Raw genomic sequence first — 569174 nt, forward strand, 5'->3', positions numbered from 1 at the left:
GGGGGGAGTGAAGCAGGGTGGGGGGAGTGAAGCAGGGTGGGGGGGAATGAAGCAGGGTGGGGGGAGTGAAGCAGGGTGCAGGGGGAGTGAAGCAGGGTGGGGGGAGTGAAGCAGGGTGCAGGGGGAGTGAAGCAGGGTGGGGGGAGTGAAGCAGGGTGGGGGGAGTGAAGCAGGGTGGGGGGGGAATGAAGCAGGGTGTGGGGGGGAGTGAAGCAGGGTGGGGGGGAGTGAAGCAGGGTGGGGGGAGTGAAGCAGGGTGGGGGGAGTGAAGCAGGGTGGGGGGAGTGAAGCAGGGTGGGGGGGGAATGAAGCAGGGTGTGGGGGGGAGTGAAGCAGGGTGGGGGGGAGTGAAGCAGGGTGGGGGGGAGTGAAGCAGGGTGGGGGGAGTGAAGCAGGGTGCAGGGGGAGTGAAGCAGGGTGGGGGGAGTGAAGCAGGGTGGGGGGAGTGAAGCAGGGTGGGGGGGAGCAGGGTGGCGGGGTGTGAAGCAGGGTGGGGGGAGTGAAGCAGGGTGGGGGGAGTGAAGCAGGGTGGGGGGGAGCAGGGTGGCGGGGTGTGAAGCAGGGTGGGGGGAGTGAAGCAGGGTGGGGGGAGTGAAGCAGGGTGGGGGGGGAGCAGGGTGGCGGGGTGTGAAGCAGGGTGGGGGGAGTGAAGCAGGGTGGGGGGGAGCAGGGTGGGGGGGAGCAGGGTGGGGGGAATGGAGCAGGGTGGGGGGGAGCAGGGTGGGGGGGAGCAGGGTGGGGGGAATGGAGCAGGGTGGGGGGGAGTATGTAAGGGTGTCTGTGGGTGGGAGTGTGAGGGTGTACCACACACAGCCTCACACTCCCAGCCACACACACCCTCGCACACACACCCTCACACACTCCCACCCACACAGACACCCTCACACTCCCACCCACACACACCCTCACACTCCCACACGAACACACCCTCACACACATCCTCACTCTCCCACACACACCCTCACACTCCCACCCACACACACCCTCACACTCCCACCCACCCCCCCTCAGACACACCCTCACACACTCCCACCCACGCATACCCTCACACACTCCCACACACACACACACCCTCACATACCTTCAGACACACCCTCACACTCCCACCCACACACACCCCACACACCCTCACACTCCCACCCACACACACCTCACACACCCATCCTCACACACCCCACACACCCTCACACTCCCCCCCACACACACACACTCCCACTCCCACACACACACACACACACCCTCACCCCCCCCCCACACACACCCTCACCCTCCCACCCATACACACCCTCACACACTCCCACCCACGGACACCCTCACACTCCTACATACACACACCCTCACACTCCCACCCTTACAGACCCTCACACACTCCCACCCACACACACCCTCGCACACCCATACACACACACCCTCACACACTCACCCTGACACTCCCACTCACACACACCCTCACTCCCACACACACACCCTCACACACCCACCCATGCACACCCTCACACACCCATCCACACACACCCTCACGCTCACACACACCCTAAGATTCCCACACACACACCCTCACACACACACCTTCCCCCTCCCCCACACACACACCCTCACACACACACACACACACACCCTCACACACTGACCCACACACACCCTCACACACACACACCTTCACACACATACCCTCACACACCCTCACACTCCCACACACACACCCTGACACACACAACCTCACACTCCCACAAACACACACCCTGACACATACACCCTCACACTCCCACACGCACACCCACACACTCACCCTCACACCCACACACACCCTCACACACACCCTCACACTCCCACACACACCATCCCACACTCCACTCCACACACACACTCACACCACACTCCCACACACACACACACCCTCACACTCACACCTACACACACCCTCACACACACCCTCACACTCCCACATACACACACCCTCACACTCCCACACACACTCCCACCCACACACACCCTCACACTCCCACACACACACCCTCTCTCTCCCACACACACACCCTCACACTCCCACCCACACACCCTTCCACTCCCACCCACACTAGACCCTCACACTCGCACACACCCTCACACTCCAACACAACACCCTCACACCCACACATGCCCTCACACTCCCACACACCGTCAGACTCCCACCCTCACACACACTCTCACACTCCCAACCCACACACATCCTCGCACTCCCACAAACACACACCCTCACACTCCCACACACTCACACCCTCACACACCCTCACACTCCCACACACACACCCTTACACATCCCCCACACTCCCACACCCTCACACTCCCCTACACGCACATCCTCACACCCACGCCCTCACATTCCCACAAACATACCCTCACATTCCTACCCACACACACCCTCAGTCCCACAAACACACACCCTCACACCCTCACACCCACATGCCCTCACACTCCCACACACACACCCTCACACTCCCACACACACACCCTCACACTACCACACACTCACCCTCACTCCCACCCACCCTCACCCTCACACTCCCAACCACACACACCCTCACACTCCCACACACACAGACCATCTCACACCCTCACACACACACCCTCCCACTCCCACACACACTCACACCCTCAGACACACCCTCACACTCCTACAAACACCGTCACACTCCCACCCACACACACCCTCACACTTCCACACACACACACACCCTCACACTCCCACCCACACACACCCTCACACTCCCATCCACACACACCCTCACACTCCCACACACTCTCACGCCCACATGCCCTCACACTCCCACACACACACCCTCACACTCCCACACACACACCCTCACACTACCACACACTCATCTTCACACTCCCACCCACCCTCACCCTCACACTTCCACACACACACACACCCTCACACTCCCACCCACACACACCCTCACAGTTCCACACACACACACCCTCACACTTCCACACACACACACCCTCACTCTCCCACACACACACACCCTCACTCTCCCACCCACGCACACCTTCACACTCCCACCCACACACACCCTCACAGTTCCACACACACACACACCCTCACACTTCCACACACACACACCCTCACTCTCCCACCCACGCACACCTTCAGTCTCCCATCCACACACACCCTCAAAATTCCACCACATGCACTGTCCCTCCAACATGCTGGTCATTTTGATCGCTCGCTCTTTAATGCAATAATTTATTGATCATTTACTGCTATGACAATATTTCATTTGTTCTGCAATTGCCTCTTTCCTTAAAATGGCACCTTTTCCTGAAATTCCGTTCATCATTTTGCCAAGCCTTGACTTTCCAGAATTTGCTTATTGGCTCCTCGAGTGAGAAAAATCATCCAATGTGCCCCTGGGCGAATAGCCTGGTTCGAGAGGGAGTGCAGAAAACATTCACGAGAATGGCTCCAGAGATGGGAAAGTTTAGTTACAGAGATAGATTGGAGGGGTCGGCACTGTTGCCCTAGGTGACGAGAAGGTTGGGAGAAGATTTGATGGAGGTGCTTAAAATCCTTGTGGGGTCTGGACAGAGTAAACAGAATCATTCCCAATAGATGGAAAAATCTTAATCAGATTTAAGATGATTGACAAAAGAAGCGATAGCGACATCAGGAAAAACAATGCTTTGTTGCCCGCAGTAAGGACCTGGAACGCTATGTGGACGAGTGTGATGGGAACACATTCAAAGGAAGATTTCAAAAAAGATTGATTGATTTATTGTCACATGTATCGAAGTACAGTGAAAAGTATTTTTCTGTGGCTAAGGGAACGCACACAGTAGACAAAAAGAATAATTGACGAAGTACATCGACAAATAAGTAATTAGTTAACATGCGGAACAAGGGCTAAACAAAGCAAATACATGAGGAAGAACAGCATAGGGTGTCGTGAATAGTGTTCTTACCCGAAGCAAAACCTGTGAGTACACCAGCTGTAGAGGGCTGGCATAAAGAAGGGCTGAATGGATTGTTCTAATGATATGACTTTGCAATCCACCTGCAGCTCCTCACTTCTTGTCAATCTTTTCATTGCATCCAGCGCCTAACCCGGAGGCAATGCGAATTCATCTTACCGCCCCGGCAGCTTGTGTTCAGCCCTCAGCTCCCAGCCCCTCTGTTCTTGTCTTTGTTTTTTTCTGTCAATATTTTCATTGATTCTGTTCATCCAGCCGCTGGCGTGTCCAAAGCTCAAACTTGTTGCATTAAAAAAGGTAGAGGCTTAAAATATTTATTCAGCAAAAAATGTTCCGGGCAAATTTGCTGTTTAAGTTGTGATTTTGTTGTCTCAAGTGTTGATTTGGTAGAATGTAATTGAACACGGATAGGAGGGAAACCGAGTGAAAAGTTGGGTTCACATGTATATAGAATGAAACAATGAGATAGAAACACACATCCGGTTAGATACACATTGGATACTCTTACACCAAAGCCCGGTGCAGCTATATACAAACATACACAGTCAGAATGATTGAAACATGTTCCTGTACAACCACATTTACACACACTGACGGAAAAGCACACACTTTCATCTCAACCATACACAAGGCGCCGATTGAAACAATTGTAACGAGGGTACAATCGGATACAAACTCCCAGCTTCTCTCTCTCTCTCACACACACACACACACAGTTATATCGACAAACAGACACCAGAATATTCCGATAAAGGAACCAGATAGAATTCCTCCTCCTCTTTGCATGGCAATCCACCTGTTGTGCATTCTCAACATTACCTCTGCAATATATATTATTTTTAAAAATGTACACTTCCGCCTCCTATGTTCATGAGAGGCAGGCTGACAGATGGACATGGAGCTCCCGTTGCATTCAAAAAACATTCTGTGTATACAAACACATGCCAGATGCAATAAACTACAACAAAACCTTCACTGCTGACAAAAAGCTGTGTTTACAGATCGACTTCCCAACCAGGAATAGCTGGATATCCAGCCACAGATACGTCAAAGCCTTTTGAAACAGAAAACAGTTCCGAGTTGTTGAAACGGGGTTAGTATTACCCTTGGTATACTATCCCTCTGAACGGGAGGGTCTTCAGAATGGAGAGGGGGGGGGGGGGGGGGCGAGGGTGAGAGCTGGGGAACTGCTACTAATGGGGGGGGGGTGCATTGTAAGTAGACGGAGTGGCAGAGTAACGGAGGAGAGCGGATAAATAACTGTGGATCAATAAATAAAAACAAATTGAACCATCTTCCCCAAAGTATGGCCAGGGTGGGGATTGTTAAAAAGCGAAGTGTCAGGCTAGTGTGATCTGCCTGCGAGACGCTGGGAATTGAAGAACTGATTTGGTGAAAGGGGATTTGCTTTGTTTAAATCAGTCAGCAAAATAAATAAATAAATAAAACATTAAAAACAAAAATAAAAGTGAGACCCTTCGTACTTCCAGAGAGCTTGGACACGCCACCGTTTATCTTACAAAGCATTGGACACCCCAGCCTCGAACGCCAGGAGAAACTATTTCTCTTGTTTTTTTATTTTGTTTTTAACTTGCTGATTATGAAACAATTTAAAGCCCTGCTCTAAATTGTCTTGGTGTGTGAGCCGGGATGAAAGGCTCGGTGATTTGATCGAAAAGCTATTTGCGAATGTCTTGTTATATGTTGCAAAAAAAGGTGAACATTTCTTACAGGGTTGAATATTCATGATGAGACAGAGAAACCCAGAGAGCACGTCACCCAGGAGGTGGGAACTAACGGGAGAAGTTTTGTATATATACATGTGGGCAAATTCAGCTCTATATTTTGAACCTTTAGCATCGAACAAGAACAAAAAGAAAAAGCTCAAAATCGAATAATTAAAATATCACAAGACACGCCACCGTTGTGTGGGACAGGAGCAAAGCTGGAGAGGTAAGTTTCCAATTATTCCACCCGGATTTCCTCCCCTCCCAGTTTTGAGCTAAAATATTCACCCAGTTTTTAATATAATTGATGAACGATTTGTAGTTATTTTTCGTTTCCCTGGATTGTTTTCTGAAAGTATAATTGAGGTCCTTTTTATTCGAAGCAACGAATGTTATTCGGTTTTGTGAATGGTTGGAGGGTGTATTTCCCCCCCCAGTAAGAATCGAATTAAAAGTGAGAATTCTGCCCTTTTTATATCTAAAAGGTCGCTCTGATATTCTCCCCCTCCTCCCGGAGTTAGAAAGAAATCGCTCTCTCGGCTGTTAGGACTGCGGCAGGTGGAGTCACATTTTAACCTCGCTTTTCCACAACGGGACAAGGGAGAGCAGAGGATTTTTTGGAATGGTCCCGACTGGGTACAGCTAACGATTAGGCCAATTAGGTTGTGGGGAGAGAGGAGTTGGAGCTCATTGCAATCCTGGTGCGACTGAGTTACAATCGGATCAGGACTGAGGGATTGAAGGAGAGCGGGGTGTCAGGATTCAATTCAGCCAAGGAATAAGATCGAAGCTTTTATATAGAGATCTCAGGATGTACCAAACTGTGTTCTAATTCTATTAAGTATCTTATTTTGAAGTGTTGCCATGTCTTTAGAAAGTGAGTCTGTTTCTATTCCCGTTAGAAGCCATCAGTGTGGATCCATTGGGTTGGGTTGGGACTGTGCTGGGATGTGGTTGATGTGACTGAACGGTTTTATATGCGAGACAGACACATGGGGAATACACAGTGAGTGGAGTGGGCACAGGGGGTCACACAGTCCTTGCGCCCCCTCACCACCCACCCTGTACGCTCCGATCACCGGCAGCTCGGGCACAGCGACTGCAGGTCCATTTGGGAAATGCCCCCCTTTGTAAACTGCCGCACCTCAAGAAGAACAGGTGGAGACCTTGAACTGAATCAGGAATAAAATCGAATATTCTATGTATCAAATGCTCTGAAAATTTCAGAAGTATTAGTATCTTATACACAATCCTCTCGAACAGACACATAGGGAATATTCAGGCAAATAGGGAATATTCAGGCACATAGGGAATATTCAGACACACAGGGAATATTCAGACACATTGGGAGTATTCAGACACATCGGGAATATTCAGGCACATAGTGAATATTCAGATACATCAGGAATATACAGGCACACAGGGAATATTCAGACACACAGGGAATATTCAGACACACAGGGAATATTCAGGCACAGAGGGAATATTCAAGCACATAGTGAATATTCAGATACATCGGGAATATACAGGCACATAGGGAATGTACAGGCACAGAGGGAATATACAGACACATCGGGAATATTCAGATACATCTGGAATATACAGGCACATCGGGAATATTCAGACACATCGGGAATATTCAGGCACACCGGGAATATTCAGACACACAGGGAATATTCAGACACATAGGGAATATTCAGACACATCGGGAATATTCAGGCACACCGGGAATATTCAGACACACAGGGAATATTCAGACACATAGGGAATATTCAGACACATCGGGAATATTCAGGCACATAGGGAATATTCAGACACAGGGAATAAATAAATAATCTTTATTTTCACAAGGAGGTTTACATTAACACTGCAATGAAGTTACTGTGAAAAGCCCCTAGTCGCCACATTGCGGCACCTGTTCGGGTACACAGAGAGAGAGAATTCAGAATTCTCAGCTGGTACGGGAAATGAATCCGTGCTGCTGACCTTGTTCTGCATCACAAACAGCTGCCTAGCCCACTGAGCTAAACCAGCCCCCAATATTCAGACACATAGGGAATATACTGGTACATAGGGAATATTCATACACATAGGGAATATTCAGACATGTAGGGAATATTCAGACACATAGGGAATATTCAGACACGTAGGGAATATTCAGACACATTGGGAATATTCAGACACGTAGGGAATATTCAGACACATAGGGAATATTCAGACACACAGGGAATATAATAATAATCTTTATTGTCACAAGTAGGCTTAAATTAACATTGCAATGAAGTTACCATGAAAAGCCCCTAGTCGCCACACTCCGGTGCCTGTTCGGGTACACAGAGGGAGAATTCAGAATGTCCAATTCACCTAACAGCACGTCTTTCAGGACTTGTGGGAGGAAACCGGAGCACGTTCGATTCTGGGCTTGGGTCACTGTCTGTGGGGAGTCTGCACGTTCTCCCTGTGTCTGCTTGGGTTTCCTCCGGGTGCTCCGGTTTCTTCCTACAAGTCCTGAAAGACGTGCTGTTAGGTAATTTGGACATTCTGACTTCTCCCCTCAATGTACCCGAACAAGCGCCGGAATGTGGCGGCTAGGGGCTTTTCACAGTAACTTCATTGCAGTGTTAATGTAAGCCTACTTGTTTGGGAATATACAGGCAGATAGTGAATATTCAGACACATTGGGAATATACAGGCAGATAGTGAATATTCAGACACATTGGGAATATACAGGCAGATAGTGAATATTCAGACACATTGGGAATATACAGGCAGATAATGAATATTCAGATACATCGGGAATATACAGGCACATAGGGAATATTCAGATACATCGGGAATATACAGGCAGATAGTGAATATTCAGATACATTGGGAATATACAGGCACAGAGGGAATATTCAGACACATCGGAAATATACCGGGACATAGGGAATATACAGGCACATAGGGAATATACAGGCACATAGTGAATATTCAGATACATAGGGAATGTATTGGTACATAATGAATATACAGGCACATAGGGAATATAGAGGCACATAGGGAATATTCAGGCACATAGGGAATATACAGGCACATAGGGAATATTCAGGCACAGAGTGAATATTCAGGAACATAGGGAATATTCCAACACATTGGGAATATACTGGCACATAGTGAATATTCAGATACATCGGGAATATACAGGCACAGAGTGAATATTCAGATACATCGGGAATATACAGGCACAGAGGGAATATTCAGACACATCGGAAATATACAGGCACATAGGGAATATACAGGCACATAGGGAATATACTGGCACATAGGGAATGTGCAAACTCCACACGGACAGTGACCCGGGGCCGGGATCGAACCCGGGTCCTCAGAGCTGTAGACAGCAGCGCTAACCACTGCACCATCACATCTCCTGAAACCATTCTTGTAAACCTCTTCTGCGCTCTCTCCAGTGTGTTCACATCCTTCTTATAGCGTGGCACCCAGAACTGTCCACAATATTCCAGCTGAGGTCTCTGAGTATCTTGTCTAAGTTCAGCATAACCTCTTTGCTCTTGTTTCTTTGCCCCTATTAACAAAGACCAGAGTACTATATACTTTATTAACTGCTCTCTCCACCTGTCCTGCCCCATTACCCTCTGCTCCTGCACCCCGTGAACAATTTTACCTTTATTTTATATTGTCTCTCCATGTTCTACCTACTAAAACGCAGCACCTCGCACTTCTCTGCATTGAACATCATCAACCAACACCACTAACATGTCGAGATGTCCTTTTAAAGTTCCACATTGTCCTCCTCACAGTTTAAAATACTTCCAGGTTCCACATTATCCACAAACTTTGAAATTGTCCCCTGTAGACCAAGATCTAGATCAGGAAAAGCAGTACTGACCCTTGGGGAACTTTACTTTGAACCTTCCTCCAATCCAAAAAATATCCATTGACCAGTACTCTCTGTTTCCTATTAGTCAATCAATTTTGTATCCACATTGTTACTGTCACTTTTATTCCATGAACTATGACATTTCTCAATTTTGTTGTGTGGCACTGCGTCGATTTCTTTTGAAGGTTTATGGGCACCAGCTTAACATTACCCTCATCAACTCTCTCTGTTACCATTTCAAAAAACTCCAGCAAGTCTCCCCTCTAGAAATTCATGCTGGCTCTTCTTAATCAACCCACATTTTGCCATGTGACTACTATCTCTTTTCCGAATAATTGTTACTGGAAGCTTGCCAATTACTGATGTTAAACTGACTGGCCTGTAATTGCTGGGGTTATCGTTACAACCTTTTTTGAACAAGGGCATAACATTTGCAATTCTCCAGTCCTCTGAGTCTATAGAAGACTAGAAGATTATGGCCAGCAGCACGGCAATTTCCATTCTCACTTCCTTCAATATCCTTGCATGCATCTCATCCGGTCCCGGTGCCTTGTCAACTTTCAGAACTGACAGTCAATTCGACACTTCCTCCTTATTGATTTTGAACCCTTCCAGGGACAGAGTTTCCTCGTCAATCACCACGACCTGGATAGCATCTATGTCCGTGGTAAAGACAGATGCAAAGTGCTCATTTAGTACCTCAGCCATGGCCCCTTTTTCCATGTGTAAGTTTACTTTTAGGTCCCTAATCAGCCCTACTCCTCTTTTTACCATCTCTTTGCTATTAAATGCGGCATGGTAGCCCAGTGGTTAGCACTGTTGCTTCACAGCGCCAGGGTCCCAGCTTCGATTCCCGGCTTGGGTCACTGTCTGTGCGGAGTCTGCACACTCTCCCCGTGTCTGCGTGGGTTTCCTCCGGGCGCTCCGGTTTCCTCCCACAAGTCCAGAAAGACGTGCTGTCAGATGAATTGGGCATTCTGAATTCTCCCTCTGTGTACCCGAACAGGCGCCGGAATGTGGCGACTCGGGGATTTTCACAGTAACTTAATTGCAGTGTTAGTGTAAGCCTACTTGTGACAATAAACATTATTATTATTATTAGAAGAAGACTTTGCGATTCCCCTTTATGCTGGCTGCCAGTTTTTTCTCATTATCCCTCTTTGCTTCTCTAACGTACGTTTTCACCTGCCACCGAACCTTCTGTATTCCTCTTGGTTCTCAACTGTAGTTGCTACCTGCCACCTGCCAGAGGCACATTTTTTTCTTAATTCCTAACACTTTTCCCGGATTTGTTTGCCCTTTCCCTTTTAAGAGATTTACATTGACTGTGCCTGAGCCATTTCACAGAGAATCACCGAATCGTTACGGTACAGGAGGAGACCATTTGCCCCACACTGTCTGCACCGGCTCTCTGAACAGGCATTGTGACTGAGGGCCATTCCTCTGTCTTTTCCCCATCCCCCTGCACATTGCTTAAATTCAAGTAATCATCCAATGCCCTCTTGAATGCCCCGATTGAACCTGCCTCCACCACATTTCCAGGGCAGTGCATTTCCATTTTGAAGGTAGCCCATTGTTCTGCTACAGTTTTCCCACCAACCTTTCGTTCCAGTCTAACTGGCCCAGCCCCGTTCTTGCCCCATTGAAGTTAGCTCTGGCCCTGTTAATAACAATAACAGCTTATTGTCACAAGTAGGCTTCAGTGAAGGCACTGTGAAAAGCCCCTAGTCGCCACATTTCGGCGCCTGTTCGGGGAGGCCGGTACGGGAATTGAACCCGCGCTGCTGTCTTGTTCCGCATTACAAGTCAGCTGTTTAGCCCACTGTGCTAAACCAGCCCCAATAACAATTATTGTTGCTGGGTTGTCCATTTTCCTTTTCTAATCTCATTTTAACCCTTGCAATGCATCTACCGTCTCCTAAATGTTCTCCCACTGACACTTGATCTACTTGGCCCACCTCATTTCCAAGAACCAGCTCCAACAGCCTCCTTACTTGCTGAACTGGACACGTACTGCTGTAGAAAATTCTCCAAAACACAATCCAGGAATGTTTACGCCTCGCTGTCCTTTACACCACCACTGTCCCAGTCTACATTTGGCTAATTAAAGTCCCCCATTAGATGGGGCAGCACGGTAGCACAGTGGTTAGCACTGTTGCTTCACAGCTCCAGGGTCCCAGGTATGATTCCTGGCTTGGGTCACTGTCTGTGCGGAGTCTCCCTGTGCCTGCGGGGGTTTCCTCCGGGTGCTCCGGTTTCCTCCCACAAATCCCGAAAGACGTTTTGTTAGGGGAATTGGACATTCTGAATTCTCCCTCTGTGTACCCAAACAAGCGCTGGAATGTGGCGACCAGGGGATTTTCACAGTAACTTCATTGCAGTGTTAATGTAAGCCTACTTGTGACAATAAACATTATTATTATAATGTTGGCATCTCTATAATCCTTTTCTTCTTTAACTATCTTTTCTGAACACCTTGTGCCCAGGAATATTGAACACTCAGTGCTAAGGTCTCTGTTTTCATAACATCATAGTTCTGCAATGTAATCTGCACCTGTAACTCCCCAGTTTTATTTACTATAATCCACGCAGTCACATACATGCACAGTAACCCTGATTTAGACGTCATTAATGTCTCCCTCAATCTGACTCCACCTATTAACTCACTATTCTCTTAACAAGTGCTATCTGTCTCTCCCTGTATTTTGTGCACTCTGGTATGCCTCTAATATTCTGCCTTGGTTCCAACATCTCTGCTGAGTTAGTGTAAAACCCTCCCACTAGCACACAAAGGAACTCAGTCCCAGCTCTGTTCAGGTGAAATTTAGGGAATATACAGACATGCAGGGAATAAGCAGACATGTACAGAATATAGAGACATTTTTAAAATATAAATTTACAGTACCCAATTCTTTTTTTCCCCAATTAAGGGGCAATTTAGCGTGGCCAATACACCTAACCTGCACATCTTTGAGTTGTGGGGGGTGAAACCCACGCAGACACGGGGAGAATGTGCAAACTCCGCACGGACAGTGACCCAGGGCCGGGATCGAAGCCGGGTCCTCAGCACCGTGAGGCAGCAGTGCTAACCACTGCACTACCTTGCCGCCATTGGGAATATATAGACATAGAATCCCTACAGTACATGAGGTCATTCGGCCCATCGAGTCTGCACCGGCCCTTGGAAAGAGCACTATACTGAAGCCCACACCTCCACCCCATCCCCGTAACCCAGTAACCCCACCTAATCTTTTGGACACTAAGGGGCAATTTATCATGGCCAATCCACCTAACCTGCACATCTTTGGACTATGGGCGGAAACCAGAGCACCCGGAGGAAACCCACGCTGACACGGGGAGAAAGTGCAAGCTTCACCCAGACAGTCACCTGAGGCTGGAATTGAACCCGGGACCCTGGAGCTGGGAGGCAGCAGTGCTAACCACTGTACCTGGGCCGAAGGGCCTGTACTGCGCTGTATCGTTCTATGTTCTATGGGGAACATATAGACATGTAGAGAATATAATAATAATAATAATCGTTTATTGTCACGAGTCGGCTTCAATGAAGTTTCTGTGAAAAGCCCCTGGTCGCCACATTCCGGCACCTGTTCAGGGAGGCCGGTACGGGAATTGAATATATGCTGCTGGCATTGTTCTGCATTACAAGTCAGCTGTCTAGCCCACTGTGCTAAACCAGCCCCTGACATATCGGGAATATACAGACGTGTAGGGAATGTACAGACATGTAAGGAATATACAGACACATTGGGAATATACAGACATGTAGGGAATATATAGACAGGTAGGGAATACACAGACACATGGGGAATATACAGACGTGTAGGAAATATACAGGCAGTTAGGGAATATACAGCCAGGTAAGGAATATGCAGGCACATGGGCAAATATGCAGCCATGTATGGAATATACAGACAGGTAGGGAATATCCAGACACATGGGGAATATACAGACATGTAGGAAATATAAAGGCAGTTAGGGAATATACAGACACACGGGAAATATGCAAACATGGCGTAATATAGACACATGGGGAATAGACAGACATGTAGGGAATGTACAGACACATGGGGAATAGACAAACATATAAGGAATATTCAAACATGTACGGAATATACAGACACATGGGGAATAGACAGACATGTAGGGAATGTACAGACACGTGGGGAATATTCAGACACATGGGAATATACAGACATGTAGGGAATGTACAGACACGTGGGGAATATTCAGACACATGGGAATATACAGACATGTAGGGAATGTACAGACACGTGGGGAATATTCAGACACATGGGAATATACAGACATGTAGACATTTTCAGCACTACACCATTGGCATCGAGCTCTGGAAAGCTCTTGGTAAAAAGATAGCAGAATATGATAATGAGAGCAACTGGCCTGCCAGGGACAGGTGGCCACGTGGGAGAGGGGTGGGGTGGGGTGGGTAGGCATATAAATACTGTGGCTAAAAGAGCAAGCCAGAGCCTGGGAATCCTGCGGCAAGTAACTCACCTCCTTTCCCCCCAAAGCCTATCCACCATCTCCAAGGCACAAGTCAGGAGTGTTATGGAATACTCTCCACTTGCCTGGATGAGTGCAGCTCCAATAACAATCAAGAAGCTCAACACCATCCAGAACAAAGCAGCCCCGCTTGATTAACACCCCATCAACCATCTTTAATATACAAACATACAAATAGAACTAGGCCACTCGGCCCCTTGATTCTGCTTTGCCATTCAATACGATCATGGCTGATTTGATTGTAACCTCAGCATCATTGCTACCTAAACATTCACTCCTTCCCCCAACACACAGTGATAGCCATGTGTACCATTTACAAAATGCACAGTAGCAACTCACCAAGACGACGCCTTGCAAACCCACAAACACTGCCGCCTAGAAGGATAAGGGCAGCAGTTACATGGGAATCCCAGCAGCTGGAAGTTCCCCTCCAAGTCACTCACCACCCTGACTTGGAAATGCAGGAACTCCCTCCCTAACAGCACTGTGGGTGTACATATACCACATGGACTGCAGCGGTTCAAGAAGACAGCTCACCCCCACCTTCTCGCAGGGATGGCCAATGAATGAAATGAAAATGAAATGAATGAAAATCGCTTATTGTCACAAGTAGGCTTCAAATGAAGTTACTGCGAAAAGTCCCTAGTCGCCACATTCCGGCGCCTGTTCGGGGAGGCTGGTACGGGAATTGAACCGTGCTGCTGGCCTGCCTTGGTCTGCTTTCAAAGCCAATGATTTAGCCCTGTGCTAAACAGCCCCAGTCAATGCTGGCCTAGCCAATGAATCACACATCCCATAAATGTTTCCAAGTTGTTGGTGGAGGCGAAGACCCTAAACTCTTTTAAAAGGTATCTGGTTCTGCACTTTAAGTGCTCTAAGCTACAGGGGTATGGACTGGGTTCAGGAAGGTGGGATTAGAAAGGGCACCTGGGGAGGGGGGTGCAGCACGGTGGCGCAGTAGTTAGCACTGCTACCTCACGGCACCGTGGACCCGGGTACGATCCCGGCTCCGGGTCACTGTCCGTCTGGAGTTTGCACATTCTCCCCGTGTCTGCATGGGTCTCACCCCCACAACCCAAAAAATATGTGCAGAGTAGGTCAATTGGCCACACTAAATTGCCCCTTAATTGGGAAAAATAAAGATTTGGGTACTCTAAATTCATATCCAAAAATGAAAGGGCACCCAGGTGGCTTCAGGCTTGCAAGATGGGCCGAATAGTCTCCTTCTGTGCTGTAACTGCCCAATGGTTCTATGATTCTATGAAAACAGAGCAGAGACACACAATAATGCCCATCTCCCACACACCTACACACAGGCACGTTCTAAAGTTCTTGCGTGATATTGGGAGACAATCTTCCTTCGTTTTAATCTCTAACTGAGGATTTCTACTTGGGGGAAGGGGAAAAATGGACAAACATTTTGAGAGCTGATCAATTGGATGAATGAAGGGGTGGCACGGTGGCGCAGTGGTTAGCACTGCTGCCTCACGGAGCCAAGGTCCTGGGTTCAATCCCGGCTCCGGGTCACTGCCCGTATCGAGTTTGCACATTCTCCCCGTGTTTGCGTGTGTCTCACCGCGCAACTCAAAAAGGTGTGCAGGGTAGGTGGATTGGCCATGTTAAATTGCTCCTTAATTGGAAAAATGAATTGGGTACTCCAAATTTAGATTGTTAAAAAATTGGATGAATGTATTGGGAGAGATCGGGTTCCTATCATTATTGGCTAAATTTGAGGCAGAGAGTTCAGGTAGAGTTGGAATCCCTTTATTAGACCGATCAGCACCCCAAACAACACACACACACACAGACTGCTAAACACAGACACACACAAACCTCTAAACACACACAGACTGCTAAACACACACACAGACCACCAAATACAGACACACACAGACCTCTAAACACACACACAGACTGCTGAACACACACACAGACCGCTAAATACAGACAGACACACACAGACCGCTAAATACAGACACGCACAGATCTCTAAACACACACACAGACTGCTAAACACAAACACACAGACCGCGAAATACACACAGACACACACAAACCTCTAAACACACACAGACTGCTAAACACACACACAGACCACCAAATACAGACACACACAGACCTCTAAACACACACACAGACTACTAAACACAAACACACAGACTGCTAAACACAGACAGACACACACAGACCGCGAAATACAGACAGACACACACAGACCGCTAAATACAGACACACACAGATCTCTAAACACACAGACTGCTAAACACAAACACGCAGACTGCTAAACACAGACAGACACACACAGACCGCGAAATACAGACACACACAGACCTCTAAACACACACACACAGTCCTCGAACACACGCACACACGCAACCTCGAAACATGCACACACACAGACCTCAAAACACACACAGGGCTCGAAACACACACACAGACCTCTAAACACACACACACGGACCTTGAATCACACACACACACACACTTCGAAAAACAGACCTCGAAACACAAACACACAGACTTCAAAACACACACACTCATACACAGACCTCTAAAAACACACATGGATCTCGAAACACAGACGTTGAAACACATAGAGACCTTGAAACACACAGACACAGGCCTCAAAACACACAGACCTCAAAACACACACACAGACCTCAAAACACACACACAGACCTCAAAACACACACAGACCTTGAAACACACAGACCTTGAAACACACACACACAAACCTCGAAACACACACAGACCTCAAAATACACACACACCTCAAAACACACACAGACCTCAAAACACACACACAGACTGCGAAACACACACACAGAGACCTCGAAACACACACACACACAGACTGTGAAACACACACAGACCTTGAAACACACACACACCTCGAAACACACACACAGACCTCAAAACACACACACTCATACACAGACCTCTAAACACACACACAGAGACCTCGAAACACACACACACACAGACTGCGAAACACACACAGGCCTTGAAACACACACACACCTCGAAACACACACACAGACCTCAAAACACTCACACTCATACACAGACCTCTAAACACACATACGCACCTTGAATCACACACATACTTTGAAAAACGCAGACCTCAAAACACAAACACACAGACCTCTAAACACACACACACACATACAGAGACCTAGAACCACACACATACTTCGAAAAACACAGACCTCAAAACACACATACAGAGACCTTGAAACACACACACACAGACTTCGAAAAAGACAGATCTTGAAACACACACACACACACACACAGACCTCTACCTGATTCTATGTTTGCCTTGACCTGTTCAAAAAAAAGAGTAAACTTTTCAAGCACTCTCAGCTCCCTGAGAAATCCAGGTAATTCTCCCCACCCTGGGCTGCCAGTGAGGGAATCCTAAGCGCAATTCCCACTGTCTGCCTGCAGTCCCTGTGTGTGCACAGAGTCTCCCGCAGTCCCTGTGTGTGCACAGTCTCCCGCAGACCCTGTGTGCACAGAGTCTCCCGCAGTCCCTGTGTGTGCAGAGTCTCCCACAGTCCCAGTGTGTGCAGAGTCTCCCGCAGTCCCTGTGCGTGCACAGTCTCCCGCAGTCCCACTGTGTGCAGAGTCTCCCGCAGTCCCTGTGTGTGCACAGTCTCCCGCAGTCCCTGTGTGTGCACAGAGTATCCCGCAGTCCCTGTGTGTGCACAGAGTCTCCCGCAGTCCCTGTGTGTGCACAGAGTCTCCCGCAGTCCCTGTGTGTGCACAGAGTCTCCCGCAGTCCCTGTGTGTGCACAGTCTCCCGCAGTCCCACTGTGTGCACAGAGTCTCCCGCAGTCCCTGTGTGTGCACAGAGTCTCCCGCAGTCCCTGTGTGTGCACAGAGTCTCCCGCAGTCCCTGTGTGTGCACAGTCTCCCGCAGTCCCACTGTGTGCACAGAGTCTCCCGCGGTCCCTGTGTGCACAGAGTCTCCCGCAGTCCCTGTGTGTGCACAGTCTCCCGCAGTCCCACTGTGTGCACAGAGTCTCCCGCGGTCCCTGTGTGCACAGAGTCTCCCGCAGTCCCTGTGTGCGCACAGAGTCTCCCGCAGTCCCTGTGTGTGCACAGCGTCTCCCGCAGTCCCTGTGTGTGCACAGAGTCTCCCGCAGAACCTGTGTGTGCACAGAGTCTCCGCAGTCCCTGTGTGTGCACAAAGTCGCCCGCAGTCCCTGTGTGTGCAGTCGCCAGCATGTCTCTGTGTGCACAGTCTCCCGCAGTCCCTGTGTGTGCACAGTCTCCCGCAGTCCCTGTGTGTGCACAGTCTCCCGCAGTCTCTGTGTGCACAGTCTCCCGCAGTCCCTGTGTGTGCACAGCCTCCCGCAGTCCCTGTGTGTGCACAGTCTCCCGCAGACCCTGTGTGCACAGAGTCTCCCGCAGTCCCTGTGTGTGCACAGAGTCTCCCGCGGAACCTGTGTGTGCACAGAGTCTCCCGCAGTCCCTGTGCGTGCACAGAGTCTCCCGCAGTCCCTGTGTGTGCACAGAGTCTCCCGCAGTCCCTGTGTGTGCACAGAGTCTCCCGCAGTCCCTGTGTGTGCACAGAGTCTCCCGCAGACCCTGTGTGTGCAGAGTCTCCCGCAGTCCCTGTGTGTGCACAGAGTCTCCCGCAGTCCCTGTGTGTGCACAGAGTCTCCCGCAGTCCCTGTGTGTGCACAGAGTCTCCCGCAGTCCCTGTGTGCACAGAGTCTCCCGCAGTCCCTGTGTGTGCACAGAGTCTCCCGCAGTCCCTGTGTGCACAGAGTCTCCCGCAGTCCCTGTGTGCACAGTCTCCCGCAGTCCCTGTGTGTGCACAGAGTCTCCCGCAGTCCCTGTGTGTGCACAGAGTCTCCCGCAGTCCCTGTGTGTGCACAGAGTCTCCCACAGTCCCTGTGTGTGCACAGAGTCTCCCGCAGTCCCTGTGTGCACAGAGTCTCCCGCAGTTCCTGTGTGTGCACAGAGACTCCCGCAGTCCCTGTGTGTGCACAGAGTCTCCCGCAGTCCCTGTGTGCACAGAGTCTCCCGCAGTCCCTGTGTGTGCACAGAGTCTCCCTCAGTCCCTGTGTGCACAGAGTCTCCCGCAGTCCCTGTGTGTGCACAGTCTCCCGCAGACCCTGTGTGTGCACAGTCTCCCGCAGTCTCTGTGTGCACAGTCTCCCGCAGTCCCTGTGTGTGCACAGTCTCCCGCAGTCCCTGTGTGTGCACAGTCTCCCGCAGACCCTGTGCACAGAGTCTCCCGCAGTCTCTGTGCGTGCACAGAGTCTCCTCAGTCCCTGTGTGTGCACAGAGTCTCCCGTAGTCCCTGTGTGTGCACAGTGTCTCCCGCAGTCCCTGTGTGTGCACAGAGTCACCCGCAGAACCTGTGTGTGCACAGAGTGTCCCGCAGTCCCTGTGTGTGCACAGAGTCTCCCGCAGTGCCTGTGTGTGCACAGAGTCTCCCGCAGTCGCTGTGTGTGCACAGAGTCTCCCGCAGTCCCTGTTTGTGCACAGAGTCTCCCGCAGTCCCTGTGTGTGCACAGAGTCTCCCGCAGTCCCTGTGTGTGCACAGAGCCTCCCGCAGTCCCTGTGTGTGCACAGAGTCTCCCGCAGTCCCTGTGTGTGCACAGAGTCTCCCGCAGTCCCTGTGTGTGCACAGAGTCTCCCGCAGCCCCTGTGTGTGCACAGAGTCTCCCGCAGACCCTGTGTGTGCACAGAGTCTCCCGCAGTCCCTGTGTGTGCACAGAGTCTCCCGCAGTCCCTGTGTGTGCACAGAGTCTCCCGCAGTCCCTGTGTGTGCACAGAGTCTACCACAGTCCCTGTGTGCACAGAGTCTCCCGCAGTCCCTGTGTGTACCCAGAGTCTCCCGCAATCCCTGTGTGTGCACAGTCTCCCGCAGTCCTGTGTGTGCAGTCTCCCGCAGTCCCTGTGTGTGCACAGTCTCCCGCAGACCCTGTTGCATTCCCTCTGTGTGCACAGTCTCCCGCAGTCCCTGTGTGTGCACAGAGTCTCCCGCAGTCCCTGTGTGTGCACAGAGTCTTCCGCAGTCCCTGTGTGTGCACAGAGTATCCCGCAGACCCTGTGTGTGCACAGAGTCGCCCCCGCAGACCCTGTGTGTGCACAGTTTCCCGCAGTCCCTGTGTGTGCACAGTCTCCCGCAGTCCCTGTGTGTGCACAGAGTCTCCTGCAGTCCCTGTGTGTGCACAGAGTCTCCCGCAGACCCTGTGTGTGCACAGTCTCCCGCAGACCCTGTGTGTGCACAGTCTCCCGCAGTCTCTGTTTGCACAGTCTCCCGCAGTCCCTGTGTGTGCACAGTCTCCCGCAGTCCCTGTGTGTGAACAGTCTCCCGCAGACCCTGTGTGCACAGCGTCTCCCGCAGTCTCTGTGTGTGCACAAAGTCTCCCGCAGTCCCTGTGTGTGCACAGAGTCTCCCGCAGTCCCTGTGTGTGCACAGTGTCTCCCGCAGTCCCTGTGTGTGCACAGAGTCTCCCGCAGTCCCTGTGTGTGCACAGAGTCTCCCGCAGACCCTGTGTGTGCACAGAGTCTCCCGCAGTCCCTGTGTGTGCACAGAGTCTCCCGCAGTCTCTGTGTGTGCACAGAGTCTCCCGCAGTCCCTGTGTGTGCACAGAGTCTACCACAGTCCCTGTGTGCACAGAGTCTCCCGCAGTCCCTGTGTGTACCCAGAGTCTCCCGCAGTCCCTGTGTGTGCACAGTCTCCCGCAGTCCCTGTGTGTGCACAGTCTCCCGCAGACCCTGTTGCATTCCCTCTGTGTGCACAGTCTCCCGCAGTCCCTGTGTGTGCACAGAGTCTCCCGCAGTCCCTGTGTGTGCACAGAGTCTTCCGCAGTCCCTGTGTGTGCACAGAGTATCCCGCAGACCCTGTGTGTGCACAGAGTCGCCCCCGCAGACCCTGTGTGTGCACAGTTTCCCGCAGTCCCTGTGTGTGCACAGTCTCCCGCAGTCCCTGTGTGTGCACAGAGTCTCCTGCAGTCCCTGTGTGTGCACAGAGTCTCCCGCAGACCCTGTGTGTGCACAGTCTCCCGCAGACCCTGTGTGTGCACAGTCTCCCGCAGTCTCTGTTTGCACAGTCTCCCGCAGTCCCTGTGTGTGCACAGTCTCCCGCAGTCCCTGTGTGTGAACAGTCTCCCGCAGACCCTGTGTGCACAGCGTCTCCCGCAGTCTCTGTGTGTGCACAAAGTCTCCCGCAGTCCCTGTGTGTGCACAGAGTCTCCCGCAGTCCCTGTGTGTGCACAGTGTCTCCCGCAGTCCCTGTGTGTGCACAGAGTCTCCCGCAGAACCTGTGTGTGAACAGAGTCTCCCGCAGTCCCTGGGTGCCCAGTCTCCCGCAGTCCCTGTGTGCACAGAGTCTCCCGCAGTCCCTGTGTGTGCACAGAGTCTCCCGCGGTCCCTGTGTGTGCACAGAGTCTCCCGCAGTCCCTGTGTGTGCACAGAGTCTCCCACTGTCCCTGTGTGTGCACAGAGTCTCCCGCAGTCTCTGTGTGCACAGAGTCTCCCGCAGTTCCTGTGTGTGCACAGAGACTCCCGCAGTCCCTGTGTGTGCACAGAGTCTCCCGCAGTCCCTGTGTGCACAGAGTCTCCCGCAGTCCCTGTGTGTGCACAGAGTCTCCCGCAGTCCCTGTGTGTGCACAGTCTCTCGCAGTCCCTGTATGCGCACAGAGTCTCCCGCAGTCCCTTTGTGTGCACAGAGTCTCCCGCAGTCCCTGTGTGTGCACAGTCTCCCGCAGTCCCTGTGTATGCACAGTGTCTCCCGCAGTCCCTGTGTGTGCACAGAGTATCCCGCAGTCCCTGTGTGTGCACAGAGTCTCCCGCAGTCCCTGTGTGTGCACAGTCTCCCGCAGTCCCTGTGTATGCACAGTGTCTCCCGCAGTCCCTGTGTGTGCACAGAGTATCCCGCAGTCCCTGTGTGTGCACAGAGTCTCCCGCAGTGCCTGTGTGTGCACAGAGTCTCCCGCAGTCCCTGTGTGTGCACAGAGTCTCCCGCAGTCCCTGTGTGTGCACAGAGTCTCCCGCAGTCCCTGTGTGTGCACAGAGTCTCCCGCAGTCCCTGTGTGTGCACAGAGTATCCCGCAGTCACTGTGCGTGCACAGAGTCTCCCGCAGTCCCTGTGTGCACAGAGTCTCCCGCAGTCCCTGTGTGCACAGAGTCTCCCGCAGTCCCTGTGTGCACAGAGTCTCCCGCAGTTCCTGTGTGTGCACAGAGTCTCCCGCAGTCCCTGTGTGTGCACAGAGTCTCCCGCAGACCCTGTGTGTGCACAGAGTCTCCCCCGCAGACCCTGTGTGTGCACAGTCTCCCGCAGTCCCTGTGTGTGCACAGTCTCCCGCAGTCCCTGTATGCGCACAGAGTCTCCCGCAGTCCCTGTGTGTGCACAGAGACTCCCGCAGTCCCTGTGTGTGCACAGAGTCTCCCGCAGTCCCTGTGTGTGCACAGAGTCTCCCGCAGTCCCTGTGTGTGCACAGAGTCTCCTGCAGACCCTGTGTGTGCAGAGTCTCCCGCAGTCCCTGTGTGTGCACAGAGTCTCCCGCAGTCCCTGTGTGTGCACAGAGTCTCCCGCAGTCCCTGTGTGTGCACAGAGTCTGCCGCAGTCCCTGTGTGCACAGAGTCCCCCGCAGTCCCTGTGTGCACAGAGTCTCCCGCAGTCCCTGTGTGCACAGAGTCTCCCGCAGTCCCTGTGTGTGCACAGAGTCTCCCGCAGTCCCTGTGTGTGCACAGAGTCTCCCGCAGTCCCTGTGTGTGCACAGAGTCTCCCACTGTCCCTGTGTGTGCACAGAGTCTCCCGCAGTCCCTGTGTGCACAGAGTCTCCCGCAGTTCCTGTGTGTGCACAGAGTCTCCCGCAGTCCCTGTGTGCACAGAGTCTCCCGCAGTCCCTGTGTGCACAGAGTCTCCCGCAGTCCCTGTGTGCACAGAGTCTCCCGCAGTCCCTGTGTGTGCACAGAGTCTCCCGCAGACCCTGTGTGTGCACAGTCTCCCGCAGTCCCTGTGTGCACAGAGTCTCCCGCAGTCCCTGTGTGCACAGAGTCTCCCGCAGTCCCTGTGTGTGCACAGAGTCTCCCTCAGTCCCTGTGTGCACAGAGTCTCACGCAGACCCTGTGTGTGCACAGAGTCTCCCGCAGACCCTGTTTGTGCACAGTCTCCCGCAGTCCCTGTGTGTGCACAGTCTCCCGCAGTCCCTGTGTGTCCACAGAGTCTCCCGCAGTCCCTGTGTGTGCACAGAGTCTCCCGCAGTCCCTGTGTGTGCACAGAGTCTCCCGCAGTCCCTGTGTGTGCACAGTCTCCCGCAGACCCTGTGTGTGCAGTCTCCCGCAGTCTCTGTGTGCACAGTCTCCCGCAGTCCCTGTGTGTGCACAGTCTCCCTGAGTCCCTGTGTGTGCACAGTCTCCCGCAGACCCTGTGTGCACAGAGTCTCCCGCAGTCTCTGTGTGTGCACAGAGTCTCCCGCAGTCCCTGTGTGTGCACAGAGTCTCCCGCAGTCCCTGTGTGTGCACAGTGTCTCCCGCAGTCCCTGTGTGTGCACAGAGTCTCCCGCAGAACCTGTGTGTGAACAGAGTCTCCCGCAGTCCCTGTGTCTGCACAGAGTCTCCCGCAGTCCCTGTGTGTGCACAGAGTCTCCCGCAATCCCTGTGTGTGCACAGAGTCTCCCGCAGTCCCTGTGTGTGCACAGAGTCTCCCGCAGACCCTGTGTGTGCAGAGAGTCTCCCCCGCAGACCCTGTGTGTGCACAGTCTCCCGCAGTCCCTGTGTGTGCACAGAGTCTCCCTCAGTCCCTGTGTGCACAGAGTCTCACGCAGACCCTGTGTGTGCACAGAGTCTCCCGCAGACCCTGTTTGTGCACAGTCTCCCGCAGTCCCTGTGTGTGCACAGTCTCCCGCAGTCCCTGTGTGTCCACAGAGTCTCCCGCAGTCCCTGTGTGTGCACAGAGTCTCCCGCAGTCCCTGTGTGTGCACAGAGTCTCCCGCAGTCCCTGTGTGTGCACAGTCTCCCGCAGACCCTGTGTGTGCACAGTCTCCCGCAGTCTCTGTGTGCACAGTCTCCCGCAGTCCCTGTGTGTGCAGTCTCCCTCAGTCCCTGTGTGTGCACAGTCTCCCGCAGACCCTGTGTGCATTGAGTCTCCCGCAGTCCCTGTGTGTGCACAGAGTCTCCCGCAGTCCCTGTGTGTGCACAGTGTCTCCCGCAGTCCCTGTGTGTGCACAGAGTCTCCCGCAGTCCCTGTGTGTGCACAGTGTCTCCCGCAGTCCCTGTGTGTGCACAGAGTCTCCCGCAGCACCTGTGTGTGAACAGAGTCTCCCGCAGTCCCTGTGTCTGCACAGAGTCTCCCGCAGTCCCTGTGTGTGCACAGAGTCTCCCGCAGACCCTGTGTGTGCACAGAGTCTCCCCCGCAGACCCTGTGTGTGCAGAGTCTCCCGCAGTCCCTGTGTGTGCACAGTCTCCCGCAGTCCCTGTATGCGCACAGAGTCTCCCGCAGTCCCTTTGTGTGCAAAGAGTCTCCCGCAGTCCCTGTGTGTGCACAGAGTCTCCCGCAGTGCCTGTGTGTGCACAGAGTCTCCCGCAGTCCCTGTGTGTGCACAGAGTCTCCCGCAGTCCCTGTGTGTGCACAGAGTCTCCCGCAGTCCCTTTGTGTGCACAGAGTCTCCCGCAGTCCCTGTGTGTGCACAGAGTCTCCCGCAGTGCCTGTGTGTGCACAGAGTCTCCCGCAGTCCCTGTGTGTGCACAGAGTCTCCCGCAGTCCCTGTGTGTGCACAGAGTATCCCGCAGTCCCTGTGTGTGCACAGAGTCTCCCGCAGTCCCTGTGTGCACAGAGTCTCCCGCAGTCCCTGTGTGCACAGAGTCTCCAGCAGTCCCTGTGTGTGCACAGAGTCTCCCGCGGTCCCTGTGTGTGCACAGAGTCTCCCGCAGTCCCTGTGTGTGCACAGAGTCTCCCACTGTCCCTGTGTGTGCACAGAGTCTCCCGCAGTCTCTGCGTGCACAGAGTCTCCCGCAGTTCCTGTGTGTGCACAGAGACTCCCGCAGTCCCTGTGTGTGCACAGAGTCTCCCTCAGTCCCTGTGTGCACAGAGTCTCACGCAGACCCTGTGTGTGCACAGAGTCTCCCGCAGACCCTGTGTGTGCACAGTCTCCCGCAGACCCTGTGTGTGCACAGTCTCCCGCAGTCTCTGTTTGCACAGTCTCCCGCAGTCCCTGTGTGTGCACAGTCTCCCGCAGTCCCTGTGTGTGAACAGTCTCCCGCAGACCCTGTGTGCACAGCGTCTCCCGCAGTCTCTGTGTGTGCACAAAGTCTCCCGCAGTCCCTGTGTGTGCACAGAGTCTCCCGCAGTCCCTGTGTGTGCACAGTGTCTCCCGCAGTCCCTGTGTGTGCACAGAGTCTCCCGCAGTCCCTTTGTGTGCACAGAGTCTCCCGCAGTCCCTGTGTGTGCACAGAGTCTCCCGCAGTCCCTGTGTGCACAGAGTCTCCCGCAGTCCCTGGGTGCCCAGAGTCTCCCGCAGTCCCTGTGTGCACAGAGTCTCCCGCAGTCCCTGTGTGTGCACAGAGTCTCCCGCGGTCCCTGTGTGTGCACAGAGTCTCCCGCAGTCCCTGTGTGTGCACAGAGTCTCCCACTGTCCCTGTGTGTGCACAGAGTCTCCCGCAGTCTCTGTGTGCACAGAGTCTCCCGCAGTTCCTGTGTGTGCACAGAGACTCCCGCAGTCCCTGTGTGTGCACAGAGTCTCCCGCAGTCCCTGTGTGCACAGAGTCTCCCGCAGTCCCTGTGTGCACAGAGTCTCCCGCAGTTCCTGTGTGTGCACAGAGTCTCCCGCAGTCCCTGTGTGCACAGAGTCTCCCGCAGTGCCTGTGTGTGCACAGAGACTCCCGCAGTCCCTGTGTGTGCACAGAGTCTCCCGCAGTCCCTGTGTGCACAGAGTCTCCCGCAGTGCCTGTGTGTGCACAGAGACTCCCGCAGTCCCTGTGTGCACAGAGTCTCCCGCAGTCCCTGTGTGCACAGAGTCTCCCGCAGTTCCTGTGTGTGCACAGAGACTCCCGCAGTCCCTGTGTGTGCACAGAGTCTCCCGCAGTCCCTGTGTGCACAGAGTCTCCCGCAGTGCCTGTGTGTGCACAGAGTCTCCCGCAGTCCCTGTGTGTGCACAGAGTCTCCCGCAGTCCCTGTGTGTGCACAGAGTCTCCCGCAGTCCCTGTGTGTGCACAGAGTCTCCCGCAGTCCCTGTGTGTGCACAGAGTATCCCGCAGTCACTGTGTGTGCACAGAGTCTCCCGCAGTCCCTGTGTGCACAGAGTCTCCCGCAGTCCCTGTGTGCACAGAGTCTCCCGCAGTCCCTGTGTGTGCACAGAGTCTCCCGCGGTCCCTGTGTGTGCACAGAGTCTCCCGCAGTCCCTGTGTGTGCACAGAGTCTCCCGCGGTCCCTGTGTGTGCACAGAGTCTCCCGCAGTCCCTGTGTGTGCACAGAGTCTCCCACAGTCCCTGTGTGTGCACAGAGTCTCCCGCAGTCTCTGTGTGCACAGAGTCTCCCGCAGTTCCTGTGTGTGCACAGAGACTCCCGCAGTCCCTGTGTGTGCACAGAGTCTCCCGCAGTCCCTGTGTGCACAGAGTCTCCCGCAGTCCCTGTGTGTGCACAGAGTCTCCCTCAGTCCCTGTGTGTGCACAGTCTCCCGCAGTCCCTGTGTGTGCACAGAGTCTCCCGCAGTCCCTGTGTGTGCACAGAGTCTCCCGCAGACCCTGTGTGTGCACAGTCTCCCGCAGTCCCTGTGTGTCCACAGAGTCTCCCGCAGTCCCTGTGTGCACAGAGTCTCCCGCAGTCCCTGTGTGTGCACAGAGTCTCCCGCCGACCCTCTGTGTGCACAGAGTCTCCCGCAGTCCCTGTGTGTCCACAGAGTCTCCCGCAGTCCCTGTGTGTGCACAGAGTCTCCCGCAGTCCCTGTGTGTGCACAGAGTCTCCCGCAGTCCCTGTGTGTGCACAGTCTCCCGCAGACCCTGTGTGTGCACAGTCTCCCGCAGTCTCTGTGTGCACAGTCTCCCGCAGTCCCTGTGTGTGCACAGTCTCCCGCAGTCCCTGTGTGTGCACAGTCTCCCGCAGACCCTGTGTGCACAGAGTCTCCCGCAGTCTCAGTGTGTGCACAATGTCTCCCGCAGTCCCTGTGTGTGCACAGAGTCTCCCGCAGTCCCTGTGTGTGCACAGTGTCTCCCGCAGTCCCTGTGTGTGCACAGAGTCTCCCGCAGACCCTGTGTGTGAACAGAGTGTCCCGCAGTCCCTGTGTGTGCACAGAGTCTCCAGCAGTGCCTGTGTGTGCACAGAGTCTCCCGCAGTCCCTGTGTGTGCACAGAGTCTCCCGCAGTCCCTGTGTGTGCACAGAGTCTCCCGCAGTCCCTGTGTGTGCACAGAGTCTCCCACAGTCCCTGTGTGTGCACAGAGTCTCCCGCAGTCCCTGTGTGTGCACAGAGTCTCCCACAGTCCCTGTGTGTGCACAGAGTTTCCCGCAGTCCCTGTGTGCACAGAGTCTCCCGCAGTTCCTGTGTGTGCACAGAGACTCCCGCAGTCCCTGTGTGTGCACAGAGTCTCCCGCAGTCCCTGTGTGCACAGAGTCTCCCGCAGTCCCTGTGTGTGCACAGAGTCTCCCGCAGTCCCTGTGTGTGCACAGTGTCTCCCGCAGTCCCTGTGTGTGCACAGAGTCTCCCGCAGTTCCTGTGTGTGCACAGAGACTCCCGCAGTCCCTGTGTGTGCACAGAGTCTCCCGCAGTCCCTGTGTGTGCACAGAGTCTCCCTCAGTCCCTGTGTGCACAGAGTCTCACGCAGACCCTGTGTGTGCACAGAGTCTCCCGCAGACCCTGTTTGTGCACAGTCTCCCGCAGTCCCTGTGTGTGCACAGTCTCCCGCAGTCCCTGTGTGTCCACAGAGTCTCCCGCAGTCCCTGTGTGTGCACAGAGTCTCCCGCAGTCCCTGTGTGTGCACAGAGTCTCCCGCAGTCCCTGTGTGTGCACAGTCTCCCGCAGACCCTGTGTGTGCAGTCTCCCGCAGTCTCTGTGTGCACAGTCTCCCGCAGTCCCTGTGTGTGCACAGTCTCCCTGAGTCCCTGTGTGTGCACAGTCTCCCGCAGACCCTGTGTGCACAGAGTCTCCCGCAGTCCCTGTGTGTGCACAGTGTCTCCCGCAGTCCCTGTGTGTGCACAGAGTCTCCCGCAGAACCTGTGTGTGAACAGAGTCTCCCGCAGTCCCTGTGTCTGCACAGAGTCTCCCGCAGTCCCTGTGTGTGCACAGAGTCTCCCGCAATCCCTGTGTGTGCACAGAGTCTCCCGCAGTCCCTGTGTGTGCACAGAGTCTCCCGCAGACCCTGTGTGTGCAGAGAGTCTCCCCCGCAGGCCCTGTGTGTGCACAGTCTCCCGCAGTCCCTGTGTGTGCACAGTCTCCCGCAGTCCCTGTATGCGCACAGAGTCTCCCGCAGTCCCTTTGTGTGCACAGAGTCTCCCGCAGTCCCTGTGTGTGCACAGAGTCTCCTGCAGTGCCTGTGTGTGCACAGAGTCTCCCTCAGTCCCTGTGTGCACAGAGTCTCACGCAGACCCTGTGTGTGCACAGAGTCTCCCGCAGACCCTGTTTGTGCACAGTCTCCCGCAGTCCCTGTGTGTGCACAGTCTCCCGCAGTCCCTGTGTGTCCACAGAGTCTCCCGCAGTCCCTGTGTGTGCACAGAGTCTCCCGCAGTCCCTGTGTGTGCACAGAGTCTCCCGCAGTCCCTGTGTGTGCACAGTCTCCCGCAGACCCTGTGTGTGCACAGTCTCCCGCAGTCTCTGTGTGCACAGTCTCCCGCAGTCCCTGTGTGTGCAGTCTCCCTCAGTCCCTGTGTGTGCACAGTCTCCCGCAGACCCTGTGTGCACAGAGTCTCCCGCAGTCTCTATGTGTGCACAGAGTCTCCCGCAGTCCCTGTGTGTGCACAGAGTCTCCCGCAGTCCCTGTGTGTGCACAGTGTCTCCCGCAGTCCCTGTGTGTGCACAGAGTCTCCCGCAGTCCCTGTGTGTGCACAGTGTCTCCCGCAGTCCCTGTGTGTGCACAGAGTCTCCCGCAGTCCCTGTGTGCACAGAGTCTCCCGCAGCACCTGTGTGTGAACAGAGTCTCCCGCAGTCCCTGTGTCTGCACAGAGTCTCCCGCAGTCCCTGTGTGTGCACAGAGTCTCCCGCAGACCCTGTGTGTGCACAGAGTCTCCCCCGCAGACCCTGTGTGTGCAGGGTCTCCCGCAGTCCCTGTGTGTGCACAGTCTCCCGCAGTCCCTGTATGCGCACAGAGTCTCCCGCAGTCCCTTTGTGTGCAAAGAGTCTCCCGCAGTCCCTGTGTGTGCACAGAGTCTCCCGCAGTGCCTGTGTGTGCACAGAGTCTCCCGCAGTCCCTGTGTGTGCACAGAGTCTCCCGCAGTCCCTGTGTGTGCACAGAGTCTCCCGCAGTCCCTTTGTGTGCACAGAGTCTCCCGCAGTCCCTGTGTGTGCACAGAGTCTCCCGCAGTGCCTGTGTGTGCACAGAGTCTCCCGCAGTCCCTGTGTGTGCACAGAGTCTCCCGCAGTCCCTGTGTGTGCACAGAGTCTCCCGCAGTCCCTGTGTGTGCACAGAGTATCCCGCAGTCCCTGTGTGTGCACAGAGTCTCCCGCAGTCCCTGTGTGCACAGAGTCTCCCGCAGTCCCTGTGTGCACAGAGTCTCCAGCAGTCCCTGTGTGTGCACAGAGTCTCCCGCGGTCCCTGTGTGTGCACAGAGTCTCCCGCAGTCCCTGTGTGTGCACAGAGTCTCCCACTGTCCCTGTGTGTGCACAGAGTCTCCCGCAGTCTCTGCGTGCACAGAGTCTCCCGCAGTTCCTGTGTGTGCACAGAGACTCCCGCAGTCCCTGTGTGTGCACAGAGTCTCCCGCAGTCCCTGTGTGCACAGAGTCTCCCGCAGTCCCTGTGTGTGCACAGAGTCTCCCTCAGTCCCTGTGTGCACAGAGTCTCACGCAGACCCTGTGTGTGCACAGAGTCTCCCGCAGACCCTGTGTGTGCACAGAGTCTCCCGCAGTCCCTGTGTGCACAGAGTCTCCCGCAGACCCTGTGTGTGCACAGTGTCTCCCGCAGTCCCTGTGTGTGCACAGAGTCTCCCGCAGTCCCTTTGTGTGCAAAGAGTCTCCCGCAGTCCCTGTGTGTGCACAGAGTCTCCCGCAGTGCCTGTGTGTGCACAGAGTCTCCCGCAGTCCCTGTGTGTGCACAGAGTCTCCCGCAGTCCCTGTGTGTGCACAGAGTCTCCCGCAGTCCCTGTGTGTGCACAGAGTATCCCGCAGTCCCTGTGTGTGCACAGAGTCTCCCGCAGTCCCTGTGTGCACAGAGTCTCCCGCAGTCCCTGTGTGCACAGAGTCTCCAGCAGTCCCTGTGTGTGCACAGAGTCTCCCGCGGTCCCTGTGTGTGCACAGAGTCTCCCGCAGTCCCTGTGTGTGCACAGAGTCTCCCACTGTCCCTGTGTGTGCACAGAGTCTCCCGCAGTCTCTGCGTGCACAGAGTCTCCCGCAGTTCCTGTGTGTGCACAGAGACTCCCGCAGTCCCTGTGTGTGCACAGAGTCTCCCGCAGTCCCTGTGTGCACAGAGTCTCCCGCAGTCCCTGTGTGTGCACAGAGTCTCCCTCAGTCCCTGTGTGCACAGAGTCTCACGCAGACCCTGTGTGTGCACAGAGTCTCCCGCAGACCCTGTGTGTGCACAGTCTCCCGCAGACCCTGTGTGTGCACAGTCTCCCGCAGTCTCTGTTTGCACAGTCTCCCGCAGTCCCTGTGTGTGCACAGTCTCCCGCAGTCCCTGTGTGTGAACAGTCTCCCGCAGACCCTGTGTGCACAGCGTCTCCCGCAGTCTCTGTGTGTGCACAAAGTCTCCCGCAGTCCCTGTGTGTGCACAGAGTCTCCCGCAGTCCCTGTGTGTGCACAGTGTCTCCCGCAGTCCCTGTGTGTGCACAGAGTCTCCCGCAGAACCTGTGTGTAAACAGAGTCTCCCGCAGTCCCTGGGTGCCCAGAGTCTCCCGCAGTCCCTGTGTGCACAGAGTCTCCCGCAGTCCCTGTGTGTGCACAGAGTCTCCCGCGGTCCCTGTGTGTGCACAGAGTCTCCCGCAGTCCCTGTGTGTGCACAGAGTCTCCCACTGTCCCTGTGTGTGCACAGAGTCTCCCGCAGTCTCTGTGTGCACAGAGTCTCCCGCAGTTCCTGTGTGTGCACAGAGACTCCCGCAGTCCCTGTGTGTGCACAGAGTCTCCCGCAGTCTCTGTGTGCACAGAGTCTCCCGCAGTTCCTGTGTGTGCACAGAGACTCCCGCAGTCCCTGTGTGCACAGAGTCTCCCGCAGTCCCTGTGTGCACAGAGTCTCCCGCAGTTCCTGTGTGTGCACAGAGACTCCCGCAGTCCCTGTGTGTGCACAGAGTCTCCCGCAGTCCCTGTGTGCACAGAGTCTCCCGCAGTCCCTGTGTGTGCACAGAGTCTCCCGCAGTCCCTGTGTGTGCACAGTCTCTCGCAGTCCCTGTATGCGCACAGAGTCTCCCGCAGTCCCTTTGTGTGCACAGAGTCTCCCGCAGTCCCTGTGTGTGCACAGAGTCTCCCGCAGTGCCTGTGTGTGCACAGAGTCTCCCGCAGTCCCTGTGTGTGCACAGAGTCTCCCGCAGTCCCTTTGTGTGCACAGAGTATCCCGCAGTCCCTGTGTGTGCACAGAGTCTCCCGCAGTGCCTGTGTGTGCACAGAGTCTCCCGCAGTCCCTGTGTGTGCACAGAGTCTCCCGCAGTCCCTGTGTGTGCACAGAGTCTCCCGCAGTCCCTGTGTGTGCACAGAGTCTCCCGCAGTCCCTGTGTGTGCACAGAGTCTCCCGCAGTCACTGTGTGTGCACAGAGTCTCCCGCAGTCCCTGTGTGCACAGAGTCTCCCGCAGTCCCTGTGTGTGCACAGAGTCTCCCGCAGTCCCTGTGTGTGCACAGAGTCTCCCGCAGTCCCTGTGTGCACAGAGTCTCCCGCAGTCCCTGTGTGCACAGAGTCTCCCGCAGTCCCTGTGTGTGCACAGAGTCTCCCGCGGTCCCTGTGTGTGCACAGAGTCTCCCGCAGTCCCTGTGTGTGCACAGAGTCTCCCACAGTCCCTGTGTGTGCACAGAGTCTCCCGCAGTCTCTGTGTGCACAGAGTCTCCCGCAGTTCCTGTGTGTGCACAGAGACTCCCGCAGTCCCTGTGTGTGCACAGAGTCTCCCGCAGTCCCTGTGTGCACAGAGTCTCCCGCAGTCCCTGTGTGTGCACAGAGTCTCCCTCAGTCCCTGTGTGCACAGAGTCTCACGCAGACCCTGTGTGTGCACAGAGTCTCCCGCAGACCCTGTGTGTGCACAGTCTCCCGCAGTCCCTGTGCGTGCACAGTCTCCCGCAGTCCCTGTGTGTCCACAGAGTCTCCCGCAGTCCCTGTGTGTGCACAGAGTCTCCCGCAGACCCTGTGTGTGCACAGTCTCCCGCAGTCCCTGCGTGTGCACAGTCTCCCGCAGACCCTGTGTGTGCACAGTCTCCCGCAGTCTCTGTTTGCACAGTCTCCCGCAGTCCCTGTGTGTGCACAGTCTCCCGCAGTCCCTGTGTGTGCACAGTCTCCCGCAGACCCTGTGTGCACAGCGTCTCCCGCAGTCTCTGTGTGTGCACAAAGTCTCCCGCAGTCCCTGTGTGTGCACAGAGTCTCCCGCAGTCCCTGTGTGTGCAGTCTCCCGCAGTCCCTGTGTGTGCACAGGGTCTCCCGCAGTCTCTGTGTGCACAGTCTCCCGCAGTCCCTGTGTGCACAGAGTCTCCCGCAGTCCCTGTGTGTGCACAGAGTCTCCCGCAGTCCCTGTGTGTGCACAGAGTCTCCCGCAGTCCCTGTGTGTGCACAGAGTCTCCCGCAGTCCCTGTGTGTGCACAGAGTCTCCTGCAGACCCTGTGTGTGCAGAGTCTCCCGCAGTCCCTGTGTGTGCACAGAGTCTCCCGCAGTCCCTGTGTGTGCACAGAGTCTCCCGCAGTCCCTGTGTGCACAGAGTCTCCCGCAGTCCCTGTGTGTGCACAGAGTCTCCCTCAGTCCCTGTGTGTGCACAGAGTCTCCCGCCGACCCTCTGTGTGCACAGTCTCCCGCAGTCCCTGTGTGTGCACAGTCTCCCGCAGTCCCTGTGTGTCCACAGAGTCTCCCGCAGTCCCTGTGTGTGCACAGAGTCTCCCGCAGTCCCTGTGTGTGCACAGAGTCTCCCGCAGTCCCTGTGTGTGCACAGTCTCCCGCAGACCCTGTGTGTGCACAGTCTCCCGCAGTCTCTGTGTGCACAGTCTCCCGCAGTCCCTGTGTGTGCACAGTCTCCCGCAGTCCCTGTGTGTGCACAGTCTCCCGCAGACCCTGTGTGCACAGAGTCTCCCGCAGTCTCAGTGTGTGCACAATGTCTCCCGCAGTCCCTGTGTGTGCACAGAGTCTCCCGCAGTCCCTGTGTGTGCACAGTGTCTCCCGCAGTCCCTGTGTGTGCACAGAGTCTCCCGCAGACCCTGTGTGTGAACAGAGTGTCCCGCAGTCCCTGTGTGTGCACAGAGTCTCCAGCAGTGCCTGTGTGTGCACAGAGTCTCCCGCAGTCCCTGTGTGTGCACAGAGTCTCCCGCAGTCCCTGTGTGTGCACAGAGTCTCCCGCAGTCCCTGTGTGTGCACAGAGTCTCCCGCAGTCCCTGTGTGTGCACAGAGTCTCCCGCAGTCCCTGTGTGTGCACAGAGTCTCCCACAGTCCCTGTGTGTGCACAGAGTTTCCCGCAGTCCCTGTGTGCACAGAGTCTCCCGCAGTCCCTGTGTGTGCAGAGTCTCCCGCAGTCCCTGTGTGTGCACAGAGACTCCCGCAGTCCCTGTGTGTGCACAGAGTCTCCCGCAGTCCCTGTGTGCACAGAGTCTCCCGCAGTCCCTGTGTGTGCACAGAGTCTCCCGCAGTCCCTGTGTGTGCACAGTGTCTCCCGCAGTCCCTGTGTGTGCACAGAGTCTCCCGCAGCACCTGTGTGTGCACAGAGTCTCCCGCAGTCCCTGTGTGTGCACAGAGTCTCCCGCAGCACCTGTGTGTGAACAGAGTCTCCCGCAGTCCCTGTGTCTGCACAGAGTCTCCCGCAGTCCCTGTGTGTGCACAGAGTCTCCCGCAGTCCCTGTGTGTGCACAGAGTCTCCCGCAGTCCCTGTGTGTGCACAGAGTCTCCCGCAGACCCTGTGTGTGCACAGAGTCTCCCCCGCAGACCCTGTGTGTGCAGAGTCTCCCGCAGTCCCTGTGTGTGCACAGTCTCCCGCAGTCCCTGTATGCGCACAGAGTCTCCCGCAGTCCCTTTGTGTGCACAGAGTCTCCCGCAGTCCCTGTGTGTGCACAGAGTCTCCCGCAGTGCCTGTGTGTGCACAGAGTCTCCCGCAGTCCCTGTGTGTGCACAGAGTCTCCCGCAGTCCCTGTGTGTGCACAGAGTCTCCCGCAGTCCCTTTGTGTGCACAGAGTCTCCCGCAGTCCCTGTGTGTGCACAGAGTCTCCCGCAGTGCCTGTGTGTGCACAGAGTCTCCCGCAGTCCCTGTGTGTGCACAGAGTCTCCCGCAGTCCCTGTGTGTGCACAGAGTCTCCCGCAGTCCCTGTGTGTGCACAGAGTATCCCGCAGTCCCTGTGTGTGCACAGAGTCTCCCGCAGTCCCTGTGTGCACAGAGTCTCCCGCAGTCCCTGTGTGCACAGAGTCTCCAGCAGTCCCTGTGTGTGCACAGAGTCTCCCGCGGTCCCTGTGTGTGCACAGAGTCTCCCGCAGTCCCTGTGTGTGCACAGAGTCTCCCACTGTCCCTGTGTGTGCACAGAGTCTCCCGCAGTCTCTGCGTGCACAGAGTCTCCTGCAGTTCCTGTGTGTGCACAGAGACTCCCGCAGTCCCTGTGTGTGCACAGAGTCTCCCGCAGTCCCTGTGTGCACAGAGTCTCCCGCAGTCCCTGTGTGTGCACAGAGTCTCCCTCAGTCCCTGTGTGCACAGAGTCTCACGCAGACCCTGTGTGTGCACAGAGTCTCCCGCAGACCCTGTGTGTGCACAGTCTCCCGCAGACCCTGTGTGTGCACAGTCTCCCGCAGTCTCTGTTTGCACAGTCTCCCGCAGTCCCTGTGTGTGCACAGTCTCCCGCAGACCCTGTGTGCACAGCGTCTCCCGCAGTCTCTGTGTGTGCACAAAGTCTCCCGCAGTCCCTGTGTGTGAACAGAGTCTCCCGCAGTCCCTGTGTGTGCACAGTGTCTCCCGCAGTCCCTGTGTGTGCACAGAGTCTCCCGCAGTCCCTGTGTGTGCACAGAGTCTCCCGCAGAACCTGTGTGTGCAGAGTCTCCCGCAGTCCCTGGGTGCCCAGAGTCTCCCGCAGTCCCTGTGTGCACAGAGTCTCCCGCAGTCCCTGTGTGTGCACAGAGTCTCCCGCGGTCCCTGGGTGTGCACAGAGTCTCCCGCAGTCCCTGTGTGTGCACAGAGTCTCCCACTGTCACTGTGTGTGCACAGAGTCTCCCGCAGTCTCTGTGTGCACAGAGTCTCCCGCAGTTCCTGTGTGTGCACAGAGACTCCCGCAGTCCCTGTGTGTGCACAGAGTCTCCCGCAGTCCCTGTGTGCACAGAGTCTCCCGCAGTCCCTGTGTGCACAGAGTCTCCCGCAGTTCCTGTGTGTGCACAGAGACTCCCGCAGTCCCTGTGTGTGCACAGAGTCTCCCGCAGTCCCTGTGTGCACAGAGTCTCCCGCAGTCCCTGTGTGTGCACAGAGTCTCCCGCAGTCCTTTTGTGTGCACAGAGTCTCCCGCAGTCCCTGTGTGTGCACAGAGTCTCCCGCAGTGCCTGTGTGTGCACAGAGTCTCCCGCAGTCCCTGTGTGTGCACAGAGTCTCCCGCAGTCCCTTTGTGTGCACAGAGTATCCCGCAGTCCCTGTGTGTGCACAGAGTCTCCCGCAGTGCCTGTGTGTGCACAGAGTCTCCCGCAGTCCCTGTGTGTGCACAGAGTCTCCCGCAGTCCCTGTGTGTGCACAGAGTCTCCCGCAGTCCCTGTGTGTGCACAGAGTCTCCCGCAGTCCCTGTGTGTGCACAGAGTATCCCGCAGTCCCTGTGTGCACAGAGTCTCCCGCAGTCCCTGTGTGCACAGAGTCTCCCGCAGTCCCTGTGTGTGCACAGAGTCTCCCGCAGACCCTGTGTGCACAGAGTCTCCCGCAGTCCCTGTGTGTGCACAGAGTCTCCCACAGCCCCTGTGTGTGCACAGAGTCTCCCGCAGTCCCTGTGTGTGCACAGTGTCTCCCGCAGTCCCTGTGTGTGCACAGAGTCTCCCGCAGAACCTGTGTGTGAACAGAGTCTCCCGCAGTCCCTGTGTCTGCACAGAGTCTCCCGCAGTCCCTGTGTGTGCACAGAGTCTCCCGCAATCCCTGTGTGTGCACAGAGTCTCCCGCAGTCCCTGTGTGTGCACAGAGTCTCCCGCAGACCCTGTGTGTGCAGAGAGTCTCCCCCGCAGACCCTGTGTGTGCACAGTCTCCCGCAGTCCCTGTGTGTGCACAGTCTCCCGCAGTCCCTGTATGCGCACAGAGTCTCCCGCAGTCCCTTTGTGTGCACAGAGTCTCCCGCAGTCCCTGTGTGTGCACAGAGTCTCCTGCAGTGCCTGTGTGTGCACAGAGTCTCCCTCAGTCCCTGTGTGCACAGAGTCTCACGCAGACCCTGTGTGTGCACAGAGTCTCCCGCAGACCCTGTTTGTGCACAGTCTCCCGCAGTCCCTGTGTGTGCACAGTCTCCCGCAGTCCCTGTGTGTCCACAGAGTCTCCCGCAGTCCCTGTGTGTGCACAGAGTCTCCCGCAGTCCCTGTGTGTGCACAGAGTCTCCCGCAGTCCCTGTGTGTGCACAGTCTCCCGCAGACCCTGTGTGTGCACAGTCTCCCGCAGTCTCTGTGTGCACAGTCTCCCGCAGTCCCTGTGTGTGCAGTCTCCCTCAGTCCCTGTGTGTGCACAGTCTCCCGCAGACCCTGTGTGCACAGAGTCTCCCGCAGTCTCTATGTGTGCACAGAGTCTCCCGCAGTCCCTGTGTGTGCACAGAGTCTCCCGCAGTCCCTGTGTGTGCACAGTGTCTCCCGCAGTCCCTGTGTGTGCACAGAGTCTCCCGCAGTCCCTGTGTGCACAGAGTCTCCCGCAGTCCCTGTGTGTGCACAGAGTCTCCCGCAGCACCTGTGTGTGAACAGAGTCTCCCGCAGTCCCTGTGTCTGCACAGAGTCTCCCGCAGTCCCTGTGTGTGCACAGAGTCTCCCGCAGACCCTGTGTGTGCACAGAGTCTCCCCCGCAGACCCTGTGTGTGCAGAGTCTCCCGCAGTCCCTGTGTGTGCACAGTCTCCCGCAGTCCCTGTATGCGCACAGAGTCTCCCGCAGTCCCTTTGTGTGCAAAGAGTCTCCCGCAGTCCCTGTGTGTGCACAGAGTCTCCCGCAGTCCCTGTGTGTGCACAGAGTCTCCCGCAGTCCCTTTGTGTGCACAGAGTCTCCCGCAGTCCCTGTGTGTGCACAGAGTCTCCCGCAGTGCCTGTGTGTGCACAGAGTCTCCCGCAGTCCCTGTGTGTGCACAGAGTCTCCCGCAGTCCCTGTGTGTGCACAGAGTCTCCCGCAGTCCCTGTGTGTGCACAGAGTATCCCGCAGTCCCTGTGTGTGCACAGTGTCTCCCGCAGTCCCTGTGTGCACAGAGTCTCCCGCAGTCCCTGTGTGCACAGAGTCTCCAGCAGTCCCTGTGTGTGCACAGAGTCTCCCGCGGTCCCTGTGTGTGCACAGAGTCTCCCGCAGTCCCTGTGTGTGCACAGAGTCTCCCACTGTCCCTGTGTGTGCACAGAGTCTCCCGCAGTCTCTGCGTGCACAGAGTCTCCCGCAGTTCCTGTGTGTGCACAGAGTCTCCCACAGTCCCTGTGTGTGCACAGAGTCTCCCGCAGTGCCTGTGTGTGCACAGAGTCTCCCGCAGTGCCTGTGTGTGCACAGAGTCTCCCGCAGTCCCTGTGTGTGCACAGAGTCTCCCGCAGTCCCTGTGTGTGCACAGAGTCTCCCGCAGTCCCTGTGTGCACAGAGTCTCCCGCAGTCCCTGTGTGTGCACAGAGTCTCCCTCAGTCCCTGTGTGCACAGAGTCTCACGCAGACCCTGTGTGTGCACAGAGTCTCCCGCAGACCCTGTGTGTGCACAGTCTCCCGCAGACCCTGTGTGTGCACAGTCTCCCGCAGTCTCTGTTTGCACAGTCTCCCGCAGTCCCTGTGTGTGCACAGTCTCCCGCAGTCCCTGTGTGTGAACAGTCTCCCGCAGACCCTGTGTGCACAGCGTCTCCCGCAGTCTCTGTGTGTGCACAAAGTCTCCCGCAGTCCCTGTGTGTGCACAGAGTCTCCCGCAGTCCCTGTGTGTGCACAGTGTCTCCCGCAGTCCCTGTGTGTGCACAGAGTCTCCCGCAGAACCTGTGTGTAAACAGAGTCTCCCGCAGTCCCTGGGTGCCCAGAGTCTCCCGCAGTCCCTGTGTGCACAGAGTCTCCCGCAGTCCCTGTGTGTGCACAGAGTCTCCCGCGGTCCCTGTGTGTGCACAGAGTCTCCCGCAGTCCCTGTGTGTGCACAGAGTCTCCCACTGTCCCTGTGTGTGCACAGAGTCTCCCGCAGTCTCTGTGTGCACAGAGTCTCCCGCAGTTCCTGTGTGTGCACAGAGACTCCCGCAGTCCCTGTGTGTGCACAGAGTCTCCCGCAGTCCCTGTGTGCACAGAGTCTCCCGCAGTCCCTGTGTGCACAGAGTCTCCCGCAGTTCCTGTGTGTGCACAGAGACTCCCGCAGTCCCTGTGTGTGCACAGAGTCTCCCGCAGTCCCTGTGTGCACAGAGTCTCCCGCAGTCCCTGTGTGTGCACAGAGTCTCCCGCAGTCCCTGTGTGTGCACAGTCTCTCGCAGTCCCTGTATGCGCACAGAGTCTCCCGCAGTCCCTTTGTGTGCACAGAGTCTCCCGCAGTCCCTGTGTGTGCACAGAGTCTCCCGCAGTGCCTGTGTGTGCACAGTCTCCCGCAGTCCCTGTGTGTGCACAGAGTCTCCCGCAGTCCCTTTGTGTGCACAGAGTCTCCCGCAGTCCCTGTGTGTGCACAGAGTCTCCCGCAGTCCCTGTGTGTGCACAGAGTCTCCCGCAGTCCCTGTGTGTGCACAGAGTCTCCCGCAGTCCCTTTGTGTGCACAGAGTATCCCGCAGTCCCTGTGTGTGCACAGAGTCTCCCGCAGTGCCTGTGTGTGCACAGAGTCTCCCGCAGTCCCTGTGTGTGCACAGAGTCTCCCGCAGTCCCTGTGTGTGCACAGAGTCTCCCGCAGTCCCTGTGTGTGCACAGAGTCTCCCGCAGTCCCTGTGTGTGCACAGAGTATCCCGCAGTCACTGTGTGTGCACAGAGTCTCCCGCAGTCCCTGTGTGCACAGAGTCTCCCGCAGTCCCTGTGTGCACAGAGTCTCCCGCAGTCCCTGTGTGTGCACAGAGTCTCCCGCGGTCCCTGTGTGTGCACAGAGTCTCCCGCAGTCCCTGTGTGTGCACAGAGTCTCCCACAGTCCCTGTGTGTGCACAGAGTCTCCCGCAGTCTCTGTGTGCACAGAGTCTCCCGCAGTTCCTGTGTGTGCACAGAGACTCCCGCAGTCCCTGTGTGTGCACAGAGTCTCCCGCAGTCCCTGTGTGCACAGAGTCTCCCGCAGTCCCTGTGTGTGCACAGAGTCTCCCTCAGTCCCTGTGTGCACAGAGTCTCACGCAGACCCTGTGTGTGCACAGAGTCTCCCGCAGACCCTGTGTGTGCACAGTCTCCCGCAGTCCCTGTGTGTGCAGTCTCCCGCAGTCCCTGTGTGTGCACAGAGTCTCCCGCAGTCTCTGTGTGCACAGTCTCCCGCAGTCCCTGTGTGCACAGAGTCTCCCGCAGTCCCTGTGTGCACAGAGTCTCCCGCAGTCCCTGTGTGTGCACAGAGTCTCCCGCAGTCTCTGTGTGTGCACAGAGTCTCCCGCAGTCCCTGTGTGTGCAGAGTCTCCCGCAGTCCCTGTGTGTGCAGAGTCTCCCACAGTACCTGTGTGCACAGAGTCTCCTGCAGACCCTGTGTGTGCAGAGTCTCCCGCAGTCCCTGTGTGTGCACAGAGTCTCCCGCAGTCCCTGTGTGTGCACAGAGTCTCCCGCAGTCCCTGTGTGCACAGAGTCTCCCGCAGTCCCTGTGTGTGCACAGAGTCTCCCGCAGTCCCTGTGTGTGCACAGAGTCTCCCGCAGTCCCTGTGTGCACAGAGTCTCCCGCAGTCCCTGTGTGTGCACAGAGTCTCACGCAGACCCTGTGTGTGCACAGAGTCTCCCGCCGACCCTCTGTGTGCACAGAGTCTCCCGCAGTCCCTGTGTGTGCACAGTCTCCCGCAGTCCCTGTGTGTGCACAGTCTCCCGCAGTCCCTGTGTGTCCACAGAGTCTCCCGCAGTCCCTGTGTGTGCACAGAGTCTCCCGCAGTCCCTGTGTGTGCACAGAGTCTCCCGCAGTCCCTGTGTGTGCACAGTCTCCCGCAGACCCTGTGTGTCCACAGAGTCTCCCGCAGTCCCTGTGTGTGCACAGAGTCTCCCGCAGTCCCTGTGTGTGCACAGTCTCCCGCAGTCCCTGTGTGTGCACAGTCTCCCGCAGTCCCTGTGTGTGCACAGTCTCCCGCAGTCCCTGTGTGTCCACAGAGTCTCCCGCAGTCCCTGTGTGTGCACAGAGTCTCCCGCAGTCCCTGTGTGTGCACAGAGTCTCCCGCAGTCCCTGTGTGTGCACAGTCTCCCGCAGACCCTGTGTGTCCACAGAGTCTCCCGCAGTCCCTGTGTGTGCACAGAGTCTCCCGCAGTCCCTGTGTGTGCACAGAGTCTCCCGCAGTCCCTGTGTGTGCACAGTCTCCCGCAGACCCTGTGTGTGCGCAGTCTCCCGCAGTCTCTGTGTGCACAGTCTCCCGCAGTCCCTGTGTGTGCACAGTCTCCCGCAGTCCCTGTGTGTGCACAGTCTCCCGCAGACCCTGTGTGCACAGAGTCTCCCGCAGTCTCAGTGTGTGCACAATGTCTCCCGCAGTCCCTGTGTGTGCACAGAGTCTCCCGCAGTCCCTGTGTGTGCACAGTGTCTCCCGCAGTCCCTGTGTGTGCACAGAGTCTCCCGCAGACCCTGTGTGTGAACAGAGTGTCCCGCAGTCCCTGTGTGTGCACAGAGTCTCCAGCAGTGCCTGTGTGTGCACAGAGTCTCCCGCAGTCCCTGTGTGTGCACAGAGTCTCCCGCAGTCCCTGTGTGTGCACAGAGTCTCCCGCAGTCCCTGTGTGTGCACAGAGTCTCCCGCAGTCCCTGTGTGTGCACAGAGTCTCCCGCAGTCCCTGTGTGTGCACAGAGTCTCCCACAGTCCCTGTGTGTGCACAGAGTTTCCCGCAGTCCCTGTGTGCACAGAGTCTCCCGCAGTTCCTGTGTGTGCACAGAGACTCCCGCAGTCCCTGTGTGTGCACAGAGTCTCCCGCAGTCCCTGTGTGCACAGAGTCTCCCGCAGTCCCTGTGTGTGCACAGAGTCTCCCGCAGTCCCTGTGTGTGCACAGTGTCTCCCGCAGTCCCTGTGTGTGCACAGAGTCTCCCGCAGCACCTGTGTGTGCACAGAGTCTCCCGCAGTCCCTGTGTGTGCACAGAGTCTCCCGCAGCACCTGTGTGTGAACAGAGTCTCCCGCAGTCCCTGTGTCTGCACAGAGTCTCCCGCAGTCCCTGTGTGTGCACAGAGTCTCCCGCAGTCCCTGTGTGTGCACAGAGTCTCCCGCAGTCCCTGTGTGTGCACAGAGTCTCCCGCAGACCCTGTGTGTGCACAGAGTCTCCCCCGCAGACCCTGTGTGTGCAGAGTCTCCCGCAGTCCCTGTGTGTGCACAGTCTCCCGCAGTCCCTGTATGCGCACAGAGTCTCCCGCAGTCCCTTTGTGTGCACAGAGTCTCCCGCAGTCCCTGTGTGTGCACAGAGTCTCCCGCAGTGCCTGTGTGTGCACAGAGTCTCCCGCAGTCCCTGTGTGTGCACAGAGTCTCCCGCAGTCCCTGTGTGTGCACAGAGTCTCCCGCAGTCCCTTTGTGTGCACAGAGTCTCCCGCAGTCCCTGTGTGTGCACAGAGTCTCCCGCAGTGCCTGTGTGTGCACAGAGTCTCCCGCAGTCCCTGTGTGTGCACAGAGTCTCCCGCAGTCCCTGTGTGTGCACAGAGTCTCCCGCAGTCCCTGTGTGTGCACAGAGTATCCCGCAGTCCCTGTGTGTGCACAGAGTCTCCCGCAGTCCCTGTGTGCACAGAGTCTCCCGCAGTCCCTGTGTGCACAGAGTCTCCAGCAGTCCCTGTGTGTGCACAGAGTCTCCCGCGGTCCCTGTGTGTGCACAGAGTCTCCCGCAGTCCCTGTGTGTGCACAGAGTCTCCCACTGTCCCTGTGTGTGCACAGAGTCTCCCGCAGTCTCTGCGTGCACAGAGTCTCCCGCAGTCTCTGCGTGCACAGAGTCTCCTGCAGTTCCTGTGTGTGCACAGAGACTCCCGCAGTCCCTGTGTGTGCACAGAGTCTCCCGCAGTCCCTGTGTGCACAGAGTCTCCCGCAGTCCCTGTGTGTGCACAGAGTCTCCCTCAGTCCCTGTGTGCACAGAGTCTCACGCAGACCCTGTGTGTGCACAGAGTCTCCCGCAGACCCTGTGTGTGCACAGTCTCCCGCAGACCCTGTGTGTGCACAGTCTCCCGCAGTCTCTGTTTGCACAGTCTCCCGCAGTCCCTGTGTGTGCACAGTCTCCCGCAGTCCCTGTGTGTGAACAGTCTCCCGCAGACCCTGTGTGCACAGCGTCTCCCGCAGTCTCTGTGTGTGCACAAAGTCTCCCGCAGTCCCTGTGTGTGAACAGAGTCTCCCGCAGTCCCTGTGTGTGCACAGTGTCTCCCGCAGTCCCTGTGTGTGCACAGAGTCTCCCGCAGAACCTGTGTGTGAACAGAGTCTCCCGCAGTCCCTGGGTGCCCAGAGTCTCCCGCAGTCCCTGTGTGCACAGAGTCTCCCGCAGTCCCTGTGTGTGCACAGAGTCTCCCGCGGTCCCTGTGTGTGCACAGAGTCTCCCGCAGTCCCTGTGTGTGCACAGAGTCTCCCACTGTCACTGTGTGTGCACAGAGTCTCCCGCAGTCTCTGTGTGCACAGAGTCTCCCGCAGTTCCTGTGTGTGCACAGAGACTCCCGCAGTCCCTGTGTGTGCACAGAGTCTCCCCCGCAGACCCTGTGTGCACAGAGTCTCCCGCAGTCCCTGTGTGCACAGAGTCTCCCGCAGTCCCTGTGTGCACAGAGTCTCCCGCAGTTCCTGTGTGTGCACAGAGACTCCCGCAGTCCCTGTGTGTGCACAGAGTCTCCCGCAGTCCCTGTGTGCACAGAGTCTCCCGCAGTCCCTGTGTGTGCACAGAGTCTCCCGCAGTCCCTGTGTGTGCACAGTCTCTCGCAGTCCCTGTGTGTGCACAGAGTCTCCCGCAGTCCCTGTGTGTGCACAGAGTCTCCCGCAGTGCCTGTGTGTGCACAGAGTCTCCCGCAGTCCCTGTGTGTGCACAGAGTCTCCCGCAGTCCCTTTGTGTGCACAGAGTATCCCGCAGTCCCTGTGTGTGCACAGAGTCTCCCGCAGTCCCTGTGTGTGCATAGAGTCTCCCGCAGTCCCTGTGTGTGCACAGAGTCTCCCGCAGTCCCTGTGTGTGCACAGAGTCTCCCGCAGTCCCTGTGTGTGCACAGAGTATCCCGCAGTCACTGTGTGTGCACAGAGTCTCCCGCAGTCCCTGTGTGCACAGAGTCTCCCGCAGTCCCTGTGTGCACAGAGTCTCCCGCAGTCCCTGTGTGTGCACAGAGTCTCCCGCGGTCCCTGTGTGTGCACAGAGTCTCCCGCAGTCCCTGTGTGTGCACAGAGTCTCCCACAGCCCCTGTGTGTGCACAGAGTCTCCCGCAGTCTCTGTGTGCACAGAGTCTCCCGCAGTTCCTGTGTGTGCACAGAGACTCCCGCAGTCCCTGTGTGTGCACAGAGTCTCCCGCAGTCCCTGTGTGCACAGAGTCTCCCGCAGTCCCTGTGTGTGCACAGAGTCTCCCTCAGTCCCTGTGTGCACAGAGTCTCACGCAGACCCTGTGTGTGCACAGTCTCCCGCAGTCCCTGTGTGTGCACAGTCTCCCGCAGTCCCTGTGTGTCCACAGAGTCTCCCGCAGTCCCTGTGTGTGCACAGAGTCTCCCGCAGTCCCTGTGTGTGCACAGAGTCTCCCGCAGACCCTGTGTGTGCACAGTCTCCCGCAGACCCTGTGTGTGCACAGTCTCCCGCAGTCCCTGTATGCGCACAGAGTCTCCCGCAGTGCCTGTGTGTGCACAGAGTCTCCCGCAGTCCCTGTGTGTGCACAGAGTCTCCCGCAGTCCCTGTGTGTGCACAGAGTCTCCCGCAGTCCCTTTGTGTGCACAGAGTCTCCCGCAGTCCCTGTGTGTGCACAGAGTCTCCCGCGGTCCCTGTGTGCAGAGTCTCCCGCAGTCCCTGTGCGTGCACAGTCTCCCGCAGTGCCTGTGTGTGCACAGAGTCTCCCGCAGTCCCTGTGTGTGCACAGAGTCTCCCGCAGTCCCTGTGTGTGCACAGAGTCTCCCGCAGTCCCTTTGTGTGCACAGAGTCTCCCGCAGTCCCTGTGTGTGCACAGAGTCTCCCGCAGTGCCTGTGTGTGCACAGAGTCTCCCGCAGTCCCTGTGTGTGCACAGAGTCTCCCGCAGTCCCTGTGTGTGCACAGAGTCTCCCGCAGTCCCTTTGTGTGCACAGAGTCTCCCGCAGTCCCTGTGTGTGCACAGAGTCTCCCGCAGTGCCTGTGTGTGCACAGAGTCTCCCGCAGTCCCTGTGTGTGCACAGAGTCTCCCGCAGTCCCTGTGTGTGCACAGAGTCTCCAGCAGTCCCTGTGTGTGCACAGAGTATCCCGCAGTCCCTGTGTGTGCACAGAGTCTCCCGCAGTCCCTGTGTGCACAGAGTCTCCCGCAGTCCCTGTGTGCACAGAGTCTCCAGCAGTCCCTGTGTGTGCACAGAGTCTCCCGCGGTCCCTGTGTGTGCACAGAGTCTCCCGCAGTCCCTGTGTGTGCACAGAGTCTCCCACTGTCCCTGTGTGTGCACAGAGTCTCCCGCAGTCTCTGCGTGCACAGAGTCTCCTGCAGTTCCTGTGTGTGCACAGAGACTCCCGCAGTCCCTGTGTGTGCACAGAGTCTCCCGCAGTCCCTGTGTGCACAGAGTCTCCCGCAGTCCCTGTGTGTGCACAGAGTTTCCCTCAGTCCCTGTGTGCACAGAGTCTCACGCAGACCCTGTGTGTGCACAGAGTCTCCCGCAGACCCTGTGTGTGCACAGTCTCCCGCAGACCCTGTGTGTGCACAGTCTCCCGCAGTCTCTGTTTGCACAGTCTCCCGCAGTCCCTGTGTGTGCACAGTCTCCCGCAGTCCCTGTGTGTGAACAGTCTCCCGCAGACCCTGTGTGCACAGCGTCTCCCGCAGTCTCTGTGTGTGCACAAAGTCTCCCGCAGTCCCTGTGTGTGAACAGAGTCTCCCGCAGTCCCTGTGTGTGCACAGTGTCTCCCGCAGTCCCTGTGTGTGCACAGAGTCTCCCGCAGAACCTGTGTGTGAACAGAGTCTCCCGCAGTCCCTGGGTGCCCAGAGTCTCCCGCAGTCCCTGTGTGCACAGAGTCTCCCGCAGTCCCTGTGTGTGCACAGAGTCTCCCGCGGTCCCTGTGTGTGCACAGAGTCTCCCGCAGTCCCTGTGTGTGCACAGAGTCTCCCACTGTCACTGTGTGTGCACAGAGTCTCCCGCAGTCTCTGTGTGCACAGAGTCTCCCGCAGTTCCTGTGTGTGCACAGAGACTCCCGCAGTCCCTGTGTGTGCACAGAGTCTCCCGCAGTCCCTGTGTGCACAGAGTCTCCCGCAGTCCCTGTGTGCACAGAGTCTCCCGCAGTTCCTGTGTGTGCACAGAGACTCCCGCAGTCCCTGTGTGTGCACAGAGTCTCCCGCAGTCCCTGTGTGCACAGAGTCTCCCGCAGTCCCTGTGTGTGCACAGAGTCTCCCGCAGTCCCTGTGTGTGCACAGTCTCTCGCAGTCCCTGTATGCGCACAGAGTCTCCCGCAGTCCTTTTGTGTGCACAGAGTCTCCCGCAGTCCCTGTGTGTGCACAGAGTCTCCCGCAGTCCCTGTGTGCACAGAGTCTCCCGCAGTCCCTGTGTGTGCACAGAGTCTCCCGCAGTCCCTGTGTGCACAGAGTCTCCCGCAGTCCCTGTGTGTGCACAGAGTCTCCCGCAGTCCCTGTGTGTGCACAGAGTCTCCCGCAGTGCCTGTGTGTGCACAGAGTCTCCCGCAGTCCCTGTGTGTGCACAGAGTCTCCCGCAGTCCCTTTGTGTGCACAGAGTATCCCGCAGTCCCTGTGTGTGCACAGAGTCTCCCGCAGTGCCTGTGTGTGCACAGAGTCTCCCGCAGTCCCTGTGTGTGCACAGAGTCTCCCGCAGTCCCTGTGTGTGCACAGAGTCTCCCGCAGTCCCTGTGTGTGCACAGAGTCTCCCGCAGTCCCTGTGTGTGCACAGAGTATCCCGCAGTCACTGTGTGTGCACAGAGTCTCCCGCAGTCCCTGTGTGCACAGAGTCTCCCGCAGTCCCTGTGTGCACAGAGTCTCCCGCAGTCCCTGTGTGTGCACAGAGTCTCCCGCAGACCCTGTGTGCACAGAGTCTCCCGCAGTCCCTGTGTGTGCACAGAGTCTCCCACAGCCCCTGTGTGTGCACAGAGTCTCCCGCAGTCCCTGTGTGTGCACAGTGTCTCCCGCAGTCCCTGTGTGTGCACAGAGTCTCCCGCAGAACCTGTGTGTGCACAGAGTCTCCCGGAGTCCCTGTGTGTGCACAGAGTCTCCCGCAGTCCCTGTGTGTGAACAGAGTGTCCCGCAGTCCCTGTGTGCACAGAGTCTCCCGCAGTCCCTGTGTGTGCACAGAGTCTCCCGCAATCCCTGTGTGTGCACAGAGTCTCCCGCAGTCCCTGTGTGTGCACAGAGTCTCCCGCAGACCCTGTGTGTGCAGAGAGTCTCCCCCGCAGACCCTGTGTGTGCACAGTCTCCCGCAGTCCCTGTGTGTGCACAGTCTCCCGCAGTCCCTGTATGCGCACAGAGTCTCCCGCAGTCCCTTTGTGTGCACAGAGTCTCCCGCAGTCCCTGTGTGTGCACAGAGTCTCCTGCAGTGCCTGTGTGTGCACAGAGTCTCCCTCAGTCCCTGTGTGCACAGAGTCTCACGCAGACCCTGTGTGTGCACAGAGTCTCCCGCAGACCCTGTTTGTGCACAGTCTCCCGCAGTCCCTGTGTGTGCACAGTCTCCCGCAGTCCCTGTGTGTCCACAGAGTCTCCCGCAGTCCCTGTGTGTGCACAGAGTCTCCCGCAGTCCCTGTGTGTGCACAGAGTCTCCCGCAGTCCCTGTGTGTGCACAGTCTCCCGCAGACCCTGTGTGTGCACAGTCTCCCGCAGTCTCTGTGTGCACAGTCTCCCGCAGTCCCTGTGTGTGCAGTCTCCCTCAGTCCCTGTGTGTGCACAGTCTCCCGCAGACCCTGTGTGCACAGAGTCTCCCGCAGTCTCTATGTGTGCACAGAGTCTCCCGCAGTCCCTGTGTGTGCACAGAGTCTCCCGCAGTCCCTGTGTGTGCACAGAGTCTCCCGCAGTCCCTGTGTGTGCACAGAGTCTCCCGCAGTCCCTGTGTGTGCACAGTGTCTCCCGCAGTCCCTGTGTGTGCACAGAGTCTCCCGCAGTCCCTGTGTGTGCACAGTGTCTCCCGCAGTCCCTGTGTGTGCACAGAGTCTCCCGCAGCACCTGTGTGTGAACAGAGTCTCCCGCAGTCCCTGTGTCTGCACAGAGTCTCCCGCAGTCCCTGTGTGTGCACAGAGTCTCCCGCAGACCCTGTGTGTGCACAGAGTCTCCCCCGCAGACCCTGTGTGTGCAGAGTCTCCCGCAGTCCCTGTGTGTGCACAGTCTCCCGCAGTCCCTGTATGCGCACAGAGTCTCCCGCAGTCCCTTTGTGTGCAAAGAGTCTCCCGCAGTCCCTGTGTGTGCACAGAGTCTCCCGCAGTGCCTGTGTGTGCACAGAGTCTCCCGCAGTCCCTGTGTGTGCACAGAGTCTCCCGCAGTCCCTGTGTGTGCACAGAGTCTCCCGCAGTCCCTTTGTGTGCACAGAGTCTCCCGCAGTCCCTGTGTGTGCACAGAGTCTCCCGCAGTGCCTGTGTGTGCACAGAGTCTCCCGCAGTCCCTGTGTGTGCACAGAGTCTCCCGCAGTCCCTGTGTGTGCACAGAGTCTCCCGCAGTCCCTGTGTGTGCACAGAGTATCCCGCAGTCCCTGTGTGTGCACAGAGTCTCCCGCAGTCCCTGTGTGCACAGAGTCTCCCGCAGTCCCTGTGTGCACAGAGTCTCCAGCAGTCCCTGTGTGTGCACAGAGTCTCCCGCGGTCCCTGTGTGTGCACAGAGTCTCCCGCAGTCCCTGTGTGTGCACAGAGTCTCCCACTGTCCCTGTGTGTGCACAGAGTCTCCCGCAGTCTCTGCGTGCACAGAGTCTCCCGCAGTTCCTGTGTGTGCACAGAGACTCCCGCAGTCCCTGTGTGTGCACAGAGTCTCCCGCAGTCCCTGTGTGCACAGAGTCTCCCGCAGTCCCTGTGTGTGCACAGAGTCTCCCTCAGTCCCTGTGTGCACAGAGTCTCACGCAGACCCTGTGTGTGCACAGAGTCTCCCGCAGACCCTGTGTGTGCACAGTCTCCCGCAGACCCTGTGTGTGCACAGTCTCCCGCAGTCTCTGTTTGCACAGTCTCCCGCAGTCCCTGTGTGTGCACAGTCTCCCGCAGTCCCTGTGTGTGAACAGTCTCCCGCAGACCCTGTGTGCACAGCGTCTCCCGCAGTCTCTGTGTGTGCACAAAGTCTCCCGCAGTCCCTGTGTGTGCACAGAGTCTCCCGCAGTCCCTGTGTGTGCACAGTGTCTCCCGCAGTCCCTGTGTGTGCACAGAGTCTCCCGCAGAACCTGTGTGTAAACAGAGTCTCCCGCAGTCCCTGGGTGCCCAGAGTCTCCCGCAGTCCCTGTGTGCACAGAGTCTCCCGCAGTCCCTGTGTGTGCACAGAGTCTCCCGCGGTCCCTGTGTGTGCACAGAGTCTCCCGCAGTCCCTGTGTGTGCACAGAGTCTCCCACTGTCCCTGTGTGTGCACAGAGTCTCCCGCAGTCTCTGTGTGCACAGAGTCTCCCGCAGTTCCTGTGTGTGCACAGAGACTCCCGCAGTCCCTGTGTGTGCACAGAGTCTCCCGCAGTCCCTGTGTGCACAGAGTCTCCCGCAGTCCCTGTGTGCACAGAGTCTCCCGCAGTTCCTGTGTGTGCACAGAGACTCCCGCAGTCCCTGTGTGTGCACAGAGTCTCCCGCAGTCCCTGTGTGCACAGAGTCTCCCGCAGTCCCTGTGTGTGCACAGAGTCTCCCGCAGTCCCTGTGTGTGCACAGTCTCTCGCAGTCCCTGTATGCGCACAGAGTCTCCCGCAGTCCCTTTGTGTGCACAGAGTCTCCCGCAGTCCCTGTGTGTGCACAGAGTCTCCCGCAGTCCCTGTGTGTGCACAGAGTCTCCCGCAGTCCCTGTGTGTGCACAGAGTCTCCCGCAGTGCCTGTGTGTGCACAGAGTCTCCCGCAGTCCCTGTGTGTGCACAGAGTCTCCCGCAGTCCCTGTGTGTGCACAGAGTCTCCCGCAGTCCCTGTGTGTGCACAGAGTCTCCCGCAGTCCCTGTGTGTGCACAGAGTATCCCGCAGTCACTGTGTGTGCACAGAGTCTCCCGCAGTCCCTGTGTGCACAGAGTCTCCCGCAGTCCCTGTGTGCACAGAGTCTCCCGCAGTCCCTGTGTGTGCACAGAGTCTCCCGCAGTCGCTGTGTGTGCACAGAGTCTCCCGCAGTCCCTGTGTGTGCACAGAGTCTCCCACAGTCCCTGTGTGTGCACAGAGTCTCCCGCAGTCTCTGTGTGCACAGAGTCTCCCGCAGTTCCTGTGTGTGCACAGAGACTCCCGCAGTCCCTGTGTGTGCACAGAGTCTCCCGCAGTCCCTGTGTGCACAGAGTCTCCCGCAGTCCCTGTGTGTGCACAGAGTCTCCCTCAGTCCCTGTGTGCACAGAGTCTCACGCAGACCCTGTGTGTGCACAGAGTCTCCCGCAGACCCTGTGTGTGCACAGTCTCCCGCAGTCCCTGTGCGTGCACAGTCTCCCGCAGTCCCTGTGTGTCCACAGAGTCTCCCGCAGTCCCTGTGTGTGCACAGAGTCTCCCGCAGTCCCTGTGTGTGCACAGAGTCTCCCGCAGACCCTGTGTGTGCACAGTCTCCCGCAGTCCCTGCGTGTGCACAGTCTCCCGCAGACCCTGTGTGTGCACAGTCTCCCGCAGTCTCTGTTTGCACAGTCTCCCGCAGTCCCTGTGTGTGCACAGTCTCCCGCAGTCCCTGTGTGTGCACAGTCTCCCGCAGACCCTGTGTGCACAGCGTCTCCCGCAGTCTCTGTGTGTGCACAAAGTCTCCCGCAGTCCCTGTGTGTGCACAGTCTCCCGCAGTCCCTGTGTGTGCACAGAGTCTCCCGCAGTCCCTGTGTGCACAGAGTCTCCCGCAGTCCCTGTGTGTGCACAGAGTCTCCCGCAGTCCCTGTGTGTGCACAGAGTCTCCCGCAGTCCCTGTGTGTGCACAGAGTCTCCCGCAGTCCCTGTGTGTGCACAGAGTCTCCCGCAGTCCCTGTGTGTGCACAGAGTCTCCTGCAGACCCTGTGTGTGCAGAGTCTCCCGCAGTCCCTGTGTGTGCACAGAGTCTCCCGCAGTCCCTGTGTGTGCACAGAGTCTCCCGCAGTCCCTGTGTGCACAGAGTCTCCCGCAGTCCCTGTGTGTGCACAGAGTCTCCCGCAGTCCCTGTGTGTGCACAGAGTCTCCCGCAGTCCCTGTGTGTGCACAGAGTCACCCGCCGACCCTCTGTGTGCACAGTCTCCCGCAGTCCCTGTGTGTGCACAGTCTCCCGCAGTCCCTGTGTGTGCACAGAGTCTCCCGCCGACCCTCTGTGTGCACAGTCTCCCGCAGTCCCTGTGTGTGCACAGTCTCCCGCAGTCCCTGTGTGTCCACAGAGTCTCCCGCAGTCCCTGTGTGTGCACAGAGTCTCCCGCAGTCCCTGTGTGTGCACAGAGTCTCCCGCAGTCCCTGTGTGTGCACAGTCTCCCGCAGACCCTGTGTGTGCGCAGTCTCCCGCAGTCTCTGTGTGCACAGTCTCCCGCAGTCCCTGTGTGTGCACAGTCTCCCGCAGTCCCTGTGTGTGCACAGTCTCCCGCAGACCCTGTGTGCACAGAGTCTCCCGCAGTCTCAGTGTGTGCACAATGTCTCCCGCAGTCCCTGTGTGTGCACAGAGTCTCCCGCAGTCCCTGTGTGTGCACAGAGTCTCCCGCAGTCCCTGTGTGTGCACAGAGTCTCCCGCAGACCCTGTGTGTGAACAGAGTGTCCCGCAGTCCCTGTGTGTGCACAGAGTCTCCAGCAGTGCCTGTGTGTGCACAGAGTCTCCCGCAGTCCCTGTGTGTGCACAGAGTCTCCCGCAGTCCCTGTGTGTGCACAGAGTCTCCCGCAGTCCCTGTGTGTGCACAGAGTCTCCCGCAGTCCCTGTGTGTGCACAGAGTCTCCCGCAGTCCCTGTGTGTGCACAGAGTCTCCCACAGTCCCTGTGTGTGCACAGAGTTTCCCGCAGTCCCTGTGTGCACAGAGTCTCCCGCAGTTCCTGTGTGTGCACAGAGACTCCCGCAGTCCCTGTGTGTGCACAGAGTCTCCCGCAGTCCCTGTGTGCACAGAGTCTCCCGCAGTCCCTGTGTGTGCACAGAGTCTCCCGCAGTCCCTGTGTGTGCACAGTGTCTCCCGCAGTCCCTGTGTGTGCACAGAGTCTCCCGCAGCACCTGTGTGTGCACAGAGTCTCCCGCAGTCCCTGTGTGTGCACAGAGTCTCCCGCAGCACCTGTGTGTGAACAGAGTCTCCCGCAGTCCCTGTGTCTGCACAGAGTCTCCCGCAGTCCCTGTGTGTGCACAGAGTCTCCCGCAGTCCCTGTGTGTGCACAGAGTCTCCCGCAGTCCCTGTGTGTGCACAGAGTCTCCCGCAGACCCTGTGTGTGCACAGAGTCTCCCCCGCAGACCCTGTGTGTGCAGAGTCTCCCGCAGTCCCTGTGTGTGCACAGTCTCCCGCAGTCCCTGTATGCGCACAGAGTCTCCCGCAGTCCCTTTGTGTGCACAGAGTCTCCCGCAGTCCCTGTGTGTGCACAGAGTCTCCCGCAGTGCCTGTGTGTGCACAGAGTCTCCCGCAGTCCCTGTGTGTGCACAGAGTCTCCCGCAGTCCCTGTGTGTGCACAGAGTCTCCCGCAGTCCCTGTGTGTGCACAGAGTCTCCCGCAGTCCCTTTGTGTGCACAGAGTCTCCCGCAGTCCCTGTGTGTGCACAGAGTCTCCCGCAGTGCCTGTGTGTGCACAGAGTCTCCCGCAGTCCCTGTGTGTGCACAGAGTCTCCCGCAGTCCCTGTGTGTGCACAGAGTCTCCCGCAGTCCCTGTGTGTGCACAGAGTATCCCGCAGTCCCTGTGTGTGCACAGAGTCTCCCGCAGTCCCTGTGTGCACAGAGTCTCCCGCAGTCCCTGTGTGCACAGAGTCTCCAGCAGTCCCTGTGTGTGCACAGAGTCTCCCGCGGTCCCTGTGTGTGCACAGAGTCTCCCGCAGTCCCTGTGTGTGCACAGAGTCTCCCACTGTCCCTGTGTGTGCACAGAGTCTCCCGCAGTCTCTGCGTGCACAGAGTCTCCTGCAGTTCCTGTGTGTGCACAGAGACTCCCGCAGTCCCTGTGTGTGCACAGAGTCTCCCGCAGTCCCTGTGTGCACAGAGTCTCCCGCAGTCCCTGTGTGTGCACAGAGTCTCCCTCAGTCCCTGTGTGCACAGAGTCTCACGCAGACCCTGTGTGTGCACAGAGTCTCCCGCAGACCCTGTGTGTGCACAGTCTCCCGCAGACCCTGTGTGTGCACAGTCTCCCGCAGTCTCTGTTTGCACAGTCTCCCGCAGTCCCTGTGTGTGCACAGTCTCCCGCAGTCCCTGTGTGTGAACAGTCTCCCGCAGACCCTGTGTGCACAGCGTCTCCCGCAGTCTCTGTGTGTGCACAAAGTCTCCCGCAGTCCCTGTGTGTGAACAGAGTCTCCCGCAGTCCCTGTGTGTGCACAGTGTCTCCCGCAGTCCCTGTGTGTGCACAGAGTCTCCCGCAGAACCTGTGTGTGAACAGAGTCTCCCGCAGTCCCTGGGTGCCCAGAGTCTCCCGCAGTCCCTGTGTGCACAGAGTCTCCCGCAGTCCCTGTGTGTGCACAGAGTCTCCCGCGGTCCCTGTGTGTGCACAGAGTCTCCCGCAGTCCCTGTGTGTGCACAGAGTCTCCCACTGTCACTGTGTGCACAGAGTCTCCCGCAGTCCCTGTGTGTGCACAGAGACTCCCGCAGTCTCTGTGTGCACAGAGTCTCCCGCGGTCCCTGTGTGTGCACAGAGTCTCCCGCAGTCCCTGTGTGTGCACAGAGTCTCCCACTGTCACTGTGTGCACAGAGTCTCCCGCAGTCCCTGTGTGTGCACAGAGTCTCCCGCAGTCTCTGTGTGCACAGAGTCTCCCGCAGTTCCTGTGTGTGCACAGAGACTCCCGCAGTCCCTGTGTGTGCACAGAGTCTCCCGCAGTCCCTGTGTGCACAGAGTCTCCCGCAGTCCCTGTGTGCACAGAGTCTCCCGCAGTTCCTGTGTGTGCACAGAGACTCCCGCAGTCCCTGTGTGTGCACAGAGTCTCCCGCAGTCCCTGTGTGCACAGAGTCTCCCGCAGTCCCTGTGTGTGCACAGAGTCTCCCGCAGTCCCTGTGTGTGCACAGTCTCTCGCAGTCCCTGTATGCGCACAGAGTCTCCCGCAGTCCTTTTGTGTGCACAGAGTCTCCCGCAGTCCCTGTGTGTGCACAGAGTCTCCCGCAGTGCCTGTGTGTGCACAGAGTCTCCCGCAGTCCCTGTGTGTGCACAGAGTCTCCCGCAGTCCCTTTGTGTGCACAGAGTCTCCCGCAGTCCCTGTGTGTGCACAGAGTCTCCCTCAGTCCCTGTGTGCACAGAGTCTCACGCAGACCCTGTGTGTGCACAGTCTCCCGCAGTCCCTGTGTGTGCACAGAGTCTCCCGCAGTCCCTGTGTGTGCACAGAGTCTCCCGCAGTCCCTGTGTGTGCACAGTCTCCCGCAGACCCTGTGTGTGCACAGTCTCCCGCAGTCCCTGTGTGTCCACAGAGTCTCCCGCAGTCCCTGTGTGTGCACAGAGTCTCCCGCAGTCCCTGTGTGTGCACAGAGTCTCCCGCAGACCCTGTGTGTGCACAGTCTCCCGCAGACCCTGTGTGTGCACAGTCTCCCGCAGTCTCTGTTTGCACAGTCTCCCGCAGTCCCTGTGTGTGCACAGTCTCCCGCAGTCCCTGTGTGTGCACAGTCTCCCGCAGACCCTGTGTGCACAGCGTCTCCCGCAGTCTCTCTGTGTGCACAAAGTCTCCCGCAGTCCCTGTGTGTGCACAGAGTCTCCCGCAGTCCCTGTGTGTGCACAGTCTCCCGCAGTCCCTGTGTGTGCACAGAGTCTCCCGCAGTCTCTGTGTGCACAGTCTCCCGCAGTCCCTGTGTGCACAGAGTCTCCCGCAGTCCCTGTGTGCACAGAGTCTCCCGCAGTCCCTGTGTGTGCACAGAGTCTCCCGCAGTCCCTGTGTGTGCACAGAGTCTCCCGCAGTCCCTGTGTGTGCACAGAGTCTCCCGCAGTCCCTGTGTGTGCACAGAGTCTCCTGCAGACCCTGTGTGTGCAGAGTCTCCCGCAGTCCCTGTGTGTGCACAGAGTCTCCCGCAGTCCCTGTGTGTGCACAGAGTCTCCCGCAGTCCCTGTGTGCACAGAGTCTCCCGCAGTCCCTGTGTGTGCACAGTCTCCCTCAGTCCCTGTGTGCACAGAGTCTCCCGCCGACCCTCTGTGTGCAGAGTCTCCCGCAGTCCCTGTGTGTGCACAGAGTCTCCCGCAGTCCCTGTGTGTGCACAGAGTCTCCCGCCGACCCTCTGTGTGCAGAGTCTCCCGCAGTCCCTGTGTGTGCACAGAGTCTCCCGCAGTCCCTGTGTGTGCACAGTCTCCCTCAGTCCCTGTGTGCACAGAGTGTCCCGCAGTCCCTGTGTGTGCACAGAGTCTCCCGCAGTCCCTGTGTGCACAGAGTCTCCCGCAGTCCCTGTGTGTGCACAGTCTCCCGCAGTCCCTGTGTGTCCACAGAGTCTCCCGCAGTCCCTGTGTGTGCACAGAGTCTCCAGCAGTCCCTGTGTGTGCACAGAGTCTCCCGCAGTCCCTGTGTGTGCACATTCTCCTGCAGACCCTGTGTGTGCACAGTCTCCCGCAGTCTCTGTGTGCACAGTCTCCCGCAGTCCCTGTGTGTGCACAGTCTCCCGCAGTCCCTGTGTGTGCACAGTCTCCCGCAGACCCTGTGTGCACAGAGTCTCCCGCAGTCTCTGTGTGTGCACAAAGTCTCCCGCAGTCCCTGTGTGTGCACAGAGTCTCCCGCAGTCCCTGTGTGTGCACAGTGTCTCCCGCAGTCCCTGTGTGTGCACAGAGTCTCCCGCAGACCCTGTGTGTGAACAGAGTGTCCCGCAGTCCCTGTGTGTGCACAGAGTCTCCAGCAGTCCCTGTGTGTGCAGAGTCTCCCGCAGTCCCTGTGTGTGCACAGTCTCCCGCAGTGCCTGTGTGTGCACAGAGTCTCCCGCAGTCCCTTTGTGTGCACAGAGTCTCCCGCAGTCCCTGTGTGTGCACAGAGTCTCCCGCAGTCCCTGTGTGTGCACAGAGTCTCCCGCAGTCCCTGTGTGTGCACAGAGTCTCCCGCAGTCCCTGTGTGTGCACAGAGTCTCCCACAGTCCCTGTGTGTGCACAGAGTTTCCCGCAGTCCCTGTGTGCACAGAGTCTCCCGCAGTTCCTGTGTGTGCACAGAGACTCCCGCAGTCCCTGTGTGTGCACAGAGTCTCCCGCAGTCCCTGTGTGCACAGAGTCTCCCGCAGTCCCTGTGTGTGCACAGAGTCTCCCTCAGTCCCTGTGTGCACAGAGTCTCCCCAGACCCTGTGTGTGCACAGAGTCACCCGCAGACCCTGTGTGTGCACAGTCTCCCGCAGTCCCTGTGTGTGCACAGAGTCTCCCGCAGTCCCTGTGTGTGCACAGTCTCCCGCAGACCCTGTGTGTGCACAGTCTCCCGCAGTCTCTGTGTGCACAGTCTCCCGCAGTCACTGTGTGTGCACAGTCTCCCGCAGTCCCTGTGTGCACAGAGTCTCCCGCAGTCTCTGTGTGCACAGTCTCCCGCAGTCACTGTGTGTGCACAGTCTCCCGCAGACCCTGTGTGCACAGAGTCTCCCGCAGTCTCTGTGCGTGCACAGAGTCTCCTGCAGTCCCTGTGTGTGCACAGAGTCTCCCGTAGTCCCTGTGTGTGCACAGTGTCTCCCGCAGTCACTGTGTGTGCACAGAGTCACCCGCAGAACCTGTGTGTGCACAGAGTGTCCCGCAGTCCCTGTGTGCACAGAGTCTCCCGCAGTGCCTGTGTGCACAGAGTCACCCGCAGAACCTGTGTGTGCACAGAGTGTCCCGCAGTCCCTGTGTGTGCACAGTCTCCCGCAGTCCCTGTGTGTGCACAGAGTCACCCGCAGAACCTGTGTGTGCACAGAGTGTCCCGCAGTCCCTGTGTGTGCACAGTCTCCCGCAGTCCCTGTGTGTGCACAGAGTCACCCGCAGAACCTGTGTGTGCACAGAGTGTCCCGCAGTCCCTGTGTGTGCACAGTCTCCCGCAGTCCCTGTGTGTGCACAGAGTCTCCAGCAGTGCCTGTGTGCACAGAGTCACCCGCAGAACCTGTGTGTGCACAGAGTGTCCCGCAGTCCCTGTGTGTGCACAGTCTCCCGCAGTCCCTGTGTGTGCACAGAGTCTCCCGCAGTCCCTGTGTGCACAGAGTCTCCCGCAGTCCCTGTGTGTGCACAGAGTCTCCCGCAGTCCTGTGTGTGCACAGAGTCTCCCGCAGACCCTGTGTGTGCGCAGAGTCTCCCGCAGTCCCTGTGTGTGCGCAGAGTCTCCCGCAGTCCCTGTGTGTGCGCAGAGTCTCCCGCAGTCCCTGTGTGTGCACAGTCTTCTGCAGTCGCTGTGTGTGCACAGAGTCTCCCGTAGTCCCTGTGTGTGCACAGAGTCTCCCGCAGTCCCTGTGTGTGCACAGAGTCTCCCGCAGTCCCTGTGTGTGCACAGAGTATCCCGCAGTCCCTGTGTGTGCACAGAGTCTCCCGCAGTCCCTGTGTGCACAGAGTCTCCCGCAGTCCCTGTGTGCACAGAGTCTCCCGCAGTCCCTGTGTGTGCACAGAGTCTCCCGCGGTCCCTGTGTGTGCACAGAGTCTCCCGCAGTCTCTGTGTGTGCACAGAGTCTCCCGCAGTCCCTGTGTGTGCACAGAGTCTCCCGCAGTCCCTGTGTGTGCACAGAGTCTCCCGCAGTCCCTGTGTGTGCACAGAGTTTCCCGCAGTCCCTGTGTGCACAGAGTCTCCCGCAGTCCCTGTGTGTGCACAGAGACTCCCGCAGTCCCTGTGTGTGCACAGAGTCTCCCGCAGTCCCTGTGTGCACAGAGTCTCCCGCAGTCCCTGTGTGTGCACAGAGTCTCCCTCAGTCCCTGTGTGCACAGAGTCTCACGCAGACCCTGTGTGTGCACAGAGTCTCCCGCAGACCCTGTGTGTGCACAGTCTCCCGCAGTCCCTGTGTGTGCACAGTCTCCCGCAGTCCCTGTGTGTCCACAGAGTCTCCCGCAGTCCCTGTGTGTGCACAGAGTCTCCCGCAGTCTCTGTGTGTGCACAAAGTCTCCCGCAGTCCCTGTGTGTGCACAGAGTCTCCCGCAGTCCCTGTGTGTGCACAGTGTCTCCCGCAGTCCCTGTGTGTGCACAGAGTCTCCCGCAGAACCTGTGTGTGAACAGAGTCTCCCGCAGTCCCTGTGTGCACAGAGTCTCCCGCAGTACCTGTGTGCACAGAGTCTCCCGCAGTCCCTGTGTGTGCACAGAGTCTCCCGCGGTCCCTGTGTGTGCACAGAGTCTCCCGCAGTCCCTGTGTGTGCACAGAGTCTCCCACTGTCCCTGTGTGTGCACAGAGTCTCCCGCAGTCCCTGTGTGTGCACAGAGTCTCCCGCAGTTCCTGTGTGTGCACAGAGACTCCCGCAGTCCCTGTGTGTGCACAGAGTCTCCCGCAGTCCCTGTGTGCACAGAGTCTCCCGCAGTCCCTGTGTGTGCACAGAGTCTCCCTCAGTCCCTGTGTGCACAGAGTCTCACGCAGACCCTGTGTGTGCACAGTCTCCCGCAGTCCCTGTGTGTCCACAGAGTCTCCCGCAGTCCCTGTGTGTGCACAGAGTCTCCCGCAGTCCCTGTGTGTGCACAGTCTCACGCAGACCCTGTGCGTGCACAGAGTCTCCCGCCGACCCTCTGTGTGCACAGTCTCCCGCAGTCCCTGTGTGTGCACAGTCTCCCGCAGTCCCTGTGTGTCCACAGAGTCTCCCGCAGTCCCTGTGTGTGCACAGAGTCTCCCGCAGTCCCTGTGTGTGCACAGAGTCTCCCGCAGTCCCTGTGTGTGCACAGTCTCCCGCAGACCCTGTGTGTGCACAGTCTCCCGCAGTCTCTGTGTGCACAGTCTCCCGCAGTCCCTGTGTGTGCACAGTCTCCCGCAGTCCCTGTGTGTGTACAGTCTCCCGCAGACCCTGTGTGCACAGAGTCTCCCGCAGTCTCTGTGTGTGCACAAAGTCTCCCGCAGTCCCTGTGTGTGCACAGAGTCTCCCGCAGTCCCTGTGTGTGCACAGTGTCTCCCGCAGTCCCTGTGTGTGCACAGAGTCTCCCGCAGACCCTGTGTGTGAACAGAGTGTCCCGCAGTCCCTGTGTGTGCACAGAGTCTCCAGCAGTGCCTGTGTGTGCACAGAGTCTCCCGCAGTCCCTGTGTGTGCACAGAGTCTCCCGCAGTCCCTGTGTGTGCACAGAGTCTCCCGCAGTCCCTGTGTGTGCACAGAGTCTCCCGCAGTCCCTGTGTGTGCACAGAGTCTCCCGCAGTCCCTGTGTGTGCACAGAGTCTCCCACAGTCCCTGTGTGTGCACAGAGTTTCCCGCAGTCCCTGTGTGCACAGAGTCTCCCGCAGTTCCTGTGTGTGCACAGAGACTCCCGCAGTCCCTGTGTGTGCACAGAGTCTCCCGCAGTCCCTGTGTGCACAGAGTCTCCCGCAGTCCCTGTGTGTGCACAGAGTCTCCCTCAGTCCCTGTGTGCACAGAGTCTCCCCCAGACCCTGTGTGTGCACAGAGTCTCCCCCAGACCCTGTGTGTGCACAGAGTCTCCCGCAGACCCTGTGCGTGCACAGTCTCCGTTTGCACAGTCTCCCGCAGTCCCTGTGTGTGCACAGAGTCTCCCGCAGACCCTGTGTGTGCACAGAGTCTGCCGCAGACCCTGTGTGTGCACAGTCTCCGTGTGCACAGTCTCCCGCAGTCTCTGTGTGTGCACAGTCTCCCGCAGTCCCTGTGTGTGCACAGAGTCTCCCGCAGTCCCTGTGTGTGCACAGAGTCTCCCGCAGTCCCTGTGTGCACAGAGTCTCCCCCAGACCCTGTGTGTGCACAGTGTCTCCCGCAGCCCCTGTGTGTGAACAGTCTCCCGCAGTCGCTGTGTGTGCACAGTCTCCCGCAGTCCCTGTGTGTCCACAGAGTCCCCCGCAGTCCCTGTGTGTGCACAGAGTCTCCCGCAGTCCCTGTGGGTGCACAGATTCTCCCGCAGTCCCTGTGTGTGCACAGTCTCCCGCAGACCCTGTGTGTGCACAGTCTCCCGCAGTCTCTGTGTGCACAGTCTCCCGCAGTCCCTGTGTGTGCACAGCCTCCCGCAGTCCCTGTGTGTGCACAGTCTCCCGCAGACCCTGTGTGCACAGAGTCTCCCGCAGTCCCTGTGTGTGCACAGAGTCTCCCGCAGTCCCTGTGTGTGCACAGAGTCTCCCGCAGAACCTGTGTGTGCACAGAGTCTCCCGCAGTCCCTGTGTGTGCACAGAGTCTCCCGCAGTCCCTGTGTGTGCACAGAGTCTCCCACAGACCCTGTGTGTGCGCAGAGCCTCCCGCAGTCCCTGTGTGTGCACAGAGTCTCCTGCAGACCCTGTGCGTGCACAGTCTCCGTTTGCACAGTCTCCCGCAGTCCCTGTGTGTGCACAGAGTCTCCCGCAGTCCCTGTGTGCACAGAGTCTCCCGCAGTCCCTGTGTGTGCAGTCTCCCGCAGTCCCTGTGTGTCCACAGAGTCTCCCGCAGTCCCTGTGTGTGCACAGAGTCTCCCGCAGTCCCTGTGTGTGCACAGAGTCTCCCGCAGTCCCTGTGTGTGCACAGTCTCCCGCAGTCCCTGTGTGTGCACAGTCTCCCGCAGTCTCTGTGTGCACAGTCTCCCGCAGTCCCTGTGTGTGCACAGTCTCCCGCAGTCCCTGTGTGTGCACAGTCTCCCGCAGACCCTGTGTGCACATAGTCTCCCGCAGTCTCTGTGTGTGCACAGTCTCCTGCAGTCCCTGTGTGTGCACAGAGTCTCCCGCAGTCCCTGTGTGTGCACAGTGTCTCCCGCAGTCCCTGTGTGTGCACAGAGTCTCCCGCAGAACCTGTGTGTGCACAGAGTGTCCCGCAGTCCCTGTGTGTGCACAGAGTCTCCCGCAGTGCCTGTGTGTGCACAGAATCTCCCGCAGTCGCTGTGTGTGCACAGAGTCTCCCGCAGTCCCTGTGTGTGCACAGAGTCTCCCGCAGTCCCTGTGTGTGCACAGTCTCCCGCAGACCCTGTCGCAGTCCCTCTGTGTGCACATTCCCGCAGTCCCTGTGTGTGCACAGTGTCTCACGCAGTCCCTGTGTGTGCACAGAGTCTCCCGCAGTCCCTGTGTGTGCACAGAGTCTCCCGCAGTCCTGTGTGTGCACAGAGTCTCCCGCAGACCCTGTGTGTGCGCAGAGTCTCCCGCAGTCTCTGTGTGTGCACAGTCTCCCGCAGTCCCTGTGTGTGCACAGTCTCCCGCAGTCCCTGTGTGTGCACAGAGTCTCCCGCAGTCCCTGTGTGTGCACAGTCTCCCGCAGTCCCTGTGTGTGCACAGTCTCCCGCAGTCTCTATGTGTGCACAGAGTCTCCCACAGACCCTGTGTGCGCGCAGAGCCTCCCGCAGTCCCTGTGTGTGCACAGTCTCCCGCAGTCCCTGTGTGTGCACAGAGTCTCCCGCAGTCCCTGTGTGTGCACAGTCTCCCGCAGTCCCTGTGTGTGCACAGTCTCCCGCAGTCTCTATGTGTGCACAGAGTCTCCCACAGACCCTGTGTGCGCGCAGAGCCTCCCGCAGTCACTGTGTGTGCACAGAGTCTCCCGCAGTCCCTGTGTGTGCACAGTCTCCCGCAGTCCCTGTGTATGCACAGTCTCCCGCAGTCCCTGTGTGTGCACAGTCTCCCGCAGTCTCTGTGTGTGCACAGAGCTTCCCGCAATCCCTGTGTGTGCGCAGAGTCTCCCACAGACCCTGTGTGCACAGAGTCTGCCGCAGACCCTGTGTGTGCACAGTCTCCGTGTGCACAGTCTCCCGCAGTCCCTGTGTGTGCTCAGTCTCCCGAAGTCCCTGTGTGTGCACAGAGTCTCCCGCAGTCCCTGTGTGTGCAGAGTCTCCCGCAGTCCCTGTGTGTGCACAGAGTCTCCCGCAGTCCCTGTGTGTGCACAGAGTCCCCCGCAGTCCCTGTGTGTGCACAGTCTCCCGCAGTCCCTGTGTGTGCACAGAGTCTCCCGCAGTCCCTGTGTGTGCAGAGTCTCCCGCAGTCCCTGTGTGTGCACAGAGTCTCCCGCAGTCCCTGTGTGTGCACAGAGTCTCCCGCAGTCCCTGTGTGTGCACAGAGTCTCCCGCAGTCCCTGTGTGTGCAGAGTCTCCCGCAGTCCCTGTGTGTGCAGAGTCTGCCGCAGTCCCTGTGTGTGCACAGTCGCCCGCTGTCCCTGTGTGTGCACAGAGTCTCCCGCAGTCTCTGTGTGTGCACGGAGTCTCCCGCAGTCCCTGGGTGTGCACAATCTACCGCAGTCCCTGTGTGTGCACAGTCTCCCGCAGTCCCTGTGTGTACACAGAGTCTCCCGGAGTCCCTGTGTCCGCACAGAGTCTCCCGCAGTCCCTGTGTGTGCACAGAGTCTCCCGCAGTCCCTGTGTGTGCACAGTCTCCCGCAGTCCCTGTGTGTGCACAGAGTGTCCCACAGTCCCTGTGTATGCACAGAGTCTCCCGCAGTCCCTGTGTGTGCACAGAGTCTCCCGCAGTCCCTGTGTGTGCACAGTGTCTCCCGCAGTCTCTGTGTGTGCACAGAGTGTCCGCAGTCCCTGTGTGTGCAGTCTCCCGCAGTCCCTTTGTGTGTACATTCTCCCGCAGTCCCTGTGTGTGCACAGAGTCTCCCGCAGTCCCTGTGTTTGCACACCGTCTCCCGCAGTCCCTGTGTGTGCACACCGTCTCCCGCAGTCCCTGTGTGTGCACAGAGTCTCCCGCAGTCCCTGTGTGTGCACAGAGTCTCCCGCAGACCCTGTGTGTGCGCAGAGTCTCCCGCAGTCTCTGTGTGTGCACAGTCTCCCGCAGTCCCTGTGTGTGCACAGTCTCCCGCAGTCCCTGTGTGTGCACAGAGTCTCCCGCAGTCCCTGTGTGTGCACAGTCTCCCGCAGTCTCTGTGTGTGCACAGAGTCCCCCGCAGTCCCTGTGTGTGCACAGTCTCCGTGTGCACAGTCTCCCGCAGTCCCTGTGTGTGCACAGAGTCCCCCGCAGTCCCTGTGTGTGCACAGTCTCCCGCAGTCTCTGTGTGTGCACAGAGTCTCCCACATACCCTGTGTGCGCGCAGAGCCTCCCGCAGTCCCTGTGAGTGCACAGAGTCTGCCGCAGACCCTGTGTGTGCACAGTCTCCGTGTGCACAGTCTCCCGCAGTCCCTGTGTGTGCACAGAGTCCCCCGCAGTCCCTGTGTGTGCACAGTCTCCCGCAGTCCCTGTGTGTGCACAGTCTCCCGCAGATCCTGTGTGCACAGTCTTCCGCAGAACCTGTGTGTGCACAGAGTGTCCCGCAGTCCCTGTGTGTGTACAGAGTCTCCCGTAGTGCCTGTGTGTGCACAGAGTCTCCCGCAGTCCCAGTGCGTGCACAGAGTCTCCCGCAGTCTCTGTGTGTGCACAGAGTCTCCCGCAGTCCCTGTGTGTGCGCAGAGTCTCCCGCAGTCCCTGTGTGTGCGCAGAGTCTCCCGCAGTCCCTGTGTGTGCACAGAGTCTCCCGCAGTCCCAGTGCGTGCACAGAGTCTCCCGCAGTCCCTGTGTGTGCGCAGAGTCTCCCGCAGTCCCTGTGTGTGCACAGTCTCCCGCAGTCCCTGTGTGTGCACAGAGTCTCCCGCAGACCCTGTGTGTGCACAGAGTCTCCCGCAGTCCCTGTGTGTGCACAGAGTCTCCCACAGACCCTGTGTGTGCAGAGTCTCCCGCAGTCCCTGTGTGTGCACAGAGTCTCCCGCAGTCCCTGTGTGTGCACAGAGTCTCCCGCAGTCCCTGTGTGTGCACAGTCTCCCGCAGTCCCTGTGTGTGCACAGAGTCTCCCGCAGACCCTGTGTGTGCACAGAGTCTCCCGCAGTCCCTGTGTGTGCACAGAGTCTCCCACAGACCCTGTGTGTGCGCAGAGCCTCCCGCAGTCCCTGTGTGTGCACAGAGTCTCCCGCAGACCCTGTGCATGCACAGTCTCCGTTTGCACAGTCTCCCGCAGTCCCTGTGTGTTCACAGAGTCTCCCGCAGTCCCTGTGTGCACAGAGTCTCCCGCAGTCCCTGTGTGTGCACAGTCTCCCGCAGTCCCTGTGTGTGCACAGTCTCCCGCAGTCTGTATGTGTGCACTGAGTCTACCACAGACCCTCTGTGCGCGCAGAGCCTCCCGCAGTCCCTGTGTGTGCACAGTCTCCCGCAGTCCCTGTGTGTGCACAGAGTCTCCCGCAGTCCCTGTGTGTGCACAGTCTCCCGCAGTCCCTGTGTGTGCACAGTCTCCCGCAGTCTCTATGTGTGCACAGAGTCTCCCACAGACCCTGTGTGCGCGCAGAGCCTCCCGCAGTCCCTGTGTGTGCACAGAGTCTCCCGCAGTCCCTGTGTGTGCACAGAGTCTCCCGCAGTCCCTGTGTGTGCACAGTCTCCCGCAGTCCCTGTGTGTGCACAGTCTCCCGCAGTCTCTGTGTGTGCACAGAGCTTCCCGCAATCCCTGTGTGTGCGCAGAGTCTCCCACAGACCCTGTGTGCACAGAGTCTGCCGCAGACCCTGTGTGTGCACAGTCTCCGTGTGCACAGTCTCCCGCAGTCCCTGTGTGTGCACAGTCTCCCGAAGTCCCTGTGTGTGCACAGAGTCTCCCGCAGTCCCTGTGTGTGCAGAGTCTCCCGCAGTCCCTGTGTGTGCACAGAGTCTCCCGCAGTCCCTGTGTGTGCACAGAGTCCCCCGCAGTCCCTGTGTGTGCACAGTCTCCCGCAGTCCCTGTGTGTGCACAGAGTCTCCCGCAGTCCCTGTGTGTGCAGAGTCTCCCGCAGTCCCTGTGTGTGCACAGAGTCTCCCGCAGTCCCTGTGTGGGCAGAGAGTCTCCCGCAGTCCCTGTGTGTGCAGAGTCTCCCGCAGTCCCTGTGTGTGCAGAGTCTGCCGCAGTCCCTGTGTGTGCACAGTCGCCCGCAGTCCCTGTGTGTGCACAGAGTCTCCCGCAGTCTCTTTGTGTGCACAGAGTCTCCCGCAGTCCCTGGGTGTGCACAATCTACCGCAGTCCCTGTGTGTGCACAGTCTCCCGCAGTCCCTGTGTGTACACAGAGTCTCCCGCAGTCTCTGTGTCCGCACAGAGTCTCCCGCAGTCCCTGTGTGTGCACAGAGTCTCCCGCAGTCCCTGTGTGTGCACAGTCTCCCGCAGTCCCTGTGTGTGCACAGAGTGTCCCACAGTCCCTGTGTATGCACAGAGTCTCCCGCAGTCCCTGTGTGTGCACAGAGTCTCCCGCAGTCCCTGTGTGTGCACAGAGTCTCCCGCAGTCTCTGTGTGTGCACAGAGTGTCCCGCAGTCCCTGTGTGTGCAGTCTCCCGCAGTCCCTTTGTGTGTACATTCTCCCGCAGTCCCTGTGTGTGCACAGAGTCTCCCGCAGTCCCTGTGTTTGCACACCGTCTCCCGCAGTCCCTGTGTGTGCACACCGTCTCCCGCAGTCCCTGTGTGTGCACAGAGTCTCCCGCAGTCCCTGTGTGTGCACAGAGTCTCCCGCAGACCCTGTGTGTGCGCAGAGTCTCCCGCAGTCTCTGTGTGTGCACAGTCTCCCGCAGTCCCTGTGTGTGCACAGTCTCCCGCAGTCCCTGTGTGTGCACAGAGTCTCCCGCAGTCCCTGTGTGTGCACAGTCTCCCGCAGTCCCTGTGTGTGCACAGTCTCCCGCAGTCTCTGTGTGTGCACAGGGTCTCCCACAGACCCTGTGTGCGCGCAGAGCCTCCCGCAGTCCCTGTGTGTGCACAGAGTCTGCCGCAGACCCTGTGTGTGCACAGTCTCCGTGTGCACAGTCTCCCGCAGTCCCTGTGTGTGCACATAGTCCCCTGCAGTCCCTGTGTGTGCACAGTCTCCCGCAGTCCCTGTGTGTGCACAGTCTCCTGCAGTCCCTGTGTGTGCACAGAGTCTCCCGCAGTCCCTGTGTATGCACAGTGTCTCCCGCAGTCCCTGTGTGTGCACAGTCTTCCGCAGAACCTGTGTGTGCACAGAGTGTCCCGCAGTCCCTGTGTGTGCACAGAGTCTCCCGCAGTCCCTGTGTCCGCACAGAGTCTCCCGCAGTCCCTGTGTGTGCACAGAGTCTCCCGCAGTCCCTGTGTGTGCACAGTCTCCCGCAGTCTCTGTGTGTGCACAGAGTCTCCCGCAGTCCCTGGGTGTGCACAATCTACCGCAGTCCCTGTGTGTGCACAGTCTCCCGCAGTCCCTGTGTGTACACAGAGTCTCCCGCAGTCCCTGTGTCCGCACAGAGTCTCCCGCTGTCCCTGTGTGTGCACAGAGTCTCCCGCAGTCCCTGTGTGTGCACAGTCTCCCGCAGTCCCTGTGTGTGCACAGAGTGTCCCACAGTCCCTGTGTATGCACAGAGTCTCCCGCAGTCCCTGTGTGTGCACAGAGTCTCCCGCAGTCCCTGTGTGTGCACAGTGTCTCCCGCAGTCTCTGTGTGTGCACAGAGTGTCCGCAGTCCCTGTGTGTGCAGTCTCCCGCAGTCCCTTTGTGTGTACATTCTCCCGCAGTCCCTGTGTGTGCACAGAGTCTCCCGCAGTCCCTGTGTTTGCACACCGTCTCCCGCAGTCCCTGTGTGTGCACACCGTCTCCCGCAGTCCCTGTGTGTGCACAGAGTCTCCCGCAGTCCCTGTGTGTGCACAGAGTCTCCCGCAGACCCTGTGTGTGCGCAGAGTCCCCCGCAGTCTCTGTGTGTGCACAGTCTCCCGCAGTCCCTGTGTGTGCACAGTCTCCCGCAGTCCCTGTGTGTGCACAGAGTCTCCCGCAGTCCCTGTGTGTGCACAGTCTCCCGCAGTCCCTGTGTGTGCACAGTCTCCCACATACCCTGTGTGCGCGCAGAGCCTCCCGCAGTCCCTGTGTGTGCACAGAGTCTGCCGCAGACCCTGTGTGTGCACAGTCTCCGTGTGCACAGTCTCCCGCAGTCCCTGTGTGTGCACAGAGTCCCCCGCAGTCCCTGTGTGTGCACAGTCTCCCGCAGTCCCTGTGTGTGCACAGTCTCCCGCAGATCCTGTGTGCACAGTCTTCCGCAGAACCTGTGTGTGCACAGAGTGTCCCGCAGTCCCTGTGTGTGTACAGAGTCTCCCGCAGTGCCTGTGTGTGCACAGAGTCTCCCGCAGTCCCAGTGCGTGCACAGAGTCTCCCGCAGTCTCTGTGTGTGCACAGAGTCTCCCGCAGTCCCTGTGTGTGCACAGAGTCTCCCGCAGTCCCTGTGTGTGCACAGTCTCCCGCAGTCCCTGTGTGTGCACAGAGTCTCCCGCAGACCCTGTGTGTGCACAGAGTCTCCCGCAGTCCCTGTGTGTGCACAGAGTCTCCCACAGACCCTGTGTGTGCGCAGAGCGTCCCGCAGTCCCTGTGTGTGCACAGAGTCTCCCGCAGACCCTGTGCGTGCACAGTCTCCGTTTGCACAGTCTCCCGCAGTCCCTGTGTGTTCACAGAGTCTCCCGCAGTCCCTGTGTGCACAGAGTCTCCCGCAGTCCCTGTGTGCACAGTCTCCCGCAGTCCCTGTGTGTGCACAGTCTCCCGCAGTCTCTATGTGTGCACTGAGTCTCCCACAGACCCTCTGTGCGCGCAGAGCCTCCCGCAGTCCCTGTGTGTGCACAGTCTCCCGCAGTCCCTGTGTGTGCACAGAGTCTCCCGCAGTCCCTGTGTGTGCACAGTCTCCCGCAGTCCCTGTGTGTGTACAGTCTCCCGCAGTCTCTATGTGTGCACAGAGTCTCCCACAGACCCTGTGTGCGCGCAGAGCCTCCCGCAGTCCCTGTGTGTGCACAGAGTCTCCCGCAGTCCCTGTGTGTGCACAGTGTCTCCCGCAGTCCCTGTGTGTGAACAGTCTCCCGCAGTCCCTGTGTGTGCACAGTCTCCCGCAGTCTCTGTGTGTGCACAGAGCTTCCCGCAATCCCTGTGTGTGCGCAGAGTCTCCCACAGACCCTGTGTGCACAGAGTCTGCCGCAGACCCTGTGTGTGCACAGTCTCCGTGTGCACAGTCTCCCGCAGTCCCTGTGTGTGCACAGTCTCCCGAAGTCCCTGTGTGTGCACAGAGCCTCCCGCAGTCCCTGTGTGTGCAGAGTCTCCCCCAGTCCCTGTGTGTGCACAGAGTCTCCCGCAGTCCCTGTGTGTGCACAGAGTCCCCCGCAGTCCCTGTGTGTGCACAGTCTCCCGCAGTCCCTGTGTGTGCACAGAGTCTCCCGCAGTCCCTGTGTGTGCAGAGTCTCCCGCAGTCCCTGTGTGTGCACAGAGTCTCCCGCAGTCCCTGTGTGTGCACAGAGTCTCCCGCAGTCCCTGTGTGGGCAGAGAGTCTCCCGCAGTCCCTGTGTGTGCAGAGTCTCCCGCAGTCCCTGTGTGTGCAGAGTCTGCCGCAGTCCCTGTGTGTGCACAGTCGCCCGCAGTCCCTGTGTGTGCACAGAGTCTCCCGCAGTCTCTTTGTGTGCACAGAGTCTCCCGCAGTCCCTGGGTGTGCACAATCTACCGCAGTCCCTGTGTGTGCACAGTCTCCCGCAGTCCCTGTGTGTACACAGAGTCTCCCGCAGTCTCTGTGTCCGCACAGAGTCTCCCGCAGTCCCTGTGTGTGCACAGAGTCTCCCGCAGTCCCTGTGTGTGCACAGTCTCCCGCAGTCCCTGTGTGTGCACAGAGTGTCCCACAGTCCCTGTGTATGCACAGAGTCTCCCGCAGTCCCTGTGTGTGCACAGAGTCTCCCGCAGTCCCTGTGTGTGCACAGAGTCTCCCGCAGTCTCTGTGTGTGCACAGAGTGTCCCGCAGTCCCTGTGTGTGCAGTCTCCCGCAGTCCCTTTGTGTGTACATTCTCCCGCAGTCCCTGTGTGTGCACAGAGTCTCCCGCAGTCCCTGTGTTTGCACACCGTCTCCCGCAGTCCCTGTGTGTGCACACCGTCTCCCGCAGTCCCTGTGTGTGCACAGAGTCTCCCGCAGTCCCTGTGTGTGCACAGAGTCTCCCGCAGACCCTGTGTGTGCGCAGAGTCTCCCGCAGTCTCTGTGTGTGCACAGTCTCCCGCAGTCCCTGTGTGTGCACAGTCTCCCGCAGTCCCTGTGTGTGCACAGAGTCTCCCGCAGTCCCTGTGTGTGCACAGTCTCCCGCAGTCCCTGTGTGTGCACAGTCTCCCGCAGTCTCTGTGTGTGCACAGAGTCTCCCACAGACCCTGTGTGCGCGCAGAGCCTCCCGCAGTCCCTGTGTGTGCACAGAGTCTGCCGCAGACCCTGTGTGTGCACAGTCTCCGTGTGCACAGTCTCCCGCAGTCCCTGTGTGTGCACATAGTCCCCTGCAGTCCCTGTGTGTGCACAGTCTCCCGCAGTCCCTGTGTGTGCACAGTCTCCTGCAGTCCCTGTGTGTGCACAGAGTCTCCCGCAGTCCCTGTGTATGCACAGTGTCTCCCGCAGTCCCTGTGTGTGCACAGTCTTCCGCAGAACCTGTGTGTGCACAGAGTGTCCCGCAGTCCCTGTGTGTGCACAGAGTCTCCCGCAGTGCCTGTGTGTGCACAGAGTCTCCCGCAGTCCCAGTGCGTGCACAGAGTCTCCCGCAGTCTCTGTGTCTGCACAGAGTCTCCCGCAGTCCCTGTGTGTGCACAGAGTCTCCCGCAGTCCCTGTGTGTGCACAGTCTCCCGCAGTCCCTGTGTGTGCACAGAGTCTCCCGCAGACCCTGTGTGTGCACAGAGTCTCCCGCAGTCCCTGTGTGTGCACAGAGTCTCCCACAGACCCTGTGTGTGCGCAGAGCCTCCCGCCGTCCCTGTGTGTGCACAGAGTCTCCCGCAGACCCTGTGCGTACACAGTCTCCGTTTGCACAGTCTCCCGCAGTCCCTGTGTGTGCACAGAGTCTCCCGCAGTCCCTGTGTGCACAGAGTCTCCCGCAGTCCCTGTGTGTGCACAGTCTCGCGCAGTCCCTGTGTGTCCACAGAGTCTCCCGCAGTCCCTGTGTGTGCACAGAGTCTCCCGCAGTCCCTGTGTGTGCACAGTCTCCCGCAGACCCTGTGTGTGCACAGTCTCCCGCAGTCTCTGTGTGCACAGTCTCCCGCAGTCCCTGTGTGTGCACAGTCTCCCGCAGTCCCTGTGTGTGCACAGTCTCACGCAGACCCTGTGTGCACAGAGTCTCCCGCAGTCTCTGTGTGCGCACAGAGTCTCCTCCAGTCCCTGTATGTGCACAGAGTCTCCCACAGTCCCTGTGTGTGCACAGTGTCTCCCGCAGTCCCTGTGTGTGCACAGAGTCTCCCGCAGAACCTGTGTGTGCAGAGTCTCCCGCAGTCCCTGTGTGTGCACAGAGTCTCCCGCAGACCCTGTGTGTGCACAGTCTCCCGCAGACCCTGTGTGTGCACAGTCTCCCGCAGTCTCTGTGTGCACAGTCTCCCGCAGTCCCTGTGTGTGCACAGTCTCCCGCAGTCCCTGTGTGTGCACAGAGTCTGCCGCAGACCCTGTGTGTGCACAGTCTCCGTGTGCACAGTCTGCCGCAGTCCCTGTGTGTGCACAGTCTCCCGCAGTCTCTGTGTGTGCACAGAGTCTCCCGCAGTCCCTGTGTGTGCACGATCTACCGCAGTCCCTGTGTGTGCACAGTCTCCCGCAGTCCCTGTGTGTGCACAGAGTCTCCCGCAGTCTCTGTGTCCGCACAGAGTCTCCCGCAGTCCCTGTGTGTGCACAGAGTCTCCCGCAGTCCCTGTGTGCACAGAGTCTCCCGCAGTCCCTGTGTGTGCACAGAGTCTCCCGCAGTCCCTGTGTGCACAGAGTCTCCCGCAGTCCCTGTGTGCACAGTCTCCCGCAGTCCCTGTGTGTGCACAGAGTCTCCCGCAGTCCCTGTGTGTGCACAGTCTCCCGCAGTCTCTGTGTGCGCACAGAGTCTCCCGCAGTCCCTGTGTGTGCACAGAGTCTGCCGCAGTCCCTGTGTGTGCACAGAGTCTCCCACAGTCCCTGTGTGTGCACAGAGTCTCCCGCAGTCCCTGTGTGCACAGAGTCTCCCGCAGTACCTGTGTGTGCACAGAGACTCCCGCAGTCCCTGTGTGTGCACAGAGTCTCCCGCAGTCCCTTTGTGCACAGAGTCTCCCGCAGTCCCTGTGTGTGCACAGAGTTTCCCTCAGTCCCTGTGTGCACAGAGTCACCCCCAGACCCTGTGTGTGCACAGAGTCTCCCGAAGTCCCTGTGTGTGCACAGTCTCCCGCAGTCCCTGTGTGTGCACAGTCTCCCGCAGTCCCTGTGTGTGCACAGTCTCCCGCAGTCCCTGTGTGTGCACAGTCTCCCGCAGTCTCTGTGTGTGCACAGAGCTTCCCGCAATCCCTGTGTGTGCGCAGAGTCTCCCACAGACCCTGTGTGCACAGAGTCTGCCGCAGACCCTGTGTGTGCACAGTCTCCGTGTGCACAGTCTCCCGCAGTCCCTGTGTGTGCACAGTCTCCCGAAGTCCCTGTGTGTGCACAGAGTCTCCCGCAGTCCCTGTGTGTGCAGAGTCTCCCGCAGTCCCTGTGTGTGCACAGAGTCTCCCGCAGTCCCTGTGTGTGCACAGAGTCCCCCGCAGTCCCTGTGTGTGCACAGTCTCCCGCAGTCCCTGTGTGTGCACAGAGTCTCCCGCAGTCCCTGTGTGTGCAGAGTCTCCCGCAGTCCCTGTGTGTGCACAGAGTCTCCCGCAGTCCCTGTGTGTGCACAGAGTCTCCCGCAGTCCCTGTGTGTGCACAGAGTCTCCCGCAGTCCCTGTGTGTGCAGAGTCTCCCGCAGTCCCTGTGTGTGCAGAGTCTGCCGCAGTCCCTGTGTGTGCACAGTCGCCCGCAGTCCCTGTGTGTGCACAGAGTCTCCCGCAGTCTCTGTGTGTGCACGGAGTCTCCCGCAGTCCCTGGGTGTGCACAATCTACCGCAGTCCCTGTGTGTGCACAGTCTCCCGCAGTCCCTGTGTGTACACAGAGTCTCCCGCAGTCCCTGTGTCCGCACAGAGTCTCCCGCAGTCCCTGTGTGTGCACAGAGTCTCCCGCAGTCCCTGTGTGTGCACAGTCTCCCGCAGTCCCTGTGTGTGCACAGAGTGTCCCACAGTCCCTGTGTATGCACAGAGTCTCCCGCAGTCCCTGTGTGTGCACAGAGTCTCCCGCAGTCCCTGTGTGTGCACAGTGTCTCCCGCAGTCTCTGTGTGTGCACAGAGTGTCCGCAGTCCCTGTGTGTGCAGTCTCCCGCAGTCCCTTTGTGTGTACATTCTCCCGCAGTCCCTGTGTGTGCACAGAGTCTCCCGCAGTCCCTGTGTTTGCACACCGTCTCCCGCAGTCCCTGTGTGTGCACACCGTCTCCCGCAGTCCCTGTGTGTGCACAGAGTCTCCCGCAGTGCCTGTGTGTGCACAGAGTCTCCCGCAGACCCTGTGTGTGCGCAGAGTCTCCCGCAGTCTCTGTGTGTGCACAGTCTCCCGCAGTCCCTGTGTGTGCACAGTCTCCCGCAGTCCCTGTGTGTGCACAGAGTCTCCCGCAGTCCCTGTGTGTGCACAGTCTCCCGCAGTCTCTGTGTGTGCACAGAGTCCCCCGCAGTCCCTGTGTGTGCACAGTCTCCGTGTGCACAGTCTCCCGCAGTCCCTGTGTGTGCACAGAGTCCCCCGCAGTCCCTGTGTGTGCACAGTCTCCCGCAGTCTCTGTGTGTGCACAGAGTCTCCCACATACCCTGTGTGCGCGCAGAGCCTCCCGCAGTCCCTGTGAGTGCACAGAGTCTGCCGCAGACCCTGTGTGTGCACAGTCTCCGTGTGCACAGTCTCCCGCAGTCCCTGTGTGTGCACAGAGTCCCCCGCAGTCCCTGTGTGTGCACAGTCTCCCGCAGTCCCTGTGTGTGCACAGTCTCCCGCAGATCCTGTGTGCACAGTCTTCCGCAGAACCTGTGTGTGCACAGAGTGTCCCGCAGTCCCTGTGTGTGTACAGAGTCTCCCGCAGTGCCTGTGTGTGCACAGAGTCTCCCGCAGTCCCAGTGCGTGCACAGAGTCTCCCGCAGTCTCTGTGTGTGCACAGAGTCTCCCGCAGTCCCTGTGTGTGCACAGAGTCTCCCGCAGTCCCTGTGTGTGCACAGTCTCCCGCAGTCCCTGTGTGTGCACAGAGTCTCCCGCAGACCCTGTGTGTGCACAGAGTCTCCCGCAGTCCCTGTGTGTGCACAGAGTCTCCCACAGACCCTGTGTGTGCGCAGAGCCTCCCGCAGTCCCTGTGTGTGCACAGAGTCTCCCGCAGACCCTGTGCATGCACAGTCTCCGTTTGCACAGTCTCCCGCAGTCCCTGTGTGTTCACAGAGTCTCCCGCAGTCCCTGTGTGCACAGAGTCTCCCGCAGTCCCTGTGTGTGCACAGTCTCCCGCAGTCCCTGTGTGTGCACAGTCTCCCGCAGTCTGTATGTGTGCACTGAGTCTCCCACAGACCCTCTGTGCGCGCAGAGCCTCCCGCAGTCCCTGTGTGTGCACAGTCTCCCGCAGTCCCTGTGTGTGCACAGAGTCTCCCGCAGTCCCTGTGTGTGCACAGTCTCCCGCAGTCCCTGTGTGTGCACAGTCTCCCGCAGTCTCTATGTGTGCACAGAGTCTCCCACAGACCCTGTGTGCGCGCAGAGCCTCCCGCAGTCCCTGTGTGTGCACAGAGTCTCCCGCAGTCCCTGTGTGTGCACAGAGTCTCCCGCAGTCCCTGTGTGTGCACAGTCTCCCGCAGTCCCTGTGTGTGCACAGTCTCCCGCAGTCTCTGTGTGTGCACAGAGCTTCCCGCAATCCCTGTGTGTGCGCAGAGTCTCCCACAGACCCTGTGTGCACAGAGTCTGCCGCAGACCCTGTGTGTGCACAGTCTCCGTGTGCACAGTCTCCCGCAGTCCCTGTGTGTGCACAGTCTCCCGAAGTCCCTGTGTGTGCACAGAGTCTCCCGCAGTCCCTGTGTGTGCAGAGTCTCCCGCAGTCCCTGTGTGTGCACAGAGTCTCCCGCAGTCCCTGTGTGTGCACAGAGTCCCCCGCAGTCCCTGTGTGTGCACAGTCTCCCGGAGTCCCTGTGTGTGCACAGAGTCTCCCGCAGTCCCTGTGTGTGCAGAGTCTCCCGCAGTCCCTGTGTGTGCACAGAGTCTCCCGCAGTCCCTGTGTGGGCAGAGAGTCTCCCGCAGTCCCTGTGTGTGCAGAGTCTCCCGCAGTCCCTGTGTGTGCAGAGTCTGCCGCAGTCCCTGTGTGTGCACAGTCGCCCGCAGTCCCTGTGTGTGCACAGAGTCTCCCGCAGTCTCTTTGTGTGCACAGAGTCTCCCGCAGTCCCTGGGTGTGCACAATCTACCGCAGTCCCTGTGTGTGCACAGTCTCCCGCAGTCCCTGTGTGTACACAGAGTCTCCCGCAGTCTCTGTGTCCGCACAGAGTCTCCCGCAGTCCCTGTGTGTGCACAGAGTCTCCCGCAGTCCCTGTGTGTGCACAGTCTCCCGCAGTCCCTGTGTGTGCACAGAGTGTCCCACAGTCCCTGTGTATGCACAGAGTCTCCCGCAGTCCCTGTGTGTGCACAGAGTCTCCCGCAGTCCCTGTGTGTGCACAGAGTCTCCCGCAGTCTCTGTGTGTGCACAGAGTGTCCCGCAGTCCCTGTGTGTGCAGTCTCCCGCAGTCCCTTTGTGTGTACATTCTCCCGCAGTCCCTGTGTGTGCACAGAGTCTCCCGCAGTCCCTGTGTTTGCACACCGTCTCCCGCAGTCCCTGTGTGTGCACACCGTCTCCCGCAGTCCCTGTGTGTGCACAGAGTCTCCCGCAGTCCCTGTGTGTGCACAGAGTCTCCCGCAGACCCTGTGTGTGCGCAGAGTCTCCCGCAGTCTCTGTGTGTGCACAGTCTCCCGCAGTCCCTGTGTGTGCACAGTCTCCCGCAGTCCCTGTGTGTGCACAGAGTCTCCCGCAGTCCCTGTGTGTGCACAGTCTCCCGCAGTCCCTGTGTGTGCACAGTCTCCCGCAGTCTCTGTGTGTGCACAGGGTCTCCCACAGACCCTGTGTGCGCGCAGAGCCTCCCGCAGTCCCTGTGTGTGCACAGAGTCTGCCGCAGACCCTGTGTGTGCACAGTCTCCGTGTGCACAGTCTCCCGCAGTCCCTGTGTGTGCACATAGTCCCCTGCAGTCCCTGTGTGTGCACAGTCTCCCGCAGTCCCTGTGTGTGCACAGTCTCCTGCAGTCCCTGTGTGTGCACAGAGTCTCCCGCAGTCCCTGTGTATGCACAGTGTCTCCCGCAGTCCCTGTGTGTGCACAGTCTTCCGCAGAACCTGTGTGTGCACAGAGTGTCCCGCAGTCCCTGTGTGTGCACAGAGTCTCCCGCAGTCCCTGTGTCCGCACAGAGTCTCCCGCAGTCCCTGTGTGTGCACAGAGTCTCCCGCAGTCCCTGTGTGTGCACAGAGTCTCCCGCAGTCCCTGTGTGTGCACAGTCTCCGTGTGCACAGTCTCCCGCAGTCCCTGTGTGTGCACAGAGTCCCCCGCAGTCCCTGTGTGTGCACAGTCTCCCGCAGTCCCTGTGTGTGCACAGTCTCCCGCAGATCCTGTGTGCACAGTCTTCCGCAGAACCTGTGTGTGCACAGAGTGTCCCGCAGTCCCTGTGTGTGTACAGAGTCTCCCGCAGTGCCTGTGTGTGCACAGAGTCTCCCGCAGTCCCAGTGCGTGCACAGAGTCTCCCGCAGTCTCTGTGTGTGCACAGAGTCTCCCGCAGTCCCTGTGTGTGCACAGAGTCTCCCGCAGTCCCTGTGTGTGCACAGTCTCCCGCAGTCCCTGTGTGTGCACAGAGTCTCCCGCAGACCCTGTGTGTGCACAGAGTCTCCCGCAGTCCCTGTGTGTGCACAGAGTCTCCCACAGACCCTGTGTGTGCGCAGAGCCTCCCGCCGTCCCTGTGTGTGCACAGAGTCTCCCGCAGACCCTGTGCGTACACAGTCTCCGTTTGCACAGTCTCCCGCAGTCCCTGTGTGTGCACAGAGTCTCCCGCAGTCCCTGTGTGCACAGAGTCTCCCGCAGTCCCTGTGTGTGCACAGTCTCGCGCAGTCCCTGTGTGTCCACAGAGTCTCCCGCAGTCCCTGTGTGTGCACAGAGTCTCCCGCAGTCCCTGTGTGTGCACAGTCTCCCGCAGACCCTGTGTGTGCACAGTCTCCCGCAGTCTCTGTGTGCACAGTCTCCCGCAGTCCCTGTGTGTGCACAGTCTCCCGCAGTCCCTGTGTGTGCACAGTCTCACGCAGACCCTGTGTGCACAGAGTCTCCCGCAGTCCCTGTGTGCGCACAGAGTCTCCTCCAGTCCCTGTATGTGCACAGAGTCTCCCACAGTCCCTGTGTGTGCACAGTGTCTCCCGCAGTCCCTGTGTGTGCACAGAGTCTCCCGCAGAACCTGTGTGTGCACAGAGTCTCCCGCAGTCCCTGTGTGTGCACAGAGTCTCCCGCAGTCCCTGTGTGTGCACAGAGTCTCCCGCAGTCCCTGTGTGTGCACACAGTCTCCCTCAGTCCCTGTGTGTGCACAGTCTCCCGCAGACCCTGTGTGTGCACAGTCTCCCGCAGTCTCTGTGTGCACAGTCTCCCGCAGTCCCTGTGTGTGCACAGTCTCCCGCAGTCCCTGTGTGTGCACAGAGTCTGCCGCAGACCCTGTGTGTGCACAGTCTCCGTGTGCACAGTCTGCCGCAGTCCCTGTGTGTGCACAGTCTCCCGCAGTCTCTGTGTGTGCACAGAGTCTCCCGCAGTCCCTGTGTGTGCACGATCTACCGCAGTCCCTGTGTGTGCACAGTCTCCCGCAGTCCCTGTGTGTGCACAGAGTCTCCCGCAGTCTCTGTGTCCGCACAGAGTCTCCCGCAGTCCCTGTGTGTGCACAGAGTCTCCCGCAGTCCCTGTGTGCACAGAGTCTCCCGCAGTCCCTGTGTGTGCACAGAGTCTCCCGCAGTCCCTGTGTGCACAGAGTCTCCCGCAGTCCCTGTGTGCACAGTCTCCCGCAGTCCCTGTGTGTGCACAGAGTCTGCCGCAGTCCCTGTGTGTGCACAGAGTCTCCCACAGTCCCTGTGTGTGCACAGAGTCTCCCGCAGTCCCTGTGTGCACAGAGTCTCCCGCAGTACCTGTGTGTGCACAGAGACTCCCGCAGTCCCTGTGTGTGCACAGAGTCTCCCGCAGTCCCTTTGTGCACAGAGTCTCCCGCAGTCCCTGTGTGTGCACAGAGTTTCCCTCAGTCCCTGTGTGCACAGAGTCACCCCCAGACCCTGTGTGTGCACAGAGTCTCCCGAAGTCCCTGTGTGTGCACAGTCTCCCGCAGTCCCTGTGTGTGCACAGTCTCCCACAGTCCCTGTGTGTGCACAGTCTCCCGCAGTCCCTGTGTGTGCACAGTCTCCCGCAGTCTCTGTGTGTGCACAGAGCTTCCCGCAATCCCTGTGTGTGCGCAGAGTCTCCCACAGACCCTGTGTGCACAGAGTCTGCCGCAGACCCTGTGTGTGCACAGTCTCCGTGTGCACAGTCTCCCGCAGTCCCTGTGTGTGCACAGTCTCCCGAAGTCCCTGTGTGTGCACAGAGTCTCCCGCAGTCCCTGTGTGTGCAGAGTCTCCCGCAGTCCCTGTGTGTGCACAGAGTCTCCCGCAGTCCCTGTGTGTGCACAGAGTCCCCCGCAGTCCCTGTGTGTGCACAGTCTCCCGCAGTCCCTGTGTGTGCACAGAGTCTCCCGCAGTCCCTGTGTGTGCAGAGTCTCCCGCAGTCCCTGTGTGTGCACAGAGTCTCCCGCAGTCCCTGTGTGTGCACAGAGTCTCCCGCAGTCCCTGTGTGTGCACAGAGTCTCCCGCAGTCCCTGTGTGTGCAGAGTCTCCCGCAGTCCCTGTGTGTGCAGAGTCTGCCGCAGTCCCTGTGTGTGCACAGTCGCCCGCAGTCCCTGTGTGTGCACAGAGTCTCCCGCAGTCTCTGTGTGTGCACGGAGTCTCCCGCAGTCCCTGGGTGTGCACAATCTACCGCAGTCCCTGTGTGTGCACAGTCTCCCGCAGTCCCTGTGTGTACACAGAGTCTCCCGCAGTCCCTGTGTCCGCACAGAGTCTCCCGCAGTCCCTGTGTGTGCACAGAGTCTCCCGCAGTCCCTGTGTGTGCACAGTCTCCCGCAGTCCCTGTGTGTGCACAGAGTGTCCCACAGTCCCTGTGTATGCACAGAGTCTCCCGCAGTCCCTGTGTGTGCACAGAGTCTCCCGCAGTCCCTGTGTGTGCACAGTGTCTCCCGCAGTCTCTGTGTGTGCACAGAGTGTCCGCAGTCCCTGTGTGTGCAGTCTCCCGCAGTCCCTTTGTGTGTACATTCTCCCGCAGTCCCTGTGTGTGCACAGAGTCTCCCGCAGTCCCTGTGTTTGCACACCGTCTCCCGCAGTCCCTGTGTGTGCACACCGTCTCCCGCAGTCCCTGTGTGTGCACAGAGTCTCCCGCAGTCCCTGTGTGTGCACAGAGTCTCCCGCAGACCCTGTGTGTGCGCAGAGTCTCCCGCAGTCTCTGTGTGTGCACAGTCTCCCGCAGTCCCTGTGTGTGCACAGTCTCCCGCAGTCCCTGTGTGTGCACAGAGTCTCCCGCAGTCCCTGTGTGTGCACAGTCTCCCGCAGTCTCTGTGTGTGCACAGAGTCCCCCGCAGTCCCTGTGTGTGCACAGTCTCCGTGTGCACAGTCTCCCGCAGTCCCTGTGTGTGCACAGAGTCCCCCGCAGTCCCTGTGTGTGCACAGTCTCCCGCAGTCTCTGTGTGTGCACAGAGTCTCCCACATACCCTGTGTGCGCGCAGAGCCTCCCGCAGTCCCTGTGAGTGCACAGAGTCTGCCGCAGACCCTGTGTGTGCACAGTCTCCGTGTGCACAGTCTCCCGCAGTCCCTGTGTGTGCACAGAGTCCCCCGCAGTCCCTGTGTGTGCACAGTCTCCCGCAGTCCCTGTGTGTGCACAGTCTCCCGCAGATCCTGTGTGCACAGTCTTCCGCAGAACCTGTGTGTGCACAGAGTGTCCCGCAGTCCCTGTGTGTGTACAGAGTCTCCCGCAGTGCCTGTGTGTGCACAGAGTCTCCCGCAGTCCCAGTGCGTGCACAGAGTCTCCCGCAGTCTCTGTGTGTGCACAGAGTCTCCCGCAGTCCCTGTGTGTGCACAGAGTCTCCCGCAGTCCCTGTGTGTGCACAGTCTCCCGCAGTCCCTGTGTGTGCACAGAGTCTCCCGCAGACCCTGTGTGTGCACAGAGTCTCCCGCAGTCCCTGTGTGTGCACAGAGTCTCCCACAGACCCTGTGTGTGCGCAGAGCCTCCCGCAGTCCCTGTGTGTGCACAGAGTCTCCCGCAGACCCTGTGCATGCACAGTCTCCGTTTGCACAGTCTCCCGCAGTCCCTGTGTGTTCACAGAGTCTCCCGCAGTCCCTGTGTGCACAGAGTCTCCCGCAGTCCCTGTGTGTGCACAGTCTCCCGCAGTCCCTGTGTGTGCACAGTCTCCCGCAGTCTGTATGTGTGCACTGAGTCTCCCACAGACCCTCTGTGCGCGCAGAGCCTCCCGCAGTCCCTGTGTGTGCACAGTCTCCCGCAGTCCCTGTGTGTGCACAGAGTCTCCCGCAGTCCCTGTGTGTGCACAGTCTCCCGCAGTCCCTGTGTGTGCACAGTCTCCCGCAGTCTCTATGTGTGCACAGAGTCTCCCACAGACCCTGTGTGCGCGCAGAGCCTCCCGCAGTCCCTGTGTGTGCACAGAGTCTCCCGCAGTCCCTGTGTGTGCACAGAGTCTCCCGCAGTCCCTGTGTGTGCACAGTCTCCCGCAGTCCCTGTGTGTGCACAGTCTCCCGCAGTCTCTGTGTGTGCACAGAGCTTCCCGCAATCCCTGTGTGTGCGCAGAGTCTCCCACAGACCCTGTGTGCACAGAGTCTGCCGCAGACCCTGTGTGTGCACAGTCTCCGTGTGCACAGTCTCCCGCAGTCCCTGTGTGTGCACAGTCTCCCGAAGTCCCTGTGTGTGCACAGAGTCTCCCGCAGTCCCTGTGTGTGCAGAGTCTCCCGCAGTCCCTGTGTGTGCACAGAGTCTCCCGCAGTCCCTGTGTGTGCACAGAGTCCCCCGCAGTCCCTGTGTGTGCACAGTCTCCCGGAGTCCCTGTGTGTGCACAGAGTCTCCCGCAGTCCCTGTGTGTGCAGAGTCTCCCGCAGTCCCTGTGTGTGCACAGAGTCTCCCGCAGTCCCTGTGTGGGCAGAGAGTCTCCCGCAGTCCCTGTGTGTGCAGAGTCTCCCGCAGTCCCTGTGTGTGCAGAGTCTGCCGCAGTCCCTGTGTGTGCACAGTCGCCCGCAGTCCCTGTGTGTGCACAGAGTCTCCCGCAGTCTCTTTGTGTGCACAGAGTCTCCCGCAATCCCTGGGTGTGCACAATCTACCGCAGTCCCTGTGTGTGCACAGTCTCCCGCAGTCCCTGTGTGTACACAGAGTCTCCCGCAGTCTCTGTGTCCGCACAGAGTCTCCCGCAGTCCCTGTGTGTGCACAGAGTCTCCCGCAGTCCCTGTGTGTGCACAGTCTCCCGCAGTCCCTGTGTGTGCACAGAGTGTCCCACAGTCCCTGTGTATGCACAGAGTCTCCCGCAGTCCCTGTGTGTGCACAGAGTCTCCCGCAGTCCCTGTGTGTGCACAGAGTCTCCCGCAGTCTCTGTGTGTGCACAGAGTGTCCCGCAGTCCCTGTGTGTGCAGTCTCCCGCAGTCCCTTTGTGTGTACATTCTCCCGCAGTCCCTGTGTGTGCACAGAGTCTCCCGCAGTCCCTGTGTTTGCACACCGTCTCCCGCAGTCCCTGTGTGTGCACACCGTCTCCCGCAGTCCCTGTGTGTGCACAGAGTCTCCCGCAGTCCCTGTGTGTGCACAGAGTCTCCCGCAGACCCTGTGTGTGCGCAGAGTCTCCCGCAGTCTCTGTGTGTGCACAGTCTCCCGCAGTCCCTGTGTGTGCACAGTCTCCCGCAGTCCCTGTGTGTGCACAGAGTCTCCCGCAGTCCCTGTGTGTGCACAGTCTCCCGCAGTCCCTGTGTGTGCACAGTCTCCCGCAGTCTCTGTGTGTGCACAGGGTCTCCCACAGACCCTGTGTGCGCGCAGAGCCTCCCGCAGTCCCTGTGTGTGCACAGAGTCTGCCGCAGACCCTGTGTGTGCACAGTCTCCGTGTGCACAGTCTCCCGCAGTCCCTGTGTGTGCACATAGTCCCCTGCAGTCCCTGTGTGTGCACAGTCTCCCGCAGTCCCTGTGTGTGCACAGTCTCCTGCAGTCCCTGTGTGTGCACAGAGTCTCCCGCAGTCCCTGTGTATGCACAGTGTCTCCCGCAGTCCCTGTGTGTGCACAGTCTTCCGCAGAACCTGTGTGTGCACAGAGTGTCCCGCAGTCCCTGTGTGTGCACAGAGTCTCCCGCAGTCCCTGTGTCCGCACAGAGTCTCCCGCAGTCCCTGTGTGTGCACAGAGTCTCCCGCAGTCCCTGTGTGTGCACAGTCTCCGTGTGCACAGTCTCCCGCAGTCCCTGTGTGTGCACAGAGTCCCCCGCAGTCCCTGTGTGTGCACAGTCTCCCGCAGTCCCTGTGTGTGCACAGTCTCCCGCAGATCCTGTGTGCACAGTCTTCCGCAGAACCTGTGTGTGCACAGAGTGTCCCGCAGTCCCTGTGTGTGTACAGAGTCTCCCGCAGTGCCTGTGTGTGCACAGAGTCTCCCGCAGTCCCAGTGCGTGCACAGAGTCTCCCGCAGTCTCTGTGTGTGCACAGAGTCTCCCGCAGTCCCTGTGTGTGCACAGAGTCTCCCGCAGTCCCTGTGTGTGCACAGTCTCCCGCAGTCCCTGTGTGTGCACAGAGTCTCCCGCAGACCCTGTGTGTGCACAGAGTCTCCCGCAGTCCCTGTGTGTGCACAGAGTCTCCCACAGACCCTGTGTGTGCGCAGAGCCTCCCGCAGTCCCTGTGTGTGCACAGAGTCTCCCGCAGACCCTGTGCATGCACAGTCTCCGTTTGCACAGTCTCCCGCAGTCCCTGTGTGTTCACAGAGTCTCCCGCAGTCCCTGTGTGCACAGAGTCTCCCGCAGTCCCTGTGTGTGCACAGTCTCCCGCAGTCCCTGTGTGTGCACAGTCTCCCGCAGTCTGTATGTGTGCACTGAGTCTCCCACAGACCCTCTGTGCGCGCAGAGCCTCCCGCAGTCCCTGTGTGTGCACAGTCTCCCGCAGTCCCTGTGTGTGCACAGAGTCTCCCGCAGTCCCTGTGTGTGCACAGTCTCCCGCAGTCCCTGTGTGTGCACAGTCTCCCGCAGTCTCTATGTGTGCACAGAGTCTCCCACAGACCTGTGTGCGCGCAGAGCCTCCCGCAGTCCCTGTGTGTGCACAGAGTCTCCCGCAGTCCCTGTGTGTGCACAGAGTCTCCCGCAGTCCCTGTGTGTGCACAGTCTCCCGCAGTCCCTGTGTGTGCACAGTCTCCCGCAGTCTCTGTGTGTGCACAGAGCTTCCCGCAATCCCTGTGTGTGCGCAGAGTCTCCCACAGACCCTGTGTGCACAGAGTCTGCCGCAGACCCTGTGTGTGCACAGTCTCCGTGTGCACAGTCTCCCGCAGTCCCTGTGTGTGCACAGTCTCCCGAAGTCCCTGTGTGTGCACAGAGTCTCCCGCAGTCCCTGTGTGTGCAGAGTCTCCCGCAGTCCCTGTGTGTGCACAGAGTCTCCCGCAGTCCCTGTGTGTGCACAGAGTCCCCCGCAGTCCCTGTGTGTGCACAGTCTCCCGCAGTCCCTGTGTGTGCACAGAGTCTCCCGCAGTCCCTGTGTGTGCAGAGTCTCCCGCAGTCCCTGTGTGTGCACAGAGTCTCCCGCAGTCCCTGTGTGGGCAGAGAGTCTCCCGCAGTCCCTGTGTGTGCAGAGTCTCCCGCAGTCCCTGTGTGTGCAGAGTCTGCCGCAGTCCCTGTGTGTGCACAGTCGCCCGCAGTCCCTGTGTGTGCACAGAGTCTCCCGCAGTCTCTTTGTGTGCACAGAGTCTCCCGCAGTCCCTGGGTGTGCACAATCTACCGCAGTCCCTGTGTGTGCACAGTCTCCCGCAGTCCCTGTGTGTACACAGAGTCTCCCGCAGTCTCTGTGTCCGCACAGAGTCTCCCGCAGTCCCTGTGTGTGCACAGAGTCTCCCGCAGTCCCTGTGTGTGCACAGTCTCCCGCAGTCCCTGTGTGTGCACAGAGTGTCCCACAGTCCCTGTGTATGCACAGAGTCTCCCGCAGTCCCTGTGTGTGCACAGAGTCTCCCGCAGTCCCTGTGTGTGCACAGAGTCTCCCGCAGTCTCTGTGTGTGCACAGAGTGTCCCGCAGTCCCTGTGTGTGCAGTCTCCCGCAGTCCCTTTGTGTGTACATTCTCCCGCAGTCCCTGTGTGTGCACAGAGTCTCCCGCAGTCCCTGTGTTTGCACACCGTCTCCCGCAGTCCCTGTGTGTGCACACCGTCGCCCGCAGTCCCTGTGTGTGCACAGAGTCTCCCGCAGTCCCTGTGTGTGCACAGAGTCTCCCGCAGACCCTGTGTGTGCGCAGAGTCTCCCGCAGTCTCTGTGTGTGCACAGTCTCCCGCAGTCCCTGTGTGTGCACAGTCTCCCGCAGTCCCTGTGTGTGCACAGAGTCTCCCGCAGTCCCTGTGTGTGCACAGTCTCCCGCAGTCCCTGTGTGTGCACAGTCTCCCGCAGTCTCTGTGTGTGCACAGGGTCTCCCACAGACCCTGTGTGCGCGCAGAGCCTCCCGCAGTCCCTGTGTGTGCAGAGTCTGCCGCAGACCCTGTGTGTGCACAGTCTCCGTGTGCACAGTCTCCCGCAGTCCCTGTGTGTGCACATAGTCCCCTGCAGTCCCTGTGTGTGCACAGTCTCCCGCAGTCCCTGTGTGTGCACAGTCTCCTGCAGTCCCTGTGTGTGCACAGAGTCTCCCGCAGTCCCTGTGTATGCACAGTGTCTCCCGCAGTCCCTGTGTGTGCACAGTCTTCCGCAGAACCTGTGTGTGCACAGAGTGTCCCGCAGTCCCTGTGTGTGCACAGAGTCTCCCGCAGTCCCTGTGTCCGCACAGAGTCTCCCGCAGTCCCTGTGTGTGCACAGAGTCTCCCGCAGTCCCTGTGTGTGCACAGTCTCCCGCAGTCTCTGTGTGTGCACAGAGTCTCCCGCAGTCCCTGGGTGTGCACAATCTACCGCAGTCCCTGTGTGTGCACAGTCTCCCGCAGTCCCTGTGTGTACACAGAGTCTCCCGCAGTCCCTGTGTCCGCACAGAGTCTCCCGCTGTCCCTGTGTGTGCACAGAGTCTCCCGCAGTCCCTGTGTGTGCACAGTCTCCCACAGTCCCTGTGTGTGCACAGAGTGTCCCACAGTCCCTGTGTATGCACAGAGTCTCCCGCAGTCCCTGTGTGTGCACAGAGTCTCCCGCAGTCCCTGTGTGTGCACAGTGTCTCCCGCAGTCTCTGTGTGTGCACAGAGTGTCCGCAGTCCCTGTGTGTGCAGTCTCCCGCAGTCCCTTTGTGTGTACATTCTCCCGCAGTCCCTGTGTGTGCACAGAGTCTCCCGCAGTCCCTGTGTTTGCACACCGTCTCCCGCAGTCCCTGTGTGTGCACACCGTCTCCCGCAGTCCCTGTGTGTGCACAGAGTCTCCCGCAGTCCCTGTGTGTGCACAGAGTCTCCCGCAGACCCTGTGTGTGCGCAGAGTCCCCCGCAGTCTCTGTGTGTGCACAGTCTCCCGCAGTCCCTGTGTGTGCACAGTCTCCCGCAGTCCCTGTGTGTGCACAGAGTCTCCCGCAGTCCCTGTGTGTGCACAGTCTCCCGCAGTCCCTGTGTGTGCACAGTCTCCCGCAGTCTCTGTGTGTGCACAGAGTCTCCCACATACCCTGTGTGCGCGCAGAGCCTCCCGCAGTCCCTGTGTGTGCACAGAGTCTGCCGCAGACCCTGTGTGTGCACAGTCTCCATGTGCACAGTCTCCCGCAGTCCCTGTGTGTGCACAGAGTCCCCCGCAGTCCCTGTGTGTGCACAGTCTCCCGCAGTCCCTGTGTGTGCACAGTCTCCCGCAGATCCTGTGTGCACAGTCTTCCGCAGAACCTGTGTGTGCACAGAGTGTCCCGCAGTCCCTGTGTGTGTACAGAGTCTCCCGCAGTGCCTGTGTGTGCACAGAGTCTCCCGCAGTCCCAGTGCGTGCACAGAGTCTCCCGCAGTCTCTGTGTGTGCACAGAGTCTCCCGCAGTCCCTGTGTGTGCACAGAGTCTCCCGCAGTCCCTGTGTGTGCACAGTCTCCCGCAGTCCCTGTGTGTGCACAGAGTCTCCCGCAGACCCTGTGTGTGCACAGAGTCTCCCGCAGTCCCTGTGTGTGCACAGAGTCTCCCACAGACCCTGTGTGTGCGCAGAGCGTCCCGCAGTCCCTGTGTGTGCACAGAGTCTCCCGCAGACCCTGTGCGTGCACAGTCTCCGTTTGCACAGTCTCCCGCAGTCCCTGTGTGCACAGAGTCTCCCGCAGTCCCTGTGTGCACAGAGTCTCCCGCAGTCCCTGTGTGCACAGAGTCTCCCGCAGTCCCTGTGTGCACAGTCTCCCGCAGTCCCTGTGTGTGCACAGTCTCCCGCAGTCTCTATGTGTGCACTGAGTCTCCCACAGACCCTCTGTGCGCGCAGAGCCTCCCGCAGTCCCTGTGTGTGCACAGTCTCCCGCAGTCCCTGTGTGTGCACAGAGTCTCCCGCAGTCCCTGTGTGTGCACAGTCTCCCGCAGTCCCTGTGTGTGCACAGTCTCCCGCAGTCCCTGTGTGTGCACAGAGTCTCCCGCAGTCCCTGTGTGTGCACAGTCTCCCGCAGTCCCTGTGTGTGCACAGTCTCCCGCAGTCTCTATGTGTGCACAGAGTCTCCCACAGACCCTGTGTGCGCGCAGAGCCTCCCGCAGTCCCTGTGTGTGCACAGAGTCTCCCGCAGTCCCTGTGTGTGCACAGAGTCTCCCGCAGTCCCTGTGTGTGCACAGTCTCCCGCAGTCCCTGTGTGTGCACAGTCTCCCGCAGTCTCTGTGTGTGCACAGAGCTTCCCGCAATCCCTGTGTGTGCGCAGAGTCTCCCACAGACCCTGTGTGCACAGAGTCTGCCGCAGACCCTGTGTGTGCACAGTCTCCGTGTGCACAGTCTCCCGCAGTCCCTGTGTGTGCACAGTCTCCCGAAGTCCCTGTGTGTGCACAGAGTCTCCCGCAGTCCCTGTGTGTGCAGAGTCTCCCGCAGTCCCTGTGTGTGCACAGAGTCTCCCGCAGTCCCTGTGTGTGCACAGAGTCCCCCGCAGTCCCTGTGTGTGCACAGTCTCCCGCAGTCCCTGTGTGTGCACAGAGTCTCCCGCAGTCCCTGTGTGTGCAGAGTCTCCCGCAGTCCCTGTGTGTGCACAGAGTCTCCCGCAGTCCCTGTGTGGGCAGAGAGTCTCCCGCAGTCCCTGTGTGTGCAGAGTCTCCCGCAGTCCCTGTGTGTGCAGAGTCTGCCGCAGTCCCTGTGTGTGCACAGTCGCCCGCAGTCCCTGTGTGTGCACAGAGTCTCCCGCAGTCTCTTTGTGTGCACAGAGTCTCCCGCAGTCCCTGGGTGTGCACAATCTACCGCAGTCCCTGTGTGTGCACAGTCTCCCGCAGTCCCTGTGTGTACACAGAGTCTCCCGCAGTCTCTGTGTCCGCACAGAGTCTCCCGCAGTCCCTGTGTGTGCACAGAGTCTCCCGCAGTCCCTGTGTGTGCACAGTCTCCCGCAGTCCCTGTGTGTGCACAGAGTGTCCCACAGTCCCTGTGTGTGCACAGTCTCCCGCAGTCTCTGTGTGTGCACAGAGTCTCCCGCAGTCCCTGTGTGTGCACAGAGTGTCCCACAGTCCCTGTGTGTGCACAGAGTCTCCCGCAGTCCCTGTGTGTGCACAGAGTCTCCCGCAGTCCCTGTGTGTGCACAGAGTCTCCCGCAGTCTCTGTGTGTGCACAGAGTGTCCCGCAGTCCCTGTGTGTGCAGTCTCCCGCAGTCCCTTTGTGTGTACATTCTCCCGCAGTCCCTGTGTGTGCACAGAGTCTCCCGCAGTCCCTGTGTTTGCACACCGTCTCCCGCAGTCCCTGTGTGTGCACACCATCTCCCGCAGTCCCTGTGTGTGCACAGAGTCTCCCGCAGTCCCTGTGTGTGCACAGAGTCTCCCGCAGACCCTGTGTGTGCGCAGAGTCTCCCGCAGTCTCTGTGTGTGCACAGTCTCCCGCAGTCCCTGTGTGTGCACAGTCTCCCGCAGTCCCTGTGTGTGCACAGAGTCTCCCGCAGTCCCTGTGTGTGCACAGTCTCCCGCAGTCCCTGTGTGTGCACAGTCTCCCGCAGTCTCTGTGTGTGCACAGGGTCTCCCACAGACCCTGTGTGCGCGCAGAGCCTCCCGCAGTCCCTGTGTGTGCAGAGTCTGCCGCAGACCCTGTGTGTGCACAGTCTCCGTGTGCACAGTCTCCCGCAGTCCCTGTGTGTGCACATAGTCCCCTGCAGTCCCTGTGTGTGCACAGTCTCCCGCAGTCCCTGTGTGTGCACAGTCTCCTGCAGTCCCTGTGTGTGCACAGAGTCTCCCGCAGTCCCTGTGTATGCACAGTGTCTCCCGCAGTCCCTGTGTGTGCACAGTCTTCCGCAGAACCTGTGTGTGCACAGAGTGTCCCGCAGTCCCTGTGTGTGCACAGAGTCTCCCGCAGTCCCTGTGTCCGCACAGAGTCTCCCGCAGTCCCTGTGTGTGCACAGAGTCTCCCGCAGTCCCTGTGTGTGCACAGTCTCCCGCAGTCTCTGTGTGTGCACAGAGTCTCCCGCAGTCCCTGGGTGTGCACAATCTACCGCAGTCCCTGTGTGTGCACAGTCTCCCGCAGTCCCTGTGTGTACACAGAGTCTCCCGCAGTCCCTGTGTCCGCACAGAGTCTCCCGCTGTCCCTGTGTGTGCACAGAGTCTCCCGCAGTCCCTGTGTGTGCACAGTCTCCCACAGTCCCTGTGTGTGCACAGAGTGTCCCACAGTCCCTGTGTATGCACAGAGTCTCCCGCAGTCCCTGTGTGTGCACAGAGTCTCCCGCAGTCCCTGTGTGTGCACAGTGTCTCCCGCAGTCTCTGTGTGTGCACAGAGTGTCCGCAGTCCCTGTGTGTGCAGTCTCCCGCAGTCCCTTTGTGTGTACATTCTCCCGCAGTCCCTGTGTGTGCACAGAGTCTCCCGCAGTCCCTGTGTTTGCACACCGTCTCCCGCAGTCCCTGTGTGTGCACACCGTCTCCCGCAGTCCCTGTGTGTGCACAGAGTCTCCCGCAGTCCCTGCGTGTGCACAGAGTCTCCCGCAGACCCTGTGTGTGCGCAGAGTCCCCCGCAGTCTCTGTGTGTGCACAGTCTCCCGCAGTCCCTGTGTGTGCACAGTCTCCCGCAGTCCCTGTGTGTGCACAGAGTCTCCCGCAGTCCCTGTGTGTGCACAGAGTCTCCCGCAGTCCCTGTGTGTGCACAGTCTCCCGCAGTCCCTGTGTGTGCACAGTCTCCCGCAGTCCCTGTGTGTGCACAGTCTCCCGCAGTCTCTGTGTGTGCACAGAGTCTCCCACATACCCTGTGTGCGCGCAGAGCCTCCCGCAGTCCCTGTGTGTGCACAGAGTCTGCCGCAGACCCTGTGTGTGCACAGTCTCCGTGTGCACAGTCTCCCGCAGTCCCTGTGTGTGCACAGAGTCCCCCGCAGTCCCTGTGTGTGCACAGTCTCCCGCAGTCCCTGTGTGTGCACAGTCTCCCGCAGATCCTGTGTGCACAGTCTTCCGCAGAACCTGTGTGTGCACAGAGTGTCCCGCAGTCCCTGTGTGTGTACAGAGTCTCCCGCAGTGCCTGTGTGTGCACAGAGTCTCCCGCAGTCCCAGTGCGTGCACAGAGTCTCCCGCAGTCTCTGTGTGTGCACAGAGTCTCCCGCAGTCCCTGTGTGTGCACAGAGTCTCCCGCAGTCCCTGTGTGTGCACAGTCTCCCGCAGTCCCTGTGTGTGCACAGAGTCTCCCGCAGTCCCTGTGTGTGCACAGAGTCTCCCACAGACCCTGTGTGTGCGCAGAGCGTCCCGCAGTCCCTGTGTGTGCACAGAGTCTCCCGCAGACCCTGTGCGTGCACAGTCTCCGTTTGCACAGTCTCCCGCAGTCCCTGTGTGTTCACAGAGTCTCCCGCAGTCCCTGTGTGCACAGAGTCTCCCGCAGTCCCTGTGTGCACAGTCTCCCGCAGTCCCTGTGTGTGCACAGTCTCCCGCAGTCTCTATGTGTGCACTGAGTCTCCCACAGACCCTCTGTGCGCGCAGAGCCTCCCGCAGTCCCTGTGTGTGCACAGTCTCCCGCAGTCCCTGTGTGTGCACAGAGTCTCCCGCAGTCCCTGTGTGTGCACAGTCTCCCGCAGTCCCTGTGTGTGTACAGTCTCCCGCAGTCTCTATGTGTGCACAGAGTCTCCCACAGACCCTGTGTGCGCGCAGAGCCTCCCGCAGTCCCTGTGTGTGCACAGAGTCTCCCGCAGTCCCTGTGTGTGCACAGTGTCTCCCGCAGTCCCTGTGTGTGAACAGTCTCCCGCAGTCCCTGTGTGTGCACAGTCTCCCGCAGTCTCTGTGTGTGCACAGAGCTTCCCGCAATCCCTGTGTGTGCGCAGAGTCTCCCACAGACCCTGTGTGCACAGAGTCTGCCGCAGACCCCGTGTGTGCACAGTCTCCGTGTGCACAGTCTCCCGCAGTCCCTGTGTGTGCACAGTCTCCCGAAGTCCCTGTGTGTGCACAGAGCCTCCCGCAGTCCCTGTGTGTGCAGAGTCTCCCGCAGTCCCTGTGTGTGCACAGAGTCTCCCGCAGTCCCTGTGTGTGCACAGAGTCCCCCGCAGTCCCTGTGTGTGCACAGTCTCCCGCAGTCCCTGTGTGTGCACAGAGTCTCCCGCAGTCCCTGTGTGTGCAGAGTCTCCCGCAGTCCCTGTGTGTGCACAGAGTCTCCCGCAGTCCCTGTGTGTGCACAGAGTCTCCCGCAGTCCCTGTGTGGGCAGAGAGTCTCCCGCAGTCCCTGTGTGTGCAGAGTCTCCCGCAGTCCCTGTGTGTGCAGAGTCTGCCGCAGTCCCTGTGTGTGCACAGAGTCTCCCGCAGTCCCTGTGTGGGCAGAGAGTCTCCCGCAGTCCCTGTGTGCACAGAGTCTGCCGCAGTCCCTGTGTGTGCACAGAGTCTCCCGCAGTCCCTGTGTGGGCAGAGAGTCTCCCGCAGTCCCTGTGTGTGCACAGTCGCCCGCAGTCCCTGTGTGTGCACAGAGTCTCCCGCAGTCTCTTTGTGTGCACAGAGTCTCCCGCAGTCCCTGGGTGTGCACAATCTACCGCAGTCCCTGTGTGTGCACAGTCTCCCGCAGTCCCTGTGTGTACACAGAGTCTCCCGCAGTCTCTGTGTCCGCACAGAGTCTCCCGCAGTCCCTGTGTGTGCACAGAGTCTCCCGCAGTCCCTGTGTGTGCACAGTCTCCCGCAGTCCCTGTGTGTGCACAGAGTGTCCCACAGTCCCTGTGTATGCACAGAGTCTCCCGCAGTCCCTGTGTGTGCACAGAGTCTCCCGCAGTCCCTGTGTGTGCACAGAGTCTCCCGCAGTCTCTGTGTGTGCACAGAGTGTCCCGCAGTCCCTGTGTGTGCAGTCTCCCGCAGTCCCTTTGTGTGTACATTCTCCCGCAGTCCCTGTGTGTGCACAGAGTCTCCCGCAGTCCCTGTGTTTGCACAGTCTCCCGCAGTCCCTGTGTGTGCACAGAGTCTCCCGCAGTCCCTGTGTGTGCACAGAGTCTCCCGCAGTCCCTGTGTTTGCACAGTCTCCCGCAGTCCCTGTGTGTGCACAGAGTCTCCCGCAGTCCCTGTGTGTGCACAGAGTCTCCCGCAGTCCCTGTGTTTGCACAGTCTCCCGCAGTCCCTGTGTGTGCACAGAGTCTCCCGCAGTCCCTGTGTTTGCACCGTCTCCCGCAGTCCCTGTGTGTGCACACCGTCTCCCGCAGTCCCTGTGTGTGCACAGAGTCTCCCGCAGTCCCTGTGTGTGCACAGAGTCTCCCGCAGACCCTGTGTGTGCGCAGAGTCTCCCGCAGTCTCTGTGTGTGCACAGTCTCCCGCAGTCCCTGTGTGTGCACAGTCTCCCGCAGTCCCTGTGTGTGCACAGAGTCTCCCGCAGTCCCTGTGTGTGCACAGTCTCCCGCAGTCCCTGTGTGTGCACAGTCTCCCGCAGTCTCTGTGTGTGCACAGAGTCTCCCACAGACCCTGTGTGCGCGCAGAGCCTCCCGCAGTCCCTGTGTGTGCACAGAGTCTGCCGCAGACCCTGTGTGTGCACAGTCTCCGTGTGCACAGTCTCCCGCAGTCCCTGTGTGTGCACATAGTCCCCTGCAGTCCCTGTGTGTGCACAGTCTCCCGCAGTCCCTGTGTGTGCACAGTCTCCTGCAGTCCCTGTGTGTGCACAGAGTCTCCCGCAGTCCCTGTGTATGCACAGTGTCTCCCGCAGTCCCTGTGTGTGCACAGTCTTCCGCAGAACCTGTGTGTGCACAGAGTGTCCCGCAGTCCCTGTGTGTGCACAGAGTCTCCCGCAGTGCCTGTGTGTGCACAGAGTCTCCCGCAGCCCCTGTGTGTGCACAGAGTCTCCCGCAGTCCCAGTGCGTGCACAGAGTCTCCCGCAGTCTCTGTGTCTGCACAGAGTCTCCCGCAGTCCCTGTGTGTGCACAGAGTCTCCCGCAGTCCCTGTGTGTGCACAGTCTCCCGCAGTCCCTGTGTGTGCACAGAGTCTCCCGCAGACCCTGTGTGTGCACAGAGTCTCCCGCAGTCCCTGTGTGTGCACAGAGTCTCCCACAGACCCTGTGTGTGCGCAGAGCCTCCCGCCGTCCCTGTGTGTGCACAGAGTCTCCCGCAGACCCTGTGCATACACAGTCTCCGTTTGCACAGTCTCCCGCAGTCCCTGTGTGTGCACAGAGTCTCCCGCAGTCCCTGTGTGCACAGAGTCTCCCGCAGTCCCTGTGTGTGCACAGTCTCGCGCAGTCCCTGTGTGTCCACAGAGTCTCCCGCAGTCCCTGTGTGTGCACAGAGTCTCCCGCAGTCCCTGTGTGTGCACAGTCTCCCGCAGACCCTGTGTGTGCACAGTCTCCCGCAGTCTCTGTGTGCACAGTCTCCCGCAGTCCCTGTGTGTGCACAGTCTCCCGCAGTCCCTGTGTGTGCACAGTCTCACGCAGACCCTGTGTGCACAGAGTCTCCCGCAGTCTCTGTGTGCGCACAGAGTCTCCTCCAGTCCCTGTATGTGCACAGAGTCTCCCACAGTCCCTGTGTGTGCACAGTGTCTCCCGCAGTCCCTGTGTGTGCACAGAGTCTCCCGCAGAACCTGTGTGTGCACAGAGTCTCCCGCAGTCCCTGTGTGTGCACAGAGTCTCCCGCAGTCCCTGTGTGTGCACAGAGTCTCCCGCAGTCCCTGTGTGTGCACAGTCTCCCGCAGACCCTGTGTGTGCACAGTCTCCCGCAGTCTCTGTGTGCACAGTCTCCCGCAGTCCCTGTGTGTGCACAGTCTCCCGCAGTCCCTGTGTGTGCACAGAGTCTGCCGCAGACCCTGTGTGTGCACAGTCTCCGTGTGCACAGTCTGCCGCAGTCCCTGTGTGTGCACAGTCTCCCGCAGTCTCTGTGTGTGCACAGAGTCTCCCGCAGTCCCTGTGTGTGCACGATCTACCGCAGTCCCTGTGTGTGCACAGTCTCCCGCAGTCCCTGTGTGTGCAGAGTCTGCCGCAGTCCCTGTGTGTGCACAGTCGCCCGCAGTCCCTGTGTGTGCACAGAGTCTCCCGCAGTCTCTGTGTGTGCACGGAGTCTCCCGCAGTCCCTGGGTGTGCACAATCTACCGCAGTCCCTGTGTGTGCACAGTCTCCCGCAGTCCCTGTGTGTACACAGAGTCTCCCGCAGTCCCTGTGTCCGCACAGAGTCTCCCGCAGTCCCTGTGTGTGCACAGAGTCTCCCGCAGTCCCTGTGTGTGCACAGTCTCCCGCAGTCCCTGTGTGTGCACAGAGTGTCCCACAGTCCCTGTGTATGCACAGAGTCTCCCGCAGTCCCTGTGTGTGCACAGAGTCTCCCGCAGTCCCTGTGTGTGCACAGTGTCTCCCGCAGTCTCTGTGTGTGCACAGAGTGTCCGCAGTCCCTGTGTGTGCAGTCTCCCGCAGTCCCTTTGTGTGTACATTCTCCCGCAGTCCCTGTGTGTGCACAGAGTCTCCCGCAGTCCCTGTGTTTGCACACCGTCTCCCGCAGTCCCTGTGTGTGCACACCGTCTCCCGCAGTCCCTGTGTGTGCACAGAGTCTCCCGCAGTCCCTGTGTGTGCACAGAGTCTCCCGCAGACCCTGTGTGTGCGCAGAGTCTCCCGCAGTCTCTGTGTGTGCACAGTCTCCCGCAGTCCCTGTGTGTGCACAGTCTCCCGCAGTCCCTGTGTGTGCACAGAGTCTCCCGCAGTCCCTGTGTGTGCACAGTCTCCCGCAGTCTCTGTATGTGCACAGAGTCCCCCGCAGTCCCTGTGTGTGCACAGTCTCCGTGTGCACAGTCTCCCGCAGTCCCTGTGTGTGCACAGAGTCCCCCGCAGTCCCTGTGTGTGCACAGTCTCCCGCAGTCTCTGTGTGTGCACAGAGTCTCCCACATACCCTGTGTGCGCGCAGAGCCTCCCGCAGTCCCTGTGAGTGCACAGAGTCTGCCGCAGACCCTGTGTGTGCACAGTCTCCGTGTGCACAGTCTCCCGCAGTCCCTGTGTGTGCACAGAGTCCCCCGCAGTCCCTGTGTGTGCACAGTCTCCCGCAGTCCCTGTGTGTGCACAGTCTCCCGCAGATCCTGTGTGCACAGTCTTCCGCAGAACCTGTGTGTGCACAGAGTGTCCCGCAGTCCCTGTGTGTGTACAGAGTCTCCCGCAGTGCCTGTGTGTGCACAGAGTCTCCCGCAGTCCCAGTGCGTGCACAGAGTCTCCCGCAGTCTCTGTGTGTGCACAGAGTCTCCCGCAGTCCCTGTGTGTGCACAGAGTCTCCCGCAGTCCCTGTGTGTGCACAGTCTCCCGCAGTCCCTGTGTGTGCACAGAGTCTCCCGCAGACCCTGTGTGTGCACAGAGTCTCCCGCAGTCCCTGTGTGTGCACAGAGTCTCCCACAGACCCTGTGTGTGCGCAGAGCCTCCCGCAGTCCCTGTGTGTGCACAGAGTCTCCCGCAGACCCTGTGCATGCACAGTCTCCGTTTGCACAGTCTCCCGCAGTCCCTGTGTGTTCACAGAGTCTCCCGCAGTCCCTGTGTGCACAGAGTCTCCCGCAGTCCCTGTGTGTGCACAGTCTCCCGCAGTCCCTGTGTGTGCACAGTCTCCCGCAGTCTGTATGTGTGCACTGAGTCTCCCACAGACCCTCTGTGCGCGCAGAGCCTCCCGCAGTCCCTGTGTGTGCACAGTCTCCCGCAGTCCCTGTGTGTGCACAGAGTCTCCCGCAGTCCCTGTGTGTGCACAGTCTCCCGCAGTCCCTGTGTGTGCACAGTCTCCCGCAGTCTCTATGTGTGCACAGAGTCTCCCACAGACCCTGTGTGCGCGCAGAGCCTCCCGCAGTCCCTGTGTGTGCACAGAGTCTCCCGCAGTCCCTGTGTGTGCACAGAGTCTCCCGCAGTCCCTGTGTGTGCACAGAGTCTCCCGCAGTCCCTGTGTGTGCACAGTCTCCCGCAGTCCCTGTGTGTGCACAGTCTCCCGCAGTCTCTGTGTGTGCACAGAGCTTCCCGCAATCCCTGTGTGTGCGCAGAGTCTCCCACAGACCCTGTGTGCACAGAGTCTGCCGCAGACCCTGTGTGTGCACAGTCTCCGTGTGCACAGTCTCCCGCAGTCCCTGTGTGTGCACAGTCTCCCGAAGTCCCTGTGTGTGCACAGAGTCTCCCGCAGTCCCTGTGTGTGCAGAGTCTCCCGCAGTCCCTGTGTGTGCACAGAGTCTCCCGCAGTCCCTGTGTGTGCACAGAGTCCCCCGCAGTCCCTGTGTGTGCACAGTCTCCCGCAGTCCCTGTGTGTGCACAGAGTCTCCCGCAGTCCCTGTGTGTGCAGAGTCTCCCGCAGTCCCTGTGTGTGCACAGAGTCTCCCGCAGTCCCTGTGTGGGCAGAGAGTCTCCCGCAGTCCCTGTGTGTGCAGAGTCTCCCGCAGTCCCTGTGTGTGCAGAGTCTGCCGCAGTCCCTGTGTGTGCACAGTCGCCCGCAGTCCCTGTGTGTGCACAGAGTCTCCCGCAGTCTCTTTGTGTGCACAGAGTCTCCCGCAGTCCCTGGGTGTGCACAATCTACCGCAGTCCCTGTGTGTGCACAGTCTCCCGCAGTCCCTGTGTGTACACAGAGTCTCCCGCAGTCTCTGTGTCCGCACAGAGTCTCCCGCAGTCCCTGTGTGTGCACAGAGTCTCCCGCAGTCCCTGTGTGTGCACAGTCTCCCGCAGTCCCTGTGTGTGCACAGAGTGTCCCACAGTCCCTGTGTATGCACAGAGTCTCCCGCAGTCCCTGTGTGTGCACAGAGTCTCCCGCAGTCCCTGTGTGTGCACAGAGTCTCCCGCAGTCTCTGTGTGTGCACAGAGTGTCCCGCAGTCCCTGTGTGTGCAGTCTCCCGCAGTCCCTTTGTGTGTACATTCTCCCGCAGTCCCTGTGTGTGCACAGAGTCTCCCGCAGTCCCTGTGTTTGCACACCGTCTCCCGCAGTCCCTGTGTGTGCACACCGTCTCCCGCAGTCCCTGTGTGTGCACAGAGTCTCCCGCAGTCCCTGTGTGTGCACAGAGTCTCCCGCAGACCCTGTGTGTGCGCAGAGTCTCCCGCAGTCTCTGTGTGTGCACAGTCTCCCGCAGTCCCTGTGTGTGCACAGTCTCCCGCAGTCCCTGTGTGTGCACAGAGTCTCCCGCAGTCCCTGTGTGTGCACAGTCTCCCGCAGTCCCTGTGTGTGCACAGTCTCCCGCAGTCTCTGTGTGTGCACAGGGTCTCCCACAGACCCTGTGTGCGCGCAGAGCCTCCCGCAGTCCCTGTGTGTGCACAGAGTCTGCCGCAGACCCTGTGTGTGCACAGTCTCCGTGTGCACAGTCTCCCGCAGTCCCTGTGTGTGCACATAGTCCCCTGCAGTCCCTGTGTGTGCACAGTCTCCCGCAGTCCCTGTGTGTGCACAGTCTCCTGCAGTCCCTGTGTGTGCACAGAGTCTCCCGCAGTCCCTGTGTATGCACAGTGTCTCCCGCAGTCCCTGTGTGTGCACAGTCTTCCGCAGAACCTGTGTGTGCACAGAGTGTCCCGCAGTCCCTGTGTGTGCACAGAGTCTCCCGCAGTCCCTGTGTCCGCACAGAGTCTCCCGCAGTCCCTGTGTGTGCACAGAGTCTCCCGCAGTCCCTGTGTGTGCACAGTCTCCCGCAGTCTCTGTGTGTGCACAGAGTCTCCCGCAGTCCCTGGGTGTGCACAATCTACCGCAGTCCCTGTGTGTGCACAGTCTCCCGCAGTCCCTGTGTGTACACAGAGTCTCCCGCAGTCCCTGTGTCCGCACAGAGTCTCCCGCTGTCCCTGTGTGTGCACAGAGTCTCCCGCAGTCCCTGTGTGTGCACAGTCTCCCGCAGTCCCTGTGTGTGCACAGAGTGTCCCACAGTCCCTGTGTATGCACAGAGTCTCCCGCAGTCCCTGTGTGTGCACAGAGTCTCCCGCAGTCCCTGTGTGTGCACAGTGTCTCCCGCAGTCTCTGTGTGTGCACAGAGTGTCCGCAGTCCCTGTGTGTGCAGTCTCCCGCAGTCCCTTTGTGTGTACATTCTCCCGCAGTCCCTGTGTGTGCACAGAGTCTCCCGCAGTCCCTGTGTTTGCACACCGTCTCCCGCAGTCCCTGTGTGTGCACACCGTCTCCCGCAGTCCCTGTGTGTGCACAGAGTCTCCCGCAGTCCCTGTGTGTGCACAGAGTCTCCCGCAGACCCTGTGTGTGCGCAGAGTCCCCCGCAGTCTCTGTGTGTGCACAGTCTCCCGCAGTCCCTGTGTGTGCACAGTCTCCCGCAGTCCCTGTGTGTGCACAGAGTCTCCCGCAGTCCCTGTGTGTGCACAGTCTCCCGCAGTCCCTGTGTGTGCACAGTCTCCCGCAGTCTCTGTGTGTGCACAGAGTCTCCCACATACCCTGTGTGCGCGCAGAGCCTCCCGCAGTCCCTGTGTGTGCACAGAGTCTGCCGCAGACCCTGTGTGTGCACAGTCTCCGTGTGCACAGTCTCCCGCAGTCCCTGTGTGTGCACAGAGTCCCCCGCAGTCCCTGTGTGTGCACAGTCTCCCGCAGTCCCTGTGTGTGCACAGTCTCCCGCAGATCCTGTGTGCACAGTCTTCCGCAGAACCTGTGTGTGCACAGAGTGTCCCGCAGTCCCTGTGTGTGTACAGAGTCTCCCGCAGTGCCTGTGTGTGCACAGAGTCTCCCGCAGTCCCAGTGCGTGCACAGAGTCTCCCGCAGTCTCTGTGTGTGCACAGAGTCTCCCGCAGTCCCTGTGTGTGCACAGAGTCTCCCGCAGTCCCTGTGTGTGCACAGTCTCCCGCAGTCCCTGTGTGTGCACAGAGTCTCCCGCAGACCCTGTGTGTGCACAGAGTCTCCCGCAGTCCCTGTGTGTGCACAGAGTCTCCCACAGACCCTGTGTGTGCGCAGAGCGTCCCGCAGTCCCTGTGTGTGCACAGAGTCTCCCGCAGACCCTGTGCGTGCACAGTCTCCGTTTGCACAGTCTCCCGCAGTCCCTGTGTGTTCACAGAGTCTCCCGCAGTCCCTGTGTGCACAGAGTCTCCCGCAGTCCCTGTGTGCACAGTCTCCCGCAGTCCCTGTGTGTGCACAGTCTCCCGCAGTCTCTATGTGTGCACTGAGTCTCCCACAGACCCTCTGTGCGCGCAGAGCCTCCCGCAGTCCCTGTGTGTGCACAGTCTCCCGCAGTCCCTGTGTGTGCACAGAGTCTCCCACAGTCCCTGTGTGTGCACAGTCTCCCGCAGTCCCTGTGTGTGTACAGTCTCCCGCAGTCTCTATGTGTGCACAGAGTCTCCCACAGACCCTGTGTGCGCGCAGAGCCTCCCGCAGTCCCTGTGTGTGCACAGAGTCTCCCGCAGTCCCTGTGTGTGCACAGTGTCTCCCGCAGTCCCTGTGTGTGAACAGTCTCCCGCAGTCCCTGTGTGTGCACAGTCTCCCGCAGTCTCTGTGTGTGCACAGAGCTTCCCGCAATCCCTGTGTGTGCGCAGAGTCTCCCACAGACCCTGTGTGCACAGAGTCTGCCGCAGACCCTGTGTGTGCACAGTCTCCGTGTGCACAGTCTCCCGCAGTCCCTGTGTGTGCACAGTCTCCCGAAGTCCCTGTGTGTGCACAGAGCCTCCCGCAGTCCCTGTGTGTGCAGAGTCTCCCGCAGTCCCTGTGTGTGCACAGAGTCTCCCGCAGTCCCTGTGTGTGCACAGAGTCCCCCGCAGTCCCTGTGTGTGCACAGTCTCCCGCAGTCCCTGTGTGTGCACAGAGTCTCCCGCAGTCCCTGTGTGTGCAGAGTCTCCCGCAGTCCCTGTGTGTGCACAGAGTCTCCCGCAGTCCCTGTGTGTGCACAGAGTCTCCCGCAGTCCCTGTGTGGGCAGAGAGTCTCCCGCAGTCCCTGTGTGTGCAGAGTCTCCCGCAGTCCCTGTGTGTGCAGAGTCTGCCGCAGTCCCTGTGTGTGCACAGTCGCCCGCAGTCCCTGTGTGTGCACAGAGTCTCCCGCAGTCTCTTTGTGTGCACAGAGTCTCCCGCAGTCCCTGGGTGTGCACAATCTACCGCAGTCCCTGTGTGTGCACAGTCTCCCGCAGTCCCTGTGTGTACACAGAGTCTCCCGCAGTCTCTGTGTCCGCACAGAGTCTCCCGCAGTCCCTGTGTGTGCACAGAGTCTCCCGCAGTCCCTGTGTGTGCACAGTCTCCCGCAGTCCCTGTGTGTGCACAGAGTGTCCCACAGTCCCTGTGTATGCACAGAGTCTCCCGCAGTCCCTGTGTGTGCACATAGTCTCCCGCAGTCCCTGTGTGTGCACAGAGTCTCCCGCAGTCTCTGTGTGTGCACAGAGTGTCCCGCAGTCCCTGTGTGTGCAGTCTCCCGCAGTCCCTTTGTGTGTACATTCTCCCGCAGTCCCTGTGTGTGCACAGAGTCTCCCGCAGTCCCTGTGTTTGCACACCGTCTCCCGCAGTCCCTGTGTGTGCACACCGTCTCCCGCAGTCCCTGTGTGTGCACAGAGTCTCCCGCAGTGCCTGTGTGTGCACAGAGTCTCCCGCAGTCCCTGTGTGTGCACAGAGTCTCCCGCAGACCCTGTGTGTGCGCAGAGTCTCCCGCAGTCTCTGTGTGTGCACAGTCTCCCGCAGTCCCTGTGTGTGCACAGTCTCCCGCAGTCCCTGTGTGTGCACAGAGTCTCCCGCAGTCCCTGTGTGTGCACAGTCTCCCGCAGTCCCTGTGTGTGCACAGTCTCTCGCAGTCTCTGTGTGTGCACAGAGTCTCCCACAGACCCTGTGTGCGCGCAGAGCCTCCCGCAGTCCCTGTGTGTGCACAGAGTCTGCCGCAGACCCTGTGTGTGCACAGTCTCCGTGTGCACAGTCTCCCGCAGTCCCTGTGTGTGCACATAGTCCCCTGCAGTCCCTGTGTGTGCACAGTCCCCCGCAGTCCCTGTGTGTGCACAGTCTCCTGCAGTCCCTGTGTGTGCACAGAGTCTCCCGCAGTCCCTGTGTATGCACAGTGTCTCCCGCAGTCCCTGTGTGTGCACAGTCTTCCGCAGAACCTGTGTGTGCACAGAGTGTCCCGCAGTCCCTGTGTGTGCACAGAGTCTCCCGCAGTGCCTGTGTGTGCACAGAGTCTCCCGCAGTCCCAGTGCGTGCACAGAGTCTCCCGCAGTGTCTGTGTCTGCACAGAGTCTCCCGCAGTCCCTGTGTGTGCACAGAGTCTCCCGCAGTCCCTGTGTGTGCACAGTCTCCCGCAGTCCCTGTGTGTGCACAGAGTCTCCCGCAGACCCTGTGTGTGCACAGAGTCTCCCGCAGTCCCTGTGTGTGCACAGAGTCTCCCACAGACCCTGTGTGTGCGCAGAGCCTCCCGCCGTCCCTGTGTGTGCACAGAGTCTCCCGCAGACCCTGTGCGTACACAGTCTCCGTTTGCACAGTCTCCCGCAGTCCCTGTGTGTGCACAGAGTCTCCCGCAGTCCCTGTGTGCACAGAGTCTCCCGCAGTCCCTGTGTGTGCACAGTCTCGCGCAGTCCCTGTGTGTCCACAGAGTCTCCCGCAGTCCCTGTGTGTGCACAGAGTCTCCCGCAGTCCCTGTGTGTGCACAGTCTCCCGCAGACCCTGTGTGTGCACAGTCTCCCGCAGTCTCTGTGTGCACAGTCTCCCGCAGTCCCTGTGTGTGCACAGTCTCCCGCAGTCCCTGTGTGTGCACAGTCTCACGCAGACCCTGTGTGCACAGAGTCTCCCGCAGTCTCTGTGTGCGCACAGAGTCTCCTCCAGTCCCTGTATGTGCACAGAGTCTCCCACAGTCCCTGTGTGTGCACAGTGTCTCCCGCAGTCCCTGTGTGTGCACAGAGTCTCCCGCAGAACCTGTGTGTGCACAGAGTCTCCCGCAGTCCCTGTGTGTGCACAGAGTCTCCCGCAGTCCCTGTGTGTGCACAGAGTCTCCCGCAGTCCCTGTGTGTGCACAGTCTCCCGCAGACCCTGTGTGTGCACAGTCTCCCGCAGTCTCTGTGTGCACAGTCTCCCGCAGTCCCTGTGTGTGCACAGTCTCCCGCAGTCCCTGTGTGTGCACAGAGTCTGCCGCAGACCCTGTGTGTGCACAGTCTCCGTGTGCACAGTCTGCCGCAGTCCCTGTGTGTGCACAGTCTCCCGCAGTCCCTGTGTGTGCACAGAGTCTCCCGCAGTCTCTGTGTCCGCACAGAGTCTCCCGCAGTCCCTGTGTGTGCACAGAGTCTCCCGCAGTCCCTGTGTGCACAGTCTCCCGCAGTCCCTGTGTGTGCACAGAGTCTCCCGCAGTCCCTGTGTGTGCACAGTCTCCCGCAGTCCCTGTGTGTGCACAGTCTCCCGCAGTCCCTGTGTGTGCACAGAGTCTCCCGCAGTCCCTGTGTGTGCACAGAGTCTCCCGCAGTCCCTGTGTGCACAGAGTCTCCCGCAGTCCCTGTGTGCACAGTCTCCCGCAGTCCCTGTGTGTGCACAGAGTCTCCCGCAGTCCCTGTGTGTGCACAGAGACTCCCGCAGTCCCTGTGTGTGCACAGAGTCTCCCGCAGTCCCTTTGTGCACAGAGTCTCCCGCAGTCCCTGTGTGTGCACAGAGTTTCCCTCAGTCCCTGTGTGCACAGAGTCACCCCCAGACCCTGTGTGTGCACAGAGTCTCCCGCAGTCCCTGTGTGTGCACAGTCTCCCGCAGTCCCTGTGTGTGCACAGAGTCTCCCGCAGTCCCTGTGTGTGCACAGAGTCTCCCGCAGTCCCTGTGTGTGCACAGTCTCCCGCAGACCCTGTGTGTGCACAGTCTCCCGCAGTCTCTGTGTGCACAGTCTCCCGCAGTCCCTGTGTGTGCACAGTCTCCCGCAGACCCTGTGTGCACAGAGTCTCCCGCAGTCTCTGTGTGTGCACAGAGTCTCCTGCAGTCCCTGTGTGTGCACAGAGTCTCCCGCAGTCCCTGTGTGTGCAAAGTCTCCCGCAGTCCCTGTGTGTGCACAGAGTCTCCTGCAGTCCCTGTGTGTGCACAGAGTCTCCTGCAGTCCCTGTGTGTGCACAGAGTCTCCCGCAGTCCCTGTGTGTGCACAGAGTCTCCCGCAGTCCCTGTGTGTGCACAGAGTCTCCCGCAGTCCCTGTGTGTGCACAGAGTCTCCCACAGACCCTGTGTGTGCGCAGATCCTCCCGCAGTCCCTGTGTGTGCACAGAGTCTCCCGCAGACCCTGTGCGTGCACAGTCTCCGTTTGCTCAGTCTCCCGCAGTCCCTGTGTGTGCACAGTCTCCCGCAGTCCCTGTGTGCACAGAGTCTCCCACAGTCCCTGTGTGTGCACAGTCTCCCGCAGTCCCTGTGTGTCCACAGAGTCTCCCGCAGTCCCTGTGTGTGCACAGAGTCTCCCGCAGTCCCTGTGTGTGCACAGAGTCTCCCGCAGTCCCTGTGTGTGCACAGAAACTCCCGCAGTCCCTGTGTGTGCAGAGTCTCCTGCAGTCCCTGTGTGTGCACAGAGTCTCCCGCAGTCCCTGTGTGTGCACAGAGTCTACCGCAGTCCCTGTGTGTGCACAGAGTCTGCCGCAGACCCTGTGTGTGCACAGTCTCCGTGTGCACAGTCTCCCGCAGTCCCTGTGTGTGCACAGAGTCTCCCACAGTCCCTGTGTGTGCACAGAGTCTCCCGCAGTCCCTGTGTGCACAGAGTCTGCCGCAGAACCTGTGTGTGCACAGTCTCCGTGTGCACAGTCTCCCGCAGTCCCTGTGTGTGCACAGAGTCTCCCACAGTCCCTGTGTGTGCACAGAGTCTCCCGCAGTCCCTGTGTGCACAGAGTCTCCCGCAGTTCCTGTGTGTGCACAGAGACTCCCGCAGTCCCTGTGTGTGCACAGAGTCTCCCGCAGTCCCTGTGTGCACAGAGTCTCCCCCAGACCCTGTGTGTGCACAGTGTCTCCCACAGCCCCTGTGTGTGCACAGTCTCCCGCAGTCCCTGTGTGTGCACAGTCTCCCGCAGTCCCTGTGTGTCCACAGAGTCTCCCGCAGACCCTGTGTGTGCACAGAGTCTCCCGCAGTCCCTGTGTGTGCACAGATTCTCCCGCAGTCCCTGTGTGTGCACAGTCTCCCGCAGACCCTGTGAGTGCACAGTCTCCCGCAGTCTCTGTGTGCACAGTCTCCCGCAGTCCCTGTGTGTGCACAGTCTCCCGCAGTCCCTGTGTGTGCACAGTCTCCCGCAGACCCTGTGTGCACAGAGTCTCCCGCAGTCTCTGTGTGTGCACAGAGTCTCCTGCAGTCCCTGTGTGTGCACAGAGTCTCCCGCAGTCCCTGTGTGTGCACAGAGTCTCCCGCAGTCCCTGTGTGTGCACAGTCTCCCGCAGTCCCTGTGTGTGCACAGAGTGTCCCGCAGTCCCTGTGTGTGCACAGAGTCTCCCGCAGTGCCTGTGTGTGCACAGAGTCTCCCGCAGTCCCTGTGTGTGCACAGTGTCTCCCGCAGTCCCTGTGTGTGCACAGAGTCTCCCGCAGTCCCTGTGTGTGCACAGAGTCTCCCGCAGTCCCTGTGTGTGCACAGAGTCTCCCGCAGTCCCTGTGTGTGCACAGAGTCTCCCGCAGACCCTGTGTGTGCACAGAGTCTGCCGCAGACCCTGTGTGTGCACAGTCTCCCGCAGTCCCTGTGTGTGCACAGAGTCTCCCGCAGTCCCTGTGTGTGCACAGAGTCTCCCGCAGTCCCTGTGTGTGCACAGAGTCTGCCGCAGACCCTGTGTGTGCACAGTCTCCGTGTGCACAGTCTGCCGCAGTCCCTGTGTGTGCACAGTCTCCCGCAGTCTCTGTGTGTGCACAGAGTCTCCCGCAGTCCCTGTGTGTGCACGATCTACCGCAGTCCCTGTGTGTGCACAGTCTCCCGCAGTCCCTGTGTGTGCACAGAGTCTCCCGCAGTCTCTGTGTGTGCACAGAGTCTCCCGCAGTCCCTGTGTGTGCACAGAGTCTCCCGCAGTCCCTGTGTGTGCACAGAGTCTCCCGCAGTCCCTGTGTGTGCACAGAGTCTCCCGCAGTCCCTTTCTGCACAGAGTCTCCCGCAGTCCCTGTGTGTGCACAGAGTCTCCCGCAGTCCCTGTGTGTGCACAGAGTCTCCCGCAGTCCCTGTGTGTGCACAGAGTCTCCCACAGTCCCTGTGTGTGCACAGAGTCTCCCGCAGTCCCTTTGTGCACAGAGTCTCCCGCAGTACCTGTGTGTGCACAGAGACTCCCGCAGTCCCTGTGTGTGCACAGAGTCTCCCGCAGTCCCTGTGTGTGCACAGAGTCTCCCGCAGTCCCTTTGTGCACAGAGTCTCCCGCAGTCCCTGTGTGCACAGAGTCTCCCACAGTCCCTGTGTGTGCACAGAGTTTCCCGCAGTCCCTGTGTGCACAGAGTCTCCCGCAGTCCCTGTGTGTGCACAGAGACTCCCGCAGTCCCTGTGTGTGCACAGAGACTCCCGCAGTCCCTGTGTGTGCACAGAGTCTCCCGCAGTCCCTTTGTGCACAGAGTCTCCCGCAGTCCCTGTGTGTGCACAGATTTTCCCTCAGTCCCTGTGTGCACAGAGTCTCCCCCAGACCCTGTGTGTGCACAGAGTCTCCCGCAGACCCTGTGTGTGCACAGTCTCCCGCAGTCCCTGTGTGTGCACAGTCTCCCGCAGTCCCTGTGTGTCCACAGAGTCTCCCGCAGTCCCTGTGTGTGCACAGCGTCTCCCGCAGTCCCTGTGTGTGCACAGAGTCTCCCGCAGTCCCTGTGTGTGCATAGAGTCTCCCGCAGTCCCTGTGTGTGCACAGAGTCTCCCGCAGTCCCTGTGTGTGCACAGAGTCTCCCGCAGTCCCTGTGTGTGCATAGAGTCTCCCGCAGTCCCTGTGTGTGCACAGAGTCTCCCGCCGTCCCTGTGTGTGCACAGAGTCTCCCGCAGACCCTGTGTGTGCGCAGAGCCTCCCGCAGTCCCTGTGTGTGCACAGAGTCTCCCGCAGACCCTGTGCGTGCACAGTCTCCGTTTGCACAGTCTCCCGCAGTCCCTGTGTGTGCACAGAGTCTCCCGCAGTCCCTGTGTGCACAGAGTCTCCCACAGTCCCTGTGTGTGCACAGTCTCCCGCAGTCCCTGTGTGTCCACAGAGTCTCCCGCAGTCCCTGTGTGTGCACAGAGTCTCCCGCAGTCCCTGTGTGGGCACAGAGTCTCCCGCAGTCCCTGTGTGTGCACAGTCTCCCGCAGACAGTGTGTGCACAGTCTCCCGCAGTCTCTGTGTGCACAGTCTCCCGCACCCTGTGTGTGCACAGAGTCTCCCGCAGTCCCTGTGTGTGCACAGAGTCTCCCGCAGTCCCTGTGTGTGCACAGAGTCTCCCGCAGACCCTGTGTGTGCACAGAGTCTGCCGCAGACCCTGAGTGTGCACAGTCTCCGTGTGCACAGTCTCCCGCAGTCTCTGTGTGTGCACAGTCTCCCGCAGTCCCTGTGTGTGCACAGAGTCTCCCGCAGTCCCTGTGTGTGCACAGAGTCTCCCGCAGTCCCTGTGTGCACAGAGTCTCCCCCTGACCCTGTGTGTGCACAGTGTCTCCCGCAGCCCCTGTGTGTGCACAGTCTCCCGCAGTCCCTGTGTGTGCACAGTCTCCCGCAGTCCCTGTGTGTCCACAGAGTCTCCCGCAGTCCCTGTGTGTGCACAGAGTCTCCCGCAGTCCCTGTGGGTGCACAGATTCTCCCGCAGTCCCTGTGTGTGCACAGTCTCCCACAGACCCTGTGTGTGCACAGTCTCCCGCAGTCTCTGTGTGCACAGTCTCCCGCAGTCCCTGTGTGTGCACAGTCTCCCGCAGTCCCTGTGTGTGCACAGTCTCCCGCAGACCCTGCGTGCACAGAGTCTCCCGCAGTCCCTGTGTGTGCACAGAGTCTCCCGCAGTCCCTGTGTGTGCACAGAGTCTCCCGCAGAACCTGTGTGTGCACAGAGTGTCCCGCAGTCCCTGTGTGTGCACAGAGTCTCCCGCAGTGCCTGTGTGTGCACAGAGTCTCCCGCAGTCCCTGTGTGTGCACAGAGTCTCCCGCAGTCCCTGTGTGTGCACAGAGTCTCCCGCAGTCCCTGTGTGTGCACAGAGTCTCCCACAGACCCTGTGTGTGCGCAGAGCATCCCGCAGTCCCTGTGTGTGCACAGAGTCTCCCGCAGACCCTGTGCGTGCACAGTCTCCGTTTGCACTGTCTCCCGCAGTCCCTGTGTGTGCACAGAGTCTCCCGCAATCCCTGTGTGCACAGAGTCTCCCGCAGTCCCTGTGTGTGCACAGAGTCTCCCGCAGTCCCTGTGTGTGCACAGTCTCCCGCAGAACCTGTGTGTGCACAGTCTCCTGCAGTCTCTGTGTGCACAGTCTCCTGCAGTCCCTGTGTGTGCACAGTCTCCCGCAGTCCCTGTGTGTGCACAGAAACTCCCGCAGTCCCTGTGTGTGCAGAGTCTCCTGCAGTCCCTGTGTGTGCACAGAGTCTCCCGCAGTCCCTGTGTGTGCACAGAGTCTACCGCAGTCCCTGTGTGTGCACAGAGTCTGCCGCAGACCCTGTGTTTGCACAGTCTCCGTGTGCACAGTCTCCCGCAGTCCCTGTGTGTGCACAGAGTCTCCCACAGTCCCTGTGTGTACACAGAGTCTCCCGCAGTCCCTGTGTGCACAGAGTCTGCCGCAGACCCTGTGTGTGCACAGTCTCCGTGTGCACAGTCTCCCGCAGTCCCTGTGTGTGCACAGAGTCTCCCACAGTCCCTGTGTGTGCACAGAGTCTCCCGCAGTCCCTGTGTGCACAGAGTCTCCCGCAGTTCCTGTGTGTGCACAGAGACTCCCGCAGTCCCTGTGTGTGCACAGAGTCTCCCGCAGTCCCTGTGTGCACAGAGTCTCCCCCAGACCCTGTGTGTGCACAGTGTCTCCCGCAGCCCCTGTGTGTGCACAGTCTCCCGCAGTCCCTGTGTGTGCACAGTCTCCCGCAGTCCCTGTGTGTCCACAGAGTCTCCCGCAGACCCTGTGTGTGCACAGAGTCTCCCGCAGTCCCTGTGTGTGCACAGATTCTCCCGCAGTCCCTGTGTGTGCACAGTCTCCCGCAGACCCTGTGTGTGCACAGTCTCCCGCAGTCTCTGTGTGCGCAGAGTCTCCCGCAGTCTCTGTGTGTGCACAGTCTCCCGCAGTCCCTGTGTGTGCACAGTCTCCCGCAGTCCCTGTGTGTGCACAGAGTCTCCCGCAGTCCCTGTGTGTGCACAGTCTCCCGCAGTCCCTGTGTGTGCACAGTCTCCCGCAGTCTCTGTGTGTGCACAGAGTCTCCCACATACCCTGTGTGCGCGCAGAGCCTCCCGCAGTCCCTTTGGGTGCACAGAGTCTGCCGCAGACCCTGTGTGTGCACAGTCTCCGTGTGCACAGTCTCCCGCAGTCCCTGTGTGTGCACAGAGTCCCCCGCAGTCCCTGTGTGTGCACAGTCTCCCGCAGTCCCTGTGTGTGCACAGTCTCCCGCAGATCCTGTGTGCACAGAGTCTCTCGCAGTCTCTGTGTGTGCACAGAGTCTCCTGCAGTCCCTGTGTGTGCACAGAGTCTCCCGCAGTCCCTGTGTATGCACAGTGTCTCCCGCAGTCCCTGTGTGTGCACAGTCTTCCGCAGAACCTGTGTGTGCACAGAGTGTCCCGCAGTCCCTGTGTGTGTACAGAGTCTCCCGCAGTGCCTGTGTGTGCACAGAGTCTCCCGCAGTCCCAGTGCATGCACAGAGTCTCCCGCAGTCTCTGTGTGTGCACAGAGTCTCCCGCAGTCCCTGTGTGTGCACAGAGTCTCCCGCAGTCCCTGTGTGTGCACAGTCTCCCGCAGTCCCTGTGTGTGCACAGAGTCTCCCGCAGACCCTGTGTGTGCACAGAGTCTCCCGCAGTCCCTGTGTGTGCACAGAGTCTCCCACAGACCCTGTGTGTGCGCAGAGCCTCCCGCAGTCCCTGTGTGTGCACAGAGTCTCCCGCAGACCCTGTGCGTGCACAGTCTCCGTTTGCACAGTCTCCCGCAGTCCCTGTGTGTTCACAGAGTCTCCCGCAGTCCCTGTGTGCACAGAGTCTCCCGCAGTCCCTGTGTGTGCACAGTCTCCCGCAGTCCCTGTGTGTGCACAGTCTCCCGCAGTCTCTATGTGTGCACTGAGTCTCCCACAGACCCTCTGTGCGCGCAGAGCCTCCCGCAGTCCCTGTGTGTGCACAGTCTCCCGCAGTCCCTGTGTGTGCACAGAGTCTCCCGCAGTCCCTGTGTGTGCACAGTCTCCCGCAGTCCCTGTGTGTGCACAGTCTCCCGCAGTCTCTATGTGTGCACAGAGTCTCCCACAGACCCTCTGTGCGCGCAGAGCCTCCCGCAGTCCCTGTGTGTGCACAGAGTCTCCCGCAGTCCCTGTGTGTGCACAGAGTCTCCCGCAGTCCCTGTGTGTGCACAGTCTCCCGCAGTCCCTGTGTGTGCACAGTCTCCCGCAGTCTCTGTGTGTGCACAGAGCTTCCCGCAATCCCTGTGTGTGCGCAGAGTCTCCCACAGACCCTGTGTGCACAGAGTCTGCCGCAGACCCTGTGTGTGCACAGTCTCCGTGTGCACAGTCTCCCGCAGTCCCTGTGTGTGCACAGTCTCCCGAAGTCCCTGTGTGTGCACAGAGTCTCCCGCAGTCCCTGTGTGTGCAGAGTCTCCCGCAGTCCCTGTGTGTGCACAGAGTCTCCCGCAGTCCCTGTGTGTGCACAGAGTCCACCGCAGTCCCTGTGTGTGCACAGTCTCCCGCAGTCCCTGTGTGTGCACAGAGTCTCCCGCAGTCCCTGTGTGTGCAGAGTCTCCCGCAGTCCCTGTGTGCACAGAGTCTCCCGCAGACCCTGTGTGTGCACAGTGTCTCCCGCAGCCCCTGTGTGTGCACAGTCTCCCGCAGTCCCTGTGTGTGCACAGTCTCCCGCAGTCCCTGTGTGTCCACAGAGTCTCCCGCAGACCCTGTGTGTGCACAGAGTCTCCCGCAGTCCCTGTGTGTGCACAGATTCTCCCGCAGTCCCTGTGTGTGCACAGTCTCCCGCAGACCCTGTGTGTGCACAGTCTCCCGCAGTCTCTGTGTGCGCAGAGTCTCCCGCAGTCTCTGTGTGTGCACAGTCTCCCGCAGTCCCTGTGTGTGCACAGTCTCCCGCAGTCCCTGTGTGTGCACAGAGTCTCCCGCAGTCCCTGTGTGTGCACAGTCTCCCGCAGTCCCTGTGTGTGCACAGTCTCCCGCAGTCTCTGTGTGTGCACAGAGTCTCCCACATACCCTGTGTGCGCGCAGAGCCTCCCGCAGTCCCTTTGGGTGCACAGAGTCTGCCGCAGACCCTGTGTGTGCACAGTCTCCGTGTGCACAGTCTCCCGCAGTCCCTGTGTGTGCACAGAGTCCCCCGCAGTCCCTGTGTGTGCACAGTCTCCCGCAGTCCCTGTGTGTGCACAGTCTCCCGCAGATCCTGTGTGCACAGAGTCTCTCGCAGTCTCTGTGTGTGCACAGAGTCTCCTGCAGTCCCTGTGTGTGCACAGAGTCTCCCGCAGTCCCTGTGTATGCACAGTGTCTCCCGCAGTCCCTGTGTGTGCACAGTCTTCCGCAGAACCTGTGTGTGCACAGAGTGTCCCGCAGTCCCTGTGTGTGTACAGAGTCTCCCGCAGTGCCTGTGTGTGCACAGAGTCTCCCGCAGTCCCAGTGCATGCACAGAGTCTCCCGCAGTCTCTGTGTGTGCACAGAGTCTCCCGCAGTCCCTGTGTGTGCACAGAGTCTCCCGCAGTCCCTGTGTGTGCACAGTCTCCCGCAGTCCCTGTGTGTGCACAGAGTCTCCCGCAGTCCCTGTGTGTGCACAGAGTCTCCCACAGACCCTGTGTGTGCGCAGAGCCTCCCGCAGTCCCTGTGTGTGCACAGAGTCTCCCGCAGACCCTGTGCGTGCACAGTCTCCGTTTGCACAGTCTCCCGCAGTCCCTGTGTGTGCACAGAGTCTCCCGCAGTCCCTGTGTGTGCACAGTCTCCCGCAGTCCCTGTGTGTGCACAGTCTCCCGCAGTCTCTGTGTGTGCACAGAGTCTCCCACATACCCTGTGTGCGCGCAGAGCCTCCCGCAGTCCCTTTGGGTGCACAGAGTCTGCCGCAGACCCTGTGTGTGCACAGTCTCCGTGTGCACAGTCTCCCGCAGTCCCTGTGTGTGCACAGAGTCCCCCGCAGTCCCTGTGTGTGCACAGTCTCCCGCAGTCCCTGTGTGTGCACAGTCTCCCGCAGATCCTGTGTGCACAGAGTCTCTCGCAGTCTCTGTGTGTGCACAGAGTCTCCTGCAGTCCCTGTGTGTGCACAGAGTCTCCCGCAGTCCCTGTGTATGCACAGTGTCTCCCGCAGTCCCTGTGTGTGCACAGTCTTCCGCAGAACCTGTGTGTGCACAGAGTGTCCCGCAGTCCCTGTGTGTGTACAGAGTCTCCCGCAGTGCCTGTGTGTGCACAGAGTCTCCCGCAGTCCCAGTGCATGCACAGAGTCTCCCGCAGTCTCTGTGTGTGCACAGAGTCTCCCGCAGTCCCTGTGTGTGCACAGAGTCTCCCGCAGTCCCTGTGTGTGCACAGTCTCCCGCAGTCCCTGTGTGTGCACAGAGTCTCCCGCAGTCCCTGTGTGTGCACAGAGTCTCCCACAGACCCTGTGTGTGCGCAGAGCCTCCCGCAGTCCCTGTGTGTGCACAGAGTCTCCCGCAGACCCTGTGCGTGCACAGTCTCCGTTTGCACAGTCTCCCGCAGTCCCTGTGTGTTCACAGAGTCTCCCGCAGTCCCTGTGTGCACAGAGTCTCCCGCAGTCCCTGTGTGTGCACAGTCTCCCGCAGTCCCTGTGTGTGCACAGTCTCCCGCAGTCTCTATGTGTGCACTGAGTCTCCCACAGACCCTCTGTGCGCGCAGAGCCTCCCGCAGTCCCTGTGTGTGCACAGTCTCCCGCAGTCCCTGTGTGTGCACAGAGTCTCCCGCAGTCCCTGTGTGTGCACAGTCTCCCGCAGTCCCTGTGTGTGCACAGTCTCCCGCAGTCTCTATGTGTGCACAGAGTCTCCCACAGACCCTCTGTGCGCGCAGAGCCTCCCGCAGTCCCTGTGTGTGCACAGAGTCTCCCGCAGTCCCTGTGTGTGCACAGAGTCTCCCGCAGTCCCTGTGTGTGCACAGTCTCCCGCAGTCCCTGTGTGTGCACAGTCTCCCGCAGTCTCTGTGTGTGCACAGAGCTTCCCGCAATCCCTGTGTGTACGCAGAGTCTCCCACAGACCCTGTGTGCACAGAGTCTGCCGCAGACCCTGTGTGTGCACAGTCTCCGTGTGCACAGTCTCCCGCAGTCCCTGTGTGTGCACAGTCTCCCGAAGTCCCTGTGTGTGCACAGAGTCTCCCGCAGTCCCTGTGTGTGCAGAGTCTCCCGCAGTCCCTGTGTGTGCACAGAGTCTCCCGCAGTCCCTGTGTGTGCACAGAGTCCACCGCAGTCCCTGTGTGTGCACAGTCTCCCGCAGTCCCTGTGTGTGCACAGAGTCTCCCGCAGTCCCTGTGTGTGCAGAGTCTCCTGCAGTCCCTGTGTGTGCACAGAGTCTCCCGCAGTCCCTGTGTGTGCACAGAGTCTCCCGCAGTCCCTGTGTGGGCAGAGAGTCTCCCGCAGTCCCTGTGTGTGCAGAGTCTCCCGCAGTCCCTGTGTGTGCAGAGTCTGCCGCAGTCCCTGTGTGTGCACAGTCGCCCGCAGTCCCTGTGTGTGCACAGAGTCTCCCGCAGTCTCTTTGTGTGCACAGAGTCTCCCGCAGTCCCTGGGTGTGCACAATCTACCGCAGTCCCTGTGTGTGCACAGTCTCCCGCAGTCCCTGTGTGTACACAGAGTCTCCCGCAGTCTCTGTGTCCGCACAGAGTCTCCCGCAGTCCCTGTGTGTGCACAGAGTCTCCCGCAGTCCCTGTGTGTGCACAGTCTCCCGCAGTCCCTGTGTGTGCACAGAGTGTCCCACAGTCCCTGTGTATGCACAGAGTCTCCCGCAGTCCCTGTGTGTGCACAGAGTCTCCCGCAGTCCCTGTGTGTGCACAGAGTCTCCCGCAGTCTCTGTGTGTGCACAGAGTGTCCCGCAGTCCCTGTGTGTGCAGTCTCCCGCAGTCCCTTTGTGTGTACATTCTCCCGCAGTCCCTGTGTGTGCACAGAGTCTCCCGCAGTCCCTGTGTTTGCACACCGTCTCCCGCAGTCCCTGTGTGTGCACACCGTCTCCCGCAGTCCCTGTGTGTGCACAGAGTCTCCCGCAGTCCCTGTGTGTGCACAGAGTCTCCCGCAGACCCTGTGTGTGCGCAGAGTCTCCCGCAGTCTCTGTGTGAGCACAGTCTCCCGCAGTCCCTGTGTGTGCACAGTCTCCCGCAGTCCCTGTGTGTGCACAGAGTCTCCCGCAGTCCCTGTGTGTGCACAGTCTCCCGCAGTCCCTGTGTGTGCACAGTCTCCCGCAGTCTCTGTGTGTGCACAAAGTCTCCCGCAGTCCCTGTGTGTGCACAGTCTCCCGCAGTCCCTGTGTGTGCACAGTCTCCCGCAGTCTCTATGTGTGCACAGAGTCTCCCACAGACCCTGTGTGCGCGCAGCGCCTCCCGCAGTCACTGTGTGTGCACAGAGTCTCCCGCAGTCCCTGTGTGTGCACAGTCTCCCGCAGTCCCTGTGTATGCACAGTCTCCCGCAGTCCCTGTGTGTGCACAGTCTCCCGCAGTCTCTGTGTGTGCACAGAGCTTCCCGCAATCCCTGTGTGTGCGCAGAGTCTCCCACAGACCCTGTGTGCACAGAGTCTGCCGCAGACCCTGTGTGTGCACAGTCTCCGTGTGCACAGTCTCCCGCAGTCCCTGTGTGTGCACAGTCTCCCGAAGTCCCTGTGTGTGCACAGAGTCTCCCGCAGTCCCTGTGTGTGCAGAGTCTCCCGCAGTCCCTGTGTGTGCACAGAGTCTCCCGCAGTCCCTGTGTGTGCACAGAGTCCCCCGCAGTCCCTGTGTGTGCACAGTCTCCCGCAGTCCCTGTGTGTGCACAGAGTCTCCCGCAGTCCCTGTGTGTGCAGAGTCTCCCGCAGTCCCTGTGTGTGCACAGAGTCTCCCGCAGTCCCTGTGTGTGCACACAGTCTCCCGCAGTCCCTGTGTGTGCACAGAGTCTCCCGCAGTCCCTGTGTGTGCAGAGTCTCCCGCAGTCCCTGTGTGTGCAGAGTCTGCCGCAGTCCCTGTGTGTGCACAGTCGCCCGCAGTCCCTGTGTGTGCACAGAGTCTCCCGCAGTCTCTGTGTGTGCACAGAGTCTCCCGCAGTCCCTGGGTGTGCACAATCTACCGCAGTCCCTGTGTGTGCACAGTCTCCCGCAGTCCCTGTGTGTACACAGAGTCTCCCGCAGTCCCTGTGTCCGCACAGAGTCTCCCGCAGTCCCTGTGTGTGCACAGAGTCTCCCGCAGTCCCTGTGTGTGCACAGTCTCCCGCAGTCCCTGTGTGTGCACAGAGTGTCCCACAGTCCCTGTGTATGCATAGAGTCTCCCGCAGTCCCTGTGTGTGCACAGAGTCTCCCGCAGTCCCTGTGTGTGCACAGTGTCTCCCGCAGTCTCTGTGTGTGCACAGAGTGTCCGCAGTCCCTGTGTGTGCAGTCTCCCGCAGTCCCTTTGTGTGTACATTCTCCCGCAGTCCCTGTGTGTGCACAGAGTCTCCCGCAGTCCCTGTGTTTGCACACCGTCTCCCGCAGTCCCTGTGTGTGCACACCGTCTCCCGCAGTCCCTGTGTGTGCACAGAGTCTCCCGCAGTCCCTGTGTGTGCACAGAGTCTCCCGCAGACCCTGTGTGTGCGCAGAGTCTCCCGCAGTCTCTGTGTGTGCACAGTCTCCCGCAGTCCCTGTGTGTGCACAGTCTCCCGCAGTCCCTGTGTGTGCACAGAGTCTCCCGCAGTCCCTGTGTGTGCACAGTCTCCCGCAGTCCCTGTGTGTGCACAGTCTCCCGCAGTCTCTGTGTGTGCACAGAGTCTCCCACATACCCTGTGTGCGCGCAGAGCCTCCCGCAGTCCCTGTGTGTGCACAGAGTCTGCCGCAGACCCTGTGTGTGCACAGTCTCCGTGTGCAGTCTCCCGCAGTCCCTGTGTGTGCACAGAGTCTCCCGCAGTCCCTGTGTGTGCAGAGTCTCCCGCAGTCCCTGTGTGTGCAGAGTCTGCCGCAGTCCCTGCGTGTGCACAGTCGCCCGCAGTCCCTGTGTGTGCACAGAGTCTCCCGCAGTCTCTGTGTGTGCACAGAGTCTCCCGCAGTCCCTGGGTGTGCACAATCTACCGCAGTCCCTGTGTGTGCACAGTCTCCCGCAGTCCCTGTGTGTACACAGAGTCTCCCGCAGTCCCTGTGTCCGCACAGAGTCTCCCGCAGTCCCTGTGTGTGCACAGAGTCTCCCGCAGTCCCTGTGTGTGCACAGTCTCCCGCAGTCCCTGTGTGTGCACAGAGTGTCCCACAGTCCCTGTGTATGCACAGAGTCTCCCGCAGTCCCTGTGTGTGCACAGAGTCTCCCGCAGTCCCTGTGTGTGCACAGTGTCTCCCGCAGTCTCTGTGTGTGCACAGAGTGTCCGCAGTCCCTGTGTGTGCAGTCTCCCGCAGTCCCTTTGTGTGTACATTCTCCCGCAGTCCCTGTGTGTGCACAGAGTCTCCCGCAGTCCCTGTGTTTGCACACCGTCTCCCGCAGTCCCTGTGTGTGCACACCGTCTCCCGCAGTCCCTGTGTGTGCACAGAGTCTCCCGCAGTCCCTGTGTGTGCACAGAGTCTCCCGCAGACCCTGTGTGTGCGCAGAGTCTCCCGCAGTCTCTGTGTGTGCACAGTCTCCCGCAGTCCCTGTGTGTGCACAGTCTCCCGCAGTCCCTGTGTGTGCACAGAGTCTCCCGCAGTCCCTGTGTGTGCACAGTCTCCCGCAGTCCCTGTGTGTGCACAGTCTCCCGCAGTCTCTGTGTGTGCACAGAGTCTCCCACATACCCTGTGTGCGCGCAGAGCCTCCCGCAGTCCCTGTGTGTGCACAGAGTCTGCCGCAGACCCTGTGTGTGCACAGTCTCCGTGTGCACAGTCTCCCGCAGTCCCTGTGTGTGCACAGAGTCCCCCGCAGTCCCTGTGTGTGCACAGTCTCCCGCAGTCCCTGTGTGTGCACAGTCTCCCGCAGATCCTGTGTGCACAGAGTCTCTCGCAGTCTCTGTGTGTGCACAGAGTCTCCTGCAGTCCCTGTGTGTGCACAGAGTCTCCCGCAGTCCCTGTGTATGCACAGTGTCTCCCGCAGTCCCTGTGTGTGCACAGTCTTCCGCAGAACCTGTGTGTGCACAGAGTGTCCCGCAGTCCCTGTGTGTGTACAGAGTCTCCCGCAGTGCCTGTGTGTGCACAGAGTCTCCCGCAGTCCCAGTGCGTGCACAGAGTCTCCCGCAGTCTCTGTGTGTGCACAGAGTCTCCCGCAGTCCCTGTGTGTGCACAGAGTCTCCCGCAGACCCTGTGTGTGCACAGAGTCTCCCGCAGTCCCTGTGTGTGCACAGAGTCTCCCACAGACCCTGTGTGTGCGCAGAGCCTCCCGCAGTCCCTGTGTGTGCACAGAGTCTCCCGCAGACCCTGTGCGTGCACAGTCTCCGTTTGCACAGTCTCCCGCAGTCCCTGTGTGTTCACAGAGTCTCCCGCAGTCCCTGTGTGCACAGAGTCTCCCGCAGTCCCTGTGTGTGCACAGTCTCCCGCAGTCCCTGTGTGCACAGAGACTCCCGCAGTCCCTGTGTGTGCACAGAGTCTCCCGCAGTCCCTGTGTGTGCACAGAGTCTCCCGCAGTCCCTGTGTGCACAGTCTCCCGCAGTCCCTGTGTGTGCACAGTCTCCCGCAGTCTCTATGTGTGCACTGAGTCTCCCACAGACCCTCTGTGCGCGCAGAGCCTCCCGCAGTCCCTGTGTGTGCACAGTCTCCCGCAGTCCCTGTGTGTGCACAGAGTCTCCCGCAGTCCCTGTGTGTGCACAGTCTCCCGCAGTCCCTGTGTGTGCACAGTCTCCCGCAGTCTCTATGTGTGCACAGAGTCTCCCACAGACCCTGTGTGCGCGCAGAGCCTCCCGCAGTCCCTGTGTGTGCACAGAGTCTCCCGCAGTCCCTGTGTGTGCACAGAGTCTCCCGCAGTCCCTGTGTGTGCACAGTCTCCCGCAGTCCCTGTGTGTGCACAGTCTCCCGCAGTCTCTGTGTGTGCACAGAGCTTCCCGCAATCCCTGTGTGTGCGCAGAGTCTCCCACAGACCCTGTGTGCACAGAGTCTGCCGCAGACCCTGTGTGTGCACAGTCTCCGTGTGCACAGTCTCCCGCAGTCCCTGTGTGTGCACAGTCTCCCGAAGTCCCTGTGTGTGCACAGAGTCTCCCGCAGTCCCTGTGTGTGCAGAGTCTCCCGCAGTCCCTGTGTGTGCACAGAGTCTCCCGCAGTCCCTGTGTGTGCACAGAGTCCCCCGCAGTCCCTGTGTGTGCACAGTCTCCCGCAGTCCCTGTGTGTGCACAGAGTCTCCCGCAGTCCCTGTGTGTGCAGAGTCTCCCGCAGTCCCTGTGTGTGCACAGAGTCTCCCGCAGTCCCTGTGTGTGCACAGAGTCTCCCGCAGTCCCTGTGTGGGCAGAGAGTCTCCCGCAGTCCCTGTGTGTGCAGAGTCTCCCGCAGTCCCTGTGTGTGCAGAGTCTGCCGCAGTCCCTGTGTGTGCACAGTCGCCCGCAGTCCCTGTGTGTGCACAGAGTCTCCCGCAGTCTCTTTGTGTGCACAGAGTCTCCCGCAGTCCCTGGGTGTGCACAATCTACCGCAGTCCCTGTGTGTGCACAGTCTCCCGCAGTCCCTGTGTGTACACAGAGTCTCCCGCAGTCTCTGTGTCCGCACAGAGTCTCCCGCAGTCCCTGTGTGTGCACAGAGTCTCCCGCAGTCCCTGTGTGTGCACAGTCTCCCGCAGTCCCTGTGTGTGCACAGAGTGTCGCACAGTCCCTGTGTATGCACAGAGTCTCCCGCAGTCCCTGTGTGTGCACAGAGTCTCCCGCAGTCCCTGTGTGTGCAGAGTCTCCCGCAGTCCCTGTGTGTGCACAGAGTCTCCCGCAGTCCCTGTGTGTGCACAGAGTCTCCCGCAGTCCCTGTGTGTGCACAGAGTCTCCCGCAGTCCCTGTGTGTGCAGAGTCTGCCGCAGTCCCTGTGTGTGCACAGTCGCCCGCAGTCCCTGTGTGTGCACAGAGTCTCCCGCAGTCTCTGTGTGTGCACAGAGTCTCCCGCAGTCCCTGGGTGTGCACAATCTACCGCAGTCCCTGTGTGTGCACAGTCTCCCGCAGTCCCTGTGTGTACACAGAGTCTCCCGCAGTCCCTGTGTCCGCACAGAGTGTCCCGCAGTCCCTGTGTGTGCACAGAGTCTCCCGCAGTCCCTGTGTGTGCACAGTCTCCCGCAGTCCCTGTGTGTGCACAGAGTGTCCCACAGTCCCTGTGTATGCACAGAGTCTCCCGCAGTCCCTGTGTGTGCACAGAGTCTCCCGCAGTCCCTGTGTGTGCACAGTGTCTCCCGCAGTCTCTGTGTGTGCACAGAGTGTCCGCAGTCCCTGTGTGTGCAGTCTCCCGCAGTCCCTTTGTGTGTACATTCTCCCGCAGTCCCTGTGTGTGCACAGAGTCTCCCGCAGTCCCTGTGTTTGCACACCGTCTCCCGCAGTCCCTGTGTGTGCACACCGTCTCCCGCAGTCCCTGTGTGTGCACAGAGTCTCCCGCAGTCCCTGTGTGTGCACAGAGTCTCCCGCAGACCCTGTGTGTGCGCAGAGTCTCCCGCAGTCTCTGTGTGTGCACAGTCTCCCGCAGTCCCTGTGTGTGCACAGTCTCCCGCAGTCCCTGTGTGTGCACAGAGTCTCCCGCAGTCCCTGTGTGTGCACAGTCTCCCGCAGTCCCTGTGTGTGCACAGTCTCCCGCAGTCTCTGTGTGTGCACAGAGTCTCCCACATACCCTGTGTGCGCGCAGAGCCTCCCGCAGTCCCTGTGTGTGCACAGAGTCTGCCGCAGACCCTGTGTGTGCACAGTCTCCGTGTGCACAGTCTCCCGCAGTCCCTGTGTGTGCACAGAGTCCCCCGCAGTCCCTGTGTGTGCACAGTCTCCCGCAGTCCCTGTGTGTGCACAGTCTCCCGCAGATCCTGTGTGCACAGAGTCTCTCGCAGTCTCTGTGTGTGCACAGAGTCTCCTGCAGTCCCTGTGTGTGCACAGAGTCTCCCGCAGTCCCTGTGTATGCACAGTGTCTCCCGCAGTCCCTGTGTGTGCACAGTCTTCCGCAGAACCTGTGTGTGCACAGAGTGTCCCGCAGTCCCTGTGTGTGTACAGAGTCTCCCGCAGTGCCTGTGTGTGCACAGAGTCTCCCGCAGTCCCAGTGCGTGCACAGAGTCTCCCGCAGTCTCTGTGTGTGCACAGAGTCTCCCGCAGTCCCTGTGTGTGCACAGAGTCTCCCGCAGTCCCTGTGTGTGCACAGTCTCCCGCAGTCCCTGTGTGTGCACAGAGTCTCCCGCAGACCCTGTGTGTGCACAGAGTCTCCCGCAGTCCCTGTGTGTGCACAGAGTCTCCCACAGACCCTGTGTGTGCGCAGAGCCTCCCGCAGTCCCTGTGTGTGCACAGAGTCTCCCGCAGACCCTGTGCGTGCACAGTCTCCGTTTGCACAGTCTCCCGCAGTCCCTGTGTGTTCACAGAGTCTCCCGCAGTCCCTGTGTGCACAGAGTCTCCCGCAGTCCCTGTGTGTGCACAGTCTCCCGCAGTCCCTGTGTGTGCACAGTCTCCCGCAGTCTCTATGTGTGCACTGAGTCTCCCACAGACCCTCTGTGCGCGCAGAGCCTCCCGCAGTCCCTGTGTGTGCACAGTCTCCCGCAGTCCCTGTGTGTGCACAGAGTCTCCCGCAGTCCCTGTGTGTGCACAGTCTCCCGCAGTCCCTGTGTGTGCACAGTCTCCCGCAGTCTCTATGTGTGCACAGAGTCTCCCACAGACCCTGTGTGCGCGCAGAGCCTCCCGCAGTCCCTGTGTGTGCACAGAGTCTCCCGCAGTCCCTGTGTGTGCACAGAGTCTCCCGCAGTCCCTGTGTGTGCACAGTCTCCCGCAGTCCCTGTGTGTGCACAGTCTCCCGCAGTCTCTGTGTGTGCACAGAGCTTCCCGCAATCCCTGTGTGTGCGCAGAGTCTCCCACAGACCCTGTGTGCACAGAGTCTGCCGCAGACCCTGTGTGTGCACAGTCTCCGTGTGCACAGTCTCCCGCAGTCCCTGTGTGTGCACAGTCTCCCGAAGTCCCTGTGTGTGCACAGAGTCTCCCGCAGTCCCTGTGTGTGCAGAGTCTCCCGCAGTCCCTGTGTGTGCACAGAGTCTCCCGCAGTCCCTGTGTGTGCACAGAGTCCCCCGCAGTCCCTGTGTGTGCACAGTCTCCCGCAGTCCCTGTGTGTGCACAGAGTCTCCCGCAGTCCCTGTGTGTGCAGAGTCTCCCGCAGTCCCTGTGTGTGCACAGAGTCTCCCGCAGTCCCTGTGTGTGCACAGAGTCTCCCGCAGTCCCTGTGTGGGCAGAGAGTCTCCCGCAGTCCCTGTGTGTGCAGAGTCTCCCGCAGTCCCTGTGTGTGCAGAGTCTGCCGCAGTCCCTGTGTGTGCACAGTCGCCCGCAGTCCCTGTGTGTGCACAGAGTCTCCCGCAGTCTCTTTGTGTGCACAGAGTCTCCCGCAGTCCCTGGGTGTGCACAATCTACCGCAGTCCCTGTGTGTGCACAGTCTCCCGCAGTCCCTGTGTGTGCACAGTCTCCCGCAGTCCCTGTGTGTGCACAGAGTCTCCCGCAGTCTCTGTGTCCGCACAGAGTCTCCCGCAGTCCCTGTGTGTGCACAGAGTCTCCCGCAGTCCCTGTGTGTGCACAGTCTCCCGCAGTCCCTGTGTGTGCACAGAGTGTCCCACAGTCCCTGTGTATGCACAGAGTCTCCCGCAGTCCCTGTGTGTGCACAGAGTCTCCCGCAGTCCCTGTGTGTGCACAGAGTCTCCCGCAGTCTCTGTGTGTGCACAGAGTGTCCCGCAGTCCCTGTGTGTGCAGTCTCCCGCAGTCCCTTTGTGTGTACATTCTCCCGCAGTCCCTGTGTGTGCACAGAGTCTCCCGCAGTCCCTGTGTTTGCACACCGTCTCCCGCAGTCCCTGTGTGTGCACACCGTCTCCCGCAGTCCCTGTGTGTGCACAGAGTCTCCCGCAGTCCCTGTGTGTGCACAGAGTCTCCCGCAGACCCTGTGTGTGCGCAGAGTCTCCCGCAGTCTCTGTGTGTGCACAGTCTCCCGCAGTCCCTGTGTGTGCACAGTCTCCCGCAGTCCCTGTGTGTGCACAGAGTCTCCCGCAGTCCCTGTGTGTGCACAGAGTCTCCCGCAGTCCCTGTGTGTGCACAGTCTCCCGCAGTCCCTGTGTGCGCGCAGAGCCTCCCGCAGTCCCTGTGTGTGCACAGAGTCTCCCGCAGTCCCTGTGTGTGCACAGAGTCTCCCGCAGACCCTGTGTGTGCGCAGAGTCTCCCGCAGTCTCTGTGTGTGCACAGTCTCCCGCAGTCCCTGTGTGTGCACAGTCTCCCGCAGTCCCTGTGTGTGCACAGTCTCCCGCAGTCCCTGTGTGTGCACAGAGTCTCCCGCAGTCCCTGTGTGTGCACAGTCTCCCGCAGACCCTGTGTGCGCGCAGAGTCTCCCGCAGTCTCTGTGTGTGCACAGTCTCCCGCAGTCCCTGTGTGTGCACAGTCTCCCGCAGTCCCTGTGTGTGCACAGTCTCCCGCAGTCCCTGTGTGTGCACAGAGTCTCCCGCAGTCCCTGTGTGTGCACAGTCTCCCGCAGACCCTGTGTGTGCACAGAGTCTCCCGCAGTCCCTGTGTGTGCACAGAGTCTCCCGCAGTCCCTGTGTGTGCACAGTCTCCCGCAGACCCTGTGTGCGCGCAGAGCCTCCCGTAGTCCCTGTGTGTGCACAGAGTCTGCCGCAGACCCTGTGTGTGCACAGTCTCCGTGTGCACAGTCTCCCGCAGTCCCTGTGTGTGCACATAGTCCCCTGCAGTCCCTGTGTGTGCACAGTCTCCCGCAGTCCCTGTGTGTGCACAGTCTCCCGCAGACCCTGTGTGCACAGAGTCTCTCGCAGTCTCTGTGTGTGCACAGAGTCTCCTGCAGTCCCTGTGTGTGCACAGAGTCTCCCGCAGTCCCTGTGTATGCACAGTGTCTCCCGCAGTCCCTGTGTGTGCACAGTCTTCCGCAGAACCTGTGTGTGCACAGAGTGTCCCGCAGTCACTGTGTGTGCACAGAGTCTCCCGCAGTGCCTGTGTGTGCACAGAGTCTCCCGCAGTCCCAGTGCGTGCACAGAGTCTCCCGCAGTCTCTGTGTGTGCACAGAGTCTCCCGCAGTCCCTGTGTGTGCACAGAGTCTCCCGCAGTCCCTGTGTGTGCACAGTCTCCCGCAGTCCCTGTGTGTGCACAGAGTCTCCCGCAGACCCTGTGTGTGCACAGAGTCTCCCGGAGTCCCTGTGTGTGCACAGAGTCTCCCACAGACCCTGTGTGTGCGCAGAGCCTCCCGCAGTCCCTGTGTGTGCACAGAGTCTCCCGCAGACCCTGTGCGTACACAGTCTCCGTTTGCACAGTCTCCCGCAGTCCCTGTGTGTGCACAGAGTCTCCCGCAGTCCCTGTGTGCACAGAGTCTCCCGCAGTCCCTGTGTGTGCACAGTCTCCGCAGTCCCTGTGTGTCCACAGAGTCTCCCGCAGTCCCTGTGTGTGCACAGAGTCTCCCGCAGTCCCTGTGTGTGCACAGTCTCCCGCAGACCCTGTGTGTGCACAGTCTCCCGCAGTCTCTGTGTGCACAGTCTCCCGCAGTCCCTGTGTGTGCACAGTCTCCCGCAGTCCCTGTGTGTGCACAGTCTCACGCAGACCCTGTGTGCACAGAGTCTCCCGCAGTCTCTGTGTGCGCACAGAGTCTCCTCCAGTCCCTGTGTGTGCACAGAGTCTCCCACAGTCCCTGTGTGTGCACAGTGTCTCCCGCAGTCCCTGTGTGTGCACAGAGTCTCCCGCAGAACCTGTGTGTGCACAGAGTCTCCCGCAGTCCCTGTGTGTGCACAGAGTCTCCCGCAGTCCCTGTGTGTGCACAGAGTCTCCCGCAGTCCCTGTGTGTGCACAGTCTCCCGCAGACCCTGTGTGTGCACAGTCTCCCGCAGTCTCTGTGTGCACAGTCTCCCGCAGTCCCTGTGTGTGCACAGTCTCCCGCAGACCCTGTGTGTGCACAGTCTCCCGCAGTCTCTGTGTGCACAGTCTCCCGCAGTCCCTGTGTGTGCACAGTCTCCCGCAGTCCCTGTGTGTGCACAGTCTCACGCAGACCCTGTGTGCACAGAGTCTCCCACAGTCTCTGTGTGTGCACAGAGTCTCCTCCAGTCCCTGTGTGTGCACAGAGTCTCCCGCAGTCCCTGTGTGTGCACAGAGTCTCCCGCAGTCCCTGTGTGTGCACAGTCTCCCGCAGACCCTGTCGCAGTCCCTGTGTGTGCACAGTCTCCCGCAGTCCCTGTGTGTGCAGAGTCTCCCGCAGCCCTGTGTGTGCACAGAGTCTCCCGCAGACCCTGTGTGTGCGCAGAGTCTCCCGCAGTCTCTGTGTGTGCACAGTCTCCCGCAGTCCCTGTGTGTGCACAGTCTCCCGCAGTCCCTGTGTGTGCACAGAGTCTCCCGCAGTCCCTGTGTGTGCACAGAGTCTCCCGCAGTCCCTGTGTGTGCACAGAGTCTCCCGCAGTCCCTGTGTGTGCACAGAGTCTCCCGCAGACCCTGTGTGTGTGCAGAGTCTCCCGCAGTCTCTGTGTGTGCACAGTCTCCCGCAGTCCCTGTGTGTGCACAGTCTCCCGCAGTCCCTGTGTGTGCACAGAGTCTCCCGCAGTCCCTGTGTGTGCACAGTCTCCCGCAGTCCCTGTGTGTGCACAGTCTCCCGCAGTGTCTGTGTGTGCACAGAGTCTCCCACATACCCTGTGTGCGCGCAGAGCCTCACGCAGTCCCTGTGTGTGCACAGAGTCTGCCGCAGACCCTGTGTGTGCACAGTCTCCGTGTGCACAGTCTCCCGCAGTCCCTGTGTGTGCACAGTCTCCCGCAGTCCCTGTGTGTGCACAGTCTCCCGCAGATCCTGTGTGCACAGAGTCTCTCGCATTCTCTGTGTGTGCACAGAGTCTCCTGCAGTCCCTGTGTGTGCACAGAGTCTCCCGCAGTCCCTGTGTATGCACAGTGTCTCCCGCAGTCCCTGTGTGTGCACAGTCTTCCGCAGAACCTGTGTGTGCACAGAGTGTCCCGCAGTCCCTGTGTGTGTACAGAGTCTCCCGCAGTGCCTGTGTGTGCACAGAGTCTCCCGCAGTCCCAGTGCGTGCACAGAGTCTCCCGCAGTCTCTGTGTGTGCACAGAGTCTCCCGCAGTCCCTGTGTGTGCACAGAGTCTCCCGCAGTCCCTGTGTGTGCACAGTCTCCCGCAGTCCCTGTGTGTGCACAGAGTCTCCCGCAGACCCTGTGTGTGCACAGAGTCTCCCGCAGTCCCTGTGTGTGCACAGAGTCTCCCACAGACCCTGTGTGTGCGCAGAACCTCCCGCAGTCCCTGTGTGTGCACAGAGTCTCCCGCAGACCCTGTGCGTGCACAGTCTCCGTTTGCACAGTCTCCCGCAGTCCCTGTGTGTTCACAGAGTCTCCCGCAGTCCCTGTGTGCACAGAGTCTCCCGCAGTCCCTGTGTGTGCACAGTCTCCCGCAGTCCCTGTGTGTGCACAGTCTCCCGCAGTCTCTATGTGTGCACTGAGTCTCCCACCGACCCTCTGTGCGCGCAGAGCCTCCCGCAGTCCCTGTGCGTGCACAGTCTCCCGCAGTCCCTGTGTGTGCACAGAGTCTCCCGCAGTCCCTGTGTGTGCACAGTCTCCCGCAGTCCCTGTGTGTGCACAGTCTCCCGCAGTCTCTATGTGTGCACAGAGTCTCCCACAGACCCTGTGTGCGCGCAGAGCCTCCCGCAGTCCCTGTGTGTGCACAGAGTCTCCCGCAGTCCCTGTGTGTGCACAGAGTCTCCCGCAGTCCCTGTGTGTGCACAGTCTCCCGCAGTCCCTGTGTGTGCACAGTCTCCCGCAGTCTCTGTGTGTGCACAGAGCTTCCCGCAATCCCTGTGTGTGCGCAGAGTCTCCCACAGACCCTGTGTGCACAGAGTCTGCCGCAGACCCTGTGTGTGCACAGTCTCCGTGTGCACAGTCTCCCGCAGTCCCTGTGTGTGCACAGTCTCCCGAAGTCCCTGTGTGTGCACAGAGTCTCCCGCAGTCCCTGTGTGTGCAGAGTCTCCCGCAGTCCCTGTGTGTGCACAGAGTCTCCCGCAGTCCCTGTGTGTGCACAGAGTCTCCCGCAGTCCATGTGTGTGCACAGAGTCTCCCGCAGTCCCTGTGTGTGCAGAGTCTCCCGCAGTCCCTGTGTGTGCACAGAGTCTCCCGCAGTCCCTGTGTGTGCACAGAGTCTCCCGCAGTCCCTGTGTGGGCAGAGAGTCTCCCGCAGTCCCTGTGTGTGCAGAGTCTCCCGCAGTCCCTGTGTGTGCAGAGTCTGCCGGAGTCCCTGTGTGTGCACAGTCGCCCGCAGTCCCTGTGTGTGCACAGAGCCTCCCGCAGTCTCTTTGTGTGCACAGAGTCTCCCGCAGTCCCTGGGTGTGCACAATCTACCGCAGTCCCTGTGTGTGCACAGTTTCCCGCAGTCCCTGTGTGTACACAGAGTCTCCCGCAGTCTCTGTGTCCGCACAGAGTCTCCCGCAGTCCCTGTGTGTGCACAGAGTCTCCCGCAGTCCCTGTGTGTGCACAGTCTCCCGCAGTCCCTGTGTGTGCACAGAGTGTCCCACAGTCCCTGTGTATGCACAGAGTCTCCCGCAGTCCCTGTGTGTGCACAGAGTCTCCCGCAGTCCCTGTGTGTGCAGAGAGTCTCCCGCAGTCTCTGTGTGTGCACAGAGTGTCCCGCAGTCCCTGTGTGTGCAGTCTCCCGCAGTCCCTTTGTGTGTACACTCTCCCGCAGTCCCTGTGTGTGCACAGAGTCTCCCGCAGTCCCTGTGTTTGCACACCGTCTCCCGCAGTCCCTGTGTGTGCACACCGTCTCCCGCAGTCCCTGTGTGTGCACAGAGTCTCCCGCAGTCCCTGTGTGTGCACAGAGTCTCCCGCAGACCCTGTGTGTGCGCAGAGTCTCCCGCAGTCTCTGTGTGTGCACAGTCTCCCGCAGTCCCTGTGTGTGCACAGTCTCCCGCAGTCCCTGTGTGTGCACAGAGTCTCCCGCAGTCCCTGTGTGTGCACAGTCTCCCGCAGTCCCTGTGTGTGCACAGTCTCCCGCAGTCTCTGTGTGTGCACAGAGTCTCCCACAGACCCTGTGTGCGCGCAGAGCCTCCCGCAGTCCCTGTGTGTGCACAGAGTCTGCCGCAGACCCTGTGTGTGCACAGTCTCCGTGTGCACAGTCTCCCGCAGTCCCTGTGTGTGCACATAGTCCCCTGCAGTCCCTGTGTGTGCACAGTCTCCCGCAGTCCCTGTGTGTGCACAGTCTCCCGCAGACCCTGTGTGCACAGAGTCTCTCGCAGTCTCTGTGTGTGCACAGAGACTCCTGCAGTCCCTGTGTGTGCACAGAGTCTCCCGCAGTCCCTGTGTATGCACAGTGTCTCCCGCAGTCCCTGTGTGTGCACAGTCTTCCGCAGAACCTGTGTGTGCACAGAGTGTCCCGCAGTCCCTGTGTGTGCACAGAGTCTCCCGCAGTTCCTGTGTGTGCACAGAGTCTCCCGCAGTCCCAGTGCGTGCACAGAGTCTCCCGCAGTCCCTGTGTGTGCACAGTCGCCCGCAGTCCCTGTGTGTGCACAGAGTCTCCCGCAGTCTCTTTGTGTGCACAGAGTCTCCCGCAGTCCCTGGGTGTGCACAATCTACCGCAGTCCCTGTGTGTGCACAGAGTCTCCCGCAGTCCCTGTGTGTACACAGAGTCTCCCGCAGTCTCTGTGTCCGCACAGAGTCTCCCGCAGTCCCTGAGTGTGCACAGAGTCTCCCGCAGTCCCTGTGTGTACACAGAGTCTCCCGCAGTCTCTGTGTCCGCACAGAGTCTCCCGCAGTCCCTGTGTGTGCACAGAGTCTCCCGCAATCCCTGTGTGTGCACAGTCTCCCGCAGTCCCTGTGTGTGCACAGAGTGTCCCACAGTCCCTGTGTATGCACAGAGTCTCCCGCAGTCCCTGTGTGTGCACAGAGTCTCCCGCAGTCCCTGTGTATGCACAGAGTCTCCCGCAGTCCCTGTGTGTGCACAGAGTCTCCCGCAGTCCCTGTGTGTGCACAGAGTCTCCCGCAGTCCCTGTGTGTGCACAGAGTCTCCCGCAGTCCCTGTGTGTGCAGTCTCCCGCAGTCCCTTTGTGTGTACATTCTCCCGCAGTCCCTGTGTGTGCACAGAGTCTCCCGCAGTCCCTGTGTTTGCACACCGTCTCCCGCAGTCCCTGTGTGTGCACAGAGTCTCCCGCAGTCCCTGTGTGTGCACAGAGTCTCCCGCAGACCCTGTGTGTGCGCAGAGTCTCCCGCAGTCTCTGTGTGTGCACAGTCTCCCGCAGTCCCTGTGTGTGCACAGTCTCCCGCAGTCCCTGTGTGTGCACAGAGTCTCCCGCAGTCCCTGTGTGTGCACAGTCTCCCGCAGTCCCTGTGTGTGCACAGTCTCCCGCAGTCTCTGTGTGTGCACAGAGTCTCCCACAGACCCTGTGTGCGAGCAGAGCCTCCCGCAGTCCCTGTGTGTGCACAGAGTCTGCCGCAGACCCTGTGTGTGCACAGTCTCCGTGTGCACAGTCTCCCGCAGTCCCTGTGTGTGCACATAGTCCCCTGCAGTCCCTGTGTGTGCACAGTCTCCCGCAGTCCCTGTGTGTGCACAGTCTCCCGCAGACCCTGTGTGCACAGAGCCTCTCGCAGTCTCTGTGTGTGCACAGAGTCTCCTGCAGTCCCTGTGTGTGCACAGAGTCTCCCGCAGTCCCTGTGTATGCACAGTGTCTCCCGCAGTCCCTGTGTGTGCACAGTCTTCCGCAGAACCTGTGTGTGCACAGAGTGTCCCGCAGTCCCTGTGTGTGCACAGAGTCTCCCGCAGTGCCTGTGTGTGCACAGAGTCTCCCGCAGTGCCTGTGTGTGCACAGAGTCTCCCGCAGTCTCTGTGTGTGCACAGAGTCTCCCGCAGTCCCTGTGTGTGCACAGAGTCTCCCGCAGTCCCTGTGTGTGCACAGTCTCCCGCAGTCCCTGTGTGTGCACAGAGTCTCCCGCAGACCCTGTGTGTGCACAGAGTCTCCCGGAGTCCCTGTGTGTGCACAGAGTCTCCCACAGACCCTGTGTGTGCGCAGAGCCTCCCGCAGTCCCTGTGTGTGCACAGAGTCTCCCGCAGTCCCTGTGTGTGCACAGAGTCTCCCGCAGTCCCTGTGTGTGCACAGTCTCCCGCAGTCCCTGTGTGTCCACAGAGTCTCCCGCAGTCCCTGTGTGTGCACAGAGTCTCCCGCAGTCCCTGTGTGTGCACAGTCTCCCGCAGACCCTGTGTGTGCAGAGTCTCCCGCAGTCTCTGTGTGCACAGTCTCCCGCAGTCCCTGTGTGTGCACAGTCTCCCGCAGTCCCTGTGTGTGCACAGTCTCACGCAGACCCTGTGTGCACAGAGTCTCCCGCAGTCTCTGTGTGCGCACAGAGTCTCCTCCAGTCCCTGTGTGTGCACAGAGTCTCCCACAGTCCCTGTGTGTGCACAGTGTCTCCCGCAGTCCCTGTGTGTGCACAGAGTCTCCCGCAGAACCTGTGTGTGCACAGAGTCTCCCGCAGTCCCTGTGTGTGCACAGAGTCTCCCGCAGTCCCTGTGTGTGCACAGAGTCTCCCGCAGTCCCTGTGTGTGCACAGTCTCCCGCAGACCCTGTGTGTGCACAGTCTCCCGCAGTCTCTGTGTGCACAGTCTCCCGCAGTCCCTGTGTGTGCACAGTCTCCCGCAGACCCTGTGTGTGCACAGTCTCCCGCAGTCTCTGTGTGCACAGTCTCCCGCAGTCCCTGTGTGTGCACAGTCTCCCGCAGTCCCTGTGTGTGCACAGTCTCACGCAGACCCTGTGTGCACAGAGTCTCCCACAGTCTCTGTGTGTGCACAGAGTCTCCTCCAGTCCCTGTGTGTGCACAGAGTCTCCCGCAGTCCCTGTGTGTGCACAGAGTCTCCCGCAGTCCCTGTGTGTGCACAGTCTCCCGCAGACCCTGTCGCAGTCCCTGTGTGTGCACAGTCTCCCGCAGTCCCTGTGTGTGCAGAGTCTCCCGCAGCCCTGTGTGTGCACAGAGTCTCCCGCAGACCCTGTGTGTGCGCAGAGTCTCCCGCAGTCTCTGTGTGTGCACAGTCTCCCGCAGTCCCTGTGTGTGCACAGTCTCCCGCAGTCCCTGTGTGTGCACAGAGTCTCCTGCAGTCCCTGTGTGTGCACAGAGTCTCCCGCAGTCCCTGTGTGTGCACAGAGTCTCCCGCAGTCCCTGTGTGTGCACAGAGTCTCGCGCAGACCCTGTGTGTGCGCAGAGTCTCCCGCAGTCTCTGTGTGTGCACAGTCTCCCGCAGTCCCTGTGTGTGCACAGTCTCCCGCAGTCCCTGTGTGTGCACAGAGTCTCCCGCAGTCCCTGTGTGTGCACAGTCTCCCGCAGTCCCTGTGTGTGCACAGTGTCCCGCAGTGTCTGTGTGTGCACAGAGTCTCCCACATACCCTGTGTGCGCGCAGAGCCTCCCGCAGTCCCTGTGTGTGCACAGAGTCTGCCGCAGACCCTGTGTGTGCACAGTCTCCGTGTGCACAGTCTCCCGCAGTCCCTGTGTGTGCACAGAGTCCCCCGCAGTCCCTGTGTGTGCACAGTCTCCCGCAGTCCCTGTGTGTGCACAGTCTCCCGCAGATCCTGTGTGCACAGAGTCTCTCGCATTCTCTGTGTGTGCACAGAGTCTCCTGCAGTCCCTGTGTGTGCACAGAGTCTCCCGCAGTCCCTGTGTATGCACAGTGTCTCCCGCAGTCCCTGTGTGTGCACAGTCTTCCGCAGAACCTGTGTGTGCACAGAGTGTCCCGCAGTCCCTGTGTGTGTACAGAGTCTCCCGCAGTGCCTGTGTGTGCACAGAGTCTCCCGCAGTCCCAGTGCGTGCACAGAGTCTCCCGCAGTCTCTGTGTGTGCACAGAGTCTCCCGCAGTCCCTGTGTGTGCACAGAGTCTCCCGCAGTGCCTGTGTGTGCACAGAGTCTCCCGCAGTCCCAGTGCGTGCACAGAGTCTCCCGCAGTCTCTGTGTGTGCACAGAGTCTCCCGCAGTCCCTGTGTGTGCACAGAGTCTCCCGCAGTCCCTGTGTGTGCACAGTCTCCCGCAGTCCCTGTGTGTGCACAGAGTCTCCCGCAGACCCTGTGTGTGCACAGAGTCTCCCGCAGTCCCTGTGTGTGCACAGAGTCTCCCACAGACCCTGTGTGTGCGCAGAGCCTCCCGCAGTCCCTGTGTGTGCACAGAGTCTCCCGCAGACCCTGTGCGTGCACAGTCTCCGTTTGCACAGTCTCCCGCAGTCCCTGTGTGTTCACAGAGTCTCCCGCAGTCCCTGTGTGCACAGAGTCTCCCGCAGTCCCTGTGTGTGCACAGTCTCCCGCAGTCCCTGTGTGTGCACAGTCTCCCGCAGTCTCTATGTGTGCACTGAGTCTCCCACAGACCCTCTGTGCGCGCAGAGCCTCCCGCAGTCCCTGTGTGTGCACAGTCTCCCGCAGTCCCTGTGTGTGCACAGAGTCTCCCGCAGTCCCTGTGTGTGCACAGTCTCCCGCAGTCCCTGTGTGTGCACAGTCTCCCGCAGTCTCTATGTGTGCACAGAGTCTCCCACAGACCCTGTGTGCGCGCAGAGCCTCCCGCAGTCCCTGTGTGTGCACAGAGTCTCCCGCAGTCCCTGTGTGTGCACAGAGTCTCCCGCAGTCCCTGTGTGTGCACAGTCTCCCGCAGTCCCTGTGTGTGCACAGTCTCCCGCAGTCTCTGTGTGTGCACAGAGCTTCCCGCAATCCCTGTGTGTGCGCAGAGTCTCCCACAGACCCTGTGTGCACAGAGTCTGCCGCAGACCCTGTGTGTGCACAGTCTCCGTGTGCACAGTCTCCCGCAGTCCCTGTGTGTGCACAGTCTCCCGAAGTCCCTGTGTGTGCACAGAGTCTCCCGCAGTCCCTGTGTGTGCAGAGTCTCCCGCAGTCCCTGTGTGTGCACAGAGTCTCCCGCAGTCCCTGTGTGTGCACAGAGTCCCCCGCAGTCCCTGTGTGTGCACAGTCTCCCGCAGTCCCTGTGTGTGCACAGAGTCTCCCGCAGTCCCTGTGTGTGCAGTCTCCCGCAGTCCCTGTGTGTGCACAGAGTCTCCCGCAGTCCCTGTGTGTGCACAGAGTCTCCCGCAGTCCCTGTGTGGGCAGAGAGTCTCCCGCAGTCCCTGTGTGTGCAGAGTCTCCCGCAGTCCCTGTGTGTGCAGAGTCTGCCGCAGTCCCTGTGTGTGCACAGTCGCCCGCAGTCCCTGTGTGTGCACAGAGTCTCCCGCAGTCTCTTTGTGTGCACAGAGTCTCCCGCAGTCCCTGGGTGTGCACAATCTACCGCAGTCCCTGTGTGTGCACAGTCTCCCGCAGTCCCTGTGTGTACACAGAGTCTCCCGCAGTCTCTGTGTCCGCACAGAGTCTCCCGCAGTCCCTGTGTGTGCACAGAGTCTCCCGCAGTCCCTGTGTGTGCACAGTCTCCCGCAGTCCCTGTGTGTGCACAGAGTGTCCCACAGTCCCTGTGTATGCACAGAGTCTCCCGCAGTCCCTGTGTGTGCACAGAGTCTCCCGCAGTCCCTGTGTGTGCACAGAGTCTCCCGCAGTCTCTGTGTGTGCACAGAGTGTCCCGCAGTCCCTGTGTGTGCAGTCTCCCGCAGTCCCTTTGTGTGTACATTCTCCCGCAGTCCCTGTGTGTGCACAGAGTCTCCCGCAGTCCCTGTGTTTGCACACCGTCTCCCGCAGTCCCTGTGTGTGCACACCGTCTCCCGCAGTCCCTGTGTGTGCACAGAGTCTCCCGCAGTCCCTGTGTGTGCACAGAGTCTCCCGCAGACCCTGTGTGTGCGCAGAGTCTCCCGCAGTCTCTGTGTGTGCACAGTCTCCCGCAGTCCCTGTGTGTGCACAGTCTCCCGCAGTCCCTGTGTGTGCACAGAGTCTCCCGCAGTCCCTGGGTGTGCACAATCTACCGCAGTCCCTGTGTGTGCACAGAGTCTCCCGCAGTCCCTGTGTGTACACAGAGTCTCCCGCAGTCTCTGTGTCCGCACAGAGTCTCCCGCAGTCCCTGAGTGTGCACAGAGTCTCCCGCAGTCCCTGTGTGTACACAGAGTCTCCCGCAGTCTCTGTGTCCGCACAGAGTCTCCCGCAGTCCCTGTGTGTGCACAGAGTCTCCCGCAATCCCTGTGTGTGCACAGTCTCCCGCAGTCCCTGTGTGTGCACAGAGTGTCCCACAGTCCCTGTGTATGCACAGAGTCTCCCGCAGTCCCTGTGTGTGCACAGAGTCTCCCGCAGTCCCTGTGTATGCACAGAGTCTCCCGCAGTCCCTGTGTGTGCACAGAGTCTCCCGCAGTCCCTGTGTGTGCACAGAGTCTCCCGCAGTCCCTGTGTGTGCACAGAGTCTCCCGCAGTCCCTGTGTGTGCAGTCTCCCGCAGTCCCTTTGTGTGTACATTCTCCCGCAGTCCCTGTGTGTGCACAGAGTCTCCCGCAGTCCCTGTGTTTGCACACCGTCTCCCGCAGTCCCTGTGTGTGCACAGAGTCTCCCGCAGTCCCTGTGTGTGCACAGAGTCTCCCGCAGACCCTGTGTGTGCGCAGAGTCTCCCGCAGTCTCTGTGTGTGCACAGTCTCCCGCAGTCCCTGTGTGTGCACAGTCTCCCGCAGTCCCTGTGTGTGCACAGAGTCTCCCGCAGTCCCTGTGTGTGCACAGTCTCCCGCAGTCCCTGTGTGTGCACAGTCTCCCGCAGTCTCTGTGTGTGCACAGAGTCTCCCACAGACCCTGTGTGCGAGCAGAGCCTCCCGCAGTCCCTGTGTGTGCACAGAGTCTGCCGCAGACCCTGTGTGTGCACAGTCTCCGTGTGCACAGTCTCCCGCAGTCCCTGTGTGTGCACATAGTCCCCTGCAGTCCCTGTGTGTGCACAGTCTCCCGCAGTCCCTGTGTGTGCACAGTCTCCCGCAGACCCTGTGTGCACAGAGCCTCTCGCAGTCTCTGTGTGTGCACAGAGTCTCCTGCAGTCCCTGTGTGTGCACAGAGTCTCCCGCAGTCCCTGTGTATGCACAGTGTCTCCCGCAGTCCCTGTGTGTGCACAGTCTTCCGCAGAACCTGTGTGTGCACAGAGTGTCCCGCAGTCCCTGTGTGTGCACAGAGTCTCCCGCAGTGCCTGTGTGTGCACAGAGTCTCCCGCAGTGCCTGTGTGTGCACAGAGTCTCCCGCAGTCTCTGTGTGTGCACAGAGTCTCCCGCAGTCCCTGTGTGTGCACAGAGTCTCCCGCAGTCCCTGTGTGTGCACAGTCTCCCGCAGTCCCTGTGTGTGCACAGAGTCTCCCGCAGACCCTGTGTGTGCACAGAGTCTCCCGGAGTCCCTGTGTGTGCACAGAGTCTCCCACAGACCCTGTGTGTGCGCAGAGCCTCCCGCAGTCCCTGTGTGTGCACAGAGTCTCCCGCAGTCCCTGTGTGTGCACAGAGTCTCCCGCAGTCCCTGTGTGTGCACAGTCTCCCGCAGTCCCTGTGTGTCCACAGAGTCTCCCGCAGTCCCTGTGTGTGCACAGAGTCTCCCGCAGTCCCTGTGTGTGCACAGTCTCCCGCAGACCCTGTGTGTGCAGAGTCTCCCGCAGTCTCTGTGTGCACAGTCTCCCGCAGTCCCTGTGTGTGCACAGTCTCCCGCAGTCCCTGTGTGTGCACAGTCTCACGCAGACCCTGTGTGCACAGAGTCTCCCGCAGTCTCTGTGTGCGCACAGAGTCTCCTCCAGTCCCTGTGTGTGCACAGAGTCTCCCACAGTCCCTGTGTGTGCACAGTGTCTCCCGCAGTCCCTGTGTGTGCACAGAGTCTCCCGCAGAACCTGTGTGTGCACAGAGTCTCCCGCAGTCCCTGTGTGTGCACAGAGTCTCCCGCAGTCCCTGTGTGTGCACAGAGTCTCCCGCAGTCCCTGTGTGTGCACAGTCTCCCGCAGACCCTGTGTGTGCACAGTCTCCCGCAGTCTCTGTGTGCACAGTCTCCCGCAGTCCCTGTGTGTGCACAGTCTCCCGCAGACCCTGTGTGTGCACAGTCTCCCGCAGTCTCTGTGTGCACAGTCTCCCGCAGTCCCTGTGTGTGCACAGTCTCCCGCAGTCCCTGTGTGTGCACAGTCTCACGCAGACCCTGTGTGCACAGAGTCTCCCACAGTCTCTGTGTGTGCACAGAGTCTCCTCCAGTCCCTGTGTGTGCACAGAGTCTCCCGCAGTCCCTGTGTGTGCACAGAGTCTCCCGCAGTCCCTGTGTGTGCACAGTCTCCCGCAGACCCTGTCGCAGTCCCTGTGTGTGCACAGTCTCCCGCAGTCCCTGTGTGTGCAGAGTCTCCCGCAGCCCTGTGTGTGCACAGAGTCTCCCGCAGACCCTGTGTGTGCGCAGAGTCTCCCGCAGTCTCTGTGTGTGCACAGTCTCCCGCAGTCCCTGTGTGTGCACAGTCTCCCGCAGTCCCTGTGTGTGCACAGAGTCTCCTGCAGTCCCTGTGTGTGCACAGAGTCTCCCGCAGTCCCTGTGTGTGCACAGAGTCTCCCGCAGTCCCTGTGTGTGCACAGAGTCTCGCGCAGACCCTGTGTGTGCGCAGAGTCTCCCGCAGTCTCTGTGTGTGCACAGTCTCCCGCAGTCCCTGTGTGTGCACAGTCTCCCGCAGTCCCTGTGTGTGCACAGAGTCTCCCGCAGTCCCTGTGTGTGCACAGTCTCCCGCAGTCCCTGTGTGTGCACAGTGTCCCGCAGTGTCTGTGTGTGCACAGAGTCTCCCACATACCCTGTGTGCGCGCAGAGCCTCCCGCAGTCCCTGTGTGTGCACAGAGTCTGCCGCAGACCCTGTGTGTGCACAGTCTCCGTGTGCACAGTCTCCCGCAGTCCCTGTGTGTGCACAGAGTCCCCCGCAGTCCCTGTGTGTGCACAGTCTCCCGCAGTCCCTGTGTGTGCACAGTCTCCCGCAGATCCTGTGTGCACAGAGTCTCTCGCATTCTCTGTGTGTGCACAGAGTCTCCTGCAGTCCCTGTGTGTGCACAGAGTCTCCCGCAGTCCCTGTGTATGCACAGTGTCTCCCGCAGTCCCTGTGTGTGCACAGTCTTCCGCAGAACCTGTGTGTGCACAGAGTGTCCCGCAGTCCCTGTGTGTGTACAGAGTCTCCCGCAGTGCCTGTGTGTGCACAGAGTCTCCCGCAGTCCCAGTGCGTGCACAGAGTCTCCCGCAGTCTCTGTGTGTGCACAGAGTCTCCCGCAGTCCCTGTGTGTGCACAGAGTCTCCCGCAGTGCCTGTGTGTGCACAGAGTCTCCCGCAGTCCCAGTGCGTGCACAGAGTCTCCCGCAGTCTCTGTGTGTGCACAGAGTCTCCCGCAGTCCCTGTGTGTGCACAGAGTCTCCCGCAGTCCCTGTGTGTGCACAGTCTCCCGCAGTCCCTGTGTGTGCACAGAGTCTCCCGCAGACCCTGTGTGTGCACAGAGTCTCCCGCAGTCCCTGTGTGTGCACAGAGTCTCCCACAGACCCTGTGTGTGCGCAGAGCCTCCCGCAGTCCCTGTGTGTGCACAGAGTCTCCCGCAGACCCTGTGCGTGCACAGTCTCCGTTTGCACAGTCTCCCGCAGTCCCTGTGTGTTCACAGAGTCTCCCGCAGTCCCTGTGTGCACAGAGTCTCCCGCAGTCCCTGTGTGTGCACAGTCTCCCGCAGTCCCTGTGTGTGCACAGTCTCCCGCAGTCTCTATGTGTGCACTGAGTCTCCCACAGACCCTCTGTGCGCGCAGAGCCTCCCGCAGTCCCTGTGTGTGCACAGTCTCCCGCAGTCCCTGTGTGTGCACAGAGTCTCCCGCAGTCCCTGTGTGTGCACAGTCTCCCGCAGTCCCTGTGTGTGCACAGTCTCCCGCAGTCTCTATGTGTGCACAGAGTCTCCCACAGACCCTGTGTGCGCGCAGAGCCTCCCGCAGTCCCTGTGTGTGCACAGAGTCTCCCGCAGTCCCTGTGTGTGCACAGAGTCTCCCGCAGTCCCTGTGTGTGCACAGTCTCCCGCAGTCCCTGTGTGTGCACAGTCTCCCGCAGTCTCTGTGTGTGCACAGAGCTTCCCGCAATCCCTGTGTGTGCGCAGAGTCTCCCACAGACCCTGTGTGCACAGAGTCTGCCGCAGACCCTGTGTGTGCACAGTCTCCGTGTGCACAGTCTCCCGCAGTCCCTGTGTGTGCACAGTCTCCCGAAGTCCCTGTGTGTGCACAGAGTCTCCCGCAGTCCCTGTGTGTGCAGAGTCTCCCGCAGTCCCTGTGTGTGCACAGAGTCTCCCGCAGTCCCTGTGTGTGCACAGAGTCCCCCGCAGTCCCTGTGTGTGCACAGTCTCCCGCAGTCCCTGTGTGTGCACAGAGTCTCCCGCAGTCCCTGTGTGTGCAGTCTCCCGCAGTCCCTGTGTGTGCACAGAGTCTCCCGCAGTCCCTGTGTGTGCACAGAGTCTCCCGCAGTCCCTGTGTGGGCAGAGAGTCTCCCGCAGTCCCTGTGTGTGCAGAGTCTCCCGCAGTCCCTGTGTGTGCAGAGTCTGCCGCAGTCCCTGTGTGTGCACAGTCGCCCGCAGTCCCTGTGTGTGCACAGAGTCTCCCGCAGTCTCTTTGTGTGCACAGAGTCTCCCGCAGTCCCTGGGTGTGCACAATCTACCGCAGTCCCTGTGTGTGCACAGTCTCCCGCAGTCCCTGTGTGTACACAGAGTCTCCCGCAGTCTCTGTGTCCGCACAGAGTCTCCCGCAGTCCCTGTGTGTGCACAGAGTCTCCCGCAGTCCCTGTGTGTGCACAGTCTCCCGCAGTCCCTGTGTGTGCACAGAGTGTCCCACAGTCCCTGTGTATGCACAGAGTCTCCCGCAGTCCCTGTGTGTGCACAGAGTCTCCCGCAGTCCCTGTGTGTGCACAGAGTCTCCCGCAGTCTCTGTGTGTGCACAGAGTGTCCCGCAGTCCCTGTGTGTGCAGTCTCCCGCAGTCCCTTTGTGTGTACATTCTCCCGCAGTCCCTGTGTGTGCACAGAGTCTCCCGCAGTCCCTGTGTTTGCACACCGTCTCCCGCAGTCCCTGTGTGTGCACACCGTCTCCCGCAGTCCCTGTGTGTGCACAGAGTCTCCCGCAGTCCCTGTGTGTGCACAGAGTCTCCCGCAGACCCTGTGTGTGCGCAGAGTCTCCCGCAGTCTCTGTGTGTGCACAGTCTCCCGCAGTCCCTGTGTGTGCACAGTCTCCCGCAGTCCCTGTGTGTGCACAGAGTCTCCCGCAGTCCCTGTGTGTGCACAGTCTCCCGCAGTCCCTGTGTGTGCACAGTCTCCCGCAGTCTCTGTGTGTGCACAGAGTCTCCCACAGACCCTGTGTGCGCGCAGAGCCTCCCGCAGTCCCTGTGTGTGCACAGAGTCTGCCGCAGACCCTGTGTGTGCACAGTCTCCGTGTGCACAGTCTCCCGCAGTCCCTGTGTGTGCACATAGTCCCCTGCAGTCCCTGTGTGTGCACAGTCTCCCGCAGTCCCTGTGTGTGCACAGTCTCCCGCAGACCCTGTGTGCACAGAGTCTCTCGCAGTCTCTGTGTGTGCACAGAGTCTCCTGCAGTCCCTGTGTGTGCACAGAGTCTCCCGCAGTCCCTGTGTATGCACAGTGTCTCCCGCAGTCCCTGTGTGTGCACAGTCTTCCGCAGAACCTGTGTGTGCACAGAGTGTCCCGCAGTCCCTGTGTGTGCACAGAGTCTCCCGCAGTCCCTGTGTGTGCACAGTCTTCCGCAGAACCTGTGTGTGCACAGAGTGTCCCGCAGTCCCTGTGTGTGCACAGAGTCTCCCGCAGTGCCTGTGTGTGCACAGAGTCTCCCGCAGTCTCTGTGTGTGCACAGAGTCTCCCGCAGTCCCTGTGTGTGCACAGAGTCTCCCGCAGTCCCTGTGTGTGCACAGTCTCCCGCAGTCCCTGTGTGTGCACAGAGTCTCCCGCAGACCCTGTGTGTGCACAGAGTCTCCCGGAGTCCCTGTGTGTGCACAGAGTCTCCCACAGACCCTGTGTGTGCGCAGAGCCTCCCGCAGTCCCTGTGTGTGCACAGAGTCTCCCGCAGACCCTGTGCGTACACAGTCTCCGTTTGCACAGTCTCCCGCAGTCCCTGTGTGTGCACAGAGTCTCCCGCAGTCCCTGTGTGCACAGAGTCTCCCGCAGTCCCTGTGTGTGCACAGTCTCCGCAGTCCCTGTGTGTCCACAGAGTCTCCCGCAGTCCCTGTGTGTGCACAGAGTCTCCCGCAGTCCCTGTGTGTGCACAGTCTCCCGCAGACCCTGTGTGTGCACAGTCTCCCGCAGTCTCTGTGTGCACAGTCTCCCGCAGTCCCTGTGTGTGCACAGTCTCCCGCAGTCCCTGTGTGTGCACAGTCTCACGCAGACCCTGTGTGCACAGAGTCTCCCGCAGTCTCTGTGTGCGCACAGAGTCTCCTCCAGTCCCTGTGTGTGCACAGAGTCTCCCACAGTCCCTGTGTGTGCACAGTGTCTCCCGCAGTCCCTGTGTGTGCACAGAGTCTCCCGCAGAACCTGTGTGTGCACAGAGTCTCCCGCAGTCCCTGTGTGTGCACAGAGTCTCCCGCAGTCCCTGTGTGTGCACAGAGTCTCCCGCAGTCTCTGTGTGTGCACAGTCTCCCGCAGTCCCTGTGTGTGCACAGTCTCCCGCAGTCCCTGTGTGTGCACAGAGTCTCCTGCAGTCCCTGTGTGTGCACAGAGTCTCCCGCAGTCCCTGTGTGTGCACAGAGTCTCCCGCAGTCCCTGTGTGTGCACAGAGTCTCGCGCAGACCCTGTGTGTGCGCAGAGTCTCCCGCAGTCTCTGTGTGTGCACAGTCTCCCGCAGTCCCTGTGTGTGCACAGTCTCCCGCAGTCCCTGTGTGTGCACAGAGTCTCCCGCAGTCCCTGTGTGTGCACAGTCTCCCGCAGTCCCTGTGTGTGCACAGTGTCCCGCAGTGTCTGTGTGTGCACAGAGTCTCCCACATACCCTGTGTGCGCGCAGAGCCTCCCGCAGTCCCTGTGTGTGCACAGAGTCTGCCGCAGACCCTGTGTGTGCACAGTCTCCGTGTGCACAGTCTCCCGCAGTCCCTGTGTGTGCACAGAGTCCCCCGCAGTCCCTGTGTGTGCACAGTCTCCCGCAGTCCCTGTGTGTGCACAGTCTCCCGCAGATCCTGTGTGCACAGAGTCTCTCGCATTCTCTGTGTGTGCACAGAGTCTCCTGCAGTCCCTGTGTGTGCACAGAGTCTCCCGCAGTCCCTGTGTATGCACAGTGTCTCCCGCAGTCCCTGTGTGTGCACAGTCTTCCGCAGAACCTGTGTGTGCACAGAGTGTCCCGCAGTCCCTGTGTGTGTACAGAGTCTCCCGCAGTGCCTGTGTGTGCACAGAGTCTCCCGCAGTCCCAGTGCGTGCACAGAGTCTCCCGCAGTCTCTGTGTGTGCACAGAGTCTCCCGCAGTCCCTGTGTGTGCACAGAGTCTCCCGCAGTCCCTGTGTGTGCACAGTCTCCCGCAGTCCCTGTGTGTGCACAGAGTCTCCCGCAGACCCTGTGTGTGCACAGTCTCCCGCAGTCCCTGTGTGTGCACAGTCTCCCGCAGATCCTGTGTGCACAGAGTCTCTCGCAGTCTCTGTGTGTGCACAGAGTCTCCTGCAGTCCCTGTGTGTGCACAGAGTCTCCCGCAGTCCCTGTGTATGCACAGTGTCTCCCGCAGTCCCTGTGTGTGCACAGTCTTCCGCAGAACCTGTGTGTGCACAGAGTGTCCCGCAGTCCCTGTGTGTGTACAGAGTCTCCCGCAGTGCCTGTGTGTGCACAGAGTCTCCCGCAGTCCCAGTGCGTGCACAGAGTCTCCCGCAGTCTCTGTGTGTGCACAGAGTCTCCCGCAGTCCCTGTGTGTGCACAGAGTCTCCCGCAGTCCCTGTGTGTGCACAGTCTCCCGCAGTCCCTGTGTGTGCACAGAGTCTCCCGCAGACCCTGTGTGTGCACAGAGTCTCCCGCAGTCCCTGTGTGTGCACAGAGTCTCCCACAGACCCTGTGTGTGCGCAGAGCCTCCCGCAGTCCCTGTGTGTGCACAGAGTCTCCCGCAGACCCTGTGCGTGCACAGTCTCCGTTTGCACAGTCTCCCGCAGTCCCTGTGTGTTCACAGAGTCTCCCGCAGTCCCTGTGTGCACAGAGTCTCCCGCAGTCCCTGTGTGTGCACAGTCTCCCGCAGTCCCTGTGTGTGCACAGTCTCCCGCAGTCTCTATGTGTGCACTGAGTCTCCCACAGACCCTCTGTGCGCGCAGAGCCTCCCGCAGTCCCTGTGTGTGCACAGTCTCCCGCAGTCCCTGTGTGTGCACAGAGTCTCCCGCAGTCCCTGTGTGTGCACAGTCTCCCGCAGTCCCTGTGTGTGCACAGTCTCCCGCAGTCTCTATGTGTGCACAGAGTCTCCCACAGACCCTGTGTGCGCGCAGAGCCTCCCGCAGTCCCTGTGTGTGCACAGAGTCTCCCGCAGTCCCTGTGTGTGCACAGAGTCTCCCGCAGTCCCTGTGTGTGCACAGTCTCCCGCAGTCCCTGTGTGTGCACAGTCTCCCGCAGTCTCTGTGTGTGCACAGAGCTTCCCGCAATCCCTGTGTGTGCGCAGAGTCTCCCACAGACCCTGTGTGCACAGAGTCTGCCGCAGACCCTGTGTGTGCACAGTCTCCGTGTGCACAGTCTCCCGCAGTCCCTGTGTGTGCACAGTCTCCCGAAGTCCCTGTGTGTGCACAGAGTCTCCCGCAGTCCCTGTGTGTGCAGAGTCTCCCGCAGTCCCTGTGTGTGCACAGAGTCTCCCGCAGTCCCTGTGTGTGCACAGAGTCCCCCGCAGTCCCTGTGTGTGCACAGTCTCCCGCAGTCCCTGTGTGTGCACAGAGTCTCCCGCAGTCCCTGTGTGTGCAGTCTCCCGCAGTCCCTGTGTGTGCACAGAGTCTCCCGCAGTCCCTGTGTGTGCACAGAGTCTCCCGCAGTCCCTGTGTGGGCAGAGAGTCTCCCGCAGTCCCTGTGTGTGCAGAGTCTCCCGCAGTCCCTGTGTGTGCAGAGTCTGCCGCAGTCCCTGTGTGTGCACAGTCGCCCGCAGTCCCTGTGTGTGCACAGAGTCTCCCGCAGTCTCTTTGTGTGCACAGAGTCTCCCGCAGTCCCTGGGTGTGCACAATCTACCGCAGTCCCTGTGTGTGCACAGTTTCCCGCAGTCCCTGTGTGTACACAGAGTCTCCCGCAGTCTCTGTGTCCGCACAGAGTCTCCCGCAGTCCCTGTGTGTGCACAGAGTCTCCCGCAGTCCCTGTGTGTGCACAGTCTCCCGCAGTCCCTGTGTGTGCACAGAGTGTCCCACAGTCCCTGTGTATGCACAGAGTCTCCCGCAGTCCCTGTGTGTGCACAGAGTCTCCCGCAGTCCCTGTGTGTGCACAGAGTCTCCCGCAGTCTCTGTGTGTGCACAGAGTGTCCCGCAGTCCCTGTGTGTGCAGTCTCCCGCAGTCCCTTTGTGTGTACATTCTCCCGCAGTCCCTGTGTGTGCACAGAGTCTCCCGCAGTCCCTGTGTTTGCACACCGTCTCCCGCAGTCCCTGTGTGTGCACACCGTCTCCCGCAGTCCCTGTGTGTGCACAGAGTCTCCCGCAGTCCCTGTGTGTGCACAGAGTCTCCCGCAGACCCTGTGTGTGCGCAGAGTCTCCCGCAGTCTCTGTGTGTGCACAGTCTCCCGCAGTCCCTGTGTGTGCACAGTCTCCCGCAGTCCCTGTGTGTGCACAGAGTCTCCCGCAGTCCCTGTGTGTGCACAGTCTCCCGCAGTCCCTGTGTGTGCACAGTCTCCCGCAGTCTCTGTGTGTGCACAGAGTCTCCCACAGACCCTGTGTGCGCGCAGAGCCTCCCGCAGTCCCTGTGTGTGCACAGAGTCTGCCGCAGACCCTGTGTGTGCACAGTCTCCGTGTGCACAGTCTCCCGCAGTCCCTGTGTGTGCACATAGTCCCCTGCAGTCCCTGTGTGTGCACAGTCTCCCGCAGTCCCTGTGTGTGCACAGTCTCCCGCAGACCCTGTGTGCACAGAGTCTCTCGCAGTCTCTGTGTGTGCACAGAGTCTCCTGCAGTCCCTGTGTGTGCACAGAGTCTCCCGCAGTCCCTGTGTATGCACAGTGTCTCCCGCAGTCCCTGTGTGTGCACAGTCTTCCGCAGAACCTGTGTGTGCACAGAGTGTCCCGCAGTCCCTGTGTGTGCACAGAGTCTCCCGCAGTGCCTGTGTGTGCACAGAGTCTCCCGCAGTCCCTGTGTGTGCACAGAGTCTCCCGCAGTCCCTGTGTGTGCACAGTCTCCCGCAGTCCCTGTGTGTGCACAGAGTCTCCCGCAGACCCTGTGTGTGCACAGAGTCTCCCGGAGTCCCTGTGTGTGCACAGAGTCTCCCACAGACCCTGTGTGTGCGCAGAGTCTCCCGCAGTCCCAGTGCGTGCACAGAGTCTCCCGCAGTCTCTGTGTGTGCACAGAGTCTCCCGCAGTCCCTGTGTGTGCACAGAGTCTCCCGCAGTCCCTGTGTGTGCACAGTCTCCCGCAGTCCCTGTGTGTGCACAGAGTCTCCCGCAGACCCTGTGTGTGCACAGAGTCTCCCGGAGTCCCTGTGTGTGCACAGAGTCTCCCACAGACCCTGTGTGTGCGCAGAGCCTCCCGCAGTCCCTGTGTGTGCACAGAGTCTCCCGCAGACCCTGTGCGTACACAGTCTCCGTTTGCACAGTCTCCCGCAGTCCCTGTGTGTGCACAGAGTCTCCCGCAGTCCCTGTGTGCACAGAGTCTCCCGCAGTCCCTGTGTGTGCACAGTCTCCGCAGTCCCTGTGTGTCCACAGAGTCTCCCGCAGTCCCTGTGTGTGCACAGAGTCTCCCGCAGTCCCTGTGTGTGCACAGTCTCCCGCAGACCCTGTGTGTGCACAGTCTCCCGCAGTCTCTGTGTGCACAGTCTCCCGCAGTCCCTGTGTGTGCACAGTCTCCCGCAGTCCCTGTGTGTGCACAGTCTCACGCAGACCCTGTGTGCACAGAGTCTCCCGCAGTCTCTGTGTGCGCACAGAGTCTCCTCCAGTCCCTGTGTGTGCACAGAGTCTCCCACAGTCCCTGTGTGTGCACAGTGTCTCCCGCAGTCCCTGTGTGTGCACAGAGTCTCCCGCAGAACCTGTGTGTGCACAGAGTCTCCCGCAGTCCCTGTGTGTGCACAGAGTCTCCCGCAGTCCCTGTGTGTGCACAGAGTCTCCCGCAGTCCCTGTGTGTGCACAGTCTCCCGCAGACCCTGTGTGTGCACAGTCTCCCGCAGTCTCTGTGTGCACAGTCTCCCGCAGTCCCTGTGTGTGCACAGTCTCCCGCAGACCCTGTGTGTGCACAGTCTCCCGCAGTCTCTGTGTGCACAGTCTCCCGCAGTCCCTGTGTGTGCACAGTCTCCCGCAGTCCCTGTGTGTGCACAGTCTCACGCAGACCCTGTGTGCACAGAGTCTCCCACAGTCTCTGTGTGTGCACAGAGTCTCCTCCAGTCCCTGTGTGTGCACAGAGTCTCCCGCAGTCCCTGTGTGTGCACAGAGTCTCCCGCAGTCCCTGTGTGTGCACAGTCTCCCGCAGACCCTGTCGCAGTCCCTGTGTGTGCACAGTCTCCCGCAGTCCCTGTGTGTGCAGAGTCTCCCGCAGCCCTGTGTGTGCACAGAGTCTCCCGCAGACCCTGTGTGTGCGCAGAGTCTCCCGCAGTCTCTGTGTGTGCACAGTCTCCCGCAGTCCCTGTGTGTGCACAGTCTCCCGCAGTCCCTGTGTGTGCACAGAGTCTCCCGCAGTCCCTGTGTGTGCACAGAGTCTCCCGCAGTCCCTGTGTGTGCACAGAGTCTCCCGCAGTCCCTGTGTGTGCACAGAGTCTCCCGCAGACCCTGTGTGTGCGCAGAGTCTCCCGCAGTCTCTGTGTGTGCACAGTCTCCCGCAGTCCCTGTGTGTGCACAGTCTCCCGCAGTCCCTGTGTGTGCACAGAGTCTCCCGCAGTCCCTGTGTGTGCACAGTCTCCCGCAGTCCCTGTGTGTGCACAGTCTCCCGCAGTGTCTGTGTGTGCACAGAGTCTCCCACATACCCTGTGTGCGCGCAGAGCCTCACGCAGTCCCTGTGTGTGCACAGAGTCTGCCGCAGACCCTGTGTGTGCACAGTCTCCGTGTGCACAGTCTCCCGCAGTCCCTGTGTGTGCACAGAGTCCCCCGCAGTCCCTGTGTGTGCACAGTCTCCCGCAGTCCCTGTGTATGCACAGTGTCTCCCGCAGTCCCTGTGTGTGCACAGTCTTCCGCAGAACCTGTGTGTGCACAGAGTGTCCCGCAGTGCCTGTGTGTGCACAGAGTCTCCCGCAGTCCCAGTGCGTGCACAGAGTCTCCCGCAGTCTCTGTGTGTGCACAGAGTCTCCCGCAGTCCCTGTGTGTGCACAGTCTCCCGCAGTCCCTGTGTGTGCACAGAGTCTCCCGCAGACCCTGTGTGTGCACAGAGTCTCCCGCAGTCCCTGTGTGTGCACAGAGTCTCCCACAGACCCTGTGTGTGCGCAGAACCTCCCGCAGTCCCTGTGTGTGCACAGAGTCTCCCGCAGACCCTGTGCGTGCACAGTCTCCGTTTGCACAGTCTCCCGCAGTCCCTGTGTGTTCACAGAGTCTCCCGCAGTCCCTGTGTGCACAGAGTCTCCCGCAGTCCCTGTGTGTGCACAGTCTCCCGCAGTCTCTATGTGTGCACTGAGTCTCCCACAGACCCTCTGTGCGCGCAGAGCCTCCCGCAGTCCCTGTGCGTGCACAGTCTCCCGCAGTCCCTGTGTGTGCACAGAGTCTCCCGCAGTCCCTGTGTGTGCACAGTCTCCCGCAGTCCCTGTGTGTGCACAGTCTCCCGCAGTCTCTATGTGTGCACAGAGTCTCCCACAGACCCTGTGTGCGCGCAGAGCCTCCCGCAGTCCCTGTGTGTGCACAGAGTCTCCCGCAGTCCCTGTGTGTGCACAGAGTCTCCCGCAGTCCCTGTGTGTGCACAGTCTCCCGCAGTCCCTGTGTGTGCACAGTCTCCCGCAGTCTCTGTGTGTGCACAGAGCTTCCCGCAATCCCTGTGTGTGCGCAGAGTCTCCCACAGACCCTGTGTGCACAGAGTCTGCCGCAGACCCTGTGTGTGCACAGTCTCCGTGTGCACAGTCTCCCGCAGTCCCTGTGTGTGCACAGTCTCCCGAAGTCCCTGTGTGTGCACAGAGTCTCCCGCAGTCCCTGTGTGTGCAGAGTCTCCCGCAGTCCCTGTGTGTGCACAGAGTCTCCCGCAGTCCCTGTGTGTGCACAGAGTCCCCCGCAGTCCCTGTGTGTGCACAGTCTCCCGCAGTCCCTGTGTGTGCACAGAGTCTCCCGCAGTCCCTGTGTGTGCAGAGTCTCCCGCAGTCCCTGTGTGTGCACAGAGTCTCCCGCAGTCCCTGTGTGTGCACAGAGTCTCCCGCAGTCCCTGTGTGGGCAGAGAGTCTCCCGCAGTCCCTGTGTGTGCAGAGTCTCCCGCAGTCCCTGTGTGTGCAGAGTCTGCCGCAGTCCCTGTGTGTGCACAGTCGCCCGCAGTCCCTGTGTGTGCACAGAGCCTCCCGCAGTCTCTTTGTGTGCACAGAGTCTCCCGCAGTCCCTGGGTGTGCACAATCTACCGCAGTCCCTGTGTGTGCACAGTTTCCCGCAGTCCCTGTGTGTACACAGAGTCTCCCGCAGTCTCTGTGTCCGCACAGAGTCTCCCGCAGTCCCTGTGTGTGCACAGAGTCTCCCGCAGTCCCTGTGTGTGCACAGTCTCCCGCAGTCCCTGTGTGTGCACAGAGTGTCCCACAGTCCCTGTGTATGCACAGAGTCTCCCGCAGTCCCTGTGTGTGCACAGAGTCTCCCGCAGTCCCTGTGTGTGCACAGAGTCTCCCGCAGTCTCTGTGTGTGCACAGAGTGTCCCGCAGTCCCTGTGTGTGCAGTCTCCCGCAGTCCCTTTGTGTGTACACTCTCCCGCAGTCCCTGTGTGTGCACAGAGTCTCCCGCAGTCCCTGTGTTTGCACACCGTCTCCCGCAGTCCCTGTGTGTGCACACCGTCTCCCGCAGTCCCTGTGTGTGCACAGAGTCTCCCGCAGTCCCTGTGTGTGCACAGAGTCTCCCGCAGACCCTGTGTGTGCGCAGAGTCTCCCGCAGTCTCTGTGTGTGCACAGTCTCCCGCAGTCCCTGTGTGTGCACAGTCTCCCGCAGTCCCTGTGTGTGCACAGAGTCTCCCGCAGTCCCTGTGTGTGCACAGTCTCCCGCAGTCCCTGTGTGTGCACAGTCTCCCGCAGTCTCTGTGTGTGCACAGAGTCTCCCACAGACCCTGTGTGCGCGCAGAGCCTCCCGCAGTCCCTGTGTGTGCACAGAGTCTGCCGCAGACCCTGTGTGTGCACAGTCTCCGTGTGCACAGTCTCCCGCAGTCCCTGTGTGTGCACATAGTCCCCTGCAGTCCCTGTGTGTGCACAGTCTCCCGCAGTCCCTGTGTGTGCACAGTCTCCCGCAGACCCTGTGTGCACAGAGTCTCTCGCAGTCTCTGTGTGTGCACAGAGTCTCCTGCAGTCCCTGTGTGTGCACAGAGTCTCCCGCAGTCCCTGTGTATGCACAGTGTCTCCCGCAGTCCCTGTGTGTGCACAGTCTTCCGCAGAACCTGTGTGTGCACAGAGTGTCCCGCAGTCCCTGTGTGTGCACAGAGTCTCCCGCAGTCCCAGTGCGTGCACAGAGTCTCCCGCAGTCTCTGTGTGTGCACAGAGTCTCCCGCAGTCCCTGTGTGTGCAGAGTCTGCCGCAGTCCCTGTGTGTGCACAGTCGCCCGCAGTCCCTGTGTGTGCACAGAGTCTCCCGCAGTCCCTGGGTGTGAACAATCTACCGCAGTCCCTGTGTGTGCACAGTCTCCCGCAGTCCCTGTGTGTACACAGAGTCTCCCGCAGTCTCTGTGTCCGCACAGAGTCTCCCGCAGTCCCTGTGTGTGCACAGAGTCTCCCGCAGTCCCTGTGTGTGCACAGTCTCCCGCAGTCCCTGTGTGTGCACAGAGTGTCCCACAGTCCCTGTGTATGCACAGAGTCTCCCGCAGTCCCTGTGTGTGCACAGAGTCTCCCGCAGTCCCTGTGTGTGCAGTCTCCCGCAGTCCCTTTGTGTGTACATTCTCCCGCAGTCCCTGTGTGTGCACAGAGTCTCCCGCAGTCCCTGTGTTTGCACACCGTCTCCCGCAGTCCCTGTGTGTGCACACCGTCTCCCGCAGTCCCTGTGTGTGCACAGAGTCTCCCGCAGTCCCTGTGTGTGCACAGAGTCTCCCGCAGACCCTGTGTGTGCGCAGAGTCTCCCGCAGTCTCTGTGTGTGCACAGTCTCCCGCAGTCCCTGTGTGTGCACAGTCTCCCGCAGTCCCTGTGTGTGCACAGAGTCTCCCGCAGTCCCTGTGTGTGCACAGTCTCCCGCAGTCCCTGTGTGTGCACAGTCTCCCGCAGTCTCTGTGTGTGCACAGAGTCTCCCACAGACCCTGTGTGCGCGCAGAGCCTCCCGCAGTCCCTGTGTGTGCACAGAGTCTGCCGCAGACCCTGTGTGTGCACAGTCTCCGTGTGCACAGTCTCCCGCAGTCCCTGTGTGTGCACAGTCTCCCGCAGTCCCTGTGTGTGCACAGTCTCCCGCAGACCCTGTGTGCACAGAGCCTCTCGCAGTCTCTGTGTGTGCACAGAGTCTCCTGCAGTCCCTGTGTGTGCACAGAGTCTCCCGCAGTCCCTGTGTGTGCACAGTCTCCCGCAGACCCTGTGTGCACAGAGCCTCTCGCAGTCTCTGTGTGTGCACAGAGTCTCCTGCAGTCCCTGTGTGTGCACAGAGTCTCCCGCAGTCCCTGTGTATGCACAGTGTCTCCCGCAGTCCCTGTGTGTGCACAGTCTTCCGCAGAACCTGTGTGTGCACAGAGTGTCCCGCAGTCCCTGTGTGTGCACAGAGTCTCCCGCAGTGCCTGTGTGTGCACAGAGTCTCCCGCAGTCCCAGTGCGTGCACAGAGTCTCCCGCAGTCTCTGTGTGTGCACAGAGTCTCCCGCAGTCCCTGTGTGTGCACAGAGTCTCCCGCAGTCCCTGTGTGTGCACAGTCTCCCGCAGTCCCTGTGTGTGCACAGAGTCTCCCGCAGACCCTGTGTGTGCACAGAGTCTCCCGGAGTCCCTGTGTGTGCACAGAGTCTCCCACAGACCCTGTGTGTGCGCAGAGCCTCCCGCAGTCCCTGTGTGTGCACAGAGTCTCCCGCAGTCCCTGTGTGTGCACAGAGTCTCCCGCAGTCCCTGTGTGTGCACAGTCTCCCGCAGTCCCTGTGTGTCCACAGAGTCTCCCGCAGTCCCTGTGTGTGCACAGAGTCTCCCGCAGTCCCTGTGTGTGCACAGTCTCCCGCAGACCCTGTGTGTGCACAGTCTCCCGCAGTCTCTGTGTGCACAGTCTCCCGCAGTCCCTGTGTGTGCACAGTCTCCCGCAGTCCCTGTGTGTGCACAGTCTCACGCAGACCCTGTGTGCACAGAGTCTCCCGCAGTCTCTGTGTGCGCACAGAGTCTCCTCCAGTCCCTGTGTGTGCACAGAGTCTCCCACAGTCCCTGTGTGTGCACAGTGTCTCCCGCAGTCCCTGTGTGTGCACAGAGTCTCCCGCAGAACCTGTGTGTGCACAGAGTCTACCGCAGTCCCTGTGTGTGCACAGAGTCTCCCGCAGTCCCTGTGTGTGCACAGAGTCTCCCGCAGTCCCTGTGTGTGCACAGTCTCCCGCAGACCCTGTGTGTGCACAGTCTCCCGCAGTCTCTGTGTGCACAGTCTCCCGCAGTCCCTGTGTGTGCACAGTCTCCCGCAGACCCTGTGTGTGCACAGTCTCCCGCAGTCTCTGTGTGCACAGTCTCCCGCAGTCCCTGTGTGTGCACAGTCTCCCGCAGTCCCTGTGTGTGCACAGTCTCACGCAGACCCTGTGTGCACAGAGTCTCCCACAGTCTCTGTGTGTGCACAGAGTCTCCTCCAGTCCCTGTGTGTGCACAGAGTCTCCCGCAGTCCCTGTGTGTGCACAGAGTCTCCCGCAGTCCCTGTGTGTGCACAGTCTCCCGCAGACCCTGTCGCAGTCCCTGTGTGTGCACAGTCTCCCGCAGTCCCTGTGTGTGCAGAGTCTCCCGCAGCCCTGTGTGTGCACAGAGTCTCCCGCAGACCCTGTGTGTGCGCAGAGTCTCCCGCAGTCTCTGTGTGTGCACAGTCTCCCGCAGTCCCTGTGTGTGCACAGTCTCCCGCAGTCCCTGTGTGTGCACAGAGTCTCCTGCAGTCCCTGTGTGTGCACAGAGTCTCCCGCAGTCCCTGTGTGTGCACAGAGTCTCCCGCAGTCCCTGTGTGTGCACAGAGTCTCCCGCAGACCCTGTGTGTGCGCAGAGTCTCCCGCAGTCTCTGTGTGTGCACAGTCTCCCGCAGTCCCTGTGTGTGCACAGTCTCCCGCAGTCCCTGTGTGTGCACAGAGTCTCCCGCAGTCCCTGTGTGTGCACAGTCTCCCGCAGTCCCTGTGTGTGCACAGTCTCCCGCAGTGTCTGTGTGTGCACAGAGTCTCCCACATACCCTGTGTGCGCGCAGAGCCTCCCGCAGTCCCTGTGTGTGCACAGAGTCTGCCGCAGACCCTGTGTGTGCACAGTCTCCGTGTGCACAGTCTCCCGCAGTCCCTGTGTGTGCACAGAGTCCCCCGCAGTCCCTGTGTGTGCACAGTCTCCCGCAGTCCCTGTGTGTGCACAGTCTCCCGCAGTCCCTGTGTGTGCACAGTCTCACGCAGACCCTGTGTGCACAGAGTCTCCCACAGTCTCTGTGTGTGCACAGAGTCTCCTCCAGTCCCTGTGTGTGCACAGAGTCTCCCGCAGTCCCTGTGTGTGCACAGAGTCTCCCGCAGTCCCTGTGTGTGCACAGTCTCCCGCAGACCCTGTCGCAGCCCCTGTGTGTGCACAGTCTCCCGCAGTCCCTGTGTGTGCAGAGTCTCCCGCAGCCCTGTGTGTGCGCAGAGTCTCCCGCAGTCTCTGTGTGTGCACAGTCTCCCGCAGTCCCTGTGTGTGCACAGTCTCCCGCAGTCCCTGTGTGTGCACAGAGTCTCCTGCAGTCCCTGTGTGTGCACAGAGTCTCCCGCAGTCCCTGTGTGTGCACAGAGTCTCCCGCAGTCCCTGTGTGTGCACAGAGTCTCCCGCAGACCCTGTGTGTGCGCAGAGTCTCCCGCAGTCTCTGTGTGTGCACAGTCTCCCGCAGTCCCTGTGTGTGCACAGTCTCCCGCAGTCCCTGTGTGTGCACAGAGTCTCCCGCAGTCCCTGTGTGTGCACAGTCTCCCGCAGTCCCTGTGTGTGCACAGTCTCCCGCAGTGTCTGTGTGTGCACAGAGTCTCCCACATACCCTGTGTGCGCGCAGAGCCTCCCGCAGTCCCTGTGTGTGCACAGAGTCTGCCGCAGACCCTGTGTGTGCACAGTCTCCGTGTGCACAGTCTCCCGCAGTCCCTGTGTGTGCACAGAGTCCCCCGCAGTCCCTGTGTGTGCACAGTCTCCCGCAGTCCCTGTGTGTGCACAGTCTCCCGCAGATCCTGTGTGCACAGAGTCTCTCGCATTCTCTGTGTGTGCACAGAGTCTCCTGCAGTCCCTGTGTGTGCACAGAGTCTCCCGCAGTCCCTGTGTATGCACAGTGTCTCCCGCAGTCCCTGTGTGTGCACAGTCTTCCGCAGAACCTGTGTGTGCACAGAGTGTCCCGCAGTCCCTGTGTGTGTACAGAGTCTCCCGCAGTGCCTGTGTGTGCACAGAGTCTCCCGCAGTCCCAGTGCGTGCACAGAGTCTCCCGCAGTCTCTGTGTGTGCAGAGTCTCCCGCAGTCCCTGTGTGTGCACAGAGTCTCCCGCAGTCCCTGTGTGTGCACAGTCTCCCGCAGTCCCTGTGTGTGCACAGAGTCTCCCGCAGACCCTGTGTGTGCACAGAGTCTCCCGCAGTCCCTGTGTGTGCACAGAGTCTCCCACAGACCCTGTGTGTGCGCAGAACCTCCCGCAGTCCCTGTGTGTGCACAGAGTCTCCCGCAGACCCTGTGCGTGCACAGTCTCCGTTTGCACAGTCTCCCGCAGTCCCTGTGTGTTCACAGAGTCTCCCGCAGTCCCTGTGTGCACAGAGTCTCCCGCAGTCCCTGTGTGTGCACAGTCTCCCGCAGTCCCTGTGTGTGCACAGTCTCCCGCAGTCTCTATGTGTGCACTGAGTCTCCCACAGACCCTCTGTGCGCGCAGAGCCTCCCGCAGTCCCTGTGTGTGCACAGTCTCCCGCAGTCCCTGTGTGTGCACAGAGTCTCCCGCAGTCCCTGTGTGTGCACAGTCTCCCGCAGTCCCTGTGTGTGCACAGTCTCCCGCAGTCTCTATGTGTGCACAGAGTCTCCCACAGACCCTGTGTGCGCGCAGAGCCTCCCGCAGTCCCTGTGTGTGCACAGAGTCTCCCGCAGTCCCTGTGTGTGCACAGTCTCCCGCAGTCCCTGTGTGTGCACAGTCTCCCGCAGTCTCTGTGTGTGCACAGAGCTTCCCGCAATCCCTGTGTGTGCGCAGAGTCTCCCACAGACCCTGTGTGCACAGAGTCTGCCGCAGACCCTGTGTGTGCACAGTCTCCGTGTGCACAGTCTCCCGCAGTCCCTGTGTGTGCACAGTCTCCCGAAGTCCCTGTGTGTGCACAGAGTCTCCCGCAGTCCCTGTGTGTGCAGAGTCTCCCGCAGTCCCTGTGTGTGCACAGAGTTTCCCGCAGTCCCTGTGTGTGCACAGAGTCCCCCGCAGTCCCTGTGTGTGCACAGTCTCCCGCAGTCCCTGTGTGTGCACAGAGTCTCCCGCAGTCCCTGTGTGTGCAGAGTCTCCCGCAGTCCCTGTGTGTGCACAGAGTCTCCCGCAGTCCCTGTGTGTGCACAGAGTCTCCCGCAGTCCCTGTGTGGGCAGAGAGTCTCCCGCAGTCCCTGTGTGTGCAGAGTCTCCCGCAGTCCCTGTGTGTGCAGAGTCTGCCGCAGTCCCTGTGTGTGCACAGTCGCCCGCAGTCCCTGTGTGTGCACAGAGCCTCCCGCAGTCTCTTTGTGTGCACAGAGTCTCCCGCAGTCCCTGGGTGTGCACAATCTACCGCAGTCCCTGTGTGTGCACAGTTTCCCGCAGTCCCTGTGTGTACACAGAGTCTCCCGCAGTCTCTGTGTCCGCACAGAGTCTCCCGCAGTCCCTGTGTGTGCACAGAGTCTCCCGCAGTCCCTGTGTGTGCACAGTCTCCCGCAGTCCCTGTGTGTGCACAGAGTGTCCCACAGTCCCTGTGTATGCACAGAGTCTCCCGCAGTCCCTGTGTGTGCACAGAGTCTCCCGCAGTCCCTGTGTGTGCACAGAGTCTCCCGCAGTCTCTGTGTGTGCACAGAGTGTCCCGCAGTCCCTGTGTGTGCAGTCTCCCGCAGTCCCTTTGTGTGTACACTCTCCCGCAGTCCCTGTGTGTGCACAGAGTCTCCCGCAGTCCCTGTGTTTGCACACCGTCTCCCGCAGTCCCTGTGTGTGCACACCGTCTCCCGCAGTCCCTGTGTGTGCACAGAGTCTCCCGCAGTCCCTGTGTGTGCACAGAGTCTCCCACAGACCCTGTGTGTGCGCAGAACCTCCCGCAGTCCCTGTGTGTGCACAGAGTCTCCCGCAGACCCTGTGCGTGCACAGTCTCCGTTTGCACAGTCTCCCGCAGTCCCTGTGTGTTCACAGAGTCTCCCGCAGTCCCTGTGTGCACAGAGTCTCCCGCAGTCCCTGTGTGTGCACAGTCTCCCGCAGTCCCTGTGTGTGCACAGTCTCCCGCAGTCTCTATGTGTGCACTGAGTCTCCCACAGACCCTCTGTGCGCGCAGAGCCTCCCGCAGTCCCTGTGTGTGCACAGTCTCCCGCAGTCCCTGTGTGTGCACAGAGTCTCCCGCAGTCCCTGTGTGTGCACAGTCTCCCGCAGTCCCTGTGTGTGCACAGTCTCCCGCAGTCTCTATGTGTGCACAGAGTCTCCCACAGACCCTGTGTGCGCGCAGAGCCTCCCGCAGTCCCTGTGTGTGCACAGAGTCTCCCGCAGTCCCTGTGTGTGCACAGTCTCCCGCAGTCCCTGTGTGTGCACAGTCTCCCGCAGTCTCTGTGTGTGCACAGAGCTTCCCGCAATCCCTGTGTGTGCGCAGAGTCTCCCACAGACCCTGTGTGCACAGAGTCTGCCGCAGACCCTGTGTGTGCACAGTCTCCGTGTGCACAGTCTCCCGCAGTCCCTGTGTGTGCACAGTCTCCCGAAGTCCCTGTGTGTGCACAGAGTCTCCCGCAGTCCCTGTGTGTGCAGAGTCTCCCGCAGTCCCTGTGTGTGCACAGAGTTTCCCGCAGTCCCTGTGTGTGCACAGAGTCCCCCGCAGTCCCTGTGTGTGCACAGTCTCCCGCAGTCCCTGTGTGTGCACAGAGTCTCCCGCAGTCCCTGTGTGTGCAGAGTCTCCCGCAGTCCCTGTGTGTGCACAGAGTCTCCCGCAGTCCCTGTGTGTGCACAGAGTCTCCCGCAGTCCCTGTGTGGGCAGAGAGTCTCCCGCAGTCCCTGTGTGTGCAGAGTCTCCCGCAGTCCCTGTGTGTGCAGAGTCTGCCGCAGTCCCTGTGTGTGCACAGTCGCCCGCAGTCCCTGTGTGTGCACAGAGCCTCCCGCAGTCTCTTTGTGTGCACAGAGTCTCCCGCAGTCCCTGGGTGTGCACAATCTACCGCAGTCCCTGTGTGTGCACAGTTTCCCGCAGTCCCTGTGTGTACACAGAGTCTCCCGCAGTCTCTGTGTCCGCACAGAGTCTCCCGCAGTCCCTGTGTGTGCACAGAGTCTCCCGCAGTCCCTGTGTGTGCACAGTCTCCCGCAGTCCCTGTGTGTGCACAGAGTGTCCCACAGTCCCTGTGTATGCACAGAGTCTCCCGCAGTCCCTGTGTGTGCACAGAGTCTCCCGCAGTCCCTGTGTGTGCACAGAGTCTCCCGCAGTCTCTGTGTGTGCACAGAGTGTCCCGCAGTCCCTGTGTGTGCAGTCTCCCGCAGTCCCTTTGTGTGTACACTCTCCCGCAGTCCCTGTGTGTGCACAGAGTCTCCCGCAGTCCCTGTGTTTGCACACCGTCTCCCGCAGTCCCTGTGTGTGCACACCGTCTCCCGCAGTCCCTGTGTGTGCACAGAGTCTCCCGCAGTCCCTGTGTGTGCACAGAGTCTCCCGCAGACCCTGTGTGTGCGCAGAGTCTCCGGCAGTCTCTGTGTGTGCACAGTCTCCCGCAGTCCCTGTGTGTGCACAGTCTCCCGCAGTCCCTGTGTGTGCACAGAGTCTCCCGCAGTCCCTGTGTGTGCACAGTCTCCCGCAGTCCCTGTGTGTGCACAGTCTCCCGCAGTCTCTGTGTGTGCACAGAGTCTCCCACAGACCCTGTGTGCGCGCAGAGCCTCCCGCAGTCCCTGTGTGTGCACAGAGTCTGCCGCAGACCCTGTGTGTGCACAGTCTCCGTGTGCACAGTCTCCCGCAGTCCCTGTGTGTGCACATAGTCCCCTGCAGTCCCTGTGTGTGCACAGTCTCCCGCAGTCCCTGTGTGTGCACAGTCTCCCGCAGACCCTGTGTGCACAGAGTCTCTCGCAGTCTCTGTGTGTGCACAGAGTCTCCTGCAGTCCCTGTGTGTGCACAGAGTCTCCCGCAGTCCCTGTGTATGCACAGTGTCTCCCGCAGTCCCTGTGCGTGCACAGTCTTCCGCAGAACCTGTGTGTGCACAGAGTGTCCCGCAGTCCCTGTGTGTGCACAGAGTCTCCCGCAGTCCCTGTGTGTGCACAGAGTCTCCCGCAGTCCCTGTGTGTGCACAGTCTCCCGCAGTCCCTGTGTCTGCACAGAGTCTCCCGCAGACCCTGTGTGTGCACAGAGTCTCCCGCAGTCCCTGTGTGTGCACAGAGTCTCCCACAGACCCTGTGTGTGCGCAGAGCCTCCCGCAGTCCCTGTGTGTGCACAGAGTCTCCCGCAGACCCTGTGCGTACACAGTCTCCGTTTGCACAGTCTCCCGCAGTCCCTGTGTGTGCACAGAGTCTCCCGCAGTCCCTGTGTGCACAGAGTCTCCCGCAGTCCCTGTGTGTGCACAGTCTCCCGCAGTCCCTGTGTGTCCACAGAGTCTCCCGCAGTCCCTGTGTGTGCACAGAGTCTCCCGCAGTCCCTGTGTGTGCACAGTCTCCCGCAGACCCTGTGTGTGCACAGTCTCCCGCAGTCTCTGTGTGCACAGTCTCCCGCAGTCCCTGTGTGTGCACAGTCTCCCGCAGTCCCTGTGTGTGCACAGTCTCACGCAGACCCTGTGTGCACAGAGTCTCCCGCAGTCTCTGTGTGCGCACAGAGTCTCCTCCAGTCCCTGTGTGTGCACAGAGTCTCCCACAGTCCCTGTGTGTGCACAGTGTCTCCCGCAGTCCCTGCGTGTGCACAGAGTCTCCCGCAGAACCTGTGTGTGCACAGAGTCTCCCGCAGTCCCTGTGTGTGCACAGAGTCTCCCGCAGTCCCTGTGTGTGCACAGAGTCTCCCGCAGTCCCTGTGTGTGCACAGTCTCCCGCAGACCCTGTGTGTGCACAGTCTCCCGCAGTCTCTGTGTGCACAGTCTCCCGCAGTCCCTGTGTGTGCACAGTCTCCCGCAGTCCCTGTGTGTGCACAGTCTCCCGCAGACCCTGTGTGTGCACAGTCTCCCGCAGTCTCTGTGTGCACAGTCTCCCGCAGTCCCTGTGTGTGCACAGTCTCCCGCAGTCCCTGTGTGTGCACAGTCTCACGCAGACCCTGTGTGCACAGAGTCTCCCACAGTCTCTGTGTGTGCACAGAGTCTCCTCCAGTCCCTGTGTGTGCACAGAGTCTCCCGCAGTCGCTGTGTGTGCAGAGTCTCCCGCAGTCCCTGTGTGTGCACAGAGTCTCCCGCAGTCCCTGTGTGTGCACAGTCTCCCGCAGACCCTGTCGCAGTCCCTGTGTGTGCACAGTCTCCCGCAGTCCCTGTGTGTGCAGAGTCTCCCGCAGCCCTGTGTGTGCACAGAGTCTCCCGCAGACCCTGTGTGTGCGCAGAGTCCCCCGCAGTCTCTGTGTGTGCACAGTCTCCCGCAGTCCCTGTGTGTGCACAGTCTCCCGCAGTCCCTGTGTGTGCACAGAGTCTCCCGCAGTCCCTGTGTGTGCACAGTCTCCCGCAGTCCCTGTGTGTGCACAGTCTCCCGCAGTCTCTGTGTGTGCACAGAGTCTCCCACAGACCCTGTGTGCGCGCAGAGACTCCCGCAGTCCCTGTGTGTGCACAGAGTCTGCCTCAGACCCTGTGTGTGCACAGTCTCCGTGTGCACAGTCTGCCGCAGTCCCTGTGTGTGCACAGTCTCCCGCAGTCCCTGTGTGTGCACAGAGTGTCCCGCAGTCCCTGTGTGTGCAGAGCCTCCCGCAGTCCCTGTGTGTGCACAGAGTCCCCCGCAGTCCCTGTTTGTGCACAGTCTCCCGCAGTCCCTGTGTGTGCACAGTCTCCCGCAGACCCTGTGTGCACAGAGTCTCTCGCAGTCCCTGTTTGTGCACAGAGTCTCCCGCAGTCCCTGTGTGTGCACAGAGTCTCCCGCAGTCCCTGTGTGTGCACAGTCTCCCGCAGACCCTGTGTGTGCACAGTCTCCCGCAGTCTCTGTGTGCACAGTCTCCCGCAGTCCCTGTGTGTGCACAGTCTCCCGCAGTCCCTGTGTGTGCACAGTCTCCCGCAGACCCTGTGTGTGCACAGTCTCCCGCAGTCTCTGTGTGCACAGTCTCCCGCAGTCCCTGTGTGTGCACAGTCTCCCGCAGTCCCTGTGTGTGCACAGTCTCACACAGACCCTGTGTGCACAGAGTCTCCCACAGTCTCTGTGTGTGCACAGAGTCTCCTCCAGTCCCTGTGTGTGCACAGAGTCGCCCGCAGTCGCTGTGTGTGCAGAGTCTCCCGCAGTCCCTGTGTGTGCGCAGTCCCTGTGTGTGCACAGTCTCCCGCAGTCCCTGTGTGTGCACAGTCTCCCGCAGACCCTGTCGCAGTCCCTGTGTGTGCACAGTCTCCCGCAGTCCCTGTGTGTGCGCAGAGTCTCCCGCAGTCTCTGTGTGTGCACAGTCTCCCGCAGTCCCTGTGTGTGCACAGTCTCCCGCAGTCCCTGTGTGTGCACAGAGTCTCCCGCAGTCCCTGTGTGTGCACAGTCTCCCGCAGTCCCTGTGTGTGCACAGTCTCCCGCAGTCTCTGTGTGTGCACAGAGTCTCCCACAGACCCTGTGTGCGCGCAGAGACTCTCGCAGTCCCTGTGTGTGCACAGAGTCTGCCGCAGACCCTGTGTGTGCACAGTCTCCGTGTGCACAGTCTGCCGCAGTCCCTGTGTGTGCACAGTCTCCCGCAGTCCCTGTGTGTGCACAGTGTCTCCCGCAGTCCCTGTGTGTGCACAGAGTCTCCCGCAGAACCTGTGTGTGCACAGAGTGTCCCGCAGTCCCTGTGTGTGCACAGAGTCTCCCACAGTGCCTGTGTGTGCACAGAGTCTCCCGCAGTCCCTGTGCGTGCACAGAGTCTCCCGCAGTCCCTGTGTGTGCACAGAGTCTCCCGCAGTCCCTGTGTGTGCACAGAGTCTCCCGCAGTCCCTGTGTGTGCGCAGTCCCTGTGTGTGCACAGTCTCCCGCAGTCCCTGTGTGTGCACAGAGTCTCCCGCAGACCCTGTGTGTGCACAGAGACTCCCGCAGTCCCTGTGTGTGCACAGAGTCTCCCGCAGTCCCTGTGTGTGCACAGTCTCCCGCAGACCCTGTCGCAGTCCCTCTGTGTGCACATTCCAGCAGTCCCTGTGTGTGCACAGAGTCTCACGCAGTCCCTGTGTGTGCACAGTCTCCCGCAGTCTCTGTGTGTGCACAGAGTCTCCTCCAGTCCCTGTGTGTGCACAGAGTCTCCCGCAGTCGCTGTGTGTGCACAGAGTCTCCCGCAGTCCCTGTGTGTGCACAGAGTCTCCCGCAGTCCCTGTGTGTGCACAGTCTCCCGCAGACCCTGTCGCAGTCCCTGTGTGTGCACAGTCTCCCGCAGTCCCTGTGTGTGCACAGAGTCTCCCGCAGTCCTGTGTGTGCACAGAGTCTCCCGCAGACCCTGTGTGTGCGCAGAGTCTCCCGCAGTCTCTGTGTGTGCACAGTCTCTCGCAGTCCCTGTGTGTGCACAGTCTCCCGCAGTCCCTGTGTGTGCACAGAGTCTCCCGCAGTCCCTGTGTGTGCACAGTCTCCCGCAGTCCCTGTGTGTGCACAGTCTCCCGCAGTCTCTGTGTGTGCACAGAGTCTGCCGCAGACCCTGTGTGTGCACAGTCTCCGTGTGCACAGTCTGCCGCAGTCCCTGTGTGTGCACAGTCCCCCGCAGTCCCTGTGTGTGCACAGTCTCCCGCAGTCCCTGTGTGTGCACAGTCTCCCGCAGACACTGTGTGCACAGAGTCTCTCGCAGTCTCTGTGTGTGCACAGAGTCTCCTGCAGTCCCTGTGTGTGCACAGAGTCTCCCGCAGTCCCTGTGTGTGCACAGTGTCTCCCGCAGTCCCTGTGTGTGCACAGAATCTCCCGCAGAACCAGTGTGTGCACCGAGTGTCCCGCAGTCCCTGTGTGTGCACAGAGTCTCCCGCAGTGCCTGTGTGTGCACAGAGTCTCCCGCAGTCCCTGTGCGTGCACAGAGTCTCCCGCAGTCCCTGTGTGTGCACAGAGTCTCCCGCAGTCCCTGTGTGTGCACAGAGTCTCCCGCAGTCCCTGTGTGTGCACAGTCTCCCGCAGTCCCTGTGTGTGCACAGAGTCTCCCGCAGACCCTGTGTGTGCACAGAGTCTCCCGCAGTCCCTGTGTGTGCAGAGAGTCTCCCGCAGTCCCTGTGTGTGCACAGTCTCCCGCAGACCCTGTCGCAGTCCCTCTGTGTGCACATTCCCGCAGTCCCTGTGTGTGCACAGAGTCTCACGCAGTCCCTGTGTGTGCACAGTCTCCCGCAGTCCCTGTGTGTGCACAGTCTCCCGCAGTCCTGTGTGTGCACAGAGTCTCCCGCAGACCCTGTGTGTGCGCAGAGTCTCCCGCAGTCTCTGTGTGTGCACAGTCTCCCGCAGTCCCTGTGTGTGCACAGTCTCCCGCAGTCCCTGTGTGTGCACAGAGTCTCCAGCAGTCCCTGTGTGTGCACAGTCTCCCGCAGTCCCTGTGTGTGCACAGTCTCCCGCAGTCTCTGTGTGTGCACAGAGTCTCCCACAGACCCTGTGTGCGCGCAGAGCCTCCCGCAGTCCCTGTGTGTGCACAGAGTCTGCCGCAGACCCTGTGTGTGCACAGTCTCCGTGTGCACAGTCTCCCGCATTCCCTGTGTGTGCACAGTCTCCCGCAGTCCCTGTGTGTGCACAGAGTGTCCCGCAGTCCCTGTGTGTGCACAGTCTCCCGCAGTCCCTGTGTGTGCACAGAGTCCCCCGCAGTCCCTGTGTGTGCACAGTCTCCCGCAGTCCCTGTGTGTGCACAGTCTCCCGCAGACCCTGTGTGCTCAGAGTCTCTCGCAGTCTCTGTGTGTGCACAGAGTCTCCTGCAGTCCCGGTGTGTGCACAGAGTCTCTCGCAGTCCCTGTGTGTGCACAGTGTCTCCCACAGTGCCTGTGTGTGCACAGAGTCTCCCGCAGTCCCTGTGCGTGCACAGAGTCTCCCGCAGTCCCTGTGTGTGCACAGAGTCACCCGCAGTCCCTGTGTGTGCACAGTCTCCCGCAGTCCCTGTGTGTGCACAGAGTCTCCCGCAGACCCTGTGTGTGCACAGAGTCTCCCGCAGTCCCTGTGTGTGCACAGAGTCTCCCGCAGTCCCTGTGTGCACAGAGTCTCCCGCAGTCCCTGTGTGTACCCAGAGTCTCCCGCAGTCCCTGTGTGTGCACAGAGTCTCCCGCAGTCCCTGTGTGTGCAGTGTCCCGCAGTCCCTGTGTGTGCACAGAGTCTCCCGCAGTCCCTGTGTGTGCACAGTTTCCGGCAGACCATGTCGCAGTCCCTCTGTGTGCACAGTCTCCCGCAGTCCCTGTGTGTGCACAGAGTCTCCCGCAGTCCCTGTGTGTGCACAGAGTCTCCTGCAGTCCCTGTGTGTGCTCAGAGTCACCCGCAGACCCTGTGTGTGCACAGTCTCCCGCAGTCCCTGTGTGTGCACAGTCTCCCGCAGACCCTGTGTGTGCATAGAGTCTCCTGCAGTCCCTGTGTGTGCACAGAGTCACCCGCAGACCCTGTGTGTGCACAGTGTCTCCCGCAGTCCCTGTGTGTGCACAGAGTCTCCTGCAGTCCCTGTGTGTGCACAGAGTCTCCTGCAGTCCCTGTGTGTGCAGTCTCCCGCAGTCTCTGTGTGTGCACAGTCTCCCGCAGTCCCTGTGTGTGCACAGTCTCCCGCAGTCCCTGTGTGTGCACAGTCTCCCGCAGTCCCTGTGTGTGCACAGAGTCTCCCGCAGTCCCTGTGTGTGCACAGTCTCCCGCAGTCCCTGTGTGTGCACAGTCTCCCGCAGTCTCTGTGTGTGCACAGAGCTTCCCGCAATCCCTGTGTGTGCGCAGAGTCTCCCACAGACCCTGTGTGCACAGAGTCTGCCGCAGACCCTGTGTGTGCACATTCTCAGTGTGCACAGTCTCCCGCAGTCCCTGTGTGTGCACAGTCTCCCGCAGTCCCTGTGTGTGCAGAGTCTCCCGCAGTCCCTGTGTGTGCACAGAGTCTCCCGCAGTCCCTGTGTGTGCACAGAGTCCCCCGCAGTCCCTGTGTGTGCACAGTCTCCCGCAGTCCCTGTGTGTGCACAGAGTCTCCCGCAGTCCCTGTGTGTGCAGAGTCTCCCGCAGTCCCTGTGTGTGCACAGAGTCTCCCGCAGTTCCTGTGTGTGCACAGAGTCTCCCGCAGTCCCTGTGTGTGCAGAGTCTCCCGCAGTCCCTGTGTGTGCAGAGTCTGCCGCAGTCCCTGTGTGTGCACAGTCGCCCGCAGTCCCTGTGTGTGCACAGAGTCTCCCGCAGTCTCTGTGTGTGCACAGAGTCTCCCGCAGTCCCTGGGTGTGCACAATCTACCGCAGTCCCTGTGTGTGCACAGTCTCCCGCAGTCTCTGTGTCCGCACAGAGTCTCCCGCAGTCCCTGTGTGTGCACAGAGTCTCCCGCAGTCCCTGTGTGTGCACAGTCTCCCGCAGTCCCTGTGTGTGCACAGAGTGTCCCGCAGTCCCTGTGTGTGCACAGAGTCTCCCGCAGTCCCTGTGTGTGCACAGAGTCTCCCGCAGTCCCTGTGTGTGCAGTCTCCCGCAGTCCCTTTGTGTGCACATTCTCCCGCAGTCCCTGTGTGTGCACAGAGTCTCCCGCAGTCCCTGTGTTTGCACACCGTCTCCCGCAGTCCCTGTGTGTGCACACCGTCTCCCGCAGTCCCTGTGTGTGCACAGAGTCTCCCGCAGTCCCTGTGTGTGCACAGAGTCTCCCGCAGAACCTGTGTGTGCACAGTCTCCCGCAGTCCCTGTGGGTGCACAGTCTCCCGCAGTCCCTGTGTGTGCACAGAGTCTCCCGCAGTCCCTGTGCGTGCACAGTCTCCCGCAGTCCCTGTGTGTGCACAGTCTCCCGCAGTCTCTGTGTGTGCACAGAGTCTCCCACAGACCCTGTGTGCGCGCAGAGCCTCCCGCAGTCCCTGTGTGCACAGAGTCTGCCGCAGACCCTGTGTGTGCACAGTCTCCGTGTGCACAGTCTCCCGCAGTCCCTGTGTGTGCACAGTCTCCCGCAGTCCCTGTGTGTGCACAGAGTGTCCCGCAGTCCCTGTGTGTGCAGAGTCTCCCGCAGTCCCTGTGTGTGCACAGAGTCTCCCGCAGTCCCTGTGTGTGCACAGAGTCTCCCGCAGTCCCTGTGTGTGCACAGAGTCCCCCGCAGTCCCTGTGTGTGCACAGTCTCCCGCAGTCCCTGTGTGTGCACAGTCTCCCGCAGACCCTGTGTGCACAGAGTCTCTCGCAGTCTCTGTGTGTGCACAGAGTCTCCCGCAGTCCCTGTGTGTGCACAGAGTCTCCCGCAGTCCCTGTGTGTGCACAGTGTCTCCCGCAGTCCCTGTGTGTGCACAGAGTCTCCCGCAGAACCTGTGTGTGCACAGAGTGTCCCGCAGTCCCTGTGTGTGCAGAGTCTCCCGCAGTCCCTGTGTGTGCACAGAGTCTCCCGCAGTCCCTGTGCGTGCACAGAGTCTCCCGCAGTCCCTGTGTGTGCACAGAGTCTCCCGCAGTGCCTGTGTGTGCACAGAGTCTCCCGCAGTCCCTGTGCGTGCACAGAGTCTCCCGCAGTCCCTGTGTGTGCACAGAGTCTCCCGCAGAACCTGTGTGTGCACAGTCTCCCGCAGTCCCTGTGTGTGCACAGTCTCCCGCAGTCCCTGTGTGTGCACAGAGTCTCCCGCAGTCCCTGTGCGTGCACAGTCTCCCACAGACCCTGTGTGCGCGCAGAGCCTCCCGCAGTCCCTGTGTGTGCACAGAGTCTGCCGCAGACCCTGTGTGTGCACAGTCTCCGTGTGCACAGTCTCCCGCAGTCCCTGTGTGTGCACAGTCTCCCGCAGTCCCTAAGTGTGCACAGAGTGTCCCGCAGTCCCTGTGTGTGCAGAGTCTCCCGCAGTCCCTGTGTGTGCACAGAGTCTCCCGCAGTCCCTGTGTGTGCACAGAGTCTCCCGCAGTCCCTGTGTGCACAGAGTCTCCCGCAGTCCCTGTGTGTGCACAGTCTCCCACAGTCCCTGTGTGTCCACAGAGTCTCCCGCAGTCCCTGTGTGTGCACAGAGTCTCCCGCAGTCCCTGTGTGTGCACAGTCTCCCGCAGACCCTGTGTGTGCACAGTCTCCCGCAGTCTCTGTGTGCACAGTCTCCCGCAGTCCCTGTGTGTGCACAGTCTCCCGCAGTCCCTGTGTGTGCACAGTCTCACGCAGACCCTGTGTGCACAGAGTCTCCCGCAGTCTCTGTGTGCGCACAGAGTCTCCTCCAGTCCCTGTGTGTGCACAGAGGCTCCCACAGTCCCTGTGTGTGCACAGTGTCTCCCGCAGTCCCTGTGTGTGCACAGAGTCTCCCGCAGAACCTGTGTGTGCACAGAGTCTCCCGCAGTCCCTGTGTGTGCACAGAGTCTCCCGCAGTCCCTGTGTGTGCACAGAGTCTCCCGCAGTCCCTGTGTGTGCACAGTCTCCCGCAGACCCTGTGTGTGCACAGTCTCCCGCAGTCTCTGTGTGCACAGTCTCCCGCAGTCCCTGTGTGTGCACAGTCTCCCGCAGTCCCTGTGTGTGCACAGTCTCCCGCAGACCCTGTGTGTGCACAGTCTCCCGCAGTCTCTGTGTGCACAGTCTCCCGCAGTCCCTGTGTGTGCACAGTCTCCCGCAGTCCCTGTGTGTGCACAGTCTCACGCAGACCCTGTGTGCACAGAGTCTCCCACAGTCTCTGTGTGTGCACAGAGTCTCCTCCAGTCCCTGTGTGTGCACAGAGTCTCCCGCAGTCGCTGTGTGTGCAGAGTCTCCCGCAGTCCCTGTGTGTGCACAGAGTCTCCCGCAGTCCCTGTGTGTGCACAGTCTCCCGCAGACCCTGTCGCAGTCCCTGTGTGTGCACAGTCTCCCGCAGTCCCTGTGTGTGCAGAGTCTCCCGCAGCCCTGTGTGTGCACAGAGTCTCCCGCAGACCCTGTGTGTGCGCAGAGTCCCCCGCAGTCTCTGTGTGTGCACAGTCTCCCGCAGTCCCTGTGTGTGCACAGTCTCCCGCAGTCCCTGTGTGTGCACAGAGTCTCCCGCAGTCCCTGTGTGTGCACAGTCTCCCGCAGTCCCTGTGTGTGCACAGTCTCCCGCAGTCTCTGTGTGTGCACAGAGTCTCCCACAGACCCTGTGTGCGCGCAGAGACTCCCGCAGTCCCTGTGTGTGCACAGAGTCTGCCTCAGACCCTGTGTGTGCACAGTCTCCGTGTGCACAGTCTGCCGCAGTCCCTGTGTGTGCACAGTCTCCCGCAGTCCCTGTGTGTGCACAGAGTGTCCCGCAGTCCCTGTGTGTGCAGTGCCTCCCGCAGTCCCTGTGTGTGCACAGAGTCCCCCGCAGTCCCTGTTTGTGCACAGTCTCCCGCAGTCCCTGTGTGTGCACAGTCTCCCGCAGACCCTGTGTGCACAGAGTCTCTCGCAGTCCCTGTTTGTGCACAGAGTCTCCCGCAGTCCCTGTGTGTGCACAGAGCCTCCCGCAGTCCCTGTGTGTGCACAGTCTCCCGCAGACCCTGTGTGTGCACAGTCTCCCGCAGTCTCTGTGTGCACAGTCTCCCGCAGTCCCTGTGTGTGCACAGTCTCCCGCAGTCCCTGTGTGTGCACAGTCTCCCGCAGACCCTGTGTGTGCACAGTCTCCCGCAGTCTCTGTGTGCAGTCTCCCGCAGTCCCTGTGTGTGCACAGTCTCCCGCAGTCCCTGTGTGTGCACAGTCTCACGCAGACCCTGTGTGCACAGAGTCTCCCACAGTCTCTGTGTGTGCACAGAGTCTCCTCCAGTCCCTGTGTGTGCACAGAGTCGCCCGCAGTCGCTGTGTGTGCAGAGTCTCCCGCAGTCCCTGTGTGTGCGCAGTCCCTGTGTGTGCACAGTCTCCCGCAGTCCCTGTGTGTGCACAGTCTCCCGCAGACCCTGTCGCAGTCCCTGTGTGTGCACAGTCTCCCGCAGTCCCTGTGTGTGCAGAGTCTCCCGCAGCCCTGTGTGTGCACAGAGTCTCCCGCAGACCCTGTGTGTGCGCAGAGTCTCCCGCAGTCTCTGTGTGTGCACAGTCTCCCGCAGTCCCTGTGTGTGCACAGTCTCCCGCAGTCCCTGTGTGTGCACAGAGTCTCCCGCAGTCCCTGTGTGTGCACAGTCTCCCGCAGTCCCTGTGTGTGCACAGTCTCCCGCAGTCTCTGTGTGTGCACAGAGTCTCCCACAGACCCTGTGTGCGCGCAGAGACTCTCGCAGTCCCTGTGTGTGCACAGAGTCTGCCGCAGACCCTGTGTGTGCACAGTCTCCGTGTGCACAGTCTGCCGCAGTCCCTGTGTGTGCACAGTCTCCCGCAGTCCCTGTGTGTGCACAGTGTCTCCCGCAGTCCCTGTGTGTGCACAGAGTCTCCCGCAGAACCTGTGTGTGCACAGAGTGTCCCGCAGTCCCTGTGTGTGCACAGAGTCTCCCACAGTGCCTGTGTGTGCACAGAGTCTCCCGCAGTCCCTGTGCGTGCACAGAGTCTCCCGCAGTCCCTGTGTGTGCACAGAGTCTCCCGCAGTCCCTGTGTGTGCACAGAGTCTCCCGCAGTCCCTGTGTGTGCGCAGTCCCTGTGTGTGCACAGTCTCCCGCAGTCCCTGTGTGTGCACAGAGTCTCCCGCAGACCCTGTGTGTGCACAGAGACTCCCGCAGTCCCTGTGTGTGCACAGAGTCTCCCGCAGTCCCTGTGTGTGCACAGTCTCCCGCAGACCCTGTCGCAGTCCCTCTGTGTGCACATTCCAGCAGTCCCTGTGTGTGCACAGAGTCTCACGCAGTCCCTGTGTGTGCACAGTCTCCCGCAGTCTCTATGTGTGCACAGAGTCTCCTCCAGTCCCTGTGTGTGCACAGAGTCTCCCGCAGTCGCTGTGTGTGCACAGAGTCTCCCGCAGTCCCTGTGTGTGCACAGAGTCTCCCGCAGTCCCTGTGTGTGCACAGTCTCCCGCAGACCCTGTCGCAGTCCCTGTGTGTGCACAGTCTCCCGCAGTCCCTGTGTGTGCACAGAGTCTCCCGCAGTCCTGTGTGTGCACAGAGTCTCCCGCAGACCCTGTGTGTGCGCAGAGTCTCCCGCAGTCTCTGTGTGTGCACAGTCTCTCGCAGTCCCTGTGTGTGCACAGTCTCCCGCAGTCCCTGTGTGTGCACAGAGTCTCCCGCAGTCCCTGTGTGTGCACAGTCTCCCGCAGTCCCTGTGTGTGCACAGTCTCCCGCAGTCTCTGTGTGTGCACAGAGTCTGCCGCAGACCCTGTGTGTGCACAGTCTCCGTGTGCACAGTCTGCCGCAGTCCCTGTGTGTGCACAGTCCCCCGCAGTCCCTGTGTGTGCACAGTCTCCCGCAGTCCCTGTGTGTGCACAGTCTCCCGCAGACACTGTGTGCACAGAGTCTCTCGCAGTCTCTGTGTGTGCACAGAGTCTCCTGCAGTCCCTGTGTGTGCACAGAGTCTCCCGCAGTCCCTGTGTGTGCACAGTGTCTCCCGCAGTCCCTGTGTGTGCACAGAATCTCCCGCAGAACCAGTGTGTGCACCGAGTGTCCCGCAGTCCCTGTGTGTGCACAGAGTCTCCCGCAGTGCCTGTGTGTGCACAGAGTCTCCCGCAGTCCCTGTGCGTGCACAGAGTCTCCCGCAGTCCCTGTGTGTGCACAGAGTCTCCCGCAGTCCCTGTGTGTGCACAGAGTCTCCCGCAGTCCCTGTGTGTGCACAGAGTCTCCCGCTGTCCCTGTGTGTGCACAGAGTCTCCCGCAGTCCCTGTGTGTGCACAGAGTCTCCCGCAGTCCCTGTGTGTGCACAGAGTCTCCCGCAGTCCCTGTGTGTGCACAGAGTCTCCCGCAGACCCTGTGTGTGCACAGAGTCTCCCGCAGTCCCTGTGTGTGCACAGTCTCCCGCAGACCCTGTCGCAGTCCCTCTGTGTGCACATTCCCGCAGTCCCTGTGTGTGCACAGAGTCTCACGCAGTCCCTGTGTGTGCACAGTCTCCCGCAGTCCCTGTGTGTGCACAGTCTCCCGCAGTCCTGTGTGTGCACAGAGTCTCCCGCAGACCCTGTGTGTGCGCAGAGTCTCCCGCAGTCTCTGTGTGTGCACAGTCTCCCGCAGTCCCTGTGTGTGCACAGTCTCCCGCAGTCCCTGTGTGTGCACAGAGTCTCCAGCAGTCCCTGTGTGTGCACAGTCTCCCGCAGTCCCTGTGTGTGCACAGTCTCCCGCAGTCTCTGTGTGTGCACAGAGTCTCCCACAGACCCTGTGTGCGCGCAGAGCCTCCCGCAGTCCCTGTGTGTGCACAGAGTCTGCCGCAGACCCTGTGTGTGCACAGTCTCCGTGTGCACAGTCTCCCGCATTCCCTGTGTGTGCACAGTCTCCCGCAGTCCCTGTGTGTGCACAGAGTGTCCCGCAGTCCCTGTGTGTGCACAGTCTCCCGCAGTCCCTGTGTGTGCACAGAGTCCCCCGCAGTCCCTGTGTGTGCACAGTCTCCCGCAGTCCCTGTGTGTGCACAGTCTCCCGCAGACCCTGTGTGCTCAGAGTCTCTCGCAGTCTCTGTGTGTGCACAGAGTCTCCTGCAGTCCCGGTGTGTGCACAGAGTCTCTCGCAGTCCCTGTGTGTGCACAGTGTCTCCCACAGTGCCTGTGTGTGCACAGAGTCTCCCGCAGTCCCTGTGCGTGCACAGAGTCTCCCGCAGTCCCTGTGTGTGCACAGAGTCACCCGCAGTCCCTGTGTGTGCACAGTCTCCCGCAGTCCCTGTGTGTGCACAGAGTCTCCCGCAGACCCTGTGTGTGCACAGAGTCTCCCGCAGTCCCTGTGTGTGCACAGAGTCTCCCGCAGTCCCTGTGTGTGCACAGAGTCACCCGCAGTCCCTGTGTGTGCACAGTCTCCCGCAGTCCCTGTGTGTGCACAGAGTCTCCCGCAGACCCTGTGTGTGCACAGAGTCTCCCGCAGTCCCTGTGTGTACCCAGAGTCTCCCGCAGTCCCTGTGTGTGCACAGAGTCTCCCGCAGTCCCTGTGTGTGCAGTGTCCCGCAGTCCCTGTGTGTGCACAGTTTCCGGCAGACCATGTCGCAGTCCCTCTGTGTGCACAGTCTCCCGCAGTCCCTGTGTGTGCACAGAGTCTCCCGCAGTCCCTGTGTGTGCACAGAGTCTCCCGCAGACCCTGTGTGTGCATAGAGTCTCCTGCAGTCCCTGTGTGTGCACAGAGTCACCCGCAGACCCTGTGTGTGCACAGTGTCTCCCGCAGTCCCTGTGTGTGCACAGAGTCTCCTGCAGTCCCTGTGTGTGCACAGAGTCTCCTGCAGTCCCTGTGTGTGCAGTCTCCCGCAGTCTCTGTGTGTGCACAGTCTCCCGCAGTCCCTGTGTGTGCACAGTCTCCCGCAGTCCCTGTGTGTGCACAGTCTCCCGCAGTCCCTGTGTGTGCACAGAGTCTCCCGCAGTCCCTGTGTGTGCACAGTCTCCCGCAGTCCCTGTGTGTGCACAGTCTCCCGCAGTCTCTGTGTGTGCACAGAGCTTCCCGCAATCCCTGTGTGTGCGCAGAGTCTCCCACAGACCCTGTGTGCACAGAGTCTGCCGCAGACCCTGTGTGTGCACATTCTCAGTGTGCACAGTCTCCCGCAGTCCCTGTGTGTGCACAGTCTCCCGCAGTCCCTGTGTGTGCAGAGTCTCCCGCAGTCCCTGTGTGTGCACAGAGTCTCCCGCAGTCCCTGTGTGTGCACAGAGTCCCCCGCAGTCCCTGTGTGTGCACAGAGTCTCCCGCAGTCCCTGTGTGTGCACAGAGTCTCCCGCAGTTCCTGTGTGTGCACAGAGTCTCCCGCAGTCCCTGTGTGTGCACAGTCGCCCGCAGTCCCTGTGTGTGCACAGAGTCTCCCGCAGTCTCTGTGTGTGCACAGAGTCTCCCGCAGTCCCTGGGTGTGCACAATCTACCGCAGTCCCTGTGTGTGCACAGTCTCCCGCAGTCTCTGTGTCCGCACAGAGTCTCCCGCAGTCCCTGTGTGTGCACAGAGTCTCCCGCAGTCCCTGTGTGTGCACAGTCTCCCGCAGTCCCTGTGTGTGCACAGAGTGTCCCGCAGTCCCTGTGTGTGCACAGAGTCTCCCGCAGTCCCTGTGTGTGCACAGAGTCTCCCGCAGTCCCTGTGTGTGCAGTCTCCCGCAGTCCCTTTGTGTGCACATTCTCCCGCAGTCCCTGTGTGTGCACAGAGTCTCCCGCAGTCCCTGTGTTTGCACACCGTCTCCCGCAGTCCCTGTGTGTGCACACCGTCTCCCGCAGTCCCTGTGTGTGCACAGAGTCTCCCGCAGTCCCTGTGTGTGCACAGAGTCTCCCGCAGTCCCTGTGCGTGCACAGTCTCCCGCAGTCCCTGTGTGTGCACAGTCTCCCGCAGTCTCTGTGTGTGCACAGAGTCTCCCACAGACCCTGTGTGCGCGCAGAGCCTCCCGCAGTCCCTGTGTGCACAGAGTCTGCCGCAGACCCTGTGTGTGCACAGTCTCCGTGTGCACAGTCTCCCGCAGTCCCTGTGTGTGCACAGTCTCCCGCAGTCCCTGTGTGTGCACAGAGTGTCCCGCAGTCCCTGTGTGTGCAGAGTCTCCCGCAGTCCCTGTGTGTGCACAGAGTCTCCCGCAGTCCCTGTGTGTGCACAGAGTCTCCCGCAGTCCCTGTGTGTGCACAGAGTCCCCCGCAGTCCCTGTGTGTGCACAGTCTCCCGCAGTCCCTGTGTGTGCACAGTCTCCCGCAGACCCTGTGTGCACAGAGTCTCTCGCAGTCTCTGTGTGTGCACAGAGTCTCCCGCAGTCCCTGTGTGTGCACAGAGTCTCCCGCAGTCCCTGTGTGTGCACAGTGTCTCCCGCAGTCCCTGTGTGTGCACAGAGTCTCCCGCAGAACCTGTGTGTGCACAGAGTGTCCCGCAGTCCCTGTGTGTGCAGAGTCTCCCGCAGTCCCTGTGTGTGCACAGAGTCTCCCGCAGTCCCTGTGCGTGCACAGAGTCTCCCGCAGTCCCTGTGTGTGCACAGAGTCTCCCGCAGTGCCTGTGTGTGCACAGAGTCTCCCGCAGTCCCTGTGCGTGCACAGAGTCTCCCGCAGTCCCTGTGTGTGCACAGAGTCTCCCGCAGAACCTGTGTGTGCACAGTCTCCCGCAGTCCCTGTGTGTGCACAGTCTCCCGCAGTCCCTGTGTGTGCACAGAGTCTCCCGCAGTCCCTGTGCGTGCACAGTCTCCCACAGACCCTGTGTGCGCGCAGAGCCTCCCGCAGTCCCTGTGTGTGCACATAGTCTGCCGCAGACCCTGTGTGTGCACAGTCTCCGTGTGCACAGTCTCCCGCAGTCCCTGTGTGTGCACAGTCTCCCGCAGTCCCTAAGTGTGCACAGAGTCTCCCGCAGTCCCTGTGTGTGCACAGAGTGTCCCGCAGTCCCTGTGTGTGCAGAGTCTCCCGCAGTCCCTGTGTGTGCACAGAGTCTCCCGCAGTCCCTGTGTGTGCACAGAGTCTCCCGCAGTCCCTGTGTGTGCACAGAGTCTCCCGCAGTCCCTGTGTGTGCGCAGAGTCTCCCGCCTGTCTGATGCTGTGTGATTCTGCTCATCGCTGGAACTGACACCCTCCTGCTGCCCCATCCCGCCAGCCAGCCCCAGCAACCCCTCAGTGAATATTTATTCACCAAACATGGTTTATGGCGCATGTTCTTGATGCATTGGCAGTGTGGCCAGCCCCGTCCATGGGCGTGTGTTGGTGTTCTGCTGTCCAGCAAACAGGAAGAGGGGGACACAGGGTAGAGGAGGCAGCTGGCGGAGAGCCAGCTGACTGTGTGACAGAGTCTGTGCAAAGAGCAGAGACCCCACTCTCTCCAGCCCCTGTCCCAGTGCGAAATCTCCTCTTCAATCTAATGACGCTTCAATTCTGCAACGGAGATGTGTAGTCTGTCCACGTGAGTGTGTGAGAGAGAGCTGGTATGTTCCTGGGTTCCTAGGTGTGAGTGTGTGTGAGAGAGAGAGAGCTGGTATGTTCATGGGCTCCTGTGTGTGTGTGTGTGAGAGAGAGAGAGAGAGCTGGTATGTTCATGGGCTCCTGTGTGTGTGTGAGAGAGAGAGAGAGAGAGAGATGGTATGTTCATGGGCTCCTGTGTGTGTGTGAGAGAGAGAGAGAGAGAGAGCTGGTATGTTCCTGGGTTCCTAGGTGTGAGTGTGTGTGAGAGAGAGAGAGCTGGTATGTTCATGGGCTCCTGTGTGTGTGTGAGAGAGAGAGAGAGAGAGAGAGCTGGTATGTTCCTGGGTTCCTAGGTGTGAGTGTGTGTGAGAGAGAGAGAGCTGGTATGTTCATGGGCTCCTGTGTGTGTGTGTGTGAGAGAGAGAGAGAGAGCTGGTATGTTCATGGGCTCCTGTGTGTGTGTGAGAGAGAGAGAGAGCTGGTATGTTCATGGGCTCCTGTGTGTGTGAGAGAGAGAGAGAGCTGGTATGTTCATGGGCTCCTGTGTGTGTGTGAGAGAGAGAGAGAGCTGGTATGTTCATGGGCTCCTGTGTGTGTGTGTGAGAGAGAGAGAGAGAGCTGGTATGTTCATGGGCTCCTGTGTGTGTGTGAGAGAGAGAGAGAGCTGGTATGTTCATGGGCTCCTGTGTGTGTGTGTGAGAGAGAGAGAGAGAGAGCTGGTATGTTCATGGGCTCCTGTGTGTGTGTGTGTGAGAGAGAGAGAGACCTGGTGTGGTCATGGGCTCCTGAGTGTGTGAGAGAGAGAGAGAGAGAGAGCTGGTATGTTCATGGGCTCCTGTGTGTGTGTGTGAGAGAGAGAGAGAGCTGGTATGTTCATGGGCTCCTGTGTGTGTGAGAGAGAGAGAGCTGGTATGTTCATGGGCTCCTGTGTGTGTGTGAGAGAGAGAGAGAGAGAGAGCTGGTATGTTCATGGGCTCCTGTGTGTGTGTGAGAGAGAGAGAGAGCTGGTATGTTCATGGGCTCCTGTGTGTGTGTGAGAGAGAGAGAGAGAGAGCTGGTATGTTCATGGGCTCCTGTGTGTGTGTGAGAGAGAGAGAGAGAGAGCTGGTATGTTCATGGGCTCCTGTGTGTGTGTGTGAGAGAGAGAGAGAGAGCTGGTATGGTCATGGGCTCCTGTGTGTGTGAGAGAGAGAGAGAGAGAGAGAGAGAGCTGGTATGTTCATGGGTTCCTGTGTGTGTGAGAGAGAGAGAGAGAGAGCTGGTATGGTCATGGGCTCCTGTGTGTGTGTGTGAGAGAGAGAGAGAGAGCTGGTATGTTCATGGGCTCCTGTGTGTGTGTGTGAGAGAGAGAGAGAGAGCTGGTATGTTCATGGGCTCCTGTGTGTGTGAGAGAGAGAGAGAGAGCTGGTATGTTCATGGGCTCCTGTGTGTGTGTGTGAGAGAGAGAGAGAGCTGGTATGTTCATGGGCTCCTGTGTGTGTGAGAGAGAGAGAGAGAGAGCTGGTATGTTCATGGGCTCCTGTGTGTGTGTGAGAGAGAGAGAGAGAGAGAGCTGGTATGGTCATGGGTTCCTGTGTGTGTGAGAGAGAGAGAGAGAGAGAGCTGGTATGTTCATGGGCTCCTGTGTGAGAGAGAGAGAGAGAGAGAGAGAGCTGGTATGGTCATGGGCTCATGTGTGTGAGAGAGAGAGAGAGAGAGAGAGAGCTGGTATGGTCATGGGCTCCTGTGTGTGTGAGAGAGAGAGAGAGAGAGAGCTGGTATGTTCATGGGCTCCTGTGTGTGTGTGTGAGAGAGAGAGAGAGAGCTGGTATGTTCATGGGCTCCTGTGTGTGTGAGAGAGAGAGAGCTGGTATGGTCATGGGCTCCTGTGTGTGTGTGTGAGAGAGAGAGAGAGAGCTGGTATGTTCATGGGCTCCTGTGTGTGTGTGAGAGAGAGAGAGAGAGAGCTGGTATGTTCATGGGCTCCTGTGTGTGTGTGTGTGAGAGAGAGAGAGAGAGAGCTGGTATGGTCATGGGCTCCTGAGTGTGTGAGAGAGAGAGAGAGAGAGAGCTGGTATGTTCATGGGCTCCTGAGTGTGTGAGAGAGAGAGAGAGAGAGAGCTGGTATGTTCATGGGCTCCTGAGTGTGTGAGAGAGAGAGAGAGAGCTGGTATGGTCATGGGCTCCTGTGTGTGTGTGAGAGAGAGAGAGCTGGTATGGTCATGGGTTCCTGTGTGTGAGAGAGAGCTGGTATGTTCCTGGGTTCCTAGGTGTGAGTGTGTGTGAGAGAGAGAGAGACCTGGTGTGGTCATGGGCTCCTGTGTGTGTGAGAGAGAGAGAGAGAGCTGGTATGGTCATGGGCTCATGTGTGTGTGTGTGAGAGAGAGAGAGCTGGTATGGTCATGGGTTCCTGTGTGTGTGAGAGAGAGAGAGCTGGTATGGTCATGGGCTCCTGTGTGTGTGTGTGAGAGAGAGAGAGCTGGTATGTTCATGGGTTCCTGTGTGTGTGAGAGAGAGAGAGAGAGAGAGCTGGTATGTTCATGGGCTCCTGTGTGTGTGTGAGAGAGAGAGAGCTGGTATGTTCATGGGCTCCTGTGTGTGTGAGAGAGAGAGAGAGAGAGCTGGTATGTTCATGGGCTCCTGTGTGTGAGAGAGAGAGAGAGAGAGAGAGAGCTGGTATGTTCATGGGCTCCTGTGTGTGAGAGAGAGAGAGAGAGAGAGAGAGAGCTGGTATGTTCATGGGCTCCTGTGTGTGAGAGAGAGAGAGAGAGAGAGAGAGAGCTGGTATGTTCATGGGCTCCTGTGTGTGTGCGAGAGAGAGAGAGAGCTGGTATGGTCATGGGTTCCTGTGTGTGTGAGAGAGAGAGAGAGAGAGAGCTGGTATGTTCATGGGCTCCTGTGTGTGTGTGAGAGAGAGAGAGAGCTGGTATGTTCATGGGCTCCTGTGTGTGTGAGAGAGAGAGAGAGAGAGAGAGCTGGTATGGTCATGGGCTCCTGTGTGTGTGTGTGAGAGAGAGAGAGAGAGAGAGCTGGTATGGTCATGGGTTCCTGTGTGTGTGAGAGAGAGAGAGAGAGAGAGCTGGTATGTTCATGGGCTCCTGTGTGTGTGAGAGAGAGAGAGAGAGAGAGCTGGTATGTTCATGGGCTCCTGTGTGTGTGTGAGAGAGAGAGAGAGAGCTGGTATGGTCATGGGCTCCTGTGTGTGTGTGTGAGAGAGAGAGAGCTGGTATGTTCATGGGCTCCTGTGTGTGTGAGAGAGAGAGAGAGAGAGAGAGAGCTGGTATGTTCATGGGCTCCTGTGTGTGTGAGAGAGAGAGAGCTGGTATGTTCATGGGCTCCTGTGTGTGTGTGAGAGAGAGAGAGAGAGCTGGTATGTTCATGGGCTCCTGTGTGTGTGAGAGAGAGAGAGAGAGAGAGCTGGTATGTTCATGGGCTCCTGAGTGTGTGAGAGAGAGAGAGAGAGAGCTGGTATGTTCATGGGCTCCTGTGTGTGGGTGTGAGAGAGAGAGAGCTGGTATGTTCATGGGCTCCTGTGTGTGTGAGAGAGAGAGAGAGAGCTGGTATGTTCATGGGCTCCTGTGTGTGGGTGTGAGAGAGAGAGAGCTGGTATGTTCATGGGCTCCTGTGTGTGTGTGTGAGAGAGAGAGAGAGAGCTGGTATGTTCATGGGCTCCTGTGTGTGTGTGTGTGTGAGAGAGAGAGAGCTGGTATGTTCATGGGCTCCTGTGTGTGTGTGAGAGAGAGAGAGAGAGAGAGAGCTGGTATGTTCATGGGCTCCTGTGTGTGTGAGAGAGAGAGAGAGAGCTGGTATGTTCATGGGCTCCTGTGTGTGTGTGTGTGAGAGAGAGAGAGCTGGTATGTTCATGGGCTCCTGTGTGTGTGTGTGTGAGAGAGAGAGAGCTGGTATGTTCATGGGCTCCTGTGTGTGTGTGTGAGAGAGAGAGAGAGAGCTGGTATGGTCATGGGCTCCTGTGTGTGTGAGAGAGAGAGAGAGAGAGAGCTGGTATGTTCATGGGCTCCTGTGTGTGTGTGAGAGAGAGAGAGAGAGAGAGCTGGTATGTTCATGGGCTCCTGTGTGTGTGAGAGAGAGAGAGAGAGCTGGTATGTTCATGGGCTCCTGTGTGTGTGTGTGAGAGAGAGAGAGAGAGCTGGTATGTTCATGGGCTCCTGTGTGTGAGAGAGAGAGAGAGAGAGAGAGAGCTGGTATGTTCATGGGCTCCTGTGTGTGTGTGAGAGAGAGAGAGAGCTGGTATGTTCATGGGCTCCTGTGTGTGTGAGAGAGAGAGAGAGAGAGCTGGTATGTTCATGGGCTCCTGTGTGTGTGTGTGAGAGAGAGAGAGCTGGTATGTTCATGGGCTCCTGTGTGTGTGTGTGAGAGAGAGAGAACTGGTATGTTCATGGGTTCCTGTGTGTGTGTGAGAGAGAGAGAGAGAGCTGGTATGGTCATGGGCTGTGTGTGTGTGAGAGAGAGAGAGAGCTGGTATGTTCATGGGCTCCTGTGTGTGTGAGAGAGAGAGAGAGAGAGAGCTGGTATGTTCATGGGCTCCTGTGTGTGTGTGTGAGAGAGAGAGAGAGAGAGAGAGAGCTGGTATGTTCATGGGCTCCTGTGTGTGTGTGAGAGAGAGAGAGAGAGAGAGCTGGTATGTTCATGGGCTCCTGTGTGTGTGTGTGAGAGAGAGAGAGCTGGTATGTTCATGGGCTCCTGTGTGTGTGTGAGAGAGAGAGAGAGAGAGAGAGCTGGTATGTTCATGGGCTCCTGTGTGTGTGTGAGAGAGAGAGAGAGCTGGTATGTTCATGGGCTCCTGTGTGTGTGTGAGAGAGAGAGAGAGAGAGCTGGTATGTTCATGGGCTCCTGTGTGTGTGAGAGAGAGAGAGAGAGCTGGTATGTTCATGGGCTCCTGTGTGTGTGAGAGAGAGAGAGCTGGTATGGTCATGGGTTCCTGTGTGTGTGTGTGAGAGAGAGAGAGAGAGAGAGCTGGTATGTTCATGGGCTCCTGTGTGTGTGAGAGAGAGAGAGAGAGAGAGAGCTGGTATGTTCATGGGCTCCTGTGTGTGAGAGAGAGAGAGAGAGAGAGAGAGAGCTGGTATGTTCATGGGCTCCTGTGTGTGAGAGAGAGAGAGAGAGAGAGAGAGCTGGTATGTTCATGGGCTCCTGTGTGTGTGTGAGAGAGAGAGAGAGAGAGCTGGTATGTTCATGGGCTCCTGTGTGTGTGAGAGAGAGAGAGAGAGAGAGAGCTGGTATGTTCATGGGCTCCTGTGTGTGTGTGAGAGAGAGAGAGAGAGAGAGCTGGTATGTTCATGTGCTCCTGTGTGTGTGTGAGAGAGAGAGAGAGCTGGTATGTTCATGGGCTCCTGTGTGTGTGAGAGAGAGAGAGAGAGAGAGAGCTGGTATGTTCATGGGCTCCTGTGTGTGAGAGAGAGAGAGAGAGAGAGAGAGCTGGTATGTTCATGGGCTCCTGTGTGTGAGAGAGAGAGAGAGAGAGAGAGCTGGTATGGTCATGGGCTCCTGTGTGTGTGTGTGAGAGAGAGAGAGAGAGCTGGTATGTTCATGGGCTCCTGTGTGTGTGTGTGAGAGAGAGAGAGAGAGCTGGTATGTTCATGGGCTCCTGTGTGTGTGTGAGAGAGAGAGAGAGAGAGAGCTGGTATGTTCATGGGCTCCTGTGTGTGAGAGAGAGAGAGAGAGAGAGAGAGCTGGTATGGTCATGGGTTCCTGTGTGTGTGAGAGAGAGAGAGCTGGTATGTTCATGGGTTCCTGTGTGTGTGTGTGCGAGAGAGGGAGAGAGCTGGTATGGTCATGGGCTCCTGTGTGTGTGTGTGAGAGAGAGAGAGAGAGAGCTGGTATGGTCATGGGCTCCTGTGTGTGTGTGAGAGAGAGAGAGAGAGAGCTGGTATGGTCATGGGCTCCTGTGTGTGTGTGTGAGAGAGAGAGAGAGAGCTGGTATGTTCATGGGCTCCTGTGTGTGTGAGAGAGAGAGAGAGCTGGTATGTTCATGGGCTCCTGTGTGTGTGTGTGAGAGAGAGAGAGAGAGAGCTGGTATGTTCATGGGCTCCTGTGTGTGTGAGAGAGAGAGAGAGAGAGAGAGCTGGTATGGTCATGGGGCTCCTGTGTGTGTGTGTGAGAGAGAGAGAGAGCTGGTATGTTCATGGGCTCCTGTGTGTGTGTGAGAGAGAGAGAGCTGGTATGGTCATGGGTTCCTGTGTGTGTGTGTGAGAGAGAGAGAGAGAGAGAGCTGGTATGGTCATGGGGCTCCTGTGTGTGTGTGAGAGAGAGAGAGAGAGAGCTGGTATGTTCATGGGCTCCTGTGTGTGTGAGAGAGAGAGAGAGAGAGAGAGCTGGTATGGTCATGGGTTCCTGTGTGTGTGTGTGTGAGAGAGAGAGAGAGCTGGTAAGTTCATGGGCTCCTGTGTGTGTGTGAGAGAGAGAGAGAGAGAGAGCTGGTATGGTCATGGGTTCCTGTGTGTGTGAGAGAGAGAGAGAGAGAGCTGGTATGTTCATGGGCTCCTGTGTGTGTGAGAGAGAGAGAGAGAGAGCTGGTATGTTCATGGGCTCCTGTGTGTGTGAGAGAGAGAGAGAGAGAGCTGGTATGTTCATGGGCTCCTGTGTGTGAGAGAGAGAGAGAGAGAGAGAGCTGGTATGTTCATGGGCTCCTGTGTGTGTGAGAGAGAGAGAGAGAGAGCTGGTATGTTCATGGGCTCCTGTGTGTGAGAGAGAGAGAGAGAGAGAGAGCTGGTATGGTCATGGGCTCCTGTGTGTGTGTGTGTGAGAGAGAGAGAGAGCTGGTATGTTCATGGGCTCCTGTGTGTGTGTGTGAGAGAGAGAGAGAGAGCTGGTATGTTCATGGGCTCCTGTGTGTGAGAGAGAGAGAGAGAGAGAGAGCTGGTATGGTCATGGGCTCCTGTGTGTGTGAGAGAGAGAGAGAGAGAGCTGGTATGTTCATGGGCTCCTGTGTGTGTGAGAGAGAGAGAGAGAGAGAGAGAGCTGGTATGGTCATGGGTTCCTGTGTGTGTGAGAGAGAGAGAGAGAGAGAGAGAGCTGGTATGTTCATGGGCTCCTGTGTGTGTGAGAGAGAGAGAGAGAGAGAGCTGGTATGTTCATGGGCTCCTGTGTGTGTGAGAGAGAGAGAGAGAGAGCTGGTATGTTCATGGGCTCCTGTGTGTGTGTGAGAGAGAGAGAGAGCTGGTATGTTCATGGGCTCCTGTGTGTGTGAGAGAGAGAGAGAGAGAGCTGGTATGTCCATGGGCTCCTGTGTGTGTGTGTGTGAGAGAGAGAGAGAGAGAGCTGGTATGTTCATGGGCTCCTGTGTGTGTGTGTGAGAGAGAGAGAGAGAGCTGGTATGTTCATGGGCTCCTGTGTGTGTGAGAGAGAGAGAGAGAGAGAGAGCTGGTATGTTCATGGGCTCCTGTGTGTGTGAGAGAGAGAGAGAGAGAGAGCTGGTATGTTCATGGGCTCCTGCGTGTGTGAGAGAGAGAGAGAGAGAGAGAGCTGGTATGTTCATGGGCTCCTGTGTGTGTGAGAGAGAGAGACAGCTGGTATGGTCATGGGCTCCTGTGTGTGTGTGTGTGAGAGAGAGAGAGAGCTGGTATGTTCATGGGCTCCTGTGTGTGTGAGAGAGAGAGAGAGAGAGAGAGCTGGTATGGTCATGGGCTCCTGTGTGTGTGTGAGAGAGAGAGAGAGAGAGCTGGTATGGTCATGGGCTCCTGTGTGTGTGTGAGAGAGAGAGAGAGAGAGCTGGTATGGTCATGGGCTCCTGTGTGTGTGTGTGCGAGAGAGAGAGAGAGAGCTGGTATGTTCATGGGCTCCTGTGTGTGTGTGAGAGAGAGAGAGAGAGAGAGCTGGTATGTTCATGGGCTCCTGTGTGTGTGTGAGAGAGAGAGAGAGAGAGAGAGCTGGTATGTTCATGGGCTCCTGTGTGTGTGTGAGAGAGAGAGAGAGAGAGCTGGTATGGTCATGGGCTCCTGTGTGTGTGTGTGCGAGAGAGAGAGAGAGCTGGTATGGTCATGGGCTCCTGTGTGTGTGAGAGAGAGAGAGAGAGAGCTGGTATGGTCATGGGCTCCTGTGTGTGTGTGAGAGAGAGAGAGAGAGAGCTGGTATGGTCATGGGCTCCTGTGTGTGTGTGTGTGAGAGAGAGAGAGAGAGCTGGTATGGTCATGGGCTCATGTGTGTGTGTGAGAGAGAGAGCTGGTATGTTCATGGGCTCCTGTGTGTGTGTGAGAGAGAGAGCTGGTATGGTCATGGGCTCCTGTGTGTGTGTGTGTGTGTGAGAGAGAGCTGATATGTTCATGGGGCTCCTGTGTGTGTGTGTGTGCGAGAGAGAGAGAGCTGATATGTTCATGGGGCTCCTGTGTGTGTGTGTGTGTGAGAGAGAGAGAGAGCTGGTATGTTCATGGGGCTCCTGTGTGTGTGTGTGTGTGTGTGTGAGAGAGAGCTGATATGTTCATGGGGCTCCTGTGTGTGTGTGTGTGCGAGAGAGAGAGAGAGCTGGTATGTTCATGGAGCTCCTGTGTGTGAGAGAGCTTATATGTTCATGGGACTCCTGTGTGAGTGTGTGTGCGTGTGAGAGAGCTGGTGTTATCTGTAAGCTTCAGAATCTGTATATTTGTGTCTATACGTCTGTTTATGTGTGCATCTCAGTGTATGTTTCTGAGAATCTGTATATTTGCGTCTATATGTCTATATGTGTGCATCTCAGTGTATGTATGTGTCTGAGAATCTGTATATTTGTGTCTATATGTCTATATGTGTGCATCTCAGTGTATGTATGTGTCTGAGAATCTGTATATTTGTGTCTGTATGTCTGTATATATGTGCATCTCAGTGTATGTGTCTGTGAATCTGTATATTTGTGTGTGTATGTCTATATATGTGCATCTCAGTGTATGTGTCTGAGAATCTGTATATTTGTGTGTGTATGTCTGTATATGTGTGCATCTCAGTGTATGTGTCTGAGAATCTGTATATTTGTGCCTATATGTCTGGATATGTGTGCTTCTCAGTGTATGTGTCTGAGAATCTGTATATTTGTGTCTGTATATGTGTGCATCTCAGTGTATGTGTCTCAGAATCTGTATATTTGTGTCTGTATATGTGTGCATCTCAGTGTATGTGTCTGAGAATCTGTATATTTGTGTCTGTATGTCTGTATATATGTGCATTTCAGTGTCTGTATGTGTCTGAGAATCTGTATATTTGTGTCTGTATATGTGTGCATCTCAGTGTATGTGTCTGAGAATCTGTATATTTGTGTCTGTATATGTGTGCATCACAGTGTATGTGTCTGAGAATCTGTATATTTGTGTCTACAAGTCTGTATATGTGTGCATCTCAGTGTATGTGTCTGAGAATCTGTATATTTGTGTCTGTATGTCTGTATATGTGTGCATCTCAGTGTATGTGTCTGAGAATCTGTATATTTGTGTGTGTATGTCTGTATATGTGTGCATCTCAGTGTATGTGTCTGAGAATCTGTATATTTGTGTCTGTATGTCTGTATATGTGTGCATCATAGTGTATGTGTCTGAGAATCTGTATATTTGTGTCTATAAGTCTGTATATGTGTGCATCTCAGTGTATGTGTCTGAGAATCTGTATATTTGTGTCTGTATGTCTGTATATGTGTGCATCTCAGTGTATGTGTCTGAGAATCTGTATATTTGTGTCTCTATATGTGCATCTCAGTGTATGTGTCTGAGAATCTGTATATTTGTGTCTGTATGTCTGTATATATGTGCATCTCAGTGTCTGTATGTGTCTGAGAATCTGTATATTTGTGTCTGTATGTCTGTATATGTGTGCATCATAGTGTATGTGTCTGAGAATCTGTATATTTGTGTCTATAAGTCTGTATATGTGTGCATCTCAGTGTATGTGTCTGAGAATCTGTATATTTGTGTGTGTATGTCTGTATATGTGTGCATCTCAGTGTATGTGTCTGAGAATCTGTATATTTGTGTCTGTATGTCTGTATATGTGTGCATCTCAGTGTATGTGTCTGAGAATCTGTATATTTGTGTCTCTATATGTGTGCATCTCAGTGTATGTGTCTGAGAATCTGTATATTTGTGTCTGTATGTCTGTATATATGTGCATCTCAGTGTCTGTATGTGTCTGAGAATCTGTATATTTGTGTCTGTATGTCTGTATATGTGTGCATCATAGTGTATGTGTCTGAGAATCTGTATATTTGTGTCTATAAGTCTGTATATGTGTGCATCTCAGTGTATGTGTCTGAGAATCTGTATATTTGTGTCTGTATATGTGTGCATCTCAGTGTATGTGTCTGAGAATCTGTATATTTGTGTGTGTATGTCTGTATATGTGTGCATCTCAGTGTATGTGTCTGAGAATCTGTATATTTGTGTCTGTATGTCTGTATATGTGTGCATCTCAGTGTATGTGTCTGAGAATCTGTATATTTGTGTCTATAAGTCTGTATATGTGTGCATCTCAGTGTATGTGTCTGAGAATCTGTATATTTGTGTCTGTATGTCTGTATATGTGTGCATCTCAGTGTATGTGTCTGAGAATCTGTATATTTGTGTGTGTATGTCTGTATATGTGTGCATCTCAGTGTATGTGTCTGAGAATCTGTATATTTGTGTCTGTATGTCTGTATATGTGTGCATCTCAGTGTATGTGTCTGAGAATCTGTATATTTGTGTCTATATGTCTGTATATGTGTGCATCTCAGTGTCTGTTAATGTGGGTCCATCTGTGTCCCTCCATTTCTGTATGTGACTGTTTTTGGCCATATGAACATACGGGTTCGGAGCAGGAGTTGGCCACTCGGCCCTTCAAGCCTCCTCTTCTATTTAACATGATCATGGCTGATCTGATCGTAACCTCCCGGCAACCCCTTGTTTTTTGTTTAACGCGTGTTTTTTATTGGTGTTTTTATACGTGTTGTATTTACAGATGTACACTTAGAGAAAACAACAGGAGTTAACAAAAACACGACATAACTAAAAAACCAAGGGGTGGGAAAATAAAAACTGGGGGAGTGTGTGTACAGAGAAACACCGAAGAGACAATTACGTTATACATGTCATTGTGGGGGTGGGGGGGGGGGGGGGCTTTCTCTCCCCCCCCCTTTTATGTTTCTTTTTAAAAAAGAAAATACATACAGAAGGAGCAAAACAAAACAAAACTGGGTGGGAGGGGCGTCTGGGCGGTGCCCCTCATGTTACTTGCTTCTCCTAGTCGGTTTTTGCTGTTGTGTGTATGTCTCCGCCTCGGTTGTTCCTTCCTGCATTTCCTTACTCTCTGTTGCCCCGCTGTGTTCATTGTGGCCGTTGTCGTTTCCCGTACTCTCCTTCCAGTTTGTGTTTCCTCGTCTTTCCTCCCCTCTATTATTCTCCGACCCCTGTCCTCCCTTCTTCTCTGCCCTCCTTCTCCTCCCTCCCCTCCTCTCCCTCTTTGCAGCTCCCCTTTTCAGTTGTGTTTGCTTACCTCCTCTTGCACTGTACGCACCCCCCCCCCACCCCCGGGTCTTCCCTCCCTTCCCTCTCATCTCTCATGTCTCGGCTACTTACCCCTGGCTCGTGGCTACTTGTTTATCTATTTGTTTGCTCGTTGGCCGCAATCAGGTCCCGGAACAGTCGGGTGAATGGCTCCCATGTCCTGAGGAAGCCCCCGGATGGCGAATTTGATTTTCTCCATTTGGAGAGATTCCGAGAGATCGGACAGCCAGTCTGCAGCTTTGGGTGGTGCTGCTGACCGCCAGCCGAACAGGATTCTATGGCGGGCGATCAGGGAGGCAAAGGCAAGGGCGTCCGCCCTCCTCCCCAGGAAGAGATCTGGCTGGTCTGAAACCTCGAAGACCGCCACTTTCGGGCATGGCTCCACCCTCATCCCCACCACCATTGCCTCGAAGACGGCTGTCCAGTACCCAGCAAGTCTGGGGCAAGACCAGAACACGTGGGCGTGGTTGGCCGGGCCTCCTTGGCACCGTTCACATCTGTCCTCCACCTCCGGGAAGAACCTACTCATTCGAGTTCTCATTAAGGGGGCTCTATGTAACACCTTTAGTTGCGTTAGGTTGAGCCTTGCGCACATGGAGGTGGAGTTCACCCTATGTAGTGCTTCACTCCAGAGTCCCCACCCTATTTCGAGCCCCAGGTCTTTCTCCCATTTCCTCCTTGTCACGTCCAGTACAGTGTCAGCCCTCTCTACCAGTTGTTCGTACATGTCGCTACAGTTTCCTCTACCTGGAATGTTCTGTCTACCCCTTGTTAATCAAGAATCCATCTGGCTCTGCCTTAAAATCATTCAAAGAACAAAGAACAACACAGCGCAGGAACAGGCCCTTCAGGCCTGTATCGGCCATGATACCAACCTTGGCCAAAACCCTCAGCACTTCCTTGTGCCGTATCCAACTGTGCCCATTCTATCCACGTATTTGTCGAGATGCCTTTTGAACGCCATTAATGTATCTGCCCCCACAACCTCCCCTGGCAACGCGTTCCAGGCATTCACCACCCTCTGTGTCAAAAAGACATGGACCTTAAACCGTACGTGCGGTGACCCGTCCATGGGTCCACCCCTAGTGACTGACCCCTCCACCCTGGGAAAGAGTGCCTGCCCATCCACTCTATCCATGCCCCTCATAATCTTGTAGACCTCTATCAGGTCACCCCTCAACCTCCGTCTTTCTAATGAAAACAGTCCGAGTCTATCCAGCCTCTCTGCATAGCTAACGCCCTCCAGACCAGGTAACATCCTTGTAAACCTCCTCTGCACCCTCTCCAAAACCTCCACATCCTTCTGATACTGTTGCGACCAGAATTGTGCGCAATATTCCAAGTGCGGCCTTACCAAGGTTCTATACAACTACAGCATGGCTTGCCAGTTTTTATACTCGATGCCCTGTCCAATGAAGGCAAGCATTCCGTATGCTTTCTTGACTACCTTGTCCACTTGTGTTGCCACTTTCAAAGATCTGTGGATCTGCAATACCTCACATTTGTCCGGATTAAACTCCATTTGCCATTTCTCTGCCCAAGTCTCCAACCTATCTATGTCCTGCTGTATCCTCTGACAATCCTCATACCTTTGCGCAACTCGGTCAAATCTTCCTCAGCCTCCCCTGTTCTGACAAAAATATTCCCAGCCTATTCAATCTTCCATCATAGATAAAATTCTCCATACCTGGGAATATCCTGTGTACCCTCCCTAGTGTGACCACATCCTCCTTGTAATGAGGTGACCATAAATGTGCCGTATTCTAACAAGCGTTTTGGATAGTTCTCACAAAGCCCCAACTTATAGTTAAAATTCATAATGCTGAAGTGCAAAGGGACTTGGGAGTCCTAGTCCAGGATTCTCTAAAGGTAAACTTGCAGGTTGAGTCCGTAATTAAGAAAGCAAATGCAATGTTGTCATTCATCTCAAGAGGCTTGGAATATAAAAGCAGGGATGTACTTCTGAAGCTTTATAAAGCATTAGTTAGGCCCCATTTAGAATACTGTGAGCAATTTTGGGCCCCACACCTCAGGAAGGACATACTGGCACTGGAGCGGGTCCAGCGGAGATTCACACGGATGGTCCCAGGAATGGTAGGCCTAACATACGCTGAATGTCTGAGGATCCTGGGATTATATTCATTGGAGTTTAGGAGGTTGAGGGGAGATCTAATAGAAACTTACAAGATAATGAATGGCTTAGATAGGGTGGATGTAGGGAAGTTGTTTCCATTAGCAGGGGAGACTAGGACCCGGGGGCACAGCCTTAGAATAAAAGGGAGTCACTTTAGAACAGAGATGAGGAGAAATTTCTTCAGCCAGAGAGTGGTGGGTCTGTGGAATTCATTGCCACAGAGGGCGGTGGAGGCCGGGACGTTGAGTGTCTTTAAGACAGAAGTTGATAAATTCTTGATTTCTCGAGGAATTAAGGGCTGTGGAGAGAGAGCGGGTAAATGGAGTTGAAATCAGCCATGATTGAATGGCGGAGTGGACTCGATGGGCCGAATGGCCTTACTTCCGCTCCTATGTCTTATGGTCTTATAGAATCCCTACAGTGCAGAAGGAGGCCATTCAGCCCATCGAGTCCATACCTACCCTCCAAAAGAGCACCCTATCTAGGCTCATTCACCCGCCCCATCCCCATAACCCCACCTAACTTGCACATCTTTGGATTCTAAGGGACAATTTAACATGGCTAATCTGCCTAACCTGCACCTCTTTGCACTGTGGGAGGAAACAAGAGCACCCGGAGGAAACCCACGCAGACACGGGGAGAACATGTAAAACTCTGCACACACACACACAGTCACCCGAGGCATAATTTGGGGAGCGACAATGGCCAATGTGTAAAGGAGCCCTGAAGGGAGCCCCCCCCCCGCACTCCACTCTTTATGTTCAACATCTGAGCACGGTGGCCTGCTCCCCTCCCCTCTGCCCTGAACCCCCCCCCCTCCCCCGCAGCCTCAAAATTGAGGAGGGGGGTGGGGTGGGGGGGGGGGGGGAAGCTGCCCTTAATTGCCCAATAATTGGCTGCTTATGGGCCTCAGTTGTGTTGAGGGTGAGCGGGCTGCCATATGTCTCACCCATCCTCTGTCACAATCCGGAAGGGTGGTGGGAAGGCTACCCGGAGGTCCCATGGAGACGTTCCCCCACCCACTCTGCCTACCAGCCCTCCAGTGGGGCTTCCTAATATTCTCTCCCATTGCACTATAGCCCTAGTGTCCTGGTCAAAATCTATCCCTCAATCAACATGCCCCAATAAAATCCGGTCATTATCACGGTGCAGTTTATGGGATCTTTCTGTGCACAGAGGGGCTGCGATTTTCCTGTATTACAATAGTGACTACACTTTGAACGTACCTCACTGGCTGTAAACGCTTTGTGGCATAGATTGGCTGTGAAAAGCACAATATAAAAGTAAACCTTTCTCCTTGGGCAGCACGGTAGCACAGTGGATTGCACTGTGGCTTCACAGCGCCAGGGCCCCAGGTTCGATTCCCCGCTGGGCCACTGTCTGTGCGGAGTCTGCACGTTCTCCCCGTGTCTGCGTGGGTTTCCTCCCACAGTCCAAAGACGTGCAGGTTAGGTGGATTGGCCATGATAAATTGCCCTTAGTCACCAAAAAGGTTAGGAGGGGTTATTGGGTTACGGGGATGGGGTGGAAGTGAGGGCTTAAGTGGGTCGGTGCAGACTCGATAGGCCGAGTGGCCTCCTTCTGCACTGTATGTTCTATGCCCTTGTTCCTTGCCTCAACAAAATTCTCCAAATTCCTCAAGTACCTTCCCGACTTTCTTCGGGAATCTGGAACAGGCACTCCAAGGTCCCGAAGTTCCTCCAGTCTTCAATTTTTAAAAATTCATACATGGGATGTGGGCGTCGCTATCTGGGCCAGTATTTGTGGCCCATCCCTAATTGCCTTTGGACTGAGTGGCTGGCTAGGCCATTTCAGAGTCACATGTAGGCCAGAGCGGGTAAGGATGGCAGATTTCCTTCCCTAAAGGGCATTAGTGGACCTGATGGGCAAAAACCCTCCCATCTACTTTGCAATGTCCACCCTCCCCATTGCATTACCTCACACCTTTCTGGATTCATTGCCATTTGTCACTTTTTGCCCCTCCTATAGTCTACAGCTTTCTTCATCATTATTAATGACGTGGCCAATTTTCATATAATCTGCAAACTTTTAATCACGTTCCCAGCATTTAATCATTTAAATCCAGACTGTTGGTAAGTACAATGAACTGCAAAGGAGCCAGTACTGAGCCCTCCGGAACCCCATTGAAAGCTACCTCCCAGCCATAAAGACACCAATCAAAAATGAAGCGCACGATTTAATGGCCTAGTTGGGCCTGACTTGTTGATGTGACAAGGCCTTTGACTCTCGCGAGAGGCGTCTTGTGAGATTTGCATGCGCTCGAAAAGCCACGGGAGATTTAACGATATCCCGCGGGACATCGCAATCTGGATCTTGCCCTCGCTGGATGAGTTCCAGGTGAACATATTTAGGTGAGCTATGGCGCAGTTTAACACTAGTTTCCACAAACGTGGACCAGGCGTAACGGCATCGAGGGAGTATCCCAGGCTATTAGAGGCCCCTGGGCCGTTGGGCTCTGGACAGGGTACCCTTTCACTCCCGCTGACACCTGGGCACCATGGCACTGCCAGCCTGGCACCTTGGCAGTGTCACCCTGGTACCCTGACGGCGTCACCCTGGCACTATCAGGGTATCTGTGTGGCACTGCCAGGCTGGTGCCCTGATGCCAGGTCATCCGTGCCAGGGATCAGCTCTGGGGGTGCCTTGCCCTTAAGAGGTGAGGTCAGAGGGGGCTCAAGGACCCCGAAAGAGGTATGTTGGGGGCACTGGGATGTCTGGAGGCCACGTTGGGGATGCTGGGGGGGGGGGCATCGAAAGATCGGGGCAGCATTTAAAAATGGCACCCCGATCCACGAATATTATGTAAGTACGTCCTCAGTGGGGCGTTTCCTGCCAAGCCCCCCAAAATGGCGGTGAGGGCAGCACGGTGGCGCATGTGGTTAGCACCTCACGGCAGCCAGGTCCCAGGTTCGATCCTGGCTCTGGGTCACTGTCTGTGTGGAATTTGCATATTCTCCCCGTGTTTGCGTGGGAGATGTGCAGGGTAGCTGGATTGGCCACAGCAAATTTCCCCATAATTGGAAAAAATAAATTGGATACTCTAAATTTATAAAAAATAATGGCGGTGTCATTCTTGGTGCGGCAGGCGCTGAGAAACTCTCACCCCGCTAAAAGCGACCAAAACGGGACTATGTTTATGTCCCATTAAATCATGCACAAAGCCTGTGGTTTTTGCCACTCAGCCAGTTTTGGATCCAACTGGCAACTTTATCTTGGATACCTTTAGCGTGTAGTTTTCCAATTTGATTCTCCCAGTCTATATGAAGATTAAAGTCCCCCACAGTTATTACATTGCCTTTGTCACATGTACCAATGGCATCTTTCCGGCGATGTGGAAAATTGCCCAGGTGTGTCCTGTACACAAAAAAATAAGACTAATCCAATCCGGCCAATTACCGTCCTATCAGTCTACTCTTGATCACCATTAAAGTGATAGAAGGAGTCACCAACAGTGCTATCAAGCGGCACTTACTCAGCAGTAACCTACTCAGTTTGGGTTCCGCGAGGGTCACTCAGCTCCTGATCTCATTACAGCCTTGGTTCAAACATTGAAAAAGAGCTGAATGCCAGAGGTGGGGTGAGAGCGTCTGCCCTTGACATCAAGGCAGCATTTGACCAAGTGTGGCATCAAGGAGCCCTCGCTAAACTGGAGTCAATGTGAATCTCTCCCCTGGAGTCATACCTAGCACAAAGGAAGATGGTTGTGATTGTTGGACAGCTCACACTCACACTGATCCACACTGTGAAATTCGCACTCAGACTGATCCATGCTGGGATATTTCACAACAGCACTGATCCACATTGGGAAAGTTCACACTCACATTGACCCACATTAGGAAAGTTCACACTCACACTGATCCACACTGGGACAGTTCACACTCACAATGATCCCCTCTGGGACAGTTCACACATACACTGCTCCAATTCACACTCATTCTGATCCAGATTGTGAAGGTTCACACTCACACTGATCCACACTGTGAAAGTTCACACTCACACTGATCCACACTGGGATATTTCACAGTAGCACTGATATATATTGGGAAAGTTCACACCAGCATTGATCCACACTGGGATATTTCACACAAGCACTGATCCACACTGGGATATTTTACAATAGCACTGGGATATTTCACAATAACACTGATCCACACTGGGATATTTCACACCAGCACTGATCCACACTAGGATATTTCACACTAGCACTGATCCACACTGGGATATTTCACAATAGCACTGGGATATTTCACAATAACACTGATCCACACTGCGATATTTCACACTAACACTGATCCACACTGGGATATTTCACAATAGCACTGGGATATTTCACAATAACACTGATCCACACTGGGATATTTCACACTAGCAATTTTCCACACTGGGACATTTCACAATAGCACTGGAATAGTTCACAATAACACTGATCCACACTGGGATATTTTACATTAGCAATGTTCCACACTGGGATATTTCATAATAGCACTGATCCGCACTGCGATAACTCACACTAGCACTGATCCGCACTGCGATATTTCACAATAGCACTTATACACATTCTGAAAGTTCACACTCACACTGATCCACACTGTGAAGGTTCACACTCACACTGATCCACACTGGGATATTTCACAGTAGCACTGATGGGAAAGTTCACACTAGCATTGATCCACACTGGGATATTTCACACCAGCACTGATCCAGACTAGGATATTTCACACTAGCACTGATCCACACTGGGATATTTCACAATAGCACTGGGATATTTCACAATACCACTGATCCACACTGGGATATTTCACAATAACACTGATCCACACTGGGATATTTTACTCGAGCAATGTTCCACACTGGGATATTTCACAATAGCACTGATCCACACTGGGATATTTCACACTAGCACTGATCCACACTGGGATATTTCACAATAACACTGATCCACACTGGGATATTTCACAATAACACTGATCCACACTGGGATATTTCACACTAGCACTGGGATATTTCACAATAACACTGATCTACACTGGGATATTTCACAATAGCACTGGGATATTTCACAATAACACTGATCCACACTGGGATATTTTACTCTAGCAATGTTCCAAACTGGGATATTTCACAATAGCACTGATCCACACTGGGATATTTCACACCAGCACTGATCCACACTGGGATATTTCACACCAGCACTGATCCACACTGGGATATTTCACACTAGCACTGATCCACACTGGGATATTTCACAATAGCACTGGGATATTTCACAATAACACTAATCCACACTGGGATATTTCACAATAGCACTGGGATATTTCACAATAACACTGATCCACACTGGAATATTTCACAATAGCACTGGGATATTTCACACCAGCACTGATCCACACTGGGATATTTCACACTAGCACTGGTCCACACTGGGATATTTCACTCTAGCACTGATTTACACTGGGCTATTTCACACTAGCACTGATCTGCACTGCGATATTTCACACTCGCACTGATCCACACTGGGATATTTCACACTAGCACTGGTCCACACTGGGATATTTCACACTAGCACTGATCCACATTGGGAAAATTCACAATCACACTGATCCACACTGTGAAGTTCACACTCACATTTGGACAGTACACACTCACATTGGGGAAGTTCACACTCACATTAGGAAATTCATACTCACACTGATCCACACAGGGAATGTTCACACTCACATTGGGAAAGTTCACACTTACATTGGGAAAGTTCACACCCACACTGATCCACACTGGGAAAGTTCACACTCACATTGGGAAAGTTCAGACTCACACTGATCCACACTGGGAAAGTTCACAATCACACTGGGAATGTTCATAATCACATTGGGGAAGTTCACACTCACATTGGGAAAGTCCTGACTCACACTGATCCACACTGGGAATGTTCATACTCGCATTGGGAAAGTTCACACTCACATTGGGAATGTCCATACTCACAGTGATCCACGCTGGGAGAGTTGACACTCACATTGGGAAAGTTCACACTCACATTGGGTATGTTCACACTCACACTGGGAATATCCATACTCACACTGGTCCATATTGGGAAAGTCCACACTCTCATTGGGAAAATTCACACTCACATTGGCAAAATTCACACTCACATGTATACTCACACTGATCCACACTGTGATAGTTCACACTCACATTGGGAAAATTCATATTTACATTGGGAACATTCACACTCACATTGGGATGGTCTATACTCACACTGATCCACACTATTAAGGTTCACGCTCACATTGGGAAAGTTCACACTCACATTGGGAAAGTTCACACTCACTTTGGGAAAGATCACACACACTGATCCGCACTGGGAAAGTTCACACTCACATTTGGAAAGTTCACACTCACACTGATCCACGCTGGGAAAGTTCACAATCACACTGGGAATGTTCATAATCACCTTGGGGAAGTTCACACACATTGGGAAAGTCCTGACTCACACTGATCCACAGTGGGAGATTTAACACTCACATTGGGAAAATTCACCCTCATATTGGGTACATTCACACTCACATTGGGACGGTCCATATTAATACTGATCCACACTGTGATAGTTCACATTCACATTGGGAAAGTTCACACTCACATTGGGAAACTTCACACTGACATTGGGAATGTTCACACTCACATTGGGAAAGTTCACACTCACATTGTGCAGGTCCATACACACACTGATCCACACTGGTAAAGTTCACACTCACATTGGTAAAATTCATACTCACACTGATCCACTCTGGAAAAGTTCACACTCACATTCGGAAACTTCACACTCACATTGGGTAACTTCACACTCACATTGGGAACGTTCACACTCACATTGGGAAAGTCTACACTCACACTGATCCACACTGGGAAAGTTCACACTCCCATTGGGAAAGTTCACATCACATTGGGTACGTCCACACTCACATTGGGAAGGTCTATACTCACACTGATTCACACTGTGATAGTTCACACTCACATTGGGAAAGTTCACACTCACATTGGGAATGTTCACACTCACATTGGGAAACTTCACACCCACATTGGGAAACTTCACACTCAAACTGGGAATGTTCACACTCACATTGGGAAGGTCCATACTCAAACCTACCCACACTGGGAGAGTTCACACTCACATTGGGAAAGTACACACTCACATTGGGAAAGTTCACACTCACAATTGGAAAGTTCACACTCACATTGGGAACGTTCACAGTCACATTTGGAAAGTTCACACTCACACTGGGAACAATCATAATCACATTGGGAAAGGTCACACTCACATTGGGTACATTCACACTCACATTGGGAAGGTCCATACACTCACTGATCCACACTGTGATAGTTCACATTCACATTGGGAAAATTCACACTCACATTGGGAAAGTTCACATTGACATTTTCATTTCATTTCATTTCACATTGGGAAATTTCACATTCACATTGGGAAGGTCTATACTCACACTGCTCCACACTGCGAATGTTCACACTCACATTGGGAAAATTCACACTCACATTCGGAAAATTCAGACTCACATTGGGAATGTCCATACTCACACTGATCCACACTGGGATAGTTCAGTCACATTGGGAAAGTTCACACTCACATTGGGCAGGTCCATACTCACACTGATCAACACTGGTAAAGTTCACACTCACATTGGGAAAATTCACACTCACATTGGGAAACTTCACACTCACATTGGGAAACTTCACACTCACATTGGGAATGTTCATACTCACATTGGGAAAATTCACACTCATATTGGGAAGGTCTATACTCACACTGATCCACACTGGGAATGTTCACACTCACATTGGGGAAGATCACACTCACACTGATCCACTCTGGAAAGTTTACACTCACATTCAGACAGTACACCCTGACATTGGGGAAGTTCACACTCACATTTGGAAAGTTCATATTCACACTGATCCATGCTGGGAAAGTTCACACTCACTTTGGGAATGTTCACACTCACATTGGAAAAGTTCATACTCACACTGATCCATGCTGGGAAAGTTCACACTCACATTTGGAAAGTTCACACTCACACTGATCCACACTGGGAATGTTCATACTCACATTGGGAAAGTTCACGCTCACGTTGGGAAGGTCCATACTCACGCTGATCCACACTGGGAGAGTTCACACTCACACTGATCCACACTGGGAATGTTCATACTCACATTGGGAAAGTTCACACTCACGTTGGGAAGGTCCATACTCACAGTGATCCACGCTGGGAGAGTTCACACTCACATTGGGAAAGTTCACACTCACATTGGGTACATTCACACTCACACTGGGAAGGTCCATACTCACACTGGCCCACACTGTGATAGTGCATACTCACATTGGGAATGTTCACACTCACATTGGGAAAATTCACACTCACATTGGGAAGGTCCATACTCACACTGATCCACACTGTGATAGTTCACACTCACATTGGGAAAATTCACATTCACATTGGGAAAGTTCACACTCACATTGTGAAGGTCTATGCTCACACTGATCCACACTGGGAAAGTTCACTCTCAGTTTGGGAAAATTTACACTGCCACTGGGAACGTTCACACTCACATTTGGGAGATCCATACTCACACTGATCCACACTGGGATAGTTCACACTCACATTGGGAAAGTTCACACTCACATTGGGCTGGTCCATACTCACACTGATCCACACTGTGAAAGTTCACACTCACATAGGGAAAATTCAGTCACACTGACCCATTCTGGAAACGTTCACGCTCACATTGGGCATGTTCACACTCACGTTGGGAAACTTCACACTCACATTGGGAAAGTTCACACTCACATTGGGAATGTTCACACTCACATTGGGAAGGTCCGTACTCACACTGATCCACACTGGGAGAGTTCACACTCACATGGGGAAAGTTCACACTCACATTGGGAAAGTTCACACTCACAATTGGAAAGTTCACACTCACATTGGGAAAGTTCACAGTCACATTTGGAAAGTTGACACTCACATGAGAACATTCATAATCACATTAGGAAAGTTCACACTCACGTTGGGAAATTTCACACTCACATTAGGAACGTTCACACTCACACTGGGAACATTCATACGTTGGGAAGGTTAACACTCATATTGGGAAAGTTCACAGTCACACGGACTCACATTGAGAAAGTTCACACTCACATTGGAAACATTCACACTCACATTGGGAATGTTCACACTCACACTGGGAACATTCACACTCACATTGGGAACATTCATACTCACATTGGGAAGGTTAACACTCACATTGGGAAAGTACACACTCACATATGGTACATTCACACTCACACTGATCCACAATGGGATAGTTCACAGTCACATTGGGAAAGTTCACACTCACATTGGGGAACTTCACACTCACATTGGGAATGTTCACACACACATTGGGAAAGTTCACACTCACATTAGGCAGTTCTGTACTCACACTGATCCACACTGGTAAAGTTCACACTCACTCTGGGAAAATTCACAGTCACACTGACCCATTCTGGAAAATTCACACTCACATTGGGTAAGTTCACACTCACATTGGGAATGTTCACACTCAAATTGGGAAAATTCACACTCACATTGGGAAGGTCCATACTCACACTGATCCACACTGTGATAGTTCACACTCACATTGGGAAAATTCACATTCACATTGGGAAAGTTCACACTCACATTGTGAAGGTCTATGCTCACACTGATCCACACTGGGAAAGTTCACTCTCAGTTTGGGAAAATTTACACTGCCACTGGGAACGTTCACACTCACATTTGGGAGATCCATACTCACACTGATCCACACTGGGATAGTTCACACTCACATTGGGAAAGTTCACACTCACATTGGGCTGGTCCATACTCACACTGATCCACACTGTGAAAGTTCACACTCACATAGGGAAAATCCAGTCACACTGACCCATTCTGGAAATGTTCACGCTCACATTGGGCAAGTTCACACTCACATTGGGAAACTTCACACTCACATTGGGAAAGTTCACACTCACATTGGGAATGTTCACACTCACATTGGGAAGGTCCGTACTCACACTGATCCACACTGGGAGAGTTCACACTCACATGGGGAAAGTTCACACTCACATTGGGAAAGTTCACACTCACAATTGGAAAGTTCACACTCACATTGGGAAAGTTCACAGTCACATTTGGAAAGTTGACACTCACATGAGAACATTCATAATCACATTAGGAAAGTTCACACTCACGTTGGGAAATTTCACACTCACATTAGGAACGTTCACACTCACACTGGGAACATTCATACGTTGGGAAGGTTAACACTCATATTGGGAAAGTTCACAGTCACACGGACTCACATTGAGAAAGTTCACACTCACATTGGAAACATTCACACTCACATTGGGAATGTTCACACTCACACTGGGAACATTCACACTCACATTGGGAACATTCATACTCACATTGGGAAGGTTAACACTCACATTGGGAAAGTACACACTCACATATGGTACATTCACACTCACACTGATCCACAATGGGATAGTTCACAGTCACATTGGGAAAGTTCACACTCACATTGGGGAACTTCACACTCACATTGGGAATGTTCACACTCACATTGGGAAAGTTCACACTCACATTAGGCAGTTCCGTACTCACACTGATCCACACTGGTAAAGTTCACACTCACTCTGGGAAAATTCACAGTCACACTGACCCATTCTGGAAAATTCACACTCACATTGGGTAAGTTCACACTCACATTGGGAAACTTCACAGTCACACTGGGAAACTTCACACTCATATTTGGAAGGTCCATACTCACACTGACGCACACTGGGGGAGTTCACACTCACATTGGGAACATTCATACTCACACTGGGAACATTCATACTCACGTTGGGAAAGTTCACACTCACACTGGGAACATTCATACTCTCATTGGGAACGTTAACACTCACATTGGGAAAATTCACAGTCACACTGACTCACATAGAGAAAGTTCACACTCACATTGGGAACATTCACACTCACATTGGGAATGTTCACACTTACACTGGGAACATTCGTGCTCACATTGGGAAAGTTCACACCCACATTGGGAAAGTTCACACTCACATTGGGGAAGTTCACACTCACACTGGGAAAGTTCACACCCACATTGGGAAAGTTCACACTCACATTGGGGAAGTTCACACTCACACTGGGAAAGTTCACACTCACATTGGGAAAGTTCACACTCACATTGGGAAGTTCACACTTGCATTTGGAAAGCTCACACACATTGGGAAAGTTCACAGTCACGTTGGGAAGGACCATGCTCGCACTGATCCACTTATGTTGACACAAGCTGCATGCCAGAAGGTTTCAGCAATGGGGTGGGGGGCAGGAGGGGGGGGGGGGGTCAGTGGCAGAGTGGCATTTCCACGTGACTCGCAATCCTGGCCGATGACCTGGATCCGAGTGTTCGAATCCCACCATGGCAGATGGTGAAATTTAAATTCAATAAACATTTGGAATTAAATTGTTGATTGTTGTAAAAACCCCCATCTGGTTCACTAATGTCCTTTAGGGATGGAAATCTGCTGACTGTACCTTTAAAAACATTTTAAAAGTAGACAATTAATATTCTTTCCAATTAAGGGGTAATTTAGCGTGGCCAATCCACCTACCCTGCACACCTTTGGGTTGTGGGGGCGAAACCCACGCAGACAAGGGGAGAATGTGCAAACTCCACACGGACAGTGACCCAGAGCCGGGATCGAACCTGGGACCTCGGCGCCGTGAGGCAGCAGTGCTAACCACTGCGCCACCGTGCTGCCCTTCTGCCATCTTTACCTGGTCTGGTCTGGCTGACATGCAACGCCAGACGCACAACAATGTGGTTGATTCTTAACTGCCCTCAGGCCAGCAACTCCGTATAGAATGCCTAGAGTGCAGAAGGAGGCCATTCGGCCCATCGAGGCTGCACTGATCCTCCGAGAGAGCACCCTACCTAGGTCCACTACCCCACCCTGTCCCCGTAACCCAGTAACCCCACCGAACCGTTGGACATTAAGGGGCAATTTAGCATGGCCAATTCACCTAACCTGCACATCTTTGGACAGTGGGACGAAACCAGAGCACCCGGAGGAAACCCACGCACACACGGGGAGAAAGTGCAAACTCCACACAGTCACCTCAGGCCGGAATCGATCCCAGGTCCCTGGCACCGTGAGGCAGCAGTGCTAACCGCTGTGCCACCGAGCTGCCCCATGAGCGAATTAAAAAAACCATAGAAGGTAACCTCAGGGCTAAACAGTGTGGAAATTAAGGTAATTAATATCAGCAGAGATAAAGTATTGTAGAAACATCAGGAACTAAAACTCGACAAATCCCTGGGGTCTGGTGGAGTGCACCCGAGGGTTTTAAAAGAGATAGCTGTTGGGATAGTGGATGTGCTCGCTCTGATTTTCCAAAATTCCTCCGATTTGGGAACGGTCCCATCAGATTGGAAGTTGGAAAATGTTACACCGCTCTTTAAGAATGGAGACAGAGAGAAGGCATGAAGCTACTGGCCATTTTGCCTAACATCAGTCACTGGGAAATTTCTGGAATTATTATAAAGGAAGCCTTTACAAACAAAGAACAAAGAACAAAGAAATGTACAGCACAGGGACAGGCCCTTCGGCCCTCCAAGCCCGTGCCGACCATGCTGCCCGCCAAAGCTACAATCTTCTACACTTCCTGGATCCGTATCCCTCTATTCCCATCCTATTCATGTATTTGTCAAGATGCCCCTTAAATGTCACTACCGTCCCTGCTTCCACCACCTCCTCCGGTAGCGAGTTCCAGGCACCCGCTACCCTCTGCGTAAAAAACTTGCCTCGTACATCTACTCTAAACCTTGCCCCTCTCACCTTAAACCTATGCCCTCTAGTAATTGACCCCTCTACCCCAGGGAAAAGCCTCTGACTATCCACTCTATGCCCCTCATAATTTTGTAGACCTCTATCAGGTCGCCCCTCAACCTCCTTCGTTCCAGTGAGAACAAACCGAGTTTATTCAACCGCTCCTCATAGCTAATGCCCTCCATACCAGGCAACATTCTGGTAAATCTCTTCTGCACCCTCTGTAAAGCCTCCACATCCTTCTGGTAGTGTGGCGACCAGAATTGAACACTATACTCCAAGTGTGGCCTAACTAAGGTTCTATACAGGCATGTAGAAAACCATATTGTTGGAACAAATCAAAATCACTCCTTTCACAGTGGGAAATTGCGTTTGACATATGTACTCAAAGATTTTGAGGATGTAACGAGTCGGGTGGATAAAGGGGAAGTAGTGGCTGAATATACCTGGATTATAAAAGGCATTTGATAAAGGCTCAGAGTTGGGATGATGAAACTTGGTTAGAGAATTGGTTAATGGACAGGAGGCAGAAAATGGGCACAAATAGGGCATTTTCAAGTTGCCAGGCTTGACGGGCAGAGTACCCGTAAGGTCAGCGCTGGGACCTCAGCCATTTACAATCCGTATTCACGATGCAGGTGAAGGGACAGAGTAATGTAACTGGGTTTGCTGAGGTTGCAAAGATGGGTGGGAAGGTAAGCTGTGGGGAGGACACGGAGAGGCTGCAAAGAGATCCAGACAGGTTTACTGAGTGGTGAATGAGCTGGCAGATGGAGCATAATGAAGTGTAAAGTGGGTGCCGAGGAGGTTTGCCAGGATGATACTGGGATGAGGTTATTCAGCTATCAGGAGATGTTGGAAATGATAGGTCTGTTCACCTTTGGACAGAGAACATTAAAAGACGACTTTGCGGAAGTCTTCAAGGTGATGAGAAGTTTTGATGAAGTAGATAGAGAAAGGCTGTTTGCACTGGAGAGTGGGTTAATAGTCAGAGGTCGGGGGTGAGGGTGGGGTGTGTCGGGAGGGCACAGGTGGTGGATGGGATTCAGGGAGATGAACAGGAATGTTTTCACCCACAGGTTTGTTGGGATGGGGAACACTGGATATAAATCAGGTGGTGGAAGCTGATTCTGTGAATAATTTTAAAGAACAGACGCTCGAGGATGACGAGCTTACAGGGTTATACTTGCCACATTTCGGATGATGCCTTGTGCGGAGACCCCTGTTCCCCGTTGAGTTGGGTGCAAGAGACCTTTGGGATTTGGAAGTCCAGCAACTGAGCCCTCCCTCTGCTGTCCCAGCCTCTCATATTTACAGAATCGTAGCCTCCCTGCAATGCAGAAGGAGGCCATTCGGCCCATCGAGTCTACACCGACCCTCCAGAAGAGCACCCTAGCCAGGTCCACTCCTACACCAACCCCGCTCTATCTCAATAACTCCAAAACCTAAAACGCACATCCCCGGACACAAAGGGGCAATTTAGCATGGCCAATCCACCTAACCCTTACATCATTGGACTTGTGGGAGGAAACCGAGGCACCCGGAGGAAACCCACGCAGACACGGGGAGAACGTGCACACTCTGCACAGTCAGCCCAGGCTGGAATGGAACCCGGGACCCTGGCGCCTGGTCATCATCACAGTGCTGTTTGTGGGATCCTGCTGTGTACAAATTGGCTGCAGGTGCCTCTTGACATTACAATTGCCCCACATCAAAGTAGCTCATTGGCTGTAGAGCGCTTTGGAAGGTCCTGGGGTCGTGAGAGGCGCTATGCAAATGCACGATTTATTTATTTTTATGAAGAAAGGGTGGGGTATGGGCCGAATAGGCAGCGCAGCCACGATGGACCGAGTGGCCTCGCTCTGCGGCGTGGCGCACAGGTGGGAAAGGGGCGGCTGCGCTGCAGTACCGCCTGTGTCCGCTTGATGGGAGTGTTGATAGCAAGTGATCAGAGTGGGAACAAGCTGCACTCACACAGCAGCCTGGGGCAAAGCAAGGTCAGCAAAAAGACAGCTACTCACTCCAACACTACCAAAGGTTCACATCCCTCGAAAGCTTTCGCAATAACCACGGATGTGTTATAAATAAAACACATAAAAAATAAGTTGCACCAGGCTGTACCCGTGCATTGTGCATTCCAGTCTGTACATGTGGCTGAACCACTTTATTCATGTTTGTCCAAACAGTGCATTGTAATTCATTCGATCAGGTTGAATGTGTCTGATGAGTTACACTATGAATTGAAGCATGAATGATGGCAGGAATGAATGGAACAGCTGAACTAGGCAGTCAGAGGTGTGAGAGGCTAGCCCCAGCTCAATCTCAACCACATTACACCCCCTGAACTTTCACCAGCTCCTGGTGTCACTCCGAGAGTAAAGCACCTCTCCTCTCACCTTCTCTCCATCTCTGCCTCTCCTCGCTCTCCCCCTCTTCCCTTTCTGCCACCCTCTCCCTCTGCTCTCCTTCTCCCTCCCTCTCCCCCACACCTTCTCGCCATCTCTCCCCCTCTCCTCGTTCCCTCCCTCTTTTTCTCACCTCTCCCCGTCGTCCTCTCCTCCCTCACACCTTCTCTCCATTTCTCTCCCCCCTCCTTTCTCTCTCTCCAATTGGCTTTCTCTCTTACTCTCGTTTCCTCCCTCCTTCTCAATCTCTCCTGCTCTCTATCCCTCTCTTTCTACCTCTCTCTCTCTCACACTCTCCTCTCTCTCTCTCCCTCTCCATCTCTTTCTCTGATAAACTCTCTCCTCCCTCTCTCTCCTATCTCCCTCTCTCACACACTCTCCTCCTCTCGCTGTCTCATTCTCTCTAACTCCCTATCTCACATTCACTACACTGTCTGTACTCTGCAGGGTAAAATCCCGCGGAATATATGGACAGGAGCGTCAATAAACAGACAAATAAACAGCGTGGGCATAAACCTGTAGATGAGGTTACCCTGAGACAGGGAGGGGTGATACACACATTCACATAGGGAATGCACAGCTGTATCTGTCTGAATGTATATACGCCTGGTTGTATAGGTTAGTGCATATAGGCGTCTATACACTCTACATGTGTGCCCCTGATTTGGAATTGAGGGCTGTGTCAGTCTATATGACCTTGTCTGATATATGGAACGAGAAATCTCTGAATTAAAAGATCTGGGAACTTCTCAGGATATTTAATCATTGCGTTTGGTGTGACAGCGCTGGGGATTTGAACGGCAGCGCTCTGATATGGAATCTGTACAACAAGGCTGCTTTGCGAATGTGCACCAGTGCCTTGCTCTATTTACTTCAGATTTGTCCTGCAACACGGGGATTGGAGGTGAGAGAGAGAGAGACAGGCAGAGAGAGAGAGGGAGAGAAGTGCTCCCTCCAACTCTTTGGAGGAGCTGTGTCTGAAAGGCGCGAGATGGAGATTTGCTGGTGCACTTCCACCCTGACTCCTGAACGCGCCTCCGGAGGCTGCCCGGGGAGCGGCCACCGTTGTGGCATGTGGCCACGATTTAAACCTTCCCCGCCTCTATATAGACACACTGCAGGCGAGCTGTGTGCAGGAAATCATTCAACTCACACACACACACACATATATACACACACACACACACCAAGGCTCGACAGCACCACATTCAGAGACCCTTGTGTGTGTCTGTGTGTGTGTGCGTGTCTACCCTCAGAACCTGTACCAATAAATTCTCAAGGAAAGTTTTCCCCATTTCTTTTTCTTGATTGCAAAGGCAAGGTGGCGAGTGGGGGGGGGGAGGGTGTTGGAGGTTTTTAAATTTTTTGTAAATCTTCCTGCTATCACCAACCTGCTTCCGTTTTTTGTTGCTGTTGTCGTGTCACTCTTCTCAAAGGATGTTTTTGGAAGGGTTTGAGCTGGTCTCTGCCGTGGCGACAGTAACTGCTTGCCTGGTCTCTATGATGCTGTTGGCTGCAGTCTCCAGGCAACTTTGGCAATTTCGCTGGACGGTGACCCGGGACAGGAGCTGCAGTTTACCCATCCCCAAAGGTTCCATGGGCTTACCTGTCATCGGAGAGACATTCCACTGGCTGGTCGAGGTGAGCATACAACATCCAATTCTCTCTGTCTGTGTGTGTGTGCAGCGGGCAGCGTGCTGTTCGGTGTCAACTCAGAGTCATTGCAATTTCCTTTGACCGCGTAATGTCAATTTCTGTTTTTGTTTTTGCTATTGAATTGGCAGCTTTGACATGTCAGAGGTTGCACTCTCTCGCCCCGCGTCTGGTTGCCCCTGCCCGCGTCTCTGTGCCTGATGGTGGGGTTTGAATGACCCTCTTTTTAAATGCCAGCTTTGCGAGTGTGGAGTGCTTGTTTGCGAGCTGACCCGAGATTCTGCCGGTCAGCCCAGGCCCCCCCCGCCCCCCCCAGCTCCCCAATCCATACCCTCTTTATCAACTATTTATCAAATCACCCGGTGTAAATACCCGCTAGGATTGTTTTTTTGTTTAGAAATTGGGGGTGTCTCTCTGTGGAGGAGAGTTTCAGAGTTTATCATGACAACACTGAATCGGTCAATGTGTGTCCTCGCACCCTGAGCGCTGCAAGGTCCCATTCACGGATAGAAGCTGCTGTCTGCCCCTCCAATACACGTGCTACTGTGTATTGAGTGCGTCCCTCTCCACCGCCCCCCCCCCCCCCACCCACACACACTCTCTCTCTCTCTTTAATGAAAAAAACATTGCTTCTGCCCCAAAGAGCCAGTCTGAGAAATGAACAAACGCTGAATAATCTCTTGCAAGCGATTGTCAATCTCCAATCTTTGTGCTTGAGGGCCCATGTATGTATGAGCTGGTATATATTTACATATATATGTGTGTGTAAATAAACCATGAATCAGCTCCATAGACCAACGCGCACACACACATACAGTATATATGTTATGTACAGTTATCATAGTGTATATATATTAACAATATCTCTAATTATTTCAATGCTAATCTATATCACCCATCACTCAATGTGCTTGTATCTAATTTTCGGCGGCCGTTTCGTTTCGGAAGCATTTGATTCATGGACACAGCACCCCTCCCTCCCTCTCTCACACCCTCGTTATTAGCTCGGAGCCGGGGTGGGGGGGGGGGGGGGCACAGCTGTCTCTGGGTTGGAGGGAGGAGAGGAGGATGAGTTTTTTTCTCCCCTGGTTTCCCCTAATCCCTCTCCGGTTTCTCCCTCCCTCGCTTGCTGGAAGGTGACGGGCGAAAAGCCCCCCCCCCCCCTCCCACCCCACTTCCCCCGCACCCCTCGCCCCCACCGCCAAGGAAGCGACCGGGCTTCTGGAGTGAAGGCCCCCGCAGTCAAATAGCACAGCGGGCTGGGGAGAGGCGTCTGAGGTTGGTTGTTGGGGAAAGAGTATTGGGGGCTAGCTCCCTGCCAGGTGAGGGGCTGTGTGTGTGTGTGTATATATCCCTGTCTATCCAGTCTGAACCCAACAAGGAGGCTCTTTAACTGTCAGCCTGACTGCTGCACTGATGTCTCACACACTCCGGGTACTGTCTGCGCACCAAGCGATTCGCGAGGTAATGTAACCTGGGCCGACCTGCAACACACTCACAATCTCATTCATTCATCCCAAAATGAGGGAGAATTTTGTTTAACACACAGAGGGAGCGGGACGGCTCCCATTCCCTGCTCAGTGGCTCTGTTAAAATACTAATTCTTAGTGCAAACTGGTCTGAACTTCCCCCCGCATAAAGCACGCTTTGTCCCCGGGTGGAAATGTATCAATAACCCTTTATTTAAACACAAAGGAACCTGTAATCATATTTATTGAGATCAGGCCAGTAATTGCGCTAAAAGCCACGATTACTCAGATTATCCCTCAAATTTGGTTTAATAAGATTTATCGGATGGTCCTCATTATGCACCAAGCAAATACTGCAAGGGGGGGGGGGGGGGGCGGGAGAGACTGTGTCAGAGACAGAGAGACTGTACCCGCCTGTTCGGTGTCTGTGTCAGACACAGTGGAGAGAAGGAGTGAGCGAGAGGGAGAGAGGAGAGAAAAACGGTGACTGGGCGAGAGGGAGAGTGTAACAGGGAGACAGAGAGAGAGAGCGAATGTGTGACAGGGCGAGAGAGTGTGTGTAAACGGGGAGACAGAGAGAGAGGGAGAGAGTGTAACAGGGAGACAGAGAGAGCGACTGCGTAACAAGGAGACAGGCAGAGAGCGAACGAGTGTGCAACAGGGGAAGAGAGAGTGTGTGTAAGCGGGGTAGAGAGAGAGAGAGTGTAACAGGGAGACAGACAGAGTACGCAACAGGGAGACAGACAGAGAGTATGTAAAGAGAGAGAGAGTGTAACAGGGAGACAGAGAGAGAGAGAGTGTGTGTAACAGGGAGACAGAGAGAGTATGTAACAGAGAGACAGACAGAGTATGTAAAGAGAGAGAGAGAGAGAGAGTGTAACAGGGAGACAGAGAGAGAGAAAGAGGGTGTAATAGGGAGACAGAGAGAGGGTGGGTGTAACAGGGAGACAGAGAGAGAGAGGGTGTAACAGTGAGACAGACAGAGAGAGGGTGTAACAGAGAGACAGAGCGAGAGAGAGAGGGTGTAACAGGGAGAGAGAGGGTGTAACGGAGAGACAGAGAGAGTATGCACCAGGGAGACAGACAGAGAGTATGTAATGGGAGACAGAGCGAGAGAGAGAGAGAGTGTAACAGTGAGACAGAGAGAGAGAGAGTGTGTAACAGAGAGACAGGCAGAGTATGCAGCAGGGAGACAGATAGAGTACGTAAAGGGAGACAGGGAGAGAGAGAAAGTGTAACAGTGAAACAGAGAGAGAGAGTGTAAGTAACAGAGAGACAGGCAGAGTATGCAACAGGGAGACAGACAGCGAGTATGTAAAGGGAGACAGAGCAAGAGAGAGATAGAGTGTAACAGTGAGACAGAGAGAGTGTAAGTAACAGAGAGACAGACAGAGTACGCAACAGGGAGACTGACAGAGAGCATGTAAAGGGAGACAGAGCGGCGAAGGATCTTGCTAATGTGGAAGGAGGCGAAGCCCCCCAGCCTGGAGGCCTGGATAAACGACATGGCTGGGTTCATAAAGCTGGAGAGGATTAAGTTCGCCTTGAGAGGGTCTGTGCAGGGGTTCTACAGGCGGTGGCAACCGTTCCTAGACTATCTCGCGGAGCGTTAGAGGAAGGTCGGTCAGCAGCAGCAGCAACCTAGGGGGGGTGGAGGGGACGTCCTGTGGCGAGGGGAGGGGGGGGACTGCCTGGGAGGGTGGATGAGCAAGAGATAACATGAAGGGTCGGGGAAACTGGCACGTAGGGGTGAGGGCCAGTGTACAAAGCTGTGTAAATATATCATTTTGCCATGTATATATCTTGCTCTGCTCGAATTCTCGTTTTTTTTTGTTACGACGGGGGGGGGGGGGGGGGGGTTATTGTTTGTAAGGGAGAAAAATTGTGTTAAAAAACTTTAATAAATATATATTTTTTTAAAAGGGAGACAGAGAGAGAGAGAGAGTGTAACAGTGAGACAGAGAGAGTGTGTAACTGGGAGACAGAGAGAGAGAGTGTAACAGGGAGAGAGAGAGAGAGTGTGTAAATGGGGAGACAGAGAATGTGTAACGAGGCGACAGAGAGAGAGAGGCTGTAACAGGGAGACAGAGAGAGAGAGCGAGAGAGAGTGTAACAGGGAGACAGAGAGAGTGAGTGTGTAACAGGGAGCAATTGAGAACGTGTGACAGGGAGAGAGAGAGTGTGTAAATGGGGAGACAGGGAGTGTGTAACAGGGAGTCAGAGAGAGAGGAAGAGTGTATCAGGGAGACAGAGAGAGAGAATGTAACAGGGAGACAGAGAGAGAGAGAGAATGTAACAGGGAGAGAGAGAGAGAGAGATGGAGAGTGTAACAGGGAGACACAGAGAGAGGGAGTGTAATAGGGAGACAGAGAGAGCGACTGTGTAACAGGGAGACAGAGAGAGCGAACAAGTGTGTAACAGGGAAAGAGAGAGAGTGTGTGTAAACGGGACAGAGAGAGAGAGTGTAACAGGGAGACAGAGAGAGTGTGTAACAGAAAGACAGACAGAATACGCAACAGGGAGACAGACAGAGAGTATGTAAATGGGGAGAGAGAGGGTGTAACAGGGAGACAGAGCGAGAGAGAGAGTGTAACAGTGAGACAGAGAGAGAGAGAATGTGTATCAGAGAGACAGACAGAGTATGCAGCAGGGAGACAGATAGAGTATGTAAAGGGAGACAGGGAGAGAGAGAAAGTGTAACAGTGAGACAGAGAGAGAGTGTGTAACAGGGAGACAGAGAGAGTGTGTAACTGGGAGACAGAGAGAAAGAGTGTAACAGGGAGAGAGAGAGTGTAAATGGGGAGACAGAGAGTGTGTAACGAGGCGACAGAGAGAGAGGCTATAACAGGGAGACAGAGAGAGAGGGGGAGTGTAACAGGTGGACAGAGAGAGCGACTGTGTAACAGGGAGACAGACAGAGGGTGAACGAGTGTATAACAGGGAAAGAGAGAGAAAGTGTGTGTAAATGGGACAGAGAGAGAGAGTGTAACAGGGAGACAGAGAGAGTGACTGTGTAACAGGGAGTATGACAGGGAAAGAGAGAGGGAGTGTGTGTAAATTGGACAGAGAGAGAGAGTGTAACAGGGAGACAGAGAGAGTGTGTAACAGAGAGACAGACAGAGTATGCAACAGGGAGACAGACAGAGAGTATGTAAAGGGAGAGAGAGAGAGTGTAACAGGGAGACAGAGAGAGAGAGAGGAGAGAGAGAGAGTGTAACAGGGAGACAGGGACAGAGAGAAAGGGTGTAACAGTGAGACAGAGAGAGGGAGAGTGTAACAGGGAGACAGAGAGAGAGAGGGTGTAGCAGAGAAAGAGAGAGAGAGGGTGTAACAGAGACAGAGAGAGAGAGGGTGTAACAAGGAGACAGAGAGAGAGAGTATGCAACAGGGAGACAGACAGAGAGTATATAACGGAAGACAGAGCGAGAGAGAGAGTGTAACAGTGAGACAGAGAGAGAGAGAGAGAGAGAGAGTGTGTAACAGAGAGACAGACAGAGTATGCAACAGGGAGACAGATAGAGTATGTAAAGGGAGAGAGAGAGTGTAACAGTGAGACAGAGAGAGAGAGTGTAAGTAACAGAGAGACAGACAGAGTATGCAACAGGGAGACAGACAGAGAGCATGTAAAGGGAGACAGAGAGAGAGAGAGAGAGTGTAACTGGGAGACAGAGAGAGAGTGTGTAACAGGGAGAGAGAGTGTGTAAATGGGGAGACAGAGAATGTGTAACGAGGTGACAGAGAGAGAGGCTGTAACAGGGAGACAGAGAGAGAGAGGGAGTGTAACAGGGAGACAGAGAGAGAGAGGGAGTGTAACAGGGAGACAGAGAGAGTGTGTACCAGGGAGACAGAGAGAGAGAGTTTGTAACAGGGAGACAGAGAGAGATTGTAACAGGGAGACAGAGAGAGTGTGTAACTGGGAAACAGAGAGAGTGTAACAAGGAGAGAGTGTGTAACAGGGAGACAGAGAGAGAGAGAGTGTAACAGGGAGAGAGAGAGAGGCTGTAACAGGGAGTCAGAGAGAGCGACTGTGTAACAGGGAGACAGAGAGAGAGAGTGTGTAAACGGGGAGACAGAGTGTGTAATGAGGCGACAGAGAGAGAGTGTAACAGGGAGACAGAGAGAGGGAGTGTGTAAACAGGGAGACAGAGTGTGTAATGAGGCAACACAGAGAGAGCGTGTAATAGGAACACAGACAGAGAGAGGGAGTGTAATGGGGAGACAGAGAGAGAGGGTGCGACAGTGAGACAGAGAGATGGAAAGTGTGTAACAGGGAGACAGGTAGAGAGAGAGTGTGTAACAGGAAGACAGCGAGAGAGACAGTGTAACAGGGAGACAGAGTGAGAGAGTGTAACAGGGAGACAGAGAGAGTGTGTAACTGGGAGACAGAGAGAGAGGGAGTGTAACAGGGAGACAGAGAGAAGGAGTAATGGAGACAGAGAGAGAGAGTGTGTAACAGGGAGACAGGCAGAGAGAGAGAGTGCAACAGGAAGACAGAGAGAGAGTGTAACAGGGAGACAGACAGAGAGAGAGTTTGTAACGGGGAGACAGAGAGCGAAAGAGAGAGATGGTGGAACAGGGAGACAGAGAGAGAGAGGATGTAACAGGGAGACAGAGAGAGAGTGTAACAGGGAGATAGAGAGAGGGTGTAACAGGGAGACAGAGAGAGAGTGTAACAGGGAGATAGAGAGAGGGTGTAACAGGGAGACAGAGAGAGGGTGCAACAGGGAGACAGAGAGAGTGTAACAGGGAGATAGAGAGAGATGGTGGAACAGGGAGACAGAGAGAGAGGATGCAACAGGGAGACAGAGAGAGAGTGTAACAGGGAGACAGAGAGAGAGTGTAACAGGGAGATAGAGAGAGGGTGTAGCAGGGAGACAGAGAGAGGGTGCAACAGGGAGACAGAGAGAGTGTAACAGGGAGATAGAGAGAGAGGGTGTAACAAGGAGACAGAGAAAGGGTGTAACAGGGAGACAGAAAGAGTGTGTAATGGGAAGACAGAGGGTGTAACGGGGAGACAGAGAGAGAGGGAGTAACTGCGAGACAGAGAGGGTGTAGCTGGGAGACAGAGAGAGGGTGTAGCTGCGAGACAGAGAGCGGGTGTAGCTGCGAGACACAGAGAGAGAGAGTGTAACAGGGAGACAGAGAGAGAGAATGTAACAGGGAGACAGAGACAGAGAGTTTGTGTAGCAGGAACACAGAGGGAGAGAGTGTAACAGGGAGACAGAGACAGAGAGAATGTGTAGCAGGGAGGCGCAGAGAGAGAGAGTGTGTAGCAGGGAGACAGAGAGAGAGTGTGTAACAGGGAGACAGAGAGAGAGTGTAACAGGGAGACAGAGAGAGAGAGCGTAACATTGAGACAGAGACAGAGAGTGTGTGTAGCAGGGAGACAGAGAGAGAGAGAGTGTAACAGGGAGACAGAGAGAGAGAGAGAGAGAGAGTGTGTAGCAGGGAGACAGAGAGAGAGTAACAGGGAGACAGAGAGAGAGAGTGTGTGTAGCAGGGAGGCAGAGAGAGAGAGAGAGAGAGAGAGAGAGTAACAGGGAGACAGACAGAGAGAGAATGAGTGGGAGAGAGCGAGACACAGCTGTGGCTGTGAGATACAGAGAGAGAGAACCCGAGACAGTGAGAGAACCAGAAATAGAGAGATGGAGAGACACAGCAAGTGAGAGATAAGTGACAGTGAGAGACAGAGAGAGACAGTGAGATTGAGAGAAACTGAAAAACAGAAATCGGGAGCGGGTGGGAGGTAGAAGAGAGAGAGAGAGAGACAGTGAGAGATAGATAGGAAATGGGAGATAGAGAGGCTGAGAGACAGAGAGATAGAGAGAGAGAGAGAGGGAGGTATATGTAGGTATATAGTGAGAGTCAGAAAGAGACAGGGAGAGAGGGCGAGAATGTGAGTGAGAGTAAATCAGTCAAATAACGTGAGAGAGAATGGAACAATGGTGAGAGTTACTGAGGGAGAGAGAATTTTGAAGACTGAGAGAGCGACAAACCGATAGGAATTCCGAGAGAGAAACAAGGAGAGAGGATCTGAAAGAGACATATTTGAAAGAGAAACTTAAGAGAAGTTTCAAGATTGAAAGAAACTGCGAGAGAGAAGGAGGGAGCACCCTGGGGAATCCTCACCACAGTGGACAGGTGTGCTGACAGCCCAGACAGTTGTCTGTGTGTCTCCATTATTCTCTTTTCCATAGCTGGAGCCCGTGGTTCTGAATTCATTTTCTGTTGAGTATAGCTGAGAGAGGGCTGCAACCTCTGTTGGTGCTGCCCCCAATGTCGGCCCCCGCTGACTTCACCCAATGCTGGCATCGTGTGTTTGACTAACGCACCCATTTGATGACCCAGTTTCTGTTCCTCAGGATGAGCAAGCTTCTTCGAGGTGTCTTCTTCCTCTGTGGGAGGATCTGGCTCTTCACATGAGAACGCTGGAGGATTGAAGACAGAATGGAGAATGAGTGACTAATATGGAAAAAGCAAGTGCGTGCATTCCGCCTTCCAAGTCGCTCACCATCCTGACTATATCATAGAATCCTAGAATTTAGTGCAGAAGGAGGCCATTCGGCCCATCGAGCCTGCACCAGCCCTTGGAAAGAGCACCCTACTTAAGCCACGCCTCTATCCTATTCCCATAACCCAGTAACCCCACCTAACCTTTTTTTGTTTTGCACACTAAGGGAAATGTATCAGGTTCAATCCACCTAACCTGCACATCTTTGGACTGTGGGAGGAAACCGGAGCACCCGGAGGAAACCCACGCACACACGGGGAGAATGTGCAGACTCCGCACAGACAGTGACCCAAGCCGGGAATCGAACCTGGGACCCTGGAGCTGTGATGCAACAGTGCTAAGCATTGTGCTCCTGTGCCGCCCACACTGTGCTACCGTATCGCCCTATCGACATTCCTTCATTGTCGCTGAGGCAAACCCCTGGAACACCCTCCCGAACAGCACTGTGGGTGTACCTACATCACGTGGACGACAATAGATTCAGGAAGTGGCTCACCACCACCGTCTCAAGGGCAATTAACAATGGGCAGTAAATACTGGCCTTGCCAGCGATGCCAACATCATGTGAATGAATAAAGAAAACACGCCTCATCTTCCCATACTGGTAGACTTGAAGCAGCAGCTGTAGTTTCGCATTTGGGGCTGAATTCTCGGGGCTGTGAATCAGAGGGCAGAGTGGCAGGGCCAAAGGGGAAAGAGAAGGAATGAATGCCCAGGGTTTAATAACAAACACGATTCATTGATTCAGCTTAAAGGGGGACCGTTTCCACTGTCCACCTTGAGCCATTATAAATGGAGTGCAGCCACTTATTTGTGTTTGATTCATTATCTTTCCCTCACCCCCTCCTTTCTCTTCATTATTATGAAGGACTTTTGCTGAAGCAGATTAGAGAGAAACTGTCTCCAGCGACAGAAGCAATGAGAGGTTTGAAGATCAATGGCATTAACTCCACAATGTGAGAAAGGGATTTATGTTTGCGCAGTGAGTTGCAATGCGGTAGCTGAAAGAGGACAAATCAATGGGAACTTTCAAACGAGAATTGGGCAAGTACTTGAGTGAGGAAAATATACAACCCTGTGTGGGAAGAGCAGGCGATTGGGCTGAATGAGGTCGCTTTGTCAAAGTGCTGGCATGTACACAATGGGCTGGTTGGCCTCATTCCGTGCTTGCCTGTATTGGTGGGTAGGGGAGCTGGTGTCAAATCATCGTTCTTCAGGCCTTGAGTCTACGACGTGTAATATTCATTCTCTCCTCAATAGGGGTCCAGTTTCCATTCATCAAGGCGGGAAAAGTATGGCAACGTGTTCAAGACTCACCTTCTGGGCCGCCCCCTGATCCGTGTGACTGGCTCCGAGAACGTCAGGAAGATTCTGATGGGCGAACACACCCTGGTGAGCAGCCAGTGGCCCCGCAGTACCAGGATGCTTCTGGGGTCCACCAGCCTCATCAACTCCATCGGTGATATTCATCGCCACAAGAGGAAGGTGGGTTACTCAAAAAAGACAACTGCAGCTTGCGCCCTCCTTAAGGGTCACGGCCTCCTGTTGTAGGAATTTAGTTAAGAGTGAAGGCATTTTTTTGGTCCACTTCTCAAACTCCATCCCTGACTACTGACTCCATCCCACTCCCCAGCCACAGTTTGAGACTAAACAAGACTTGGTGTCAGATTGGACCATGCAATGAGCTTCCAACCACTTATCTGCATCTTCACTAAGATCTTCTATTTTTACCTCCAGAACATGACCCGACTGAACCCCGGCCCCAACTCATGTGCTGAAACCTTCATTCATGCCTTTGTTAGCTCCAGACATGACCATTCCAATGGAGTCTTCCTCAGCTGGTCTCTCACACTTTTATCCTTTACAACCTGAGGTGACTCAAAACTCAGCTCCCTATGTCTTAACTCACACCAAGTCCCTTTAAATTATTGCCCTTGTGCTCGCTGCTCTCTCTTGTCTCCTGGTTGAGAAATGCCTTGATTTCAAAATTTTTACTTGTGTTTTCAAATTCGTCAACAGCCTCACCGATCCCAGTCATCTCCTCCATCGCCACAGCCCTCACCGATCTCTGTCATCTCCTCCATCGCCACAGCCTCACCGATCTCCGTCATCTCCTCCATCGCCACATCCCTCACCGATCCCAGTCATCTCCTCCATCGCCACAGCCCTCACCGATCTCTGTCATCTCCTCCATCGCCACAGCCTCACCGATCTCCGTCATCTCCTCCATCGCCACAGCCCACACCGATCCCTGTCATCTCCTCCATCGCCACAGCCCTCACCGATCTCCGTCATCTCCTCCATCGCCACAGCCCTCACCGATCTCTGTCATCTCCTCCATCGACACAGCCCACACCGATCTCCGTCATCTCCTCCATCCCCACAGCCCTCACCGATCTCCGTCATCTCCTCCATCCCCACAGCCCTCACCGATCTCCGTCATCTCCTCCATCCCCACAGCCCTCACCGATCTCCGTCATCTCTCCATCGCCACAGCCTCACCGATCCCCGTCATCTCCTCCATCCCCACAGCCCTCACCGATCTCCGTCATCTCCTCCATCGCCACAGCCTCGCCGATCCCCGTCATCTCCTCCATCACCACAGCCTCACCGATCTCCGTCATCTCCTCCATCGCCACAGCCTCACCGATCCCCGTCATCTCCTCCATCCCCACAGCCTCACCGATCCCCGTCATCTCCTCCATCGCCACAGCCTCACCGATCCCCGTCATCTCCTCCATCCCCACAGCCTCACCGATCTCTGTCATCTCCTCCATCGACACAGCCCACACCGATCTCCGTCATCTCCTCCATCCCCACATCCCTCACCGATCTCCGTCATCTCCTCCATCCCCACAGCCCTCACCGATCTCCGTCATCTCCTCCATCGCCACAGCCTCACCGATCCCCGTCATCTCCTCCATCGCCACAGCCTCACCGATCTCCGTCATCTCCTCCATCACCACAGCCTCACCGATCCCCGTCATCTCCTCCATCCCCACAGCCTCACCGATCCCCGTCATCTCCTCCATCGCCACAGCCTCACCGATCCCCGTCATCTCCTCCATCCCCACAGCCTCACCGATCCCCGTCATCTCCTCCATTGCCACAGCCCTCACCGATCCCCGTCATCTCCTCCATCGCCACAGCCTCACCAATCTCCGTCATCTCCTCCATCCCCACAGCCCTCACCGATCCCCGTCATCTCCTCCATCCCCACAGCCTCACCGATCTCCGTCATCTCCTCCATCCCCACAGCCCTCACCGATCCCCGTCATCTCCTCCATCGCCACAGCCTCACCGATCCCCGTCATCTCCTCCATCGCCACAGCCCTCACCGATCTCCGTCATCTCCTCCATCGCCACAGCCCTCACCGATCCCCGTCATCTCCTCCATCCCCACAGACCACACCGATCCCCGTCATCTCCTCCATCCCCACAGCCTCACCGATCTCCGTCATCTCCTCCATCGCCACAGCCTCACCGATCTCCGTCATCTCCTCCATCGCCACAGCCTCACCGATCTCCGTCATCTCCTCCATCCCCACAGCCCTCACCGATCTCCGTCATCTCCTCCATCGCCACAGCCTCACCGATCTCCGTCATATCCTCCATCCCCACAGCCCACACCGATCTCCGTCATATCCTCCATCCCCACAGCCCTCACCGATCTCCATCATGTCCTCCATCGCCACAGCCTCACCGATCTCCATCATCTCCTCCATCGCCACAGCCCTCACCGATCCCCGTCATCTCCTCCATCCCCACAGCCTCACCGATCTCCGTCATCTCCTCCATCGCCACAGCCTCACCGATCCTCGTCATCTCCTCCATCGCCACATCCTCACCGATCCCCGTCATCTCCTCCATCCCCACAGCCCTCACCGATCTCCGTCATCTCCTCCATCGCCACAGCCCACACCGATCCCCGTCATCTCCTCCATCGCCACAGCCCTCACCGATCTCCGTCATCTCCTCCATCGCCACAGCCCACACCGATCCCCGTCATCTCCTCCATCGCCACAGCCTCACCGATCCCCGTCATCTCCTCCATCCCCACAGCACTCACCGATCCCCGTCATCTCCTCCATCGCCACAGCCTCACCGATCCCCGTCATCTCCTCCATCCCCACAGCCCACACCGATCCCCGTCATCTCCTCCATCGCCACAGCATCACCGATCTCCGTCATCTCCTCCATCGCCACAGCCCTCACCGATCCCCGTCATCTCCTCCATCCCCACAGCCTCACCGATCTCCGTCATCTCCTCCATCCCCACAGCCCACACCGATCTCCGTCATCTCCTCCATCGCCACAGCCTCACCGACCTCCGTCATCTCCTCCATCGCCACAGCCTCACCGATCTCCGTCATCTCCTCCATCGCCACAGCCTCACCGATCTCCATCATCTCCTCCATCGCCACAGCCTCACCGATCCCCGTCATCTCCTCCATCGCCACAGCCCTCACCGATCTCCGTCATCTCCTCCATCGCCACAGCCCACACCGATCCCCGTCATCTCCTCCATCGCCACAGCCCACACCGATCTCCGTCATCTCCTCCATCACCACAGCCCACACCGATCTCCGTCATCTCCTCCATCCCCACAGCCCACACCGATCTCCGTCATCTACTCCATCGCCACAGCCCACACCGATCTCCGTCATCTCCTCCATCGCCACAGCCCTCACCGATCTCCGTCATCTCCTCCATCGCCACAGCCTCACCGATCCCCGTCATCTCCTCCATCCCCACAGCCCACACCGATCCCCGTCATCTCCTCCATCGCCACAGCCTCACCGATCTCCGTCATCTCCTCCATCGCCACAGCCCACACCGATCTCCATCATCTCCTCCATCGCCACAGCCCTCACCGATCTCCGTCATCTCCTCCATCGCCACAGCCTCACCGATCCCCGTCATCTCCTCCATCGCCACAGCCCACACCGATCCCCGTCATCTCCTCCATCCCCACAGCCTCACCGATCCCCGTCATCTCCTCCATCGCCACAGCCCACACCGATCCCCGTCATCTCCTCCATCGCTACAGCCTCACCGATCTCCGTCACCTCCTCCATCGCCACAGCCCTCATCGATCTCCGTCATCTCCTCCATCGCCACAGCCTCACCGATCTCCGTCATCTCCTCCATCGCCACAGCCCACACCGATCCCCGTCATCTCCTCCATCCCCACAGCCCACACCGATCCCCGTCATCTCCGTCATCCCCACAGCGTCACCGATCCCCGTCATCTCCTCCATCGCCACAGCCTCACCAATCTCCGTCATCTCCTCCATCCCCACAGCCCACACCGATCCCCGTCATCTCCTCCATCCCCACAGCCCTCACCGGTCCCCGTCATCTCCTCCATCGCCACAGCCACACCGATCCCCGTCATCTCCTCCATCCCCACAGCCTCACCGATCTCTGTCATCTCCTCCATCGCCACAGCCTCACCGATCCCCGTCATCTCCTCCATCCCCACAGCCCACACCAATCACGGTCATCTCCTCCATCGCCACAGCCCACACCGATCTCCGTCATCTCCTCCATCGCCACAGCCTCACCGATCTCCGTCATCTCCTACATCCCAACAGCCCACACCGACCTCCGTCATCTCCTCCATCCCCACAGCCCTCACCGATCTCCGTCATCTCCTCCATCGCCACAGCCTCACTGATCCCCGTCATCTCCTCCATCCCCACAGCCCACACCAATCACGGTCATCTCCTCCATCGCCACAGCCCACACCGGTCTCCGTCATCTCCTCCATCGCCACAGCCACACCGATCCCCGTCATCTCCTCCATCCCCACAGCCCACACCAATCACGGTCATCTCCTCCATCGCCACAGCCCACACCGGTCTCCGTCATCTCCTCCATCCCCACAGCCACACCGATCCCCGTCATCTCCTCCATCGCCACAGCCCTCACCGAACCCTGTCATCTCCTCCATCCCCACAGCCTCACCAATCTCCGTCATCTCCTCCATCCCCACAGCCACACCGATCCCCGTCATCTCCTCCATCGCCACAGCCCACACCAATCCCCGTCATCTCCTCCATCGCCACAGCCCACACCGATCCCCGTCATCTCCTTCATCCCCAGGATGGGCACATTCAGGGACATTAGAAACACTCGTCAAATGTTACTGATGTTACTGACCTGCTAGAGCAGAGAAAGTAGGTGGAGTATCATCTAGTTCACCTTCTAGCAGCTGGTAGAGGCGGGGTACAACCATCCTGACTAATCGTGACAAAGAACATGTATCAGTTAGTTCCAGGGCCTAGTATTTACACCACAGTCAACGTCACAGAGAAAAAACACACAAATATTGGTTGTCAGCGGCGATGGGCCAAGGGGTCTTTTCTGTGCTGTAGACCTGTATGACCCGATGACATTGCTATTTGTGCAAGCTTGTTGCTGGTTATGTTATTGATGGCCACATTCCATGCACAATACTTCAAAGGTACTCTATTGGCTGGGAAGTGCGCCCGCCCCCCCCCCCCCCCACCCCATCTCCCACTCCCTCGTTCGCTGACCGACACTTGCTCCCAGTCCATCAACACCCCAATTTTAAGTTCCCCATTCTTGTGTTCAAATCCCTCCCTGGTCTCCCCTATCCCGCCCGGCCCCACCATGCTCTCCCTGTAACCTCCTCCTCCTCCTCGATCTCTGCCTATCTTCCCTTTCGTCACTCCACCATTGGTGACAGCGGCTTCAACGGCCTGGCCATAAACTCTGCATTTCCCTCCCTCGACCTCTCCACTTCTCTTTCTTACTTTAAGCCACTCCTTCAAAAACCACCCCTTCGTCCAAGGTTTGGGTCATCTGAGTTAATATCAGCGTGTGTGGCTCGGTGTCAGATTGTGTTCAGTAATGCCCCTGGGAAGCATCTTGAGATGTTTCATTCTGGAAAATGCACGCTATAAATACAAGCTGTCGGTGTTACCTTTTGCTGGGAAGATCCTCCTGTTCCCAAATTGGCTGCTCCATTCCCAAAAAGGTTCTTAAACAGTTGTAAGGCGATTTGGGATAACCTGGGGTAGTGAAATGCCCGAAAGAAATGCAAGATCTTTCTTTGGAGAGAGCAGACTTCACTTCTGAATTCAAAAGATTAGCAAGGAACAGGATGTGGTTCTGCGTTCCTGGGAGAACGTGCTGGAGTAGGACTCATGGCGATGGTGAAGCTGGATGTCGGATGAAAGAAGGATTTGTGCAGTTTTTCCTGGGAGTTGAATGGGTGGGGCTGATTAGTAGCAACCCGAGGTATCCCTGTGGGCTTACTGTGGGTCGCTCGCCCTCCTTCAACTTCATTTGAGAGTACCTCCTGCACTGCTAACTGATTCTCTGATGTATAACCTACTGTCTATGATCCCCGCCCCCATCATTCAATTATCATCCATATAACTGTCTCTGGAATTAATTTGCGCTATCTACTTCCATGGCCTTCTCTAATGGCGGTAATATATCTCATATTACCGAAAGGGGAAATAGAGAAACAATATTTGGTCCACAGATATTATTCTGGTGTTTATTTTCCACAGGAGCCTCCTCCTACCTTACTTCATCTCCTCCAAGCAATTTATCCTTCTATTCCTTTATTCCGCATGTTATTCAGCTTTCCCATTCATTGAACTGTACTTTATGAAGCAATATTTATTTGGAGGGGTTATGCTACACTTGTAGTTAATTAAACTGATACCATCAGCGGAAGTCTCCGCTGGCGGGATTCTCCGGTCTGTATGCAGCGCACACACGTCCGTGGGTTTCCCAATGATGCGAGCTGGACACAATGGGAAACCTCATTGACCGACTGTGAAAATGGGGAAATCCGCTGCCGGTGGAGGCACGCAGCTACGGAAAATGTGGCTGGCGGGATGGAGAATTCTGCCCCTTATTTCTCACGCTGTTTTAATGTAATCTTTTTTGAACAGCTTCCTCTTGCTATTTAGTTAAACTTGTCTTGTTTCATACCCGTCATGATGCATCAACTTCTCAAACTTTTTTAAATTGTTGATTTCAATCTACGTTTATTGCTCAACTTGCCTTCACTACCCAAAGCTAAGGTGGTGTGGGACACTGAGGCAGACATATTCATGATTCAGGCCATGCTCAATGCAGCTTGATGAACAACAGTGAGATACTCTGTGTCGAAGCCAGGTCAAACCACCACAATCCTAATCTATGTTAATCCAGGTTAAATTGTGTTCAATCCAATTCCACACAGTTTGGACATGACAAAACCTAACTCAACACCACGCGGGTTACCATAACTGATCTTGGAGAAAACTATAACCCAACACAATTCGACTTAACCCAACCCAACCTGACACAACCCAACTCAACCAAACCCAAGTCAACCCAACCCAACTCAACCCAACCCAACTCAATTCAACCGAACCCAGCCCAACCCAACCCAACCAAACACAACTCACTTACCACAATTCAACTCAGTTCAACCAAACCCAACTAAACCCAACCCAACTCAACCCAACCCAACCCAACCCGACCCAACTCAACCCAGCTCAACCCAGATCATCCCACCCCAATCCAACCCAACCCAACTCAACCCAACCCAACCCAACTCAACCCAACCCGACCCAACTCAACCCAGCTCAACCCAGATCATCCCACCCCAATCCAACCCAACCCAACTCAACCCAACCCAACCCAACTCAACCCAACCCGACCCAACCCAACCCAGCTCAACCCAGATCATCCCACCCCAATCCAACCCAACCCAACTCAACCCAACTCAACTGAACCCAACACAGCTCAATCCAAACCAACCCAACCAAACCCAACTCAACCAAACCCAGCCCAACCCAACTTACCTCAACTCAACTCAGCTCAACCGAACTCAACCTAACTCAATCCAGCTCAACCAAACTCAACTCAGCACAACCCTACCCGACCACACTCAACCCAACTCAGCTCAACTCACCCCAGCTCAACCCAACCCAACACAAATCAAGTCAACCAAACCCAACTCAACTCAACCTAACTCACCCTAACCCAACACAACTCAACCCAACACAACACAACCCTACACATCTCAACCCAACCCAACTTAACCCAACCCAACCCAACTCAACTCATTCCAACTTCAGCCCAACCCAACACAACTAAACCCAACACAACACAACATAACTCAACCCAATCCAACCCAACTCAACTCAAATTAACCCAACCCAACTCAATCAAACTCAACCCAACCCAACCTAACTCAATCCAACCCAACCCAATCCAACTCAACCAAACCGAACTCAACCCAACCGAACCCAACTCAACCGAGCACACCCCAACCCGACCCAACTCAACCCAGCTCAACTCACCCCAGTGCAACCCGATCCACCCCAACAAATCAACTCAACCGAACACAACTCAACCCAACCCAACTCAACCCAACACAACACAACACAACCCAATACAGCTCAACCCAACCCAATTCAACCGAACACAGCCCAACCCAACCCAACCCATTCAACTCATCCCAACTCAGCCCTACCCATCATAACTCAACCCAACCCTACCCAACCCAACCCAACACAACATAACCCAACACAGCCCATCCCAACTCAACCCAACCCAATCCATCCCAACCCAACACAACTCAATCCAACACAACCCAATCCAACCTATCCCAACTGAAGTCAACCCAACCCAACCCAATCCAACTCAACCTAACCCAAATCAATCCAACCCAACCCAATGCAACCCAACCCAACTGAATCCAACCAAACTTAACCTAACTCAACTCAAACCAACCAATCTCAATCCAATCCAACCCAACTCAACCCACCCAAACTCAACCCAACTCAACCCAACTCAACCCACCCAAACTCAACCCAACTCAACCCAACTCAACCCACCCAAACTCAACCCAACTCAACCCAACTCAACCCACCCAAACTCAACCCAACTCAACCCAACTCAACCCACCCAAACTCAACCCAACTCAACCCAACTCAACCCACCCAAACTCAACCCAACTCAACCCAACTCAACCCACCCAAACTCAACCCAACTCAACCCAACTCAACTCAACTCAACCCAACTCAAACCAACCAATCTCAAACCAACTCAACACAGCTCAACTCAACCCAACCCAACTCAACCCAAACCAATTCCATCAACCAAACCCAACCTAACCTAATCAAACCCAGCCCCATCCAAACCAACTCAACCAAACCCAACCCAACTTAACCCAACTCAACTCAACCCAACACAACACAACCCAACACAACCCAACCCAACTCAACCTAACCCAACCCAACTCAACCCAACTCAACCCAACCCAACCCAACCCAACTCAAACCAACCAATCCAACCCAACTCAACCCAGCTCAGCTCCTCCCAACCCAAATCAACCCAACCCAAATCAATATAATACAACTTGACTGGACCTGACACAACTTAGTGCAATTCGACTGAATTGAACAGTATTCATCCAACACAATGCAATTGAACCTAACCCAGTTAAATTTATATTAGTTGCAAATTTAGTTGCAGAGTTATTGCTCCAGTAATAGTTTCTAGGGAATGGATATATTAACAAACATACACAAAAGTAAATGAAATACAGAGTGCGTCAGCTCTGGCACTCAAGGAATTCAATTTAAAGCATGGTTCCAAGGCACATTTCCCTTTAGTGATTCCTTTAGATGATCTTTGGCTGAAGAAATAGGAGAGTTTGTGAGTAGTCTTCCTTATAATGAGTCGATTTTCATCATCTTCTGTTCACTATTCACCCCTGTTGGATTAATAGATTGATGAAAAACCATCTCATAAAGAATCAATTACTGTCTCTATGGGTGCTCCTGAATCTTTCCTTATAACCGACTCAATCGCCCTCTACCCTTTCTGGATCTCACTCTCTTTCCAAACTCAATCTTGTGTCCCAAATTAAATGTTCTCCCCTCTTCGCTTGGAGGCTGGTGCAGCTGGTCATCACTGTTTACGCACAAATTTCGAAAGTGGGTGTCATCGGGCTATTCAACCAGTGAGGCATCACAACAGAACCCATTCCAGTTCTTGCTCCTGTGCACTTTCCAATATTAGCAAAAAGACAGGGATCAGGCACAGGAAGCCTGCCCACTCTTCCTCCATGTATACCGAGACCACTCAGTTATTGGGTCTCAACTGACATGACTTTCCTCGGTCAAAGCTCGGATCATCCCGTTCCCTAGGGCTCAGCTTGTCCAATGCCAAGGCAAAAATACGGCAAATCCTGGAAACGTGAGATAAAACCTGGTAAATGCTGGAAATACTCTGCAGGTCAGACAGCGTCCGTGGAGGGAGGAAGAGAGTTAACGTTTCAGTTTGATGACCTTGCCTCAGGGCTGGTTTGTCGTGTCGGAATATCATAAGGCAGTGAGCTTCACCAGGAGCTGAGTATTCACCTGCTGGGCATGTCCAGGATTTTGTGTTTCTATCAAAGACTTCCTCATTCTCTCTCTCTCTCGCTTATATTTCTCCTCTCTGCTCGTTCTGTCTCCCCTGATACAAACACTAGATAGCTTCAATGCCTGAACTTTGATTGGTAACAATGCCCAGTTGAACCAGATTTTTCGAATGGATCGTACAATGGTTTACGTGCTGGGGGGCGGAGTGTTCATTGAGGGATCGACAACTGCAAACCCTCAGAAAACCAGGCATTTGGACTGTGTGTCTCTGTTGAGAACACAATCTTATCCCGATTTCAGTGAAGCAGGAGGCTCAAAGCTATTGTTTTAATGAGCTGCTCAGATCCATCAACTGGAGCTCCAAGTATGAACTTTAAATACATATTCCTGTTGAATCTAGCTTAGGCTCTGGAGACTGTGATCTTGGGCCTCTTAGGATTTGGTCCACATTGATTCTTTAGAGCGGCTCTTGTGGAACTTCCTGACAGGAGAAACCATTCTGAAATGGCCAACACAGAAAGGAAGCTCGAACAGGCGCCTTCCGACCTATGTTTCCCAAAGCTCTACACCATTGGCATTTCCCTCGTCTCGTGTCTGGCTCTGTTATAAAGAGGAAAGGCTTGGGGCGGAATTCTCCATCCCGCCCGCCCCACATTCCGGCGCCGCATGCGCGCCGCCATCAGCAGCGGGATTCTTTGTTCCTGCAGCTGTCCAATGGGGTTTCGGCTGCTACCTTTCTTTGCAAAATTGCAATGGTGTCAAGATTTGAGCAGAGGGTGCAGTGGCAGTACATGACAACATGGAGGAGCCGCTGCATCAAGTAGCAGGTTTAGGGTTAGCTGACAGGCGAGTAGATCAGCTGTTCAAAGAGAGCCCGGTCAAACAGGATTCGAGAAAACAATAGTTTATAAAACCCCAATAGTCAGCGAGAAACATGTCAAAACATTAAATGCCTTGAATGGATGGACTCAAACCCCGTCACCTCGTAGACGCTCACAGCCCAGTGGGCCCAGCTTGCCTGGGATGGCTCACTGATGGAGTTATCTAAGTCCCACTGTCCTCTGCCGTTTCCCCCACAGCCCAGAGAATGTTTCAAATACTTATCCAATTCTTTTTACCAAGGCAATTGAATTCAATTGCTGGGAACTGGATAAAGCAATTCTGAATTGCGGACCCGCAAAGTAACTAAATAAATAAACACCCTTTACCGGGATATTGCCAGCTTGCAGATATAGTTCAATTCCCGTACCGGCTGAGGTTATTCATCAAGGTCCCACCTTCTCAACCTCGCCCCCGCGCCTGAGGTGTGGTGACCCTCGGGTTAAATCGCCACCAGTCAGCTCTCCCCCTCAAAGGGGGAAGCAGCCTATGGTCATCTGGGATTATGGCGACTTTACCTTTTACCTTTTAGCACGCTAAGAGACCAGCCACACTTATGTGTGTGGCCAGGGAGCCCTGGCAACATATTCGACCACTGGGACATCACAGCTGAGCCTCGCTCTTAACTCAAATAACCTCCCTCCCCTCAGCTTCGTGGACAGTGTTGAGTGGAGGAACTGAGGCCAGTTGTAGTCTTGCACACAAAAGCCACAAATTAACCATGCAGCAGTGAGTCAAGATGTGAACCTGCCTGTTCATAGCACAATCGGGAGAATATAACAGAGGCTGCATTACCCCACTTACATCTTCCAGCATGCTGAGCACAAACTCTCACGCTGACTCTCGCTCCCAGTGCGGTACAGACAGAGTACTGCATTGTCAGCGGGTACTGACAGAGCGCTGCACTGTCAGCGGGTACTGACAGAGTGCTGCATTGACAGCGGGTACTGACAGAGTGCTGCACTGACAGCGGGTACTGACAGAGTGCTGCACTGACAGCGGGTACTGACAGAGTGCTGCACTGTCAGCGGGTACTGACAGAGTGCTGCACTGTCAGTGGGTACTGACAGAGTGCTGCACTGTCAGCGGGTACTGACAGAGTGCTGCACTGTCAGCGGGTACTGACAGAGTGCTGCACTGTCAGCGGGTACTGACAGAGTGCTGCATTGTCAGCGGGTACTGACAGAGTGCTGCACTGACAGCGGGTACTGACAGAGTGCTGCACTGTCAGCGGGTACTGACAGAGTGCTGCACTGTCAGCGGGTACTGACAGAGTGCTGCACTGACAGCGGGTTACTGACAGAGTGCTGCACTGTCAGCGGGTACTGACAGAGTGCTGCACTGTCAGCGGGTACTGACAGCGTGCTGCACTGACAGCGGGTACTGACAGAGTGCTGCACTGTCAGCGGGTACTGACAGAGAGCTGCACTGTCAGCGGGTACTGACAGAGAGCTGCACTGTCAGCGGGTACTGACAGAGTGCTGCACTGTCAGCGGGTACTGACAGAGTGCTGCACTGACAGCGGGTTACTGACAGAGTCCTGCATTGTTAGCGGGTACTGACAGAGTGCTGCACTGTCAGCGGGTACTGACAGAGTGCTGCACTGACAGCGGGTTACTGACAGAGTGCTGCACTGTCAGCGGGTACTGACAGAGTGCTGCACTGTCAGCGGGTACTGACAGAGTGCTGCACTGTCAGCGGGTACTGACAGAGAGCTGCACTGTCAGCGGGTACTGACAGAGAGCTGCACTGTCAGCGGGTACTGACAGAGCGCTGCACTGTCAGCGGGTACTGACAGAGTGCTGCACTGTCAGCGGGTACTGACAGAGTGCTGCACTGACAGCGGGTACTGACAGAGTGCTGCTCTGTCAGTGGGTACTGACAGAGTGCACCACTGACAGCGGGTTACTGACAGAGTGCTGCACTGTCAGTGGGTACTGACAGAGTGCTGCACTGTCAGTGGGTACTGACAGAGTGCTGCACTGTCAATGGGTACTGACAGAGTGCTGCACTGACAGCGGGTACTGACAGAGTGCTGCACTGTCAGTGGGTACTGACAGAGTGCAGCACTGACAGCGGGTACTGACAGAGTGCTGCACTGTCTGCAGGTACTGACAGAGCGCTGCACTGTCAGCGGGTACTGACAGAGTGCTGCACTGTCAGTGGGTACTGACAGAGTGCTGCACTGACAGTGGGTACTGACAGAGTGCTCCACTGACAGCGGGTTACTGACAGAGTGCTGCGCTGTCAGCGGGTACTGACAGAGAGCTGCACTGTCAGCGGGTTACTGACAGAGTGCTGCACTGTCAGCGGGTACTAACAGAGTCCTGCACTGTCAGCGGGTACTGACAGAGTGCTGCACTGACAGTGGGTACTGACAGAGTGCTGCACTGACAGCGGGTACAAACAGAGTGCTGCACTGACAGCGGGAACTGACAGAGCGCTGCACTGTCAGCGGGTACTGACAGAGCGCTGCACTGTCAGCGGGTGCTGACAGAGTGCTGCACTGTCAGCAGGTACCCGACAGAGTGCTGCACTGACAGCGGGCACTGACAGAGTGCTGCACTGTCAGCGGGTACTGACAGAGTGCTGCACTGTCAGCGGGTACTAACAGAGTGCTGCACTGTCAGCGGGTACTGACAGAGTGCTGCACTGTCAGCGGGTACTGACAGAGTGCTGCACTGACAGCGGGTACTGACAGAGTGCTGCACTGTCAGCGGGTACTGACAGAGTGCTGCACTGACAGCGGGTACTGACAGAGTGCTGCACTGTCAGCGGGTACTGACAGAGCGCTGCACTGTCAGCGGGTACTGTCAGAGTGCTGCACTGACAGTGGGTTACTGACAGAGTGCTGCACTGTCAGCGGGTACTGACAGAGTGCTGCACTGTCAGCGGGTACTGACAGAGTGCTGCACTGTCAGCGGGTACTGACAGAGTGCTGCACTGTCAGCGGGTACTGACAGAGCGCTGCACTGTCAGCGGGTACTGACAGAGTGCTGCACTGTCAGCGGGTACTGACAGAGTGCTGCACTGTCAGCGGATACTGACAGAGTGCTGCACTGCCAGCGGGTACTGACAGAGTGCGGCACTGTCAGCGGGTACTGACAGAGTGCTGCACTGACAGCGGGTACTGACAGAGTGCTGCACTGTCAGCGGGTACTGACAGAGTGCTGCACTGACAGCGGGTACTGACAGAGTGCTGCACTGTCAGCGGGTACTGACAGAGTGCTGCACTGTCAGTGGGTACTGACAGAGTGCTGCACTGTCAGCGGGTACTGACAGAGTGCTGCACTGTCAGCGGGTACTGACAGAGTGCTGCACTGTCAGCGGGTACTGACAGAGCGCTGCACTGTCAGCGGGTACTGACAGAGTGCTGCACTGTCAGTGGGTACTGACAGAGTGCTGCACTGTCAGCGGGTACTGACAGAGCGCTGCACTGTCAGCGGGTACTGACAGAGTGCTGCACTGTCAGCGGGTACTGACAGAGTGCTGCACTGACAGTGGGCACTGACTGAGTGCTGCACTGTCAGCGGGTACTGACAGAGCGCTGCACTGTCAGCGGGTACTGACAGAGCGCTGTACTGTCAGTGGGTACTGACAGAGTGCTGCACTGTCAGCGGGTACTGACAGAGTGCTGCACTGTCAGCGGGTACTGACAGAGCGCTGCACTGTCAGCGGGTACTGACAGAGTGCTGCACTGTCAGTGGGTACTGACAGAGTGCTGCACTGTCAGCGGGTACTGACAGAGCGCTGCACTGTCAGCGGATACTGACAGAGTGCTGCACCGTCAGCGGGTACTGATAGAGTGCTGCACTGACAGCGGGTACTGACAGAGTGCTGCACTGACAGCGGGTACTGACAGAGTGCTGCACTCTCAGCGGGTACTGACAGAGTGCTGCATTGTCAGTGGGTACTGACAGAGTGCTGCACTGACAGCGGGTACTGACAGAGTGCTGCTCTGTCAGTGGGTACTGACAGAGTGCTGCACTGTCAGCGGGTACTGACAGAGTGCTGCACTGTCAGCGGGTACTGACAGAGCGCTGCACTGTCAGCGGGTACTGACAGAGTGCTGCACTGTCAGCGGGTACTGACAGAGTGCTGCACTGACAGTGGATACTGACAGAGCGCTGCACTGTCAGCGGGTACTGACAGAGTGCTGCACTGTCAGCGGGTACTGACAGAGTACTGCACTGTCAGTGGGTTACTGACAGAGTGCTGCACTGACAGCGGGTACTGACAGAGTGCTGCACTGTCAGCGGGTACTGACAGAGTGCTCCACTGACAGCGGGTACTGACAGAGTGCTGCACTGTCAGTGGGTACTGACAGAGTGCTGCACTGTCAGTGGGTACTGACAGAGTGCTGCACTGACAGCGGGTACTGACAGAGTACTGCACTGTCAGCGGGTACTGACAGAGTGCTGCACTGTCAGCGGGTATTGACAGAGTGCTGCACTGACAGCGGGTACTGACAGAGTGCTGCTCTGTCAGTGGGTACTGACAGAGTGCTGCACTGTCAGCGGGTACTGACAGAGCGCTGCACTGTCAGCGGGTACTGACAGAGTGCTGCACTGTCAGCGGGTACTGACAGAGTGCTGCACTGTCAGCGGGTACTGACAGAGCGCTGCACTGTCAGCGGGTACTGACAGAGTGCTGCACTGACAGTGGGTACTGACAGAGTGCTGCACTGTCAGCGGGTACTGACAGAGTGCTGCACTGTCAGCGGGTACTGACAGAGTGCTGCACTGTCAGTGGGTACTGACAGAGTGCTGCACTGTCAGCGGGTACTGACAGAGTGCTGCACTGTCAGCGGGTACTGACAGAGTGCTGCACTGACAGTGGCTACTGACAGAGTGCTGCACTGACAGCGGGTACTGACAGAGTGCTGCACTGTCAGTGGGTACTGACAGAGTGCTGCACTGTCAGCGGGTACTGACAGAGTGCTGCACTGTGAGCGGGTACTGACAGAGTGCTGCACTGACAGCGGGTACTGACAGAGTGCTGCACTGACAGCGGGTACTGACAGAGTGCTGCACTGTCAGCGGGTACTGACAGAGCGCTGCACTGACAGCGGGTACTGACAGAGTGCTGCACTGTCAGCGGGTACTGACAGAGTGCTGCACTGTCAGCGGGTACTGACAGAGTGCTGCACTGTCAGCGGGTACTGACAGAGTGCTGCACTGACAGCGGGTACTGACAGAGTGCTGCACTGTCAGCGGGTACTGACAGAGCGCTGCACTGTCAGCGGGTTACTGACAGAGCGCTGCACTGTCAGCGGGTACTGACAGAGCGCTGCACTGTCAGCGGGTACTGACAGAGCGCTGCACTGTCAGCGGGTTACTGACAGAGTGCTGCACTGACAGCGGGTACTGACAGAGTGCTGCACTGTCAGCGGGTACTGACAGAGCGCTGCACTGACAGCGGGTACTGACAGAGTGCTGCACTGTCAGCGGGTACTGACAGAGTGCTGCACTGTCAGCGGGTACTGACAGAGTGCTGCACTGACAGCGGGTACTGACAGAGTGCTGCACTGTCAGCGGGTACTGACAGAGTGCTGCACTGACAGCGGGTACTGACAGAGTGCTGCACTGTCAGCGGGTACTGACAGAGTGCTGCACTGTCAGTGGGGACTAACAGAGTGCTGCACTGTCAGCGGGTTACTGACAGAGTGCTGCACTGTCAGCGGGTACTGACAGAGCGCTGTACTGTCAGTGGGTACTGACAGAGTGCTGCACTGTCAGCGGGTTACTGACAGAGTGCTGCACTGTCAGCGGGTACTGACAGAGTGCTGCACTGTCAGTGGGGACTAACAGAGTGCTGCAATGTCAGCGGGTTACTGACAGAGTGCTGCACTGTCAGCGGGTACTGACAGAGTGCTGCACTGTCAGCGGGTACTGACAGAGTGCTGCACTGACAGCGGGTACTGACAGACTGCTGCACTGTCAGCGGGTACTGACAGAGCGCTGCACTGTCAGCGGGTTACTGACAGAGTACTGCACTGTCAGCGGGTACTGACAGAGCGCTGCACTGTCAGCGGGTTACTGACAGAGTGCTGCACTGTCAGCGGGTACTGACAGAGTGCTGCACTGACTGCGGGTACTGACAGAGTGCTGCACTGACAGCGGGTACTGACAGAGTGCTGCACTGTCAGCGGGTTACTGACAGAGTACTGCACTGTCAGCGGGTACTGACAGAGTGCTGCACTGACAGCGGGTACTGACCGAGTGCTGCACTGACAGCAGGTACTGTAATTTGTCCTATATCTGCTGGCAGATCTAAAGGTTCCTGCAGTGCTGTTTTCAGGAAGAGTAGGGGCGTCTCGGACAATAATTATCTCTCATCCAATATCAATAAAGGCCGATGTTTCAGTCGTTATCACTTTGCAGCTGGTGAGAGTGGTGCTGCGAGCGACCTCTCTGTTGTTTTTATTATAATAATCTTTATGTCACAAGTGTGCTTACATTAATGCATTTTGGAAGGTCTAATGCAGGTAGGGAATAGACAGTGAATGGTAGAACCCTCAAGAGTATTGAAAGTCAGTGAGATCTAGGAGTACAGGTCCACAGGTCACTGAAAGGGGCAACACAGGTGGAGAAGGTAGTCAAGAAGGCATACGGCATGCTTGCCTTCATTGGCCGGGGCATTGAGTATAAGAATTGGCAAGTCATGTTGCAGCTGTATAGAACCTTAGTTAGACCACACTTGGAGTGTAGTGTTCAATTCTGGTCGCCACACTACCAGAAGGATGTGGAGGCTTTAGTGAGGGTGCTGAAGAGATTTACCAGAATGTTGCCTGGTATGGAGGGCATTAGCTATGAGGAGCGGTTGAATAAACCCGGTTTGTTCTCACTGGAACGAAGGAGGTTGAGGGGAGACCTGATAGAGGTATACAAAATTATGAGGGGCATAGACAGAGTGGATAGTCAGAGGCTTTTCCCCAGGGTAGAGGGGTCAATTACTAGGGGGCATAGGTTTAAGGTGAGAGGGGCAAGGTTTAGAGTAGATGTACGAGGCAAGTTTTTTACGCAGAGGGTAGTGGGTGCCTGGAACTCGCTACCGGAGGAGGTGGTGGAAGCAGGGACGATAGTGACATTTAAGGGGCATCTTGACAAATACATGAATAGGATGGGAATAGAGGGATACGGACCCAGGAAGTGTAGAAGATTGTAGTTTAGTCGGGCAGCATGGTCGGCACGGGCTTGGAGGGCCAAAGGACCTGTTCCTGTGCTGTACATTTCTTTGTTCTTTATTAACATTGCAATGAAATTACTGTGAAAATCCCCTCGTCGCCACATTCCGGCGCCTGTTCGGGTACACGGAGGGAGAATTCAGAATGTCCAAATTACCTAAGAGCACGTCTTTCAGGACTTGTGGGAGGAAACCGGAGCACCCGGAGGAATCCCACGCAGACACAGGGAGAACGTGCAGACTCCGCACAGACAGTGACCCGAGGCTGGAATCGAACCTGCGACCCCCGCGCTGTGAAGCAACAGTTTTTCCGATGTTATAACAGCGACTGCGTTTCAAAAGTGCTTTGGCAAGTTGCTGAGGTTGTGGAAGGCGCTATATAAATACAAGTACTTCTCTTTTACCTTTTCGACGTGAGTATCAGGTACCACCCGGCATGCGTCCTGCTACTTTGCAAGTGGATGCAATTGTGCACCGCATTTGTCACACTGCAAGATCGCAGCATGTTATATTACAAGTCTGTAGTGTGTTTACACTCCAAGCACATAGCACCTTACACTGTGAGAATTCACAGCAGCCATGGTACAGCACAGTTCCACACAGTGGTGCTCCCAGTAGCGGACAAGATTGTTTGCATTTTACCAGCTCTATCATCTGTAACCTTTGCCAGTTGTATCTCAGTCTGCAATTGCCTGTCTGCGTCTGATCATCACTATCACACCAGACTTCCTCAAAGCTCCTCCCGTCTCGTGCCATTATTGTATAGCACTCTGAGCCGAATACCTCAGCACACAATACAGAGCCCAGTAGAGAAATAGCATTGAGTTACTTTGTGAAAGAGATGGGTGGAGCCAGTCTGAAAAGGGAACCTGGACATTATTTGAACAGTTGACAGCTGAAAGTGAATTATATAAACCTAAAGAAACGGGGCCAGGAAAATCTTACCTTTTCCGAGACCAGGAAAACCACCTCCACTGAGGCTGTTTTTAAAGGTCAGGAGCTGAACTGTTCCATTAGCCTCGGATTCTGACTGCTCCCAGTGTATGGTCTCTCTGCTGTTTCCATTCTCCCTGATAAACAATGACTGATTGACATCAGAATTACCTCTTGCTTTAGTGTCAGGGGAAAAAGAAACTGACATTCGGCCAAACATTCCATTCATTTTTGACAGATCTACCGAACGATCCAAATTCACACGCTTTCCTCAATCCCTGCTATCCTTATCCCTCAATCCGTCCTCTTCGTTTCCCTCAATCCCTCCTCTTCGTATCCCTCAATTCCTCCTATCCATATCCCTCAATCCCTCCTCTCCGGATCCCTCAATCCCTTCTATCCATATCTCTCAATCCCTCCTCTCCGGATCCCTCAATCCCTTCTATCCATATCTCTCAATCCCTCCTATCCATATCCCTCAATCCCTTCTATCCATATCTCGCAATCCCTCCTATCCATATCCCTCAATCCCTCCTATCCATATCCCTCAATCCCTCCTCTCCGGATCCCTCAATCCCTCCTATCCATATCCTTCAATCCCTCCTATCCATATCCCTCAATCCCTCCTCTCCGGATCCCTCAATCCCTCCTCTTCGTGTCCCTCAATCCCTCCTCTCCGTATTCCTCAATCCCTCCTCTTCGTTTCCCTCAATCCCTCCTCTTCGTATCCTTCAATCCCTCCTATCCATATCCCTCAATCCCTCCTCTCCGGATCCCTGAATCCCTCCTCTTCGTGTCCCTCAATCCCTCCTCTCCGTATTCCTCAATCCCTCCTCTTCGTTTCCCTCAATCCCTCCTCTTCGTATCCCTCAATCACTCCTATCCATATCCCTCAATCCCTCCTATCCATATCCCTCAATCCCTCCTCTCCGGATCCCTCAATCCCTCCTATCCATATCCCGCAATCCCTCCTATCCATATCCCTCAATCCCTCCTCTCCGGATCCCTCAATCCCTCCTCCTCGTATCCCTCTATCCCTCCTATCCATATCCCTCAATCCCTCCTATCTATATCCCTCAATCCCTCCTCTCCGGATCCCTCAATCCCTCCTATCCATATCCCTCAATCCCTCCTATCCATATCCCTCAATCCCTCCTCTCCGGATCCCTCAATCCCTCCTCTTCGTGTCCCTCAATCCCTCCTCTCCATACCCCTCAATCCCTCCTCTCCGGATCCCTCAATCCCTCCTATCCATATCCTTCAATCCCTCCTATCCATATCCCTCAATCCCTCCTCTCCGGATCCCTCAATCCCTCCTCTTCGTGTCCCTCAATCCCTCCTCTCCGTATTCCTCAATCCCTCCTCTTCGTTTCCCTCAATCCCTCCTCTTCGTATCCCTCCTATCCATATCTTTCAATCCCTCCTATCCATAATCCCTCAATCCCTCCTATCCATATCCCTCAATCCCTCCTCTTCGTGTCCCTCAATCCCTCCTCTCCGTATTCCTCAATCCCTCCTCTTCGTTTCCCTCAATCCCTCCTCTTCGTATCCCTCCTATCCATATCATTCAATCCCTCCTATCCATAATCCCTCAATCCCTCCTCTCCGGATCCCTCAATCCCTCCTATCCATATCCCTCAATCCCTCTTCTCCGGATCCCTCAATCCCTCCTCCTCGTATCCCTCTATCCCTCCTATCCATATCCCTCAATCCCTCCTATCTATATCCCTCAATCCCTCCTCTCCGGATACCTCAATCACTCCTATCCATATCCCTCAATCCCTCCTATCCATATCCCTCAATCCCTCCTCTCCGGATCACTCAATCCCTCCTATCCATATCCCTCAATCCCTCCTCTCCAAATCCCTCAATCCCTCCTCTCCGGATCCCTCAATCCCTCCTATTCATATCCTTCAATCCCTCCTATCCATATCCCTCAATCCCTCCTCTCCGGATCCCTCAATCCCTCCTCTTCGTGTCCCTCAATCCCTCCTCTCCGTATTCCTCAATCCCTCCTCTTCGTTTCCCTCAATCCCTCCTCTTCGTATCCCTCAATCCCTCCTATCCATAACCCTCAATCCCGCCTATCCATATCCCTCCTCTCCGGATCCCTGAATGTCTCCTCTTCGTGTCCCTCAATCCCTCCTGCCCGTATCCCTCAATCCCTCCTCTTCGTATCCTACAATCCCTCCTCTTTGTATCCTCAATCCCTCCTATCGCTATCCCTCAATCCCTCCTCTCCGGATCCCTCAATCCCTCCTCTTCATATCCCTCAATCCCTCTTCTTCGTATCCCTCAATCCCTCCTCTCCGGATCCCTCAATCCCTCCTCTTCATATCCCTCAATCCCTCTTCTTCGTATCCCTCAATTCCTCCTATCCATATCCCTCAATCCCTCCTCTCCAGATCCCTCAATCCCTCCTCTTTGTATCCTCAATCGCTCCTATCCATATCCCTCAATCCCTCCTCTTCGTATCCCTCAATCCCTCCTCTTCGTATCCCTCAATTCCTCCTATCCATATCCCTCAATCCATCCTCTCCAGATCCCTCAATCCCTCATCTTCGTATCCCTCAATCCCTCCTATCCATATCCCTCAATCCCTCCTCTCCGGTTCCCTCAATCCCTCATCTTCGTGTCCCTCAATCCCTCCTCGCCGTATCCCTCAATCCCACTCTTCGTGTCCCTCAATCCCTCCTCACTGTTATCCTCAATCCCTCCTCTCTGTATCCCTCAATCCCTCCTCACTGTTATCTTCAATCCTTCCTCACTGTTACCCTCAATCCCTCCTCACTGTTACCCTCAATCCTTCCTCACTGTTACCCTCAATCACTCCTCACTGTTATCCTCAGTCCCTCCTCTCTGTTATCCTCAATCCCTCCTCACTGTTATCCTCAGTCGGTCCTCACTGTTATCCTCAATCCCTCCTCACTGTTACCCTCAATCCCTCCTCACTGTTATCCTCAGTCCCTCCTCACTGTTATCCTCAATCCCTCCTCACTGTTATCCTCAATCCCTCCTCACTGTTATCCTCAATCCCTCCTCACTGTTATACTCAATCCCTCCTCACTATTACCCTCAATCTCTCTGCACCGTTATCCTCAATCCCTCCTCACTATTACCCTCAATTCCTCTTCAATGTTACCCTCAATCTCTCCTCTTCGTGTTCCTCAATCCCTCCTCTTCGTATTCCTCAATCCCTCCTCACAGTTATCCTCAAACCCTCTTCACTGTTACCCTCAATCCCTCCTCACTGTTACCCTCAATCCCTCTTCACTGTTACCCTCAATCCCTCCGCACTGTTACCCTCAATCCCTCTTCACTGTTACCCTAAATCCCTCCTCACTGTTACCCTCAGTCACTCCTCACTGGTATCCTCAGTCCCTCCTCACTGTTACCCGCAGTCACTCCTCACTGTTATCCTCAGTCCCTCCTCACTGTTACCCTCAATCCCTCCTCACTGTTATCCTCAGTCCCTCCTCACTGTTATCCTCAAACCCTCCTCACTGTTATCCTCAGTCGCTCCTCACTGTTATCCTCAATCCCTCCTCACTGTTACCCTCAATCCCTCCTCACTGTTATCCTCAGTCCCTCCTCACTGTTATCCTCAATCCCTCCTCACTGTTATCCTCAATCCCTCCTCACTGTTATCCTCAATCCCTCCTCACTGTTATACTCAATCCCTCCTCACTATTACCCTCAATCTCTCTGCACCGTTATCCTCAATCCCTCCTCACTATTACCCTCAATTCCTCTTCAATGTTACCCTCAATCTCTTCTCTTCGTGTTCCTCAATCCCTCCTCTTCGTATTCCTCAATCCCTCCTCACAGTTATCCTCAAACCCTCTTCACTGTTACCCTCAATCCCTCCTCACTGTTACCCTCAATCCCTCTTCACTGTTACCCTCAATCCCTCCGCACTGTTACCCTCAATCCCTCTTCACTGTTACCCTAAATCTCTCCTCACTGTTACCCTCAGTCACTCCTCACTGGTATCCTCAGTCCCTCCTCACTGTTACCCTCAGTCACTCCTCACTGTTATCCTCAGTCCCTCCTCACGGTTATCCTCAGTCCCTCCTCAGTTATCCTCAGTCCCTCCTCAATGTTATCCTCAATCCCACCTCACTGTGTCCCTCAATCCCTCCTCACTGTTATCCTCAATCCCTCCTCACTGTTACCCTTAATCCCTCCTCTTCGTGTTCCTCAATCCCTCCTCTTCGTATTACTCCATCCCTCCTCTCCGTATCCCTCAATCCCTCCTCTCCATATTCCTCAATCCCTCCTCACTGTTATCCTCAGTCCCTCCTCACTGTTACCCTCAATCCTTGCTCACTGTTACCCTCAGTCCCTTCTCACTGTTATCCTCAGTCCCTCCTCACTGTTATCCTCAGTCCCTCCTCATTGTTATCCTCAGTCCCTCTTCATTGTTATCCTCAATCCCTCCTCACTGTTTCCCTCAATCCCTCCTCACTGTTACCCTCAGTACCTCCTCACTGTTATCCTCAATCCCTCCTCACTGTTATCCTCAGTGCCTCCTCACTGTTATCCTCATTCCCTCCTCACTGTTATCCTCAATCCCTCCTCACTGCTATCCTCAATCCCTCCTCACTGTTATCCTCAATCCCTCCTCACTGTTATCCTCAACCCCTCCTCACTGTTATCCTCAATCCCTCCTCACTGTTATCCTCAATCCCTCCTCACTGTTATCCTCAATCCCTCCTCACTGTTAGCCTCAATCCCTCCTCACTGTTACCTCAGTCCCTCCTCACTGCTATCCTCAATCCCTCCTCACTGTTATCCTCAAACCCTGCTCACTGTTATCCTCAATCCCTCCTCACTGTTATCCTCAGTCCCTCCTCACTGTTATCCTCAATCCCTCCTCACTGTTACCCTCAATCCCTCCTCACTGTTATCCTCAGTCCCTCCTCACTGTTACCCTCAATCCCTCCTCACTGTTATCCTCAATCCCTCCTCACTGTTACCCTCAATCCCTCCTCACTGTTATCCTCAACCCCTCCTCACTGTTATCCTCAATCCCTCCTCACTGTTATCCTCAATCCCTCCTCACTGTTATCCTCAATCCCTCCTCACTGTTATCCTAAATACCTCCTCACTGTTATCCTCACTCCCTCCTCACTGTTATCCTCAATCCCTCCTCACTGTTATCCTCAACCCCTCCTCACTGTTATCCTCAATTCCTCCTCATTGTTATCCTCAATCCCTCCTCACTGTTATCCTCAATCCCTCCTCACTGTTATCCTCAATCCCTCCTCACAGTTATCCTCAACCCTTCCTCACTGTTATTCTCAATCCCTCCTCACTGTTACCATCAATCCCTCCTCACTGTTACCCTCAATCCCTCCTCACTGTTACCCTCAATCCCTCCTCACTGTTACCCTCAGTCCTTCCTCACTGTTATCCTCAATCCCTCCTCACTGTTACCCTCAGTCCCTCCTCAATGTTATCCTCAATCCCTCCTCACTGTTACCCTCAGTCCCTCCTCACTGTTATCCTCAATCCCTCCTCACTGTTATCCTCAATCCCTCCTCACTGTTATCCTCAATCCCTCCTCACTGTTATCCTCAATCCCTCCTCACTGTTACCCTCAATCCCTCCTCATTGTTACCATCAATCCCTCCTCACTGTTTTCCTCAATCCCTCCTCACTGTTACCCTCAGTCCCTCCTCATTGTTATCCTCAGTCCCTCTTCATTGTTATCCTCAATCCCTCCTCACTGTTTCCCTCAATCCCTCCTCACTGTTACCCTCAGTACCTCCTCACTGTTATCCTCAATCCCTCCTCACTGTTATCCTCAGTGCCTCCTCACTGTTATCCTCATTCCCTCCTCACTGTTATCCTCAATCCCTCCTCACTGCTATCCTCAATCCCTCCTCACTGTTATCCTCAATCCCTCCTCACTGTTATCCTCAACCCCTCCTCACTGTTATCCTCAATCCCTCCTCACTGTTATCCTCAATCCCTCCTCACTGTTATCCTCAATCCCTCCTCACTGTTAGCCTCAATCCCTCCTCACTGTTACCTCAGTCCCTCCTCACTGCTATCCTCAATCCCTCCTCACTGTTATCCTCAAACCCTGCTCACTGCTATCCTCAATCCCTCCTCACTGTTATCCTCAGTCCCTCCTCACTGTTATCCTCAATCCCTCCTCACTGTTACCCTCAATCCCTCCTCACTGTTATCCTCAGTCCCTCCTCACTGTTACCCTCAATCCCTCCTCACTGTTATCCTCAATCCCGCCTCACCATATCCCTCAATCCCTCCTCACTGTTATCCTCAGTCCCTCCTCACTGTTACCCTCAATCCTTGCTCACTGTTACCCTCAGTCCCTTCTCACTGTTATCCTCAGTCCCTCCTCACTGTTATCCTCAGTCCCTCCTCATTGTTATCCTCAGTCCCTCTTCATTGTTATCCTCAATCCCTCCTCGCTGTTTCCCTCAATCCCTCCTCACTGTTACCCTCAGTACCTCCTCACTGTTATCCTCAATCCCTCCTCACTGTTATCCTCAGTGCCTCCTCACTGTTATCCTCATTCCCTCCTCACTGTTATCCTCAATCCCTCCTCACTGCTATCCTCAATCCCTCCTCACTGTTATCCTCAATCCCTCCTCACTGTTATCCTCAACCCCTCCTCACTGTTATCCTCAATCCCTCCTCACTGTTATCCTCAATCCCTCCTCACTGTTATCCTCAATCCCTCCTCACTGTTAGCCTCAATCCCTCCTCACTGTTACCTCAGTCCCTCCTCACTGCTATCCTCAATCCCTCCTCACTGTTATCCTCAAACCCTGCTCACTGTTATCCTCAATCCCTCCTCACTGTTATCCTCAGTCCCTCCTCACTGTTATCCTCAATCCCTCCTCACTGTTACCCTCAATCCCTCCTCACTGTTATCCTCAGTCCCTCCTCACTGTTACCCTCAATCCCTCCTCACTGTTATCCTCAATCCCTCCTCACTGTTACCCTCAATCCCTCCTCACTGTTATCCTCAACCCCTCCTCACTGTTATCCTCAATCCCTCCTCACTGTTATCCTCAATCCCTCCTCACTGTTATCCTCAATCCCTCCTCACTGTTATCCTAAATACCTCCTCACTGTTATCCTCACTCCCTCCTCACTGTTATCCTCAATCCCTCCTCACTGTTATCCTCAACCCCTCCTCACTGTTATCCTCAATTCCTCCTCACTGTTATCCTCAATCCCTCCTCACTGTTATCCTCAATCCCTCCTCACTGTTATCCTCAATCCCTCCTCACAGTTATCCTCAACCCTTCCTCACTGTTATTCTCAATCCCTCCTCACTGTTACCATCAATCCCTCCTCACTGTTACCCTCAATCCCTCCTCACTGTTACCCTCAATCCCTCCTCACTGTTACCCTCAGTCCTTCCTCACTGTTATCCTCAATCCCTCCTCACTGTTACCCTCAGTCCCTCCTCAATGTTATCCTCAATCCCTCCTCACTGTTACCCTCAGTCCCTCCTCACTGTTATCCTCAATCCCTCCTCACTGTTATCCTCAATCCCTCCTCACTGTTATCCTCAATCCCTCCTCACTGTTATCCTCAATCCCTCCTCACTGTTACCCTCAATCCCTCCTCATTGTTACCATCAATCCCTCCTCACTGTTTTCCTCAATCCCTCCTCACTGTTACCCTCAGTCCCTCCTCACTGTTACCCTCAGTCCCTGCTCACTGCTATCCTCAATCCCTCCGCACTGTTACCCTCAATCCCTACTCACTGTTATCCTCAATCCCTCCTCACTGTTACCCTTAGTCGCTCCACTGTTACCCTCAGTCCCTCCTCACTGTTATCCTCAATCCCTCCTCACTGTTACCCTCAATCCCTCCTCACTGTTATCCTCAATCCCTCCTCACTGTTACCCTTAGTACCTCCACTGTTACCCTCAGTCCCTCCTCACTGTTATCCTCAATCCCTCCCCTTCGTATTCCTCAATCCCTCCTCACTGTTACCCTCAATCCCTCCTCACTGTTACCCTCAGTCCCTCCTCACTGTTACCCTCAATCCCTCCTCACTGTTACCCTTAGTCCCTCCACTGTTACCCTCAGTCCCTCCTCATGGTTATCCTCAATCCCTCGTGAAGGTTGCCCTCAATCCTTTCTCACAGTTATCCTCAAACCCTCCTCACTGTTACCCTCAATCCCTCTTCACTGTTACCCTCAATCCCTCCTCTTCGTATTCCTCAATCCCTCCTCTCCGTATCCCTCAATCCCTCCTCACTGTTATCCTCAGTGCCTCCTCACTGTTACCCTCAATCCCTCCTCACTGTTACCCTCAGTCACTCCTCACTGTTATCCTCAGTCCCTCCTCACTGTTATCCTCAGTCCCTCCTCAGTTATCCTCAGTCCCTCCTCACTGTTATCCTCAATCCCTCCTCACTGTTTCACTCAATCCCTCCTCACTGTTATCCTCAATCCCTCCTCACTGTTACCCTCAATCCCTCCTCTTCGTATTCCTCAATCCCTCCTCTTCGTATTCCTCAATCCCTCCTCTCCGTATCCCTCAATCCCTCCTCTTGATATCCCTCAATCCCTCCTCGCTGTTATCCTCAGTCCCTCCTCACTGTTATCCTAAATCACTCCTCAGTGTTACCCTCAATCCCTCCTCACTGTTACCTCAGTCCCTCCTCACTGTTACCCTCAATCCCTCTTCACTGTTACCCTCAATCCCTCCTCTTCGTATTCCTCAATCCCTCCTCTCCGTATCCCTCAATCCCTCCTCACTGTTATCCTCAGTGCCTCCTCACTGTTACCCTCAATCCCTCCACACTGTTACCCTCAGTCACTCCTCACTGTTATCCTCAATCCCTCCTCACTGTTATCCTCAGTCCCTCCTCAGTTATCCTCAGTCCCTCCTCACTGTTATCCTCAATCCCTCCTCACTGTTTCACTCAATCCCTCCTCACTGTTATCCTCAATCCCTCCTCACTGTTACCCTCAATCCCTCCTCTTCGTATTCCTCAATCCCTCCTCTTCGTATTCCTCAATCCCTCCTCTCCGTATCCCTCAATCCCTCCTCTCGATATCTCTCAATCCCTCCTCGCTGTTATCCTCAGTCCCTCCTCACTGTTATCCTAAATCGCTCCTCAGTGTTACCCTCAATCCCTCCTCACTGTTACCTCAGTCCCTCCTCACTGTTATCCTCAGTCCCGCCTCACTGTTATCCTCAGTCCCTCCTCACTGTTATCCTCAGTCCCTCTTCACTGTTATCCTCAATCCCTCCTCACTGTTATCCTCAGTCCCTCCTCACTGTTATCCTCAGTCCCTCCTCAGTTATCCTCAGTCCCTCCTCACTGTTATCCTCAATCCCTCCTCACTGTTTCCCTCAATCCCTCCTCACTGTTATCCTTAATCCCTCCTCACTGTTACCCTCAATCCCTCCTCTTCGTGTTCCTCAATCCCTCCTCTTCGTATTCCTCAATCCCTCCTCTCCGTATCCCTCAATCCCTCCTCTCGATATCCCTCAATCCCTCCTCGCTGTTATCCTCAGTCCCTCCTCACTGTTATCCTAAATCGCTCCTCACTGTTACCTCAGTCCCTCCTCACTGTTATCCTCAGTCCCTCCTCACTGTTATCCTCAGTCCCTCTTCACTGTTATCCTCAGTCCCTCCTCACTGTTATCCTAAATCGCACCTCAGTGTTACCCTCAATCCCTCCTCACTGTTATCCTCAGTCCCTTCTCACTGTTATCCTCAATCCCTCCTCACTGTTACCCTCAGTCCCTCCTCACTGTTACCCTCAATCCCTCCTCACTGTTATCCTCAGTCCCTCCTCACTGTTATCCTAAATCCCTCCTCAGTGTTACCCTCAATCCCTCCTCACTGTTACCCTCAGTCCCTCGTCACTGTTATCCTCAGTCCCTCCTCACTGTTATCCTCAGTCCCTCCTCACTGTAATCCTCAGTCCCTCTTCACTGTTATCCTCAATCCCTCCTCACTGTTTCACTCAATCCCTCCTCACTGTTACCCTCAATCCCTCCTCACTGTTATCCTCAATCCCTCCTGACTGTTGCCCTCAATCCCTCCTCACTGTTACCCTCAATCCCTCCTCACTGTTATCCTCAATCCTTCCTCACTGTTACCCTCAATCCCTCCTCACTGTTATCCTCAATCCCTCTTCACTGTTATCCTCAATCCCTCCTCACTGTTTCACTCAATCCCTCCTCACTGTTACCCTCAATCCCTCCTCACTGTTATCCTCAATCCCTCCTCACTGTTATCCTCAGTTCCTCCTCACTGTTACCCTCAATCCCTCCTCGCTGTTATCCTCAGTCCCTCCTCACTGTTATCCTAAATCGCTCCTCAGTGTTACCCTCAATCCCTCCTCACTGTTACCCTCAGTCCCTCCTCACTGTTATCCTCAGTCCATCCTCAGTTATCCTCAGTCCCTCCTCACTGTTATCCTAAATCGCTCCTCAGTGTTACCCTCAATCCCTACTCACTGTTACCCTCAGTCCCTCCTCACTGTTATCCTCAATCCCTCCTCACTGTTACCCTCAATCCCTCCTCACTGTTTCACTCAATCCCTCCTCACTGTTACCCTCAATCCCTCCTCACTGTTATCCTCAATCCCTCCTCACTGTTATCCTCAGTTCCTTCTCACTGTTACCCTCAATCCCTCCTCGCTGTTATCCTCAGTCCCTCCTCACTGTTATCCTAAATCGCTCCTCAGTGTTACCCTCAATCCCTCCTCACTGTTACCCTCAGTCCCTCCTCACTGTTATCCTCAGTCCCTCCTCACTGTTATCCTCAGTCCCTCCTCACTGTTATCCTCAGTCCCTCTTCACTGTTATCCTCAATCCCTCCTCACTGTTATCCTCAACCCCTCCTGACTGTTGCCCTCAATCCCTCCTCACTGTTACCCTCAATCCCTCCTCACTGTTATCCTCAATCCCTCCTGACTGTTGCCCTCAATCCCTCCTCACTGTTACCCTCAATCCCTCCTCACTGTTACCCTCAGTTCCTCCTCACTGTTGCCCTCAATCCCTCCTCACTGTTACCCTCAATCCCTCCTCACTGTTACCCTCAGTTCCTCCTGACTGTTATCCTCAATCCCTCCTGACTGTTGCCCTCAATCCCTCCTCACTGTTACCCTCAGTTCCTCCTGACTGTTATCCTCAATCCCTCCTCACTGTTATCCTCAATCCCTCCTGACTGTTTGTTGCCCTCAATCCCTCCTCACTGATACCCTCAATCCCTCCTGACTGTTATCCTCAGTTCCTCCTGACTGTTGCCCTCAATCCCTCCTCACTGTTACCCTCAATCCCTCCTGACTGTTGCCCTCAATCCCTCCTCACTGTTACACTCAATCCCTCCTGACTGTTGCCCTCAATCCCTCCTCACTGTTATCCTCAATCCCCCTTCACCATTGTCCTGAGCCCTCAATCGCCATTCGCTTCAGCAGGAAGGGAGCCAATGTGAAGGCTGAGACATGTCTCTGGGATACATTTGTTTCGCGGTCTTATTGGACTAATAATTCAGCGTAGCACTTTCACCATGGCAACTGGAGAATTTGTGCTTGGTTTAATTTTTAAAAATCTGGTAGTAAAACGCTTGATAAAAGTAAGACTCTATATCCATTCAATAGCCTTTATAACCACAATCTTTAAAGTCAATGTCTGAGAAGATATCACGAAGAAACCTTATCCCGTTTCCCTGTAACTTTGAGAACCCAATTGAAACTATGAGATCGTCATAAACACCCAACTGGTTCATTGCTGTCCGAGGGGACAGGAAGCGGCAGTCTTTAATAATCCGTGCCTAAATGTGATGCTAGTCAACTCTTAACTGATCTATGAATTGGTCTGTCAATCTATTCATTTGTATCAAAACTGAGGAATAAATCCTGGCTGTGCCTGTGACGCTCACATATGGAGAATGAATTAAAATCTCCATTCATCTGTTTCAATTTCCAGATCTTTGCCAAGGTTTTCAGCCATGATGCGCTGGAATGTTACCTTCCCAAGATCCAGCAAGCTATCCAGGATGGTATCCGAGAGTGGAGCAGCAGCGTGGAACCCATCACAGTTTACCAGGAGGCCAAGAAACTGACATTCCGCATTGCAGTCCGCGTCTTACTGGGATTCCGCATTTCCGAGGCTGAGTTAGACATCCTGTCTGAGAGTTTTGAACAACTTGTCGCCAATCTCTTCTCCTTGCCTCTCGACTTTCCATTTAGTGGTTACAGGAAGGTGGGTAATTTGACGTGGAAAGTAACTTAATGGTTGGGTTTCGCCGTCAAGATTGATTGAATCTGGATTAATGTTAATCCAGCTCTCTCACACTGTCACTCAGTAACCCCACTCCCCCAGCACCCTGTGTTACTGACTGTGTCTCTACTGATGTTAATCCAGCTCCCTCACACTGTCACTCAGTAACCCCCCCGCCAGCACCCTGTGTTACTGACTGTGTCTCTACTGATGTTAATCCAGCTCCCTCACACTGTCACTCAGTAACCCCTCTCCCCAAGCACCCTGTGTTACTGACTGTATCTCTACTGATGTTAATCCAGCTCCCTCACACTGTTACTCAGTAACCGCTCTCCCCCAGCACCCTGTGTTACTGACTGTATCTCTACTGATGTTAATCCAGCTCCCTCACACTGTCACTCAGTAACCCCTCTCCCCCAGCACCGTGTTACTGACTGTATCTCTACTGATGTTAATCCCGCTCCCTCACACTGTCACTCAGTAACCGCTCTCCCCCAGCACCCTGTGTTACTGACTGTATCTCTACTGATGTTAATCCAGCTCCCTCACACTGTCACTCTGTGACCCCTCTCCCCCAGCACCCTGTGTTATTGACTGTATCTCTACTCATGTTAATCCAGCTCCCTCACACTGTCACTCAGCAACCCCTCTCCCCCAACACCCTGTGTTACTGACTGTATCTGTACTGATGTTAATCCAGCTCCCTCACACTGTCACTCAGTAACCACTCTCCCCCAGCACCCTGTGTTACTGACTGTATCTCTACTGATGTTAATCCAGCTCCCTCACACTGTCACTCTGTGACCCCTCTCCCCCAGCACCCTGTGTTATTGACTGTATCGCTACTCATGTTAATCCAGCTCCCTCACACTGTCACTCAGCAACCCCTCTCCCCCAACACCCTGTGTTACTGACTGTATCTGTACTGATGTTAATCCAGCTCCCTCACACTGTCACTCAGTAATCCCTCCCCCAACCCTGTGTTACTGACTGTATCTCGACTGATGTTAATCCAGCTCCCTCACACTGTCACTCAGTAACCCCTCTCCCCCAGCACCCTGTGTTACTGACTGTATCTCTACTGTTGTTAATCCAGCTCCCTCACACTGTCACTCAGTAACCCCTCTCCCCCAACACCCTGTGTTACTGACTGTATCTCTACTGATGTTAATCCAGCTCCCTCACACTGTCACTCAGTAACCCCTCTCCCCCAGCACCCTGTGTTACTGACTGTATCTCTACTGATGTTAATCCAGCTCCCTCACACTGTCACTCAGTAACCCCTATCCCCCAGCACCCTGTGTTACTGACTGTATCTCTACTGATGTTAATCCAGCTCCCTCACACTGTCACTCAGTAACCCCTCCCCCCAGCACCCTGTGTTACTGACTGTATCTCTACTGTTGTTAATCCAGCTCCCTCACACTGTCACTCAGTAACCCCTCTCCCCCAACACCCTGTGTTACTGACTGTATCTCTACTGATGTTAATCCAGCTCCCTCACACTGTCACTCAGTGACCCCTCTCCCCCAGCACCCTGTGTTACTGACTGTATCTCTACTGATGTTAATCCAGCTCCCTCACACTGTCTCTCTCTGTCATTATTTGGATTGAATGTAAAAGTCCAAGAGAGAGATTTTATTACTGGGTGAGGGTAATGTAATTGGTTATTGTTTGTTCTGTTGTCCAAAAGGGGCTGACTTCAAATGCATTCTGGAACGATTGCATCGCACTGTCTGCTCTCTCTCTCTCTCCGCTTTCTCTCTCCCTCTCTCATGGTAGTCACAGCAGGACTGAGTTTAGATTGATATCAATCCTACCACCAGGTTCCGAAGAAGGTGTTAGCCCCTAGTTGCCTCTCTTGTTGTTTGTGAGATGTGAAAAGTCACTCAGGTGCAGGTGGAGCTGTCCGGTGACCACTGGCGATGGGCTGACGTTTCTGGAGCTCATCCAGAATGTTGCTGCCCATCTCTTTACTTGCACCAAGCCCGGCTCATCGCTGACTTCCCTCAGTTCCTAGTCAAGCAAACATCTTGGATATAAAATACGCCTAGTTCTTTACAAATCCCTCTCCGGTCTCACCCTTTCCTGTTGCTGGGACATCCTCCAGCCCCGCAGCCCTTTGCGATCAAAAACATGCAGCGGAATTCTCCGTCGGCGGGATTTTCCGCTCCGCCGGCAACGCACCCACGCCCCGCGGGTTGACCACAATGGCAAATCCCATTGTCCCGGCTGCCGGAACAGAGGACCCCGCTGCCGGCGAGGGCGTGCGCTGCGCGGGAGAACGTGGCTGGCGGGCTGGAGAATCCCACCCAGAAAATCTCAGCAGGTCTGACAGCATCTGTGGAGAGAGAGAAGGGAGCTAACGTTTCGAGTCTGGGTGATTCTTCGTCAAAGCTGGAGGGGATGCAAATGGGGCCAGATTTATACTGTTGTGAGAGGGGGCGGAGGGGGGTGGTGTAGATAGGAGGCCAGCGGAGATTGAGATCACTTTGAGATCTCTGCCCTCCTCCAATTCCCTCGCTCTCTCATAAGAACTAGGAGCAGGAGTAGGCCATCTGGCCCCTCGAGCCTGCTCCGCCATTCAATGAGATCATGGCTGATATTTTGTGGACTCAGCTCCACTTTCCGGCCCGAACACCATAACCCTTAATCCCTTTATTCTTCAAAAAACTATCTATCTTTATCTTAAAAACATTTAATGAAGGAGCCTCTACTGCTTCACTGGGCAAGGAATTCCATAGATTCACAACCCTTTGGGTGAAGAAGTTCCTCCTAAGCTCAGTCCTAAATCTACTTCCCCCTTATTTTGAGGGTACGCTCCATAGTTCTGCTTTCACCCCATCTCATCCCACCATCTCTGGCACATCGCTCATTTCCTTGCTCCACCTACGGTGGCCGTGCATTCAGCTGCTGAGGCCCGAAGCTCTCGAATTCCCTCCATGAACCCTCGGCCCCACCCTTTCATTTTTTAAATATGAATTTAGAGTACCCAATTAATTTTTTCCAATTAAGGGGCAATTTAGCGTGGCCAATCCACCTACCCTGCACATCTTTGGGTTGTGGGGGCAAAACCCATGCAGACACGGGGAGAATGTGCAAACTCCACACGGACAGCGACCCAGAGCAGGGATCGAACCTGGGACCTCGGCGCCATGAGGCTGCAGTGCGAACCCACTGCGCCACCGTGCTGCCCGCAACCCTGCCCTTTAAAAGGCTCCTTAAAACCTTTGTCAAGCTTATAGTTTATCACCTCATAGGTTTCAATATTTGGTTTGATAGCAGCTTCTGTGGATCAATGTGGGATGTTTATTATGTCAAAGACCCTGTGTATATACAAGTTGTTTTTGAATGATGTACAATGGGGTTTTGGCCTGACCAATAAAGATTGAATTGTATCTTCATCTCTTGGTTGCTGCAGGGTATGCAAGCCCGGGACAACCTTCATAAATACCTGGAAAAAGCCATCAGTGAGAAACTACAGTGCAAACAGGATAAAGATTACTCAGATGCGTTGGACATTCTGATAGACAGCGCACGGGAGCACGGGAAAGAACTCACCATGCAGGAACTGAAGGTAATTAACTCTTTCAATCCTCACACCCACCCAAAAAGCCTTTATCAATAAACTGTTGGTTGGCAACAGAACCAGTGTCCATAGGAAGAGGAACAGGCTGGGGTGGTCTATTTCTCCACTGGAGACAGTGCGTCCGGTCCAGGGTAGACAGAGAGGGAGGCTGGTGGAGGTTAGTGAGGAGAAACATTTTCTAGAGATGACAGCAGGGTTGAATAGCGAACCCGTGAACAAGGCGGAACGTTCTGGAGTTTTACTCGTTTGCCTTTAAGGGTTTGGCGAGTTATTCTGCACAAGTCTCCCCGAGGCAGATAAAATGGAGTAGAGTTGGCTTGGTGAGAATGTGATTCCCACTGTCTTTCTTGTGCCATTATTACATTATCAGTTGGTGACCTATTACACTGTGGGTGGGGGGGGGGGTGCAAGAGAGGGTTCACATTGGGCGCGTCTCTTTTTTTCAGCACTGCCTCCTAACTGGGGCTGGTGTGAATAATCACAGATCAAATAGTCAAAACATTTCCATTTGGTTCGGCCGAACGGGGCGGCTCGGTAGCACAGTGGTTAGCACTGTTGCTTCACAGCTCCAGGGTCCCGCTTTCGATATAAATCCCATAACCATGTGGGAGAGAACGTCTTTGCAGCAAAATACATCAAATTCTTTGATAAGGGATGTCGTTGAAACAGTGGAGTGAGGGCAGCGCGGTGGCGCAGTGGTTAGCACTGCTGCCTCATGGCGCCGAGGTCACAGGTTCGATCCCGGCTCTGGGTCACTGTCCGTGTGGAGTTTGCACATTCTCCCCGTGTTTGCGTGGGTTCCGCCCCCACAACCCAAAGATGTGCCGAGTAGGTGGATTGGCCACGCTAAATTGCCCCTTAATTGGAAAAAATCAATTGGGTACTCTAAATTTATTTAAAAAAAAGAAAAAGTGGAGTATTGAAGGGATAGGGGGAGTGAGCAGGGAGTGGGAATAGACTGGGTGGAGTATTGAAGGGATAGGGGAGAGGGAGCAGGGAGTGGGATTAGACTGGGAGGAGTATTGAAGGGTAAAGGGAGAGTGAGCAGGGAGTGGGGTTAGACTGGGTGGCGTATTGAAGGGATAGGGGAGAGAGAGCAGGTAGTGGGGTTAGACTGCGTGGAGTATTGAAGGGATAGGAGAGAGTGAGCAGGGAGTGGGATTAGACTGGGTGGAGTATTGAAGGGATAGGGGAGAGTGAGCAGGGAGTGGGATTAGACTGGGTGGAGTATTGAAGGGATGGGGAGAGAGAGCAGGGAGTGGGATTAGACTGGATGGAGTATTGAAGGGATGAGGGAGTGACCAGGAAGTGGGATTAGACTCGGTGGAGTATTGAAGGGATAGGGGAGAGAGAGCAGGGAGTGGGATTAGACTAGGTGGAGTATTGAAGGGATAGGGGGAGTGAGCAGGGAGTGGGATTAGACTGGGTGGAGTATTGAAGGGATAGGAGAGAGAGAGCAGGAAGTGGGATTAGACTAGGTGGAGTATTGAAGGGATAGGGGAGAGAGAGCAGGGAGTGGGATTAGACTGGGTGGAGGATTGAACGGATGGGGGAGTGAGCAGGGAGTGGGATTAGACTTGGTGGAGTATTGAAGGGATAGGGGAGAGAGCAGGGAGTGGGATTAGACTAGGTGGAGTATTGAAGGGATAGGGGGAGAGAGCAGGGAGTGGGATTAAACTGGGCGGAGTATTGAAGGGATCGGGGAGATGGAGCAGGGAGTGGGATTAGACTCGATGGAGTATTGAAGGGATAGAGGAGAGGGAGCAGGGAGTGGGATTAGACTGGGCGGAGTATTGAAGGGATAGGGGAGAGAGAGCAGGGAGTGGGATTAGACTGGGCGGAGTATTGAAGTGATAGAGGAGAGAGAGCAGGGAGTGGGACTAGACTGGGTGGAGTATTGAAGGGATAGAGGAGAGAGAGCAGGGAGTGGGATTAGACTGGGTGGAGTATTGAAGGGATAGGGGAGAGAGAGCAGGGAGTGGGACTAGACTGGGTGGAGTATTGAAGGGATAGAGGAGAGAGAGCAGGGAGTGGGATTAGACTGGGTGGAGTATTGAATGGATGGGGAGAGGGAGCAGGGAGTGGGATTAGACTGGGCGGAGTATTGAAGGGTTAGGGGAGAGAGAGCAGGGAGTAGGATTAGACTGGGTGGAGTATTGAAGGGATAGGGGAGAGAGAGCAGGGAGTGGGATTAGACTGGGTGGAGTATTGAAGGGATATGGGAGAGTGAGCAGGGAGTGGGATTAGGCTGGGCGGAGTATTGAAGGGATAGGGGGGATTGAGCAGGGAGTGGGATTAGACTGGGTGGAGTATTGAAGGGATAGGGGAGAGAGGGCAGGGAGTAGGATTAGACTGGGTGGAGTATTGAAGGGATAGGGGAGAGAGAGCAGGGAGTGGGATGAGACTGGGCGGAATATTGAAGGGATAAGGGAGAGTGAGCAGGGAGTGGGATTAGGCTGGGCGGAATATTGATGGGATAGGGGAAAGGGAGCAGGGAGTGGGATTTTACTGGGCGGAGTATTGAAGGGATAGGGGGGAGTGAGCTGGGAGTGGGGTTAGACTGGGCGGAGTATTGAAGGGATAGGGGAGAGGGAGCTGGGAGTGGGATTAGACTGGGTGGAGTATAGAAGGGATAGGGGGGAGTGAGCAGGGAGTGGGGTTAGACTGGGCGGGGTATTGAAGGGATAGGGGGAGTGAGCAGGGAGTGGGACTAGACTGGGCAGAGTATTGAAGGGATAGGCGACAGTGAGCAGGGAGTGGGATTAGACTGGGCGGAGTATTGAAGGGATAGGGGAGAGAGAGTAGGGAGTGGGATTAGACTGGGTGGAGTATTGAAGGGATAGAGGAGAGAGAGCAGGGAGTGGGATTAGACTGGGTGGAGTATTGAAGGGATGGGGAGAGTGAGCAGGGAGTGGGATTAGACTGGGCGGATTATTGAAGGGATAGGGGAGAGAGAGCAGGGAGTAGGATTAGACTGGGTGGAGTATTGAAGGGATAGGGGAGAGAGAGCAGGGAGTGGGATTAGACTGGGCGGAGTATTGAAGGGATAAGGGAGAGTGAGCAGGGAGTGGGATTAGACTGGGCGGAGTATTGAAGGGATAGGGGGGAGTGAGCAGGGAGTGGGATTAGACTGGGTGGAGTATTGAAGGGATAGGCGACAGTGAGTGGGATTAGACTGGGCGGATTATTGAAGGGATAGGGGAGAGTGAGCAGGGTGTGGGGTTAGACTGGGTGGAGTATTGAAGGGATAGGGGGGAGTGAGCAGGGAGTGGGGTTGGACTGTGTGGAGTATTGAAGGGACAGGGGAGAGTGAGCAGGGAGTGGGATTAGACTGGGTGGAGTATTGCAGGGATAGGGGGAGTGAGCAGGGAGTGGGATTAGACTGGGTGGAGTATTGAAGGGATAGGGGAAAGGGAGCAGGGAGTGGGGTTAGACTGGGCGGAGTATTGAAGGGATAGGGGAGAGGGAGCTGGGAGTGGGATTAGTCTGGGTGGAGTATTGAAGGGATAGGGGGGAGTGAGCAGGGAGTGGGGTTAGACTGGACGGAGTATTGAAGGGATAGGGGGAGTGAGCTGGGAGTGGTATTAGTCTGGGTGGAGTATTGAAGGGATAAGGGGGAGTGAGCAGGGAGTGGGACTAGGCTGGGCAGAGTATTGAAGCGATAGGCGACAGTGAGCAGGGAGTGGGATTAGACTGGGCGGAGTATTGAAGGGATAGAGGCGAGAGAGTAGGGAGTGGGATTAGACTGGGTGGAGTATTGAAGGGATAGGGGAGAGGGAGCAGGGAGTGGGATTAGACTGGGTGGAGTATTCAAGGGATAGGGGAGAGGGAGCAGGGAGTGGGGTTAGACTGGGTGGAGTATTGAAGGGATAGGGGGGAGTGAGCAGGAAGTGGGATTAGACTAGGTGGAGTATTGAAGGGATAGGGGGAGAGAGTAGGGAGTGGGATTAGACTGGGTGGAGTATTGAAGGGATAGGGGAGAGAGAGCAGGGAGTGGGATTTTACTGGGCGGAGTATTGGAGGGATAGGGGGAGTGAGCAGGATGTGGGATTAGACTGGGTGGAGTATTGAAGGGATAGGGGAGAGGGAGCTGGGAGTGGGATTAGACTGGGTGGAGTATTGAAGGCATAGGGGGAGTGAGCAAGATGTGGGATTAGACTGGGTGGAGTATTGAAGGGAAGTTCTCTGATAAAGAATTACCGGGCTGTGATAAAACGTTGATAGTCAATAAGGGCATCAGGGGTCTCACGATACATGGAGTTAAAGTGTAGCTCGGCCACAATGTAAGTGAATGGGAGGATTGGCTAGAGGCATTGAACGCCCGGCTCCTCTTCCTGTCGTTGTGAATGGGGCCTCCATCAGTTTGAGATGTGGATCTTGGATTTGATTTATTTGGATTTGATTTGTTGTCACGTGTACCGAGGTACAGTATAAAGTATTGTTCTGCGTACAGTCCAGACAGATTGTTCCCTACATGAAAAAAAAAGCGCAGGACAAACACAAATACACAATGTGAATACACAGACGTAGACATCGGCTGAAGCATACGGAGTGTAGTACTACTCAGTAGGGAAGATGTGTGAAGAGGTCAGTTCAATCTATAAGAGGGTCATTCAGCAGGGAAGAAGCTGGTTTTTGAATCTGTTAGTGCGTATTCTCAGACTTTATTTATCTTCTGCCCGATGGAAGAGGTTGGAAGAGTGAATAACCTGGGTGGAGGGGTCTTTGATTATGCTGCCCACTTTCCCAAGGCAGCGGGAGGTGTCGACAGAGTCAATGGGAGGCACTTTCGTTTGATGGACTGGGCTGTGTTCACGACTCTGTAATTTCTTGCGGTCTTGGGCCGAGCAGTTGCCATATCAGGCTGTGATTCAGCGATGCTTTCTGTGGTATCTTCAATAATAGAACATAGAACATACAGTGCAGATAGAGGACATTTGGCCCATCAAGTCTCCTAACCTTGACCCCATCTAACCTTTTTGGACACTGAGGGCAATTTAGCATGGCCAATCCACCTAACCTGCACGTCTTTGGACTGTGGTAGGAAACTGGAGCACCCGACGGAAACCCACGCAGACATGGGGAGAATGTGCAGATACCGCACAGACAGTGACCAAGCAGGGAATCAAACCTGGTACTCTGGTGCTGTGAAGCCACAGTGTTAACCACTATGCTACTGTGCTGCCATATCTCTCTTAAGCCCACTCACAGTGTCATAATATCCACTCATGTATATAATGAGATGCAGACAGGCAGTGATTGACACACAGGATGACCAGTAAGCACACAACACAGTGCAGCCAATCACCAGACAGGGCACTACCACTATAAAGCCAGAGGGCACTAGGTTTCCCGCTCTCTCGGGACCCAGCCACTGAGACAGTCAGAGTCCACGAGCTAGCAAGTGCAGACACCATGCGGTAGCTAGTAAGTCTGGTCAGGCTACTACGAGGTCTCCAGTCAGTTCAGTATCGTGTCGACCCACAGCTGAATATGTATATCAGTTCTATCGTTGAATAAAACAGTGTTGGATCTTCTCCAGTGTTAGACGCCTGTTTCTAGCTTCCCTGCATTGAGTGCAGTCCACATCGAACCAACCTGCCTAACACATCAGTCAGCACCTTGCATCTTGCCAATGATGACTGTGCTGGAAGAAGATCCTCACACCATGTTTCTGAATATTTGGGTGGCACAGCTGCCTCATGGTGGCGAGCACATGGGCTCGATCCTGGCCCCGGGTCACTGTCTGTGTGGAATTTGCACATTCTCCCCATGTCTACGTGGGTTTCACCCCCATAACACTACTGGGTAGGCGGATGGCCATGCTAAATGGCCCCTTCATTGTAAACAAAATTTAAAAACGATTCTAAATATTTAATTCTTCTGCTGCTGGAAAGGCTGAGAGATGAGCAGCAAAATGATGAAGGATTCAACAGGGTCAACGTAGAGAAAATGTTCCTGCTCCCAAAACTGGGAATTATAAATGTAACATGAAAACAGAAAGTGCGGGAAAAACTCAGCGGGTCTGGCAACCTTTGGCGAGAGAAACAGAACTAATGCCTCAAGTCCAATGTGATCTTCTCTGGATTCTTCTTCAACTCTGAATTGGACTCATATTGGACTCTGAACGTTATCTCTGTCCCTCTCTCCACAGCTGCCCTGTCAAACGTCTTCAGAATCTTGTAAATTTTAACAAGCGCACCTGTCATTCTTCTGAACTCAAGGGGGCGCCGCTTAGATCCAATCCATTCAACTTCTCATCATAGACCAAACCTTGGTTGTAAATTCAATGTTGTTCTCTGTGCCCCCCCCTCCAGGAATCCACAGTGGAGCTGATCTTTGCTGCCTTCGCGACAACCTCTAGCGCGACGACATCGCTGATCCTCCAGCTCCTGCAGCACCCAGCGGTACTGGAGAAATTGAGGGAGGAGCTGAGGCATCACGGGATCCTTCACAATGGCTGCAAGTGCGAGGAAACCCCCAGGATGGACACGGTGGTGCGCCTCAAGTACCTGGACTGCGTCATCAAGGAGGTCCTGCGTTTGCTTCCGCCTGTCTCAGGCGGCTACCGGACAGCACTGCAGACGTTCGAGTTGGACGTAAGTGCAAGTCAAACTCTCGCCTTGAAAAGGCCTCGCAAAGAATAAAATAATTTGTTTTTATGTAGCCCCGTCCAATGCCGGTGAAGTATTTATGAAGTGCAGTCAATAACACAAAGGTTGGTAGGTCCAGCTGTCTTGCCTCCTACCATCCTGCCTTTGGTATCTAGAAACCTGTCTATTTCACTCTTAAGTATATTCAGCGATTTGTCCTCCACAGCTTTCTGATCCTTGATCTTCACTCCCTGGGTGAAGAAATGTCTCCTCACCTCAGCCCCAAGTGGCCTATCCCATATCCTGAGACTGTGACGCCTTAGTCCAGCCCCCTGCTCCCCCCCCGCCACCCCGCTCCCTCCCAGCCAGAGGACATGATATCCCTGCATCCAGCCTGTCCCACCCTGGCTGAATTTCAATAAGATACCCCCTCATTCTTCTTTTTTTTTTAAAATAATTTTTATTAAAGTTTTCACAAAATATCAACAACAAAATGTAAAAGGAACCCAATAGAATTAAACACAAAACAAAACAAAACAACCCCGTGCCCCCCTCCCCCCCATACATAAATAATAAATTAACACCCCAAATTAACACATAGCAAACATAGCAAATATATACACCCCCTCAGATCCCCCGGTATAGACAAACAAAAATAAAATAGACCCCCCCTACCCCTGCTGCTGCTGACCATTGTCTACCGTTCTGCCAGCAAGTCCAAGAACGGTTGCCACCGCCTGAAGAACCCGTGTACCGATCCCCTTAAGGCAAACTTCATCCTCTCCAATTTAATAAACCCCGCCATATCGTTGATCCAGGATTCCACGCTTGGGGGCCTCGCATCCTTCCACTGAAGAAGAATCCTTTGTCGGGCTACCAGGGACGCAAAGGCCAGAATACCGGCCTCTTTCGCCACCTGCACTCCCAGCACCCCTGCAACCCCAAATATTGCGAGCCCCCAGCCCGGTTTGACCCTGGATCCCACCACCCTCGACACCATCCTTGCTACGTCCTTCCAAAATTCCTCCAGCGCTGGGCATGCCCAGATCATATGGGTGTGGTTTGCTGGGCTCCCTGAGCACCTAACACACCTGTCCTCACCCCAAAAAAACCGGCTCATCCTTGTCCTGGTCATGTGTGCCCTGTGCAGCACCTTAAACTGTATGAGGCTGAGCCTCGCGCACGAAGAGGAAGAGTTCACCCTCCCCAGGGCATCTGCCCACGTCCCTTCCTCGATCTCCTCCCCCAACTGCTCCTCCCACTTACCTTTCAACTCCTCCACCGAGGCCGCCTCCTCCTCCTGCATCACCTGGTATGTTGCCGAGATCTTCCCCTCTCCAACCCACGCCCCCGAGAGCACCCTGTCCTGTACCATGCATGGCAGCAGCAGCGGGAATTCCACCACTTGCTGCCTGGCAAACGCCCTTACCTGTAGATACCTAAAGGTGTTCCCCGGGGGGAGCCCATACTTCTCCTCCAGCTCAGCCAGGCTCGCAAACTTCCCATCCACAAACAGGTCCCCCAACCTTCTTATCCCTGCCCTGTGCCACCCCGAAAACCCTCCATCTATTCTCCCTGGGACAAACCGGTGGTTCCCCCATATCGGGGTCCACACCGAGGCCCTAACTTACCCCTTCATTCTTCTAAACTCCAGTGAATACAAGCCCAGTCGACCCAATCTCTCCTCGTACGACAATCCTGCCATCCCAGGATTCAGTCTGGTGAACCTTCGCTGCACTCCCTCTGTGGCATGTTTACCCTTTCTCAGGTAAGGAGATTAAAACTGCTCACAATTATCCAGGTGTGGTCTCACCAAGGTCCGGTACACCTGCAGTAAGACAGCCTTGCTCCTGTACTCAAGTCCTCTTGCAATGAAGGCCAACATAGCACTTCCCTATCTTTCTTTAAAATAAATTTAAAGTACCCAATTCTTTTTTTTTCCAATTAAGGGGCAATTTAGCGTAGCCAATCCACCTACCCTGCACAACGTTTGGGTTGTGGGGGGGTGAGGCCCACGCACACACGGGGAGAATGTGCAAACACCACACGGACAGTGACACGGGGCTGGGATCGAACCCGGGGCCTCAGACCATTTACCTTCCTAACCGCTTGCCTGATCCATAAAACCATTCAGAGTAAAGCATCCTTGATACTGAACTGACTTTCGTTTTGCAATCGATTTCCAATTTATTGTCATTTTACACGGAAGGATTTGATAGGGTGGGTGTAAGGAAGATATTTCCACTTCCGGACAAACCAGAGCTAAAGGTCATGAATATAAGTTTGTCAATGGAGTTTTGAAGAATGAGTGGTGATCGAATTGAATCCTATAAGATTCTGAGGGGGGTTGATGGAGTATATACTGAGATCATGGGCGGGATTCTTTAATTAATGGGGCTATGTCCCCACGCCAGCGTCAAAACAATTCTCCTACCTGCAGGGGGCTGGCAGGGCCCCGGGGTGCTTCTCGCAGCTCTGGCTACGGATACGGGGCCCTGCACTTCCGGTCGGGGGTCCGCGCATGCGCACGGTGGCGGCTGCGGCGTGCGACATGGCGGACTAGGACGGCAGTGGGGCACCAAAAATGTTGCCCCCCCCCCCCAAGATCGCCCGTGCCCACGGATCGGTGCCGCCCGAGCCCCCCGCTGGCCGTCGATGAGCCCCCCCCCCTGCCCGGTGAAGGATCCCGTCGCCTCCACCAGGGCGGCCACGGCCTGAGTCCGCAGCAGCCACTGGTCGTTCCCGACAGGCAAAACGTGGTTGGAACCACGGCGTCGGGAACTCGGCCCGTTACCCTCGGTGAATCGCGGCGGGGCCTCTGTCAATGGCCCCCTACCCGGGGACTGGTGAATCGCGGCGGGGCCTCTGAAAATGAAATGGAATGAAATGAAATGAAAATCGCTTATTGTCACGAGTAGGCTTCAATGAAGTTACTGTGAAAAGCCCCTAGTCGCCACATTCCGGCGCCTGTTCGGGGAGGCTGGTACGGGCTGTCAATGGTCCCCTACCCGGGGACTGGAGAATCGCGGGAGCGGCGTCAGATTTCGTCGTTGACGCCCATTCTCAGCCCCTGGGTTTAGTGGGTTTAGACTGGGCGGCGTACTGAAGGGACAGGGGGAGTGAGCAGGGAGTGGGATTCGACTGGGCGGAGTATTGAAGGGATAGGGGGAGTGAGCAGGGAGTGGTATTAGACTGGGTGGAGTATTGAAGGGATAGAGGGAGTAAGGAGGGAGTGAGATTAGACAGGGTGGAGTATTGAAGGGATAGGGGAGAGGGATTGTGGCGAGAAAGCTCGGAGAATCACGCCCCGTGTTTCCACTTGTGCGTGGGGGGGGAATCTGGAACTCGGGATCACAGCTTAAAAAGGGGTCTTCCATTTAGAGCAGAGATGAAGGGGAATTTCTTTCTCTCAGAGAATTGTTTGTCTGGGGTCTTCCCCAGAGAGTAGTGAGGCTGAATTATTGAATATATTCCCGGCTGAGTTGGACAGATTTTGACTAACTAGGGAGCCCAGGGTAGTGGGGGCAGGTAGGAAAGTGGTGGCAAGGCCGGCCATAATCTCTTTGAATGGCAGAGCAGGCTTGAGAGGCTGAAAGGCCTACATCTGCTCCTGTTTCGTATCTTCTTATGTTATGTTCCCACGTACTAATACATCCCACATGGAATTCAGGGGAAACTTGTTTAATCAGAGACTGGTTAGAATGTGGAACTAACACTGACTGCCTTAAACACTCACACCCTCCACCACCATGTGCACCACCTACAAAATGCATGATAGCAAATCACCAGGACTTCCTCAACAACGTCTTCCAAAACTAAGAACTGGGGATCTTGCTGGGAACAAATTCCCTACACTACAACATTAACTACACTTCAAAGGTAAAGGTAAAGTCACCATAGTCCCAGATGGCCATGGGCTGTTTTCCCCTTTGGGGGGAAATTGGCTGGTGGTGATTTAACCTGAGGATCCCCACACAGGGGCAAGGTTGAGAAGGCGGGTTCTTCCTGAGGTTACTTCATGAGTACAGGAATTGAACCCACACTGCTGGCTTTGCACAACAAACCAGCTGTCTAGCCAACTGAGCTAAATTGGCTCCTGATTTACTTCAAAACTACCTCATTGACTTGTGAAGTATTTTGGGATCGCCTGAGATTTTTGAAGGTGCTGTGGAAATACACATGCTTCTTTATTTCAATATTGGACTGTCACCTCAGAACCTCGTGAGGCAATTCCAATTCTCAGAGCCCAGTGAGGCAATTCCAATTCTCTTCTAAGGCAGACTTTCATTTGTTTCCATAACTAGTAATTCCTGGAAGAGGTTGCTAGTCGGTCGCCAGGAGCTTATAGGGCACCACTCCACATCAAGTGTGGCTGACCGTAGTCTCTCCCGATCTTACCGCCAGCCATTGGTCTTTAGAAGGACTTGCAGCTGACACACTCAACCTGCTTCACCGTCATCAATGCACCTTGCTTGGTTTGAGTCCTGGGGTGGGATTCGAACCCAGAGCTTCTGGCTCAGAGGCAGGGATGCTAACCACTGCGCCACAAGACCAGTGAGGCCTACCCTCTGTTATTTCATTCTCAATGTAGGGAAGTCATGTTTAAATTATTGAATCAGTTTAACTATTTCCTGGTGTTTTTTTTCAGGGCTGCCAGATTCCCAAAGGCTGGAGTGTCCTCTACAGCATCCGGGACACGCATGACACGTCTCCCGTGTTCCAGAACGTTGAGGTCTTTGACCCTGACCGCTTCGGAGAAGATCGGGACGAGAACAAAGGCGACCGGTTCAGTTACATCCCTTTCGGAGGTGGGATCAGGAGTTGCCTGGGCAGAGAGCTGGCCAAGCTCATCCTGAAGGTGCTGGCAATGGAGCTGGCCAGCACTAGCCGGTTTGAGCTGGCCACCAGGACTTTCCCCCGCATGTTGACGGTGCCAGTTGTCCACCCTGTGGACGGGTTGAAAGTCAAATTCTCTGGACTCGATGCCAACCAGAACGAGATAGACCCCGAGACAGAGTCAATGCTGGGCTCCACGGTGTAACGGGGCTGGAGGGCAACTCCAACATCCCGCCACCCCTCACCAAACCCCACTGAAGCAACAATGATAAAGCAAACACATCTGAACTTAAAAAAAGAAAACTCTTTGATAAACTAATGTACAAGGCAAAAAGACGAAACAGCCCTCTGGGAAAACCCGCTTGCTGAATTTCCGTTGTGGTCTGTCGTAAGGGAGGTGATTTTAGACGGGGAAAATTCACGGGAAGAGTCACAAAGAGAGAAGTCCGACTGAGAAGGTAAAGAGTGGACAAATGGAAGAGATGGGGAGCGGCGGAGGAAGAGAAGAGGGTTTGACCAACTCGAGTTGGGAGGGGGGGGGGGGGGAGAGGGAGAGAGAGAAAGCGGAGGAAAAGGTATCCGAAGAAAGTTGGTGGAAGAGAAAACCTGTGAGATCAACGGAAGACAGAAGACTATCTTTAAAAGCAAACACATATATATCCTGCGTTCCTACTTAAAGTATATATATGTATAAACCTACTCCGAGTACCATTCTAGGTATATAACTTGATTAGAGGTTGCAACAGAGTTACAACCTTCGCACTTTGAATGTTGATCCAATTACTGATGCTGGTTATATTCAGCGCAAACTTAGACTCCCTAGCAAACTGTTTTAAATTTGTACTATTCCTATCTTTAAGCTATATATGGATTATTTGTCGTGTGTTTTTTATTTCAAATTGCAATTAGACGTCTAGTGTAAAAAGAAACTATTTTTTTTCTGTTGGTAAATATTGTTTTAGTAAAAAATGAACAAAGGATTCCTTTACTTTGAGCTGTGTGCTTAGATGTGGCAGTCTGTGTGTGAGTGGGCGTGTGAGTGTGAGAGGGAATATGAATCTCAGTATGGGTAGGTGAGTGTGACTGGGGATACATTAGAAACTGGAGTCGGAGTGGACCATTCAGCCCTTTCAACCTGCTTCACAATTCACTTAGATCACGGCTGATGTTCAACACAAGCTCCTAGAGCACACTAGGACCTCATATTCCTTGCCCCCCTTGTTCCCTAAACATTTATCAATCTCAATCTAGAATTCTTTCAGGTGATGTGCGCATTGCCGGCAAAGTCAACATTTACGGGGCAGCACGGTGGCGCAGTGAGCTAGCCCTAGATCCTCACGGCACCGAGGTCCCAGGTTCGATCCCGGCTCTGGGTCACTGTCCGTGTGGAGTTTGCACATTCTCCCCGTGTTTGCGTGGGTTTCGCCCCCACAACCCAAAGATGTGCAGGGTAGGTGGATTGCTAAATTGCCCCTTAATTGGAAAAAATGAATTGGGTACACTAAATTTTTTTTTTAAAGTCAACATTTACACCTTATCGCTAACTGCACTTGAGAAAGTGGTGGCGAGCTGCCTTCTTGAACCGCTGCAGACCGTGTGATGTAGGTACACCCCCAGTGCTGTTAGGGAGGGAGTTCCAGGATTTTGACCCAGCGACAGTGAAGGAATGGCGATATATGTCCAAGTCCAGTGAAGTGGAGAGTATTCCATCTCACCCCTGACTTGTGCCTTGCACAAGGGTAGGCAAGCTTTGAGGAGTCCACATGTGAGTTACTTGTTACAGAATTCCCACTCTTTGACCTGCTCTTGTAGCCACAGTGTTTATATGGCTAGTCCAGTTCAGTTTCTGGTCAATGGTAACCCCCAGGATGTTGAGAGTGGGGGATTCAGTGATGAACATGTTATTGAATGTCAAAGGAGGGTGTTAGATTCTCCCATTGGAGATGGTCATTGCCAAGCATTTTTGCAGCATGAATGTTCCCTAGAACCCATAAAGTCCACACAGTGCAGAAGGAGACCATTTGACCAATCAGGGCTGCATTGACCCTCCGAAAGAGCTCCCTACCCAGGCACAGTTCCCCGCCCAATCCCTGTAACCCCACATCTTTGGACATTAAGGGGAATTTAGCATGGCCAATTCACCTAACCTGTGCTTGTTTGAACTGTGGGAGGAAACTGGAGCACCCGGAGGAAACCCACACACATGGGAAGAACGTACAAACTCCACACAGTCACCCAAGGCTGGAATTGATCCCTCGTCGCTGGTGCTACTGTACAGCAACAGTGCTAACCACTGTGCTACCCTGTAACTTGCCACTTGTCAGCCCAAGCCTGGATAGTCCAGGTCTTGCTACATTTGGACATGGACTGCTTCATCGTCTGAGGAGCTGCGAATGATGCTGAACATTGTGCAGTCATCCACAAACATCCCCATTTCTGACCTTATGATGGAAGGGAGGTCAGGGATGGAGCAGCTGAAGATGGTTGGGCCTAGGACTCTACCCTGAGGAACTCCTGCAGTGATGTCCTGTGCAAACCCTGACACTCCATCCTCTCTGAGCCCTGGGAATTTCTCCTTTTCAAATATTGATCAAATCCTAGTTCGAAAGTTACCATTGTACCTGTTCCCATCGCCCTTCACTCAAGCCTAAAAGCTTTGAAAGAGGCTATTGTTATTTTTACCGTTTGGGTGTTTATGCAGACCACAACAACTCACTGGCCTGGATGTTCCGCCAGCTCCTGTGGTGTGTCTCCCGATGGCGGACATGGTTCACTGGTGGAGGCTGCCAGCGGGATCCTCCGGCTCGCCCGCCCCGCCACCGGGAAACCTGTCATGGGTGGGGGTGGAGAGATCCTGTCGGCAGGGAGGACCAGAAAACCCCGCCCATTGTGTGAAGAGAATCGCTCCTGATTATCATGGAGAACTGAATGAGGCCACAACCACGGCTGTAACGTTTTGTGTTGTGTGTGGCCAGTTGGTAGCTTCAATCACTGCCCTTTGGTTAACCTTCCACCAGTGGAAACAGGTTTCCCCTGTGTATTCAATCACAAACCCCCCCCCCACAATTTTGAGCACTTCCACTTAATTTTTTTTGTTATAATTTAGAGTACCCAATTCACCTACCCTGCACATAGAATCATAGCATTTACAGTGCAGAAGGAGGCCATTCAGCCCATCGAGTCTGCACCGGCCCTTGGAAAGAGCACCTGACCTAAGCCCACACCTCCACCCAACCCCACCTCTCCTTTGTTTTTGGACACTAGGGGCAATTTATCGTGGCCAATCCACCTAACCTGCGCATCTTTGGACTGTGGGAGGAAACCGGAGCACCCGGAGGAAACCCACGCACACATGGGGAGAACGTGCAGTCTCCGCACAGACAGTGACCTAAGCCGGGAATCGAACCTGGGTTGTGGGGGCGAAACCCACGCAAACACGGGGAGAATGTGCAAACTCTACATGGACAGTGACCCAGAGCTGGGATTGAATCTGGGACCTTGGTGCCGTGAGGCAGCAGTGCTAACCACTGCGCCACCGTGCTGCCCTTGGGCACTTCCACTTATGGCATCTCATTGTTCAATGTGAGCATGTAAACCTTCAAGTGTTTTAACTTTAGGTTTTGCGTACATTATTAATGCCCAGACAAGGCTGCGGCCTTTGTATCATTACTATTTAAAAAGAATCCCATTCCTAATGTCATAAACGACCATAGATTTATTGGGTTTAATTTCACACCTGACACAAGGCACATTATTCATCACCTCAAGGTTGTTTAATTCAGCACCTCAACCACTAGCCTGAGCTTGACGAGTACACTTCCAGGATGAATAAAAGAAAGACTTGCATTTATAGGGTGCTTTTCACAACCGTCGGACATTTCAAACAACCGTGGGACGTTTCAAACTGTTTTACAGCCAATTTTGAGGTGTTGCCATTTCTATAAGGTAGAAAACGTTGCACACCATAATTTCTCCCAAACAGCAATATGGCAATGACCCGATAGCCTGTTTAGATGTTGGTTAAGTAATAAACATTTGTCAGGACAATGGGGTGGTATGCCCTGCTCTTCTATGGAATAGTGGCGAAGGGATCCTTTAGTTCCACTGGGAAAACAAGTGGGGCATTGATTTAATGTCGCACCCAAAGGATTCAGCACTCCAACAGTGCGGCACTCCCTGGGTACTGCACTGGGAATGGCAGCCGAGACGACACGCTCAAGTCACTGAGTCAGAGGCGAAAGCACTACTGTCTTGAGTCAGGACAGACACCCTACAGGGAGCTGTTGGTGTGCTGTCATATCTCCTCTGACCGTTGATCATTGGGAACAAATTGAGTGAATGAGGAAACATGGACCATACATGTGGCTCTCATTTACAGAGTTGAGGTCTGATTGGCATCATTTCAACCTCCATGCCTCATTACACCTGTTTTGTATGATCCTGAGGGGAAAAAAATCATTGACTTTGAACACAGCACTAAATGAAGCTGGAAACTAAAACCCGCGACACTCTTTGCAACTTCACAAATGCAAGCAATGTATCTCCTTTATTCCTTTGAAGCAGCCAATTAGCCTATTGTATATTTGTTAACCCCTCTCTAATGATGAAATGAACACTATTATCTTTTTAAAAAAATATATTTTTATTAAGGTATTTGCAAAATTTTTATAACAATATCAAAAACAATAACATTAACATGGTAAAATAAGCATTTCCCACCCGACCCAATCTTCACACACTTCAACCGTCTAACACCTATCTGCCCGCGGCCCCCCCCCTTCAAAATGCTGCTTCTGCTGACATTTTAATTTTCCCCGAGAAACTCGACGAACGGCTGCCACCTCCGAGAGAACCTCAACATTGACCCTCTTAAGGCAAACTTTATTTTCTCAAGACTGAGAAACCCAGCCATGTCACTAACCCAGGTATCGACACTCGGGGGCTTGGAGTCCCTCCACATTAAAAGGATCCGTCTCTGGGCTACCAGGGAGGCAAAGGCCAGGACGTCGGCCTCTTTCACTCCCTGAACTCCCGGATCTTCTGACACTCCAAAGATCGCTACCTCTGGACTCGGCACCACCCGTGTTTCTAGCGCCGTGGACATTGCCTTCGCAAACCCCTGCCAAAACCCTCTGAGCTTCGGGCATGCCCAGAACATGTGGACATGGTTTGCTGGGGTTCCCGCGCACCTCGCACATCTATCGTCTACCCCGAAAAACTTGCCGCCGTCGTGTGCGCCCGGTGGACCGTTTTAAATTGGAATAGGCTAAGCCTGGCGCACGATGAGGAGGAATTGACCCTGCTTAGGGCGTCCGCCCATAGGCCCGCCTCTAACTCAATGACGACTATTATCAAACAGCAATTTGCACGATGTAATGACCAGGAAGGAGTGGACAGGCCGGGTTTCTATTCTCAGAAAAATAGGAAGCTGAGTGGTAAAACTGGCATCTTTAGAATTGCAAAAGGGCGTTGACAGGGTAAATATCAAGAAGATGTTTTCAGTTGTGGGGAGACCAGAATTATAGGCCATGAATAAAAGATGCTCACTAATAAACTAAGGAATTCAGGAGAAATTTCTTTACCAGAGAGTGGTTGGAATACAAAGCTTTCCCCCACATGGGGTACTTGAGATGAGTTTAAAGGAAAGCAAGAGAAACACACAAAGAGATCGAAGGGTGCACTGTCAGGATACGGTGATGAGACGAGGTTTGTGTGAAGCACAAATGTTGGCCTAAACCAGCTAGGCCGAAAGCTTTTTTCTGCGCTGTGGGTTTTATATAATTCAACGTGAGTGTCCCATGCCCCTGCCCTCATCAGCCTCTGCCAGATCCCTGTATTCTATAAGCTCCTTCAGCCCTACATCCCTCCGAGAACTAGGCGTTCCTCCAATTCTAGTATTTTATCCCTGATTTCCTTCACCCAACTCTAGGTGGCTGGGCCTTCAGTTGTCTAGGCTTTCAGCTCTAAAAATCCCTACCTAAACCTCACCCACCCCTCTCTCACTCACCTTAGAATCCCTACAGTTCAGAAGGAGGCCATTCAGCCCATCGAGTCTGCACTGACCCTCCAAAAGAGCACCCTAACTAGGCCCACTTGCCCACCTTATCCCCGTAACCTTCTAAGCCCCATCTAACCTTTGGACACCGAGGGGCAATTTATCATGGCCAATCCACCTAACTGCGTATCTTTGGACGGTGGGAGGAAACCGGAGCACCCGTTGGAAACCCATGGAGACACGGGGAGAAAGTGCAAGCTCCAAACAAATAGTCACCCGAGGTCTGAATCGAACCAGGGTCCCCGGCGCTGTGAGACAGCAGTGCTAACCACTGTGCCATCTTACCACCTTCCTTTAAAATGCAACACAATCTCTGGCTGAACACCTGCCTTAACATCTCACGTGACTTGGAGTGCAAGTTTTATTTGATTAAGCTCCTGTCAAGGGATATTTAACAATGTAAGGGGTAAAAGAAAGCTTATGTCATGGGTCGCCAGCCATCAGACTTGCTGGATCAGGTATGATAGATAATCTTATAGCGGAAGATTTCAGACCCACACAGTGACGTGGTTGCCTCTTAACTGCCCTGTGAAATGGCCAAGCAGACACTTAGCTCAAGGACAATTAGCGATGAGCAACAAATGCTGACCCAGCCAGCGACGGCCAGATCCCACGAATGAATAAACCAATGAATCTAAGCTCTGTAGTCCTGCCACATCCAGCCGTGAATGGCGGTGGACAATGAGACACTGGAGGAGGAGGCTCTACAAATATCCCCATCCTCAATGATGGGGGAGCCCAGCACATCTGTGCAAAAGACGAGGCTGAGGCATTCGCAACAATCTTCAGCCAGAAGTGCCGAGTGGATGATCCATCTCGGTCTCCTCAAGAGGTCCCCAGCATCACAGATGTCAGCCTTCAGCCAATACGATTCACTCCACGTGATATCAGGAAATGGCTGAAGGCATTGGATACTGCAAAGGCTATGGGCCCTGACAATATCCCAGCAATAATACTGAACACTTGTGCTCCAGAACTTCCTGCGCCCCTAGCCAAACTCTTCCAGCACAGCTACATCACTGGCATCTACCCGGCAATGTGGAAAATTGCCCAGGTATGTCCTGCACATAAGAAACAGGACAAATCCAAGACGGCCAATTAGTGCCCCATCAGCCTACTCTCCATCATCAGGAAGGTGTCATCAGCTGTGCTATCAGGCAGCACTTACTCAGCAATAACCTGCTAACTGCCGTGGAGTTTTTAGTCAGGGTATGGACTCAGGGAAGTGTGACTCCCATTCGCCATGTGAGCACTATTTCTGTCTTCTTGGGTGGCCTATAATCTTGCAGTCAGGTACCATTTCCGCTCCCTCCCACCGCCCCACCCTGCCCCCAATGTCCGACTCATTCCTCCCCGACTGGGATGATTTCCAGTCCCACCCTGTATCCACTTTTGTTTTCCTTAGTGAACAATGTGAACTTGTGGAAGGATTCCCAGACTAATTCACAGTCTGTCAGACTGGAATGTGAACATTCCTTCCATTCCTGTCATCGCCTTTACACCGGGCGGGGTGATCACAGTTATTCCGACACAGACGGAAAGTTCTTTGGGATCCCACATGATGAGGACGGGCCTGTCACACCCGACCGCCACAAGCATCCTGCGGGATATCATCCCAGGATTCAGAACTTTGCCTCCACTTGCTGGGACTGTACGCATTCAGAGGTGGGAATGCTCCCACCTTGTGAAAGGCTTTCTTCTGCATTTTCTGCCGCTATCAGGCGAAAATCACGACTACCTTTTCCCTCTGCATGTGCCAGCTGCCTCAACACCAGTCTTCATATCCGGGCCCTTCGAGCAAGAGGGGCCTCTGAGTCAGGCTGTGGCTCAGTGGGTGTCACCTGTGCTTCTGAGTTTGAAGGTAGTGGGTTCAAATCCCACAGGTGATTTTTTTTCTTTCTCTTTTTGTTTTCTTTTTTTTTCTAAATTTAGAGCACCCAATTCATTTTTTCCAATTAAGGGGCAATTTAGCGTGGCCAATCTACCTAGATTAGAGTAATCTACCTAGCCTGCACATCTTTGGGTTGCGAGGCCCACGCAAACACGGGGAGAATGTGCAAACTCCACAAGGACACTGACCCAGAGCCGGGATCGAACCTGGGACCTCGGCGCCGTGAGACTGCAGTGCTACCACTGCGCCACCGTGCTGCCTAATTATGAGCACCGTTAGATGAATTCATGCTCACGCAATATGGACTTATGAAGTATAAATCTGAATTGGGCACTATCATTTTGAACCAAATGGAGTTGAGAGGCTAGGTGACTTTTTCTTTCCTGTCTGGACAAGTCACGGCGAATGCAGGCAGACTTTCTGGACATATCTTTGAGGATTCATTAAAATGCAAATGGCCGTTCCTTTAATTAATGGTTACACTCTTCCCACTCATTTTCAAAACTGGTTGCACAATCCTATTGCAGACTCTTTGTCTCCAAGGTTGAAACCCAGAGAGCGAATGTGAAAAGCGTCACTTCATCCCGATGGTAGGTGAATGGGTGATAGCCCTTCTCCATTGTTTGTCAATGGCCCAGCCGTCGGAAACTATCCCTGAGGGCAATGGACAGAGATGCTCTGGTCACATGATGGAAACAAAGGGCGGAGTTTTCCGGTACCACCTGAAGCCGGCAGGTTGACAGGCGATGGGAAAATTAATTTGGCGTGAGGCCAGAAATCCCGACGCGGGGTGAACTGCAGGCATTCTGTTCTCAGGATTTTAAAGGGATGGGGTCGGGGTTAAATTTGGGAAAGACTTGCTACTGAACAGTGTTGAGATGTCTTCTTGCGCACAGTGGCATGTGATGCATGCTCATTAAACAGCCAGGTCTCCGGAATTGAGCTCTTTGTCAGCGATGAATCAAAATGTTCCCTTTTACAACTGTATCGAAATGCCACGTACCTGTCGGGCTTCACCTCTGAGATGAGTGAATCATAGAATTGCAAAAGTGCAGAAGGAGGCCATTTGGCCCATCGAGTCGGCACTGGCCCTCTGAAAGAGCACCCTAACTAGGCCCACTCCCCCGCCCTATAACCCCACCTGACCTCCACATCTTTGGACACTAAGGGGCAATTTGGCACGGCCAATCCGCCTAACCTTCACATCTTCGGACTGTGTGGGGAAACCGGAGCACCCGGAGGAAACCCACGCAGACACGGGGAGGACGTGCAGACTCCGCACAGACAGTCACCCAAGTGCAAACTGCACACAGACATTCACCCAAGGTCGGAATTGAACCCGGGTCCCTGGCGCTCTGAGGCAGCTGTGCTTACCACTGTGACACCGTGACGCCCATGGACATTGCTTTTTCTTTCCTGCGGGCTGCACACAACTTCGTTCATATCAGGAGCTGGTAGGACAAGCTGCGTGAAGGCTGGGCGTACGAGGCAGGTGAATTCTGGAAGGCAGGGGGAAGAGTTTGAGGGCAGGAAGTGACTGCTTGGGGAAGGGGAGGCGGCAGCGCGGGAATGCAAGAGTCCAAGGTGGCCGCCACCCTTTCCATGGAGACAGCCAAGCATTCGCATGCTGGCACCACGACAGCAGACAGAATGCGGACGGACTCCTCCACCCTGCTGGCCATCTGTACCTGATATTCCCCTGACTGTCCCTGCATCTCCATCAGGCCTTGAGTGGCTGGTGCCAGAGGCTCCCCATTGGACTGAGCAGCAACTCAGTCTGGTCTCCATCAGTTCTCAGGGTGTCAGCTGTTACTTCGTCTATCATCGGTGTCCATGATGTGCTCACCTAAGCCTACATGGATGCACTGAAGAGAGTCTATCTTTTATTTATTTATTTTTGTTTATTCATGGCACAGAGGTGATGCTGGCTGTCCATCATTTATTGCCCATCCCCTAATTGAATGCAATTCAAGAGTCAACCACATTGAACCTGGAGTCACATGTAAGCCAGGCCAGGTGAGGGTGACATATTTCCTTCCCTCAAGAGCAACAGTGAACCAGATGTATTTTTCCGACAATTGTATGATCATCATTAGGCTTGTAATTCGATTATTTAATAATTCAATTTTACCAATCGGTCATGGTGGGATTTGAATCCAGGCCCCAGAGCGTTTTGCACTGAGTGCTGAATTTGGGTGCATTTAAGTGCTATAGTGAGAGTTTGGTGACTGAGGGATATTAAGGGTTCATTTTTATCTAAAGTGTATTCTTCCTTTTGTTTAACTAATTAACTTAAAAATTGCTGTTTGGGTTTAGAAGAAGGTGAGTTTTCAATCAGCTTTAAACAGAGGTTCTACTTGCAGCTACTTGCAGCTGGAGCTTGTTAATTAGTTAACTGGATTAGGCCAGATTTCAGAGGCTAGATTCACAGTATAAAGGTAAGCCAGCTACAGTGCAGACTTTGTTTGCACTGAGTGCTGAATTTGGGTGTAATGAGTGCTATAGTGAGAGTTTGGTGACTGAGGGAGTGAAATGAAAATTGGTTATTGTCACAAGTAGGCTTCAATGAAGTTACTGTGAAAAGCCCCTAGTCGCCACATTCCGGCGTCTGTTCGGGGAGGCTGTTACGGGAATTGAACCGTGTTGCTGGCCTGCCTTGGTCTGCTTTCAAAGCCAGTGATTTAGCCCTGTGCTAAACAGCCCCTAGTGCTGAATTTGGGTGCATTGAGTGCTATAGTGAGAGTTTGGTGACTGAGGGAGTTAGGTGAAGAGGGAGCAAGGTCCTCCTTTTATTTCATTTCCTCAAAGAGCGAGAAGGGAGCCGGGGAGTTGACAGAGAGTGCAGCTGACTGGGAGTAGAGTCGGAGGACGGAGTTCCATTTGGTCCACAGGGCAGCTACATTCTGTACGATCAGAGGGGATGGAGGCTAAGCAGTTGCCTGCCCCTCCTGTAGGATGTGGGTGGTGAGGGGTGTCCCCGCTGACTACACCTGCGGGAAGTGCACTCAACTCCAGCTCCTCCGAGATCGTGTTAGGGAACTGGAGCTGGAGCTGGATGAAGTTCGGATCATCTGGGAGGCAGAGTGGGTGAGAGAGAAGAGTTACAGCGAGGTAACCACTCCCAAGGTACAGGACAAGAGTAGCTGGGTGACAGTCAGGGGATGGTTTAAACTAGTTTGGGAGGGGGATGGGAACCAGAGCTATGTTGAACAGGCAGACAGTACAGGGATCCCTCGTGGCCGTTCCCCTTCAAAACAAGTATACCATTTTGGATGTTGTTGGGGGGGATGACCTACCGGGGGAAGGCCCTAGCGGCCAGGTCTCTGGCACTGAGTCTGGCTCTGTGGCTCAGAAGGGAAGGCGGGAACAGAAAAGCAACAGTGATAGGAGACTCAATGGTTAGGGGAATGGATAGGAGATTCTGTGGTCGCGAGCGAGACTCGCGGAAGGTATGTGCCAAGACCAGGGATGTCTCGGATTGAGTCTACAGGATTCTTAAGGAGGAGGGAGAGCAACCAGAAGTCGTGGTGCACATAGGCATCAATGTCATAGCTAAGAAAAGGGATGAGGATCTAACAAAGTGACTTTAAGGAGTTAGGTTGGAAGCTAAAGAGCAGGACAAGCAGAGTAGTGATGTCAGGATTGCTACCAGTGCCACGTGCAAGTGAGGCAAGGAACAGAGAGCGAGTGCAGCTGAACACGTGGCTACAGGGCTGGTGCAGGAGGGAAGGCTTCAGATATGTGGATCATTGGGATATTTTCTGGGGAAGGTGGGACCTGTACATGAAGGATGGATTGCACCTAAACTGGAGGGGCATCAATATCCTGGGTGGGAGGTTTGCTAGAGCTCTTCGGGATGGTTTAAACTAGTTTGGCAGGGGGATGGGAACCAGAGCTATGTTGTACAGGCAGAAATAGTATGCAACAAGTCTGTAAGGAAGGATAGACAGTTGATAGGGCAAAGTTGCACTCAGTGGAATGGGTTAAAGTGTGTCTGTTTCAATGCAAGGAGTGTCAGGAATAAGGGAGATGAACTTAGAGCATGGATCAGTACTTGGAACAATTATATTGTGGCCATTATCATAGAATTTCATAGAATTTACAGTGTAGAAGGAGGTCATTCGGCCCATTGAGTCTGCACCGGCTCTTGGAAAGAGCACCCTACCCAAGGTCAACACCGCCACCCTATCCCCATAACCCAGTAACCCCACCCAACACTAAGGGCAATTTTGGACACTGAGGGCAATTTATCATGACCAATCCACCTAACCTGCACATCTTTGGACTGTGGGAGGAAACCGGAGCACCCAGAGGAAACCCACGCACACACGGGGAGGATGTGCAGACTCCGCACAGACAGTGACCCAAGCTGGAATCGAACCTGGGACCCTGGAGCTGTGAAGCAATTGTGCTATCAACAAGGCTACCGTGCTGCCCTAACGGAGACATGGATTTCACAGGGGCAGGAATGGTTGCTAGATGTTCCGGGGTTTAAATGTTTTCAGAAGAATAGGGAGGAAGGTAAAGGAGGAGGGGGAGTGGCACTGTTAATTAGGGAGTGCACCACAGCTGCAGAAAAGGAGGTAGTTGAGGAGGGTTTGTCTACTAAGTCAGTATGGGTGGAAGTCAGAAAGGAGCAGTCACTTTATTGGGAGTTTTCTATAGAGCCCCCCAATAGCAGCAGAGAGATGGAGGAACAGATTGGGCGGCACATCTTGGAAAAGTGCAGAAGTAACAGAGTTGTTGTCATGGGTGACTTCAACTTCCCTAATATTGACTGGAACCTCCTTAGTGCAAATGTTTTGGATGGAGCAGATTCTGTCAGGTGTGTACAGGAAGGATTCCTGACTCAATATGTAGATAGGCCGACTAGGGGAGAGGCCATATTGGACTTGGTGCTCGGCAACGAACCAGGCCAGGTGTCAGATGTCTCGGTGGGAGAGCATTTCGGTGACAGTGACCACAACTCCTTGACCTTTACCATAGTCATGGAGAGGGATCGGAACACACAGTATGGGAAGTTATTTAATTGGGGGAGGGGAATTACTGCTATTAGACAGGAGCTGAGGAGCATAAAATGGGAACAATTGTTCTTGGGGATATGCACAAAGTAATATGGGTTTTCTTTTAAGGAGCACTTGCTGCGAGTGCTGGATAGTTTTGTCCCACTGAGACAAGGAAGGAATGGTAAGGTGAAGGAGCCTTGGATGACAAGAGAAGTGGAGCTTCTCGTCAAGAGGAAGAAGGAAGCTTACATAAGGTTGAGGAAGCAAGGATATGACTCGGCTCTAGAGGGTTACAAGGTAGCCAGGAAGGAACTCAAAAATGGACTGAGGAGAGCTAGAAGGGGGCATGAAAAAGCCCTGGAGGGAAGGATTAGGGAAAACCCCAAGGCGTTCTACACTTACGTGAGAAATAAGAGGATGATCAGAGTGAGAGTAGGGCCGATCAGGGATAGTGGAGGGAACTTGTGCCTAGCGTCTGAGGAGATGGTGGAGGCCCTAAATGAATACTTTGCTTCAGTATTCACAAGAGAGAGAAACCTTGTTGCCCATGAAAACAGTATGAACCTGGTTAATAGACTCAAACAGGTTGATATTAAGAAGGAGGATGTGCTGGAAATTTTGAAAAGCATCAGGATAGATAAGTCCCCTGGGCCAGACGGGATATACCCAAGTTTAATACAGGATGCAAGGGAGGAGATTGATGCGCCGTTGGCGATGACCTTTGGGTCCTCACTCTCCACTGGAGTAGTACCGGATGATTGGAGGGAGCTGAATGTTGTTCCCCTATTCAAGAAAGGGAATAGGGAAATCTCTGGGAATTACAGACCCATCAGTCTTACGTCTATGGTGCGCAAAATATCGGAAAGGATTCTGAGAGATAGGATTTATGATTATTTGGAAAAACATAGTTTGATTAAAGATAGTTAGCATGGCTTTGTGAAGGGCAGGTCATGCCTCACAAGCCTCATAGAATTCTTTGAGGATGTGATGAAACACATTGATGAAGGTCGGCAGTGGATGTGATGTATATGGATTTCAGTAAGGGGGCAGCATGGTAGCGCAAGTGGATAGCACTGTGGCTTCACAGCTCCAGGGTCCCAGGTTCGATTCCCCGCTGGGTCACTGTCTGTGCGGAGTTTGCACGTTCTTCCTGTGACTGCGTAGGTTTCCTCTGGGTGCTCTGGTTTCCTCCCACAGTCCAAAGATGTGCCGGTTAGGTGGATTGGCCATGCTAAATTGCCCTTAGTGTCCAAAAAGGTTAGGAGGGGTTATTGGGTTACGGGGATAGGGTGGACGTGAGGGCTTAAGTGGGTCGGTGCAGACTCGATGGGCCGAATGGCCTCCAACTGCGCTGTATATTCTATTTGATAAGGTCCCCCATGGTAGGCTCATTCAGAAAACTAGGGGGCATGGCACACAGGGAAATTTGGCTGTCTGGATACAGAATTGGCTGGCCGAAAGAAGACAGTGAGTGGTAGTGGATGGAAAGTATTCCGCCTGGAGGTCGGTGACCAGTGGATCAAGGATCTGTTCTGGGATCTGTGCTCTTTGTGGTTTTTATGAACAACTTGGATGAGGAAGTGAAAGGGTGGGTTAGTAAGTTTGGCTATGACACGAAGGTTGGGGGAATTGTAGATAGTGTTGTTGCAGGTTACAACAGGACATTGACAGGATGCAGAGCTGGGCTGAGAAGTGGCAGATGGAGTTCAACCTTGATAAATGTGAAGTGATTCATTTTGGAAGGTCGAATGTGAATGCTGAATACAGGGTTAAAGGCAGGATTCTTGGAAGTGTTGAGGAACAGAGGGATCTTGGGGTTCACGTACATAGATCCCTCAAAATTGCCACCCAGGTTTATAGGGTTGGTAAGAAGGCGTATGGTGTGTTGGCTTTCATTAACAGGGGGATTGAGTTTAAGAGCAGCAAGGTTTTGCTGCAGCTTTATAAAACCCTGATTAGACCACACTTGGAATATTGTGTCCAGTTCGGGTCGCCTCATTATAGGAAGGATGTGGATGCTTTGGAGAGGGTGCAGAGGAGATTTACCAGGATGCTGTCTGGACTGGAGGGCATGTCTTATGAAGAAAGGTTGAGGGAGCTAGGGCTTTTCTCACTGGAGCGAAGAAGGAAGTGACTTGATAGAGGTGTACAAGGTGATGAGAGGCATGGATAGAGTAGATGGCCAGAGATTTTTCCCCTGGTTGGAAATGGCTGTTACGAGGGGACATAATTTTAAGGTGATTGGAGGAAGGTATAGGGGAGATGTCAGAGGTAGGTTCTTTACATAAACAGTGGTGGGTGTGTGGAATGCATTGCCAGCAGAGGTGGTGGAGTCAGAGTCATTAGGGACATTTAAGCGACTCTTGGACAGGCACATGGGCAGCAGTAAATTGAAGGGGTGTAGGTTCGGTTGATCTCAGATTAGGATAAATGGTCGGCACAATATCGTGGGCTGAAGGGCCTGTACTGTGTTGGACTGTTCTATGTTCTATTTCCCTGGGCCCCTGCATTACTAGTCCAGTAACAATACAACTTTGCTGCCACCTACCCTGCACTGCTGTGGGGTGCAGGTGACCGCATCCTCTGAGGTTTATGAGGCCACATTCTCAGAGGTGGGGCTGGGGCTGATTTTGTGTCTGGTCTGTCTTGTTGCATTACCCACCCCCTCTTTTCTTGCTCGTATCTGGGATAGAGATTGACTAAGTGTGGGCAACACGGTAGCACAGTGGCTAGCACTGAGGCTTCACAGCGCCAGGGTCCCAGGTTCGATTCCCAGCTTGGGTCACTGTCTGTGCGGAGTCTGCACGTTCTCCCCGTGTCTGCGTGGGTTTCCTCCGGGCGCTCCGGTTTCCTCCCACAGTACAGAGGCGTGCAGGGTAGGTGGATTGGCCATGATATATTGCCCTTAGTGTCCAAAAAGGTTAGGAGGGGTTATTGGGTTACGGGGATAGGGTGGAAGTGAGGGCTTAAGTGGGTCGGTGCAGACTCGATGGGCTGAATGGCCTCCTTCTGCACTGCATGTTCCATGTTCTAGGTTCCTTAACATATGAATATATGACATAGGAGCAGAATTGTGCCATTCGGCCCCTCGAACCTCGAAAGTGCCCTGCCATTCAATAAGATTATTTGTTCATGAGATGTGGTCTTCGCTGGCTGGGCCAGCATTTATTGCTCACTCTAATTGCTCTTGAGAAGGCGGTGGTGAGCTGCATTCTTGAACCGTTGCAGTCCTTGAAGTGTAGGTACATCCACCGCGCCGTTAGCGAGGAAGTTCCAAGATTTTGACCCAGCGACAGTGAAGGAACAGCGATGTATTCCCAAGTCAGGGTGGTGAGTGGTTTGGAAGAAAACTTGCAGGTGGTGCTCTTCCCATGTATTTGCTGCCTTCGTCCTTCTAGATGGTATCGGTCGTGGGTTTGGAAGGTGCTGCCCAAGGAGACTGGGTGAGTCCTTGCAGATCATGGCTGATCTGTTTGTATTTCGAGTTCCACATTCCTATGTACCCTAAAGAATCTATCTAACTCTGCCTTCAAAATATGCAATGACCCTGCCTCCACCACCTTTTCAGGCCAAGTTCCAAAGTCACACCATCCTCTGAGAGAAAAGAAATTCTCCTCATCTCTGTTGTCAAAGGGCGACGCCTAATTTTAAAACAGTACCCGCAGTTCTAGACTCACCCACAAGAGGAAACATCCTTTCCACATTTATCTTGTCGAGACCATTTTTTTTCAATCGCATCTTATTCGAACTTGTATCAGAGTTGTGACAGCAAATAAACCCCCCGGGAAATATTCTTCCCAACAATCAACTATACAGTCTGTACAGATTTTCCTCCTCTTTCATCCCCCCCCTCCCCCCCCGCCCACCACCCTCCTGCGACGAACAGCGCCTCAAACACGGTCACAAACACCCCCCACCTTTTCTCAAACTCCCCTGCTGAGCCCCTTAACTCATACTTTATCTTCTCTAACCGCAGGAAGTCGTACAGGTCACCCAACCAAGCTGCTGCCCCCGGTGGCGATGCCGACCGCCACTCCAGCAAAATTCGTCGCCGTGCAATCAGAGAGGCGAAGACCACGACATCGGCCTTCCTCCTCTCCATGAGCCCCGGCTTCTCTGAAACCCCAAATATCGCCATCAAAGGGTCCGGGTCCACTCCCTCCTCCACTATCCTGGCTAAGACCGCAAACACACCCGCCCAGAATCACCCCAATTTTTCACAACCCCAAAACATGTGCGCGTGATTCGCTGGCCCCCGCCCACACCTCTCACACTCATCTGCTACCTCCTGAAAGAACCCACTCATTCTCGCCCGAGTCATATGCACCCTGTGCACCACCTTAAACTGTATCAGGCTCATCCTTGCACAACAGGAGGTCCCGTTTACCCTACGTAGTGCCTCACTCCATACTCCCCAATTGATCTCCATTCCCAACTCCGCTTCACATTTCTACTTGATCTTCACCATCCGCTTGCCTCTCTGCCCCCCCCCCCCCCCGCCCCCCCGCCCCCAGCCACTTGTATATATCCCCAATTCTTCCCTTCCCTTCCACACCCGGAAGCAGCAGTCGCTCCAGCAGGGTGTATCCCGGCAACCTAGGGATCCCCCTTCAGACCTTTCGTGCAAAGTCCCTAACCTGCAGCTACCTGAACTCACTCCCCCTCAGCAGCTCTACCCTCTCCCTTAGCTCCTCCAGACTGGCGAACCCTTCCTCCAAATACAACTCCACCATCTTGACTAACCCCAGTAACCTCCACCTCCTGTATACGCTATCCATCCCCCCCCCCCACCCGGCCCAAACCCATGATTCGCGCAGAGCGGCGTTAGCACCGACATCCCTTCCATCCCAAAATGCCTCCTCAGCTGATTCCATATCTTCACCATGGACTGCACCACTGGGCTCCCTGAATACCTACTCGGAGCCATTGGCAACGCTGCCGTCACCAAAGCCCTCAAACTAGACCCTTTACAAGATTCCTCCTCCATCCTAACCCACTCTACCCCTTCTCCTTCCCACCACCGCCACACCTTGTCCACATTCGCCACCCAATAATAATGAAGCAAGTTTGGCAACGCCAACCCCCCCTGCAGCCTCTGCCTCTGTAGCAGGGTCCGCCCCACCCTCGCCACCTTCCCCGCCCATACAAAGTCAGAGATGATTGTGTCCACTTTCCGAAAAAAGGCCTTTGGTATAAAGATCGGAAGAGCCTGAAAGATAAACAAGAACCTCGGCAGAATATTCATTTTCACCACTTGGATCCTCCCCACCAGCGTTAAGTTCAGTGTATACCACCTCTTAAGATCCTCCCTGGCCTCCTCCACCAGCTTCGTTAAGTTCCACTTATGGAGCCCCGTCCATTCCCTCGCTACCTGAATCTCCAAATACCTAAACCTATCCCTCGCTACCGTAAATGGCATCCCCCCTAAATTAGCCCGCTGTGCCAGCTCATTCACCAGGAATACCTCGCTTTTCCCTACATTCAGCTTGTATCCCGAGAACCTTCCAAACCTCCGTAACAGGCCCATAATCCTTCCCATACTCTCCAACGGATCCGAAACATACAGCAAGAGGTCATCGGCATAGAGCGACACCCAATGCTTCCTCTGTCCCCTCATAATCCCCCGCCACTCTGCCGACCCCCTGAGAGCCATCGCCAATGGCTCTATGGCCAGCGCAAACAGCAGCGGTGACAGCGGGCACCTCTGCCTCGTACTCCTGTGTAAGTCAAAGCTTCGTGAGCTCATATCATTCGTCCTCACCCTCGCTCTTGGCGCCACATACAGCACCCTGCCACAAATCTCGGCCCAAACCCAAACGTTCCCAAAACTTCGAACAAGTACCGCCACTCCACCCGGTCAAATGCTTTCTCCGCGTCCATGGACACCACCACCTCTGGTACCAGAGCGCTCGACGGATTCATCACCACATTCAACAGCCATCTTATATTACTCGCGAGCTGCCTGCCCTTCACGAAGCCTGTTTGATCTTCTGCAACCACCCCCGGGACACAATCCTCCATCCTCCCTGCCAACAACTTAGCCAATACTTTCACATCCGTGTTCAGTAGTGATATGGGTCTATACGACCCACATTCCACTGAATCCTTCCCTTTTTTGGGGATTAGTGTGATTACTGCCTGCTTCATCGTCCACGGCAACTCCCCCTTCTCCAGTGCTCCATTAAACGCCCCCAACAGATGTGGTGCCAGGTCCGCTGCAAATTCCTTATAAAATTCTGCCGGGTACCCATCCGGCCCAGGGGCTTCATACCCCTGATACTTTCCAGCACCTCCCTCAGTCCCAGGGGCTCCTTCAATGCCTGCCTCTTTGCTTCCTCCACCTGGGGAAATTCCAGCTCATCCAGAAACCGCCCCATGTCCCCCATCTCTCCTCCTGGGTCTGCCTCATAAGGTCCCTGGTAATACTCTCTAAATGCCTCATTTATCTTCCCTGGCTCTGACACCACATCCCCAGCCCCAGTCCATATCTTCAGTATTTCCCTGGACGCAGCCTGCCTCCACAGCTGGTGCGCCAGCATGCGGCTCGCCTTCTCCCCATTCTCGTATTGCACCCCTCTTGCCCTACGCAGTTGCCCTACCGCCCTCCCAGTTGTCAGCCTGTCAAACTGCCCCTACAACTTTTTTCTCCTCGCCAATCCCTCCCCGGTGGGCACCCTCGAATATTCCCTGTCCACCTCCACTATCTTGCTCACTAGACAGTCATGTTCCGCCCACCTTTCCTCATTCGCACGAACCGTAAATGAAATAATTTCTCCTCGGACCACTTCCTTCAGTGCTTTCCAAACAATGCCCGCTGACCCCTCCCCATTCTGATTGAACTCCACATACTCCTTAATCGCTGCCCACACCTTATCAAAAAACCCCATCCGCCAACAACCCTGAGTCAAACCTCCACCCCGGCCTCTGCTCTCGTCCCGTACTGAACCGAATATCCACCCAGTGGGGTGCATGGTCCGAGATAACTATCCCCACATACTCTGCCCCCTCCACCCCAAGCAAAATCTCCTGACTCACTACAAAGTAATCAATCCTCGAACACACCTTATAGATGTGTGAAAAGAAGGAATACTCCCCTCCCCCTGGGTTCTGAAAGCACCATGGATCCACCTTACCCATCCTCTCTATAAACCCTCCCAGCTCCCTTGCCATTCGTACCTTACCCATCGACCTGGGGCTCGATCTATCCACCCTCGGCTCCAGGACACAGTTAAAATCTCCTCCCATGATCAACTGGTACGTGGCCAAATCCGGGATTGCTGCCAGCAACCCCCTCATAAAACCCACATCATCCCAATTTGGTACGAAGTCTCACAACACCAGGTTAAAGTCCAACAGGTTTGTTTCGATGTCACTAGCTTTCGGAGTGCTGCTCCTTCCTCAGGTGAATGAAGAGGTCTGTTCCAGAAACACATATATAGACAAATTCAAAGATGCCAAACAATGCTAGGAATGCGACCATTAGCAGGTGATTAAATCTTTACAGATCCAGAGATGGGGTAACCCCAGGTTAAAGAGGTGTGAATTGTGTCAAGCCAGGACAGTTGGTAGGATTTCGCAGGCCAGATGGTGGGGGATGAATGTAATGTGACATGAATCCCAGGTCCCGGTTGAGGCCGCACTCATGTGTGCGGAACTTGGCTATACGTTTCTGCTCGGCGATTCTGCGTTGTCGCGGGTCCTGAAGGCCGCCTTGGAGAACGCTTACCCGGAGATCAGATGCTGAATGCCCTTGACTGCTGAAGTGTTCCCCGACTGGAAGGGAACATTCCTGCCTGGTGATTGTTGCGCGATGTCCGTTCATTCGTTGTCGTAGCGTCTGCATGGTCTCGCCAAGGTACCTTGGTGATACCACCCACCAGGTACGCGGTACATACTCGTGCGACTCGGCCAACGTTGTCTACCTCATACGCTGCAGGAAAGGATGTCCCGAAGCGTGGTACATTGGCGAGACCATGCAGACGCTGCGACAACGAATGAACGGACATCGCGCAACAATCACCAGGCAGGAATGTTCCCTTCCAGTCGGGGAACACTTCAGCAGTCAAGGGCATTTGGCCTCTGATCTCCGGGTAAGCTTTCTCCAAGGCGGCCTTCAGGACCCGCGACAACGCAGAATCGCCGAGCAGAAACGTATAGCCAAGTTCCGCACACATGAGTGCGGCCTCAACCGGGACCTGGGATTCATGTCACATTACATTCATCCCCCACCATCTGGCCTGCGAAATCCTACCAACTGTCCTGGCTTGACACAATTCACACGTCCTTTAACCTGGGGTTACCCCATCTCTGGATCTGTAAAGATTTAATCACCTGCTAATGCTCGCATCCCTAGCATTGTTTGGCATCTTTGAATTTGTCTATATATGTGTTTCTGGAACAGACCGCTTCATTCACCTGAGGAAGGAGCAGCGCTCCGAAAGCTAGTGACATCGAAACAAACCTGTTGGACTTTAACCTGGTGTTGTAAGACTTCGTACTGTGCTCACCCCAGTCCAACGCCGGCATCTCCACATCATCCCAATTTGGAGCACACACATTTACCAACACTACCGGTGCCCCCTCCAATACCTCACTCACAATCACATACCTCCCACCTGGACCCCTCGCCTCCTTCGCACTCACGAATCCCATTTTTTTGCTCATTAAAATCGCCACACCCCTTGATTTCGAATCAAACCCCGAGTGAAAAACCTTCCCAACCCACCCCTTCCTTAACCTAACCTGGTCCTTCACACGGAGGTGTGTCTCCTGGAAAAAGACCACCCCCCGCTTTCAAGCTCCTGAGGTGCGCGAACACCCGCGACCTTTTAACCGGCCCATTCAGTCCCCGGACGTTCCACGTAACCAACCTTACCGGAGGCTTGCGCTTCCAATCCCCTCTACCGTCCGTCATCTTCCCCACTTAACTCCTGCCCCTTTAATTCCACTCTGTACCTATCCCATCGCAGATGGCCCCTTTCTTTGCCCTTGACCATGTCATCTCTCACCTCCTGCCGCGTCGCAGAAACCCCCCTCCCCCGATTTTCCCCTTCTTCCCCCCTTCACCCCCGGCCACCCCTCTTGGCCTTCTCACCCACCACCTCACTTCCGTTCACCAGCATAACCCGCTAGCGTGGCTGCCCCTGCCCAAAGGCACATCCATCCCCACAAAAGCTTTTCACCCCATCAACTCCTTACAATCTCACCATTGAACAGAACCCCCCCCCCCATAAAAAATGGCGAAAATCCCCAATCCCTACACCGACTTCAAACATGCTCCCGACCATTACATAGCATCCCGGTTCCCAAGCATTGTCCACTCAGTTCTCCCCCAGTTTATGCTCCTTAATGAAGTCTTCGGCCGCTTCTGGGGTCTTGAAATAATACTCCGGGCCTCCGAACGTCACCCATAATTTCGCGGGTAGAGCAGCCCAAACCTGATCTGCCGCCGGTACAGCACCGCTTTGGCCTTGTTGAACCCTGCCCGCCGTTTTGCCAACTCGGTTCCGATGTCCTGATAAATCCGGACTTTATTTCCCTCCCAGTCGCAGCTACGCTTCTCCCTGGCCCACTGTGGAATTTTCTCTTTCTCCACAAATTTATGGAGTCTCACGATCTCTGCCCGCGGCGGCTCCCCAGCTCTAGGCCTCTGCCTCAGAGACCTATACGCTCGGTCCACTTCAGGTGCCTCACCTAGCACCCCTTCTGCCACCAGTCCCGCCAGCATCCTCGAGACGTACCTCGTGGCGCTCACACCTTCCAGTCCTTCAGACAGTCCCACTATTCGCAGGTTCGGTCTTCTCAAGGTATTCTCCTGCTCCTCAACCTTTGCCCTCAGCGTGTTCGAAAGGTCACCTTGGAGCCCCACCTCCGCCTCCAGAGCCACCACACGATCGCTGTGGTCCGCGATCACTCCTTCGGTCTCCCGAATCTGTGACCCCTGCACCTCCAAACACCTCTCCACCCGCTCCAATGTACCTGAGGAAGGAGCAGCGCTCCGAAAGCTAGTGACATCGAAACAAACCTGTTGGACTTTAACCTGCTGTTGTAAGACTTCTTACTGTGCTCACCCCAGTCCAACGCCGGCATCTCCACATCATGGCTCTTCAGGGGTGCCACAGCTTCTGAAATGGCCATTGCATGATCCTCACGCATTTCTTTCCTCTGCTTATGGAATTCCTCCTTGATAAAAGTCATCAGTTCCTGTATCTGGGGCCTTACAGCTTGGCCTTCCCCTGCCTGCGTGCTGGAAGAGGCTGTTGCTGCAGCACCTGACTGTTTCAACTTTCCCGCCAAATCTCTCCCTGCTTTCTGCCGGGCCCTGCGATCAGAAGACATACCATTCCAGGGGGAAACTACTCCTCTATCATTCACCTACACCTTTTCATCAAACTTCCACCTGGATCTGAGTGAAAAGAGCCCTTTTCTGTGACTTTAAGCAGAAACAGCCCTGTATATGACCACTCACTCCATGGTCACAACCGGAAATCCACCGTTCAGGATCTTATATATACCGATCAAGTCACCTTCAGTCTTCTAAACTCCAGTGGAAACAAGCCCAGCCTTTCCAACCTATCCTTATAAGACAACCTGTTCATTCCAGGTACCAATCCAGTAATTCTCCTCTGAATCACCTCCAATGTATTTACACCTTCCTTAAATAAAGAGACCAAAACTACACTTAGTATTCAAGGTGTGGTATCACCAATACAGTGCATTAATGTAGCATAACATCCTTACTTTTCTGTTCAATTCCTCTCGTAAGAAAGGATAGCATTACATTAGCTATATCTGCACACTAACCTTTTGTGACTCATGCACTAGCACACCCAGATTCCTCTGCACCTTGGAATTCTGCAGCAATTCTCTGTTTAAGTAATACTCTGCTTTTTTATCGAAAGAGAAAATGCTGGAAAATCTCAGCGGGTCTGGCAGCATCTGTAGGGAGAGAAAAGAGCGAAGGTTTCGAGTCCATAAGACCATAAGACATAGGAACGGAAGTAAGGCCATTCGGCCCATCGAGTCCACTCCACCATTCAATCATGGCTGATTTCAACTCCATTTACCCGCTCTCTCTCCAAAGCCCTTAATTTCTCGAGAAATCAAGAATTTATCAACTTCTGTCTTAAAGACACTCAACGTCCCGGCCTCCAACGCCCTCTGTGGCAATGATTGTTTGTCAAAGCTAACAGACAAAGTGGGAAATATTTATACTGTGGAGTGAGAATGAAAGATGAGTCATAGCCACAGAAACCCAGGGAAACCGGGTGCTAATGGACACAGAAACCAAGGGGAAAGAGTGCTAATGGCAGTCCCCAGAGAGGACAAAAGATGTGAAAGGCCAAACAGCAGAGAAACTAACATCAGAGGGTGAACTGTAGATGTGGTGGGAGGGGAAGGGGGTAGCAAAGGGGAGAAGGGGTAAGGAAATGTGAATAAATTTTTTTTGGGGGGTAAATATATATTAAGCAAGACAAGAAAGAAATGGTAAGAGACAGTTAAAATGAAATGGGATGAAAACAAATGGGTCGAGATGGGGTGGAGCTGATCATCTGAAGTTGTTGAATTCGATGTCGAGACCGGAAGGCCTAACCGGAAGATGAGATGTTGTTCCTCCAGTTTGTGTTGAGCTTCACTGGAACAGGGCAGCACGGTTGCATGGTGGTTAGCACAATTGCTTCACTCTTCCAACTTCTTCCATCGGGCAGGAGATACAGAAGTCTGAGAACACGCACGAACAGACTCAAAAACAGCTTCTTCCCCGCTGTTACGAGACTCCTAAATGACCCTCTTATGGACTGATTTCATTAACACTACACCCTGTATGCTTCACCCGATGCCAGTGCTTATGTAGTTACATTGTATATGTTGTGTTGCCCTATTATGTATTTTCTTTTATTCCCTTTTCTTCCCATGTACTTAATGATCTGTTGAGCTGCTCGCAGAAAAATACTTTTCACTGTACCTCGGTACACGTGACAATAAATAAATCCAATCCAATCCAATCCACAGCTCCAGGGTCCCAGGTTCGATTCCAGCTTGGGTCACTGTCTGTGCGGAGTCTGCACATCCTCCCCGTGTGTGCGTGGGTTTCCTCCGGGTGCTCCGGTTTCCTCCCACAGTCCAAAGATGTGCAGGTTAGGTGGATTGGCCATCCTAAATTGCCCTTAGTGTCCAAAATTGCCCTTAGAATTGGGTGGGGTTACTGGGTTATGGGGACAGGGTGGAGGTGTGGGCTTGGGTAGGGTGCTCTTTCAAAGAGCCGGTGCAGACTCGATGGGCCGAGTGGCCTCCTTCTGCACTGTAAATTCTATGATTCTATGATTGCAGCAGGCCAAGGACATGTGGGCATGTGAGCAGGGTCTTGTGTTAAAATGGCAGGCAACGGGAAGGTCAGGGTCCTGAATGTGTGAGCACCTTCGGTCTGTGTGGGGTGTGTGGGGGTGGTGTGGGGTGATATGGGGGGGACTCGTGTGGGGTGATATGGGGGTAGTGGGGGTGTGTGGGGGGGCTGTGGGGCTGGTGGGGGTGTGGGGGTGGTGTGGGGGTGGTGTGGGGTGGTGGTGGGGGGGTGGTGTGGGGTGGTGGTGGTGGGGGGGGGTAGTGGGGGGGTGGGGGGGTGGGGGTGGTGGGGTGGTCTGTGGGTTGTGCCATGCGTGCCATAGGGACACCCAAACTCTCCGGGGCTCACTGGGTTCCCCGATGCTGACCTCCACCTCGGCGGTGACTGCCCTCTCTCCGGGCCCTCTGACCAGGTCCGGTGCCGGAAGCTCCACGATGGTGAGGTGCTTCAGACCGGTGGGCCCTCTCCAGTCTTCTCCCTGTGGTTGTGCGGCGTCTTCTCCTTCGGGGGGAGTGTTGGGCTGACAGAAAATGCACTGTATTAGGCAGTCAGATGCGTGCAGCATGGAGGGTGGGCAGCTGGTGGCCTTTATGAATAGGGCACCAGGCCATGGTGGGCATTATGAGAGCTGGCATGTGGTGCAGAGTAGGGTGCAAGCAGATTGCCAGCATGTGGGGCTTGGTCGCCCTCAGAGTGGGCGTGTGACACGTGTCTGCGCCAGGGCCATGCTGCTGGCCACTCACCCTGGCCGTTTTGAGGAGCTTGTGCAGTTTTTTCCGACACTTCTGGCCGGTCTGGGCTGTGGGGCCCACGCCGCCCATGTCCTTTGCCACGGCGCCCATGTCCTTTGCCACGGCGCCCATGTCCTTTGCCACGGCGCCCATGTCCTTTGCCACGGCACCCATGTCCTTTGCCACTGCGCCCAGGCCCGGTGTATGGCGTCAGATAGGAGTTACGTTCCCACCCTGGGATACAGGGTATCCCGCCTCTCCTCCACGGCATCGAGCAGGGACTAGAGCTCCGCATCTGTGAAACGGAGTGCCGCTCCCCGTACTGCCATCTTGTTGGCCGGAATGAGTGTGTGTGGGAGTGGAGTGCTGATATGCGCCTGCAGCTTGTCAGCCTCTCGAGTACCAACCCCGACCCTGGCGAATCAAACACCGTTGTTGGGCTGGCACCAGTGCTAACCCGTTAACGGATCCTGAATTGCCCCGGGATCTGCACCACCAATTCAGTCCCAGCCTCTGGAATGGAAAATCCCGGCACGTGTCTTTCCAGACGTTCCAATGTGTCTTCACAATTCTTGCCGTCACACTCTCGATGACTCCAACTTCGATCAATTGCCAAGTTCCACTTCGGCTTTTGGTTTGATAGCATGTGGCACCGGTTTTGCCTGAAGCATTTTGGGGTATTATCAGGTTTTATCTTAAGCCATGTCTCAACTCTGGTCATCTCCTCGAAAGTGTTTGCAAATATCTTCTTGTACGTTTCTCAGAGTCTCTATAATGTGTTCTTTCTATCAACCAATTGGTCCACAGCTTGCCAATTGCGTTTGATTTTGTTCAAACTCGCCCTTTTGAAAAGTGCAGGAAATGTTCCTTTTTCCACATGTCTTGGCAATTTTTCAGATTGACCATTTATTTACTTTTACTTGCACCAAGATATAACCCTTCATTGGAACCACCAGTTCCACCTAAGTTCTGAAGATGATGTCAGGCGGTTTTAATGGTATGTTCTTGAGATTTTGAGCGATAAGAGATACAGTGACTCCCACGTCTACTTCCATTTTAATTTTGTTCCCATTTAGTTTCGGAGAGACACAGAATCTCCAAGTGTCACCTTGCATCGATATTACACCGAGTTTAGTTCTTCGATCTCTGTAGACGTTACTTCCTGGGAATTTTCATCAGCTTCGGTCAATCTGTCGACCTTTTTGTGGATTTGGGTGCATTCTTGCCTTCACCCATCTGCAAGGTTTGAGGGTTTTGTCCAGCTCAGCACACCGTTGTTAGGTGGCCTTTCTTGCTACAATTATGATCTTTGTTTTCTCAACACCAACATTCCTGTGGAAAGTGACTCACCTGGGTACACCAATGGCATGCTTGCGTGTTAAGTTATCGTCTTTTCTCCGAATTCATCTTGTTTATTTTGGCACCAGCTCCAATTTGGGATTTCTTCCTTTGCTGCCAATTCCATAGACACTGTTATTTCAACAGCAAGTTTGAGTGTTGGAGAGCTTTCTGCCAGCAATCGTCTCCGGATTACCTCATCACTCAACCCACACAGGTCTGCCTTGCAGCGTGTCCTCAAGAGTCTAACCAAACTTAAAATTCTTGGCTAGTCTCCATAGTACAACTGCAAATTGTGCAATATTTCCACTCTCTTCTTGACCGTGTAGATGAAATCTGAATCTCCCTGCTCGTGATTTGGGCAAGAAGCGTTCTTCAAGGGCAGCACGGTAGCTCAGTGGTTAGCACAGTTTCATCACAGCTGCAGGGTCCCAGGTTCGATTCCCGGCTTGGGTCACTGTCTGTATGGAGTCTGCATGTTCTCCCCGTGTCTGCGTGGGTTTCCTCCGGGTGCTCCGGTTTCCTCCCACAGTCCAAAGACGTGCAGGTTAGGTGGATTGACCATGATAAATTTCCCTTAGTGTCCAAATAAGTTAGGTGGGGTTACAGGGATGGGGTGGTGGCGTGGGTTTAAGTAGTGTGCTCTTTCCAATGGCTGGTGCAGACTCGATGGGCCGAATGGCCTCCTTCTGCACTGTAAATTCTATGATTCTTTGCTCATTCCTCGTAAGTTATTGTACCTGGCTTTGCAGGATGGGGTGAAGGTTTTCAATCCTATTACACTCTCTACAGAAATTTGCTACTTTAATTTCATCCAATATCCTGTTCACAGCATCATAATATTGGAGTCTCTCTTCATAGGAACACCAGGATTCCTAATTCTCATCGAATGGTCCCAAGCCACCTTTCCCTGGCATCGCGGTTACCAGTTCTTAAGTTGTAGTACTTCCTTTAACTTTTCCTCCCATCAATATCATTCTTTTCCGATTTAATCTGTATTATGTTTTTTGTTGTTTCTTTAAACATTTTCTTTTCTTAGTTAGACTGTTATCATGTGGGAGTACCTTTAAGAAATGGGTGTTTATAAATGGGTGTGTATATAAATATCTGCAGTGAGAGTACCTTTAAGAAATGGGTGTTTACTACTGTAGTGATGTCAGAGAGTGGGTGGAGCTGGGCTGTCTGTCAGCTTTTTACTTTCGTTTTAGGCTGTTTGCTGCAGGGTGTGTTTTAGTTTCGTTTTCCGTGTTGGAGCTGAAGCCAGACAGAGCAGGTGTACTGTTGATCTCTCTGCCATGAAAAGACTATCTCTTGATCATTTGGTGAATTCAGAATTATAAATGTTCTCAGTAGTGAATTTAAACCTAATGTGCTTCTGTTGAAAGGTATTTATTTTGTCTTCTGGGTGTTGTTTGGGAAGTTATTAAGGATTACTTCGTGTTGTATTCTTTGGGGGTTGTATTTGAATTAATGGTTGCTAAGATGTTCACTGTATGTTTAAAAAGGTTAACTTGAGTTCATAGAATAAACATTGTTTTGCTTTAAAAAATATTTTTCCATTTCTACAGTACCACACCTGTAGAGTGGGCCGTGTGCTCCCCATACCACAATCTAGTAAAAGTTGTGGGTCAGGTGAACTCCATGATACACTTTGGGGTTCTCTAAAACATGGCCCATAACACTGTGGATTTAAGACAATTTCTTGTTGCTGCAAACACCAATCTGTCTTAAAATCAGAAGGTTTCAGCTGTAATTCTGCTTAATCCTGCTGGTTATTGCATTATTTTCATAGCCTTCCTCTTTATTTCTTTACTTTGCTCGTTTTGCAGGAGATGTTTGAGGGCACCGATTGGTTTTAATCAGCTAGTATTACCGTCGACGTGCTGGATGAAAAAACATTGTTTTTTTTCGTTTCCTGCCTCCGCCTCTCCGAGCAAACTTGGGTCACGGTTGAGTTCAAGTAAAAATATGGAACGGTCCAGCGTTTGAAAATTTTATCTTTTAAAATTAATTGACGGGATGTGGGTGTCGCTGGTTAGGCCCAGCATTTATTGCCCAGCCCTAGTTGCCCTTCAGAAGTGGTGGTGAGGTGCCTTCTTGAACTGTTGCAGTCCTTCAGGTGTAGGTACACCCACTGTGCTGTTAGGGAGGGAGCTCCGGGATATTGCCCCAGCGACAGTGAAGGAACGGCGATATATTTCCAAGTTGGGATGGTGATTTACTAGGAAGTGAACCTCCAGGTGGTGGGGTTCCCAGGTATCTGCTGCCCTTGTCCTTCTAGATGGTAGTGGGTGTGGGTTTGGAAGGTGCTCCCGAAGGAACCTTGGTTGGTTACTGCAGTGCATCTTGTAGATGGTCCACACGGCTGCCACTGTTCGTCGGTGGTGGAAGGTTTGAATGTTTGTGGAAGGAGGAACAATCAAGCGGGCTGCTTTGTCCTGGATGGTGTTGAACTTCTTGAGTGTTGTTGGAGCTGCACTCATCCAGGCAAGTGGAGAGTATTCCATTACACTCCTGACTTGTGCCTTGTAGATGGAGGACAGGCTTTGGGGGGTCAGGTGGTGAGTTACTCGCCGTAGGATTCCTAGCCTTTGATTTGCTCTGGTTGCCGCAGTATTAGTATGGCTAGCCCAGTTCAGTTTCTGATCAATGGTAACCCCCATGATGTTGATTGTGGGGGATTCAGCGATGGTAATGCCATTGAATGTCAAGGGGCGATGGTTAGATCCTCTCTTGTAGGAGATGGCCATTGCCTGGCACTTAAGTGGCGCGAATATAAGAGTGCTTTTTCATCAATTTTTAAATTCATGTTCACTCTTAGCAAAGGCTAAAATCCCATTTCCATTGGCCAGATTTAACCCACATCTCCCAAAAACCCATCCTTAATTCCAGGTCCTTTCTGAGTTTCTTCTGAATATGTTATTGGAAAAATATCCTCTTTTCCAGCTTTGATTTGGTGATATGTTTTAAGGAGTTTTCTTTTCCCACAGTGTACAGTTTACTACATCCCTACAGTGCGGAAGGAGGCCATTCGGCCCATCAGGTCAGCACTAACCCTCTGAAAGAGCATTCCACCCAGTTGAGTCTCCAGGGAAGCTTCACTGAACCATGGGACCACATGTTGTTTTCTTATCTGGGATATTAAGGACGGACAAACTGAGATCCCTTCCCTGTTGAGAGTGAATGTCTGACCGGGTGTCCTTTAAATATGCCGCCGGACCTTCAACCCTTTGAGGGTAACTGTGGTCACAGTGACTTTCCGCCTGCCCCAGCTAGAAGATTCACTGTGCTCTGCACGGATGTATAGGTAATGAGCTGATCCGCCTAGGATCTCGTGTGGGTCAACTGTCCTGGTGCCGATCCCCCGTCTCCCGCCACCGACCCCCTCCCCACCGACCCCCTCCCCACCACTATCACCAACCAGGTATCTGCTGTTTTTCCCAAACAACATTCAGAAGACAAATTGTGATAGTGACCACAATTCTGTGACTTTCACTTTAGTAATGGAGAGGGATAGGTGTGCGCAACAGGGCAAGGTTTACAATTGGGGAAGGGTAAATACGATGCTGTCAGACAAGAATTGAAGTGCATAAGTTGGGAACATAGGCTGTCAGGGAAGGACACAATTGAAATGTGGAACTTGTTCAAGGAACAGATACTACGTGTCCTTGATATGTATGTCCCTGTCAGGCAGGGAAGAGATGGTCGAGTGAGGGAACTATGGTTGACAAGAGAGGTTGAATGTCTTGTTAAGAGGAAGAAGGATACTTATGTAAGGCTGAGGAAACAAGCTTCAGACAGGGCGCTGGAGGGATACAAGATAGCCAGGAGGGAACTGAAGACAGGGATTAGGAGAGCTAAGAGAGGGCATGAAAAATCTAAGGCGGGTAGAATCAAGGAAAACCCCCAAGGCCTTTTACACATATGTGAGAAATATGAGAATGACTAGAGTGAGGGTGGGTCCGATCAAGGACAGCAGCGGGAGATTGTGTATTGAGTCTGAAGAGATAGGAGAGGTCTTGAACAAGTACTTTTCTTCTGTATTTACAAATGAGAGGGGCCATATTGTTGGAGAGGACAGTGTGAAACAGACTGGTAAGCTCGAGTAGATACTTGTTAGGATGGAAGATGTGTTGGGAATTTTAAAATACTTGAGGATAGACAAGTCCCCAGGACCTGACGGGATATATCCAAGGATTCTATGGGAAGCAAGAGATGAAATTGCATATCCGTTGGCAAGATCTTTTCGTCCTCACTGTCAACAGGGGTGGTACCAGGGGATTGGAGAGTGGTGAATGTCGTGCCCCTATTCAAAAAAGGGAATAGGGATAACCCTGGGAATTACAGGCCAGTTAGTCTTACTTCAGTGGTCAGCAAAGTAATGGAAAGGGTACTGAGGGATAGGATTTCTGAGCATCTGGAAAGACACTGCTTGATTAGGATAGTCAGCACGGATTTGTGAGGGGTAGGTCTTGCCTCACAAGTCTTATTGAATTCTTTGAGGAGGTGACCAAGCACGTGGACGAAGGTAAAGCAGTGGATGTAGTGTACATGGATTTTAGTAAGGCATTTGATAAGGTTCCCCATGGTAGGCTGATGCAGAAAGTAAGGAGGCATGGGATAGTGGGAAATTTGGCCAGTCGGATAACAAACTAGAAGCCAGAGAATGGTGGTGGATGGCAAATATTCAGCCTGGATCCCAGTTACCAGTGGCGTACCGCAGGGATCAGTTCTGGGTCCTCTGCTGTTTGTGATTTTCATTAATGATTTGGATGAGGGAGTTGAAGGGTAAAGTAAATTTGCAGACGATACGAAGATTGGTGGAGTTGTGGATAGTGAGGAGGGCTGTTGTCGGCTGCAAAGGGACATAGATAGGATGCAGAGCTGGGCTGAGAAGTGGCAGATGGAATTTAACCCTGAAAAGTGTGAGATTGTCCATTTTGGAAGGACAGATATGAATGCGAAATACAGGATTAACGGTAGAGTTCTTGGCAATGTGGAGGAGCAGAGAGATCTTGGGGTCTATGTTCATAGATCTTTGAAAGTGGCCACTCAAGTGGTTAGAGCTGTGAAGAAGGCCTATAGTGTGCTAACGTTTATTAGCAGAGGGATTGAATTTAAGAGCCGTGAGGTGATGATGCAGCTGTACAAAACATTAGTCAGGCCACATTTGGAGTATGTGTGCAGTTCTGGTCGCCTCATTTTAGGAAGGATGTGGAAGCTTTGGAAAAGGTGCAAAGGAGATTTACCAGGATGTTGCCTGGAATGGAGAGTAGGTCTTACGAGGAAAGGTTGAGGGTGCTAGGCCTTTTCTCATTAGAACGGGGAAGGATGAGGGGCGACCTGATAGAGGTTTATAAGACAATCAGGGGAATAGATAGAGTAGACAGTCAGAGACTTTTTCCCCGGGTGGAACAAACCATTACAAGGGGACATAAATTTAAGGTGAATGGTGGAAGATACAGGGGGGATGTCAGAGGTAGGTTCTTTACCCAGAGAGCACTGGGGGCATGGAATGCACTGCCTGTGGACGTAGTTGAGTTGGAAACATTAGGGACCTTCAAGCGGCTATTGGATAGGGACATGGATTACAGTAGAATGATGGGGTGTAGATTAATTTGTTCTTAATCTAGGACAAAGGTTCAGCACAACATCGTGGGCCGAAGGGCCTGTTCTGTGCTGTATTTTACTATGTTTCTATGTTCTATCTATGTTTTAACCACCACTAGCAGAAATCACTGTGACTTCTGTGGCCGCAGACTTGGGCTGACCTTGGCCTCTATCTCAGGGGTAGGCCCAGGGCCCAGGGCATCGATAGCACACCTTTGACTATAGTGAGGCAAGAGAAATCTGCTACTGCCAACGATAAACAACTTCCTAAAACCCCCAAGCTCCTTCCTTCAGAGACCAAAATGAATTACAGGCCTGCACTGTTTCAAGAACTCGGAGATTGCTGATAAAGGGACAAGCCGTCAAAGCTTTTTGTCTTGCACTTATCAGGACAGAACTCCAAGAATAATTAGCTAGACCATTACTTGGACAGTTAATAGTCATCTGGAGTCACATGGAGGCCAGACCAGGTAAGGACACCAGATTTTCTTCCGTAAAGGACATCAATGAACCAGATGGGTTTTTATAACAATCGGTGCTGGTTTCATGGTCACCGTCAGTGAGACTAACTTTCAATTCCAGATCTATTCATTGAATTTAAACTCCACAAGCTGCCAATAGCAAGATTGGAACCTTTCTCCCCAGGGGAACAGCCCGGGTCAAGGGATTACCAGTTTTGTGACATTATCATTATGTCACCGATCCACCAGTCAGAGCAACATACGGCCTACATGTGTGGCATTGTGGCCAGTACTAAACTTCATGTACCGCATTGCTCATTTGTGTGATAGACATAACAATGTTTTGACTTGACGGCAGCATCCTGTTAGTGGATAATACACTCATGTATTATACAGAGTACCAATGTGAAACAGCGATAGCTTCACCTGCCTATTTGTTAATAATGTCTCTTTTGTTAACATGACTCAAGTATTTCCAAGCAACTATTGAACTCAAGTTCTTAAGACTTAAATGTGTGCTAGTTCTGTAATCGCAATCATTTCATCAGTGTGTGTGTGTTAGTGTGTCAGTGTGTGTGCGTTAGTGTGTCAGTGTGTGTGTGTTAGTGTGTGTGTGTGTGTCAGTGTGTGTGTTAGTGTGTCAGTGTGTGTGTTAGTGTGTCAGTTTGTGTGTCAGTGTGTCAGTGTGTGTGTTAGTGTGTCAGTTTGTGTGACAGTGTGTCAGTGTGTGACAGTGTGTCTGTGTGTGTGTGTTAGTGTGTCAGTTTGTGTGTTAGTGTGTCAGTGTGTGTGTTAGTGTGTCAGTTTGTGTGTCAGTGTGTCAGTGTGTGTGTTAGTGTGTCAGTTTGTGTGACAGTGTGTCAGTGTGTGTGTTAGTGTGTCAGTTTGTGTGTCAGTGTGTGTGTTAGTGTGTCAGTTTGTGTGACAGTGTGTCAGTGTGTGTGTGTTAGTGTGTCAGTGTGTGTGACAGTGTGTCAGTGTGTGTGACAGTGTGTCAGTGTGTGTGTGTTAGTGTGTCAGTGTGTGTGTTAGTGTGTCAGTGTGTGTGACAGTGTGTCAGTGTGTGTGACAGTGTGTCAGTGTGTGTGTTAGTGTGTCAGTTTGTGTGTCAGTGTGTCAGTGTGTGTGACAGTGTGTCAGTGTGTGTGTTAGTGTGTCAGTGTGTGTGTTAGTGTGTCAGTTTGTGTGACAGTGTGTCAGTTTGTGTGACAGTGTGTCAGTGTGTGTGACAGTGTGTCAGTGTGTGTGTTAGTGTGTCAGTGTGTGTGTTAGTGTGTCAGTTTGTGTGACAGTGTGTCAGTGTGTGTGTGTTAGTGTGTCAGTGTGTGTGTTAGTGTGTCAGTTTGTGTGACAGTGTGTCAGTGTGTGTGACAGTGTGTCAGTGTGTGTGTGTGTGTCAGTGTGTGTGACAGTGTGTCAGTGTGTGTGTTAGTGTGTCAGTTTGTGTGACAGTGTGTCAGTTTGTGTGACAGTGTGTCAGTGTGTGTGACAGTGTGTCAGTGTGTGTGTTAGTGTGTCAGTTTGTGTGACAGTGTGTCAGTGTGTGTGACAGTGTGTCAGTGTGTGTGTGTGTGTCAGTGTGTGTGACAGTGTGTCAGTGTGTGTGTTAGTGTGTCAGTTTGTGTGACAGTGTGTCAGTTTGTGTGACAGTGTGTCAGTGTGTGTGACAGTGTGTCAGTGTGTGTGTTAGTGTGTCAGTTTGTGTGACAGTGTGTCAGTTTGTGTGACAGTGTGTCAGTGTGTGTGTGTGTGTCAGTGCGTGAGTCGATGTGATTGCCTAGGTATTTGGGTTGTGTTTTACGACCATAAAATCGACGTGAAACCTTCACCGATTCCGGGACTGGTGAGGGGTTGGTACCAGCGCCGGGTGAAACTCCCGCCTCCCGTGCCGAAAATGGCCGGAGAATGGCCAGGTGCCGGACCGCGCATGCGCACGGCTGACGGCCTGCAGCGGTCGCACCGTACAACATGGCGCCGGCTGTGCGCGGACCCGACCCACCATCCGCCACTCCGCAGCCCACCCCCTGTCCACACCCCACCAGTCCCCCAGCCCCCACGGAAGCACCCACCCCCCCCCCCCCCCCCGGCCAGCATCACAGATCCCGGCCGTGTGGCTAGACACAGCCTGCGGCTTCCACGCGCAGCTGAGACCACACGTGTCCCAGGCCGTCGGGAACTCGGCCCATCGGGGGCGGAGCATCGTGGGAGGGCCGGCCGGTGATGTGCCGAAGCCGTTGTGACGGCACGCGGCGCGCGATGCGGTGATGCCATTTTGAAAGGGGCGGAGCATGGCTGACTGGTGTCAAACTGCGCCGACCCTGATTTTGCCGTCGGAGCCCATTCTCCGCTAGATCTCCGAACCCGATTTTGACGTCAGGAAAGGGAGAATCCCACCCGCTGTCTTTGGTCCGTCGCGAGGTGGCTGTGCAGCTGGTTTGTGATGCGAATTCCCGTACCGGCTGAGGTTGTTTACGAAGGCCCCGCCTTCTGAACCTTGCCCCTCGCCTGAGGTGTGGTGACCCTCGGGTTAAATCACCGCCAGTCACCGGCCGAGCCACCATCGATTGCCCATCCCCAATTGCCCTTGAGAAGGTGGTGCTGAGCTGCCTTCTTGAATTGTTGTAGCCCCTTCGAAGTCCTAAACACCTCTCTCAAATCATCAAGTCCTGACGTCCTGCCCACCATGTTTCCTCCAATCTGATTTATTTTATTCATTTTCAGGATGTGGACATCACTCGCAAGGCTGACATATGTTTAGTTTCACAAGGTTTCTCCTTGAACCATTGGTATCTGTTTTATACAACTGAGTCAACCAGGCTGGTGTGAGACTGGGATTACAGAGAAGCCCAAGAGGGGTGGGTGGTTATACCTTATGCTCTTACATGTCTTGGGCCTACTACTGTTGTAGATACACCCACTGTCAGGGGGGGTTGTTTCAGGTTTTGCCCCAGCGACAGTGAAGGGACGGCGATATATTTCCAAGTCATGGTGTTGAGTGACCTGGGGAGGAACCTCCAGGGGGTGGTGTTCCCAGGTATCCGTTGCTCTTGTCCTTGTAGATTGTAGAGGTAACTATACACAGAGTCTTTCCTGAGCAAAGATTCTTGGAACTTGTTTCTTGCTTCATCTGGGTTTGTTAAATTGATGAGTCGGTGGGTGAAGAAGTCAACGTTTGACAACTGCACCTGATCTGCTGCTGACAGTTAATACACAACCTGGCTGCATTGATGTAAATGTGAGGCCTCCTGTACTCCTCAGACTCAAGCTGAGCCCACACAAAGTCGCTCCTTGGTTTGCTGGAAGAATACAAGAGTGTGACGTTGGATGTCTGCAAGTCGAGTCAGGTTTCAGTGATTTGAATCCGTGCCCAACAATACCCGCCTTACTGCAATCAGTCAGATAGTGATTGGAAACTGGCCTGAGGCATCGGGGCTATTGATGAAAGGAAAGGTGGATTTTACTGGCATTTACGTATCATTAAAAAGGTTAGGTTTCATCATTCACTCAGTCATCCCATAGCACTTGACACACATTGATATACTTTAGAAAGCGTGAACATTATTGTTATGTAGGGATGTGCGGCAGCCATTTTGAGCAAAGTGAAATTCCAGAAACCGCAGCAAGAGAGCGAACTGCTGGTTGATCATCTGTTTTGATGACATTGGTTGAGGAATAAATGAGGAGGAATGAATGGAGATCTGCTCCGTCTGAGAGGGCAGATGAGGATTTAGTTCAATATGTCATCTGAAAGACGGGAGGATGAACTTTAAATTTAAGGGGAGACGGGGCATAGTGCTAATGAAGCTGGACTAGGAATCCAGGGACCTAGGTGAAAGCTCTGGGGACATGGGTTCAAATCCCACCACGGCAACAGATGGAATTGGAATTCAAGTAATAAATCGGGAATGTAGGGCGGGATTCTCCCATCGGGCGGCTAAGTGCCGACACCGGAGTAAAACGGGAGTGTTTTACTCCGGCTTCGGCGCCCGTTCCGGGACCCCATTCTGCGGCCCACAGGGGGCTAGGACGGTGCTGGAGCGGCCTCCGCCACTCCAGCTGCCGATCCCGGCCTGAACCCGGCACCGCGGGTTCCGCGCATGCGCAGTTGGGCCGGCACCAACAAGCGCATGCGCAGTGGCCTTCTTCCCCGCGCCGGCTCCGATGCCGAATGGGGAAGGGCTACAGGAGCCGGTGCGGATGAAAGGACGCCGGGGGGGGGGGCAGCGAAGCTGGCCCGCCGATTGGTGGGCCCCAATCGCGGGCCAGGCCACTATGGAGGCCCCGCTGGAGTCGGACCCCCTCCTTCCCGCCCACAGGCTGCCCGTGGACCCTTTTACGCCGAGGTCCCGCCGGCTCAGAGGATATTAGAACGGCGCCGGCGGGACTCGGCTTTTTGATGACGGCCGCTCGGCCCATCCGGCCCGGAGAATCGGTGCGCCGGCCCGGGCCGGACAATCGTCGCATACCCCGACCGGCGCCGCGCCGACCACGCCGGTGCCGATTCTCCGCACTGCGGAGACTTGCATCCCGGCGTCGGGGCGGCGTGGCGCCATTCGTGTGGCGCTGTGCCGATTCTCCGACCCGGCAGGGTGTCGGAGAATTCCGCCCCGCAACTATCATCGATTGTTGCAATAAACCCATCTGTCTCACAAATATCCTGTAGCAGAGGAAATCTGCCATCCTCGTCTGGTCTGGCCCACAGTAATGCGGTTGACTCTCAAATGCCTTTTGATTTGATTTGATTTGATTTATTATTGTCACTTGTCTTGGTAGACGGTGAAAAGTATTGTTTCTTGCATGCTGGACAAACAATGCAGGAAGGAGAGACAGCAGAATATAATGTTACAGTCAGTGCTAGGGTGTAGATCAACTTAATACGAGGTAGGTCCATTCAAAAGTCTGATGGCAGCAGGGAAGAAGCTGTTCTTGAGTAAGTGACCTCAAACTTTTGTATCTTTTTCCTGATGGAAGAAGGTGGAAGAGAGCATGTCCGGGGTGCGTGGGGGTCTTGTGGTGAACGTATTGTACTAACCATTCACCATGTATTACACTGTATCACGCTGTTGCCCATGCGGGCTCCACCTATGGACCATTGTACGATATTACACAGAATGTATCATGTTGGTGCCCAGGGGTTGGTTTAGCACAGTGGGCTAGACAGCTGACTTGTAATGCAGAACAAGACCAGCAGCGCGGGTTCAATTCCCGTTCCAGCCTCCCCGAACAGGCGCCGGAATGTGGCGACTAGGGGCTTTTTACAGCAACTTCATTGAAGCCTACTTGTGCCAATAAGCAATTATTATTATTGTGGGCTCTCCCCCTGGCTCCACCCCCTTGAGGGAGCTCTCACTAGCAGAGCAGTCGCAGGCAGCCACTGTTCACTTCAACTCTCCATCTCGCGTCAATTGATGGTCTCATAAGGTTCTTAATTATGCTGGCTGCTTTTCCGAGGCAGCGGGAATTGTAGACAGTCAATGGATGGGAGGCTGGTTTGCGTGATGGATTAGGCTACGTTCACGACCTTTTGTAGTTTCCTGCGGCCTTGGGCAGAGCAGGCTCCATACCAAGCTGTGATCCTACCAGAAAGAATGCTTTCTCTGGTGCATCTGTAGAAGTTGGTCTCTTCAGTGGTTGGAGCCGGAAGGTTGCAGCTCCGTCAAAGTTGGTTGGTTCTGGTTGTTGGTGTCTGTCTTCGGTCCTCGGGTTCGTGGTTTTGTTTGTTGGGGAGGCCTGAGAAGAGTTCCCAGCTGCGTTCGTGAAGAGACGAACTCAAGAAGTGAAGCCCCCCACTCCCCCCACCCCCTCCCGGAGTGAACTCCCACGAGGACTGCCTTTTCAATTTCAAAAGATGCAGCCTTTACAATCCTGGCCGGCTCCCCCCACCGGTCGGGTGAATTGATGTGAGTGCTTCGAGCTGATGGGGTGCAAAATGATTTCCCATCGAGATAGTTTACAAGACATCAGCTGGCCCCAAACCTGTTGGAATTTGCAGACAATCTGCAGACGTCGTTATGCAGCATTGTTCTCAGGCCTAGCCGGGCCCCTTTTGTATAACTAGCAGGCTAGCTTTGTCCTTGACTCACTGTCTTTGTCAGCTTAAGTAGCTCTCAGAAGGATTTGATAAGGCTGTATCCCTTTGTCTGTCGCTGGCTCGTTTGCAGCCATTTTAAGTCCATGTGTTTTGAAACACAGAATTTTAAGTATGTCCGTTTTGCAGCCAGTTTTGTCTGTACTCCACATATCGTATTGATGTCGATCAAAAGGTGATGTGGAGATGCCGGCGTTGGACTGGGGTGGGCACAGTAAGAACATAGAACATTTTTGGATTTGGATTTGGATTTGTTTATTGTCACGTCTACCGAGGTACAGTGAAAAGTATTTTTCTGCGAGCAGCTCAACAGATCATTAAGAACATGAGAAGAAAAGGGAATAAAAGAAAATACATAATAGGGCAACACAACATATACAATGTAACTACAAAAGCACTGGCATCGGATGAAACATACAGGGTGTAGTGTTAATGAAATCAGTCCAGAAGAGGGTCGTAGTACGAAGTCTTACAACACCAGGTTAAAGTCCAACAGGTTTGTTTCGATGTCACTAGCTTTCGGAGCGCTGCTCCTTCCTCAGGTGAATGAAGAGGTCTGATCCAGAAACACATATATAGACAAATTCAAAGATGCCAAACAATTCTAGGAATGCGAGCATTAGCAGGTGATTAAATCTTTACAGATCCAGAGATGGGGTAACCCCAGGTTAAAGGGGTGTGAATTGTATCAAGCCAGGACAGTTGGTAGGATTTCGCAGGCCAGGTGGTGGGGGATGAATGTAATGTGACATGAATCCCAGGTCCCGGTTGAGGCCGCACTCATGTGTGCGGAACTTGGCTATAAGTTTCTGCTCGGCGATTCTGCGTTGTCGCGCGTCCTGAAGGCCGCCTTGGAGAACGCTTACCCGGAGATCAAAGGCTGAATGCCCTTGACTGCTGAAGTGTTCCCCGACTGGAAGGGAACACTCCTGCCTGGTGATTGTTGCGCGATGTCCGTTCATTCGTTGTCGCAGCGTCTGCATGGTCTCGCCAATGTACCACGCTTCGGGACATCCTTTCCTGCAGCGTATGAGGTAGACAATGTTGGCCGAGTCGCACGAGTATGTACCGCGTACCTGGTGGGTGGTGTTCTCACGTGTAATGGTGGTATCCTTGTCGATGATCTGGCACGTCTTGCAGAGATTGTCATGACAGGGTTGTGTGGTGTCGTGGTCACTGTTCTGAAGACTGGGTAGTTTGCTGCAAACAATGGTTCATTTGAGGTTGTGCGGTTGTTTGAAGGCAAGTAGTGGGGGTGTGGGGATGACCTTGGCAAGATGTTCATCGTCATCAATGACGTGTTGAAGGCTGTGAAGAAGATGACGTAGTTTCTCCGCTCCGGGGAAATACTGGACGACGAAGGGTATTCTGGTGGTTGTGTCCCATGTTTGTCTTCTGAGGAGGTCGGTCCGGTTTTTCGCTGTGGCGCGTTGGAACTGTCGATCGATGAGTCGAGTGCCATATCCTGTTCGTACGAGGGCATCTTTCAACGTCTGTAGATGTCTGTTACGCTCCTCCTCGTCTGAGCAGATCCTGTGTATATGGAGCGCTTGTCCATAGGGGATGGCTTCTTTAATGTGTTTAGGGTGAAAGCTGGAGAAGTGGAGCATCATGAGGTTATCCGTGGGTTTGCGGTAAAGCGAAGTGCTGAGGTGACCGTCCTTGATGGAGACGAGTGTGTCCAAGAATGCAACTGATTTTGGAGAGTAGTCCATGGTGAGTCTGATGGTTGGATGGAACTTATTAATGTCATCGAGTAGTCGTTTCAGTGATTCTTCGTCGTGGGTCCAAAGGAAAAAAATGTCATCGATGTATCTGGTGTATAACGTCGGTTGAAGGTCCTGTGCGGTGAGTAGGTCCTGTTCAAACTTGTGCATGAAGATGTTGGCGTATTGGGGTGCGAATTTGGTCCCCATGGGACCAAATTTGGTCCCCAGTCCGTACTGAACAGAACGGACTACTGCAAAGAAGTATACCGACAACTGAACAACCAAGAACAAGACATCGAAACAAACCTGTTGGACTTTAACCTGGTGTTGTAAGACTTCGTACTGTGCTCACCCCAGTCCAACGCCGGCATCTCCACATCATAAGAGGGTCATTCAAGAGTCTGGTGACTGTGGGGAAGAAGCTGTTTTTGAATCTGTTTGTGCGTGTTCTCAGACTTCTGTATCTCCTGCCCGATGGAAGAAGTTGGAAGAGTGAGTACGCCGGGTGGGAGGGATCTTTGATTATACTGCCCGCTTTCCCCAGGCAGCGGGAGGTGTAGATGGAGTCAATGGATGGGAGGCAGGTTCGTGTGATGGACTGGGCGGTGTTCACGACTCTCTGAAGTTTCTTGCGGTCCTGGGCCGAGCAGTTGCCATACCAGGCTGTGATGCAGCCTGACAGGATGCTTTCTATGGTGCATCTGTAAAAGTTGGTAAGAGTCAATGTGGACATGCCGAATTTCCTTAGTTTCCTGAGGAAGTATAGGCGCTGTTGTGCTTTCTTGGTGGTAGCGTCAACGTGGGTGGACCAGGACAGATTTTTGGTGAAGTGCACCCCGAGGAATTTGAAACTGCTAACCATCTCCACCTCGGTACCATTGATGCTGACAGGGGTGTGTACAGTACTTTGCTTCCTGAAGTCAATTACCAGCTCTTTAGTTTTGCTGACATTGAGGGAGAGATTGTTATCGCTACACCACTCCACTAGGTTCTCTATCTCCCTCCTGTATTCGGACTCATCGTTATTCGAGATCCGGCCCACTATGGTCGTATCGTCAGCAAACTTGTAGATTGAGTTGGAACCATGTTTTGCAACGCAGTCGTGCGTGTACAGGGAGTAGAGTAGGGGGCTAAGTACGCAGCCTTGCGGGGCGCCGGTGTTGAGGACTATTGTGGAAGAGGTGTTGTTGTTCATTCTTACTGATTGTGGTCTGTTGGTCAGAAAATCGAGGATCCAGTTGCAGAGTGGGGAGCCAAGTCCTAGGTTTTGGAGCTTTGATATGAGCTTGGCTGGGATTATGGTGTTGAAGGCGGAGCTGTAGTCAATAAATAGGAGTCTAATGTAGGAGTCCTTGTTTTCGAGATGCTCTAGGGATGAGTGTAGGGCCAGGGAAATGGTGTCTGATGTGGACTGGTTGCAGCGGTATGCGAATTGCAGTGGATCAAGGCGTTCTGGGAGTATGGAGGTGATGCGCTTCATGATCAACATCTCGAAGCACTTCATTACGACTGAAGTCAGGGCCACTGGCCGGTAGTCATTGAGGCACGTTGCCTGGTCCTTCTTTGGTACCGGTATGATGGTGGTCTTCTTGAAGCAGGTGGGGACCTCGGAGTGGAGTAGGGACAGGTTAAAGATGTCCGTGAATACCTCTGCCAGCTGGTCCGTGCAGGCTCTGAGTGCACGACCAGCGATCCCGTCTGGGCCCGTTGCCTTCGGAGGGTTCACTTTCAGGAAGGCCAATCTGACTTCGGAAGCTGTGATGGTGGGTATGGGTGAATTATGGGCTGCTGGGGCACTCGCCAGCGTATTGTTGGTTACCTGCTCGAACCGAGCATAGAATGCATTGAGTTCATCGGGGAGGGGTGCGCTGCTGCCAGAGATACTGTTCGGCTTCGCTTTGTAGCCCGTTATGTTGTTTAGTCCTTGCCACAACCGCCGAGAGTCTGTCTGTGACTCTAGCTTGGTTTGATATTCTCTCTTGGCATTCCGGATGGCTTTGCGGAGGTCGTACCTGGATTTCTTGTATAGGTCAAGGTCGTCTGCCTTGAACGCCTCAGATCTGTCCTTCAGTAGGGAGTCAATCTCGCGATTGAGCCATTACAGCGCAGTACAGGCCCTTCGACCCTCGATATTGCGCCGACCTGTGAAAGCACTATAAAGCCCAGCTACACTATTCCCTTATCGTCCATATGTCTATCCAATGACCATTTGAATGCCCTTAGTGTTGGCAAGTCCACTACTGTTGCAGGCAGGGCATTCCACGACCAGAATTGCACGCAATACTCCAAATGCGGCCCCACCAGAGTTTTGTACAGCTGCAGCATGACCTCATGGCTCCGAAACTCAATCCCTCTACCAATAAAAGCTAACACACCGTACGCCTTCTTAATAACCCTCTCAACCTGGGTGGCAACTTTCAGGGATCTATGTACATGGACACCGAGATCTCTCTACTCATCCACACTGCCAAGAATCTTACCATTAGCCCAGTACTCTGTCTTCCTGTTATTCCTTCCAAAATGAATCACCTCACACTTTTCTGCATTAAACTCCATTTGCCATCTCTCAGCCCAGCGCTGCAGCTTATTTATGTCCCTCTGTAACTTGTAACATCCTTCCACACTGTCCACAACTCCACCGAATTTAGTGTCATCTGCAAATTTACTCACCCATCATTCTACGCCCTCCTCCAGGTCATTTATAAAATTGACAAACAGCAGTGGCCCCAAAACAGATCCTTGTGGTACACCACTAGTAACTGGACTCCAGTCTGAACATTTCCCATCAACCACCACCCTTTATCTTCTTCCAGCTAGCCAATTTCAGATCCAAACTGCTAAATCACCCTGAATCCCATGCCTCCGTATTTTCTGCAGTAGCCTAGCATGGGGAACCTTATCAAACGCTTTACTGAAATCCATATACACCACATCAACTGCTTTACCCTCATCCACCTGTTTGGTCACCTTCTCAAAGAACTCAATAAGGTTTGTGAGGCACGCCCTACCCTTCACAAAACCGTGTTGACTATCTCTAATCTAATTATTCCCTTCCAGAAAATTATACATCCTATCTCTTATAAACCTTTCCAAGATTTTGCCCACAACAGAAGTAAGGCTCACTGGTCTATCGTTACCGGGGTTGTCTCTACTCCCCTTTTTGAACAAGGGGACAACATTTGCTATCCTCCAGTCTTCTGGCACTATTCCTGTAGACAAAGATGACTTAAAGATCAAAGCCAAAGGCTCAGCAATCTCCTCCCTAGCTTCCCAGAGAATCCTAGGATAAATCCCATCCGGCCCAGGGGACTTATTTATTTTCACACTTTCCAGAATTGCTAACACCTCCTCCTTATGAACCTCAAGCCCTACTAGTCTAGTAGCCTGAATCTCAGTATTCTCCTCGACAACATTGTCTTTTTCCTGTGTGAATACTGACGAAAAATATTCATTTAGCACCTCTCCTATCTCCTCGGCCTCCACGCACAACTTCCCACTACTGTCCTTGACTGGCCCTACTCTTACCCTAGTCATTCTTTTATTCCTGACGTATCTACAGAAAGCCTTAGGGTTATCCTTGATCCTACCTGCCAAAGACTTCTCATGTCCCCTCCTGGCTCTTCTTAGCTCTCTCTTTAGGTCCTTCCTAGCTAACTTGTAACTCTCGAGCGCCCTAACTGAACCTTCATGTCTCATCTTTACATAAGCCTCCTTCTTCCTCTTGACAAGTGTTTCGACTGCTTTAGTAAACCACGGTTCCCTTGCTCGACCACTTCCTCCCTGCCTGACAGGTACATACTTATCAAAGACATGCAGCAGCTGTTCCTTGAACAAACTCCACATTTCCATTGTGCCCATCCCCTGCAGTTTTCCTCTCCATCCAATGTATCCTAAGTCTTGCCTCATCGCATCATAATTGTCTTTCCCCCAGATATAACTCTTGCCCTGCGGTATATACCTATCCCTTTCCATCACTAAAGTAAACGTAATCGAATTGTGGTCACTATCACCAAAGTGCTCACCTACCTCCAAATCTAACACCTGTCTTGGTTCATTACCCAGTACCAAATCCAATATGGCCTCGCCTCTCGTTGGCCTATCTACATACTGTGTCAGGAAACCCTCCTGCTATCATTGGACAAAAACGGACCCATCTAAAGTACTCGAACTATAGCGTTTCCAGTCAATATTTGGAAAGTTAAAGTCCCCCAGAACAACTACCCTGTTGCTTTCGCTCGTATCGAGAATCATCTTTGCAATCCTTTCCTCTACATTTCTGGAACTTTTCGGAGGCCTATAGAAAACCCCTAACAGGGTGACCTCTCCTTTCATGTTTCTGACTTCAGCCCATACTACCTCAGTCGACGAGTCCTCATCAAACGTCCTTTCTGCCACCGTAATACTGTCCTTGACTAACAATGCCACCCCTCCCCCTCTTTTATCACCTTCCCTGAGCTAGTGAAATATCTAAACCCCGGCACCTGCAACAACTATTCCTTTTTAAAAAATATATATTTTATTCAAGTTTTTTGGCCAAACATAACAGTACGTAGTGTTTCTTTTACACAACAATAAAGCAATATAAATAACCGTGGCCAGTTTTAAACAAATAAATAAATAATATATAAACAAAAACAAAAAACAAAACTACATGGCAACTGCCTTGTCCAAAATAAATACTCTCCAAAAATACAATCCAACAATCCAATATACAATTACGTATACCAAATACCTATACATATACAATAACATCCCTGAGAGTCCGTCCGATTCCTCCCCCCCGCCATTCCCTCCCCCCCTCCCCCCTGGGTTGCTGCTGTTGTCTACTTCTTTTCCATTCCCTCTATCTTTCTGTGAGGTAGTCGACGAACGGTTGCCACCACCTGGTGAACCCCTGAGCCGAACCCCTTAACACGAACTTAATCCGTTCTAACTTTATGAACCCTGCCATATCGTTTATCCAGGTCTCCACCCCCGGGGGGTTGGCTTCCTTCCACATTAACAATATCCTGCGCCGGGCTACAAGGGACGCAAAGGCCAACACGTCAGCCTCTCTTGCCTCCTGCACTCCCGGCTCTTCTGCAACCCCAAATATAGCCAACCCCCAGCTTGATTCGACCCGGACCCCCACCAACTTCGAAAGCACCTTTGCCGCCCCCAACCAGAACCCCTGTAGTGCCGGGCATGACCAGAACATGTGGGTGTGATTCGCTGGGCCTCTCGAGCATCTCGCACACCTATCCTCTACCCCCCAAAATTTACTAAGCCGTGCTCCAGTCATATGCGCCCTGTGTAGCACCTTAAATTGTATCAGGCTTAGCCTGGCACACGAGGACGATGAGTTTACCCTACGTAGGGCATCAGCCCACAGCCCCTCCTCAATCTCCTCCCCCAGTTCTTCTTCCCATTTCCCTTTCAGCTCATCTACCATGATCTCCCCCTCGTCCCTCATCTCCCTGTATATGTCCGCCACCTTACCGTCCCCCACCCATGTCTCTGAGATCACTCTATCCTGCACATCCTGCATCGGGAGCTGCGGGAATTCCCTCACCTGTTGCCTCGCAAAAGCCCTCAATTGCATATACCGAAATGCATTCCCTTGGGGCAACCCATATTTCTCCGTCAGCGCTCCCAGACTCGCAAACGTCCCATCTACAAATAGATCTTTTAATTGTACCACCCCAGCTCTTTGCCATGCTCCAAATCCCCCATCCATTCTCCCCGGAACAAACCTATGATTGTTTCTTATCGGGGACCGCACCGAAGCTCCCATCCCTCCCCTATGCCGTCTCCACTGCCCCCAAATTTTCAATGTAGCCACCACCACCGGGCTTGTGGTGTATTTCTTTGGTGAGAACGGCAATGGGGCCGTCACCATTGCTTGCAGGCTAGTCCCCCTGCAGGACGCCCTCTCCAATCTCTTCCACGCCACTCCCTCCCCTTCTCCCATCCACTTACACACCATTGAAACATTGGCGGCCCAGTAGTACTCACTGAGGCTCGGTAGTGCCAGCCCCCCCCCGTCCCTACTACGCTGCAAGAATCCCCGCCTCACTCTCGGGGTCTTCCCAGCCCACACAAAACTCATAATGCTCTTCTCGATTCTTTTGAAAAAAGCCTTCGTGATCACCACCGGGAGGCACTGGAACACAAAAAGGAATCTCGGGAGAACCACCATTTTAACCGCCTGCACCCTACCTGCCAATGACAGGGACACCATGTCCCATCTCTTGAAATCCTCCTCCATCTGTTCCACCAACCGTGTTAAATTAAGCCTATGTAATGTACCCCAATTCTTGGCTATCTGGATCCCCAGGTACCGGAAGTCCCTTGTTACCTTCCTCAATGGTAAATCCTCTATCTCTCTGCTCTGCTCCCCCGGATGCACCACAAATAGCTCACTTTTCCCCATGTTCAGTTTATACCCTGAAAAATCCCCAAACTCCCCAAGTATCCGCATTATCTCTGGCATCCCCTCCGCCGGGTCCGCCACATATAACAACAAATCATCCGCATACAGAGATACCCGGTGTTCTTCTCCCCCCCTAAGTACTCCCCTCCACTTCCTGGAACCCCTCAGTGCCATGGCCGGGGTTCAATCGCCAGTGCAAACAATAACGGGGACAGAGGACATCCCTGCCTCGTCCCTCTATGGAGCCGAAAATAGTCAGACCCCCGTCCATTCGTGACCACGCTCGCCATCGGGGCCCTATACAGCAACTGTACCCACCTGATATACCCGTCCCCAAAGCCAAATCTCCTCAACACCTCCCACAAATAATCCCACTCCACTCTATCAAATGCTTTCTCGGCATCCATCGCCACCACTATCTCCGCTTCCCCCTCTGGTGGGGGAATCATCATTACCCCTAGCAGCCTCCGTATATTTGTATTTAGCTGTCTCCCCTTCACAAACCCAGTTTGGTCCTCATGGACCACCCCCGGGACACAATCCTCTATCCTCATTGCCATTACCTTGGCCAGAATCTTAGCATCCACATTCAGGAGGGAAATGGGCATGTATGACCCGCATTGCAGCGGGTCTTTTTCCTTCTTTAGGAGGAGCGATATCGTTGCCTCTGACAAAGTCGGGGGCAGCTGCTCCCTTTCCCTCGCCTCATTATAGGTTCTCATCAGTAGCGGGGCCAGCAAGTCCAAATATTTCTTATAGAATTCAACTGGGAATCCATCTGGTCCCTTTACCTACCCTCCTGCTTTCCTTTATGTGCCCTAATAGATATCAGCTCCCCTCTAACCAATGCCTTCAGTGCCTCCCAGACCACTCCCACCTGTACCTCCCCATTATCATTCATTTCCAAGTACCTTTCAATACACCCCCTCACCCTTAAACACACCCCCTCATCTGCCAATAATCCCATGTGGAAGCTGTTGTTTTTCTTCCCATATCTCCAGGTCCACCCAGTGTGGAGCATGATCCGAGATGGCTATAGCCGTGTACTCCGTCCCCGTCACCTTTGGGATCAGTGCCCTTCCCAAAACAAAAAAATCTATTTGTGTGTAGCGCACAATGACTTACGAGAGAGACGAATAGAGATGAAGTCGATGAGGCTTTATTAAGCATGACTTGTTCCCCGCAGTTCAGCAACAGACTGGAGCTGCGGGGAGAAGCCCGTGTTCTTATACTCCGCCTTCAGGGCGGAGCTAGGGATCAACAGCCAACCAGGACCCGGGATCTGTCAGCCAATAGCATCATGGCTTCACAGTCCCACATGACCCCTAATGCATACTACCACATTCACCCCTTGTTAAAAATGAACCCGGCGGGGTGGTGCTTCGCATGGTGGTAGGGGTTTACAAGGCTGGTCCTGGGAGGAAAAAAATGTTTGGCATGTCCTTTCAATGTCCTACACTTTGCCCTACATTGGGCTATGTACAGGGTTTGTGAACTATTTACAATATTTGTAAGAGGAAAAAGAACATTCTCGTTACAGTCCAACAACATTCTTGTGTTACACCGATGCCACGAGTCGAGCGGGCGGTCTGGTCTTCCTTGTCGATCGCCTCAGCCCTGGTGGTGGTGCAGGTGCTTGTTCCAGCGTTGTCGTCTCCGGGAGCTTTTCGGTGTCTGCTTCTGTTTCACTCCTGGTCGGACATGGGAGGAGGACCGATCCTCCCGGGAAGGGGGCGGTTGCGGGGTGCGCCGGTGGCAGGGAGGGGGTGATCGGTGTCGGGGGGGTGTGCGTGTTGCCGGCGGGCGCCAGGTCTCGCAGGGAGACCGTGTCCTGTCGGCCGTCGGGGTACGCTACGTAGGCGTACTGCGGGTTCGCGTGGAGGAGATGAACCCTCTCGACCAACGGGTCCGACTTGTGCGCCCGCACATGTTTCCGGAGCAAGATGGGTCCTGGGGCCACCAGCCAGGTCGGCAGCGACGTTCCGGAGGAGGACTTCCTGGGGAAGACAAGGAGGCGCTCATGAGGCGTTTGGTTAGTGGTGGTACACCGCAGCGACCGGATGGAGTGGAGAGCGTCCGGGAGGACCTCCTGCCACCGTGAAACTGGGAGATCCCTGGACCGTAGGGCCAGTAGGACGGTCTTCCAGACCGTGCCGTTCTCCCTCTCTACTTGCCCGTTCCCCCAGGGGTTGTAGCTGGTCGTCCTGCTCGAGGCTATGCCCTTGCTGAGCAGGAACTGGCGCAGCTCGTCACTCATGAAGGAGGACCCCCTGTCGCTATGGATATATGCGGGGCAACCGAACAGTGTGAATATGATGCTAAGGGCTTTAATAACTGTGGCCGCTGTCATGTCGGGGCAGGGGATGGCGAAAGGGAAACGGGAGTACTCGTCCACCACGTTCAGGAAGTATGTGTTGCGATCGGTGGAGGGGAGGGGCCCTTTGAAATCCAGACTGAGGCGTTCAAAGGGGCGGGAAGCCTTGATCAGGTGTGCTCTATCTGGCCTGAAAAAGTGCGGTTTGCACTCTGCGCAGATGTGGCAGTTCCTGGTGACTGTACGGACCTCCTCCACAGAGTAGGGGAGGTTGCGGGACTTTATAAAATGGTAGAACCGAGTGACCCCCGGGTGGCAGAGGTCCTCGTGGAGGGTTTGGAGACGGTCTATTTGTGCGTTGGCACATGTGCCGCGGGATAGGGCATCGGACGGCTCGTTCAGCTCTCCGGGACGATACAAGATCTCGTAGTTGAAGGTGGAGAGCTCGATCCTCCACCTTAAGATCTTGTTGTTTTTAATTTTGCCCCGCTGTGCATTATCGAACATGAAAGCTACCGACCGTTGGTCAGTGAGGAGAGTGAATCTCCTGCCGGCCAGGTAATGCCTCCAATGTCGCACAGCTTCCACTATGGCTTGGGCTTCCTTTTCCACTGAAGAGTGGCGGATTTCTGAGGCGTGGAGGGTTCGGGAGAAGAAAGCCACGGGTCTGCCCGCTTGGTTAAGGGTGGCCGCTAGAGCTACATCGGAGGCGTCGCTCTCGACCTGGAAGGAGAGGGACTCGTCGATGGCGCGCATCGTGGCCTTTGCGATATCCGCTTTGATGCGGCTGAAGGCCTGGCGAGCCTCTGTCGACAGGGGGAAGGTAGTAGTCTGTATTAGTGGGCGGGCCTTGTCTGCATACTGGGGGACCCACTGGGCGTAATATGAAAAAAAACCCAGGCAGCGTTTCAGGGCTTTGGAGCAGTGGGGGAGGGGAAATTCCATGAGGGGGCGCATGCGTTCGGGGTCGGGGCCTATTATCCCATTGCGCACTACGTATCCCAGGATGGCCAGCCGGTTTGTGCTAAACACACACTTGTCCTCGTTGTATGTGAGGTTCAAGGCGTTTGCGGTCTGGAGGAATTTTTGGAGGTTGGCGTCGTGGTCCTGCTGATCGTGGCCGCAGATGGTTACGTTGTCGAGATACGGGAACGTGGCCTGTAACCCGTGTTGATCAACCATTCGGTCCATCTCCCGTTGGAAGACCGAGACCCCGTTTGTGACGCCAAATGGGACCCTTAGGAAGTGGTATAGACGCCCATCTGCCTCGAAGGCTGTGTACTTGCGGTCACTTGGGCGAATGGGGAGCTGGTGATAGGCGGACTTGAGGTCCACGGTGGAGAAGACCTTATATTGGGCAATCCGATTTACCATGTCGGATATGCGGGGGAGAGGGTACGCATCTAGCTGTGTGTACCTGTTGATGGTCTGGCTATAGTCTATGACCATCCTTTGCTTCTCCCCGGTCTTTACTACTACCACCTGTGCTCTCCAGGGACTATTGCTGGCCTGGCTTATGCCTTCCTTCAGCAACCGCTGGACTTCGGACCGGATAAATGTCCGGTCCTGGGCGCTGTACCGTCTGCTCCTAGTGGCGACGGGTTTGCAATCCGGGGTGAGGTTTGCAAACAAGGATGGCGGTTCAACTTTGAGGGTTGCGAGGCCACAGATAGTGAGTGGGGGTATTGGGCCGCCGAATTGAAACATTAGGCTCTGCAGGTTGCACTGGAAATCTAATCCCAGTAATGTGGGCGCGCAGAGTTGGGGAAGGACGTAGAGCCTGTAGTTTTTAAACTCCCTTCCTTGCACCGTTAGGGTCACTATGCAGAACCCTTTGATCTCTACGGAGTGGGATCCTGCAGCTAGGGAAATCTTTTGCGTACTGGGACGGATGGTCAAAAAACAGCGTCTTACCGTGTCGGGGTGGATGAAGCTTTCGGTGCTCCCGGAGTCGATCAGGCATGGTGTCTCGTGTCCGTTGATCAGCACCGTTGTTGTCGTCGTCTGGAGCGTCCGGGGCCGTGCTTGATCCAGCGTCACTGAGGCCAGATGTGGTCGTAGTGTCTCAGCGTCTTCTTCGGACCCCGTGGAGCCGTCGATGCTGGGGTCCATTGTTGTCATCCAAGATGGCGGCGTCCATGAATCGCACGCGGCTGGGGGTGGGCAAAATGGCCGCCCCCATGGATCGCACGTGGTCGGGGGTGGACAAAATGGCCGCCCCCATGCATCGCACATGGCTGGGGGGTCACAAGATGGCGGCGCCCATCCTCCCATCGTGGTGGCCGGGACCCAAAATGGCGGCGCCCGCGGGTCGCACCTGGGGCGCTGGGGGGTTGGGGAGCGTTTGGGATGCGCTGGACTCTTTCTTCTCCGGGGACAGTGGCGACCCCCCGGGACCGGCACACAGCTGCGAAATGGCCCTTTTTGCCGCAGCTCTTGCAAATCGCTGCGCGGGCCGGGCAGCGCTGCCGGGGGTGTTTCGCCTGCCCGTAGAAATAGCAGCGGGCCCCCCCGGGATGATCTGGCGTCTTAACCGCGCAAGCCTATGAGGGAGTGGGGGGGGGGGGTTTGTCGCGACGGGGGTCCACGGAGCCCAAGGGGCTGCCGCGCGGTCGGGGCCGTAGGCGCGGGCATTTTGCGAGGCCACATCTAGGGAAGCTGCGATGGCCCGTGCCTCTGAGAGTCCTAGCGACTCTTTTTCTAAAAGTCTTTGGCGGATTTGGGGAGAGTTCATACCTGCCACAAACGCGTCGCGAATTAACATGTCCGTGTGTTCAGTCACGTTTACCGGCGGGCAGCCGCAGCCCCGTCCCAAAATTAGCAGCGCGGCGTAGAACTCCTCTAGCGATTCTCCGGGACTTTGCCGTCTCGTTGCGAGTTGGTAGCGTGCGTAGACCTGGTTCACTGGGCGAACGTAGACGCTCTTTAGTGCTGCGGGCGCCGTCGGGAAATCCTCTGCGTCTTCTATGAGAGGGTAAATTTCCGGGCTTACCCTTGAGTGCAGGACCTGTAGTTTCTGGTCTTCTGTGATCTGGCCGGGGGCCGTTCGGAGGTAGCCTTCGAAACAAGCCTGCCAGTGTTTAAAAACTGCTGCTGAGTTCACTGCATGGGGGCTGATCCGCAGGCATTCCGGGGCGATCCTGAGCTCCATAGTCCTTTAAGCACGCTTAATAAATTGTAGCGCACAATGACTTACGAGAGAGACGAATAGAGATGAAGTCGATGGGGCTTTATTAAGCGTGACTTGTTCCCCGCAGTTCAGCAACAGACTGGAGCTGCGGGGAGAAGCCCGTGTTCTTATACTCCGCCTTCAGGGCGGAGCTAGGGATCAACAGCCAACCAGGACCCGGGATCTGTCAGCCAATAGCATCACGGTTTCACAGTCCCACATGACCCCTAATGCATACTACCACATACTACTACATAAAATACTTTATGTACATAGGAGAAAAACGAAAACTCCTTACTCCTAGGTCTACTAAATCTCCAGGGATCTACTCCTCCCATCTGCACCATAAAATCCTTAAGCACCCTAGCTGCAGCCGGCCTTCCGGTCCTGGACCTCGATCTGTCCAGCCATGGGTCCAGCACCGTATTAAAGTCTCCACCCATTACCAACTTCCCCACTTCTAGGTCCGGGATTCGTCCTAACATACGCCTCATAAAATTGGCATCATCCCAGTTCGGGGCATACACGTTCACCAATACCACCGCCTCCCCTTGCAGTTTGCCACTCACCATCACGTATCTGCCCCCACTATCTGCCACTATAATCTTTGCCTCAAACATTACCCGCTTCCCCACTAGTATGGCCACCCCCCTGTTTTTTGCATCTAGCCCCGAATGAAACACCTGCCCCACCCATCCTTTGCGAAGTCTAACCTGGTCTGTCAGCTTCAGATGCGTCTCCTGAAGCATAACCACATCTGCCTTAAGTTTCTTTAGGTGTGCGAGTACCCGTGCCCTCTTAATCGGTCCGTTCAGCCCTCTCACATTCCACGTGATCAGCCCTCTCACATTCCACGCTCTTTACCACCCCCCCTTGACGACTAGCCATTTCCTTTTTCAATCCAGCTCCTCACCTGATTCCCACGTAGCTGTATCCCCCCCAGGCGGCGCCCCCCCGCCCCGACCCCCCCCTCCCATACCAGCTCCCCCTTCTCCCCAGCAGCAGCAACCCAGTTAACCCCCCCCCGCTAGATCCCAAGCTAGCGTAATTGCACCCCCCATGTTACTCCCAGAAGTCAGCAAACTCTGGCCGACCTCGGCTTCCCCCCGTGACCTCGGCTCACACTGTGCGAGGCCCCCTCCTTCCTGCTTCCCTGTTACCGCCATGATTACCATAGCGCGGGAACAAAGCCCGCGCTTCCCCTTTTGGCCCCGTCCCCAATGGCCGGCGCCCACAGCTCCTCATCCTCCCTCACCCCCTCCCCCACGACATGGGGAAGAGAGAGAAGTTACAGGGTCGCAGGTTTAACAATCTGGGAAGTCTTCTCTTCTCCCTTTCCCCCCTTCATCCCACAAATTCACCCCCCCACTTTTGTCCCAAACGTTCTTTTTCTGGCCCGCTCACTCCAGCTTCTCCTCGACAATAAATGTCCATGCCCCGTCTGCCGTTTCGAAATAGTGGTGTTTCCCTAGATGTGTGACCCACAGTCTTGCCGGTTGCAACATTCCGAATTTGACCTTCTTTTTATGCAACACCGCCTTGGCCCGATTAAAGCTTGCCCTCCTTCTCGCCACCTCCGCACTCCAATCTTGATACACCGCATTCTCCCAGCTACTGTTCCGAGTTTTCTTGGCCCATCTGAGGACCATCTCTCTGTCCTTGTATCGGAGAAATCTCACAACTATTGCTCGAGGAATTTCTCCAGCCCTCGGTCTTCGCGCCATAACCCGATAGGCACCCTCCACCTCCAGCAGACCCGTCGGGGCCTCCGATCCCATTAACGAATGCAGCATCGTGCTCACATATGCCCCGACGTCCGCCCCTTCTGCACCTTCGGGAAGACCAAGAATCCTTAAGTTCGTCCTCCTCACATTGTTCTCCAGCACCTCCAGCCTTTCCACACATCTTTTGTGTTGTGCCTCGTGGATCTCCGTTTTCACCACCAGGCCCTGTATGTCGTCCTCATTCTCAGCAGCCTTTGCCTTCACGACCCGAAGCTCCTGTTCCTGGGTCTTTTGCTCCTCCTTTAGCCCCTCAATCGCTTGTAATATCGGGGCCAACAGCTCCTTCTTCATCTCCTTTTTGAGTTCATCTACGCAACGCCGCAGGAACTCTTGTTGGTCAGGGCCCCAAATTAAACTGCCTCCTTCCGACGCCATCTTGCTTTGTGCCTGCCTTCCTGGCCGCTGCTCTTGAGGATCCACCGCAATCCGGCTACTTTCCTCTCTTTTTTCCATCCGTGTCCAGGGGGGATTCCCTTCTGGATTACCGCACAGTGTTATTTGCCGTTAAAATTGCCGATGGGGCTCCTATTAAGAGCCCAAAAGTCCGTTCCACCGGGAGCTGCCGAAACGTGCGACTTAGCTGGTCATCACCGCACCCGGAAACGCAACAACTATTCCTGTCCCTGCTCTATCCAGGTCTCCGAAATGGCCACAACATCGAAGTCCCAGGTACCAACCCATGCCGCAAATTCACCCACCTTATTCCGGATGCTCCTGGCATTGAAGAAGACACACTTTAAACCACCTTCCTGCCTGCCGGTACACTCCTGCAACTTTAAAACCTTACTCATGACCTCACTACTCTCAACCTCCTGTATACTGGAGCTACAATTCAGGTTCCCAAGCCCCTGCTAAACTAGTTTAAACCCTCCCGAAGAGCATTAGCAAATTTCCCCCCCAGAATATTGGTACCCCTCTGGTCCAGGTGTAGACCGTCCCATTTGAAGAGGTCCCACTGACCCCAGAATGAGCTCCAATTATCCAGAAATCTGAAACCCTCCCTCCTGCACCATCCCTGTAGCCACGTGTTAAACTCTTCTCTCTCCCTATTCCTCGTCTCGCTAGCACGTGGCACAGGTAACAACCCACAGATAATAACTCTGTTTGTCCTAGATCTAAGTTTCCACCCCAGCTTCCTGAATTCCTGCCTTAAATCCCTATCCCTACCTATGTCGTTGGCACCTATGTGGACCACGACCTGGGGCTGCTCCCCCTCTCCCTTAAGGATCCCGAAAACACAATCCAAGACATCACGCACCCTGGCATCTGGGAGGCAACACACCAACCGCGAGTCTCTCTCATTCCCACAGAATCTCCTATCTATCCCCCTGACTATGGAGTCTCCAATGACTAATGCTCTACTCCTCTCCCCCCTTCCCTTCTGAGCAACAGGGGCAGACTCTGTGCCAGAGACCTGTACCTCATGGCTTACCCTGGTAAGTCCCCCCCCCCAACTGTATCCAAAGCGGTATACTTGTTACTAAGGGGAACGACCACAGGGGATCCCTGTACTGACTGCTTCCTCCCAGCCCCTCTCACCATCACCTGTCTTTATTCTTCGGAGCAACTACACCCCTGAAGCTTCTATTTATGACCACCGCTGTCTCCCGAATGATCCGAAGTTCATCCAGCTCCAGCCCCAGTTCCCTAACGTGGTTTCTGAGGAGCTGGAGATGGGTGCACTTCCCACAGATGAAATCAGCAGGGACACTGACGGCATCCCGCACCTCAAACATTCTGCAGGAGGAACATTGCACTGCCTTCCCTGCCATCCCCTCTGGATAAAAAAAGAGAAAGAAAGAGCTTACCTGTTATTCACTCCCCTTCTCCGCAAGCACTCACTCAGCAACCTCTGCACCCCGCACGATAACACCTGAGGGAAAAGAAAAGAAAAACTACTTACCAGTCACCAGCCAACCCCTTACCTGCAGGCTGTGATGTCACGGTTCAACTTCTTTCTATTTCTACCTGTCCTCGAGCCTTCCTCTTGACCTTTACAGCGGCTGTGTTTTTTTGGTTAGAGGAGGAGGTAGGGAGGGAAACACTGAAGAAGTGTTTCGGGTTTAAGTGTCACTTGACAACAGCTCCTCCACAAACCACCTTCAAGTTAGGGTGACCACATGGACGTATGCAAATTTCCCCTGCAACAGCCAATCAGCAGCTCCGCCCTACTGCCCTCTGCTGGATGCTTGTCTTCACTTGAACAGCTAGGGTCTCTTGCGCAGATACACTTTCAAGTTCGGGTGACCACACGGACGTATGCAAGCTTCCCCCACAACAGCCAATCAGCAGCTCTGCTCTACTGCCCTCTGCTGGATGCTTCTCTTCACTTGAACAGCTAGGGCCTCTTGCACAGGTACACCTTCAAGTTAGGGTGACCACACGGACGTATGCAAATTTCCCCGCAACGGCCAATCAGCAGCTCCGCCCTACTGTTCTCTGCTGGAAGTCTTGCAACACCAGGTTAAAGTCCAACAGGTTTGTTTCAAACATTAGCTTTCGGAGCACTGCTCCTTCCTCAGGTGAATGAAGAGGTATGTTCCAGAAACATGTATATAGACAAATTCAAAGATGCAAGACAATGCTTAGAATGCAAGCATTTGCAGTTAATTAAGTGTTTACATATCCAGAGATAGGGGGCAATCCCAGGTTAAAGAGGTGTGAATTGTCTCAAGTCAGGACAGTTAGAACATAGAATATCATTTTGTATGCCTCAATTAAGTCACCTCTCAACCTTCTTCTCTCTAACGAAAACAGCCTCAAGTCCCTCAGTCTTTCCTCATGAGATCTTCCCTCCATACCAGGCAACATTCTGGTAAATCTCCTCTGCACCCTTTCCAATGTTTCCACATCCTTCCTATAATGCGGCGACCAGAATTGCATGCAATATTCCAAATGCGGCCGCACCAGAGTTTTGTACTTTTGTTGGTAGGATTTCGCAGGCCAGATGGTGGGGGATGAATGTAATGAGACATGAATGCCAGGTCCCGGTTGAGGCCGCACTCATGTGTGCGGAACTTGGCTATAAGTTTCTGCTCGGCGATTCTGCGTTGTCGCGCGCCCTGAAGGCCGCCTTTCATAGAATTTACAGTGCAGAAGGAGGCCATTCGGCCCATCGAGTCTGCACCGGCTCTTGGAAAGAGCACCCTACCCAAGGTCAACACCTCCACCCTATCCCCACAACCCAGCAACCCCACCCAACACTAAGGGCAATTTTGGACACTAAGGGCAATTTATCGCGGCCAATCCACCTAACCTGCACATCTTTGGACTGTGGGAGGAAACCGGAGCACCCGGAGGAAACCCACGCACACACGGGGAGGACATGCAGACTCCGCACAGACAGTGAACCAAGCCGGAATCGAACCTGGGACCCTGGAGCTGTGAAGCAATTGTGCTATCCACAATGCTACCGTGCTGCCTTGGAGAATGCTTACCCGGAGATCAGAGGCTGAATGCCCTTGACTGCTGAAGTGTTCCCCAACTGGAAGGGAACATTCCTGCCTGGTGATTGTCATATGATGTCCGTTCATTCGTTGTCGCAGCGTCTGCATGGTCTCGCCAATGTACCACGCTTCGGGACATCCTTTCCTGCAGCGTATGAGGTAGACAACGTTGGCCGAGTCGCACGAGTATGTACCGCGTACCTGGTGGGTGGTGTTCTCACGTGTAATGGTGGTACCCATGTCGATGATCTGGCACGTCTTAGGGTGGAAGCCTCCGCTTCTCCAGCTTCCACCCTCAACACATTAAAGAAGCCATCCCCTATGCTCGCATTCCAAGCATTGTCTTGCATCTTTGACTTTGTCTATATATATGTTTCTGGAACATACCTCTTCATTCGCCTGAGAAAGGAGCAGCGCCCCAAAAGCTAGTGCTTGAAACAAACCTGTTGGACTTTAACCTGGTGTTGTTAAGACTTCTTACTGTATCAAAAGGTGGATTTACCTCATCGTAAGCACTGACACCCTGGAAGTGACGCCCTAGCCTGCCGTGATGGGTTCAAGGGATTCAGCCCATTGCCTGTGCCCCTCTGCCATTGCCAGGCTGCAGAGGGAGGATCCCCCAAGGGTCCTGAGGATTGGGTGGATCAGGCTGTGGGTAAGAGGCTGGCGCCAGGACTGTCCTGTGGAATGGGGGTCCCATGTCTGGACTGCTCTTGCCAGCCCTGGGCAACACATTGGATTGGGATTGGTTTAGTGTCACGTGTACCGAGGTACAGTGAACAGTATTGTTCTGCGTGCAGCTCAGACAGATCATTCCGTACAGGAAAAGAAAATACATAATAGGGCTACACGAAATACACAATGTAAATACATAGACACTGGCATCGGGTGAAGCATACAGGAGTGTAGTACTACTTTGCAGAGAAGATGTGTGAAGAGATCAGATCAGTCCATAAGAGGGTTGTTTAGGAGTCTGGTAACATCACTCTTGGCATTGTGATCTCAGGCAGCTCTCTGTTCAAGATCATAATCCTTGTCTGGCCTGTTTAACTCTGAAGTGGCCTTCTCACTGCATGACAGCTGGTGAGGAGGCCAGATTGTTCAGTGAAGAATCAAGCCAGGAACACCTTTCTTTTTCTCACATCTGCTTCCTCAGCCCATTTGAAACTATTGCTTTTTGAAGTGTTCAGAGGCTTCTTAGAAAACCATACCACTTGTAAAGGCTTGAAATCTCATGAGATCCTTTGAAATGCTAAGCATTCATTTAATTTTACAATGTTAACTTGCCTATGATTGACGCCTTAATGATTTAAACACAATTGTCAGGAAGTTTTGTTTATTCATCTTTCCCTTCATGCTTGAATGCATCTGAACTACCCTCCATTGATCCTTACCCAATGTTTCTGAACATTCTTGTTATGATTATCGTGGTAGCATAGTGGTTAGCACAGTTGCTTCACAGCTCCATGGTCCAAGGTTCGATTCTCGGCTTGGGTCACTGTCTGTGCGGAGTCTGCACGTCCTCCCCGTGTCTGCGTGGGTTTCCTCCGGGTGCTCCTGTTTCCTCCCACAGTCCAAAGATGTGCAGGTTAGGTGGATTGGCCACGATAAATTTCCCTTAGTTTCCAAAAAAGGTGAGGTGGGGGCATGGGCTTAAGTAGGGTGCTGTTTCCAAGAGCTGGTGCAGACTCGATGGGCCAAATGGCCTCCTCCTGCACTGTAAATTCTATGATTCTATGATTACAGCTGCTGACCACTTCAATAATGCTAAGCGGTTAGAGAAGCGGACGTGAAACCACTTAGCTGCTTTGAAGTGGTCAGCAGCTGTCAATCTACATTGGGACAGATTTTTGTTGGGTAGGGTTACCAAGGGATATGGAGAAAATGCAAGAAAATGGAGTTAAGGTGCAGTTCAGCCATGATCTCATGAAATGGCTGATCTGGCCTGGGGGATTGAACAGTCTCCTCCTGCTTCCACTCTGTGGGAGGGATTTTCCAGCCTTCCGCACCGACGGGATCTTCCGGTCCTGGCAACGACGACCTCTCCCCCCTCCCCGCGGTGATTTTCCCTGGGGCGCGACAGGTGAGACATACAAAACACTTCCTTCCGCCGGCCAGCAGTCAATGGAGAGCTGCCTCTGTTGCTGGAAAACACGCAGCATGGGGGTCTGGAATATCCTGCCCCACATGTCCACTGTGTACAGATGGACCATTGTGTACAATCTGCAGCTTTTATGGCCTTAATCATTCCTTCAATGGTGAGTTGCTGCCCTTTAAGAGCTAATCTTGCAAGAACAATCTGCAGCAAAGCGAAATGCCAGAGTCCAGTGTTTTCCAAACTGAGGTCCAAGGTGGTCAGACAATCAGAGAATGACCACAGCATAGAATGTGGCCTTTCGTCCTGTCTTGTCTGTTCTGATAGTCTGCAAGGGCAGATCAGCTAGTCCCACTTCCCCACGCTTTGCCTGCAGACCTGGATTGGATTTGTTTATTGTCACGTACCGAGGTACAGTGAAAAGTATTTTTCTGCGAGCAGCTCAACAGATCATTAAATACATGGGAAGAAAAGGGAAGAAAAGAAAATACATAATAGGGCAACACAACATATACAATGTAGCAACATAGGCACCGGCATCGGATGAAGCATACAGGGTGTAGTGTTAATGAGGTCAGTCCATAAGAGGGTCATTTAAAAGTCTGGTAACAGCAGGGAAGAAGCTGGTTTTGAATCTGTTCGTCCTGTTCTTAGACTTCTGTATCTCCTGCCCGATGGAAGAAGTTGGAAGAGTGAGTAAGCCGGGTGGGAGGGATCTTTGATTATACTGCCCGCTTTCCCCAGGCAGCGGGAGGTGTAGATGGAGTCAATGGATGGGAGGCAGGTTCGTGTGATGGACTGGGCGGTGCTCACGACTCTATGAAGTTTCTTGCGGTCCTGGGCCGAGCAGTTGCCATACCAGGCAGTGATGCAGCCTGATAGGATGCTCTCTATGGTGCATCTGTAAAAGTTGGTAAGGGATAATGTGGACATGCCAAATTTCCTTAGTTTCCTGAGGAAGTATAGGCGCTGTTGTGCTTTCTTGGTGGTAGTGTCGATGTGGTAGCCCGTCGCCTTCCGAGGGTTCACTTTCAGGAAGGCTGATCTGACTTTGGAAGCTGTGATGATGGGTATGGGAGAGTTATGGGCTGCTGGGGCACTCGACAGCGGATTGTTGTCGAACCGAGCAAAGAATGCATTGAATTCATCGGGGAGGGGTGCGCTGCTGCCGGAGATACTGCTCGGCTTTGCTCTGTAGCCCGTTATGTTGTTTAGCCCTTGCCACAACTGCCGAGAGTCTGTCTGTGACTCCAGCTTGGTTTGATATTCTCTCTTGCGTCGAATTACATTGCTTTATCTTCAGGTACTTACCCAACTCTCTTTTAAACATTGTGATTGAATCTGCCTCGGGCAGCACGGTGGTGCAGTGGGTTAGCCCTGCAGCCTCACGGCGCTGAGGTCCCAGGTTCGATCCCGGCTCTGGGTCACTGTCCGTGTGGAGTTTGCACATTCTCCCCGTGTTTGGGTGGGTTTTGCCCCCACAACCCAAAGATGTGCAGGTTAGGTGGATTGGCCACGCTAAATTGCCCCTTAATTGGAAACAATGAACTGGGTACTCTAAATTTATTTTTAAAAAAGAACCTGCCTCCACCTCACTCACTCACTCCACACTTGCTGGAAAACACATTCTTCCTCAGAGGATTTAGACTTCCTTTGCCAGTCACGTTCAATTGGTTCCAACTGGTTCTCAGCCCTTACACCAATAGGAACGGTTTCTGCCCGTCAGCTCCATCTCGGCTTTGAACTCCTGTTATCGTATCGCCTCTCAGCAGCTTTCTCTCTGAGGTGAACAGTCCCAGCTTCTACAATCTATCCATGCAGCTGACCTTCCTCATCCCTGGAAGCATTCTTGTAAATCTTCTCTGTAACCCGTCTGTGGCCAAAGCAGAACTTTGAAATGGCCCATCATATCTTCCTGACGCGATTGCTTTTGCACTCTATGCCTCTATTTATAAACCTCAGGATCCCTTTTTAACCACTTTCCTCACTGGCTGTCTTCAAGGATTTGTGCACATTAACCCCCGCGTCTCTCTGTTCCTGCACCCATTTTACATTTGTATCATTTATTTTGTACCATCTCTTCTTGTTCTTCCGACCACAATGTATCATAGAAACACAGAAAATAGGGAGGAGGAGTAGGCCATTTGGCCCTTCGAGCCTGCTTCACCATCCTGTTTCGGACTGTAAGGGACCTACATTTGTCTTCGCTAATCTGTTTCCTTTTTACACAATTACAGAGGCTTTTACAATCTGCTTTCATGTTACTTGCAAGTTTACTCTCGTATTCTATTTTTTCTCTCTTAATCATTCTCCTTTGCTAAATTATGAACTCCAAATTCTCAAGCTTGCCACTTTTCTAGCAACTTTATAGGACTAGGACTCCTCTTTGGAAATAATATCATCCTTAATTTCTTTTGTTAGCCATGGGTCGGCCGCTTTTCTCGTTGTGATTTTGCACAAGGATGGAATATATAACTGTTGTAATGCATGCATCCATTCCTTAAATATTAGCCATTATCTCTCCACTGTCATACTTTTTAATGACGTTTCCCAGTCAATTTTAGCCAATTCACACCTAATACCTATGTAGTTTCCTTTGTTTAGATTTAGGACCCTAGTTTCAGAAAAGACTTCTTTACTTTCCATCCTAATGAAGAATTCTATCATGTTATGGTCACTGTTCCCTAATTGCGCCGGAATGTGGCGACTAGGGACTTTTCACAGTAAGTCTACTTGTGACAATAAAAGGTTATTATTATTATTACTTTTACAGGAACCCACACAACTACATTATTAATTAACCCTTTTTCATTGCATAATACAATATCAAGGACAGCATGTTCTCAGGTTGGTTCCTCGACGTACTGGTCTAAAAAAACATCTTATTCATTACAGGGCACTCGGCGGTGGCAACCGTTCATCAACTTCTTCAAGGAGAATTGACCGTCAGCGGGGGGGCATGGAAGTGACAAATAAGGGTAGGGAATCTTATGTATGGGTAGTTAGGGTTTAGGGCTGGGGGGGTGGATGGGGATGTTATTGTGGGTTTTTTGCGTGTATTGGATCTCTGTTGTTTGAAATGTTAAAATTATAAATGCCTCAATAAAATATTTTCCAAAAAAAATAAAAAACCATCTCGTTCACACTCTAGGAATTGATCCGCCTGAGTATTGTTGCAAATTTGGTTTGTCCAACTTACATGTGGATTAAAGTCACTCATGGCTACATGCATCCCAAATTTCCTGTTCATTGGAAAAGGACATGGACTCAGTGGTCCAATCAATCTCCTTCTGTGCCATAATAACTCTACGACTGTGATAAGAAGCAATTTGAAGTAAACATACTTAATTGGGGAGGGCCAACTTCAATGGTGTGAGAATGGGCCTGTCTCAGGTAAACTGCACGGGGCAGCACGGTAGCATAGTGTTTAGCACAATTACTTCACAGCTCCAGGGTCCCAGGTTCGATTCCCGGCTTGGGTCACTGTCTGTGCGGAGTCTGCACGTTCTCCCTGTGTGTGCGAGGGTTTCCTCCGGGTGCTCCGGTTTCCTCCCACAGTCCAAAGATGTGCAGGTTAGGTGGATTGGCCATGATACATTGACCGTAGTGTCCAAAATTGCCCTTAGTGTCGGGTGGGGTTGCTGGGTTATGGGGATGAGGTGGAGGTGTGGGCTTGGGTAGGTGCTCTTTCCAAGAGCCGATGCAGACTCGGTGGGCCGAATGGCCTCCTTCTGCACTGTAAATTCTATGAAATTCTATGAAACTGGAATTAAATGTTGGCAGACAAGAATGTAATGGAGCAATGGGCTGCCTTGAAATAGGAGATGGGTCAGATACAATTAAAGTACGATCCCATGAGTGAGACCTATGACCTCCCTCTTCTCTGAATCAAATTTCATCTGCCACATGGCAGCCCATTCCTCTTGACGTTTATCACTGTCATCCGTACATTGTGGAAAATGTACCTTGTATACCCATGCGTAGGTTATTCATAAATACCGAGGAAAGCTGTGGTCCTAGTACTGATCCCTGGGCAATCCTAGTATAAACATTTGTCCAGTCCGAAAACAACATTCACAATGACTCTCCATTTGCTGTCATGCAGCCAACGTCATACCCTTATTATCACTGTCCCTTTTGTTCCTAAACTTCAACTTTGTTGACAAGTCGAGCATGAGGGTGACACAGCAGCACAGTGGTTAGCACTGTTGCTTCACAGCTCCAGGGTCCCAGGTTCGATTCCCGGCTTGGGTCACTGTCTGTGCGGAGTCTGCACATTCTCCCTGTGTTGGTTTCCTCCGGGTGCTCCGGTTTCCTCCCACAAGTCCCGAAAGACGTGCTTGTTGGGTGAATTGGACATTCTGAATTCTCCCTCAGTGTACCCGAACAGGCGCCGGAGTGTGGCGACTAGAGGCTTTTCACAGTAACTTCATTGCAGTGTTAATGTAAGCCTACTTGTGACAATAAATATTATTATGGGGCACTTTATCAAATGTCATTTGGAAGCCCAGGTTCACCATTTACCCCGACAACCACTTTCTGTCACATCATCAAAAAAACTCAGGATAGTTAAACTCAATTGGCCTTCCACAAATCCATACTAGGCTTCCTGAATTAATCCACATTTATTGAAGTGACTTGCCACGGATTATCATTTGTAACAGCTTCTCCAGCACCGAGGTTAAACTGACTGGCCGGTGGTTGCCGGGCAACTTTGAAAGGGCTGAAGCTCACCATTGAATGGATAATTATATGTCAAGGCAGCAATGCTACTAATTGCTCACAATGGTACATTTGTACCTGGTGGAGAGACAGAGTGGGAACAGAAGCAGGCTGTTCAGCCCCTCAGGCCTGAAATGCTATGATCTGGGCTTACGTTTGCTCCATTACCTTGTTTTGCTCTCTATTCCATGATAACCTTATACCTTTTGTTGAGCAGGGCTGAAATTCTCCATTCATCTGGGATCACACCTTTACCTCAGGAGGATTGGAGAATGATGACCCATACTTTCACAGTGTCCACCCTTACTTCCCTCAATATCCTGAGACGCAAGCCATCTGGTCCTGGTGACTTGCCATTAAGTACAGCCAGCCTTTCTAATATCTCCTCTTCAGTCGTTTCTAGCTCATCCAGTATCTCACTTTTCTCCTTTCACTCCAACTTGACAGGTGTTACTCAACATCTTCTTCCTTGGCATGGATACAAACTCATTAAGTGTCTGAACGATGGGCAACACGGTGGCGCAGTGGGTTAGCCCTGCTGCCTCACGGCACCAAGGTTCCAGGTTCAATCCCGGCTCTGGGTCACTGCCCGTGTGGAGTTTGCACATTCTCCCCGTGTTTGCGTGGGTTTCGCCCCCACAACCCAAAGATGTGCCAAGTAGGTGGATTGGCCATGCTAAATTGCCCCTTAATTGGAAAAAATGAATCGAGTACTCTAAATTTATAAAAGAAAGAAAAAAGTATCTCAACGATGCCGTCTGTTTTTATGAACCTTAGTCAGCTCCATCCCTCTAACTATCCTTTTACCACAAGTGTGCCTGCAGAAGCCTTTTGGGTTCTCGTTTATGTTAGCTTCCAATCTCATTTCTTTCTTCTCTAATTTCCTTTATCACTTTCCCTCTGAACTTCCCACAATCAGCCTGCTTCACACTTGGATTCCGCAACCTGATACTTGTCACCTGCCTCCTAGTTTCTGTTTATCTTATTTGCTATTCCTTTTATCAGCCGGGGAGATCTGCTTTTGTTTGCCTTGCCTTTCCCCCTCGTGGGATCGTACCTTAATTGTATCTGAACCATCTTTCCTTTCAAGGCAGTCCATCGCTCCATGACTGTTGTGTCTGCCAATCTTTGATTCCAATTTACCTGGGGCAGGTCCATTCTCACCCCATTGAAATGACCCTCCCTCAATTAAATATGCTTACTTCAGATTGCTTCTTGTCGTGGAGTGGTAGCGTTATTATGGCACAGAAGGAGGCCTATCGGTACATTGAGTCCATGTCCTTTTCCATAGCTATCATAAACTGCATGATGATCACTGTTCTCTAAATGTTCCCCTTCTAATGTAGAGTCATAGAGTCAAAGAGTTTTACAGCACAAAAATAAGCCCTTTGGCCCATCGTTTCAGTGCTGGCCATCAAGCACCTATCAATTCTAATCCTATTTTCCAGCACTTTATCCGTAGCCTTGCATGCTGTGGCATTCCAAATGCTCATCTAAATGCTTCTTAAATGTTATGAGTGTTCCTGTTTCTATCACCCTTTCAGGTAGCGAGTTCCAGATTCCCACCACCCTCTGGGCGGTTTCCTCAAATCCCCTCGAAATCTCCTGCCCCTGACCTTAAATCCATGCCCACTGGCTGTTGACCCCTCTACTAAGGGGAAAGGTTTTTTGCTATCTACCCTATCTATCATCCCTCAAAATTGTTTCCACCTTGATCAGGTTCCCCCTTCAGCCTCCTCGACTCAAAGGAAAACAACCCCAGTCAATCCAGCCTCTGTTCACAGCTGAAACACTCCAGCCCAGGCAACATTCTGGCGAATCTCCTCTGCACCCTCTCCAGTGCAAACACTTGATACATTTGACTCACCTCATTCCCCAGAAGCCAACTTTGCATTTTGCCTTGTTGGTTGAGAGAAATGCCGATGTAGAAAATTCCCCTGATTATTCTCTAGAACCACTTCCTGCTCTTTGCACTATTAGAACCCCAGCCTGCAATGGGATAATTAAAGTTCTCCATTATGACCACCCTCCATGTCTTACTTCTCTTGGCAATTTCTCTGCAAATCTGTTCCTCTATGTCTTTCCCACTAGTTGGTGGTCTATAAAATACACCGGTGGTGTAATAGTACCTCTATTATTTCTTTGCTCTAATCAAATAGATTCTGTCCTTGAGCCCCTCCACCATATTACCATTCTTCTTAATCAATACAGCCAACTCTCTTCCTTTCTTTCCTTCCCCACCTGGGCAGCACGGAAGCACAGTGGCGTCCCAGCACCAGGGTCCCAGGATTGATTCCTGGCTTGGGTCACTGCCTGTGCGCAGTCTGCACGTTCTCCCCGTGTCTGCGTGGGTTTCCTCTGAGTGCTCTGGTTTCCTCCCACAAGTCCCGAAAGACGTGCTGTTAGGTCATTTGGACATTCTGAATTCTCCCTCTGTGTACCCAAACAGGCGCCGGAATGAGGCGACGAGGGTTTTTTCACAGTAACTTCATTGCAGTGTTAATGTAAGCCTACTTGTGACAATAAAGACTTTTATTATTATTATTACCTTTCCTGAACATATTGTATCCAGGAATATTTACTATCTGGTCTTGTGCTTTTCTTTGAGGCAGGTCTCTATTATTATCACACCATGACATTGCTATGAGCCTTTTTGCATCTTATTTACTGCACACCCTGCATGTACAGACATGCACTGCATTCCCTTTTAGTCAGACCCCACCTAATTCCTTACTCTAGTGCTATCTGTCTCTCCCAATCCTCTGTGCAATTTATTTATCCTTTCTAATCCTGGTTCCCACGCACAATCTCCCCACAACCATTGCATCTGCCATTCATTTTCCCTCTCACTCAGCTTGTCCAAATCCCACTGAAGCATCTCTGCATCCTCCTCACAGCTCACCCTCCCACCCAACTTTGTATCATCTGCAAATTTGGAAATATTACATTAATTCCCTCATCTTTATTCATTCTTGGGATGTAAGCATCGCAGGCAAGGTAACTGAGTGGCATGTTAAGAGTCAAACACATTGCTGTGGGTCTGGAGTCACATGTAAGCCAGGCCAGGTAAGGACGGCAGATTTCCTTCCCTGAAGGACATTAGCGAACCAGATGGGTTTTTACGACAATCGACAATAGTTTATTGTATTCAGATTTCACCATCTGCTGTGGTGGGATTCGAACTCGGGTCCCCAGATCATTACCCTGGGGGTCTGGATTACTAGCCCAGTGGAATACCACTATGCCACTGTCTCCCCTAAATCTTTAATGTATGTTGTGAATATCTGGAGGTCCCAGCACTCATTATTTTGTACACCTCAGTCAGGTTCCCTCTTCAGCCTTCTCTGCTCTGAGGAAAACAACACCAGCCAGCCAGGAGAGGGGCCCTGATGTACCCCACTGCCCGGCAATTGGAAAAATACTTGCTTATTCCTACTCTTTGTTTCCTGTCTGCCAACCAGTGTTCTATCCATCTCAATACACTTCCCGCAATCCCATGCGCTTTAATTTTACACGCTAATTTCTTATCTGGGACTTTGTCGAATGTCTTCTGAAAGTCCAAATACACCACATCCACTGGCTCCCCCTCATCAACTCTACTAGTTACATCCTCCATGAATTCCAGTAGATTTGTCAAGCATGATTTCCCCTTCATAAATCCGTGCGGACTCTGTCTGATCCTGTCACTGTTTTCTAAGTGCTCTGCTATAGAATCTTTGATAATGGACTCTAGAATTTTCCCCACTCCCAACGTCAGTCTGACTGGTCTACAATTCTGTTTTCTCTTTATTCCCCTTTTTAAATAATGGAGTTACATTAGCTACCCTCCAATCTGTAGGAACTATTCCAGGGTGTATAGAATTTGGGAAGTGAACCACCAGTGCATCCACGATTTCTAGGGTCACTTCCATAAGTACTCTGGGATGTAGGTTATCAGGCCCTGGGGATTTATGGGCCTTCAATTCCATCAGTTCCCCCAACACCATTTCCCTACTGATACTGATTTCCTTCAGTTCCTCCCTCTCACGAAAGCCTGTGTTCCCAACATTTCCGGTATGTTATTTGTGTCTTCCTTTGTGAAGACAGAACCAAAGTATCTATTTCGCTAGTCAGCTGTTGTTTGTTGCTTGGGTGAAACTGTTGTGCAAGAACTCGATGGCGTGTGTGTGTACAAACGAGATGAATTCAGGGTATTTCCCTCTGCACAGGGGTACCCCATGTTCCCCCCACTTCGGTTCACGCTGGCAATCGAGCCCTTGGCCATTGCGCTGAGGATAAATGGAGGGGGGGGGGGGGGTGGGGGAGGGATGGCGGAGCATAGGGTGTTCCAGTATTCTGACGATCTGCTGTTGTATATCTCCAATCCGGGCTTGTCAGTGGGGGATGCAATGGGGCTTCTTAGGAGATTTGGGGCTTTCTCAGGCTGCAAGTTAAATTTGGGGAATAGTGAATGTTTGTGGTAACGCCTCCGGGAACGGGCGTTGGGGTGTTGCCATTTTGGGAGGCAACAATCCACTTTAGGTATCTGGGAGTGCAGATGGCTCGGGCTGGGCTGGGCCCTGTACGTTGAACTTGACGAGTTTGGTAGGCAGGGTTAAGGGGGATCTGCTGAGATGGGACAGACTTCCCCTATCGTTGGCAGGCCGGGTGCAGGCCGTTAAGATTAACTCTCTGCTGTGGTTTCTATTCTTGTTCCAGTGCCTGCCGGTCTTTTTTGCCAAAAATGCTTTTTACGGGGGTGTCGAGGCTGATTTTGTCGTTGGTGTGGGCAGGTATGGTCGCACGGATTAGAAGAACGGTGCTCCAGGGATGGCGATAGTTGGGGGGGCTTGGCCCTTCTGAACCTGTTATACTATTACCGGGCAGTGAACGCTGAGGAGGGGCGGGGTTGTAGTAGGGAGGCAGAGGCTTTGTGGGTAAAAATGGAGACAGGTTTTTGTGTGGGGTCGGGGTTGCAGGCATTGGTAATGGTGCTGTTTCCGTTTGCCCCAGGGAGGTGACCGGGGACTCCGGTGGTAGTGGCCACGCTGAAACTATGGAGGCGGATTCGGCAGCAATTTCAGTTGGGTGCGGGGCTGAAGTTGATGCCGATTCGAGAGCACCATGGGTTTGAGCCCGGGTGGATGGATGCGAGGTTTCGAGGGTGGGAAGAGCGAGGGGGTGGTGGAAATAAAGGATCTGTTTCTAGAAGGATGGTTGGCGAGTCTTCTAGGAGTTGGGGATGAAGTTTGGGGTGACACAAGGGGAGGGTTTCAGGTACAAGCAGATGCGGGATTTGGGGAAAAATGTCTGTCCGACCTTTCCGGTGGCACTACCCTCCTCGTTGCTGGAGCGGGTGTTGTCCGTGATGGGATGGGGGGGGGGGTGATTTATTGGAGGATTTTGGAGGATGTTAGGGCGTCTTTGGAGGGGCTTAAGGCCAAGTCGGAGGAGGGGCTATGGTGTGAGTTCCTGCGGAGGGTGAAAGGCTGGGTTTCATAAAGAGCGCACCTGACGAAGTCGAGGATGAGCAGGTTGTTTGAGGGGTGGAGGATATGTGTGAGCGGTGTGGGAGGGGCTGAGACAATGACATGCACATGTTCCGGTCTTGTCCGAAGTTGGGGAAGTTTTGGGGGGTCATCCTTCAGCACCATGTCAGCAATCTTGCATGTGGACTTAGAGCCCAGTCCCCTGGGGGCCATATTCGGGGTGTCGGACATGACGCGGTTGCGGACAGGTACGGCAGCAGATGTTTTAGCCTTCGCCTCATTGATCGCTCGCAGGGGCTGTCATAATATACACCAGTATATTATGGTGCAGACACACACACACACTGATGGACATGCAGTGGGACCAATCAGCATACACAAAACCGCAGCCAATCACCAGTGAGAGCACATGCACTATAAAGACAGGGGACAGGAGAGTTCCCGCTCACTCTAGTAGCAGCCAGCTCGGAGCACAGAGCTCACAGCCTGCAACACAGACATTCAGCATGTGCTGAGTGCATCACCTGGTTAGGGCTAGGCAAGGGTCAACAGTTAAAGCTGGTATTGCATTTACCCACAGTTCAAGTATGTTAATATAGTTAACCTTATAATAAAATAGAGTTGCACCACTTCCAGTGTTGGTGACCTGTTTGTGATCCAGAACACCCAACACATCAGGGGCGTCCTGTTGGGGTGGAGGTCAGTTTCTCCACCCTGTGCCTCGGTGTGGCTGGGGGGATCTAATGGGGTGGTGTTTGGAGATGGCGAAAATTGCTCTGAGGGGGATGAGAGAGGAGTTTCACAAGAGTGGGGTTTGTTTGCATTGGATTTTGGGGAGCTGTTTGCTGCAAAACTGCGAGGGAGCAGGGCGATGTTCGGGGATGGGGGATTATTTGGGGGAGTTGGGGGGAGGGGGACCTGAGGTTTTGTTTTGTTTTGGATTGGTTTTATTTTGTAAATATTATGTGTTTTGTATGTTTAAGTGTTAAAATGTTAACATTTGAATAAAATATTTCCAAAAAATGAGTCAACCACATTGCTGTGGTTCCAGAAGTACATGTTGGCCAGGCCAGGTAAGGACAGAAGATTTACTTTCCTGAAGGACATTAGTGAACCAGGTGGATTTTTAAATGACAAAACAGTTTTACGATCATCATTATTAAGATGTCCTTCGTCTCGTCAAAGTTGAGATTTTATTTAATTAGAACCATAACATCTCTGCAGCAGAGAAGGAAGCCATTCAGCCCATTGAGTCTGCATCAACCCTCTGAAAGAGCACCTTACCTCGGTCCCCTGCCCCACCCTGTTCTCATATCCCCAACTAACCTGCACACCCTTGGGCTCTGGGGGGAAACCGGCGCACCCAGAGGAAACCCACGCAGACACGGGGAAAACATGCAAACACCACACAGTCACCCAAGGCCGGAATTGAACCCGGGACCCTGGTGCTGTGAAACAGCAGTGCTAACCACTGTGCCACTTTGCCACCCCCTTATTAACTGAATTTAAATTCCTCTGCTGTTGTACTGGGGTTTGAACTCATGGCCGGGATTCTCCGGCCTGAAGCTGGCTATCCAATTTTCCGGCGGCGTTTTATGGGCGCCGGCGGGATCGCCGCCACGCGGGTCGGGGGGCATTGACAGCGGCCCTCCCGGCGATTCTCCAGGCCCCGATGGGCCGAGTGAGCGGCGAGTTTGGCCGAGTCCCGTCGCCGTGGGTTACTCATCTCCCACACGGCGGGACCTGGAAGGTGACTGTGTGGGGGCCGTCCTGCAGGGGGGGGGGCGCGGGGGGGATCCGACCCCGGGGGGAGGGCACCACGGTGGCCTGGCCCACAATCGGGGCCTACCGATCGGCTGGCGGGCTGGTTCCGCGGGGGCATACTTTACTCCCCGTCGGTTCCTTGTAGGGCTCCACCATATTGCCCACGGCCGGCGCGGAGAAGGGAGCCCCCGCGCATGCGTGGAAATATGCCGGCCTTTCTGCGCCTGCGCGGAATCACGCGGGCCGTTCTGCGCATGTGCGGAATCACGCGGGCCGTTCTGCGCATGTGCGGAATCACGCGAGCCGTTCTGCGCCTGCGCGGAATCACGCGGGCCGTTCTGCGCCTGTGCGGAATCACGCGGGCCGTTCTGCGCCTGCGCGGAATCACGCGGGCCGTTCTGCGCCTGTGCGGAATCACGCGGGCCGTTCTGCGCATGTGCGGAATCACGCGGGCCGTTCCCCGCCGGCTGGAGCTGCAGGGACGACTCTGGCGGCAACCTAGTCCCCTGGAAAGGTGAGAATTCCTCACTTTCGGGGGCCGTTGACGCCGGAGTCGTTGGCGCCAGTTTTCACGCTGGCGTGGGGACATATCCCCATTTTTAGAGAATCCCGCCCCATGTCTCTGGATCTGGTACTAGACTAGCAGTGTGATCACAATGTTGCCCTTCAATCAGAGATAGTCATAGAATATACAGTGCAGAAGGAGGCCATTGGGCCCATCAAGTCTGCACTGGCTCTTGGAAAGGGCACCCTACTTAAGCCCACACCTCCACCCTATCCCCATAACCCAGTAATCACGCGTAACCTTTTTTTTTGTGCACTAAGGGTAATTTAGCATGGCCAATCCACCTAACCCGCACATCTTTGGTCTGTGGGAGGAAACCGGAGCACCCGGAGGAAACCCACGCAGACACGGGGAGAACGTGCAGACTCCACACAGACAGTGACCCAGCTGGGAATCGAACCTGGGAAGGTGGAGCTGTGAAGCAACAGTGCTAACCACTGTGCTACCGTGCCCTCCCCACCAGTGTTATATAGTTTAGAATTTCGATGGGGGAGAGGGGTGGTCCGTGATAACTAAGCCACCCCTCTCCCCCATTGAAATTCTAAACTACATGACACTGGTGGGGAGGGCACGGTAGCACAGTGGTTAAGCACTGTTGCTTCACAGCTCCAGTGGGCCAATCAAACTGGGGGGGGGCCTTAGGATATACTGAAGAATTGGCGCAGAGCGTCCTCCCTCCCACTCTTCATCCTGCGTTTATGCTTTTAGGGGGTTTCTTTTAATCTCCACACCAACCAGATGGTGGGAAAGGGTCGAGGATTTCCACAGTTTCAAGATTCCGGGAAAGAATGAGTCCCAGGCGCTGCCGAGGCGTCTTGTTTCGACAGGGTGAGGAGGCACAGAGAATACCGGATTGTTGCGTAAGGACTCGCGGCCTTTCCCCGGTCAATTAAAACACAGGTTGTCTGGAATAAGGGTTCATTCAATGATAAATGTCGACATTAAAGAAAAAATCTCACAGCAGTTGGGCTGTTGGAACCTGATTTGCTGCTAAAGGCAAAGATTTTCCCCTGAGATCAGGTTACTAGCCTTGGATGGCTGCCAAGGAGTGAGACAGCCTTTGAGAATGAACCTGTGTTGCTGGTACAGGTTCTGGCGAGGTTGGAACTGGTGCTGGCTGTGGAACAGGAAGACCCCTAGATTGACCCTCAGCTGTGTTGGAAGCTAAGGAGGTTCAATACGACCCATTGACTGGCATCCAGGCCAGTGCTGTTCGAAAGAAGGCGTCAATGCCTGGCTCACAATGGAGGTAAATGTACTCCATAGGGCTATATTTACTGAACAAACATCTCTCACCGTTCGGTCAGCAAGGAAATAAAGTACTCCGGATGATCAACTATTCGCTCATACACTCCTCGGCACCCCGTATTCCCAAGCACAGCTAGGTTAACTTTCACACGCACACGTTGTCCATCATCGGGGTGAGTTTTATGGCTTCATTGTGGCGGAGTGGGGCCGAATTGGGCGGGGGGGGGGGGGGGAGGCCAACGCTGGAAAATCCTGCGAGCCGTTACAGGTCTGGAAAATCCCGCTGGTGGGAGAGGGTGTCGGGGTGGCGGGGGGGGGGGGGGGGGGGGGGGGGGGGGGTCGTAAAATTCCACCCTATGAATCTTGAGATTGCAACAGCTCAGTTTTTAACTTATCAATTGGATTCTCAATTAGCTAGAGTGCCCATGCAGTGGTCATCATTTGGACATAACATAGCTGCTGGACTGAGAGATCCTCCATCATGTTGTGTGGCACTACCACCGTGCTAAATGCAATAGACCTCGAACAGATCTAGCAACTCAAGACGGGGGCATCCATGAGACGCTGTGAGCCATCAGCAGCAACAGAATTGTGTCCAACCACAATCTGTAACCTCATAGCCCGGCATATCCCCCACTCCACCATTACCACCAAACCAGGGGATCAACCCTGGTTCAATGAAGAGTTCAGGAGGGCATGCCAGGAGCAACAGGAAACCTAAAACTGAGGTGTCAACCTGGTGAAGCTACAACACAGGACTACTTGTGAGCCAAACAGCATAAGCAGAAAGTAATAAACAGAGCTAAGCAATTCCACATTCAACGTATCAGATCTAAGCTTTGTCGTCCTGCTACATCCAGTTGTGAATGGTGGTGGACAATTCAGCAACTCACTGGAGGCGCCACAAATATCCCCATCTTCAATAATGGAGGAGCCCAGCACATCCATTGATACGGCTGAAACATTTGCAGCTGTCTTCATCCAGAAGTGCCGAGTGGATGATCCGTCGCGGTTTCTTCTGAAGGTCCCAGCATCACAGATGTCAGTCTTCAGCCAAGTCAATTCATTCCATGGGATATCGAGAAAAGGCTGAAGGCACTGGACACTGCAAAGGCTATGGGCCCTGACAATATCCCGGTAATAGTACTGAAGACTTGTGCTCCAGAACTTGCTGCACCCCCAGCCAAGCTGTTCCAGTACAGCTACATCACTGGCACCTACCCGGCAATGTGGTAAATTGCCCAGTATGTCCCGTACACAAGAAACAGGACAAATCCAACCCCCAGCCAATTACCGCTCCATCAGACTACTGTCAATCATCAGTAAAGTGATGGAAGGAGTCATCAACAGTGCTATCAAGCACTTCCGGTGGCGGCTATGAAGGAGTAAGTCGCTCATTTGGTGGCTCTCGCTCTGGTCGGACTTTTGGACCATTTCCCCCGATTTTCTACCGGACTTGAATTGAAAACCAGAGGCAATTGCGTACTGAATTCCCACATCGGTGCATGGAGAGAAGGACTAGAAGTGCTCGTAATGGCAGAAACAGAAAGACAGAGAAGGCTTGGGCTGAAGCTGCAGCGGGAGACAGCATGGCGGAGGACCGGATCTCTGGTTTGTCGACCCAGCGGTCAATGGAGCAGCTGATGCAAGTTATTCAGGAAGGCTTTGCTAAGCAGAAACGGGACTGCCTGGACCCGATAAAAGAGTCGGTTGAGCGGCTGGAGCTTAGATTGGACGCCCAAGATCGGGCGATCCAGAAGGTGGAGAAGGCGCTGGCTGAGCAGGAGGAACATCAAACTGTGGTGGAATTGGAGGCGGGGATGCTGAGAGACCAGCAGAAGAAGCTCCTGGAGAAGGTGGAGGACCTAGCGAATAGGCCCCGCCGGCAGAACTTGAGAATTGTTGGGCTCCCGGAGGGGAACGAAGGAGCGGGTGCTGGGGCATACATCGCAGATATTGAGAAGCTGCTGGGGGATGGGGCATTCTCTCGACCCTTGGAGGTGAAATGAAAATGCATCATTTTCATTTCATTTCATTCTCCCGGCCCTTGGAGGTGGACAGGGCTCATAGAGCACTCGCGAGGAAGCCGTGAATGGGAGACCCCCCCAAGGGCAATGGTGGTGAGATTGCTCAGGTACTTGGATAAGGAGCGCATTCTACAGTGGGCCAAGCAGACACGGAGCTGTAAGTGGGACAACAGTATCCTGCGGGTTTACCGAGACCTGAGTGTAGAGGTGGCCAGGGGAAGAGCAAGCTTCAACCAGATTAAGTCGATCCTTTTAAGAAAAAGGTGAAGTTCGGACTGTTGTATCCCATCCATCTCTGGGTCACACACGAGGAACAGCACTTTTATTTCGAGTCGCCTGAGGACGCGCTGGACTTCGCGAAAAGGAAAGGACTGGTGGTGGACTGACAACTTTGCTGCAGCGTTCATGTTTTTTTTCTGGAAAAAAAGTTTCACGTTTTTCGTTTTGTGGAAGCTGTTTGTAATGCCTTTTGCATTGATTTGGGACCAGCGGTAGAGCTGAGTGAGTTTAGTTTTCATTTGCACAGTTGGGGGATGGAGGTGTGCTTGTTTAGATATTGGTGTTTTTCTGTCGGGCAATTGTGCGGGGATTGTTTGATGTTGGAGTATGTTTGTATGAGCGGGGGAGAGGGTGTGGAGGGAACAATAGGTGGGAGACTATCTGGCGCCAGTGATGGGGGCCACCAAGCTGGCTGGGCAGGCAAGCTCACGGAAGCGCAGTGGGGGGTATGCATATGTTTGGTTTATCAAAGGGGTTGAGTTTTATTGTGGTGATGCTGGGGGGGGGGAGGGGGGTAAATGTTCTGCTGATGAGGGAGGGACTTGGGCTAAGGGACAGAGAGGAGGTTGTGGGTGTAGGCTCCCTGGGGAGGGCCGGTGGAGGCGCGGAGCAAGGGCTGGAGGCAGGCCCAAAAAGGGGATGGCTGATCGGCGAAGGGCGGGTGGAATGAGCCCCACCAACTATGCTGATCACCTGGGATGTTTGAGGGTTAAATGGGCCGGTCAAGAGGGCACTTGTGTTCGCGCATCTTATGGGACTGAAGGCGGACGTGGTAATGTTGCAGGAGATGCACCTTAGAGTAATTGACGAGATTAGATTGAGGAAAGGCTGGGTCAGTCAGGTCTTTCACTCGGCACTAGACTCAAAGACCAGAGGGGTCGCGATCCTGATCAACAAGCGGGTGGTGTTTGAGGCGGGTAGAATAGTCTCGGATGTGGGAGGTCGGCACATTATGGTCAGTTGGAAACTGGAGGGAGGGGTGCAGGTGGTATTAGTAAATGTGTATGCGGCAAATTGGGATGATGTGGAGTTTATAAAGAGGATGCTGGGGAAGATACCGGACCTGGACTCGCACAGGTTGGTCATGGGAGGGGACTTCAACACAGTTATTGACTCTGGCTTGGACCGGTCAAGCTCAAAAACGGGCAGGGTGCCAGCAATGGCAAAGGAACTAAAAGGGTTCATGGAGCAGATGGGGGGGGGTGGATCCATGGAGATTTGGGCATCCGAGGGTGAAGGAGTTCTCCTTCTACTCACACGTGCATAAAGTGTACTCCCGGATTGATTTCTTTATTTAGAGCAGGGTCTTGCTGGCAGGGGTGGTGGACACGGGGTACTCGGCGATCACAATCTCAGACCATGCTCCGCACTGGGTTGACCTGCAGGTTAGTAAAGACAGTAACCAGCGCCCGCACTGGAGGTTAATGTGGGACTTTTGGCTGACGAAGGGGTGTGCGAGCGGCTGAGGAAATGTATTCAGAACTACCTGCAGGTCAACGACACGGGGGAAATTTCAGCAGCAATGATTTCGGGAGCACTGAAGGTCAGAGGGGAACTGATCTCGATACGGGCCCGTAGGGAGAAGGTGGACACGGCAGAGACGGACCGGCTGGTTAAGGAGAAATTACAGATCGTAGGAGGTATGGGGAGACCCCAGAGGCAGGGCTTTTAAGGGTACGGCGGAGGCTACAGGCGGAGTTCGGCTTGTTAACCACAGGGAGGGCGGTGGAGCAGCTGAGAACGGCAATCTATGAGCACGGAGAGAAGGCCAGCAGAATGCTTGCACAGCAGCTTAGAAAGAGGGAGGCAGCCAGGGAGATAAGGAGAGTAAAGGGCGGAGATGGGAACCTGGTTGGGATTCAGCAGGGGTGAATAAGACGTTTAGGGATTTCTCAGTAGGCTGTATAGGTCGGAACCCCTACGGGGCCGGAGGGGAATGAGGCACTTCTTGACGGGGCTGAATTCCAAAGGTGGACGGGGAGCTGGTAGAAGGGGCTGGGGGCCCCCGATCGGGTTGGAATAGATAGTGGAGGGTCTGGAAGGCCATGCCAAGCGGGTAAGGCCCCGGACCCGGACGGGTTACCCAGTGGAGTTTTATAAAAAGTTCTTTGGGAAATTGGGGCCGGTGTTGATGAGGATGTTCATGAGGCAAGGGAAAGAGGGGTGCTGCCCCCGACGATGTCACAGCCCACGATTTCGCTGATTCTGAAGCGGGACAAGAACCCAGAGCTGTGTGGGTCCAACAGGCGATATCCCTGTTGAATGTGGATGCCAAATTGCTCGGCCAAAACATTGTCCTCCAGATTGAGGATTGTTTTCCCGGACGTTATTGGGGAGGACCAGACGGGGTTTGTTAAGGGTGGCAGTTGGTGGCCAATATAAGAAGGTTGTTAAACGTGATCACGATGCCCCCGGAAGGTAGGGAGGTGGAGGTAGTGATCGCAATGGATGCAGAAAAGGCTTTTGATCAGGTAGAATGGGATTATCTGTGGGAGGTACTGGGACAGTTCGGATTTGGGCGGGGCTTTATTGGCTGGGTCAGGTTGCTGTATCAGGCTCCTGTGGCAAGCGTGCGGACGAATAGGACAACATTGGACTATTTTAGACTGCACCGGGGGACAAGACAGGGATGCCTCCTCTCCCCACTGTTGTTTGCGCTGGCTGTAGAGCCGTTGGCAATTGCTCTGAGAGCCTCAAGGGGCTGGAAGGGGCTGGTCGGGTGGGGGGGTGGGTGGGGGGGGGGGGGGGGGGGGGGGGGGGGTGGAGCACAGAATCTCGCTCTATGCAGACGACCTGCTTCTGTATGTATCGGACCCAATAGAGGGGATGGAAGAAATCATGAGGATTCTAGGGGAATTTGGCCGTTTTTCGGGGTATAAGCTAATTATGGGGAAAAGTGAGATGTTTGCGGTCCAGGCGAGGGGACAGGAGAGGATTGGGGGAGCTGCAATTTAGATTAGTAGGGGGGAAGCTTTAGGTACCTAGGCACTCAAGTGGCGCGGGAATGGGACCGGCTGCATAAATTAAATCTAGCGAGGCTAGTAGACCAAATGAAGAACCATTTTCGCGCTTCCGTTGTCACTGGCTGGGAGGGTGCAGACGGTGAAGATGACGGTTCTCCCGAGATTCCTGTTTGTATTTCAGTGTCTCCCCATCTTTATTCCACGGTCCTTTTTTAAACGGGTCAACAAATTGATCACTGGCTTTGTTTGGGCGGGCAAGACCCCGCGAGTAAGGAAGGTAATGCTTGAGCGGAGTCGGGGAGAGGGCGGGCTGGCGCTGCCAAATTTTAGTAACTATTACTGGGCAACGAATATCGCCATGATCTGGAAGTGGGTGGTGGGGGGAGGGTCGGTATGGGAGCGTGTGGAGGCGGCTTCATGCAAGGGCACCAGTCTGGGGGCGTTGGTAACTGTGCCTCTGTTGTTCCCTCCAGCATGGTACTCCACTAGTCCAGTGGTGGTGGCGGCCCTGAGAGTCTGGGGGCAATGGAGGAGACATGTGGGAGCAGAGGGAGCATCGGTCTGGTCCCCAATCTGTAATAATCACCGGCTTACCACGGGAAGTATGGATGGGGGTTTCCGGATATTGAGAGGTTGGGGGATATGTTCATAGAGGGGAGCTTTCCGAGTATGAAGGCGCTGGAGGAGAAGTTTGGGTTGGCGAGAGGAAATTTGGGTTGGCGAGAGGAAACAAATTCAGGTAACTGCAGATGCGGGACTTCCTTCGTAAACAGATGTCAACCTTCCCGCTCCTACCGCTAAAGGGGATTCCGGACAGGGTAGTTTCCAGATGTAGGATAGGAGAAGGGAGCGTCTCTGACATTTACAAGGAACTCATGGGGTCAGACGAGACGCAGACCGAGGAGCGAAAGCGCAAGTGGGAGGAGGAGCTGGGAGGTGAGATAGAGGATGGTCTATGGGCAGACATGTTGAGTAGAGTCAACGCGTCCGCAACATGTGCCAGGCTGAACCTGATACAATTTAAGATCGTTCATCGGGCTCACATGACAGTGGCCCGGATGAGCAGATTCTTTGGGGTGGAGGACAGGTGCAAAATGTGCGGGAGGCCAGCGAATCATGTCTACATGTTCTGGGCATGTCCGAAGCTTAGGGGATTTTGGCAGGGGTTTCCAGATGTCATGTCCACGGTGTTAAAAACAAGGTGGCGCTAGGTCCAGAGGTGGCGATTTTCGGGGTGTCGGAAGACCCGGGAATCCAGGAGGAGAAAGAGGCAGGCATTCTGGCCTTCGCTTCCCTGGTAGCCTGGAGACGGATACTATTAGCTTGGAGGGGCTCAAAGCCCCTGAAGTCGGAGGCCTGGCTATCGGACATGGCTAGCTTTCTCTATTTGGAGAAAATCAAGTTTGCCTTGAGAGGGTCACTGTTAGGGTTCGCCCGGAGGTGGCAACCGTTCGTCGACTTCTTCGTGGAAACTTGATCATCAGCAGAAGGGGTTAGTTTAGCTTAGAGTAGGGGGTTAATAAAGGTGGGACCTGTAAGGGAGGGGGACGGCTTTTGCAATATGTTTATAGTTTCATGTACATTGTTTATTTTGTTGTTGTTACAATATCAAATGTTCTTTTAAAAAAAACAGTGCTGTCAAGCGGCACTTACTCAGCAATAACCTGCTCACGGACGCTCAGTTTGGGCTCTGCCAGGGTCACTCATCTCTTGACCTCAAACATGGACGAAAGAGCTGAGCTCCAGAGGTGAGAGTGACTGCTCTTCACTTCAAGGCAGCATTTGACCGAATGTGGCATCAAGGAGCCCTAGCTAAACTGGAGTCAGTGGGAAACAGTAGGAAGAATCTCAACTGTTTGGAGTCATACCTGGCGCAAAGGACGATGGTTGCGGCTGTTCGAGGTGAATCATCTCATTTCCATGACATCACCACAGGATTTCTTCAGGCTAGTCTCTTAGGCCCAACCATCTTCAGCTTTTTAATTTAATTTAAATAATCTTTATTGTCACAAGTAGGCTTAATTTAACACTGTAATGAGGTTACTGTGAAAAGCCCCTAGTTGCCACATTCCGCCGCCTGTTCAGGTACACAGAGGGAGAATTCAGAATGTCCAAGTTACCTAAAAGCACGTCTTTCGGGACTTGTGGGAGGAAACCGGAGCACCCGGAGGAAACCCACGCAGACACGGGGAGAACGTGCAGACTCGCACAGACAGTGACCCAAACCGGGAATCGAACCTGAGACCCTGGAGCTGTGAAGCAACAGTGCTGACCACTGTGCTGCCGTGCTGCCATCAAACCTTCCTACCATCATAAGGTCAGAAGTGGGGATGTTTGCGGATGTCCAGCACTTGTGTTCGCGACTCCTCAGACAATGAAACAGTCCATACCCAAATGCAGCAAGACCTGGACAATATCCCGGCTTGGGCAAGTGAGAAGTGACATTTGAGCAACACAAGTGCCAGGCAATGGCCATCTCCAACAAGAGAGTTTCTTTTTTTCTTTTATTAAATATTTTATTGAAAATTTTTGGTCAACCAACACAGTACATTGTGCATCCTTTACACAATATTATAACAGCACAAATAACAATGACCTATTTTATAAACAAAAAATGAATAAATAATAAATAACAAAAATGAAAACTAGCCCTAATTGGCAACTGCCTTGTCACAAGTAACACTCTGCAAACATAATTTAACAGTCCAATATATAATTATCTGTAGCAACGACCTATACATACTATACAGTATATATTAACAACCCTGAGAGTCCTTCTGGTTCCTCCTCCCCCCCCCCCACCCCTCCGCCCCCCCCCCCCCCCCCCCCCCCCCCCCCCCCCCCGATCCTGGGCTGCTGCTGCTGCCTTCTTTTTCCCATTCCGTCTATCTTTCTGCGAGGTATTCGACGAACGGTTGCCACCGCCTGGTGAACCCTTGAGCCGACCCCCTTAGAACGAACTTAATCCGCTCTAGCTTTATAAACCCCGCCATGTCATTTATCCAGGTCTCCACCCCCGGGGGCTTGGCTTCTTTCCACATTAGCAATATCCTGCGCCGGGCTACTAGGGACGCAAAGGCCAAAACATCGGCCTCTCTCGCCTCCTGCACTCCCGGCTCTTGTGCAACCCCAAATATAGCCAAACCCCAGCTTGGTTCGACCCGGACTCCTACTACTTTTGAAAGCACCTTTGTCACCCCCATCCAAAACCCCTGTAGTGCCGGGCATGACCAAAACATATGGGTATGATTCGCTGGGCTTCTCGAGCACCTCGCACACCTATCCTCCACCCCCAAAAATTTACTGAGCCGTGCTCCAGTCATATGTGCCCTGTGTAATACCTTAAACTGAATCAGGCTTAGCCTGGCACACGAGGACGACGAGTTTACCCTGCTTAGGGCATCTGCCCACAGCCCCTCCTCGATCTCCTCCCCCAGCTCTTCTTCCCATTTCCCTTTTAGTTCATCTACCATAGTCTCCCCTTCGTCCCTCATTTCCCTATATATATCTGACACCTTACCATCCCCCACCCATGTCTTTGAGATCACTCTGTCCTGCACCTCTTGTGTCGGGAGCTGCGGGAATTCCCTCACCTGCTGCCTCGCAAAAGCCCTCAGTTGCATATACCTGAATGCATTCCCTTGGGGCAACCCATATTTCTCGGTCAGCGCTCCCAGACTCGCGAACTTCCCATCCACAAACAGATCTTTCAGTTGCGTTATTCCTGCTCTTTGCCACATTCCATATCCCCCATCCAGTCCCCCCGGGGCAAACCTATGGTTGTTTCTTATCGGGGACCCTCCCAAGGCTCCAGTCTTTCCCCTATGCCGTCTCCACTGTCCCCAAATCTTCAGTGTAGCCACCACCACCGGGCTTGTGGTGTAGTTCCTCGGTGAGAACGGCAATGGGGCTGTCACCATAGCCTGTAGGCTAGTCCCCCTACAGGACGCCCTCTCTAATCTCTTCCACGCCGCTCCCTCCTCCTCTCCCATCCACTTACTCACCATTGAAATATTAGCGGCCCAATAATACTCACTTAGGCTCGGTAGTGCCAGCCCCCCCCCTATCCCTGCTACGCTGTAAGAATCCCTTCCTCACTCTCGGGGTCTTCCCGGCCCACACAAGACCCATGATGCTCTTTTCAATTCTTTTAAAAAAAGCCTTCGTGATCACCACCGGGAGGCACTGAAACACAAAGAGGAATCTCGGGAGGACCACCATCTTAACCGCCTGCACCCTCCCTGCCAGTGACAGGGATACCATGTCCCATCTCTTGAAATCCTCCTCCATCTGTTCCACCAACCGCGTTAAATTTAACCTATGCAATGTGCCCCAATTCTTAGCTATCTGGATCCCCAGGTAACGAAAGTCCCTTGTTACCTTCCTCAACGGTAGGTCCTCTATTTCTCTACTCTGCTCCCCTGGATGCACCACAAACAACTCACTTTTCCCCATGTTCAATTTATACCCTGAAAAATCCCCAAACTCCCCAAGTATCCGCATTATTTCTGGCATCCCCTCCGCCGGGTCCACCACGTATAGTAGCAAATCGTCCGCATACAAAGATACCCGGTGCTCTTCTCCTCCCCTAAGTACTCCCCTCCACTTCTTGGAACCCCTCAACGCTATCGCCAGGGGCTCAATCGCCAGTGCAAACAATAACGGGGACAGAGGACATCCCTGCCTCGTCCCTCTATGGAGCCGAAAATATGCAGATCCCCGTCCATTCGTGACCACGCTCGCCACTGGGGCCCTATACAACAGCTGCATCCATCTAACATACCCCTCTCCAAAACCAAATCTCCTCAACACCTCCCACAAATAATCCCACTCCACTCTATCAAATGCTTTCTCGGCATCCATCGCCACTACTATCTCCGTTTCTCCCTCTGGTGGGGCCATCATCATTACCCCTAACCGACATAGTCGGGGGCAGTTGTCCCCTTTCCTTTGCCTCATTAAAGGTCCTCGTCAGTACCGGGGCGAGCAAGTCCACATATTTTCTATAGAATTCGACTGGGAATCCATCCGGTCCCGGGGCCTTTCCCGCCTGCATGCTCCTAATTCCTTTCACCACTTCTTCTACCTCGATCTGTGCTCCCAGTCCCACCCTTTCCTGCTCTTCCACCTTGTGAAATTCCAGCCGATCCAAGAAGCCCATCATTCTCTCCCTCCCTTCCGGGGGTTGAGCTTCATATAATTCTTTATAAAATGTCTTGAACACTCCATTCACTCTCTCCGCTCCCCGCTCCATCTCTCCTTCCTCATCCCTCACTCCCCCTATTTCCCTCGCTGCTCCCCTTTTCCTCAATTGGTGTGCCAGCAACCAGCTCGCCTTCTCCCCATATTCGTACTGTACACCCTGTGCCTTCCTCCATTGTGCCTCTGCAGTGCCTGTAGTCAGCAAGTCAAATTCTACATGTAGCCTTTGCCTTTCCCTGTACAGTCCCTCCTCCGGTGCTTCCGCATATTGTCTGTCCACCCTCAAAAGTTCTTGCAGCAACCGCTCCCGTTCCTTACCCTCCTGCTTCCCTTTATGTGCCCTTATTGATATCAGCTCCCCTCTAACCACCGCCTTCAACGCCTCCCAGACCACTCCCACCTGGACCTCCCCATTATCATTGAGTTCCAAGTACTTTTCAATGCACCCCCTCACCCTTAGACACACCCCCTCATCTGCCATTAGTCCCATGTCCATTCTCCAGGGTGGGCGCCCTCCTGTTTCCTCCCCTATCTCCAAGTCCACCCAGTGTGGAGCGTGATCCGAAATGGCTATAGCCGTATACTCCGTTCCCCTCATCTTCGGGATCAATGCCCTACCCAGCACAAAAAAGTCTATTCGCGAGTAGACTTTATGGACATAGGAGAAAAACGAGAACTCCTTACTCCTAGGTCTGCTAAATCTCCACGGGTCTACACCTCCCATCTGCTCCATAAAATCTTTAAGCACCTTGGCTGCTGCCGGCCTCCTTCCAGTCCTGGACTTCGACCTATCCAGCCCTGGTTCCAACACCGTATTAAAATCTCCCCCCATTATCAGCTTTCCCATCTCTAGGTCCGGAATGCGTCCTAGCATCCGCCTCATAAAATTGGCATCATCCCAGTTCGGGGCATATACGTTTACCAAAACCACCGTCTCCCCCTGTAGTTTGCCACTCACCATCACGTATCTGCCCCCGTTATCCGCCACTATAGTCTTTGCCTCGAACATTAACCGCTTCCCCACTAATATAGCCACCCCCCTGTTTTTCGCATCTCGCCCCGAATGGAACACCTGCCCCACCCATCCTTTGCGTAGCCTAACCTGGTCTATCAGTTTCAGGTGCGTTTCCTGTAACATAACCACATCTGCCTTAAGTTTCTTAAGGTGTGCGAGTACCCGTGCCCTCTTTATCGGCCCGTTCAGCCCTCTCACGTTCCACGTGATCAGCCGAGTTGGGGGGCTTCCTACCCCCCCCCTTGTCGATTAGCCATCAACTTTTTCCAGCTTCTCACCCGGTTCCCACGCAGCTGTATCTCCCCCAGGCGGTGCCCCCCCGCCCATCCTCTCCCATACCAGCTCCCCCCTCTCCCCAGCAGCAGCAACCCAGTAATTCCCCCCTCCCACCCCCCCCGCTAGATCCCCCGCTAGCGTAATTACTCCCCCCATGTTGCTCCCAGAAGTCAGCAAACTCTGGCTGACCTCGGCTTCCCCCCGTGACCTCGGCTCGCACCGTGCGACGCCCCCTCCTTCCTGCTTCTCTATTCCCGCCATGATTATCATAGCGCGGGAACCAAGCCCGCGCTTCTCCCTTGGCCCCGCCCCCAATGGCCAACGCCCCATCTCCTCCACCTCCCCTCCTCCCCCCATCACCACCTGTGGGAGAGAGAAAAGTTACCACATCGCAGGATTAGTACATAAAACCCCTCTTTGCCCCCCACATTCGCCCCACCACTTTGTTCGAACGTTCTTTTTAATAACCCGCTCATTCCAGTTTTTCTTCCACAATAAAAGTCCACGCTTCATCCGCCGTCTCAAAGTAGTGGTGCCTCCCTCGATATGTGACCCACAGTCTTGCCGGTTGCAGCATGCCAAATTTTATCTTCTTTTTATGAAGCACCGCCTTGGCCCGATTAAAGCTCGCCCTCCTTCTCGCCACCTCCGCACTCCAGTCTTGATAAACGCGGATCACCGCGTTCTCCCATTTACTGCTCCGAGTTTTCTTCGCCCATCTAAGGACCATTTCTCTATCCTGAAAACGGAGGAATCTCACCACTATGGCTCTGGGAATTTCTCCTGCTCTCGGTCCTCGCGCCATCACTCGGTATGCTCCCTCCACCTCCAACGGACCCGCCGGGGCCTCCGCTCCCATTAACGAGTGCAGCATCGTGCTCACATATGCCCCGACGTCCGCTCCCTCCACACCTTCAGGGAGACCAAGAATCCTCAGGTTGTTCCTCCTTGCGTTGTTTTCCAGTGCCTCCAACCTTTCCACACATCGTTTCTGATGTGCCTCCTGCGTCTCCGTCTTCACCACCAGGCCCTGTATATCGTCCTCATTCTCGGCTGCCTTTGCCTTCACGACTCGAAGCTCCCGCTCCTGGGTCTTTTGTTCCTCCTTTAGCCCTTCGATCGCCTGTAGTATCGGGGCCAACAGCTCTTTCTTCATTTCCTTTTTGATCTCTTCCACACAGCATTTCAAGAACTCTTGTTGTTCAGGGCCCCATGTTAAACTGCCACCTTCCGACGCCATCTTGGTTTTTGCTTGCCTTCCTTGCCGCTGTTCTAAAGGATCCACTGCAATCCGGCCACTCTCTCCTCCTTTTTCCATCCGTATCCAGGGGGGATTCCCTTCTGGTTTACCGCACAGTGTTTTTAGCCGTCAAAATTGCCGTTGGGGCTCCTATCAAGAGCCCAAAAGTCCGTTTCACAGGGAGCTGCCGAAACGTGCGACTCAGCTGGTCATCGCCGCACCCGGAAACCGCCTTAAGTTTCTTAAGGTGTGCGAGTACCCGTGCCCCCTTTATCGGCCCGTTCAGCCCTCTCACGTTCCACGTGATCAGCCGAGTTGGGGGGCTTCCTACCCCCCCCCCCTGTCGATTAGCCATCACCTTTTTCCAGCTCCTCACCCGGTTCCCACGCAGCTGTATCTCCCCCAGGCGGTGCCCCCCCGCCCATCCTCTCCCATACCAGCTCCCCCCTCTCCCCAGCAGCAGCAACCCAGTAATTCCCCCCTCCCACCCCCCCCGCTAGATCCCCCGCTAGCGTAATTACTCCCCCCATGTTGCTCCCAGAAGTCAGCAAACTCTGGCTGACCTCGGCTTCCCCCCGTGACCTCGGCTCGCACCGTGCGACGCCCCCTCCTTCCTGCTTCTCTATTCCCGCCATGATTATCATAGCGCGGGAACCAAGCCCGCGCTTCTCCCTTGGCCCCGCCCCCAATGGCCAACGCCCCATCTCCTCCACCTCCCCTCCTCCCCCCATCACCATCTGTGGGAGAGAGAAAAGTTACCACATCGCAGGATTAGTACATAAAACCCCTCTTTGCCCCCCACATTCGCCCCACCACTTTGTTCGAACGTTCTTTTTAATAACCCGCTCATTCCAGTTTTTCTTCCACAATAAAAGTCCACGCTTCATCCGCCGTCTCAAAGTAGTGGTGCCTCCCTCGATATGTGACCCACAGTCTTGCCGGTTGCAGCATTCCAAATTTTACCTTCTTTTTATGAAGCACCGCCTTGGCCCGATTAAAGCTCGCCCTCCTTCTCGCCACCTCCGCACTCCAGTCTTGATAAACGCGGATCACCGCGTTCTCCCATTTACTGCTCCGAGTTTTCTTCGCCCATCTAAGGACCATTTCTCTATCCTTAAAACGGAGGAATCTCACCACTATGGCTCTGGGAATTTCTCCTGCTCTCGGTCCTCGCGCCATCACTCGGTATGCTCCCTCCACCTCCAACGGACCCGCCGGGGCCTCCGCTCCCATTAACGAGTGCAGCATCGTGCTCACATATGCCCCGACGTCCGCTCCCTCCACACCTTCAGGAAGACCAAGAATCCTCAGGTTGTTCCTCCTTGCGTTGTTTTCCAGTGCCTCCAACCTTTCCACACATCGTTTCTGATGTGCCTCCTGCGTCTCCGTCTTCACCACCAGGCCCTGTATATCGTCCTCATTCTCGGCTGCCTTTGCCTTCACGACCCGAAGCTCCCGCTCCTGGGTCTTTTGTTCCTCCTTTAGCCCTTCGATCGCCTGTAGTATCGGGGCCAACAGCTCTTTCCTCATTTCCTTTTTGATCTCTTCCACACAGCATTTCAAGAACTCTTGTTGTTCAGGGCCCCATGTTAAACTGCCACCTTCCGACGCCATCTTGGTTTTTGCTTGCCTTCCTTGCCGCTGTTCTAAAGGATCCACTGCAATCTGGCCACTCTCTCCTCCTTTTTCCATCCGTATCCAGGGGGGATTCCCTTCTGGTTTACCGCACAGTGTTTTTAGCCGTCAAAATTGCCGTTGGGGCTCCTATCAAGAGCCCAAAAGTCCGTTTCACAGGGAGCTGCCGAAACGTGCGACTCAGCTGGTCATCGCCGCACCCGGAAGTCATAACAAGAGAGTTTCTAACCATCACCCTTGACATTCAATAGCATCGCTGAATCCCCCACTGTCAACATCCTGCGGGGTTAGTATTGATAGAAACTGAACTGGACTAGTCATGTTAATGCTGTGACTATCAGGGCAGATCAGAGGCTAGAAACCCTGCGGCGGGTAACTCACGTCCTCACCCCCCAAAGTTTCTCCATCATCGACAAGGCATGAGTCAGGAGTGTAATGGAATATACTTTACACTTGGATGAGTGCAGTTCCAGCAACATTCAAGAAGCTGGATACCATCTAGGACGAAGCAGTCCACTTGATTGGTACCCCATTCCCAAACATTCAATCCCTCCACCACCAATGCACATTATCAGCCGTGTGTACCATCTACAAAGTGCACAGCAGGAACTCACAAAGGCTCCTTAGGCAGCACCTTCCAAACGGCCGACCTCTACTGTCTAGAAAGACAGGAGCAGCAGACACATGGGAGCCCCAACATGTGGAAATTTTCCTCCAAGCTACTCACCATCCCACCATTGGGACTTGGGAATAGATTGCCGTTCCTTCACTGTCACTAGGTCAAAATCTTGGAACTCCCTCCTGAATAGCACTTTGGTGCATTTTTTCCCACTTGAGACTACCATACACACATGTACCAGCCGAGGGAGTCTGCTGGAAAGAAATAATAATAATAACAATCTTTATTGTCACAAGTAGGCTTACATTAGCACGGCAATGAAGTTACTGTGTAAAGCCCCTAGTCACCACACCACAGCGCCTGTTCGGGTACACGGAGGGAGAATTCAGAATGACCAAATTACCTAAGAGCACGTCTATCAGGACTTGTGGGAGGAAACCGGAGCACCCGGAGGAAACCCACGCAGACATGGAGAACGTGCGGACTCGCACAGACAGTGACCCAAGCTGGGAATCGAACCTGGGACCCTGGAGCTGTGAAGCAACAGTGCTGACCACTGTGCTACCAAGCCGCACACAGTAAAGGATCCATTTTTATCACCTTGTGCGGTTGTAATTGTTAATACATCTGGCTGAATATATAACTGTTTCTGTCCCAAGACCTGCAAACATGTGACTCATGTGAATCCCATTGAAAGGGTCTATGCCCATCTCACGGCTGAAACCACCAATGAAGATGACATCTATCTGTAAGTCCTCCAACTTACACCTGGTCGGAAGGTTCAGATGAACGTAACTGTGGATACAACAGTCGAAATCTCAGCTGACATGTTTCTGGAAGTCGCTGTGTGTGTGTTTGATGGTTTGAGGAAGCAGTTCTTCAAAGCGAAGGTGGTGATGGAGTAGTGGGATTGTCGCTGGACTTGTAATCCAGGGACCCACGGTAATGCTCTGGCGACCTGAATTCGAATCCTGCCAGGGCAGATGGTGAAATTGGAATTCAATAAAAAATCAGGAATTACAAGTCTAATGGCGACCATGAAACCAATGTCGAAAAAAAAAAAAAACATCTCGTTCACTAAGTCCTTTCGGGAAGGAATTCTGTTGTCTTTACCTGGTCTGGCCTGCATGTGACTCCAGATCCATAGCAACATGGTTGACTCTTAAGTGCCATGAAATGGCCAAGCAAGCCACTCCATTCAAGGTCACTTTGGAATGGGCAATAAATGCTGACCCAGCCAGTGATGCCCACATCCCATGAAGACTGAGTTTTGTTCAATGTTATTTCTGGCATATGGAGCAAAGGCAGATAGGTGGAGGTGCAGATTAGACTGAGCAGGGACGAGGGTTTGCCCAACATCCTCCAGGCCATGGTTGCAACGCGGGGAGTTGCTCTCCGGAAAATCTCAAATAATGTATCAGCTGTCTCCTCAAAAGCTCTTTGCTTACAAAGGTTGAAAAGGTCATGGGTTTGTGAAGCTGCAGCTGAGGTGACCTGTACGGGTTTGCAAGCAGATCTGAGGCATGTGTGGGACAGAACGGATTAAAGGATTTGCTTCCAAGGTGCGGGAGGTGCATTTAGATCAGACAGATTGCCCACCTTCCTGCATGACAGCTTCTAAAGTTAAGTCAGCCTCAGACGTATGGCTCCAATAATGTCAGTTTGGACTGACAGCTGGAACAGTGTTGCAGGATGTGACACTAACAAACTGACATGAAATGGATTAGGAATCATAATTATACTAAAGCAATGAGACATTGCAATGAATCACTCACCCAATTTCTGCTGCCCTCACACACCATTCTCTTCCCACTGTTCTGCCTCCCTTCTCTCTTTCCTCTCTTTCTTCGTCCAGCCCTCTCTCCGCTGTCACTAATTTCTTTCTCCCGTTAATTTTAATTTGCTTCATTCCCTGTTTGGGTCAGCTGCTATCACCTTTTCACCTCTCGGTGCAGAAGGTTCACTCGACTGATACCTGGGTTGTCCGATTAGGAGAGTCTGGACAGGTTGGACCTGTATCTACTGGAGTTTCGATGAATGAGAGGTGGTCTTATCGGAACATATAAGATGCTGAACGGTTGAGGACTTTGGGTCTGTACTCCTTGGAGTTTAGAAGGATGAGAGGGGATTGTATTGAAACTTAAAGGATACTGCGAGGCCTGGATAGAGTGGACGCGGAGAAGATGTTTCCACTTGTAGGAAAAACTAGAACCAGAGGGCACAATCTGAGACTGAGGGAGTGCTCCACTGGCAGAGGAACAGTACTGGGGGAGTGCCATGTTGGCCAAGGAATAGTGCAGAGAGATTACTGTACTGGCAGAGAAACAGTACAGAGGGAGCGTTACACTGGCAGAGGAATAGTATTGAAGGAATGCTACATTAGCTGAGGAACAGTACTGAGGGAATGCTGCACTGTAAGAAGAATGGTATTGATGGAGTGCTGCACGGCAGAGGAATAGAATTGAGAGAGTGCTGCCTGGCAGAGGAATAGCACTCCCTCAGTACTGACCCTCCGACAGTGCAGCACTCCCTCAGTACTGACCCTCTGACAGCGCAGCGCTCCCTCAGTACTGACCCTCTGACAATGCAGCACTCCCTCAGTACTGACCCTCTGACAGCGCAGCGCTCCCTCAGTACTGACCCTCTGACAGCGCAGCACTCCCTCAGTACTGACCCTCCGACAGTGCAGCACTCCCTCAGTACTGACCATCTGACAGTGCTGCACTCCCTCAGTATTGACCCTCTGACAGTGCAGCACTCCCTCAGTACTGGCCCTCTGCCAATGCAGCACTCCCTCAGTACTGACCCTCTGACAGTGCGGCACATCCTCTGTACTGACCCTCCGACAGTGCAGCACTCCCTCAGTAATGATCCTCCGACAGTGCAGCACTCCCTGAGTACTGACCCTCCAACAGTGCAGCACTCCCTCAGTACTGACTCTCTCAGAGCTGCACTCCCTCAGTACTGACCCTCTGACAGTGCAGCACTCCCTCAGTACTGATCCTCCGACAGTGTAGCATTCCCTTAGTACTGACCCTCTGACAGTGCAGCACTCCCTCAGTATGGACCCTCCGACAGTGCAGCTCTCCCTTAGTACTGACCCTCTGACAGTGTAGCACTTCCTCAGTACTGACCCTCCGACAGTGCAGCACTCCCTTAGTACTGACCCTCCAACAGTGCAGCACTCCCTCAGTACTGACCCTCCGACAGTGCAGTACTCCCGTAGTACTCCCTCAGTATTGACCCCCTGACAGTGCAGCATTCCCTCAGTACTGACCCTCCGACAGTGCAGCCCTCCCTCAGTACTGACCCTCCGACAGTGCAGCACTTCCTCAGTACTGACCCTCTGACAGTGCAGCACTCGCTCAGTACTGACCCTCCGACAGTGCAGCCCTCCCTCAGTACTGACCCTCCGACAGTGCAGCACTCCCTCAGTACTGACCCTCTGACAGTGCAGCACTCGCTCAGTACTGACACTCTGATAGTGCAGTATTCCCTCAGTACTGACCCTCCGACAGTGCAGCACTCCTTCAGTCCTGACCCTCCGACAGTGTGGCACTCCCTTAGTCTGACCCCCTGACAGTGCAGCACTCCCTCAGTACTGACCCTCCGATAGTGCAGCACTCCCTGAGTTCTGACCCTCTGATAGCGCAGCACTCCCTCAGTACTAACTCTGACAGTGCAGCACTCCCTCAGTACAGACCCTCTGACAGTGCAGCACTCCCTCACTACTGACCCTCCAACAGTGCAGTACTCCCTTAGTCTGACCCCCTGACAGTGCAGCACTCCCTCAGTAATGACCCCCTGACAGTGCAGCACTCCCTCAGTACTGACCCTCCGATAGTGCAGCACTCCCTCAGTACCGACCCTCTGACAGTGCAGCACTCCCTCAGTACTGACCCTCTGACAATGCAGCACTCCCTCAGTACTGACCCTCCGACAGTGCAGTACTCCCTCAGTACTAACCCTCTGACAGTACAGCACTCCCTCAGTACTGGCCCTCTGCCAATGCAGCACTCCCTCAGCACTGACCCTCTGACAGTGCGGCACATCCTCAGTACTGACCCTCCGACAGTGCAGCACTCCCTCAGTAATGATCCTCCGACAGTGCAGCACTCCCCGAGTACTGACCCTCCAACAGTGCAGCACTCCCTCAGTACTGACTCTCTAACAGTGCTGCACTCCCTCAGTACTGACCCTCTGACAGTGCAGCACTCCCTCAGTACTGATCCTCCGACAGTGTAGCATTCCCTCAGTACTGACCCTCTGACAGTGCAGCATTCCCTCAGTACTGACCCTCTGACAGTGCAGCACTCCCTCAGTACTGACCCTCCGACAGTGCAGCACTCCCTTAGTTCTGATCCTCTGACAGTGCAGCACTCCGTCAGTAATGATCCCCTGACAGTGCAGCACTCCCTCAGTACTGGCCCTCTGACAATGCAGCACTCCCTCAGTATGGACCCTCCGACAGTGCAGCTCTCCCTTAGTACTGACCCTCTGACAATGCAGCACTCCCTTAGTACTGACCCTCCAACAGTGCAGCACTCCCTCAGTACTGACCCTCCGACAGTGCAGACTCCCTCAGTACTGACCCTCTGACAGTGTAGTACTTCCGTAGTACTGAACCTCTGACAGTGCAGCACTCCCTCAGTATTGACCCCCTGACAGTGCAGCATTCCCTCAGTACTGACCCTCCGACAGTGCAGCCCTCCCTCAGTACTGACCCTCCGACAGTGCAGCACTCCCTCAGTACTGACCCTCTGACAGTGCAGCACTCGCTCAGTACTGACACTCTGATAGTGCAGTATTCCCTCAGTACTGACCCTCCGACAGTGCAGCACTCCCTCAGTCCTGACCCTCCGACAGTGTGGCACTCCCTTAGTCTGACCCCTGACAGTGCAGCACTCCCTCAGTAATGACCCCCTGACAGTGCAGCACTCTCTCAGTACTGACCCTCCGATAGTGCAGCACTCCCTGAGTTCTGACCCTCAGATAGCGCAGCACTCCCTCAGTACTGACCCTCTGACAATGCAGCACTCCCTCAGTACTGACCCTCCGACAGTGCAGTACTCCCTTAGCCTGACCCCCTGACAGTGCGGCACTCCCTCAGTACTGACCCTCTGACAATGCAGCACTCCCTCAGTACTGACCCTCTGACAGTGCAGCACTCCCTCAGTACTGATCCTCTGACAGTGTAGCATTCCCTCAGTACTGACCCTCTGACAGTGCAGCACTCCCTCAGTAATGACCCCCTGACCCTCCGATAGTGCAGCACTCCCTCAGTACCGACCCTCTGACAGTGCAGCACTCCCTCAGTACTGACCCTCGGACAGTGCAGCACTCCCTCAGTACCGACCCTCTGACAGTGCAGCACTCCCTCAGTACTGGATTGGGAGAATCAGCCTTGAGTTTTGTACTCAAGTGATGGACTGGGGTTTGAGCCTATCGGGTAGGCGGAGGTCTGAACCAATTGAGCCAGAAACTTAATAATTTTGAGTCTGCAGTGAAGCAGGTTTTATTAATTTATTTTTTCACTGGAGTTGTTATACTACTGGCGCCAGAACATTAGAATCTCAATCAGGTGGTACAGTGGAACCTGAGCCACAAAGAATCATTTCATTGAGTTTTAAAAGATTTCCCTCCATATATGGAGAGGGAGTTGAACCCATGACCCACGGACTCTAGAGGCAACAGTGAGCACTACCAGGCCAGATCAGGGTCGTCAACCTTGGATGGATGGAACGGGCTATTGAAAGGCAAGAAAGTCTGTGCCCACAGCGATTTGCACGCTCTCTCGGGTTAATAATGAGTATCCCGCAGGAAGATAACATCGGCAGATTGCTTCTGCAGAAGAAATAAAGATTTGCATTTCTTGACTGGTGATGCCAAAGCCCTTAACATTCAGACAAATGTATTGAGTCACACAAAGCAAGGGGTGGGGATGAAATCTTAGCCCGGGCCGCCTCTCAGGCAGTGGGATGGTTGTCCAAGCTTGTATCCTGTTGAAAAGTCAACAATACTCAATAATAATAATAATCTTTATTAGTGTCACAAGTAGGCTTACATTAACACTGCAATTAAGTTATTGTGAAAAGCCCCTAGTCGCCACATTCCGGCTCCAATTCGGGTACACGGAGGGAGAATTCAGAATGTCCGATTCACCCAACAAGTACGTCTTTCGGGACTTGTGGGAAGAAACCAGAGCACCTGGAGGAAACTCACGCAGGCACAGGGAGACCATGCAGACTCTGCACAGACAGTGACGCAAGCCGGGATTTGAAGCTGGGACTCTAAAACTGTGTAGCAACGGTGCTAACCACTGTGCTAACGCGCCACCCCCCCCCCCCCCCCCCCCCCCCTCGATCAAAATGCCTTCATGATTTTAAACTCCTCGATTAAATCTCCCTGAAACCCCTCTGTTCCTCGGAGGACAATCTCAGCTTGGCAACGCAGACACTGGCTAGCACGTTAACCCCACTTGTGCAAATGCAGCGCCATTGCCTCAAATGTCAGTGTCAGTGCCAGTGAGGTCTCAGGCAAGTGCCAGTAATAAAGCTGGCGCTACCCAGTCAGGCACAGAGAAACCACTAAGCTCTGCATTGGAACCTCTGCTTGATGCTCATGGACCTAATGTATTCTGAAAGTCATTTGAAAGAGTGCAACTCCTCCCACAGCGGCCGTTCCTCTCCCACTCCGTCTCTGCTCAGTGATGCAGCGTGAAGGGCAAGTTGTTGCCATTCTGAACGCCAACCCCTCCGCCTCATTAATGCCAACACTGCTGCACTTCAAGGAGAGATTCAGAGTGTCTTTGGAACGTTTTCTTTCTCCTTCCCTGGATATTTGACCATTTGAGAGTTGCAAAAAAACAGGACCTGGTGGGGGTAATTTGTTTGACCATCCGGACGTGATCTCAAGTCCATCAAAGTTGATTTTTTTTCAGGGGTTTGCGTGAACGTTTGTGGAGCCGTCTCTAAGAATCCATATAATTCATAGAATTTACAGTGCAGAAGGAGGCCATTTGGCCGATCGAGTCTGCACCAGCCCATGGAAAGAGCACCCTATTCAAGCCCACACCTCCAACCCATCCCCGTAACCCAGTAATCCCACCTAACCTTTCTTTTGGACACTAAGGGCAATTTATCATGGCCAATCCACCTAACCTGCACATCTTTGGACTGTGGGAGGAAACCGAAGCACCCGCAGGAAACCCACACAGACACGGGGAGAACGTGCAGACTCCGCACAGACAGTGACCCAAGCCGGGAATCGAACCTGGGACCCTAGAGCTGTGAAGCAATTGTGCTAACCACAATGCTAACGTGCTGCCCTGAAGGACACTCGCAGTTGTTCGACGGTCCTCCCATTGAATCCAGTGTCTGGTGAGGGATGGGGTGGATCCGTTGCTGACAGAATTCTTCCAGATGCCTTGTGTGTCATTGTTAAACAATCCAGGACTCACTGCAGTACAGGAATGTGTTGCTCTGATCAACTGGACTTCTGTTGACTTGTGGAGGCCATTCTGGTCAAACACTCGCTGCTGTAGCTTGTAGAAGGGTGAGCTGGGGCAGATGATTTGGTATGAGGGGCGAGATTCTCCGACCCCCCGCCGGTTGCCGAATTCTCCGGCACCGGATATTCGGCGGGAGCGGGAATCGCGCCGCGCCGGTTGACGCCCCCCGCTCCCCCCCCCCCCCCGGCGATTCTCCGGCCGAAGTCCCGCTGCTGGAATGCCTGTCTCGCCGGCGTGGATTAAACCACCTCTCTTACCGGCGGGACAAGGCAGCGCGGGCGGGCTCCGGGGTCCTGGGGGGGGGGGGGGGTGATCTGGCCCCGGGGGGGGGGCCCCTACGGTGGCCTGGCCCGCTATCGGGGCCCACCGATCCGCGGGCGGGCCTGCGCCGTGGGGGCACTCTTTTCTTTCCGCCTTCGCCACAGTCTCCACCATGGCGGAGGCGGAAGAGACTCCCTCCACTGCGTATGCGCGGGGATGCCGTGAGCGGCCGCTGACGCTCCCGCGTATGCGCCGCCCGGCAATGTCATTTCCGTGCCAGCTGGCGGGGCACCAAAGGCCTTTCCCGCCAGCTGGCGGGGCGGAAATCAGTCCGGCGCGGGCCTAGCCCCTCAAGGTCAGGGCTCGGCGGGTCAAGATGCGGAGGATTCCGCACCTTTGGGGCGGCGTGATGCCGGACTGATTTGCGCCGTTTTTGGCGCCGGTCGGCGGACATCGCACCGATTACGGAGATTTTCGGCCACTATGTTTATACTGCATTGTGCCATGTTACCGTTCACTCCAAAGACACGTACAAAGCTGGCTGAAAAACTCACTCATGCAAGCCGGGGAGTTAGCAAAGAAAGCGTGCAGAAGACATTACACATGGCAATCAAAGGTTTTCCAGAGCTTCTTCCAAGCATTGTGAATGGGGTGACATCTATATTCAGCAAAGGTGGTGGCCTTTTCTCTGTGCACATACAGGGTGGATGTGGAGAGGATGTTCCTTCTTTTGGGAGACTCTAGAACTCCGGGTCGCTGTTTAAAAATAAGTGGTCACCATGGGGCGGCACGTGGCACACTGGTTAGCACTGCTGCCTCACAGCGCCAGGGACCCGGTTCAATTCCAGCCTCGGGTCACTGTCTGTGCGGAGTCTCCCTGTGTCTGCGTGGGTTTCCTCCGGGTGCTCCGGTTTCCTCCCACAGTCTAATGATGTGCAGGTTAGGTGAAGCGGCCACGCTAAATTGCCTCTTAGTGTCCAAAGATGTGCAGGTTAAATTGATTGTCCGTGATCAATATTGTGTGTTACGGTAGCATTATGGATAGCACAATTGCTTCACAGCTCCAGGGTCCCAGGTTCGATTCCTGACTTGGGTCACTGTCTGTGCAGAGTCTGCACATCCTCCCCGTGTGTGCGTGGGTTTCCTCTGGGTGCTCCGGTTTCCTCCCACAGTCCAAAGATGTGCAGGTTAGGTGGATTGGCCATGATGAACTGCCCTTAGTGTCCAAAATTGCCCTTAGTGTTGGGTGGGGTTACTGGGTTATGGGGATAGGGTGGAGGTGTTGACCTTGGGTAGGGTGCTCTTTCCAAGAGCCGGTGCAGACTCGATGGGCCGAATGGCCTCCTTCTGCACTGTAAATTCTATGATAGTCTATGATTAAGCTGCTTCGGATAACACAGGCTGCTACTTGATGCAGTCTTAACTAAAGGATGCTCCAGACTCTGAAATGAGTTCAACGTGTTTATTGAACTATTAACACAGTTCTCAAATGAGTTCGACTCTGCTAATCTAACTGTAGTAACTCAGTTTAACTGTACCAGCTTGCTCTAAGCCACGTGCTGGGGTGTGATGCTGCTGATCAACCCTGTCTAACACTCTAGATGTCTGTCTGTGGAAAGAGGCAGGGTGTGAGTGCCTCATCCCTTTTATAGTGTTTATGTCATGCCCCCTTGTGGTGATGCCACCTCTGAGTGTCCTGACTGCCCATTGGCTGTGTCCTATTCTGAGTGTTCATTGGTTGCATGTTTGCATATCATGACAATCAATTGTCCCTTAGTGTCCAAAGGATAGGTGGGGTTACAGGGATAGGTCGGGAGAGTGGGCCTGGGTGGACTGCTCTTTCTGAGGGTTGGTGCAGACTCGATGGGTCAAATGGCCTCCTTTTGCACTGTAGTGATTGAATAATTGTATGACTTAAGACAGAGATGAGGAGAAATTTCCTCTCTGCGAGGATTATGAGCCGTGGAACTCTCTTCCTCAAAAGACAGTGCAATCAGAGTCTTTGAATCTTTTTAAGGCTGAGGTCGATCGATTCTCGATAAACAAGGGGGGTGAAAGGTCATCGGGGGTCGGCAGGAATGTGGGTTTTACTTTTTCCAATTAAGGGGCAATTTAGCATGGCCAGTCCACCTACCCTGCACCTCTTTGTGTTGTGGGAGTGGGACCCACGCAAACACGGGGAGAATGTGCAAAGTCCACACGGATAGTGACCCGGGGCCAGGATCGAACTCGGGTCCTCGGTGCCGTGAGGCAGCAGTGCTAACCACAGCGCCACCTTGCTGCCCCAGATAAACCATGACCTGATTGAATGGCGGAGCAGGCTCAAGAGGTGGAGGGGCCTACTTCTGCCCCTAATATGTATGTTCACACGTATGTATATCTGAACCCATTTTCAAATCTCTTACCACATTGCAGGAGTCCATCGAGTAAGGCACCAAATTGTTCTGTGCTTGTCAAGTGCTTCACCTAGTTATCCAAAAAAAAGGATTCAGCGTTGAAGCATTCAACTGTTGTAGAATCCAGCTTTCTGATGATAACGAGCGAGCTAGAATTCCCAGCTCTGTGTGAGGCATTTAGGCGCTGCGCTAATCAGAGAACGGAAATCTGTCTTCACATCCTTCTCCATCTTTTCTCAGAAGAATCTTCCAATGCCAAACCCCTGTTCTAGTTCGAACATATGAAATAGGAGCCAGAATAGGCCATTCGGCCCCTCAAACCCGTTCTGCCATTCTGTAAGATCATGGCTGTGCTTCAGATTCTGCATTCCCTCAAACCGCAATCTTTGTTTTTTTGAATAAATTTTCAAAAGATAAATTTCAAGTACCAATTAAAGGGCAATTTAGCATGGCTAATCCACCTCCCCTGCATGACTTTGGGTTGCGGGGGTCAGACCCATGCAGACACAGGTGATCTCCGATCTTTGGTTGGTTCAGGGGCTGGTTTAGCACAGGGCTAAATCGCTGGCTTTGGAAACAGACCAACGCAGGCCAGCAGCACTGTTCAATTCCCGTACCAGCCTCCCCGAACAGGTGCCGGAATGTGGCGACTAGGGGCTTTACCCAGGAACTTCATTTGAAGCCTACTTGTGACAATAAGTGATTTTCATTTCATTACAGGTGGCTTTAGAGCAGTTGAGGGAATTGATGCTGGTTCCAATAGTTTCTTTGACGCTGTTTGATTGGCTAATGGTACAAGTTAATTTGAGGCAATTTTACATATGCTAGGAATAAAAACTTAGGTCCATAAGACCATAAGGCATCGGAGCAGAATTAGGCCACTCGGCCCATCGAGTCTGCTCCGCCATTCAATCATGGCTGATATTTTCTCATCCCCATTCTCCTGCCTTCTCCCCCATAACCCCTAATCCCCTCATTAATCAAGATCACTTGGCTTTCTGTCCTTTACAAGGCAGTATTAGGATTTCCACTGTGTTCAGAATGCAATTTCTTGGGACTTACCTGGCAGCTGATGGCTGGCTGAACGGAGCTTCATTTCTCAATGTGCTTCACATTTTCAGCATCCTTTTCCCATGCAAGGGAGCGTATTTCTGAAGTGCACCACTGACACAATGGGCAGAATCCTCAGTTCCAGCGGCTAAGTGCTGGCGCGAACGGAGAATCCGCGGGAGTTTCACGACAGGACGCGTGGATCGCGCGGAAAACTGCCGGAGAATTGTTGGGGTCCCGGGCGGCGCATGCTCAGGGCTATCGGCCTGCAACGGCCGGGCCGGAAAACATGGCGCTGACCGTGCTGGAACCATAGCCCACCCACCCCGACCCACAGCCCACCCCCTGACCACCCCTCACCAGTCCCCCCAATCCGAGCAGAAGCCCCCCCAGCCAGCGACATGGATCCCGAACGTATGAGCTGGACCACACCTGCCCCGCGTTGTCGGCAACTCGAACGATCAGGGGCAGAGCATTGCGGGTGGGTCAGCCAATGACGCGACGACGGTCTTGCGACTGTGTGCGGCGCTCGGCTCGTGACGCCAGTTTGGACGCCTGTCCCGATTCCGCCGTCGGGCTACGGAGAATCCAGCCCAATGCTGTTGAAGAGAGACGGCAAACAATTCATCACAAGCTTTTACTTCCACTCACGCCACGTATTCTTCAATCCTTTTCAATCTACCGAAGCCTCTCAGTCAATAGCATCTTTTGGCTTGTCGTGGTGCATCTCTTCATTCATGAGTGCATCACATGGCTGAAATAAATCCAGAGCCATTGGTTGGATACTGTACAAGCTTTCAGTCCAATGTGTATCAAGCCAATCACAAATGTAGCTGCAAAAAAACGTGGATTCAATGCGAATCTCGAAGAAGGGAGGTAAAGGAATCTATAATTTTTAGGAATAACTTGTAATCAGAAGATTCGAGGTTCGACTCCTGGCTGGCTCGTCAAAATGAAGGAATCTATAATTTATGGGATCTTAACCTGTCGAACCACGCCAAGTTTGGGGGAAGCTTAGTTGATGAATCAAGTCCTGGCGCAATACGACAAGTTATAAGATTTGTACTATTTGTAGACTGTGTTAAATTGTTCGATTCCTTGTATTATTCGACTGTGTATAGTTGAAGGAATTTATATCATCTCTGCTATTCGGTTATCAGTAGCACTTTGCGAATACTGGGACTCAGCAGAAATTTGCAGTATAAACTCCTCAGGTGCCAAAAAGAATTGTTTTATTTGTAGTCGCTTGATTACAATTTGAAAGTCATTTAAAAGGCAATTCGTAGACAATTCGAAGCTTTCAGAGAAGTACAGACATTATCTTTCTTTGCTTAGGCAGACAGCTCGAAAGTAACTTTTAAAAGGTCAAAGTCTGGCAATGAAACATGAAGAGAGAGAGAAAGCTAATCTTCAGCTAAACTCAAACTCAAAGTCAAAAGTGGACTAACATCACTGACACAGACTGTTAGGCTGACAGAACCCCCAAAAGACATCTCTAAAATGGAGACTATAAAGGACAAAACTGACTAAACTAAACACTAAAACCAAACCTAAAATGGCCGGGAGAAACTTTTCAGTTATACACTTTCATATCTGTCTTAAGTCGTCTAATTACACCCCAATATAATCCTAATTGGTTTGGGTTAGACTCAAACACATTTGATTTGATGGCAAGCCGTCCATCTTCAATGTGCAACATCAGCTTTTCTGACCTAGCTGTTATCTGCATTGTGAACAATGTTGCTGTGTATTCAGTCCCTGTCCTTGACAATTAGCACAAGCAGTGTCAAATTATCTTGAAAATATGCATTTGCCAGAACAACGGACTTCAGTAAAAGTGAATTATGCTGTATAAATGGGTATTTAAAACTGGGGCTCAACATTTATGCTTAAACAGCTATCTTTTACCTATACTAGTTGTATTTGAAATACTTGGCTTCTACAGGAGGAAGTGACTTAGACTGTGCTGGTCATCACTAAAATGGGTGTATCACAGAAAGATTAAGCCACAGAAAGAGGCCATGTGGCCCACTGTATCTGCGCTGGCTGAAGAACAAGTCTCCCAACCTTCTCGCATGTGATCAATGGCCTTGCAGGACTTCAGACATACGTTCAGACACCTTATAAGTGAGTTGTTTCTGCCTCTAGTACCCTTTTCGGCAGTGAGTTCCAGAATGTGAATGATGTTGGTGAAAGTTACACCTGTTTTCAATTCAGTGGCTTCCCACCAAAGTCACAAACCTGTGACAGGATAGAGTCACGAAGGAACAACAGATCGACCCACTCAAGACACCATTTCATAACTCTTGGTGGAACTCATTCCCAGGAAGAGGTGTCGCCTTTTTTGTGCAGTTGTGCTGTGGCTGGGAGGTATGTTATAATTTACATTGTTTCCACATTCTTAAATTGGCTTCAGGAGAAGGTGACAAAGCTGTCAAATTCCTTTCACGCAATCTTACTGCATGAATTAAATATTTCCTCTGGCACCTGGAAATCTGTGTTGCAAGTTAAATACAAAGGGCAAGATCCCCCCCCCACCCCCCTCCCAGCCCACCAGGGTCAGCAAACCCTTGGCTGGTAGAACATAGAACATACAGTGCAGAAGGAGGCCATTCGGCCCATCAGGTCTGCACCGATCCAATTAATCCCCGATCCCCGTAACCCAATAACCCCTCCTTACCTTTTTGGTGACTAAGGGCAATTTATCATGGCCAATCCACCTAACCTGGATGTCTTTGGACTGTGGGAGGAAGCAGGAGCACCCGGAGGAAACCCACGCAGACACGGGGAGAACGTGCAGACTCCGCACAGCCAATGATCCAGTGGGGAATCAAACCTGGGACCCTGGTGTTGTGAAGCCACAGTGCTATCAACTTGTGCTACCGTGCTGCTCTAGGTGTGTCAAACCTTCTATCCTGTCCATGACACACAATGACATCACTGCGTGTGATGAGGCCACAATGCACGAAGACATCACTGTGCGATGATGTCACAATGCATGTCGATGTCATAGTATGAGATTGTGTCGCAACACATGATGACATCACTGTGTGATGAGGTCACAATGCATTCCGATGTCATCGTATGTGATTGTGTCACAAGACACAATGATATCTCTGTGTGATGAGGTCACAATATGCGATGATGTCACAATGTGAGATGATGTCACAATGTGTGGTGACATTGCAATATGAGATGATGTCACAAGGCGTGATGACAGCAGTGGAAGCCTACGCAGATATAGTTCACGCTGAGGATTCATGCAATGATGTCGCAGCCATGCAGACTTCATCGTTACACATGTGCAAGATGATCTTTCCACGCTGCAGTGCTCCGCGCATGTGCGATGGCATCACGATGTGTGATGATGTCTATGCATGCTGATGTTGGCGGGACATGCATCAATTAATCCTGACACTGGCAAATGCTGATGCTTTCTGGTGATGTTGACATCCGTTCTGTGCTTACACTGAATTCACAGAGAGCTCTTGGCCTGTGTTAGCAAGGCACACTGGGCAGGAATCTCCATTTCTGAGACTAAGTGTTGATGCCAACGCAGAATTCGTGGACTTCCACGATAGCAAAACCCGTGCCGCACCTGGACCGATTCTGCTACTATTAAGGGGCTAGCACCGGTGTCACGCGGAGCACAATCGATTCCAATGAGAAACAGTACAGGATTCACCGGTTTCGCGATTGACACTCAGGAGGCTGACAAGCTGCAGCCGCATATACACACTTCACTCCACACACACACCATCCCAGCATCGTTGGTGGCGGGTTTGAATGTTTGTGGAACAATCAATTGGGCTGCTTTGTCTTGAATGGTGATGAGCTTCTTAAATGATTTTGGAGCTGCACTCATTATGGCAAGTGGAGAGTATTCCATTACACTTCTGACTGTGCCTTGTAGATGGTGGACTTTGGGGGTCAGGAGGTGAGATACTCGCCGCAGGTTTCCTAGCCTCTGACCTGTTCTTGTAGCCACAGTGTTAATATGGCTAGTCCAGTTCAGTTTGTGGTCAATGGTAACCCCCAGGATGTTGATAGTAGGGGATTCAGCGATGGTAATGCCATTGAATGGCAAGGGGCGATGGTTAGAACCTCTCTTGGAGGAGATGGTCATTGCCTGGCACTTGTGTGGCGCGAATGTAACTTGCCAATTGTTTGCCCAAGCCTGGACATTGTCCAGGTTTTGCTGCATTTAGACATGGACTGCTTCATTACCTGAGGAGTCGTGAATGGTGCTGAACATTGTGCAGTCATCCACAAACATCCCCACTTCTGACCTTCTGATGGAAGGGAGGTCATTGATGAAGCAGCTGAAGATGGTTGGGCCGAGGACACCACCCTGAGGAATTCCTGCAGTGTTGTCCTGGAGCTGAGATGATTGACCTCCAACCACTACAACCATCTTCCTTTGTGCCAGGTATGACTCCAACCAGCGGAGAGTTTTCCCCCTGATCCCCATTGACTCCAGTTTGGCTCGGGCTCTTTGATGCCATAATCAGTCCAATGCTGCCGTAAAATGAAATGAATGAAAATCGCTTATTGTCACAAGTAGGCTTCAAATGAAGCTACTGTGAAAAGCCCCTAGTCGCCACATTCCGGCGCCTGTTCGGGGAGGCTGGTACGGGAATTGAACCGCACTGCTGGCCTGCCTTGGTCTGCTTTCAAAGCCAGCGATTTAGCCACTCTCAGCTCACCACTGGAGTTTAGCTCTTTTATCCATATTTGAACGGGAGTAAGATCAGAAGTTGAGTGACCATGTTACAACCCAAACTGAGCGTCCGTGAGCAGGTTATTGCTGAGTAAGTGCCGCTTGACAGCACTGTTCATGATTCCTTCCATCATTTTGCTGATGATTTAGTGCAGATTGATGGGGCGTTAATTGTCTGGGTTGGGTTTTTCCAGACAGGATGCATCTGGCCGATTTTCCACATTTCCGGCTAGATGCCAGTGTCGTAGCTGTACTGGAACAGCTTGGGTAGGGAGCGCAAGTCTTCAGTAGTCTTGCCGGAATATTGTCAGGGCCCTTCGCGTTTGCAGTATCCAGTGCCTTCAGCCATTTGTTGATATCACGTGGAGTGAATCGTATTGGCTGAAGGCTGACATTTGTGATGCTGGGGACATCCGGAGGAGACCGAGATGGATCATCCACTCGGCACTTCTGCCTGAAGATTGTTGCGAATGCCTCAGCCTCGTCTTTTGCACATACGTGCTGGGCTCCTCCATCATTGAGGATGGGGATATTTGCGGAGCCTCTTTCTCCAGTGAATTGTATAATTGTTCCAGAACTGGGCGGCACGGTAGCCTAGTGGTTAGCACTGCTGCTTCACAGCGCCAGGGTCCCAGGTTCGATTCCCAGCTTGGGCCACTGTCTGCGCGGGGTCTGCACGTTCTCCCCGTGTCTGCGTGGGTTTCCTCCGGGTGCTCCGGTTTCCTCCCACAAGTCCCGAAAGATGTGCTGTCAGATAATTTGGACATTCTGAATTAACCCTCTGTGTACCTGAACAGGCGCCAAAGTGTGGTGACTAGGGGATTTTCACAGTAACTTAATTGCAGTGTTAATGTAAGCATACTTGTGACAATAAAGATTATTTAAAAATTAATAAACTTAGATCAGATGTGTTTGTTGTGCAATCGCTTAGCTCTGTCTATTACTTGCTGTTTATGTTGTTTGGCACACAAGTACTGGTGTTGCAACCCCACCAGGTTGACGTCTCATTTTCCGGTATGCCTGATGTTGCTCCAGACATACTCTCCTGCACTCTTCATTGAACGAGGGTTGATCCCCTGGCTGGGTGGTAATGGTAGAGTGGGGGATATGCTGGGCCATGAGGTTACAGATTGTGGTTGGACACAATTCTGTTGCTGCTGATGGCCCACAGCGCCTCATGGATGCCCCGTCTTGAGTTGCTAGATCTGTTCGAAGTCTTTCCCATTTAGCACGGTGGTAGTGCCACATAACACGATGGAGGGTATCCTCAATGTGAAGACAAGGTGTTGTCTCGACAAGTACTTTGTGGTGGTCACTCCTACCGATAGTGTCATGGACAGATGTGTCTGCAGCGGGCAGATTGGTCAGGATGAGGTCAACTATGTTTTTCTCCGGGCGGGCACGGTGGTGCAGTGGTTAGCACAGCTGCCTATGTCGCTCAGGACCCCGGTTCGATCCCAGCCACGGATCACTATCTGTGTGGAGTTTGCACATTCTCCCCGTGTCTGCGAGGGTTTCACCCCCACAACCCAAAAATGTGGAGGTTAAGTGGATTGGCCACGCTAAATTGCCCCTTAATTGGGAAAAAAAAGTAATTTGGTACTTTAAATTTTGAAAAACCTATGTTTTTTGTCCCCTGTTGGTTCCCTCACCACCTGCTGCAGTCCCAGTCTAGCAGCTCTGTCCTTTAGGATACGGCCAGCTCGGTCTGTGGTGGTACTACCGAGCCACTCTTGGTGATGGACATTGAAGTCCCACCCAGAGTATATTCTGTGCCCTTGCCACCCTCAGTGCTTCCTCCAAGTGGTGTTCAACATGGAGGAGAACTGATTCAGCAGCTGATGGTGGCCGGTACGTGGTAATCAGCAGGAGGTTTCCTTGCCCATGTTTAACCTGAAGCCACGAGACTTCATGGGGTTCAGAGTCGATGATGAGGACTCCCAGGGCAACTCCCTCCTGACTGTACACAATAATCTTTATTGTCACAAGTAGACTTACATTAACACTGCAATGAAGTTACTGTAAAAACCCCGAATCGCCACATTCCGTGTTCGGGTGCACGGAAGGAGAATTCAGAATGTCCAAATTTGTTGTTGCTTCCGTGCCTTGGTCGATACCTGATTGTCTCTCCGGTTTCATTCCTTTTTGTTTCATTTGTAGTGGTTTATTATAACTGTGGTTTGCTCGGCCATTTCAGAGGGGCATTTAAGAGTCAACCACTTTGCTGTTGATTTGGAGTCACGTGTAGGCCAGACCGGGTAAGGACGGCAGATTTCCTTCCCGAAAGGACATTAGCTACCCAGTTGGGCTTTTGGAACAATTAACAATGGTTTCACGGTCATCGTTAGACTTTTAATTCCAGATGTTTTATTGACTTTAAATTCCACCGTCTGCCCTGGTGGGATTTGAACTCCGGTTGTCCAGAGCATTAACCTGGTTCACTAGCCAGGCGACAATGCCATTGTGACTTGTGCTCGGTCCTTGTGCCACCGCATCCCCAATTTTTGATTGGTTACCCTCTCGTGGTGTGCATTGGGTTCTCTTGCTGTGTCACTGCAAGTTGATGTTGTAGTTAGAACCACCCTTTGGTTGAGTTAAGCAAGCGTTCCGAGGGTTTGGAGAAATACGGGAACCCGCGTTGAGTGTGGGAACGAGACCAGAAGAGTTTATTAAAAGCTTTAAACAAGCTGAGCATGAGCCATGTGACTTGGCAAGGTAGAGCGGTCTAGCGCCCTCGGGCTGTTTTTTTTGCGAGGTGACAACATGAGAGAGAATGCTACCTTCCTTGGCAGACAGCTCGACATTTCGCAAAGGTGACTCACACCCAAGGGAGCGTGGAAAAAAGGAACCCGAGCTGGGCCAAATCTTTTAAACACATTCACGACCAGGATCTGCACCGCTTTGGTGAGCGGCAGGGAAGAGGGCGGGCGGGATGAGTGGGAGTGCGGGGAGAATGTGGCGATTTATCCATCAGGACTTGCAGGGAATGGAATGCTCCGCAGACCCTGTCTGTTAATTTTCATATCAGGTCATATCAGGACACCGGAACCCAGGCTGATACTAAGTCGTCACCGTCCCAGCTACTTAGAACCACCCCTTACTGTAAGGGGTTGCAGTTTAGGCGCAAAAGCGCCTATACTTCCTCAGGAAACAAAGGAAATTCAGCATGTCCACATTAACTCTTACCAACTTTTACAGATGCACCATAGAAAGCATCCTATCAGGCTGCATCACAGCCTGGTACAGCAACTGCTCGGCCCGAGACTGCAAGAACACCGCCCAGTCCATCACACGAACCTGCCTCCCATCCATTGACTCCATCTACACCTCCCGCTGCCTGGGGAAAGCGGGCAGCATAATCAAAGACCCCTCCCACCCGGCTTACTCACTCTTCCAACTTCTTCCATTGAGCAGGAGATACAGAAGTCTGAGAACACGCACGAACAGACTCAAAAACAGCTTCTTCCCCACTGTCACCAGACTCCTAAATGACCCTTTTATGGACTGACCTCATTAACACTACACTCTGTATGCTTCATCCGATGCCGGTGCTTATCTAGTTACATTGTGTACGTTGTGTTGCCCTATTATGTATTTTCTTTTATTTGATTTTCTTTTCTTGTACTTAATGATCTGTTGAGCTGCTCGCAGAAAAATACTTTTCACTGTACCTCGGTACACGTGACAATAAACAAGTCCAAATGCAAGAGTAATGGAGCCTCCCTGCAAATATATCGGGTTTTGGTGAGGCCTCACCTGGATTACTCTGTACCTAAGGAAGGCTATATTAACCTTCGAGGGGATGCAGCAAAGGTTCTCAATATTGATTTCTGGGATCAGGGGGTTGTCCTATGAGGATAGATCGAACAGAATGAATCTATATTCCCTGGTGTTTGGAAGTTGAGAGGTGATCTTGTTGGAACATGCTTGACAGGGTAGCGACTGCGAGACTGGTTCCCTGCTCTGGATTGTCTGAAACCTAGGTCATCGGTTCAGAATAAGGGGCCCTTTCGGACTCGAGGTGAGGAGACATTTCTTCACTCAGTGCGTTGCTAACCCTCTTGATAGGTTGATAGATTTTTGGACACTGCGGGAATGAAAGGACGTTAGTGAACCAGTGGAGTTTTCAGAGTTTGTCAGAAAATTGACTTTTGGCAGCTCTCCAAATTGTTCTACCCTAACATTTCAATGACTCCCAAATGGTACTTGGTGCTCCTGAGTCTAGGAGTTAATAGAACATAGAACATAGAACATTACAGCGCAGTACAGGCCCTTCGGCCCTCGATGTTGCACCGACCTGTGAAACCACTCGAAAGCCCATCTACACTATTCCCTTATTGTCCATATGTCTATCCAATGACCATTTGAATGCCCTTAGTGTTGGCGAGTCCGCTACTGTTGCAGGCAGGGCATTCCACACCCTTACTACTCTCTGAGTAAAGAACCTACCTCTGACATCTGTCTTATATCTATCTCCCCTCTGTAGAGGGTGCCATCTCCGCTACTCCACTACTGGGCCGATATCTGGGGTTTGAATATCTGTGGGTGTCTCTCTCCAGCTGGCACTGAAACTTCAGAGGCCAGGGGATGTCGCACTGGGACACTTCCACTGAAGAGAGCACTGATTCAAGCCTGCTGTTTATTCCTAACCGACAGCCTGAGACTTATATCACACAGATCTCCAGACCCCTACCAATACCCAGGTGATTCTCTCTCTTGCCGGTGGTGCAACACTCCCCCGGTTCCTACTCCACTAGAGTAGCTTTCCCAAGAGAGAGAATAGGACACTGCTGTTTATTCCCTAACCAGCAGTCTGTCCTGAGTGAATCGCTCAAGATGACCCTCGATTCCTGAACCCGGAATTAAGGTGAGGAGTATTTTAACAATGACTTGGTCAGAGATCGCTGGTGAAAGATTGAAGAATTTAAACGACTCCAATTATTATCAAATCAAGGTTTATTGCAAAACCCAGGTCAAAATCATCAACAGAAGAAACACAATAAAATCTTATGCTCTAATACAACTAAGTCTATTCAAAAGTAATACAGCGGACACAACGAAAATTCTTATGATTACACAGTTTTTAGCAATATCACAAGGCACAAAACAAGTTCCCTTCCCCAAAGCCTCAACCACTATTAAAGTCAAGGGAGTTTCGTAAGCTGCTGCAGGGTACTTACGGTCACAGGCTGCAGAGGTCAAGTCAGGGGTGCAGAGGTCGAGCCAAGAACGAAGAGACCCCCAATCGAAAACACAGCCCCTTTTATATTGTTTTACCTGGCTTTGTCCTGTGATCGGCCAGCCCCTTTTGCATTGAAAAAGGTAAGATTTAAAGTTCCCGCTGGTCCCGCCCCCTTTGAGCCGGTCAGACCTGTCGAGATGGGAGTACCTCCCCTAGGTCCGCCTCCAGTCTGTTTTTTTGAGATAACGAGGTTGAGCTCCCTTGAAGATTTTCAAAGACTTCCATCTGCTCCGGAGATAGCTGCTATGTTGATGGGGTGTTGATTGGATTCTGCTCTGGTGGAGGCCAGGTCATTTACATTTGCATGGGGCTATGACCATCCCATTGTCCTGCTTGCATGCAAGCCTCCTGTGTATTCCCGTGCCCCTTTGTCTGTGTTTTGATGTTATCTTGTTGTCTGGCTCCTTCTTCCTTGTAGCTCCTAGGGGGGTGTTTGTGAATATTTATGTGCTTATGTCCCTACTCAGCTCAGCGGACCAAGCCTGCTGGGAAAACTGGTTCTGTTCTCTTGGCTGAAAAGTCAGTTTACAGTCTCTGAGTTTCTCCAAAAGGGCCGAATTGCCCGAAAACCTTACAGATGCCCCTTCGATACGTCCCTACCTGCTTGGACCGTATCGACACAGGTGAAGGGCAATTGTTTCCCTTTGTGTGGACCGTAGGTCCCCCCCCCCAACAACATGCGAAACTACAAGTCCCAAGACAGTTCCCTTAATCTAGGCTACCCCTGATTTCAATGAAAGGGAAAGACAAGACCATACTTAATTCAAGCAGACAGTAACATATACACATTTCACCGGAACCCCAAACGTAAGGGTCCCTGTACATATATCACAATCAAGTACACATTTCACCGGGACCCCAAACGTAAGGGTCCCTGTACATATATCACAATCAAGTACACATTTCACGCGAATCCATACAACTATTTACAATTGCATCTGTTTATTTCACCAAGGATCCTCCTTTCTTGGCTGCACTTCGCTTCTTCCCGTTGAGGGCTCTTCATTTATCCTCCATCGTCGATACCTGCAGCTGAGAGGTTTAGTCCAACTGAGGCGACAGCATAATGTACCCCCTGTACAACATTTCCTTTGTGGGGGCAAACACTAAACCATTCTCAGGCCCCCCCCCTGGTGGTGATCGGACAGTTGTGAGGGTCGATCGGTTGGGCTGTGGGCAGGGGTCGCTTTACCTGAACCAGCAGTTCGGTAGCTTCTACAGTCATCCCTTCCCTGGGCGTTACACATCCCTCCCCACTGCGGTCAATTTATCCCGTTCCCTGGGTTCTGCCACCACCTTACAAAAGTGATTAATGCCCCTTGTGGACATGCCTTGGTAGATCCCCATGAACACAAATAAATGCCCCGGTCAGAAGCCCACCACTTATCCCAGCAAACGGTGATCCTACCCGGTGACCCCGTGATGGTCCGGTAGGTGTTGTCCAGTCCGTTCCCAGTCCGAGGACCGATCCCTCATGTCCAGCCTCAGCTTCCTGGGCCACCACCGTCTCCCCAAAGGAAGGTCCCCCTCACAGGTTGAACACACCCGCCTGCCCTCAGTCACCCTAACCCGGTCAGTCGAAGGACTCTTCTGTCTTGCCTCTGCGGAGTTCTCCCGGTCCCACCATCGCCAGGATCAGCAAACTCCACATCGTCGGGTGCCCCATCTGTAAAAAAACAAAACACATCCTTGCCTCCGCAGCCCTACCTGCCTTGAAGTGCATGGGTTCTATCCAGTGGCCGCCGCAGCTCCCGCTTTGAAGTTGCCGCAGCCTGTCTGTGATTCTGTGTCCACAGCCCGGCTCCCCAGGGTCCTAGTACCTGCCGCTATCCGGCGGCAGCAGCAGCTCCCGCTTTGAAGTTGCCGCAGCCTGTCTGTGATTCTGTGTTTACAGCCCGGCTGCACCAGGGTCCTAGTGCCTGGTGCTTCATCATTTTACCTTTGCACCAGGCGCTTCTGTGTTCCCACGATCCTAAATACTTCACACACAACTACACACTAATTAGAACTAGCAGGGGGAAAGAAAAAGGAATATGATATATACAATGCCACCCGTCTCCGGGTGGCCAAATTAAAACTGTGCCCCGCTAAACTGGGGCAGTCCACCTGTTTGGTCCAACGGCTCGGGCCAGACCGTCCCCTCCCGGGGGTTCGGGCTGCCCCTTGCCTCTCCTTTCCCAACAGGGTTCGGTGATCCCTCATCGCTCCCTTCTACTCGGGCCCCCTTACTGCGGGACCGGGTTCTAGGGAGGTGTGATGGGGACCATCTTACCGGGGGCTTGGAGACCCGATTGCTCCTTCGTCCCCTGACTGGTTCCCAAACCCAAGGTGATACCTCCACTTCCTCCGCCTCCTTAGCCTCTATACTAAGGCAGGCCACCTGACCCACAGGTAAGGGCTTGGGAATCGTTCCTGTCCCTGGGCTGGGTGCTTGCAGCACTGTCGGTCTCTTTGGGACTGCCCCTTCGGGACAGCACCTTGTCACCGGTTGTGTGACCGTGGAGTTAGGGACCTCCCCCACCGTCGTTAATTCTACGGGGGGTTTCTCCACTACCACCCCCCGTCTTCCCCCCACCTTGCTCTTTTTTGTCCTTATGGGGTGGAACAATTTAAATTGACTGATGTGGCGTTCGCATGGGTCCCACCTTAAGGGATTTAAACTGCAAATAGCCGCTGAGGCAGCCTCCAGAATGGGACCCTGCACCTGGACCGGACCAGGGTCTGGGGCTAGAACTACCCCTGCGCTCCCTTTTTCCTGAGGCTGCTCCCTGGGTAGTCATACGGGTTCTTGTGGTGTGGGTGCGGGCAGGCCCTGGCCCGTTGCCATTGCCACCTGTCCCGACCCAGCTGCTAGGCTCTGCAAAAAGGCTAAAAGTTTCTTTACCTCGAAGGTTTCCGGGGCAGCTGCTCCTGCCGCCGGGGTCTGACTCTCTACTGCGGGAGCCCTCTCCTCCTTGCTAGGGTTTTTACATTCCCTCTTGAAATGCCCGGCCTTCCCACACCCGTAGCATAAGTATTCCTCATGCTTCCACTCTCTCTTAGGGGCTGCTGGCGCGATTTCATGCACCCTACCCTTAAGGGGCTTGTCCTCACCCCTCTCCCCATTACGATATGCAAGGGTGAGTTTCCTAAGGACCTCTGCCTCATTAAGGTCCGGACTCTGCGGGTCGAACCAGTGTTCGGCCTTTGCCCTAACGTGAGGGAGACAGTTAGCTACGAGGGTCTTCAGCCAGTGGGCTGTTCTCTCATCTAAATTCTGCCTATCCGCGGGAGCCCCACACGCCTCCACATAGACAGTCCACAGCCTGTCTGCGAACATAGTGGGAGATTCCCCTGGTTGCTGCTTGGTTTCCCCCACCCTCATGAAAGGGCTCCCCAGATTCAAGCCCATTGCCTCCAGAACAGCAGTCTGTGCTGCCGCCCAGGTGTCAGGTCTTCCCCCATTCCCAGAGGTCACTGTCCTGCATAGCTGGGCATCTAGGGTTATCAGGAGCATCTTTATTTGCTCCCCTTCGTCGCAGTCATTGATGTTGGCTGCCTGTTCCACCTCCATAAAATGCAGCGACGGATCCCCCTTTGGAGTTAGTCTGGGAACGTGGGCCACCATCCCCCTGAGCGCGGATGCCCCATGAGGAACGATAATGTCGCCCTCAACCGGTCCCCTATTTGCCATCCCCGCCGGGGGACCATACCTCCTTTGCCTGACAGGGCACATCTGCCCTACCTGGGGTTCCTGCTCCTCCTCCCCACTGTCCAGCTCTCCTGCCTCGTTGGGTAGCCCCCCTGTCCCCGGGCTAACTACCCATATAGGAGACGCCGCTATCTGGGGATACACCACTGACCCCCCTTGGACCTGCCCCTGACCGGGCGGTCCAAACCCTACCTGCTGACCCGGCCCCATCACCGGCATCCCAGGCAGCGGTCTGTCCCCATCCCATGGGGACCCACATACGAAACCAGGCGGACACGCCGCCAGCTGGGGGTACCCTGCCGACCCCCCTTGGACTTGCCCCTGAACGTGCATTCCGATCCCCCCTCTCCGGCCCGGACACAATCCCGGTGCCTCAGGAGGCGGTCTATTCCCCTTGGCCTTTGGGGAATCATCCGCTGCGAGGAGCACCTTGCCCCTAGGGAACCCCCCTGGACCTACCAGGTGTATCTGTCCCCTGAACCTGGACAAGGCCTCCTCCAACTCCGTTATTCGTGCCTGGCACGGCCCATGGGCACAGTCCCCTACTTCCTCGCGAGCCACTCGGTATGCTGCCTGGATGTCCCGGAACTTCCCCTCCAGCTTCCTACACTGCTCTGTACTCCGAGCATAGAGTTCCTGGAGCCTCCGTTCCTTTTCTTTACCCTCCACTATCTGGCAGTGGAGATAGTCCTTCTCACACCGGTTAGACTCGCTTTCCTGTTTCATTTCTGCCAATTCTTCCCGCAGTCGTTCCGCTGCGCTAGCGCTGTCCCCTGCGCTGGCCCTCACTTCTCTCAACTCCTGCTCTAACTCTTCGACCCTATCCTCTGTCTTGACTACCTGCTCGGACAGGCAAACCAGCCAAACTGCCTTCTCCAAGTGCCTTTTGTGCGCCTTGCTTTCTGTCCATGCAGCCGCTGCCATTACCGGTTGCTCCGCATTGATCAATTCTGAGACCCAAGGTTTGGTGAGGTTGACCTTTTGCCACAAATATGAGGATATTCTCTCCTCCATTTTGCTTCGTTCCCTCACCCCCTCTGCCAAGTCACATACTCCAAACCACCGGGCTCCTGCCGCGGTCGCCATTGTAGAGGGTGCCATCTCCGCTACTCCACTACTGGGCCGATATCTGGGGTTTGAATATCTGTGGGTGTCTCTCTCCAGCTGGCACTGAAACTTCAGAGGCCAGGGGATGTCGCACTGGGACACTTCCACTGAAGAGAGCACTGATTCAAGCCTGCCGTTTATTCCTAACCGACAGCCTGAGACTTATATCACACAGATCTCCAGACCCCTACCAATACCCAGGTGATTCTCTCTCTTGCCGGTGGTGCAACACTCCCCCGGTTCCTACTCCACTAGAGTAGCTTTCCCAAGAGAGAGAATAGGACACTGCTGTTTATTCCCTAACCAGCAGTCTGTCCTGAGTGAATCGCTCAAGATGACCCTCGATTCCTGAACCCGGAATTAAGGTGAGGAGTATTTTAACAATGACTTGGTCAGAGATCGCTGGTGAAAGATTGAAGAATTTAAACGACCCCAATTATTATCAAATCAAGGTTTATTGCAAAACCCAGGTCAAAATCATCAACAGAAGAAACACAATAAAATCTTATGCTCTAATACAACTAAGTCTATTCAAAAGTAATACAGCGGACACAACGAAAATTCTTATGATTACACAGTTTTTAGCAATATCACAAGGCACAAAACAAGTTCCCTTCCCCAAAGCCTCAACCACTATTAAAGTCAAGGGAGTTTCGTAAGCTGCTGCAGGGTACTTACGGTCACAGGCTGCAGAGGTCAAGTCAGGGGTGCAGAGGTCGAGCCAAGAACGAAGAGACCCCCAATCGAAAACACAGCCCCTTTTATATTGTTTTACCTGGCTTTGTCCTGTGATCGGCCAGCCCCTTTTGCATTGAAAAAGGTAAGATTTAAAGTTCCCGCTGGTCCCGCCCCCTTTGAGCCGGTCAGACCTGTCGAGATGGGAGTACCTCCCCTAGGTCCGCCTCCAGTCTGTTTTTTTGAGATAACGAGGTTGAGCTCCCTTGAAGATTTTCAAAGACTTCCATCTGCTCCGGAGATAGCTGCTATGTTGATGGGGTGTTGATTGGATTCTGCTCTGGTGGAGGCCAGGTCATTTACATTTGCATGGGGCTATGACCATCCCATTGTCCTGCTTGCATGCAAGCCTCCTGTGTATTCCCGTGCCCCTTTGTCTGTGTTTTGATGTTATCTTGTTGTCTGGCTCCTTCTTCCTTGTAGCTCCTAGGGGGGTGTTTGTGAATATTTATGTGCTTATGTCCCTACTCAGCTCAGCGGACCAAGCCTGCTGGGAAAACTGGTTCTGTTCTCTTGGCTGAAAAGTCAGTTTACAGTCTCTGAGTTTCTCCAAAAGGGCCGAATTGCCCGAAAACCTTACACCTCAATTTAAAGTTATGTCCCCTTGTGCTAGACATCACCATCCGAGGAAAAAGGCTCTCACTGTCCACCCTATCCAATCCTCTGATCATCTTGTATGCCTTAATTAAGACAATCCTTAAACTTCTTCTCTCTGACGAAAACAGCCTCAAGTCCCTCAGCCTTTCCTCATAAGATCTTCCCTCCATACCAGGCAACATTCTGGTAAATCTCCTCTGCACCCTTTCCAATGCTTCCACATCCTTCCTATAATGCGGAGACCAGAATTGCACGCAATACTCCAAATACTCTCAAAAGAAACAAGCAGTAATAATCGTCCATGAGAATAATTACCAAGCGGGCAATGGTTCAGCTGTAGCTCTGCAGGTGCGCACCTCTGAATTAGAGTCTTCAAGTCGTACTCCAAATTGAGCATAAAATAAAGTAGTGAAGGAGGCTGCACTGCCAGAGATGCCATCTTTTGGCTGTGGCATTAAACCCAGGTCCCATCCGCTCTCTCAGGTAGGCCACATGGCTACTATTTCACAGAAGGGCAGGGCGGTTCTCCCTGGTGTCCTGGCCAATATTTATTCCTCCGTCAACATCGGAAGATTTATCTGCCCATTGCCCCGTTGCTGTTTGTGGCATCTTGCTGTGTGAAAATTGGCTGCCATGTTTCCTACTTTACCACAGTGACTGAACTTCGAATGTACTTCACAGGTACCTGTTCGGGGGACATCCTTCTTTTGGTTCAAGTGGGCTGCGGCCCCTTGGTCACTGTGCGGACTGGTGACCGAGAGTTTACGAGTTCAGATCGCACCGTGACAAATTGTGAAACTGAATTTGATGAATCTGGTGATTATGTCAGCTGACACACGAGAGACCGACCACAGAATCCATCAGTTGTCATTAAACGCTTAATAGCTCTTCAATCGAAGACATGAGTCAGAAGACATGTACTGTGATTAAACCGGGGTCCCTGTCTGCCTCCTCGGGAGGATATCAAAGTTTCCATCTCGATTCAGAGCAGGGTCGTTCTTCCCAGAATCCAGGCTAATATTTAGCACCCAATATCATTAAAACAGATTATCACATTGCTGTTCTTTCAGACAGTTTGAATGTTTATAAAAGCAAAAAAAGCAAAGCTGGAAATCTGGAACAAAACAAAGAGCTGGAAAAAAACTCAGCAGCTCCGGCTGAGAGAAACAGAGTTAACATCTCCAGTCCATCATGAAATGTATTTATCTGTGTGTCCCTGGGTGCTAATTTAGCCATCTGTAGAGATTGTAACACTTCAGGTCCAGAAGGATGCTCTGCTGGTTACAGCCTGCCCTGCAGGATCCTCTGGAAGCGTTTTGATAGGTCATCAGATCAGCTCAAGAGTCATTGAGCAGCTCTTCTGGAGGCTGTCAATTTTGGGGAGTCTGCCAGCGAACTAATGCCACAGAGACAGGGACAGCAGAGGTCCCAGTTAAAACTCATGGCGCCGAGGACCTATCGTAGAATCATAGAATAGACAGTGCAGAAGGAGGCCATTCTGCCCATCGAGCCTGCACTGGAATTGAGCCCGGGACCCTGGAGCTGTGAGGCAGCAGTGCTACCCACTGTGCCAATGTGCCACCCCATTTTTAAAATCTTTTAAACAGCGCGCCATTTTGGTTGCATTTATCGGGGTGATTCTTGGTTGCCCTGGTCTCTGGACCCCCCACTGCGGACTCAGGAGCCCTCCAAATCCCCAGTTTACCTGTTAAGGGGTCCTCGAGCCCTCCCTCGCCCCGCCTCTTAAAGGGCAGAGCGCCCCATGTCTGATCCATGACGGTGCCAGACTGGCACCTGGGTACCTTTGCACTACCAGCCTGACACCCTGGCAGTTCCTCTGCCAGCCTGGCCGTGCCAATGTGCCCAGATGGCAGCGAAAGTGCCAGGGTACCACCCCTTGCCCAGTGCTCGATTACACGGGGCTTCTGATGGCCTGGGTGCCCCCTCCCTGTGCCGTTAAGCCTGATCCAAGTTTGCGTGGACCAGTACGAAAAGGCACCATGGTGAGTTCTCCCTGGGTCACTGTCCGTGTGGAGTTTGCACATTCTCCCCGTGCCTGCGTGGGCCTCACCCCCACAACCCAAAAAGATGTCCAGGGTCAGTGGATTGGACACGCTAAATTGCATCTTGATTGGAAAAAAGAAGAATTGGGTACTCTCAATTTACATTTAAAAAGTTGAAGATTAGAAGTCAGGCCTTCTTGACATACTCATAAAAAGTGGCCCTGGAGCATTGCAGCTATACTGCCTTGTTAGTAGACAGTAGCTCGAACTGGGTCTGCATTCCTTTCCTATTTGCCAATAGCTCTGGAGTAGGATCGAGCGGGTAATGGCGATCCACTTCTAGAATGGAATCCACCAGCCTCTGCTGCTCCAACCTTATTGTCTTCAACATATATTCTCGGTCAGAGATAACTTTCCCCCTAAGGACAGCCTTAAGAGCCTCCCACAGCGTGGAAGGTAAGATTTTATATAGCCTACAATGTATCTAATCTCCAAGGTGGGCCTTAGGTGGGGCCAGAGACCAGCAACAAATCAATGAAGTGTGGGGCATGATCAGAAATGACAATTGTTGAGTACTCAGCCACCACCATCAAAGAGAGGAGAACCCCATCTAAAATGGAAAGATCAATGCGGGAATACATACGGTGGACATGTGAAAAAAAACGACAAGTCTCTATTGTTCGGGTGCAAAAAAGCCGCAAGGATCCCCCCCCCCCTCTCCCATATGATTCATAAAAGAAGACGCAGCCATGACCATCTCAGATGGAACAGGAGATTTAGGTTTGGAACGATCCAATCTTAGGGTCCAAAACACAGTTCTGATCACCACCTAAAATAAGCTGATGTGACTCGAGATTAGGGAGGGAGGCTAACGGGAAGTTAATAAAATTCGTATCGTCCCAGCCAGGAGCATAAACATTGACCATGACTACCGGGGTCTTCAACAGGGAGCCACAGACAACAATAATAGCTTATTGTCACAAGTAGGCTTCAATGAAGTTACTGTGAAAAGCCCCTAGTCGCCACATTCCGGCGCCTGTTCGAGGAGGCTGGTACGGGAATTGAACCTGCGCTGCTGGCATTGTTGCACATTACAAGCCAGCTGTTTACCCCACTGAGCTGAACCAGCCCCAACATATCAACCATTAGGGTCCCCTATAACCTGTGAGGAGGAAAACGGAATTATTCTATTCATTGAAATCCCCGTTTCCCTGACCCTGCCATTGAAACCGGAATGAGAAACCTGCCCAACCCTCCCCTTGCACACCTTGATCCTGCGGGAGAACAACATCGGAGTTTGAGTTCTTAAGATGGGCAAATGCTCTTGACTGGGCCATTCAAACCTCTAACATTCCAGGGGACCAAACGGATTACAGGTCTCCCACCTCTCGTTAATTGGGAGTCAACCATTCCCCCAAGAGAGATCAACCAACGGACACTGAAAAGATAAGGGAAAAAAGACCAATCCAAGATGGCCACCAAGCCAAGTGAAAAGATGGACAAAGGAAAACCAACAGCCACCATCAGCGGACTACCCACCCTTCCCAAAAACATCATCAGCATTGAATATAACCACACCCAAAAGCAAATATAAGTGAGGCAACCAAAGACTAATCCTAAAACTAAATCCCACATTTAATAAAAACAAAAAAACAAAAAACTGTAAGTTCATTTCCTAAAAAAAAACCTAATGCAATGAGCTGCAGCAAACCCTCCAAAACCACTCCCGTTAACTAACTCCCTAGTTAGCAGGGAGACTCCCGACTGGAGAAAAATAAATGAACTAAACCCCATTTCACTTGCAATGACCCACTAATGACTGAATGTCATACTAAACAACAACATTGAAGAAAGAAAGGGAACCTTGGGTACACTAACAAAAAAACAAGTATTCGACCTCAAATCTGATCGAAGGCTTTGAGAACACAACCCCACCAAGAAAAGAAAAAAACGAGAAATACAAACAATCCAACATGCTGGTCGACAGAGCCGTAAACCAAATTACGCAGTGCCTTTAACAAAAGAGTCCGGGTCAATTCGGGTGGGAATATGAATCCACCTTCATCCACCATTTTGAGGAACATGTCCGAGAAATATTCCCTGGGGTATGGAGCTCAATCCCCACTGACACCCCACAACCTGGATGTTCTGCCCCTTAGACCTGCTTTTCCAGGTCATTCAGCTTGGCTCTTAACTAATTGCTTTCAGCCACCAATATCAGATTGGATTCCAGAGTGGCAATTCAATGACTGTGGTGCGAGAAAGCCAGCTCCATGCCCTTAATCGTGACTCCATGGACTTTGACGGTCTTATTAGATTTTTTCCAGAATCACACGAATGGGGCCAAGGCTTCTTCGATTGTTCTTTTAAGATTCTCTGACACGTTTTGTCGGGGTTTCTCTAATTTTTTCACCAAGATACTGGTGAGAGCCTCAGCTGTTAGTGGAGTGGACAGAGAAAGAAGTCGACTCCGCCTTTTCCTTCCATTTGAGCCCTGAGAAGCTTCAGACACCGTCAATGAGTTTCTGCTCACCTTTCTTAGCCTTGTTTTTTCTGGGCATCTCAACAAGTAGAGAACTCTACCTCGATAACTACCCTGAGTTTCCAAGGAATAAACAACATTCCAAGAAAAAGGGGAAAATATCAGCTCTCCACCAGGAGGCACCTCATGAGTACCTTCCCCTTGCATTGCTCCACCGGAAGCCCAGCTCAAGTCTCTCTTGTCAATCAGTAGACATGCGCAGGTTGTCAGGGGTCTGGGGGGGAGGGGGTGAGGGGTGGGGGTTGTGGTTTGAGGGGTGAGTGGTGTGGATGGCACTGTGGATACTAATCAGGAGTGCTGTTTCTTTTAAGTTGACTTTCGAGTCAATGTTGAGGCTTGTTGTTGCAGCACAACTTCCCCCATGAGTTCAGGTGAGGAGGCTTTGTCACAAAATGCCAACAACTAATAAAGTTTTCCTGACAAGTCGTAGAGTGGGGTGAGAGGGGGAGTGAGAGCAGTCTTTGGTTACATGGGGTTACAAGGTTATGGGGATAGGGCCGGGGAGTGGGCCTAGATAGGGTGCTCTTTCAGAGGGTCAGTGCAGACTTGATGAGCCGAATGGCACTCTTCTGGATTGTTCTCCAGCGGGAGCCACTTTGTGTGCGTCCTCCCCTTCTGGACAGTCTGGAGGTTATTCACGATGGTCTACCGTCTCAACCTGGCCCTCGCCTGAGGTGTGGTGACCCTCAGGTTAAATCGCCACCAGTCAGCTCTCCCCCGCAAATGGGGAAGCAGCCTGGGGTCATCTGGGATTATGGAGACTTTACGACTTTATTCTATGATCTTGTGATTCTGTCAATCCAGGCACTACAGGAACTCACCCCCACAGAGTTGGCCACATTATCAGGGGGATAGATAGTATCCTTTGTGAGCAGGATAAAGAGTCCCGCATGGTATGTTGCCTGCCCGGTGCTAGGGTGCGGGACATCTCTGACCGGCTTGAAAGGATACTGGAGAGGGAGAGGAAGGATCCAGTTGTTGTGGTCCATGTCGGTACCAACAACATAGGCAAGTCTAGAAAAGAGGACCTGTTTAGAGATTATAAAGAGCTAGGATTCAAATTAAATAACAGGTCCTCAAGGGTCATAATCTCCAGATTACTGCTCGAGCCACGTGCAAATTGGCATAGGGAGGCAAGAATAAGGGAAGTTAACACGTGGCTGAAAGAGTGGTGTGGGAAAGAGGGGTTCCTTTTCATGGGACACTGGCATCAGTTTTAGGACAGGGGGGATCGATACCGTTGGGATGGTCTCCACCTGAACCGAGCGGGGACCAGTGTTCTGGCGAAAAGAGTAAAAAGGGTGGTCAATAGGACTTTAAACTAGAGATTGGGGGGAAGGGAAAGTCAGGGAACCAAGAGGTGAAGTAATCAGTGGGAAGCGTAGCTGCTTAGGAATACAAAAAAGCACGAAAAGACAGGACTCAGGAGCGGTTACGATAGTCCCCATCCCACAAAATATGACACAGTGTATGGAAAGGCTCAGTAAACCAAGGTCCACCACACTAAGAAAACAAAAAGGGACGGTCAATAGAGAATTAAAGGTGCTATATTTAAATGCGCGCAGTTTACGGAACAAGGTAGATGAGCTTGTGGCCCAGATTGTGACTGGCAGGTATGATGTGGTAGGCATCACAGAGACGTGGTTGCAGGGGGTTCAGGACTGGCATTTAAACATCCAGGGATTCACAACCTATCGAAAAGACAGGGAGGTGGGCAGAGGGGGCGGGGTTGCCTTGTTAATTAGGAATGAAATTAAATCAATAGCACTAAACGACATAGGGTCAGATGATGTGGAGTCTGTGTGGGTAGAGTTGAGGAACCATAAAGGCAAAAAACCATAATGGGAGTTATGTACAGGCCTCCTAACAGTGGTCAGGACCAGGGGCACAAAATGCACCACGAAATAGAAAGTGCATGTCAGAAAGGCAAGGTCACAGTGATCATGGGAGACTTCAATATGCAGGTGGACTGGGTAAATAATGCTGCCAGTGGACCCAAGGAAAGGGAATTCATTGAATGTTTACAGGAGGGCTTTTTGGAACAGCTTGTGATGGAGCCCACAAGGGGACAGGCCATTCTGGACTTAGTGTTATGTAATGAGCCAGACTTGATGAAAGATCTTAAAGTAAGGGAACACTTAGGAGGCAGTGATCATAATATGGTAGAATTCAATCTCCAATTTGAAAGAAAGAAGGTAGAATCAGATGTAAAGGTGTTACAGTTAAATAAAGGTAACTACAGGGGCATGAGGGAGGAACTGACAACAATCGACTGGGAGCAGAGCCTAGTGGGAAAGACAGTAGAACAGCAATGGCAGGAGTTTCTGGGAGTAATTGAGGACACAGTACAGAGGTTCATCCCAAAGAAAAGGTTATCAGAGGGGGTTAGGCAGCCATGGCTGACAAAGGAAGTTAGGGAATGCATCAAAGCAAAAGAGAAAGCCTATATTGTGGCAAAGAGTAGTGGGAAGTCAGAATATTGGGAAGTCTACAAAAACAAACAGAGGATAACAAAGAGAGAAATAAGGAAAGAGAGGATCAATTATGAAGGTAGGCTAGCCAGTAACATTAGGAATGATAGTAAAAGTTTCTTCAAATACATTAAAAACAAACGGGAGGCAAAAGTAGACATTGGGCTGCTCCAAAATGACGCTGGTAATCTAGTGATGGGAGACAAGGAAATAGCTGAGGAACTAAATAAATACTTTGCGTCAGTCTTCACAGTAGAAGACATGAGTAATATCCCAACAATTCAGGAGAGTCAGGGGGCAGAGTTGACTATGATAGCCATCACAAAGGAGAAAGTGCTAGAGAAACTAAGGTCTAAAATTGATAAATCTCCAGGCCCAGATGGGCTACATCCTAGAGTTCGAAAGGAGATAGCTAAAGAAATAGTGGAGGCGTTAGTTATGATCTTTCAAAAGTCACTGGAGTCAGGGAAAGTCCCAGAGGATTGGAAAATCGCTGTTGTAACCCCCCTGTTCAAGAAGGGAACAAGGAAAAAATGGAAAATTATAGGCCAATTAGCCTAACCTCGATTGTTGGCAAGATTCTAGAATCCATTGTTAAGGATGAGAGTTCTAAATTCTTGGAAGTGCAGGGTCGGATTAGGACAAGTCAGCATGGATTTAGTAAGGGGAGGTCGTGCCTGACAAACCTGTTAGAGTTCTTTGAAGAGATAACAAATAGGTTAGAACAAGGAGAGCCAATGGATGTTATCTATCTTGACTTCCAAAAGGCCTTTGATAAGGTGCCTCACGGGAGACTGCTGAGTAAAATAAGGGCCCATGGTATTCGAGGCAATGACGATTGGCTGTCAGGCAGAAGGCAGAGAGTTGGGATAAAAGGTTCTTTTTCAGAATGGCAACCGGTGACAAGTGTGTCCCGCAGGGTTCAGTGTTGGGGCCACAGCTGTTCTCTTTATATATTAATGATCTGGATGACGGGACTGGGGGCATTCTGGCTAAGTTTGCCGATGATACAAAGATAGGTGGAGGGGCAGGTAGTATGGAGGAGGTGGGGAGGCTGCAGAAAGATTTAGACAGTTTAGGAGAGTGGTCCAAGAAATGGCTGATGAAATTCAACGTGGGCAAGTGCGAGGTCTTGCACTTTGGAAAAAAGAATAGAGGCATGGACTATTTTCTAAACGGTGACAAAATTCATAATGCTGAATTGCAAAGGGACTTGGGAGTCCTAGTCCAGGATTCTCTAAAGGTAAACTTGCAGGTTGAGTCCGTAATTAAGAAAGCAAATGCAATGTTGTCATTTATCTCAAGAGGCTTGGAATATAAAAGCAGGGATGTACTTCTGAAGCTTTATAAAGCATTAGTTAGGCCCCATTTAGAATACTGTGAGCAATTTTGGGCCCCACACCTCAGGAAGGACATACTGGCACTGGAGCGAGTCCAGCGGAGATTCACATGGATGATCCCAGGAATGGTAGGCTTAACATACGATGAACGTCTGAGGATCCTGGGATTATATTCATTGGAGTTTAGGAGGTTGAGAGGAGATCTAATATAAACTTACAAGATAATGAATGGCTTAGATAGGGTGGATGTAGGGAAGTTGTTTCCATTAGCAGGGGAGACTAGGACCCGGGGGCACAGCCTTAGAATAAAAGGGAGTCACTTTAGAACAGAGATGAGGAGAAATTTCTTCAGCCAGAGAGTGGTGGGTCTGTGCAATTCATTGCCGCAGAGGGAGGTGGAGGCCGGGACGTTGAGTGTCTTTAAGACAGAAGTTGATAAATTCTTGATTTCTCGAGGGATTAAGGGCCAAGGAGAGAGAGCGGGTAAATGGAGTTGAAATCAGCCATGATTGAATGGTGGAGTGGACTCGATGGGCCGAATGGCCTTACTTCCGCTCCTATGTCTTATGGTCTTATTGCGTCAATTAAGTACTCTTGGAAAATTCCCACTGCTGGATTTTGTAGGTACATTGATTAGATCAGGCACTGCGGAAAAGCAAAATACTGTGGATGCTGGGAATCTGACAGAAAATGCCGGGAATGCCCTGGGAAGTAGAATTCTGACAAAAAGGCATTGACCTGAAACGTTTATCTCTGTTTCTGACTCCACAGGTGCTGCCTGAACTGCTGAGAGTTTCCAGAATGTTCTGAGTTTACTTCAGGCAGTGGGGAGTTCCCTTTGTGCCTCTCACGGGCTTCTTCTGTTACGTCTCTCACACATTCATGCAAGGACTTGACTGTGAGCGATGAATTTTAATTCCACTCTTAGTATTACAGGCACCACCAGGATTATTGAAACACCTAATTGATCACACAGTTGAATAATTTGTTGAACTACCAGAGGCATTGTTCTTTTCTCTGCTTCGATGGCTTTACCTGTGCCTTGTGCTTTGAAAAAGGTTTCTTCAAGTGCTTCTCCTCCCACCCAAATGATTCCCCACCCTCTTGACAGGATGTGAGGGAAAGAAAAATGGCTTTCTTTTAATTGGTTGCTTGCAACATTGACATTCAATGCCGAAATCCTGAGTTTTTCTCCAGGGTGTTATTAAGTCGCAAACTATCTTGGCAACTTGCATAGCAAACAGAATAAAACATTGCCAGGCATTTTATAGGTGTGTTACAAAACAAAGACAGAACAGAGCTCAAAGGGCTGAATGGCCTACTGCTGCTCCTATTTTCTATGTGATGCTCAATCAATGACTCCAGGAGCGAGATTGGATGACAATTGAAGGCTTTATTGGACTAGATGTTTCCCCAGCAGCGCAGGTACAGAATGCTGCTGCTAGGGAGACACAGACTCTTATACTCCGCCTTACTGGGCGGAACCAGCAGTCAGGCTTCACCAGTGATCTTCCTGTCTCAGGTACCTTCCACACCAATGATGTTACAGCCTCAACCTAGGTACCGTAATACCCCTAATACAGACTACCACACTATGTTTCTACGTTTCAAGGGATATAAAGTGTTTGGAAAAGATAGGGAAGGTTAGATAGGGAGATGGATAGCAGTACTGATTGAGGAGAAAGTAATTGACGTGTTGGAAAGAGAGGGTAGCCTTGAGGGGCAAAGACAGAATCCATTTGATTAGAGTTGGGAGGCAGAGCGGGTCTATTCAATTTACTGGAGGGGTAATCAAAGGGCCTACAAATAGTGAGTGAGCGATAGAGGAATCCAATTCATGGTCCCCACAAAAAAGAATATACTAGATCCAAGCTGACAAGAAGAGGCATTACACTTGATCTCGGACGGGAGAGAAGTGACAATTTTTTGTTGCAAAAATATATACTTTATTTATAAAATATCTGAAAGAACATTACAAATATTTCATAAGGAGAGGCAGTGGTGCAGAGGTATTGTTACTGGTTATGAAACTATTGTCGATTGCTGTTAAAGCCCATCTGGTTCACCCATGTCCTTGAGGGAATTAACTCTGTCATCCTTACCCGGTCTGGCTTACCATCTGGCTTCAGATCCACAGCAATGTGATTGACTCTCAAGTGCCCTCTGAAAGGGCAGTTAGGGACGGGCAATAAATGCCGGCCCAGCATGCCGCACTCAAAATTAATTTGAATAAGAATTTCAAAATGTGTGATAATATTCAGGTTTTCTTCCTCTCGGTCAAAGAAACATTACAAACATTTCAAAGTGGTCATTATGGATGGTACTAGGTATTTAAGTTGTCTACCTAGAACAAGTTGCCATCTCTCCTCATATGACAGTCCTGCCATCCCAGGAATCAGCCTGGTAAACCTTCGCTGCACTCCCTCCATAGCAAGAACATCCTTCCTCAGAGAAGGACACCAAAACTGCTCACAATACTCCAGGTGTGGCCTCACCAATGTCCCTATACAATTGCGGTTGGGATTATATTCATTGGAGTTTAGAAGGCTGAGAGGGGATATCATAGAAACTTGCAAAATTCAAAGAGGATTAGGCAGGGTAGATAGTGTGGGAGTCCAGAACTAGAGTCATAATTTGAGGAGCAGGGGTAAATCTTTTAGGACTGAGGTGAGGAGAAATTTCTTCACCCAGAGAGTGGTGAATCTGTGGAATTCACGACCACAGAAAGTATTTGAGGCCAAAATGTTGTGTAATTTCAAGAAGAAATTAGATATAGCTCTTGGGGCTAAAGGGATCAAGGGATACGGGGGAAGGCGGGATCAGGGTATTGAACTTGATCAGCCATGATCATAATAAATGGCGGAGCAGGCTCGAAGGGCCGAATGGCCTCCTCCTGCTTCTATTTTTGATGTAAATTTCTATGTATGTGTAAATCAAACTTGGACAAAAGCCTGTGTGAAGTTTGTACTTTCTCCCCGTGTCTGCTTGGGTTTCCTCCAGGTTCTCCGGTTTCCTGCCACAGTCCAAAGTTGTGCAGGTTAGTTGGCTTGGCCATGCTAAATTGGCCCTTAGTGTCCAGGGATGTGCAGGTTAGGTTATGGTTATGGAGATAGGGTGGGGAGTTGGCCTGGGTAGAGTGTTCTTTTGAAGGGTCGGTGCAGACTCGATGGGTTGAATGGCCTCCTTCTGCACTGGAGGGATTCTGAGATAAAGCCCAGAAAAAGACCATTTGACCCATCGCACTTGTGCTGGCTCTTTGTGAGAGCTGTACTGTTCGTCCCAGACTCTCCCTGCTCTTTCTTTATAAATTATTTTTAAAAAAATCTTTATTGTCACAAGTAGGCTTACATTAACACTGCAATGAAGGGCAGCACGGTGGCTCAGTGGTTAACACTGCAGTCTCACGGCACCGAGGTCCCAGGTTCGATCCCGGCTCTGGGTCACTGTCCTTGTGGAGTTTGCACATTCTCCCCGTGTTTGCGTGGGTTTCCCCCCCCGCAACCCAAAGATGTGCAGGGTTCGGTGGATTGGCCACGCTAAATTGCCCCTGAATTGTAAAAAATGAATTGGGTACTGCAAAATTAACAAAGAAATACTGCAATGAAGTTGCTGTGAAAATCCCCTAGTCGCCACACTCAGGCGCATGTTCGGGTACATCAAGGGAGAATTCAGAGTGTCCAATCCACCCAACCTGCAAGTCTTTCGGGACTTGTGGGTGGAAGCTGGAGCACCCGGAGGATCCCACGCACACACGGGGAGAACGTGCAGTCTCCACACAGACAGTGACCCAAGCCGGGAATCGAACCTGGGACCCTGGAGCAACAGTGCTAACCACTGTGCTACAGTGCCACCCAAACGTTCTCCTTCAAATATTTATCTAATTCAGCTTTGAAAGTTACCGTCGAATCTGCATTCACCACCCTGCATTCCGGATCACAAGGTGCAAAAAAAAAAATCTGCCATCCCCCCATCTAATATAAAATCACAATGAAACAGACATTTCTTCCTGTGCTGATATTGGGCAAACTAATGACATCACAGGTGGTGGGAAAGTGGGGGGAAATGGAATGGTGGCAGATGATCAGCCACGATCTGTTTGAATGGCGGGGCGGGCACGACAGGCCGATTGGGACTCCTGCTCCTGTTTTCTATGTTGCTGTGTTACCAAACTCGCGACGGAGTCAACCTGTCTCAGGAATTTACAATTAAATAATCGCTGGCAAAGATTGTGCTGTGAAGTAATTTAGAGAATGATTGATGATAGCCGAGAATTCTCAGTCAATAATGAGGGAGGAGTAGAGGTGAGGTTTCGACTCATATTTTTAAATACGCTTTAACCATGCAAAGGTGTTTCCTGGGGATAGAGCCTGACTCACGCCAACTGTTATTCGGAGAAGGAATGAGACTCGGCAACCCATTGTCGGCCTGGAGGCTATCCTAGGAGGAGAAGTGGAACAGGAGGGGGAGGCGGTGGCAGAGTGTGGTAATGTCACCAGAATAACAAGCCAGTAGGCCCAGGGGAATGTTCTGGGGCCACAGGTTCAAATCCCACCACGGCAGCTGGTGGAATTTTAAATTCAAAAGTTAGACTCAGTAATGGTAGCCATGAAAGTATCATCGATCGTCATACAAACCCATCTGGCTCACGAACTGACCCCCTTGAGGGAAGGAAATCTGATGCCCTTACCCAGGCTGGTCATTATGTGACGTTGTTGCCTCTTAGCTGCTGTTAAGGGACCAGCAACAAATCTGGGCCTTTTTTAAAACTAAATTTAGAGTACCCAATTTTCTTTTTCCAATTAAGGGGCAATTTAGCTTGGCCAATCCACCTAACCTGCACATCTTTTTGGGTTGTGGGGGTGAAATCCACACAGACACGCTGAAAATGTGCAAACTCCACACAGACAGCAACTCGGGGCCGGGATTGAACCCGGGTCCTCAGCGCCGTGAGGCAGCAGTGCTAAGTACTGAACCACCATGCCGCACATGAGGCAGCAGTGCTAACCACTGAACCACCATGCTGCCAACAAATGTTGGCCTTGCCAGTTACCCGGGTCCCATGAACGAATCAAAGAACAATATTGACCTATATTCTCTGGGGTGTAGAAGAAAGAATGGGGATTGCATTGAAATGGAGAAAATGTATTAATTGGTGGCGGAGGTGACCGCCAGCGGGATCTATCGGTCCCGCCCTTTCCCATTGACAGCACCACTCGTCGCCGGGAAACACGTGTGCCGGTGTGGGACCGGAATTTCCCGCCAGCGTGAATCCCGCCATATTGAATCACAGAACTTTTACGGCACAGGAAGAGGCCACTTGGACCATTGTGTCTGTGCCAGCCGAGAAACAAGCCACCCAGCTGATCCAATCTCTCCTCATGGCTGCAATTTTCCGGTCCTGGCAGCTTCCCTGTAAATCTCCTCCGCACCGTCTCTAACGCAATGACATCCTTTCTGTAATGAGGTGATCAGAACCGTATACAGTACTCAAGTTATCGCCCAACTAGTGTCTTATGTCGCTCCAGCTTAACCTCCCTGCTCTTAAATTCTATACTTTGGCTAATAAATGACAGGATCCCATATGCCTTCTTCACCACCATATCAACCTGTCCTGCCACCTTCAAGGACATGAACACCAAGGTCCCTCACTTCCTCTACACCTCTCAACATCCTCCCATATAATCCTTTACCTGGTTTTACCGTCTCTAATACACCATTCACACCTCTCTGGGTTGAATTCCATTTGCCACTTTTCAGCCCACCTGTGCAGTTCATTGATAGCTTCCTCAGCCCGTAGCCAACCTCTTCTTATCTATCAAGTGGGGCAGCCCAGTGGCTTATTGGTTAACATTGCTGCCTCACGGCGCCCAGGACCCGGGTTCAATCCCAGCCCTGGGTCACTGTGTGTGAGGGATTTGCACATTCTCCCCATGCCTGCGTGGGTTTCACCCCCAAAAGCCAAAGATGTGCAGGTTAGATGGATTGGCCACGCTAAATTGATCCTTAATTGAAAGTAAAAGGGAAAAGAAAATCGATCAAGTGGGCAATTTTTGTGTCATCAGTGAACTTCTTGATCATTCCCCTCTATATTTACATCCAAATCATTGACATATACAACAATTCATGGAATTCCTACAGTGCAGAAGGAGGCCATCCTGCCCATCGAGTCTGCTCCAGCCCTTGGAAAGAGCACCCTACCGAAGCCCACTCCCCGCCCTATCCCATCACCCCGCGCATTGGTCATGGCCAATTCACCTTACCTGACGTCTTTGGACTGTGGGAGGAAACCGAAGCGTTCAGAGTAAAAACACGCAGACAGGTCCCCCAAGGCCAGATTTAAACCTGGGTCTCTAGCACCGTGAGGGAGCAGTGCTAACCACTGTGCCCCTGTCCAGGGGACCTAGTACTGAGCCCTGCAGAACCCCTCTGAAAACAGCCTTCCTGTCACAAAAATACCCATCATCAATGATCCTTTGTTACCTGCTATGGAGCCAATTTCATACCGGGCTTGCTACATTCACCTGGATCCCATGCACTATTATTTTTTTAACCAGTCTGCCCTGTGGGACCTTGTTAAAAAACCTTGACAAAATCCACATAGACTATGTCAACTGCACTACTCTCATTAATACCCCTTGTTGCTTCCTCAAAAAAACCCAATCATACTAGTCAGACATGCGGCGGAATTCTCCATTCCTGAGACTAAGAGCACGATCTTCCCGAAAGGGAACAAGGTCCCAAGCGAGCGCGTTTCGCTGCATGTTTCCCAGCACTCGCATTGTTGAGGAACACATAGTTATTCAACGCGACTCGCTTTGAATAAGGAGCCTGAACGGGGAATGCGCGGCCGAGGCTGCCCATAGCTCGTTTGTCACAATGGGGAGCCCGACTCGCCGGAACTCCCTGTTGTAGGGAGGCCCCCAAAAGGATACCCGGCCTCCTCTTGCAGCCCGAACGCAGTATGGGAGGGTCCTCAGGCTCTCTCCGGCACTCCCCCACACCCAAGCTGGGCAACCTTGGCCCGATAGCCCGCGCGCAAAAAAATGCCAGTGTGGCACCTCAGCAGTGCCAACCTAGCAGTGCCCCTGCCAGTTGGCAGTGCCACCTGGGCACCTTGGTAGTGCTGGGCTGGCACCCAGGTAGCACTGCCAGGGTGCCAGGCTACACTACCAGGGTACCCAGGAGAACCTCACCGTCTGGTCCCAGTTTGTGGGGACCAGTACCAAATGGCGCTGAGTCTTTGAGGTGAAGGGATTGAATCCCAAAGCCTCAAGTACCTCGGGAATCTGGAAGGGGTTGAATCGGGCTGCGTCCGCCATGAAACACGGTGCGGTGCGGCCGCTGCAGGCCGCTGCCGTGCGCATGCGCGGCCACGGACCTGGCAATGCTCCGAGCTGGGAGCTCTACACTGCCTGGCTGCTAGCCCCCCCCCCCCCCCCCCCCCCCCCCCCCCCCCCCCCGGGTAGGGAATCGGTGGCCGTCTTGCGCCAATTTTCCTTAGTCTCCCAAACAGAGAATCCAGCCCATGGTTGCAGGGTGGTCACAACTGGGAGTTAAATATCCAGGGCTATCAGACTATTCGGAAGGACAGGCAGGAAGGTAAGGATGTCGAAGGAAATAAAGAAGAGTATCAAATTGAAAGAAAATGCATCCAAAATGGCAAAGATTAGTGGGAAACTAGAGGATTGGGAAATCTTTAAAGGTCATTTTCATTTTCATTTCATTTCATTTCAACAGAAAGCCACGAAAAAAGCTATAAAGAAAAATAAGATAGATTATGAGAGTGAACTAGCTCAGAATATAAAAACAGACAGCAAATGTTTTTACAAATATATAACATGAAAAAGAGTGACTGAGGTCAATGTTGGTTCTTTAGAGGATGAGAAGGGAGATTTAATCATGGGAAATGGGGAAATGGCTGAGGAATTGTGTTGGCCTTCGCAGTGGAAGACACAAATAACATGCCAATAATTGATGGCAAGGAGGCTATGGCAGATGCGGACCTGGAAACGATCATTATCACCAAGGAGGTGGTGTTGGGCAAGCTAATGGGGCTAAAGGTAAACAAGTCTCCTGGCCCTGCCGGAATGCATCCCAAGGGACTAAAAGAGATGGCTAGGGAAATAGCAAATACACTCGTGGTAATTTACCAAAATTGCTGGACTCTGGGGCGGTTCCGGCAGATTGGAAAACAGCAAACGTGACGCCACTGTTTGAAAAAGGTGGACAAAAGGCGGGTAACTAGAGGCCGGTTAGCTTAACTTCTGTAGTGGGGAAAATGCTTGAATCTATCTTTTATCTTAAACCTATGCCCTCTATTTCTCAATTCCCCAACCCTGGGAAAAAGACAGTGCATTCACCCTATCCATGTCTCTCATGATCTTATACACCTCAATAAAATCACCCCTCAATCTCCTACACTCCTACAAGTCCTAGTCCGTCCAATCTCTCCCCATAACTCAGTCCCTTGAATCCTGGCAACATCCTTGTAAATCTCTCCTGCACTCTCTCCAGTTTGATAACATCTTTCCTGAAGCAAGGCGATCAAAACTGAACACAATACTCCAGGTGCGGCCTCGCCAACGTCCTGGACAACTACAACATACCTTCCCACCTTCTATGCTCAATATCCTGACTGATGAAGGCCAGCATGCCAAAACCTTCTTCACTGCCCTATCTACCTGTGCCTCCACCTTTAGAGGACCGTGCACCTAAGCTCCAAGGTCCCTCTGTTCCACAATACTCCCTAAGGTCCTACCATTCACCGTCAAAGTCCGAGCTTGATTTGTCTTCCCAAATTGCAACACCTCACGCTTATCTGTATTGAACTCTGTTTGCCATTTCTTGGCCCACTTCCCCAGCTGATCAATATCCTGCTGCAGTTTTTGATAACCTTCCACTCTGTCTACAATATCACCTATTTTAGTATCATCTGCAAACTTACTGATCATGCCTTGTACATTCTCATCCAAATTGTTGATATAGATTAAAAAAACAGCAATGGGCCCAGCACTGACCCCTGAGGCACACTGTGCATGGTGTTGGTTAACCATCCTCTGTCCATGTATTAGCATGGATAGAGGATTGGTTAACCAGCAGGAAGCAAAGTGTGCGGATAAATGTGTGTTATTCTGGTTGGCGGTCAGTGGCTAGTGGTGTGCCTCAGGGATTAGTTTTGAGATTGCAAGTATCTACAATTTACATACATGATTTGGAGTTGGGGACCAAGTGTAACGTGTCAAAGTTCACAGATGACACTAAGATTTTTAAAAATAAATTTAGAGTACCCAATTAATTTTTTCCAATTAAGGGGCAATTTAGCATGGCCAATCCACCTACCCTGCACATCATTGGGTTGTGGGGGTGAAACCCACGCAAACACGGGGAGAATGTGCAAACGCCATACACGTACAGTGACCCAGAGCTGGGATTGAACCTGGGACCTCGGTGCAGTGAGTCAGCTGTGCTAACCACTGCCCCACCATGCTGCCCGAGATGACACTGAGATAAGTGGTAGAGCCAAGTCTGCAGAGGACACGGAAAGTCTTCAGAGGGATATAGATAGTTTAAGTGAGTGGGCAAGCGTCTGGCAGATGGGGTACAATGTTGGTAAATGTGAGGTCATCCATTTTGGCAGGAATAACAGCAAAATGGACTATTATTTAAATGGGAATAAAATTGCAACATGCTGCTGTGCAGAGGGACCCAGGCTTCCTTGTGCATGAATCGCAAAAAGTTGGTTTCCAGGTGCAGCAGGTAATTTAGGAAGGCAAATGGAATTTTGTCCTTCATTGCTAGAGAGATGGAGTTTAAAAACAGAGAGGTTATGTTGCAGCTGTATAGAGTGCTGGTGAGGCCACACCTGGAGTATTAAGTACAGTTTTGGTCTCCTTACTTGAGAAAGGATTTTCACAGTAACTTCATTTCAGTGTTAATGTAGGTCCACTTGTGACACTAATAATGATTATTAGAAAGGATGTACTGGCACTGGAGGGGGTGCAGAGGTGATTCACTCGGTCGATTCCGGAGTTGAGAGGATTGGCTTATGAGAAGAGACTGAGTAGACTGGAACTATACTCATTGGAATTTAGAAGAATGAGGGGGGAATCTGACAGAAATATATAAAATTATGAAGGGAATAGTTAAGGTAGAAGCAGGGAGGTTGTTTTCACTGGCGGGTGAAACTGGAACTAGGGGGCACAGCCTCAAAATAAGGGGGAGCAGATTTAGGACTGAGTTGAGGAGGAACTTCTTCACCCAAAGGGTTGTGAATCTGTGGAATTCCTTGCCCAGTGAAGCAGTTGAGGCTACCTCGCTGAATGTCTTTTAGGCAAAGGCAGATAGATTTTTGAACAGTAAAGGAATTAAGGGTGATGGTGAGCGGGCAGGTAAATGGAGTGGAGTGCACAGAAAGATCAGCCATGATCTCATTGAATGGCGGAGCAGGCCCGAGGGTCCAGGTGACCTACTCCTGCCCCTAGTTCTTATGTTCTTATGTCTGCCGTGCCTGGGCGCAGGTGGCAGAGCTGGTCATCCAGGCCGGTCTGCAGTGCCGGAAGAAACTGCACCAGCTCCTCAGGGCAGCCAGGGGAGTCGGCAGCACTGTGCCCCTGGCACCAACCCCTGACTCACACACCCGTAAACCCACCTCCACCCCCCACCAGGAGGGTGGCCGAACCCCCACCCTGCACTGCATGCCGGCACCAGCTGCCCGGGCCACTGAAACCAGCAGCTAACCAACCCCTGGGCTGCATGCGTTAGACTGTCTAACACTGGGCATTACCTGTCTCCCTGCGTGGCTGCACCTGTGCACCGAGGTCTGTGAGATCTCAGACAGGTCCCCACTCGGCAACTGGGAGGACCCTATGGCGTGGACGTTCAGGGCGCTGACGGACACTGGGAATGGGTGTCCTCCCCCATACCCCTGTGGTGTCAGGTGCGCCATGATCTGGCAGATATGTCGCACTGTCCCCCTTCTCAGCCGGTGTCTCCGTCTGCATGCCGGGTGTCTCCGTCTGTATGCCCGGTGTCTCCGTCTGTATGCCGGTGTCTCCGTCTGCATGCCGGTGTCTCCGTCTGTATGCCGGTGTCTCCGTCTATATGCCGGGTGTCTCCGTCTGCATGCCCGGTGTCTCCGTCTGCATGCCCGGTGTCTCCGTCTGTATGCCGGTGTCTCCGTCTGCATGCCGGTGTCTCCGTCTGCATGCCAGTGTCTCCGTCTGCATGCCGGTGTCTCCGTCTATATGCCGGGTGTCTCCGTCTGCATGCCCGGTGTCTCCGTCTGCATGCCCGGTGTCTCCGTCTGCATGCCCGGTGTCTCCGTCTGCATGCCCGGTGTCTCCGTCTGCATGCCCGGTGTCTCCGTCTGCATGCCGGGTGTCTCCGTCTGCATGCCCGGTGTCTCTGTCTGCATGCCCGGTGTCTCCGTCTGAATGCCCGGTGTCTCCGTCTGCATGCAGGTGTCTCCGTCTGCATGCCGGTGTCTCCGTCTGCATGCCGGTGTCTCCGTCTGCATGCCCGGTGTCTCCGTCTGCATGCAGGTGTCTCCGTCTGCATGCCCGGTGTCTCCGTCTGCATGCCGGGTGTCTCTGTCTGCATGCCCGGTGTCTCCGTCTGCATGCCTGGTGTCTCCGTCTGCATGCCCGGTGTCTCCGTCTGCATGCCGGTGTCTCTGTCTGCATGCCGGTGTCTCCGTCTGCATGCCCGGTGTCTCCGTCTGCATGCCAGTGTCTCCGTCTGCATGCCTGGTGTCTCCGTCTGCATGCCCGGTGTCTCCGTCTGCATGCCCGGTGTCTCCATCTGCATGCCCGGTGTCTCTGTCTGCATGCCCGGTGTCTCCGTCTGCATGCCGGTGTCTCCGTCTGCATGCCGGTGTCTCCGTCTGCATGCCCGGTGTCTCTGTCTGCATGCCCGGTGTCTCTGTCTGCATGCCCGGTGTCTCCGTCTGAATGCCCGGTGTCTCCGTCTGCATGCAGGTGTCTCCGTCTGCATGCCGGTGTCTCCGTCTGCATGCCGGTGTCTCCGTCTGCATGCCCGGTGTCTCCGTCTGCATGCAGGTGTCTCCGTCTGCATGCCCGGTGTCTCCGTCTGCATGCCGGGTGTCTCCGTCTGCATGCCCGGTGTCTCCGTCTGCATGCCGGGTGTCTCCGTCTGCATGCCCGGTGTCTCCGTCTGCATGCCCGGTGTCTCCGTCTGCATGCCCGGTGTCTCCGTCTGCATGCCCGGTGTCTCCGTCTGCATGCCGGTGTCTCCGTCTGCATGCCCGGTGTCTCCGTCTGCATGCCCGGTGTCTCCGTCTGCATGCCGGTCTCTCCGTCTGCATGCCCGGTGTCTCCGTCTGCATGCCCGGTGTCTCCGTCTGCATGCCGGTGTCTCCGTCTGCATGCCTGGTGTCTCCATCTGCATGCCCGGTGTCTCCGTCTGCATGCCGGGTGTCTCTGTCTGCATGCCGGGTGTCTCCGTCTGCATGCCCGGTGTCTCCGTCTGCATGCCGGTGTCTCCGTCTGCATGCCCGGTGTCTCTGTCTGCATGCCCGGTGTCTCCGTCTGCATGCAGGTGTCTCCGTCTGCATGCCCGGTGTCTCCGTCTGCATGCCGGTGTCTCCGTCTGCATGCCGGTGTCTCCGTCTGCATGCCTGGTGTCTCCGTCTGCATGCCCGGTGTCTCCGTCTGCATGCCCGGTGTCTCCGTCTGCATGCCGGTGTCTCCGTCTGCATGCCGGTGTCTCCGTCTGCATGCCCGGTCTGGCAGGTCCTCGAATGACAGGAGCTGGCGGCACACACGAGGCTTCATGTGGCGCCTCCATTTCACTCCCTCCTCCTCCTCGGCCTGTTGGGCGGCCTGCCCTCCATCCTCAGCATCTGCCTCCTGTTCCTCTTGGGCACGCTCCATTGCTGCCCACTCCACTGCGGCAGCTTCCTCCTCCTCCGCGAGCAGCTCCAGCTCGTACAGCCGCAGGGCGTCCCCCGGGGCTGCGGCGACTAGGAGGTTGAATCCCAATATCCATTGTCTGCAGGGGGTGAAAAGCCGATATGTTAGCATGGCGCGTAACCCTGGCCCAACCGGCTACATGGTGCCGCCAGTTGGCACTGTGGGCTCTGCCCCGCATGTCCACCCTCCCCTTTCCACACCCTGGGACCCGTCGGTGGCCAGAACTGTGGGGTTCTCTGGTCCGGCTGCCTGGGGTATCGGCGGCTGGTGTGCCTTTGCCAGCGGTATGCTCCACGGCGCCCATCCAACACCCACATAAGAGCTACAGTGGGCATTGCCCTGGGTGGGCCGCCTGATGCCCTGCTGGTGGGTCTGGCCAGTTTGGGGGAGTGGGTATGGTGGAGGGTTGGGTGTGGGGGGGGGGGGGGGGGGCTGCGGTGAGGGGGTAGCGGGGTGGAGGGTGGGGCTGGGCTGCAGGGCTGGGAGCATCTATCCGGCCGATGTCACCCTGCAGAACCATGGTTCATGGTGTGTGGTCAGTGGGGTGAACAGTAAGGCCTTGCGACGGTCCATGCCCGGAGACTGTCCCAGTCCCGTAACACAGGCCCCATGGCCCGTTACCCTGTACCCACCCCCCCCTCCCTGGCAAACCCCCTCTCACCCCAGCCCTATCCCGGCAGCCCACGCTGCCCCACTGCGTGTCCTACCTACCCTACCTCTCCCTCATCAGCCATGGTGCCAGTTTCACGGTTTTTAAAAGCACGTGAACCTCACCATCGGGAATCTACCCCAGTGGGGGAGGAGAATCGCGGAATCCCCGGAGAATACCGGGTCATGCCCGCTAATGATATGCAAACGTGTTTACTGTACGTGCGTTCCGGACCGCATTGACGCTGCTGGCGAGGCGACGGGGAATTGTGATTTGCGTTAAACCGGCGCCCGCGCGATTTTGGCGTCGGAACCGATTCTCTGCCCAATAGTGTTTCCCGATTCCGGTGTAGGCCGACACGGAATCCCTCCCTGAAAAAAACCATGCTGACTGTCCTTAATTCATCAACGGCTTTCTAAATGAGAGTTAATCCTGTCTCTGAGAACTGATTCCAAAATCATTTGCCCACCGCCACGGTCAGACTCACACACAGAAAATACTGGACACTCTCAGCAGCTCCGACAGCATCTGTGGAGAGAGAATGGAGCGAACGCTTTGCATCTGGCTGACTCTTTGTCAAAGGTCATCTCCCCTGGAGTAAGGCGTCAGTCGTTTAGGACTGAGATAAGGAGAAATGTCTTCATTTAGAGGTTTGGAATACGCCATCCCAGAGAGCAGTGACTGCTCAGAGCATGAATATGTTCAAGACAGAGACCAAGAGATTTTTGAATACTAAGGGACGCAAAGGATCTGGTGATAGGGTGTGAAGTAGTGTAAGTAATACATTTGCAATCCCCATCTGGCCATTAATTGGGTCAAGATTAATTGTGTTAGCTGGAATGACGTGTTCACAGAAACTCCGTCCTGTTGATTGAATTTTACAAATGTTAATTGGGTTAGCTGGAAGAACATATCCACGGAAACGCTGTCTCGTGCTGCAGAGCCTCCTTAAGGGGGGTGGGGGGGGGGGGGGAGGGAGGATAAATATGGCTGTTGTAACCATTGATTCAGAGAGGACTCACCCTGAAATGCATGAATCAGGTGAACTCTACTCCAGACACATGCGGTGACTGAAATATCCCACGGCAGGGCGGGAAAGTAAGGCATGCTCGAGGTGCCGAATGGCCTACCCTTGTTGCTATTTCTTCCCTTCTTATTTATTTCATCCACGCTGCACAGTGGCTATTTGGTTCAGTAGCGATTCACCGCTCAGCAGCCTGGGGGATTGGCGGAGGAGGTGGCTGGATTGGCTTTCCGGGCACACTCAGGTGTGTCACACGTGAGACTTCTTTAAAAAAAATAATTTCACAGCAAACATTTATTTTTTTCCCTAATTAAGGGCCAATTTAGCGTGACCAATCCACCTACCCTGCGCATCTTTGTAGGTTGTGGGGGTGAGACCCACGCATACACGGGGAGAATGTGCAAACCCCAGATGGACAGTGACCCGGGGCCAGAATTGAACCCGGATCATCAGTGCCGTGAGGCAGCCGTGCTAAACACGGCGCCACCTTACAAGTGAGACTTCTGAAGATATTTGGACATTTGGAGAATGAAAGAAAATCAATCCCCCCGGGCAGCACGGTCGCAGAGTGGGTTAGCACTGCTGCCTCACGGCGCCGAGGTCCCAGGTTCGATCCTGGCCCTGGGTCACTGTCCGTGAGGAGTTTGCACATTCTCCCCGTGTTTGTGTGGGTTTTGCCCCCACAACCCAAAGATGTGCCGGGTAGGTGGATTGGCCACGCTAAATTGCCCCTTAATTGGAAACATTGAGTTGGGTACTCTAAATTTATTTTAAAAAACATCCCCCCACCCAGTTAAGTATGGTGAAAACAGATGCATTACGTTTGTGCTGAACTCACTTACAGAACCTCACACCACATAAGGAGGCCATTCAGTCCATCTAGCTATTCAATTAGTCACTCTCCCCACGCCATTCTATCCCCAGAGCTTTAGCTGATTTTCTCCGTTTAGTATTATCCCGTTACCGTTGGAAAGTTCCAATAGAATCTTTTACTCTTTCAAACATATCACAGCAATTCGTTCTACAGAAAATAAAGCTCATTTCCCCTCCTACTATTTCCGATGCTTTTCTTAAATCTGTGTTTAGCACTGCGGCCTCACGGCGCCGAGGTCCCAGGTTCGATCCCGGCTCTGGGTCACTGTCCAAGTAGAATTTGCACATTCTCCCCATGTCTGCGTGGGTTTCACCATTCGGTGGATTGGCCAGGCTAAATTGCCCCTTAATTGGAAAAAATGAATTGGGTACTCCAAAATTAAAAAAAAAAAATCTTAGATCCGCGTCCTTTGGTCACCGGCCCTCCAGCCAATGGAAACTGTTTCTCATTATTTACTTTATCAACACTCCTCATGATTGTGAACACCTCTATTAAATCGGCTCTTCACCATCTTTGCTCTGAGGAGAACAGCCCCCGTCCTGTCGTCTATCCACTGCCGAGATTTCCTCAATCCTGGCGGTCGTCTGGTAAATCTCTGAATCCACGACAGCCTTTGTCCAAAGAGTGCGGAAAAGGAACTTGAGAACAGGTGGAAGTCACCCAGCCCCTTGAGGCCCATTCTAATCTGCATCCTAACTCCATTGATCTGCTGTGGATTTAGATCGTTTGGAGACTTGGGCGGAGAGATGGCAGATGGAGTTTAATCCGGACAAATGTGAGGTAATGCATTTTGGAAGGTCTAATGCACGTAGGGAATATACAGTGAATGGTAGAACCCTCAAGAGTATTGAAAGTCAGAGAGATCGAGGTGTACAGGGACACAGGTCACTGAAAGGGGCAACACAGGTGGAGAAGGTAGTCAAGAAGGCATACGGCATGCTTGTCTTCATTGGCCGGGGCATTAAGTATAAGAATTGGCAAGTCATGTTGCAGCTGTCTAGAACCTTAGTTCGGCCACACTTGGAGTATAGTGTTCAATTCTGGTCGCCACACTACCAGAAGGATGTGGAGGCTTTAGAGAGGGTGCAGAAGAGATTTACCAGAATGTTGCCTGGTATGGAGGGCATTATGAGGAGCGGTTGAATAAACTCGGTTTGTTCTCACTGGAACGACGGAGGTTGAGGGGTGACCTGATAGAGGTCTACAAAATTATGAGCGGCATACACAGAGTGGATAGTCAGAGGCTTTTCCCCAGGGTAGAGGGGTCAATTACTAGGGGGCATAGGTTTAAGGTGCGAGGGGCAAGGTTTAGAGTAGATGTACGAGGCAAGTTTTTTACACAGAGGGTAGTGGGTGCCTGGAACTCACTACCGGAGGAGGTGGTGGGAGCAGGGACGATAGTGACATTTAAGGGGCATCTTGACAAATACATGAATAGGATGGGAATAGAGGGATACGGACCCAGGAAGTGTAGAAGAATTTAGTTTCGTCGGGCAGCATGGTCGGCGCAGGCTTGGAGGGCCGAAGGGCCTGTTCCTGTGCTGTACTTTTCTTTGTTCTTTGCACCATTGCCCAACAAAAACTTAGCGATCCCAACCTTGGCAATGGTATAGACCATTGTCAGAACATGTTAAATTAGATGGAATATTGGCTCAACACAAATAAAGAATGATCAGAGTGTGGAACTTACTACCACAAGGGGTGGTTGAGGTGGTGGTCTAGTAGTATTGTCACTGGCCACATGATTCAGAATGCCAAGTTAAACCTCTGGTGATTTGGGTTCAAATCCCACTGCAGCAATTGATAGAATTTGAATCCAATAAAATCTGGAATTAAAAGTCAAACAATGACTAGGAATCCATGGTTGACACTCTCAGAATAAAGGTTATAGACTTCCAGTTAACACAAATATTTTATTCAGAGGGTTTGTTCTGTTTCCAGAGCTCAACTAGATGTAAAACAGTCAAGAGGTATCACCAGTGAAACTAAGGTAAGCTGCCTATGCTGAGCTGTCTCTGTGTGCTGCTGCTCCTGAGCTCTGTGCTTCTCAAAGAGCCGGATCCTCCCTTGGGCTGGACCCTCTGATGCTGCCCTCTGGTGATGCTGTGGCTGTTACATCTGTGCTGTAGTCCCTGGTGTATGTGCAGATGTACAGGTCACTACAAGGTCAGGGCCTTTCGTGCAGCAGCGCAGACTCGATGGGCGGAAAGGTCTCTTCTGCACCGTGTGATTCTGAGATACTATCATTCTTGAGTGACTGTGTAGAGTTTTCAAGTTATTCCCGTGTGTGCGTGGGTTTCCTCCGGGTGCTCCGGCTTCCTCCCACAGTCCAAAGATGTGCAGTTTAGGTGGATTGGACATGCTAAACTGCACCTCAGTGTCCAGGGATGTGCAGGTTAGGTAACAGGATTATGGGGATAATGTGGGGTGGGGTGAGCGGGGGAGTGGATCTGGGTAGGGTGCTCTTTCGGAGGGTCGGTTCAGACTCGATGGGCTCCATGGCAGGGAAAAGCACCAGTCTATACTGTGAAACAAGAGAATGCTGATTGTTTGGCAAGTGGACTCTGATTGGAAGAGGCCATGGAGAATGCACCAGTTAACAGTGACTGACAGTTAACTGGCAAGCATTGTTTTGAAAATTTAAACTAGGCAGCTTAACCCTGATTGATTAAGGCATTTGAGCAATGAATCTATGAATGGTATCGTGTTACGTTACTTTGTGTAACACAGGCTGCTTCCTTGATGTAGTCTCTACGAAAGGATGCTCCAGACTATGAAATGAGTTCAACGTGTTTATTGAACTATTAACACAGTTGTTAAATGAGTTTGACTCTCTGCTAATCTAACTGTAGTAACTCAGTCTAATTATACCAGCTTGCTCTAAGCCAGTGTTTTTCAAACTCGGGGGGCGCGACCCGCGGGTGGGTCGTGGGCCGGTGTCGGAAGGGTCGCGGAGCGGTCCTTTGCGGCGCTCCCGATCTCGCAAATCCCTGCGCAGCAGCCGGCTTTTAATAACGCCGGCTGCAAGCGGCCTTTAAAATGGTTGCGAACATGTAAACAAAATTCAGCCACATTGCGCATACGGGCCGATGATCGGGCACATGCGCAGTGCGGCCGCTATTTTTTTAAACGGTCGCAGCTTTTTGTTTTACAAGTTTGTTTTTTTAAAATTAATTTTATTCATTTAATTTTTATTTTTTTCATTTATTTTATTCATTTAATTTTCATTTTTTTCATTTATTTTATTCATTTTATTTTTTTTTACAAGTTCGGGGGGGGGGGGTTTATTCATTTATTTTATTCATTTAATTTTTTTTTCATTTATTTTTATTTTTTTATTTCTTTACAAGTTCGGGGTGGGGGGGGGTTTACTTAATAAAATTTTACGGACAAAATTGCAGAACTTTGGACAGATGGAGACTCCATACTTTCCGAAACCAGAAGGCTTCACCTTCATCCAACAGGTTCCATTGGAGGAGCGTGTACGAGGGCCAAACGGACCCAAAACCATTTCCTCCATTTTTATCAGCAGCAAACAAGGTAAGAGAAAATGGTGGGTCGCGAAGGTTGGCTGGGTTGGGTCCCAAAGGTCGGCCGGGTTGGTTCCCGAAGGTTGGCCAGTTGGTAAAAATGGGCCCCCGGAAAAAAAGTTTGAAGAACACTGCTCTAAGCCATGTGCGAGGGTGTGATGCTGCTGCTGATCATAAGAACATAAGAACTAGGAACATAAGAACTAGGAACAGGAGTAGGCCACCTGGCCCCTCGAGCCTGCTCCGCCATTGAATGAGATCATGGCTGATCTTTGTGGACTCGGCTCCACTCTCCGGCCCGTACACCATATCCCCGAATCCCTTTATTCTTTAGAAAGGTATCTATCTTTTTCTTAAAAATGTTTAAAGAAGGAGCCTCAACTGCTTCACTGGGCAAGGAATTCCAGAGATTCACAACCCTTTGGGTGAAGAAGTTCCTCCTAAACTCGGTCCTAAATCTACTTCCCCTTATTTTGAGGCTATGCCCCCTAGTTTTGCTTTCCCCGACCAGTGGAAACAACCTGCCCGTATCTATCCTATCAATTCCCTTCATAATTTTATATGTCTCAATAAGATCCCCCCCGCATCCTTCTAAACTCCAATGAGTACAGTCCCAGTCTACTCAACCTCTCGTCATAATCTAATCCCCTCAACTCTGGGATCAACCTAGTGAATCTCCTCTGCACTCCCTCCAGTGCCAATATGATCATCCCTGTTTTACTCACTGGGTGTCGGTCTGTGGAAGAGGCAGAGCTGTGTGACCTGTCCTTTTATATGGGCCGTGTAGTGCCACCTTGTGGTAATGCCACCTCTGGGTGTCCTGATTACCCATTGGTTGTGTCCTGTTCTAATGACCCATTGGTTGTATGTCTGCATGTCATGACATCTCTGGTGTTCCCTCTAGTAGTTACTTAGTTGTAGTGTATTTACATTAACCCCTTGTGTATATACAATAATGCATATCGCTACAAATGGCTCTGACCCATTTTGTTTAGCTGAATGTGTGCACATGTTCTTTCTGTCTGCAAAGAACACGGCCTGTGTACTAAGATATGAACTTCCACAGAATTCATAGAATCCCGACAGTAAAGCCCCGTCAGGTCTGCACTAACCTGCCCGAAGAGCGCCCTACCTCCGACCATTTGCCCGCCCAATCCCCATAAATCCATAATCTCAACTAACCTTTGGACACTAAGGGACAATTTTAGCCTGGTCAATCCACCTAACCTGCACATAGAACATAGAACATACAGTGCTGAAGGAGGCCATTCAGCCCATCGAGTCTGCTCCGACCCACTTAAGCCCTCACTTCCACCCTATCCCCATAACCCAATGATCCCTCCTAACCTTTTTTGGACACTAAGGGCAATTTATCATGGCCAATCCACCTAACCTGCATGTCTTTGGACTGTGGGAGGAAACCGGAGCATCCGGGAAACCCATGCAGACACGGGGAGAACGTGCAGACTCCGCACAGACAGTGACCCAGCTGGGAATCGAATCTGGGACCCTGGTGCTGTGAGGCAGCAGTGCTAACCACTGTGCCACCGTGCCACCCATAAAAAAGCCTCCAGTACACATAAATGCACATCACTATGAGCCCAAATGGCAATCTTAAATTGGTTGTCAGCATCCTGGAACTCCCTCCCTAACAGCACAGTGGGTTTACCTACATCACATGGCCTGCAGAGGTTGAAGAAGGCAGCTCACCACTACCTTCTCAAGGGCAATTGTGGACAGGCAATAAATGGTTGCCCAGCCAGCGACGCCCACATCCCAGGAATCAATTTTAAAAAGCAACCTTTTTTTTAACTGAGGAGTATTTAACAATTGTTGCCCAATAGTAGAATCACATCCAATGTTGGACACTTTGGCAGCAACCTTACCATATTTGTTCAGTGTCAGACAGAAAACTCGCATGTAGCTTTCCAGTTGTACAGATCAGTTTTCTCTCCAAATCTTGATTGACTGATTAATTTATTGTCACATGTACCGAAGTACAGTGAAAAGTATTTTTCTGCGGCCGAGGAACGTGCCCAGTACGTACAGAGTAGACACAAGAATAATCAACAGTGAACATTGACAAATGGTACATCGACAAACAGTGATTGGTTACAGTGCGGAACAAGGGGCAAAACAAAGCAAACAAAGCAATACATGAGCAAGAGCAGCATAGGGCGTCGTGAATAGTGTTCTTACAGGGAACAGATCAGTCCGAGGGGGAGTCGTTGAGGAGTCTTGTAACTGTGGGGAAGAAGCTGTTCCTATGTCTGGATGTGCGGGTCTTCAGACTTCTGTATCTTCTGCCTGATGGAAGGGTCTGGAAGAGGTCAAAGCCTGGGTGGGAGGGGTCTCTGATAATGCTGCCTGCCTTCCTGAGGCAGCGGGAGGTGTAGACAGAATCAATGTGCGGGTGGCAAGCTTGTGTGATGCGTTGGGCTGAGTTCACCACACTCTGCAGTTTCTTGCGATCTTGGGCCGAGCAGTTGCCATACCAGGCTGTGATGCAGCCGGATAGGATGCTCTCAATGGCGCATCTGTAGACGTTTGTGAGAGTCGATGCAGACATGCCGAATTTCTTTAGCTTCCATAGGAAGTAGAGATGTTGTTGGGCTTTCTTGACAGTTCCATCAACGTGAGTGGACCCGGACAGACTGTTGGTGATGGTGACCCCCAGGAACTTAAAGCTATCGACCATCTCCACTTCGGAGCCATTGATGCAGACGGGGAGGGTCTCGTGCTACGCTTCCTGAAGTCGATGATCAGTTCCTTGGTTTTGCTGTCATGTTGACACTGAAATCCATACACCACATTGCTCATTTGTGTGATAGACAGAATGTCTTTTTGGCTTGACAGCAGTATCCTGTTAGTGCTGAACACCACTCGTGTTGCTACTGCATAATGAAACTGTGAAGCAGCGAGAGTCACCTGTTGCTCATACTAGTGAGATAAATTGCCCTTCCAGGATAATCTGAGGTAGACTGGACACTTTTCAGGGCTGTAAGTGACGGCCATCGGCCCTGATTAACCTGGAGGGGCACGTTTCTCTGTGTCAAACGCCACCTGTCACCTTTCTGCCCATGCTGTTCGCCGCTCGATGTCCTGTTGATGTCGAGTTATGTCATCCTCACTATTCACCACATCTCCATGTTTGATATCATCAGCAAACTTTGAGATTTCACCCTGTATTCCAATATCCAAACCATTCACATATGCCAGAAAAAGGAGTGATCCTTGTACTGACCCTTGGCAAACACGACTGACTGTTATCCTCCAACTGGAAAGACAAGCATTTAAGAAGACTCACTGTTTCCTGTCCTGAAGTGAAACTTGCCCCAAACTGACACTGACCCTCCTATCCCATGAACTACAGTTTTGTTCATCAGCCTTTTGTGTGGTGCTTAGTGAACAACTTCATTAAAATCCACATAGGCAACATCCACCGCATTCCCTTCATCAACCTTCTCTGTTGCTTCATCAACATATTCAAGTAGGTTAGTCAAACAGGGGCAGCACGGGTGGCGCAGTGGTTAGCACTGCAGTCTCACGGCGCCGAGGTCCCAGGTTCGATCCCGGCTCTGGGTCACTGTCCGTGTGGAGTTTGCACGTTCTCCCCCACAACCCAAAGATTTCGCCCCCACAACCCAAAGATGTGCATGGTCGGTGGATTGAACATGCTAAATTGCCCCTTAATTGGAAAAAATTAATTGGGTATTCTAAATTTATTTAAAAAACGGTTAGTCAAACAGGATCTGCCTCTGACAAATCCGCGATGATTCTCCTTAATGAACGCCATCACCCCCAAGGGCCTGTGGATTTTTTTCTGATTATTAATGCTAAACTCTTCTCCACTGCTGATGATAGACTGAGCAGCCTGTCATTATTAGGACTGTCCTTACATCCTTTCTTGTCACATTCCAATCCTCTGGCTTCTCTCCCACACCGAGGGAAGATTGCAAGATTAGAAAACAATATGTCGGAAGACAAACGGGCGGGATTCTCCATCCCACTAGCCCCGTTTACTGGGACGGCGCTACCCCGCCGGCAGCGGGATCCACCATTTTGGCAGCCGGCCAATGGGGTTTCCCATTGTAGCCATCGGGACACCCACGGGCTTGGGTGTGCTCCCGGTGAAGCGAAGGACCCTGCCGCCGGAGAATCCGGCAGAATGTAGGGGCTGGTTTAGCTCAGTGGGCTAGACCGCTGGTTTGTGATGCAGAACAAGACCAGCATCGCAGGTTCAATTCCCGCACCAGCTGAGAATTCTGAATACTCCCTCTGTGTACCCAAACACGCGCCGGATGATGGTGACCAGGGCTTTTTCACAGCAACTTCACTGCAGTGTTAATGTAAGCCTTCTTGTGACAATAAAGATTATTTATTCATTTTTTTACATTAACACCGCAATGAAGTTACTGTGAAAAGCCCCCAGTCGCCACAATCTGGCGCCTGTTCGGGCACACCGAGGGAGAATTCAGAATGTCCAATTCACCCAACAACACGTCTTTCGGGACTTGTGGGAGGAAACCGGAGCACCCGGAGGAAACCCACGCAGGCACGGTCAGAACGTGCACACTCCGCACAGACAGTGACCCAAACCGGGAATCGAACCTGGGACCCTGGAGCTGTGAAGCATCAGTGCTAACCACTGTGCTACCATGCTGCCCACAGGACCTCTTCATACCCACCTTGTAGACAAAGGGACGAGAAGGTGTGTGAAGATTCACTGACACTGGGAGAGTCTCAGAGAGGAGGAGGGGGTGAAGATTCACTGACACTGGGAGAGTCTCACAGTGAGGAGGAGGGGGTGAAGATTCACTGACACTGGGAGAGTCTCACAGTGAGGAGGAGGGGGTGAAGATTCACTGACACCGGGAGAGTATCACAGTAAGGAGGAGGGGGTGAAGATTCACTGACACCGGGAGAGTCTCACAGTGAGGAGGAGGGGGTGAAGATTCACTGACACTGGGAGAGAGTCTCACAGTGAGGAGGAGGGGGTGAAGATTCACTGACACTGGGAGAGCCTCACAGTGAGGAGGAGGGGGTGAAGATTCACTGACACTGGGAGAGTCTCACAGTGAGGAGGAGATGGTGAAGATTCACTGACACTGGGAGAGTCTCACAGTGAGGAGGAGGGGGTGAAGATTCACTGACACTGGGAGAGTCTCAGTGTGGAGCAGGGGGTGAAGATTCGCTGACACTGGGAGAGAATCATAGTGAGGAGGAGGGGGTGAAGATTTACTGACACTGGGAGAGTCTCAGTGTGGAGGAGGGGGTGAAGATTCACTGACACTGGGAGAGTCCCAGAGAGGATGAGGGGGTGAAGATTCACTGACACTTGGAGAGAGTCTCAGTGAGGAGGAGGGGGTGAAGATTCACTGATACTGGGAGAGAGTCTCACTGAGGAGGAGGGGGTGAAGATTTACTGACACTGGGAGAGTCTCAGTGTGGAGGAGGGGGTGAAGATTCACTGACACTGGGAGAGTCTCACAGTGAGGACGAGGGGGTGAAGATTCACTGACACAGGGAGAGTGTCTCAGTGAGGAGGAGGGGGTGAAGATTCACTGATACTGGGAGAGAGTCTCACTGAGGAGGAGGGGGTGAAGATTTACTGACACTGGGAGAGTCTCAGTGTGGAGGAGGGGGTGAAGATTCACTGACACTGGGAGAGTCTCACAGTGAGGACGAGGGGGTGAAGATTCACTGACACTGGGAGAGTGTCTCAGTGAGGAGGAGGGGGTGAAGATTTACTGACACTGGGAGAGTGTCAGTGTGGAGGAGGGGGTGAAGATTCACTGACACTGGGAGAGAGTCTCAGACAGGATGAGGGGGTGAAGATTCACTGACACTGGGTGAGAGTCTCAGTGAGGAGGAGGGGGTTAAGAGTCACTGACACTGGGAGAGTCTCAGTGTGGAGGAGGGGGTGAAGATTCACTGACACTGGAAGAGAGCTTCAGTGTGGAGGAGGGGGTAAAGATTCACTGGGAGAGTCTCACAGTGAGGAGGGGGGGGGAAGATTCACTGATACTGCGATAGTCTCAGTGAGGAGGAATGGGTGGAGATTCACTGACACTGCGAGAGTCTCAGTAAGGAGGAGGGGGTGGAGATTCACTGACACTGGGAGAGTCTCAGTGAGGAGGAGGGGTGAAGATTCACTGACATTGGGAGAGAGTATCACAGAGTGGAGGATGGGGTGAAGATTCACTGACACTGGGAGAGAGTCTCACAGTGAGGGGGAGGTGGTGAAGATTCACTGACACTGGGAGAGAGTCTCACAGTGAGGAGGAGGGGTGAAGATTCACTGACACCGGGAGAGTCTCAGTGTGGAGGAGGGGGTGAAGATTCACTGACACTGTGAGAGAGTCTCACAGTGAGGAGGAGGGGGTGAAGATTCACTGACACTGGGAGAGAGTCTCACAGTGAGGAGGAGGTGGTGAAGATTCACTGACACTGTGAGAGAGTCTCACAGGGAGGAGGAGGGGTGAAGATTCACTGACACTGGGAGAGTCTCAGTGTGGAGGAGGGGGTGAAGATTCACTGATACTGGGAGAGAATCTCAGTGAGGAGGAGAGGGTGAAGATTCACTGACACTGGGAGTGTCTCAGTGAGGAGGAGGGGGTGAAGTTTCACTGACACTGGGAGAGAGTCTCTCAGTGAGGAGGAGGGGGTGAAGATTCACTGACACTGGGAGAGAGTCTCAGTGAGGAGGGGGTGAAGAGTCACTGACACTGGGAGAGTCTCAGTGAGGAGGATGGGGGTGAAGATTCACTGAAACTCGAGAGAGTTTCAGTGAGGAGGAGGGAGTGAAGATTCACTGGGAGAGTCTCACAGTGAGGAGGAGTGGGTGAAGATTCACTGACACTGGGAGAGTCTCACAGTGAGGAGGAGGGCGTGAAGATTCACTGACACTGGGAGAGAGTCTCACAGGGAGGAGGAGGGCTGAAGATTCACTGACACTGGGAGAGTCTCAGTGTGGAGGAGGGGGTGAAGATTCACTGACACTGGGAGAGAATCTCAGTGAGGAGGAGGGGGTGAAGATTCACTGACACTGGGAATGTCTCAGTGAGGAGGAGGGGGTGAAGTTTCACTGACACTGGGAGAGAGTCTCTCAGTGAGGAGGATGGGGTGAAGATTCACTGACACCGGGAGAGTCTCAGTGTGGAGGAGGGGGTGAATATTCATTGACACTGGAGAGAGTCTCACAGTGAGGAGGAGGGGGTGAAGATTCACTGACACTGTGAGAGAGTCTCACAGTGAGGAGGAGGGGGTGAAGATTCACTGACACTGGGAGAGAGTCTCACAGTGAGGAGGAGGTGGTGAAGATTCACTGACACTGTGAGAGAGTCTCACAGGGAAGAGGAGGGGTGAAGATTCACTGACACTGGGAGAGTCTCAGTGTGGAGGAGGGGGTGAAGATTCACTGATACTGGGAGAGAATCTCAGTGAGGAGGAGAGGGTGAAGATTCACTGACACTGGGAGTGTCTCAGTGAGGAGGAGGGGGTGAAGTTTCACTGACACTGGGAGAGAGTCTCTCAGTGAGGAGGAGGGGGTGAAGATTCACTGACACTGGGAGAGAGTCTCAGTGAGGAGGAGGGGGTGAAGAGTCACTGACACTGGGAGAGTCTCAGTGTGGAGTAGCGGGTAAAGATTCACTGACACTCGAGAGAGTTTCAGTGAGGAGGAGGGAGTGAAGATTCACTGGGAGAGTCTCACAGTGAGGAGGGGGGGGGGAAGATTCACTGATACTGCGATAGTCTCAGTGAGGAGGAATGGGTGGAGATTCACTGACACTGCGAGAGTCTCAGTGAGGAGGAGGGGGTGAAGATTCACTGACACTGGGAGAGAGTCTCACAGAGAGGAGGATGGGGTGAAGATTCACTGACACTGGGAGAGTCTCAGTGTGGAGGAGGGGGTGAATAACCACTGACACTGGAGAGAGTCTCACAGTGAGGAGGAGTGGGTGAAGATTCACTGACACTGGGAGAGTCTCACAGTGAGGAGGAGGGGGTGAAGATTCACTGACACTGGGAGAGTCTCACAGTGAGGAGGAGGGGGTGAAGATTCACTGACACTGGGAGAGAGTCTCACAGGGAGGAGGAGGGGTGAAGATTCACTGACACTGGGAGAGTCTCAGTGTGGAGGAGGGGGTGAAGATTCACTGACACTGGGAGAGAATCTCAGTGAGGAGGAGGGGGTGAAGATTCACTGACACTGGGAATGTCTCAGTGAGGAGGAGGGGGTGAAGTTTCACTGACACAGGGAGAGAGTCTTTCAGTGAGGAGGATGGGGTGAAGATTCACTGACACTGGGAGAGTGTCTCAGTGAGGAGGAGGAGGTGAAGATTCACTGACACAGGGAGAGAGTCTCACTGAGGAGGAGGAGGTGAAGATTCACTGACACTGGGAGGGTCTCACAGTGAGGAGGATGGGGAGAAGATTTTCTGACACTGGGAGAGAGGCTCAGTGAGGAGGAGGAGGTGAAGATTCACTGACACTGGGAGGGTCTCACAGTGAGGAGGAGGGGGTGACGATTCACTGAAACTGGGAGATTCTCACAGTGAGGAGGAGGGGATGAATATTCACTGACACTGGGAGAGTCTCAGTGAGGAGGGGGGGTGAAGATTCACTGACACTGCAAGAGAGTCTCAGTGAGGAGGAGGAGGTGAAGATTCACTGACACTGGGAGAGAGTCTCAGTGAGGAGGAGGAGGTGAAGATTCACTGACACTGGGAGAGACTCAGTGAGGAGGAGGGTGTGAACATTCACTGACACTGGTAGAGAGTCTCAGTGAGGAGGAGGGGGTGAAGATTCACTGACACTGGGAGAGTCTCAGTGAGGAGGAGGAGGTGAAGATTCACTGACACTGGGAGAGAGTCTCAGTGAGGAGGAGGAGGTGAAGATTCACTGAAACTGGGAGGGTCTCACAGTGAGGAGGAGGGGGTGACGATTCACTGAAACTGGGAGATTCTCACAGTGAAGAGGAGGGGATGAAGATTCACTGACACTGGGAGAGAGTCTCAGTGAGGAGGGGCGCGTGAAGATTCACTGACACTGGGAGAGATTCTCACAGTGAGGAGGAGGGGGTGAAGATTCACTGAAACTGGGAGAGAGTCTCACAGTGAGAAGGAGGTGGTGAAGATTCACTGACACTGTGAGAGAGTCTCACAGGGAGGAGGAGGGGTGAAGATTCACTGACACTGGAAGAGTCTCAGTGAGGAGGAGGGGGTGAAGATTCCGTTACACTGGGAGAGAATCTCAGTGAGGAGGAGGGGGTGAAGATTCACTGACACTGGGAGTGTCTCAGTGAGGAGGAGGGGGTGAAGATTTACTGAGACTGGGAGATTGTCAGTGTGGAGGAGGGGGTGAAGATTCACTGACACTGGGAGAGAGTCTCAGAGAGGATGAGGGGGTGAAGATTCACTGACACTGGGAGAGAGCCTCAGTGAGGAGGAGGGGGTATAGATTCACTGGGAGAGTCTCACAGTGAGGAGGGGGGGGGGAAGATTCACTGATACTGCGATAGTCTCAGTGAGGAGGAATGGGTGGAGATTCACTGACACTGCGAGAGTCTCAGTGAGGAGGAGGGGGTGGAGATTCCCTGACACTGGGAGAGTCTCAGTGAGGAGGAGGGGGTGAAGATTCACTGACACTGGGAGAGTCTCAGTGTGGAGGAGGGGGTGAAGATTCACTGACACTGGGAGAGAGTCTCACTGAGGAGCAGGGGGTGAAGATTTACTGACTCTGGGAGAGTCTCAGTGTGGAGGAGGGGGTGAAGATTCACTGACACTGGGAGAGTCTCACAGTGAGGACGAGGGGGTGAAGATTCACTGACACTGGGAGAGTGTCTCAGTGAGGAGGAGGGGGTGAAGATTTACTGACACTGGGAGAGTGTCAGTGTGGAGGGGGGGGTGAAGATTCACTGACACTGGGAGAGAGTCTCAGACAGGATGAGGGGGTGAAGATTCACTGACACTGGGTGAGAGTCTCAGTGAGGAGGAGGGGGTGAAGAGTCACTGACACTGGGAGAGTCTCAGTGTGGAGGAGGGGGTGAAGATTCACTGACACTGGAAGAGAGCTTTAGTGTGGAGGAGGGGGTAAAGATTCACTGGGAGAGTCTCACAGTGAGGAGGGGGGGGAAGATTCACTGATACTGCGATAGTCTCAGTGAGGAGGAATGGGTGGAGATTCACTGACACTGCGAGAGTCTCAGTGAGGAGGAGGGGGTGGAGATTCACTGACACTGGGAGAGTCTCAGTGAGGAGGAGGGGTGAAGATTCACTGACATTGGGAGAGAGTATCACAGAGTGGAGGATGGGGTGAAGATTCACTGACACTGGGAGAGAGTCTCACAGTGAGGGGGAGGTGGTGAAGATTCACTGACACTGGGAGAGAGTCTCACAGTGAGGAGGAGGGGTGAAGATTCACTGACACCGGGAGAGTCTCAGTGTGGAGGAGGGGGTGAAGATTCACTGACACTGTGAGAGAGTCTCACAGTGAGGAAGAGGGGGTGAAGATTCACTGACACTGGGAGAGAGTCTCAGTGAGGAGGGGGTGAAGAGTCACTGACACTGGGAGAGTCTCAGTGAGGAGGATGGGGGTGAAGATTCACTGACACTCGAGAGAGTTTCAGTGAGGAGGAGGGAGTGAAGATTCACTGGGAGAGTCTCACAGTGAGGAGGAGTGGGTGAAGATTCACTGACACTGGGAGAGTCTCACAGTGAGGAGGAGGGCGTGAAGATTCACTGACACTGGGAGAGAGTCTCACAGGGAGGAGGAGGGCTGAAGATTCACTGACACTGGGAGAGTCTCAGTGTGGAGGAGGGGGTGAAGGTTCACTGACACTGGGAGAGAATCTCAGTGAGGAGGAGGGGGTGAAGATTCACTGACACTGGGAATGTCTCAGTGAGGAGGAGGGGGTGAATTTTCACTGACACTGGGAGAGAGTCTCTCAGTGAGGAGGATGGGGTGAAGATTCACTGACACCGGGAGAGTCTCAGTGTGGAGGAGGGGGTGAATATTCATTGACACTGGAGAGAGTCTCACAGTGAGGAGGAGGGGGTGAAGATTCACTGACACTGTGAGAGAGTCTCACAGTGAGGAGGAGGGGGTGAAGATTCACTGACACTGGGAGAGAGTCTCACAGTGAGGAGGAGGTGGTGAAGATTCACTGACACTGTGAGAGAGTCTCACAGGGAAGAGGAGGGGTGAAGATTCAATGACACTGGGAGAGTCTCAGTGTGGAGGAGGGGGTGAAGATTCACTGATACTGGGAGAGAATCTCAGTGAGGAGGAGAGGGTGAAGATTCACTGACACTGGGAGTGTCTCAGTGAGGAGGAGGGGGTGAAGTTTCACTGACACTGGGAGAGAGTCTCTCAGTGAGGAGGAGGGGGTGAAGATTCACTGACACTGGGAGAGAGTCTCAGTGAGGAGGAGGGGGTGAAGAGTCACTGACACTGGGAGAGTCTCAGTGTGGAGTAGCGGGTAAAGATTCACTGACACTCGAGAGAGTTTCAGTGAGGAGGAGGGAGTGAAGATTCACTGGGAGAGTCTCACAGTGAGGAGGACGGGGGAAGATTCACTGATACTGCGATAGTCTCAGTGAGGAGGAATGGGTGGAGATTCACTGACACTGCGAGAGTCTCAGTGAGGAGGAATGGGTGGAGATTCACTGACACTGGGAGAGTCTCAGTGAGGAGGAGGGGGTGAAGATTCACTGACACTGGGAGAGAGTCTCACAGAGAGGAGGATGGGGTGAAGATTCACTGACACTGGGAGAGTCTCAGTGTGGAGGAGGGGGTGAATAACCACTGACACTGGAGAGAGTCTCACAATGAGGAGGAGTGGGTGAAGATTCACTGACACTGGGAGAGTCTCACAGTGAGGAGGAGGGGGTGAAGATTCACTGACACTGGGAGAGTCTCACAGTGAGGAGGAGGGGGTGAAGATTCACTGACACTGGGAGAGAGTCTCACAGGGAGGAGGAGGGGTGAAGATTCACTGACACTGGGAGAGTCTCAGTGTGGAGGAGGGGGTGAAGATTCACTGACACTGGGAGAGAATCTCAGTGAGGAGGAGGGGGTGAAGATTCACTGACACTGGGAATGTCTCAGTGAGGAGGAGGGGGTGAAGTTTCACTGACACAGGGAGAGAGTCTCTCAGTGAGGAGGATGGGGTGAAGATTCACTGACACTGGGAGAGTGTCTCAGTGAGGAGGAGGAGGTGAAGATTCACTGACACAGGGAGAGAGTCTCACTGAGGAGGAGGAGGTGAAGATTCACTGACACTGGGAGGGTCTCACAGTGAGGAGGATGGGGAGAAGATTTTCTGACACTGGGAGAGAGGCTCAGTGAGGAGGAGGAGGTGAAGATTCACTGACACTGGGAGGGTCTCACAGTGAGGAGGAGGGGGTGATGATTCACTGAAACTGGGAGATTTTGGAAAAGAGTAAAAACAACAGGGTTGTGGTGATGGGAGACTTCAACTTCCCCAATATTGACTGGGACTCACTTAGTGCCAGAGGCTTAGACGGGGCAGAGTTTGTAAGGAGCATCCAGGAGGGCTTCTTAAAACAATATGTAAACAGTTCAACTAGGGAAGAGGCGGTACTGGACCTGGTATTGGGGAATGAGCCCGGCCAGGTGGTAGATGTTTCAGTAGGGGAGCATTTCGGTAACAGTGACCACAATTCAGTAAGTTTTAAAGTACTGGTGGACAAGGATAAGAGTGGTCCGAGGATGAATGTGCTAAATTGGGGGAAGGCTAATTATAACAATATTAGGCGGGAACTGAAGAGCATAGATTGGGGGCGGATGTTTGAGGGCAAATCAACATCTGACATGTGGGAGGCTTTCAAGTGTCAGTTGATAGGAATACAGGACCGGCATGTTCCTGTGAGGAAGAAAGACAAATACGGCAATTTTCGGGAACCTTGGATGACGAATGATATTGTAGGCCTCGTCAAAAAGAAAAAGGAGGCATTTGTCAGGGCTAAAAGGCTGGGAACAGACGAAGCCTGTGTGGCATATAAGGAAAGTAGGAAGGAACTTAAGCAGGGAGTCAGGAGGGCTAGAAGGGGTCATGAAAAGTCATTGGCAAATAGGGTTAAGGAAAATCCCAAGGCTTTTTACACTTACATAAAAAGCAAGAGGGTAGCCAGGGAAAGGGTTGGCCCACTGAAGGATAGGCAAGGGAATCTATGTGTGGAGCCAGAGGAAATGGGCGAGGTACTAAATGAATACTTTGCATCAGTATTCACCAAAGAGAAGGAATTGGTAGATGTTGAGTCTGGAGAAGGGGGTGTAGATAGCCTGGGTCACATTGTGATCCAAAAAGACGAGGTGTTGGGTGTCTTAAAAAATATTAAGGTAGATAAGTCCCCAGGGCCGGATGGGATCTACCCCAGAATACTGAAGGAGGCTGGAGAGGAAATTGCTGAGGCCTTGACAGAAATCTTTGGATCCTCGCTGTCTTCAGGGGATGTCCCGGAGGACTGGAGAATAGCCAATGTTGTTCCTCTGTTTAAGAAGGGTGGCAGGGATAATCCCGGGAACTACAGGCCGGTGAGCCTTACTTCAGTGGTAGGGAAATTACTGGAGAGAATTCTTCGAGACAGGATCTACTCCCATTTGGAAGCAAATGGACGTATTAGTGAGAGGCAGCACGGTTTTGTGAAGGGGAGGTCGTGTCTCACTAACTTGATAGAGTTTTTCGAGGAGGTCACTAAGATGATTGATGCAGGTAGGGCAGTAGATGTTGTCTATATGGACTTCAGTAAGGCCTTTGACAAGGTCCCTCATGGTAGACTAGTACAAAAGGTGAAGTCACACGGGATCAGGGGTGAACTGGCAAGGTGGATACAGAACTGGCTAGGCCATAGAAGGCAGAGGGTAGCAATGGAGGGATGCTTTTCTAATTGGAGGGCTGTGACCAGTGGTGTTCCACAGGGATCAGTGCTGGGACCTTTGCTCTTTGTAGTATATATAAATGATTTGGAGGAAAATGTAACTGGTCTGATTAGTAAGTTTGCAGACGACACAAAGGTTGGTGGAATTGCGGATAGCGATGAGGACTGTCTGAGGATACAGCAGGATTTAGATTGTCTGGAGACTTGGGCGGAGAGATGGCAGATGGAGTTTAACCTGGACAAATGTGAGGTAATGCATTTTGGAAGGGCTAATGCAGGTAGGGCATATACAGTGAATGGTAGAACCCTCAAGAGTATTGAAAGTCAAAGAGATCTAGGAGTACAGGTCCACAGATCACTGAAAGGGGCTACACAGGTGGAGAAGGTAGTCAAGAAGGCATACGGCATGCTTGCCTTCATTGGCCGGGGCATTGAGTATAAGAATTGGCAAGTCATGTTGCAGCTGTATAGAACCTTAGTTAGGCCACACTTGGAGTATAGTGTTCAATTCTGGTCGCCACACTACCAGAAGGATGTGGAGGCTTTAGAGAGGGTGCAGAAGAGATTTACCAGAATGTTGCCTGGTATGGAGGGCATAAGCTATGAGGAGCGATTGAATAAACTCGGTTTGTTCTCACTGGAACGAAGGAGGTTGAGGGGCGACCTGATAGAGGTATACAAAATTATGAGGGGCATAGACAGAGTGGATAGTCAGAGGCTTTTCCCCAGGGTAGAGGGGTCAATTACTAGGGGGCATAGGTTTAAGGTGAGAGGGGCAAAGTTTAGAGTAGATGTACGAGGCAAGTTTTTTACGCAGAGGGTAGTGGGTGCCTGGAACTCACTACCGGAGGAGGTAGTGGAGGCAGGGACGATAGGGACATTTAAGGGGCATCTTGACAAATATATGAATAGGATGGGAATAGAAGGATACGGACCCAGGAAGTGTAGAAGATTGTAGTTTAGTCGGGCAGTATGGTCGGCACGGGCTTGGAGGGCCGAAGGGCCTGTTCCTGTGCTGTACATTTCTTTGTTCTTTGTTCTTTGTTATTCTCACAGTGAGGAGGAGGGGCTGAATATTCACTGACACTGGGAGAGTCTCAGTGAGGAGGGGGGGTGAAGATTCACTGACACTGCAAGAGAGTCTCAGTGAGGAGGAGGAGGTGAAGATTCACTGACACTGGGAGAGAGTCTCAGTGAGGAGGAGGAGGTGAAGATTCACTGACACTGGCAGAGACTCAGTGAGGAGGAGGGTGTGAACATTCACTGACACTGGTAGAGAGTCTCAGTGAGGAGGAGGGGGTGAAGATTCACTGACACTGGGAGAGTCTCAGTGAGGAGGAGGAGGTGAAGATTCACTGACACTGGGAGAGAGTCTCAGTGAGGAGGAGGAGGTGAAGATTCACTGAAACTGGGAGGGTCTCACAGTGAGGAGGAGGGGGTGACGATTCACTGAAACTGGGAGATTCTCACAGTGAAGAGGAGGTGGTGAAGATTCACTGACACTGTGAGAGAGTCTCAGAAGGAGGAGCAGGGGTGAAGATTCACTGACACTGGGAGAGTCTCAGTGAGGAGGAGGGGGTGAAGATTCCGTTACACTGGGAGAGAATCTCAGTGAGGAGGAGGGGGTGAAGATTCACTGACACTGGGAGTGTCTCAGTGAGGAGGAGGGGGTGAAGATTTACTGAGACTGGGAGATTGTCAGTGTGGAGGAGGGGGTGAAGATACACTGACACTGGGAGAGAGTCTCAGAGAGGATGAGGGGGTGAAGATTCACTGACACTGGGAGAGAGCCTCAGTGAGGAGGAGGGGGTATAGATTCACTGGGAGAGTCTCACAGTGAGGAGGGGGGGGGGAAGATTCACTGATACTGCGATAGTCTCAGTGAGGAGGAATGGGTGGAGATTCACTGACACTGCGAGAGTCTCAGTGAGGAGGAGGGGGTGGAGATTCACTGACACTGGGAGAATCTCAGTGAGGAGGAGGGGGTGAAGATTCACTGACACTGGGAGAGTCTCAGTGTGGAGGAGGGGGTGAAGATTCACTGACACTGGGAGAGAGTCTCACTGAGGAGGAGGGGGTGAAGATTTACTGACACTGGGAGAGTCTCAGTGTGGAGGAGGGGGTGAAGATTCACTGACACTGGGAGAGTCTCACAGTGAGGACGAGGGGGTGAAGATTCACTGACACTGGGAGAGTGTCTCAGTGAGGAGGAGGGGGTGAAGATTTACTGACACTGGGAGAGTGTCAGTGTGGAGGAGGGGGTGAAGATTCACTGACACTGGGAGAGAGTCTCAGACAGGATGAGGGGGTGAAGATTCACTGACACTGGGTGAGAGTCTCAGTGAGGAGGAGGGGGTGAAGAGTCACTGACACTGGGAGAGTCTCAGTGTGGAGGAGGGGGTGAAGATTCACTGACACTGGAAGAGAGCTTTAGTGTGGAGGAGGGGGTAAAGATTCACTGGGAGAGTCTCACAGTGAGGAGGGGGGGGGAAGATTCACTGATACTGCGATAGTCTCAGTGAGGAGGAATGGGTGGAGATTCACTGACACTGCGAGAGTTCAGTGAGGAGGAGGGGGTGGAGATTCACTGACACTGGGAGAGTCTCAGTGAGGAGGAGGGGTGAAGATTCACTGACATTGGGAGAGAGTATCACAGAGTGGAGGATGGGGTGAAGATTGACTGACACTGGGAGAGAGTCTCACAGTGAGGGGGAGGTGGTGAAGATTCACTGACACTGGGAGAGAGTCTCACAGTGAGGAGGAGGGGTGAAGATTCACTGACACCGGGAGAGTCTCAGTGTGGAGGAGGGGGTGAAGATTCACTGACACTGTGAGAGAGTCTCACAGTGAGGAAGAGGGGGTGAAGATTCACTGACACTGGGAGCGAGTCTCACAGTGAGGAGGAGGTGGTGAAGATTCACTGACACTGTGAGAGAGTCTCACAGGGAGGAGGAGGGGTGAAGATTCACTGACACTGGGAGAGTCTCAGTGTGGAGGAGGGGGTGAAGATTCACTGATACTGGGAGAGAATCTCAGTGAGGAGGAGAGGGTGAAGATTCACTGACACTGGGAGTGTCTCAGTGAGGAGGAGGGGGTGAAGTTTCACTGACACTGGGAGAGAGTCTCTCAGTGAGGAGGAGGGGGTGAAGATTCACTGACACTGGGAGAGAGTCTCAGTGAGGAGGGGGTGAAGAGTCACTGACACTGGGAGAGTCTCAGTGAGGAGGATGTGGGTGAAGATTCACTGACACTCGAGAGAGTTTCAGTGAGGAGGAGGGAGTGAAGATTCACTGGGAGAGTCTCACAGTGAGGAGGAGTGGGTGAAGATTCACTGACACTGGGAGAGTCTCACAGTGAGGAGGAGGGCGTGAAGATTCACTGACACTGGGAGAGAGTCTCACAGGGAGGAGGAGGGCTGAAGATTCACTGACACTGGGAGAGTCTCAGTGTGGAGGAGGGGGTGAAGATTCACTGACACTGGGAGAGAATCTCAGTGAGGAGGAGGGGGTGAAGATTCACTGACACTGGGAATGTCTCAGTGAGGAGGAGGGGGTGAAGTTTCACTGACACTGGGAGAGAGTCTCTCAGTGAGGAGGATGGGGTGAAGATTCACTGACACCGGGAGAGTCTCAGTGTGGAGGAGGGGGTGAATATTCATTGACACTGGAGAGAGTCTCACAGTGAGGAGGAGGGGGTGAAGATTCACTGACACTGTGAGAGAGTCTCACAGTGAGGAGGAGGGGGTGAAGATTCACTGACACTGGGAGAGAGTCTCACAGTGAGGAGGAGGTGGTGAAGATTCACTGACACTGTGAGAGAGTCTCACAGGGAAGAGGAGGGGTGAAGATTCACTGACACTGGGAGAGTCTCAGTGTGGAGGAGGGGGTGAAGATTCACTGATACTGGGAGAGAATCTCAGTGAGGAGGAGAGGGTGAAGATTCACTGACACTGGGAGTGTCTCAGTGAGGAGGAGGGGGTGAAGTTTCACTGACACTGGGAGAGAGTCTCTCAGTGAGGAGGAGGGGGTGAAGATTCACTGACACTGGGAGAGAGTCTCAGTGAGGAGGAGGGGGTGAAGAGTCACTGACACTGAGAGAGTCTCAGTGTGGAGTAGCGGGTAAAGATTCACTGACACTCGAGAGAGTTTCAGTGAGGAGGAGGGAGTGAAGATTCACTGGGAGAGTCTCACAGTGAGGAGGGAGGGGAATGATTCACTGATACTGCGATAGTCTCAGTGAGGAGGAATGGGTGGAGATTCACTGACACTGCGAGAGTCTCAGTGAGGAGGAATGGGTGGAGATTCACTGACACTGGGAGAGTCTCAGTGAGGAGGAGGGGGTGAAGATTCACTGACACTGGGAGAGAGTCTCACAGAGAGGAGGATGGGGTGAAGATTCACTGACACTGGGAGAGTCTCAGTGTGGAGGAGGGGGTGAATAACCACTGACACTGGAGAGAGTCTCACAGTGAGGAGGAGTGGGTGAAGATTCACTGACACTGGGAGAGTCTCACAGTGAGGGGGAGGGGGTGAAGATTCACTGACACTGGGAGAGTCTCACAGTGAGGAGGAGGGGGTGAAGATTCACTGACACTGGGAGAGAGTCTCACAGGGAGGAGGAGGGGTGAAGATTCACTGACACTGGGAGTCTCAGTGTGGAGGAGGGGGTGAAGATTCACTGACACTGGGAGAGAATCTCAGTGAGGAGGAGGGGGTAAAGATTCACTGACACTGGGAATGTCTCAGTGAGGAGGAGGGGGTGAAGTTTCACTGACACAGGGAGAGAGTCTCTCAGTGAGGAGGATGGGGTGAAGATTCACTGACACTGGGAGAGTGTCTCAGTGAGGAGGAGGAGGTGAAGATTCACTGACACAGGGAGAGAGTCTCACTGAGGAGGAGGAAGTGAAGATTCACTGACACTGGGAGGGTCTCACAGTGAGGAGGATGGGGAGAAGATTTTCTGACACTGGGAGAGAGGCTCAGTGAGGAGGAGGAGGTGAAGATTCACTGACACTGGGAGGGTCTCACAGTGAGGAGGAGGGGGTGACGATTCACTGAAACTGGGAGATTCTCACAGTGAGGAGGAGGGGATGAATATTCACTGACACTGGGAGAGTCTCAGTGAGGAGGGGGGGTGAAGATTCACTGACACTGCAAGAGAGTCTCAGTGAGGAGGAGGAGGTGAAGATTCACTGACACTGGGAGAGAGTCTCAGTGAGGAGGAGGAGGTGAAGATTCACTGACACTGGGAGAGACTCAGTGAGGTGGAGGGTGTGAACATTCACTGACACTGGTAGAGAGTCTCAGTGAGGAGGAGGGGGTGAAGATTCACTGACACTGGGAGAGTCTCAGTGAGGAGGAGGAGGTGAAGATTCACTGACACTGGGAGAGAGTCTCAGTGAGGAGGAGGAGGTGAAGATTCACTGACACTGTGAGAGAGTCTCACAGTGAGGAAGAGGGGGTGAAGATTCACTGACACTGGGAGAGAGTCTCACAGTGAGGAGGAGGGGTGAAGATTCACTGACACTGGGAGAGTCTCAGTGTGGAGGAGGGGGTGAAGATTCACTGATACTGGGAGAGAATCTCAGTGAGGAGGAGAGGGTGAAGATTCACTGACACTGGGAGTGTCTCAGTGAGGAGGAGGGGGTGAAGTTTCACTGACACTGGGAGAGAGTCTCTCAGTGAGGAGGAGGGGGTGAAGATTCACTGACACTGGGAGAGAGTCTCAGTGAGGAGGGGGTGAAGAGTCACTGACACTGGGAGAGTCTCAGTTAGGAGGATGGGGGTGAAGATTCACTGACACTCGAGAGAGTTTCAGTGAGGAGGAGGGAGTGAAGATTCACTGGGAGAGTCTCACAGTGAGGAGGAGTGGGTGAAGATTCACTGACACTGGGAGAGTCTCACAGTGAGGAGGAGGGCGTGAAGATTCACTGACACTGGGAGAGAGTCTCACAGGGAGGAGGAGGGCTGAAGATTCACTGACACTGGGAGAGTCTCAGTGTGGAGGAGGGGGTGAAGATTCACTGACACTGGGAGAGAATCTCAGTGAGGAGGAGGGGGTGAAGATTCACTGACACTGGGAATATCTCAGTGAGGAGGAGGGGGTGAAGTTTCACTGACACTGGGAGAGAGTCTCTCAGTGAGGAGGATGGGGTGAAGATTCACTGACACCGGGAGAGTCTCAGTGTGGAGGAGGGGGTGAATATTCATTGACACTGAAGAGAGTCTCACAGTGAGGAGGAGGGGGTGAAGATTCACTGACACTGTGAGAGAGTCTCACAGTGAGGAGGAGGGGGTGAAGATTCACTGACACTGGGAGAGAGTCTCACAGTGAGGAGGAGGTGGTGAAGATTCACTGACACTGTGAGAGAGTCTCACAGGGAAGAGGAGGGGTGAAGATTCACTGACACTGGGAGAGTCTCAGTGTGGAGGAGGGGGTGAAGATTCACTGATACTGGGAGAGAATCTCAGTGAGGAGGAGAGGGTGAAGATTCACTGACACTGGGAGTGTCTCAGTGAGGAGGAGGGGGTGAAGTTTCACTGACACTGGGAGAGAGTCTCTCAGTGAGGAGGAGGGGGTGAAGATTCACTGACACTGGGAGAGAGTCTCAGTGAGGAGGAGGGGGTGAAGAGTCACTGACACTGGGAGAGTCTCAGTGTGGAGTAGCGGGTAAAGATTCACTGACACTCGAGAGAGTTTCAGTGAGGAGGAGGGAGTGAAGATTCACTGGGAGAGTCTCACAGTGAGGAGGGAGGGGGAAGATTCACTGATACTGCGATAGTCTCAGTGAGGAGGAATGGGTGGAGATTCACTGACACTGGGAGAGTCTCAGTGAGGAGGAGGGGGTGAAGATTCACTGACACTGGGAGAGAGTCTCACAGAGAGGAGGATGGGGTGAAGATTCACTGACACTGGGAGAGTCTCAGTGTGGAGGAGGGGGTGAATAACCACTGACACTGGAGAGAGTCTCACAGTGAGGAGGAGTGGGTGAAGATTCACTGACACTGGGAGAGTCTCACAGTGAGGAGGAGGGGTGAAGATTCACTGACACTGGGAGAGTCTCACAGTGAGGAGGAGGGGGTGAAGATTCACTGACACTGGGAGAGAGTCTCACAGGGAGGAGGAGGGGTGAAGATTCACTGACACTGGGAGAGTCTCAGTGTGGAGGAGGGGGTGAAGATTCACTGACACTGGGAGAGAATCTCAGTGAGGAGGAGGGGGTGAAGATTCACAGACACTGGGAATGTCTCAGTGAGGAGGAGGGGGTGAAGTTTCACTGACACAGGGAGAGAGTCTCTCAGTGAGGAGGATGGGGTGATGATTCACTGACACTGGGAGAGTGTCTCAGTGAGGAGGAGGAGGTGAAGATTCACTGACACAGGGAGAGAGTCTCACTGAGGAGGAGGAAGTGAAGATTCACTGACACTGGGAGGGCCTCACAGTGAGGAGGATGGGGAGAAGATTTTCTGACACTGGGAGAGAGGCTCAGTGAGGAGGAGGAGGTGAAGATTCACTGACACTGGGAGGGTCTCACAGTGAGGAGGAGGGGGTGACGATTCACTGAAACTGGGAGATTCTCACAGTGAGGAGGAGGGGATGAATATTCACTGACACTGGGAGAGTCTCAGTGAGGAGGGGGGGTGAAGATTCACTGACACTGCAAGAGAGTCTCAGTGAGGAGGAGGAGGTGAAGATTCACTGACACTGGGAGAGAGTCTCAGTGAGGAGGAGGAGGTGAAGATTCACTGACACTGGGAGAGACTCAGTGAGGAGGAGGGTGTGAACATTCACTGACACTGGTAGAGAGTCTCAGTGAGGAGGAGGGGGTGAAGATTCACTGACACTGGGAGAGTCTCAGTGAGGAGGAGGAGGTGAAGATTCACTGACACTGGGAGAGAGTCTCAGTGAGGAGGAGGAGGTGAAGATTCACTGACACTGGGAGGGTCTCACAGTGAGGAGGATGGGGTGACGATTCACTGAAACTGGGAGATTCTCACAGTGAAGAGGAGGGGATGAAGATTCACTGACACTGGGAGAGAGTCTCAGTGAGGAGGGGGGCGTGAAGATTCACTGACACTGGGAGAGATTCTCACAGTGAGGAGGAGGGGGTGAAGATTCACTGAAACTGGGAGAGAGTCTCACAGTGAGAAGGAGGTGGTGAAGATTCACTGACACTGTGAGAGAGTCTCACAGGGAGGAGGAGGGGTGAAGATTCACTGACACTGGGAGAGTCTCAGTGAGGAGGAGGGGGTGAAGATTCCGTTACACTGGGAGAGAATCTCAGTGAGGAGGAGGGGGTGAAGATTCACTGACACTAGGAGTGTCTCAGTGAGGAGGAGGGGGTGAAGATTTACTGAGACTGGGAGATTGTCAGTGTGGAGGAGGGGGTGAAGATTCACTGACACTGGGAGAGAGTCTCAGAGAGGATGAGGGGGTGAAGATTCACTGACACTGGGAGAGAGTCTCAGTGAGGAGGAGGGGGTGAAGAGTCACTGACACTGGGAGAGTCTCAGTGTGGAGGAGGGGGTGAAGATTCACTGACACTGGGAGAGAGCCTCAGTGAGGAGGAGGGGGTATAGATTCACTGCGAGAGTCTCACAGTGAGGAGGGGGGGGGAAGATTCACTGATACTGCGATAGTCTCAGTGAGGAGGAATGGGTGGAGATTCACTGACACTGCGAGAGTCTCAGTGAGGAGGAGGGGGTGGAGATTCACTGACACTGGGAGAGTCTCAGTGAGGAGGAGAGGGTGAAGATTCACTGACACTGGGAGAGAGCCTTACAGAGTGGAGGATGGGGTGAAGATTCACTGACACTGGGAGAGAGTCTCACAGTGAGGAGGAGGTGGTGAAGATTCACTGACACTGTGAGAGAGTCTCACAGGGAGGAGGAGGGGTGAAGATTCACTGACACTGGGAGAGTCTCAGTGTGGAGGAGGGGGTGAAGATTCCGTTACACTGGGAGAGAATCTCAGTGAGGAGGAGGGGGTGAAGATTCACTGACACTGGGAGTGTCTCAGTGAGGAGGAGGGGGTGAAGATTCACTGACACTGGGAGAGTCTCAGAGAGGATGAGGGGGTGAAGATTCACTGACACTGGGAGAGAGTCTCAGTGAGGAGGTAGGGGTGAAGAGTCACTGACACTGGGAGAGTCTCAGTGTGGAGCAGGGGGTGAAGATTCACTGACACTGGGAGAGAGTTTCAGTGAGGAGGATGGGGTGAAGATTCACTGGGAGAGTCTCACAGTGAGGAGGAGGGGGGAAGATTAACTGATACTGCGATAGTCTCAGTGAGGAGGAATGGGTGGAGATTCACTGACACTGCGAGAGTCTCAGTGAGGAGGAGGAGGTGAAGATTCACTGACACTGGGAGAGAGTCTCACTGAGGAGGAGGAGGAGGTGAAGATTCACTGACACTGGGAGAGTCTCAGTGTGGAGCAGTGGGTGAAGATTCGCTGACACTGGGAGAGAATCATAGTGAGGAGGAGGGGGTGAAGGTTTACTGACACTGGGAGAGTCTCAGTGTGGAGGAGGGGGTGAAGATTCACTGACACTGGGAGAATCCCAGAGAGGATGAGGGGGTGAAGATTCACTGACACTTGGAGAGAGTCTCAGTGAGGAGGAGAGGGTGAAAATTCACTGATACTGGGAGAGAGTCTCACTGAGGAGGAGGGGGTGAAGATTTACTGACACTGGGAGAGTCTCAGTGTGGAGGAGGGGGTGAAGATTCACTGACACTGGGAGAGTCTCACAGTGAGGACGAGGGGGTGAAGATTCACTGACACTGGGAGAGTGTCTCAGTGAGGAGGAGGAGGTGAAGATTTACTGACACTGGGAGAGTGTCAGTGTGGAGGAGGGGGTGAAGATTCACTGACACTGGGAGAGAGTCTCAGACAGGATGAGGCGGTGAAGATTCACTGACACTGGGAGAGAGTCTCAGTGAGGAGGAGGGGGTGAAGAGTCACTGACACTGGGAGAGTCTCAGTGTGGAGGAGGGGGTGAAGATTCCGTTGCACTGGGAGAGAATCTCAGTGAGGAGGAGGGGGTGAAGATTCACTGACACTGGGAGTGTCTCAGTGAGGAGGAGGGGGTGAAGATTTACTGAGACTGGGAGATTCTCACAGTGAAGAGGAGGGGATGAAGATTCACTGACACTGGGAGAGAGTCTCAGACAGGATGAGGCGGTGAAGATTCACTGACACTGGGAGAGAGTCTCAGTGAGGAGGAGGGGGTGAAGAGTCACTGACACTGGGAGAGTCTCAGTGTGGAGGAGGGGGTGAAGATTCCGTTACACTGGGAGAGAATCTCAGTGAGGAGGAGGGGGTGAAGATTCACTGACACTGGGAGTGTCTCAGTGAGGAGGAGGGGGTGAAGATTTACTGAGACTGGGAGATTCTCACAGTGAAGAGGAGGGGATGAAGATTCACTGACACTGCAAGAGAGTCTCAGTGAGGAGGAGGAGGTGAAGATTCACTGACACTGGGAGAGAGTCTCAGTGAGGAGGAGGAGGTGAAGATTCACTGACACTGGGAGAGACTCAGTGAGGAGGAGGGTGTGAACATTCACTGACACTGGTAGAGAGTCTCAGTGAGGAGGAGGGGGTGAAGATTCACTGACACTGGGAGAGTCTCAGTGAGGAGGAGGAGGTGAAGATTCACTGACACTGGGAGAGAGTCTCAGTGAGGAGGAGGAGGTGAAGATTCACTGACACTGGGAGGGTCTCACAGTGAGGAGGATGGGGTGACGATTCACTGAAACTGGGAGATTCTCACAGTGAAGAGGAGGGGATGAAGATTCACTGACACTGGGAGAGAGTCTCAGTGAGGAGGGGGGCGTGAAGATTCACTGACACTGGGAGAGATTCTCACAGTGAGGAGGAGGGGGTGAAGATTCACTGAAACTGGGAGAGAGTCTCACAGTGAGAAGGAGGTGGTGAAGATTCACTGACACTGTGAGAGAGTCTCACAGGGAGGAGGAGGGGTGAAGATTCACTGACACTGGGAGAGTCTCAGTGAGGAGGAGGGGGTGAAGATTCCGTTACACTGGGAGAGAATCTCAGTGAGGAGGAGGGGGTGAAGATTCACTGACACTGGGAGTGTCTCAGTGAGGAGGAGGGGGTGAAGATTTACTGAGACTGGGAGATTGTCAGTGTGGAGGAGGGGGTGAAGATTCACTGACACTGGGAGAGAGTCTCAGAGAGGATGAGGGGGTGAAGATTCACTGACACTGGGAGAGAGTCTCAGTGAGGAGGAGGGGGTGAAGAGTCACTGACACTGGGAGAGTCTCAGTGTGGAGGATGGGGTGAAGATTCACTGACACTGGGAGAGAGCCTCAGTGAGGAGGAGGGGGTATAGATTCACTGGGAGAGTCTCACAGTGAGGAGGGGGGGGGGGGAAGATTCACTGATACTGCGATAGTCTAAGTGAGGAGGAATGGGTGGAGATTCACTGACACTGCGAGAGTCTCAGTGAGGAGGAGGGGGTGGAGATTCACTGACACTGCGAGAGTCTCAGTGAGGAGGAGGGGGTGAAGATTCACTGACACTGGGAGAGAGTCTCACAGAGTGGAGGATGGGGTGAAGATTCACTGACACTCGGAGAGAGTCTCACAGCGAGGAGGAGGGGGTGAAGAGTCACTGACACTGGGAGAGATTCTCACAGTGAGGAGAAGGGGTGAAGATTCACTGACACCGGGAGAGTCTCAGTGTGGAGGAGGGGGTGAATAATCACTGACACTAGATTCTCACAATGAGGAGGAGTGGGTGAAGATTCACTGACACTGGGAGAGTCTCACAGTGAGGATGAGGGGGTGAAGATTCACTGACACTGGGAGAGTCTCAGTGTGGAGGAGGGGGTGAAGATTCCCTGACACTCGGAGAGAATCTCAGTGAGGAGGAGGGGGTGAAGATTCACTGACACTGGGAGTGTCTCAGTGAGGAGGAGGGGGTAAAGATTCACTGACACTGGGAGAGTCTCAGAGAGGATGAGGGGGTGAAGATTCACTGACACTGGGAGAGAGTCTCAGTGAGGAGGTAGGGGTGAAGAGTCACTGACACTGGGAGAGTCTCAGTGTGGAGCAGGGGGTGAAGATTCACTGACACTGGGAGAGAGTTTCAGTGAGGAGGATGGGGTGAAGATTCACTGGGAGAGTTTCACAGTGAGGAGGAGGGGTGAAGATTAACTGATACTGCGATAGTCTCAGTGAGGAGGAATGGGTGGAGATTCACTGACACTGCGAGAGTGTCAGTGAGGAGGAGGAGGTGAAGATTCACTGACACTGGGAGAGAGTCTCACTGAGGAGGAGGAGGAGGTGAAGATTCACTGACACTGGGAGAGTCTCAGTGTGGAGCAGGGGGTGAAGATTCGCTGACACTGGGAGAGAATCATAGTGAGGAGGAGGGGGTGAAGGTTTACTGACACTGGGAGAGTCTCAGTGTGGAGGAGGGGGTGAAGATTCACTGACACTGGGAGAATCCCAGAGAGGATGAGTGGGTGAAGATTGACTGACACTTGGAGAGAGTCTCAGTGAGGAGGAGGGGGTGAAGATTCACTGATACTGGGAGAGAGTCTCACTGAGGAGGAGGGGGTGAAGATTTACTGACACTGGGAGAGTCTCAGTGAGGAGGAGGGGGGAAGATTCACTGACACTGGGAGAGAGTCTCACAGAGTGGAGGATGGGGTGAAGATTCACTGACACTGGGAGAGAGTCTCACAGTGAGGGGGAGGTGGTGAAGATTGACTGACACTGGGAGAGAGTCTCACAGTGAGAAGGAGTGGTGAAGATTCACTGACACCGGGAGAGTCTCAGTGTGGAGGAGGGGGTGAATATTCACTGACACTGGGAGAGTCTCAGTGTGGAGGAGGGGGTGAAGATTCACTGACACTGGGAGAGTCTCACATTGAGGACGAGGGGGTGAAGATTCACTGACACTGGGAGAGTGTCTCAGTGAGTAGGAGGGGGTGAAGATTCACTGACACTGGAAGAGTCTCACAGTGAGGAGGAGGGGGTGAAGATTCAATGACACTGGGAGAGAGTCTCACAGTGAGGAGGAGGTGGTGAAGATTCACTGACACTGTGAGAGAGTCTCACAGGGAGGAGGAGGGGTGAAGATTCACTGACACTGGGAGAGTCTCAGTGTGGAGGAGGGGGTGAAGATTCCGTTACACTGGGAGAGAATCTCAGTGAGGAGGAGGGGGTGAAGATTCACTGACACTGGGAGTGTCTCAGTGAGGAGGAGGGGGTGAAGATTCACTGACACTGGGAGAGTCTCAGAGAGGATGAGGGGGTGAAGATTCACTGACACTGGGAGAGAGTCTCAGTGAGGAGGTAGGGGTGAAGAGTCACTGACACTGGGAGAGTCTCAGTGTGGAGCAGGGGGTGAAGATTCACTGACACTGGGAGAGAGTTTCAGTGAGGAGGATGGGGTGAAGATTCACTGGGAGAGTCTCACAGTGAGGAGGAGGGGGGAAGATTAACTGATACTGCGATAGTCTCAGTGAGGAGGAATGGGTGGAGATTCACTGACACTGCGAGAGTCTCAGTGAGGAGGAGGAGGTGAAGATTCACTGACACTGGGAGAGAGTCTCACTGAGGAGGAGGAGGAGGTGAAGATTCACTGACACTGGGAGAGTCTCAGTGTGGAGCAGTGGGTGAAGATTCGCTGACACTGGGAGAGAATCATAGTGAGGAGGAGGGGGTGAAGGTTTACTGACACTGGGAGAGTCTCAGTGTGGAGGAGGGGGTGAAGATTCACTGACACTGGGAGAATCCCAGAGAGGATGAGGGGGTGAAGATTCACTGACACTTGGAGAGAGTCTCAGTGAGGAGGAGAGGGTGAAAATTCACTGATACTGGGAGAGAGTCTCACTGAGGAGGAGGGGGTGAAGATTTACTGACACTGGGAGAGTCTCAGTGTGGAGGAGGGGGTGAAGATTCACTGACACTGGGAGAGTCTCACAGTGAGGACGAGGGGGTGAAGATTCACTGACACTGGGAGAGTGTCTCAGTGAGGAGGAGGAGGTGAAGATTTACTGACACTGGGAGAGTGTCAGTGTGGAGGAGGGGGTGAAGATTCACTGACACTGGGAGAGAGTCTCAGACAGGATGAGGCGGTGAAGATTCACTGACACTGGGAGAGAGTCTCAGTGAGGAGGAGGGGGTGAAGAGTCACTGACACTGGGAGAGTCTCAGTGTGGAGGAGGGGGTGAAGATTCCGTTACACTGGGAGAGAATCTCAGTGAGGAGGAGGGGGTGAAGATTCACTGACACTGGGAGTGTCTCAGTGAGGAGGAGGGGGTGAAGATTTACTGAGACTGGGAGATTCTCACAGTGAAGAGGAGGGGATGAAGATTCACTGACACTGGGAGAGAGTCTCAGACAGGATGAGGCGGTGAAGATTCACTGACACTGGGAGAGAGTCTCAGTGAGGAGGAGGGGGTGAAGAGTCACTGACACTGGGAGAGTCTCAGTGTGGAGGAGGGGGTGAAGATTCCGTTACACTGGGAGAGAATCTCAGTGAGGAGGAGGGGGTGAAGATTCACTGACACTGGGAGTGTCTCAGTGAGGAGGAGGGGGTGAAGATTTACTGAGACTGGGAGATTCTCACAGTGAAGAGGAGGGGATGAAGATTCACTGACACTGGGAGAGAGTCTCAGTGAGGAGGGGGGCGTGAAGATTCGCTGACACTGGGAGAGATTCTCACAGTGAGGAGGAGGGGGTGAAGATTCACTGAAACTGGGAGAGAGTCTCACAGTGAGAAGGAGGTGGTGAAGATTCACTGACACTGTGAGAGAGTCTCACAGGGAGGAGGAGGGATGAAGATTCACTGACACTGGGAGAGTCTCAGTGTGGAGGAGGGGGTGAAGATTCCGTTACACTGGGAGAGAATCTCAGTGAGGAGGAGGGGGTGAAGATTCACTGACACTGGGAGTGTCTCAGTGAGGAGGAGGGGGTGAAGATTTACTGAGACTGGGAGATTGTCAGTGTGGAGGAGGGGGTGAAGATTCACTGACACTGGGAGAGAGTCTCAGAGAGGATGAGGGGGTGAAGATTCACTGACACTGGGAGAGAGTCTCAGTGAGGAGGAGGGGGTGAAGAGTCACTGACACTGGGAGAGTCTCAGTGTGGAGGATGGGGTGAAGATTCACTGACACTGGGAGAGAGCCTCAGTGAGGAGGAGGGGGTATAGATTCACTGGGAGAGTCTCACAGTGAGGAGGGGGGGGGGGGGGAAGATTCACTGATACTGCGATAGTCTAAGTGAGGAGGAATGGGTGGAGATTCACTGACACTGCGAGAGTCTCAGTGAGGAGGAGGGGGTGGAGATTCACTGACACTGCGAGAGTCTCAGTGAGGAGGAGGGGGTGAAGATTCACTGACACTGGGAGAGAGTCTCACAGAGTGGAGGATGGGGTGAAGATTCACTGACACTCGGAGAGAGTCTCACAGCGAGGAGGAGGGGGTGAAGAGTCACTGACACTGGGAGAGATTCTCACAGTGAGGAGAAGGGGTGAAGATTCACTGACACCGGGAGAGTCTCAGTGTGGAGGAGGGGGTGAATAATCACTGACACTAGATTCTCACAATGAGGAGGAGTGGGTGAAGATTCACTGACACTGGGAGAGTCTCACAGTGAGGATGAGGGGGTGAAGATTCACTGACACTGGGAGAGTCTCAGTGTGGAGGAGGGGGTGAAGATTCCCTGACACTCGGAGAGAATCTCAGTGAGGAGGAGGGGGTGAAGATTCACTGACACTGGGAGTGTCTCAGTGAGGAGGAGGGGGTAAAGATTCACTGACACTGGGAGAGTCTCAGAGAGGATGAGGGGGTGAAGATTCACTGACACTGGGAGAGAGTCTCAGTGAGGAGGTAGGGGTGAAGAGTCACTGACACTGGGAGAGTCTCAGTGTGGAGCAGGGGGTGAAGATTCACTGACACTGGGAGAGAGTTTCAGTGAGGAGGATGGGGTGAAGATTCACTGGGAGAGTTTCACAGTGAGGAGGAGGGGTGAAGATTAACTGATACTGCGATAGTCTCAGTGAGGAGGAATGGGTGGAGATTCACTGACACTGCGAGAGTGTCAGTGAGGAGGAGGAGGTGAAGATTCACTGACACTGGGAGAGAGTCTCACTGAGGAGGAGGAGGAGGTGAAGATTCACTGACACTGGGAGAGTCTCAGTGTGGAGCAGGGGGTGAAGATTCGCTGACACTGGGAGAGAATCATAGTGAGGAGGAGGGGGTGAAGGTTTACTGACACTGGGAGAGTCTCAGTGTGGAGGAGGGAGTGAAGATTCACTGACACTGGGAGAATCCCAGAGAGGATGAGTGGGTGAAGATTGACTGACACTTGGAGAGAGTCTCAGTGAGGAGGAGGGGGTGAAGATTCACTGATACTGGGAGAGAGTCTCACTGAGGAGGAGGGGGTGAAGATTTACTGACACTGGGAGAGTCTCAGTGAGGAGGAGGGGGGAAGATTCACTGACACTGGGAGAGAGTCTCACAGAGTGGAGGATGGGGTGAAGATTCACTGACACTGGGAGAGAGTCTCACAGTGAGGGGGAGGTGGTGAAGATTGACTGACACTGGGAGAGAGTCTCACAGTGAGAAGGAGTGGTGAAGATTCACTGACACCGGGAGAGTCTCAGTGTGGAGGAGGGGGTGAATATTCACTGACACTGGGAGAGTCTCAGTGTGGAGGAGGGGGTGAAGATTCACTGACACTGGGAGAGTCTCACATTGAGGACGAGGGGGTGAAGATTCACTGACACTGGGAGAGTGTCTCAGTGAGTAGGAGGGGGTGAAGATTTACTGACACTGGGAGAGAGTCTCAGACAGGATGAGGGGGTGAAGATTCACTGACACTGGGTGAGAGTCTCAGTGAGGAGGAGGGGGTGAAGAGTCACTGACACTGGGAGAGTCTCAGTGTGGAGGAGGGGGTGAAGATTCACTGACACTGGGAGAGAGCTTCAGTGTGGAGGAGGGGGTAAAGATTCACTGGGAGAGTCTCACAGTGAGGAGGGGGGGAAGATTCACTGATACTGCAATAGTCTCAGTGAGGAGGAATGCGTGGAGATTCACTGACACTGCGAGAGACTCAGTGAGGAGGAGGTGGTGGAGATTCACTGACACTGGGAGAGTCTCAGTGAGGAGGAGGGGTGAAGATTCACTGACATTGGGAGAGAGTATCACAGAGTGGAGGATGGGGTGAAGATTCACTGACACTGGGAGAGAGTCTCACAGTGAGGGGGAGGTGGTGAAGATTCACTGACACTGGGAGAGAGTCTCACAGTGAGGAGGAGGGGTGAAGATTCACTGACACCGGGAGAGTCTCAGTGTGGAGGAGGGGGTGAATATTCATTGACACTGGAGAGAGTCTCACAGTGAGGAGGAGGGGGTGAAGATTCACTGACACTGTGAGAGAGTCTCACAGTGAGGATGAGGGCGTGAAGATTCACTGACACTGTGAGAGAGTCTCACAGGGAGGAGGAGGGATGAAGATTCACTGACACTGGGAGAGTCTCAGTGTGGAGGAGGGGGTGAAGATTCCGTTACACTGGGAGAGAATCTCAGTGAGGAGGAGGGGGTGAAGATTCACTGACACTGGGAGTGTCTCAGTGAGGAGGAGGGGGTGAAGATTTACTGAGACTGGGAGATTGTCAGTGTGGAGGAGGGGGTGAAGATTCACTGACACTGGGAGAGAGTCTCAGAGAGGATGAGGGGGTGAAGATTCACTGACACTGGGAGAGAGTCTCAGTGAGGAGGAGGGGGTGAAGAGTCACTGACACTGGGAGAGTCTCAGTGTAGAGGAGGGGGTGAAGATTCACTGACACTGGGAGAGAGCCTCAGTGAGGAGGAGGGGGTATAGATTCACTGGGAGAGTCTCACAGTGAGGAGGGGGGGGGGGGAAGTTTCACTGATACTGCGATAGTCTCAGTGAGGAGGAATGGGTGGAGATTCACTGACACTGCGAGAGTCTCAGTGAGGAGGAGGAGGTGAAGATTCACTGACACTGGGAGAGAGTCTCACTGAGGAGGAGGAGGAGGTGAAGATTCACTGACACTGGGAGAGTCTCAGTGTGGAGCAGGGGGTGAAGATTCGCTGACACTGGGAGAGAATCATAGTGAGGAGGAGGGGGTGAAGGTTTACTGACACTGGGAGAGTCTCAGTGTGGAGGAGGGGGTGAAGATTCACTGACACTGGGAGAATCCCAGAGAGGATGAGTGGGTGAAGATTGACTGACACTTGGAGAGAGTCTCAGTGAGGAGGAGGGGGTGAAGATTCACTGATACTGGGAGAGAGTCTCACTGAGGAGGAGGGGGTGAAGATTTACTGACACTGGGAGAGTCTCAGTGAGGAGGAGGGGGGAAGATTCACTGACACTGGGAGAGAGTCTCACAGAGTGGAGGATGGGGTGAAGATTCACTGACACTGGGAGAGAGTCTCACAGTGAGGGGGAGGTGGTGAAGATTGACTGACACTGGGAGAGAGTCTCACAGTGAGAAGGAGTGGTGAAGATTCACTGACACCGGGAGAGTCTCAGTGTGGAGGAGGGGGTGAATATTCACTGACACTGGGAGAGTCTCAGTGTGGAGGAGGGGGTGAAGATTCACTGACACTGGGAGAGTCTCACATTGAGGACGAGGGGGTGAAGATTCACTGACACTGGGAGAGTGTCTCAGTGAGTAGGAGGGGGTGAAGATTTACTGACACTGGGAGAGAGTCTCAGACAGGATGAGGGGGTGAAGATTCACTGACACTGGGTGAGAGTCTCAGTGAGGAGGAGGGGGTGAAGAGTCACTGACACTGGGAGAGTCTCAGTGTGGAGGAGGGGGTGAAGATTCACTGACACTGGGAGAGAGCTTCAGTGTGGAGGAGGGGGTAAAGATTCACTGGGAGAGTCTCACAGTGAGGAGGGGGGGAAGATTCACTGATACTGCAATAGTCTCAGTGAGGAGGAATGCGTGGAGATTCACTGACACTGCGAGAGACTCAGTGAGGAGGAGGTGGTGGAGATTCACTGACACTGGGAGAGTCTCAGTGAGGAGGAGGGGTGAAGATTCACTGACATTGGGAGAGAGTATCACAGAGTGGAGGATGGGGTGAAGATTCACTGACACTGGGAGAGAGTCTCACAGTGAGGGGGAGGTGGTGAAGATTCACTGACACTGGGAGAGAGTCTCACAGTGAGGAGGAGGGGTGAAGATTCACTGACACCGGGAGAGTCTCAGTGTGGAGGAGGGGGTGAATATTCATTGACACTGGAGAGAGTCTCACAGTGAGGAGGAGGGGGTGAAGATTCACTGACACTGTGAGAGAGTCTCACAGTGAGGATGAGGGCGTGAAGATTCACTGACACTGTGAGAGAGTCTCACAGGGAGGAGGAGGGATGAAGATTCACTGACACTGGGAGAGTCTCAGTGTGGAGGAGGGGGTGAAGATTCCGTTACACTGGGAGAGAATCTCAGTGAGGAGGAGGGGGTGAAGATTCACTGACACTGGGAGTGTCTCAGTGAGGAGGAGGGGGTGAAGATTTACTGAGACTGGGAGATTGTCAGTGTGGAGGAGGGGGTGAAGATTCACTGACACTGGGAGAGAGTCTCAGAGAGGATGAGGGGGTGAAGATTCACTGACACTGGGAGAGAGTCTCAGTGAGGAGGAGGGGGTGAAGAGTCACTGACACTGGGAGAGTCTCAGTGTGGAGGAGGGGGTGAAGATTCACTGACACTGGGAGAGAGCCTCAGTGAGGAGGAGGGGGTATAGATTCACTGGGAGAGTCTCACAGTGAGGAGGGGGGGGGGGAAGATTCACTGATACTGCGATAGTCTAAGTGAGGAGGAATGGGTGGAGATTCACTGACACTGCGAGAGTCTCAGTGAGGAGGAGGGGGTGGAGATTCACTGACACTGCGAGAGTCTCAGTGAGGAGGAGGGGGTGAAGATTCACTGACACTGGGAGAGAGTCTCACAGAGTGGAGGATGGGGTGAAGATTCACTGACACTCGGAGAGAGTCTCACAGCGAGGAGGAGGGGGTGAAGAGTCACTGACACTGGGAGAGATTCTCACAGTGAGGAGAAGGGGTGAAGATTCACTGACACCGGGAGAGTCTCAGTGTGGAGGAGGGGGTGAATAATCACTGACACTAGATTCTCACAATGAGGAGGAGTGGGTGAAGATTCACTGACACTGGGAGAGTCTCACAGTGAGGATGAGGGGGTGAAGATTCACTGACACTGGGAGAGTCTCAGTGTGGAGGAGGGGGTGAAGATTCCCTGACACTCGGAGAGAATCTCAGTGAGGAGGAGGGGGTGAAGATTCACTGACACTGGGAGTGTCTCAGTGAGGAGGAGGGGGTAAAGATTCACTGACACTGGGAGAGTCTCAGAGAGGATGAGGGGGTGAAGATTCACTGACACTGGGAGAGAGTCTCAGTGAGGAGGTAGGGGTGAAGAGTCACTGACACTGGGAGAGTCTCAGTGTGGAGCAGGGGGTGAAGATTCACTGACACTGGGAGAGAGTTTCAGTGAGGAGGATGGGGTGAAGATTCACTGGGAGAGTTTCACAGTGAGGAGGAGGGGTGAAGATTAACTGATACTGCGATAGTCTCAGTGAGGAGGAATGGGTGGAGATTCACTGACACTGCGAGAGTCTCAGTGAGGAGGAGGAGGTGAAGATTCACTGACACTGGGAGAGAGTCTCACTGAGGAGGAGGAGGAGGTGAAGATTCACTGACACTGGGAGAGTCTCAGTGTGGAGCAGGGGGTGAAGATTCGCTGACACTGGGAGAGAATCATAGTGAGGAGGAGGGGGTGAAGGTTTACTGACACTGGGAGAGTCTCAGTGTGGAGGAGGGGGTGAAGATTCACTGACACTGGGAGAATCCCAGAGAGGATGAGTGGGTGAAGATTGACTGACACTTGGAGAGAGTCTCAGTGAGGAGGAGGGGGTGAAGATTCACTGATACTGGGAGAGAGTCTCACTGAGGAGGAGGGGGTGAAGATTTACTGACACTGGGAGAGTCTCAGTGAGGAGGAGGGGGGAAGATTCACTGACACTGGGAGAGAGTCTCACAGAGTGGAGGATGGGGTGAAGATTCACTGACACTGGGAGAGAGTCTCACAGTGAGGGGGAGGTGGTGAAGATTGACTGACACTGGGAGAGAGTCTCACAGTGAGAAGGAGGGGTGAAGATTCACTGACACCGGGAGAGTCTCAGTGTGGAGGAGGGGGTGAATATTCACTGACACTGGGAGAGTCTCAGTGTGGAGGAGGGGGTGAAGATTCACTGACACTGGGAGAGTCTCACAGTGAGGACGAGGGGGTGAAGATTCACTGACACTGGGAGAGTGTCTCAGTGAGGAGGAGGGGGTGAAGATTTACTGACACTGGGAGAGTGTCAGTGTGGAGGAGGGGGTGAAGATTCACTGACACTGGGAGAGAGTCTCAGACAGGATGAGGGGGTGAAGATTCACTGACACTGGGTGAGAGTCTCAGTGAGGAGGAGGGGGTGAAGAGTCACTGACACTGGGAGAGTCTCAGTGTGGAGGAGGGGGTGAAGATTCACTGACACTGGGAGAGAGCTTCAGTGTGGAGGAGGGGGTAAAGATTCACTGGGAGAGTCTCACAGTGAGGAGGGGGGGAAGATTCACTGATACTGCAATAGTCTCAGTGAGGAGGAATGGGTGGAGATTCACTGACACTGCGAGAGAGTCAGTGAGGAGGAGGTGGTGGAGATTCACTGACACTGGGAGAGTCTCAGTGAGGAGGAGGGGTGAAGATTCACTGACATTGGGAGAGAGTATCACAGAGTGGAGGATGGGGTGAAGATTCACTGACACTGGGAGAGAGTCTCACAGTGAGGGGGAGGTGGTGAAGATTCACTGACACTGGGAGAGAGTCTCACAGTGAGGAGGAGGGGTGAAGATTCACTGACACCGGGAGAGTCTCAGTGTGGAGGAGGGGGTGAATATTCATTGACACTGGAGAGAGTCTCACAGTGAGGAGGAGGGGGTGAAGATTCACTGACACTGTGAGAGAGTCTCACAGTGAGGATGAGGGCGTGAAGATTCACTGACACTGTGAGAGAGTCTCACAGGGAGGAGGAGGGATGAAGATTCACTGACACTGGGAGAGTCTCAGTGTGGAGGAGGGGGTGAAGATTCCGTTACACTGGGAGAGAATCTCAGTGAGGAGGAGGGGGTGAAGATTCACTGACACTGGGAGTGTCTCAGTGAGGAGGAGGGGGTGAAGATTTACTGAGACTGGGAGATTGTCAGTGTGGAGGAGGGGGTGAAGATTCACTGACACTGGGAGAGAGTCTCAGAGAGGATGAGGGGGTGAAGATTCACTGACACTGGGAGAGAGTCTCAGTGAGGAGGAGGGGGTGAAGAGTCACTGACACTGGGAGAGTCTCAGTGTGGAGGAGGGGGTGAAGATTCACTGACACTGGGAGAGAGCCTCAGTGAGGAGGAGGGGGTATAGATTCACTGGGAGAGTCTCACAGTGAGGAGGGGGGGGGGAAGATTCACTGATACTGCGATAGTCTAAGTGAGGAGGAATGGGTGGAGATTCACTGACACTGCGAGAGTCTCAGTGAGGAGGAGGGGGTGGAGATTCACTGACACTGCGAGAGTCTCAGTGAGGAGGAGGGGGTGAAGATTCACTGACACTGGGAGAGAGTCTCACAGAGTGGAGGATGGGGTGAAGATTCACTGACACTCGGAGAGAGTCTCACAGCGAGGAGGAGGGGGTGAAGAGTCACTGACACTGGGAGAGATTCTCACAGTGAGGAGAAGGGGTGAAGATTCACTGACACCGGGAGAGTCTCAGTGTGGAGGAGGGGGTGAATAATCACTGACACTAGATTCTCACAATGAGGAGGAGTGGGTGAAGATTCACTGACACTGGGAGAGAGTCTCACTGAGGAGGAGAGGGTGAAGATTCACTGACACTGGGAGTGTCTCAGTGAGGAGGAGGGGGTGAAGTTTCACTGACACTGGGAGAGAGTCTCACAGTGAGGGGGAGGTGGTGAAGATTCACTGACACTGGGAGAGAGTCTCACAGTGAGGAGGAGGGGTGAAGATTCACTGACACCGGGAGAGTCTCAGTGTGGAGGAGGGGGTGAATATTCATTGACACTGGAGAGAGTCTCACAGTGAGGAGGAGGGGGTGAAGATTCACTGACACTGTGAGAGAGTCTCACAGTGAGGATGAGGGCGTGAAGATTCACTGACACTGTGAGAGAGTCTCACAGGGAGGAGGAGGGATGAAGATTCACTGACACTGGGAGAGTCTCAGTGTGGAGGAGGGGGTGAAGATTCCGTTACACTGGGAGAGAATCTCAGTGAGGAGGAGGGGGTGAAGATTCACTGACACTGGGAGTGTCTCAGTGAGGAGGAGGGGGTGAAGATTTACTGAGACTGGGAGATTGTCAGTGTGGAGGAGGGGGTGAAGATTCACTGACACTGGGAGAGAGTCTCAGAGAGGATGAGGGGGTGAAGATTCACTGACACTGGGAGAGAGTCTCAGTGAGGAGGAGGGGGTGAAGAGTCACTGACACTGGGAGAGTCTCAGTGTGGAGGAGGGGGTGAAGATTCACTGACACTGGGAGAGAGCCTCAGTGAGGAGGAGGGGGTATAGATTCACTGGGAGAGTCTCACAGTGAGGAGGGGGGGGGGGAAGATTCACTGATACTGCGATAGTCTAAGTGAGGAGGAATGGGTGGAGATTCACTGACACTGCGAGAGTCTCAGTGAGGAGGAGGGGGTGGAGATTCACTGACACTGCGAGAGTCTCAGTGAGGAGGAGGGGGTGAAGATTCACTGACACTGGGAGAGAGTCTCACAGAGTGGAGGATGGGGTGAAGATTCACTGACACTCGGAGAGAGTCTCACAGCGAGGAGGAGGGGGTGAAGAGTCACTGACACTGGGAGAGATTCTCACAGTGAGGAGAAGGGGTGAAGATTCACTGACACCGGGAGAGTCTCAGTGTGGAGGAGGGGGTGAATAATCACTGACACTAGATTCTCACAATGAGGAGGAGTGGGTGAAGATTCACTGACACTGGGAGAGTCTCACAGTGAGGATGAGGGGGTGAAGATTCACTGACACTGGGAGAGTCTCAGTGTGGAGGAGGGGGTGAAGATTCCCTGACACTCGGAGAGAATCTCAGTGAGGAGGAGGGGGTGAAGATTCACTGACACTGGGAGTGTCTCAGTGAGGAGGAGGGGGTAAAGATTCACTGACACTGGGAGAGTCTCAGAGAGGATGAGGGGGTGAAGATTCACTGACACTGGGAGAGAGTCTCAGTGAGGAGGTAGGGGTGAAGAGTCACTGACACTGGGAGAGTCTCAGTGTGGAGCAGGGGGTGAAGATTCACTGACACTGGGAGAGAGTTTCAGTGAGGAGGATGGGGTGAAGATTCACTGGGAGAGTTTCACAGTGAGGAGGAGGGGTGAAGATTAACTGATACTGCGATAGTCTCAGTGAGGAGGAATGGGTGGAGATTCACTGACACTGCGAGAGTCTCAGTGAGGAGGAGGAGGTGAAGATTCACTGACACTGGGAGAGAGTCTCACTGAGGAGGAGGAGGAGGTGAAGATTCACTGACACTGGGAGAGTCTCAGTGTGGAGCAGGGGGTGAAGATTCGCTGACACTGGGAGAGAATCATAGTGAGGAGGAGGGGGTGAAGGTTTACTGACACTGGGAGAGTCTCAGTGTGGAGGAGGGGGTGAAGATTCACTGACACTGGGAGAATCCCAGAGAGGATGAGTGGGTGAAGATTGACTGACACTTGGAGAGAGTCTCAGTGAGGAGGAGGGGGTGAAGATTCACTGATACTGGGAGAGAGTCTCACTGAGGAGGAGGGGGTGAAGATTTACTGACACTGGGAGAGTCTCAGTGAGGAGGAGGGGGGAAGATTCACTGACACTGGGAGAGAGTCTCACAGAGTGGAGGATGGGGTGAAGATTCACTGACACTGGGAGAGAGTCTCACAGTGAGGGGGAGGTGGTGAAGATTGACTGACACTGGGAGAGAGTCTCACAGTGAGAAGGAGGGGTGAAGATTCACTGACACCGGGAGAGTCTCAGTGTGGAGGAGGGGGTGAATATTCACTGACACTGGGAGAGTCTCAGTGTGGAGGAGGGGGTGAAGATTCACTGACACTGGGAGAGTCTCACAGTGAGGACGAGGGGGTGAAGATTCACTGACACTGGGAGAGTGTCTCAGTGAGGAGGAGGGGGTGAAGATTTACTGACACTGGGAGAGTGTCAGTGTGGAGGAGGGGGTGAAGATTCACTGACACTGGGAGAGAGTCTCAGACAGGATGAGGGGGTGAAGATTCACTGACACTGGGTGAGAGTCTCAGTGAGGAGGAGGGGGTGAAGAGTCACTGACACTGGGAGAGTCTCAGTGTGGAGGAGGGGGTGAAGATTCACTGACACTGGGAGAGAGCTTCAGTGTGGAGGAGGGGGTAAAGATTCACTGGGAGAGTCTCACAGTGAGGAGGGGGGGAAGATTCACTGATACTGCAATAGTCTCAGTGAGGAGGAATGGGTGGAGATTCACTGACACTGCGAGAGAGTCAGTGAGGAGGAGGTGGTGGAGATTCACTGACACTGGGAGAGTCTCAGTGAGGAGGAGGGGTGAAGATTCACTGACATTGGGAGAGAGTATCACAGAGTGGAGGATGGGGTGAAGATTCACTGACACTGGGAGAGAGTCTCACAGTGAGGGGGAGGTGGTGAAGATTCACTGACACTGGGAGAGAGTCTCACAGTGAGGAGGAGGGGTGAAGATTCACTGACACCGGGAGAGTCTCAGTGTGGAGGAGGGGGTGAATATTCATTGACACTGGAGAGAGTCTCACAGTGAGGAGGAGGGGGTGAAGATTCACTGACACTGTGAGAGAGTCTCACAGTGAGGATGAGGGCGTGAAGATTCACTGACACTGTGAGAGAGTCTCACAGGGAGGAGGAGGGATGAAGATTCACTGACACTGGGAGAGTCTCAGTGTGGAGGAGGGGGTGAAGATTCAGTTACACTGGGAGAGAATCTCAGTGAGGAGGAGGGGGTGAAGATTCACTGACACTGGGAGTGTCTCAGTGAGGAGGAGGGGGTGAAGATTTACTGAGACTGGGAGATTGTCAGTGTGGAGGAGGGGGTGAAGATTCACTGACACTGGGAGAGAGTCTCAGAGAGGATGAGGGGGTGAAGATTCACTGACACTGGGAGAGAGTCTCAGTGAGGAGGAGGGGGTGAAGAGTCACTGACACTGGGAGAGTCTCAGTGTGGAGGAGGGGGTGAAGATTCACTGACACTGGGAGAGAGCCTCAGTGAGGAGGAGGGGGTATAGATTCACTGGGAGAGTCTCACAGTGAGGAGGGGGGGGGGAAGATTCACTGATACTGCGATAGTCTAAGTGAGGAGGAATGGGTGGAGATTCACTGACACTGCGAGAGTCTCAGTGAGGAGGAGGGGGTGGAGATTCACTGACACTGCGAGAGTCTCAGTGAGGAGGAGGGGGTGAAGATTCACTGACACTGGGAGAGAGTCTCACAGAGTGGAGGATGGGGTGAAGATTCACTGACACTCGGAGAGAGTCTCACAGCGAGGAGGAGGGGGTGAAGAGTCACTGACACTGGGAGAGATTCTCACAGTGAGGAGAAGGGGTGAAGATTCACTGACACCGGGAGAGTCTCAGTGTGGAGGAGGGGGTGAATAATCACTGACACTAGATTCTCACAATGAGGAGGAGTGGGTGAAGATTCACTGACACTGGGAGAGTCTCACAGTGAGGATGAGGGGGTGAAGATTCAATGACACTGGGAGAGTCTCAGTGTGGAGGAGGGGGTGAAGATTCCCTGACACTCGGAGAGAATCTCAGTGAGGAGGAGGGGGTGAAGATTCACTGACACTGGGAGTGTCTCAGTGAGGAGGAGGGGGTAAAGATTCACTGACACTGGGAGAGTCTCAGAGAGGATGAGGGGGTGAAGATTCACTGACACTGGGAGAGAGTCTCAGTGAGGAGGTAGGGGTGAAGAGTCACTGACACTGGGAGAGTCTCAGTGTGGAGCAGGGGGTGAAGATTCACTGACACTGGGAGAGAGTTTCAGTGAGGAGGATGGGGTGAAGATTCACTGGGAGAGTTTCACAGTGAGGAGGAGGGGTGAAGATTAACTGATACTGCGATAGTCTCAGTGAGGAGGAATGGGTGGAGATTCACTGACACTGCGAGAGTCTCAGTGAGGAGGAGGAGGTGAAGATTCACTGACACTGGGAGAGAGTCTCACTGAGGAGGAGGAGGAGGTGAAGATTCACTGACACTGGGAGAGTCTCAGTGTGGAGCAGGGGGTGAAGATTCGCTGACACTGGGAGAGAATCATAGTGAGGAGGAGGGGGTGAAGGTTTACTGACACTGGGAGAGTCTCAGTGTGGAGGAGGGGGTGAAGATTCACTGACACTGGGAGAATCCCAGAGAGGATGAGTGGGTGAAGATTGACTGACACTTGGAGAGAGTCTCAGTGAGGAGGAGGGGGTGAAGATTCACTGATACTGGGAGAGAGTCTCACTGAGGAGGAGGGGGTGAAGATTTACTGACACTGGGAGAGTCTCAGTGAGGAGGAGGGGGGAAGATTCACTGACACTGGGAGAGAGTCTCACAGAGTGGAGGATGGGGTGAAGATTCACTGACACTGGGAGAGAGTCTCACAGTGAGGGGGAGGTGGTGAAGATTGACTGACACTGGGAGAGAGTCTCACAGTGAGAAGGAGGGGTGAAGATTCACTGACACCGGGAGAGTCTCAGTGTGGAGGAGGGGGTGAATATTCACTGACACTGGGAGAGTCTCAGTGTGGAGGAGGGGGTGAAGATTCACTGACACTGGGAGAGTCTCACAGTGAGGACGAGGGGGTGAAGATTCACTGACACTGGGAGAGTGTCTCAGTGAGGAGGAGGGGGTGAAGATTTACTGACACTGGGAGAGTGTCAGTGTGGAGGAGGGGGTGAAGATTCACTGACACTGGGAGAGAGTCTCAGACAGGATGAGGGGGTGAAGATTCACTGACACTGGGTGAGAGTCTCAGTGAGGAGGAGGGGGTGAAGAGTCACTGACACTGGGAGAGTCTCAGTGTGGAGGAGGGGGTGAAGATTCACTGACACTGGGAGAGAGCTTCAGTGTGGAGGAGGGGGTAAAGATTCACTGGGAGAGTCTCACAGTGAGGAGGGGGGGAAGATTCACTGATACTGCAATAGTCTCAGTGAGGAGGAATGGGTGGAGATTCACTGACACTGCGAGAGACTCAGTGAGGAGGAGGTGGTGGAGATTCACTGACACTGGGAGAGTCTCAGTGAGGAGGAGGGGTGAAGATTCACTGACATTGGGAGAGAGTATCACAGAGTGGAGGATGGGGTGAAGATTCACTGACACTGGGAGAGAGTCTCACAGTGAGGGGGAGGTGGAGAAGATTCACTGACACTGGGAGAGAGTCTCACAGTGAGGAGGAGGGGTGAAGATTCACTGACACCGGGAGAGTCTCAGTGTGGAGGAGGGGGTGAATATTCATTGACACTGGAGAGAGTCTCACAGTGAGGAGGAGGGGGTGAAGATTCACTGACACTGTGAGAGAGTCTCACAGTGAGGATGAGGGCGTGAAGATTCACTGACACTGTGAGAGAGTCTCACAGGGAGGAGGAGGGGTGAAGATTCACTGACACTGGGAGAGTCTCAGTGTGGAGGAGGGGGTGAAGATTCACTGATACTGGGAGAGAATCTCAGTGAGGAGGAGAGGGTGAAGATTCACTGACACTGGGAGTGTCTCAGTGAGGAGGAGGGGGTGAAGTTTCACTGACACTGGGAGAGAGTCTCTCAGTGAGGAGGAGGGGTTGAAGATTCACTGACACTGGGAGAGAGTCTCAGTGAGGAGGAGGGGGTGAAGATTCACTGACACTCGAGAGAGTTTCAGTGAGGAGGAGGGAGTGAAGATTCACTGGTAGAGTCTCACAGTGAGGAGGGGGGGGAAGATTCACTGATACTGCGATAGTCTCAGTGAGGAGGAATGGGTGGAGATTCACTGACACTGCGAGAGTCTCAGTGAGGAGGAATGGGTGGTGATTCACTGACACTGGGAGAGTCTCAGTGAGGAGGAGGGGGTTGAAGATGCACTGACACTGGGAGAGAGTCTCACAGAGAGGAGGATGGGGTAAAGATTCACTGACACTGGGAGAGACTCAGTGTGGAGGAGGGGGTGAATAACCACTGACACTGGAGAGAGTCTCACAGTGAGGAGGAGTGGGTGAAGGTTCACTGACCCTGGGAGAGTCTCAGTGTGGAGGAGGGGGTGAAGATTCACTGACACTGGGAGTGTCTCAGTGAGGAGGAGGGGGTGAAGTTTCACTGACACTGGGAGAGTCTCACAGTGAGGAGGAGGGGGTGAAGATTCACTGACACTGGGAGTGAGTCTCACAGTGAGGAGGAGGTGGTGAAGATTCACTGACACTGTGAGAGAATCTCACAGGGAGGAGGAGGGGTGAAGATTCACTGACACTGGGAGAGTCTCAGTGTGGAGGAGGGGGTGAAGATTCACTGATACTGGGAGAGAATCTCAGTGAGGAGGAGAGGGTGAAGATTCACTGACACTCGAGAGAGTTTCAGTGAGGAGGAGGGAGTGAAGATTCACTGGGAGAGTCTCACAGTGAGGAGGGGGGGGAAGATTCACTGATACTGCGATAGTCTCAGTGAGGAGGAATGGGTGGAGATTCACTGACACTGCGAGAGTCTCAGTGAGGAGGAGGGGGTGAAGATTCACTGACACTGGGAGAGAGTCTCACAGAGAGGAGGATGGGGTGAAGATTCACTGACACTGGGAGAGTCTCAGTGTGGAGGAGGGGGTGAATAACCACTGACACTGGAGAGAGTCTCACAGTGAGGAGGAGTGGGTGAAGATTCACTGACACTGGGAGAGTCTCACAGTGAGGAGGAGGGGGTGAAGATTCACTGACACTGGGAGAGAGTCTCACAGGGAGGAGGAGGGGTGAAGACTCACTGACACTGGGAGAGTCTCAGTGTGGAGGAGGGGGTGAAGATTCACTGACACTGGGAGAGAATCTCAGTGAGGAGGAGGGGGTGAAGATTCACTGACACTGGGAATGTCTCAGTGAGGAGGAGGGGGTGAAGTTTCACTGACACTGGGAGAGAGTCTCTCAGTGAGGAGGATGGGGTGAAGATTCACTGACATTGGGAGAGTGTCTCAGTGAGGAGGAGGAGGTGAAGATTCACTGACACAGGGAGAGAGTCTCACTGAGGAGGAGGAGGAGCTGAAGATTCACTGACACTGGGAGGGTCTCACAGTGAGGAGGATGGGGAGAGGATTTTCTGACACTGGGAGAGAGGCTCAGTGAGGAGGAGGAGGTGAAGATTCACTGACACTGGGAGAGTCTCACTGTGATGAGGAGGGGGTGACGATTCACTGAAACCGGGAGATTCTCACAGTGAGGAGGAGGGGATGAATATTCACTGAAACTGGGAGAGTCTCAGTGAGGAGGGGGGGGGGGTGAAGATTCACTGACAGTGCAAGAGAGTCTCAGTGAGGAGGAGGGGGTGAAGATTCACTGACACTGGGAATGTCTCAGTGAGGAGGAGGGGGTGAAGTTTCACTGACACTGGGAGAGAGTCTCTCAGTGAGGAGGATGGGGTGAAGATTCACTGACACTGGGAGAGTGTCTCAGTGAGGAGGAGGAGGTGAAGATTCACTGACACAGGGAGATAGTCTCACTGAGGAGGAGGAGGAGGTGAAGATTCACTGACACTGGGAGGGTCTCACAGTGAGGAGGATGGGGAGAAGATTTTCTGACACTGGGAGAGAGGCTCAGTGAGGAGGAGGAGGTGAAGATTCACTGACACTGGGAGGGTCTCACAGTGAGGAGGAGGGGGTGACGATTCACTGAAACTGGGAGATTCTCACAGTGAGGAGGAGGGGAAGAATATTCACTGACACTGGGAGAGTCTCAGTGAGGAGGGGGGGGGGGGGGTGAAGATTCACTGACACTGCAGGAGAGCCTCAGTGAGGAGGAGGGTGTGAACATTCACTGACACTGGTAGAGAGTCTCAGTGAGGAGGAGGGGGTGAAGATTCACTGACACTGGGAGAGTCTCAGTCAGGAGGAGGAGGTGAAGATTCACTGACACTGGAAGAGAGTCTCAGTGAGGAGGAGGAGGTGAAGATTCACTGACACTGGGAGGGTCTCACAGTGAGGAGGAGGGGGTGACGATTCACTGAAACTGGGAGATTCTCACAGTGAAGAGGAGGGGATGAAGATTCACTGACACTGTGAGAGAGCCTCACAGGGAGGAGGAGGGGTGAAGATTCACTGACACTGGGAGAGTCTCAGTGTGGAGGAGGGGGTGAAGATTCCGTTACACTGGGAGAGAATCTCAGTGAGGAGGAGGGGGTGAAGATTCACTGACACTGGGAGTGTCTCAGAGAGGAGGATGGGGTGAAGATTCACTGACACTGGGAGTGTCTCAGTGAGGAGGAGGGGGTAAAGATTCACTGACACTGGGAGAGTCTCAGAGAGGATGAGGGGGTGAAGATTCACTGACACTGGGAGAGAGTCTCAGTGAGGAGGTAGGGGTGAAGAGTCACTGACACTGGGAGAGTCTCAGTGTGGAGCAGGGGGTGAAGATTCACTGACACTGGGAGAGAGTTTCAGTGAGGAGGATGGGGTGAAGATTCACTGGGAGAGTTTCACAGTGAGGAGGAGGGGTGAAGATTAACTGATACTGCGATAGTCTCAGTGAGGAGGAATGGGTGGAGATTCACTGACACTGCGAGAGTCTCAGTGAGGAGGAGGAGGTGAAGATTCACTGACACTGGGAGAGAGTCTCACTGAGGAGGAGGAGGAGGTGAAGATTCACTGACACTGGGAGAGTCTCAGTGTGGAGCAGGGGGTGAAGATTCGCTGACACTGGGAGAGAATCATAGTGAGGAGGAGGGGGTGAAGGTTTACTGACACTGGGAGAGTCTCAGTGTGGAGGAGGGGGTGAAGATTCACTGACACTGGGAGAATCCCAGAGAGGATGAGTGGGTGAAGATTGACTGACACTTGGAGAGAGTCTCAGTGAGGAGGAGGGGGTGAAGATTCACTGATACTGGGAGAGAGTCTCACTGAGGAGGGGGGGGTGAAGATTTACTGACACTGGGAGAGTCTCAGTGAGGAGGAGGGGGGAAGATTCACTGACACTGGGAGAGAGTCTCACAGAGTGGAGGATGGGGTGAAGATTCACTGACACTGGGAGAGAGTCTCACAGTGAGGGGGAGGTGGTGAAGATTGACTGACACTGGGAGAGAGTCTCACAGTGAGAAGGAGGGGTGAAGATTCACTGACACCGGGAGAGTCTCAGTGTGGAGGAGGGGGTGAATATTCACTGACACTGGGAGAGTCTCAGTGTGGAGGAGGGGGTGAAGATTCACTGACACTGGGAGAGTCTCACAGTGAGGACGAGGGGGTGAAGATTCACTGACACTGGGAGAGTGTCTCAGTGAGTAGGAGGGGGTGAAGATTTACTGACACTGGGAGAGTGTCAGTGTGGAGGAGGGGGTGAAGATTCACTGACACTGGGAGAGAGTCTCAGACAGGATGAGGGGGTGAAGATTCACTGACACTGGGTGAGAGTCTCAGTGAGGAGGAGGGGGTGAAGAGTCACTGACACTGGGAGAGTCTCAGTGTGGAGGAGGGGGTGAAGATTCACTGACACTGGGAGAGAGCTTCAGTGTGGAGGAGGGGGTAAAGATTCACTGGGAGAGTCTCACAGTGAGGAGGGGGGGAAGATTCACTGATACTGCAATAGTCTCAGTGAGGAGGAATGGGTGGAGATTCACTGACACTGCGAGAGACTCAGTGAGGAGGAGGTGGTGGAGATTCACTGACACTGGGAGAGTCTCAGTGAGGAGGAGGGGTGAAGATTCACTGACATTGGGAGAGAGTATCACAGAGTGGAGGATGGGGTGAAGATTCACTGACACTGGGAGAGAGTCTCACAGTGAGGGGGAGGTGGTGAAGATTCACTGACACTGGGAGAGAGTCTCACAGTGAGGAGGAGGGGTGAAGATTCACTGACACCGGGAGAGTCTCAGTGTGGAGGAGGGGGTGAATATTCATTGACACTGGAGAGAGTCTCACAGTGAGGAGGAGGGGGTGAAGATTCACTGACACTGTGAGAGAGTCTCACAGTGAGGATGAGGGCGTGAAGATTCACTGACACTGTGAGAGAGTCTCACAGGGAGGAGGAGGGGTGAAGATTCACTGACACTGGGAGAGTCTCAGTGTGGAGGAGGGGGTGAAGATTCACTGATACTGGGAGAGAATCTCAGTGAGGAGGAGAGGGTGAAGATTCACTGACACTGGGAGTGTCTCAGTGAGGAGGAGGGGGTGAAGTTTCACTGACACTGGGAGAGAGTCTCTCAGTGAGGAGGAGGGGTTGAAGATTCACTGACACTGGGAGAGAGTCTCAGTGAGGAGGAGGGGGTGAAGATTCACTGACACTCGAGAGAGTTTCAGTGAGGAGGAGGGAGTGAAGATTCACTGGTAGAGTCTCACAGTGAGGAGGGGGGGGAAGATTCACTGATACTGCGATAGTCTCAGTGAGGAGGAATGGGTGGAGATTCACTGACACTGCGAGAGTCTCAGTGAGGAGGAATGGGTGGTGATTCACTGACACTGGGAGAGTCTCAGTGAGGAGGAGGGGGTTGAAGATGCACTGACACTGGGAGAGAGTCTCACAGAGAGGAGGATGGGGTAAAGATTCACTGACACTGGGAGAGACTCAGTGTGGAGGAGGGGGTGAATAACCACTGACACTGGAGAGAGTCTCACAGTGAGGAGGAGTGGGTGAAGGTTCACTGACCCTGGGAGAGTCTCAGTGTGGAGGAGGGGGTGAAGATTCACTGACACTGGGAGTGTCTCAGTGAGGAGGAGGGGGTGAAGTTTCACTGACACTGGGAGAGAGTCTCTCAGTGAGGAGGATGGGGTGAAGATTCACTGACACCGGGAGAGTATCAGTGTGGAGGAGGGGGTGAATATTCATTGACACTGGAGAGAGTCTCACAGTGAGGAGGAGGGGGTGAAGATTCACTGACACTGTGAGAGTCTCACAGTGAGGAGGAGGGGGTGAAGATTCACTGACACTGGGAGTGAGTCTCACAGTGAGGAGGAGGTGGTGAAGATTCACTGACACTGTGAGAGAATCTCACAGGGAGGAGGAGGGGTGAAGATTCACTGACACTGGGAGAGTCTCAGTGTGGAGGAGGGGGTGAAGATTCACTGATACTGGGAGAGAATCTCAGTGAGGAGGAGAGGGTGAAGATTCACTGACACTCGAGAGAGTTTCAGTGAGGAGGAGGGAGTGAAGATTCACTGGGAGAGTCTCACAGTGAGGAGGGGGGGGAAGATTCACTGATACTGCGATAGTCTCAGTGAGGAGGAATGGGTGGAGATTCACTGACACTGCGAGAGTCTCAGTGAGGAGGAGGGGGTGAAGATTCACTGACACTGGGAGAGAGTCTCACAGAGAGGAGGATGGGGTGAAGATTCACTGACTCTGGGAGAGTCTCAGTGTGGAGGAGGGGGTGAATAACCACTGACACTGGAGAGAGTCTCACAGTGAGGAGGAGTGGGTGAAGATTCACTGACACTGGGAGAGTCTCACAGTGAGGAGGAGGGGGTGAAGATTCACTGACACTGGGAGAGAGTCTCACAGGGAGGAGGAGGGGTGAAGACTCACTGACACTGGGAGAGTCTCAGTGTGGAGGAGGGGGTGAAGATTCACTGACACTGGGAGAGAATCTCAGTGAGGAGGAGGGGGTGAAGATTCACTGACACTGGGAATGTCTCAGTGAGGAGGAGGGGGTGAAGTTTCACTGACACTGGGAGAGAGTCTCTCAGTGAGGAGGATCGGGTGAAGATTCACTGACATTGGGAGAGTGTCTCAGTGAGGAGGAGGAGGTGAAGATTCACTGACACAGGGAGAGAGTCTCACTGAGGAGGAGGAGGAGCTGAAGATTCACTGACACTGGGAGGGTCTCACAGTGAGGAGGATGGGGAGAGGATTTTCTGACACTGGGAGAGAGGCTCAGTGAGGAGGAGGAGGTGAAGATTCACTGACACTGGGAGAGTCTCACTGTGATGAGGAGGGGGTGACGATTCACTGAAACCGGGAGATTCTCACAGTGAGGAGGAGGGGATGAATATTCACTGACACTGGGAGAGTCTCAGTGAGGAGGGGGGGGGGTGAAGATTCACTGACAGTGCAAGAGAGTCTCAGTGAGGAGGAGGGGGTGAAGATTCACTGACACTGGGAATGTCTCAGTGAGGAGGAGGGGGTGAAGTTTCACTGACACTGGGAGAGAGTCTCTCAGTGAGGAGGATGGGGTGAAGATTCACTGACACTGGGAGAGTGTCTCAGTGAGGAGGAGGAGGTGAAGATTCACTGACACAGGGAGATAGTCTCACTGAGGAGGAGGAGGAGGTGAAGATTCACTGACACTGGGAGGGTCTCACAGTGAGGAGGATGGGGAGAAGATTTTCTGACACTGGGAGAGAGGCTCAGTGAGGAGGAGGAGGTGAAGATTCACTGACACTGGGAGGGTCTCACAGTGAGGAGGAGGGGGTGACGATTCACTGAAACTGGGAGATTCTCACAGTGAGGAGGAGGGGATGAATATTCACTGACACTGGGAGAGTCTCAGTGAGGAGGGGGGGGGGTGAAGATTCACTGACACTGCAAGAGAGCCTCAGTGAGGAGGAGGGTGTGAACATTCACTGACACTGGTAGAGAGTCTCAGTGAGGAGGAGGGGGTGAAGATTCACTGACACTGGGAGAGTCTCAGTCAGGAGGAGGAGGTGAAGATTCACTGACACTGGAAGAGAGTCTCAGTGAGGAGGAGGAGGTGAAGATTCACTGACACTGGGAGGGTCTCACAGTGAGGAGGAGGGGGTGACGATTCACTGAAACTGGGAGATTCTCACAGTGAAGAGGAGGGGATGAAGATTCACTGACACTGGGAGAGAGTCTCAGTGAGGAGGGGGGCGTGAAGATTCACTGACACTGGGAGAGATTCTCGCAGTGAGGAGGAGGGGGTGAAGATTCACTGAAACTGGGAGAGAGTCTCACAGTGAGGAGGAGGCGGTGAAGATTCACTGACACTGTGAGAGAGCCTCACAGGGAGGAGGAGGGGTGAAGATTCACTGACACTGGGAGAGTCTCAGTGTGGAGGAGGGGGTGAAGATTCCGTTACACTGGGAGAGAATCTCAGTGAGGAGGAGGGGGTGAAGATTCACTGACACTGGGAGTGTCTCAGAGAGGAGGATGGGGTGAAGATTCACTGACACTGGGAGAGTCTCAGTGTGGAGGAGGGGGTGAATAACCACTGACACTGGAGAGAGTCTCACAGTGAGGAGGAGTGGGTGAAGATTCACTGACACTGGGAGAGTCTCACAGTGAGGAGGAGGGGGTGAAGATTCACTGACACTGGGAGAGAGTCTCACAGGGAGGAGGAAGGGTGACACTGGGAGAGTCTCAGTGTGGAGGAGGGGGTGAAGATTCACTGACACTGGGAGAGAATCTCAGTGAGGAGGAGGGGGTGAAGATTCACTGAAACTGGGAATGTCTCAGTGAGGAGGAGGGGGTGAAGTTTCACTGACACTGGGAGAGAGTCTCTCAGTGAGGTAATGGGGTGAAGATTCACTGACACTGGGAGAGTGTCTCAGTGAGGAGGAGGAGGTGAAGATTCACTGACACAGGGAGAGAGTCTCACTGAGGAGGAGGAGGAGGTGAAGATTCACTGACACTGGGAGGGTCTCACAGTGAGGAGGATGGGGAGAGGATTTTCTGACACTGGGAGAGATGCTCAGTGAGGAGGAGGAGGTGAAGATTCACTGACACTGGGAGGGTCTCACAGTGAGGAGGAGGGGGTGACGATTCACTGAAACCGGGAGATTCTCACAGTGAGGAGGAGGGGATGAATATTCACTGACACTGGGAGAGTCTCAGTGAGGAGGGGGGGGGGGGTGAAGATTCACTGACAGTGCAAGAGAGTCTCAGTGAGGAGGAGGGTGTGAACATTCACTGACACTGGTAGAGAGTCTCAGTGAGGAGGAGGGGGTGAAGATTCACTGACACTGGGAGAGTCTCAGTGAGGAGGAGGAGGTGAAGATTCACTGACACTGGGAGAGAGTCTCAGTGAGGAGGAGGAGGTGAAGATTCACTGACACTGGGAGGGTCTCACAGTGAGGAGGAGGGGGTGACGATTCACTGAAACTGGGAGATTCTCACAGTGAAGAGGAGGGCATGAAGATTCACTGACACTGGGAGAGAGTCTCAGTGAGGAGGGGGGCGTGAAGATTCACTGACACTGTGAGAGAGTCTCACAGTGAGGAGGAGGGGTGAAGATCCACTGACACTGGGAGAGTCTCAGTGTGGAGGAGGGGGTGAAGATTCCGTTACACTGGGACAGACTCTCAGTGAGGTGGAGGGGGTGAAGATTCACTGACACTGGGAGTGTCTCAGTGAGGAGGAGGGGGTGAAGATTGACTGAGACTGGGAGATTGTCAGTGTGGAGGAGGGGGTGAAGATTCACTGACACTGGGAGAGAGTCTCAGAGAGGATGAGGGGGTGAAGATTCACTGACACTGGGAGAGAGTCTCAGTGAGGAGGAGGGGGTGAAGAGTCACTGACACTGGGAGAGTCTCAGTGTGGAGGAGGGGGTGAAGATTCACTGACACTGGGAGAGAGCCTCAGTGAGGAGGAGGGGGTATAGATTTACTGGGAGAGTCTCACAGTGAGGAGGGGGGGGTTAAGATTCACTGATACTGCGATAGTCTCAGTGAGGAGGAATGGGTGGAGATTCACTGACACTGCGAGAGTCTCAGTGAGGAGGAGGGGGTGGAGATTCACTGACACTGGGAGAGTCTCAGTGAGGAGGAGGGGGTGAAGATTCACTGACACTGGGAGAGAGTCTCACAGAGTGGAGGATGGGGTGAAGATTCACTGACACTCGGAGAGAGTCTCACAGTGAGGAGGAGGGGGTGAAGATTCACTGACACTGTGAGAGAGCCTCACAGGGAGGAGGAGGGGTGAAGATTCACTGACACTGGGAGAGTCTCAGTGTGGAGGAGGGGGTGAAGATTCCGTTACACTGGGAGAGAATCTCAGTGAGGAGGAGGGGGTGAAGATTCACTGACACTGGGAGTGTCTCAGAGAGGAGGATGGGGTGAAGATTCACTGACACTGGGAGAGTCTCAGTGTGGAGGAGGGGGTGAATAACCACTGACACTGGAGAGAGTCTCACAGTGAGGAGGAGTGGGTGAAGATTCACTGACACTGGGAGAGTCTCACAGTGAGGAGGAGGGGGTGAAGATTCACTGACACTGGGAGAGAGTCTCACAGGGAGGAGGAAGGGTGACACTGGGAGAGTCTCAGTGTGGAGGAGGGGGTGAAGATTCACTGACACTGGGAGAGAATCTCAGTGAGGAGGAGGGGGTGAAGATTCACTGACACTGGGAATGTCTCAGTGAGGAGGAGGGTGTGAAGTTTCACTGACACTGGGAGAGAGTCTCTCAGTGAGGAGGATGGGGTGAAGATTCACTGACACTGGGAGAGTGTCTCAGTGAGGAGGAGGAGGTGAAGATTCACTGACACAGGGAGAGAGTCTCACTGAGGAGGAGGAGGAGGTGAAGATTCACTGACACTGGGAGGGTCTCACAGTGAGGAGGATGGGGAGAGGATTTTCTGACACTGGGAGAGATGCTCAGTGAGGAGGAGGAGGTGAAGATTCACTGACACTGGGAGGGTCTCACAGTGAGGAGGAGGGGGTGACGATTCACTGAAACCGGGAGATTCTCACAGTAAGGAGGAGGGGATGAATATTCACTGACACTGGGAGAGTCTCAGTGAGGAGGGGGGGGGGGTGAAGATTCACTGACAGTGCAAGAGAGTCTCAGTGAGGAGGAGGGTGTGAACATTCACTGACACTGGTAGAGAGTCTCAGTGAGGAGGAGGGGGTGAAGATTCACTGACACTGGGAGAGTCTCAGTGAGGAGGAGGAGGTGAAGATTCACTGACACTGGGAGAGAGTCTCAGTGAGGAGGAGGAGGTGAAGATTCACTGACACTGGGAGGGTCTCACAGTGAGGAGGAGGGGGTGACGATTCACTGAAACTGGGAGATTCTCACAGTGAAGAGGAGGGGATGAAGATTCACTGACACTGGGAGAGAGTCTCAGTGAGGAGGGGGGCGTGAAGATTCACTGACACTGGGAGAGATTCTCACAGTGAGGAGGAGGGGGTGAAGATTCACTGAAACTGGGAGAGAGTCTCACAGTGTGGAGGAGGTGGTGAATATTCATTGACACTGGAGAGAGTCTCACAGTGAGGAGGAGGGGGTGAAGATTCACTGACACTGTGAGAGTCTCACAGTGAGGAGGAGGGGGTGAAGATTCACTGACACTGGGAGTGAGTCTCACAGTGAGGAGGAGGTGGTGAAGATTCACTGACACTGTGAGAGAATCTCACAGGGAGGAGGAGGGGTGAAGATTCACTGACACTGGGAGAGTCTCAGTGTGGAGGAGGGGGTGAAGATTCACTGATACTGGGAGAGAATCTCAGTGAGGAGGAGAGGGTGAAGATTCACTGACACTCGAGAGAGTTTCAGTGAGGAGGAGGGAGTGAAGATTCACTGGGAGAGTCTCACAGTGAGGAGGGGGGGGAAGATTCACTGATACTGCGATAGTCTCAGTGAGGAGGAATGGGTGGAGATTCACTGACACTGCGAGAGTCTCAGTGAGGAGGAGGGGGTGAAGATTCACTGACACTGGGAGAGAGTCTCACAGAGAGGAGGATGGGGTGAAGATTCACTGACTCTGGGAGAGTCTCAGTGTGGAGGAGGGGGTGAATAACCACTGACACTGGAGAGAGTCTCACAGTGAGGAGGAGTGGGTGAAGATTCACTGACACTGGGAGAGTCTCACAGTGAGGAGGAGGGGGTGAAGATTCACTGACACTGGGAGAGAGTCTCACAGGGAGGAGGAGGGGTGAAGACTCACTGACACTGGGAGAGTCTCAGTGTGGAGGAGGGGGTGAAGATTCACTGACACTGGGAGAGAATCTCAGTGAGGAGGAGGGGGTGAAGATTCACTGACACTGGGAATGTCTCAGTGAGGAGGAGGGGGTGAAGTTTCACTGACACTGGGAGAGAGTCTCTCAGTGAGGAGGATGGGGTGAAGATTCACTGACATTGGGAGAGTGTCTCAGTGAGGAGGAGGAGGTGAAGATTCACTGACACAGGGAGAGAGTCTCACTGAGGAGGAGGAGGAGCTGAAGATTCACTGACACTGGGAGGGTCTCACAGTGAGGAGGATGGGGAGAGGATTTTCTGACACTGGGAGAGAGGCTCAGTGAGGAGGAGGAGGTGAAGATTCACTGACACTGGGAGAGTCTCACTGTGATGAGGAGGGGGTGACGATTCACTGAAACCGGGAGATTCTCACAGTGAGGAGGAGGGGATGAATATTCACTGACACTGGGAGAGTCTCAGTGAGGAGGGGGGGGGGTGAAGATTCACTGACAGTGCAAGAGAGTCTCAGTGAGGAGGAGGGGGTGAAGATTCACTGACACTGGGAATGTCTCAGTGAGGAGGAGGGGGTGAAGTTTCACTGACACTGGGAGAGAGTCTCTCAGTGAGGAGGATGGGGTGAAGATTCACTGACACTGGGAGAGTGTCTCAGTGAGGAGGAGGAGGTGAAGATTCACTGACACAGGGAGATAGTCTCACTGAGGAGGAGGAGGAGGTGAAGATTCACTGACACTGGGAGGGTCTCACAGTGAGGAGGATGGGGAGAAGATTTTCTGACACTGGGAGAGAGGCTCAGTGAGGAGGAGGAGGTGAAGATTCACTGACACTGGGAGGGTCTCACAGTGAGGAGGAGGGGGTGACGATTCACTGAAACTGGGAGATTCTCACAGTGAGGAGGAGGGGATGAATATTCACTGACACTGGGAGAGTCTCAGTGAGGAGGGGGGGGGGGGTGAAGATTCACTGACACTGCAAGAGAGCCTCAGTGAGGAGGAGGGTGTGAACATTCACTGACACTGGTAGAGAGTCTCAGTGAGGAGGAGGGGGTGAAGATTCACTGACACTGGGAGAGTCTCAGTCAGGAGGAGGAGGTGAAGATTCACTGACACTGGAAGAGAGTCTCAGTGAGGAGGAGGAGGTGAAGATTCACTGACACTGGGAGGGTCTCACAGTGAGGAGGAGGGGGTGACGATTCACTGAAACTGGGAGATTCTCACAGTGAAGAGGAGGGGATGAAGATTCACTGACACTGGGAGAGAGTCTCAGTGAGGAGGGGGGCGTGAAGATTCACTGACACTGGGAGAGATTCTCGCAGTGAGGAGGAGGGGGTGAAGATTCACTGAAACTGGGAGAGAGTCTCACAGTGAGGAGGAGGCGGTGAAGATTCACTGACACTGTGAGAGAGCCTCACAGGGAGGAGGAGGGGTGAAGATTCACTGACACTGGGAGAGTCTCAGTGTGGAGGAGGGGGTGAAGATTCCGTTACACTGGGAGAGAATCTCAGTGAGGAGGAGGGGGTGAAGATTCACTGACACTGGGAGTGTCTCAGAGAGGAGGATGGGGTGAAGATTCACTGACACTGGGAGAGTCTCAGTGTGGAGGAGGGGGTGAATAACCACTGACACTGGAGAGAGTCTCACAGTGAGGAGGAGTGGGTGAAGATTCACTGACACTGGGAGAGTCTCACAGTGAGGAGGAGGGGGTGAAGATTCACTGACACTGGGAGAGAGTCTCACAGGGAGGAGGAAGGGTGACACTGGGAGAGTCTCAGTGTGGAGGAGGGGGTGAAGATTCACTGAAACTGGGAATGTCTCAGTGAGGAGGAGGGGGTGAAGTTTCACTGACACTGGGAGAGAGTCTCTCAGTGAGGTAATGGGGTGAAGATTCACTGACACTGGGAGAGTGTCTCAGTGAGGAGGAGGAGGTGAAGATTCACTGACACAGGGAGAGAGTCTCACTGAGGAGGAGGAGGAGGTGAAGATTCACTGACACTGGGAGGGTCTCACAGTGAGGAGGATGGGGAGAGGATTTTCTGACACTGGGAGAGATGCTCAGTGAGGAGGAGGAGGTGAAGATTCACTGACACTGGGAGGGTCTCACAGTGAGGAGGAGGGGGTGACGATTCACTGAAACCGGGAGATTCTCACAGTGAGGAGGAGGGGATGAATATTCACTGACACTGGGAGAGTCTCAGTGAGGAGGGGGGGGGGGGTGAAGATTCACTGACAGTGCAAGAGAGTCTCAGTGAGGAGGAGGGTGTGAACATTCACTGACACTGGTAGAGAGTCTCAGTGAGGAGGAGGGGGTGAAGATTCACTGACACTGGGAGAGTCTCAGTGAGGAGGAGGAGGTGAAGATTCACTGACACTGGGAGAGAGTCTCAGTGAGGAGGAGGAGGTGAAGATTCACTGACACTGGGAGGGTCTCACAGTGAGGAGGAGGGGGTGACGATTCACTGAAACTGGGAGATTCTCACAGTGAAGAGGAGGGGATGAAGATTCACTGACACTGGGAGAGAGTCTCAGTGAGGAGGGGGGCGTGAAGATTCACTGACACTGTGAGAGAGTCTCACAGTGAGGAGGAGGGGTGAAGATCCACTGACACTGGGAGAGTCTCAGTGTGGAGGAGGGGGTGAAGATTCCGTTACACTGGGACAGACTCTCAGTGAGGTGGAGGGGGTGAAGATTCACTGACACTGGGAGTGTCTCAGTGAGGAGGAGGGGGTGAAGATTGACTGAGACTGGGAGATTGTCAGTGTGGAGGAGGGGGTGAAGATTCACTGACACTGGGAGAGAGTCTCAGAGAGGATGAGGGGGTGAAGATTCACTGACACTGGGAGAGAGTCTCAGTGAGGAGGAGGGGGTGAAGAGTCACTGACACTGGGAGAGTCTCAGTGTGGAGGAGGGGGTGAAGATTCACTGACACTGGGAGAGAGCCTCAGTGAGGAGGAGGGGGTATAGATTTACTGGGAGAGTCTCACAGTGAGGAGGGGGGGGTTAAGATTCACTGATACTGCGATAGTCTCAGTGAGGAGGAATGGGTGGAGATTCACTGACACTGCGAGAGTCTCAGTGAGGAGGAGGGGGTGGAGATTCACTGACACTGGGAGAGTCTCAGTGAGGAGGAGGGGGTGAAGATTCACTGACACTGGGAGAGAGTCTCACAGAGTGGAGGATGGGGTGAAGATTCACTGACACTCGGAGAGAGTCTCACAGTGAGGAGGAGGGGGTGAAGATTCACTGACACTGTGAGAGAGCCTCACAGGGAGGAGGAGGGGTGAAGATTCACTGACACTGGGAGAGTCTCAGTGTGGAGGAGGGGGTGAAGATTCCGTTACACTGGGAGAGAATCTCAGTGAGGAGGAGGGGGTGAAGATTCACTGACACTGGGAGTGTCTCAGAGAGGAGGATGGGGTGAAGATTCACTGACACTGGGAGAGTCTCAGTGTGGAGGAGGGGGTGAATAACCACTGACACTGGAGAGAGTCTCACAGTGAGGAGGAGTGGGTGAAGATTCACTGACACTGGGAGAGTCTCACAGTGAGGAGGAGGGGGTGAAGATTCACTGACACTGGGAGAGAGTCTCACAGGGAGGAGGAAGGGTGACACTGGGAGAGTCTCAGTGTGGAGGAGGGGGTGAAGATTCACTGACACTGGGAGAGAATCTCAGTGAGGAGGAGGGGGTGAAGATTCACTGACACTGGGAATGTCTCAGTGAGGAGGAGGGTGTGAAGTTTCACTGACACTGGGAGAGAGTCTCTCAGTGAGGAGGATGGGGTGAAGATTCACTGACACTGGGAGAGTGTCTCAGTGAGGAGGAGGAGGTGAAGATTCACTGACACAGGGAGAGAGTCTCACTGAGGAGGAGGAGGAGGTGAAGATTCACTGACACTGGGAGGGTCTCACAGTGAGGAGGATGGGGAGAGGATTTTCTGACACTGGGAGAGATGCTCAGTGAGGAGGAGGAGGTGAAGATTCACTGACACTGGGAGGGTCTCACAGTGAGGAGGAGGGGGTGACGATTCACTGAAACCGGGAGATTCTCACAGTAAGGAGGAGGGGATGAATATTCACTGACACTGGGAGAGTCTCAGTGAGGAGGGGGGGGGGGTGAAGATTCACTGACAGTGCAAGAGAGTCTCAGTGAGGAGGAGGGTGTGAACATTCACTGACACTGGTAGAGAGTCTCAGTGAGGAGGAGGGGGTGAAGATTCACTGACACTGGGAGAGTCTCAGTGAGGAGGAGGAGGTGAAGATTCACTGACACTGGGAGAGAGTCTCAGTGAGGAGGAGGAGGTGAAGATTCACTGACACTGGGAGGGTCTCACAGTGAGGAGGAGGGGGTGACGATTCACTGAAACTGGGAGATTCTCACAGTGAAGAGGAGGGGATGAAGATTCACTGACACTGGGAGAGAGTCTCAGTGAGGAGGGGGGCGTGAAGATTCACTGACACTGGGAGAGATTCTCACAGTGAGGAGGAGGGGGTGAAGATTCACTGAAACTGGGAGAGAGTCTCACAGTGAGGAGGAGGTGGTGAAGATTCACTGACACTGTGAGAGAGTCTCACAGGGAGGAGGAGGGGTGAAGATCCACTGACACTGGGAGAGTCTCAGTGTGGAGGAGGGGGTGAAGATTCCGTTACACTGGGAGAGACTCTCAGTGAGGTGGAGGGGGTGAAGATTCACTGACACTGGGAGTGTCTCAGTGAGGAGGAGGGGGTGAAGATTGACTGAGACTGGGAGATTGTCAGTGTGGAGGAGGGGGTGAAGATTCACTGACACTGGGAGAGAGTCTCAGAGAGGATGAGGGGGTGAAGATTCACTGACACTGGGAGAGAGTCTCAGTGAGGAGGAGGGGGTGAAGAGTCACTGACACTGGGAGAGTCTCAGTGTGGAGGAGGGGGTGAAGATTCACTGACACTGGGAGAGAGCCTCAGTGAGGAGGAGGGGGTATAGATTTACTGGGAGAGTCTCACAGTGAGGAGGGGGGGGGTTAAGATTCACTGATACTGCGATAGTCTCAGTGAGGAGGAATGGGTGGAGATTCACTGACACTGCGAGAGTCTCAGTGAGGAGGAGGGGGTGGAGATTCACTGACACTGGGAGAGTCTCAGTGAGGAGGAGGGGGTGAAGATTCACTGACACTGGGAGAGAGTCTCACAGAGTGGAGGATGGGGTGAAGATTCACTGACACTCGGAGAGAGTCTCACAGTGAGGAGGAGGGGGTGAAGATTCACTGACACTGGGAGAGAGTCTCACAGTGAGGAGAAGGGGTGAAGATTCACTGGCACCGGGAGAGTCTCAGTGTGGAGGATGGGGTGAATAATCACTGACACTAGATTCTCACAATGAGGAGGAGTGGGTGAAGATTCACTGACACTGGGAGAGTCTCACAGTGAATAGGAGGGGGTGAAGATTCACTGACACTGTGAGAGAGTCTCACAGGGAGGAGGAGGGGTGAATATTCACTGACACTGGGAGAGTCTCAGTGTGGAGGAGGGGGTGAAGATTCACTGATACTGGGAGAGAATCTCAGTGAGGAGGAGAGGGTGAAGATTCACTGACACTGGGAGTGTCTCAGTGAGGAGGAGGGGGTGAAGTTTCACTGACACTGTGAGAGAGTCTCTCAGTGAGGAGGAGGGGGTGAAGATTCACTGACACTGGGAGAGAGTCTCACAGAGAGGAGGATGGGGTGAAGATTCACTGACACTGGGAGAGTCTCAGTGTGGAGGAGGGGTGAATAACCACTGACACTGGAGAGAGTCTCACAGTGAGGAGGAGTGGGTGAAGATTCACTGACACTGGGAGAGTCTCACAGTGTGGAGGAGGGGGTGAATAACCACTGACACTGGAGAGAGTCTCACAGTGAGGAGGAGTGGGTGAAGGTTCACTGACCCTGGGAGAGTCTCAGTGTGGAGGAGGGGGTGAAGATTCACTGACACTGGGAGTGTCTCAGTGAGGAGGAGGGGGTGAAGTTTCACTGACACCGGGAGAGTATCAGTGTGGAGGAGGGGGTGAATATTCATTGACACTGGAGAGAGTCTCACAGTGAGGAGGAGGGGGTGAAGATTCACTGACACTGTGAGAGTCTCACAGTGAGGAGGAGGGGGTGAAGATTCACTGACACTGGGAGTGAGTCTCACAGTGAGGAGGAGGTGGTGAAGATTCACTGACACTGTGAGAGAATCTCACAGGGAGGAGGAGGGGTGAAGATTCACTGACACTGGGAGAGTCTCAGTGTGGAGGAGGGGGTGAAGATTCACTGATACTGGGAGAGAATCTCAGTGAGGAGGAGAGGGTGAAGATTCACTGACACTCGAGAGAGTTTCAGTGAGGAGGAGGGAGTGAAGATTCACTGGGAGAGTCTCACAGTGAGGAGGGGGGGGAAGATTCACTGATACTGCGATAGTCTCAGTGAGGAGGAATGGGTGGAGATTCACTGACACTGCGAGAGTCTCAGTGAGGAGGAGGGGGTGAAGATTCACTGACACTGGGAGAGAGTCTCACAGAGAGGAGGATGGGGTGAAGATTCACTGACTCTGGGAGAGTCTCAGTGTGGAGGAGGGGGTGAATAACCACTGACACTGGAGAGAGTCTCACAGTGAGGAGGAGTGGGTGAAGATTCACTGACACTGGGAGAGTCTCACAGTGAGGAGGAGGGGGTGAAGATTCACTGACACTGGGAGAGAGTCTCACAGGGAGGAGGAGGGGTGAAGACTCACTGACACTGGGAGAGTCTCAGTGTGGAGGAGGGGGTGAAGATTCACTGACACTGGGAGAGAATCTCAGTGAGGAGGAGGGGATGAAGATTCACTGACACTGGGAATGTCTCAGTGAGGAGGAGGGGGTGAAGTTTCACTGACACTGGGAGAGAGTCTCTCAGTGAGGAGGATGGGGTGAAGATTCACTGACATTGGGAGAGTGTCTCAGTGAGGAGGAGGAGGTGAAGATTCACTGACACAGGGAGAGAGTCTCACTGAGGAGGAGGAGGAGCTGAAGATTCACTGACACTGGGAGGGTCTCACAGTGAGGAGGATGGGGAGAGGATTTTCTGACACTGGGAGAGAGGCTCAGTGAGGAGGAGGAGGTGAAGATTCACTGACACTGGGAGAGTCTCACTGTGATGAGGAGGGGGTGACGATTCACTGAAACCGGGAGATTCTCACAGTGAGGAGGAGGGGATGAATATTCACTGACACTGGGAGAGTCTCAGTGAGGAGGGGGGGGGGTGAAGATTCACTGACAGTGCAAGAGAGTCTCAGTGAGGAGGAGGGGGTGAAGATTCACTGACACTGGGAATGTCTCAGTGAGGAGGAGGGGGTGAAGTTTCACTGACACTGGGAGAGAGTCTCTCAGTGAGGAGGATGGGGTGAAGATTCACTGACACTGGGAGAGTGTCTCAGTGAGGAGGAGGAGGTGAAGATTCACTGACACAGGGAGATAGTCTCACTGAGGAGGAGGAGGAGGTGAAGATTCACTGACACTGGGAGGGTCTCACAGTGAGGAGGATGGGGAGAAGATTTTCTGACACTGGGAGAGAGGCTCAGTGAGGAGGAGGAGGTGAAGATTCACTGACACTGGGAGGGTCTCACAGTGAGGAGGAGGGGGTGACGATTCACTGAAACTGGGAGATTCTCACAGTGAGGAGGAGGGGATGAATATTCACTGACACTGGGAGAGTCTCAGTGAGGAGGGGGGGGGGTGAAGATTCACTGACACTGCAAGAGAGCCTCAGTGAGGAGGAGGGTGTGAACATTCACTGACACTGGTAGAGAGTCTCAGTGAGGAGGAGGGGGTGAAGATTCACTGACACTGGGAGAGTCTCAGTCAGGAGGAGGAGGTGAAGATTCACTGACACTGGAAGAGAGTCTCAGTGAGGAGGAGGAGGTGAAGATTCACTGACACTGGGAGGGTCTCACAGTGAGGAGGAGGGGGTGACGATTCACTGAAACTGGGAGATTCTCACAGTGAAGAGGAGGGGATGAAGATTCACTGACACTGGGAGAGAGTCTCAGTGAGGAGGGGGGCGTGAAGATTCACTGACACTGGGAGAGATTCTCGCAGTGAGGAGGAGGGGGTGAAGATTCACTGAAACTGGGAGAGAGTCTCACAGTGAGGAGGAGGCGGTGAAGATTCACTGACACTGTGAGAGAGCCTCACAGGGAGGAGGAGGGGTGAAGATTCACTGACACTGGGAGAGTCTCAGTGTGGAGGAGGGGGTGAAGATTCCGTTACACTGGGAGAGAATCTCAGTGAGGAGGAGGGGGTGAAGATTCACTGACACTGGGAGTGTCTCAGAGAGGAGGATGGGGTGAAGATTCACTGACACTGGGAGAGTCTCAGTGTGGAGGAGGGGGTGAATAACCACTGACACTGGAGAGAGTCTCACAGTGAGGAGGAGTGGGTGAAGATTCACTGACACTGGGAGAGTCTCACAGTGAGGAGGAGGGGGTGAAGATTCACTGACACTGGGAGAGAGTCTCACAGGGAGGAGGAAGGGTGACACTGGGAGAGTCTCAGTGTGGAGGAGGGGGTGAAGATTCACTGACACTGGGAGAGAATCTCAGTGAGGAGGAGGGGGTGAAGATTCACTGAAACTGGGAATGTCTCAGTGAGGAGGAGGGGGTGAAGTTTCACTGACACTGGGAGAGAGTCTCTCAGTGAGGAGGATGGGGTGAAGATTCACTGACACTGGGAGAGTGTCTCAGTGAGGAGGAGGAGGTGAAGATTCACTGACACAGGGAGAGAGTCTCACTGAGGAGGAGGAGGAGGTGAAGATTCACTGACACTGGGAGGGTCTCACAGTGAGGAGGATGGGGAGAGGATTTTCTGACACTGGGAGAGATGCTCAGTGAGGAGGAGGAGGTGAAGATTCACTGACACTGGGAGGGTCTCACAGTGAGGAGGAGGGGGTGACGATTCACTGAAACCGGGAGATTCTCACAGTGAGGATGAGGGGATGAATATTCACTGACACTGGGAGAGTCTCAGTGAGGAGGGGGGGGGGGGGTGAAGATTCACTGACAGTGCAAGAGAGTCTCAGTGAGGAGGAGGGTGTGAACATTCACTGACACTGGTAGAGAGTCTCAGTGAGGAGGAGGGGGTGAAGATTCACTGACACTGGGAGAGTCTCAGTGAGGAGGAGGAGGTGAAGATTCACTGACACTGGGAGAGAGTCTCAGTGAGGAGGAGGAGGTGAAGATTCACTGACACTGGGAGGGTCTCACAGTGAGGAGGAGGGGGTGACGATTCACTGAAACTGGGAGATTCTCACAGTGAAGAGGAGGGGATGAAGATTCACTGACACTGGGAGAGAGTCTCAGTGAGGAGGGGGGCGTGAAGATTCACTGACACTGTGAGAGAGTCTCACAGGGAGGAGGAGGGGTGAAGATCCACTGACACTGGGAGAGTCTCAGTGTGGAGGAGGGGGTGAAGATTCCGTTACACTGGGACAGACTCTCAGTGAGGTGGAGGGGGTGAAGATTCACTGACACTGGGAGTGTCTCAGTGAGGAGGAGGGGGTGAAGATTGACTGAGACTGGGAGATTGTCAGTGTGGAGGAGGGGGTGAAGATTCACTGACACTGGGAGAGAGTCTCAGAGAGGATGAGGGGGTGAAGATTCACTGACACTGGGAGAGAGTCTCAGTGAGGAGGAGGGGGTGAAGAGTCACTGACACTGGGAGAGTCTCAGTGTGGAGGAGGGGGTGAAGATTCACTGACACTGGGAGAGAGCCTCAGTGAGGAGGAGGGGGTATAGATTTACTGGGAGAGTCTCACAGTGAGGAGGGGGGGGTTAAGATTCACTGATACTGCGATAGTCTCAGTGAGGAGGAATGGGTGGAGATTCACTGACACTGCGAGAGTCTCAGTGAGGAGGAGGGGGTGGAGATTCACTGACACTGGGAGAGTCTCAGTGAGGAGGAGGGGGTGAAGATTCACTGACACTGGGAGAGAGTCTCACAGAGTGGAGGATGGGGTGAAGATTCACTGACACTCGGAGAGAGTCTCACAGTGAGGAGGAGGGGGTGAAGATTCACTGACACTGTGAGAGAGCCTCACAGGGAGGAGGAGGGGTGAAGATTCACTGACACTGGGAGAGTCTCAGTGTGGAGGAGGGGGTGAAGATTCCGTTACACTGGGAGAGAATCTCAGTGAGGAGGAGGGGGTGAAGATTCACTGACACTGGGAGTGTCTCAGAGAGGAGGATGGGGTGAAGATTCACTGACACTGGGAGAGTCTCAGTGTGGAGGAGGGGGTGAATAACCACTGACACTGGAGAGAGTCTCACAGTGAGGAGGAGTGGGTGAAGATTCACTGACACTGGGAGAGTCTCACAGTGAGGAGGAGGGGGTGAAGATGCACTGACACTGGGAGAGAGTCTCACAGGGAGGAGGAAGGGTGACACTGGGAGAGTCTCAGTGTGGAGGAGGGGGTGAAGATTCACTGACACTGGGAGAGAATCTCAGTGAGGAGGAGGGGGTGAAGATTCACTGACACTGGGAATGTCTCAGTGAGGAGGAGGGGGTGAAGTTTCACTGACACTGGGAGAGAGTCTCTCAGTGAGGAGGATGGGGTGAAGATTCACTGACACTGGGAGAGTGTCTCAGTGAGGAGGAGGAGGTGAAGATTCACTGACACAGGGAGAGAGTCTCACTGAGGAGGAGGAGGAGGTGAAGATTCACTGACACTGGGAGGGTCTCACAGTGAGGAGGATGGGGAGAGGATTTTCTGACACTGGGAGAGATGCTCAGTGAGGAGGAGGAGGTGAAGATTCACTGACACTGGGAGGGTCTCACAGTGAGGAGGAGGGGGTGACGATTCACTGAAACCGGGAGATTCTCACAGTGAGGAGGAGGGGATGAATATTCACTGACACTGGGAGAGTCTCAGTGAGGAGGGGGGGGGGGGTGAAGATTCACTGACAGTGCAAGAGAGTCTCAGTGAGGAGGAGGGTGTGAACATTCACTGACACTGGTAGAGAGTCTCAGTGAGGAGGAGGGGGTGAAGATTCACTGACACTGGGAGAGTCTCAGTGAGGAGGAGGAGGTGAAGATTCACTGACACTGGGAGAGAGTCTCAGTGAGGAGGAGGAGGTGAAGATTCACTGACACTGGGAGGGTCTCACAGTGAGGAGGAGGGGGTGACGATTCACTGAAACTGGGAGATTCTCACAGTGAAGAGGAGGGGATGAAGATTCACTGACACTGGGAGAGAGTCTCAGTGAGGAGGGGGGCGTGAAGATTCACTGACACTGGGAGAGATTCTCACAGTGAGGAGGAGGGGGTGAAGATTCACTGAAACTGGGAGAGAGTCTCACAGTGAGGAGGAGGTGGTGAAGATTCACTGACACTGTGAGAGAGTCTCACAGGGAGGAGGAGGGGTGAAGATCCACTGACACTGGGAGAGTCTCAGTGTGGAGGAGGGGGTGAAGATTCCGTTACACTGGGAGAGACTCTCAGTGAGGTGGAGGGGGTGAAGATTCACTGACACTGGGAGTGTCTCAGTGAGGAGGAAGGGGTGAAGATTGACTGAGACTGGGAGATTGTCAGTGTGGAGGAGGGGGTGAAGATTCACTGACACTGGGAGAGAGTCTCAGAGAGGATGAGGGGGTGAAGATTCACTGACACTGGGAGAGAGTCTCAGTGAGGAGGAGGGGGTGAAGAGTCACTGACACTGGGAGAGTCTCAGTGTGGAGGAGGGGGTGAAGATTCACTGACACTGGGAGAGAGCCTCAGTGAGGAGGAGGGGGTATAGATTTACTGGGAGAGTCTCACAGTGAGGAGGGGGGGGGTTAAGATTCACTGATACTGCGATAGTCTCAGTGAGGAGGAATGGGTGGAGATTGACTGACACTGCGAGAGTCTCAGTGAGGAGGAGGGGGTGGAGATTCACTGACACTGGGAGAGTCTCAGTGAGGAGGAGGGGGTGAAGATTCACTGACACTGGGAGAGAGTCTCACAGAGTGGAGGATGGGGTGAAGATTCACTGACACTCGGAGAGAGTCTCACAGTGAGGAGGAGGGGGTGAAGATTCACTGACACTGGGAGAGAGTCTCACAGTGAGGAGAAGGGGTGAAGATTCACTGGCACCGGGAGAGTCTCAGTGTGGAGGATGGGGTGAATAATCACTGACACTAGATTCTCACAATGAGGAGGAGTGGGTGAAGATTCACTGACACTGGGAGAGTCTCACAGTGAATAGGAGGGGGTGAAGATTCACTGACACTGTGAGAGAGTCTCACAGGGAGGAGGAGGGGTGAATATTCACTGACACTGGGAGAGTCTCAGTGTGGAGGAGGGGGTGAAGATTCACTGATACTGGGAGAGAATCTCAGTGAGGAGGAGAGGGTGAAGATTCACTGACACTGGGAGTGTCTCAGTGAGGAGGAGGGGGTGAAGTTTCACTGACACTGTGAGAGAGTCTCTCAGTGAGGAGGAGGGGGTGAAGATTCACTGACACTGGGAGAGAGTCTCACAGAGAGGAGGATGGGGTGAAGATTCACTGACACTGGGAGAGTCTCAGTGTGGAGGAGGGGTGAATAACCACTGACACTGGAGAGAGTCTCACAGTGAGGAGGAGTGGGTGAAGATTCACTGACACTGGGAGAGTCTCACAGTGAGGAGGAGGGGGTGAAGATTCACTGACACTGGGAGAGAGTCTCACAGGGAGGAGGAGGGGTGAAGACTCACTGACATTGGGAGAATCTCAGTGTGGAGGAGGGGGTGAAGATTCACTGACACTGGGAGAGAATCTCAGTGAGGAGGAGGGGGTGAAGATTCACTGACACTGGGAATGTCTCAGTGAGGAGGAGGGGGTGAAGTTTTACTGACACTGGGAGAGAGTCTCTCAGTGAGGAGGATGGGGTGAAGATTCACTGACACCGGGAGAGTCTCAGTGTGGAGGAGGGGGTGAATATTCATTGACACTGGAGAGAGTCTCACAGTGAGGAGGAGGGGGTGAAGATTCACTGACACTGTGAGAGAGTCTCACAGTGAGGAGGAGGGGGTGAAGATTCACTGACACTGGGAGAGTCTCAGTGTGGAGTAGCGGGTGAAGATTCAATGACACTCGAGAGAGTTTCAGTGAGGAGGAGGGAGTGAAGATTCACTGGGAGAGTCTCACAGTGAGGAGGGGGGGAAGATTCACTGACACTGCGAGAGTCTCAGTGAGGAGGAATGGGTGGAGATTCACTGACACTGGGAGAGTCTCAGTGAGGAGGAGGGGGTGAAGATTCACTGACACTGGGAGAGAGTCTCACAGAGAGGAGGATGGGGTGAAGATTCACTGACACCGGGAGAGTCTCAGTGTGGAGGAGGGGGTGAATAACCACTGACACTGGAGAGAGTCTCACAGTGAGGAGGAGTGGGTGAAGATTCACTGACACTGGGAGAGTCTCACAGTGAGGAGGAGGGGGTGAAGATTCACTGACACTGGGAGAGAGTCTCACAGGGAGGAGGAGGGGTGAAGATTCACTGACACTGGGAGAGTCTCAGTGTGGAGGAGGGGGTGAAGATTCACTGACACTGGGAGAGAATCTCAGTGAGGAGGAGGGGGTGAAGATTCACTGACACTGGGAATGTCTCAGTGAGGAGGAGGGGGTGAAGTTTCACTGACACTGGGAGAGAATCTCTCAGTGAGGAGGATGGGGTGAAGATTCACTGACACTGGGAGAGTGTCTCAGTGAGGAGGAGGAGGTGAAGATTCACTGACACAGGGAGATAGTCTCACTGAGGAGGAGGAGGAGGTGAAGATTCACTGACACTGGGAGGGTCTCACAGTGAGGAGGATGGGGAGAAGATTTTCTGACACTGGGAGAGAGGCTCAGTGAGGAGGAGGAGGTGAAGATTCACTGACACTGGGAGGGTCTCACAGTGAGGAGGAGGGGGTGACGATTCACTGAAACTGGGAGATTCTCACAGTGAAGAGGAGGGGATGAAGATTCACTGACACTGGGAGAGAGTCTCAGTGAGGAGGGGGGCGTGAAGATTCACTGACACTGGGAGAGATTCTCACAGTGAGGAGGAGGGGGTGAAGATTCACTGAAACTGGGAGAGAGTCTCACAGTGAGGAGGAGGTGGTGAAGATTCACTGACACTGTGAGAGAGCCTCACAGGGAGGAGGAGGGCTGAAGATTCACTGACACTGGGAGAGTCTCAGTGTGGAGGAGGGGGTGAAGATTCCGTTACACTGGGAGAGAATCTCAGTGAGGAGGAGGGGGTGAAGATTCACTGACACTGGGAGTGTCTCAGTGAGGAGGAGGGGGTGAAGATTTACTGAGACTGGGAGATTGTCAGTGTGTAGGAGGGGGTGAAGATTCACTGACACTGGGAGAGAGTCTCAGAGAGGATGAGGGGGTGAAGATTCACTGACACTGGGAGAGAGTCTCAGTTAGGAGGAGGAGGTGAAGAGTCACTGACACTGGGAGAGTCTCAGTGTGGAGGAGGGGGTGAAGATTCACTGACACTGGGAGAGAGCCTCAGTGAGGAGGAGGGGGTATAGATTCACTGGGAGAGTCTCACAGTGAGGAGGGGGGGGGGGAAGATTCACTGATACTGCGATAGTCTCAGTGAGGAGGAATGGGTGGAGATTCACTGACACTGCGAGAGTCTCAGTGACGAGGAGGGGGTGGAGATTCACTGACACTGGGAGAGTCTCAGTGAGGAGGAGGCGGTGAAGATTCACTGACACTGGGAGAGAGTCTCACAGAGTGGAGGATGGGGTGAAGATTCACTGACACTCGGAGAGAGTCTCACAGTGAGGAGGAGGAGGTGAAGATTCACTGACACTGGGAGAGAGTCTCACAGTGAGGATAAGGGGTGAAGATTCACTGACACCGGGAGAGTCTCAGTGTGGAGGAGGGGGTGAATAATCACTGACACTAGATTCTCACAATGAGGAGGAGTGGGTGAAGATTCACTGACACTGGGAGAGTCTCACAGTGAGGAGGAGTGGGTGAAGCTTCACTGACACTGGGAGAGTCTCACAGTGAGGAGGAGGGGGTGAAGATTCACTGGCACTGGGAGAGAGTCTCACAGTGAGGAGGAGGTGGTGAAGATTCACTGACACTGTGAGAGAGTCTCACAGGGAGGAGGAGGGGTGAAGATTCACTGACACTGGGAGAGTCTCAGTGTGGAGGAGGGGGGTGAAGATTCCCTGACACTGGGAGAGAATCTCAGTGAGGAGGAGGGGGTGAAGATTCACTGACACTGGGAGTGTCTCAGTGAGGAGGAGGGGGTGAAGATTCACTGACACTGGGAGAGTCTGAGAGAGGATGAGGGGGTGAAGATTCACTGACACTGGGAGAGAGTCTCAGTGAGGAGGTAAGGGTGAAGAGTCACTGACACTTGGAGAGTCTCAGTGTGGAGCAGGGGGTGAAGATTCACTGACACTGGGAGAGAGTTTCAGTGAGGAGGATGGGGAGAAGATTCACTGGGAAAGTCTCACAGTGAGGAGGAGGGGGGAAGATTAACTGATACTGCGATAGTCTCAGTGAGGAGGAATGGGTGGAGATTCACTGACACTGCGAGAGTCTCAGTGAGGAGGAGGAGGTTAAGATTCACTGACACAGGGAGAGAGTCTCACTGAGGAGGAGGAGGACGTGAAGATTAACTGACACTGGGAGAGTCTCAGTGTGGAGCAGTGGGTGAAGATTCGCTGACACTGGGAGAGAATCATAGTGAGGAGGAGGGGGTGAAGGTTTACTGACACTGGGTGAGTCTCAGTGTGGAGGAGGGGGTGAAGAATCACTGACACTGGGAGAATCCCAGAGAGGGTGAGGGGGGTGAACATTCACTGACACTTGGAGAGAGTCTCAGTGAGGAGGAGGGGGTGAAGATTCACTGATACTGGGAGAGAGTCTCACTGAGGAGGAGGGGGTGAATATTTACTGACACTGGGAGAGTCTCTGTGTGGAGGAGGGGGTGAAGATTCACTGTCACTGGGAGAGTCTCACAGTGAGGACGAGGGGGTGAAGAATCACTGACACTGGGAGAGTGTCTCAGTGAGGAGGAGGAGGTGAAGATTTACTGACACTGGGAGAGTGTCAGTGTGGAGGAGGGGGTGAAGATTCACTGACACTGGGAGAGAGTCTCAGACAGGATGAGGGGGTGAAGATTCACTGACACTGTGAGAGAGTCTCACAGTGAGGAGGAGGGGGTGAAGATTCACTGACACTGGGAGAGAGTCTCACAGTGAGGAGGAGGTGGTGAAGATTCACTGACACTGTGAGAGAGTCTCACAGGTAGGAGGAGGGGTGAAGATTCACTGACACTGGGAGAGTCTCAGTGTGGAGGAGGGGGTGAAGATTCACTGATACTGGGAGAGAATCTCAGTGAGGAGGAGAGGGTGAAGATTCACTGACACTGGGAGTGTCTCAGTGAGGAGGAGGGGGTGAAGTTTCACTGACACTGGGAGAGAGTCTCTCAGTGAGGAGGAGGGGGTGAAGATTCACTGACACTGGGAGAGAGTCTCAGTGAGGAGGAGGGGGTGAAGAGTCACTGACACTGGGAGAGTCTCAGTGTGGAGTAGCGGGTGAAGATTCAATGACACTCGAGAGAGTTTCAGTGAGGAGGAGGGAGTGAAGATTCACTGGGAGAGTCTCACAGTGAGGAGGGGGGGAAGATTCACTGACACTGCGAGAGTCTCAGTGAGGAGGAATGGGTGGAGATTCACTGACACTGGGAGAGTCTCAGTGAGGAGGAGGGGGTGAAGATTCACTGACACTGGGAGAGAGTCTCACAGAGAGGAGGATGGGGTGAAGATTCACTGACACTGGGAGAGTCTCAGTGTGGAGGAGGGGGTGAATAACCACTGACACTGGAGAGAGTCTCACAGTGAGGAGGAGTGGGTGAAGATTCACTGACACTGGGAGAGTCTCACAGTGAGGAGGAGGGGGTGAAGATTCACTGACACTGGGAGAGAGTCTCACAGGGAGGAGGAGGGGTGAAGATTCACTGACACTGGGAGAGTCTCAGTGTGGAGGAGGGGGTGAAGATTCACTGACACTGGGAGAGAATCGCAGTGAGGAGGAGGGGGTGAAGATTCACTGACACTGGGAATGTCTCAGTGAGGAGGAGGGGGTGAAGTTTCACTGACACTGGGAGAGAGTCTCTCAGTGAGGAGGATGGGGTGAAGATTCACTGACACTGGGAGAGTGTCTCAGTGAGGAGGAGGAGGTGAAGATTCACTGACACAGGGAGATAGTCTCACTGAGGAGGAGGAGGAGGTAAAGATTCACTGACACTGGGAGGGTCTCACAGTGAGGAGGATGGGGAGAAGATTTTCTGACACTGGGAGAGAGGCTCAGTGAGGAAGAGGAGGTGAAGATTCACTGACACTGGGAGGGTCTCACAGTGAGGAGGAGGGGGTGACGATTCACTGAAACTGGGAGATTCTCACAGTGAGGAGGAGGGGATGAATATTCACTGACACTGGGAGAGTCTCAGTGAGGAGGGGGGGGGGGGGTGAAGATTCACTGACACTGCAAGAGAGCCTCAGTGAGGAGGAGGGTGTGAACATTCACTGACACTGGTAGAGAGTCTCAGTGAGGAGGAGGGGGTGAAGATTCACTGACACTGGGAGAGTCTCAGTCAGGAGGAGGAGGTGAAGATTCACTGACACTGGGAGAGAGTCTCAGTGAGGAGGAGGAGGTGAAGATTCACTGACACTGGGAGGGTCTCACAGTGAGGAGGAGGGGGTGACGATTCACTGAAACTGGGAGATTCTCACAGTGAAGAGGAGGGGATGAAGATTCACTGACACTGGGAGAGAGTCTCAGTGAGGAGGGGGGCGTGAAGATTCACTGACACTGGGAGAGATTCTCACAGTGAGGAGGAGGGGGTGAAGATTCACTGAAACTGGGAGAGAGTCTCACAGTGAGGAGGAGGTGGTGAAGATTCACTGACACTGTGAGAGAGCCTCACAGGGAGGAGGAGGGGTGAAGATTCACTGACACTGGGAGAGTCTCAGTGTGGAGGAGGGGGTGAAGATTCCGTTACACTGGGAGAGAATCTCAGTGAGGAGGAGGGGGTGAAGATTCACTGACACTGGGAGTGTCTCAGTGAGGAGGAGGGGGTGAAGATTTACTGAGACTGGGAGATTGTCAGTGTGGAGGAGGGGGTGAAGATTCACTGACACTGGGAGAGAGTCTCAGAGAGGATGACGGGGTCAAGATTCACTGACACTGGGAGAGAGTCTCAGTTAGGAGGAGGGGGTGAAGAGTCACTGACACTGGGAGAGTCTCAGTGTGGAGGAGGGGGTGAAGATTCACTGACACTGGGAGAGAGCCTCAGTGAGGAGGAGGGGGTATAGATTCACTGGGAGAGTCTCACAGTGAGGAGGGGGGGGGGAAGATTCACTGATACTGCGATAGTCTCAGTGAGGAGGAATGGGTGGAGATTCACTCACACTGCGAGAGTCTCAGTGAGGAGGAGGGGGTGGAGATTCACTGACACTGGGAGAGTCTCAGTGAGGAGGAGGGGGTGAAGATTCACTGACACTGGGAGAGAGTCTCACAGAGTGGAGGATGGGGTGAAGATTCACTGACACTCGGAGAGAGTCTCACAGTGAGGAGGAGGAGGTGAAGATTCACTGACACTGGGAGAGAGTCTCACAGTGAGGATAAGGGGTGAAGATTCACTGACACCGGGAGAGTCTCAGTGTGGAGGAGGGGGTGAATAATCACTGACACTAGATTCTCACAATGAGGAGGAGGGGGTGAAGCTTCACTGACACTGGGAGAGTCTCACAGTGAGGAGGAGGGGGTGAAGATTCACTGACACTGTGAGAGAGTCTCACAGTGAGGAGGAGGTGGTGAAGATTCACTGACACTGTGAGAGAGTCTCACAGGGAGGAGGAGGGGTGAAGATTCACTGACACTGGGAGAGTCTCAGTGTGGAGGAGGGGGTGAAGATTCCCTGACACTGGGAGAGAATCTCAGTGAGGAGGAGGGGGTGAAGATTCACTGACACTGGGAGTGTCTCAGTGATGAGGAGGGGGTGAAGATTCACTGACACTGGGAGAGTCTGAGAGAGGATGAGGGGGTGAAGATTCACTGACACTGGGAGAGAGTCTCAGTGAGGAGGTAACGGTGAAGATTCACTGACACTTGGAGAGTCTCAGTGTGGAGCAGGGGGTGAAGATTCACTGACACTGGGAGACAGTTTCAGTGAGGAGGATGGGGAGAAGATTCACTGGGAGAGTCTCACAGTGAGGAGGAGGGGGGAAGATTAACTGATACTGCGATAGTCTCAGTGAGGAGGAATGGGTGGAGATTCACTGACACTGCGAGAGTCTCAGTGAGGAGGAGGAGGTTAAGATTCACTGACACAGGGAGAGAGTCTCACTGAGGAGGAGGAGGACGTGAAGATTAACTGACACTGGGAGAGTCTCAGTGTGGAGCAGGGGGTGAAGATTCGCTGACACTGGGAGAGAATCATAGTGAGGAGGAGGGGGTGAAGGTTTACTGACACTGGGAGAGTCTCAGTGTGGAGGAGGGGGTGAAGAATCACTGACACTGAGAGAATCCCAGAGAGGGTGAGGGGGTGAAGATTCACTGACACTTGGAGAGAGTCTCAGTGAGGAGGAGGGGGTGAAGATTCACTGATACTGGGAGAGAGTCTCACTGAGGAGGAGGGGGTGAATATTTACTGACACTGGGAGAGTCTCTGTGTGGAGGAGGGGGTGAAGATTCACTGTCACTGGGAGAGTCTCACAGTGAGGACGAGGGGGTGAAGAATCACTGACACTGGGAGAGTGTCTCAGTGAGGAGGAGGAGGTGAAGATTTACTGACACTGGGAGAGTGTCAGTGTGGAGGAGGGGGTGAAGATTCACTGACACTGGGAGAGAGCTTCAGTGTGGAGGATGGGGTAAAGATTCACTGGGAGAGTCTCACAGTGAGGAGGGGGGGGGAAGATTCACTGATACTGCGATAGTCTCAGTGAGGAGGAATGGTTGGAGAGTGACTGACACTGCGAGAATCTCAGTGAGGAGGAGGGGGTCGAGATTCACTGACACTGGGAGAGTCTCAGTGAGGAGGAGGGCTGAAGATTCACTGACACTGGGAGAGAGTCTCACAGAGTGGAGGATGGGGTGAAGATTCACTGACACTGGGAGAGAGTCTCACAGTGAGGGGGAGGTGATGAAGATTCACTGACACTGGGAGAGAGTCTCACAGTGAGAAGGAGGGTTGAAGATTCACTGACACCGGGAGAGTCTCAGTGTGGAGGAGGGGGTGAAGATTCACTGACACTGGAGAGAGTCTCACAGTGAGGAGGAGGTGGTGAAGATTCACTGACACTGTGAGAGAGTCTCACAGGGAGGAGGAGGGGTGAAGATTCACTGACACTGGGAGAGACTCAGTGTGGAGGAGGGGGTGAAGATTCACTGACACTGGGAGAGTCTCAGTGTGGAGTAGCGGGTGAAGATTCACTGGGAGAGTCTCACAGTGAGGAGGAGGGGGTGAAGATTCACTGATACTGCGATAGTCTCAGTGAGGAGGAATGGTTGGTGATTCACTGACACTGGGAGAGAGTCTCAGTGAGGAGGATGGGGTGAAGATTCACTGACACTGGGAGAGTCTCAGTGTGGAGGAGGGGGTGAAGATTCACTGACACTGGGAGAGTCTCAGTGTGGAGGAGGGGGTGAAGATTCACTGACACTGGGAGAGAATCTCAGTGAGGAGGAGGGGGTGGAGATTCACTGACACTGGGAGAGAGTCTCAGTGAGGAGGATGGGGTGAAGATTCACTGACACTGGGAGAGTCTCAGTGTGGAGGAGGGGGTGAAGATTCACTGACACTGGGAGAGAATCTCAGTGAGGAGGAGGGGGTGAAGATTCACTGACACTGGGAGAGTCTCAGTGTGGAGGAGGGGGTGAATAATCACTGACACTGGGAGAGTCTCAGTGTGGAGGAGGGGGTGAATAATCACTGACACTGGGAGAGTCTCAGTGTGGAGGAGGGGGTGGAGATTCACTGACACTGGGAGAGTTTCAGTGAGGAGGAGGGGGTGAAGATTCACTGACGCTGGGAGAGAGTCTCAGTGAGGAGAAGGGGGAGAAGATTCACTGACACTGGGAGAGAGTCTCAGTGAGGAGGAGGGGGTGAAGATTCACTGACACTGGGAGAGAGTCTCACTGAGGAGGAGGGGGTGAAGTTTCACTGACACTGGGAGAGAATCTCAGTGAGGAGGAGTGGGTGAAGATTCACTGACGCTGGGAGAGAGTCTCACTGAGGAGGAGGGGGTGAAGTTTCACTGACACTGGGAGAGAATCTCAGTGAGGAGGAGTGGGTGAAGATTCACTGACACTGGGAGAGTCTTACAGTGAGGAGGAGGTGGTGAAGATTCACTGACACTGTGAGAGAGTCTCACAGGGAGGAGGAGGGGTGAAGATTCACTGACACTGGGAGAGTCTCAGTGTGGAGGAGGGGGTGAAGATTCACTAACACTGGGAGAGAATCTCAGTGAGGAGGAGGGGGTGAAGATTCACTGACACTGGGAGTGTCTCAGTGAGGAGGAGGGGGTGAAGTTTCACTGACACTGGGAGAGAGTCTCTCAGTGAGGAGGAGGGGGTGACGATTCACTGACACTGGGAGAGAGTCTCAGTGAGGAGGAGGGGGTGAAGATTCACTGACACTGGGTGAGAGTCTCAGTGTGGAGGAATGGGTGGAGATTCACTGACACTGGGAGAGTCTCAGTGTGGAGGAGGGGGTGAAGATGCACTGACACTGGGAGAGAGCTTCAGTGTGGAGGAGGGGGTAAAGATTCACTGGGAGAGTCTCACAGTGAGGAGGGAGGGGGGAAGATTCACTGACACTGCGAGAGTCTCAGTGTGGAGGAGGGGGTGAAGATCCACCGACACTGGGAGAGAATCTCAGTGAGGAGGAGGGGGTGAAGATTCACTGACACTGGGAATGTCTCAGTGAGGAGGAGGGGGTAAAGTTTCACTGACACTGGGAGAGAGTCTCTCAGTGAGGAGGATGGGGTGAAAATTCACTGACACTGGGAGAGTGTCTCAATGAGGAGGAGGAGGTAAAGATTCACTGACACAGGGAGAGAGTCTCACTGAGGAGGAGGAGGAGGTGAAGATTCACTGACACTGGGAGGGTCTCACAGTGAGGAGGATGGGGTGAAGATTTTCTGACACTGGGAGAGAGGCTCAGTGAGGAGGAGGAGGTGAAGATTCACCGACACTGGGAGGGTCTCACAGTGAGGAGGAGGGGGTGACGATTCACTGAAACTGGGAGATTCTCACAGTGTGGAGGAGGGGATGAATATTCACTGACACTGGGAGAGTCTCAGTGAGGAGGGGGGGGTGAAGATTCACTGACACTGCGAGAGAGTCTCAGTGAGGAGGAGGGTGTGAAGATTCACTGACACTGGTAGAGAGTCTCAGTGAGGAGGAGGGGGTGAAGATTCACTGACACTGGGAGAGTCTCAGTGAGGAGGAGGAGGTGAAGATTCACTGACACTGGGAGAGAGTCTCAGTGAGGAGGAGGAGGAGGTAAAGATTCACTGACACTGGGAGGGTCTCACAGTGAGGAGGAGGGGGTGACGATTCACTGAAACTGGGAGATTCTCACAGTGAAGAGGAGGGGATGAAGATTCACTGTCACTGGGAGAGAGTCTCATTGAGGAGGGGGGCGTGAAGATTCACTGACACTGGGAGAGATTCTCACAGAGTGGAGGATCGGGTGAAGATTCACTGACACTGGGAGAGTCTCAGTGTGGAGGAGGGGGTGAAGATTCACTGACACTGGGAGAGAATCTCAGTGAGGAGGAGGGGGTGAAGATTCACTGACACTGGGAGTGTCTCAGTGAGGAGGAGGGGGTGAAGAGTCACTGCCACTGGGAGAGTCTCAGTGTGGAGTAGGGGTGAAGATTCACTGACACTTGAGAGTGTTTCAGTGAGGAGGAAGGGGTGAAGATTCACTGGGAAGGTCTCACAGTGAGGAGGGTGGGAAGATTAACTGATACTGCGACAGTCTCAGCGAGGAGGAATGGGTGGAGATTCACTGACACTGCGAGAGTCTCAGTGAGGATGAGGGGGTGGAGATTCACTGACACTGGGAGAGTCTCAGTGAGGAGGAGGGGGTGAAGATTCACTGACACTGGGAGAGAGTCTCACAGAGAGGAGGATGGGGGTGAAGATTCACTGACACTGGGAGAGTCTCAGTGTGGAGGAGGGGGTGAATAATCACTGACACTGGAGAGAGTCTCACAGTGAGGAGAAGTGGGTGAAGATTCACTGACACTGGGAGAGTCTCAGTGTGGAGGGGGGGGTGAAGATTCACTGACACTGGGAGAGACTCTCAGTGAGGAGGAGGAGGTGAAGATTCACTGACACTGGGAATGTCTCAGTGAGGAGGAGGGGGTGAAGTTTCACTGACACTGGGAGTGAGTCTCTCAGTGAGGAGGAGGAGGTGAAGATTCACTGACACAGGGAGAGAGTCTCACTGAGGAGGAGGAGGAGGTGAAGATTCACTGACACTGGGAGGGTCTCACAGTGAGGAGGATGGGGTGAAGATTTTCTGACACTGGGAGAGAGGCTCAGTGAGGAGGAGGAGGTGAAGATTCACTGACACTGGGAGGGTCTCACAGTGAGGAGGAGGGGTGACGATTCACTGAAACTGGGAGATTCTCACAATGAGGAGGAGGGGATGAATATTCACTGACACTGTGAGAGTCTCAGTGAGGAGGGGGGGTGAAGATTCACTGACACTGCGAGAGAGTCTCAGTGAGGAGGAGGGTGTGAAGATTCACTGACACTGGTAGAGAGTCTCAGTGAGGAGAATGGGGTGAAGATTCACTGACACTGGGAGAGTCTCAGTGAGGAGGAGGAGGTGAAGTTTCACTGACACTGGGAGGGTCTCACAGTGAGGAGGAGGGGGTGAAGATTCACTGACACTGGGAGGGTCTCACAGTGAGGAGGAGGCGGTGAAGATTCCCTGAGACTGGGAGAGAGTCTCAGTGAGGAGGAGGAGGTGAAGATTCACTGACACTGGGAGGGTCTCACAGTGAGGAGGAGGGGGTGACAATTCACTGAAACTGGGTGATTCTCACAGTGAAGAGGAGGGGATGAAGATTCACTGACACTGCGGGAGAGAGTCTCAGTGAGGAGGGGGGCGTGAAGATTCACTGACACTGGGAGAGATTCTCACAGTGAGGAGGAGGGGTGAAGATTCACTGACACCGGGAGAGTCTCAGTGTGGAGGAGGGGGTGAATATTCACTGACACTGGAGAGAGTCTCACAGTGAGGAGGAGTGGGTGAAGATTCACTGACACTGGGAGAGTCTCACAGTGAGGAGGAGGGGGTGAAGATTCACTGACACTGGGAGAGAATCTCAGTGAGGAGAAGGGGTGAAGATTCACTGAAACTGGGAGAGAGTCTCAGTGAGGAGGAGGGGGAGAAGATTCACTGGGAGAGTCTCACAGTGAGGAGGGGGGGGGGAAAGATTCACTGATACTGCGATAGTCTCAGTGAGGAGGAATGGGTTGAGATTCACTTACACTGCGAGAGTCTCAGTGAGGAGGAGGGGGTGAAGATTCACTGACACTGGGAGAGTCTCAGTGAGGAGGAGGAGGTGAAGTTTCACTGACACTGGGAGGGTCTCACAGTGAGGAGGAGGGGGTGAAGATTCACTGACACTGGGTGGGTCTCACAGTGAGGAGGAGGCGGTGAAGATTCACTGAGACTGGGAGAGAGTCTCAGTGAGGAGGAGGAGGTGAAGATTCACTGACACTGGGAGGGTCTCACAGAGAGGAGGATGGGGTGAAGATTCACTGACACTGGGAGAGTCTCAGTGTGGAGGAGGGGGTGAAGATGCACTGACACTGGGAGAGAGCTTCAGTGTGGAGGAGGGGGTAAAGATTCACTGGGAGAGTCTCACAGTGAGGAGGGAGGGGGGAAGATTCACTGATACTGCGATAGTCTCAGTGAGGAGGAGGGGGTGAAGATTCACTGACACTGGGAGAGAATCTCAGTGAGGAGGAGGGGGTGAAGATTCACTGACACTGGGAGAGTCTCAGTGTGGAGGAGGGGGTGAATAAGCACTGACACTGGAGAGAGTCTCACAGTGAGGAGGAGTGGGTGAAGATTCACTGACACTGGGAGAGTCTCACAGTGAGGAGGAGGGGGTGAAGATTCACTGACACTGCGAGAGTCTCAGTGTGGAGGAGGGGGTGAAGATTCACCGACACTGGGAGAGAATCTCAGTGAGGAGGAGGGGGTGAAGATTCACTGACACTGGGAATGTCTCAGTGAGGAGGAGGGGGTAAAGTTTCACTGACACTGGGAGAGAGTCTCTCAGTGAGGAGGATGGGGTGAAAATTCACTGACACTGGGAGAGTGTCTCAATGAGGAGGAGGAGGTAAAGATTCACTGACACAGGGAGAGAGTCTCACTGAGGAGGAGGAGGAGGTGAAGATTCACTGACACTGGGAGGGTCTCACAGTGAGGAGGATGGGGTGAAGATTTTCTGACACTGGGAGAGAGGCTCAGTGAGGAGGAGGAGGTGAAGATTCACCGACACTGGGAGGGTCTCACAGTGAGGAGGAGGGGGTGACGATTCACTGAAACTGGGAGATTCTCACAGTGTGGAGGAGGGGATGAATATTCACTGACACTGGGAGAGTCTCAGTGAGGAGGGGGGGGTGACGATTCACTGACACTGCGAGAGAGTCTCAGTGAGGAGGAGGGTGTGAAGATTCACTGACACTGGTAGAGAGTCTCAGTGAGGAGGAGGGGGTGAAGATTCACTGACACTGGGAGAGTCTCAGTGAGGAGGAGGAGGTGAAGATTCACTGACACTGGGAGAGAGTCTCAGTGAGGAGGAGGAGGAGGTAAAGATTCACTGACACTGGGAGGGTCTCACAGTGAGGAGGAGGGGGTGACGATTCACTGAAACTGGGAGATTCTCACAGTGAAGAGGAGGGGATGAAGATTCACTGTCACTGGGAGAGAGTCTCATTGAGGAGGGGGGCGTGAAGATTCACTGACACTGGGAGAGATTCTCACAGAGTGGAGGATCGGGTGAAGATTCACTGACACTGGGAGAGTCTCAGTGTGGAGGAGGGGGTGAAGATTCACTGACACTGGGAGAGAATCTCAGTGAGGAGGAGGGGGTGAAGATTCACTGACACTGGGAGTGTCTCAGTGAGGAGGAGGGGGTGAAGAGTCACTGCCACTGGGAGAGTCTCAGTGTGGAGTAGGGGTGAAGATTCACTGACACTTGAGAGTGTTTCAGTGAGGAGGAAGGGGTGAAGATTCACTGGGAGAGTCTCACAGTGAGGAGGTGGGGAAGATTAACTGATACTGCGATAGTCTCAGCGAGGAGGAATGGGTGGAGATTCACTGACACTGCGAGAGTCTCAGTGAGGATGAGGGGGTGGAGATTCACTGACACTGGGAGAGTCTCAGTGAGGAGGAGGGGGTGAAGATTCACTGACACTGGGAGAGAGTCTCACAGAGAGGAGGATGGGGGTGAAGATTCACTGACACTGGGAGAGTCTCAGTGTGGAGGAGGGGGTGAATAACCACTGACACTGGAGAGAGTCTCACAGTGAGGAGAAGTGGGTGAAGATTCACTGACACTGGGAGAGTCTCACAGTGAGGAGAAGGGGTGAAGATTCACTGACACTGGTAGAGAGTATCACAGGGAGGAGGAAGGGTGAAGATTCACTGACACTGGGAGAGTCTCAGTGTGGAGGAGGGGGTGAAGATTCACTGACACTGGGAGAGACTCTCAGTGAGGAGGAGGAGGTGAAGATTCACTGACACTGGGAATGTCTCAGTGAGGAGGAGGGGGTGAAGTTTCACTGACACTGGGAGTGAGTCTCTCAGTGAGGAGGAGGAGGTGAAGATTCACTGACACAGGGAGAGAGTCTCACTGAGGAGGAGGAGGAGGTGAAGATTCACTGACACTGGGAGGGTCTCACAGTGAGGAGGATGGGGTGAAGATTTTCTGACACTGGGAGAGAGGCTCAGTGAGGAGGAGGAGGTGAAGATTCACTGACACTGGGAGGGTCTCACAGTGAGGAGGAGGGGTGACGATTCACTGAAACTGGGAGATTCTCACAATCAGGAGGAGGGGATGAATATTCACTGACACTGTGAGAGTCTCAGTGAGGAGGGGGGGTGAAGATTCACTGACACTGCGAGAGAGTCTCAGTGAGGAGGAGGGTGTGAAGATTCACTGACACTAGTAGAGAGTCTCAGTGAGGAGAATGGGGTGAAGATTCACTGACACTGGGAGAGTCTCAGTGAGGAGGAGGAGGTGAAGTTTCACTGACACTGGGAGGGTCTCACAGTGAGGAGGATGGGGTGAAGATTTTCTGACACTGGGAGAGAGGCTCAGTGAGGAGGAGGAGGTGAAGATTCACCGACACTGGGAGGGTCTCACAGTGAGGAGGAGGGGGTGACGATTCACTGAAACTGGGAGATTCTCGCAGTGTGGAGGAGGGGATGAATATTCACTGACACTGGGAGAGTCTCAGTGAGGAGGGGGGGGGTGACGATTCACTGACACTGCGAGAGAGTCTCAGTGAGGAGGAGGGTGTGAAGATTCACTGACACTGGTAGAGAGTCTCAGTGAGGAGGAGGGTGTGAAGATTCACTGACACTGGGAGAGTCTCAGTGAGGAGGAGGAGGTGAAGATTCACTGACACTGGGAGAGAGTCTCAGTGAGTAGGAGGAGGAGGTAAAGATTCACTGACACTGGGTGGGTCTCACAGTGAGGAGGAGGGGGTGACGATTCACTGAAACTGGGAGATTCTCACAGTGAAGAGGAGGGGATGAAGATTCACTGTCACTGGGAGAGAGTCTCATTGAGGAGGGGGGCGTGAAGATTCACTGACACTGGGAGAGATTCTCACAGAGTGGAGGATCGGGTGAAGATTCACTGACACTGGGAGAGTCTCAGTGTGGAGGAGGGGGTGAAGATTCACTGACACTGGGAGAGAATCTCAGTGAGGAGGAGGGGGTGAAGATTCACTGACACTGGGAGTGTCTCAGTGAGGAGGAGGGGGTGAAGAGTCACTGCCACTGGGAGAGTCTCAGTGTGGAGTAGGGGTGAAGATTCACTGACACTTGAGAGTGTTTCAGTGAGGAGGAAGGGGTGAAGATTCACTGGGAGAGTCTCACAGTGAGGAGGGGGGGAAGATTAACTGATACTGCGATAGTCTCAGCGAGGAGGAATGGGTGGAGATTCACTGACACTGCGAGAGTCTCAGTGAGGATGAGGGGGTGGAGATTCACTGACACTGGGAGAGTCTCAGTGAGGAGGAGGGGGTGAAGATTCACTGACACTGGGAGAGAGTCTCACAGAGAGGAGGATGGGGGTGAAGATTCACTGACACTGGGAGAGTCTCAGTGTGGAGGAGGGGGTGAATAACCACTGACACTGGAGAGAGTCTCACAGTGAGGAGAAGTGGGTGAAGATTCACTGACACTGGGAGAGTCTCACAGTGAGGAGAAGGGGTGAAGATTCACTGACACTGGTAGAGAGTATCACAGGGAGGAGGAAGGGTGAAGATTCACTGACACTGGGAGAGTCTCAGTGTGGAGGAGGGGGTGAAGATTCACTGACACTGGGAGAGACTCTCAGTGAGGAGGAGGAGGTGAAGATTCACTGACACTGGGAATGTCTCAGTGAGGAGGAGGGGGTGAAGTTTCACTGACACAGGGAGAGAGTCTCACTGAGGAGGAGGAGGAGGTGAAGATTCACTGACACTGGGAGGGTCTCACAGTGAGGAGGATGGGGTGAAGATTTTCTGACACTGGGAGAGAGGCTCAGTGAGGAGGAGGAGGTGAAGATTCACTGACACTGGGAGGGTCTCACAGTGAGGAGGAGGGGTGACGATTCACTGAAACTGGGAGATTCTCACAATGAGGAGGAGGGGATGAATATTCACTGACACTGTGAGAGTCTCAGTGAGGAGGGGGGGTGAAGATTCACTGACACTGCGAGAGAGTCTCAGTGAGGAGGAGGGTGTGAAGATTCACTGACACTAGTAGAGAGTCTCAGTGAGGAGAATGGGGTGAAGATTCACTGACACTGGGAGAGTCTCAGTGAGGAGGAGGAGGTGAAGTTTCACTGACACTGGGAGGGTCTCACAGTGAGGAGGAGGGGGTGAAGATTCACTGACACTGGGAGGGTCTCACAGTGAGGAGGAGGCGGTGAAGATTCCCTGAGACTGGGAGAGAGTCTCAGTGAGGAGGAGGAGGTGAAGATTCACTGACACTGGGAGGGTCTCACAGTGAGGAGGAGGGGGTGACAATTCGCTGAAACTGGGAGATTCTCACAGTGAAGAGGAGGGGATGAAGATTCACTGACACTGCGGGAGAGAGTCTCAGTGAGGAGGGGGGCGTGAAGATTCACTGACACTGGGAGAGATTCTTACAGTGAGGAGGAGGGGTGAAGATTCACTGACACCGGGAGAGTCTCAGTGTGGAGGAGGGAGTGAATATTCACTGACACTGGAGAGAGTCTCACAGTGAGGAGGAGTGGGTGAAGATTCACTGACACTGGGAGAGTCTCACAGTGAGGAGGAGGGGGTGAAGATTCACTGACACTGGGAGAGAATCTCAGTGAGGAGAAGGGGTGAAGATTCACTGAAACTGGGAGAGAGTCTCAGTGAGGAGGAGGGGGAGAAGATTCACTGGGAGAGTCTCACAGTGAGGAGGGGGGGGGGGAAAGATTCACTGATACTGCGATAGTCTCAGTGAGGAGGAATGGGTGGAGATTCACTGACACTGCGAGAGTCTCAGTGAGGAGGAGGCGGTGAAGATTCACTGAGACTGGGAGAGAGTCTCAGTGAGGAGGAGGAGGTGAAGATTCACTGACACTGGGAGGGTCTCACAGAGAGGAGGATGGGGTGAAGATTCACTGACACTGGGAGAGTCTCAGTGTGGAGGAGGGGGTGCATAACCACTGACACTGGAGAGAGTCTCACAGTGAGGAGGAGTGGGTGAAGATTCACTGACACTGGGAGAGTCTCACAGTGAGGAGGAGGGGGTGAAGATTCACTGACACTGGCAGAGAATCTCAGTGAGGAGAAGGGGTGAAGATTCAATGACACTGGGAGAGAGTCTCAGTGAGGAGGAGGGGGTGAAGAGTCACTGACACTGGGAGAGTCTCAGTGTCGAGCAGGGGGTGAAGATTCACTGACACTGGAAGAGAGTTTCAGTGAGGAGGAAGGGGAGAAGATTCACTGGGAGAGTCTCACAGTGAGGAGGGGGGGGGAAGATTCACTGATACTGCGATAGTCTCAGTGAGGAGGAATGGGTGGAGATTCACTGACACTGCGAGAGTCTCAGTGAGGAGGAGGGGGTGGAGATTCAATGACACTGGGAGAGTCTCACAGTGAGGATGGGTGGGTGAAGATTCACTGACACTGGGAGAGTCTCACAGTGAGGAGGAGGGGGTGAAGATATACTGACACTGGGAGAGAGTCTCACAGTGAGGAGGAGGTGGTGAAGATTCACTGACACTGTGAGAGAGTCTCACAGGGAGGAGGAGGGGTGAAGATTCACTGACACTGGGAGATTCTCAGTGTGGAGGATGGGGTGAAGATTCACTGACACTGGGAGAGAATCTCAGTGAGGAGGAGGGGGTGAAGATTCACTGACACTGGGAGTGTCTCAGTGAGGAGGAGGGGGTGAAGTTTCACTGACACTGGTAGAGAGTCTCTCAGTGAGGAGGAGGGGGTGAAGATTCACTGACACTGTGAGAGAGTCTCACAGGGAGGAGGAGGGATGAAGATTCACTGACACTGTGAGAGAGTCTCACAGGGAGGTGGAGGGGTGAAGATTCACTGACACTGGGAGAGTCTCAGTGTGGAGGAGGGGGTGAAGATTCACTGACACTGGGGGAGAATCTCAGTGAGGAGGAGGGGGGTGAACATTCACTGACACTGGGTGTGTCTCAGTGAGGAGGAGGGGGTGAAGTTTCACTGACACTGGGAGAGAGTCTCTCAGTGAGGAGGAGGGGGTGAAGATTCACTGACACTGGGAGAGTGTCTCAGTGAGGAGGAGGAGGGAAGATTCACTGACACTGGTGAGAGTCTCAGTGAGGAGGAGGAAGGGGTGAAGATTCACTGACACTCTGAGAGATGCTCAGTGAGGAGGGGGGGGTGAAGATTCACTGACACTGGGAGAGAGGCTCAGTAAGGAGGAGGAGGTGAAGATTCACTGACACTGGGAGGGTCTCACAGTGAGGAGGAGGGGATGACGATTCACTGAAACTGGGAGATTCTCACAGTGAGGAGGAGGGGATGAATATTCACTGACACTGGGAGAGAGTCTCAGTGTGGTGGGGGGGTGAAGATTCACTGACACTGGGAGAGTGTCTCAGTGAGGAGGATGGGGTGAAGATTCACTGGCACTGGGAGAGTCTTAGTGAGGAGGAGGAGGACGTGAAGATTCACTGACACTGGGAGGTTCTCACAGTGAGGAGGAGGGGATGAAGATTCACTGACACTGGGAGGGTCTCACAGTGAGGAGGAGGCGGTGAAGATTCGCTGACACTGGGAGAGAGTCTCAGTGAGGAGGAGGAGGTGAAGATTCACTGACACTGGGAGGGTCTCACAGTGAGGAGGAGGGGGTGACGATTCACTGAAACTGGGAGATTCTCACAGTGAGGAGGAGGGGATGAAGATTCACTGACACTGGGAGGGAGTCTCAGTGAGGAGGGGGGGGTGAAGATTCACTGACACTGGGAGAGAGTCTCAGTGAGGAGCAGGGGGTGAAGATTCACTGACATTGGGAGAGAGTCTCACTGAGGAGGAGGGGGTGAAGATTTACTGACACTGGGAGAGTCTCAGTGTGGAGGAGGGGGTGAAGATTCACTGACACTGGGAGAGAGTCTCAGTGAGGAGGAGGAGGTGGAGATTCACTGACACTGGGATAGTCTCAATGAGGAGGAGGGGGTGTAGATTCACTGACACTGGGAGGTTCTCACAGTGAGGAGGAGGGGGTGAAGATTCACTGACACTGGGAGAGAGTCTCAGTGAGGAGGAGGGGGTGAAGATTCACTGACACTGGGAGAGAGTCTCAGTGAGGAGGAGGGGGTGAAGCTTCACTGACATTGGGAGAGTCTCAGTGTGGAGGAGGGGGTGAAGATTCACTGTCACTGGGAGCGTCTCACAGTGAGGAAGAGGGGGTGAAGATTCACGGACACAGGGTGAGTCTCAGTGAGGAGGGGGTGAAGATTCACTGACACTGGGAGAGTCTCACAGTGAGGAGGATGGGGTGAAGATTCACTGACACTGGGAGAGAGTTTCAGTGAAGAGGAGGGGGTGAAGATTCACTGACACTGGGAGAGTCTCAGTGTGGAGGATGGGGTGAAGATTCACTGACACTGGGAGAGAATCTTAGTGAGGAGCAGGGGGTGGAGATTCACTGACACTGGGAGACGCTCAGTGAGAAGGAGGAGGTGAAGATTCACTGACACAGGAAGAGAGTCTCACTGAGGAGGAGGGGGTGAAGATTTACTGACACTGGGAGAGTCTCAGTGTGGAGGAGGTGGTGAAGATTCACTGACACTGTGAGAGGGTCTCACAGGGAGGAGGAGGGGTGAAGATTCACTGACACTGGGAGATTCTCAGTGTGGAGGATGGGGTGAAGATTCACTGACACTGGGAGAGAATCTCAGTGAGGAGGAGGGGGTGAAGATTCACTGACACTGGGAGTGTCTCAGTGAGGAGGAGGGGGTGAAGTTTCACTGACACTGGTAGAGAGTCTCTCAGTGAGGAGGAGGGGGTGAAGATTCACTGACACTGTGAGAGAGTCTCACAGGGAGGAGGAGGGATGAAGATTCACTGACACTGTGAGAGAGTCTCACAGGGAGGTGGAGGGGTGAAGATTCACTGACACTGGGAGAGTCTCAGTGTGGAGGAGGGGGTGAAGATTCACTGACACTGGGGGAGAATCTCAGTGAGGAGGAGGGGGTGAAGATTCACTGACACTGGGTGTGTCTCAGTGAGGAGGAGGGGGTGAAGTTTCACTGACACTGGGAGAGAGTCTCTCAGTGAGGAGGAGGGGGCGAAGATTCACTGACACTGGGAGAGTGTCTCAGTGAGGAGGAGGAGGGAAGATTCACTGACACTGGAGAGAGTCTCAGTGAGGAGGAGGAAGGGGTGAAGATTCACTGACACTCTGAGAGATGCTCAGTGAGGAGGGGGGGGTGAAGATTCACTGACACTGGGAGAGAGGCTCAGTAAGGAGGAGGAGGTGAAGATTCACTGACACTGGGAGGGTCTCACAGTGAGGAGGAGGGGATGAAGATTCACTGACACTGGGAGGGTCTCACAGTGAGGAGGAGGCGGTGAAGATTCGCTGACACTGGGAGAGAGTCTCAGTGAGGAGGAGGAGGTGAAGATTCACTGACACTGGGAGGGTCTCACAGTGAGGAGGAGGGGGTGACGATTCACTGAAACTGGGAGATTCTCACAGTGAGGAGGAGGGGATGAATATTCACTGACACTGGGAGAGAGTCTCAGTGTGGTGGGGGGTTGAAGATTCACTGACACTGGGAGAGTGTCTCAGTGAGGAGGATGGGGTGAAGATTCACTGACACTGGGAGAGTCTTAGTGAGGACGAGGAGGACGTGAAGATTCACTGACACTGGGAGGTTCTCACAGTGAGGAGGAGGGGATGAAGATTCACTGACACTGGGAGGGTCTCACAGTGAGGAGGAGGCGGTGAAGATTCGCTGACACTGGGAGAGAGTCTCAGTGAGGAGGAGGAGGTGAAGATTCACTGACACTGGGAGGGTCTCACAGTGAGGAGGAGGGGGTGACGATTCACTGAAACTGGGAGATTCTCACAGTGAGGAGGAGGGGATGAAGATTCACTGACACTGGGAGGGAGTCTCAGTGAGGAGGGGGGGGTGAAGATTCACTGACACTGGGAGAGAGTCTCAGTGAGGAGCAGGGGGTGAAGATTCACTGACATTGGGAGAGAGTCTCACTGAGGAGGAGGGGGTGAAGATTTACTGACACTGGGAGAGTCTCAGTGTGGAGGAGGGGGTGAAGATTCACTGACACTGGGAGAGAGTCTCAGTGAGGAGGAGGAGGTGGAGATTCACTGACACTGGGATAGTCTCAATGAGGAGGAGGGGGTGTAGATTCACTGACACTGGGAGGTTCTCACAGTGAGGAGGAGGGGGTGAAGATTCACTGACACTGGGAGAGAGTCTCAGTGAGGAGGAGGGGGTGAAGATTCACTGACTCTGGGAGAGAGTCTCAGTGAGGAGGAGGGGGTGAAGCTTCACTGACATTGGGAGAGTCTCAGTGTGGAGGAGGGGGTGAAGATTCACTGTCACTGGGAGCGTCTCACAGTGAGGAAGAGGGGGTGAAGATTCACGGACACAGGGTGAGTCTCAGTGAGGAGGGGGTGAAGATTCACTGACACTGGGAGAGTCTCACAGTGAGGAGGATGGGGTGAAGATTCACTGACACTGGGAGAGAGTTTCAGTGAAGAGGAGGGGGTGAAGATTCACTGACACTGGGAGAGTCTCAGTGTGGAGGATGGGGTGAAGATTCACTGACACTGGGAGAGAATCTTAGTGAGGAGCAGGGGGTGGAGATTCACTGACACTGGGAGACGCTCAGTGAGAAGGAGGAGGTGAAGATTCACTGACACAGGAAGAGAGTCTCACTGAGGAGGAGGGGGTGAAGATTTACTGACACTGGGAGAGTCTCAGTGTGGAGGAGGGGGTGAAGATTCACTGACACTGGGAGAGTCTCAGAGAGGATGAGGGGGTGAAGATTCACTGACACTTGGAGAGAGTCTCAGTGAGGAGGAGGGGGTGAAGATTCACTGACACTGGGAGAGAGTCTCACAGAGGAGGAGGGGGTGCAGATTTACTGACACTGGGAGAGTCTCAGTGTGGAGGAGGGGGTGAAGATTGACTGACACTGGGAGAATCTCACAGTGAGGAGGAGGGGGTGAAGATTCACTGACACTGGGAGAGAGTCTCAGTGAGGAGGAGGGGGTGAAGATTCACTGACACTGGGAGAGTCTCAATGAGGAGGAGGGGGTGAAGATTAACTGACACTGGGAGGGTCTCACAGTGAGGAGGAGGGGATGAATATTCACTGACACTGGGAGAGAGCCTCAGTGAGGAGGAGGCGGTGAAGATTCACTGACACTGGGAGAGAGTCTCAGTGAGGAGGAGGGGGTGAAGATTCACTGACACTGGGAGAGAGTCTCAGTGAGGAGGAGGGGGTGAAGATTCACGGACACAGGGAGAGTCTCAGTGAGGAGGGGGTGAAGATTCACTGACACTGGGAGAGTCTCACAGTGAGAAGGATGGGGTGAAGATTCACTGACACTGGGAGAGTCTCAGTTTGGAGGAGGGGGTGAAGATTCACTGACACTGGGAGAGAAACTTAGTGAGAAGGAGGAGGTGAAGATTCACTGACACTGGGAGAGAGCCTCACTGAGGAGGAGGGGGTGAAGAATCACTGACACTGGGAGGGTCTCACAGTGAGGAGGAGGGGGTGAATATTCACTGACACTGGGAGAGAGTCTCAGTGAGGAGCAGGGCGTGAAGATTCACTGACACTGGGAGAGAGTCTCAGTGAGGAGGAGGGGGTGAAGATTCACTGACACTGGGATAGAGTCTCAGTGAGGAGGAGGGGGTGAAGATTCACTGACATTGGGAGAGTCTCAGTGTGGAGGAGGGGGTGAAGATTCACTGACATTGGGAGAGTCTCAGTGTGGAGGAGGGGGTGAAGATTCACTGTCACTGGGAGCGTCTCACGGTGAGGAAGAAGGGGTGAAGATTCACGGACACAGGGAGAGTCTCAGTGAGGAGGGGGTGAAGATTCACTGACACTGGGACAGTCTCACAGTGAGGAGGATGGGGTGAAGATTCACTGACACTGGGAGAGAGTTTCAGTGAAGAGGAGGGGGTGAAGATTCACTGACACTGGGAGAGTCTCAGTGTGGAGGATGGGGTGAAGATTCACTGACACTGGGAGAGAATCTTAGTGAGGAGCAGGGGGTGGAGATTCACTGACACTGGGAGACGCTCAGTGAGAAGGAGGAGGTGAAGATTCACTGACACTGGGAGAGAGTCTCACTGAGGAGGAGGGGGTGAAGAGTTACTGACACTGGGAGAGTCTCAGTGTGGAGGAGGGGTGAAGATTCACTGACACTGGGAGAGTCTCAGAGAGGATGAGGGGGTGAAGATTCACTGACACTTGGAGAGAGTCTCAGAGAGGAGGAGGGGGTGAAGATTCACTGACACTGGGAGAGAGTCTCACAGAGGAGGAGGGGGTGCAGATTTACTGACACTGGGAGAGTCTCAGTGTGGAGGAGGGGGTGAAGATTGATTGACACTGGGAGAGTCTCAGAGTGAGGAGGAGGGGGTGAAGATTCACTGACACTGGGAGAGAGTCTCAGTGAGGAGGAGGGGGTGAAGATTCACTGACACTGGGAGAGTCTCAATGAGGAGGAGGGGGTGAAGATTCTCTGACACTGGGAGGGTCTCACAGTGAGGAGGAGGGGATGAATATTCACTGACACTGGGAGAGAGCCTCAGTGAGGAGGAGGCGGTGAAGATTCACTGACACTGGGCGAGTCTCAGTGTGGAGGAGGGGGTGAAGATTCACTGACACTGGGAGAGAATCTCAGTGAGGAGGAGGGGGTGAAGATTCACTGACACTGGGAATGTCTCAGTGAGGAGGAGGGGGTAAAGTTTCACTGACACTGGGAGAGAGTCTCTCAGTGAGGAGGATGGGGTGAAGATTCACTGACACTGGGAGAGTGTCTCAATGAGGAGGAGGAGGTAAAGATTCACTGACACAGGGAGAGAGTCTCACTGAGGAGGAGGAGGAGGTGAAGATTCACTGACACTGGGAGGGTCTCACAGTGAGGAGGATGGGGTGAAGATTTTCTGACACTGGGAGAGAGGCTCAGTGAGGAGGAGGAGGTGAAGATTTACTGACACTGGGAGGGTCTCACAGTGAGGAGGAGGGGGTGACGATTCACTGAAACTGGGAGATTCTCACAGTGAGGAGGAGGCGATGAATATTCACTGACACTGGGAGAGTCTCAGTGAGGAGGGGGGTGTGAAGATTCACTGACACTGGTAGAGAGTCTCAGTGAGGAGGAGGGGGTGAAGATTCACTGACACTGGGAGAGTCTCAGTGAGGAGGAGGAGGTGAAGATTCACTGACACTGGGAGAGAGTCTCAGTGAGGAGGAGGAGGTAAAGATTCACTGACACTGGGAGGGTCTCACAGTGAGGAGGAGGGGGTGACGATTCACTGAAACTGGGAGATTCTCACAGTGAAGAGGAGGGGATGAAGATTCACTGACACTGGGAGAGAGTCTCATTGAGGAGGGGGGCGTGAATATTCACTGACACTGGGAGAGTCTCAGTGTGGAGGAGGGGGTGAAGATTCACTGACACTGGGAGAGAATCTCAGTGAGGAGGAGGGGGTGAAGATTCACTGACACTGGGAGTGTCTCAGTGAGGAGGAGGGGGTGAAGTTACACTGACACTGGGAGATAGTCTCTCAGTGAGGAGGAGGGGGTGAAGAGTCACTGCCACCGGGAGAGTCTCAGTGTGGAGTAGGGGGTGAAGATTCACTGACAATTGAGAGTGTTTCAGTGAGGAGGAAGGGGTGAAGATTCACTGGGAGAGTCTCACAGTGAGGAGGGGGGGGGGAAGATTAACTGATACTGCGATAGTCTCAGTGAGGAGGAATGGGTGGAGATTCACTGACACTGCGAGAGTCTCAGTGAGGATGAGGGGGTGGAGATTCACTGACACTGGGAGAGTCTCAGTGAGGAGGAGGGGGTGAAGATTCACTGACACTGGGAGAGAGTTTCACAGAGAGGAGGATGGGGGTGAAGATTCACTGACACTGGGAGAGTCTCAGTGTGGAGGAGGGGGTGAATAACCACTGACACTGGAGAGAGTCTCACAGTGAGGAGGAGTGGGTGAAGATTCACTGACACTGGGAGAGTCTCACAGTGAGGAGGAGGGGGTGAAGATTCACTGACACTGGGAGAGAGTATCACAGGGAGGAGGAAGGGTGAAGATTCAGTGACACTGGGAGAGTCTCAGTGTGGAGGAGGGGGTGAAGATTCACTGACACTGGGAGAGAATCTCAGTGAGGAGGAGGAGGTGAAGATTCACTGACACTGGGAATGTCTCAGTGAAGAGGAGGGGGTGAAGTTTCACTGACACTGGGAGAGAGTCTCTCAGTGAGGAGGAGGAGGTGAAGATTCACTGACACAGGGAGAGAGTCTCACTGAGGAGGAGGAGGAGGTGAAGATTCACTGACACTGGGAGGGTCTCACAGTGAGGAGGATGGGGTGAAGATTTTCTGACACTGGGAGAGAGGCTCAGTGAGGAGGAGGAGGTGAAGATTCACTGACACTGGGAGGGTCTCACAGTGAGGAGGAGGGGTGACGATTCACTGAAACTGGGAGGGTCTCACAGTGAGCAGGAGGCGGTGAAGATTCCCTGAGACTGGGAGAGAGTCTCAGTGAGGAGGAGGAGGTGAAGATTCACTGACACTGGGAGGGTCTCACAGTGAGGAGGAGGGGGTGACAATTCACTGAAACTGGGAGATTCTCACAGTGAGGAGGAGGGGGTGTAGATTCACTGACACTGGGAGAGAGTCTCAGTGAGGAGGAGGGGATGAAGATTCACTGACACTGGGAGAGAGTCTCAGTGAGGAGGGGGGCGTGAAGATTCACTGACACTGGGAGAGATTCTCACAGTGAGGAGGAGGGGTGAAGATTCACTGACACCGGGAGAGTCTCAGTGTGGAGGAGGGGGTGAATATTCACTGACACTGGGAGAGTCTCACAGTGAGGAGGAGGGGGTGAAGATTCACTGACACTGGGAGAGAATCTCAGTGAGGAGAAGGTGTGAAGATTCACTGACACTGGGAGAGAGTCTCAGTGAGGAGGAGTGGGAGAAGATTCACTGGGAGAGTCTCACAGTGAGGAGGGGGGGGGGGAAAGATTCACTGATACTGCGATAGTCTCAGTGAGGAGGAATGGGTGGAGATTCACTGACACTGCGAGAGTCTCAGTGAGGAGGAGGGGGTGAAGATTCACTGACACTGGGAGAGTCTCAGTGAGGAGGAGGAGGTGAAGATTCACTGACACTGGGAGGGTCTCACAGTGAGGAGGAGGCGGTGAAGATTCACTGAGACTGGAAGAGAGTCTCAGTGAGGAGGAGGAGGTGAAGATTCACTGACACTGGGAGGGTCTCACAGAGAGGAGGATGGGGTGAAGATTCACTGACACTGGGAGAGTCTCAGTGTGGAGGAGGGGTGAAGATTCACTGACACTGGGAGAGTCTCAGAGAGGATGAGGGGGTGAAGATTCACTGACACTTGGAGAGAGTCTCAGTGAGGAGGAGGGGGTGAAGATTCACTGACACTGGGAGTGAGTCTCACAGAGGAGGAGGGGGTGCAGATTTACTGACACTGGGAGAGTCTCAGTGTGGAGGAGGGGGTGAAGATTGATTGACACTGGGAGAGTCTCAGAGTGAGGAGGAGGGGGTGAAGATTCACTGACACTGGGAGAGAGTCTCAGTGAGGAGGAGGGGGTGAAGATTCACTGACACTGGGAGAGTCTCAATGAGGAGGAGGGGGTGAAGATTCTCTGACACTGGGAGGGTCTCACAGTGAGGAGGAGGGGATGAATATTCACTGACACTGGGAGAGAGCCTCAGTGAGGAGGAGGCGGTGAAGATTCACTGACACTGGGCGAGTCTCAGTGTGGAGGAGGGGGTGAAGATTCACTGACACTGGGAGAGAATCTCAGTGAGGAGGAGGGGGTGAAGATTCACTGACACTGGGAATGTCTCAGTGAGGAGGAGGGGGTAAAGTTTCACTGACACTGGGAGAGAGTCTCTCAGTGAGGAGGATGGGGTGAAGATTCACTGACACTGGGAGAGTGTCTCAATGAGGAGGAGGAGGTAAAGATTCACTGACACAGGGAGAGAGTCTCACTGAGGAGGAGGAGGAGGTGAAGATTCACTGACACTGGGAGGGTCTCACAGTGAGGAGGATGGGGTGAAGATTTTCTGACACTGGGAGAGAGGCTCAGTGAGGAGGAGGAGGTGAAGATTTACTGACACTGGGAGGGTCTCACAGTGAGGAGGAGGGGGTGACGATTCACTGAAACTGGGAGATTCTCACAGTGAGGAGGAGGGGATGAATATTCACTGACACTGGGAGAGTCTCAGTGAGGAGGGGGGGGGTGAAGATTCACTGACACTGCGAGAGAGTCTCAGTGAGGAGGAGGGTGTGAAGATTCACTGACACTGGTAGAGAGTCTCAGTGAGGAGGAGGGGGGTGAAGATTCACTGACACTGGGAGAGTCTCAGTGAGGAGGAGGAGGTGAAGATTCACTGACACTGGGAGAGAGTCTCAGTGAGGAGGAGGAGGTAAAGATTCACTGACACTGGGAGGGTCTCACAGTGAGGAGGAGGGGGTGACGATTCACTGAAACTGGGAGATTCTCACAGTGAAGAGGAGGGGATGAAGATTCACTGACACTGGGAGAGAGTCTCATTGAGGAGGGGGGCGTGAATATTCACTGACACTGGGAGAGTCTCAGTGTGGAGGAGGGGGTGAAGATTCACTGACACTGGGAGAGAATCTCAGTGAGGAGGAGGGGGTGAAGATTCACTGACACTGGGAGTGTCTCAGTGAGGAGGAGGGGGTGAAGTTACACTGACACTGGGAGATAGTCTCTCAGTGAGGAGGAGGGGGTGAAGATTCACTGACACTGGGAGAGTCTCAGTGTGGAGGAGGGGTGAAGATTCACTGACACTGGGAGAGTCTCAGAGAGGATGAGGGGGTGAAGATTCACTGACACTTGGAGAGAGTCTCAGTGAGGAGGAGGGGGTGAAGATTCACTGACACTGGGAGTGAGTCTCACAGAGGAGGAGGGGGTGCAGATTTACTGACACTGGGAGAGTCTCAGTGTGGAGGAGGGGGTGAAGATTGATTGACACTGGGAGAGTCTCAGAGTGAGGAGGAGGGGGTGAAGATTCACTGACACTGGGAGAGAGTCTCAGTGAGGAGGAGGGGGTGAAGATTCACTGACACTGGGAGAGTCTCAATGAGGAGGAGGGGGTGAAGATTCTCTGACACTGGGAGGGTCTCACAGTGAGGAGGAGGGGATGAATATTCACTGACACTGGGAGAGAGCCTCAGTGAGGAGGAGGCGGTGAAGATTCACTGACACTGGGCGAGTCTCAGTGTGGAGGAGGGGGTGAAGATTCACTGACACTGGGAGAGAATCTCAGTGAGGAGGAGGGGGTGAAGATTCACTGACACTGGGAATGTCTCAGTGAGGAGGAGGGGGTAAAGTTTCACTGACACTGGGAGAGAGTCTCTCAGTGAGGAGGATGGGGTGAAGATTCACTGACACTGGGAGAGTGTCTCAATGAGGAGGAGGAGGTAAAGATTCACTGACACAGGGAGAGAGTCTCACTGAGGAGGAGGAGGAGGTGAAGATTCACTGACACTGGGAGGGTCTCACAGTGAGGAGGATGGGGTGAAGATTTTCTGACACTGGGAGAGAGGCTCAGTGAGGAGGAGGAGGTGAAGATTTACTGACACTGGGAGGGTCTCACAGTGAGGAGGAGGGGGTGACGATTCACTGAAACTGGGAGATTCTCACAGTGAGGAGGAGGGGATGAATATTCACTGACACTGGGAGAGTCTCAGTGAGGAGGGGGGGGGTGAAGATTCACTGACACTGCGAGAGAGTCTCAGTGAGGAGGAGGGTGTGAAGATTCACTGACACTGGTAGAGAGTCTCAGTGAGGAGGAGGGGGGTGAAGATTCACTGACACTGGGAGAGTCTCAGTGAGGAGGAGGAGGTGAAGATTCACTGACACTGGGAGAGAGTCTCAGTGAGGAGGAGGAGGTAAAGATTCACTGACACTGGGAGGGTCTCACAGTGAGGAGGAGGGGGTGACGATTCACTGAAACTGGGAGATTCTCACAGTGAAGAGGAGGGGATGAAGATTCACTGACACTGGGAGAGAGTCTCATTGAGGAGGGGGGCGTGAATATTCACTGACACTGGGAGAGTCTCAGTGTGGAGGAGGGGGTGAAGATTCACTGACACTGGGAGAGAATCTCAGTGAGGAGGAGGGGGTGAAGATTCACTGACACTGGGAGTGTCTCAGTGAGGAGGAGGGGGTGAAGTTACACTGACACTGGGAGATAGTCTCTCAGTGAGGAGGAGGGGGTGAAGTCACTGCCACCGGGAGAGTCTCAGTGTGGAGTAGGGGGTGAAGATTCACTGACACTTGAGAGTGTTTCAGTGAGGAGGAAGGGGTGAAGCTTCACTGGGAGAGTCTCACAGTGAGGAGGGGGGGGGAAGATTAACTGATACTGCGATAGTCTCAGTGAGGAGGAATGGGTGGAGATTCACTGACACTGCGAGAGTCTCAGTGAGGATGAGGGGGTGGAGATTCACTGACACTGGGAGAGTCTCAGTGAGGAGGAGGGGGTGAAGATTCACTGACACTGGGAGAGAGTTTCACAGAGAGGAGGATGGGGGTGAAGATTCACTGACACTGGGAGAGTCTCAGTGTGGAGGAGGGGGTGAATAACCACTGACACTGGAGAGAGTCTCACAGTGAGGAGGAGTGGGTGAAGATTCACTGACACTGGGAGAGTCTCACAGTGAGGAGGAGGGGGTGAAGATTCACTGACACTGGGAGAGAGTATCACAGGGAGGAGGAAGGGTGAAGATTCAGTGACACTGGGAGAGTCTCAGTGTGGAGGAGGGGGTGAAGATTCACTGACACTGGGAGAGAATCTCAGTGAGGAGGAGGAGGTGAAGATTCACTGACACTGGGAATGTCTCAGTGAAGAGGAGGGGGTGAAGTTTCACTGACACTGGGAGAGAGTCTCTCAGTGAGGAGGAGGAGGTGAAGATTCACTGACACAGGGAGAGAGTCTCACTGAGGAGGAGGAGGAGGTGAAGATTCACTGACACTGGGAGGGTCTCACAGTGAGGAGGATGGGGTGAAGATTTTCTGACACTGGGAGAGAGGCTCAGTGAGGAGGAGGAGGTGAAGATTCACTGACACTGGGAGGGTCTCACAGTGAGGAGGAGGGGTGACGATTCACTGAAACTGGGAGGGTCTCACAGTGAGCAGGAGGCGGTGAAGATTCCCTGAGACTGGGAGAGAGTCTCAGTGAGGAGGAGGAGGTGAAGATTCACTGACACTGGGAGGGTCTCACAGTGAGGAGGAGGGGGTGACAATTCACTGAAACTGGGAGATTCTCACAGTGAGGAGGAGGGGGTGTAGATTCACTGACACTGGGAGAGAGTCTCAGTCAGGAGGAGGGGATGAAGATTCACTGACACTGGGAGAGAGTCTCAGTGAGGAGGGGGGCGTGAAGATTCACTGACACTGGGAGAGATTCTCACAGTGAGGAGGAGGGGTGAAGATTCACTGACACCGGGAGAGTCTCAGTGTGGAGGAGGGGGTGAATATTCACTGACACTGGGAGAGTCTCACAGTGAGGAGGAGGGGGTGAAGATTCACTGACACTGGGAGAGAATCTCAGTGAGGAGAAGGGGTGAAGATTCACTGACACTGGGAGAGAGTCTCAGTGAGGAGGAGTGGGAGAAGATTCACTGGGAGAGTCTGACAGTGAGGAGGGGGGGGGGGGGAAAGATTCACTGATACTGCGATAGTCTCAGTGAGGAGGAATGGGTGGAGATTCACTGACACTGCGAGAGTCTCAGTGAGGAGGAGGGGGTGAAGATTCACTGACACTGGGAGAGTCTCAGTGAGGAGGAGGAGGTGAAGATTCACTGACACTGGGAGGGTCTCACAGTGAGGAGGAGGCGGTGAAGATTCACTGAGACTGGAAGAGAGTCTCAGTGAGGAGGAGGAGGTGAAGATTCACTGACACTGGGAGGGTCTCACAGAGAGGAGGATGGGGTGAAGATTCACTGACACTGGGAGAGTCTCAGTGTGGAGGAGGGGGTGCATAACCACTGACACTGGAGAGAGTCTCACAGTGAGGAGGAGTGGGTGAAGATTAACTGACACTGGGAGAGTCTCACAGTGAGGAGGAGGGGGTGAAGATTCACTGACACTGGCAGAGAATCTCAGTGAGGAGAAGGGGTGAAGATTCAATGACACTGTGAGAGAGTCTCAGTGAGGAGGTGGGGGTGAAGAGTCACTGACACTGGGAGATTCTCAGTGTCGAGCAGGGGGTGAAGATTCACTGACACTGGGAGAGAGTTTCAGTGAGGAGGAAGGGGAGAAGATTCACTGGGAGAGTCTCACAGTGAGGAGGGGGGGGGGGAAGATTCACTGATACTGCGATAGTCTCAGTGAGGAGGAATGGGTGGAGATTCACTGACACTGTGAGAGTCTCAGTGAGGAGGAGGGGGTGGAGATTCACTGACACTGGGAGAGTCTCAGTGTGGAGGAGGGGGTGCATAACCACTGACACTGGAGAGAGTCTCACAGTGAGGATGGGTGGGTGAAGATTCACTGACACTGGGAGAGTCTCACAGTGAGGAGGAGGGGGTGAAGATTCACTGACACTGGGAGACAGTCTCACAGTGAGGAGGAGGTGGTTAAGATTCACTGACACTGTGAGAGAGTCTCACAGGGAGGAGGAGGGGTGAAGATTCACTGACACTGGGAGTGTCTCAGTGAGGAGAAGGGGGTGAAGTTTCACTGACACTGGGAGAGAGTCTCTCAGTGAGGAGGAGGGGGGTGAAGATTCACTGACACTGTGAGAGAGTCTCACAGGGAGGAGGAGGGATGAAGATTCACTGACACTGTGAGAGAGTCTCACAGGGAGGAGGAGGGGTGAAGATTCACTGACACTGGGAGAGTCTCAGTGTGGAGGAGGGGGGTGAAGATTTACTGACACTGGGGGAGAATCTCAGTGAGGAGGAGGGGGTGAAGATTCACTGACACTGGGAGAGAGTCTCAGTGAGGAGGAGGGGGTGAAGATTCACTGACATTGGGAGAGTCTCACTGTGGAGGAGGGCGTGAAGATTCACTGTCACTGGGAGCGTCTCACAGTGAGGAAGAGGGGGTGAAGATTCACGGACAAAGGGAGAGTCTCAGTGAGCAGGGGGTGAAGATTCACTGACACTGGGAGAGTCTCACAGTGAGGAGGATGGGGTGAAGATTCACTTACACTGGGAGAGAAACTTAGTGAGAAGGAGGAGGTGAAGATTCACTGACACTGGGAGGGTCTCACAGTGAGGAGGAGGGGGTGAATATTCACTGACACTGGGAGAGAGTCTCAGTGAGGAGCAGGGCGTGAAGATTCACTGACACTGGGAGAGAGTATCAGTGAGGAGGAGGGGGTGAAGATTCACTGACACTGGGAGAGAGTCTCAGTGAGGAGGAGGGGGTGAAGATTCACTGACATTGGGAGAGTCTCAGTGTGGAGGAGGGGGTGAAGATTCACTGACATTGGGAGAGTCTCAGTGTGGAGGAGGGGGTGAAGATTCACTGTCACTGGGAGCGTCTCACGGTGAGGAAGAAGGGGTGAAGATTCACGGACACAGGGAGAGTCTCAGTGAGGAGGGGGTGAAGATTCACTGACACTGGGAGAGTCTCACAGTGAGGAGGATGGGGTGAAGATTCACTGACACTGGGAGAGAGTTTCAGTGAAGAGGAGGGGGTGAAGATTCACTGACACTGGGAGAGTCTCAGTGTGGAGGATGGGGTGAAGATTCACTGACACTGGGAGAGAATCTTAGTGAGGAGCAGGGGGTGGAGATTCACTGACACTGGGAGACGCTCAGTGAGAAGGAGGAGGTGAAGATTCACTGACACTGGGAGAGAGTCTCACTGAGGAGGAGGGGGGTGAAGATTTACTGACACTGGGAGAGTCTCAGTGTGGAGGAGGTGGTGAAGATTCACTGACACTGGGAGAGAGTCTCACAGAGGAGGAGGGGGTGCAGATTTACTGACACTGGGAGAGTCTCAGTGTGGAGGAGGGGGTGAAGATTGACTGACACTGGGAGAGTCTCACAGTGAGGAGGAGGGGGTGAAGATTCACTGACACTGGGAGAGAGTCTCAGTGAGCTGGAGGGGGTGAAGATTCACTGACACTGGGAGAGTCTCAATGAGGAGGAGGGGGTGAAGATTCACTGACACTGGGAGGGTCTCACAGTGAGGAGGAGGGGAGGAATATTCACTGACACTGGAAGAGAGCCTCAGTGAGGAGGAGGCGGATAAGATTCACTGACACTGGGAGAGGGTCTCAGTGAGGAGGAGGGGGTGAAGATTCACTGACACTGGGAGAGAGTCTCAGTGAGGAGGAGGAGGTGAAGATTCACTGACATTGGGAGAGTCTCAGTGTGGAGGAGGGGGTGAAGATTCACTGTCACTGGGAGCGTCTCACAGTGAGGAAGAGGGGGTGATGATTCACGGACACAGGGAGAGTCTCAGTGAGGAGGGGGTGAAGATTCACTGACAGTGGGAGAGTCTCACAGTGAGGATGATGGGGTGAAGATTCACTGACACTGGGAGAGTCTCAGTTTGTAGGAGGGGGTGAAGATTCACTGACACTGGGAGAGAATCTTAGTGAGAAGGAGGAGGTGAAGATTCACTGACACTGGGAGAGAGCCTCACTGAGGAGGAGGGGGTGAAGATTCACTGACACTGGGAGAGAGTCTCAGTGAGGAGGAGGGGGTGAAGATTCACTGACATTGGGAGAGTCTCAGTGTGGAGGAGGGGGTGAAGATTCACTGACATTGGGAGAGTCTCAGTGTGGAGGAGGGGGTGAACATTCACTGTCACTGGGAGCGTCTCACTGTGAGGAAGAAGGGGTGAAGATTCACGGACACAGGGAGACTCTCAGTGAGGAGGGGGTGAAGATTCACTGACACTGGGAGAGTCTCACAGTGAGGAGGATGGGGTGAAGATTCACTGACACTGGGAGAGAGTTTCAGTGAAGAGGAGGGGGTGAAGATTCACTGACACTGGGAGAGTCTCAGTGTGGAGGAGGGGTGAAGATTCGCTGACACTGGGAGAGAATCTTAGTGAGGAGGAGGTGGTGAAGATTCACAGACACTGGGAGAGAGTCTCACTGAGGAGGAGGGGGTGAAGATTTACTGACACTGGGAGAGTCTCAGTGTGGAGGAGGGGGTGAAGATTCACTGACACTGGGAGAGTCTGACAGTGAGGACGAGGGGGGTGAAGATTCACCGACACTGGGAGAGTGTCTCAGTGAGGAGGAGGGGGTGAAGATTTACTGACACTGGGAGAGTGTCAGTGTGGAGGAGGGGGTGAAGATTCACTGACACTGGGAGAGAGTCTCAGAGAGGATGAGGGGGTGAAGATTCACTGACATTGGGAGAGAGTCTCAGTGAGGAGGAGGGGGTGAAGAGTCATTGACACTGGGAGAGTCTCAGTGTAGAGGAGGGGGTGAAGAGTCACTGGGAGTGTCTCACAGTGAGGAGGGGGGAGAAGATTCACTGGTACTGCGATAGTCTCAGTGAGGAGGAATGGGTGGAGATTCACTGACACTGCGAGAGTCTCAGTGAGGAGGAGGGGGTGGAGATTCACTGACACTGGGAGAGTCACAGTGAGGAGGAGGGGTTGAATATTCACTGACACTGGAGAGAGTCGAACAGTGAGGTGGAGTGGGTGAAGATTCACTGACACTGGGAGAGAGTTTCAGTGAAGAGGAGGGGGTGAAGATTCACTGACACTGGGGGAGAGTCTCAGTGTGGAGGAGGGGGTGAAGATTCGCTGACACTGGGAGAGAATCTTAGTGAGGAGGAGGGGGTGAAGTTTCACTGACACTGGGGGAGAATCTCAGTGAGGAGGAGGGGGTGAAGATTCACTGACACTGGGTGTGTCTCAGTGAGGAGGAGGGGGTGAAGTTTCACTGACACTGGGAGAGAGTCTCTCAGTGAGGAGGAGGGGGTGAAGATTCACTGACACTGGGAGAGTGTCTCAATGAGGAGGAGGAGGGAAGATTTACTGACACTGGAGAGAGTCTCAGTGAGGAGGAGGAAGGGGTGAAGATTCACTGACACTCTGAGAGATGCTCAGTGAGGAGGGGGGGGGGGTGAAGATTCACTGACACTGGGAGAGAGGCTCAGTAAGGAGGAGGAGGTGAAGATTCACTGACACTGGGAGGGTCTCACAGTGAGGAGGAGGGGATGACGATTCACTGAAACTGGGAGATTATCACAGTGAGGAGGAGGGGATGAATATTCACTGACACTGGGAGAGAGTCTCAGTGTGGTGGGGGGGTGAAGATTCACTGACACTGGGAGAGTGTCTCAGTGAGGAGGAGGGGTTGAAGATTCACTGACACTGGGAGAGTCTTTGTGAGGAGGAGGAGGACGTGAAGATTCACTGACACTGGGAGGTTCTCACAGTGAGGAGGAGGGGGTGAAGATTCACTGACACTGGGAGGGTCTCACAGTGAGGAGGAGGCGGTGAAGATTCACTGACACTGGGAGAGAGTCTCAGTGAGGAGGAGGAGGTGAAGATTCACTGACACTGGGAGAGAGTCTCAGTGAGGAGGAGGGGGTGAAGATTCACTGACACTGGGAGAGTCTCAATGAGGAGGAGGGGGTGAAGATTCTCTGACACTGGGAGGGTCTCACAGTGAGGAGGAGGGGATGAATATTCACTGACACTGGGAGAGAGCCTCAGTGAGGAGGAGGCGGTGAAGATTCACTGACACTGGGCGAGTCTCAGTGTGGAGGAGGGGGTGAAGATTCACTGACACTGGGAGAGAATCTCAGTGAGGAGGAGGGGGTGAAGATTCACTGACACTGGGAATGTCTCAGTGAGGAGGAGGGGGTAAAGTTTCACTGACACTGGGAGAGAGTCTCTCAGTGAGGAGGATGGGGTGAAGATTCACTGACACTGGGAGAGTGTCTCAATGAGGAGGAGGAGGTAAAGATTCACTGATACAGGGAGAGAGTCTCACTGAGGAGGAGGAGGAGGTGAAGATTCACTGACACTGGGAGGGTCTCACAGTGAGGAGGATGGGGTGAAGATTTTCTGACACTGGGAGAGAGGCTCAGTGAGGAGGAGGAGGTGAAGATTTACTGACACTGGGAGGGTCTCACAGTGAGGAGGAGGGGGTGACGATTCACTGAAACTGGGAGATTCTCACAGTGAGGAGGAGGGGATGAATATTCACTGACACTGGGAGAGTCTCAGTGAGGAGGGGGGGGTGAAGATTCACTGACACTGCATGAGAGTCTCAGTGAGGAGGAGGGTGTGAAGATTCACTGACACTGGTAGAGAGTCTCAGTGAGGAGGAGGGGGTGAAGATTCACTGACACTGGGAGAGTCTCAGTGAGGAGGAGGAGGTGAAGATTCACTGACACTGGGAGAGAGTCTCAGTGAGGAGGAGGAGGTAAAGATTCACTGACACTGGGAGGGTCTCACAGTGAGGAGGAGGGGGTGACGATTCACTGAAACTGGGAGATTCTCACAGTGAAGAGGAGGGGATGAAGATTCACTGACACTGGGAGAGAGTCTCATTGAGGAGGGGGGCGTGAATATTCACTGACACTGGGAGAGTCTCAGTGTGGAGGAGGGGGTGAAGATTCACTGACACTGGGAGTGTCTCAGTGAGGAGGAGGGGGTGAAGTTACACTGACACTGGGAGAGAGTCTCTCAGTGAGGAGGAGGGGGTGAAGAGTCACTGCCACCGGGAGAGTCTCAGTGTGGAGTAGGGGGTGAAGATTCACTGACACTTGAGAGTGTTTCAGTGAGGAGGAAGGGGTGAAGATTCACTGGGAGAGTCTCACAGTGAGGAGGGGGGGGGAAGATTAACTGATACTGCGATAGTCTCAGTGAGGAGGAATGGGTGGAGATTCACTGACACTGCGAGAGTCTCAGTGAGGATGAGGGGATGGAGATTCACTGACACTGGGAGAGTCTCAGTGAGGAGGAGGGGGTGAAGATTCACTGACACTGGGAGAGAGTTTCACAGAGAGGAGGATGGGGGTGAAGATTCACTGACACTGGGAGAGTCTCAGTGTGGAGGAGGGGGTGAATAACCACTGACACTGGAGAGAGTCTCACAGTGAGGAGGAGTGGGTGAAGATTCACTGACACTGGGAGAGTCTCACAGTGAGGAGGAGGGGGTGAAGATTCACTGACACTGGGAGAGAGTATCACAGGGAGGAGGAAGGGTGAAGATTCACTGACACTGGGAGAGTCTCAGTGTGGAGGAGGGGGTGAAGATTCACTGACACTGGGAGAGAATCTCAGTGAGGAGGAGGAGGTGAAGATTCACTGACACTGGGAATGTCTCAGTGAAGAGGAGGGGGTGAAGTTTCACTGACACTGGGAGAGAGTCTCTCAGTGAGGAGGAGGAGGTGAAGATTCACTGACACAGGGAGAGAGTCTCACTGAGGAGGAGGAGGAGGTGAAGATTCACTGACACTGGGAGGGTCTCACAGTGAGGAGGATGGGGTGAAGATTTTCTGACACTGGGAGAGAGGCTCAGTGAGGAGGAGGAGGTGAAGATTCACTGACACTGGGAGGGTCTCACAGTGAGGAGGAGGGGTGACGATTCACTGAAACTGGGAGGGTCTCACAGTGAGGAGGAGGCGGTGAAGATTCCCTGAGACTGGGAGAGAGTCTCAGTGAGGAGGAGGAGGTGAAGATTCACTGACACTGGGAGGGTCTCACAGTGAGGAGGAGGGGGTGACAATTCACTGAAACTGGGAGATTCTCACAGTGAGGAGGAGGGGGTGTAGATTCACTGACACTGGGAGAGAGTCTCAGTGAGGAGGAGGGGATGAAGATTCACTGACACTGGGAGAGAGTCTCAGTGAGGAGGGGGGCGTGAAGATTCACTGACACTGGGAGAGATTCTCACAGTGAAGAGGAGGGGTGAAGATTCACTGACACCGGGAGAGTCTCAGTGTGGAGGAGGGGGTGAATATTCACTGACACTGGGAGAGTCTCACAGTGAGGAGGAGGGGGTGAAGATTCACTGACACTGGGAGAGAATCTCAGTGAGGAGAAGGGGTGAAGATTCACTGACACTGGGAGAGAGTCTCAGTGAGGAGGAGTGGGAGAAGATTCACTGGGAGAGTCTCACAGTGAGGAGGGGGGGGGGGGAAAGATTCACTGATACTGCGATAGTCTTAGTGAGGAGGAATGGGTGGAGATTCACTGACACTGCGAGAGTCTCAGTGAGGAGTAGGGGGTGAAGATTCACTGACACTGGGAGAGTCTCAGTGAGGAGGAGGAGGTGAAGATTCACTGACACTGGGAGGGTCTCACAGTGAGGAGGAGGCGGTGAAGATTCACTGAGACTGGAAGAGAGTCTCAGTGAGGAGGAGGAGGTGAAGATTCACTGACACTGGGAGGGTCTCACAGAGAGGAGCATGGGGTGAAGATTCACTGACACTGGGAGAGTCTCAGTGTGGAGGAGGGGGTGCATAACCACTGACACTGGAGAGAGTCTCACAGTGAGGAGGAGTGGGTGAAGATTAACTGACACTGGGAGAGTCTCACAGTGAGGAGAAGGGGTGAAGATTCAATGACACTGTGAGAGAGTCTCAGTGAGGAGGTGGGGGTGAAGAGTCACTGACACTGGGAGAGTCTCAGTGTCGAGCAGGGGGTGAAGATTCACTGACACTGGGAGAGAGTTTCAGTGAGGAGGAAGGGGAGAAGATTCACTGGGAGAGTCTCACAGTGAGGAGGGGGGGGGGGGAAGATTCACTGATACTGCGATAGTCTCAGTGAGGAGGAATGGGTGGAGATTCACTGACACTGCGAGAGTCTCAGTGAGGAGGAGGGGGTAGAGATTCACTGACACTGGGAGAGTCTCAGTGTGGAGGAGGGGGTGCATAACCACTGACACTGGAGAGAGTCTCACAGTGAGGATGGGTGGGTGAAGATTCACTGACACTGGGAGAGTCTCACAGTGAGGAGGAGGGGGTGAAGATTCACTGACACTGGGAGAGAGTCTCACAGTGAGGAGGAGGTGGTTAAGATTCACTGACACTGTGAGAGAGTCTCACAGGGAGGAGGAGGGGTGAAGATTCACTGACACTGGGAGTGTCTCAGTGAGGAGGAGGGGGTGAAGTTTCACTGACACTGGGAGAGAGTCTCTCAGTGAGGAGGAGGGGGTGAAGATTCACTGACACTGTGAGAGAGTCTCACAGGGAGGAGGAGGGATGAAGATTCACTGACACTGTGAGAGAGTCTCACAGGGAGGAGGAGGGGTGAAGATTCACTGACACTGGGAGAGTCTCAGTGTGGAGGAGGGGGTGAAGATTTACTGACACTGGGGGAGAATCTCAGTGAGGAGGAGGAGGTGAAGATTCACTGACACTGGGAGAGAGTCTCAGTGAGGAGGAGGGTGTGAAGATTCACTGACATTGGGAGAGTCTCACTGTGGAGGAGGGCGTGAAGATTCACTGTCACTGGGAGCGTCTCACAGTGAGGAAGAGGGGGTGAAGATTCACGGACACAGGGAGAGTCTCAGTGAGCAGGGGGTGAAGATTCACTGACACTGGGAGAGTCTCACAGTGAGGAGGATGGGGTGAAGATTCACTTACACTGGGAGAGTCTCAGTTTGGAGGAGGGGGTGAAGATTCACTGAGACTGGGAGAGAAACTTAGTGAGAAGGAGGAGGTGAAGATTCACTGACACTGGGAGGGTCTCACAGTGAGGAGGAGGGGGTGAATATTCACTGACACTGGGAGAGAATCTCAGTGAGGAGCAGGGCGTGAAGATTCACTGACACTGGGAGAGAGTATCAGTGAGGAGGAGGGGGTGAAGATTCACTGACACTGGGAGAGAGTCTCAGTGAGGAGGAGGGGGTGAAGATTCACTGACATTGGGAGAGTCTCAGTGTGGAGGAGGGGGTGAAGATTCACTGACATTGGGAGAGTCTCAGTGTGGAGGAGGGGGTGAAGATTCACTGTCACTGGGAGCGTCTCACGGTGAGGAGGAAGGGGTGAAGATTCACGGACACAGGGAGAGTCTCAGTGAGGAGGGGGTGAAGATTCACTGACACTGGGAGAGTCTCACAGTGAGGAGGATGGGGTGAAGATTCACTGACACTGGGAGAGAGTTTCAGTGAAGAGGAGGGGTTGAAGATTCACTGACACTTGGAGAGTCTCAGTGTGGAGGATGGGGTGAAGATTCACTGACACTGGGAGAGAATCTTAGTGAGGAGCAGGGGGTGGAGATTCACTGACACTGGGAGACGCTCAGTGAGAAGGAGGAGGTGAAGATTCACTGACACTGGGAGAGAGTCTCACTGAGGAGGAGGGGGGTGAAGATTTACTGACACTGGGAGAGTCTCAGTGTGGAGGAGGTGGTGAAGGTTCACTGACATTGGGAGAGTCTCAGAGAGGATGAGGGGGTGAAGATTCACTGACACTTGGAGAGAGTCTCAGTGAGGAGGAGGGGGTGAAGATTCACTGACCCTGGGAGAGAGTCTCACAGAGGAGGAGGGGGTGCAGATTTACTGACACTGGGAGAGTCTCAGTGTGGAGGAGGGGGTGAAGATTGACTGACACTGGGAGAGTCTCACAGTGAGGAGGAGGGGGTGAAGATTCACTGACACTGGGAGAGAGTCTCAGTGAGGAGGAGGGGGTGAAGATTCACTGACACTGGGAGAGTCTCAATGAGGAGGAGGGGGTGAAGATTCACTGACACTGGGAGGGTCTCACAGTGAGGAGGAGGGGAGGAATATTCACTGACACTGGAAGAGAGCCTCAGTGAGGAGGAGGCGGTGAAGATTCACTGACACTGGGAGAGGGTCTCAGTGAGGAGGAGGGGGTGAAGATTCACTGACACTGGGAGAGAGTCTCAGTGAGGAGGAGGAGGTGAAGATTCACTGACATTGGGAGAGTCTCAGTGTGGAGGAGGGGGTGAAGATTCACTGTCACTGGGAGCGTCTCACAGTGAGGAAGAGGGGGTGATGATTCACGGACACAGGGAGAGTCTCAGTGAGGAGGGGGTGAAGATTCACTGACAGTGGGAGAGTCTCACAGTGAGGATGATGGGGTGAAGATTCACTGACACTGGGAGAGTCTCAGTTTGTAGGAGGGGGTGAATATTCACTGACACTGGGAGAGAATCTTAGTGAGAAGGAGGAGGTGAAGATTCACTGACACTGGGAGAGAGCCTCACTGAGGAGGAGGGGGTGAAGATTCACTGACACTGGGAGAGAGTCTCAGTGAGGAGGAGGGGGTGAAGATTCACTGACATTGGGAGAGTCTCAGTGTGGAGGAGGGGGTGAAGATTCACTGACATTGGGAGAGTCTCAGTGTGGAGGAGGGGGTGAACATTCACTGTCACTGGGAGCGTCTCACTGTGAGGAAGAAGGGGTGAAGATTCACGGACACAGGGAGACTCTCAGTGAGGAGGGGGTGAAGATTCACTGACACTGGGAGAGTCTCACAGTGAGGAGGATGGGGTGAAGATTCACTGACACTGGGAGAGAGTTTCAGTGAAGAGGAGGAGGTGAAGATTCACTGACACTGGGAGAGTCTCAGTGTGGAGGAGGGGTGAAGATTCGCTGACATTGGGAGAGAATCTTAGTGAGGAGGAGGTGGTGAAGATTCACTGACACTGGGAGAGAGTCTCACTGAGGAGGAGGGGGTGAAGATTTACTGACACTGGGAGAGTCTCAGTGTGGAGGAGGGGGTGAAGATTCACTGACACTGGGAGAGTCTGACAGTGAGGACGAGGGGGGTGAAGATTCACCGACACTGGGAGAGAGTCTCAGAGAGGATGAGGGGGTGAAGATTCACTGACATTGGGAGAGAGTCTCAGTGAGGAGGAGGGGGTGAAGAGTCATTGACACTGGGAGAGTCTCAGTGTAGAGGAGGGGGTGAAGAGTCACTGGGAGTGTCTCACAGTGAGGAGGGGGGAGAAGATTCACTGGTACTGCGATAGTCTCAGTGAGGAGGAATGGGTGGAGATTCACTGACACTGCGAGAGTCTCAGTGAGGAGGAGGGGGTGGAGATTCACTGACACTGGGAGAGTCACAGTGAGGAGGAGGGGTTGAATATTCACTGACACTGGGAGAGAGTTTCAGTGAAGAGGAGGGGGTGAAGATTCACTGACACTGGGGGAGTGTCTCAGTGTGGAGGAGGGGGTGAAGATTCGCTGACACTGGGAGAGAATCTTAGTGAGGAGGAGGGGGTGAAGATTCACTGACACTGGGGGAGAATCTCAGTGAGGAGGAGGGGGTGAAGATTCACTGACACTGGGTGTGTCTCAGTGAGGAGGAGGGGGTGAAGTTTCACTGACACTGGGAGAGAGTCTCTCAGTGAGGAGGATGGGGTGAAGATTCACTGACACTGGGAGAGTGTCTCAGTGAGGAGGAGGAGGGAAGATTTACTGACACTGGAGAGAGTCTCAGTGAGGAGGAGGAAGGGGTGAAGATTCACTGACACTCTGAGAGATGCTCAGTGAGGAGGGGGGGGGGGTGAAGATTCACTGACACTGGGAGAGAGGCTCAGTAAGGAGGAGGAGGTGAAGATTCACTGACACTGGGAGGGTCTCACAGTGAGGAGGAGGGGATGACGATTCACTGAAACTGGGAGATTCTCACAGTGAGGAGGAGGGGATGAATATTCACTGACAGTGGGAGAGAGTCTCAGTGTGGTGGGGGGGTGAAGATTCACTGACACTGGGAGAGTGTCTCAGTGAGGAGGAGGGGTTGAAGATTCACTGACACTGGGAGAGTCTTTGTGAGGAGGAGGAGGACGTGAAGATTCACTGACACTGGGAGGTTCTCACAGTGAGGAGGAGGGGGTGAAGATTCACTGACACTGGGAGGGTCTCACAGTGAGGAGGAGGCGGTGAAGATTCACTGACACTGGGAGAGAGTCTCAGTGAGGAGGAGGAGGTGAAGATTCACTGACACTGGGAGAGAGTCTCAGTGAGGAGGAGGGGGTGAAGATTCACTGACATTGGGAGAGAGTCTCACTGAGGAGGAGGGGGTGAAGATTTACTGACACTGGGAGAGTCTCAGTGTGGAGGAGGGGGAGAAGATTCACTGACACTGGGAGAGAGTCTCAGTGAGGAGGAGGAGGTGGAGATTCACTGACACTGGGATAGTCTCAATGAGGAGGAGGGGGTGTAGATTCACTGACACTGGGAGGTTCTCACAGTGAGGAGGAGGGGGTGAAGATTCACTGACACTGGGAGAGAGTCTCAGTGAGGAGGAGGGGGTGAAGATTCACTGACACTGGGAGAGAGTCTCAGTGAGGAGGAGGGGGTGAAGCTTCACTGACATTGGGAGAGTCTCAGTGTGGAGGAGGGGGTGAAGATTCACTGTCACTGGGAGCGTCTCACAGTGAGGAAGAGGGGGTGAAGATTCACGGACACAGGGTGAGTCTCAGTGAGGAGGGGGTGAAGATTCACTGACACTGGGAGAGTCTCACAGTGAGGAGGATGGGGTGAAGATTCACTGACACTGGGAGAGAGTTTCAGTGAAGAGGAGGGGGTGAAGATTCACTGACACTGGGAGAGTCTCAGTGTGGAGGATGGGGTGAAGATTCACTGACACTGGGAGAGAATCTTAGTGAGGAGCAGGGGGTGGAGATTCACTGACACTGGGAGACGCTCAGTGAGAAGGAGGAAGTGAAGATTCACTGACACTGGGAGAGAGTCTCACTGAGGAGGAGGGGGTGAAGATTTACTGACACTGGGAGAGTCTCAGTGTGGAGGAGGGGGTGAAGATTCACTGACACTGGGAGAGTCTCAGAGAGGATGAGGGGGTGAAGATTCACTGACACTTGGAGAGAGTCTCAGTGAGGAGGAGGGGGTGAAGATTCACTGACACTGGGAGAGAGTCTCACAGAGGAGGAGGGGGTGCAGATTTACTAACACTGGGAGAGTCTCAGTGAGGAGGAGGGGGTGAAGATTCACTGACACTGGGAGAGAGTCTCAGTGAGGAGGAGGAAGGGGTGAAGATTCACTGACACTCTGAGAGATGCTCAGTGAGGAGGGGGGGGGGTGAAGATTCACTGACACTGGGAGAGAGGCTCAGTAAGGAGGAGGAGGTGAAGATTCACTGACACTGGGAGGGTCTCACAGTGTGGAGGAGGGGATGACGATTCACTGAAACTGGGAGATTCTCACAGTGAGGAGGAGGGGATGAATATTCACTGACACTGGGAGAGAGTCTCAGTGTGGTGGGGGGGTGAAGATTCACTGACACTGGGAGAGTGTCTCAGTGAGGAGGAGGGGTTGAAGATTCACTGACACTGGGAGAGTCTTTGTGAGGAGGAGGAGGACGTGAAGATTCACTGACACTGGGAGGTTCTCACAGTGAGGAGGAGGGGGTGAAGATTCACTGACACTGGGAGGGTCTCACAGTGAGGAGGAGGCGGTGAAGATTCACTGACACTGGGAGAGAGTCTCAGTGAGGAGGAGGAGGAGGTGAAGATTCACTGACACTGGGAGAGAGTCTCAGTGAGGAGGAGGGGGTGAAGATTCACTGACATTGGGAGAGAGTCTCACTGAGGAGGAGGGGGTGAAGATTTACTGACACTGGGAGAGTCTCAGTGTGGAGGAGGGGGTGAAGATTCACTGACACTGGGAGAGAGTCTCAGTGAGGAGGAGGAGGTGAAGATTCACTGACACTGGGATAGTCTCAATGAGGAGGAGGGGGTGTAGATTCACTGACACTGGGAGGTTCTCACAGTGAGGAGGAGGGGGTGAAGATTCACTGACACTGGGAGAGAGTCTCAGTGAGGAGGAGGGGGTGAAGATTCACTGACACTGGGAGAGAGTCTCAGTGAGGAGGAGGGGGTGAAGCTTCACTGACATTGGGAGAGTCTCAGTGTGGAGGAGGGGGTGAAGATTCACTGTCACTGGGAGCGTCTCACAGTGAGGAAGAGGGGGTGAAGATTCACGGACACAGGGTGAGTCTCAGTGAGGAGGGGGTGAAGATTCACTGACACTGGGAGAGTCTCACAGTGAGGAGGATGGGGTGAAGATTCACTGACACTGGGAGAGAGTTTCAGTGAAGAGGAGGGGGTGAAGATTCACTGACACTGGGAGAGTCTCAGTGTGGAGGATGGGGTGAAGATTCACTGACACTGGGAGAGAATCTTAGTGAGGAGCAGGGGGTGGAGATTCACTGACACTGGGAGACGCTCAGTGAGAAGGAGGAAGTGAAGATTCACTGACACTGGGAGAGAGTCTCACTGAGGAGGAGGGGGTGAAGATTTACTGACACTGGGAGAGTCTCAGTGTGGAGGAGGGGGTGAAGATTCACTGACACTGGGAGAGTCTCAGAGAGGATGAGGGGGTGAAGATTCACTGACACTTGGAGAGAGTCTCAGTGAGGAGGAGGGGGTGAAGATTCACTGACACTGGGAGAGAGTCTCACAGAGGAGGAGGGGGTGCAGATTTACTAACACTGGGAGAGTCTCAGTGAGGAGGAGGGGGTGAAGATTCACTGACACTGGGAGAGAGTCTCAGTGAGGAGGAGGAAGGGGTGAAGATTCACTGACACTCTGAGAGATGCTCAGTGAGGAGGGGGGGGGTGAAGATTCACTGACACTGGGAGAGAGGCTCAGTAAGGAGGAGGAGGTGAAGATTCACTGACACTGGGAGGGTCTCACAGTGTGGAGGAGGGGATGACGATTCACTGAAACTGGGAGATTCTCACAGTGAGGAGGAGGGGATGAATATTCACTGACACTGGGAGAGAGTCTCAGTGTGGTGGGGGGGTGAAGATTCACTGACACTGGGAGAGTGTCTCAGTGAGGAGGAGGGGTTGAAGATTCACTGACACTGGGAGAGTCTTTGTGAGGAGGAGGAGGACGTGAAGATTCACTGACACTGGGAGGTTCTCACAGTGAGGAGGAGGGGGTGAAGATTCACTGACACTGGGAGGGTCTCACAGTGAGGAGGAGGCGGTGAAGATTCACTGACACCGGGAGAGAGTCTCAGTGAGGAGGAGGAGGAGGTGAAGATTCACTGACACTGGGAGAGAGTCTCAGTGAGGAGGAGGGGGTGAAGATTCACTGACATTGGGAGAGAGTCTCACTGAGGAGGAGGGGGTGAAGATTTACTGACACTGGGAGAGTCTCAGTGTGGAGGAGGGGGTGAAGATTCACTGACACTGGGAGAGAGTCTCAGTGAGGAGGAGGAGGTGGAGATTCACTGACACTGGGATAGTCTCAATGAGGAGGAGGGGGTGAAGATTCACTGACACTGGGAGAGAGTCTCAGTGAGGAGGAGGGGGTGAAGATTCACTGACACTGGGAGAGAGTCTCAGTGAGGAGGAGGGGGTGAAGCTTCACTGACATTGGGAGAGTCTCAGTGTGGAGGAGGGGGTGAAGATTCACTGTCACTGGGAGCGTCTCACAGTGAGGAAGAGGGGGTGAAGATTCACGGACACAGGGTGAGTCTCAGTGAGGAGGGGGTGAAGATTCACTGACACTGGGAGAGTCTCACAGTGAGGAGGATGGGGTGAAGATTCACTGACACTGGGAGAGAGTTTCAGTGAAGAGGAGGGGGTGAAGATTCACTGACACTGGGAGAGTCTCAGTGTGGAGGATGGGGTGAAGATTCACTGACACTGGGAGAGAATCTTAGTGAGGAGCAGGGGGTGGAGATTCACTGACACTGGGAGACGCTCAGTGAGAAGGAGGAAGTGAAGATTCACTGACACTGGGAGAGAGTCTCACTGAGGAGGAGGGGGTGAAGATTTACTGACACTGGGAGAGTCTCAGTGTGGAGGAGGGAGTGAAGATTCACTGACACTGGGAGAGTCTCAGAGAGGATGAGGGGGTGAAGATTCATTGACACTTGGAGAGAGTCTCAGTGAGGAGGAGGGGGTGAAGATTCACTGACACTGGGAGAGATTCTCACAGAGGAGGAGGGGGTGCAGATTTACTGACACTGGGAGAGTCTCAGTGAGGAGGAGGGGGTGAAGATTCACTGACAATGGGAGAGAGTCCCACAGAGGAGGAGGGGGTGCAGATTTACTGACACTGGGAGAGTCTCAGTGTGGAGGAGGGGGTGAAGATTCACTGACACTGGGAGAGTCTCAATGAGGAGGAGGGGGTGAAGATTAACTGACACTGGGAGGGTCTCACAGTGAGGAGGAGGGGATGAATATTCACTGACACTGGGAGAGAGCCTCAGTGAGGAGGAGGCGGTGAAGATTCACTGACACTGGGAGAGAGTCTCAGTGAGGAGGAGGGGGTGAAGATTCACTGACACTGGGAGAGAGTCTCAGTGAGGAGGAGGGGGTGAAGATTCACTGACATTGGGAGAGTCTCAGTGTGGAGGAGGGGGTGAAGATTCACTGTCACTGGGAGCGTCTCACAGTGAGGAAGAGGGGGTGAAGATTCACGGACACAGGGAGAGACTCAGTGAGCAGGGGGTGAAGATTCACTGACACTGGGAGAGTCTCACAGTGAGGAGGATGGGGTGAAGATTCTCTGACACTGGGAGAGTCTCAGTTTGGAGGAGGGGGTGAAGATTCACTGACACTGGGAGAGAAACTTAGTGAAAAGGAGGAGGTGAAGATTCACTGACACTGGGAGAGAGCCTCACTGAGGAGGAGGGGGTGAAGATTCACTGACACTGGGAGGGTCTCACAGTGAGGAGGAGGGGGTGAATATTCACTGACACTGGGAGAGAGTCTCAGTGAGGAGCAGGGCGTGAAGATTCACTGACACTGGGAGAGAGTCTCAGTGAGGAGGAGGGGGTGAAGATTCACTGACACTGGGAGAGAGTCTCAGTGAGGAGGAGGGGGTGAAGATTCACTGACATTGGGAGAGTCTCAGTGTGGAGGAGGGGTGAAGATTCACTGACATTGGGAAAGTCTCAGTGTGGAGGAGGGGGTGAAGATTCACTGTCACTGGGAGCGTCTCACGGTGAGGAAGAAGGTGTGAAGATTCACGGACACAGGGAGAGTCTCAGTGAGGAGGGGGTGAAGATTCACTGACACTGGGAGAGTCTCACAGTGAGGAGGATGGGGTGAAGATTCACTGACACTGGGAGAGAGTTTCAGTGAAGAGGAGGGGGTGAAGATTCACTGACACTGGGAGAGTCTCAGTGTGGAGGATGGGGTGAAGATTCACTGACACTGGGAGAGAATCTTAGTGAGGAGCAGGGGGTGGAGATTCACTGACACTGGGAGACGCTCAGTGAGAAGGAGGAGGTGAAGATTCACTGACACTGGGAGAGAGTCTCACTGAGGAGGAGGGGGTGAAGATTTACTGACACTGGGAGAGTCTCAGTGTGGAGGAGGGGGTGAAGATTCACTGACACTGGGAGAGAGTCTCAGTGAGGAGGGGGTGAAGATTCACTGACACTGGGAGAGTCTCAATGAGGAGGAGGGGGTGAAGATTCACTGACACTGGGAGGGTCTCACAGTGAGGAGGAGGCCATGAATATTCACTGACAATGGGAGAGAGCCTCAGTGAGGAGGAGGCGGTGAAGATTCACTGACACTGGGAGAGGGTCTCAGTGAGGAGGAGGGGGTGAAGATTCACTGACACTGGGAGAGAGTCTCAGTGAGGAGGAGGAGGTGAAGATTCACTGACATTGGGAGAGTATCAGTGTGGAGGAGGGGGTGAAGATTCACTGTCACTGGGAGCGTCTCACAGTGAGGAAGAGGGGGTGAAGATTCACGGACACAGGGAGAGTCTCAGTGAGGAGGGGGTGAAGATTCACTGACACTGGGAGAGTCTCACAGTGAGGACGATGGGGTGAAGGTTCACTGACACTGGGAGAGTCTCAGTTTGGAGGAGGGGGTGAAGATTCACTGACACTGGGAGAGAATCTTAGTGAGAAGGAGGAGGTGAAGATTCACTGACACTGGGAGAGAGCCTCACTGAGGAGGGGGGGGTGAAGATTCACTGACACTGGGAGAGAGTCTCAGTGAGGAGGAGGGGGTGAAGATTCACTGACATTGGGAGAGTCTCAGTGTGGAGGAGGGGGTGAAGATTCACTGACATTGGGAGAGTCTCAGTGTGGAGGAGGGGGTGAAGATTCACTGTCACTGGGAGCGTCTCATGGTGAGGAAGAAGGGGTGAAGATTCACGGACACAGGGAGAGTCTCAGTGAGGAGGGGGTGAAGATTCACTGACACTGGGAGAGAGTTTCAGTGAAGAGGAGGGGGTGAAGATTCACTGACACTGGGAGAGTCTCAGTGTGGAGGAGGGGTGAAGATTCGCTGACACTGGGAGAGAATCTTAGTGAGGAGGAGGTGGTGAAGATTGACTGACACTGGGAGAGAGTCTCACTGAGGAGGAGGGGGTGAAGATTTACTGACACTGGGAGAGTCTCAGTGTGGAGGAGGGGGTGAAGATTCACTGACACTGGGAGAGTCTGACAGTGAGGACGAGGGGGTGAAGATTCACCGACACTGGGAGAGTGTCTCAGTGAGGAGGAGGGGGTGAAGATTTACTGACACTGGGAGAGTGTCAGTGTGGAGGAGGGGGTGAAGATTCACTGACACTGGGAGAGAGTCTCAGAGAGGATGAGGGGGTGAAGATTCACTGACATTGGGAGAGAGTCTCAGTGAGGAGGAGGGGGTGAAGAGTCATTGACACTGGGAGAGTCTCAGTGTAGAGGAGGGGGTGAAGAGTCACTGGGAGTGTCTCACAGTGAGGAGGGGGGAGAAGATTCACTGGTACTGCGATAGTCTCAGTGAGGAGGAATGGGTGGAGATTCACTGACACTGCGAGAGTCTCAGTGAGGAGGAGGGGGTGGAGATTCACTGACACTGGGAGAGTCTCAGTGAGGAGGAAGGGTTGAATATTCACTGACACTGGAGAGAGTCTCACAGTGAGGTGGAGTGGGTGAAGATTCACTGACACTGGGAGAGTCTCACAGTGAGGAGGATGGGGTGAAGATTCACTGACACTGGGAGAGAGTTTCAGTGAAGAGGAGGGGGTGAAGATTCACTGACAGTGGGAGAGTCTCAGTGTGGAGGAGGGGGTGAAGATTCGCTGACACTGGGAGAGAATCTTAGTGAGGAGGAGGTGGTGAAGATTCACTGACACTGGGAGAGAGTCTCACTGAGGAGGAGAGGGTGAAGATTCACTGACACTGGGAGTGTCTCAGTGAGGAGGAGGGGGTGAAGTTTCACTGACACTGGGAGAGAGTCTCTCAGTGAGGAGGAGGGGGTGAAGATTCACTGACACTGGGAGAGAGTCTCACTGAGGAGGAGGGGATGAATATTCACTGACACTGGGAGAGAGTCTCAGTGAGGTGGGGGGGGGGGGGTGAGGATTCACTGACACTGGGAGAGAGTCTCAGTGAGGAGGAGGGGGTGAAGATTCACTGACACTGGTAGAGAGTCTCAGTGAGGAGGAGGGGGGTGAAGATTCACTGACACTGGGAGAGTCTCAGTGAGGAGGAGGAGGTGAAGATTCACTGACACTGGGAGGGTCTCACAGTGAGGAGGAGGGGGTGAAGATTCACTGACACTGGTAGAGAGTCTCAGTGAGGAGGAGGGGGGTGAAGATTCACTGACACTGGGAGCGTCTCAGTGAGGAGGAGGAGGTGAAGATTCACTGACACTGGGAGGGTCTCACAGTGAGGAGGAGGGGGTGAAGATTCACTGACACTGGGATGGTCTCACCGTGAGGGGGAGGCGGTGAAGATTCACTGACACTGGGAGAGAGTCTCAGTGAGGAGGAGGAGGTGAAGATTCACTGACACTGGGAGGGTATCACAGTGAGGAGGAGGGGTTGACGATTCACTGAAACTGGGAGATTCTCACAGTGAGGAGGAGGGGATGAAGATTCACTGACACTGGGAGAGTGTCTCAGTGAGGAGGGGGGGGGTGAAGATTCACTCACACTGGGAGAGAGTCTCAGTGAGGAGGAGGAGGTGAAGATTCTCTGACACTGGTAGAGAGTCTCAGTGAGGAGGAGGGGATGAAGATTCACTGACACTGGGAGATTGTCTCAGTGAGGACGGGGGGGGGGGGGTGAAGATTCACTGACACTGGTAGAGAGTCTCAGTGAGGAGGAGGGGGTGAAGAATCACTGACACTGGGAGAGTCTCAGTGAGGAGGTGGAGGTGAAGATTCACTGACACTGGGAGGGTCTCACAGTGAGGAGGAGGCGGTGAAGATTCACTGACACTGGGAGAGAGTCTCAGTGAGGAGGAGGGGGTGAAGATTCACTGACACTGGTAGAGAGTCTCAGTGAGGAGGAGGGGGGTGAAGATTCACTGACACTGGGAGAGTCTCAGTGAGGAGGAGGTGGTGAAGATTCACTGACACTGGGAGAGATTCTCACTGAGGAGGAGGTGGTGAAGATTCACTGACACTGGGAGAGAGTCTCACTGAGGAGGAGGGGGTGAAGATTTACTGACACTGGGAGAGTCTCAGTGTGGAGGAGGGGGTGAAGATTCACTGACACTGGGAGAATCTGACAGTGAGGAGGAGGGGGTGAAGATTCACCGACACTGGGAGAGTGTCTCAGTGAGGAGGAGGGGGTGAAGATTTACTGACACTGGGAGAGTGTCAGTGTGGAGGAGGGGGTGAAGATTCACTGACACTGGGAGAGAGTCTCAGAGAGGATGAGGGGGTGAAGATTCACTGACATTGGGAGAGAGCCTCAGTGAGGAGGAGGGGGTGAAGAGTCATTGACACTGGGAGAGTCTCAGTGTAGAGGAGGGGGTGAAGAGTCACTGGGAGTGTCTCACAGTGAGGAGGGGGGAGAAGATTCACTGGTACTGCGATAGTCTCAGTGAGGAGGAATGGGTGGAGATTCACTGACACTGCGAGAGTCTCAGTGAGGAGGAGGGGGTGGAGATTCACTGACACTGGGAGAGTCTCAGTGAGGAGGAGGGGTTGAATATTCACTGACACTGGAGAGAGTCTCACAGTGAGGTGGAGTGGGTGAAGATTCACTGACACTGGGAGAGTCTCACAGTGAGGAGGATGGGGTGAAGATTCACTGACACTGGGAGAGAGTTTCAGTGAAGAGGAGGGGGTGAAGATTCACTGACACTGGGAGAGTCTCAGTGTGGAGGAGGGGGTGAAGATTCGCTGACACTGGGAGAGAATCTTAGTGAGGAGGAGGTGGTGAAGATTCACTGACACTGGGAGAGAGTCTCACTGAGGAGGAGGGGGTGAAGATTCACTGACACTGGGAGTGTCTCAGTGAGGAGGAGGGGGTGAAGTTTCACTGACACTGGGAGAGAGTCTCTCAGTGAGGAGGAGGGGGTGAAGATTCACTGACACTGGGAGAGTGTCTCAGTGAGGAGGAGGAGGTGAAGATTCACTGACACTGGGAGAGAGTCTCAGTGAGGAGGAGGAAGGAGTGAAGATTCACTGACACTGGGAGAGAGTCTCAGTGAGGAGGAGGGGGTGAAGATTCACTGATACTGGGAGAGAGTCTCACTGAGGAGGAGGGGGTGAAGATTTACTGAAACTGGGAGATTCTCACAGTGAGGAGGAGGGGATGAATATTCACTGACACTGGGAGAGAGTCTCAGTGAGGTGGGGGGGGGGTGAGGATTCACTGACACTGGGAGAGAGTCTCAGTGAGGAGGAGGGGGTGAAGATTCACTGACACTGGTAGAGAGTCTCAGTGAGGAGGAGGGGGGTGAAGATTCACTGACACTGGGAGAGCCTCAGTGAGGAGGAGGAGGTGAAGATTCACTGACACTGGGAGGGTCTCACAGTGAGGAGGAGGGGGTGAAGATTCACTGACACTGGGATGGTCTCACCGTGAGGGGGAGGCGGTGAAGATTCACTGACACTGGGAGAGAGTCTCAGTGAGGAGGAGGAGGTGAAGATTCACTGACACTGGGAGGGTATCACAGTGAGGAGGAGGGGTTGACGATTCACTGAAACTGGGAGATTCTCACAGTGAGGAGGAGGGGATGAAGATTCACTGACACTGGGAGAGTGTCTCAGTGAGGAGGGGGGGGTGAAGATTCACTCACACTGGGAGAGAGTCTCAGTGAGGAGGAGGAGGTGAAGATTCTCTGACACTGGTAGAGAGTCTCAGTGAGGAGGAGGGGATGAAGATTCACTGACACTGGGAGAGTGTCTCAGTGAGGACGGGGGGGGGTGAAGATTCACTGACACTGGTAGAGAGTCTCAGTGAGGAGGAGGGGGTGAAGAATCACTGACACTGGGAGAGTCTCAGTGAGGAGGTGGAGGTGAAGATTCACTGACACTGGGAGGGTCTCACAGTGAGGAGGAGGCGGTGAAGATTCACTGACACTGGGAGAGTCTCACAGTGATGAGAACTTTGCCTGACATTCCTCGGAACATTTTGTTTCTTTTTGCATGAGCTAATTGTTTTGAAACAGGCAATTATCCTATAAATAATCAAGATGTATTGCAATGATATTCTTTAAATATCCTTAATACCCTAACCTCTGCTTATTCAAATTTAAATACCTTCATGTTGGCAGGACGGTAGCACAGTGGTTAGCACAGTTGCTTCACAGCACCACTGTGCCAGGTTCAATTCCCAGCTTGGGTCCCTGTCTGGGGGGTGTCTGCACGTTCTCCCCGTGTCTGCGTGGGTTTCCTCCGGGTGCTCCGGTGTCCTCCCACAAATCACGAAAGACGTGCTTGTGCGATGAATTGGACATTCTGAACTCTCCCTCTGTGTACCGGAACAGGCGCCGGAATATGGCGACTAGGGGCTTTTCACAGTAACTTCATTGCAGTGTTAATGTAAGCCTACTTGTGAAAACAAAGATCATTATATTATATAAACTTGATGAGTCCCACTCTAACACTTCATTAAACTTCGAGGCCAGCCAGGTGCTCCAACCTCCTTGTTCATAGTACCCAACCATGCCACCAGGTGGAGCATTGAAGCTTTGGGTGGGATCCTTCTCAAAGCGTCGAATGGATTCATGACTGATGATTGAACGTATCAGGGGTAACAAGGGGTATTTCAGAATAACCCTGAAATCTCTCCTTTTACCTTATTTGAAAGACTTTAAGCAGTAGCAATAAATAACATGTCTTTCAAATCTTTCCTTCTCGCTCAGCCAGTGATGTACCATTTGAAGTGTCGTCATTATGGCTGTGTGGGGAAATGTAGTTGCCAATTTGCACACAGCAAGATCCCGGACAGTGGGATGGGCTTCCGGCACATCAGAAATCTACTGCCCTTGTCCCGAATCCTGCCAAGTCCTGCTGCCCCTCGCCCTGGTGTTCCCTGAGATACAATGGCTCCTGGATCAGCAATGCCCTCAATGTTGCTCTTTTTCTAATCCCTCATGGTCTCCTCCCTTCCCATCTCTGACACCTCCTCAGTGGGAACTATACTTTACTCTGTGTCGCAAGGTTGTGGGTTCAAGTGCCACTCCAGGGCTTGTGCACTTTTTGTAAGGGCCATGAAGAATCCAGCACGAGTTTTAAGGATACAAAGTAATAACGTTTATTTACTATAACAATATATACATAACAGTAGCAGTAACTTCCCTTGCTACCTTCTCCTTCCTGCTGGTTCCTGAACTGGCCAGCTTATTTATACTAGGAGTTTCTCCGCCCCCCTCATTGGGGAAGTTCATACTCCCATAGGATTGTAGGATAGTCATTAGTCCCCAGCCAATTGTAAGTAGGCAGGTTATAACATCCCTCCCCCCCAAAGTCCAAGGAATCCACCGAAGACCCTGGCGAAGGAAGGCGTCAAACTCGTTTGGCTGCAGGCCGGACGCCATTTGCACGCGGCGCTGGATCAGGCGGCGTGTAACGAGACGGAGACCGGCGCTTCCGTGATGAATGGCGCGGTTGTACATCCACGGCCTGTGGACCCGAGGATTCCCCCTCTGATGCATCCTGTGTCTCCATCTCGGAGTCAGAGTTTGCTGCCTCCGTCATGTCAGCGTCTCTATCTCCATTCGGTCCCGTAACGACCTGCGCAGGCTTCGAGTGAGGCACCAGTGGAAGAGTGTGAGGACTACCTTCCCTTGTCTCTGGTCTTTGCGGCTGTTGAAATGAGCTCCGGGGGCGGGGAATCTTTTGAGGGGATGATCTTCTGGACCGGACGTGGTCTACATGTTTTCGCTGGAGACGACCCTGGGCTTGCACTTGGTGAGATATAGGGCCCGTTTGGCGAAAGATTGCACCAGGAACCCATTGGGCACCACCAGCAAAATTCCGCACGAATACTGGGTCACTGGGCCCAAACTGCCGAATCGGACGATGCCGAGACAATGCCTGTCCCTGCCGTTCTTGTGTGCGGCGCACATTTGTGCCAATGTCCGGGAAGACCATACTAAGGCGGGTGCGAAGTCTTTGGTCCATTAGGAGTTCTGCGGGAGCTACCCCAGTCACTGCATGGGGGGTGGTCCTGTACGTAAACAAAAAGCGAGCCAGTCTCGTGTCCATTGATCCGGAAGACTGCTTCTTTAGGCCTCTTTTGAATGTTTGCACTGCACGCTCTGCCAACCCATTTGAAGCCGGGTGGTAAGGGGCAGTACGGATATGGCGGATGCCGTTCATCTTTGTAAACCTAGCAAACTCCTCACTTGTGAATGGAGTGCCATTATCCGTGACCAGCACCTCGGGGAGGCCATGCGTACTAAATGATAAACGCATCTTTTCAATTGTTGCGCAGGACGTTGTCCCCTGCATCTTATGCACCTCCAGCCATTTGGACTGGGCGTCAATTAGTAGAAGGAACATGGATCCCTGAAAAGGGCCTGCGAAATCTGCATGTAAGCGTGCCCAAGGCCGCCCTGGCCATTCCCAGTGATGTAGGTGCGCGGCCGGCGGAAGCTTCTGATGCTCCTGGCAAATGGAGCAGTTTTGGGCCACCTTCTCAATGTCGGTGTCGAGGCCTGGCCACCAGACATAACTCCGGGCCAACATTTTCATCTTGGTCATGCCCGGATGCCCATTGTGCAAGTCTGATAATATCAGCTCCTGGCCTTTTTCCGGGACAATCACACGTGTCCCCCACAAGAGGATGCCGTCTTCCACGCTAAACTCTGACAGCTTGGAGGAAAATGCCCGCAACTCGCCTGGGAGCTGTCTATGCTGCCCACCATACAGGACTATGTGCCGAACCTTTGACAAGACTGGCTCCGTCTGGGTCCACTCACGGATCTGTGATGCCGTGACAGGCAAGGTGTCCATAAAATTTAGGGTTGCAACCACCTCACCGGTCGTGGGGGTCGACATGGGGCCGGTCGATAAAGGCAATCGGCTCAGTGCGTCGGCATTTGCTATCTGCGTACCTGGTTTGTGCTCCAGAGAATACTCATATGCAGCAAGCAACAAAGCCCAGCGCTGGATCCGTGCAGAAGCAATGGGCGGTATTGGCTTATCCTCTCTGAAGAGTCCCAGCAGGGGCTTATGATCAGTCACGATAGTGAAATGGCTGCCGTACACATACTGGTGGAAGCGTTTCACCGCGAAAACCACTGCCAGGCCCTCCTTCTCGATCTGCGCGTACTTTTTCTCCGCTGCAGTCAATGTGCGGGAGGCGAAAGCTATCGGTCGCTCGGCCCCGTTCTCCATCTTGTGGGACAGGACGGCCCCAATACCATACGGGGATGCATCACATGTGACGAGCAAAGGCTTTCCCGGATCATAGTGGGTTAGTAACCCTGACGACGACAATTGTTGCTTTACCCGCCGGAAAGCAGTTTCTTGCGGCTGACCCCAAACCCAGGTGTGATTTTTCTTTAGCAGCAGGTGCAAGGGGGCCAGCGTAGTTGCCAGATTGGGGAGGAACTTCCCGTAATAGTTTACGAGACCGAGAAAAGAACGAAGATGCGAAGTGTCAGTCGGGGTGGGGGCACGTTGAATTGCACGCACCTTCTCTGCGACGGGGTGCAGACCCTCGCGGTCCACCCGATAACCTAGGTAGACTACTTCTTTTGCCTGAAATACGCACTTTGTGTGACGTAAACGGACTCCAGCCTCCGAAAGGCGTCTAAGGACAGCCTCCAGATTTTCCAAATGCTCTTGCTCCGACGTCCCTGTAATCAACACGTCATCTAGGTAGACAGCCACACGTGGTAAACCTCTCAAAATGCCCTCCATAACACGTTGAAAAATTGCGCAGGCAGCGGATACTCCAAAGGGCAACCGTGTATATTCATACAGGCCCCGGTGTGTGTTAATTGTTACATATGGTTGGGAGGCAGGGTCCAGCTCCAACTGCAGGTAGGCGTGACTCATATCTAATTTTGTGAATGAGAGTCCACCTGCAAGTTTCGCATAGAGATCCTCTATGCGAGGCATTGGGTATCGGTCGAGTCGGGAAACTGTATTCACTGTAAGTTTATAGTCGCCACACAAGCGAACTGTGGCATCTGGCTTCATTACTTGTACAATTGGTGCTGCCCAGTCAGCAAAACGGACGGGCCTGATAATACCCAAACTCTCCAAACGAGTGAGCTCCCCTTCTACCTTCTCGAGCAAAGCGTAAGGCACTGGGCGCGCCCAGAAATAGTGCGGCGTGGCTCCTGGTTCAACTTGGATACGGGCTACGGCCCCTTTTATTTTCCCCAAACCAGGCTGGAATACCTCTGGGTATCGTCCTAGCACCTCAGTCAACCCTCCAGAAACTGTTTGGAGGATGTGCTGCCATTGTAACCGCAAATGGCGCAACCAGTCCCGACCCAACAGGCTGGGCCCATGGCCACGCACTACGATAAGTGGGAAACGCCCCTCCTGGCGTCCATAGACAACAGGGGTCATTGTAGTTCCTGCAATGTCCAGTGGTTCCCCCGTGTAGGTGGTCAACCTGGCCTGTGAGTCAGTTAAAGTAAGGGTCTGTATATCCTGCTTGATGCGGTCGAATGTCCTCTGGGCGATCACGGAGACCGCTGCGCCAGTATCCAACTCCATCTCCAGCGGGTGGCCATTGACCCGTACTGTCACCTTAATGGGGGCCACACGGGGAGCTGCCACACAATGCTGCTGCAGGCAGTCGTCCTCCGTCTCCACGTCCTCAGGAGTGGTCGCCGCAGGTTCATCCACATGGAAGGTACGGCCTCTGGGCTGGTCCCAGTTACGGCCCCTGGGCTGGTCCCAGTTACGGCCCGTGGGCTGGTCCCAGTTTTGGTCGGAACGACGGCGCCTCTGGCGTCCCCAGGACCGCCGTCCGCGACGGGGTCGGCGCCTACAAGTCTGACACGGACATGGCTCCTCATCCATTGGCTCTGGAGAAGGCTCCCTTCGGGGAGGAATGTCCGATGGCCACTGGCGTCGGTCCGGTCGTTGCCTCGCCCAAGGTACCGCAGGAGTGCGGGGGGACGTTTCTTGGGCGGAAAGGGTTGCGCCCCAAGGCATGCACTTCCATTCCCTGTAGCTCCTGTACTCCTCGCTCTGCGCTCTCTCGGGACAAGACTATTTGTATTGCCTGTTGAAAAGTCAATGTTGGCTCCGCTAACAACTTTCTCTGGGTTGCTGCATTGTTAATACCGCAAACCAAACGGTCGCGTAACATTTCTGACAAGGTCTCACCATAGTCACAGTATTCCGCAATCCCGTGTACCCTGGATAAAAAATCGGCAAGGGATTCTCCAGGGGTCCTCTCAGCGGTATTAAACCGGTAACGCTGGACTATCGTGGACGGGGTTGGGTTAAAGTGTTGCCCCACTATATTCACAAGTTCGTCAAACGTTTTGGTGTCCGGCGCAGCTGGGTACGTAAGGCTCCTAATCACCCCAAACGTATGCGGCCCGCAGGTGGTGAGCAATATGACCACCTGGCGCTCGTTTTCAGTGATATTGTTTGCCCGGAAATAATAACGCATCCGTTGTGCGTACTGGTTCCAGCTTTCCAGCGCAGTATCAAAAACATCCAAACGTCCGTACAGAGGCATGGTATAATAGAAAACAACTTCCAACCTGTATCCAACAAAAATCCAGGGAGGTGGCTTCAGCAGTGTAGACAGCTATTCACTTTTACCTTCGTCACCAGTTTTGTAAGGTCCACGAAGAATCCAGCACGAGTTTTAAGGATACAAAGTAATAACGTTTATTTACTATAACAATATATACATAACAGTCGCAGTAACTTCCCTTGCTACCTTCTCCTTCCTGCTGGTTCCTGAACTGGCCAGCTTATTTATACTAGGAGTTTCTCCGCCCCCCTCATTGGGGAAGTTCATACTCCCATAGGATTGTGGGATAGTCATTAGTCCCCAGCCAATCGTAAGTAGGCAGGTTATAACAGCACTGCAATCCCGTCTGACCCTCCCGTGCAGCCCTGTGGGAGTGCTGCACTGTTGAGATGGTGAGCCGGGAACCTGCCTTTTCAGATGCATGGAAATGATTCTTTTTAAAAATCTATTTCTGAGATGTGGGTGTCACTGGTCAGGCCAGCATTTATTCCCCATCCCCAGTTGCCCTTCAGAAGGCGGTGGTGAGCTGCCTTCTTGAACCGCTCCAGTCCCTGAGGTGTAGGTACACCCACAGTGCTGTTAGGGAGGGAGTTCCAGGATTTTGACCCAACGACAGTGAAGGATATATTTCCAAGTCGGGATAGTGAGTGACTTGGAGGGGAACCTCCAGGGGGTGGGATTCCTAGGTATCTGCTGCTCTTGTCCTTCCCGATGGTGGTGGTCGTGGGTTTGGAAGGTGCTGTCTGAGGAACCTTGGTGAGTTACTGCAGTGCATCTTGTAGATGGTACACACGGCTGCCACTGTTCGCTGGTGCTGGAAGGATTGAATGTTTATCAAAGGGGTAGGGCGCCTTGCTTTGTCCTGGATGGTGTTGAGCTTCTTGAGTGTTGTTGGAGCTGCACTCACCCAGACAAATGGGGAGTATTCCATCACACTCCTGACTCGGGCCTTGTAGATGGTGGACAGGCTTTGGGGAGTCAAGAGGTGAGTTAATCGCCTTAGGATTCTAAGAGCACGATTAAACGGAAAGGTTTCTATGTGGTGGGTTTTGCGGGTAACTTCCCACTGGCTTTGCCAGCAAGTTCTCCATCGCTATCGAATGACACTTACGGCTCAATTCTTTGGAAAAATGTCCAAGTGTGGCAGCGAGCGGGAATTGCCTTGTGTCTCCTGGCACTCGGCCCAGTGAGGCTGGCCACGTCGCACCGCAATAGGAGCACAACGTAGCCGGTAGGTCCAGGGTGAAGCCTCCTGAGGGCTTCCGATACCCACAATGCCTCATGGGATCTGCCCAAGCCCGGGATCAGAAACTCCCACCCCCAGGAAGGCCGCAGTCGGGCATCGTTCAGTATTGCTCCACACAAACATGGACCAGGTGCAATGGCACCCGGGGGGGGGGTGGGGGGGGGCGCAAGTAATGGGGGCTAGGAGGGGCTAGGGGGGGGGGCCTGAAAAGGGGGAGGCCCCCAGGGACCCCATAGTGGGATGTCCTCACTTGGAAGGTGTGGCGTAGTGCCTATGTGTGTGGGGGGGGGGCGACATTGCCCATGGGTGAGGGTGTAATGGACCCACAAGCTTACTGAGAGATCGGGGCACCATTTCAAAATGGCAGCTGATCCCTGAGTACAGCTCCCCAGTGATAATTGTGGTCTAAATCGGTGAGAACCTCTCGCGGGCACATAAAGGTGACTGAGGGAATGATTCTCCAGCCTTGTTGCGCTCTTGCTCAAACGTAACGAGGCTGGCGAAAAGTGGGAGAGGCCAAAAACGAGATGCGCGCCAGGGGAAACCAATTATCGCCACTTAAGCCCCATTCCCATACAATCAATGAGAGCCACCCCATATCCAACAGCCTCCCGTCTTCAGCGGCCTCCCCAGCAAGTGGTCACGCTGGCGCCGATTAGTACTCCTTCGAAAAGGTGAACCTGGCGGAATGGCTTCTGTGGGGAGTCGAGGAGGGGAGTAGCCATCTTTGCTCACAGGCAAAGAGCGCAGGGGCGCTGGGCGTGCCACCCCGGTGCATGATAAGGGGTGGGGGACCCTCCGCAGGGGTGGAATGCCATGGACGGGGCAGGGGGTGCGCTGGGAAGATGGGCAAAGGGTCCGGGGGTCATCCTGCATTGCAGAAGGAAGGGGCAGAGGCATCATAATGGTTTTGCGGAAAGGTGTTTAATGTGCTGTAGAATACCCCACTCCCAATGGTGCCGACACCCCGCCCAGTCCCCCAACCCCCATAGCCCCTCTCCTTACCTCCCCCCCCACTCCCTCCCTTTCTCTCAGTGCCCTCAGTGATCCTCGACGTGCCTGGCCCTCCTAGCTCTGTTGCTAGGTCTAGGTGTTTCCCCAGGATGCACATCTGAGGCGGAGGCAGCCAGCTGCTTACCTCGTCCCGCGGCCTTCGGTGCCCTGGCTCTGGGGCTCATTGATCAGCGGCACATTTGTCCCGTGTGCCGACTGTCAGACGCGACCTTATCAGAGAGGTGGACCTCGGGGGGAGCTGATGACCACTGTCATCACTCCATGGGACGGGTCCGGCTTGGCACACAACGCCCCCTCCTCTGCCTCGGTGCCCATAGGGCCCTGGGGATCACCTTGGGATTAAGGGGCATCTGGTTCGAGCCCCAGCTGCCCCTGCATCTTCTGGCGCTGCCAGCCCTGGCGGTTCCTCATGGTCCGCACCATCGTGTCAACACCCTCGGCAATGCTCCTCAGTGACAGGGCCATGCTCTGCAGTTGCCACCCTGGCAGTGTTGGCCTCGGTGCCACTCATTGCCGGCACCATCTCCTGCACCCGCAGCCTCTGGGAGTCCTCCAAGCGGCTATGGATCTGTGCAGTGACACTGACATCTCCCTCTGAATGTCCCGGCCGCTCCCTAACGTCTCCATCAGCTCACGGTAACCCACTTCCACAGGCCCAGCATCAGGCTGGGACCCAGCTGGGTCCTGGGATCCAGCAGGCCTCCGACTGCTGCCTCGCCGGGGGGGGGGGGGGGGTTCCTGCCTCCTCCTGATGTACATCATCAGCGGTGTGGTGCTCACCAGAATGTGCCCCCGAAGCCTGTCCACTGACATGTCCCATCGAGGTGCGTGTATCTGAGCTGGTGGAGGGTGGGGATGGCAGCTGTACCACGACCACGGTGGCATCCTCGGAGCTCTCCTCCGAGGTGTTCTCCTCGGACTCAGGAAAGGCAGCCGGCCGGGATGGGCAGCCTCTGTTGGCTGGAGGACCTGCGGGAGAATGGACATGTGGTCAGTGGGTGGGATGGGTCAGTCAGTAAGGCAATCAGTACTCACGCTTGACAGGTCCTCTAGTGGGGCCCAGTGGTTCCGCACCTCTGCGACGTCCGCCAGCCTCCGTGTGGGTGACCGCTCTGTCCTCGGCCACACCAGGGCCTGTTCATCGAAGGATGTGAGGATTCTTCTGACAGGCACCCCACCGCCAGTCTGGGCCCTCTCCCAGCGATTGTGGGGGAGCTTTCCCTGAGGAGATACAGAGAGGGCATCACTAGCCACACGCATGGTTCAGCAGTGGGAGAGGGGGTGTGAAGGTGGGCTTGGGAGTTTGAGGGGGAGGGGAGAAAGGGCTGGGGGTTGCCTGGGAAGTTGGGGGGTGGGTGCTCCCTTGGTGGGGGGGGGGGGGGGCGCTGGTGTCTACTCACTCGTGCTGCCCGGTGTAGGTCATTGACCTTCCTCCTGCACTGGACCCCAGTCCTCCCGCTCACACTCCCCGAGCTGACTGCTGCACCACCTCACCCCAGGCAGCACTGGCTGCCTTGTGGCTCACCCTCCGGGACCCCCCGGGGGAACACGACATCCCTCCTGGCCTCCACCACGTCTACGCGTCTCTCCAGGTCAGCATCCCTGAATCTTGGGGCTGGTCTCCTGGCCGCCATTGTTGCGAGTTGGCTGGGGTTGGCTGAGCGAGCGCGGTGCCGGAGAATCAGCTGGCGAGGCGTTATTTGCAGCGAGAAGCCCGTGAGTTCTCGTTGAGTGGACCAATTACCGTTGAATAGCATTGATCGGCCCATTCAACCTCTCACGTTCCATGTGATCAGCCTGGTCGGGGGCACCTTGCCACCGCCTCCCCCACCCTGCCCTGCCGATCAACCATAGCCCTTCATAGACCAGACCCCAGCCCGCGTCCCGCACTTCTTCAGGCCCGCCATCGGGCGCCCACCGTCATCGATCCTCACCCTGTCGCCTTTTGTCAGTCCCTCCCCTGTCAGCTGATTTCTACTCCTCTCCCCCTCCCTCCCCCCCCACCCCATAACAAAATAGCTTCCCAACCCCCATCAACACACTTCCCACCTGCTCGTCCCCCACTGCGCTTCCATGAGCTAGCCCGCCTAGCTAGCCTGGTAGCCCCTGCCCCTGGCACACCAAGCATAATAATGCCCCCCCCCCCCACTGATTTCCCCCCCCACCCCCGCTCGACCATCGTTTCTGTGCAAACTTTACAATCCGAGGTCCTAGTAGATACACAGCTCGCTGCCTTCACATATACAGCGCCTTGTTTGCCTGGCGCACCTCAGAATCTATTCCTTATCCAGGAACCGGTGCATTTGTACCACCTTCGGTCTCGGTGGCTTGTCTCTCTGCGGCCTACTCATAAGCGCGCTGTGTGCCCGGTCCACCTCCAAGGGCTGAAAAAACGCTCGTTCATCCAGCAGCTTCTCGAACCACATTCGTGCCACATATGCACCGGCGTCCGCTCCAACACTGCCCTCCGGCAGGCCCACGATCCTCAAATTCTGCCTGCGCGACCTATTCTCCAGGCCTTCCACTTTATCCCGCAGCCTCTCCTGATGATCTCTCCTCAACCCCATCTCTGCAGCCATCGAGGCGAGCCACTCCTCGTGGTCCCCTACCACCTCCTCCACCTTCCGAATCCCTGGGCCTCCAACCTTGTCTCCATGCGGTCGATCCCCGCCTTTATAGGATCCACCACCCTGTCCACGTCCTCCTTCCTCTGCTGGGCAAACTCCATGTGCACAAAGGTCACTAACTGCTCCGTTGACCACTGGGCTGGTAGACTCAGACCCTGACCCTCCGCCATCTTTCCCTGTGTTTGCAGGCTCCACACCAGCTTTCGACTTATGGTTCCCCTCTTTTATGACCACTTCTGGTCCACAAATCCATAAACCGGTGGGATACTGTCTTCTTACACCTCTCCTGCACCGTACAATCAGCTCCACCGTTAGCCGGGGAAAAGGTCCAAAAAGTCCACCATGAGCGGGAGCCACCAAACGTGTGACCACTCACTCCATGGTCGCCTCCGGAAGTCCATTAAAGGCATTTTCATTAAAAAAAACAGAATCGGAGGAACAGCCAAACAATTCGATAAACAACCAACAGCCACTCTCCGCCCCCCCCCCCCCCACTCCCCTGACGTCAACCCCTCCTCACATCCCACCTTCCCATTTTCACCCCCTTATCCCCCCCCCAAAAAAAACCCTCCTCTCCTTGCTGACTCCTGAAACCTCCTTAAAGATATCAATAAACAGCTTCCACCTTTGGGTGAACCCCTCTGCCGACCCCTTCGCAGCGAACGCGACCTTCTGCAGCCTCAGGAAGTCCGCCAGGCCGCTCACCCACACTCCCACTTTCGGCGGCTCCGGTGGCGACCTGAGCAAAATCCGTCTCGGGGATTTCGGGGCGGCAAAGGCCCAAACATCAGCCTCCTTCGCCCCCTGGATTCCTGGGTCTTCTGACGCCCCAAATACCGCCACCTCTGGACTCGGAACCACTCCCACCCCCAGTACCTCGGACATCACGCCCGAGAACCCCTGCCTCTTTCTTCCTTTCGTCAGCCCGACAGCTTCTGAGATAGTTTTTGCTCCACCAATTCTGGTCTCATGCCTTTCTCAGATATGAATAGTCCTGTTCTTTCCTTCTCCACCTTCAGCTGCCTAAATGTGACGCTCTAGAATTCCATAAGCCAAGGTTTTTCAAAGTGCAGGTTGCAACCCGCAGGTGGGTGGCAGGTGAGGGTTGGGAGGGCCATGGAGTGATTGGTCGTGGCATTCCCACAGCGGACCCAATCACAGGAGGTGCGGCCAATGGCCGTCACCAGCATTTGTATTGAGAATGGCAGCCGCTGTTCCATTTTAAATAAGGGGGAAATGAGGCTGTGTGAAGTTTTCCAGTCACAAGCGGCAGTAGTGAGCGGGTCACATGACCTGCACCTGCACTTGACGTCAAATGCCCTGTATGTATGCGTTTTTAGTGCCAAATCATAGGGGAGAGCTTCTTCCATTTTCTAGCAAGCAAGGCAAGGGGACTGCGAAGATGGATACCTTTTGTACAAGGAAGATATGGCCAGGGACACAAATAGGCAGTGTGTTTACTGGTCAGGCTGTCACATCTGAATCTGCCGGAGAGAGCTGCCCAGGAGAGTCCATGGCAGGAGAGAGTACTGCTGGCGTTAGCTCGGTACAGAGCTCCCGGGCCTCTGGTTAACAGCCTACAAAGAAGAAACTTAACTTGGGAACAAAGCAGTGCAAAGATGATTTCTTGCGATACGGTTTTGTCAACTGTGCCAATGCAAATAAGGATGCAAAGCCCATGTGTGTTATATGCAGGGAAGTACTGGCAAATGAGAGAAGAAGTTTAAGATCTTGGAAGAGTAGTGATGGGTGAAAAATTATATTTGACGCTGAGATCCCAGAATCAGTTCTGAACTTACAGCTGACTCCAAATGAGAAGACTACGCAGATGTAGCTGACCTCTGATAGCCCAGTAAAAACAGACCACAAGCCCATGAGGCCACCATGCTGGAGTAACGTCTCCCAAGAGTCTCAGTGCTGAGTAAAACAAACATTTTGTCGCTATTGCCCTTCACAACTATTGACCTACATGTGCGCGGTTGGATTTTCCGTTCTCACAAAGGTGAACACGGCGCAAAGGAAGTGGCTGAAGTCTGCACTTGATATGCACATTGCCTTCTCCTCCTTTGAACTTGATTGGAGTGAGATCATGAGGACCAAACCGACTCACCTGGCGCGTTAACGGCAAGCAAACATGGCATGTGTCGTGAAGGTCTGCCAGTGTGGGTCCCGAAGGCCAGCTGGTTGGCGAACGTGGGTCCCAGATTTGAGAAACACCGCTCTGCGTCACCGTGTCACAAACAGCAGCCAAACCCCAGGGCAGCACCAAGCAGTCCAGACAGTTGTCGTTACCTGCCTCCTTGAGGGTGCAGCTTATACCTGAATTATACCCAGCAATTTAAAGTAGGAATTGTGGTTTTTAAGGGTGTGTCCCACATATTGTAATGGCAATAAGCTCGTGATCTCTGAGTTTGTGCTGGGTGAATGATATTTTGCGGTCACATAGAGAATGAAGTCAGCAATGAGGAACTCTGAACTTTCAGAAATAAGTGCAGGGATTAAAATTGGTTTAATACCTCATCTGAGAAAACACTCTCTTAATTCCTGCACTAATTCCAGCTCTCTGTATATGTTCCACCAAACATGTCAATTTGAGATTAAAAGTGCTTGATGAAGACTAAAGATGTTCCAATGAGTAAAGCTCCTTCTGCATTGTCCCATCAAACACTCCCAGGACAGGTACAGTACGGGGTTAGATACAGAGTAAAGCTCCCTCTACACTGTCCCCATTAAACATTCCCAGGACAGGTACAGCACAGGGTTAGATACAGAGTAAAGCTCCCTCTACACTGTCCCCATTAAACATTCCCAGGACAGGTGCAGCTTGGGGTTAGATACAGAGTAAAGCTCCCTCTACACTGTCCCCATCAAACGCTCCCAGGACAGGTACAGCACGGGGTTAGATACAGAGTAAAGCTACCTCTCCACTGTCCCCATCAAACACTCCCAGGACAGGTACAGCACGGGGTTAGATACAGAGTAAAGCTCCCTCTACACTGTCCCATCAAACACTCCGAGGGCAGGTATAGCATGGGTTAAAAATACAACATAGATCTCAACAATTCACAGATTACAGCACCAATTTAATCTGCCAAATGTTATTTTACTGTTTTCTGGCTCGGAATCGTCCCACAATTTGAACAGTGAGATAGGTCTGCCCCGCGCTGGACTTACATGACATTAGATAATTAAACCTCAAGTTGCCTGGCCTAGAATTGAACCCAGGGCCCACAGGCGAAAGGGTTGTGTGTTAAAGTATAAAGACGCCCATGTCCCTCACAGTGCATGGCTCTAAGTGCCAGTGAAATTGGCGAGGAGCCAACCATGCGCACCCTGAAGCCTTGAGGCAATAAGTGTTCTTGAATGTCAAGCTGTAGCTAGTAATTAAACCTAGTTTTAATACGATATGGCCAGGAGCTGCATGAATTACATATCTAGCGTGAGCCCAATCAAAAATCATTGTTGGAACACTTGTTGGTCCTGAAAACCCGCAGGCCTGCTTAATTACTGGGTGAGGACATAAGCCAGACTCGTTATCCAACATTCTGAGTTCCTCAGTAGCTTGCACAATCTGCAGTGTGAGCTGCAGGATGATACAGCATGGGTTAGATACAGAGTAAAACTCTCTGCACTATCCCATCAAACACTCCCAGGACAGGTACAGCACAGGTTTAGATACAGAATAAAGCTCCCTCGACACTGTCCCCATCAAACACTCCCAGGACAGGTACAGCACTGGGTTCAATACAGAGTAAAACTCCCTCTGCACTATCCCATCAAACACTCCCGGGACAGGTACAGCACGGGGTTAGATACAGAGTAAAGCTCCCTCTGCACTGTCCCCATCAAAGACTACCAGGACAGGTACAGCACGGGGTTAGATACAGAGTAAAGCTCCCTTTGCACTGTCCCCATCAAACACTCCCAGGACAGGTACAGCACGGGGTTAGATACAGAGTAAAGCTCACTCTGCACTGTCCCCATCAAACACTCCCAGGACAGGTACAGCAGGGGGTTAGATACAGAGTAAAGCTCCCTCTGCACTGTCCCCATCAAAGACTCCCAGGACAGGTACAGCACGGGGTTAGATACAGTGTAAAGCTCCCTCTACACTGTCCCCATCAAACACTCCCAGGACAGCTAGAGCACGGGGTCAGATACAGTGTAAAGCTCCCACTACACTGTCCCCATCCAACACTCCCAGGACAGGTACAGCACGGGGTTAGATACAGAGTAAAGCTGCCTCTACACTGTCCCCATCAAACACTCCCGGGTCAGGTACAGCACGGGTTAGATACAGAGTAAAGCTCCCCCTACACTGTCCCCCATCAAACACTCCCAGGACAGGAACAGCACGTGGTTAGATACAGAGTAAGGCTCTCTCTACACTGTCCCCATCAAACACTCCCAGGACAGCAAGAGCACGGGGACAGATACAGTGTAAAGCTCCCCCTACACAGTCCCCATCAAACACTCCCAGGACAGGTACAGCACGGGTTTAGATACAGAGTAAAGCTGCCTCTACACTGTCCCCATCAAACACTCCCGGGTCAGGTCCAGCACAGGGTTAGACAGAGTAAAACTCCCTCTACACTGTCCCCATCAAACACTCCCAGGACAGGTACAGCACGGGGTAAGATACAGAGTAAAACTCCCTCTACACTGTCCCCATGAAACACTCGCAGGACAGGTACAGCACGGGGTTAGATACAGAGGAAAGCTCCCTCCACACTGTCCCCATCAAACACTCCCAGGACAGGTACAGCACGGGGTAAGATGTAGAGTAAAGCTCCCTCTACACTGTCCCCATCAAGCACTCCCAGGACAGGTACAGCACGGGGTTAGATATAGAGTAAAGCTCCCACTATACAGTCCCCATCAAACACTCCCAGGACAGGTACAGCAAGTGGTTAGATACAGAGTAAAGCTCCCTCTACACAGTCCTCATCAAACACTCCCAAGACAGGTACAGCGCGGGAATAGATACAGAGTAAAACTGTCTCTACACTGTTCCATCAAACACTCCCAGGACAGGTACAGCATGGGGTTAGATTCAGAGTAAAGCTCCCTCTACACTGTCCCCATCAAACACTCCCAGGACAGCTAGAGCACGGGGTCAGATATAGTGTAAAGCTCCCTCTACACTGTCCCCATCAAACACTCCCAGGACAGGTACAGCACGGGGTTAGATACAGAGTAAAGCTGCCTCTACACTGTCCCCATCAAACACTCCCGGGTCTGGTACAGCACGGGTTAGATACAGAGTAAAGCTCCCCCTACACTGTCCCCATCAAACACTCAAATGACAGGTACAGCACGGGGTTAGATACAGAGTAAAGCTGCCTCTACACTGTCCCCATCAAACACTCCCGGGTCAGGTACAGCACGGGTTAGATACAGAGTAAAGCTCCCCCTACACTGTCCCCCATCAAACACTCCCAGGACAGGAACAGCACGTGGTTAGATACAGAGTAAGGCTCCCTCTACACTGTCCCCATCAAACACTCCCAGGACAGCAAGAGCACGGGGACAGATACAGTGTAAAGCTCCCTCTACACAGTCCCCATCAAACACTCCCAGGACAGGTACAGCACGGGTTTAGATACAGAGTAAAGCTGCCTCTACACTGTCCCCATCAAACACTCCCGGGTCAGGTACAGCACGGGGTTAGACACAGAGTAAAACTCCCTCTACACTGTCCCCATCAAACACTCCCAGGACAGGTACAGCACGGGGTAAGATACAGAGTAAAGCTCCCTCTACACTGTCCCCATCAAACACTCGCAGGACAGGAACAACACAGGATTAGATACAGAGTAAAGCTCCCTCTACACTGTCCCCATCAAACACTCGCATGACAGGTACAGCATGGGGTAAGATACAGAGTAAAACTCTATCTACACTGTCCCCATGAAACACTCGCAGGACAGGTACAGCACGGGGTTAGATACAAAGTAAAGGTCTCTCTTCACTGTCCCCATCAAACACTCCCAGGACAGGTACAGCACGGGGTTAGATACAGAGTAAAGCTCCCTCTACATTGTCCCCATCAATCACTCCCAGGACAGGTACAGCACGGGGTTAGATACAGAGTAAAGCTCCCACTATACAGTCCCCACCAAACACTCCCAGGACAGGTACAGCAAGTGGTTAGATACAGAGTAAAGCTCCCTCTCCACAGTCCTCACGAAACACTCCCAAGACAGGTACAGCACGAGGATAGATATAGAGTAAAACTGTCTCTACATTGTCCCATCAAATACTCCCAGGACAGGTACAGAACGGGGTTAGATACAGAGTAAAGCTCCCTCTACACTGTCCCATCAAACATGCCCAGGACAGGTACAGCACAGGGTTAGATACAGAGTAAAACTCTCTACATTGTTCCATCAAACACTCCCAGGACAGGTACCAGACGGGGTTAGATACAGAGTAAAGCTCCCTCCACACTGTCACCATCGAACATTCCCAGGACAGGTACAGCACGGGGTTAGATACAGAGTAAAGGCCCATCCATACCGTCCCCCATCAAACACACGCAGGACAGGTACAGCACGGGGTTCAATTCAGAGTAAAGCTCCCTCTACACTGTCCCCATCATACACTCCCAGGACAGGTACAGCACGGGGTTAGATAAGAGTAAAGCTGCCTCTACACGGTCCCCATCAAACACTCCCGGGTCAGGTACAGCACGGGGTTAGACATAGAGTAAAACTCCCTCTATATTGTCCCCATCAAACACTCCCAGGACAGGTACAGCACGGGGTAAGATACAGAGTAAAGCTCCCTCTACACTGTCCCCATCAAACACTCGCAGGACAGGTACAACACAGGATTAGATACAGAGTAAAGCTCCCTATACACTGTCCCCATCAAACTCTCGCAGGACAGGTACAGCATGGGGTAAGATACAGACTAAAACTCCCTCTACACTGTCCCCATGAAACACTCGCAGGACAGGTACAGCACGGGGTTAGATACAGAGGAAAGCTCCCTCCACACTGTCCCCATCAAACACTCCCAGGACAGGTACAGCACGGGGTAAGATGTAGAGTAAAGCTCCCTCTACACTGTCCCCATCAAGCACTCCCAGGACAGGTACAGCACGGGGTTAGATATAGAGTAAAGCTCCCACTATACAGTCCCCATCAAACACTCCCAGGACAGGTACAGCAAGTGGTTAGATACAGAGTAAAGCTCCCTCTACACAGTCCTCATCAAACACTCCCAAGACAGGTACAGCGCGGGGATAGATACAGAGTAAAACTGTCTCTACACTGTTCCATCAAACACTCCCAGGACAGGTACAGAACGGGGTTAGATTCAGAGTAAAGCTCCCTCTACACTGTCCCCATCAAACACTCCCAGGTCAGGTACAGCATGGGGTAAGATACAGAGTAAAACTCCCTCTACACTGTCCCCATGAAACACTCGCAGGACAGGTACAGCATGGGGTTAGATACAGAGCAAACATCCCTCCACACTGTCCCCATCAAACACTCCCGGTACAGGTACAGCACGGGGTAAGCTACAGAGTAAAGCTGCCTCTACACTGTCCCCATCAAGCACTCCCAGGACAGGTACAGCACGTGGTTAGATTCAAAGTAAAGCTCCCTCTACACTTTCCCCATCAAACATTCCCAGGACAGGTACAGCACGGCGTTAGATACAGAGTAAAGGTCCATCTATACCGTCCCCCATCAAACACACGCAGGACAGGTACAGCACGTGGTTATATTCAGAGTAAATCTCCCACTATACAGTCCCCATCAAACACTCCCGGGTCAGGTACAGCACGGGGTTAGATACAGAGTAAAACTCCCTCTACACTGTCCCCATCAAACACTCCCGGGACAGGTACAGCACGGGGTAAGATACAGAGTAAAACTCCCTCTACACTGTCCCCATCAAACACTCCCAGGACAGGTACAGCACAGGATTAGATACAGAGTAAAGCTCCCTCTACACTGTCCCCATCAAACACTCCCAGGACAGGTACAGCATAGTGTACGATACAGAGTAAAACTCCTTCTACACTGTCCCCATGATACACTCGCAGGACAGGTACAGCACGGGGTTAGATACAGAGCAAACATCCCTCCACACTGTCCCATCAAACACTCCCGGGACAGGTACAGCACGGGGTAAGATACAGAGTAAAGCTCCCTCTACACTGTCCCCATCAAGCACTCCCAGGACAGGTACAGCACGTGGTTAGATTCAGAGTAAAGCTCCCTCTACACTGTCCCCATCAAACATTCCCAGGACAGGTACAGCACGGGGTTAGATACAGAGTAAAGGCCCATCTATACCATCCCCCATCAAACACACGCAGGACAGGTAAAGCACGTGGTTAGATTCAGTGTAAAGCTCCCACTATACAGTCCCCATCAAACACTCCCAGGACAGGTACAGCAAGTGGTTAGATGCAGAGTAAAGCTCCCTCTACACAGTCCTCATCAAACACTCCCAAGACAGATACAGCACAGGGATAGATACAGAGTAAAGCTCCGTCTACACTGTCCCCATCAAACATTTCCAGGACAGGTACAGCACGGGGTTAGATACAGAGTAAAGGCCCATCTATACTGTCCCCCATCAAACGCACGCAGGACAGGTACAGCACGTGGTTAGATTCAGAGTAAAGCTCCCACTATACAGTCCCCATCAAACACTCCCAGGACAGGTACAGCAAGTGGTTAGACACAGAGTAAAGCTCCCTCTACACAGTCCTCATCCAACACTCCCAAGACAGATACAGCACAGGGATAGATACAGAGTAAAGCTCCCTCTACACTGTCCCCATCAAACACTCCCAGGACAGAGACAGCACGGGGTTAGATACAGAGTAAAGCTCCCTCTACACTGTCCTCATCAAACACTCCCAGGACAGGTACAGCACAGGGATAGATACAGAGTAAAGCTCCCTCTACACTTTCCCCATCAAACACTCCCAGGACAGAGACAACACGGGGTTAGATACAGAGTAAAGCTCCCTCTACACTGTTCCTATCAGACACAGGTCAGGGAGATTGCTGGAATGTAGACGGAGAGGATTGTGCGCTCATGTTGGGTAGGAATTGATGGAATGAATATCCTCTGAATATCTAAATATAAAATGTTAAATTGTGCTCAGTACAGAGGATTGTGACTCAGCCTGTTTATAACAGGGAAGAGGTCAGAAGTTGAGGGAATTCCTGGTATCAGCTCACTGAATAAGCATGTGAACCTATTTTGATAAGTGTTAATAGCTCTCCATTATAGTCATGACAATCTGCATTCTGGCAGTCAGCCGGATGAGTTATTGGGCAAATACATTTGTCCACACTGGATTCTCTTTAATGACTCATGTGACATATAAATAAATTAGATGTGATTGGACACTAATTAACCGTTTGCTCCAACAAAGTCAAAACGCTGATCAATTTGATTCTCGGGGCTGGGTGGGTGTTGAATTCCGAAAAGCAAGGTTTCAAATGACATAATATTTGTACAGCACACCCAGTTCCTAATAGCTGCCGTGCTCCTGCATTCATTCTCTGCATGATGGCATCGCTGCTGTGGCCTGCACCCACATGCCCCAGGGAGGATAATGGGTGAGCTCCCCACATCCTGGGAAAGCTGAGGTCTGTGCGGTTTGACATCACAACAGAAAATGCTGCAAACTCTCAGCAGGTCTGGCGGCAGCATCTGCGGAGACAGGAACAGAGTTAATATTCCAGGCCAATGACCTTCCGTCAGAAATCTAGCTGTGGGTGCCAGCTGGTCAAACCTGAGAGGTGGCGGGGGGGGGGGGGGGGGGGGGGGGGTTGCGGAGTGGAGTGTGTGAGGTAGAGAACGGCGAAGGTGAAATAAGCTCAAAGGAGGCAAAACGACATCGCGCTGGGGGAACGAGAAGAGGTTTTTAAAGTCGGGAGCTGGAAGAGATGTCAACAGTTGCAAATTGGGAGGCGGTGATGTAATGGCATTGTGACTGGACTAGTAATCCAGAGAGCCAGAGCACTCCGGGGTGGTACATAGAATATAGAACATGCAGTGCAGAAGGAGACCATTCGGCCCATTGTGTCTGCACCGACCCACTGAAGCCCTCACTTCCATCCTATCCCCGTAACCCAATAACCCCTCCAAACCTTTTTTTTTTTGGTCACTAAGGGCAATTTATCATGGCCAATCCACCTAACCTGCACGTCTTTGGGCTGTGGGAGGAAACCGGAGCACCCGGAGGGAACCCACGCACACACGGGGAGAACGTGCAGATTCTGCACAGACAGTGACCCAGCGGGGAATCGAACCTGGGGCCCTGGCGCTGTGAAGCCACAGTGCTAACCACTGCGCTACCGAGCTGCCCGGTCGGTTGCAGGTTCAAATCCCGCCACCGCAGATAGTGAAATTTGAATTCAACAAAAATCTGGACTTAAAAGTCGATTGATGACCGTGAAACGATTGTCGATTGTTATAAAAACCCATCTGGTTCACTAATGTCCTTTAGGGGAGGAAATCTGCCGTCCTTACCCGGTCTGGCCTACATGTGACTCCAGATCCACAGCAATGTGGTTGACTCTTAAGTGCCCCTTAAGGGCAATTAGTGATGGGCGATAAATACTGGCCCAGCCTGCGACGCCCACATCCCGTGAACGAATAAACAAAAGCACTTGAACAAGAAACAAAATATTCTGGAGACAAGCAATCCAAAATGCAAACAGCGATTGTGGAGGGTGAAACAGAGTGAACCTTCATGATGATGACCTTTCATCAGAGCTGCCTGCTTGTGTACTTTGTACCAGTTTAACTGGGCATTAGACGATGCATTTTTCCGTAACCTCTCACACTTACTCTCATGATCTCATTGAATGGCGGAGCAGACTCGAGTGGCCGAATGGCTCGTAGCCTCCCAGGCTGACGGTCACCAACCTGTTAAAAACCTCCGAAGGCCCTTCACAAGAACATTATCAAACCCATCTTGACACCAAGCCAGGTGACAGTAGATGATGAATTGTTTGATCAACGATCAGGGTCTGTTTAGCACAGGGCTAAATCGCTGGCTTTGAAAGCAGGCCAAGGCAGGCCAGCAGCACGGTTCAATTCCCGTAACAGCCTCCCCGAACAGGCGCCGGAATGTGGCGACTAGGGGCTTTTCACAGTAACTTCATTTGAAGCCTACTTGTGACAATAAGCGATTTACATTTCATTTCATCAATCATCTTTGTGACCTCCTCAAAAAACTCTCTCAAGTTAGTGAGACATGGCCTCCCCTTCAGGAAACCGTGCTGCCTCTCGCTAATATGACCCCTTGCTTCCAAATTTGAATGAATTATATTTTAATAACTGGGCTTGAGGCCATAACGTCCGCAACCTCCTCACAGCTCACATTCGTACCCAACCTTCTGAAAGTCCAAATAAACCACATCCACTGGCTTTTTAAATAGTGGGGTTCCATTAGCTACCCACCAACCGATAGGAACTATTCCAGAGTCTAAAAAACTTTGGAAGGTTACCACCAGTGCATTATTTTTCCCCCATTATAAATTCCCTTGTTTCTGACTCTAAGGGACATTTGTCTTCAATTGCCTACACATCCCATTGTCTTGGGAAAGCGGGCAGTATAATCAAAGACCCCTCTCACACGGGTTATTCTCTCTTTCAACATTTTTCATCGGGTAGGAGATACAAACATCTGAGAACATGGTTCAAAAACCTCCCCGTTGTCACCAGACTCCTCAATGACCCTCTTATCGACTAAGCTGATCTCTCCACACATCTTCTCTACTGAGTAGCGCTACACTCTCTGTATGCTTCGCCCATGTCTGTGTCGGTGTAGTTACATTGCATATTTATCGTATGTCCTATGTTTCCAAAGAACAAAGAATAAAGAAAACAGCACAGGTTCAGGCCCTTCGGCCCTCCAAGCCTGTGCCGACCATGCTGCCCGTCTAAACTAAAATCTTCAACACTTCCGGGGTCCATATCCCTCTATTCCCATCATATTCATGTATTTGTCAAGATGCCCCTTAAATGTCACTATCGTCCCTGCTTCCACCACCTCCTCCGGCAGCAAGTTCCAGGCACCAACTACACTCTGTTCGGGGTTTTCTATAGGCCTCCGAAAAGTTCCAGAGATGTAGAGGAAAGGATTGCAAAGTTGATTCTGGATAGGAGCGAAAGTAACATGGTAGTTGTTATGGGGGACTTTAACTTTCCAAATATTGACTGGAAACGCTATAGTTCGAGTACTTTAGATGGGTCCGTTTTTGTCCAATGTTTGCAGGAGGGTTTCCTGACACAGTATGTAGATAGGCCAACGAGAGGCGAGGCCATATTGGATTTGGTACTGGGTATTGAACCAGGACAGGTGTTAGATTTGGAGGTAGGTGAGCACTTTGGTGATAGTGACCACAATTCGATTACGTTTACTTTAGTGATGGAAAGGGAGAGGTATATATCGCAGGGCAAGAGTTATATCTGGGGGAAAGGCAATTATGATGCGATGAGGCAAGACTTAGGATGCATCGGATGGAGAGGAAAACTGCAGGAGATGGGCACAATGGAAATGTGGAGCTTGTTCAAGGCGTGTCCTTGATACGTATGTACCTGTCTGCAGGGAGCAGACAGTGGTCGAGCAAGGGAACCATGGTTTACTAAAGCAGTTGAAACACTTGTCAAGAGGAAGAAGGAGGCTTATGTAAAGATGAGACGTGAAGGTTCAGTTAGGGCGCTCGAGAGTTACAAGTTAGCTAGGGAAGACCTAAAGAGAGAGCTAAGAAGAGCCAGGAGGGGACATGAGAAGTCTTCGGCAGGTAGGATCAAGGATAACCCTAAAGCTTTCTATAGATATGTCAGGAATAAAAGAATGAGTAGGGTAAGAGTAGGGCCAGTCAAGGACAGTAGTGGGAAGTTGTGCGTGGAGTCCGAGGAGATAGGAGAGGTGCTAAATGAATATTTTTTTGTCAGTATTCACACAGGAAATGTTGTTGAGGAGAATAGTGAGATACAGGCTACTAGACTAGAAGGGCTTGAGGATCATAAGGAGGAGGTGTGAGCAATTCTGGAAAGTGTGAAAATAGATGGGCCGGATGGGATTTATCCTAGGATTCTCTGGAAAGCTAGAGAGGAGATTGCTGAGCCTTTGGCTTTGATCTTTAAGTCATCTTTGTCTACAGGAATAGTGCCAGAAGACTGGAGGATAGCAAATGTTGTCCCCTTGTTCAAGAAGGGGAGTAGAGACAACCCCGGTAACTATAGACCAGTGAGCCTTACTTCTGTTGTGGGCAAAGTCTTGGAAAGGTTTATAAGAGATAGGATGTATAATTATCTGGGAAGGAATAATTTGATTATAGATAGTCAACACGGTTTTGTGAAGGGTAGGTCGTGCCTCACAAACCTTATTGAGTTCTTTGAGAAGGTGACCAAGCAGGTGGATGAGGGTAAAGCAGTTGATGTGGTGTATATGGATTTCAGTAAAGCATTTGATAAGGTTCCCCATGCTAGGCTATTGCCGAAAATACGGAGGCATGGGATTCAGGGTGATTTAGCAGTTTGGATCAGAAATTGGCTAGCTGAAAGAAGACAAAGGGTGGTGGTTGATGGGAAATGTTCAGCCTGGAGTCCAGTTACTAGTGATGTACCACAAGGATCTGTTTTGGGGCCACTGCTGTTTGTCATTTTTATAAATGACCTGGAGGAGGGCGTAGAAGGATGGGTGAGTAAATTTACAGATGACACTAAAGTCGGTGGAGTTGTGGACAGTGCGGAAGGATGTTACAAGTTACAGAGGGACATAGATAAGCTGCAGAGCTGGGCTGAGAGGTGGCAAATGGAGTTTAATGCAGAAAAGTTTGAGGTGATTCATTTTGAAAGGAATAACAGGAAGACAGAGTACTGGGCTAATGGTAAGATTCATGGTATTGTGGATGAGCAGAGAGATATCGGTGTCCATGTACATAGATCCCTGAAAGTTGCCACCCAGGTTGAGAGGGTTGTTAAGAAGGCGTACGGTGTGTTAGCTTTTATTGGTAGAGGGATTGAGTTTCGGAGCCACGAGGTCATGTTGCAGCTGTACAAAACTCTGGTGCGGTCACATTTGGAGTATTGCGTGCAATTCTGGTCGCCGCATTATAGGAAGGATGTGGAAGCATTGGAAAGGGTGCAGAGGAGATTTACCAGGATGTTGACTGGTATGGAGGGAAGATCTTATGAGGGAAGGCTGAGCGACTTGAGGCTGTTTTCGTTAGACAATAAATCTAAATTTAAATGTAAATGCCACCATCAAACAAAAATATCTGTTCTGAGGAAGGATGGACTGGCGAGAGCGAGTACCGCTTCCTCATTCATGATTAAATTTTTGCTGGTTGTGAATGCCAGCAGTATAAATATGAATCTGAGTTTAGTCACTGAAGGCTGGAGACTCTGGTTTCTGTTCATGGGCCATGAGATGAATGGTTTTGTCCCCTCCTTCCGTCTTTCTGGTGGGAAAGATCTAAACCAGAGGTTCCGTTTACACTCTGAACAATCTATTGTTCTGCACATAGTTCTTAACTCGTTTGCTTTTCCTGCACCATATCAAATGTCTTTCTGTTTATTTTGCAAATATTTTTCAGTCAACAGCCCAAGTAAACTTTCTTTAGAAATAACTTTTTATTTGACCTCAATGGTTGACTGGATGGAATGGATTTAAGGATCATGCTATGCAACCATCTCTCAGTTTTGGCACCGAGGTATTTTACACAGAAGTGTAGTCACGCTCTGCGCCTTTTCTCAGTGAAAGAATCGCTTCCTGAAGTTCGGCTCTCTTCTACCCGAGGCCCTTCCTGAGTCGCCTCTTTGGGCCCTCCGAAAGCGAGCGTGCTCCTTTTCTTTGAGGATGCTCCTTCCCAGGCCTCCCTCAGGGGCCTGGAAGCGAAGGCTTTACTGCTGTCCGTCAGCCGTGAGGGAAGAGGGCGAGGCCTTCTACTGACAACACTCGGTCAAGGGATCGCCTGCCTGGTGACAACAGCTTCCAGCATTTTTATAAACGTTGAGTTTGGTTTTTGCTGTCGGGCTTCAGGTTGTGTGTCTCTCTCTCTCTCTGTTTGTCTCTGTTTCTCGCACAACTGTTCGAATGGTCTAACAACAGTGACGAAACAGACTGTAAACCAGACCTTTCAACATCTCATTTCATTTGAGTTTTATTGGAGAAATTTTTCATCTTATCTTTCTGCTTAATAACTTAGAACAAAAGAATTATGAGCAGGAGTTGGCCATTCAGCCCCTCTATCCCACTCCACCATTCAATACTATCATGTCTGACCTCCTCTTGGCCTCAACTCCACTTTCCTGCCTGTTCTCCGTAACCCATCAATCCATTACTGATTAACCATCTGTCTGTCTCCTCCTTAACTTTACTCATTGTCCCAGCTGTGGTAATCACCACTGATGTATATATTAGGCGATGTGTGATAAGGCCCTGTACTACAGGTACGGGGGTAGTCCTTCCCTGCTGGCTCCACCCAGTAGGCGGAGTATAAATATGCGTGCTCCCTATACAGCAGCCATTTCGCCAGCTGCTGTAGGAGGCCACACATCTTAGTGTAATAAAGCCTCAGTTGTATTCAACTCTCATCTCTGTGCAATTGATCGTGCATCAATTTGTTACTCTAAGATTTTCAGAAGATGGACCTCCGCATCAAGCCGGATCGCCTGCAGCTGGATCCGCAATCAAGCGACGCCAAAAAGGACTTTGAACATTGGCTAGCTTGTTTCGAAGCTTACATCAGGTCTGCACCAGACCCAATCCCGGAAGCTCAGTAGATCCAGATACTCTACTCGCGGCCGAGCTCCAACGTCTTTCCTCTTATCCAGGACGCGCCAAACTACTCCGAAGCCATGGCGCTACTGAAAGAGAATTACGTCCAGCAGAAAAATGCGCTCTTCGCCAGACACGTACTCTCTACTCGCAGTCAACTCCCTGGTGAGTCTGTAGAAGATTTTTGGCGTGGTTTAATTCCTCTGGTCAGAGACTGTGACTGTCAGGCCGTCACGGCCATGGAACATTCGAACCTCGTCATGCGGGACACCTTCGTTACGGGGATAGGGTCGGACCACATCTGCCAGCGACTTTTAGAGGGGGCTACGCTCGACCTCGCAGCAACAAAAAAACTGGTGCTATCGATGACGGTCGCCTTGTGCAATATTCAGGCCTACATCCCCAGCCGCGCGGCCCACCCCTCCTACACATCGTGGACACTGCAGACGGCCGCCCCACCGGGGGCCTCACCCAGTCAATATGCCTGCGCCACGCGCCAGCCAGCCAACCCCGGGGGCCCCCGATGTTACCTCTGCGGGCAGCAGAAACACCCCCGCCAACGTTGCCCGGCCTGCACCGCCCTTTGCAAGGCCTGCAGCAAGAACGGGCACTTTGCTGCATTGTGCCAGACCCGCTCAGTCGCCGCTGTTTCCCCGGCCCCCTCGCGTACGGAAAATGGGCGCCGCTATCTTCACCTCCCCGGACCACGCGCGGCCAGTGCGTGCCGCCATCTTCTCCCCCTCAGACCACACGCGGTCAGTGGGCGCTGCCATCTTCCCCTTCTCGGACCACGTGTGGCCCATGGCGCCTCCATCTTTTTCAACCCCCACCACGTGTGGCCCGTGGGCGCCGCCATCTTGTCCACCTCAGGATCTCCAGGCGCCGCCTTCTTGTCTTCTCCACGGCACATGGGCACCACCATTGTTCCAGGACCCCTGCCCCCCGGGCACCCCATCGTTCGACACCAGCGACGACCAGCCACGACTCGCCTCGGTCACGGTCGACCAGTCTCGCCCGCACAACCTAGCCACTGCCTTGACAAGCGTGAAGATCGATGGGCACGAGACCTCTTGCCTGCTGAACTTCGGGAGCACCGAAAGCATCATCCACCAAATACGGGAAGGCGCTGCTCCCTTGCGGTACCCCCGACAATCAAAGAATCTCCCTGGCCTCGGATCGCACACCATGGCGAACCGGGGGTACTGTTTAGTCACACACACGATCCAGGGCGTAGAATTCAGCGGCTTCCGCCTCTACGTCCTCCCCAACCTCTGCGCTGCCCTGCTACTCGGCCTGGACTTCCAGTGCAACCTCCAGAGCCTAACCTTGAAATTCGGCGGATCCCCCTTACTGTGAGCGGCCTCGCGACCCTAAAGGTCGACCCACCTTCCCTATTCGCAAACCTAACCCCGGATTGCAAACCCGTCGCCACCAGGAGCAGACGGTACAGCGCCCAGGACAGGACCTTCATCAGGTCCGAGGTCCAGCGGCTGCTTTGGGAAGGCATCATCGAGGCCAGCAACAGCCCCTGGAGAGCCCAAGTGGTCGTGGCGAAAACTGTGGAGAAACACAGAATGATCGTGGACTACAGCCAGACCATCAATCGGTACACGCAGCTCGACGCGCACCCCCTCCCACACATATCTGATATGGTCAATCAGATTGCACAGTACCGGGTCTTCTCAACTGTAGACCTCAAGTACGCCTACCACCAGCTCCCCATCCGTAAGGCGGACCGCCCATACACTTCCTTCGAGGCAGATGGCCACCTCTACCATTTTCTCAGGGTTTCCTTCGGCGTCACGAATGGGGTCTTAGTCTTCCAAAGGGAGATGGACAGAATGGTTGACCGAAACGGGTTGCGGGCCACCTTCCCGTACCTAGACAATGTCACCATCTGCGGCCACGATCAGCAGGACCACAATGCCAACCTTGCCAAAGTTCTCCACACCGCTACTCTCCTAAACCTCACCTACAACAAGGAGAAGTGCGTATTGTTGCTCTTTTTAACCTTAGTCTATTTGCTCTGTTTACGTCACCTTTGCTCATGAGTCTCCAGGTATCTTTATGATACCGCCACATGGTTCAAGTTCAGGTTATGATTAATAATACAGCACACCGCTTAGTAAGGATTAAAACAACGGTCATTTATTACAACAAGAAATATTAATACCCTAATACTACTTTCTATATAATAAACCTATCACTACTGGCCAATACTTAACTTAGGAAGAGACCACCAGGTCAGGGAAACGAATGGCTTGTCCAATCAGATCTGTCCCGCGGGATTCAAAAAGGCTGCTACAGGTCGGTGGCTAGGTGTCTCTACCGGATAGCGATCGCTGGATTCAAACTTACAGTTGCCGGTGGCTGGTCTTGCGAAGGTCTCGAGCAGGCGAAGATGAGAGAGAGAGCGATCTGAACTTGGACCTTCACTTTTATAGGGCCCAGGGGCTTCCCGCCTCCCGGGGCGGCCCTTGACCCTGAGTCCCAAGTGATTGGATCTGTCCCCAATCTCTGGGGTCAATGTGTCCAATGGTGAGGCGATCCCTCGATCGGGGGGTGGTCGCTCACCTGTCTTTGTTTCGGCCACTGCAGGCGCCGACAGGTCTGGCCCGGTATTCAATTGCTAATATGTTGCAATTGTTCCCGGGGATAGCCGATTTAACTGTGGATGTCTGAATAGATTAGCTGCAAACAGTCCTGAATGCAACTGTGAATACCTGGGTTGATGGGCTGTTGATAGCCCTGAGTATCGATCTGGGCTACCTTCCCAGAGCCGAATATGCAAAACTGTCTGCAGCTGCCTGCTTGTGTCTTCTTGGCTGCTTTTCCCAGCAGTCTTTCGGGTTTGCCGTTTTAAACTGGGTTTTGGCCAGATTAATCGGAACGCAGCCATTTTACATGGCTACACACCCGCCTTGTGATCCTAACGCGAAGCGTGAAGGATCACATAAATTTTGTCCTCTTCGTTTCCCGACAGGGGGGGGCACCTCCCACATGGCCACTACTCTGACCCTAGCTATGCACAAAAATTTACCTAAACAATTCTTGAGGGCGCTATGTCAGACAGGGGCATGTGTCCGGAAAAAAATAAACTAGAAACCTCTAATTTTACCTAAACAATTCTTCAAGTATTATCCAATCTTATCTCTCTATACAATAACAATTACAACATTTAATATATTCTTTCCTGGCTTGGCAGTCAAGCTCAGGATCATACATTTCCATACATTCTCTTTTTATTTACAGGAAAAACCGCCAGTGCATGTTTTATTATTCATTGAAATGTTAACAGTAAAGGGGTTTGGAGTGATGGGGTCCGCGTTCCCGCACAACCAAAGGTCCATAACAAATACGTTGAGCACGAAGGAAGGAGTCCTCATGGCTGTCCTCTTTCTTTTCTTTTCCTGTTTTTGCTGGTTTTCTCCGGACTTGGAGCTTCTGGAGTTCTGTAAGACAAGCGTAGTGTGTGTAAATACTTCGGTTTAATATCTGGTGTGGTAGTGTGTCTGTCCTTCTTGGGGCCAATTAAACCCTTATAATTGGTCACAGTATGTGACTCTCCCCCCATTTCTTTTTTCAAAACAAATGTTTGGACACGGCACACTTCCCAATGGTGGACCAGTGCTAAGTTTATCATCCAAATGTTCTAGGATGTAAATAGCATGCGGCAGCAACCCAAAGGTTGCCTAAATAAAATAAAACGGCTTTTGAAAGAAAAGTTCGAATGAGGTGCGTGTGGGCCGCGACGGGTACGATTTGGGTGGAGTCCCCGGGTAGGACGGCTACCACTACCGTATCTTCCCTACCCGAGCGTTTTTGACCAACGGGGGGGTCCCCAGGCAGGGCGGGTCTCACGCCGTTTCTCCACTGCCTGAGCAACCAAAGAACGGACAAAAATGTAGTCATCATGGTGGGGTTACTGTTCTGATTCTACCATCAAATCAGAAGAGTAGCTACGATCGGGCGTCTGGTCTGGTGACCAGGTACCAGCTGAAAAGCTAGTTCCTCTGAATGGGCGTCTGGTCTCGGTGGGCCTCTGAGGCAAGTCCTCAGAGGTATCGGCCGACTGGGCGTGTGGCCGCGGTGGGTGTCAGTGGGAAAGTTAAAAAGTTCAGGTGAATGGGTGTGGGGCGGTGAGAAAATTCTCCTGGAGGACGAACAACATTTAACAAACAGACAGACAACATAAAACATTCTGCAGGTTCCATCAGGAAGGACAACACTTTTCACCAAGTGTCTCCTTTAAATCATCATGTGGACACCTCAGTTCTCGGTTGCGAACAGGGTCGCAAAAGGGTTGGCGGAGTCAGGCCCGAGGTCGTCACCGTCTCCCGGGTGCCAAACTCTGGAGTGGATCAGGGCGGAAAGGGCTGCGTGGTGTGAGTGGGGTCGCTCTCGTCGTTGCGGACGAGTCTGCAGGAGTTGTCGCGGTGCCAATGAGTGGTGTCGAGTTGGGTGGGGACAAAGTCGGGTCGTCCGTGTAGTTCGGTGGTCGGTGGTGGGGTTTATTTAAGTAGGTGATGAGGAAGGGGTCACTGGAGTCGAGGTCGGAGTTGCTGGGTGTGGGACCAGGATAGTAGGGAGGCGTGCTGTGGCTGTCGTCAGAGTCACTGTCGCTGTCTCTGCTGCTGCAGTCTGTGGGCGTTCCGGGGCGGAGCGTAAAGTTCGTGGGTGGAGTCGGGGGCGAGTCCGTGTCTGGGCTGGACGTGGAAGGGGTTGGTGTGGTTACGTTGGATGTGGGCGGGGTTTGGTCGGCTGCGTCAAGCATGACATGGTGGGAGTGGTTTGACTGTGCTCCATAAACCTTGAGCTGGTTTATGTGAAACCATGCAGTCTTACCATTTTGGTATTTAATTTTATATACCGACGGGCTTATTTTGTCCGTAATTGAATAGGGACCCGAGTATTTTGGAGACAGAAACGTGCTGGGGTTGTATACGGACAACATTACTTGCTGTCCTATGTTGTACTCCGTGGCATGCACTGCCTTAGCAAAACAGGCCTTGCTCTGTTTTCTTTTAGTGCCCAGTTTAACAGCGGCTGCTAGCTGAGCCGTTTTTATATTTGCAAGTAGTTGTTCCACGGCCTTCTCGTGGGTGAGGGCCGTAATTTCAGGGCTGGTCAGGTCTAAACCCAACAAGTACTCTGTCCCTTTCATGGGGCGTCCGGTCATGAGGGTGTGTGGGGTGAAACCTGTGGAGGTGGAAACAGTGTTACGCAAAAACATCAGCGCAAAGGGGAGGACTGAGTCCCAAGTGGTGTTGTTTTGCTGGACCATTTTTCTAAGGGTGGTTTTTAGGGTCCGATTCATGCGCTCCACTATACCACTCGACTGAGGGTGGTACGCAATGTGAAATTTTTGGGTTATGCCAAACATCGTGAGGACGTTCTGCATGACTCGTCCCGTAAAGTGAGAACCTTGGTCCTCAATACTGCGGGGGAGTCCCCATCTTGTAAAGATGTGGTGGTGAGGATTTTGGCTGTGGTTTTCGCGGTGTTGGTGCGGGCTGGAAATGCTTCCACCCACTTTGTAAAAGTGTCAATGACCACCAGAACATATTTATAGCCATTCCTGCAAGGGGGCAATGGACCTATAAAATCGATCTGGAGGTTAGTCTAGGGGCCATTAACGGGTCGGGTGTGGCTGAGATGTGCCTTTTTGGTATATTTATCTGGGTTGTTTTGCACGCAGATGAGGCAATTTTCGATGTAATGGGATACACCCTCTTTAAGATTTGGCCACCAACAAAGCTGCTTGAGGTGGGCTGCGGTGGGTTCTTTTCCCTGGTGTCCATGGCCGTCATGGAATAGACAGATCATCTGATTCCTATCTTGTACAGGAACCACGTAAATGCTGTCTTTTAGCACCACACCATCATGTGTGGTTATGGTATTCCGGAACCTCTCGTATGAGGCTGGAAACTTCCCTTTCACGATCTCAGTGAGAGCGCTATCCTGCTTTTGGGCCGCTACTAGATCCTCGATCCTAGTCTGCGCGACCTGAACTGCACTCACTGGCGCACTCACTGGGGCGCTCTTGGGGGGCTTCCAAAAGTACCCATGCCTGGATCCTGCCTTAGCCAGTGCGTCGGCTTTTACATTTCCAGGGGGGGAGGAACGATGGTGGCTGCGGACTTTTATAATGCCAAAAGTCCTGTTCTTGGCCTTTTCCAGAATATGGCGGAGTAATGGGGCTGAGGGGAGGGGTTTTCCATCCGCGGAAACAAATCCTCTCGTTTCCCAGAGGGGCAGAAATTCAGTGAGGCTGTTGCACACGTATAGACTGTCTGAATATCTGTCTGCTGGGCTGGGGAAGGAATCTGGGTGGTCTACAATGTAAGCGATGGCCGCAAGCTCTGCTGCCTGCGCGCCTAAGTGCCCGGGTAATTTTAATGTGATTTCTTCGAGGGCGCGTCCCTGCGCGTCCTCCACATAAATCCCACAACCTGTTATGCGTTGCCCATCCAGGATTGTGGAAGATCCATCCACATAAATCCTAATGGGGTCACACGTGTCCGGGTGAGGGAGGTTCTGAGATGGAGTGGCTAGTTTTCTGGGGGGTGTTCTGGCTATAAAGGGGCCTGTATTATGGTGGGGCGAGATGATTTCACACTCATGGGGGGTTCCGGGGTACTGTAGATTGTCTGCTAAGTATGTGTGAGTCTTTGTCCGTTTTACTGTGATGTCCCGTCCTTGTAAGAGAAGGGTCCACCTAGCAGCGCGGATTTGGCTGACGGTACCGTCTTTAAGTCATCCGTCCAGTAAAAGTTGTGTGGGGGTGTGCTCGGTCAAAATGGTGATGGGGTTCAGTCCGGTAATGTCCCTGAAAATGCTGAAAATCCCAGCTCCACAGCATCTAAAATTCGGGAGGCATAAGCTACGGGTCTTAGTTGGTCGTGCCGTTCCTGCAGGAGCACGGCCGAAAGGGTGCGGTCTGTGGTCGCTACCTCTATGGCGAAAGGGGAAAGCGGGTCGGGAACTTGTAGTGCGGGGGCGGCTATGAGCGCCTGTTTTAGTGATTCCACAGCCTCCGTATGCTGCGGAAGCCATTCCCAGGGGGTTCCTTTCTTTAGGAGCAGTATTCAGCACGAACCGCTTAGCCATCCTCGGCTATGTGGTCCAGAACGGAGTTCTGGGGCCCGATCCCGACTGCATGCGCCCCCTCATGGAGCTCCCTTTCCCCACTGCCCCAAGGCCCTCAAACACTGCCTGGGGTTCTTTTCATACTACGCCCAGTGGGCCCCAAACAACGTGGGCAAGGCCCGCCCACTCATCCAGTCCACCCTTTTTCCCCTGACGGCCGAGACTCAACATGCCTTCAACCGTATTAGAGCCGATATTGCCAAGGCTGCGATACACGCAGTAGACGAGACGCTCCCCTTTCAAGTCGAGAGTGATGCATCAGACGTTGCCTAGCCGCCACGCTCAATCAGGCAGGCAGACCCGTGGCATTCTTTTCCCGCACCTTCATGCCTCCGAAATTCGGCACTCCGTCGAAAAAGAGGCCCAAGCTATCGTTGAAGCCGTGCGACATTCGAGGCATTACCTGGCCGGCAGGAGATTCACTCGCCTCACTGACCAACGGTCGGTAGCCTTCATGTTCAATAACACACAGCGGGGTAAGATCAAAAATGATAAAATCTTGAGGTGGAGGATCGAGCTCTCCACCTACAATTACGAGATTTTGTATCGCTCCGGCAAGTTCAATGAGCCCCCAGATGCCCTATCCCGAGGTACATGTGCCAGCGCACAAGTGGACCGACTCCGGACCCTGCACGATAACCTTTGTCGCCCGGGAGTCACACAGTTGTACCATTTCATAAAGGCTCGCAATCTGCCCTACTCCGTCGAGGAAGGCAGAACTATCACCAGAGACTGCCAGGTCTGTGCAGAGTGCAAACCGCACTTCTACCAGCCAGACCATGCGTGCCTGGTGAAGGCCTCCCGCCCCTTTGAACGCCTCAGCGTGGATTTCAAAGGGCCCCTCCCCTCCACCAACCGTAACATGTATTTCCTCAGTGTGGTCAATGAATACTCCAGATTCCCCTTCGCCATTCCATGCCCTGATATGACGTCTGCCACCGTCATCAAAGCCTTCAACACAATCTTCGCTCTGTTCGGCCTCCCTGCCTACATCCACAGTGACAGGGGATCCTCATTCATGCGCGATGAGCTGCGTCAGTTCCTGCTCAGCAGGGGTATCGCCTCCAGCGGGACGACCAGCTACAACCCCTGGGGAAACGGGCAGGTAGAGAGGGAGAACGGGACGGTATGGAGGGCCGTCCAACTGGCCCTATGGTCCAGAAATCACCCGGCCTCCTACTGGCAGGAGGTCCTCCCCGTTGCACTGCACTCCATTCGGTCGCTACTATGCTTCGCCACGAACAACACACCCCATGAACGTCTCTTTGCCTTCCCCAGGAAGTCCACATCTGGGGTGTCTCTCTTGACTTGGCTCGCAGCTCCAGGACCCGTACTCCTCCGTAGGCATGTCCGACTTCACAAGGCGGACCCGTTGGTTGAAAGGGTGCAGTGACTCCACGCTAACCCCCAGTATGCCTACTTAGCGTACCCCGACGGCCGCCAGGATACTGTCTCCCTCAGGGACCTGGCATCCGCAGGTTCCACACATGCACACCCCTCTGGCCCGGCTCCACCCCCCCTCCCCCGGCGCACCCAGCAGCACCCTCCCCCCCATGACCATCCGTCCTCCCCCCTGCCCACGCCCGAGGATGGAGAGGGCTTTGGTACGCTCCCGGAGTCACCGAGGACCAGACCAACACCGGAATCGCTGCCACCACTGCGTCGCTCCCAACGCCACAGCAAGGCCCCGGACTGGCTAAATCTATAATTGATTCGGGATTATCAAGCCACCTTGTACTGGACTTCAGAAAGAAATATTTTTTTTTGCTTCTGTATATTAAACTTGCTCTGTATATAGTTCTCCACCACCTCCGCCGGACTCAATTTTAACAGGGGGTGAATGTGGTAATCACCACTTTTGTATATATTAGGTGATTTGTGGTAAGGCCCTGTACTACAGGTACGGGGGTAGTCCCTGCCTGCTGGCTCCGCCCAGTAGGCGGAGTATAAATATGTGTGCTCCCCGTACAGCAGCCATTTCGCCAGCTGCTGTAGGAGGCCACACATATTAGAGTAATAAAGCCTCGGTTGTATTCAACTCTCGTCTCTGTGCAATTGATCGCGCATCACCAGCATCACAGCACTCTGGGATGGTGAGTTCCACAGATTCACAAACCTTTGAGAGAAGTAGTTTCTCCTCATCGCCATTTTAAATCTGTTACCCCCTATCCTGAAACTATGGCCTCTCGTTCTAGACTTAAAGTAAACAACAGACCAGAGCAACTTTCTCAGACACGATTGGGGAACCATAGAATTTATACAGGGCAGAAGGAGGCCATTAATCCCATCGAATCGGTATTGACCCTCTGATATAGCACTCTATCTAAGACCACTCTTATCCCCATAACCCCGCGCGTTGATCACGGCTAATCCAGCTGCACACCTTCGAACCGTGGGAGGAAACCGGAGCACCCGGAGAAAACCCAAGCAGATACAGGGAGAACGTGCAGACTCCGCACGGACAGTGACCCAAGGCCGGAATTGAACCCGAGTCCCTGATGTTGTGAGGCAGCAGTGCTAATCACGGTGCCACTGTGCACAAACGGCAATAAATGCTGGGCCCACAGCCACCTCTGAGCGAACCCCTGTAATGAATCCCTTAAGAAACCCGCCATGTCACTGACTCAAACCCCCGATCTTGGAGGCTCCGAGTCCCTCCATCCCAGCAAAATCCGTCTCCGGGACACCAGGGAGGCAAAGGCCAAAACGTCGGCCGCTCTCTCCGCCTGGGCTCCCGGGTCTTCCGACACTCCGAATAGCGCCACCCCTGGGCTCGGAGTCACCCTCCCTGCCTGGATCTCTGACATCACACCTGAGAATCCTGACAAAATCCCCTCAGCCTCGGACACGCCCAGAACGTGTGTACCTGATTCGCAGCACCTCCCCCACACCGCCCACACCTGTCCACCTCCTCCAAAAACCTACTCACCCGGGCCACAACCATATAAGCCTTGTGGACCACCTTGAATTGGATCAGGCTAAGCCTGGCACACGATGACTCTCCTCAGGGCCTTCTCCCACAACCTGACTTCCAACTCCACTCCTAGCAGGAACAGTCATTTTCGACTCGGAGCATGAATTCTGGTCCAGATTGTCGCTACGGGACCGGATGCGCATAAAATGGGAGATTCCCAGATAAACACACACAACCTTTATAAATGGCAAGCTGCAGTTCTGGCCAATGTTCCGGGGGGTGTGGGGGGGGGGGGGGGTGGAATCAGTGCAGAGATGCTGGGTGCATGGTTGCTGGCTGCAGGGTTGCAGGCTGCAGTGTTGCTGGGTGCAAGGTTGTTGGGTGCAGAGTTGTTGGGTGCAATGTTGCTGGGTAAAGTGAAGTTAGGTGCAGGGTTGCTGGGTGCAGGGTTATTGGGTGCAGGGTTGTTGGGTGCAGGGCTATTGGTGCAGGGTTGCCGGACGCAGTATTGTTGGGTGCAGGGTTGCTGGGTGCAGGGTTGCTGGGTGCAGGGTTGCTGGATGTAGGGTTGCTTGGGTGCAGGGTTGTTGGGTGCAGGGTTTCTGGGTGCAGGATTGTTGGATGCAGTGTTGTTGAATGCAGGGTTTCTGGGTGCTGGGTTGCTGGGTGCAGGGTTGTTGGGTGCAGGGTTGTTGGTTGCAGTGTTGCTGGGTGCAGGATTGTTGGATGCAGTGTTGTTGGGTGCAGTGTTGTTGGGTGCAGGGTTGTTGGGTGCAGTGTTGCTGGGTGCAGGGTTGCTGGGTGCAGTGTTGTTGGGTGCAGGGTTGTTGGGTGCAGGGTTGCTGGGTGCAGGGTTGTTGGATGCAGGGTGATTGGGTGCAGGGTTGTTGGGTGCAGGATTGTTGGGTGCAGGGTTGCTGGTGCAGGGTTGTTGGGTGCAGGGCTGCTGGTGCAGGGTTGTTGGGTGCAGGGTTATTGGGTGCAGGGTTATTGGGTGCAGTGTTATTGGGTGCAGTGTTGTTGGGTGCAGGATTGTTAGGTGCAGGGTTGCTGGGTGCAGTGTTGCTGGGTGCAGGGTTGTTGGGTGCAGGGTTGCTGGTGCAGGGTTGTTGGGTGCACGGTTATTGGGTGCAGGGTTGTTGGATGCAGGGTTGCTGGGTGCAGGGTTGTTGGGTGCAGTGTGTTGGGTGCAGGATTGTTGGGTGCAGGGTTGTTGGGTGCAGGGTTGCTGGGTGCAGGGTTGCTGGGTGCAGGGTTGCTGGGTGCAGGGTTGTTGGGTGCAGGGTTGTTGGATGCAGGGTTGCTGGGTTCAGGGTTGTTGGGTGCAGGGTTGGTGGGCGCAGGATTTCTTGGCGCAGGGTTGTTGGGTGCAGGGTTGCTGGGTGCAGGACTGCTGGGTGCAGGGTTGTTGGGTGCAGGGTTGTTGGATGCAGGGTTGCTGGGTGCAGGACTGCTGGGTGCAGGGTTGTTGGGTGCAGGGTTGTTGGGTGCAGTGTTGCTGGGTGCAGGGTTGCTGGGTGCAGGGTTGCTGGGTGCAGGTTTGTTGGGTGCAGGGTTGTTGGGTGCAGGGTTGTTGGGCGCAGTGTTGCTGGGTGCAGGGTTGTTGGGTGCAGGTTTGTTGGATGCAGGATTGTTGGGTGCTGGGCTGTTGGGTGCAGGGTTGCTGGGTGCATGGTTGTTGGATGCAGCTTTGTTGGATGCAGGGTTGTTGGATGCAGGGTTGTTGGGTTCAGGGTTGTTGAGTGCAGGATTGTTGGATGCAGGTTTGTTGGGTTCAGGGTTGTTGGGTGCAGGGTTGTTGGGTACAGGGTTGTTGGGTGCAACGTTGTTGGGTGCAGCATTGTTGGGTGCAGGGTTGTTGAGTGCAGTGTTGTTGAGTGCAGGTTTGTTGGGTGTAGTGTTGTTGGGTGCAGTGTTGTTGGGTGAAGGGTTGTTGGGTACAGGGTGGTTGGATGCAGGGTTGCTGGGTGCAGGGTTGCTGGGTGCAGGTTTGTTGTATGCAGGGTTGCTGCGTGCAGGGATGCTGGGTGCAGGGTTGTTGGATGCAGGGTTGATGGGTGCAGGGTTTCTGGGTGCAGGGTTGTTGGATGCAGTGTTGTTGGATGCAGGGTTGCTGGGTGCTGGATTGCTCGATGCAGGGTTGTTGGATGCAGGGTTGCTGGGTGCTGGGTTGCTCGATGCAGGGTTGTTGGATGCAGAGTTGCTGGGTGCAGGTTTGTTGGGTGAAGGATTTTTGTGTGCAGGGTTGTTGGGTGCAGGGTTGCTGGGTGCACGGTTGTTGGGTGCAGGGTTGTTGGGTGCAGAGTTGCTGGATGCAGGGTTGTTGGATGCAGGTATGTCGGGTGCAGGATTGTTGGATGCAGTGTTGTTGGGTGCAGGGTTGTTGGGTGCAGGGTTGGTGGGTGCAGGGTTGTTGGGTGCAGAGTTTTTGGATGCAGGGTTGTTGGTGCAGGGTTGCTGGGTGCAGGGTTGGTTGCAGGATTGCTGGGTGCAGGGTTGTTGGATGCAGGGCTGCTGGGTGCAGGGTTGCTGGGTGCAGGATTGTTGGGTGCAGGGTTGTTTGGTGCAGGATTGTTGGGCGCAGGGTTGTTGGGTGGAGGGTTGCTGGGTGCAGGGGTGCTGGGTGCAGGGTTGTTGGGAACAGGTTGTTAGGTGCAGGGTTGTTGGGTGCAGGTTTGTTGGATGCGGGGTTGTGGGTGCAGGGTTGGTTGCAGGATTGCTGGGTGCAGGGTTGTTGGATGCAGGGTTGTTTGGTGCAGGATTGTTGGGCGCAGGGTTGTTGGGTGGAGGGTTGCTGTGTGCAGGGGTGCTGGGTGCAGGGTTGTTGGGAACAGGTTGTTAGGTGCAGGGTTGTTGGGTGCAGGTTTGTTGGATGCGGGGTTGTTGGGTGCAGGGTTGTTGGGTGCATGTTTGTTGGATGCGGAGTTGTTGGGTGCAGGGTTGTTGGGTGCAGTATTGCTGCGTGCAGGGTTGTTGGGTGCAGGTTTGTTGGATGCGGGGTTGTTGGGTGCAGGGTTGTTGCGTGCAGTATTGCTGGGTGCAGGGTTGTTGGGGGCAGGGTTGTTGGGGGCAGGGTTGTTGGGTGCAACGTTGTTGAGTGCAGGGTTGCTGGGTGCAGGGTTGCTGGGTACAGGGTTGTTGGGTTCAGGGTTGTTGGGTGCAGGGTTGTTGGGTGCAGGATTGCTGGGTGCAGGGTTGTTGGGTGCAGGGTTGTTGGGTGCAGGGTTGCTTGGTGCAGGACTGCTGGGTGCAGGGTTGTTGGGTGCAGGGTTGTTGGGTGCATTGTTGTTGGGTGCAGGGTTGCTGGGTGCAGGGTTGCTGGGTGCAGGTTTGTTGGGTGAAGGGTTGTTGGGTGCAGGGTTGTTGGGCGCAGTGTTGCTGGGTGCAGGGTTGTTGGGTGCAGGTTTGTTGGATGCAGGATTGTTGGGTGCTGGGCTGTTGGGTGCAGGGTTGCTGGGTGCATGGTTGTTGGATGCAGCTTTGTTGGATGCAGGGTTGTTGGAAGCAGGGTTGTTGGGTTCAGGGTTGTTGAGTGCAGGATTGTTGGATGCAGGGTTGTTGGGTTCAGGGTTGTTGGGTGCAGGGTTGCTGGGTACAGGGTTGTTGGGTGCAGAGTTGTTGGGTTCAGGGTTGCTGGGTGCAGGGTTGCTGGGTGCAGGGTTGCTGGGTGCAGGGTTGTTGGGTACAGGGTTGTTGGGTGCAACGTTGTTGGGTGCAGCATTGTTGGGTGCAGGGTTGTTGAGTGCAGTGTTGTTGAGTGCAGGTTTGTTGGGTGCAGTGTTGTTGGGTGCAGTGTTGTTGGGTGAAGGGTTGTAGGGTACAGGGTTGTTGGATGCAGGGTTGCTGGGTGCAGGGTTGCTGGGTGCAGAGTTGCTGGATGCATGGTTGTTGGCTGCAGGTTTGTTGGGTGCAGAGTTGCTGGGTGCAGGTTTGTTGGGTGAAGGATTTATGTGTGCAGGGTTGTTGGGTGCAGGGTTGATGGGTGCTGGGTTGCTCGATGCAGGGTTGTTGGATGCAGAGTTGCTGGGTGCAGGTTTGTTGGGTGAAGGATTTATGTGTGCAGGGTTGTTGGGTGCAGGGTTGCTGGGTGCACGGTTGTTGGGTGCAGGGTTGTTGGGTGCAGAGTTGCTGGATGCATGGTTGTTGGCTGCAGGTTTGTTGGGTGCAGGATTGTTGGGTGCAGGGTTGTTGGGTGCAGTGTGTTTGGTGCAGGATCGTTGGGTGCAGGGTTGTTGGGTGCAGGGTTGCTGGGTGCAGGGTTGCTGGGTGCAGGGTTGCTGGGTGCAGGGTTGTTGGGTGCAGTGTTGTTGGATGCAGGGTTGCTGGGTTCAGCGTTGTTGGGTGCAGGGTTGGTGGGCGCAGGATTTCTTGGCGCAGGGTTGTTGGGTGCAGGGTTGCTGGGTGCAGGACTGCTGGGTGCAGGGTTGTTGGGTGCAGGGTTGTTGGGTGCAGGGTTGTTGGGTGCAGTGTTGCTGGGTGCAGGGTTGCTGGGTGCAGGGTTGCTGGGTGCAGGTTTGTTGGGTGCAGGGTTGTTGGGTGCAGGGTTGTTGGGCGCAGTGTTGCTGGGTGCAGGGTTGTTGGGTGCAAGTTTGTTGGATGCAGGATTGTTGGGTGCTCGGCTGTTGGGTGCAGGGTTGCTGGGTGCATGGTTGTTGGATGCAGCTTTGTTGGATGCAGGGTTGTTGGATGCAGGGTTGTTGGGTTCAAGGGTTGTTGAGTGCAGGATTGTTGATGCAGTTTTGTTGGGTTCAGGGTTGTTGGGTGCAACGTTGTTGGGTGCAGCATTGTTGGGTGCAGGGTTGTTGAGTGCAGTGTTGTTGAGTGCAGGTTTTTTGGGTGCAGTGTTGTTGGGTGCAGTGTTGTTGGGTGAAGGGTTGTTGGGTACAGGGCTGTTGGATGCAGGGTTGCTGGGTGCAGGGTTGCTGGGTGCAGGTTTGTTGTATGCAGGGTTGCTGCGTGCAGGGATGCTGGGTGCAGGGTTGTTGGATGCAGGGTTGATGGGTGCAGGGTTTCTGGGTGCCGGGTTGTTGGATGCAGGGTTGCTGTGTGCTGGATTGCTCGATGCAGGGTTGTTGGATGTAGAGTTGCTGGGTGCAGGTTTGTTGGGTGAAGGATTTTTGTGTGCAGGGTTGTTGGGTGCAGAGTTGCTCGGTGCACGGTTGATGGGTGCAGGGTTGTTGGGTGCAGAGTTGCTGGATGCAGGGTTGTTGGCTGCAGGTATGTTGGGTGCAGGATTGTTGGATGCAGTGTTGTTGGGTGCAGGGTTGTTGGGTGCAGGGTTGGTGGGTGCAGGGTTGTTGGGTGCAGAGTTTTTGGATGCAGGGTTGTTGGTGCAGGGTTGCTGGGTGCAGGGTTGGTTGCAGGATTGCTGGGTGCAGGGTTGTTGGATGCAGGGCTGCTGGGTGCAGGGTGGCTGGGTGCAGGATTATTGGGTGCAGGGTTGTTTGGTGAAGGATTGTTGGGCGCAGGGTTGTTGGGTGGAGGATTGACGGGTGCAGGGGTGCTGGGTGCAGGGTTGTTGGGAACAGGTTGTTAGGTGCAGGATTGTTGGGTGCAGGTTTGTTGGATGCGGGGTTGTGGGTGCAGGGTTGGTTGCAGGATTGCTGGGTGCAGGGTTGTTGGATGCAGGGCTGCTGGGTGCAGGGGTGCTGGGTGCAGGATTGTTGGGTGCAGGGTTGTTTGGTGCAGGATTGTTGGGCGCAGGGTTGTTGGGTGGAGGGTTGCTGGGTGCAGGGGTGCTGGGTGCAGGGTTGTTGGGAACAGGTTGTTAGGTGCAGGGTTGTTGGGTGCAGGTTTGTTGGATGCGGGTTTGTTGGGTGCAGGGTTGTTGGGTGCATGTTTGTTGGATGCGGAGTTGTTGGGTGCAGGGTTGTTGGGTGCAGTATTGCTGCGTGCAGGTTTGTTGGGTGCAGGTTTGTTGGATGCGGGGTTGTTGGGTGCAGGGTTGTTGCGTGCAGTATTGCTGGGTGCAGGGTTGTTGGGGGCAGGGTTGTTGGGGGCAGGGTTGTTGGGTGCAACGTTGTTGAGTGCAGTGTTGTTGAGTGCAGGTTTTTTGGGTGCAGTGTTGTTGGGTGCAGTGTTGTTGGGTGAAGGGTTGTTGGGTACAGGGCTGTTGGATGCAGGGTTGCTGGGTGCAGGGTTGCTGGGTGCAGGTTTGTTGTATGCAGGGTTGCTGCGTGCAGGGTTTCTGGGTGCCGGGTTGTTGGATGCAGGGTTGTTGGGTGCAGTGTTGTTGGATGCAGGGTTGCTGGGTGCTGGATTGCTCGATGCAGGGTTGTTGGATGCAGAGTTGCTGGGTGCAGGTTTGTTGGGTGAAGGATTTATGTGTGCAGGGTTGTTGGGTGCAGGGTTGCTGGGTGCACGGTTGTTGGGTGCAGGGTTGTTGGGTGCAGAGTTGCTGGATGCATGGTTGTTGGCTGCAGGTTTGTTGGGTGCAGGATTGTTGGGTGCAGGGTTGTTGGGTGCAGTGTGTTTGGTGCAGGATCGTTGGGTGCAGGGTTGTTGGGTGCAGGGTTGCTGGGTGCAGGGTTGCTGGGTGCAGGGTTGCTGGGTGCAGGGTTGTTGGGTGCAGTGTTGTTGGATGCAGGGTTGCTGGGTTCAGCGTTGTTGGGTGCAGGGTTGGTGGGCGCAGGATTTCTTGGCGCAGGGTTGTTGGGTGCAGGGTTGCTGGGTGCAGGACTGCTGGGTGCAGGGTTGTTGGGTGCAGGGTTGTTGGGTGCAGGGTTGTTGGGTGCAGTGTTGCTGGGTGCAGGGTTGCTGGGTGCAGGGTTGCTGGGTGCAGGTTTGTTGGGTGCAGGGTTGTTGGGTGCAGGGTTGTTGGGCGCAGTGTTGCTGGGTGCAGGGTTGTTGGGTGCAAGTTTGTTGGATGCAGGATTGTTGGGTGCTCGGCTGTTGGGTGCAGGGTTGCTGGGTGCATGGTTGTTGGATGCAGCTTTGTTGGATGCAGGGTTGTTGGATGCAGGGTTGTTGGGTTCAGGGTTGTTGAGTGCAGGATTGTTGGATGCAGTTTTGTTGGGTTCAGGGTTGTTGGGTGCAACGTTGTTGGGTGCAGCATTGTTGGGTGCAGGGTTGTTGAGTGCAGTGTTGTTGAGTGCAGGTTTTTTGGGTGCAGTGTTGTTGGGTGCAGTGTTGTTGGGTGAAGGGTTGTTGGGTACAGGGCTGTTGGATGCAGGGTTGCTGGGTGCAGGGTTGCTGGGTGCAGGTTTGTTGTATGCAGGGTTGCTGCGTGCAGGGATGCTGGGTGCAGGGTTGTTGGATGCAGGGTTGATGGGTGCAAGGTTTCTGGGTGCCGGGTTGTTGGATGCAGGGTTGCTGTGTGCTGGATTGCTCGATGCAGGGTTGTTGGATGTAGAGTTGCTGGGTGCAGGTTTGTTGGGTGAAGGATTTTTGTGTGCAGGGTTGTTGGGTGCAGAGTTGCTCGGTGCACGGTTGATGGGTGCAGGGTTGTTGGGTGCAGAGTTGCTGGATGCAGGGTTGTTGGCTGCAGGTATGTTGGGTGCAGGATTGTTGGATGCAGTGTTGTTGGGTGCAGGGTTGTTGGGTGCAGGGTTGGTGGGTGCAGGGTTGTTGGGTGCAGAGTTTTTGGATGCAGGGTTGTTGGTGCAGGGTTGCTGGGTGCAGGGTTGGTTGCAGGATTGCTGGGTGCAGGGTTGTTGGATGCACGGCTGCTGGGTGCAGGGTGGCTGGGTGCAGGATTATTGGGTGCAGGGTTGTTTGGTGAAGGATTGTTGGGCGCAGGGTTGTTGGGTGGAGGATTGACGGGTGCAGGGGTGCTGGGTGCAGGGTTGTTGGGAACAGGTTGTTAGGTGCAGGGTTGTTGGGTGCAGGTTTGTTGGATGCGGGGTTGTGGGTGCAGGGTTGGTTGCAGGATTGCTGGGTGCAGGGTTGTTGGATGCAGGGCTGCTGGGTGCAGGGGTGCTGGGTGCAGGATTGTTGGGTGCAGGGTTGTTTGGTGCAGGATTGTTGGGCGCAGGGTTGTTGGGTGGAGGGTTGCTGGGTGCAGGGGTGCTGGGTGCAGGGTTGTTGGGAACAGGTTGTTAGGTGCAGGGTTGTTGGGTGCAGGTTTGTTGGATGCGGGTTTGTTGGGTGCAGGGTTGTTGGGTGCATGTTTGTTGGATGCGGAGTTGTTGGGTGCAGGGTTGTTGGGTGCAGTATTGCTGCGTGCAGGTTTGTTGGGTGCAGGTTTGTTGGATGCGGAGTTGTTGGGTGCAGGGTTGTTGGGTGCAGGTTTGTTGGATGCGGAGTTGTTGGGTGCAGGGTTGTTGGGTGCAGTATTGCTGGGTGCAGGGTTGTTGGGGGCAGGGTTGTTGGGGGCAGGGTTGTTGGGTGCAACGTTGTTGAGTGCAGTGTTGTTGAGTGCAGGTTTTTTGGGTGCAGTGTTGTTGGGTGCAGTGTTGTTGGGTGAAGGGTTGTTGGGTACAGGGCTGTTGGATGCAGGGTTGCTGGGTGCAGGGTTGCTGGGTGCAGGTTTATTGTATGCAGGGTTGCTGCGTGCAGGGTTTCTGGGTGCCGGGTTGTTGGATGCAGGGTTGTTGGGTGCAGTGTTGTTGGATGCAGGGTTGCTGGGTGCTGGATTGCTCGATGCAGGGTTGTTGGATGTAGAGTTGCTGGGTGCAGGTTTGTTGGGTGAAGGATTTTTGTGTGCAGGGTTGTTGGGTGCAGAGTTGCTCGGTGCACGGTTGATGGGTGCAGGGTTGTTGGGTGCAGAGTTGCTGGATGCAGGGTTGTTGGCTGCAGGTATGTTGGGTGCAGGATTGTTGGATGCAGTGTTGTTGGGTGCAGGGTTGTTGGGTGCAGGGTTGGTGGGTGCAGGGTTGTTGGGTGCAGAGTTTTTGGATGCAGGGTTGTTGGTGCAGGGTTGCTGGGTGCAGGGTTGGTTGCAGGATTGCTGGGTGCAGGGTTGTTGGATGCAGGGCTGCTGGGTGCAGGGTGGCTGGGTGCAGGATTATTGGGTGCAGGGTTGTTTGGTGAAGGATTGTTGGGCGCAGGGTTGTTGGGTGGAGGATTGACGGGTGCAGGGGTGCTGGGTGCAGGGTTGTTGGGAACAGGTTGTTAGGTGCAGGGTTGTTGGGTGCAGGTTTGTTGGATGCGGGGTTGTTGGGTGCAGGGTTGTTGGGTGCAGTATTGCTGCGTGCAGGTTTGTTGGGTGCAGGATTGTTGGATGCGGGGTTGTTGGGTGCAGGGTTGTTGCGTGCAGTATTGCTGGGTGCAGGGTTGTTGGGGGCAGGGTTGTTGGGGGCAGGGTTGTTGGGTGCAACGTTGTTGAGTGCAGGGTTGTTGGGTGCAGGGTTGCTGGGTACAGGGTTGTTGGGTTCAGGGTTGTTGGGTGCAGGGTTGTTGGGTGCAGGATTGCTGGGTGCAGGGTTGTTGGGTGCAGGGTTGTTGGGTGCAGGGTTGCTGGGTGCAGGACTGCTGGGTGCAGGGTTGTTGGGTGCAGGGTTGTTGGGTGCATTGTTGTTGGGTGCAGGGTTGCTGGGTGCAGGGTTGCTGGGTGCAGGTTTGTTGGGTGAAGGGTTGTTGGGTGCAGGGTTGTTGGGCGCAGTGTTGCTGGGTGCAGGGTTGTTGGGTGCAGGTTTGTTGGATGCAGGATTGTTGGGTGCTGGGCTGTTGGGTGCAGGGTTGCTGGGTGCATGGTTGTTGGATGCAGCTTTGTTGGGTGAAGGGTTGTTGGGTGCAGGGTTGTTGGGCGCAGTGTTGCTGGGTGCAGGGTTGCTGGGTGCAGGGTTGTTGGGTTCAGGGTTGTTGAGTGCAGGATTGTTGGATGCAGGGTTGTTGGGTTCAGGGTTGTTGGGTGCAGGGTTGTTGGGTACAGGGTTGTTGGGTGCAGGGTTGTTGGGTTCAGGGTTGCTGGGTGCAGGGTTGTTGGGTGCAGGGTTGCTGGGTGCAGGGTTGCTGGGTGCAGGGTTGCTGGGTGCAGGGTTGCTGGGTGCAGGGTTGCTGGGTGCAGGGTTGTTGGGTTCAGGGTTGTTGAGTGCAGGATTGTTGGATGCAGGTTGTTGTGTTCAGGGTTGTTGGGTGCAACGTTGTTGGCTGCAGCATTGTTCGGTGCAGCATTGTTGGGTGCAGGGTTGTTGAGTGCAGTGTTGTTGAGTGCAGGGTTGTTGGGTGCAGTGTTGTTGGGTGCAGTGTTGTTGGGTGAAGGGTTGTTGGGTACAGGGTTGTTGGATGCAGGGTTGCTGGGTGCAGGGTTGTTGGATGCAGGGTTGCTGCGTGCTGGGTTTCTCGATGCAGGGTTGTTGGATGCAGAGTTGCTGGGTGCAGGTTTGTTGGGTGAAGGATTTTTGTGTGCAGGGTTGTTGGGTGCAGGGTTGCTGGGTGCACGGTTGTTGGGTGCAGGGTTGTTGGGTGCAGAGTTGCTGGATGCAGGGTTGTTGGCTGCAGGTTTGTTGGGTGCAGGATTGTTGGATGCAGTGTTGTTGGGTGCAGGGTTGTTGGGTGCAGGGTTGGTGGGTGCAGGGTTGTTGGGTGCAGAGTTTTTGGATGCAGGGTTGTTGGTGCAGGGTTGCTGGGTGCAGGGTTGGTTGCAGGATTGCTGGGTGCAGGGTTGTTGGGTGCAGCGTTGTTTGGTGCAGGCTTGTTGGGTGCAGGGTTTTTGGGTGGAGGGTTGCTGGGTGCAGGGGTGCTGGGTGCAGGGTTGTTGGGAACAGGTCGTTAGGTGCAGGGTTGTTGGGTGCAGGTTTGTTGGATGCGGGGTTGTTGGGTGCAGGGTTGTTGGGTGCAGGTTTGTTGGATGTGGGGTTGTTGGGTGCAGGGTTGTTGCGTGCAGTATTGCTGGGTGCAGGGTTGTTGGGGGCAGGGTTGTTGGGTGCAACGTTGTTGAGTGCAGGGTTGTTGGGTGCAGGGTTGCTGGGTACCGGGTTGTTGAGTGCAGGGTTGTTGGGTGCAGGGTTGTTGGGTGCAGGATTGCTGGGTGCAGGGTTGTTGGGTGCAGGGTTTATGGGTGCAGGGTTGCTGGGTGCAGGACTGCTGGGTGCAGGGTTGTTGGGTGCAGGGTTGTTGGGTGCAGGGTTGTTGGGTGCAGTGTTGTTGGGTGCAGGGTTGCTGGGTGCAGGGTTGCTGGGTGCAGGATTGTTGGGTGCAGCATTGTTGGGTGCAGGTTTGTTGGATGCGGGGTTGTGGGTGCAGGGTTGGTTGCAGGATTGCTGGGTGCAGGGTTGTTGGATGCAGGGCTGCTGGGTGCAGGGGTGCTGGGTGCAGGATTGTTGGGTGCAGAGTTTTTGGATGCAGGGTTGTTGGTGCAGGGTTGCTGGGTGCAGGGTTGGTTGCAGGATTGCTGGGTGCAGGGTTGTTGGATGCAGAGCTGCTGGGTGCAGGGCTGCTGGGTGCAGGATTATTGGGTGCAGGGTTGTTTGGTGCAGGATTGTTGGGCGCAGGGTTGTTGGGTGGAGGGTTGCTGGGTGCAGGGGTGCTGGGTGCAGGGTTGTTGGGAACAGGTTGTTAGGTGCAGGGTTGTTGGGTGCAGGTTTGTTGGATGTGGGGTTGTTGGGTGCAGGGTTGTTGCGTGCAGTATTGCTGGGTGCAGGGTTGTTGGGGGCAGGGTTGTTGGGTGCAACGTTGTTGAGTGCAGGGTTGTTGGGTGCAGGGTTGCTGGGTACCGGGTTGTTGAGTGCAGGGTTGTTGGGTGCAGGGTTGTTGGGTGCAGGATTGCTGGGTGCAGGGTTGTTGGGTGCAGGGTTGATGGGTGCAGGGTTGCTGGGTGCAGGACTGCTGGGTGCAGGGTTGTTGGGTGCAGGGTTGTTGGGTGCAGGGTTGTTGGGTGCAGTGTTGTTGGGTGCAGGGTTGCTTGGTGCAGGGTTGCTGGGTGCAGGATTGTTGGGTGCAGGGTTGTTGGGTGCAGGTTTGTTGGATGCGTGGTTGTGGGTGCAGGGTTGGTTGCAGGATTGCTGGGTGCAGGGTTGTTGGATGCAGGGCTGCTGGGTGCAGGGGTGCTGGGTGCAGGATTGTTGGGAACAGGTTATTAGGTGCAGAGTTGTTGGGTGCAGGTTTGTTGGATGCGGGTTTGTTGGGTGCAGGGTTGTTTGGTGCAGGATTGTTGGGCGCAGGGTTGTTGGGTGGAGGGTTGCTGGGTGCAGGGGTGCTGGGTGCAGGGTTGTTGGGAACAGGTTATTAGGTGCAGGTTTGTTGGGTGCAGGTTTGTTGGATGCGGAGTTGTTGGGTGCAGGGTTGTTGGGTGCAGTATTGCTGCGTGCAGGTTTGTTGGGTGCAGGTTTGTTGGATGCGGGGTTGTTGGGTGCAGGGTTGTTGCGTGCAGTATTGCTGGGTGCAGGGTTGTTGGGGGCAGGGTTGTTGGGGGCAGGGTTGTTGGGTGCAACGTTGTTGAGTGCAGGGTTGTTGGGTGCAGGGTTGCTGGGTACAGGGTTGTTGGGTTCAGGGTTGTTGGGTGCAGGGTTGTTGGGTGCAGGATTGCTGGGTGCAGGGTTGTTGGGTGCAGGGTTGTTGGGTGCAGGGTTGCTGGGTGCAGGACTGCTGGGTGCAGGGTTGTTGGGTGCAGGGTTGTTGGGTGCATTGTTGTTGGGTGCAGGGTTGCTGGGTGCAGGGTTGCTGGGTGCAGGTTTGTTGGGTGAAGGGTTGTTGGGTGCAGGGTTGTTGGGCGCAGTGTTGCTGGGTGCAGGGTTGTTGGGTGCAGGTTTGTTGGATGCAGGATTGTTGGGTGCTGGGCTGTTGGGTGCAGGGTTGCTGGGTGCATGGTTGTTGGATGCAGCTTTGTTGGGTGAAGGGTTGTTGGGTGCAGGGTTGTTGGGCGCAGTGTTGCTGGGTGCAGGGTTGTTGGGTGCAGGTTTGTTGGATGCAGGATTGTTGGGTACAGGGTTGTTGGATGCAGGGTTATGGGTTCAGGGTTGTTGAGTGCAGGATTGTTGGATGCAGGGTTGTTGGGTGCAGGGTTGTTGGGTTCAGGGTTGTTGGGTGCAGGGTTGTTGGGTACAGGGTTGTTGGGTGCAGGGTTGTTGGGTTCAGGGTTGCTGGGTGCAGGATGGTTGGGTGCAGGGTTGCTGGGTGCAGGGTTGTTGGGTGCAGGGTTGTTGGGTACAGGGTTGTTGGGTGCAGGGTTGTTGGGTTCAGGGTTGCTGGGTGCAGGGTTGCTGGGTGCAGGGTTGCTGGGTGCAGGGTTGTTGGGTGCAGGGTTGTTGGGTGCAGGGTTGTTGGGTTCAGGGTTGCTGGGTGCAGGGTTGTTGGGTGCAGGGTTGCTGGGTGCAGGGTTGTTGGGTGCAGGGTTGTTGGGTACAGGGTTGTTGGGTGCAGGGTTGTTGGGTTCAGGGTTGCTGGGTGCAGGGTTGTTGGGTACAGGGTTGTTGGGTGCAGGGTTGTTGGGTTCAGGGTTGTTGAGTGCAGGATTGTTGGATGCAGGTTGTTGTGTTCAGGGTTGTTGGGTGCAGGTTGTT

The 569174-nt window shown here is 54.2% G+C and overlaps 1 protein-coding gene across 1 annotated transcript; it reads left to right on the forward strand.

The window, feature by feature from the left end:
• Positions 1–5752: 5752 nt before the first annotated feature.
• cyp26b1 (cytochrome P450, family 26, subfamily b, polypeptide 1) lies at positions 5753–256118 on the forward strand. The gene is made up of 7 exons (XM_072497739.1): positions 5753–5907; positions 199264–199468; positions 208721–208945; positions 239813–240088; positions 243528–243683; positions 250013–250294; positions 254937–256118. The coding sequence occupies exons 2-7, from the start codon at positions 199265–199267 to the stop codon at positions 255327–255329; spliced, it is 1536 nt and encodes a 511-aa protein (XP_072353840.1). The 5' UTR covers positions 5753–5907; position 199264; the 3' UTR covers positions 255330–256118.
• The last annotated feature ends 313056 nt before the right edge of the window (positions 256119–569174 follow it).

This window comes from Scyliorhinus torazame, chromosome 3, assembly GCF_047496885.1.
Source record: "Scyliorhinus torazame isolate Kashiwa2021f chromosome 3, sScyTor2.1, whole genome shotgun sequence".
NCBI classification, from domain to species: domain Eukaryota; kingdom Metazoa; phylum Chordata; class Chondrichthyes; order Carcharhiniformes; family Scyliorhinidae; genus Scyliorhinus; species Scyliorhinus torazame.

Bases quoted from the DNA above. Each gene is read 5' to 3' on its own strand.
- cyp26b1 (XM_072497739.1), top strand. From the start codon at position 199,265: ATGTTTTTGGAAGGGTTTGAGCTGGTCTCTGCCGTGGCGACAGTAACT. The intron at 199,469-208,720 runs GTGAGCATACAA...TCTCCTCAATAG, and splicing joins CATTCCACTGGCTGGTCGAG to GGGTCCAGTTTCCATTCATC. The intron at 250,295-254,936 runs GTAAGTGCAAGT...GTTTTTTTTCAG, and splicing joins TGCAGACGTTCGAGTTGGAC to GGCTGCCAGATTCCCAAAGG.